Source organism: Thalassophryne amazonica, chromosome 4 (genome assembly GCF_902500255.1).
Source record: "Thalassophryne amazonica chromosome 4, fThaAma1.1, whole genome shotgun sequence".
Classification (NCBI taxonomy): domain Eukaryota; kingdom Metazoa; phylum Chordata; class Actinopteri; order Batrachoidiformes; family Batrachoididae; genus Thalassophryne; species Thalassophryne amazonica.
The window spans coordinates 106933603-107487698 of record NC_047106.1 but is presented as its reverse complement, the minus strand read 5'-3'; the positions used below and the strand labels follow the sequence as shown (position 1 = coordinate 107487698).

At 41.2% G+C, this 554096-nt stretch overlaps 4 protein-coding genes and 2 long non-coding RNA genes across 6 annotated transcripts; 1 reads left to right on the top strand and 5 right to left on the bottom strand.

Moving 5' to 3' along the window:
- Positions 1-76928: 76928 nt before the first annotated feature.
- On the bottom strand, positions 76929-100876 carry trmt9b (tRNA methyltransferase 9B). The gene is given in 12 exon segments (XM_034168394.1): positions 76929-77413; positions 77415-77695; positions 77698-77761; positions 77763-77837; positions 77839-77936; positions 77939-78151; positions 78154-78192; positions 79486-79611; positions 79614-79637; positions 79640-79657; positions 86513-86712; positions 100630-100876. Coding segments are annotated over 11 exon segments (1242 nt in total). The 5' UTR covers positions 86670-86712; positions 100630-100876; the 3' UTR covers positions 76929-77266.
- A 53140-nt stretch (positions 100877-154016) lies between these two features.
- On the bottom strand, positions 154017-161137 carry n4bp2l2 (NEDD4 binding protein 2-like 2). Its single transcript, XM_034168393.1, is given in 7 exon segments — positions 154017-154169; positions 154272-154348; positions 156424-156512; positions 157195-157319; positions 159790-160549; positions 160552-160771; positions 161036-161137. Coding segments are annotated over 7 exon segments (1482 nt in total). The 5' UTR covers positions 161114-161137; the 3' UTR covers positions 154017-154036.
- A 3603-nt stretch (positions 161138-164740) lies between these two features.
- brca2 (BRCA2 DNA repair associated) lies at positions 164741-282210 on the bottom strand. Its single transcript, XM_034168830.1, is given in 56 exon segments — positions 164741-165058; positions 172306-172355; positions 172358-172561; positions 178196-178334; positions 185250-185416; positions 185516-185654; positions 185656-185715; positions 188861-188973; positions 189041-189188; positions 189272-189427; positions 189515-189887; positions 190113-190301; positions 190423-190588; positions 194249-194334; positions 194336-194450; positions 194542-194969; positions 195073-195142; positions 195224-195322; positions 195440-195931; positions 195996-196172; positions 196175-196339; positions 196342-196443; positions 196446-196727; positions 196771-197751; positions 197754-197917; positions 197919-198249; positions 198872-198994; positions 211310-211784; positions 211855-211923; positions 215855-216208; positions 216296-216436; positions 223490-223746; positions 229396-229534; positions 236513-236679; positions 236778-236976; positions 240140-240252; positions 240320-240467; positions 240551-240706; positions 240794-241166; positions 241392-241562; positions 241694-241881; positions 245555-245745; positions 245837-246288; positions 246369-246438; positions 246520-246618; positions 246737-250303; positions 252841-253482; positions 253644-253728; positions 254325-254380; positions 254473-254584; positions 254691-254719; positions 254825-254880; positions 255171-255231; positions 256669-256875; positions 272220-272318; positions 282066-282210. Coding segments are annotated over 55 exon segments (14469 nt in total). The 5' UTR covers positions 272275-272318; positions 282066-282210.
- Positions 211449-212289, bottom strand: LOC117508596. Its single transcript, XR_004560136.1, has 2 exons — positions 212188-212289; positions 211449-211923 (listed from the first exon to the last, which is right to left on the bottom strand). It is a non-coding gene; the product is annotated as an uncharacterized LOC117508596 (long non-coding RNA).
- A 10880-nt stretch (positions 282211-293090) lies between the features above and the next one.
- Positions 293091-553680, bottom strand: frya (furry homolog a (Drosophila)). The gene is made up of 60 exons (XM_034168395.1): positions 553273-553680; positions 515360-515559; positions 486653-486706; positions 476211-476350; positions 475961-476051; positions 475709-475788; positions 475536-475616; positions 468537-468705; positions 467512-467604; positions 467316-467414; positions 462479-462580; positions 462011-462114; positions 454696-454804; positions 454463-454549; positions 453367-453538; positions 453088-453220; positions 449944-450051; positions 446403-446658; positions 443320-443487; positions 443146-443232; positions 441416-441675; positions 441015-441204; positions 421824-421948; positions 379191-379248; positions 378224-378315; positions 377793-377965; positions 375718-375878; positions 373220-373330; positions 372589-372743; positions 368737-368836; positions 368467-368638; positions 367953-368206; positions 367718-367864; positions 367422-367590; positions 364894-365139; positions 364257-364407; positions 362087-362190; positions 361291-361476; positions 357606-357804; positions 356437-356558; positions 356158-356345; positions 354581-354675; positions 353912-354492; positions 352565-352662; positions 351814-351984; positions 351005-351145; positions 346921-347100; positions 346042-346206; positions 325869-325943; positions 325571-325741; positions 319556-319756; positions 311714-311857; positions 308902-309065; positions 308619-308826; positions 301870-302019; positions 301598-301696; positions 301417-301500; positions 294691-294801; positions 294403-294602; positions 293091-294310 (listed from the first exon to the last, which is right to left on the bottom strand). The coding sequence occupies exons 1-60, from the start codon at positions 553487-553489 to the stop codon at positions 294052-294054; spliced, it is 9210 nt and encodes a 3069-aa protein (XP_034024286.1). The 5' UTR covers positions 553490-553680; the 3' UTR covers positions 293091-294051.
- On the top strand, positions 500992-514840 carry LOC117508600. The gene is made up of 3 exons (XR_004560140.1): positions 500992-501092; positions 502261-502268; positions 514828-514840. It is a non-coding gene; the product is annotated as an uncharacterized LOC117508600 (long non-coding RNA).
- Positions 553681-554096: the final 416 nt, after the last annotated feature.

Here is a 554096-nt window from a genome sequence, read left to right as displayed (position 1 = left end):
GAGGTCCACGTCTCTGGTGAGCCTATATTGTGCTCACATAGGACAGAGGACATACAACTGATATCAAAGTCGCGTCTAAATTAATCTTAAATCTGGATTTGGACTGTTCAATATGCAAATTATTATCAAATGGCTTTACGTTTCAAACAGCGGTGGGGAAAAAGTTGTTGATGTTTAGGCTCTGGGTATCGTATAGTTGGTTTAGGTGAAATGCTGTTGAAATGTTGCATGTGCAGTAGAGGTGGGCGGATTGATCCTAATATCGATACCAACGCTGGTATTGATATTGAACAATCCCTCGTGTAAAAAGATCGATACTCAAGTTTTTTTCTCTCCCACATGCACTGACTGCTGCGCATGCAGATTCAACAAAGTCTGCTCTCTGTCTGTAAGAGCAGCGCTGTGCTGTGTCACACAACATGGAGCAGCGCACCCTCCCCCCTCTGGTCTTTTGTTGTTGCACCGTCACGTGGCTCAGCCGCGCCAGCCAACAGCCATGCAGGTAGGCTCAGCCTGGCCCGCCCACTCAGCGCTCTCCTCGAGTCAGCCCTCTACCTCAGGAGATTTTAAGTTGTGTTGAGTGATATTTTTTAAACAAAAATGTTGATTGTGATAAATAAAGTATTTTGTTGTCACGTACAATGTTTGGCGAAATTCTATCCTAGGTCTTTTGGATCCTTTGGATCTATGAAGCTTAAATATGAAAAAGTATCGATATCGATATTGGCGATACTGGGCCTGTATTTACTTGGTATCGGATCAATACCAATATTCCTGGTATCGCCCACCTCTAATGTGCAGTGTTCAGAACATGCATGTCACAAATCTTGACAGGTGAAAGAGTCTTGGAAACATTTTGAGTCATATCTGAGATGAAATAAGCTTTAGAAGATATTTTAAATGCTGTGTTATACGTAAAAGATGCAATACTGGGAGTGGCTATGGCACAGAGCTGAGCGGTCGCATTTTCAAACTCTCTGTAGCAATCGGCTAAACTATCCTGAGTTAAAAGCAAACACACTTCTTTATCAAACTAAAGTTAAGTGTATCTGTAATTTAAGACATGTCAAGCAAAACATCTAAAACCAAGTTGGGCCACCAGACAAAGTCACAGAGTAAGACCAACCGACTTGAGGAAACAAGGGAAGACACTTTAGGCTGAACCACCAATATGTAGACTCCTAGTGCAGCGAGCAACTTAGAAGCAATTGCAGCCCTGATAAATGAGTTTGGCTCCAAATTTGACAGAGTTCTGACTGCAACCAATGAGATCAACTCAGACTTTAAAGATATTTCAGGAAGACTGGAACAAGCAGAGAACCGTATTGGTGATATAGGGATGATACTGCTGGTGAGAGAACTTAAATTGTGATGCTGGAGAAGCAGGTGTCTGAGCTTACCTCTGAGTTGGATGACTGAGAAAACAGGAGCTGTTGTTCAAATCTTATACTGGTGAATCTCCCAGAAAAAGTTCAAAAGGGCAATGCAGCTGCTTTTCTGGAAAAGTGGCTACCCAACATCCTGGAATCCAATATATCGACATGCACTGAAAGATAAGTATGTAAACAAACCACAGAAAACTTTACAAGCTTTTATTACCTGTTCCACATGGCCATCCAGGGCACTGAATATCGGAGTATTTTGGTGCTGGATGAATTTTACCAGTGCATAACTTCAAGAGATTTCAATGGACATGCATGAATATTTTTCTGTTATTAGTTCTGTCACATGTTATTACACACTAGAAATGTCAGATGTATCAGACAAATAGTTTTGTTAGAAAATATATGTGGAAAACCTCTCACAAGCACATTTTGTAAGGTTTTTAAGCATATTTGAAGCAGCTTTCTTGAGCAAGAAAACAATCCTGGACCCAAATTAAACCTAGAATCTGAAATTACATTCTTAGAAGAGGTCACACACTAAATTTGATATTGATATCTTGAATATTGAATATTTTAAAGCAGTTTCAAAACGAAGGAAAATTCAAAAGCATTCGCGAGCAAACTTTTTTTGGGCCTGAAAGTTAAAAATGGCTGTTACATGGAAACTATTCGGAATATGTCAGAAATATTTTGCATGTCTTCATTAAACATATCAAAGTTGTATATTGTGAAGTATGAAGCAAATCGGAAGACATGAACTGGGAATTTTTTTTCATGTTGGTCCATTTCACACGGAATGTCCCAGCTTGATGTTCTCCTCTGTGATAGAATGCAACTATAACAGCATACTACTGTCAGACCACCCTCTCACTTCACTTATATATAGAGCCCAAGGGGTACTTAAAGGCACTCCTAGATAGAGATTTCATCCCAGATGGCTTTCTGATTTGAATTTCCTGCAATGTTTAGATGCACACATTGATTTGTTCTCATTACAAACACAGATGAGACCTCTGCTATTGTCAGATGGGAGGCCTTTAAAGCGTACATCCGAGGTATGATCATATCTTATACCAGTTCAAAAACAAACAAACTCAAATTAAAAAAGCTTGACCACAAAATTAGACAGTTGGAAAGAGAGACCTTTTTGGGTGGCTCCACAAAAGTAAGAATTAACATTACTTAAAACCCAATTTGAGGAATTGTCTACATTGAAAGCAGAAACCAGTGGGTAACACTTTACTTGAAGGTATCATCATAATTCTGACATGACACTGTCATAGCTGTTACATGACATGGTCATGAACATTATGTCAATGTCATAAACGTTTATGACTGCTGTCATGAAGTGTCACTTGGTTTTTGTATTGACAACTTGGCATAAAACCAAAGACCAAAAAGGCCAAAGACAACTTCTGGTCATGTCACTCTGATTACAGTCAAGTTGTTAATGACAGCAGTCACAAATGTTTATGACATTAATATAATGTTTATGACACGTTCATGACTGTGTCATGTAACAGTTATGATAGTGTCATGTCACTGTTAATTATCACGATACCTTCAAGTAAAGTATTACCAAATAGAGTAATCCAGCTCAAACAGAGTTACTATGATCAAGGTGAAAAACCGGGGAGATTGTTGGCCTGGCGAATAAAGAAACTGGATGTGGACAGGGAAATTACTGCAATTCAAACTCAGAGTGGAGCAAAAACGACAGACCCTCACAAAATTAATGATACCTTTTCCATCTGCTATAAAGTATTATATACAGTAGTGTTCAGAATAATAGTAGTGTTATGTGACTAAAAAGATTAATCCAGGTTTTGAGTATATTTCTTATTGTTACATGGGAAACAAGGTACCAGTAGATTCAGTAGATTCTCACAAATCCAACAAGACCAAGCATTCATGATATGCACACTCTTAAGGCTATGAAATTGGGCTATTAGTAAAAAAAAAAAAAAGTAGAAAAGGGGGTGTTCACAATAATAGTAGTGTGGCATTCAGTCAGTGAGTTCGTCAATTTTGTCAATTTTGTGTAACAAACAGGTGTGAATCAGGTGTCCCCTATTTAAGGATGAAGCCAGCAGCTGTTGAACATGCTTTTCTCTTTGAAAGTCTGAGAAAAATGGGACGTTCGAGACACTGTTCAGAAGAACAGTGAAAGTTTGATTAAAAAGTTGATTGGAGAGGGGAAAACCTATACGCAGGTGCAAAAAAACTATAGGCTGTTCGTCTACGAGATCTGTTAGAAAAGTATCGGACCTTTTTAATTTTTGCAATAACCTTATGGATTTGAATCGTGTGATTGCATCAGCCAAGCTTGAACCTTCGTGCGCATGCGTGAGTTTTTTCACGCCTGTTGGTTGCGTCATTCGCCTGTGAGCACGCTTTGTGGGAGGAGTGGTCCAGCCCCCTCGGCGGATTTTCATTGTCAGGAAAATGGCCGAGCGACTGCCGCTTTGCTGCATCAAAATTTTTTCAGGAACTGTGAGAGACAGCCAGGTGGAAACCATTCGGAAACTTCAGATGGCTTTTGGTGAAGATCTTATGGGCATCACACAGATTAAGGAGCATTACAACCGGATTAAAGACGGCCCACAGCGGCTGAGGGCGTGCCGCGCTTCGAGCGGCCATCGACAGGCTGAAACAACCATATTATTTACAAAGTGAAGGCTGTGTTGATCTGGGACGTCGTCTGACTACCAGAGAAATGGCAAGCGAGGTGGACATAACACTTTTTCGGCAAATTACACTGTTACAGGAGATTTTGTAATGAAAGACATGCGGCGGAATTTGCGTGTCAGGACGGAGCCAGTAATGGTGCAGAACAAAAAGCACCTCCGTGTTGGAAGTCTCACGGAACATGCCCAGCTCTTCCACCATTCGGAAGATTCAGACAGCTTTGGGTGGCTTTTCAGTCGAGTGAGTATCCGAGAAATTGTCGAAGAGCTGAGCATGTCACAACATGTCCTGTGAACCCAACACGGAGGTGCTTTCGTTCCGCACCATTAGCGGCTCCGTGGTGAATTCCTCTGCTCCTGTTTTCATGATAAAATCTCCTTTAACAGTGGAATGGGCCGGGAAAGTGTTATGTCCATCTTTTCTGCCATTTCTCTGGTAGTTAGACGACGTCCTGGATCAACACAGCATTCAGTTTAGAAATGATCTGGTCATTTCAGCCTGTCGATCGGAGAGTGGCGCGCCCTCCGCCATTGTGCAACGTCTTTAAACCAGCTGTACACTCCTTAATCTGTGTGATGCCCATAAAATCGTCCCCTGAAAGCCATCTGAATTTTCCGAATGGTGTCCACCTGGCTGTCTCTCACAGTTTCTGGAAAAATTTGATGCAGTGCTCCTCCAGCCGTTCAGACATTTTCCTCACAATGAAAATCTGACGAGGGGGGAGGACCAGTGCTCACTCAAAGTGTGCTCACAGGCAAATGACGCAACCCACAGGCATGAAAAAACTCACGCATGCGCACAAAGGTTCAAGCTTGGCTGATGCAATCACACATGATTCAAATCCATAAGGTTATTGCAAAAAATAAAAAGGTCGGATACTTTTCTAACAGACCTTGTACAATGATCTCCAATGCTTTAAAATGGACAAAAAAAAAAAAAAAAACCCAGAAGAAAATGTGGAAGAAAATGGAAAACAACCATCAAAATAGATAGAAGAATAAGCAGAATGGCAAAGGCTCAGCTCCAGGATGATCAAAGACAGTCTGGAGTTACCTGTAAGTGCTGTGACAGTTAGAAGACGCCTGTGTGAAGCTAATTTATTTGCAAGAATCCCCCACAAAGTCCCTCTGTTAAATAAAAGACATGTGCAGAAGAGGTTACAATTTGCCAAAGAACACATCAACTGGCCTAAAGAGAAATGGAGGAATATTTTGTGGACTGATGAGAGTAAAACTGTTCTTTTTTGGTCCAAGGGCCGCAGACAGTTTGTGAGATGATCCCCAAAGTCTGAATTCAAGCCAGAGTTCACAGTGAACACAGTGAAGCATGGTGGTGCAAGCATCATGATATGGGCATGTTTCTCCTACTATGGTGTTGGGCCTATATATCACATACCAGGTATCATGGATCAGTTTGGATATGTCAAAATACTTGAAGAGGTTATGTTGCCTTATGCTGAAGAGGACATGCCCTTGAAATGGGTGTTTCAACAAGACAATGACCCCAAACACACTAGTAAATGAGCAAAATCTTGGTTCCAAACCAACAAAATTAATGCCTTGCAGATGTGAAGAAATCATGAAAAACTGTGGTTATACAACTAAATACTAGTTTAGTGATTCACAGGACTGCTAAAAAAGCAGTTTGAACATAATAGTTTTTGAGTTTGTAGCGTCAACAGCAGATGCTACTATTATTGTGAACACCCCCTTTTCTACTTTTTTTTTACTAATAACCCAATTTCACAGCCTTAAGAGTGTGCATATCATGAATGCTTGGTCTTGTTGGATTTGTGAGAATCTATTGAATCTACTGGTACCTTGTTTCCCATGTAACAATAAGAAATATACTCAAAACCTGGATTAATCTTTTTAGCCACATAGCACTACTATTATTTTGAACACTACTGTACATTCAAATCTTCATAAAATTAGGAAACACAATCTGAATTCCTGAACAATCTCTATATTCCTTCCATACCAGATGATTTTAAAGGACACATGGATAAGAAACTAGACATCAGAAATTGCTGATATCAATATGAGGGGAGGCAGAGCTACAGGCCCTGATGGTCTCCCTGTCCACATTTATAAGATATTTAAAGACAAACTAATGGAACTTCTTTTAGCTATGTATGAGGAGACCTTTCAACAGGGTCATCTCTCAGATTCCCTGAGGAGTGCGCTGATAACACTTAATTTGAAACCCAATAAATCCCTTACCAATTGCGCTTCATATCGACCCATTTCACTGCTTAGCACAGATGGCAAGATTATCACTAAAGTAATGGCTAGAAGACTGCACTCGGTGCTCTCAACTATGATCAACCTAGATCAGAATGCTTTTGCGAAGATCCGCCAAACCTTCCATGATGTCAAACCAGTGTTGAATTTGATACATGCAAGGGAGGGAAACCCTGACACCGCCATTCTGTCTTTAGATGTTGAAAAAGAATTCTGCAGAGTGGAGTGGAACGATTTATTTGATGTACTATCTCACTTTGACCTCGGTAATTACGCTTGAAAATGGATTGAGACACTTTATACTGACCCAATGGTCGATGTCTGCACCAACTATTTCATATCATCCCCTTTCAAACTCACAAGTGGATCCCATGAGGGGTGCCCTCTTTCACCATTGCTATTCGTTTAGGCAATGGAAGTGTTTGTAGCAGTGAGGTCACACCCCATAATTTCAGGTATAAAGGTTATCGGACACTGAACACAGCATTCTAATGCATGCCAATGACACACTTCTAACAGAGGTAAATAACGCAATTCTTAATCTGACTAACTTAAATGACACATTTGGAAAATTTTCAGGCTTTAAAACTTTAAATGAAACAAAATCCTCTATCATGTTTTTGAACAAGCAGGAGCGAATAAATCTGGTGATAAAACACCCTTTCAATAATGCAATGAATGGATTTAAATATCTTGGTATCACCATTACCCCAACCAATAAAGACTTAGTAACTTGCAGCTATGATTCTGTGATTGCCACAGTAAATGAATTCATGAATAGCTGGTCATCAATGGCAGTCTGTATTGGGATGTATAAATGTAATCAAGGTGAATATACTACCAAAGTGTTTAATATGTATTTCAATTGGTTCCTTTATCCCAACAGCGACGATTCCACTCAAAAATTAACCAACTATTTACAAAGTTTATTTGGAATAACCAGTGTTGTTTAAAGTACCGGAAAATCACACTTAAGTAAAAGTACAGATACCCATTAAAAATATGGCTTTGGTAGAAGTTCAAGTCACTGATTGAAATGCTACTCAAGTAAAAGTCTTAAAGTATCTAGTATTTATTGTACTTAAGTATGACAAGTAATGTACAACTAAATGTACTCAAGTAATGAAAGTAAAAATACAAGTAAATGTTAATAATCAAAAACTGACTGATTTTTTTATATTACAAAGTTTATCTAGGCTTGTAAATGACTGGTAATATTAGTTAAAATACTGAAAATTGTGCACACCACACAAAAACACTTCAGAAACAAGGTTTCAAAACCTAAATGAGAGTAGGCTACTCACTCGGTGTTCACAGGAAACAGTTATTTATTTCTATATGTATTTATTTATTTTCATTGTCACATGGTTTTATCTTTTCTGTTGTGTTTTGTTTCATTAGGTTCTTTTTGTCTCTTTCTCTAAAGTTGTATTGTAACATTATTAGTCTATTATTATTGACTATTATTGTCTATTATGTAGACTATTATTGTTGTTGCTATAATATATGAATAAAAATAAATTTTACGACAACGAACGCTGAGCCATTAATTATACAGAAAACAAATCAACACAAACGTGCTGATGCGAACAGCTTAATGCTAACTTTAACATTGAAAACAGTCATAGACATGCTAGCGCGTTAGCATCGGACCCGTTTTTAAGTTATAAGATACATCTATCAACTGTTTCAGAAGACCATAACAGGTCAGTTTAACATACAAATATTAAATATTACTCACAAATATATGCTCTTCAGGGTTTTAGCAGGGAAAAATTAGGTTAAAAGCAAAATAAAACAATCAATCCATGAATTGTAGATCGCAGCACTGCTTCGACCTGCGAATCACTGCTTCTATTGGTTCAAGGCTCAAAGCAAAGCCACGCCGCAGAAAAGTTGATTACAGACCTGCAGGTCTGTAATCAATGTAGAGAAATTATCATTTTCCTGACAAACACCCCCCAAGTGCGCAACTGCAAAAAATCCGGACATGCTTCATGACAAATCGGCCTGACTTCATTGCAGTCACTAGTAATCAGTGGTGTCTCTGGGTGAAAACACGACTTTTTTCATGTGTGTGTGTTTTTTTTTTTTTTTTTTTTTTGTAACGAGTAACGGCATGGCGAATAGAAAATGTATCGGAGTAGAAGTATGCAATTAAGGTCGGAAATGTAGTGACGTAAAAGTAAGCTGAATTTAAAAAACTCAAGTAAAGTACAAAGTCTCCCAAAACGTACTTAAGTACAGTAGTGAAGTATTTTTACTTCGTTACTATACAACACTGGGAATAACAGAAGGTCAAGGTTGAGACTGTCACTTTTTTACCTGCCATATGAGAGAGAAGAGTTACAATGACCCAATTTACAATGGCATTTCTGGGCTGCTCAAATTAGAGCTGCAATGCACTGGTTTTCACATGCGGATCTTACTAACCATGGGTAAAACTTGAAAGTATTTGCACTAAAGGCCTATGACTTGACACTTATTTGTACTCTGCATCTGTCAAAAAATTGAAGCTGCTTACTGAAAACCCTTTTGTGAGAAACACAGTTAATGTCTGGCAGAATATACAGTAATTTATTGGTGAATCTACTTTGTTTTCAAGCTTTTTGCTGATATGGGGGAATGATAACTTCTCTCCTGGCCGAAAAGACCAAGGTTTTAAAATGGGAGCAACAAAGGGCATTTGTAAAGTTTTGTAAAGTTATGGCTCTATATAAGGACGGCAAACTAACTCCATTTGAATAACTCAGAAATGAATGATATTCCTCGGACACACCTATTTACAGTTAAGCAGTTTTGTTTATGCACAGATGCACTCTTGTATCCAACCCCCTTTGTCCCTATTACAAAACATAGCAGTGAATAATTCTACTGGCAAGGGTTAGATATCCTTACTCTATAACATACTGGTAAGAAATCATAAAGACTCTGCTGAGCATAGGAAAACTCAATGGGTATGTGACTTGCAAAAAGATATCTCAGAGGAGGGCTGGAGAGAGGTGTGCTTGAAAGCCCAGCTTTTAACAGTATATACCCATCTCAGACTGATTCAATATAACTGGATTATAGACAGGTCAATATAATGCCAAAGTACCATCCATTTGGACATGCAGCAGGTGATCTGAATGTCACATCTGACAGGACATGCGTGTCCAGCTGTGAGGGCTGTGAGCGGCACGCTGCATGACCAGGACAAGCCAACAGCATGACAAATACACCACTTTCAGTCACCTATCAGCAAAAATACGCCGTACCAAACAATGTTTGGTCAGTTATCACAGCGCTTTTTTAAAAAAATATGTTTATCTGCTTGGTGATTTTACACATTTCATGCTCCTGTTACAAGACAGTGTGTTGTGAAGGTGTCATAGCACGGACCCACAACAGGGGGCGCAAATGAACGGACAATGACTAAACCAAAAGGTAACAATTTAATGTTGTGACGCTACACAACGAAAAGACACAAAAAATATGCACAGTCAATTAGCACCAGGTGACATGTGGCAGGCTCGAAGATAGGAGACCCCCCCGACGAGAGAGAAGCCGTACTCCACACGGCTTCCACCACCAACGGTCTGAAGGACACCGGAGCCGCCAAGTCCCGAGTCCCCAGGTGGCCTCTGTTCCCGGCTGTCGACCCTGGCACTGCTGGCAGAAAGCAAAAACAGGATGTGTGAGTGTGAGTCCGCACACTCAGTAATACACAGTCCAACACTGATGGGAGGGAGCACCTCCACCTCCAATCATACACTCAAGCAGCTCCTGTCAGTCACTTATCTGGAGGGAGTGGGAGGCGAAAACGTCGCGGTTCCCACAACACGCCACTCCGACAAAACTGTCCCACAGGAATAAACGGCTGCAAACAGAGATCAAAACGTGGATTAATCCAAATACTGCAGAGACGGATTACCTCAGGAATGGTAGTCGATTTCTCGGCGAGGAGGTGGAGTTGCAGTCCGGCTTTTATGGTGGTGATGATGATGAATGAGTGACAGCTGGGGCAGGGGATGAATGACAGCTGTCACTTCTTCTAGGTCTGGCGCCCTCTCGTGCTTGGAGCCCGCACTCCAAGCAGGGCGCCCTCTGGTGGTGGTGGGCCAGCAGTGCCTCCTCTTCAGCGGCCCACACAACAGGACCCCCCCCCCTCAACGGGCGCCTCCTGGCGTCCGACCAGGCTTGTCCGGATGTCTTGCGTAGAAATCGGCCAGGAGGGCCGGGTCCAGGATGAAGCTCCTCTTCACCCAGGAGCGTTCCTCAGGTCCATACCCCTCCCAGTCCACCAGATATTGGAAACCCCGGCCCTTACGACGGACGTCCAGGAGCCTGTGCACTGTCCAAGCAGGCTCCCCGTCGATGAGCCGGGCAGGAGGCGGCGGTGGTCCCAGAGTACAGAGGGGCGAGGTGTGGTGTGGCTTGAGATGGGAAACGTGAAAGACGGGGTGAATCTGCAGTGAAGCCGGGAGTCGAAGCTTCACTGCGGCCGGGTTGATGATCTTGAGGATCTCAAATGGTCCGATGAATCTGTCTTTCAATTTAGGGGAGGTGACAGACAGAGGGATGTCCTTGGTCGAAAGCCACACCTCCTGCCCAGGCTGGTATGTGGGGGCCGGGGAACGCCGGCGGTCCGCATGGGCCTTAGCCCTCGTCCGGGCCTTGACCAATGCAGAGCGGGCGGCCCGCCACACCCGGCGGCACCTCCTGAGGTGGGCCTGGACCGAGGGCACACCGACCTCTCCCTCCACCAACGGGAACAACGGGGGCTGGTACCCCAAACATGCCTCAAAAGGGGAGAGGCCGGTAGCAGACGAAACTTGGCTGTTGTGGGCATACTCGATCCAGGCCAGATGGTGACTCCAGGCCGCCGGATGCACGGAGGTGACACATCGGAGGGCTTGCTCTAACTCCTGATTAGCCCGCTCTGCCTGGCCGTTGGTCTGGGGTGGTACCCGGACGAGAGACTTACGGTGGCCCCCAGCTCCTTACAGAAACTCTTCCACACCTGTGAAGAGAACTGGGGGCCCCGATCCGAGACGACGTCCGATGGTATCCCATGCAGCCGCATGACGTGGTGGACCAGGAGGTCTGCTGTCTCCTGGGCCGTCGGGAGCTTCGGGAGGGCCACGAAGTGGGCCGCCTTGGAGAACCGGTCCACTATCGTGAGAATCACGGTGTTGCCCTGGGACGGCGGGAGGCCCGTGACGAAGTCCAGGCTGATGTGAGACCAGGGGCGATGAGGCACCGGCAGGGGATGGAGGAGTCCCGTCGTCCTCCGGTGGTCCGCCTTACCCCTGGCGCAGATGGTACAGGCCTGGACGTAGTCCCGGACGTCGGTTTCCAGGGACGCCCACCAGAAGCGCTGCTGGACTACTGCCACGGTCCTGCGTACTCCGGGATGACAGGACAGCTTGGACCCGTGACAGAAGTCCAAGACGGCAGCTCTTGCCTCTGGTGGGACATAGAGTCTGTTCTTGGGGCCGGTCCCCGGGTCCGGGCTTCTTGTCAGGGCCTCCCAGACGGTCTTCTCCACGTCCCAGGTGAGGGTGGCCACGACAGTGGACTCGGGGATGATGGTCTCGGTGGGGTTCGACAACTACGCTTTGGCTTCTTCTTCATGCACCCGGGACAATGCATCTGGTTTTTGGTTCTTGGTCCCGGGGCGGTACGTGATCTGGAAGTCAAAGCGCCCGAAGAACAGAGACCAGCGGGCTTGCCTGGGGTTCAGCCGCTTGGCGGTCCGGATGTACTCCAGGTTCCGATGGTCCGTGAAAACCGTGAAGGGCAACGACGCCCCCTCCAGCAGGTGTCTCCACTCTTCAAGAGCCTCCTTCACCGCGAGGAGTTCCCGATTGCCGACGTCATAGTTCCGTTCAGCTGGGGTCAACCTGCGGGAAAAAAAGGCACAAGGATGGAGAACCTTATCAGCCTCCACGCTCTGGGACCAGCACGGCTTCCTATCCCTGAGTCGGAGGCGTCCACTTCAACTACGTACTGGCGATCAGGATCAGGCTGCACCAGAACTGGTGCAGTCGAGAACCAGTGTTTCAACTCCTGGAACGCGGCTTCGCACCGATCCGACCAGGTGAAGGGGACTTTGGTGGAGGTCAGGGCAGTCAGGGGGCTAACTACCTGACTGTAACCTTTGATGAACCTCCTATAGAAATTTGCAAAGCCGAGGAACTGCTGTAGTTTCCTACGGCTTATCGGTTGGGGCCAATCTCTCACCGCCGCAACCTGGCCGGATCAGGGGCGACGGAGTTGGAGGAGATTATGAACCCCAAGAAGGACAAAGAAGTGCAGTGGAACTCGCACTTCTCGCCCATCACAAACAGCCGATTCTCCAACAACCGCTGTAGGACCTGACGTACATGCTGGACATGGGTCTCAGGGGTCCAGGGAGAGATGAGTATATCGTCCAGATATACGAAGACGAACCGATGCAGGAAGTCCACAAGACTTTGTTTACCAAAGCTTGGAACGTCGCGGGGGCGTTGGTGAGGCCGAACGGCATGACCAGGTACTCAAAGTGACCTAACGGGGTGTTAAACGCCGTCTTCCATTCGTCTCCCTCCCGGATCCGAACCAGGTGGTACGCATTTCTAAGATCCAATTTAGTGAAAATTTGGGCTCCATGCAGGGGCGTAAACACAGAATCCAACAGGGGCAACGGGTATCGGTTGCGAACCGTGATCTCGTTCAGCCCTCTGTAATCAATGCATGGACGGAGACCGCCGTCTTTCTTGCCCACAAAAAAGAAACCAGCACCCATCGGGGAGGTGGAGTTTCAGATCAGCCCGGCAGCTAAGGAGTCCGGATGTAGGTCTCCATTGATTCGCGTTCCGGGACGTGAGAGGTTGTACAGCCTGCTGGACGGGTACTCAGCGCCCGGGACCAAATCGATGGCACAATCATACGGTCGGTGCGGGGGAAGAGTTGAGCGCCAGATCTTTGCTGAAAACATCAGCAAGATCATGGTACTCCTTTGGCACCGCCGCTAGATTGGGGGAACTTTGACCTCCTCATTAGCCGTAGTGCCGGGAGGAACCGAGGATCCTAGGCACCTCCCGGTGGCAGGTTTCGCTCCACTGCGTCACAACCCCAGACGGCCAATCAATCCGGGGGATTGTGCTTCACCATCCATGGAAAGCCCAAAATCACTCGGGAAGTAGATGGTGTGACATGGAACACTATCTCCTCCCTGTGATTCCCAGACACAACTAAAGTCATTGGTTGAGTCTGATGTGTGATAATGGAAGCAGGGTGCCGTCTAGTGCTCGCACCTGCAATGGTGCCAGCAGAGCCACAGGGGGAGCCCTACTTCCTTTGCCCATCTGCTGTCCAGCAGATTCCCTCCGACCCTGTGTCTAATAGTGCTGGGGCATGAAGGGTTAAATCCCCACTCAGGATTGTTACTGGGATTCGTGCAGATTTGCAGGGTTTTCCCGCGTGCGTATTATGGCCCATCCTTAGCCCAGTTTCTAAGGACGGGCGTTGTAGTTTGACCGTTTAGGGCCAGTCCCTCTGCATGTGCTCACATGAGCCGCAGATAAAACACTCCCCGCGGGCCAGTCTCCTTTGTCTGATGTTTGTTTTTACTTTGGCCCTGCTCGTGTCCATAGCCTCCTCAGCAGGGGAGCTGTAGCCACACGGAGCTCTCTGGCAATGAAGCGTGGGGGACGGACGTCACTTTGTCGGAACCAGAAGGAGGAGGGACGGCTCGTGCCCGGTCACGACCCCCCGGCCTGCTCCCGACGATGCTCGTTTAAGCGGTTGTCTAAGCGTATAACTAAATCAATAAGCCCGTCAAAATCCCGCGGTTCCTCCTTAGCCAGTAGGTGCTCCTTGAGGACCGGTGACAGTCCATTTACAAAGGCGGCGCGGAGCGCAACGTTATTCCAGCCCGACCTCGCTGCCGCGATGCGGAAGTCGACTGCATACTCGGCTGCGCTACGGCGCCCTGTCTCATCGACAGCAGCACTGTCCGAAGCGGTCTCGCCTCTGTTGGGATGATCAAACACTTGTTTGAACTCCCGTACAAAACCCAGTATAAGACGTTAGGAGCCGTGAATTCTGCTCCCAACGCGCCGTAGCCCATGCGCGTGCCTCTCCTCGAAGCAATGATCACATAAGCCACCCGGCTAGCGTCTGATGCGTACATGACAGGGCGCTGTGAAAAGACGAGCGAACACTGCATGAGGAAGTCCGCGCACGTCTCGACACAGCCCCCGTACGGTTCCGGAGGGCTTATGTATGCTTCAGGGGACGGTGGGGGGGGTTCGTTTGAACGACCAGTGGAACGTCTGATACAGGGCCCAGGACCAGCCAGAGGAGCGGCTGCAGCAGCGCCCTGCTCGTGCGCTTCCACCCTGGCGGTGAGAGCCTCCACCCTCCGATTAAGGAGGCCATTCTGCTCGGTCACTAAGTCTAACCGAGCCGTGAAGGCGGTAAGATCTGCTGCAGCTCACTCAAACGCCTCCTGCTGACGCCTGCGCTCCTGGTTCTTCCATTGGCCATTCAAGCTCGGGTTGACGCCCCTCGGAGTCCATGACGATGGCCGGGAAATCCTGTTGTGAAGGTGTCGTAGCACGGACCCACAACAGGGGGCGCAAATGAACGGACAATGACTAAACCAAAAAGTAACAATTTTACTGTTGTGACGCTACACACGAAAGACACAAAAACTATGCACAGTCAATAGCACCAGGTGACATGTGGCAGGCTCGAAGATAGGAGACCCCCCGACGAGAGAGAAGCCGTACTCCACACGGCTTCCACCACCAACGGTCTGAAGGACACCGGAGCCGCCAAGTCCCGAGTCCCCAGGTGGCCTCTGTTCCCGGCGGTCGACCCTGGCAACTGCTGGCAGAAAGCAAAAACAGGATGTGTGAGTGTAACTCCGCACACTCAGTAATACACAGTCCAACACTGATGGGAGGGAGCACCTCCACCTCCAATCATACACTCAGCAGCTCCTGTCAGTCACTTATCTGGAGGGAGTGGGAGGCGAAGATGTCGCGGTTCCCACAACACGCCACTCCGACCAAAACTGTCCCACAGGAATAAACGGCTGCAAACAGAGATCAAAACGTGGATTAATCCAAATACTGCAGAGACGGATTACCTCAGGAATGGTAGTCGATTTCTCGGCGAGGAGGTGGAGTTGCAGTCCGGCTTTTATGGTGGTGATGATGATGAACGAGTGACAGCTGGGGCAGGGGATGAATGACAGCTGTCACTTCTTCTAGGTCTGGCACCCTCTCGTGCTTGGAGCCCGCACTCCAAGCAGGGCGCCCTCTGGTGGTGGTGGGCCAGCAGTGCCTCCTCTTCAGCGGCCCACACAACACAGTGATTGTAATACAGTGGTAAAGTTTCTGTCTGGTAATAAGAGCATGTGGGTTTGATTCCTGTGGCATTATTTTCTTTTTATTTAACCAGGGTTATCTAATGCCCCTCCCCACCCATGACTGTATGTCTGTGACCATGGATCATCTACAGAGGAACTGACAGATCGTATTTGTATTGCCCGCTTGATAAATGTGGTGTTTTTATATGGTTTGTGGGTTTATTTAATTTTAAATACATCCATCTCCTTCCTTATATCAGGCAGGTTCCTGCAACTTTCACAGGGCTGTGATCGTAGCTCAGTGGTAAAGGTTCTGACTGCCAATCACAGGTTTTGGAAGGTGTGGGTTGAGTCCCGTGGGTGACATGTAATTTTTTTATTTTATTTTCAGCAGCTGAGCAATGTGGTTACACATTGTGCAGCTGCTGGCAGTGTGTTTCCCGTGTGCACGAACCATTGCACCGGACATCGTGCACACCTGCCCGTCAGTGCGATGTTTCATGCTGCGCTAATTCAAACCGTTTTTGCGTCGTTTTGCCATATTCTACCAAACTTCGCACTGTGTGTGAAGGGGTCCTTAGGATGGGTCTAGTCTACAACATACTAAAGGTTGGACAAAATTGGAGTATGGGAAAGTGTCTAATTTCAAAGATGACTTATCAGGTTTTAAGTCATTTTCCATACATTGTGAACACCACAGAAAGCAATTACTCAGTCAATTTTAATGATAAATCAATAAAACTTGCATTTTGCAAGTTTTCAGGGTATCTTTGCTGAAAGAAAATGCAGACTGTATTTTCTTCTTTTTTTGATATACTTCTTCAGTTTCTGTAAAGTAACAAATTTGATTAATTTTTCTTCATGGTTTGATTTGGAATAGAATGTGCAGTGTTCCCAGTGCATTTGTGTGTATGGAAATTAAAGCTATTATAAGGATTTTAAGCTTTATTCACTTTTTCAAACACACTGCTATTATTTTGATCACTATGTCTCTGAGCACTCTCCAGTTTTAGCATGACAACAGTATTTTTAAGTTGTAATAAATACAAAAATCTGCCAATGACACAAGTGAAAATTCACAAAATGTCAAACAGGCAAACTGCTGCTGAAATTTCATGTCTTCATTTTAAGAAAATCCTCTCTTTTCCACTCTACCGTTAAGTTGTACAATTGGTGGTCAACAGACAAACATTAAACTAAGCATAGTTTCTCCAATAACAGCCACAGGAACATATAACTACTTAAGAGTTGTCATGGGTTGTCATTGTTGGCTTTCCTCAGGCTCCTCCTTTGTGCACAGTTGCTCAGATTCATTCATATTTTTCATTCACTACTACATTTGAAGTCTTCAGCAGAGGTGAAGTTTTGAAATGACAGCCACAAATCAACATTTGGACTCTCTTTGACCTCTAGCCAGAGGGAGAGACTGAACATTGACTGACTTCTCTCATTCACAGAATTCTTTGAAATCATTCTCTCCCATTGTTTTTGCAAGTTTTCCTCTGTCTCCACCCTGAATTGCAAAATTATATATACACTCTAGTACTGTCCTGCTGTAGACAATGACAGCTGAGCATGTAGAATGATTAGAGAGCACGAACAAGCTTGATTTACTTTGAAAAATTATTGCCAATGCTTTATTTAACATGTGACAATGGTTGTCAACACATTCTGGAGCAGTGTTTCAAGTATGGCATCACAAATTTTTGGTACTGATGAAAAATTCTGGCACCATCCCCTGCCACACGTTCTATCTATTGTTTAGATTTGATTATACTTTCATGTTGTGTTGTATGTTTTATTGTGAACCAGCTGGGGTACCCGGCGTTGCCCAGGTTAACCTGTTTAAGATATAATCTACAAAATATTCCAAAGTTTATAGTTTGTCATAATTGTAGATATCTTATAAGTATATATGTAGTCCGAATAGGCAAAGGTTTGAACTAAAAACCCAAAATAGGTGGAATCCCCAAACCAAGAGAGAAAACTGAATTTTGCTGCATGCAAGAAACAACAATGAAGTTCTTCAGACTTTATATTGCAGATCAAGTATGCTCATAATCATTAATCAGAATTGATGTTATGACCTTTATAATTGTTGATACATTGCAAATCTAGTTTATAAGAATGCTACAAAAATAAAATGGTTTTTAAGCAAATGTTAATTTTGGATTTGAGATGTTGAATATATATTTAAATGTAGCTTTTACTGACTAATAGTTCTGAAGAGCCTCTTGGTAGACAATGTTCCTTGTCCTTCTGTCAGGAAAGTGGATATACAGCTGATTGGGGTTACCAACTCTGGAGCATCTGACTAACTAACTGACTAACTTTTTGCACACTTTGAGGCATTCCATCTTTAAATGGTGTAAATGTTGCCTTGCATATTTCTTAAAGTTATGCATTCATTGGTATATTTAGAGAAAAGATTGTTTATCTTTTCAATTGTAAAAAAAAGAGGTTTGACTACTAACGGTTTGAGCCATGAAACATCAACATACCAAAACTATTAGATCAACCCCAAAGCTAGTGCACTATTATAACAGGACAGCAGGTTGTGAAGAGTTGATAAATAACAAAATTTAATTTCTGATAGTTACATCATAATGAGCAGCCTATATACAACGTGCCATTGGAGAACACAGGCTCTATGCCCGCTTACTGGCTGATTGAAAGGATGCTGCCCCATCAGCAGTTAGAACTACATCACTTTTTCAAATGATCTGCAGAGTGCCATTGTGATACAGAAAACATGCGTTTGCCTGATACATTATGATCAACGCTAGGCAAGTGATACACATCATGTACACTCTACACCTTTATTTTTAGAAAATGTGCAAATGTTTAGAAATACATGTACAAATTGCAAGAAAAGACAAAGCTTGATAGTTTATCCAGTAACTTTTAAAGTTTAATTTACAGCCTTCCAGTAAACTTTTACAGTTTAATTTACAGCCTGTGGTTGAAAGCTCTCTGCTAAGAGTGAAAACCTTCATTCCAAGAAGGAATAGGCTGTATTCTGATAAGTATTATATCATAGTGATTGTGTATAAGTTTTATCAAAATTCATGTCCCCTTCTCAGCCACCAATGCCTGGCATGGGGAGAACCCATCTACATTTCTGAGCTGGCACCTTATCTGCAGGTCTAAATCCTTGTTCCTGGGGACAGCATTATGAAGAGTTTACTCTGTATTTATTTTGAAGTTGATAAACATAACGCAGTATTGGCCATTAGGTACAAAAAAATCTCAATTTGAGGGTGCATATTGCCATAATGTTTAAACCAGATTTAATGACTATTTTTAAGTAGGATGGCATATCTACTCATTCACAAATGGTGTCAAATATCATGGGTGTAATATTGGTAGAGGGGAATATGGGGATAACAAAGCACATGGAAGAAAGTTACTTTGTATTGAATTGTGTATTTATATTCTTACAATCAAAATGTTCAGTATATGATTAGTCAGTAAATGACAGAATACTCACATTTGTTTTTACTATAAACAGGTCTGAAAACACTAAAGTTTGTAGAGTAAATCTTTTCAAGGACAGTCAAATAGGTTTGTAGCACCCACGTGCAGCATGTGCAGAGAAAGGATGCATTCATATCAAGGGGGATATTTGAATCTGCTTGGTTATACAACCAAGCTGGCATGCACACCCACGCTATGTGTGCTAGCCAGCAGCCAGCAGCAGATATCCCAGGAGTCTGGGCTCTGTTTATAGCAGTAGGCAGGCTACTGAGCTCCTGCATATATGCATAGGGCCAGCGGCCAGCAATTAAAGCTGAGAGATTTGTGCTGGAGTACAACTGCCACTGAGGTACATATGGTTCAACTGTATGTATCAGATTATTGTTAATATTGTTGTCTTAATATTATTTTTTTTTTGTTTGAAAATAGTACCAGGTTGTAGCCCATGTCATGGTGGTTCAGAATATGTAACTTTGGGGTTCAATTGTATGTATCAGATTATTGTTAATATTGTTGTCTTAATATTAATTTTTTTGTTTGAAAATAGTACCAGGTTGTAGCCCATGTCATGGTGGTTCAGAATATGTAACTTTGGGGAGTTCACCTTTTGTAGTTTTAGAGCCTATTCCGGACAGACAGAAAGACAAAAGTAGCCATTTATGTATATAGATTCATCCATGTTGAGGGCACCATATTTATCCTGGTTCTTTCTAGTTTGTTAGCTGGCTGCAGCACATCATGTTTCTCTCTTATCAATACAGTCTATTGTTTCTTCATGCAGTTGCTAACAGCTTGACAGAGCAGACCAATAATATGTAACATGTCCGGTGTTAACTACAGCTATTTATAACTTTTGATAATTTATCCAGCATCCACTGATCATCCAGCAGGTAGCAGATTAATAGCTGTGGGATATTACATTTTGGAAGCTAAGCAGAGTGGGTGCTGGTTACTAATTAGATGGGAGACTTCTTTGGAAGACCAGGGGCTGTGTGTGTGTTTCTCCAGGTCAAACTGGAGTTGTGTCAGAAAAAACATCCAGTGTAAACTTGTGCCAAATCCCAGTGCAGCTCATAAGCTGATTGAGATGGACCTGCTCACTTACCCACTCATCTACATGTTTCTATTCAAACCCTGTGCTGTTACAACTATATTGAACAGAACTCAGAATTAATTGTTTCCCAGTTAAGCTTCTAGAAAATATTGTGAAAGTAGGTCTTAATTACAGAGAAAATATATTATATAGACTTTCCAATGAACTGTGAAAACCTTAACTGGAAAACCAGATGATAAATCATCTTAAAATAATAAATATTTATTCATTATTGTACTTCTGTTTCTTCCCACAGAAACAGAAGTAACCATGCACATTTGGCAAAGCGGATTATCTAAACTGACTTTGAAGTGAATGACTGTCTATTTCCATGTGTACTGTACTTGCGTCATTCTTTTTTTTTTTTTTTTTTTTACTTGTTTGGCTGGTCCAGTGACTTCTATTTTGAAGTGAGTTTGTTTGAAGTGTAGAAAATTTATAATCCCATGTAAACTTGTGATAGCATCTTTGTGACAAAATATTTTTTGCATACACAAACTCAACACAGAGCCCTACAGGTGCCCACGACTGCAGAGGGAAGGGCTAAAGAACAACATTTCCGGAAAGCCCTCACAGTATGTGGATACCCAGGATGGTCCCTGGACAAAGTGCAGAAGTCCCAGAGAATAAAGAGACCAGATAGGAGACAAGAAGAAGAGTGTCTCTCCCTTATTTAGCAAGAGTAGGGGAAAAACTACAGAGGATCTTCAGACAGCACAAAATCCCAATTTACTTTAAACCGATTAACACCTTGAGACAGAAATTAGTTCACTCTAAGGACATGATCCCTAGTTACAAACAGAGCAATGTAGTGTATTCTATCAGATGTCAGGAAAACTGTAACAAACACTACATAGATGAGACTAAGCAACCTTTAGACAAAAGACTACACCAGCACCGCAGAGAGGGCGCCAGTAGACCTCAGTCTGCAGTACATCTCCACCTTAAAGACACTAACTGTTGTGAAAGTGTCGTGACACGGACCCACAACAGGGGGCGTTAATGAACGGACAATGGATAAGCCAAAAGTAACAATTTAATGTTGTGAATTGCACAACGACGTACAGACAATAACAATATGGTGACTGTCAATCATACACCAGGTGACGTGTGGGCAGGCTCGAGGATAGAAGACGCCTGGCGAGAGAAGAGCCGGATCCCACACAGCTTCCACTGCCAACGGAGCTGAAGAACACCGGAGCTGCCAAGCCCTGCGCCCCAGGTGGCCGCTGTCTTCAGCAGTCAGACCCAGTACTGCTGGCAGAGAACAGAGACAGTCCTGATGAGTGTGAGGTCGCACACTCAGTAATCCCACAGTCTGTACACAATTAGGAGGGAGAACCTCCACCTCCAGCAACAATTTCACCCGTGCAGCTCCTGTTGGTCTCTTTCCTGGATGGAGTGAGAGGCGAAGAACGTCATCCTCTCACTGTCCACCAATCCAGCCTCTGACAGAGCCCGCAGGAACACGGCTGCACACAGAACAATGTTTTGGACAACAATGATTACAGCAGAGAAGGTTACCTGAATGGTAGCTGATTTCTCGGCGAGGAGGTGGAGTCGCAGTCCGGCCTTTATGGAGATGGTGATGAGTTGGCTGAGTGACAGCTGGTGCTGATGAAGAGTGACAGCTGTCACTCCCAGTGGCTCCGGCGCTCTCTCGTGCTTGAAGCCCGCACTCCAAGCAGGGCGCCATCTGGTGGTGGTGGGCCAGCAGTACCTCCTCTTCAGCGGCCCACACAACACTAACCACACGTTTGAGGACAAGGAAGTTAAAATATTAGCCAGAGAGAAGAAATGGTTTGAGAGAGAGGTCAAGGAGGCATTCTTTGTGAAACATTTGAAACCCAGCCTTAACCGGGGAGGGGGTCTGAGACACGCTTTATCCCCTGTTTACAATGGGGTACTCAGGTCAAAGGAGTTTCAGTCTTTTGTTCATGGTAATGAGTCATTCACGTCATCAGGAGAGTCATCAAGGGAGCAATCAAGAAAGGCATCCATCCCATCATTAGGAGGGACAGCTGCCCTGTCATTAGGAGAGTGCTAACTAGAGCACAATAGTTGCTAATTAGAGCTATTGTTTAGTCACTAGCCTATAGCAGTCTGCCTCTCAGTAGGAGGGGTCTGGTTAGGTTTAAAACTCCAGCTTTTGTTGGCTTCTGTTCATTCGTCTCTACAAGAGTCAGACAGAAGTCAGACTTCCAGAGCAAGAATTTTAGCTGAGGAAGCTGATGTCCTCGTGTCAAGCAACCCAGTCCAGTCGAAGATTCAAGCTTCTCTACCATACACAAACTGCTGACACCCTTGAATTACTTGTCATGCCTGCACAAGAAATTCTTATGATTGTCTTCCCAGATACGGGTTGTGCAAACTGTGACGTGACCACAGGCTAATCTTGTGAAACCCAACGAAGCTACCCATACATGCCGAAAACAGATGACCCATACATGCCTGCATAATAGATGTGTTGTACTGACAGTTTCATGCTCCACCAATATAAGAATGTGCAAGCCCAGGGCTCAGCGAACAACTTTTGACTGTATGTTGAATGTTGTTCCCTTGCTGCAAGTATTCAGTCAAAGAACTTTATTACTCCTTCTGTCTCATGTAATCTCTGAGTCTTATTTCATTTTTATTTTGACAGAGTTAATGTAAAAAAAAATACTGCCTTATGATCGACAGCCATAACATGGCAACATCTACCTGTGACATGTTGCTCCTATGTACTGATCTTATGATCCACTGTCTGACCCACAGTCTGGAGCAGAATGTGGCAGTAATGCAATATTAAGCTGGATGCTAACTGCTGTAAAACAAGAAGAAGGAGAAGAAGATCTCAATGAGAAGGCTCTCAAACTGAAAGGCCATGCTCTTGAATACAGACAGGGAAAACCTTCATACTTCTCAGCACTTGACTTGTTTGTAGTTTGTGGAACAGCTGGACCCCCAATAAGGAGGACAGCTAACCTAAGGTAAGGATAACTATAGTGTTGTTAAAATGTATAATAATTTTAAAGAGTTTATTTGCTTATAATGCCTGATTTACACTTGGGGAAAAAATGTACGTGGTGATTTACAAACGGTGCACATTGAGTACTGCAAATGTCAGAGATTTCAAATATGCAAAATAGTATATCTTGTCCGTTGTTTATCTTCATAAATATGCAATTTGAGGTCCACCTAAGTGCGCAAAACTGTGGGAGGGAACATCCAAGTAGGCAACATTTGAATTTATCAAGGGTAAAAGGAAATTTAGCGAGTGCTGACTGCATCTGTATTTTGTGCATTTGAAACCTTGGTCTTAATGTATTGTGTTTGACAGACTGTTGTTCCAGCAACACACAGGCCTCTGCCTCCTTTAACACAGCACTAAAATCATATAAAATCATTCATTGTAAATGTTGGGCATATTTAAAGATTTAATAGTTGTGAAGTGGTTAGGGCAACATCTTGGTTGAAAGCTGAACAATGGCCAGGTGCTAATTGGCTGTAAGATCAATCATCATCATTACGGTTTGGATTATTACGGAGGCAGGACACATTGCAGAACAAAATTAACTTGGCTTTTGATGAAGCAAGACTTCTGTTGTGTGGGCCGCCCGAAGAGGAGGTACTGCTGGCTCACCACCAGAGGGCGCCCTGCCTGTCGTCAGGTTTCAGGCACCAGAGGGCGCAGTCGCCTCGCAGGAGCACCAGGAGCACCTGAGCTGACAGCTGTCAGTCATCATCCATCATCACATCACATCCATAAAAGCCTGGGAGAGACACCATAACTCTGCCGAGTTATCTGCTTACCCTTCAGGTAAACTTACTCAGCCGTTCTGTGCCGTACGCACACGTTTTTGCATCAGAGCTTTTTGCAGTCCTTAACCTTTTTGTACACTTGCAGCTTGTAGCCGAGTTTGTGGAAGTTGGAGGAGTTGGCGTCTCCACTCCTCACTTCAGACTTGATTAAGTGATACATAAGGCACTGCACGTACTCTGTGTTCCTATGTTTGGAGGTGGAGGTTTTTCCCTCAGGAAGGAACTGTATTTTTGCTGACTGTTTGCTGGGTGTACACACACCCACCTTTAACCTGTGTCAGTACCGGATCTGACAGCTGGAAGCGGTGGCCACCTGGGGACTCGGGACTTGGCGGCTCCGGTGTGTTGCAGGTCTCTGTTGGCGGTGGAACCTCGTGGGTCCTGGCTCTTCTCTGGTTAGGCATCTCCTTCCCTCGGGCCTGCCCACGCGTCACTGAGTTTTGTGATTGACAGACTAAAAGCATATTTGGTTGTTTGTGCACATTTGCAGAATAAATTGATATTTATTCGGACTTCCTATTGGCCGTTCATTTACGCCCCCTGGCGTGGGTCCGTATACTTCACTTTCCCAACAGGATAACTCGGCCACGTCATGGACTCCGAGGGGCGTTTTCCACCATTTGAACCACCAATGGAAATGCAAGGTGCGCAGGCTCCACCAGGAGGTGAGTTGGGTGAGCTGCAGCACATTCTCACCAACTTTATTGTTCAGTTGGATCTGTTAACTGAGCAGGATATTCACCTCACCCGTAGGATGGATGCTCTCACCTCTCAGGTGGAAGCACGCGCGTCAGGCGCGTCTGCAGCCACTCCTCCTGTGGGCCTGTCACTTGATTATGATGATCCAGTGGTAGTTCAAAGGTCTCCCTCCCCGTTGCCTGAAGATTACATTAGCCCCCCGGAACCGTACGGGGGTTGTGTCGAAACGTGCGGAGACTTCTTGATGCAGTGCGTGCTCATTTTTTCACAACGCCCCGTGATGTACGCGTTAGACCACAGCCGGGTGGCTTATGTGATTAATTTGCTTCGGGGCAAGGCACGTGCCTGGGCTACGGTGCTCTGGGAGCAGAACTCACGGCTCCTGTCGATGTACACTGAGTTTATCAGGGAGTTTCGACAGGTGTTTGATCATCCTCACAGAGGTGAATCCGCTTCAAATGTGCTACTACTGTCAATCCGACAGGGGCACCGTAGCGCAGCCGAATATGCAGTCGCCTTTCGCATTGCGGCAGCGAGGGCTGGCTGGAATTCGGTGGCGCTCCACGCCGCCTTTATAAAGGGGCTGTCTCCGGCCCTAAAGGAGCACCTGGTGGCGACAGATCAACCGCGGGATTTAGATGGGCTGATAGATCTGGTTATACGATTAGACAATCGTTTAGCTGAACATCAATGGGAGCGAGACGAAGGACGTGGCTGGGTGCGCGTCGTCCCTCCCTCTTCCGGGTCCGAAGCAGCCCCGCCCTCTCCCCGCTCCAAGGCCAGGGCTCTCCATGTGACACCAGTTCCCCCTGCTGACGTTGCTATGGAAACGAGCAGGGCCAAAGTGAGAAGGAGGACACAAAGGAGACTGGCACGTGGAGAGTGTGTTTACTGCAGCTCGAATGAGCATGCGCAGAATCAGGGGCCCCAGGCGGTCAAACAACTTGACTCAACCTTAGAGACTGGATTAAGAGTGAGTCATACAAACCACACGGGTGTCCCACGCAAATGCGCACGACTCCCAGTCACGATCCTCTGTGGGGATTTAACCCTTAATGCCCCAGCACTGATCGACACGGGGTCAGAAGGGAATCTACTTGACAGTAGATGGGCTAAGGAGGTAGGGCTCCCTCTGGTGGCCGTTCCTTCACCATTGAAGGTACGGGCACTAGATGGCACCCTTCTTCCAGTAATCACACACCAGACACAGCCCTTAACACTGGTTGTCTCTGGAAACCACAGGGAGGAGATTGTGTTTTTTATAACACCTTCTACCTCCAGGATTATTTTGGGTTATCCATGGATGATTAAGCACAATCACCAGATCAATTGGCCGACTGGGGTTGTGGCTCAATGGAGCGAAACCTGCCACCGGGAGTGTCTAAGATCCTCGGTCCCACCCGGTGAGACTGCTAAGGAGGAGGTCGAAGTCCCCCCCACTCTTACAACGGTTCCGGCTGAGTACCATGATCTTGCTGACGTTTTCAGCAAAGATCTGGCACTCACGCTTCCCCCGCACCGACCGTATGATTGTGCTATTGATTTGGTTCCGGGCGCTGAGTATCCGTCCAGCAGGCTGTACAATCTCTCACGTCCTGAGCGCGAATCAGTGGAGACCTACATCCGGGACTCTTTAGCTGCCGGGTTAATCTGGAACGCTTTCTCCCCGTTGGGTGCAGGTTTCTTTTTTGTGGGCAAGAAGGACAGCGGACTCCGTCCATGCATTGATTATAGAGGGCTGAACGAGATCACGGTTTGCAACCGATACCCATTACCTCTTTTGGATTCAGTGTTCACGCCCCTGCATGGAGCCAAAATTTTCACAAAACTGGATCTCAGAAATGCTTATCACCTGGTTCAGATCCGGAAGGGAGACAAATGTAAGATGGCATTTAGTGACAAAGTGACAAAGTTTTTTATTCGGCACACAAAATATTCAAATAGAAAAAAATGAACAATTCCACAAACAAACACAGACAAAACTAGTGAGTCCGAAAGGGTGTGGGCTGAAGCAAAGCTTATTAGCGCCCACCCCTGCTAGTACAAGTCCAACAATTCTAATCAGTCATAAATACAAATTCACTACTACATGTCGACACACAGACATACACATCAATATACTATTCACTTATAATTATATTTATATAGTACCAGATCACAAGAAAGTCGAATCAAGGCACTTTACGCCAGTAAGGACTAACCTTACCAACCCCCAGAGCAAGCACTAGGCAACTGTGGTGAGGAAAAACTCCCTATAAGGAAGAAACCTCAAGCAGACCAGGCTCTTGGGGGTGACCATCTGCTTGGGCTGTGCCATATATACCTATATACATACGTATATACTTTACAAACATAAATATATACATACATATACACAGTCACTTATATACATATACACCTACCCATATCTATATATCTACATATGCATTTACATACCCACACATTCAAATACACAATAAGTCCCACTTATAAATTGAACATTCCGTATAAATCAAATTATATTTGCCTCTTTATGATACTTAGACATGATGTTCTTTTTGAGTAGTTTCTTAAATCTTACTAAGGTACTGCTCATTCTAACCTCTGTTGAACATTTGTTCCATTTCCTCACCCCAACCACAGACACACAAAAACCCTTTACATTTGTTCTTACTGGTGGTTTCATAAAAATTGCACAACCTCTTAAACTATATCTGGATTCCCTCAATCGGAACAGACTCTGAACATGTCTCGGTAAGGCTTGGTTTTTCGCTCGAAATAAAGTTTGAATTGTAATGTAATCGACCAAATCTATGAATTTTAATACATTTAAAGACACAAATAGAGAATGAGTTGGTTCACGATATTGTTTATTGCAGATGATTCGTATGGCTCGTTATTGCAAAAGGAATATTGGATTGGTATTTGATTTGTAAGTGTTTCCCCATGACTCAACACAATATGTCATATATGGTACCATCAGAGAATGATATAAAGTAAGTAACCCTTCTTGCAGCAGTAGGTCTTTGGCTTTATACAAAATGGCTATAGTTTTTGACAATTTTGATTTCACATAATTTATATGTGGTTTCCAGCTAAGTTTATTATCTATTATAACACCTAAAAATTTATTCTCTGTTACTAACTAAATTTCCTTATTGTTTATAGTTAAATTTTTACATTTGGGTGCTTGTTTATTTCCAAATATAATACATTTAGTTTTCCCAAGGTTGAGTGACAACTTATTAGCATCAAACCAAACCTTAAATCTTTCCAGTTCTTTCTCCACTATGTCCAGAAGCTGTTCAAGATTTTCACCGCTACAGAACACAGTTGTATCATCCGCAAAAAGGACACATCTCAGTGAACTCGACACCCAACTTATATCATTTATATAGATTATAAACAACAAAGGACCCAGCACTGAGCCCTGCGGCACCCCACATGTGACATCCCTGAGTTCAGAATTTGTATTATTGAATTGAACATACTGAAATCTGCCTTGTAAATAACTAGCTATCCATTCATATGCCAGACCTCTGATTCCATATTTCTGCAGTTTAATTAATAGTATTCCATGGTTAATTGTGTCAAACGCTTTCTGTGAATCAAAAAAAAAAAAAACACCTATTGTGTATTGTTTGTCAATTGCAGTTGCTATACTTTCCACAAAGTCCATCAAAGCATGTGATGTAGTTCGAGACCTTCTGAATCCATATTGTTCTTCACAAATGATGTTATGCTTCAGTAAATAATCATTTAATCTTTTAGCAAATATTTTTTCCAAAATTTTGGAAAATTGTGGCAGGAGTGATATAGGTCTATAATTAGAAAATGTGTGTTTGTCACCAGTTTTAAACAGAGGAATTACTTTGGCTATTTTCATTTGAGAAGGAAATTTACCAGTACTTAGTGACATATTGCAAATATAATTGAACGGTTTTAATATACAATCAATAACTTTTTTTAATAAAGCCATATCCAAATTATTAAAATCAGTCGATTTCTTACTTTTTGAACCATGAACCAGATCAAGTATTTCCCTTTCATGAGTACCACCAATGAACACTGAAACAGAATTGTTAAACGTTGAATTATTTACCCAGAAGTTATTAGTTGATGAGTCAATTTTACTGGCAAGATTTTTACCCACATTAACGAAGTATTCATTAAAGTGTTAATAGACTCGTCGTTATCAATCGTGATGTAGTTGTTACTCTGAAAAAATGAAGGATAATCTCTAGTTACTCTATTCTTTTTTACTATTTCATTTAATATGTTCCATGTGTTTTTGATGTTATTTCTATTTTTGACAAGTAACTCATTATAATATATATTTTTTACTGAGTCTCATGATATTGATTAACTTATTCTTATATGTTTTATACTTACTTTCAGCTTCCTTAGTTCGTAGTTTTATGAATTGTTTATATAGTACGTTTTTCTTTTTACATGCCCTCTGAAGCCCCTTAGTTATCCATGGTTTGTTGCTATATTGATTTCTATATATTTTGTCAACAAATGGACAGTGTTTATTATACAAACTGGAAAAAGTGGAAATGAAAGCATCATATGACCTGTCAACATCATCAACAAAAACATCTGACCAATTCTGACTTGATAAATCCTCCCTTAAATTATCAATTGTTTCAGGTGTTACTTTTCTACTCATTAATTTGATATTGCTTCGATACATACAACAACCCTCCAATGCAAAGACTGAGAAAACTGGCAAGTGATCACTGATATCACTGACCAGTAGTCCCCCACTAAGATTACCGGATATAACGTTAGTTAAAATACTGTCAATGAGAGTTGTTGTATCCATAGTTATTCTGCTAGGATGAATGATGGTTGGAAACAGTCCTAAACAGTACAAGGTGTTTATAAATGAGGTAATTTGTGGATGATTGTGAGGGTTTAAAAAATCTATATTGAAATCTCCACAGACAAATAAATGCTTATTTCTGTTGATTTTGTTGTACATTCCTAAGATAATGTCTTCAAAGGTGTCAATATTTGTCCCAGGAGCTCTGAAAATGCAACTAACAACTATGTTTTTGGAGTTTATAGATGTAATTTCTATGGTAACATATTCCATGATGTTGTCCACTGTAAATGACATGTTGTTGATGAGTTTACAGTTATAATCTGACCTTACAAACAATGCAACGCCTCCGCCCCTTCTCATCTGCCTATTAACCAGGAACAATTCATAACCATCAAGATATACCAGATCTTTATTATCCTCATTTAACCATGTTTCTGAAATTGCAATAACTGAAAACGTTTTTTTGGATGTTTTCAAACAATCATTAATAGTGGACAGATTACGAGAAAGACTTCTGCTGTTGAAATGTATAATTGAAAAATCTTCATCATTGATTTTATAATTTTTGAATTGTTCTTCTGTAAAATATTTGCACTGTCTCACAATATTCTCACTGAAAAAGGTATCAGGATCATTTTCAGATTTGAAGGGGTGGTTAGCAGAGTTATTATAATTAAATGTATCTAGACAGAGCTCCTGGGCAGAAATAAACGGATCATTATCCTTAGTCATTAAGTCTCTCTTGTCTCCGGGTGTAGATGATGTGGATGAGTGGGTTGCTCCAGTCTGCATCATGGTGCTGTGATGTGTTTGAGTCCTCATACCTATTGTTCATATTTGTCCAGCTCCTCGATGTTCCTTATTGCCATAACCTTTGCTTGTTCTGGTGATCCGTTCAGTTTGATGAATATTTTACAGTTTGAAGTCTATGTGTGCTGGATTTTTCCCTGTTTCTTTAAGAAGCGTGCTTTCCTGGCAATGTCGGCATTCCGTTTGGTGAGATGTTCATTGATGAATACGTTTGTCCCTTTCAGTTTTCTTCCTTGTTTTAACAGTGCTGTTTTGTGTTTTCTGTTGATGAATCTCATGATGACAGTTCGTTTATCACCGTCATTTCTCCGGGACAGAGGGTGGCACGCTTCAATGTTATTTAAATCAATTTCTATACCTTTAGATAGGAGGAAATCAGCAACCTGTTTTTCCACAGAGCTGACCTCCTGTTCACTGGGCTCCCCTCCGCTCTCATCTGTTACCGCCCGTGCGTAGGACCGTGGTTTGATGTGAAGACCTGTGATGATGACGTCGTTGATTCTGCTGTACTGCTCCAATTCAGCCACTCTATTTTCCAGCTGCACCAGATGCCGGTCTTTCTCGGCGTTCTGGAGCCGTAATGCCTTCACCTCCTCCACCAGATCCATGATTGATTTCTGTTGCTGCTTCACAACAGAAATCTCCTCTAATAGAAAGTCCAGAGATTTTTTAATATCGTCACCTTCCTCCGCTGTCAGAACCTTCTTAGGCCCCATGGTCGGCTTATGGGCAGCTTGACGATCGCCGATGTTAACAGCCTGCGTTGTTTGTCACCGGGATGGATCTGCACTGCGCTGGTGCCGTGCGGCCTCGGTGTTTCCGCGCTGATGGATCCGCGGTGGCTGCACGAAGCCTCGGGGAAGCGGCACTCGTGACGCGTGGCTTTAATGACGCAGCGCGCGGCCTCGGTGAATTCACCACGTTGGGCGGGCCTCGGACGTTGTTGCTGTCCAGTCGCGGGGCTAAGTTGCCGGTTGAGGTGGTATTCCCACTGTCCGGGTTGGCAAACACCGGCGTGGCAGATGGCAACTACAAACACCACCTCTGAAAACTCAGGTACAAACTTTTTGCAGCTCGCTCTGACGACACACAGCTCTCTAGTGGTGACGACACGCAGCTCTCTGGTGACGACACGCAGCTCGTTACCCATCAGTGCTTGAAACAGACTTGATTCTTACAGGCTGCAGGAGATAACTGACACCCCCTTAGGTCACTTTGAGTACCTGGTCATGCCGTTCGGCCTCACCAACGCCCCCGCGTTATTCCAAGCGTTGGTTAATGACATCTTGCGGGACTTCCTGCATCGGTTCGTCTTCGTGTATCTTGGACGATATCCTCATCTTCTCCCCGGACCCTGAGACCCATGTTAAGCATGTACATCAGGTCCTGCAGTGGTTGTTGGAGAACTGGCTGTTTGTGAAGGGTGAGAAGTGCGAGATCCACCGTACTTCCTTGTCCTTCCTGGGGTTCATCATCTCCTCCAACTCCGTCGCACCCGATCTGGCTAAGGTAGCGGCGGTGAGAGATTGGCCCCAACCGGTAAGCTGTAGGAAGCTGCAACAGTTCCTCGGCTTCGCACATTTCTACAGGAGGTTCATTAAGGGCTACAGTCAGGTTGTTGGTCCCCTGACAGCCCTGACCTCCACAAAAGTCCCCTTCACCTGGTCGGATCGGTGTGAAGCCGTGTTTAGGGAGTTGAAACACCGGTTCTCGACTGCGCCAGTTCTGGTGCAGCCCGATCCTAACCGCCAGTTCATCGTTGAAGTGGATGCCTCTGACTCAGGGATAGGAGCCGTGCTGTCCCAGAGCAGGGAGTCCGATAAGGTTCTCCACCCTTGTGCCTATTTCTCCTGCAGATTAACCCCGGCAGAGCGGAACTATGACATCGGCAATCGGGAACTCCTGGCGGTGAAAGAGGCCCTTGAGGAGTGGAGACACCGGCTTTCACTGACCATCGGAACCTGGAGTACATCCGGACCGCTAAGCGTCTGAACCCCAGGCAAGCCTGTTGGTCGCTGTTTTTCGGTCATTTTAACTTCCAGATCACCTACCGCCCCGGGACCAAAAACCAGAGGTCTAACGCACTGTCCCGGGCGCATGAAGGGGAGGTTAAAACAGAGCTGTCGGATCCACCTGACACCATCTTGCCGGAGTCCACTGTTGTCGCCACCCTCACGTGGGACGTAGAGGAAGTGGTCAGGGAGGCCCTGACTCATCACCCAGACCCCGGAGGTGGACCAACTAACCAATTGTACGTCCCACCAGACGCAAGGACTGCGGTTTTGGACTTCTGTCATGGTTCCAAGCTCTCCTGCCATCCAGGGGTGCGAAGAACCGTGGCAGTGTATTGACTGCTATCATATTCTGAGATTGTCTGTATAGTCGTTGTGCGCATTCACAACATTAAATTGTTACCTTTTGGCTCATCTATTGACCGTTCATTTGCGCCCCCTGTTGTGGGTCCGTGTCATTACACTTTCCCCAACAGGATATCTCGGCCAATGTCATGGATCCCGAGGGGCGTCAACCATCTGTTGGACTGCCAATGGAAGAGCAGGGTGCACAGGCGTCGGCTGGAGGCATGATTGGTGAGTTGCAGCATATCCTCACCGCCTTTACCGCTCGGATGGACCTGATGACCGAGCAAAACGTCATCCTTAATCGGAGGATGGAGGCTCTCACCGCGCAGGTGGAAGCGCGCGCTCAGGGCGCTGCTGCAGCTCCTCCTCCTGCCGACCCGGTGCCGAATACAGACCAATTCCACTGGTCATTCAACGACCCCCCCCCACCATCCCCTGAAGCATACATAAGCCCCCCAGAGCCGTACGGAGGTTGTGTGGAGACGTGCGTGGACTTTCTTATGCAGTGTTTGCTCGTCTTTGCACAACGTCCCGTGATGTACGCGTCTGATGCCAGCAAGGTGGCTTACGTGATTAATTTGCTTCGGGGTGAGGCACGCGCTTGGGCTACAGCGCTTTGGGAGCAAGGTTCATGGCTCCTTACCACTTATACTGGGTTTGTGAGGGAGCTCAGGACCGTTTTTGATCGTCCTAACAGAGGCGAAACCGCGTCTACCGTGCTGCTGTCAATGAGACAGGGGTGTCGGTGCGCAGCCGAATATGCAGTTGACTTCCGCATCATGGCTGCGAGGTCCGGCTGGAATATGACTGCACTCCGCGCCGCCTTCATAAACGGACTGTTGTCGGTCCTGAAGGAGCACCTGGTGGCTAAGGAGGAACCGCGGGATTTGGCTGAGCTTATCGATTTGGTTATACGGTTGGACAACCAGTTAGAAGAACGCCGACGGGAGCAAGGCGAAGGGTGTGGTCAGGCACAAGCCATCCCTCTTCCTCCCGGGTCCGAAAGGGAGCCGTCTTCCCCACGCTCCACAGCCACAGCGCTCCGTGTGGCTACAGCTCCCCCTGCTGACGGTGCTAGGGACACGAGCAGGGCCGCATTAAGACAGAGGAGGCTGGTCCATGGGGAGTGCTTTGTCTGCGGCTCGAGTGAGCATCAGCAGAGAGACTGCCCCAAACGGTCAAAACACAAATGCCCGCCCTTAGAGACTGGGCTGAGGGGGGGTCAAAACATTCATGTGGGTCATACACATCTGTCTACACGACTCCCAGTTAAAATCCTGAGCGGGGATTTAACCCTTCAAGCCCCAGCACTGGTGGACACGGGGTCAGAAGGGAATCTGCTGGATAGCAGATGGGCAAGGGAGGTAGGGCACCCTCTGGTGGCGCTTTCTTCGCCAGTGAAGGTGCGAGCACTAGATGGCACTCTTCTCCCTTTTATCACACACAAGACACTACCTGTAACCCTGGTAGTGTCTGGGAATCACCGGGAGGAGATTGAGTTTTTTGTAACTCCTTCTACCTCCCGCGTGATTTTGGGCTTCCCATGGATGATTAAACACAATCCCCGGATTGATTGGCCGTCTGGGGTTGTGACTCAGTGGAGCGAAACCTGCCACCGGAATTGTTTAGGATGCTCAGTTCCTCCCGGTGTAAATGCTAATGAGGAGGTTAAAGTCCCTCCCAATCTGACGGCGGTGCTGGTTGAGTACCACGACCTTGCTGACGTCTTCAGCAAGGATCTGGTGCTCACCCTTCCCCCGCACCGTCCGTACGATTGTGCCATTGATTTGGTCCCGGGCGCTGAGTACCCGTCCAGCAGGCTGTACAACCTCTCACGTCCTGAGCGCGAATCAATGGAGACCTACATCCGGGACTCATTAGCTGCCGGGCTGATGGGTGCAGGTTTCTTTTTTGTGGGCAAGAAAGACGGCGGACTCCATCCATGCATTGATTACAGGGGGCTGAACGACATAACAGTTCGCAATCGATACCCTTTACCCCTGTTGGATTCAGTGTTCACGCCCCTGCATGGAGACTCATGTCCAGCATGTACGTCAGGTCCTGCAGCGGTTGTTGGAGAACCGGTTGTTTGTGAAGGGCGAGAAGTGTGAGTTTCACCGCACCTCTTTGTCCTTTCTGGGGTTCATCATCTCCTCCAACTCCGTCGCCCCTGATCCGGCCAAGGTTGCGGCGGTGAGAGATTGGCCCCAACCAACAAGCCGTAGGAAGCTGCAACAGTTCCTCGGCTTTGCAAATTTCTACAGGAGGTTCATTAAGAGCTACAGTCAGGTAGTTAGCCCCCTGACAGCCCTGACCTCTCCAAAAGTCCCCTTCACCTGGTCGGATCGGTGCGAAGCCGCGTTCAAGGAGTTGAAACGCCAGTTCTCGTCTGCACCAGTTCTGGTGCAGCCCGACCCTAGCCGCCAGTTTGTGGTTGAAGTGGTCGCCTCTGACTCAGGGATAGGAGCCGTGCTATCCCAGAGCGGGGAGACCGATAAGGTTCTTCACCCGTGTGCCTACTTTTCTCGCAGGTTGACCCCCGCTGAATGGAACTATGACGTCAGCAATCGAGAACTCCTTGCGGTGAAAGAGGCTCTTGAGGAGTGGAGACACCTGTTGGAGGGAGCGTCTGTGCCGTTCACGGTTTTCACTGACCATCGGAACCTGGAGTATATCAGGACCGCCAAGCGGCTGAACCCCAGGCAAGCCCGCTGGTCACTGTTCTTCGGACGTTTTGACTTCCAGATCACCTATCGCCCCGGGACCAAGAACCAGAGATCGGATGCCTTGTCCCGGGTACACGAAGACGAAGTCAAAACTGTGCTGTCGGATCCACCGGACACCATCATTCCAGAGTCCACTATCATGGCCACCCTCACCTGGGACGTGGAGAAGACCGTCCGGGAGGCCCTGGCATGGAGCCCGGACCCCGGAACTGGTCCGAAGAATCGTATGTACGTCCCACCAGAAGCCAGAGCTGCAGTCTTGGATTTCTGTCACGGTTCCAAGCTCTCCTGTCATCCAGGGGTGCGAAGGACCGTGGCAGTTGTCCGGCAGCGCTTCTGGTGAGCGTCTATGGAGGCCAACGTCCGGGAGTATATCCAGGCCTGCACCACCTGTGCCAGAGGCAAGGCAGACCACAAAAGGTCCCAAGGACTTCTCCAGCCACTTCCTGTGCCTCATCACCCCTGGTCCCATATCGGCCTGGATTTCGTCACGGGCCTCCCGCCGTCCCAGGGCAACACCACCATCCTCACGATAGTGGACCAATTCTCCAAGGCGGCCCACTTCGTGGCCCCCCCGAAGCTCCCAACGGCCCAGGAGACAGCAGACCTCCTGGTCCACCACGTCGTCCGTCTGCATGGGATACCAACTGATGTAGTCTTGGATCGTGGTCCCCAGTTTTCCTCTCAAATCTGGAGGAGTTTCTGCAGAGAACTGGGGGCCACCGTGAGCCTCTCGTCCGGGTACCACCCACAGACGAACGGACAGGCAGAACGGGCCAACCAAGAGTTGGAACAGACCCTCCGCTGTGTGACATCCGCGCACCCGACGGCCTGGAGTAACCATCTGGCCTGGATCGAGTATGCACATAACAGCCAGGTGTCTTCTGCCACCGGCCTCTCCCCATTTGAGGTGTGTCTGGGGTACCAGCCCCCATTGTTTCCCGTGGTGGAGGGAGAGGTCGGTGTGCCCTCGGTCCAGGCCCACCTGTGGAGGTGCCGTTGGGTGTGGCGCACCGCCCGTTCTGCCTTGTTAAAGGCCCGGACGAGGGCCAAGGCCCATGCAGACCACCGGCGGTCCCCGGCCCCTGCATACCAGCCCGGGCAGGAGGTGTGGTTATCAACCAAGGACATTCTCCTGCAGGTGGACTCCCCCAAACTGATGGACAGGTTCATTGGACTATTCAAGATCATCAAAATCCTCAGTCCTGCTGCAGTGAAGCTCCAGCTCCCGGCTTCACTGCGGATCCACCCTGTTTTTCATGTCTCCCGGATTAAACCACACCTCACCTCACCCCTCTGTGCTCCCGGTCCGGCGCCGCCTCCTGCCCGGATCATTGACGGGGAGCCAGCTTGGACAGTGCGCCGGCTCCTGGACGTCCGTCGAATGGGCCGGGGGTTCCAGTATTTGGTGGACTGGGAGGGGTATGGACCCGAAGAACGCTCCTGGGTGAAGAGGAGCTTCATCCTGGACCCGGCCCTCCTGGCCAATTTCTACCTCCGACACCCGGATAAACCTGGTCGGGCACCAGGAGGCGCCCGTTGAGGGGGGGGGTCCTGTTGTGTGGGCCGCCAGAAGAGGAGGTACTGCTGGCCCACCACCAGAGGGCGCCCTGCCTGAAGTGCGGGCTTTAGGCACGAGAGGGCGCTGCCGCCACGGACACAGCCGGGGGTGACAGCTGTCACTCATTATCTCATGACAGCTGTCACCCATCTATGCTTCATCATACTACTCCATAAAACCCGGACGTCATCTCCACCTCATTGCCGAGATATCATCTACCTGTGAAGGTAATTCTCTGCTAAACTGAAAACACTGACTAATAGTCTGAACTTCTTTGCAGCTGTTTTCCTGTAAGTGTTTCCTTATCTGTGGGATTGACGTTTGGTGTGATCAGTGACGGCTTCGCTTCACACTCCAACCAGATAAGTGGTTAACAGGAGCTGCACGAGTGTGTGATTAGAGGTGGAGGTGACTTTCCACCTTCTGACTGTTTTTGTTACTGGATGTGCACACACCCACAGCTCACTGTTTGTGCTTGGCGGCTCCAGCATTCACCAGGTTCGGTGGCGGCGGAAATCGTGTGGTTCCGGCTCTTCTCAGGACAGACCTCTTCTATCCTCGAGCCTGCCCACACGTCACCTTTGTGTATTGACTGCTATCATATTCTGAGATTGTCTGTATAGTCGTTGTGCACATTCACAACATTAAATTGTTACCTTTTGGCTCATCTATTGACCGTTCATTTACGCCCCCTGTTGTGGGTCCATGTCACTACACTTTCCCCAACACATGTGGTAAGATCCTTTACACAATGATGTCGATTTTTAATGCAGTGCCGCCTGAGGGATCAAAGATCACGGGCATTCAATGTTGGTTTTCGGCCTTGCCACTTACATGTAGAAAGTTCTCCAGATTCTCTGAATCTTCTGATTATATTATGGACTGTAGATGGAATCCCTAAATTCCTTGCAATTGAACGTTGAGAAAAATGGTTCTTAACTGTTGGACTATTTTTTCATGCAGTTGTTCACAGTGGTGATCCTCGCCCCATCTTTGCTTGTGAACGGCTGAGCCTTTTTGGGATGCTCCTGTTATACCCAATCATGACACTCACCTGTTTCCAATTAACCTGTTCACCTGTGGAATGCTCCAAACAGGTGTTCTTTGAGCATTCATCAACTTTCCCAGTCTTTTGTTGTTCCTGTCTCAGCTTTTTGAAACGTGTTGCAGGCATCCATTTCAAAATGACCAAATATTTGCACAAAAACAAAAAAATCTATCAGTTTGAACATTAAATATCTTGTCTTTGTGGTGTATTCAATTGAATATAGGTTGAAAAGGATTTGCAAATCATTGTATTCTGTGTTTATTTACATTTCACACAACGTCCCAATGTCACTGGAATTGAGGTTGTACACCACGTGTGGCAGTGAGACAACTAATTTGACATGTAGCTAAGATTAATCAAGGATTTACAATTATCCACATTAGCAAGCTATGCAGCACAGAGACAACTATAAAGCTTCTGTTTGAGCACTGAGATAAGATGTATGTTTGTGCGGTTTAATGTTTCCCGATCCTTTGTTCAAACTGACATTCCCGATGTCCTTCCCAGATATCTGTGTGTACCTTACCCCTATTGTCTGCACGGTGAAACATGCAAAGAGTGAAAGAACCAAACAGACAGCTTGGGTTTTTCTGACTTTAAAAAAATAAAAAAATTGTTGATCAGAATCAGTGTTTCCAATACCCAGTAAATTGAACTGAAATCATTAGACCCTATAAATCAGTGTTCTTTGGGAAGTATCAGCTAACACATGCCTGAATGGAATAAATGAGATCAAATGCTGTCTGACAAAAGTGCTAAAAGTACACGTGGAAGAAGTGTCAAAGCAAAGTGAAAGAGATGGCAAGAGAGAAAGAGAGAAAACGTGTAAAGACATTTGAAACAGTAAGTCGAGCACATGTACTTACTGAATAGTAGCCTTTTGTGTGAAGGTGAACCGTCCAATGCCAGAGGGAGTGAGAAGTGTTCAGCTTAAACACAGCTTGTTGTTGTCACAATCTAACCTGGGAGACCCTGACGAACAAAAAACACAATGAGCTTACAACACAGCGTTACTGTCTGTACCAGCAGCCAACACAAGAGAATGCAGATACTATAAGAATACATGGCATCATGGTGGATCAGCGGTTAGCACTGTTGCCTCACAGCAATAAGGTCATGGGTTCGATTCTCAATTGCATTTCTGTGTGCGGTTTATATGCTGTTTACTTTAAACTTTAAATTGACTGTAGATGTGCATGCAGGTGTGAATGTGTTTGTTTGTCTATTATGTTATAGACTGGAGTCCCATCCAGGGTGTACCCTGCTTGATGCATGATTCCTGGGATATGCTGCAGGCCCAAACCCCCCCCCCCCCATGACCTTTAACTGGTGTAAACTGGACTATAAATGGATGGGTGGGGATAAATACATATGAGCATTCAGTACCTAGCTAAGTGATGCATGGGTCAATGCTTGGAATCTATATATTAATAGCCAAGTGGCCTCTGTCTGCTTGTATGCATGCTTGTATACGTAATATGGCTTTGACCATAGAGAAACTGTGGAGAGCTGACATTTGCCATTTGGTATGCTTATGTATTTTGGGTCAAGGATGAACGCTACCAAAATGGAACACGACGCCTCCTGATTACATCAGCCCCGCTGTCTAGGTATGACCCACCCACTTATGCTGTATCCAACTCTTACAATAGTAATAGTACATCAGTGGGTGTTTGTAAATAGGCAAAGACTATACGCCCAACCGTTGGGCAAATAAATATAATGTCCTACCTTATTCGCCCAACCGTTGGGCAGATAAGCCATACATTGAATGTTACATGCAACAACCGTTGGGCAGATAAATATAATGTCTTATCTTATTCGCCCAACCGTGATCATGTATTTGACACGTTTTGTGCATCTAAACTATGTTTTTTACACCACTTTTTAAGGCTCTATTGCGGCGTATGTTTGACACATTTAATGGTGCCGTCTTGAATTACTACGAAAACACCACAATGGATGAAAACAGCCAAACTTCATAAGCATTTTGAATGGAAGCCTGTTAACGACGATGAAACAGTTTTTGAACAAAATGCTGCTTGTTGGCTGTAAGATGGTGTTAGCTTGTCACTGTTCCCTGTGTGTGATGAGCCAAACAGAACCGCTTTAGATCATAGCTCCTCCGCGGGCTGCGAACCCTCCCGCAGCCAGCAAGAAAATATCCGCCTTTTTTCCCTCGCGTATTGAAACCGGAAGTGAGCTTACAAGCGTGCTCATTGGTCGGTTGTGGTTGGGTGTATATGCTCGCATATTTACTTTATTGACCCAACGGTTTGGGCGTATAGCCACTCTCTTGTAAATAAACAGATACAAACTCATCTTTTTGGGGGGGTTTTTCAATCAAGACTTTTTTTTCCAGTTAAAAAACAGTCACAAAAAACATCACTTCAATATATATCAAGGTATGCTGTCATTGTTGTATGTAATTACAAGCTAATAATGAGTGATTTCACTGTAAACCATAATTTATGTAATTTATTGCATAGGTTAAAAGATTATCCATAGAAACCAAAGAAAACAATGAGAAAATAATGCTGACAAATAGACATTTGAAAAATAACCAGCTACTTGTGAAAATTATGTCTTATGTGGGGCTCATGAAACATATGATCAAGAGGCAGTATTAGGTTTTTTTGCAATATAAAAAGACAAGTCTGGACAAGCCATGACTGGTCAGTTTTGACAGTTACCATCTCTGTGTATGATGGCATCTTCACAACATGGCAACTGTCTGTGATGATGGACAACACATAGTGACCGACTCAGGGCTGATTTGCAACAATTTTCGGGTGGAATTACTTGTCCCCCAACAGACATGAAACATTGAAACGATGGGTGGCTTGGTCACTAGAGGGTGTGAGGGTGGTGCTCCCTTAAATACTGAGACATGAAAATCTACTACAACATAATTAATAAATAGTAAACAAGTATGACTGGTTCACGTAGAGTGGCAGTCAGTTTGCATTTAAATGTGTTCCAACATTTCATTTCAGTGTTAGAGTAAAGCCCACTTCCTGATTGGGTTGCTGGTCATGTGAAAGTCTATGGAAGGTTGTAAACTTCACAATCATGCGACCTGACGCTGAGTTTCAATATGAACTCTCTGCATCTTGGACCAATTGTCAACATTTTACATGTTTTTGATCTAATTTGATTGAACAACGGATAAATCACTCCTTCCTGGGTAATCTGAAACTCAGACACCTTGACTCCTCATTAAGCTTCTCAAAAGCTGTAAACAAGATATCCATTGATTCTTCAAAAGCCACAGCATCGTCTGTGACATCAAGGTCAGTAAACTTTTCTCCACCTTGCATCTCAACTAATGGTTTCCACAAACCTACCAAACACCCAGTCTATGCAAACATTGGACAGTGTAGGCTCCAGAACACATCCTTGAAGAATGGGAGTATTCAATGGGAAAAATTTAGATATTCTGTGCATTCTGTTGTGTTTTGTCTCGAGTTGAACCCAAAACTGCAGACAGTGGCCACACAGGATGTGAAGAAAAAAATGTGATTTATTTATGTAAAGAAAAAATGTGATTTATGTTACTAGAAACTGAACTCCAGTCTTGGGGGGAGGCAATATATTTAGCGGGCAGGAAAGAGAAGTCGAGGAGCTGAATAACTAGACACACTTGGATGAAGAAACACGGGAGTACAGGAGCCAAACAGCAGGGAGCAATGAGTAGGAGTCACAGTGTAGGAGTCAAAATAATCCAGCAAACACGAGGAAGAACAGTGAAGTACTTAAATAGTGGCATGTAACAATTAGATAAGAGGCAGGTGGGGTCATTAAAATCAAACACACCTATGAAGAAATACCAAGTGACAGAGCCACACCTACAAACACACATAGGACTGACAGAGACAGAGTGAAACATCAAACCACAAAGAGCTCTGGGGGTGAGTACAACCTAAAACACACCCTAAATAATTTCCAAACTAAAAGGGGAACCACAAAGTAACTGAGTACCAAACCAAGGAACAAAAGCTCACACTAACGTGGAACCTCAAAAGGCTTAAGCTGTACAAAACAGAAAAACACACAGCTAACAGACAAAAGTTACCCCTCTCTCAAAGGATGGCACCAGTGGTCAAAAAGAACAACCCCAAAACACAGAAGGGAGATAACCAGATGAGCAGGGGAAATGAGGCAGGGACAAGGGAACAGAACAAGGACAAAGACAAAGATGACACAGCCACCCAAAAACAACAACCAGGGTGGGAAGACTGAGCTGGAAGGTAGGATAGGAACCACCAAAAACAAAGACAGGCAAGCATCTGCATGGCCAGCAGAGAGCGAAAAGAACATCAGGGGGATGGTCGTGTAGCTGGCAGATGTCAAAGGAAGAGCTTACAGGAAGTATGGGAGATGGCAGGCGGCTAGCAGTCAGGTCGTAAGGGAGGCACGGGAGTCGGTGGGCAGTTAGTAGTCAGGGTGTCATTGGGCGGTTCTTATATCTTCTTGGGGGTGGCCAGACAGCCTGTCGGGAGTACTGATGTCATCAGGAGGGTGCCCTGACAGTCCCTCTTGGGCACTGATGTCATCAGGAGGGTAGCAAGGCGACCCCTCAGGCGCACTGATGTCTTCTTGGGGATGGCCAGACAGCCCGTTGAGAGCACTGATGTCATCAGAAGGGCGCCCTGACAGTCCCTCATGGGCACTGATGTCATCAGGAGGGTAGCAAGACGACCCCTCTGGAGCACTGTCATCATCAGGCAGGCATTTACTTCTCTTTTTCTAAGCGCCACCCTTGCCAGTGTCTGTGATTGGTGAGACAGATGGTGGACGTAGAGGAGCAGAGGGCTCAGGCGACTGCTGCGGTGCGTTGAATGCTGCCGGCTGTTGTGGCGTGTGGAACACCAGCAACTGCTGTGCTGCATGGAGAGGTGAATTCAAAACAAATGTCTAAGGAATTATGTTGGTGCAAGATACCTGAGGGAGAGTCAACTACACTCAACAAAAATAGAAACGCAATACTTTTGGTTTTGCTTCCATTTTGTATGAGATGAACTCAAAGATCTAAAACTTTTTCCACATACAAAATATCACCATTTCCCTCAAATATTGTTCACAAACCAGTCTAAATCTGTGATAGTGAGCACTTCTCCTTTGCTGAGATAATCCATCCCACCTCACAGGTGTGCCATACCAAGATGCTGATTAGACACCATGATTAGTGCACAGGTGTGCCTTAGACTGCCCACAATAAAAGGCCACTCTGAAAGGTGCGGTTTTATCACACAGCACAATGCCACAGATGTCGCAAGATTTGAGGGAGCGTGCAATTGGCATGCTGACAGCAGGAATGTCAACCAGAGCTGTTGCTCGTGTATTGAATGTTCATTTCTCTACCATAAGCCGTCTCCAAAGGCATTTCAGAGAATTTGGCAGTACATCCAACCAGCCTCACAACCGCAGACCACGTGTAACCACACCAGCCCAGGACCTCCACATCCAGCATGTTCACCTCCAAGATCGTCTGAGACCAGCCACTCGGACAGCTGCTGAAACAATCGGTTTGCATAACCAAAGAATTTCGGCACAAACTGTCAGAAACCGTCGCAGGGAAGCTCATCTGCATGCTCGTCGTCCTCATCGGGGTCTCGACCTGACTTCAGTTTGTCGTCGTAACCGACTTGAGTGGGCAAATGCTCACATTCGCTGGCGTTTGGCACGTTGGAGAGGTGTTCTCTTTACGGATGAATCCCGGTTCACACTGTTCAGGGCAGATGGCAGACAGCGTGTGTGGCGTCGTGTGGGTGAGCGGTTTTCTGATGTCAATGTTGTGGATCGAGTGGCCCATGGTAGCTGTGGGGTTATGGTATGGACAGGCATCTGTTATGGACAAAGAACACAGGTGCATTTTATTGATGGCATTTTGAATGCACAGAGATACCGTGATGAGATCCTGAGGCCCATTGTTGTGCCATACATCCAAGAACATCACCTCATGTTGCAGCAGGATAATGCACGGCCCCATGTTGCAAGGATCTGTACACAATTCTTGGAACCTGAAAATGTCCCAGTTCTTGCATGGCCGGCATATTCACCAGACATGTCACCCATTGAGCATGTTTGGGATGCTCTGGACCGGCGTATATGACAGCGTGTACCAGTTCCTGCCAATATCCAGCAACTTCTCATAGCCATTGAAGAGGAGTGGACCAACATTCCACATGCCACAATTGACAACCTGATCAACTCTATGCGAAGGAGATGTGTTGCACTGCATGAGGCAAATGGTGGTCACACCAGATACTGACTGGTATCCCCCCCCCCCCCCCAATAAAACAAAACTGCACCTTTCAGAGTGGCCTTTTATTGTGGACAGTCTAAGGCACACCTGTGCACTAATCATGGTGTCTAATCAGCATCTTGATATGGCACACCTGTGAGGTGGGATGGATTATCTCAGCAAAGGAGAAGTGCTCACTATCACAGATTTAGACTGGTTTGTGAACAATATTTGAGGGAAATGGTGATATTGTGTATGTGGAAAAAGTTTTAGATCTTTGAGTTCATCTCATACAAAATGGGAGCAAAACCAAAAGTGTCATGTTTATATTTTTGTTGAGTGTATAAAACTGAGATTGTCGATTGAATGGTCGCAAGGAGAGACTGAAAGGAGATAGTATCCATAGGGTGAATCATGAGTGTGGGCGGAGTTGAAGATTGAAATGAAAGAGTGCCCAGAGTTGAGGAATAAAGAATGAGAGCATTTGGGTTTGGGTTGTACAAAATATCCATAGGATCCTCAATGTAAGGAGGAATTTTTTTCTGAATGAAAAATTATTTTTATTTGGCTAAGGTCAGGCTAAGCAATTAAGAGGTTGGGCTCAGCTAGAGCGAATGTTGTCATCTGCAGTGTCAAATATTTTGTCCCTTTCGATACTGTCTGAATTTTCTGTGAAATCAAAGTACAGATCCCGAATCTTAAAAAAACTTCAGAACAGGAACACAGTGCCACCACCTGCATGATGTGGTTACACATTGTGCAGCTGCTGTGAACAAAAAAATAAATAAAAAATAAGAAAATACATGCTACATGCTATGACGGTTCAGTACACACGGGAACATAGCAGCTTTTCCCAGCAGGTTTTGCTAGCAGCTGTGCGATGTGTACCATATCGCGCAGCTGAAAATAAAAAATACATGTCACCCACGGGATTCGAACCCATGCTCTCCAAAAGCTCTGATTGCCAGTTGGAAACTTTACCAGTGAGCTACCATCACTGTCCTGTAATAGGTGCTGGAAACTGCCTCATATCAGGAAGCACATGGACGTATTTAAAAAAAATAAAAATGATGCATTGTATTAAATCCCTCTCATCAAGCGGGCAATACAAAAATGATTCGTCTGTTCCTTTGTAGATGACCCATGGTCACTGACGCACAATCATGAAATGACATAAATGAGAAGTAGTTCGCGCATCTCATTCATGTCCACACCTGCTGGCGCATGACTTGTGGACGGTGCACTGCAGGACACCGCATCATGTGGAACAGAGCTCACATGGGTGACATGTCACATCACCTGCTGTGTGTTATAATCTGATGGTCCGTTTCAACCTGGGGGCAGCCTGTCCATGTGTGCACGATGCATGTGCTTGCTGTAGCCTGTTGTCACAGTAATATAGTAAGTGCCTTCGGCTGCTCCCTTGTTTGCACTCGGGGTCGCCACAGCAAATCCAAGGTGGATCTGCATGTTGAATTGGCACAGGTTTTATGCCGGATGCCCTTGCTGACGCAACTCCACATTACATGGAGAAATGTGGCAGGGGTGGGATTTGAACCCGGAACCTTCTGCACTGAAACCAAGCGCATTAACCACTTGGCCACCAACCCTGCCTGTTGTCACAGTAATATATATGTTTTTATTTATGTCCACTTGATGACAGCAAACAGACACATGAGCATCACAGAAGTCAGTTGTTATTCCATGTCCATCCAAACACAGTACTGTCCAGCTGGGATGTCCAGAATGACAGATCTCCACAGCTGCTTCAGTGGGCGGCCACACCTGTCAGTTTTTAGCGCACAGACCAAAGCTATACTCGTGGGGCACTTAGACAAATTTCACTACCAGTACGTCAGTGATTGCCTACAGTCTGTTGTCATGCCAAGAATGCAAATGGCCACACATTTTCTAAGTGCCATGTGAGTGGTGTTAGATGTTCATACGTGTCACCTGGAATTTGGCTGGTACCTGCCGCAAGAGGGTTCAATGGGCTCGCACAGCGCACACTGTCAGCTGCTGGTGTGCGCAAATAGTTGGAGCAACAGGTGTACGAGGAGTTGGAAGCAGCTACGAAATTACAGGGTTTGCAATTCAGTAATGCACAATTTGACCAAATTTGTACTATGTGTTTAAGGGCCCTAATATTTACACAGATTCCTAAGTTAAATATAAGTTGGTAAATATCACAATTTGCATAGAAATGTTTGTATGCGAGATTTATGCATAAGTGTGTGTGTGTGTACGAATGGCTGATAAATGAGAACCATAGAGTTGTGCGTACTCTGTGAGACATCCACTCAGCTGCTCTGTGCTGTCTGTGATGCCCACAAAATCTCAGGGAGACAGTTGGAGTAGCTCCTTTTCATTTAAAGACACGGACTCACATACAGGTGTTTTCTTATCAGGATCGATTTGAAGTTTTTGGCTACAAGCTTTAAAATCTGTTTTAAAGGAGAACTTTGCAACTTTGGTCAATTTTTGGCTGCTTTGTCAGTTTTTTGGTCACATTCTTTTGTACGACGCTCCCCCTACAGTTCTGGAGTATATGTTACATATGCCACAAAACTGTTGCAAAGACTCACTGCCAGCCCTGGAACTGATAGCAACTCAGGCAGATCTTTCATTCTCTCTATCTCTACCCACTCTCTATACAGTGAGACAAATAAGTATTTGATCCACTGTCGATGTTGCAAGTTTTCTATGAAGAATGGAGAGGTCTGTAATTTTTATCATAGGTACACTTCAGTTGTAAGAGACAGAATCTAAACTAAATAAATAAATAAATAAATAAATAAATCACATAGTATGATATTTAAATAATTAATTTGAATTTTATTGCATGAAATAAGTATTTGATCGCCTGCCAACCAGCAAAAATTCTGGCTCTCACACACCTGTTAGTTTTTCTTTAAGAAGTCCTCCTATTCTAGCACCTATTTGAACTCGTTACCTGTATAAAAGACAACTGTCCACACACTCAGGCCCCTAGCAGTTGGTCTTTATATATATATATATATATATATTTTTTTTTTTTTTTTTTTTTTTTTTTAGTTGACGCCAACATGTACTTGGCTGTCAAGGGGACCATCAGTATGCAAAATATGAAAGAATTTGAACATAAACCAAATGTCAACACTTAATGTGCATTTCCGCATAGGGTTTCCTTTAAATCTCCATTTTTAACTGCATTTTTCTCCATTTGAAAAAAAAGGACTTACTGGGTTTTGTATCTGAACTCTTCATATATACACACACACAAACACACACATAGTCATCAGTGTACCATTCATTGTGGTTTTCAATAAAAATATTTGAAAATAAAAAGTCAACACTGATGGCAAAACACATCACTAACAAGACAGAAGTGAAGACAGCTGTTGAGAATGCCGAGCAGAGCATCATCAGAGAATCAACAGCCTCTGGTGATGTCTGTGGAATCCAGACTTCATTTTCTGTTCAGGATTTGAAGGCAAGTATTTAAAACATGCCAATTTAGTGTGTGAGTGTTAGTTTGTCCAATTACTCATAAATGAGGTCATAAATGAGGGACAACATTCGAAAACACCTGAAACAGTAAACATGCTTAAAACTCAAAGTGAGCCCTTTTACCCCATCCATGATTGGCTTTCAATTCCGATCTGCAGTACTGGACAGCTACAAGAGCAAAAACATTGTCCAAATACTTTTGGACAACCATCTCATTTGCACTTGCAACATGAAATTCACAACATGCTGCAAGTACATTTAAGCAATGGTACACTTATTATAACTACTTATTGTGGTTTTCACACACTATAATGCTGCATGAATCACACCCAGTTGCGGAAAAAAGTGAAATCTAAATATCAACAGAAAACATTCCAGCAATACCACAGCCTGATTCTGTGTCTCTGCTGCTGTTCAACTCCCAGATTCCCAAAATACCACAGACTCCAGGCAGATGTTTGATATTATCGCTTCTCTGTACTGTTTGATTTTGTTGTACCCAAAATGCAGAAAGAATCCTGATGTAGTCGGTGATAGGCACAAATAACAGTCTGTATTTTGTTTTGATTCAAACAGTTTCTAATTGCGCAAGATGTGTGGCATAAATGCACAATTTTTAAATTTGCTTTATTCCACACAATGAAACAGGTACTCACGGTTGCAACAGTGGCTCAAGTCAATAAGTTCCTCTGGCTGCTCCATTTCTTCACTCGGGGTCACCACAGCAGATTTAAAGTGGATCTGCATGTTGATTTGACACAAGATTTACACCGGATGCCCTTCCTCACGCAACTCCACATTACATGGCGAATGGGCAGGGGTGGTCTTGAACCAGGAACCTTCGATACTGCCACAGTGGATCTAGTATGGATCTGCATATTGATTTGGCACATTTTACACCGGATGCCCTTCCTGAGACAATGCATGGTTTTGGTAGTTGTAGGCTGTGAGACTAAGACAAAGACTACTTTTTATTCAAAGGTATTGTTCAGTTTATCAGTTTAATAAAACAATTCAGTATTTTATTTTAAAATATTATTTAATCATTGGACACCTTGTTTTCATTGAACAGCAAGGGAAATGTTCCTTGTTTTCATTATTCTTTAAATTCTTTTAAAAATGGAATATGAAGTGGCATTTTGTTTGTTTGTTTGGCCACATTTTAATATGTTATAGCATAAACATGGAAGTTCCCAAAAAAAAAGTTCAGCATGGCCAAGATCAGATGATGGTCAAATGAAATTAAACTCTCCTTGACTTTCAACATATACAACCCCTGGCAAAAATTATGGAATCACCGGCCTCGGAGGATGTTCATTCAGTTGTTTAATTTTGTAGAAAAAAAGCAGATCACACACATGACACAAAACTAAAGTCATTTCAAATGGCAACTTTCTGGCTTTAAGAAACACTATAAGAAATCAAGAAAAAAAGATTGTGGCAGTCAGTAACGGTTACTTTTTTAGACCAAGCAGAGGAAAAAAATATGGAATCATTCAATTCTGAGGAAAAAATTATGGAATCACCCTGTAAATTTTCATTCCCAAAACTAACACCTGCATCATATCAGATCTGCTCATTAGTCTGCATCTAAAAAGGAGTAATCACACCTTGGAGAGCTGTTGCACCAAGTGGACTGACATGAATCATGGCTCCAACACGAGAGATGTCAGTTGAAACAAAGGAGAGGATTATCAAACACTTAAAAGAGAGTAAATCATCATGCAATGTTGCAAAAGATGTTGGTTGTTCACAGTCAGCTGTGTCTAAACTCAGGACCAAATACAAAAAACATGGGAAGGTTGTTAAAGGCAAACATACTGGTAGACCAAGGAAGACATCAAAGTGTCAAGACAGAAAACTTAAGCAATATGTCTCAAAAATCCAAAAATGCACAACAAAACAAATGAGGAACGAATGGGAGGAAACTGGAGTTAACGTCTATGACTGAACTGTAAGAAACCGCCTAAAGGAAATGGGATTTACATACAGAAAAGCTAAACGAAAGCCATCATTAACACCTAAACAGAATAAACAAGGTTACAATGGGCTAAGGAAAAGTAATTGTGGACTGTGGATGACTGGATGAAAGTGATATTCAGTGATGAATCTCAAATCTGCATTGGGCAAGGTGATGATGCTGGAACTTTTGTTTGATGCCGTTCCAATGAGATTTATAAAGATGACTGCCTGAAGAGAACATGTAAATTTCCACAGTCATTGATGATATGGGGCTGCATGTCAGGTAAAGGCACTGGGGAGATGGCTGTCATTACATCATCAATAAATGCACAAGTTTATGTTGATATTTTGGACAATTGAAAGGATGTTTGGGGATGATGAAATCATTTTTCAAGATGATAATGCATCTTGCCATAGAGCAAAAACTGTGAAAACATTCCTTGCAAAAGACACATAGGATCAATGTCATGCCATAGGGTCAATGTCAACGAGCAGATCTGATTTGATGCAGGTTTTAGTTTGGGGGATGGGAATTTACAGGGTGATTCCATAATTTATTCCTCAGAAGTGAGTGATTCCATATTTTTTTCCTCTGCTTGGTCTAAAAAAGTAACCGTTACTGACTGTCACAATCTTTTTTTTCTTGAGTTCTTATAGTGTTTCTTAAAGCCAGAAAGTTGCCATTTGAAATGACTTTAGTTTTGTGTCGTGTCTGTGATCTGCTTTTTTTCCACAAAATTAAACAACTGAATGAACATCCTCCGAGGCCGGTGATTCCATAATTTTTGCCAGGGGTTGTAGTTCATTCTCAGTACAGAAAGTATGAAACTAATAATAATCATTAAGAAATAAAAACACAGATGGAAAATATTTTTAATAATCTAATTACAGCATTTAGTCTTGTTTTAGTCTTCTGCTCCATGTGCTCAAGGTGATGTTTGTAGCTTTTGCACCATCTTTCTGTTTTCCTAACTGGATTAATGTATAAGCTCCAATAGGAACAAATGTATGATTTTGGGTTTACCATGAAACATTATTCAATAAAATGTTAGCTGACTTAAAGGTATAGGGCCTTTAAATTTCACAAAATGGAGAAAATTTAGTTTCTACTGAAATCCAAGCATTATAATGTAGGTTTATTTTTGTAACATGTTGCAAAATTACAGCCCATTTTAATGAAGAAGACATATTTATCTGGGAGGGTAATTTCATATTGTCTTTTCCTTCATTGCTGTCATGCAGTCGAGCTACAGGAGGAAGCGCGTGTACCCATGCATGAGGTTTTGAGATTACCTGTAACCCATCTTACATTAACATCCATAATATTTCTTGTAAATCACTTCCAAATCTACCAAATGTTGGTCATAGCATCTGGCCCTTGAATTTCTCCCCCTCAGGGGTTGAAATTCTAAACTGTTTCCAGACAGCATGAATTTTGATCATATTTGCAATATTATATTATGAATCCATTATTTAAATGCTCAGGAATATAATTACAGTAGTACCAAAATTATTTTTAGGACTTAAATCTGAACCCCCCCAAAAAAGGTTAGTGGAAGCTAATTGGCCTGCTATTAGCAAGTTCTTTCAGCTTCTCCCTCTTTCCTTTGGGTCACCACAGGAAATCCAATATGGATCTCCATGTTGATTTGCTACTTTTTGCACCTGATGCTCTTCCTGATGCAAATCCGCATTACTGACTCAGTTGCACATCCGGGCACTCTGTCTGTGAGCAATTAGCAACATGCTTAGCAACGCTGGGTGGTGTTTTGTTTTTTAAATGCCACCATGACACAGCAAGAGGATTATGCGTCACATTGATCATGTGTTATTTTGGGAAAAATAATCAGCTGCATGGCCCCTCCTGGAGCAGACCAGCAATTCACAATGCATACACGACATAAATGATATGAAATACAAAAACACCTGGTGTCTATGAGGTAGGAATAAATATCAGGATACTGAACATCTGGCCATTGTGTGGCATCATTTTTCCATTGTTCAGCTTAGAGATGGTACGGGCGAGATGCTAGTCCTGCTGCTAATTTGGTTTATATCGCTCGTGAGCAACATTATCCAAACCCTCTGAGTAGTCGAAGGACACACTAAGGTCCCAACAACAGAAATATAATGAAATTCAAACAAATGATTACTTAAATCTGGAATTTAAGAGCAAATACCACTCCCATATACACAATGTATCTCTATGTAAAACACGCGGACAACTACATATTTTCACACCAGCGACAGAGCTGACGTGGACGTAAAGTGGCAGTGACGTGGCCGCGACGAAGTCAGTATGGAGAATGAGCACTTGTGATCTTCAATTGAGATCCTTCTGTTGTAGAAACAAGTGCACTGACAACTTGACCGCCACGCTGCCCAAACTGATCTGCAATTGAACACTCATGCAGATACAGAGAGAACATGCTCCACACAACAGCTGTGTGACATTCGTAAATAATGGTTGCTAAGAGAGAAAAATGGTGACATTGCCAGTAATCACTGAATCAGCAATGTAAACACAGTCTAAAATAATGGCAAATGGGCGACAATTTCACAGCCGTCTCCCCAGCATGTCTGTGATTACAGTCACATATAGGAATAGACGATGCCTTGGAGGCACAAGGAAGCGGCCGTCACCATTACACACAGAGTAGCAACAAATTAATTCACTCCAACAACAACCCCTCTGCTCGCCTGCTCCAACACGCCCTGCCTGTGCTTGTGATCAACTAGTGAATTCCTTCCACTGTGAGTCTGAGGTGGAAGATGAAGCCGGGGGGGCGGGGGACGTTGTTGGCTCCATGTTGTGATTGTAATGTTATGTAATTGACAGGTATGCTTGAATCCAGTGTCTGAATCTACACCCCATTCTTCCACAGGAGTCGAACACCAAACACATTCATTTACAGGAACGTGAAAAACAACATGTCAAAATAAAAGGGCTAGTCGAAGAATGTGTGTATCCATCCTATCCATCATGTATGGTCTGACAGTCTGCACAAGTCCAGTCTATGTGCAGCTAATAATTATATTTTTCCATATATATTTCAATTGTGAGACATTCCATTGTCATTTGCTCTTTAATTTTGTAATTAAGATTTTTGCAACATACAATGTCCCTCCTCCCCCTCTATTGCTTGAATAGACAGAATACGATATGATTTCGTTAAGACTGTTCAATTAATGTATAAAGTGAAAAATAAGCAACTGCCCTTTAGAATTCAAGAATTTTTCAGAGAGAGAGAGTGGGAAAATATAATGGAAGGGGCTTGTATCATTTTAAAAACTGCTGGCGCTCGGGACGACCAGGAAGGTTTCTGTATCTCCATTTGTGACCCTAAAATCTGGAAATCAAACGCTGTCCAAATATTAATCAGTTTAAGATAAGATAAGCAGCCTTTTATTGTCATTGAATAAAATTCAACAAAATTTGAGTTACAGCTTCACCTTGTCTAGCATAAAACCTCATACAATAATTTAAGACAAAAGACAAAAATACACATTCAACTATGTACACAGAGTACAATAGGCAGAGTAATGCAGCAGGGGATATCAAAAAGTGCTGTATGCATATCAGCTCTATAGATAAAAGTGCTGTGTGCCAATAGTTGCAGACCCTGTAAATAAATAAAGCAGGCCAGATGTGCTGAATGCACGATTACAGTCCCTGAAAAGTGTGTGTATGTATGTATTTGTGTGGCGTGTGTATGTGTGTGTGCATATGTGTCTATGTGTCGATAACTACAGAGTGGAGGAGTGTATATGAAAAAGCCACCGGGGGGGGCAAGGGCTAATGGCTCTGACAGCCCTAGGAAAAAACTGTCTCTCAGTCTGTTTGTAGTGACCCTTATATTTCTGTACCGCTTACCTGATGGAAATGATACAGTCTGTGGCCCGGGTGACTGGGGTCCGCAGCGATGGATTTGTCCCTTTTCTTGACACAACCCTCATAAATGGAGTCCAAGACTGGGAGGGGGCAGCCAACAATGGCCTGTGCTGTCCTCACCACCCGCGCCAGACTCTTCCTTTCCTGGGCCGTACACCTGCCGTACCACACAGTCACACTGAGGCACAGGATGCTCTCTTTTGTGACCCTGTAAAAGTTTTCCAGCAGGTTGGGAGGATAGTCCAGCACGTTCAGTTTCCTGAGGAAGAAGAGCCTTTGTTGCACCTTCTTCACCAGATGGGAGGTGTTCATGGACCAAGACAGATCAGATGTAATATGGAGGCCCAGAAATTTGATGCTATCCACACGCTCCACCACTTCTCCGCCTATGAGGAGGGGGACGTGGTCCGTTTTCTTGGCCCTCCTAAAATCCACAATGACCTCCATGGTCTTCCCTGTGTTCAGTGTCAGATTGTTAACTGAACACCACTGAATTAGCTGCTGGACCTCCTCTCGTAGTGGGTCTCATTATTATCTGAAATGAGACCCACTACTGTGGTGTCATCTGCAAACTTCACAGCTGTGTTTGTGGGGTGGATGGCAGTACAATCGTGTGTGCAAACAGTGAAGAGGGCTGGGCTAAGCACACAGCCTTGCTGAGTGCCTATGTTAAGGACCAGAGAAGACGATGTAAGGTCACCTATTCTCACCACCTGAGGCCTATTGGTGAGAAAGTCTCTGATCCAACAGCACAGCAGCACAGGCAAACCCAGCTGGTGTAGCTTCAGTGTCAGCTTGTCTGGGAAGGCTGAGCTGAAGTCTACAAATAGCATCCTAACATATGTGCTGGGGTGCTGCAGATGAGTCAGGGCTGTGTTTAAATATCATTAAAGAGAAATGATGTTCTTTGTCTGATGAAGAAAGATGAGTTTTGTGCTTTATGTGTTGCTATATTGTAAATGTAAATTGTTCCGTAGCATTTGGATTGTGTCCTTTAAGTTGAAATGATTAAAGTGGTTGAAAAAGGGAGTGGGAATAAATAAGTTTTTACTCCCTCTACCCCTGCTTTGATATTTTCTGCATTAATACAATGCAATCACTTGACTTACACAGTGTATTTTACAAGACTGTAATCTGTACCTCAGAGAGAAAACTGAGCCCAGATTGTCATTATAAATGGCTTCTTTCCCCTAATCACTGTCTGTCACCCTGGGCCTCATGTATCAACGTGCGTACGGCGATATTTGAGCATATATGGGGTGTACGCCAAAACGGCTGTGCTACTTGGCATTTATCAATGTGGTCGTTGACGTACGCTGCGCTGAAAAGATACACCAGCTCGAGAGGGGGCGTAAATTATACACCAAAATGAACCAGTGCTGGGAATCCACATAAAAATGAAGATGATCAACATGATAAACAGTGCCATTATACAAATCAATGCATATGTTACATGAATAACACTTTCCGATTATACTACATAATAATCACTACAAATCACGCCTTTGCGGGATTGTTATGGAGCAACGATCCATGGCTACAGCGTTACTCGCAAAGAAAGCGCTGCTCGCCTTTTTCTCCAGACTTCGTGGCTGGAGCCAGAGCAGCGCTGAGCTTAACTTTATGTGGTTGTGATCGTTTTAGACTATGAAATTGATAATAACAACTGTAGTTTCGTCATTCCCTTAATTCGCCCGTGCTGCAACCAGGTTTTGTCGTCTCTCCATTCGGTGTCACAATAAAATAAATACAGAAATACATTTAAAAAATAAAGAATCTGACAGATAGGGTGTCTATTAATTGAGCGAGCAAATATCCACATGTCAAGAATTATTGACATGTGAAAGAGAATACAGTGGTCCCTCGCATATAACGCCGTTCACCTGTCGTGGCCTCGGAGTCTCGCGGAGTATTTAGTCCAATTTTTGATGCCCTTTTTTTACAGTGTTCTGTGTTCTGCGTATCTGTTTATAAGAATCTTGTTGCCCAGAAGAGAAAAGAGCACCAACAACTACTCATAACTGTGTTTGTCACACGGAGGAAACAAACACCTGCTGCAGTGAGACGTGAGTGGGAAAAGGCGCAGCGTCAGGACGCAGAGGCCATACTGGTGAGTCACTATAATAATTTCTTATGTGTCCGACCTCGTTCGTTGATCGTTAAAATTAATTCGTTAGTTTCTAAATGCCATCATAATTATTTATAGGAAAACGTTCTATTTTTATTTCTCAACAAATGTTTGGGCCTGAAAACAGTTTGGTATTATTTTCCTACTAAGGTTTGAACTTTGAGAGTGTTTACACATGAGAGAAAAGTGAGAAAATGTTCATGCTGATTGAGAAAGTGTATAAACTGTGTAGTGAGGGGTTTTACAGCTTTGAAACATCTACTAATAATTGTAAAAAATAACGCTGACTACGTCGCGGTTTCACGTATTACGGGCTATTTTTTAGAACGTAACTCCAGCGATTAATGAGGGACCACTGTAACACTTTATTGATTATATACTACAAAACAATTGATATGACAGCCACTTTTGACGCTCTATTGGCACGCGTCGTGATTGGTGGAGTTCTTTTTCATTGCCGTCTTTCCGGCTTCCATGTCATAAAATGAGGGTGTGTCTGAAGCGGAAGTCTGAATATTTATGGGCGTGTTTATTATAATTACGATCGTTTCCCACCCGCCGCATTTATCAAGATCACGTCAGGCGTACGCCAGAAATGGGCAGGTGCGCACTGCTTGATACATGTCACGGCGACTTTGTTGTATTTCAAGTTTACGCCGTAAATTTACGCCACAAGTGCGCAACATTGATACATGAGGCCCATTATCTTTATGATTATGCTCATGATCTGTTCATCTGTCGATTTGTTTTCTCAATTTATCGATTAGTTGTTTGGTTCTTAAAATGCCAGAAAGTGTTGATGCATGTCTGTCATGTTTCTCAAAGCCCAAGATAATGTCAAAAAATGCCTAGCATTGTTGTACCAACCAAAAGATATTCAGTTTATCGACAGGGAGGAGATAAGAAAATAGGAATGAAACCAGGAAATATCAGGCTTGATTAATACAGCTGGCTGGACACAAACTCACAGCTCTGTAGGCTTAAATGTTTTACTGGGTTCATTAGCTGGGGTCGGTACACAGTAGGCAGTAAAACAGGAACAAAAGTACAATAATCATTCAGGCTAGAGGCGTGGTCGAGGAAGGCAAGCAGGTGGTCAAAAACACGATGAGGCAAAACGAGCAAGGCAAAATACAAGAAAGAGATGGAAAGAAGGCACTAGGCACATCAATATGTTGAAGGACCAGAGCACACTGTGAGTCTTAAATACAAGCAGGTGATGAGCTGCAAATCAAGAACAGGTGTGAGGAGAAGCTTCCAGAACCGGGGTGTGGTTCGACAGAGGAAATGCCCACCGCCGAGTACCAAGAGAGGACAAGAGAGAAGAGCCAGAGAAAACCCAAGCAGAAAGAACCAGCCACAGAACAGACAGCTCACAAAATAAAACAAAAGTAAAATAAAACAACACATACCAAACGACATACCAAATCCTGACAGGAAATAATTTCCATTTACAGCAGAAATAAACAGGTTGGTACAAAAAAGGTAGTTGATCTTACAGTTTATACCAGATATCAGGCTTTTAAAAATAAGGAATTTTAGGAATTCAAGGTTTAATTTAATTCATATCTAGGTTTTAGTTGTCAGTGGATTTGTATGATAAATCAGTCAGTGCAAAACCATGATGTGTTCATTATATCATTTCATTTGTCCATAGTCATCATGATGTTTCACAATTTGATGGATGTACCATTTTTCTTTCGTTTCTCCATGTTGGCACGTGGCTCCTGCACTCCTTGTTATTTGGCGTCGTCCTGATGATCTTCCTCTTCAACATTGGTGGCGTTTTTTTTTTTTTGTCTTTTTCAGCACAGGGCTGAAGTCGGACTGTTCAGTTCTGGATTTGAAATTTGAGCATTTGGATTTTGTGGCTTGGCAGTCCTTTTCAGCCTGAAGTGTGTTTGGAATCTCTGGCTTTCCTGATATTCCTGGTGCCATCCTTCCACTTCAGCTATAAGGGTTTTCTTTAAGGTCCTGGCTTTATTGGTGGACTTTTGTGAAGCTCCCAATTCTTCGTTCAACTGTTGAATCTTTGCCTTTAGCTCTTTGGTGTGTTGGACTTCCATGTCCTTTTCATGAAGCAAATTGCTCATCTTTTCCAGCTCGGCCTGATATTCCTTCCTCTCTTCCCACTCAACGTTGCCTTCTGTGACTTTATCCTGATCGTTATTTGGCTTCATCCTGATGATCTTCCTCTTTAAAATTGGTGGTTGGTTTTTTTGTCATTTTTGGGACAGGAATGAATTTGCTTTAGATCATTAGTGTGTTTCACTAATTGTATCACTTCCTGTTCCGGAGCACAGCGGTGTTTTTCTGTATCTGTAGCTGTTAATCTGCGCAGTTAGATTGATCTAGTATCTAGATTACGATTTGTTTCCCAGTGTAATCTTTACGTGCCTTAACTAAAGCACTCCTTCTGCTGAATCACCTCTAAATTATTCACTTTGCGTGTTTTTAGGAATCCGCTAGGTTAGCGTAGCTACTAGCTCTTAGCCGATTTAGCATGGCGGCTTCTCCTGTCTCTCCCACACTTTTCTGCTCTGGGTGTGAAATGTTTAGTTATTCCTTGGCCTCCTTTAGCAGTAATGGTACTTGTAATAAGTGTAGCTTATTCGTAGCTTTGGAGGCCAGGCTGGGCGAATTGGAGACTCGGCTCCGCACCGTGGAAAATTCTACAGCTAGCCAGGCCCCTGTAGTCGGTGCGGACCAAGGTAGCTTAGCCGCCGTTAGTTCCCCCCTGGCAGATCCCAAGCAGGCTGACTGGGTGACTGTGAGGAGGGAAGCGTAGTTCTAAACAGAAGCCCCGTGTACACCGCCAACCCGTTCACATTTCTAACCGTTTTTCCCCACTCGATGACACACCCGCCGAGGATCAAACTCTGGTTATTGGCGACTCTATTTTGAGAAATGTGAAGTCAGCGACACCAGCAACCATAGTCAATTGTCTTCCGGGGGCCAGAGCAGGCGACATTGAAGGAAATTTGAAACTGCTGGCTAAGGCTAAGCGTAAATTTGGTAAGATTGTAATTCACGTCGGCAGTAATGACACCCGGTTACGCCAATCGGAGGTCACTAAAATTAACATTAAATCGGTGTGTAACTTTGCAAAAACAATGTCGGACTCTGTAGTTTTCTCTGGGCCCCTCCCCAATCGGACCGGGAGTGACATGTTAGCGCCTGTTCTCCTTGAATTGCTGGCTGTCTGAGTGGTGTCCAAAAAATGAGGTGGGCTCATAGATAATGGCAAAGCTTCTGGGGGAAACCTGGTCTTGTTAGGAGAGACGGGCATCCATCCCACTTTGGATGGAGCAGCTCTCATTTCTAGACTCTGGCCAATTTTCTAAATCCTCCAAACCGTGACTATCCAGGGTTGGGACCAGGAAGCAGAGTTGTAGTCTACACACCTCTCTGCAGCTTCTCTCCCCCTGCCATCCCCTCATTACCCCATCCCCGTAGAGACGGTGCCTGCTCCCAGACCACCAACAACCAGCAAAAATCTATTTAAGCATAAAAATTCAAAAGAAAAATATATAGGCACCTTCAACTGCACCACAGACTAAAACAGTTAAATGTGGTCTATTAAACATTAGGTCTCTCTCTTCTAAGTCCCTGTTGGTAAATGATATAATAATTGATCAACATATTGATTATTCTGCCTAACAGAAACTTGGTTACAGCAGGATGAATATGTAGTTTAAATGAGTCACACCCCCGAGTCACACGAACTGTCGAATGCTCGTAGCAACGGGACGAGGAGGAGGATTAGCAGCAATCTTCCATTCCAGCTTATTAATTAATCAAAAACCCAGACAGAGCTTTAATTCATTTGAAAGCTTGTCTCTTAGTCCTTGTCCATCCAAATTGGAAGTCCAAAACCAGTTTTATTTGTTATTATCTATCGTCCACCTGGTCGTTACTGTGAGTTTCTCTGTGAATTTTCAGACCTTTTGTCTGACTTAGTGCTTAGCTCAGATAAGATAATTATAGTGGGCGATTTAACATGCACACAGATGCTGAGAATGACAGCCTCAACACTGCATTTAATCTATTATTAGACTCTATTGGCTTTGCTCAAAAGTAAATGAGGTCCACCCACCACTTTAATCATATCTTAGATCTTGTTCTGACTTATGGTATGGAAATAGAAGACTTAACAGTATTCCCTGAAAACTCCCTTCTGTCTGATCATTTCTTAATAACCTTTACATTTACTCTTATGGACTTCCCCAGCAGTGGGGAATAAGTTTCATTATACTAGAAGTCTTTCAGAAAGTGCTGTAACTAGGTTTAAGGATATGATTCCTTCTTTTATGTTCTCTAATGCCATATACCAACACAGTGCAGAGTAGCTACCTAAACTCTGTAAGGGAGATAGAGTATCTCGTCCATAGTTTTACATCCTCATTGAAGGACAACTTTGGATGCTGTAGCTCCTCTGAAAAAGAGAGCTTTAAATCAGAAGTGCCTGACTCCGTGGTATAACTCACAAACTCGCAGCTTAAAGCAGATAACCCGTAAGTTGGAGAGGAAATGGCGTCTCACTAATTTAGAAGATCTTCACTTAGCCTGGAAAAAGAGTCTGTTGCTCTATAAAAAAGCCCTCCGTAAAGCTAGGACATCTTTCTACTCATCACTAATTGAAGAAAATAAGAACAACCCCAGGTTTCTTTTCAGCACTGTAGCCAGGCTGACAAAGAGTCAGAGCTCTATTGAGCTGAGTATTCCATTAACTTTAACTAGTAATGACTTCATGACTTTCTTTGCTAACAAAATTTTAACTATTAGAGAAAAAATTACTCATAACCATCCCAAAGACGTATCGTTATCTTTGGCTGCTTTCAGTGATGCCGGTATTTGGTTAGACTCTTTCTCTCTGATTGTTCTGTCTGAGTTATTTTCATTAGTTACTTTATCCAAACCATCAACATGTTTATTAGACCCCATTCCTACCAGGCTGCTCAAGGAAGCCCTACCATTATTTAATGCTTCGATCTTAAATATGATCAATCTATCTTTGTTAGTTGGCTATGTACCACAGGCTTTTAAGGTGGCAGTAATTAAACCATTACTTAAAAAGCCATCACTTGACCCAGCTATCTTAGCTAATTATAGGCCAATCTCCAACCTTCCTTTTCTCTCAAAAATTCTTGAAAGGGTAGTTGTAAAACAGCTAACTGATCATCTGCAGAGGAATGGTCTATTTGAAGAGTTTCAGTCAGGTTTTAGAATTCATCATAGTACAGAAACAGCATTAGTGAAGGTTACAAATGATCTTCTTATGGCCTCGGACAGTGGACTCGTCTCTGTGCTTGTTCTGTTGGACCTCAGTGCTGCTTTTGATACTGTTGACCATAAAATTTTATTACAGAGATTAGAGCATGCCATAGGTATTAAAGGCACTGCGCTGCGGTGGTTTGAATCATATTTGTCTAATAGATTACAATTTGTTCATGTAAATGGGGAATCTTCTTCACAGACTAAAGTTAATTATGGAGTTCCACAAGGTTCTGTGCTAGGACCAATTTTATTCACTTTATACATGCTTCCCTTAGGCAGTATTATTAGACGGTATTGCTTAAATTTTCATTGTTACGCAGATGATACCCAGCTTTATCTATCCATGAAGCCAGAGGACACACACCAATTAGCTAAACTGCAGGATTGTCTTACAGACATAAAGACATGGATGACCTCTAATTTCCTGCTTTTAAACTCAGATAAAACTGAAGTTATTGTACTTGGCCCCACAAATCTTAGAAACATGGTGTCTAACCAGATCCTTACTCTGGATGGCATTACCCTGACCTCTAGTAATACTGTGAAAAATCTTGGAGTCATTTTTGATCAGGATATGTCATTCAAAGCACATATTAAACAAATATGTAGGACTGCTTTTTTGCATTTACGCAATATCTCTAAAATTAGAAAGGTCTTGTCTGAGAGTGATGCTGAAAAACTAATTCATGCATTTATTTCCTCTAGGCTGGACTATTGTAATTCATTATTATCAGGTTGTCCTAAAAGTTCCCTGAAAAGCCTTCAGTTAATTCAAAATGCTGCAGCTAGAGTACTAACGGGGACTAGAAGGAGAGAGCATATCTCATCCATATTGGCCTCTCTTCATTGGCTTCCTGTTAATTCTAGAATAGAATTTAAAATTCTTCTTCTTACTTATAAGGTTTTGAATAATCAGGTCCCATCTTATCTTAGGGACCTCATAGTACCATATCACCCCAATAGAGCGCTTCGCTCTCAGACTGCAGGCTTACTTGTAGTTCCTAGGGTTTGTAAGAGTAGAATGGGAGGCAGAGCCTGCAGCTTTCAGGCTCCTCTCCTCTGGAACCAGCTCCCAATTCAGATCAGGGAGACAGACACCCTCTCTACTTTTAAGATTAGGCTTAAAACTTTCCTTTTTGCTAAAGCTTATAGTTAGGGCTGGATCAGGTGACCCTGAACCATCCCTTAGTTATGCTGCTATAGACGTAGACTGCTGGGGGGTTCCCATGATGCACTGTTTCTTTCTCTTTTTGCTCTGTATGCACCACTCTGCATTTAATCATTAGTGATCGATCTCTGCTCCCCTCCACAGCATGTCTTTTTCCTGGTTCTCTCCCTCAGCCCCAACCAGTCCCAGCAGAAGACTGCCCCTCCCTGAGCCTGGTTCTGCTGGAGGTTTCTTCCTGTTAAAAGGGAGTTTTTCCTTCCCACTGTAGCCAAGTGCTTGCTCACAGGGGGTCGTTTTGACCGTTGGGGTTTACATAATTATTGTATGGCCTTGCCTTACAATATAAAGCGCCTTGGGGCAACTGTTTGTTGTGATTTGGCGCTATATAAAAAAATTGATTGATTGATTGATTGATTTCTCCAACAGGATCTGTACACTGATACTTTCCTCCTCTTGCATACTGGAGAAACATGTCTCCTCTGCAAATGCCACCATGTCTCTTCTCATCTGAAGCAGACATTCGTATGCCTGGGTGTACATGAAGCTGGCTGGAGAATATATGTTGGCCTCCTTCTGAGCAATGACTTTATCTTCTAATTCTGTAATTTTTGTTTCCATCAGGGCAATCAGGTTTTTCTGTTTCACCATTAGAGTCTGCAGCTGGTTATTTTGGTCCTCTTTCATCTTCAAGACCAGAGCGTAATTCTTTACCTGTGTTTCTAAGGCGGTTTTCTGTTCGTGCAGATGAGCAGTGGTCAGCTCCAGTGTCTGTTCTTTTGCTGCCACAGTCACCTCCAGTTCAACCACACGCTGCTGTAACTCTCTCAGCTCTTCCTGATGTCTCTGCATCATGGCCTCCTTCGCATGTCTGACTCGAGCCAGTTGTATTCTGTCTCTTTGGCTTGACACTGAGACTCCAGAGCTGAGAGGCGTTTGCTCAGCAACTTCATTTTGTGGTCATCGCCGTCACTCTGCCTCATATTCAGAAACTGGCGCTCAGTGAAGGTCATAATTGTTCCCGCAGATGCCTTCTCAGTGGTGACCACTGCCTTGTCTGCCTTTTTTATCCTTGTTGTCTTCTCCTGGATCCTGTGTTCCGAGCTGTTGACACATACTTCCACATGGATAGATTTACGTTCACTGCTGAACTCTTGATTTCGAACAGCATCTGCATTTTGAAGCGCCTCCTGTTTCTTAATTTCTTCCAACCTCTTCTGGTCCATTTTCCACCTGTCATCTTCGCGTACTCATCATTAAGCATTAGCACTGGGAAATAAAAGCAGCAATGCTGTACTTTTGCATGTCTTCATGCAAATTTGTAATTTGTGTCTCAAGAGACAGAAAAAGAATCGAGCTGTTCTCACTGCAGCCGTGCTTGGGATAATGTTAGCTCGCTTCACAGTGTTGCCAGATTGGACGATGTTTCCTGCTCAATCAGTTAGGTTTGAATTTAAATCAAATCAAATCAATTTTATTTATATAGCGCCAAATCACAACAAACAGTTGCCCCAAGGCGCTTTATATTGTAAGGCAAAAGCCATACAATAATTATAGAAAAACCCCAACGGTCAAAACGACCCCCTGTGAGCAAGCACTTGGCGACAGTGAGAAAGAAAAAACTCCCTTTTAACAGGAAGAAACCTCCAGCAGAACCAGGCTCAGGGAGGGGCAGTCTTCTGCTGGGACTGGTTGGGGATGAGGGGAGCGAATCAGGAAAAAGACATGCTGTGGAAGAGAGCAGAGATCAATCACTAATGATTAAATGCAGAGTGGTGCATACAGAGCAAAAAGAGAAAGAAACACTGGGTGCATCATGGGAACCCCCCCAGCAGTTTAAGTCTATAGCAGCATAACTAAGGGATGGTCAGGGTCACCTGATCCAGCCCTAACTATAAGCTTTAGCAAAAAGGACAAGTTTTAAGCCTAATCTTAAAAGTAGAGAGGATGTCTGTCTCCCTGATCTGAATTGGGAGCTGGTTCCACAGGAGAGGAGCCTGAAAGCTGAAGGCTCTGCCTCCCATTCTACTCTTAAAAACCCTAGGAACTACAAGTAAGCCTGCAGTCTGAGAGCGAAGCGCTCTATTGGGGTGATATGGTACTATGAGGTCCCTAAGATAAGATGGGACCTGATTACTCAAAACCTTATAAGTAAGAAAAAGAATTTTAATTCTATTCTAGAATTAACAGGGAAGCCAATGAAGAGAGGCCAATATGGGTGAAATACGCTCTCTCCTTCTAGTCCCGTCAGTACTCTAGCTGCAGCATTATGAATTAACTGAAGGCTTTTCAGGGAACTTTTAGGACAACCTGATAATAATGAATTACACTACAATGAAAATAACTCAGAACAATCGGAGAGAAAGAGTCTAACCAAATACCAGCATTACTGAAAGCAGCCAAGATAACAATATGTCTTGGGATGGTTATGAGTAATTTTTTCTCTAATATTTAAATTTTATTAGCAAAGAAGTCATGAAGTCATTACTAGTTAAGTTAAAGGAATACTCGGCTCAATAGAGCTCTGACTCTTTGTCAGCCTGGCTACAGTGCTGAAAAGAAACCTGGGGTTGTTCTTATTTTCTTCAATTAGTGATGAGTAGTAAGATGTCCTAGCTTTACGGAGGGCTTTTTATAGATCAACAGACTCTTTTTCCAGGCTAAGTGAAGATCTTCTAAATTAGTGAGACGCCATTTCCTCTCAACTTACGGGTTATCTGCTTTTAAGCTGCGAGTTTTTGAGTTATACCACGGAGTCAGGCACTTCTGATTTAAGGCTCTCTTTTTCAGAGTTTTTTTCATGGAAAGAAAAGCGGAGGGACGCGCCCATGGAGCCGTTTATACGCGGCACAAAACCACCTCCGTGTTGGTCTCACAGGACGGCTTTCAGGTGGATTTCAGACGGCTGTCGTTTGTTTTTTCAGTCGTGTGATTATCCGAGAAATTGAGCATGAGCTGGACATGCCCCAACATGTCCTGTGAGGCTTCATCACGGTGTTGCTTTGCGCCATGCGGCTCCACCACGACGCACGGAATTCCGCTCCTCTTTCCATGACAAAAACTCCTGTAACAGTGGAATTTGCCGTTCATTTCTAAACTGGACACTGTCTGGATCTGGTATGTCATCTGACTAGCACAGGAATTGTGAAAAGACGTGGACATCAGCACTTTTTTCAGCACATTGAGACAGACGTGCGGAGGAGTTCCGCGCGTTGCGGTGGCGCAAAGCAACGCCGTGATGAAGCCTCACAGGACATGTTGAGGCTTGTCCAGCTCTGAAATGAACGGCTCTGTGGCGCATCCCTCTGCTTTCTTTCCATGAAAAAAACCTCCTGTAACAGTGGAATGTGCCGAAAAAGTGCTGATATCCACGCGTTCTGCCTTTTTGTAAAGTCGCGACGTCCCAGATCAACAAAGCCTTCATGTTGGAAATGATCTGGCTGTTTCAGCGGGGTTGAGCCTGTCGATCGGTGCTCGGAGCGCGGTGCGCTCTCAGCAGTTGTGGGCGGTCTTTTAAACCGTCTGGATCACTTTAATCTGTGTAATCCCCATAAAATCGTTCCCTGAAGTCATATTAATTTTCCGAACGGTGTCCACCTGGAGGTCTTCACAGTTTTGGAAAAAAATTGATGCAGCAAAGCTCCAAATCGTTCAGACTTTTATTCGCAATAAAAAACGACGAGAGGGGGGACCAGTGCTCACACAAAGCCTGCTCACAGGCGGAATGACGCAACCTACAGACGTGAAAAAACTCACGCATGCGCACAAAGGTTCAAGCTTGGCTGATGCAATCACACGTGATTCAAATCCATATGGTTTTTGAAAAAAATAAAAAGGTCGGATACTTTTCTAACAGACCTCGTATTTTTTTTACCATGTGCCCAGCCCAAGAACCTTAGTTATTTTCAACAAACCTAGAAAAATTAAATGCCCTCAACAAGGCTTCAGTCTTGTCCACTGAGGCATTGTTGAATAGCAATGTATAATAATAAAGACTAATTACAGCTTTTGTGTTAAAATCAATGTTATAATTTTGTTGCCATGATATTTGGAAGACGGTCACAAAAATTAATTACATTTCCACAAAAAGGGACAGTGTCTCACTGGCTTCTTTCCCCTGATCACTGCTGTCACATCAACTTTATGTTCTTTGAAGAATTTTTTTTTTTTTTTCTGTGTACTAGGGCTGTATCTAATGATTATTCTCACAGTCTATTCATCTGTCAATTTGTTTTCTCATTTAATCAGTGTTGTTTGGTTCTTAAAATGCCAGAAAATCTTGATGTATATCTATCATGTTTCTCAAAGCCCAAGATAATATAAAAAAAAAAGTGTGGCATTGTGTACAAACAAAAGATCGGCAGTTTAGTGACAGGGAGGAGACAAGAAAATAGGAATGAAACAAGGAAATAATTTCCATTTAAGACCGGAAGTCAGAGAATGTTTTTTTTTTCCAATTAAAAAAAAAGACTTAAAACCAAATAATCAATTATGAAAGTAGTTGGCTATTAATTTCAGAGTGGATTCATCATTGATAGTGTGTATGCACATAGTTAATTAATTAAACGACAAACAGAAGATTAATTAGCATCTTATACTAAAGTTAAGATAATTTATGACTTTTAAGAATTATTTCAGGTTGATTCACTGATTGCAATAAATCACATTTCAGTAAAGTGGAATATGGCCTAAAATTTGGTGGCCGATTGCAGTACTGAACATTGGCAGCAATGTCACCTGTAAACATGTAAATCTAAAAATTCATGTTTGAGCTCAAGACACATGTACTTTGTTATCAAACCTGTACGCCAAAGGAGAGGAAAAAAAAAAACAGCATTTAGAATTTAAAGTTACAAAGTACACCTTAGTAATATAAAGTCCTCTATAGGCCATGAGACACATCTCTCAGTGAAAGACAGAAACAGCCTGAACAACATTGTTTAAAATTTGTTCAAAGATTATCGAAGTGAAACAAGAGACTTACACTCTTTTTGTAATCAACAGATCCTCCGGAAGGCTGAAATCATCTTGTCTATGTCAGGTCATGTTCTTTTAGGAGAGTTTTCCCCTCCTTCCTTTAGGACGCCGCTATGCGTCCCCAGTTGTAGAACCAACCGGTTTTTTAAAGTCGTTTATACCTTCGGCGATTCAACTTTTAAAAGCTCTGTAGGTCTGCCATGTTTTTATTTATTTCTTGCTATTCATTTTAACTTCTTAAGTCTGTTTTATTTGTTTTTTATTAGTTTTATTGTTGTTATTTATTAGTTTTATTGTTGTTATATGTGTTATTGTATTTTATTTTTTCTTAAATGGACTGCTCAAATGAAACTGCCCCTGTGGGATTAATAAAGTTGTTGATTGATTGATTGATTGACATCGGCGCTTATTCCCAGATACTGTAGCATGAAGTGGATAAGAGTCTACAACCTCCCTGAACCGGACTCAATCTGACGCAACAACAAGGCAAGGAATTAAACCCAGGTTGGCATATTGGTAGCCCAACGCCCTATCCCACTGAGCTACTAATGTAAATTAACTTTTTGACACACATAATACTATAAAATTATTTACAGTCCACACAAATTGTGTGATTTTCTTTTTTATGTGAAAAGCTTTTTATTTTCTGTGAAAGAAGAGAAACATAAATCAAAGCTGGGCAACTCTCAGCCTCTAGGTTGTCTCCATGAGGAAACAAGACAAAGATAGAGCTGCAACAGCCCGAAGCAGACTGCTGCTCAGTCATACATCTGACTGTCAGCTGTGGTTATTACTGCAAAAAACATCTATAACATCTATAACTCGGACGCAATTTTTGTACGCACACAAAATAAAAGGCTGTGCAGGAAATCTTAATGCACAAATTAAAAAAATAAACTGTATTAGGGAAGAGTGACATGTTGTTAAGAAAGAGTCTCCCTCCTGCTCCTCACTTGCTGAAGTGCCTACCAGCCGAACCGACTATTGATTTTACTGCTCTAATCTCCTCCCTCCATGATGAGGAGGTTTCTCTCTTGCACCTGGGGCCTAGTTTCGATCTGCTGGTCGTGCAACCCGGCCCTCCCAGCAGGGCTCGCAGTAATTCCCATCCACCTCCCTGTTGGTGGGAGAAACTGCGCAGCAGACAGAGCCTCGAGCCGCCTGCCAGCAGCAAAAACAGACAGATGGAGAGGCAGAACCAAAGACAAACAGCAGGCAATCAAAGGCCACTTCAGTGCATTAACCTGAGACTGTCCTGTTCTCTGAGCTAAAGAACATTTCTAATCTTACACGTGTCAGCACTCCAGCTTAAAAAGACAACAACAAACACTAGAAATCAGTCTGCCACCTACCTGTGCACATGATCCCCAGTCACTTTGAACATGTGAATGTGATGGCAGTCAGTCTGTCAGGTGTGTATGTTTTGAGTGTGACACTGTGAGTGATCCTCTGAGGGAGCAGCACAGCAACAACATGCTCTGGTTGAATAGGAGGGGTGTTTGCAGAGGAGGACAGGGGAGGAGTAAATAAAAAAGACGTACATGCCACAGGCAATCACATCAGAAAACTCTCAGCTGATCAATGTCCAGTGATAATAACATTTTCTGTTGCTGTTTGCAGGCCAGATTACAAGCTGTGCCCCCTGGCTAATATTTTACTGCTGAAAATGTAAAAGGATAGGGTGGGGGGTGGATATGGAGTGAGTCTGAAAGAACTCATTACCAATTAATCTATTGATTAGGCTGTCACATAATCAAAGAAAGGCATCAGAGAGCCAATGTACACTCTGCATACTGATATATAAATTTGTATTTTGAATACTTATTGCCACCAATCCATGCAGTGAGCAAAGAGGGACGACACTTAGTCAGGACAACTCCAATGATACCAAAAAATGAATAAGTATTTGCTGATCAATATAAGCATTAGATCGTCTCTAAAGCTATGTTGGTTGCAGTGATACTGAAAGTCAGGGTGTAATCTGAATTTGCGGGTGACAGAATCCGCGATCACTAACGCCCGGCGTTTCAGCAAGAGATAGGGGTAGGAGTCACCCGTGGGCTCGAGGGGTTAACAAGAGGCATATCCAAGGCAGAAAAACATAATCAAAGAAAGATATCAGAGGGCTGACGTGCATGGTGTACTCTAGTCAAGGGTCACAAGGGGTTGGAGCCTATCCTCAACAGTCACAAAACATGAGGTGGGGTGCACCGTGGACAGGACCCCAGTCTATCGGAGGGCCACAGATGGACAGACAAACTCAATCACACGCACATCTATGGTCAGTTTAGAGTCACCAATTCACCTAACCTGTGTGGTGTTGGAAGTGAGAGGAATCCAGAGCCCCCTGAGGGAATGGCATCAAAGCATGTTCATAGAAGTTTGACTGAAGGGACGTCTTGGTAGGAAAAGATGCACAAGCAACAGGGATGAGGACAGCCTTCGGAAGATTGTTAAGCAATGTGTGAGGCGCCTTGAGGCAGCTTTGTTGTGATTTGGTACTATATAAATGAAATTAATTAAAATGAAATGCTGATTCAAGAACTTGGGGGACTTCACAAGGAGTGGAATGAGACTGGAGTCAGAGCATCAAGAGCACACAGATGTGTCCTGGAATGGGCTGCAATTGTTACATTCCACTCCTGACCCAGAGACAATGTCAGAATTGTCTTACTTGGGTTAGGGGTTCTTTTGTGATGTGACGCCTTCATGGAACTGTGGTGCCATAACCACCTTGCTCAGAATAAACCTTACTAGAAACTGGCGTAACAACAATAAAATTCAGTTGTATCAAAGGGTGCATACGCATGGATCATATTACTTTTGTACATCCCAATCCATGTGGAATTGAGCACACATGTAGATGTACCAAAGACCTTCCTGTGCACACCTGCATCTAAATATGCAAATGTATTTAAATAGTTTGGTTGTGTTAATTGGCAGTACCATACGTCTGGAATGTAGTGTGTTTGATGTCTTCTGCCATTGTCTTTGTGTTGGCGTGTGTAAAAACTAAAGCAGTTGTAGAGGCAGCGTGCAAAAATGTAAGCTGTGGCTTGCTCGCCGTTCTCCCATGCAGATCACCATAATGTAAAACGAAACTGAAATGAGCACATCCGTGTGTGTAAATGCCACAGCAGGGTGCACACACTAAAGTAAAAATATTAGGTGCGCGCCGACTGACAGTATGTGGACTTTCACAACATTACACGTGCGTTTATTGACAAATACTGAACACAGGGTTACTGTTGGGGGCCTGTTAAGAAGCTCTGTAATTTCACCATCAACAGGAAGAGAGCAACATTAATAATATGGGGAGGTGATGGTCTCGTGGTTAGGTGGGCTTGAGACCAGAGAGTCCTCGGTTCAAACCCCAGCCTGAACGGAAAATCACAAAGGGCCCTGGGCAAGGTCTTTAATCCCTAAATTGTTCCCAGTGTGTAGTGAGTACTTTATAGGGCAGCACCCTGACATTGGTGTGTAAGTGTGTTTGTGTGAATGGGTGAATGTGAGGCACAATTGTAAAGTGCTTTGAGCGTCTGATGCAGATGGAAAAACGCTATATAAATGCAGTCCATTTACCATTTAATAACAAGAGCAAACCCATATTTCTGACGTCCGCCAATTCAGATCTGGATCACCTCCAAAATTCAGTGGAGTCTTCCATGCCCTAATATTTAGGTGTGGTGCAAATTTGGTGAGAAAATGCTACAGGTCAGAAAAGCTGACTCTGGTCTTTAAGGCAGCAGTGTCAGTCTGTGGCTGAAAAATGGAATGGGGGGCCAGCCGCAAAATGTGAATTTATTAGCATTATTTTCAAATAATAGCATGTTCTTCATAGAAAATATGTCTTGAAAAGGCCCTGTGATAGACTGTCAGTCTGTGCTGGGTGTACCCTGAATTTCACCCAGTGACCAGTGGGATAGCCTTCAGCTCCCCCGTGACCCTTAATTTGAACTAGCACATTGTCCATGGGGATCCATGGGCTCTATACTGGGTAGTGTTTATAAAATAGTTTGCTGACATTTTTCAAGGGTGATAAAAAAAATTATGCAAAGTTTTCTATAATGAGTTGGAATGACGTGTGAGTCCAGAATGTTTTTAGAACCTTAGACCTCAACAGTTTTTAGAAAAGAACTCAACCCTTTTATTTCCTGTAAATTATGCAATTTTTAATGTAAATTTACTGTCTTAATCTATATATATAAAATAGCCCATATGTATGCAGCACAATTTGTGTTTGGAGTGAACTTCCACTTTCGGTATGGTGACTGGGGGCATGGAGGGGGCTTCTTTGGGGCCTTTGTGTTGAAAGCGCATGTGCGTGAACACACATACACACACACACACGCAACGCACACTAGATTAAAGAATCACACACACACTAGATTAAAGCATCACACACACATTAAAGTAATAATGATTAAAGCTGAATTCTGTAATAGATAAATAGATAAAGAAAATAATATTAAAGCATTAGCCCAGTAACCATAAAGAATTAAAGTGAAAGTTCTTTTTGGCTAAGATTTCCAGCAATGATGATTAAAGATGAATTGTGTAATAGATTATAGATTATTTCTAGGAATAATGATTAAAGCATTAATCTTGGTTGCCCAGTAACCATAATTTAATTCCATTAAATTAGTAAGTAACCATTTGCTTGGGACTCTTTCCCCCTCCATGGTGCTGTGCAGTTTTAGCTGCTGTAGGTTCCCGTTCCACCCCTCCAAAGCTGGCAGTGGCGCGACTACATGTTGCTGCGGCTCCCCCACACTCACATCGCCTCAACTCGAAAAAGGGACTGTTTCAAGTTTAGTGCACATAAACAATGTCAAATGTATATGTGTTGTCTTAATTCTGATGTGTGCCATTATTACAGTAAACAAGTAATAATTGTGGATTAATTGCCCTTTGTCTATGGTAATTTGAGTGTGGACGTAATCTCGTTGTTGTTTCACTTGTGTAATGACAATGACAATAAATCTCATCAATCCACCATAAAGAATTAATGTGAAAGTTATTTTTGTCTAAGATTTCTAGCAATGATAATTAAAGCTGAATTCTGTAATCGCAAAATAAAGAAAGAGAATAGATTAAAGCATTAGCCAGTAACCATAAGAATTAAGTGAAAGTTTTTTGTCTAAGATTTCTAGCAATAATGATTAAAGCTGAATTCTGTAATAGATAAATAGATAAAGAGAATAGATTAAAGCATTAAATTATTGGTTGCCCAGTAACCATAAAGAAGTTCTTAAGTACAGAAGTGACATCAAATCATTAAAGTACAGAAGTGACACACACAGTCGGCCTTATATAAATATACTTGCTTTGCAGCAGGTACACCTGCTAGTGTATTCATAAATTGTTTAGGTTCTTGTTATCATATACACTCTATTATTATTATTATTATTATTATTATTATATTTTATTACTTCTGTTTTATCATTTGATTTTTAAATGGGCCACAATGGAAGTACCCGTGTAAGTGTTTTCACTTTCTTGTGTCATCCATGTATTTTAACGTATTTACAATTATGTACAATTATATTATGTACTTACATTAGATCACACACACACACTTTTATTATACACGAGTAGATGATTTACCACCCTGTGTTGGATTGGCATGTGAGTCCAGGATGTAATTATCAACATCTATTGTTTAGTGTTTTTAGCCAATATCCATAGGTTCTCCAAAAATATTGGTTCTATCAATGTTCCGTTTTGGCAGCGTCTATCCTTGACCTAAAATACATAGCATACCAAAGTGCAAATGTCAGCACTTCCCAGTTTGTCTGTGTTTGAAATTGCACGCACACACCCACAAACAGAGACGGTGGCAGAAGACATCAAATGCATCAATCTTTCTCACTCGGCAACATCACACTTAACTAAACTGACCTAAACCAATTGAACTACAAAACACAATAACTCAATAACACTAACAACACTGTTAAAATAGCATGAATCACAATACAGCATTTAAACCCCCAAAACCCCACACTCCCATGGTGCATTGCAGCACATCCATTGTTCACAGTTAGCTAATATTGCTAATTATTTATGATACATATTGTAATGGATTAAAACAGTTGGTAAACAGTTTCATTCAACATTTCCATTCCTTCTCATGAGTTAGATAATGTATCTGTAAAATTATGTTTATTATAGAATCATGCATGCACTCCCATGGTGCATTGCAGCACAACATCCATTGTTCACTTCTTGTTAACTATCATTGCCAGTTTCTCCAAAAATATTAGTCCTATCAACTTTCTGTATTTGTATCATTTATCCTTGACCAAAATACATAAGCATACTAAACAGCAAATGTCAGCTCTCTCCCCAGTTTCTCTGTGATCTAAGCCATACATACGCACGCATACACACACACAGAGGCCACTTGGCTATTATATAATATACAGAAGCAGGTATAGTAAATGAATGATGAATGTCTTAAAGCAAGGATGTCTTATAATCAGGCAGGCTAATAGTTGGTGTGTTTTAGTTGGAAGAGCGATGGCTCTTCTGTATCTGTCTGTACTGGTCACAATAAAAGGCCACTGTAAACGTCCACTTGCTCTGAAAACAGATTTCACTGAAGAAGCTGGATTGCGGGTGCCTGGGCTTTAACATGGTTACATATGGTCTGTAGTTGAGTGGCTGACTGGATGTCTGGCCGTGGCCAAATTCTTAGAAACAATGCTGAAGGCAGCATATGTTCGTGAACTGAACATTCAGTTCACGGGTAAGAGTTGTGATGTTTCTGTGGTCAGCCCCAGATGTGTGTTCCCTCAAACCTGTGACAACTGTGCTGTGTGGGTGAAACTGCAAATATTAGAGAGTAGCTGTGTACTGTGAGCACTCCAAGGCACACCTGGTCAACAATCATGGTGTTTCACCAGCATGTAGATATGCCACAGCTGCCAGGTGAACAGATTATCTTCACTCAGCATGGGTGAAGTGCTTTGAAGTGCAACAAAATTGAGAGAAATAAGCATTTTGATTGCATAAAAATCTTAAATCTTTTACCTCAATGCATGAAAAATGGGACCAAAACGACGCTTGCATTCATATTTTTGTTGAGACCTTTCCTCCATTTCAAAAAACACAAATGTTTTCTCAACTTAATCCTGTCAACAAAATATAGCTGATGATAAAACAATAATTATTACATTTAAATTCATATTGGAGTAAAGTTATTTTTACTTAAAACATGTTTTAACAAACACAGGAAAGGCTTTTTTTTTTTTTTTTTTTTGGTCATTACGGTCATGCTACACAGCCGTAGTAGCGACCTCTCACCATTAGATGGCAGTAGTAGACTATGAAAGAAAGTAACGTCTGTATTATTTCCATTATGACAGTAGGTGGCAGTGGTGAGCAGACACCGTCATGTATCCTGTTACAAACCAACAGGGTCTCATTGTGTGAAACGACTTCTAGAAAGCAAATAAGACGTCACATACAGTCCTGGCAGTGGTTGTTGTGACCTTTGAACTCTTGCTGATGTTTGCTGAAGAATATAATTGCACTATTTTTACTACACATTACCTATGTTAGTGCTGTGCTGAGCAGCCTTGTATACCTGACAGATAACACACAAATCTACTTTCAGGAGAACATTGTCACACATCTATGACCTTATGGCAAACCACTTTAATGGCCAGCTTCTTACAGTGTGACCTTTTAAATCAGAGATCAGATTATTACACAGAAACAGGTGAGGGGCACATTGACCTTTAGTGTGATCAGTGTGCTGAAAGAATATCTTTTTTTTTTTCTTTTGTGATTTTCAAAGAGTTGTGAGTCCTGTAAAGACTCACAACGAAAAGATGTATAAATGAACAAGCTGAGCCTCAGACTGCTGTCCACAGGTGATGAGGCAAGCAGGTGTTGTAATTCTGTTTGTAATTTCTCCCGGCTCTTTATGTAATTTACTGCCCCCTTTCCAAGAACCAAACCATTATATTTCTCATTTTGAGTTTATTGAAGGTCACGTGAAACCCCAGTCCTGGGTCCCTCACAGACAATTTTACACGAGGTGGGCGTTACAGTGGGTGTGGTTTAGTCTCACATTTCTAATGTTACTAGCTCTCACCAACAGGGGGAGCCATCCCTTTATCTCAAACATGGAATGGAAGTGAAACTTAACTCTTGTTGAAACTTTAAACCAGGTTCCAGGCACTGTTAAACAGATAACTAAAGCAAACACTTGATAACTAACATAAATAAGGAATTAGCACAGATATTATCTAACATGCTACAGTGATATCAAATGTTTTCCCATCACACACACACACACACACACACTGTATTTTTGAGTAAATGCATCACACATTTTTATTTGTAGAAATATTTCATGAGGAAACAAACAGTTGGTCCACAACAAACTGCATCATTAATAAATACCTATATCTTTGCACATTGGGTACACATAGCAGGTTCAAGTTTGACATGATTTTTGTCATCTGACATCAAGCAGCAACATACCTGTGCACTACAGTGCAGTGTATATTCACAGTATACTATGAGGCAAGTAGATTCGCTGAAACACAGACAAGCGTTACAAACAGCGTAAAGCACTGACGACGTGCTCTGGTGCAATGAGACACATTTCAAATGTTAGTTTTAAAAGATTTTGTACAAATTACACAAGCACTTTACAGAAAGTAATAAATAGTGTATGTGCTGTACGTTTGGCTCAACAAATCCACAGTTTAATTTGTAATTAAAAAAATAAGACCAATAATAATAAACAGGCAGACAAAAACCAAGACTTTGCCACAGATCATTACATGAAACATTTAAGAGCAACTGGAAGAGTAAAGAGCATTATTACAATTTCCTCTGTGGCTATTAGTACAAAAAAGGAAAACAATGCTTAAAACTTTACCATGGGAGAAATGATGACTCTGTAAGAGTTAAAATCTGTAGTAACACTGTGACTCCCTGTGATATGACACAACAACACTTAAGAATCTGGGTACTGCTTGTTATGATTCAAGAGTACTTTATAAAACGTGGCATAATTTACAGTTGTAGCCATTCTTGAACACTTCCACAATCTGTTTGTCAATTACTACAGCTGTGGTTAAACACTAAAATAGTCCAATTAAAACCTAAATTTATTCTGAAAGGAGAAGCTCAGTTTTTTCAGTCAAGCTCTTTTTTTAATAGATATTTAGGACTCATCTTTTCACTTGGAACAAAAATGTATTTAACTGGCACATCGCCAAGGAAGCTGAAGCTAACCAGTTAGTTAATGTTATTGGACGGGACAATAAGAACTTGGAGTAAACCCGCTCCTTGTCGCTACTGAGCAAGCGAAAAGTTCATTGTAAGTGTCCAGTTCCACGGATTACCTCACTAAATGTTAGCCATGTACCTTTGCCTAGCCATCCACCTGTGTAGCGGTAGATGGCTAACAAGCTGAGTCCTGAGTAGGCGCTTGTTTTGTGAGACCCAGTCAACTTATTGGCACTCTGTGGGACAGCCACAACACCAGGAGGCATGGCTAGGGGTAAGGTAGACAGCTAACTGTACAGTAGGCCATATTAAAAGGTTTACTTACATTTAGTGAAGTAAACGTGCAAGTTTAGTGCCGCACTGAAGTGGTCCACGCAACTAACTTCTATAATGACATCTTCACCTGCTCAGTAGTGACAAGAAGTGGTTAACACACAGTTTTCACCGCATAACGTAACATTAAATTGCCTGGTAGCTTCTGCTTGCTAATGTAAGTTTTGTGTGACCAATAATTAATGTGCCCATTAAATAAATTGGAGTAAAAAGATGGCCTCTACAACATCTAAAAAAATAGAACCTAGGTTGCAATTTTCCAGAATTCTCCTTCAATCCTAGATCTCTGTGGATCCAGTGTATCTGATAAACTCACAGCAACTTCCATGACTCTTCACATTTAAAAATTACTACAAGGAGATTTAAAATAAGTTCAAACTTTAAAATGTGGAATTCCATCAACCAGCCACACTCTTACATCGATACAGATGTTATTCAGTAAAGTATTCATGTGTGATTCAGTACTAAAATTTGAGGCAATGCCCAAATCAGGTTAAAAATCAGATCTTCCACAGCTGGACTTCTCTGCCCACTACACACCAGTTGGCGTGATCAAAGCAGGTGTGTTTAACATGGAGCTCCTGGACGTGATTCTCTATCAGCTCTGTCAGTTCTCCCTCCCTGAAGACGTGATAGTACCTCGGGCAGGGAACCTTCTACCTGAGGACTCTGTGTGCTTTGCTGCTGCTCTTTCACTTGAGGCCCACCATCGCTCTCATCTCCACACTGCTTCACGTGCTCTTTCTGGTAAGGAATGAGATCTGGCAGGGCCAGAGATCCACAATCCCGGACTAAGGACAAAGCGACTCTTTGGAGGAGGCACATGCGTGACTGGTGACCACTTCCTCCATGTTGTGCGGATCCGTGACCCGACTCAAAAACATCCTCTTCAAAACTTGTACCAGATGAGGGGGAGAAGAAGCTGGAACCTGTTTGATGAGGTTGCATCCTCTCCCACGCTGGCTTACCTTGGTCCCCTCATTTTCCGCAGTGGGGTGAGGATAAAGTGCTCAGCTCTCTGGATGACGACCTGGAGATGGCTAAGTTTCCGAAGTCAAACACAGAATCCAGGGGACCTGGAGAAGAACCACAGTCTGTGTGTGGTTTGCTGTGGCGTGCTGCAGGTCAGGTCTTCATCCACCATTGACGATGTGCTTTTAACCTTCCTGGCTTGTCAGTGTTGTCTATGGCTTCACTCACACTCTGTGGCTGTGCCCCTCCTGCGAGGTTGGCGTGTTTCCTGCTGAAGGCGGAGGAAGAGTGAGGGTTTGGGTTCCAGGGTACGAAAGTATCCTGTTTTCTCAACTTTCGCCTCTTCTGCTCCATGGCCCACACGTAGATCATGATGCGTCCGCCTACACGCAGGGTGCGAGCCATCTCCTTATTGCTCGAATACGACGCTCTTTGGTGGACAAATGATGTATGACTAAAAGAAAACATGAACTTGTCCGAATATTGCCAACCTGCAGAATAAGCATTAATTTAATGGGGATGTATCACATTATAGATGATTTCTCAGTCACAACAACATGCACGCCACAAGAGCACAAATCACCTGCCACCTTTAGCCCTAATTACTCTCAGTTGCCATGGCTAGTCAACACCAGCTTGCGTCAGGGTTAGGGATGGGTATCGAAAACCGGTTCCTGTTAAGATCGATAAAGGATTCGATCTACCAACATCAATAGCCCTGTTGCTTAACGACGCACTTACTGGTTATCAGTTCACATTACGCCGGAGCAGCCATTGCTTTGAGGGTGTGTATTGGGAAAATTATCATTTCTCTACGCTGTTTGAGTCAGCTGGTCACAGTGCTGCTTCAATCAAACCTTCAAGCAGCGACCTGCTGCGTCGCTGCTTTTCAGAAGCAGCAGGTCTGTAATTTCTTCATTAACCCCCCTCAAAAGCCATTTAAAGAAGTCAATCGTGAGTCGCGTTTGTGCGGATTAAAGTTACTGACTGGGACTCTTGTCTTATTGCAGGCAAGAAATGAGAATCTTCCTCCGTTCCTTCCACACCAGAGTTTTTATTCATTCATTAACTTTTCGTGGGGCAGCGCACTGAAGCTACTGTCCCTCAGGTAAAAGAAATAATAATGATAATAATTATATCATCTGTCTTGTTAGACTAAATGCGTGGCTCCAATCGTTGGAAAGATAGATACCGGTCAGAATTAATAACTTCAAAGCAAATTGCCATTTAAATCAAATAACACCTTTTTCCAAACATTGTAATACAGACAACAAGCTACAACATGCCAATGAGACGTCCTCCATTCTTTATCAATTAAATTCATCTTACAGTGCAGCCGCCATGTAAGACTGCAGCTCAGAGGCTATGGAGTTAAATTTGTCTCATTTATATCTGAAAGGAAATGCTTTTGACAAAAACCACAGATTTTGTTTATTTCTATTTAAGTCCAGAGATCAAGGATCCAGTGACCAATTTCATATTTATTTACTTTAAGACTCAATAAAAGTTGTTGACATAGAAAACCTGTAAAGCCTACTTTTAGTACACAGAAAATTCACAGGCGGTATTGATAAGGGAATTGATAAAGAATTGAATCAATAAGTGGAATTGATAGATAAAATCTATCAATACCCATCCCTATCAGAGTGAAGGTTATCATTATTCTAACTGGAATTTGAAGTTAAGAGCAGCAGCTGAGCTTCATGCAAATGGAAGCAGCCAAACCTCCCGTTATTCTGTCCATTACCTGCGATAGAGAGCACAGCGTCGAAACAGCCATCTCTGTAAGGCAAATGCAGACTGTCACACATCTGGACCTCGTGCCCTTGGCTCCAGGCATAGTCCACCAAGGGGCGACAAACATCGCATCCTACCTGAACACCTCCTTATTAATGTGAGATACTTGCCATTGCCACAGCCTGCAGAATAGAGGAGATAGCCACCTGTTCATCTAAACCAAATTCTATGAACACCCAAATCTGTGTTTGTGTTAGCCTGTCTGTCAGAAAACTCAGGAATCATATCAAATTACTTGAAGATTAAGGCCCGGTCACCACGGCACTAACGAAGGTCAACGAAGCCCAAATGAAACAAGAAACCTGACTTTTGTTGACTTTGTTGGCATCGGTTTAACCTTCGCGCAGCTTTGTTCCGGCAGCTGACATTTTATCAGGATTTTAAACTGTCGAAAAATTTAATGTAATGCCGCCGAAAACCTGAATTCATCCGTATTTCGTATTGCTGTCGTCTTGACGGTTTCTTATCGTTTGCTTAGTTTTTGTACGTTAGCGATTAGTCTGACTTCGTTCGCGGCAGCTTTGTTCCTGCAGCTGGCACTTCGTCAGATTTTTAAACTGTCGAAAAATTTGAACAAATGCCGCCAAAAAACCTCAGTTCGTCTGTATTCGTTTTGCTGTCATGCTTGACTGTTTCTCATCATTTGCTTAGTTTTTGTAACGTTAGCATTTAGTTTGACTTCGTTCAACCAGCTGAATGTTTCACACAGTGCAGAAGCCAGTTTATGAGCGCTGATGCTGATGCTGTGTTCATGTACCATCGGAAAATTACAGGGGAAACTCAGCCTGTTTGCTTGGATTTTTTTAATCTGGGTGGGGGTCAGTTTACGGGGCTCAGGCACCTTATATAGTCAACTTGAATGCAGCGGCAGCAGCAGAAATCACCTCCTGCGTGCGCTTATTATTTTTTATTCAATATAACAATATGAGTGTAGGAATGACAATCCAGCAATTCAGTACATGTGGCAACAGGTAGATGATTCAGATGATTATATAACAGCTGTTCTGGAAGGCAGAATTCACACTGTGGATCAGCTGCAGCTGGTTGAAAATAACCGCACATAGGGGGGTTAATGCGAGGAGTTTACACAGACTGCTCAATTTACTGCTCTGATGATATATTCATTCACGGCCTCGCAGTTTCGCGGATTTTTTTAGTCCAATTTTGCATGCTCTCTCTCTCCCTTTCCCTCTCTCTCTCTCCCTCTCTCTATGCTGAAACAAGAGACAGGAAGTTTTAAGTTTGCTTGTGACTTTAAATGGCAATATTTTCTACTTTTTGGTTGGGGGGAGGGAACACAGAAGGACTCTGAACTTTGCAATCTGAGGTACCCAGCCCTGAAGCAGTGCATCCCGCTCTACATCTGGAAACCTGAGTGCTGTTTGCTTTACCGTTTTGAGAACGGAGTGCATTACAACACAAGAAAAAAAACACGTAGGCAGGATTGCGGCAAGGGCTGCACACAACAATAGCATATATTAAAAGCAACCATATGCAGCTGCAAGGAAATCTACGAACGCAACAACATACGAAAAACGCTTAGTACATGTGCATTGCAGGTGTATTTGAGAAATTTGAGAAATATTTGGTGTGTTTGGAAAGTGTATTATTTTGGTGGAGTATTTAGGGTGTGTGGTTAGTGTGGTATTGTTTGTGTTTTGTAAAAATGAGGCATCTTATGAATGTTGAGCAAGCGCTTCAGTTTTGTTTTTTTTTCTAAATTGGAGCAAGATGGAGCGCGCAGCAGGTCGTCAGTCTGAACCAGACAGTGAGGATTTTGATGATGAAGGAGATGATCCCACTGTTGTTCTGGACGAGCAACCAGAGCAGGTGGATCCACTAACATGCGCACAGATTTCCACAATGGGTCAGACTGCGTGCTTCTATTTGCAGCTTCTCCAGAACTCAGGCGCTACAGAGCTCCGTCCCAGCACCGAGTCCTGGAACACAGAGCGGGATGCAGACACACACTGCTACAGCAGTGGTTCCAGGCGTGTTTCATTTAAAGCGTGGAGATCAACATTAACTTTGGTTTTGTTTTGTTCGTCTTTCGTTCCTTTTGCGCTCTTGATTCGCAGGCTATTCTGTGATGGGAAAAGTCAACAGCTCATTTGTCCACCTTTTCTTGACAATTTGTGACTTTTTTACTTTTTCCCTGCATTCAGGAATCGTTGTATGCCGTGTGACCGGGCCATAACACAATAAGATTTTTATAAGCAAAACTGTAACTCTCTGTATGTTTTCTTCAACACAATATAAATTCTATCACTCTCAACAAAGAGCAGTCAGCTTACTAACACTAGCCTGTTAGCATCATGTGGTGCTAACCGCTTTTCAAAGACATGTGAATAATTAAACTCATTGTCAATCACTGCTTTAAGGTGCGCCCCTCACTGAGGTCCTCAGCCACCACAAGTACATATTTTTTAAAGCACTTTATAAATCTTTTTGCTAGTGATGGAGCCATTCAGCTCATGCTAAAGTTATGTGCTATGTCATTGGCTTGACATCACACCTAATGTCTAGCAAATTATACAACATTATATAAAGACTAAATTTACTAATAGAAGGAAGCAGTGTTGCAACACAGTGCAAATGGATTATATACAGTGCCCTCCAAAAAACTTGATATTTCACACATTTTAAATTTCAAATACAAAAAAAAAATTAAATTTCTAAAATTATCTTCCTTAAACTCAAACTGAAATAAATCTCTACAACTTGATATAAACTAATTAAAATTATAAAAGCCAAGATGACGGGCTGCATAAGTAACGTAACGCTTTGGTATAACACCTGCAAATAATCCGTTTTATTGCCAGCTTTCTTCAGACATGTCAGAGGATAGATATATGAGCATTTCCAAGTCACTGAATATGTCTTGGACATTATTCATATCAATTATGAAGAAATACAAACAGTATGGCAGAAGAATTTTCTTTAAAAGAAGACCTGAAAGTTCAGCTACAATTGCCAGAAGGTGCATCTGAGATACAAGCCTAGATTTGATGTTTTGTGAAAGAAACTCCTCATTTATAACACTTCAACATGAAGTTATAGGGCCGTTGGGCTTGAGACCAGAGGATCCTCAGTTCAAACCCCAGAATGACCGGAAGATCACTAAGGGCCCTTGGGCAAGGTCCTTAATCCCAGAGTTGCTCCCGGTGTGCACTGAGCGCCTTGCATGGCAGCACCCTGACATCAGTGTGTGAATGTGAGGCATAATTGTAAAGCAGTTTGAGCGTTTGATGCACATGGAAAAGCGCTATATAAATGCAGTCCATTTATAACTGGGGATACAAAATGGAAAACTTGCACTGTGCACAATTTCTCCAATTACAGCCACAGAAGCCTATAACTTCTTCTGGGTTGACTAGGTGTCTTGGTGTTTGCTCACTCTTCTCCTTCTTGCACAGTCACTTAGTTTTTCAGAACTGTCTACTCCACACAGATTTACCATAGAGTGCCATACTGTTTGTATTTCTTCATAACTAATGTAAATAAATGGTTCTCGCTGCGGTATTGTATCACTTCCTGTTCCGGAGCACAGCGGTGTTTTGCTGTATCTGTTAGCTGTTTAATCTGCGCAGTTAGATTGATCTAGTTATCTAGATAACGATTTGTTTCACAGTGTAATCTTCACGTGCCGTAACTAAAGCACTCCCTCTGCTGAATCACCTCTAAATTATTTACACATTATTCACTTTGTGTGTCTTTAGGAATCCGCTAGCTTAGCGCAGCTACTAGCTCTTAGCCGGTTTAGCATGGCGGCTTCTCCTGTCTCTCCCGCACTTTTCTGCTCTGGTGCGAACTGTTTAGTTATTCCTCGGCCTCCTTAGCAGTAATGGTACTTGTAATAAGTGTAGCTTATTCGTAGCTTTGGAGGCCAGGCTGGGCGAATTGGAGACTGTATGCACCACTCTGCATTTAATCATTAGTGATTGATCTCTGCTCCCCTCCACAGCATGTCGTTTTCCTGGTTCTCTCCCTCAGCCCCAACCAGTGCCAGCAGAAGACTGCCCCTCCTGAGCCTGGTTCTGCTGGAGATTTCTTCCTGTTAAAAGGGAGTTTTTCCTTCCCACTGTCGCCAAGTGCTTGCTCACAGGGGTCGTTTTGACCGTTGGGGTTTTTATGTAATTATTGTATGGTCTTGCCTTACAATATAAAGCGCCTTGGGGCAACTGTTTGTTGTGATTTGGCGCTATATAAATAAAATCGATTGATTGATTGAAATAAAGTCCAAGACATAATTGGTGACTTGGAAATGTTCATATATCCATCCCCTGACTTGTTTGAAGAAAACTGGCAATAAAACTGATTATTTACACGTGTTACACCAAAGTGTTCTATTACTTGTACAACTCATCATCTTAGCTTTTATGTTTTTAACTACACTCAACAAAAATATAAACGCAACACTTTTGGTTTTGCTCCCATTTTGTATGAGATGAACTCAAAGATCTAAAACTTTTTCCACATACACAATATCACCATTTCCCTCAAATATTGTTCACAAACCAGTCTAAATCTGATAGTGAGCACTTCTCCTTTGCTGAGATAATCCATCCCACCTCACAGGTGTGCCATATCAAGATGCTGATTAGATACCATGATTAGTGCACAGGTGTGCCTTAGACTGTCCACAATAAAAGGCCACTCTGAAAGGTGCAGTTTTGTTTTATTGGGGGGGATACCAGTCAGTATCTGGTGTGACCACCATTTGCCTCATGCAGTGCAACACATCTCCTTCGCATAGAGTTGATCAGGTTGTCAATTGTGGCCTGTGGAATGTTGGTCCACTCCTCTTCAATGGCTGTGAGAAGTTGCTGGATATTGGCAGGAACTGGTACACGCTGTCGTATACGCCGGTCCAGAGCATCCCAAACATGCTCAATGGGTGACATGTCCGGTGAGTATGCCAGCCATGCAAGAACTGGGACATTTTCAGCTTCTAAGAATTGTGTACAGACCCTTGCAACATGGGGCCGTGCATTATCCTGCTGCAACATGAGGTGATGTTCTTGGATGTATGGCACAACAATGGGCCTCAGGATCTCGTCACAGTATCTCTGTGCATTCAAAATGCCATCAATAAAATGCACCTGTGTTCTTCGTCCATAAGACGCCTGCCCATACCATAACCCCACCACCACCATGGGCCACTCGATCCACAACATTGACATCAGAAAACTGCTCACCCACACAACGCCACACACGCTGTCTGCCATCTGCCCTGAACAGTGTGAACCGGGATTCATCCGTGAAGAGAACACCTCTCCAACGTGCCAAACGCCAGCGAATGTCAGCATTTGCCCACTCAAGTCGGTTACGACGACGAACTGGAGTCAGGTCGAGACCCCGATGAGGACGACGAGCATGCAGATGAGCTTCCTTGAGACGGTTTCTGACAGTTTGTGCAAAAATTCTTTGGTTATGCAAACCGATTGTTTCAGCAGCTGTCCGAGTGGCTGGTCTCAGACGATCTTGGAGCTGAACATGCTGGATGTGGAGGTCCTGGGCTGGTGTGGTTACACGTGGTCTGCGGTTGTTAGGCTGGTTGGATGTACTGCCAAATTCTCTGAAACGCCTTTGGAGACGGCTTATGGTAGAGAAATGAACATTCAATACACGAGCAACAGCTCTGGTTGACATTCCTGCTGTCAGCATGCCAATTGCACGCTCCCTCAAATCTTGCGACATCTGTGGCATTGTGCTGTGTGATAAAACTGCACCTTTCAGAGTGGCCTTTTATTGTGGGCAGTCTAAGGCACACCTGTGCACTAATCATGGTGTCTAATCAGCATCTTGATATGGCACACCTGTGAGGTGGGATGGATTATCTCAGCAAAGGAGAATGCTCACTATCACAGATTTAGACTGGTTTGTGAACAATATTTGAGGGAAATGGTGATATTGTGTATGTGGAAAAGTTTTAGATCTTTGAGTTCATCTCATACAAAAAGGGAGCAAAACCAAAAGTGTTGCGTTTATATTTTGTTGAGTGTAATTTATATCAAGTTGTAGAGATTTGTTTAAGTTTAAGGAAGATAATTTTAGAAAAAAAATTTTGTATTTGAAATGGGATAAACAAGTTAAAATGTGTGAAATACCAAGTGTTTCAATACTTTTGGAAGCCACTGTATATATAAATTTAGGTAGACCTTGGAACATTTTTTCCAATTTAATTGCTTCAAGGAAAGACTAACGATTCAACACATTATAGCTAAATTTATTGGCTGTGATCCTAATAAAGTATATATTATTCATCAGCTCATATTTCATAAATACTATGAATAAAGCAATCTACTAAAATAGTTAAGTGATATTATTTGGGGGGTGTATATGATCCTTCCGCAGGTTCACCTACGGAAACCTTGTTACAACTTTTACTTCCTCTAGATAGTCAAGTTTGATCGTCTTCTCGGCGAACCACAGAATCTCGTCTCTGCTGTTTGCGGACGATGTGGTTCTGAGGTGGCTCGGGCATCTTTTCCGGATGCCCCCTGGACGCCTCGCTGGAGAGGTGTTCCGGGCACGTCCCACTGGGAGGAGGCCCCGGGGAAGACCCAGGACATGCTGGAGGGACTACATCTCTCGGCTGGCTTGGGAACGCCCTGGGGTTCCCCCGGAGGAGTTGAGGAGGTGTGTGTGGATCGGGAGGTCTGGGCGGCTTTGCTTGAGCTGCTGCCCCTGCAACCCGACTCCGGATAAAGCGGAAGAAAATGGATGGATGGATGGGTTTATATGCTTCATTAATTTCATTTAAAAATTACGAATATATTTTAAGTATTTTTTACTTTGGGGAATTTCAGCAAGAATAAAGTTGATTTGTCCACAGGGATTGTGGTCGTTTTTGCGTAACACTTATTTATTTCCAGAATTTTCACTTTTTAAACAATATACCAAAAAAAACAACACTGATGTACATGACTGAGAGGACAGATACTGAATGTAGCACTGCTGGAGCGAACACTCACCCACATCAGCCACGATACTACCCGGCTGCAGGTCCAACAGGAACTGTCGCACCTTTGGCCAGGCTTTGTATCGGCTGTCATTGAAAAATGGTGCAATCCTGTCATAGACACTGTGCACGTGGTCTCTCTCAAGCTGGATGGCAGCCTCCTCCATCATGATCGTCTTGGCTGCCTCATGCAGTGTCCTCACAGCATCATGCCTGCAGGGACACAGTTATCGCAATGCTTGCATTCATATAATAAATCACAGTTTTCAAAAGTGTCCATGTGAAAGGCTGCCACTGCTTCCTGTCAACACTGCTCCTCAGTGGCGGCTCCTGAAAAATTTATCAGGAGGGGAAATTTTTCTGATACTGATTGAAGCAACCCATTCGGTAAATACATTAAGACAATCGGATCAATTGTTGTTAGCTGACTAACTTATACTGCAATACCCCCACTAGGTGGCAGCATACAACAGAAAGATTTCCCCTCTAGCTACATAAATTACAGGTGGAAAGCTAAAGAAGGTTGCATCCAGGAATGTTCACAAGCAAAATATTAATCAAATGATATGATCGGGGTTATATATCACGATGTGTTAAACAAGCGGTGACATAAATTCATCTAATCAGAACATTATGAAAACACTTATAGAACTGTAGGACTTTGTAGATGTTTTGTAAAAGATGATTTTGCACAATATGTCCCTTAATAATTATCTTATGGCTCTAAGACCATTTCATTTGTAAATCTGTCCATTGAACATTAAAATCTGATGAAAAGCATCATGATCAATCATTTTTAAGCCTGTCTGAGCTCCCTGAAGCTGTTAATGTGTTGTAAACAACAAACATTAAGATAAACAATGACAGTTTATTAAAGCAAGTTAACTTTGGTATGAAACGTATTTACATGTACTTTACCTCCATGTCTGGTTAAGCGGAGGAAACATGAATGAGGCTGTTTTAACCATATAAACTAACCCATGTGCTGTGGTTGTGCTCGTCACGTGAGTTTCTTGCCACTATTTAAAAAAAAAAAATGAAATACTTCTGATCTGGTGGTGTTTTAGAAACCGTGCATAAAGTGTCCAAAGGCACAGACATCTAACCTAGTTATTGCTCTCAAAAAAACTTTATCTGCAGACCAAGTCAGTGAGATCGAAACAACACGGAGCAATGTGCGACCAATCGCGATTAAAAAAATGAACGCCTTATAGGCGCTGTAACAAATTAATGTAAATGAACATGTTATTCTGTCAGGCATAATAACATTAAAATAAATGACAATAATGACAAATGGTTTACGTGATGGTAACGCACTCACCGACAGAAACATCCAGCAGAATGAACCCCCCACCCTCGTCTCGTCAGTAAATCCACTTGTTATGCTCAAGCTCAAGGATCCACATTTGAACGCAGCATTGACAGATGCCACAGCTCGATTTCACAGTTGTGTATGATGTAAACACCTAACATGCGGTGCATGCCCAGAATCCATAAAGACGCATTGAAAGCTACGTTTTTGTGAAAAATATTGGAGACCTGACTGGACAATAACAGTCAGAGGCAGATCAAGCAGCCTGGAACACTGCTAACCATGGAACAGGGGTAGACTCAGACCGGAAAAAAAAAAAATCCCCCCTTTTCCCCGCCCAAATCCTTATGAACAAGCCGCCCCTGTTGCTCGTTAAAGTCTTGAATCACCCACTCAAACATCTCATGGTGGTAATTTAATGGCACAGCTTCAGCTCAGTACATCAAGTACCACCTGCTGTAGTCACGATCAGTCCTCCCTGCAGCACAGCATATGGACACTCCTCATGCCAAGTCAGTCTTCTGTCACTGTGTCAAACCACAGGAGACCGTGTCCATATCACAGAGCAGTCCTCTCAGCAGCCATCTCAACTCTTATTGACAGCAAGGTCCAACAAATAAGACCAAATAAGATGCAAAATGCAAACGGAATAGCATCAAGTGTGCAGGAGAAGCATGTACGAGAGCACAGTGGTGCACGCTCCACATTTCCTCCGAAACAGAAGGTCCCAATTTAAGGCTAATCATGCCCCATTCTTCATGTACAACTGGTGTTGCATAGAAAGATGATCCAGTGTAAAATTTGTGCCAAATCAACATGCAGATCCATAAGGGATCCACTTTGAGGACAACAAACAAAAGGGAGCAGACAAAATAATGATTTTACATGTAGTTTGTCAAAGGAACCAGGCTGATGTCCAGTATTTAATTTAATGTTATAAACAACAGATCACATTTTGAGCATGTTCTTGGAAGTCTGTGTGGGTCGTGTCTGAACTATGTGTGCCAAGATGGAGGAATATGGCCTCTTAGAACTGAAATATGATTTTGCACTCACTGATCCTGTGATCTAATCAGTATGCAATCAGGCCACTGTATTATATCCCTGACCAATACTTTATGTGGGGCAGGTGAGGCTGAAAAAACTTCCAGCCATTTATCCAGCAGAGCTGACAATAGATAACCAAAAGAACTGGCACTGGGGATTCTCAGTCTACGATAACCATCATTTTCATTATCACCAGGACTGGATCGACATGACAACCTGAATCTTCATCTTGATTCGCTCAGCTGAGGGAGACTAAGATGAGGAGTGTCACTTGCTTGTGTGGTGAACGTCATTCATCACATTTTGTCCATATGGTGCGATGCCCTAGGTATGATCCAGGACACAGGTACGTCAGTGCTGAGGACCCCAGCAGCTGGGGATGGCCAAGGAGATGTCCTCATTTGACCTGGCTATGGCAGAGAGATAGGTACTTTCAAGAGGTATTGATGGGGCGCGGGTCCCAAGATGGTTCCATAGTGCCGTAGTTGCGGTGACACGTGGCTCCAGTGCACGCTCCCAGACCTGATCTAACTTGGCTAAATGTGGCTGCTACAAAACACAAAGAACAACAGTAAGCTGATAGTCACAGTGAAGCGTACGGACCTCAGGGCTGAGTTTATGTTCCAAACACTTTGGAATACCCATGTCCAACATTAAACTTCTGCAGTCACGTAGTATTATAAAAGTGGTGAAAAGAAATGTCACCAAAAATCATCCAAAGCAGTATGGGAGGCCAGTTATAAAATCAGAGGTGTATTTTCTTCTTCTTATTATTATTATTATTATTCAAATCAAAATCAAATCAAATCAATTTTAATTATATAGCTCCAAATCACAACAAACAGTTGCCCCAAGGCGCTTATATTGTAAGGCAAAAGCCATACAATAATTACAGAAAAACCCCAACGGTCAAAACGACCCACTATGAGCAAGCACTTGGCAACAGTGGGAAGGAAAAACTCGTTTTTAACAGGAAGAAACCTCCAGCAGAACCAGGCTCAGGGAGGGGCAGTCTTCTGCTGGGACTGGTTGGGGCTGAGGGGAGAGATTCAGGAACAAGACATGCTGTGGAAGAGAGCAGAGATCAATCACCAATGATTAAATGCAGAGTGGTGCATACAGAGCAAAAGAGGTGAATAAAAAGAAACACTCAGTGCATCATGGGAACCCCCCAACAGTCTAATGCCGCGTTCACACTGGGCACGATCAGACGCTAAAAATTTGCGGGGGTCACGTGGCGACGGACGCGCCTCCTTCGCCCGGTGTGGCGCTCTGCTTGGGTAGACTTTCGCTGCAAAAATTCGCCCCAGTGCATCATCAAATAGGAGGAGCTTCCATTCTGCTTGGCGTCAAGTCATCATGACAGACCTTGATCACACGGAGCGAGTTGTTGTGAAAAGCTCCCAATACAGAGAGTATCATTATTTGCTGCAGGAGCTGCGTCTGGATGATGACTGCTTTCAGTGATCCTTCCGCCTCTGCGGGACCCAGTTTGAGGACCAACTGTCCCGTTCACACGCGCAAATGTAAACAATAAAAAAAAAAGAAAAAGAAACTCCGCTTCTTGCTGCAGCTCGCTCCTCCCCCAAAAAACTGTCATAATTGTGTTTAGAAACCAGTCACCATTTGTTTTATTATACATCTGTGTAGTAAATCAATAAAATATTCTCCACACAGACGATTCGCTTGCGCGCGCACGTTAAAAGAAAAAAAAAGAAAGAAAGAAAGAAACTCCGCTGCTTGCTGTGGGGCTGCTCCTCGCCCTTTCCCAAAAAAACTCTTTGTCATAATTGTCTTTAGAAACCAGTCACCATTTGCTTTATTATACATCTGTGTAGTTAATAAGTAAAATAATCTCCATGGACGATTCCCTCATGCGCACACGTAAAATAAAAATAAAAAGAACTCTGCTCCTCCCTGCTGTGGTGCTGGCTGCTCGCATCCAAAAACGCTCTCATAATTGTGAAATAAAGGACAAAGAGACATAAGTCCTGCTCACAGGCTGCTACCAGAAACATGACATGTTTCACATCTTCAGTCAAACTCCAGACATCTCCACGTCACTACATATTCAGTCCCTGACCTGGTCATCGCGGCGCGAAGAGACGAAAAAGTTCAGATTTTCAACTTGGAAAGGAGGGCAACGCGACGTGATGCGACGTAATATCGCGCTACAAACGCGCAAAATGCTCAAAATCGCTTTACTCGCGTCCATCGCATCACGCTGCGCGGTTTGGCGCCAAAACGCATCATTACATAGGAATTACATGGCAACCTGTGGCTGCAGTCACTCGTGTCGTGCCCAGTGTGAACGCAGCAGAAGCAAGACAAGACTTCAAGAGACAAGACTCTGAGACTTCAACAACGACAATTTGGTGACATTTAAATATAAATGTAAAATATAAATCTAAATGATAAATATAATTGTTAAATATACTTAATAAATGTAAATGCATTTTGGAAATATATTTTTGCTTACCAATTATATGAATAATTTATATTTAAATCTCAAAAAATTGTGTAAAATAATAAGAAAAAAAAAAAAACACAGTTCCAAAGATATACCTCTGATTTTACAAATGGTGCCCCATTGACGAAACTGTACCTTCAAAGAGCAAAGTGTACTTCACTAATGATGTTATCCAAAAGAAATCTATTACAGCCCTACCCGCCCACCCACCGAGCACCACCACATCTCTTCAAAGCAAATCACATAATGTGTCCTTGACAGGATATGGCCTGTAACAGCCTCACCTGGAACATTAAACACAGGATATTACTGAAGAACATCCTGTGCCGGCTCATCAAAAGCAGCTCTGAATACAAATAGGCCTCTCTTCACACTGCAGCTCATCAGCGCTGTACCCTTCCTCCTCACTACACGCCTGTGCACTCCATCACCTCCAAACAGTGCACCCATGATGCAGCATCGCATCTTTACTCACTGCTTGTTCTGGAGAAGTATCATCTGTATCGCACAACCAAAAAGAAACAAAAAACAGCCCTTATGTAAGAATGCATTATGGTCCGTGTTCAATTCCGCCTGGGTTTTCCCCCTTTGCATGCTACACCGCGGCAGCGCTCAGTTGATGTTACGTAACCGGCAGCTGGAGAGGCTCAGAGTATCGCCTCTGACTGACAACAGGCACGCAAATGAAATCAGAGCACAGAGGTAACGCTCAGCACACAAATTAGAGGGAGAACCTCGACTGCACACTCTTTGAAAGTTACCAGTTTGCACATATTAAATCGATAGGTTGTCCACAGAGGGACGATTTGCAATTTTTCCAAAAAGCTGCACGCGTTTACAGTCCTGCGTGAGAAGCGATCCCTCAGGTCAGACCTCAGCAGTGCTGGGATGAGATTAATGGTGTCACTTGGCTGCACAGTCATTGTGTGAGCTGCACTATTAGCAGCCACCGAGGACAGGTTTACCCGCTAAGTGTTATGACTCAACTCCGTGACAGGTACTCGGCTAAACTTACCTTCACTGCTGACGTCTCTACACGTCTGGTTACCGCATAGGAATTACTATATACATAGTTCTTATTGGTGTGGGTTGATGAATATTTTAGCCTCCCCTCACTGACAGCTCCACACTACATCATACATACAGCATGTAACAGAAACAATATCGATCTAACTGGAGACTCAACGGAGAGCAGAATCACTGCACCGGACTCTCACACCAGCATATTTTATTTATTTGGTGAAGAAGAAGGCCTTGAGATCAAAGACGAGCTGGTATTATTCTGAGCAAGATGCAGTGTCTGGAGTCACATTTAATTAGTTTTAAAATTGATTTCCAATCAGCACCCCCCGGCTGCAGTTCAGCTCGTTAAGAAAAGACCACATTACTGCTGCCACTAATCGTGGAGTTATGTGCTCTCTACATTTCATTGCACTAGTATAAAGTTATATAATATAATAAACATAGACTGTGTGTGTATATATATAATATATATATATATATATACACACGTGTATATATATATATAACACTCAAAAAAATATAAACGCACACTTTGTTTTGCTCCCATTTTGTATAGATGAACTCAAAGATCTAAAACTTTTTCCACATACACAATATCACCATTTCCCCTCAAATATTGTATCACAAACCAGTCTAAATCTGTGATAGTGAGCACTTCTCCTTTGCTGAGATAATCCATCCCACCTCACAGGTGTGCCATATCAAGATGCTGATTAGACACCATGAGTAGTGCACAGGTGTGCCTTAGACTGACCACAATAAAAGGCCACTCTGAAAGGTGCAGTTTTGTTTTATTGGGGGGATACCAGTCAGTATCTGGTGTGACCACCATTTGCCTCATGCAGTGCAACACATCTCCTTCGCATAGAGTTGATCAGGTTGTCAATTGTGGCCTGTGGAATGTTGGTCCACTCCTCTTCAATGGCTGTGCGAAGTTGCTGGATATTGGCAGGAACTGGTACACGCTGTCGTATACGCCGGCCCAGAGCATCCCAAACATGCTCAATGGGTGACATGTCCAGTGAGTATGCCGCCATGCAAGAACTGGGACATTTTCAGCTTCCAAGAATTGTGTACAGATCCTTGCAACATGGGGCCGTGCATTATCCTGCTGCAACATGAGGTGATGTTCTTGGATGTATGGCACAACAATGGGCCTCAGGATCTCGTCACGGTATCTCTGTGCATTCAAAATGCCATCATAAAATGCCCTGTGTTCTTCGTCCATAACAGACGCCTGCCCATACCATAACCCCACCGCCACCATGGGCCACTTGATCCACAGCATTGACATCAGAAAACCGCTCACCCACACGACGCCACACACGCTGTCTAAGTGGCAGTCTAAGGCAAAATGGTGATATTGTGTATGTGGAAAAAGTTTTAGATCTTTGAGTTCATCTCATACAAAATGGGAGCAAAACCAAAAGTGTTGCGTTTATATTTTTGTTGAGTGTATATTACAAATAATGGATGGTACGCCTCGTCCAATATAACTTTTCTTCATCCAATATTTCTCTATGTTGGACGACTTGCCATCCATCAATTATGTCCCCCCCCAAAAAAAATTAAGCAAACAACAAAGAGTCAGTAAATTAGATCAATTTATTTTGTTGTGAACAGCATATGAATGCTTCTAAAACGTCAGTAGCGTGCTTGTCTACCTTCTTAGTGTTTTTGGCATCCTTGGAGTTCAATATTTCCACCAGTTCCTCCTCTGTGAACTCAGCAAACCTCGCTGGCACACGATTTCTGCTGTTGTTGACGTGTTTGTTGCCATTTTTTCAACCAGTGTCTGTCAGCTAGTTCCTGACCTTCATATGCCGCGCTCTGATTGGCTAGCTGTTGGCAGTAAGCTCTAACGCTATTGGTCAGTGGGAACCGATCCAATATAACTTTTGGTCCTAGCCTTTTTGGATCCAACATAACTTTCTGACGCCAAGCATGCCAAAATACAGGTAAATGATGGACAGAAAGGCTAATCTGTGATTGGCTATTGCAATCTGTGTAGAGAACATATATATATAATGGACAAACCCTCGGTGATGTCACTCACAGGTTTTCTGAAGACTGGCTCTGAAGCTCAAATGGTGTCACCATGTTCGAGGTTTAAGGTTTCTTTATTGTCCCTGTGGGGCAATTTGTTTGCAGCAGCAGTTACAATCTCAAACAAACACAACAATAGTACAACTAAAACATTTACAAATGTGCATTGAGACAGCGAATAGCATTTGGAATCAGGGACTTTTTAAACCTGTTAGTTCTACACCGAGGGACAACATAAGGGCGGCCGGATAGGAGCAGTGAAAACTAATGCCAAAGAGGATGAGAAGGGTCAGCTATAATAGCCTTAGCTTTTTTTAAGACATCTGACCTTAAAAATTTCATTAAGATCGTTAAGTGAGCTTCTGGTGATTTTACAGCACACCTTCACAATGTCCATTAAGACAATTTCGCTGCTTGATGGACAAACAATCAAACCAGCAAATGTAAGAAAAGGTTAAAATAGATTCGATAAAACATGAATAAAATATTTTCATAAAGGAAGTGTCCACATGAAAGTTCCGAAGCTCCTGTAAAAAATACATGCGCTGGTTGACTTTTTACAAACTGCATCCACTTGGGGCTCAAAGCACAGTTTATCATCAATGATGGTCCCCAAGTGTTTGTACTCCTGGACCCGCTCTACACACTGGTCATTTATGAGAGCTGGAGGGAGAACAGAAAGTGACCTGCCAAAATTAATAACCATTTCTTTGGTTTTGGTCACATTGATATCTAAAAAGGATGTTGCTGCACCAGTCAATAAAATCTGATAAAACAGGACCATGCTCGAGGTCTTCCTGATTTAAAAGTGACACAATGACAGAGTCGTCAGCAAATTTAACAATGTGACGATTGATGCATTTACTCTGATAGTCACTGATGTATAAAACAAATAAAAGAGGAGACAGAACACATCCCTGTGGTGCTCCGATGGAGGAAAAAACATTTGACAGCTGTCCATTCACCCTAACGCGCTGGGACCGCCCAGTTAAAAAGTCCAGAAGCCAGCTAACAATGCTCGGTTCAAAGTCAAAAAAGTTCATTAGTTTATCTGCCAACACGAGGCTGAATGCAGTTAAATCCAAAGGACAAATCTACAAAAAGTAAACGAACCAAAGATTTTGCTCCCTCCAAGTGCTTGAAAACCAAATGTAAAAGTAACCCAGTGGCATCATCAACACCTCTACCCGGTCTATAGGCAAACTGTAGAGGGTCGAGTTTGTCTTGTACCAAGTCCATTAGTGATGTCTTGACCAATTCTCGAAGGTTTTCATCACTAATGAGGTAAGTGCCACAGGTCGGAAATCATTCAATTCCTTTGGGGATTTATTTTTTGGAATGGGAATGATAACTGATTCCTTCCACAGACAAGGTACATAATGTAACTGTAGAGGCACTGCTTACGCCATCTAAATCCCAGCCATACCATAAACGGGAAAAGGGGTGGAGCATCGGCAAAACTGGCAGGACTTGGGCAGGAGGAATAAAGCCCAACACGCTCTCATCTCAAGAGTTACCAAACTAGTTAAGCTAACAGGCTAACTTTGGCTTGTGTTTTAAAGCATATTTTTGCAGGCTGGGCAGTGAGTGGCTTAGACGTGGGTACTGAAAACTATGACCAGCTTAATGTCTCACTAACCATGGAGTAACAGTGGATCTGATGTCACTAAGCTGTTATGTTCTTTACTTTATTATACTCATACCCGAGTGGAGGGTGGCTATTAAACTTACTGAGTAAACACTTATAATAACAAAATAAACGACCGGACACAAAACTCACGTCTTCTCTCAGGCTTTACTGAACATCAATCATCGAACGTTACACAGGGGAGAGTAATCAATCACCCTCGTGAAGATCGTAGGTAGGCAAACATAAGAGAGCATCGAGTGCCTATTCTAAATCCACCACATCCCCCTTTTTCAAGCAGAGAACATGGCTGACAAGTTGAACCCATACTTACTGAATTTGCATACTTAAATCATAGACAATATATTCATATATTCAACATATACACTCCTAAACCATACTCATTCAGTATCATTCAATTCTTCTTATGGTAAATGTCATTTAGCTTTAGAATTAATTAGAAACATTGCATACTGTAATCAAGGGTAACTCATTTAAACATTCATCGGCCTCCAGTGAACCTTACTAGGCAACTGAACATTTCTGTGTATCCTGCAAGCAAAAACATCAAAACATACAATAATAACAACATTAAATCATTCAGTGTAATACATGTGTAGAAAAATTCAGTGTATACATGTGTCTCTGTGTCTCTTTTTTTTTGTTTCATTTATTTTCTTTCTTTTCTTTCTTTTTTTTTATTTTTTTTTTGGGGGGGGGCGGGGGGTGGGGACACGTGTAAGACTGAAATGTTACTCTTGATACCTCCATCACAAAATCCTTGTATCTGGTGGGGCGCACCACTGCTCTATCACTTCTGGTGTGGCGCACAGAGGAGTCGTCTGCTTCAGCCGGAGGATCTTGCGGTGGCGGGTCAGCTGGCAGTCATTGGGGTTGTGTGTCCTCTGAATGTTCATCAGGGTCTGTCTCTCTGAACAGACTCTGGTGGATCTTCCATAGGTGACGCCTATTCCTTCTGAAGATCTGTCCTGCCGGTGTCTGCACGGTGTAAGACCGTGGCTCACCTCTCTTGCATAGCACTACAGCAGGTTCCAATCCATGCCGTGTGCACATGTGCACTGTGGAACCTTGGGCCAGCTCTGGAAGTGGCTTGGCGTGGAGGTTGTAGTAGTAGTGCTGACGGGATTGCAAGTCCTGTAGTCGGGTGTGCATGTGCTGCGAGGTGGACTGCTGCAACACAGCACTGGAGCATGGAAGTGTGCTTCTCAGGACCCTTCCCATCAACATCTGTGCAGGAGATTCGCTCAGTCCTGTCACTGGTGTGTTTCTCAGCGACAGTAGTACAAGACGTGGAGCTGTACCAGTTTGCAGTGCTTTTTTCAGGGCATGTTTCACAGTCTTTAAGTCCATTGGACTGTGGGTAGCCCGGACTGGACTGTGTGAGTGTGAACCCCCATGCTACAGCGAATGACTTCATTTCATAGCTGCCAAATGGCACACTGTCACTAACAATCTGTTTCGGGATACCGTGTCTGGCAAAAACAGACTTCATCTTCTGTATCACCGTGTGTGCTGATTTGTCTGGGATGTTCAACACTTCTGGAAACTTTGTCAGGTAATCAACTAACAAGAGATAGGACTGACCTCTTAGTTCGAAGATGTCTGTTCCTACCTTCATCCAAGGCAACTCAGGAATGTCATGCGCGATTAGTGGCTCCTTCTGATGTTGTGGCTGCAGCTGCTGGCATGGCCCACACTTTTCGATCATGAGCTCGATGTCACATGTCATTCCAGGCCAGTAGAGGAGTCTTCTTGCTTTGGCCTTTGTTTGTTAAATACCTTGGTGAGCTATGTGTAGCTTCTCTAAGATAACCTGTTTGAAGCTCTGAGGAATGATGATCTTGTCTCCTACCATCATGATGCCGTTCTCTGTGCTGATGCTGTGTCTCATTGGCCAGTAGCTGTGCAGGTTGTTGTCCACGCTGCGTCTCTTTCTTGGCCAGCCCTTGTCCAATGTCTCACGCAAAGCCTGCAGCATGGGCTCTGCTGCCGTAGCTTCTTTCAGCTGACTGAGTGTCTCTGCGCTCAGCACATCTGTGGCTTAGAGGGCGTGCACAACCTTCTCGTTACACAGGTCATCGATGTTGTCTGCCTCTCTGTTTTCAGTTGCACGAGACAGCGTGTCTGCAATGTACATGTGTTTCCCGGGTGTGTAGGAGATGTTAAGATCATACCTTTGCAGTTGTAGCAGCATTCGCTGCAGTCGGGCCGGTGCTTTGCAAAGCTGCTTCTTCGCGATGATCTCTAGCAGCTTGTGATCCGACTGCACTGCTACCATCTTGCCGTATATGTACTGATGGAATTTCTTGGTTGCAAAGACTATCGCTATTAACTCTTCTTCTATCTGAGCATATCTTTGCTCAGTTTCAGTGAGTGCTCTGGAAGCGTAGCATAGAGGGCGACCTCCTTGAAGAAGACATGCTCCCAGTCCATCTTTTAATGAGTCTGCTTGTATGGTTAGTGGGAGTCTGTGATCATAAAACTTCAGCACAGGTGCTTTTGTGAGGGCGGCCTTCAAGCTTTCCAACGCAGCACTGTGATGCGCGCTCCACTGCCACACAGCATCTTTCCACAGCAGCTGTCTCAGAGGTGCTGTGAGTGTAGCTTCGTGGGGTATGTACTGCGCCAAGTATTTTGTCATACCAAGCAGTCACTGCAGGCCAGGCTTGTCAAATGGAGGTGGCATGTTGGTGATTGCTTTTATCTTGCCGTCATCAGGTCTCTGTCCCTCTGGGGTGATGATGTGACCCATGTACCTCACAGTGTTGACCTTGTACTGGATCTTGTCACCGCTGAACCTCACACTGGCCTCTCATGCTCTCACCATGACTTTGCTGAGGATTTCGTCGTGCTCTTTTTCTGATGATGCAGCGATGATCATATCATCTGCGATCACGTGCACACCTGGGATGTCTCCAAAAGTCTCATGGTTCTTCTGCTGGAATACATGTGTCATTTCGGAGCGTCGGCAGCAATTCACCGATTACCGCCTTGTTTCTGCTTAAAACTGCACTCCAGTCATCATCTATCTCAGCGACAGGAACTTGCAGCTTTTGTACAACAATCATTTCCACATAAAATCAGCATTATTTCATAATAAAAGATGGGGCAGCAATCAGAGTCTGACTCTCTAAGTCTGACTCTCTTCACCCAAAGCGATCAAAGGGAATAATGTGATTATCAACCATCAGGTGACAAACTAGAACCTCTTAAATCATTCTAAAGTTAGTTTTAAGCAGACACGAGGCAATTGACGACCACTTTTAAGGAGTGACCATTCACTTGGTGACACTGACCTCAGGTGGCCATTCAAGGAACTACAAGACTTTCTATTTCTGGGCGTGCTTCTTTTCAGATAGCCAGAGGTTGTGTCTTGATAAAAGTGCACTTCCTTCATGCATGTGCACGTGATAACTTGAATCAACTTTCTGATTTTGATTAGAGTTGAAAAAAGCATTGATTCTTATCATTTATTACCCACCGGCAGCACCAGCAGCCATAGTTTAAAAGGAAGAAGTGTATCGATATGAATTATAAACCTTCCAGCTTTAAATTGTGAAAGTAGAACTGACAATTGTGTTTTCCCAAATCTCATGTGGCATCATGGTTAAATCAGCAACACAGTTGATTGTTTTTATTCCAAAATACCTATTCTTCTTCAGGTGGCATTTCACACAATGTGTTAACATGCCATATCTTTTTTTAAACCTTCCTCCAAGGAAATTACGTTTTCACATTTCAGTTTGATTGTTAAAAAAGGGCTATTTTCATTAAAATTAGGTGCAAGGTGGAGAACATAACAAACTCCACTGAATTAGATCCAGGTTTTTCTTTTATTCTATGCATTATTCTTTTTCTTCTCTTTACAGTAGCAGTTGGGACATTTTGCAACATTTTTATCAAGATGTCAAGAAATACGGTTTACATCTTAAAGAAAGTCTTTTGTTATATAAATTAATCTTAATGAATATGAAGGATTTGCAGATCCAGATAATGATTTGGATGACAACACAAAAATCAGTATTGACATATAGAGGTACACACTCGACTGAGTGCCCTTCAAGTTTTCCTTTCCAGATTCGGACCCTTTTCTTACACAGAACAGAATCTGATTTGAATCTGACCTCTGGCAATGTGATTGCTGTGGATGGAGTGGATGGTTCCTGAGTTGTGCTACACCTTTTTTTTTTTTTTTAACCTTTAGGTTTGTCTGAAATATGATTCAGATCTGTTCTGACACATCTTGGTGAATGTGAGCAGTGTGTGTGTGTGTGTGTGTGTGTGTGTGTGTGTGTGTGTGTGTGTGTGTGTGTGTGTGTGTGTGAGACAGTCAGATCTGACACAGAATACTGACTTTCAACTTTAAAACATGAGATGTGGTGGGAGTGGGGGGAAAAAAATCTAATTCAGGTGACTTTAACCGGCAATGTGAACGCAGTCAAGACTTCAAGCCCATTTTTTCAGTCCCATCTGAGTTCATCCAGCGGATAATGTTTGGCGCTGCAGCGTCAGTCGTTATCAAGTCAATATTTGCAGATCCTCCCCTGCATCCTTATAATTCAGAGAGGAGCCACATCCACTTACCGTACGTCGTGTAGTCCGTCCCCGAGCTGAAGTTACTACCTCTTCGCACATGCGATCGATCGATCGATCTAAAGGATCGATCCGGCATCGTTGCCAGCAGCACGCGCCCCACACGGCAGCGCCGAGCGCATCACCAACACCGCAGAAAAAAACGCACAAAAAGAAGCCTCACAAATAAAATACCTGCTCTGTGCGCGAAGATGCGTGAACGCCAGCGGTGCACTGAACAGCATAAAATGCACAGCCGGTAATTACATGCAATGTACGGAAGTGCTTCCGGTCATACCTTTCACAATTAGGGCACCACGGGAGACGGTTTACTTTTTCAGCCAAACATATTAGCAAACAAATATACGTTACATTACTGACATAGATTTCTAAATCGTAAAGAAAAATTTAAAACACATTTACCTGCCTCTCGTGAGTGCTGTGATTCCGGTTTTAACAAGGAACAATACGCTCATACACGTTTTTTTTCATCCACATATTTTAAGATTCTTCCACAGTTCAGTGCAAGTTACTTGGACTTGGTGCTGAAATGTCTTTGTGGTCATTGTTTTATTTTATTTATTTATTCATCTAATTATTTATTTGATATTTTGAAGTCAAAACACAGCCACACCCACCTTTGAAATTAGAGGAATTAATGGAAATTGGTGGCCAAGTGGTTAATGCGCTTGGTTTCAGTTCTGAAGGTTCTGGGTTCAAATCCCACCCCTGCCACATTTCTCCATGTAATGTGGAGTTGCGTCAGGAAGGGCATCCGGCGTAAAACCTGTGCCAAATCAACATGCAGATCCACCTTGGATTTGCTGTGGCGACCCCGAGTGCAAACAAGGGAGCAGCCGAAGGGACTTACTAGTTAGACACAATTGAGATCATTAAAAATAAATAGGCAAATAGATAAATAACATTACTAAACCCGATAAATTCCAACCTACCTAACCCGCATGTTTTTTGTTTTTGTTTTTTTTTTTGTTTTTTTTGGGGGGGATGTGGGAGGAAACCAGAGCATCCGGAGGAAACCCACGCAAACACAGGGAGAACACGCAAACTCCACACAGAAAGGCCACAGGCAGGAATTGAACCCATGACCTTCTTGCTGTGAGGCAACAGTGGTAACCACTAATCCACCGTGCTGCCTGAAGCACAGACTTTCAGCTTTAATTTAATGGCTTTAACAAAAATAATGAATTGAGCTTTTAGGAATTACAGCCGTTTTATAAACAGTCCCATAAGTAATTGGACAAATGAAATACAAGAATTACTGTTAATACAGATTTTACAGTCATTTTCTTTGGACAAGTCAGGGGATGGATAATTGAAAATTTACAATTCATTGAATATGTTTCAGACTTCTTTTACAGCAGTGATTTAAGGTGCCTTTACACATAGGCAGGATGCATTACGAATGTTATATTTGTGTCATTCTTGGCACGTTCCTGACATTCTTAATGTGACTTAATGCATCTGAATAGGTTTCTTAATTGTCCGTGTTGATGTGTGATGTTGGTGATTTTTGTGGAGCATGTTTTTGGCTGTCAAAAAATCTTCCACGAATATCACGCACCACCCTCATTTCGCCTCTTGTCATCGAGGTCGCAACTGAGCGTGTTGATCCGTCTTGATTAGTGATGATCCTTAATAGAGCGTGACAGCGTTCTTCTCTGACATGCGCACAATTAAACCCTGCTGCACCACATTCAGTTTCATTGCTGCAGTATGCTGAAGGAGGACAGTGATGCCAAGTTGGCTAAAAGTGTCGTTCCAATGCTCCTCAGCACGGTCCTGCAGGTGTCCACCTGCCGCATGTGCCTGATGTTTGGGAAAACGAGTGAGACAAGAGCCGCATGAAGCCACACATCTGGCTCCCCCTGTCTCCTCCTCCTCTCTGTGCCATGGAGTGGCACAGAGCCCAACGAAGCATGCAGTAACAAAGATCTTCTGCTGTGGCTGTTGAGGAAAAACTGGAGCGATCTGAATTGTTCAGCAGCTGATGATTGGATGAATATGGGTGTTGTGTGTGGAGACAATTCGCCTCATTCACAACATGAAAGAACTTAACGATGCACTGTTACATGCGATAGTGCGTAACAATGGGGAACATTATTCTTGACCATGCATAATGGTTCCTGATAATTCTCTAGCAACACATGCCATTAATCGTAACACGTGCTAACAGGTTGCAGCAGTTCCGGAGGATACCTGATGCCTCTGCCCCAAATCATCACATTCGTGATCAGCGGCCAAGAATGTATACTTCATGGCATTCGTGACGTGCCGTCGTTATGTGTAAATGCAGCATAAGAAACACAAAGGCCAATTTATGGTAAACTGTATGGCAGATGAAGTCACCATCAAGTCAGCTTGCAGACAGTTGGTGGTCATTGTGACTTGAGACTTGACTTGGGGCTTGCTGATTCATCACTTGAGAGTGACTTGATTGTGACTTCGTCCCACCACTGCTGTATGGTATGGTTCCAAACAGACACCTTTTTTGTACCGTAGTCATGGCGGTTACGCTCATTCCTTACAGATGCCTCTGCTGCACTGTCCCATTGGTCCGGCTGTTTTGAGCAGTTGTACAACTGCTATGATTTAGACACCCCCAGTGGCAGGGTTGTAGCTGCCAGTCAGCTGTGAACCACTAAATGCTTTGAAAGTTTAAAGACTGTGAAACAGCTGAAGGCTGGGATGCTGTTCTAGCATTGAAAACAATCTTTGTTTCAATCTGGGAGTCAGATATCATCAATACCGACTGGAAGAAAGCGCTTGTTGCTCCACTCTGGATTGTAACAACTATAGGTGTTTTACACTGCTCCCTGTGCCTGGAACTGTGCTTGCAAGGATTATTCTGAACAGTATTCATCTATCAGTATGAAACATCCTCAAAGCATCACAATTTCTATTTGCTCACTAGATGAAGGACCGGGGCGATCCGCTCATTCGCTGGCTGTTGCCAGAGCGCTGCCATCTTGGTTAGCATCTAACAACCAGACATAAATAGAAATCAATGGACATGATCAATGTGTACAAGAGAGAGTTTCAGGATAAATCTGCATTTTCTGTGCTATTAATGTGGTGTTACATTTATTCAAACTCAGTCCAACATTTTTACAGCCACTATTTGTCGAAACAAATACAGAAGAGGATCAGACTATTTATATACAGTGGGGAAAATAAGTATTTGACCCCCTGTCAGTTTTGCAGGTTTTCCCACCTACAAAGAATGGAGAGGTCTATAATTTTTATCGTAGGTACACTTCAACTGTGAGAGCCAGGATCTAAAAAAAATCCAGTAAATCACATTGTATGATTTTTAAATAATTAATTAGCATTTTATTGCATAAAATAAGTATTTGACCCCCTGTCAATTTTGCAGGTTTTCCCACCTACAAAGAATGGAGAGGTCTGTATTTTTATCGTATCACGTATTTTTATCAGCTTTTATCAGCTTCGTCTTTTAACCAAAATTAAATCAATTTTATCCTTTTCTGACTTGGAGCGCATCATGCATGCTTTTATTTCTTCACGCCTGGACTACTGCAATTCACTTTTTTTGGAATTAATCAAAATACACTTCACAGATTGCAGTTAGTCCAGAACGCTGCTGCACGCCTCTTAACTGGGAGCAAAAAACAAGAACATATTACACCCATTCTCGCGTCTTTGCACTGGCTCCCTGTTAATCTTAGAATTGATTTTAAAATTTTATTATTTGTTTTTAAAGCCTTAAACGGACTGGCCCCACAATATATTGTAGACCTCCTCCAAATTTACTCCCCAGCGCGCGCTCTGAGGTCTGAGGGCCAGCTCCAGCTTGTGGTGCCTAGGACGAGATGTTATGGTTTGGACGCGGATTGAGGAGCGATCCAGCGTCTGACTGAACCCAGCGTCAAATAACCAGAAGTAGTTCCAAAGGAAACAAGTTTTATTTTTTTTTCCCCCTAGTGCTGTACATGAAATACTAAACAAAACTGGTGAGGTGAAGAGGCGGCGCGCTTTCTCAGTGTCTCAATAGATCGGAGCCCGAACATTTTTGACTCAGGAATTCCGCCGACACCCCCCCAGGTGGCTTTTCCCAGGACTGTACTCTCTGACGTGTGCTGACCGCGTTTGCCTCTCACCCTCGTCCTCCTTCACAGGCGCAATGTCAGAATCTGGAGCGGCCCTCAGCGTCCCCAAACAATCGTCACATGGTCATATTCTCCGGCAATTCAGCCCTGATCACTGCTGGCTTAAATGCAGCTCTTAATTTCTTCATTGGCACCAGCTGAGAGTCCTTAGAGCTGCACGTGAATGCCACAGGTGTCGTAGATCGTCCTGATAGAGAGCCGCACGTGAGTGCAACAGGTGCAGCAGATCACTGTAACAGAGGTGAGAGACTCCTCTGCAGCACACTCTCCCCAGAGATCAGCCCCAAACCACCTGGGAGGAAAATAAACACAAAAACAGCAAAACAATGCCCAGCCAAACCCCCCAACACACAACACGAGACTTAAGACCAGGGAGAACAGGGCCTTCTCTGTGGCTGGGCCCAGACTCTGGAACGCTCTGCCTCTCCACATTCGAACAGCCCCCACAGTGGAGTGTTTTAAGTCTCGTCTGAAGACCCACTTTTATTCTCTGGCTTTTAGCTCTGCATGAGTTGTATGGTCCTCTGTTGTCTTTGGCCCAGTGTTTTATTTATTTATTGTTTTTATGTTTATTTATTAGTATCTGAGTTGGTTTATTGTTTTGTATAGTTTGTATAATTATTTTTATGTGCAGCACTTTGGAAACTGTTCTGTTGTTTAAATGTGCTATATAAATAAAGTGGACTGGATTGGATTGGATCGTAGGTACACTTCAACTGTGAGAGACAGGATCGCAAAAAAAATCCAGTAAATCACATTGTATGATTTTTAAATAATTAATTTGCATTTTATTGCATAAAATAAGTATTTGAACCCTTACCAACCAGCAAGAATTCTGGCTCTCACAGACCTGTTAATTTATCTTTAAGAACCTCTTATTCTGCACTCTTTTCCTGTATTAATTGCACCTGTTTGAACTTGTTACCTGAATAAAAGACACCTGTTCACACAATCAATCACACTTCAACCTGTCCACCATAGCCAAAACCAAAGAGCTGTCTAAGGACACCAGGGACAAAACTGTAGACCTGCACAAGGCTGGGATGGACTACAGGACAACAGGCAAGCAGCTTGGTAGAAGACACCAACTGTTATGATTATTTATTAGAAAGTGGAAGAAACACAAGATGACTGTCAATCTCCCTTGGTCTGGGATTCCATGCAAGATCTCACTTTGTGGGGTAAGGATGATTCTGAGAAAGCTCAGAACTACACAGGAGGACCTGGTCAATGACCTGAAGAGAGCTGTGACCACAGTCACAAAGATTATATTAATAACACATGATGCTGTCATGGTTTAAAATCCTGCAGGGCAGCAAGGTCCCCCTGCTCAAGCCAGCACATGTCCAGGCCTGTTTGAAGTTCACCAGTGACCATCTGGATGATCCAGAGGAGGCATGGGAGAAGGTCATGTGGTCAGATGAGACCAAAATAGAGCTTTCTGGAACAACCCCAAGAAAACCATCCCAACCGTGAAGCATGGTGGTGAAAACATCATACTCTGAGGGTGCTCTTCTGCAAAGGGGACAGGACGACTGCACCGTATTGAAGGGAGGATGGATGGGGTCATGCATTGCAAGATTTTGGCAAACAACCTCCTTCTCTCAGTAAGAGCACTGAAGATGGGTCATGGCTGGTTCTTCCAGCATGACAATGACCCCAAACACACCGCCAGGGCAACTAAGGAGGGGCTCCGTAAGAAGCATTTCAAGGTCCTGGAGTGGCCTGGCCAGTCTCCAGACCTGAATTCAATAGAAAATCTTTGGAGGAAGCTGAAACTCCAAACCTGAAAGATTTGGAGAAGATGTGTATGGGGAAGTGGACCAAAATCCCTTTTGCAGTGCGTGAAAACTTGGTCAAGAACTACAGGAAACGTCTGACCTCTGTAATGGCAGACAAATGTTTCTGTAAAAATTGTTAAGCTCTGTTTTTGTAGGGGGTCAAATACTTATTTTATGTAATAAAATGCAAATTAATTATTTAAAAATCATACAATGTGATTTTCTGGATTTTTTTTAGATTCTGTCTCTCACAGTTGAAGTGTACCTACAATACAAATTACAGACCTCTCCATTCTTTGTAGGTGGGAAAACCTGCAAAACTGACAGGGGGTCAAATACTTATTTTCCCCACTGTAATAGACTTCAGTGAATTTGTGAGTTCCAGTCCAGACAGAAAATAATACCATCAGTTTGTCAAACACATTATGTCTGCCATCATATTATTAATTATTTATATGTTATATTTATATGTTATAATTAGACTGCTCTTAACCTAGCTGCGGTGCCACTTTTATGGAGCGCTTCTCCGCAAAAATATCAAATAAAATAAATAAAATGAAACAGGCCAGCCAGGGTGAAAGTAAGATTATTCAATAATTTCTGGGCCAAGTTGAAAGAAATCTGAACATACTCCACTGGAATATGTTGTATATCATAGAGAAATTAATCTCATTTGTGTATATTCTTACATTAGTAAAATATACAATGTCAAAGCGAATGTCATGTGACCCACCAAATTGAGAGAAAAAGTACTTCCATTCTAAGAATCTGCTATGACAGAATATCTCAGGATGGAAAACCTGATGTGAAAAAGAAACCTGGGGCTCATTAAAAAGGGATAAATTGAGACTTACGGCAGTGAGACTACTAATTGAATCACTAAACGAATGGTGCGATATTTATCACGACGAAGCATTCAGACAGTAAAACTGAAGTCACTACTTTAGAGAATACAGATCAGACACAAAAATAAATAATTTTCTAACCTTTATTCAGCAATTTCAGTCATTTCCCATTTTTAATTAATATTACACATAATAGACACTTATGACTCCACAATTTAACCACAATTTTTTTATTTATTTAACCTTTATTTCACCATCTGACAATCATTTCCTGAACGCTGCACAAATCAGCATTTTCAGATCGCTTTAACCCAAGTTTAAGTCAGCGCATCATCGATTTCTATTTAATGTAATGCTTGATGATGCAGAATAATGCTAAGCAAGATGGCGGCTGCTGGCAACAGCTCACAGGCTACATTCACCATCAAGTGGATTAAACAGAAATTGATGGTCTACACGCTATGAGCAACAATGTTGCCTGACTTCATCATATATGTGCCGTGAAAGGCCTTTAATTCTGTGAGACATACCCACGTGGGTCTGGTCAGTGATAAAGACTAGAGAGGCACTCATGCTGGCAAGAATGAGGGTGTGGCACTGGCACAGAATAGCTCCTTCCCATTTAAAGTGACAGGCACAGAAGCAAGTTGTTCCTTAGACCTGAATTTTGTTTTAAAGAAATTTTCACCTCTCTATCTATGGGTTTTTTTTCTACAAACTCTCTCTCTCTCTCTCTCTCTCTCTCTCTCTCTCTCTCTCTCTCTCTCTATATATATATATATATATATATATATATATATATATATATATATATATATATATACATATATACATATATATATACATATATACATATATATATACATATATACATATATACAGGTGCAGAGACAGGAAGCAGAGGCGAGGATGTTGGTCGGGCTCTGACGCTAGGCTATGTAAAAAAACCTCACAGGCCAGCATTACCGAGCCTCTTCCTTTCCAGCGCTAGTTCCATCACCCACAAAATGGATGAATTGGAGCTACAGATTGCTACAAACACACAGAGATGTAGCTTCACCCGCTGATCCCTGACGCTGCAGTCGAGCTAGCAGGCCACATGCTACACCAGCAGTATTGAAACAGCCACAATCTGCAGGAGAACACTGACACCGTACTCTCTTACATTAAGAACTGTGTTAACACTGTCACCATCAACAAAAGGGTCAGGGTTTTTCCAAACCATAAACCCTGGATGAACAGCGTAGTCCAGTCCCTATTAAAAAGCCGCAACACCACCTTTAAATCAGGGGACAGGGCCCTGTACAGCGCGGCCAGGTCCGACCTGAAAAAAAAGAGGCATCAGGGAAGTCAAGGCTGCCTCCAAGAAAAACATAGAGGACCACGTCGCTGTGAATGACTCCAGGCAAACCGCTCCACAGAGGATGCTATCACCACAGTGCTCCACACCGCGCTGAGCCACCTGGAGCACCCGGGGAGCTATATGAGGATGCTCTTCCTGGACTTCAGCTCAGCCTTCAACCACATCATCCCGGAGATCCTGGTCCAGAAACTGACACATCTGGGCATCTCTACCCCCATCTGCCAGTGGATCAAGGACTTCCTTATGAACCGCCCACAGTCCATGAAACTTGGCCACCACCTTTCCTCCACCATCACACTCAGCACTAGTTCCCCTCCAGGCTGTGTACTGAGCCCCTTCCTGTTCACCCTTTACATTCACGATTGCTCTCCGACCCATCTCTCAAACACCATCATAAAGTTTGCGGATGATACCACTGTGGTTGGGCTCATCTCAGGGGGGATAAGTCTGATTACAGAGACAAGGTCAACCGACTGACAGCATGGTGTTGAGCTAACAACCTGCCGCTGAACACCACAAAAACATAAGAAATTATCCTGGACTTCAGGAAGTACATCCATGGGGACTGTGTGGAAAGGGTCAGTTCCATCATAATTCATAATTAATTTTATTGTGTAAAATATCTGTATACATGATTGTATATAAAGACACATCATAACACATCATAACATAACAATAAAAACAGCTATTAACAATTTTAAAATCTGGTGGCATTCATTATACTGTAGTACAAATCATAATTTGCTTTAAAAATATCTATACTCGAGGATAAGACCACTTCAGGTGGTAAACTGTTCCAAATCTTTACTGCTCGGTTACTAAAGAAATTTTTTCTCACATTCAATCTAGATCTGTTAACTTCCAAGCACAATTCCTGGGAGTGCAGTTCTCTGACAGCCTCTCCTGGACTGCCAACACCACAGTGGTGGTGAAGAAAGACCAGCAGTGACTCCACTTCCAGAGGGTCCTCAGGAGGAACAATCTGGAGGAGAAGCTGCTGGTGAGCCACCATCGAGAGCATCCTGATCACTAGCTACTCTCTGCCCAGCCTGGAGGACATTGCCAGTTCTCGCTACCTCAGCAGAGCTTCCAGCATCAAAGACACATCCCACCCCAGCAACCACCTGTTTGACCTACTACCCTTGGGCCGAAGGTATAGGTCAATCAACTAGTACAAACAAAGTAAGGGACAGCTTTCTCCCCAGAGCAATCACTGCACTGAACAATAACAAACCACATTAATCTGCACTTTTCAAAGTTCTTGTGCAATATCTGTACCCATGTGCAATATTTTCCCATGCAGTATCATTCCTCAGTTGTACATAATTCTTGTTTTGCATTTTACTTTTGTCCACATTTTATTTTAGTTTACATATATTTCAATAATTTATTTTGTTAAATTTCATTATCTTTTTATTTGGCCATCAATTACTCACACCTCAGAAAAGCACCTTTTGGAGTTGCACTCAAATCTCATTACATTGTAAATTGCAATGACAATAAAGGTGATTCTTCTTCTAAAGCATTAAATTACTGGTTGCCCAGTAACCATAAAAGATAAATAGATAAAGAGAATAGATTAAAGCATTAGCCCAGGAACCATAAAGAATTAAATTGAAAGTTCTTTTTGTCTAAGAATTCTTGCAATAATGATTAAAGCTGAATTCTATAATAGATAAATAGATAAAGAGAATAGATTAAAGCATTAAATTAATGGTTGCCCAGTGACCATAAAGAATTAAAGTGAAATTTATTTTTGTCTATGATTTGTAGCAATAATGATTAAAGCTGAATTCTCTAATAGATAAATAAATAGAGAATATGCGTGCACAAACACACGTACCCACACACACACTAGATTAAAGCATCACACACACATTAAAGTGACATTTCTTATTAGCTGAATTCTGTAATAGATAAACAGATAAAGAGAATAGATTAAAGCATTAAATTATCGGTTGCCTGGTAACCATAAAGAATTAAAGTGAAAGTTCTTAAGCACAAAAGTGACATCAAAGACAAATAATAATATAAATAACACATCTTGGGCATATTTCAGACAGGCAGGGCTAAAAAAAAATTGATGAGATAAAAAGCAGGGCTTGAGCTAGTGCATTCTGGTATAAAATACGACCCAATCGGCTATTAACAATGAAAATAATGAAGAAAATCTGGTACATTGGGTGAGCAAATATGAATGCATGTGTACAGAAACATTATTCATTTTCTATACCCGATTACTAAAACCAAGGGTCACAGGGAGGGTGGAGCCTATCCCAGCAGTCATTGGGCAAGAGGTGGGATACACCCTGGACAGGAACCCAGGCAAAGCCCACACTGAAAGTACCAGTTGGGAAGCAAACCCAGAACCTTCTTGCCATGAGGCAACAGTACTAACCACTAAGCAGCCTACATAGAAACACAAATAAAGTTGAAAAATGTTATTTAAAAACATGAAATCAGAGGAATATAAGCATATGGTAAATTACACCCAGGTTATTCATTGATCAGTTACTTTAACGTTTCCTTAATGCTATGCTCCTTCCTTCCCACTGTCGCCAAGTGCTTGCTCACAGGGGGTCGTTTTGATCATTGGGGTTTTTCCGTAATTATTGTATGGCTTTGCCTTACAATATAAAGCACCTTGGGGCAACTGTTTGTTGTGATTTGGCGCTATATAAATAAAATTGATTTGATTTTGCCAAATAAATAAATAATTTTTAGATAATAATCCACTCTGTAAGACAACTGATAACATGTTCAGATCAAGTAGTCTGGCCCTCAGATGCCTTGTCTGTGAAAGTAACAACCAAAAATAAATAAAATAAAATAAAATATCCCAAATCTACACTCTGGTGGAGGGTTTCCGGTTTGGTGGGCTCAGGGTCTCATCACTGCTTCTTGCAGATGATGTGGTCCTGTTGGCTTCATCGGCCGGTGACCTCCAAGACTCACTGGATCGGTTCGCAGCCGAGTGTGAAGCGGCTGGGATGAGGATCAGCACCTCTAAATCTGAGGCCATGCTTCTCAGCAGGAAACCGATGGATTGCCTACTTTGGGTGGGGAATACGGCCTTGCCCCAAGTGAAGGAGTTGTTCACGAGTGAGGGGGCGATGGAGCGTGAGATTGGCCGGAGAATCAGCACAGCAGGGCCGGTATTGCATTCGCTCTACCGTAATGTTGTGATGAAATGGGAGCTGACCCAAAAGATGAAGCTCTCAATCTACTGGTCAATCTTCGTTCCTACTCTCACCGATGGTCATGAGTGTTGGGTCATGACCGAAAGAACTAGATCGCGGGTACAAGTGGCCGAAATGGGCTTCCTCAGGAGGGTGGCTGGTGTCTCCCTTAGAGATAGGGTGAGAAGTTCGGTCATCCGTGGGAGGCTCGGAGTAGAGTCGCTGCTCCCTTGCGTTGAAAGGAGCCAGCTGAGGTAGTTTGGGCATCTGGTAAGGATGCCTCCTGGGCGCCTCCCAAGGGAGGTGTTCCAGGCACGTCCATCTGGGAGGAGACCCCGGGGAAGACCCAGGACTAGGTGGAGAGATTATATCTCCGCACTGGCCTGGGAATGCCTCGGGATCCCCCAGTCAGAGGTGGTCAATGTGGCACGGGAAAGGGAAGTCTGGGGTCCCCAGCTGGAGCTGTTTCCCCCGCAACCCGAACCCGGAAAAGCGGTTGAAGATGAGTGATGAGTGAGTAGATTCCCTGCTCTCTAAAGTCCCCAAAGATCAGAAGCTTGTTTTCAGTGGTGTCAGAAGTACACACATTTGTTACTTAAGTAGAAGTATAGATACTGCAGTTTAAAAACACTCTGGTAAAAGTTGAAGTATCAACTTGACCTCTTTACTCAAGTAAAAGTGAAAAAGTATGTGCTCCAAAACCTACTTAAAGTATAAAAGTATAAAGTAACCTTAAAAAAAAAAAAGGTGGATGCCACTATATGAATTGAAAGCTTAATTTAAAAACTGATTCGTTCTACAACTACATGTGGCCCAAGACCCAAAACCCAAAATTACCCCCCAACACCACCTGCACGAAAATGTTTCAATTCTTGAAGCTCTGAAATGCAATCTGGGACTATTCCAGACAATAAACTGCAGTGAGTGCAGCATCCATTTAGTGAAGGAAAAAAAACCCCACAACTTTCCTTATGCAAATTCATTCCAGTAGTATTCTGCTCTTACTAGGATGCAGCAGTTTTCTAGTTTGGCAGATAGTTCTGGAGAAAATCACTGAAGAAATTAACACATTGAAAATATGGTCTGACCGAAACAAACTGTCATTAAATAAGACAGGGATGAAATGGAGGTATGAGTTACTAGGTGTTCACAGGAAACACTTATTTATTTCTATATCTATTTATTTATTTATGTATGTTCATTGTTAGTTGCTTTTATATTTTCTGTTGTGTTTCTATTCAGGTTCTTTTTGCCTCTTTCTCTAAAATTGTATATAATAATCATTAGATTATTAATATATAAACAAAAATAAATTTAAGAAATATTACAATTTGAAAACAAATGCACCCGAACGCGATGACGGCTGCAATTGCTTAATGCTAAGTTTTAACATTGAAAATACCATAGACATGCTAACATGTTAGTGTCGCTCCCATTTTTAAGTTATAAAATACATCTATCAACTGTTTCAGAAGAACATAACAGGTCGGTTTAACATAGAAAAGGTAAATAACACTCACAGAAGTATACGCTTTAGGGTTTTAGCGGGGGAAAATTAAGCAAAAGAAAAAAAGAATAAATGAAGCAATAGGTCAAAGCATTGCTTCAATCTGCGAACCACTGCTTCAGTTGGTTCATGGTTCAAAGCAAAGCCGCGCTGCAGAAAAGTTGATTACAAGCGCACATGATGTGAAATATATATAAACATTAAACTGAAGCCAAGAGTAACGAGGCTGTTTGTTTTAAAAATGTAAGGAATAGAAAGTACAGATACTTGTGTGAAAATGTAATGAGTAGAAGTCAGAAGTAGGCAGAAAAATAAGTAATGGAGTAAAGTATAGATACCTAAAAAGTGTACTTAAGTACAGTAACGAAGTATTTGTACTTCGTTACTTGACACCTCTGCTTGTTTTGTTGGGTGCTTTTCAGTGCATGAGTTGGCAGGAATCATGAAGTGTGAGCTGGCACCATTGGGAAAGAAGGCATTGGAAATATGAATTCCAATGGCTTGTTGCTTCTTACAAAGTGTAAGGAACATGACTTTATTACCAACACAATATTCCGGCAGAGGAATAAATTTAAAACATCTTGGCAGCACCCTCGATCTAAACATTGGCATCTGATTGACAACGTGATAGTGAGGACCCGTGACCATAATGACATGTGTCTCACAAGCTCTATGACCAGCGCAGATGATTGTTGGACGGACTATCGTCTAATCCGCTCCATAATGGACATTAAGTTTGCCTGCAGAAAGAATCTTATGCACAAGTTCTGTAGGCGTAAACTGAATATCGCTTGTTTGAAAGATCATGTTAAAAGAGAAGAGCTAAAAGCCTCACTTCAAAATAAGATCTCCAAGAATCAGTATCCTGATGACATAGAAGAACACTGGCATACCTTTAAGACCACTATTCGTGATGCTTGTAGCAATACAATTGGCTTCCAATAATGCATATGCCAGGACGAGTTTGATGACAACGATTCTGAAATATGTAGTATGATAGATAGGAAGAGGGCAGCCTTTCATGCTTGGCAAAGAGATCCACACCATATTAGTAAAAAGGTGATGTTCTCGAAGATAAAGGCAGAGGTACAGAAAAAGATCAGGGACATTAAGTGGTGGCGCATGAAAGCAGCGTCTTGCGAACATCGGTGCTTGTCTCACCTTCGTTAGTGCTACAAAAGCTATTTATGGGCCTAACAATCAAGGCCTTAATCCTTTGAGATCAAAGGATGGCTCTGAACTCTTGACAGATCTGGATGGAATCAATCAGCGTTGGAGAGAGCAGTTTAAAGACCTGCTAAACCAGAACTCTACAGTTGAAGAAGGAGTGTTTCGCAAGATCCCCCAACTTCCTCTTGTAGAAGAACTAGCAACTACTCCGAACATGACAGAGCTAGTGACTGCAATCGGGCAGATGAAGAGCAACGAAGCCACAGGACCTGATGGCATTCTGACTGAGGTATTTAAGCACAGAAGCTCTGCACTAACCAACCAGTTGCTTGCCCTCATGACAACGCTCTGGGAGAAGGAAGTTATTCCTGCAGATTTTAGTTTCACACTAATTGTCACCCTATTCAAGAAAGGGGACAAGGCCATCTGTGAAAACTACAGAGGGCTATCTCTTCTTGCAATTGCGGGTAAAATCGTGGCTAGGATTCTTGCAAACCATCTCTGAAGAGGTTCTTCCTGAATCACAATGTGATTTTAGAAAATCTAGAGGCACAGTGGGTATGATCTTGACTGTAAGACAGATGCAAGAGAAATGCCAAGAACAAATTCTTCTGTTGTATATGGCATTCATAGATTTGTCAAAGGCTTTTGAAATGGTGAATCGCTCAGCACTTTGGACCATATTGTCCAAAATTGAATGTCCCGGTAAATTTCTCAGCATCCTACAGTTATTACACGATGATATGAAGGCTACAGTACTTACTTGAGCTGGTTCTGAAAGCGAGCCTTACATTACTACTGGAGTCAAACAAGGATGTGTAATTGCTCCTACCTTATTTTCAATCTTCATCTCTGTGATTTTACATCTAGTTAAAGATGAGGTACCTGAAGGCATCTGAATCATCTACAGAATGGATGGAAAGGTGTTCCATCTTAGCAGGCTAAAAGCCAAGACTCAGGTCTCTGTATCTTCTGTGATGGAACTCCAATATGCTGATGACAATGTTGTGTGTGGTCTTTCTGTTGAACACCTCCAAACCATCTTGAGTGCTTTCACAGAAGCCTACAAGAGCCTTGGACTTTAGCTTAACATCAAGGAGACCAAAGTACTGTTCCAGCCACCTCCAAATGTAACCAGAGAAGACCCATGTCTGTTAATCAACCACACAGTTCTGTAAAATGTCTTAGACTTCCTATACCTTGGAAGTCACCTCTCTTTAACCACAGATATCAAGTGCAGCACTGGGTCAGTTGTGCCTGTGGTGCATACAGGCGGCTCAGAAAACGAGTATTTGTAGATAAAGACCTTTGTCCAGATACCAACATTTTTGTCTACAAAGTCATCATTATCCCTACACTATTGTATGCGAGCGAGACCTCGACAACCTATAGGTGGCATCTGAAAAGCCTAGAAAAGTACAATCAACGTTGCCTTTGCAAAACCCTAGGTATCAAATTGGAAGATAGACATACAAACATTAGTGTCTTGGAGGAGGCAAACATTACCAGCATCGAAACCATGCTTGTTTGTAATCAGCTGTGTTGGACGGGGCACATTATACGCATGCCAAATGATCGCTTGTCCAAGCAACTTTTATATTCTCAGTTGCAAGATGGCAAAAGGATGCAGGGCGGTCAACTCAAACATTTTAAAGACAATCTCAAGTGTAATTTAAAAAAATGTGGTATTGATGTAGAAAAGTGGGAAGATCTAGCCACAGAACATTCCATTTGGAGACATGTAGCTGCCAACAGCACTAAGCGTTATGAGGCAAGCCTCTGCCAAGATGTTATGAAGAAGAGAGAGAAAGAAAGAGCAGGAAAACAGTGCCAGCTCCTCCCTTCCTGCTGAAACCACGACCTGCTGCCCAGTATGCCCAGAATATGTAAATCAAGGATTGACCTCATTAGTCACCTCCAGGCCTCCAAATAAGAGGGCAATCGTACTCATTTCGAGTGATCGCCGGAGATACTGCATATCCTCACTTCCTGCTGGACTGCAGTTGTGTTGTGAGGTTTTATGACTTTTGATGTTCGCTTTCATAAGATGGTGACATTGTTACTTTAATGTAGTTCAGACATGATCATTTATGCAGTCATGATTTAGATTTGCAATGGCCCTTATAATGCTATGCTTAATATTTCAGTACATTGCCATTGTAAAGGTGAGAGAGTTGCATGTCTTTTTGCTCAGTATTTATTTCATCACATCACTCTGTGTTTTCAGCCTTCCAGAAATCTTTCAGCGCACAATAAAACACTCAAGGTTATGCTGACATTTTCAATCGTGACAAAACATACTGATATTTTATAGCAACACAATCAAGAAACAGGAAAAGTCATAAAATAATTTCCAGAGCAGCTAAAATGTTGGTGATTTCTCTGGTGACCCCTTTAGAGGAAGACATGTATATTAAAAATAAAGCACAACATTATTATTGTTGTTATTAGTGACCTTTTTGGGTGTTACTCTGGGATCGAATACAGTTACATTTCCTGTCGCAGCTAATCACAGATGACCGTACACAAAAATCAACAAGCAAGCTTTCAGTCTGCGTATAACCTGTTCTACAAACTGAACCACAGTGGACATAATTCATTGTTTTGCTCACTTAAGTCTATTTTATTTGGTGAAGGAAGCATCCATCCATCCATCCATTTTCTTCCGCTTTATCCGGAGTTGGGTCACGGAGGCAGCAGCTCCAGCACAGCCGCCCAGACCTCCCGATCCACACACACCTCCCCCAGCTCCTCCGGGGGAACCCCAAGGCATTCCCAAGCCAGCCGAGAGATGTAGTCCCTCCAGCGTGTCCTGGGTCTTCCCCAGGGCCTCCTCCCAATGGGACGTGCCCGGAACACCTCTCCAGCGAGACGTCCAGAGGGCATTCGGAAAAGATGCCCGAGCCACCTCAACTGACTCCTTTCGACGTGGAGGAGCAGTGGCTCGACTCCGAGCTCCTCCCGTGTGACCGAGCTCCTCACCCTACCTCTAAGGGAGCGCCCAGCCACCCTGCAAAGGAAACTCATCTTGGCCGCTTGTACTCGTGATCTCGTTCTTTCGGTCATGAGCCAAATCTCATGACCATAGGTGAGGATCGGAATGTAGATCGATCGGTAAATCGAGAGCTTTGCCCCCTACTCAGCTCTCTCTTCACCACGACAGTCCGATACAGCGACCGCATCACTGCAGATGCTGCACCGATCCGTCTATCGATCTCACGCTCCATCCGTCCCTCACTCGTGAACAAGACCCCGAGATACTTAACCTCCTCCACTTGAGGCAAGCATGAAGGAAGCATATTCTTGTTTATTTTTAACACCTCTTATTTTCTGTACATGGTGACTCTCTGTGCCCCCAGACCTCCTGCCTTTTAAGCATTTTTCTTTATTTGCCTCTCATATGTCTGGAAAATTCTCACCATCTCACCATGTCATTTAGGCCCTTCAGACTTTATTTCAGTAAAATGGTTCTTGGGAACAAGAGCATGGCTAAAACCTTTCAGCTTTTTAAGCATTTTTCATTTTTTGCCTTTCAACTTCTGGGGGAGCTCCCCCACCAGACCCCCCTAATTACAGCTCTCTTAACCCACTTTAAGATGTAAATTAATATTCAACATTTTCAGCTAGTTGACAGTAGGGCTGTACAATATGGCCAAATTATCGTATCTCAATATTGTCATAACAATATGATATAAGATATGACTATGATTTGATACAAAGTGCAGCAACACTGAAAATTAAACATTCTTAAACAAAACAGTAATAATACCACACTCATTTTGCATTCATCATAAGGTTAGGATACTGTGACCTCCAAAAGTATTGGAACACTTGGAATTTCACACATTTTAATTTATGCCATTTCAAATACAAGAATTACAAAAGAAATATGAAGAATAAAAATTTCTAAATTATCTTCCTCAAACTCAAACTGAAATCAAATCTCTAAAGCTTGATAATACCTGTAAATAATAATCAGTTTTATTGCCAGTTTTATTTTCTTCAGACAAGTCAGGGGATGGAAACATGAACATTTTCAAGTCACTGAATATGTCTTGGACTTTATTTACATCAATTATGAAAAAATACAAAAGTTTCTTTCACCAAAACATCCAATCTAGGTTTTCATCTCAAATGTACTTTCTGTCAAATTGTAGCTGAACTTTCAGGTCTTCTTTTTAAGAAAATCCTCCTGTACACCACTTCATCAGGAAGATGGATTTCATATTTTTAATTAATTTATACCAAGTTGTAGACATTTGCTTTCAGTTTGAGTTTAAAAACCCTTCTAAGCCTGTATATCCCATTGATGGGAAATTTCACTTTTTATTTGTGAGATTGAGAGTCTGGCAAAGCATACAGCACTCAATCAGCTACAAAGGTTGTAAAAGTACAGTCAGTAACTGTTAACATCCATTTTGGACGCTCTGAGAAGACCGAGATGGAGCCTGGGCCTACACCACCTCCTCCCACAGACCATACAACTCTGATAGTCGCTACAGAGGATGTGAGTAGGGTGTTTAGCAGAGTGAACCCCAGGAAGGCGACGGGGCCTGATGGTATTCCATGGAAGGTACTCCAGGACTGTGCAGATCAGTTGGCAGAGGTATTTTGCGACATCTTAAACCTCTCCCTGTTTTCTTGTATCGTTCCTCCTTGCTTTAAATCTGCCTACATAATTCCTGTTCCAAAGAAAGTATCCATTGACAGTTTAAATGACTACAGACCTGTTGCTCTCACACCTATAGTGATGAAGTGCTTTGAGAGGCTTGTGCTGAAACATCTTAAAGGCTCTCTTCCTCCTGATCTCAACCAGCACCAGTTTGCGTACAGAGCCAATAGGTCGACAGCAGATGCTAAGAACATTGCACTTTATGCAACTCTTTGTCACCTAGAACAGCCAGGCTCATATTTAAGGATGCTCTTTTTGGATTTTAGTTCCGCCTTCAATTGTATCATCTCCGGCCACCTGCTCTCTAAGCTACAGGACCTGTGTGGGTTGACCACAGAATATGTAGATGGGTGGGGGACTTGCAGTTAGTGAGGGTGGGGTCATACCACACCCCAGTTTTAAAGCTGAACACAGGGGCCCCCCAAGGATGTGTGTTAATCCCTTTACTTTACACCTTATACACTTATGACTGCAGGCCCACCCATCCAAACAATAACATCATCATCAACTTTGCAGATGATGCTACTGTGGTTGGCCTAATACAGCATGGCAACGAGGTCGCTTACAGGGAGGATGTCTCTAAATTCACTGAGTGGTGCGTACTGAACAACTTGGCACTAAACTCCTCCAAAACTAAGGAATTAGTTCTGGACTTTAGGAAGAGGCGGGATGATGATCCACCCCCACTGTATATACTCAACCTGGTCTCATGGCAAGTCGTGATTCAGCAGCACGAAATATACATTAATCTATTGGTTCAGGGTAGTTATGATTAGGGCGGGGGGAAAGAGTAAGATTAGGTTATGGTTAAGGTTAGGGTCGGGGTAGGAGTAGGGTTAGGAATAGTGAGTTTAAAAAAAAACCCGTCATGAAAATTTGATTAATTTCAGATAATACCTCACATTTTTGTTCTGATTTTCGTAAGCTTAATGTGGTTACAAAACCAGATTGTTTTCCTTTGCCGAGAATGGATGATTGTGTGGACCAGGTGGGTTCTGCCAAGTTTGTGAGTAAATTTGATCTCTTGAAGGGCTACTGGCAAGTGCCGTTGTCTAAGTGTGCACGTGAGGTGTCTGCGTTTGTTACTCCTTCAGGCTTGTTTTCCTACACAGTGATGCCTTTTGGACTTAGAAATTCTCCAGCTACGTGCAAAAGGTTGATGAATGCTGTTGTGGGCGACATGTCTGGTTGTGCGGTGTATTTGGATGGCGTGGTGGTTTATTCTGACACCTGGGAAGAGCATTTAGAGTGCATGGAGGAGCTTTTCACTCATCTGGCGGGGGCGAGGCTGACTGTCAATCTGGCAAAATGTGAGTTTGCGAGGGCAACTGTTACCTACATGGGTCGTGTAGTTGGTCAGGGGAAGTCCGTCCTGTTACAGCTAAAGTTCAAGCCGTTGAGGGATTTCCAGTTCCTAGTACTAAAAAAGAACATTTTCTTGGACTGGTCAGGTATTATCATTGTTTCTGTAAGAACTTTTCCTCAGTGGTTGCGTCGTTAACTAATTTGTTGCAGCAGGCATGTGAGAGTGTGAAGAAGCTCCTCTGTGCAGATCCGGTGTTGGCCGCCCCACGTTTAAACAAACCATTTCAGCTGTACGTGGATGCAAGTCACGTGGGGGCTGGAGCGGTCCTGATGCAGTCCGATAATTCTGGTTTGGGTATACCTGTTAGCTATTTCTCAAAGAAATTTGATAAACATCAGCTAAATTATTCAACTATCGAAAAAGAGACACTTGCGTTGATTCTGGCCCTAAAGCATTTTGAAGTGTACTTGTGTGGCGGTGCCAAAATTTCAGTGTATATACTGACCATAACCCCTTAATGTTTTTGGCCTCGGTTAAGGTAGCTAATCAGCGTTTGGTTCGGTCGTCTCTGTACCTCCAGACGAATAATTTGGACATCAAACATATTAGGGTGATTCTTTAACTACGGGCACTATTGGCCTTGTAAATGTAATTTACACCACACCACTGCCTTACAATATAAAGCGCCTTGGGGCAACTGTTTGTTGTGATTTGGCACTATATACATGTGCTCTGATGTCACTGTTTATCTCCATAGAAACTACCCAAACAATCTTTCATACAAACTGTTTAGGGACATTACAGTGTTGTGGTGGAAATTACGGCAATAGTGTGGGACAACTACATTTTGTTTAAAAAAAATCACAACAGTTGTATGACATTGAATACCCCAATTAAGTTTTGATTATTTTACTGATATTTTATTCAGAGATATTTTAAAACATTAGAAAAAATGTTTCTTTACCATTCATTTTTATCATTGAAGATCAAAAGTCTGGGTGTGGGACAAACACAAAACGGCAATATTTGCATATAATGATGCTGAAAAAAGGTGAAAAAGTCATCATAGACTACTAGAACAAATTTCTTAACACACTTTCATTGTAAAGATAACTATAAAAGTGTGAAATTTCCCTTTTTCTGTTTTCATACAATATGATCAAAGGACATAATAAGTGCCCGTAGTCTAAGAATCACGCATTAAGGGGGCAGAAAACCTGGTAGCGGACGTGTTGTCGCGTGCCTATTTATAGAAGTTGCATGGCACAGGGTTCTGGAGGAACCTGTGTTTTGTGGAGGGGGGCGATGCGAGGCGAGCGACAGCAGCGAAAGGTTGCCATGTAATCCCTATGGAATGACGCGTTTTGGCACCAAGTCACGCAGCGTGACGCAATGGACGCAAATGAAGCGACGCGGGTGAAGCGATTTTGAGCGATTGGCGCATTTGTGGCACGATATTGCGTCACATCACGTCGCGTTGCCCTCCTCCCCAAGTTGAAAAATCTGAACTTTTTCGTCTCGTCGCGCCGCGATGACCAGTCAGGGACTGAATATGTAGTGACATGGAGATGTCTGGACTTTGACTGAAGATGTGAACATGTCCTGTATCTGGTAGCAGCCTGTGAGCAGGACTTATGTCTCTTTTGTCCTTTATTTCACAATTATGACAGAGTTTTTGGAGTGAGCAGCAGCCCCACAGCAGGGGGAGTGGAATTTCTTTCTCTTTTTATTTTATGTGTGAGCGAATCGTCCGTGGAGATTATTTTACTTATTCACTACACAGATGTATAATAAAACAAATGGTGACTGGTTTCTAAACACAATTATGACATAGTTTTTGGAGCAAGCAGCAACCCTGCAGCAGGGGAAGCAGAGTTTTTTCCTTTTCTTTTTTATTTAGGTGCGCGCCCGAGCGAATCGTCTGTGGAGAATATTTTATTAATTAACTACACAGATGTATAATAAAACAAATGGTGACTGATTTCTAAACACATTTATGACCGTTTTTTGGGGGGAAAAGCGAGCTGCAGCAAGCAGCGGAGTTTCTTTTTTTTTTTTATTGTTTCCTTCTGCGCGCGTGAACGGGACAGGAGGTCCTCAAACTGGGTCCCGCAGAGGTGGAAGGACCGCTGAAAGCGGCCGTCATCCAGATGCAGCTCCTGCAGCAAATAATGATACTCCCTGTATTGGGAGCTTTCCACATCAACTCGCTCCGTGTGATCAAGGTCCGCCATGTTAACTTGACTGACAACCGGAGCTGGCGAGCGGAATGGAAGCTCCTCCTATTTGATGACACACCGGGGCGGAATTTTGCAGCAAAAGCAGAGCGACACACCGGGCGAAGGAGGCGCGTCCGTCGCCACGCAACCCCCGCAAATTTGTGGCGTCTGATCGCGCCCGGTGTGAACGCAGATGTGTTTGTAATTGCTTTACTATGTCTGTCATGTGTTTTGAGGTCCTGTGCACCAGGAGGCGCTGGTGTGGTCCCCTGCCCAGGAGGATATAAGGAGGGGTTTCTGCCTCTTCTCTCGCTCTCTGCTGTTCTGCCCTTTGCTGCTGCTCCTCCCTCTGGATCGCGGCTGGGAGAGTGGTCGCGGGCGTCTGGTCCTGGCTGGGCTTTTTTTCATTGCGCGATGCTTTTGTTTTTCCTTTTTCTTATTTTAATAATAAATATTGGTTATTGATTTTAAAAACCCTGGTGCTCTCGTGTGTGCCTCAGTAGTTTTGTTGCAGCTTGTGAGCTGAGCCGTAACAGTCAGGGACATAACCCTTGAGAATGAGAGGGGTCTAACTGCAGACCATCTGTATAAGTATGTTGTTGTTTGGGACAATGTGCATTTTCACCACTCAGATGTGGTCAGATGGTGGTTTGCAGCACGATAGGATGCTGGTGGAATATCCCTCTGCCTACTCACATTCATAAATCTAACAGAGGAGTTTTTCTCTTCTTGGAGGTGGAAGGTATATGACCGGCATCCACATACCCAAATGGCCCTGCTAGCGGCCATGGATGCAGCACGTGATGACATCACAGCAGTGTCCTGCAGAGGGTAGATTCGCCACTTGAGATACTTTCCTCACTGCATTGCAATAGATGATATTTGCTGTGATGTAGATGAAAACATGTGGCCAGACAGACAGGAACGTCTGGATGTGCGTGATTTATTTACAGTACTGTGTATGTTGTATGTTCAGATCCAATATGTACTGCAATATTGCTTACAGTTGTGCACAGCTGTACCCAAAGGGAGTATATGTTTGTTGTAAATAAGAGTGTATTTTCTTTTGCACAGTGCTGTGAACAAATTAGAGTTGCAAACAGGATATGCAGGAAAAATGTGTTGGGTATTTTCTCCTCCAAACATTCTTAAAACCTTTGATAAGACAAACAGAGTCAAGAAACACCAGTGAGACAGAAAGTCAAATTTTACGCGCGGAGTGCAGTCAGGCTGTACACCAAAGCTACACTAAAGTCTGGCCTGCGCTTCGCTCTTTTTATTAGTGAATCCCTCATCACATCATAAAACTTGTCCTAAGGGGGGGGGGGGGACAACGCGAGACAAGTTTCTTCCCGTAACATAAACACATACGTCAATAAGCGCAGCTGTAAGGAAAAACAGTTTCTTTCTTTACTCTTATCGTCGGAGGTCAGCACATCTCGTTCGTCTGTTGCAGTTATCAGCTGTTCTGCATCTGCCTGGAACACTAAGCATCACATCACAATCAGTCAAAATTCAACCTTCAGTTCTTTTACTCCCAGTCGTTAGCGGCTACGAAAACAAGTTGTGTAATAATAATAATAAGTACATCCAGCTCCAACAAGGTTGAATAACACGTACATTCTCGGGTTTAAGTGCAAACAGCACAACACCGTTCTCATCAGAAAGAAGACAAAAGGTACAAATGTTTAACAGTGATAACATATATATATATATAAAATCCTTAACATTTCCCACCTGTTTATCACCTGTTAAACATACAGTAGGCATCACCCAGCTTAGTTAGTTAGTTTATTAACTTAATCTATTCTGTCCACGTTTTTATTAATTGAACACCACCAACAGATGGAAGATTTGAATCCAGCTGCTATTTGATCAACCAGTTTATACTCGTCAGGCACTCCTCTGGGGACTCCTATTGCGTCAATATATGTTGGATTTCCTACTCCTTTCCAATCTCTTTTTAGTCTATGTCTGGCTATGCCTTTCTGCCAATCCTCAGGAATAAGAGAGGCTGCATATGTCGTAACGTCTTCAGGGGTCATGGGTAACAATAATGATATTAATGCACAATAACCTGACACATTTCGTGGCAGTCTGTCAAAGATTCTGTTATCACCACACCACCACCATACATCACTCCTACCGACTGGTATAAATGAACCGTTTTTCTGTATTATTCGACTACACCACTTGTCTTATTACTTTTTCAGCTAAAGCTTCATAGGCTAAGAGTGTGTTAACTCATCACGTCAACAGTTCAAGCTTGAACTGGAGTTGTGAGCTTTTCAATATCATCATAATTCTCAGTACAGTCATTACAGTTTTCTCCACTAAGGTCTGACTGTTTCAATGCTTGATATTTTGGCATAGTTTGTTGGAAGGCCAGATTACACTGTACAAATGTATTTGACACCATTTTGCCAACCATTGTTTTGATATAAGGGATCACACAACACATGCAAAGTCCAATCAGAATTAGGACTATAATAACTGGTGTCACCATTTTCAATAGTAACTGCCAACATGGTCCTGAAGTCAACCAGGACCAGGCATTCCACCGGTTCACGGCTAGGGTGTCTTTATGCATTGCATCACGAAGTTTATTCAGCTCTTCCAATGCGTCCTGCATATCCACTGAATGAATGGAGTCTGGGATGAAAGTACAGCATGTTGTGTTCAGCAGAACACAAACTCCTCCCTGTGAACCAGTAAGCAAGTCTAAAACCATGCGATTTTGCATCACCATGGTACGTAAAGCATCTATTTCAGTGTTTTGAGCTGCTACTATTTTTTTTTTTAGTTACATTCATGAACAGACCCAATCGATAATTCAGAGTTTCAATCATTAATGAATTTTTTCCCACTCCTATCCAGGGGAACAATGAATGTGCTATTTTATCTCCTACAGACCACAATTTTTTGGTCCTTTAGTACATCCGAGCCCCACATGTGATTATGTGGTAACACATCTGGGTATATCAATCTCCTCCGTCTGGTGCTGCCATTCTTCTCTGTGGAGGTCCTACCACATATGTATGGTCAGTCACCTGGGTAGGTGCACACACACCACCCCAATTTGGTGGGAGACTCATGTACAGTCTGGAACCATAAAGCCAATAGATGTCATCATACACCAGAATACCATTTACAGGTGGTAGCAAAAACTTACTAACATAAGCACATGATTCATCCGTTCCCCATGGACAGGAGCCTGTATAATTACATCCCCGTCCAATGTGATGAAGATAAGTACCATCCACATATTATGTTTTGGTTAGGCTTAAATTATTTGATAAAACATACGTTTGGGTACACAGACGTTTCTTAATTTTACCTACATTTTATTCCCTGTCCCGTAAAAGCAAATTGGGAATGGCCGTTGTGATGACAATTTAACGTGATGATATTTTTGCGTTTCCCTTCAGTCTAGTCAATGGAGCAGCACTTGGGCACGCTTGTACGTCCTCTGTTGAAATCCCTATCATATAAGTGGTTGCACTGAGGCAAGTGGTGTTACATCTTATCAGATTTGCTGAGAACTGCTGCCCCCGAAATACAGTTTGATTATGCATCCGTATGATAAGACATTCTGTCACCCTAGCAGGGTACGGTTTAGCCGTCAGAGCTGGGTGTGTTGAGGATATAGGTATTTGCGAACAAACATAACAATTAGTAACGTAATTCCATAGCCAATAAATGAACATATCTGTACCACATATTAGTATGGTATATATGAGGGTGTCCATCTGTCTCATTCACATTATGAATAAACCTCTTCTGACGTTGCTTGCGTTGTTCTCTGGCTCGGTCCACAGTGAGCTGCAATTCTTGGGTCAACCACCAGGCCAGGAATCCGAGGAGCACGAAACACACTAAGATCACAACGCAACCGGCTGCCCTACCAACAGTCCGGCAGCGGCGGCGCTGAGCACGCCGCTCCGGGGTCTGCTGTAGTTCAGTCATGATTGCTAGGATACAGTGTTGTTAACCACCTCACCTAATAGTGCAAGGATCTCCCTGCTTCACTGGCATTGAGACAATCTATTGCTAATTAAATAGACTCCCTTTGTAGCCAGACTTCCCCTTCCACTGTGGAGGCCGCCAACACACGCTGTATCTTACAGTGATGTATCCACGTTGATCTCTCCGCTATCTTTACTGCAGTTGGTGTTGTTAACAGCACTTGGTATAGACCTTCCCAACGAGGACTGGACTCTGATGAACACCCAGTCTCCTGGCTAGACTACTGGAAGGCCGTCCTGTGGAAGATCAAAATTATTCGGCAGTAAATGTGTTTAAGTTATCTCTTTCTGTGTTAATGTCTTTTTCATAAAATTTGCTAATGTTTGTTCCTCATCTGCTGTTTTAGTATCCATGTCAAAATTGGTAGACGATATGGTCGTCCATAAAGTATCTCAAATGGTGTTAACCCTGATGGTGTTGGTGTTATTCTCATATACAATTTTACTAGGTCCAACATTCAATCCAGGTTCGTTTTGTCTCTTCTATACATTTCCTTAATCTTATTTTTATTGTGCCCTTTGTCCTTTCCACTAATCCGGCACTGTGTGGATGATAAGCACAATGATTTTTGAGATTGACCTGTAGCGCTTCTCCTACGTATTGCACTATTGTATTAACAAAATGCGCTCCATTATCTGAATAGACTGTTTCTGGTATTCCAAATCATGGAATGATGTCTTTGCACAATGCCTTAGCCACTGTAAGTGCACCTGCATGTTTGTAGGGAACAATTCTACCCATTTTGAGAAGGCATCAATTATGACTAAACAAAATTCCTTCCCTTCATGTTTACTCAGCTGTATATAATCCATATGAATCACTTGAAATGGATATTGTGGTGTTGGAAATTTGCCTCTTTGGGGTCTCAAATTGCCTTGTGAGTTGTGTTTTGCACATGTCATGCATGCTCTACAATGCTGTTTTGCATATGCATCGAACCCATAAAGACAAAAAATAGATTGCAATTGCGATATCATACCCCCTGATGAGACATGCGTCACGCCATGGCTCATAATAGCTGCCCATTTAAACATATTTTTTGGCAATATGGGTTTCTTTTGTGGTCATATCCGGAGGGGTGTCATATAGGAGAAAAATAGAAAGAGCTGTTGCCGCCTTTGCGGTTTTGTCAGCAACGTCATTTCCTTTTGAAACACTGTCAGAGCCTTTGGTGTGAGCCGCACATTTGCATATAGCAATTTGGTTAGGCAATTTCACAGCTTTCATTAGTGCAGTTAGGAGAGTGGCATGAGTCACTGGCTTTCCAGATGATGTCACCATTCCACGCTCTTCCCACAGTTTTGCAAACACATGCACTGTGCTAAAAGCGTACTGGCTGTCTGTATAAATTGTTACAGCCGTACCTTTAAACAGATAGCAAGCTGCAGTTAAAGCAACTAATTCAGCTGCTTGTGCTGAAAATGAGGATGGCAATGAAGCAGAATCCAATACTTCTGAATTTGTGACAACAGCATATCCAGATTGTGTTTGTCCATAAGCGTTTTTAGTGGAAGAACCATCCACATACGCAATTGTACTGTTTGGAATGGGTGTGTCCTGGAGGTCTGGGCGTGCTTTCGTCTACATCAAGACAATTGTGCGGCTCACCATCCTCAGGTAAGGGTATCAATGTGGATGGATTCAATGTTGTACAGCGCTCTACCGTAAGATGTGGTTGTGATAATAGCAAGGACATACACGAAAGATGTCTTGCTGGGGACAAAAGGCTCATGTTTGTCTGCAACAGAAGTGCAGAGACTGTATGTGGAACTTTCAGTGTCAACTGATGGAATAGAACAACATTACTGCTACTTTGAACAGCCATAGAGGCTGCAACAACAGCCTGTACACATGGTGGTAAAGCACTTGCTACTGCATCCAATTTAGATGAGTAGTAGGCAACTGGCCTCAATTTTGAGCCATACACTTAAACCAAAACACTAGTCATGAACTTATTCTTACAATCAACTGTTTGAATGAATGGTTTACTATAATCTGGTAGTGCCAAAACTGTGGATGACACTAATGTTTGTTTTACTTTTACAAAGGCTTCCTCAGCATCTTTGTTCCATTCCAACACGGTTGACATTGAAATATCATCCTTGTACATCAAATCAGAAAGTGGACTAGTCAACTCTGCATAGCAAGGAATCCATGCCCTGCAGTAATTAGTCAGTCCAAGAAATGACATCATCTGCTTTTTGGTTTGTGGTTTTGGAGCGTGCAAAATTGCTTCCTTCCTGTCAGACAGGATAGTACGCCCTGTGGCTGATAATTCATGTCCTAAATATTTTACTTTATCCCTACACAACTGAACTTTGTTTTTACTCGCTTTGTGGCCATTATCAAATAAGAAACATAATAATGCTACTGTGTCAGTTATGCAGTTTTCTCGTGTGTCAGAGGCAATCAGAATGTCATCAACATACACTAATAGTTGGCTATCTGCCGGTGGAACAAAATTGGCTAAACATGCTGACATGACTTGAGAATAAATAGTTGGGCTCTCTGTGTAACCCTGCGGTAATCTGGTAAATGTATATCGTTGTCCTTTAAAGGTAAAAGCAAACCAGAATTGACTATCTGGGTGTACTGATATCTATTACAGAAAAACAACTAGAATTTAATCTCAATGAGCTTAACAGTGTGTGCGGATCTGGTACACATGGAGCTCTTTTTACTACAGCAGCATTTACTGCCTGCAGATCTTGAATCATTCTCCACCCCACTGAGGGCGGAGCCTTTTTTTTTTACAGGAAATATGGGTGTGTTACATGGTGAATCTGGACATGGCACTATTACTCCTGCTGTTAACAAATCCTCTATTACTGGCCTGATTCCTTCAATTGCATCAGGTTTCAATGGATACTGTCTTACACATGGTCTGTATTCTGTTTTTGGTCTTATAACTACAGGTTGTGCATTTTTTATCAGTCCTACGTCTGAAGGACCTGTTGTCCACAATCCTGATGGTACAGAAGAGAGAAGATCATCCTCTTCAGGACTCAACTGAAACACTCAGGATTGTGAAGTGGACACATCAATGTGTGTTCCAGCTGTCAGCACCAATGAGACATTAACTGGCACTTTATACAATTTAGTTGATGGACTGAACTCCGTTCCTGGTCCAACTCTGCTCCAATCAGTGGCTGACAAAGCTGTTATGACTGTCAGTCCCAATTCTTGCCATTCTGTCAAATATGGCTTACAAAGTGACACATGTAATGGCAATACCTGTGAATCTCAATTTTAAAACATCTTCAGTGGCACCTGTTACTGTTATGACAGCTGTTGAGTTGCCATCATGAATCAAATCGGTCATTGTCAGCTTCACAGGTGAAATATTTTTCAATTTGTTTTCATACACTGGTGTTCCTGGCAATATGCCACTATGGACTCTAAATACACTCTCAAATCTGCATCTAAACTCTATCCATGGCTCTCCTTCTTTCTGAGTTGTCCTGGTAATTTCAGTATAATTTATCTTTGGTCCTAACACACCTTTTGCCCGTGTAATCATAGCTTCCACTCTTGTTTCTAAGACTAGATCATCATGTGTCCGTGGTACGCCTTGTTGGTCTGCAGGATTCCAGTCTCCGCGTACCTGACTCCATTTAGGGCCACATGCTTTCATCCACACCTGTTGGACTTCAGGTCCACTAAGGTGGTAAGAATTTCTAATGTTTTCTATATCCTGCATAAATCCCTCAATATCGACATGTGGCGATGGTATCATGTCGACTGCTGCTTTGATATCATCAGCATTCCATGTTCGATATACGAGCATGGTTGATCGATATCCTGCTGTTCCTGCATGAGGATTTGGTACTTCTATCATAGGATAGGCACCTCCCTGGTCACTGTGTTCCACCATGGGAGGGGCTGTGGGCACTTTCGCTTGACTGCGTGTTTGTGGTTTTTCTGGTTTTTCACTTTTTACCTTAGGTTTTACTGCTAAATCATACTGTGGTGGCGGTACATCGTCATCCTCTGGTAGAGGAGATGAAGGTGTTGTTGTCACCGACGATCCAGCCGGCGGTGGTTGCTGAGGCTGTTCTGGTTCTCTGTGCTGAATTATCACATCTTCTTCTGCCTTACCTACAGCTTTCTTTTTCCTTGCTTTCTCTAATCGTCGCTTCTCTGCTCCCTTCTGTCTGTTCTCTGCTTCCTCCTCCCAAAATGCCACTAAATCTGCCCCTACTTTCTGCATCTTTTTCTCATCACCTTTATGTTGCTGTTCTAACTCCTTCTTTAGCTTCTGTATACTGATCAGGTTCAGTCGTCCGTCAAAGTCATGTTTATTTATCCAGGTCTCCAATTTCTTTGTTGCTTTTGGATTTTTTGCTTCCATAAATTTCCAGTCGTCAGTTGATAAATTTTCCTTATTTTTAGACGTCTTACCCCCCATTTTTATTATCCCTTGTTATAATTTGGACTTCAGACGGGGGCACACCTAGGGTGTTCTAAATCTGAAGTTTTCACACTTTCTTTGGACGTGACAATTAATTTGCCGTCGTGTGGTTGATTCCTTTCACCTCCCCGTAGGAAGCGGAATCACTTGCCTCTGCTTCCACACGCACGGTTGTCACTAACGTTGTCCAAAGTATTACACTTTCACACAGTTATTTACACTTACACAAAACACTATTTACACATAGAAACACTTTTAATAATCGTACGCGTATTCTTATGCCAGGGGAGCTCGCCCTCCTGTGAAATTTAACTAATGTCCTGCATTAGGGGACTCCGCCGTCCCTGCCAGATTTAACTGCTTTTTTACAGTGCACGTATTTCTACCCGGGATTTCCTTTACGTATTAAAACAGAGGAGTCCGTATCCTCCTTCCGGAATTTAACTACGTGCGTCCCTCGCAACCGTAGAGGAGTCCGCCCTCCTTACAGAGTTTAACTGTGTTTCATTAACAGACGATTCTGTATCATCGCTTACGGAGTTTAACTGTTTTATGTGATCACTTTATCCCCTACCGGTACGCGTATATAACAGAGGAGTCCGCACCCTCCTTACAGAGTTTAACTGCTTTGCATTAACAGACGATTCTGTATCATCGCTTGCGGAATTTAACTGTTTATGTGATCTGATCACCACTCACTCAATACTATTTACAAAGAAATTCTACTCACTGACTCGACTTCCTGTCTGTCTTCTTCGGGAAAATCTCGTCAACCAGACGATGCCAACGGTGGTCGACAATTGCAGACACGATCAATCGATCGGACCTTGGCCAAGGATTTACGTCTGGACTTGACGACCTCCGCTGGACACCTCCGGTATTGTTGAGATCCCGGACGAGCCCCCAGTCAATGTTGGGTATTTTCTCCTCCAAACATTCTTAAAACCTTTGATAAGACAAACAGAGTCAAGAAACACCAGTGAGACAGAAAGTCAAATTTTACGCGCGGAGTGCAGTCAGGCTGTACACCAAAGCTACACTAAAGTCTGGCCTGCGCTTCGCTCTTTTTATTAGTGAATCCCTCATCACATCATAAAACTTGTCCTAAGGGGGGGGGGGGACAACGCGAGACAAGTTTCTTCCCGTAACATAAACACATACGTCAATAAGCGCAGCTGTAAGGAAAAACAGTTTCTTTCTTTACTCTTATCGTCGGAGGTCAGCACATCTCGTTCGTCTGTTGCAGTTATCAGCTGTTCTGCATCTGCCTGGAACACTAAGCATCACATCACAATCAGTCAAAATTCAACCTTCAGTTCTTTTACTCCCAGTCGTTAGCGGCTACGAAAACAAGTTGTGTAATAATAATAATAAGTACATCCAGCTCCAACAAGGTTGAATAACACGTACATTCTCGGGTTTAAGTGCAAACAGCACAACACCGTTCTCATCAGAAAGAAGACAAAAGGTACAAATGTTTAACAGTGATAACATATATATATATATAAAATCCTTAACAAAATGTGAGACATACATATTTAGGGACTTGTATTCAGTTACCTCACTTTTTTCAGTTTTGATTTATTTTCCTTTATATAGCGCCAAATCACAACAGAGTTGCCTCAAGGCGCTTCACACAAGTAAGGTCTAACCTTACTAACCCCCAGAGCGACAGTGGTAAGGAAAAACTCCCTCTGAGGAAGAAACCTCAAGCAGACCAGACTCAAAGGGGTGACCCTCTGCTTGGGGCATGCTACAGACATAAATTACAGAACAATTCACAAAACAAATATACAGGAAAAGTTGTTGGTGCACAGGACAGGAGGGTATCCAGCACAATTACCACACCCATCTCTGGATGGAGCTGCACCTTAAACAGAGAGAAAAAACGGAATCAAGCATCAGAAAGACAATAAATACAGTATAATTTGTCAGCATTAAACAACAAGAACAACAGGAAATACTAAGGTGATCGCCAGCCACTAGCCCTGAGCTTCACTAAAAGACTTAGAATTTAGGTAAAGTTGAGGCCGTGGCACGTTCCATTTCCTAATAAAATTACTTAAAAGAGTGAAAAGCATAGAAAAATACTATGCCAGTATGCTAGCCAAACAAAAGGGAAAATAAGTGTGTCTTAAGTCTGGACTTGAAAGCCTCCACAGAATCTGACTGTTTAATTGACGCAGGGAGATCATTCCACAGAACAGGGGCACAATAAGAGAAAGTTCTGTGACCCGCAGACATCTTATTCACCCTAGGGATATAAAGTAGTCCTGCACCCCAAGAATGCAAAGCCCGAGCCGGTACATAACGTTTAATTAGGTCAGCTAGGTAGGGAGGTGCCAGTCCGTGAAAAATTTTATAGACTAGTAGCAGAACCTTAAAATCTGATCTCACTGGGACAGGAAGCCAGTGAAGGGATGCCAAAATGGGTGTAATGTGGTTGAACTTTCTGCTTCGTGTCAAAAGGTTGGCAGCAGCATTTTGAACCAATTGGAGAGCCCGAATGCTAGACTGTGGTAAACCAGAAAATAGAACATTGCAGTAGTCCAATCTAGAAGAGATAAACGCATGGATCAGGGTCTCAGCATCAGCTATAGACAGGATGGGACGAATCTTCGCTATATTTCGCAAGTGGAAGAAAGCAGTCCTCATAATATTTCTAATGTGGAGGCCAAAGGACAACGTAGGATCAAAAATTACCCCAAGGTTCCTCACTTTGTCTGTGTGATGTATGACACACGAGCCAAGGCTAAGCATTAACTCGTCAAATTGATGCCGATGTGTCACTGGACCAAGAACCATCATTTCAGTCTTATCAGAGTTTAAACGTAGAAAGTTTCTAGACATCCAGCTTCTCACTGATGCAAGGCAATCTTCTAAGGATTTTATGTGGATGAGATGACCAGCAGTTATCGGCATGTATAACTGAGTATCATCAGCATAGCAGTGAAAGGTAATCCCAAAGCGCCGCAATATGTGGCCAAGGGGTGCTATTTAAAGGGAGAAAAGCAGGGGGCCTAAGACGGACCCCTGTGGAACCCCAAATTTCATGTCACTAAGGTTAGAGGTAGTGTTACTGTACAAAGCACAGTGAGAACGACTGGTCAAGTATGATGTCAACCATGCAAGGGCACTCCCAGTAATCACAAAATGATTTTCCAGCCTATCAAGTAGAATATGATGATCCACGGTATCAAATGCAGCACTGAGATCTAACAGCACAAGAACCATAGTGGTGTCCGAATCCATTGCAAGCAGATCATTCACCACTTTAGAGAGAGCTGTCTCTGTGGAATGATATTTTCTAAAAGCAGACTGCAGTGGCTCAAAGAGATTATTCTCAGTCAGATAGTCCACGAGCTGCCGTGAAATCTCTTTTTCCAGAATTTTAGAGCAAAATGACAGATTTGATATCAGCCGATAGTTTTTCAGTACACTATGATCAAGATTAGGTTTCTTAAGTAATGGTTTAATCACTGCAGATTTGAAACATTTAGGAACAGATCCAGAAGTTAAAGAAAGATTAATCATTTTTCACCTCACTACAGTAAATACTGGGATGTGTGACTTTACTGTAAAAAAAGCGGCCATGGAAGACTGTGTAAATAGTATATAGTGTTGTCTTGAGCATTTTCAGGTAGTGTCACCAAGATCTGACTTTTTTGCATTGGAAAGCGCATATTAAACAAATATGTAGGACTGCTTTTTTGCATTTACGCAATATCTCTAAAATCAGAAAGGTCTTGTCTCAGAGTGATGCTGAAAAACTAATTCATGCATTTATTTCCTCTAGGCTGGACTATTGTAATTCATTATTATCAGGTTGTCCTAAAAGTTCCCTAAAAAGCCTTCAGTTAATTCAAAATGCTGCAGCTAGAGTACTGACGTGGACTAGAAGGAGAGAGCATATCTCACCCATATTGGCCTCTCTTCATTGGCTTCCTGTTAATTCTAGAATAGAATTTAAAATTCTTCTTCTTACTTATAAGGTTTTGAATAATCAGGTCCCATCTTATCTTAGGGACCTCGTAGTACCATATCACCCCAATAGAGCGCTTCGCTCTCAGACTGCAGGCTTACTTGTAGTTCCTAGGGTTTGTAAGAGTAGAATGGGAGCAGAGCCTTCAGCTTTCAGGCTCCTCTCCTGTGGAACCAGCTCCCAATTCAGATCAGGGAGACAGACACCCTCTCTACTTTTAAGATTAGGCTTAAAACTTTCCTTTTTGCTAAAGCTTATAGTTAGGGCTGGATCAGGTGACCCTGAACCATCCCTTAGTTATGCTGCTATAGACGTAGACTGCTGGGGGGTTCCCATGATGCACTGTTTCTTTCTCTTTTTGCTCTGTATGCACCACTCTGCATTTAATCATTAGTGATCGATCTCTGCTCCCCTCCACAGCATGTCTTTTTCCTGGTTCTCTCCCTCAGCCCCAACCAGTCCCAGCAGAAGACTGCCCCTCCCTGAGCCTGGTTCTGCTGGAGGTTTCTTCCTGTTAAAAGGGAGTTTTTCCTTCCCACTGTAGCCAAGTGCTTGCTCACAGGGGGTCGTTTTGACCGTTGGGGTTTTACATAATTATTGTATGGCCTTGCCTTACAATATAAAGCGCCTTGGGGCAACTGTTTGTTGTGATTTGGCGCTATATAAAAAAATTGATTGATTGATTGATTGATTGAAAACACTTCCAGAGTAAACTGTCAAAATGAAAACATGGCAAAGCCATTTGACTATCTTGTTCATAAACAATGGTGTCAGGACTTTTCATCTTGATGACACTGACACTTTCATTGATATGAATACTTGCTTGCTTTTGAGGAATGAACTATCCATTTTAAGCAAGTGACACACCTTTGCAGGTTATCAAAAAGGTTTTGCAGTTTGTACTAATTGTTTTTGAAAAATGCATCAACTGTTGTGCACATGTAAACAGTGATGTGAGAAATGCACCAAGGTGAATGAGAAACGCTCGAATTTGATTCCAATAAATATTTCAAATGATTTATAGGAATGTTATGAATGATTGCCAAATCAAGGTGTATAGTGATACAGAAAGTGGTGTTTGTGTGTATTATGTTTGTATGGTACATATGGACTTATATGTTGGACTATACATGTGCTAATGGATGAAAGTATTGGCTATGTGTGTATGTTTATATGTATTAATGCATATAGCATGTGTAAGTTGATTATGTTATTACTTAAGGGCAAGGGGTGGAAGTAAATACGTTTTACTTCTTCTCACTCCTTTTCAAATATTCATTGATTATGGTTTCTTTATATTTTATATTATTATTGTTGCTATTTATTTTTGAGCCTTGATATTTGAAATAAACATTTCAATCAATCAAAAAAGGCCCTTGCCCAGGTGTTCACCTTCAACATCTAGGATGAAGATATCCCTTCTGTCTTAGGAAATGCCACCAAGTGTATAAGACAGGGGTCTTCAACTCATTCCAGAAAGGGCCAAGAGGGTACAGGTTTTTTTTGTAACCACTCACTCCACCAGGTGATTTCACTGATTAACTGATTCCATCTGGTCAAAGTGATGTTAATCAGTGAAATCAATGCAGAAGGTTCCCAGTTCAAACCCCACCCCTGCCACATTTCTCCATGTAATGTGGAGTTGCGTCAGGAAGGGCATCCCGCGTAAAACATGTGCCAAATCTGCTGTGGCAACCCCGAGTGAAAACAAGGGAGCAGCCAAAGGGACTTACTTGTAAGGATACAGAGGGTGCAATTAGAGGAAACAGAGTCTAGGCTCTGATGTAGAAATATTGTGGCAACAGCGTAAAAAGGTAGACAACAAGGCCTAGGATGTGAGCCAGCAGGCAGGGGCAGACCCAATGGATAGAAGACAGTTGTCCAACAAGAGATAAGGAAGAAAGAAGAGGCGGCTAGATACATGTGAGTGGTGGAGATGGGTGGCTAAGGGACCTGGATGGACCAATTCCAGTTCAGTTGTGGGCTTGTGTATCATGTACTCCCAACGCCAACAAATTTGCACAACTGGGGCATGACAGAAGACCCTATGTACCAACTGTGTCAGAAACCAGACAACATAGAGCACATTCTCTATTCATACCAGGTCGCTCTTTGTCAGGAAAGGTACAGATGGAGACATGACCAGGTTTGAGAGTTCATGCTCAAATTTTGGAGACAGAAAGGAAGAGGGATTGTAAAAAAAACAAAACAAAATAAAACACCTACCCTAACTTCATCAACTTCATCAGGACTGAAGAACATTCTAATGACAAGCAGTGGGATCTTGAGTTTGGTGAAGGACCGGGAGCTGAAGGCTGACCTTGGAAAGAAGCTGGTGTTTCCACCTACAGTTGAAACCACACTTTGATCAGCTACACTGCAAAGGTAAGACAGCACAAAAAATGTGGTGCTGAAAGAACTAACTGTATTGTCAGAGACTGGAGAAGTATCTTGCAAAGTATGATGGCCTATTGGAAGATTTGGAATATTACAGGCAGAAAGGCTGGCAGACATAGAATTTCCACATTGAAGTGGGGACACAAGGATTTTCCATCATGTTGTGCTGGAAAATGATAGCAGCCTTTAGGATACTAGGGTGAAACAGGAAGTGCCATTAACACCTTGGCCAAGCAGCAGAAAGAGCATACAGTTGGTTCTGGCTATGGAAAGCCAACAGTAGACAGAAGCTTGACGATCAGTGGTAGAAGACTCAGTAACTTGTGCTGTCCCACCATCTGGAGGACATTGGGCCTCATGTATCAACGTTGCGTACGGCGATATTTGAGCGTATATGGGGTGTACGCCAAAACGGCTGCACTACTTGGCATTTATCAATGTGGTCGTTGGCGTACGCTGCGCTGAAAATATACACCAGGTGGAGAGGTGGCGTAAATTATACACCAAAATGAACCAGCGCTGGAATCCACATAAAAATGAAGATGATCAACATGATAAACAGTGCCATTATACAAATCAATGCATATGTTACATAAATAACACTTTCCTGATTATACTACATAATACAAATCCTGCCTTTGCAGGATTGTTATGGAGCACAATCCGTGGCGAGCGCTGTCTTTGCAGTCAGCGCTGCTCGCCTATTTCTCCAGAATTCGAGCCTGGAGCCAGAGCAGCGCTGAACTTAACTTCATGTGGTGTGATCGTTTTAGACTATGAAATTGATAATAACAACTGTAGTTTCGTCATTCCCTTAATTCGCCCGTGCTGCAACCAGGTTTTGTCGTCTCCATTCCATTGTCACAATAAAATAAATACAGAAATACATTTAAAAAATAAAGAAATCTGACAGATTAGGCGTGTCTTATTAATTGAGCGAGCAAATATCCACGTCAAGAATTATTGACATGTGAAAAGAGAATACAGTGGTCCCTCGCTATAACGCCATTCACGTGTCGTGGCCTCGGAGTCTCGCGGAGTATTTAGTCCAATTTTGCATACCTTTTTTTTTTTACAGTGTTCTGTGTTCTGCGTATCTGTTTATAAGAATCTTGTTGCCCAGAAGAGAAAAGAGCGCCAACAACTACTCGTAACTGTGTTTGTCACACGGAAACAAACACCTGCTGCAGTGAGACGTGAGTGGGAAAAGGCGCAGCGTCAGGACGCAGAGGCCCGATCTGTGAAATACTGGTGAGTCACTATTAATAATTTATGTGTCCGACTTCGTTCGTTGATCGTTAAAATGAATTTGTTAGTTCTAAAAGCCATCATAATTATTTATAGGAAAACGTTCTATTTTTATTTCTCAAACAAATGTTTGGGCCTGAAACAGTTTGGTATTATTTTTCTACTAAGGTTTGAACTTTGAGAGTGTTTACACACAAGAGAAAAGTGAGAAAATGTTCATGCCTGATTGAGAAAGTGTATAAACTGTGTAGTGAGGGGTTTTACAGCTTTGAAACGTCTATAATAATTGTAAAAAATAACGCTGACTACGTTGCAGTTTCGTGTATTACGGACTATTTTTTAGAACGTAACGCCAGCGATTAATGAGGGACCACTGTAACACTTTATTGATTATATACTACAAAACAATTGATACGACGGCCGCTTTTGACGCTCTATTGGCACGCGTCGTGATTGGTGGAGTTCTTTTTCATTGCCGTCTCCCATCTTTGTCGTAAAATGAGGGTGTGTCTGAAGCAGAGTCTGAATATTTATGGGCGTGTTTATTATAATTACGATCGTTTCCACCCACCGCATTTATCAAGATCATGTCAGGCGTACACCAGAAAAGGGCAGGTGCGCACTACTTGATACATGTCACGGCAACTTTGGTGTATTTCAAGTTTACGCCGTAAATTTACGCCACAAGTGTGCAACATTGATACATGAGGCCCATTCAGTGTAAAGGTATGAAACATATGGAGACAGATGGACCAAGTTGATGGCTCTGCAGCAGAAACACCTTAAGTGTTTCATTTTACATAATACTTCAAACTATTAAGTTTGACACATCAAATGTAATAAATTAATTTAGCATAAATTAATCAAGTTTGCTGAACTTCATTAGAATAATGTTCCATGCTTGAATTATTTTAGTTATTAATGTTGGCGTACGGTTTTGTTTGTTTCATGTGATTTTAGCCCCTTGTCTTGTTTGAGCCCTGTGTGGTGTTGGGGGTGTGTAATGAGCATGTCTGTCCCTCTTGTGTCCTGCGTGTGGATGTGTATGTGGGGAAGTGGTGCACGTGGGGGTGTGAATGAGTCTTCCTACCTGTCCCGTCTCCCTTTCCTCTGCCACATACGGTCACCCCTGTCTGCTGTGCGTGGCAGCGTTGTTATCCCCCTGGTTCAAGGGCCCCGCCCCTTGCCACTCGGCTTTATGTCTCCCGTGGTTTGTGGGTGTTTGGATGTTTGGAGGTGTGTGTGTGTGTGTGTGTGTGTGTGTGTGTGTGTGTGTGTGTGTGTGTGTGTGTGTGTGTGTGTGTGGGTGGGGGGGTTCATTTGATGTGTCTGTCAGTAAATAACAGTTTGTCGTTCCCCTGTGTCCTGGGTGGGTGTATGTAGAGATGTAGTGCCGTGAGCCTGTGTCCTGTCTTCCGCCCCCCTACAGGGTGCACTTGCCAGGACTATGCCTGGCGGCTGCGCGTGGTAGCTAATTGTCTGCTGCGTGGACTAGGGTCCTGCCTCTTGTGTTCAGTTTTCCCATTGTTCCTTGTGTCATTTATTTCTGCCCCTCGTGGTTTAGTTGTGTCCCCTTTGTGTTCTGGTTATTTATTACCATCCTGAGTTTTTGACATTTGTGTTGCTTACCTGTGATGTCTCTTTTGTGTTGTTTTATGGTTGTTGTGCTGTCCCGGTTTTAGTTCCACAGTTGGTCTCATGTTGATTTTGTTTTTTCCTCCACTGCTGATTGTTGTTTATTTTTTCCACATGCTGTGTTTGTTCCTCTTTTGATGGTTACACCTATGTTCGCTTTGTCTTTGTTCATTTTATCTTCGAGTTTGTGCTTTAGTCCTGTCACTCATATTGCCCGTATCACGTACGTACATGACACAGGCAACATACCACATATGTTACACCTCAGTGTCATTTTTTTTTGACAGTTGTATTTGGTTATTGGGTTTTTTACATTGTCTGCCTGTGCACCGTTTTGGATTTTGTCACTTGCAGAGTTTGTCGTCACTGTCACTTTTTCACAGTTGTCTTTTAGTTATTGTTTTTTCCACATTGTCTGCCAGAGCAATGTTTTGGATTTTTCCCCACTTTCAAGTTTTTTTTTTTTTTTTGTCACACCTGTATCATCACTGTTCACTGGAACTCATTAAATACTTTGTTTTGCACCTTAATTCTTTGTTGTCTAGCTACCTGCATCCTGGGGCCCACTCCTCGAGCTTCTGAGATTTAAAACCACATCACGACTTCAAGTGTTTAAAGCAATCTGTGTCCTCAAATTGTTTGATTTGAACTAACTTACAAAGTTTATGTTAAGATGATAGAAGGAAGAAGTGACTGCTTCAGTTACATTCAAATTAAATCCTTTCTTTGGGTATTTTTGACCATGTTATTTTAGTATTAGAATGTAACCACTGTTCAAAAATAAAAAATAACAGTTTGTCTGATTTCTTTGGAGAGACATTCACACTGTACCTTACCATTTGAGTTTTGAGTTGAATGCTGTCCTCTCGTTTTGTTCAGGGTTGCCACAGCAGATACAACCAGATTCGCATTGGTATTTGACACAAGTTTTACATCGGATGCCCTTCCTGACGCAATTCCAGAAGAATTCCTGGAATTGTTCTGGATTTCAATTCAGTGCAATTCCTGGAGAAACATACACAACCCTAGGCTGACACAGAGCAGACTGGCTGAATTTTGAGTTTTATAATGTAACTGCTGTAAAAACTAAAAAAATAATGGCTTACAGCACTGATTTTTTTTTTCGTACATTTCTGTGACAAAACATTCTCTTTCTCATTGACAACCACATCTGTTCCTTATTTTCCGTAGTCTCTACTGCACACCAACCATCCAGCAGGTGGCAAGCACAGCTACATGATATTACATAAGCAGAACAAAGTTGTTTTGAGGGTAGATCTGGGCCAACACAGTTCACCAGATTTTAATGTGCTGATTCAATTTATATGCTCCTTTAATCGGCTGAATTACAAGATCATATCATTTATTGTTTTTGATGTATCATATTAACAAGCTGGAGAGGATTTACAGGTACTGCACCTATCTATTCACTCACTGCATTTTACTGTATACATGCCAAGGCTTTTCCAAAGGAACACAAATCACATCACACTTTTTCCTCAAGTCTTTTACTTTTGTGACTGACCTTCAGTTTTTATTTAAATGGAAGCGTGAATGTGAGGCAACACATTTCTAATCCAAGGAGTCTTTTGAGCAGCTGTACAATAAATACCAATCTGTAGGAGGAATGCTTTTAATAGAGCTTGGAGAGCAAACATGATGTGAGAAGGTGCTGACATCTGGAGATGAAACAGGAACTCTAAAGACAGACATCAGAGGTTCGCAAAGGAGTTATGTAAGGAGATGAAGCACGTCTCTCTCTCTCTCTTTCTCTCTGTCTGGCAATGATGAGCCAAAGTTAAGTTCCTGTCATTAAACTGACTGGACACAAATCAGGCGAGGCGCCCACACGGGGGCACAACACAACAGCATCAGGACACAAGATAATGACATTGATTGCAACAGATAAAGTCAAAGGATGAGCGAATGAAAGCCGTTATTTTAATGGGTTTGTGTAATTGCTTCTTTTGTGAGGATTCGACTGGAAGACCCCGTTCAGATTGGGGTTGGCAATCCCACTTGAGCTGCATTTGGGCAAAGGTTTTTCTGAATCTGAATGGGGAAAATTGGATTTAAGACAAATTGTTTTCTATCAACTCACCTCTCAGAGGCGGCGGGGAAAAAAGAAAAAAAAATTAAAGGAACATTGAAAACAGATCAGCTCTCAACGGGGAAAACAATTTATGCTGGATATCTTTATTGATATGGACTGGGTAATGTGTTTGGAACAAAATGATGCCGCATCAGTTGATGGAAATGAAAACTGTCAACCTACAGAGAGAGGGCTGAATTCAAAAACACCCTGAAAATCAAAGTAAACAAATGAAGGGGCAGGCTTGTCCATTTTGCCAAAATTTCTTTGCAGCAACCCAAAATGGTACTCAGTAGTTTCTATGGCCCCCACTTGCTTGTATCCATGCCTGACAAGGTCGGAGCATAATCCTAATGAGACAATGGGTCTGACAATAGGTCCAAGGATTTCATCATGATACCTAATAGCAGTCAGGGTTCTAGTCTGTCTGGCCTGTAGATGTCTGTGTATCTTTCCAGGGATGTAGCTCCCCAGACCATTACTGACCCACCACCAAACCGACCATGCTGAATGATGTTACAGGCAGCATAATGTTCTCCATGGCATCTCCAGACACTTTCACATCAGTCACATGTGCTCAGGCTGAACCTGCTCTCATCTGTGAAAAGCACAGGGCACCAGTGGTGGATCTGCCAATTCTGGTGTTCTATGGCAAAGGCCAGTTGAGCTCCACGGCGCCGGCTAGTGTCTCTTACAGGGCGTCAGGCCCTCAGGCTACCCCCATAAAGTCTGTTTCTGATTGTTTGGTCAGAGACATTGGGCCTCATGTATCACCGTTGCGTACAGCGATATTTGAGCGTATATGGGGTGTACGCCAAAACGGCTGCGCTACTTGGCATTTATCAATGTGGTCGTTGGCGTACGCTGCGCTGAAAATATACACCAGGTCGACAGGTGGTGTAAATTATACACCAAAATGAACCAGCGCTGGAATCCACATAAAAATGAAGATGATCAACATGATAAACAGTGCCATTATACAAATCAATGCATATGTTACATAAATAACACTTTCCTGATTATACTACATAATAATCAATACAAATCCCGCCTTTGCGGGAGTGTTATGGAGCACGATCCGTGGTCACAGCGCTGACTGCAAAGACAGCGCTGCTCGCCTTTTTCTCCAGACTTCGTGCCTGGAGCCAGAGCAGCGCTGAGCTTAACTTCATGTGGTGTGATCGTTTTAGACTATGAAATTGATAATAACTGTAGTTTTGTCATTCCCTTAATTCGCCCGTGCTGCAACCAGGTTTTGTCGTCTCCATTCGGTTGTCACAATAAAATAAATACAGAAATACATTTAAAAAATAAAGAAATCTGACAGATTAGGCGTGTCTTATTAATTGAGCGAGCAAATATCCACGTCAAGAATTATTGACGTGAAAAGAGAATACAGTGGTCCCTCGCTATAACGCCGTTCACCTGTCGTGGCCTCGGAGTCTCGCGGAGTATTTAGTCCAATTTTGCATGCCTTTTTTTTTTTACAGTGTTCTGTGTGTCTGTTTATAAGAATCTTGTTGCCCAGAAGAGAAAAGAGCGCCAACAACTACTCATAACTGTGTTTGTCACTCGGACACAGACACCTGCAGTGAGATGTGAGTGGGAAAAGGCGCAGCGTCAGGACGCAGAGACGCGATCTGTGAAATACTGGTCTGTCACTATTAATAATTTCTTATGTGTCCGACCTCGTTCGTTGATCGTTAAAATTAATTCGTTAGTTCTAAATGCCATCATAATTATTTATAGGAAAACGTTCTATTTTTATTTCTCAAACAAATGTTTGGGCCTGAAAACAGTTTGGTATTATTCTTTTATTATTTTTTTAAATGTTCATGCCTGATTGAGAAAGTGTATAAACTGTGTAGTGAGGGGTTTTACAGCTTTGAAACGTCTATAATAAATTATTATTATTAAAAAAATAACGCTGACTACGTCGCGGTTTCGCGTATTACGGGCTATTTTTTAGAACGTAACTCCAGCGATTAATGAGGGACCACTGTAACACTTTATTGATTATATACTACAAAACAATTGATACGACGACCTTTTGACGCTCTATTGGCACGCGTCGTGATTGGTGGAGTTCTTTTTCTTTGCCGTCTCCCGTCTTCCATGTCGTAAAATGAGGGTGTGTCTGAAACAGAGTCTGAATATTTATGGGAGTGTTTATTATAATTACGTTTCCACCCGACGCATTTATCAAGATCACGTCAGGCGTACGCCAGAAATGGGCAGGTGCGCACTGCTTGATACATGTCACGGCGACTTTGGTGTATTTCAAGTTTACGCCGTAAATTTACGCCACAAGTGCGCAACATTGATACATGAGGCCCATTCACACCAGTGGCCTGCTGGAGAACATTTTGTAGGGCTGTGACAGGGCTCATCCTGTTCCTCCTCACACAAAGGAGTAGATACCGGTCCTGCTGATGGGTTAAGGATCTTCTACGGCCCGGTCCAGTTCTCCTAGAGTGACTGACTGTTTCCTGGAATCTCCTCCATGCTCTTGCGACTGTGCTGGGAGACAGAGCAAACCTTCTGGCAATGGCACATATACACTCAACAAAAATATAAATGCAACACTTTTTGCTCCCATTTTGTATGCGATGAACTCAAAGATCTAAAACTTTTTCCATTTACACAATATCACCATTTCCCACAAATATTGTTCACAAACCAGTCTAAATCTGTGATAGTGAGCACTTCTCCTTTGCTGAGATAATCCATCCCACCTCACAGGTGTGCCATATCAAGATGCTGATTAGACACCATGATTAGTGCACAGGTGTGCCTTAGACTGCCCACAATAAAAGGCCACTCTGAAAGGTGCAGTTTTGTTTTATTGGGGGGGATACCAGTCAGTATCTGGTGTGACCACCATTTGCCTCATGCAATGCAACACATCTCCTTCGCATAGAGTTGATCAGGTTGTCAATTGTGGCCTGTGGAATGTTGGTCCACTCCTCTTCAATGGCTGTGCGAAGTTGCTGGATATTGGCAGGAACTGGTACACGCTGTCGTATACGCCGGTCCAGAGCATCCCAAACATGCTCAATAGGTGACATGTCCGGTGAGTATGCTGGCCATGCAAGAACTGGAACATTTTCAGCTTCCAAGAATTGTGTACAGATCCTTGCAACATGGGGCCGTGCATTATCCTGCTGCAACATGAGGTGATGTTCTTGGATGTATGGCACAACAATGGGCCTCAGGATCTTGTCACGGTATCTCTGTGCATTCAAAATGCCATCAATAAAATGCACCTGTGTTCTTCGTCCATAACAGACACCTGCCCATACCATAACCCCACCGCAACCATGGGCCACTCGATCCACAACATTGACATCAGAAAACCGCTCACCCACACGACGCCACACACGCTGTCTGCCATCTGCCCTGAACAGTGTGAACCGGGATTCATCCGTGAAGAGAACACCTCTCCAACGTGCCAAACGCCAGCGAATGTGAGCATTTGCCCACTCAAGTCGGTTACGATGACGAACTGGAGTCAGGTCGAGACCCGATGAGGATGACGAGCATGCAGATGAGCTTCCCTGAGACGGTTTCTGACAGTTTGTGCAGAAATTCTTTGGTTATGCAAATCGATTGTTTCAGCAGCTGTCCGAGTGGCTGGTCTCAGACGATCTTGGAGGTGAACATGCTGGATGTGGAGGTCCTGGGCTGGTGTGGTTACACGTGGTCTGCGGTTGTGAGGCTGGTTGGATGTACTGCCAAATTCTCTGAAATGCCTTTGGAGACGGCTTATGGTAGAGAAATGAACATTCAATACACCAGCAACAGCTCTGGTTGACATTCCTGCTGTCAGCATGCCAATTGCACGCTCCCTCAAATCTTGCGACATCTGTGGCATTGTGCTGTGTGATAAAACCGCACCTTTCAGAGTGGCCTTTTATTGTGGGCAGTCTAAGGCACACCTGTGCACTAATCATGGTGTCTAATCAGCATCTTGGTATGGCACACCTGTGAGGTGGGATGGATTATCTCAGCAAAGGAGAAGTGCTCACTATCACAGATTTAGACTGGTTTGTGAACAATATTTGAGGGAAATGGTGATATTTTGTATGTGGAAAAAGTTTTAGATCTTTGAGTTCATCTCATACAAAATGGGAGCAAAATCAAAAGTGTTGCGTTTATATTTTTGTTGAGTGTAGATGTGCCATCCTGGAGGAGTTGGACAACCTGTGTAACCTCTGTAAGGTCCAGGTACCTCACCAAGCTACCAGTACTGACACTGACCCTAACCAAATGCAAATCTCGTGAAAAATCTGTCAGAAAAAGATGAGGAGGGGAAAAAATGGCAGTGGTCTCCACCTGTAAAAACATTCCTGTTTTGGGGTTCCTCTAGTTGTTGTCCCTCGAGTGCACCTGTTGTTTATGTCATTAACACCAAAGCAGCTGAAACTGATTGATAACTCCCTCTGCTACTTAACTGACCATATATATATATATATATATATATATATATATATATATATATATATATACATATATATGGAATAACAGTGTTTTGTCTGACAATTTGCAGATGTTAATGCTGGATTTTACGGTCGCAAATTGAGCTTTACCACGAATGCGCTGCTGGTAAAATGGTAACTGCAATTGTAATCCAGCATTAATGTCCACAAATCATCAGACACAAGAGGGTTATTCTCATTCTAATCCAATTCCAACATTTGCACGGTTTATTTTTCTGGAAGTAATTTGGTCGGCAAATTGTTGTGAAAGGGTGTGGTTGGCTCATCAAAGCTTACCGTTGTAGCAGCGTCTTCATTCCAAACTGGAAATTCTGTGAGCAGACCCACAGATTTCTCCACCTCATCAACTGCATTGAGTTAAATCCACGGTAAATCCATCAATCAATTCAGTTAAATTCATTAAATCCACGCAGTTCGCCATCGTCCTCACCAGACAGATTGAGACAGATTTGTGAACAATATTTGAGAGAAATGGGTCTTTTCTTTGAGTTCAGCTAATGAAAAATGGGAGCAAAAACAAGTGTTGCATTTATATATATATATATATATATATATATATATATATATATAAATAAACAAAAAGCCATTAAACAAACTACTATTGACATTATTGATATGTAACATATTAATCAAAACATTACAGGCAGAAAAGGAACTATTAACTCTACAGTGACTGATTTGTACCAAATGCCTTTTGTTTCTTTCTTTGGGACACACTAAATCAAAAATATTGTGTCTTATATTTTAAAATGGAAGTGCTTGTTACACTGCTCACATATGGTTTTTACTTTTCAACACAATGTTTATGACATTTGTTGTGGTGACTGTGTTTGCTATTGACATTACCTGACCATATAACATGTATATGCCGCGGATATGAACAAGCAAAGCTCTTCAGCATTTCACCATGTCATTTAGGTCCCTCAAACTTTTTTTTTCCCAGTAAATGCTTCTGGGGAGCATTAGCATGGCTAAAAAAAAACCAACTACAGCCCCCCCCAAATTTAAAGCATTTTCTTTAGTTGCGTCTCACATGCCCAGAAAAGTCCTCACCATCTCATTGAGGCCCTTCACAATATATTTTCAGTAAATGCTTCTGGGGAGCATTATCATGGTTAAAAGCCTTCAGCTTCTGGGGGGCTTCACCCCCATACCCCTAGCTACAGCCCTCTTAATTAACCCCCTGCCACGTTAAGCATTGTTTTAAGTGTACATTAAATTGATATTACAACTTTTCAGCTGGTTGACAGTAGGGCTGCACAATATGGCCAAATTAGTGTATCTCAATATTGAAGCCAAATGTTATATCCCTATCGATATGATATACGATATGACTATGATTTCACGCAAAGTGCAGCAACAGTGAAAATTAAGCATTCTTAAAGAAAACTAATAATACCACACTCATTTTGCACTCATCATAAGGTTATGATACAGCACCCTCCAAAAGTATTGGAACACTTTGTATTTCACACATTTTTATTTGTTTATGCCATTTTAAATGCAAGAAATACAAAAAATATAAAAAATAAACATTTCTAAAATTATTTTCCTTAAGCCCCATCCCACATAGCAAGAATGTGCAGGAACCAGACCAAAACAGCAAATATGGCCATAATCCGGATGCATTCGGGAGGGAAAGAGGCATGTAAACTGTGGGTGGATCCCGTCCAGACTATCTCGTCCACACCTGCATGATCGCATCCAAAGCGGATTTAGAAAACAGTTAGATGACACAGACTGCTGTCACATGGCCATAAAAGGCGCTGAAGACTGCCCGATGTCCAAAGGTCTGGATGACAAACATGGAACTGGAATAGGAGGTGTCCTCCCTTTGCACAGGACCTCCCCGTACTGGACATCATAGTACAGTTAACGTATGGACTGGATTTGTGCCATATGTGTCAAAGCCAGCATCCACAAAATTTCACTGTTGATAACTTTTATTAAATACAAGAATTACAGTGATCTATAAAAGAAAAGAAAAACAGCACCATGGCGGTTATTTTTTTATTTTTCAGGCCTCCTGTGCACTCCTGCAATGTTTTCACCTGCTGCGCCTCCGTGCGCCTTTCAGTCCAGCCGAGGCTGTGTCGTCAGCTAACAGAGCACACTGGACAGCAGCTTCGTGCTGCCCATTCGGATCACCAGCATGTGCACTCAGGACAGTGCCTGCATGGATATTTATGCCGTGGTGGACAGCACACAGCGCAGGTGGGACAAGAGAGGAGCTTCCCTGGCCACTGGCCGCCCTGCACTGTGAAACGCATCTGAGGCTGTACCGGAGGTGAGTTCACATGTATATTAATGGTGTCATGGGCTGACGAAACAGTTCGTCTTATGTCCTATGGGGTTAGATGGTGGTCAGTGGTGAGTTCCATTCACCTCTGAGCCTCTGACGCATGCAATGTGGGGCAGCGGTGGTGGTGTCACAGATGAGCACAATATTTCACATTATTTATGTCACCCATGTGAAGGAATTGAAATATATCTGTACTGTATGGTCTTTTATAAATATAACATCCTGTTCAGATCTGCGTGCGGCGCGAGCTGTGCAATGCACTGACCTGCAGTGGCACACGTTGCTTTCGGTTTGATCGCGTGCTGGTGACATCCACTGCACATGATGAATGTGTGCCACATACATGTTATTACATATAAACATTTCCCTTGCCCTCCCTGGCCAGGGCCCAGTGGAGGTTAACATACGTGGCACATGCAGGGAATGCCGGCGGGCTTTGCAGTGATGATCCATCTCAGAGCTCAATCAACCACGATCAGATTGTTTCAAATGCTGCTATGACGCCATCAGACTATGTAGAATGCGATCAGATGACGCACAATATGCACATAGACCGCCGATAGATCGTCTCAACAGCACAAAGTGTGTTTTGAACTGTGCAACACACTCGGGACAGCCTACCAAATGCACTCTAAGAAATAAAATGTTGAATTTAATTCATAAAGTTAAGGTAACTTTTTCCACATAACATTGTCAATTAAGTGCAAAACAATATTGTAGTTGAAATTAATTAAATCAAATGAAATATTATTATTTAGATCCCTAAAATTAACAATTGCAAGTATATTGAAAATAATAGTATTTATTACATTTAAAACCCGTTTCATTTCTTAGAGTGTGGGATCAACTACGTAGACTACCCTGAGACTGCCATCTGTAGACAGCACCTCAGTACTTCCTGACTATGGCCGGATGTATCATTCTGTTGCCATTCGGCCTCAATTGGCGTATGTGTGACGGGGGTATTAAACTCAAACTGAAAGCAAATCTGTAAAACCTGACATAAATTAATTAAAATTATAAAGGCAAGACGATGCTTCGCTTTGGTATACCTGTAAATAATCAGTTTTATTGCCAGTTTTATTCAGACAAGTCAGGGGATGGAAATATGAACATTTCCAAATCACTGAATGTCTTGGACATTATTTACATCAATTATCACGAAATACAAAATTTTCTTTCACCAAAACATCAAATCTAGGCTTTCATCTCAGATGTGCTTTTTGGCAAATTGTAGCTGAACTATCGAGTCAATCCTTCTCCATACCATGTCATCATATTCATCACTTCATTATATTTTTAATTAATTTATATCAAGTTGTAGAGATTTGTTTTCAATTTGAGTTTAAGGAAGATAATTTTAGATTTTTATTTTTTGTATTTGAAATGAGATTAACAAATTGAAATGTGTGAAATACCAAGTGTTCCAATACTTTTGAGGGCAGCTGAGAAACACTCAAGGGCAGGTGTAGTTTTAAGTGAAATGCATTATCCTGGTATCACTCAGGGAGCAAAATTAAGAGGTTATTTAAAAAATGTCCCTCAGAGAGCAAAATTAAGAGGTCATTTAAAAAAAAATTCCTTCCAGTCCTTAATGGACTTACTAAACAGTCTTCTAAATTGTGTTTCTTCAAATAATTAAATTAACTGTCTTTACTTATCAATAAAAGACTCAACTTCTAGATGTCTTGTGCTGTTGAACGTAACTGCTTTGAAACAATCATAAAATAAGGTGTTACTGATATAACTCACCGGCTTTCTGTCACCACTCTCAAAACACAACAGCACTGTGGTGAAATCCAGACCTTTCATACAGAACAGAGGATGAATAAATTAGCAGTATTTCATTCAGCCCGAGCATCCTATATCTCATATTAGCCAACAGAACATGAATCAGCTGCCGTCTGCTATTTTTATCTAAAAATCACACATATAAGGCAACCTGAATTAATGGAGAAATGCCTCTTTTAATAACCTGGACTTCATTTCTGGCATAAAATATGGCCGTTTACTCACCGATATAACTTTAGTGTCATTAGGAGTCCACGGTTTGGACGAAGTGTTAGATTTAAATTTGACTCAAAGACCTTTCTTCTGCTAAGGTGGATTAGAACTTTTTATGGTACACAGCGCCAACTACTGTACAGGAGGGACCTAGCAGTCAATATGTGTCACCGATTTCAAAATGGCTCTTTTCAACCAGACATGTGGCACTGTGACATGTGAATTATCTGGGGTGTCCAATCAGATTTCAGGGGTGTCCAGTGCCACCCTGGCCTCCCCTCTCGCTCTGCCCATGCTAGGAATTGTTCAACATTTGACATTTCCTTTTTCAGTGTGAGCTTGCCACTGAATTCCCCAGAGATTCCATGAGATCTCATCCATTTTCGATCCAGGAAGTGTTCAACATTTGACATTTCCTGTTTCACTGTGGACTCCAAATTTAGCACTTCCTGTAGCAGGAAGTCTTACATTAGGGTTAGAGTTGGTTCATTACGCCACTGATGCAACACCAAGAACCCTGTACCCTGTTAAGGTTAAGCATGGTGGTGCTTGCATCATTCTTGCTGCCAGTGGACTGGTGCATTACATTAAATGGTTGGAATTATTACAAAGGACCATCAGAATCCTTCAGCAACACCTCAGACCATCAGCTCGATGTCTGAAACTCTGAAACAATTGGGTGTTTCCACAAGACAATGACCTCAAACACACATCAAAGCTTGTGTAATGGATAAAGCAGGGTGCTTTTGTACAGACCTTCTCAAACTCATTGAAAAGATCTTGATGGTAGCTAACAGCTGAGTCTGTGTCAGGAAACAATCAGACTTAACTGAGCTCTACCAATTCCAAGAAGATTGGTAAACAGCCACCCAAAATTCTGACAGCTTGTTGATGACTACTGCGTCTGGTGAAGGTGAAACATGCAAAGGAACATCCTAACATATATAGTTGTACTGCACACATAATTTTGACCCTGCATTTACTTTGGAAAAAAGGTGGGAAAAAAAAAAAATACACAGGCCCAGACACCCATTGGGTCCCATCCAGTCTGTGAAGCAGCGACTCTAGAATACCTCCTGGATATTCAAGCATCTCACCCTGTCCCTGACTGTAATACTGATACCTGACAGAGGAACCTCATTAGTACCTCCAATTGTATCCACAGCCTAGATCTTCTGGACATTACCCAAATATCATGCCAATAGGTGAGGATCAAAGCATAAATCATCTGGTAAATAAAGAGCCTCGCCTTCTGGTTCAGTTCTTTGCAATGACCGTCTAGTGCATCATCTGTAAATCAGACGCAGCCCCGATCTGCCTATCGAACCCACGCTCCATCTTACCCCACCTGTGAACAAGACACAGAAGCATTTGAACTCCTTCACTTGGGGCAGTAACTCTCCCCTGACCCAGAAGGGGCAATCCACCCTTTTCTGACAGAGCACCAGGGTCTCAGATTTGGAGGTACTGATCCTCATCCCAGTCACCTCACACTCAGCCTCAAAACTGCTCAGGGCACACTGGAGGTAAGGGTCTGGTAAAGCAGATGGCAAAAATGTATAAACTTGTTTTGGGAGGAATTACTGCCATTCGCTTAGCACTGTTAGCTTGCTAACATTAATCAAGGACCACAGCGCTATTTACTGTGTGCTGCCAGAACTGTCAAGGGCATTATTCAAAAATATATGCATCAGGGAAACAACAACTCTACCTCTTCCTATTTTCCCTTTTCAGTTTGAAAGCTTTCGTGAGGTTGTCAAATGTCTACCCAATTTACAAAATGCATAATTAGCACGTTTGCAATTGATCTCATGAGAAAGTGTGCATTTATTAAAACTGTACTCTTAAATAAAATTACAAGGATTAAAGAATGAATTGAAAACTTCATTCTTTCATTATATACATCCGTTATTACAGTTCACAGGATTAGTAACAAATTCAATTTTAAAATACAGGAATATAAATTAAGATTTTCTGCAGGCATTTAGGAGATTAAGTTTGACTACATCAATACCCATCCAATGAGTCGCAGTTTGTGGATGTAATTAATTTGGTGTTATATTTGTGCCAATGATACATTTTACAGCACATACCAAAACAAAAGTTCACTCTTTTGGCATCTCTTGGAATAAAAATAAAAGCAGAGGTATCAGAATGAAGAAACAACTCTGTGCTCCATCTAAGTGGGACATAAAGAAACCTCTGGAATATTTATAAATCACAAGTGGCAAAAACCCGGTGGGTGGGGGGGGGGGGGGGTGAAGAACTGGTAACTGATTAACACAGAAATCTGACATCAGTGTGACCTCTGAGCCTCTCATGTCATTGCAAACTGTACAAACAACAGACTGCAGTACTATTCAGAAAAGCTAATAAATTAAAACAAAAATTCACAATCACTGTTTCCTTATAAAAGTAAGAAGACATTTTTTCAATCAACATATGAAAATGTCTCTGTTGAAAATATATTTTCTCTCTTTTTACATAAACATATTATGTACACATTGTATTATAGTCTTCAAATACAAATATTTACACCAGTGCAAATGTTTTGATCTTTAAAACGAATCATTTGGCTGGTTAAAATCCTCCAGAAGCTACCGGAAATGGTGGTATCTGCTCATCATGTGTGGTTATTCTGGTTTCCGCCTCAGGCTGACATGAGGTGGCTCTTGTGAACTCAACACGATGTCTATGGATATGGGAGAGGAAAACCGACTCATCATCTGTGCGATCTTCTCCTGAGGTACACCATGCTTGTTCCTCCTACAGAACACACAAATGCAGCGTTAGCATGAGATGTTCATAAAGTCTACATATAGTGTTGTTATCTTACGAAAGTAACATATGACATTTCAGAAAAATTACTTCTCCAGTTCAAGAGGATCAAATTTCCAGCGGGTGTCAGGTTCACAGAAGAAGATGCCGTATCCTCTCTCCAAGGCCTGGTAAAGCAGAATTTATTTTTTTCTTTAAATTATGCTCTGAGGAGACATACATGGATCCAAACAGGTGGCCCGTACTAGCCCTACACTGTGAATGGGCACCCCAAATGCTAAACTTTGAAACTTTGCAGGAAAATCAGTGGCCTCACTATGGGTATGGCTTACCAAGTTTGTTCTAACCATTTTAAAACAAGCCACAAGCAACTTCGAAAGAAGTAGCAGAAATGATCAACATTACAATGTGTTGTCTCACAAAAGAAAAGTCCCAAAACAATGTAGTAGCCTGTCAAATATTTGACCATGTTGCAACAGAGAGACTCAGGACATGTTACCAATGTCTTGTAGCCACTCTATCTAAAAAAACAGAGGTACCCCTGTGAGAGAAATCAATCCAAGATATACAGTGAGACAAATAAGTATTTGATCCACTGTTGATTTTGCAAGTTTGACCCTTGAACCAAAAACAATACTACCACAAGTGTTACTGCTGTGCATCGGTGTAATTAAATGAGTATTGAGGATATTTAGAATGTTGAATTTGTATCTGATAATTAAAATGGCCATCATGTAGAGTGAGGAAAATAAGTATTTGATCCACTGGAGTTTTTGCAAGTTTTCCCACCTACAAAGAATGAAGAGTCTGTAATTTTTATCGTAGGCACACTTCAACCGTGAGAGACAGAATCTTAAAAAAAAAAAAAAAAATCACATTGTATGATTTTTAAATAATTAATTTGCATTTTATTGCATGAAATAAGTATCTGATCACCTACCAGCAAGAATTCTGGCTCTTTAAGAAGTCCTCCTATTCTGCACTCTTTACCTGTATTAACTGCACCCGTTTGAACTCGTTACCTGTATTAAAGACACCTGTCCACAACCGCAATCAATCATACTCCAACCTGTCCACCACAGCCAAGACCAAAGAGCTGTCTAAGGACACCAGGGACAAAATTGTAGACCTGCACAAGGCTGGGATGGACTACAGGACAACAGGCTAGCAGCTTGTTAGAAAATGGAAGAAACACAAGATGACTGTTAATCTTCCTTGGTCTGGGTCTCCATGCAAGATCTCACCGCGTGGTGTAAGGATGATTCTGAGAAAACCCAGATCTATACGGGAGGACCTGGTCAATGACCTGAAGAGAGCTGGGACCATAGTTGAAAGATTACATTCGTAGCACACTACAACATCATAGTTTAAAATCCTGCAGGGCACACAAGGTCCCCCTGCTCAAGCCAGCACATGTCCAGGCCCGTTTGAAGTTCGCCAGTGACCTTCTGGATGATCCAAAGGAGTCATGGGAGGTTATATGGTCACATTAGAGCTGGTTGGTACCAGCTCCACTCACCATGTTTGGAGGATGAGAACAACCCCAAGAAAACCATCCCAACCGTGAAGCATGGGGGTGGAAACATCATACTTTGAGTGTGCTTTTCTGCAAAGGGGAGAGAATGACTGCACTGTATTGAAGGGAGGATGGATGGGGTCATGTAAGAGCATTGAAGATGGGTCATGGCTGGGTCTTCCAGCATGACAATGACCCGAAACACACAGCCAGGGCAACTAAGGAGGGGCTCTGTAAGAAGCATTTCAAGGTCCTGGAGTGGCCTGGCCAGTCTCCAGACCTTATTCAATAGAAAGTCTTTGGAGGGAGCTGAAACTCAGACGTGAAAGATCTGGAGGCCATCTGTCTGGAGGAGTGGACTAAAATCCCTGTTTCAGTGTGTGAAAACTTGGTCAAGAACTACAGGAAATGTCTGACCTCTGTAATTACAAGCAATGGTTTCTGTACAAAATATTAAGTTCTGTTGTTCTACTGTATCAAATACTTATTTCATGCAATAAAATGCAAATGAATTATTTAAAAATCATACAATGTGATTTTCTGATTTTTTTTTTTATTCTGTCTCTCACAGTTGAAGTGTACCTACGATAAAAAATTACAGACATCTGCATTCTTTGTAGGTGGGAAAACTTGCAAAATCGACAGTGTATCAAATACTTATTTTCCTCACTGTAAATACATTGCACTGCAAATGAATACTGACTGAAATCAAATTTCCAAACTCACCATTTTAACATATGGCTTCATTTCCCAAGCTTGAATGTTTGTATTGTCTATAATAACGGGAGAACGGCCCTCATTCATCGCTTCTACAGCTGAAAAAGGATTAAAAAGCATAATAAAGACAGAGCACAAATATTTTCAAACCACATGTTTCTCAATTATTATTCCCCTAAGAGAAGACACTGGTCCAACATTATATTTGTGGGTCACCTTCATTTCCTGAGTGGTTGCAGAACAATATTTCTGACTATTTTTAATATTTCTTACAGCAACTGGACTTCCTGTTGATCTTGAGGACATTTCACATTATTTTTTGACTTTCTGGACAGTGACTGCATTAAATCATGGCATAACATTTTTCCAAGTTTTGGAAGGAGGAGTGGGATGTCACATCCATTTATGTAAATTAAAAACAAACAAAACAAAAAAAATTCAGTTTCACAATACTTCCATGACTAAAAGTTGTGTGTTCCATCTTTGAATGACTTTTTAGCCAGTTACTTCAACAAGAGCTCAGCAGGACAGGAAATGAAGAGAGCTGCCGATGATTATTTATTTCCAAATTAATGGGTATTTGGCATTATTTTTGTTATTTTTGTCAGCTTTATTTTTCATCAAAAAATATTTGTGGTCCAACAGGGAAAACTAATTTCTCACAGTGTTGATGGTATTACGTAATCTATATCATGGTGCACTATAACACCAGTCATGAGTATGACACTGGAGTACCGCTCATCCCTCACTGATAATACCTTATATTTAATAAGGCAATACCTTTGGTCTGGTTCCATTCGTGTGCGGCTCCAATCAGGCATGGGTCATAGAGGTAGCCATTTTTCTCGGCAAAATAGTTATCTGCACTCAGGATTAAGCCACTTGGTCCAGTGGAAAGCAACTCCCTATGAGAAACATTGATCACAAAAATTCTGAAAAATTACAAAAATAATAATAATAACAAATAATGATAAGGAATAATAAAAAGAAGAAAAATAAATAAATTGAAATAGGGTTACAAGTCAAGTCTGGTAAGATGCATTTCACTTTGCTGCATACACAATGCCACAGAACTGCCTTGGATCCTGTAAAGCAACCACTCAGGGAGATGGTCCATCCTCAAATTTTACCCAAACTTTACAAAAGTACCCATCTATCTACAGCAGCCAGGTGAAATGTTGGCATTAAATGGACTGCATTTATATAGCGCTTTTCCATCTGCATGAGACGCTCAAAGTGCTTTACACATCAATGCCTCACATTCACCCCGATGTGAGGCTGCTGCCATGCAAGGGGCCCACTACACACCAGGAGCAACTAGGCGATTACGGACTTTGCCCAAGGGCCCTTAATGATTTTCAGGTCAGGCTGAGATTTGAACCAAGGATCCTCTGGTCTCAAGCCCAACAGCTTAATCATTAGACCATCACCTCCCCTAAGGGAATGCCTCCCCAAGGCATTCCTTTGGCCATCTCCAGCTTCTGGTGTCCTCAACATTCAGGCACCTGTGTACGGGCTAATGCATAGAGAAATGTGCCACATGACCAAAATGTCAAAGCTAACCTTACAATACAAGTGACAACTACCAATTGCCTTCTTTATCAATGTGAATTTTACGAGGTGCATCCAAAAACTATCCGACCTTAATTGCTTTTGTATTCTTACTTCCTTCATATTCACAAAAACTTACTTCAATTAATGAAATTCATATATATATATATATATATATATATATATATATATATATATATATATAATTAATGTGCTAATAGGCCAGTTATGGTCAATTTTGATGTCATTACCATTTCTGACGTTTGATAAAGTTAATCAATAGACCTATCTTATCTGACATAATTGTATTTTCATAGCTGAGACTGGCATAATGGTCTATAAAAGTTGTATTATTGGTTTCCTCATGCAAGAAAACATATTAGACATCAAAATTGTCAAAATCGGACCATCATAACAGATTTTATGAATCTGACCCTTCACGAAAAGTGCGTTGACCTTGACACATTTTCGGTCACTGTGACGTAATGCAAGGTCAACAATGGGTCAAACTATATATTAGATGAGTAATTTGATATGCATCTCAAACAGATTGGGCCACTTTTGTATTTTGACCCTTTTGTGACCAAAAATGGGTTTTTTGGGCCAAAAATGGTTAAAAAAGATTTTTTTTTTTTTGGCATCGCCCCTGATGTGAAATCTTACTATATAAGGACTTGATCTAGCATAGATGCCTGCTTGTAACAAAAAATGCTGATTTTTTTAAATTTTTTATTAAGTGCTTTTTTTGCCTTCTTCTGGCTGTCTGTGTTATTACCTCCGCCAACAAAGTTTGGTGGAGGTTATGTTTTTGCACGTTTGTTTGTTTGTGAACAGCCTGTAACCCACAGTTTTTCATACTCGTATATTGTTATGAAATTTTTACAGAGGATAGGATTCATAATGCAACAAAAAATATGAACTGTACAGTCAAGTTACTGTTAGCAAACAGTTTGGTGCAAGTTCTACAATCGTCCTGCAAACTTTGGGAATCTGAACTATTTCTGAATTGGACCTGGACCATATTGTAATTGTGCTGCTGCAACCCCCCCCAAATGTTTGCCAGGCCGTGGTCCAGAAATAGAAGTAATTTTCAATCAAATTTCCAAACTCTTTATGTATTTCACAAAAAAATTAATCTTAACCCTAAACCTTATGATAATTTTAGTCCTACAACCATTTAAGATAAGATGAGACTGAGAAGTGTAGAGCCTCATTCCGACACTGAAAGCAGGCAGTGAGTGCCCTTTTAGAAATAATGGTCTGATTGGGGAGTGACAAATAAATAAATAATGCTAGCTAGCTAGTAGCTATCAATATGTTGAGCCTTCTCAAATACGTCATGATTAACTGAGCTTGAATCAGAAATACAACTGGCAGACTGTGCAAGAAAAAAAAGTGGAAGTGAACAGAAGGAGTTTAAGCGACTGAAATATGACTTATTTTTCTACCTCTGCCTGTGTTCCACGCAGTTTGCGAACCAGAGAGAAGTGGGGATTAGTGACTCAATAGCACAAGGCATCATTATATGTCATGATATCACCCACACTTTTCAGACTATCTGGCTTCACCATCTCCCCGTTGGCCACCAATTTTCTCCATTTCTCCAAAATGTTCGCATACATGGGCCAACGTTTCCATATATGCACATTCTGGCATCAGGATTGTTTTTACAGGTTAATTAATCAAAATAGTTGTTTTTCTACCAGTCAAGTTCTCCAGTAAAGTGTGAGCGTTTGAGATCTGACACCAATCATTACTTTTAAACTGAGAAACATATTCCTAAGATCTAAAAGTTAAACACTAAGATTCTAAGAAGACACGTACTTAGCCCGTGTTGATTTCCCAGAACCTGGCAGCCCTCTCATCAATATCAGCACCAAAGAAGAATGGCATCCATGTACGTTGTCAGGAGGCTTGTTACGATCCTGTTGCTGACACAGCTCATATTTATGATCAAGTCTCTGGCGTCCATCACAGTCCTCATCAAATTTAGACCATTCCTGTTTTGCATTTGCAGATCCACTGACATGAGAATGATTTAACTGCATGTCAGAGCCACACGCCCAATCATTCCTGTTAGGTTGCCATGGAGGATCACCATAAAAGCCCTGAGAAGGGTGGCGGCAGCCATTTGGTGGTGGAAACTGAGAAGCTGGTGGAAAATAAGATGGCAGCTGATAAATGTTTGTCACACCTGAGCGGGACCAGGGATGACTCTTGTTTGGAAGCTGGACTTGCGGGTTGAATATAGTAGATGGAGATGGATATCGATGGAACAGGTGTCTGTGGAAGCTTGGATTTGTTGGCATGTTCATGCCAGAGATCATGTCCGTGCTGCTGGTCCTCTGTTTCCTGTATGGCTCATTTTGATACCAGTGCGGCCAGGATGGGAGTTTCTGATGCCTGCTTCCCTGCTCAGTGTTCCCATCTGAGGATATGCTGATGTGATGAGTTTGTCCTGAGCTGGCTTTCGGCGTATCTAATGTTTTGGGTGATATGGATGTCTGAGGTAAGGCTGCATCTTTTTTCTCTTGGTTACCATCAGCACCGTGAAGTGAGTCGATGTGCTCAAGTTCTTTGTAAACTCACTCAGTTTGTCTTCGATGTCCGTCTTCTCTGTATGTGGAGGACCTGCCGGTCCAATGAAGGCGGTGCTGGTGAATCCGACCTGCTTTAAAACACGCTCCCTCAAACTGCTGTCTGCATATTCGAACTCATCGCTCTCATCTTTTCTGACTTTGTCGTCTTCATTGTTACTCTGTGAATTATCACCAGTGCGTCTCTCTGTGTCAGCAGAAGATGACATCTACAGGACAAAACACGTAAACTCACTTAATACAGAACATCTTCACATGTTTATGACATCTGTTGTCACATCAACTCCTTTACAGTCATATTTTACAGTGACTATATTATACAAAGATACATGATATATTATTTTTATAGCGTCTGAACGAAAAAGATGAATTTATGCCTTTTTGGTGGCAATACAGCGTTCATAAGATAACACGAAGGTCACTGAAACAATACATTAAATCTACAGCATATCTATGTTTGTATTTATTCTTACTTTATAGTTTCCAGGATATAATAATGATGAAAATCGTTGGAAACCCGTTAAAGAACGTGACCGGAACAACAACCACATCTCAGTCGGCCGGTGTTTGCGGAAATGACGTCACAAGTAATACTTTTCCGCTGGTAAAATATTAGTGCCGCCTGGTGGACTGGATGTGGATCTGCAGACATGTCGTCGCCAGTCTCATTTTCTGATAAAACCAAAATACGTATAATAATAAAATAATAATAATAATAATATACGCAATGTAGGTTCAACTGCCCCTGCCTGCAGAGTTCCCAACAGAGTTGGGTCACATTGCTTTGAAATAAAACCAGTTGCTGATTACAAATTACATGTCTTTTTTGTAACATAATCCATTAAATTACAGGAATGTAATACGACTACTTTTGGATTACTGAAAATGATGCACATCACACTAAAACAAATGGACACAACCACAAATATGCTTTTTGTTCTCTTTATCTTGTAACAAATTACGAATGAAAGCAAAAAAATCTCAAAACATATCTTTTTCAGGTTCCTGAACATTGTCCTTTTTTTTTCTTTTTTTTTTTCCCTCAAAACAATTTTTATGTTATTGCAATGCAACATTGTTAAACTCAAAATGATGGTAATATTGGCAGCTGTTCTTCCAAGTAGTGGAGATGGACTGTTGTTGCTTGAGGTTTCCATATAGATTTTCTTCTATTTGCTGGCATCACAATGAGTCTTAAAAGCCAACCAAACAAACAAACAAAAAAAAAAAAATCACATGTGCTTCTAGTTCAGTTCGAGTTGCACTAGATAATTAAAAGTTTAATAAAATTACCATGTTTTAATAATAAATTTATAATCAAGTGATGATTGATTACTAACTGTAATCTGACTACACATTTATCCACCAAGACAGATAGCCATTTTTTAAAATCTGATTACATGATCCATTACTACGCAACCCTGCATACAAATATATAATACATAAATACATATGGCTTTAATCAAAGATACCCTACCAAAGTGCAGCACTGTAACATGCCTCATATATATATATATATATATATATATATATATATATTATATATATATATATATATATATATATATATATATATAGTAATCGCGACATCATGAATTAAAAGAAATAAAAATCTAAAGCTGAAATGATAGTGTGAATAAGTAAGTGCCCCTAGTATAACACATACAACCATCCTTCTCTGTACCACTTCATCATGAAGCTGTGTAACTGGTGATGCAAATTTATAAGAAGCTCAGATCATTCAATGAGAGCGTCTTTCAAATAAAAGCCAGGCTGACATCTCCCCTCCCTCATCTAAATGTGGCGTGAAGCTTTCCTGTTGCCTGTCTGATGTGCGTCATTTATTTATTCATTTCAATACCAGCTACTCCAGTCAAGGGTCACAGGAGCCTCTCGCAGCAGTCATAGTGTGAAAGGCGGATATATCCAGGACACCAGTCTATTGCAGGGCCACATATAGACAACACATCACACTCACACCTACGGTCAATTTAGAATCGCCAACACACCAAACACACAGGAGATGTCATCACCAGAAAGTGTCAGACCATAAATAACAGAAAGAAAGTGTGAGGAAGCCGGGATCCCAAAGGGAATCCAGTCAACATGGGGAGAACATGCATATTCATGGCGGGAAGCAACCCCAGGACTTTCTCACTGTGAGGCAACCATGCTAACCACAGAGACACTGTGCCGCTCATGCGCAGGTCAGGGTTTTTATTTTTATTACACACACCCATACAACTGATCATGAGAGACAATCTGCACCCACCAGACCTGCAGAAACATATGGTGATTAATGAAACAAAGCTGACCTGAAAGGGGTAGAGGACTAGAACAAAAAGCTAATGGATGTGTTGAGATAGAACCCATGAAAGTATGTTGTTAAAGACACTAAACATTTATATTGGACTTTCCCAGGAATTAGACTGTTAAACAAAATAAACTCAAATACTAAATGAGTAAATGCCAAAAATAAAAAGTACACAACAGAGCACAAAAATCCCAAATTAAAGAGCTGGTAACAGAAAAAAGGTGAAACTTATAGTCCAGTGTGACTGATGTACTGTATGTTTTTTTCTTCTTCAAGAGGTATTTTTTGACAGGTGCAACTTATACTCCGGAAAATATGGTTATTTTCCAGTGACAACTTCACAAAACTGGGGAACCATTCAAAATGCCTCACTGTCGTCACTGTGAACTGTGGCTTGAATTCAGTTTGGGGGTCCTCTCACAAACTGTCTGCAGCCTTTGGACCCAAAAAGAACAATTTTACTCTCATCAGTCCACAAAATATTCCTCTGTTTCTCTTTAAGCCAGTTGATGTGTTCTTTGGCAAATTGTAACCTCTTCTGCACGTCTTTTAATTAAGAGGGACTTTGCGGGGGATTCTTGCAAATAAATTAGCTTCACACAGGCATCTTCTAACTGTCACAGCACTTACAGGTAACTCCAGAGTGTCTTTGATCATCCTGGAGCTGATCAGTGGGTGAGCCTTTTCCATTCTGGTTATTCTTCTATCCATTTTGATGGTTGTTTTCCATTTTCTTCCACGCATGTTTTTTTTTTTTTGTCCATTTTAAAGCATTGGAGATCATTGTAGATGAACAGCCTATAAGTTTTTTTGCACCTGCATATAAGTTTTTCCCCTCTCCAATCAACTTTTTAATCAAACTATGCTGTTCTTCTGAACAATGTCTTGAACATCCCATTTTCCTCAGGCTTTCAAAGAGAAAAGCATGTTCAACAGGTGCTGGCTTCATCCTTAAATAGGGGACACCTGATTCACACCTGTTTGTTCCACAAAACTGACAAACTCACTGACTGAATGCCACACTACTTATTAGTCTGAACACCCCCTTTTCTACTTTTTTTACTAATAGCCCAATTCATAGCCTTAAGTTTGCATATTCATGATGCTTGGTCTTGTTGATTGTGAGAAGCTACTGGTACCTTGTTTTCCATGTACATAAGAAATATACTCAAAACCTGGATTAATCTTTTTAGTCACACAGCACTATTATTCTGAACACTACTGTACATCTAGACAACACAGATATAAAGTTCCTGTGTCAGGAATTAACTTGAAGCAGATGTACTTACTTTCTGAGGCCACTAACGTCATTTCACCCACATACTGTCTTTTAAATCAAAGTTCTTTCTTTGGTCAACATTACATTAATTCTTTGCATAATATTTACATAGATGGGCCACTAGTGCAGCTATACTCACTCATCTTCAACTGCTTACGTCAATTAATGGTCACATGGGGGGCTGGAGCCTATTTCAGCAGTCATAGGGTGTGAGGCGGGGTCGCAGGGCCACAAATAGACAAGCAAGCACATTCACACCTGAACGCACACTATGGACTATTTAAAGTTTTCCCATTCACTGTGTGTGTGTGTGTATGTGTATATATAACCCCTCAAGTTGTTCTCAGATGGAGCACACAGACATTTCTCAAGTAAGTTTTTGAAAGTTTTACTGAACTTCACAGACTATAAAAAGACCAAAGAGTAGAATACAGACCAATGTACATGATAAAGGCATGAATAAAGCAACAGTTTTAATTCGTCCTATGAAACAAAAGATTTGCTTCTTTAGTGAGCTCTTCACAAGTCATTATGTGCTTATCTTACATTTATAGTAATTCTCCAACAGGAAAGCCTGGGTATCAATCATAACCAGTTCATCATCACCGACCCATTCACTTCTACGGGTGAATTATCAGGTGTGCGAGCAGGGGTCTGTGCAGTTTTTAAAGTGCCAGGTGTCCCAGACCTCCGAGGGGGATGAAAAGTCTTCTTTATGGAAGGTGAAATCACTGACCCCAGATGGGTTAGTGGAGGAGGAGATGGGATACGAGAAAGATAGTCCAGAGCTCTCTTTCTCTTGAGGCTTCTTGGGTCTTTCTCTGCCGAACAATTTATGGGAGGAAGATTCCTGGTCACAGGGGTGAATGAACCAAGGCTTCTGACTGGCTGGCAAGATGTTATCTGCATAAAAGATCACATCTTGAGGTTTTCATGAACACACAGGAGCTATCAAAAGTAACATCACTGAACTCTATCAAATCAACTCACAGATGCTGGGTGTCTTGTCTTCTGTCCATTTTGTGACCAGGAGTTGAAGGTTGCAAAGCTGGAGACGTGAAGCTCAGGCCATCAGCTCGAATGAGATGAGAAAGCTTCTCCTCAGCAGCTGAAAAGTATTGTCCTGACCCTGAAAGCACAGGGATACAGTGCAGTCTGAACAAGTTAATATTTTACCTGTTACAACACAGAGGAAACATTGAACCTCAAGCTCTCGTGGGGCTGAGCAGCAGTTGTCTTATTTCTATGCAGGCAGCACTGGATAAAACATTCCTAAACCATTCAGTCATGCATTTGTTGGCAACTTCTTTCAAGCTGTTCTGATAGTCAAGAAAAATGCTCTGTGAACACACACGCTCAACAGGACTGTGGATTACACACATTGAAGTTTCCTTTTTTTGTTGGTGTTGCCCATAAGAAGCCATTATGGGGCCAAAGAAAAAAGCCAATGTTAAAAACATAAAGAGGAAAGTTGTGAGAACCACAATAGAAGTGAAGGAGATCATTCAAAGCATGAAAATAGCTTCCATGTGTCGGACCTCGCTTTGCAATACGGTATGGCAAACTCTTCGTCTGTACCGTACTTAAAAATAAAGCAGCGATAAAGGGAGCTAATGGTGTTAAGGAGTGACAGTGATGACCAAACAAAGATCACAGACAGTGGAAGAGGTGGTAAAGCAGTTGTTGCGGATCTGGATAAATGAAAAGCAGTTAGTCAGTGACCACAGTACTGAGCTGTCTACGGAGGAACTAGAACTTCTTCACAAAGAGCAGCAGAGGGCGGTGATGGAGGAACAGACATAAGTCTCTTCTGTACAGGTAAGGTGAAATTTGTCAATTTTATTATAATTGCTGTACTGTAATTACTGTTTTGTGTAATATACTATGCATATTCTTTGCTTTTTTGTCTGCCTTTTATGGATGAAATGCTCTTAAAAAAGTTAAAACACAGTGTTCTTTTTGGGGCCAGGAACAGATTAATCCATTTCATATTGTTTCTTATGGCAAAATTTGTTTTGGTTTACGAACAACTCCATTTACGAACGACATCTGGGAACGAATTGAGTTCTAAAACCGAGTCTCCACAGTATATTAAAAGCCAAGTGGCCTCTGTGTCCATCTGTGTGCGTGTGTGTAACTTCCATCACTCAGAAACTGGGTAAATGGTAAATGGACTGCATATATATATATAGCGCTTTTCCAGCTACATCAGATGCTCAAAGCGCTTTATAAGTAATGCCTCACATTCACCAAGATGTGAGGGTGCTGTCATACAAGGTACTCACTACACACCGGGAGTAACTAGGGATTAAGGTCTTGCCCAAGGGCCCTTAGTGATTTTCCAGTCAGGCTGGGATTTGAACCTCTGGTCTCAAGCCCACTACACCAGGGTGCAGGTTTTCTTTGCAGCCAATGACTCCAGCAGGTGATTTCACTGATTAAATTCCTTGAGCAAGTGGGATGAGTTCTTCAGTGAGTACTCTGATCAGAGTAGGACCATATGTACACTGGCAGTGTTAATCTAACACTGGTCATTTTTCTGTGTACACCACCACAGTGAAATGAAGCAAACAAGATGTGCTTGTAGTGCAGCTTAAATTCAAAGCATTCAACAAAAATATCACATTACCCATTTAGAAATTACAGCCAATTTTCATACAGTCCCTCCATTCTTAGACTGGACAAACTAAGATTTATTGTTAATACAAATCATTCCTTTGCAGCTCGTCATCTTTACAAAAGTCAGGGATGGATACAGAACACTTTCAGTACTGAATATGTTTGGATTTCATTTACGTCATTAAGAAACACAGTGTGGGCATGGTCTCTCTTGATGGTGTGTTTGTTTGGTGGTCCTGCTGTTACCCTATGTCGTGAGTGAGAGGAAGTGGTGTGGGGCTGTCGATGCCTCCACACCGGGGCAGTATGGATCGCCTCCTGTAAAGCTGGAGTCAGTGCGGGGACCATGACCCAAGGGTGCACATGGTGTTTGTGGTGGGGCATTGGCCTGCTCTATCTGTAGGGTTGGAGGTCCTGTTTAGCACTGAGACTGGTGGCCTGTTGTCCCATATCTCATGCACTTTGATGATACAATGTTCCCACCTGGATGGGGTTGGGTGCATGCCTCTTGCTGGGTGGCTGGTCTCAAGTCCTGGGAGCACAGTTGACTTTTCCAATTGCTGTGTACGCCTATGCACAACCATGGCAAGCACATTTGCACCATGTGCCCTATGGTGTTTCCCACGGTTGTAGGCCCTTAAGTGCACAAGGGGCCATGCCTGCAGTTGGGGGATGTGGTGCTGGGAGTAATTTCTAACAGTATTCACACTGTGACATCTCATTGCATCTACTACACTCTTCAAATAGATTTATCGCTTTTTTACACATTGTGTGTTTACCCAATATACTCCTTATATAAAACTCTGCACATTTCTATGATTACTGCGATCATTATGCACACCAACTCAATAAAGCACTTTTTCTCACTATCTTTGTTAGCATCCTTGTTGTTGCCACTGTTTTGTGATCATTTGTCATTGCCATTGTTTGGCTAATGTTTCTATTCCATGTTTCTCAAAAGTCCTGGTGAGGAAGAAGAGGATCAGGACATTTCTGCTGCAATATTTCAATTGCATACATTCTTTATGGTATGGGCCAGCTGTGACTCATACTGGATGAATATTAAAGACAATGGAAAAAAAAAAGAAGAATGACATCAGTATGCCATAGGTATTAAAGGCACTGCGCTGCGGTGGTTGAATCATATTTGTCTAATAGATTACAATTTGTTCATGTAAATGGGGAATCTTCTTCACAGACTAAAGTTAATTATGGAGTTCCACAAGGTTCTGTGCTAGGACCAATTTTATTCACTTTATACATGCTTCCCTTAGGCAGTATTATTAGACGGTATTGCTTAAATTTTCATTGTTTATCTATCCATGAAGCCAGAGACACACACCAATTAGCTAAACTGCAGGATTGTCTTACAGACATAAAGACATGGATGACCTCTAATTTCCTGCTTTTAAACTCAGATAAAACTGAAGTTATTGTACTTGGCCCCACAAATCTTAGAAACATGGTGTCTAACCAGATCCTTACTCTGGATGGCATTACCCTGACCTCTAGTAATACTGTGAGAAATCTTGGAGTCATTTTTGATCAGGATATGTCATTCAAAGCGCATATTAAACAAATATGTAGGACTGCTTTTTGCATTTACGCAATATCTCTAAAATCAGAAAGGTCTTGTCTCAGAGTGATGCTGAAAAACTAATTCATGCATTTATTTCCTCTAGGCTGGACTATTGTAATTCATTATTATCAGGTTGTCCTAAAAGTTCCCTAAAAAGCCTTCAGTTAATTCAAAATGCTGCAGCTAGAGTACTGTCGGGGACTAGAAGGAGAGAGCATATCTCACCCATATTGGCCTCTCTTCATTGGCTTCCTGTTAATTCTAGAATAGAATTTAAATTCTTCTTCTTACTTATAAGGTTTGAATAATCAGGTCCCATCTTATCTTAGGGACCTCGTAGTACCATATCACCCCAATAGAGCGCTTCGCTCTCAGACTGCAGGCTTACTTGTAGTTCCTAGGGTTTGTGGGAGTAGAATGGGAGGCAGAGCCTTCGGCTTTCAGGCTCCTCTCCTGTGGAACCAGCTCCCAATTCAGATCAGGGAGACAGACACCCTCTCTACTTTTAAGATTAGGCTTAAAACTTTCCTTTTTGCTAAAGCTTATAGTTAGGGCTGGATCAGGTGACCCTGAACCATCCCTTAGTTATGCTGCTATAGACGTAGACTGCTGGGGGGTTCCCATGATGCACTGTTTCTTTCTCTTTTTGCTCTGTATGCACCACTGTGCATTTAATCATTAGTGATCGATCTCTGCTCCCCTCCACATGTCTTTTTCCTGGTTCTCCCCGCCCCAACAAAAGACTGCCCCTCCCTGAGCCTGGTTCTGCTGGAGGTTTCTTCCTGTTAAAAGGGAGTTTTTCCTTCCCACTGTAGCCAAGTGCTTGCTCACAGGGGGTCGTTTTGACCGTTGGGGTTTTACATAATTATTGTATGGCCTTGCCTTACAATATAAAGTGCCTTGGGGCAACTGTTTGTTGTGATTTGGCGCTATATAAAAAAACTGATTGATTGATCAGTATGATACTGTATAGTACATCTGTCTGTAGTAGGCAGTTGTCAAAAATTAATGAGATGAGTGAGGCACCGGTGACAGGTCTGAAGGAGTTACAGTTCTGTGGCTGTACAGTAATTAGAAAAACTGTGCACAGTAGAACTTTTGTCTGTTGCAAAACCAGTTACGGCTTCTTTGTGAAGAGGAACAGAGAGGGATTTTCATGGAAGAAAACATCAAATCTAGGCTCAAGCCTCCCATGTGCCTAAGCAGTAGTTGGCATTTCACGTGTTGTTTTTAAGAAAAACCTTCTCTATTTACTTTGAAAATGGAGAGAGAATGTATATACCACCCCTGGCAAACATTATGGAATCACCGGCTCGGAGGATGTTCATCAAGTTGTTTCATTTTGTAGAAAAAAAGCAGATCACAGACATGACACAAAACTAAAGTCATTTCAAATGGCACTTTCTGGCTTTAAGAAACACTATAAGAAATCAGGAAAAAAAATTGTGGCTAGTCAGTAACAGTTACTTTTTTAGACCAAGCAGAGGGAAAAAAATATGGAATCACTCATTCTGAGGAACAAATTATGGAATCATGAAAAACAAAAGAACGCTCCAACACATCACTAGTATTTTGTTGCACCACCTCTGGCTTTTATAACAGCTTGCAGTCTCTGAGGCATGGACTTAATGAGTGACAAACAGTACTCTTCATCAGTCTGGCTCCAACTTTCTCTGATTGCTGTTGCCAGTTCAGCTTTGCAGGTTGGAGCCTTGTTATGGACCATTTTCTTTAACTTCCACTAAAGATTTTCAATTGGAATAAGATCCAGACTATTTGCAGGCCATGACATTGACCCTATGTGTCTTTTTGCAAGGAATGTTTTCACAGTTTTTGCTCTATGGCAAGATGCATTATCATCTTGAAAAATGATTTCATCATCCTCAAACATCCTTTCAATTGATGGGCTAACAAGTGTCCAAAATATCAACGTAAACTTGTGCATTTATTGATTATGTAATGACAGCCATCTCCCCAGTGCCTTTACCTGACATGCAGCCCCATATCATCAATGACTGTGGAAATTTAAATGTTCTCTTCAGGCAGTCATCTTTATAAATCTCATTGGAACGGCACCAAACAAAAGTTCCAGCATCATCACCTTGCCCAATGCAGATTCGAGATTCATCACTGAATATGACTTTCATCCAGTCATCCACAGTCCATGACAGCTTTTCCTTAGCCAATGTAACCTTGTTTTTTCTGTTTAGGTGTTAATGATGGCTTTCATTTATCTTTTCTGTATGTAAATCCCATTTCCTTTAGGCGGTTTCTTACAGTTCAGTCACAGACGTTGACTCCAGTTTCCTTCCATTCGTTCCTCATTTGTTTGTTGTGCATTTTCGATTTTTGAGACATACTGCTTAAGTTTTCTGTCTTGACGCTTTGATGTCTTCCTTGGTCTACCAGTATGTTTGCCTTTAACAACCTTCCCATGTTTGTATTTGGTCCAGAGTTTAGACACAGCTGACTGTGAACAACCAACATCTTTTGCAACATTGCGTGATGATTTACCCTCTTTTAAGAGTTTGATAAACCTCTCCTTTGTTTCAATTGACATCTCTCGTGTTGGAGCCATGATTCATGTCAGTCCACTTGGTGCAACAGCTCTCCAAGGTGTGATCACTCCTTTTTAGATGCAGACTAACGAGCAGATCTGATTTGATGCAGGTGTTAGTTTTGGGGATGAAAATTTACAGGGTGATTCCATAATTTATTCCTCAGAATTGAGTGAGTCCATATTTTTTCCCTCTGCTTGGTCTAAAAAAGTAACCGTTACTGACTGCCACAAATATTTTCCTGATTTCTTATAGTGTTTCTTAAAGCCAGAAAGTTGCCATTTGAAATGACTTTAGTTTTGTGTCATGTCTGTGATCTGCTTTTTTTTTTTCTACAAAATGAAACAACTGAATGAACATCCTCCGAGGCCGGTGATTCCATAATTATTGCCAGGGGTTGTAAATAGCCATAACTCCTAAATGTTTAAAATATTAGTTATGTCCTTTGAATTAGAGCTAACATCTGCTGTGCATATATGCAAGCACCGAACTCCCTAAAATTGCAGTGCATTGTGCGGAAAAATCGGAGGCATGAAGAAAAGAAAAAGCTAAAGTTAAGAGATGTGCTCATTAATGATGTAATCCTACCATAGTCCAACAAAGCCTGATCACTGGTATAGCAAGAGTCATCAGGAGATGATATCCTCCCGGTCCCCACAAATCAGTAATACAAAATGTTGGGGGATCACCCAAGTACACACTTATGCTAAATGAAATTGGTCAACTGGTTCTTGAGATTGCTGCTAGCAAGTGATAACGGATGGACAGACAGACACGCTGATCGATATATCCCCTCAGACCAGTGGGATAAAAACACTACTTCCCACAAAAAAAAATATGCAAGTACTTTTCACATTAAAGAATTCCCTAAAGATTAGGAATACTCAATTTCACTAACCTTCATCACTACCCTCCCAACTACCAACTGCATGAGTGTAAACAATAAATGTAATGTAAATAAACATAAGTCAAATTTAATGCACATATTTACTGTCAGAATGCCGTTGGTCAACACTGGCAGATGTCAGGTTGTGTGTTCAACCAATTTTTTCTTCTTCAAAGTTTAACTTCAGATACCACGATAAAGCATGGCCACACAAAAGGAGGCTGGGCCAAATGCGGTTGCCATGATCCAGGCGCAGCACAGCAGCAGATTTAACAAGCTGCTGTTTGTCTGTTATGAAACAGGAGTTATTGAGAAGGAGTTTCAAAGACCTCAACGGGTCACAAACTGTGAGTACATGTTTAATGAAAAGACTTCTGGAGGGTAATGTTCTATTTTTATTGTATTAGCTGGAATCAAAATCTGGGGAGTACATGGCAGGTTTAACTGATGTGGAGAACAGAGTAATGAACATGTCATGCCTTAGTTTTTGAATTATACTGAAGTATACCTGAATCATGTTTCTTAGTTTGCCGAGGGTCTCCTGCAAATGAATTTCTTAGGGTTGGTAGAAAAGATGGTCAAGTCTCCAGCAAACGCAACAGGAAGGGTTGATGAGCAGTGAGTTCTCAGCTGAAGGTTGCTCAGAGCCAGCAGCACCAGTGGTTTGACAATGTCCTCCAAGCCAGACTGAGCAAAGCCACTGAAACAGCGCACTTTAACAAAGTTCTGTTCCCCGTCGACCAGATAAAATGCAGGAGAAGAACCTAAATTCAAAAACAGTAGACAAACGTTCAACAAACTAGTGAATACAACCCCAAAGCAGAAATAGGTGGGGCGGTGTAGAAAATGCATCATACAATTACTTTGATTTCTATTTCGTTGCCGACAGTATGAACCCAAGATTTAACATGTTTTGTATCATAAGCTTCATTTCATTTGTTAATATGATGCCTCGGTGCCTTAGTGGTTAGTACTGGTGCCTCACAGCAAGAAGGTCATAGGATCGCTTCCCGTCCTTTCTGTGTGGAGTTTGCATGTTCTCCCTGTGTCTGCGTGGGTTAACTCCGGAAACTTCGGTTTCCTCCCACAATCAAAAACATGCTTATTTAAGGTCTGCTCCTTTCACTGACCCCTGACCTGTATGTATGTATGTATGTATGTATGTATGTATGTATGTATGTATGTACAATGGCAAATGAAGGAATTATTATTAATATTAGTGGTGTAACGGATCACAGCCGATCCGTGACCCATACACTTTGGCAACAATTGTTGCCAGTGGGGCAAAATGGGTTAATCACAAAGTTTACATAAGAGTTGATTTTGTGTCACGATGACTTCTTTTTAAGCATTAACTGCATTTATTTCGATGTAATCATGGTAAAAATCACAGAGTGCAGCTTCACGTCATGCTCTGTTTCGGTGAAGTGCAGTTTGTAAGCATTTATTTCCCCAAAAGCTGCGCTGATAAAGCCACTGTGCACCCTGCTGATTACAGATCAAGCCTCTGTTTGAATCCATTAAGAATCAGCCTGATAAAAGCATTTTTAATTAGTCCTTTTAGCCTGATTCTCTAAAAAAGTGCACATCCTCTAGCTTCGTCTGCACCGATCAACATACAGTAGTGTTCAGAATAATAGTAGTGCTATGTGACTAAAAATATTAATCCAGGTTTTGAGTATATTTCTTATTGTTACATGGGAAACAAGGTACCAGTAGATTCAGTAGATTCTCACAAATCCAACAAGACCAAGCATTCATGATATGCACACTCTTAAAGTCGTGGTCACAACCCGCCGTACTTACAAGTGCGTGCAGTCTACTTGCAAAAACGTGGGCTAAATTTGGAGATCCGTACTTCGTAAGTACTGCCTCAGTACGAACGCAGACACACGCAGACAAGCCGTAGAGGTTTTAGTGCATGCAGAACTTTCGCTGCGGTCAGGCTGCGGATTCACCAGCAGTACAGATGACGCACGTTGTGAGTACTGCCTCAGTACGGATTCAAAGCAGCACATTTTCATTCAATTAATATTGAATTAACCAAATCAGTACGTAGGCAGTACGGATTACGGCACTCACCACATACTATGGAGGCCGACAGACTTGCATGTACAACGCAGCTTCTCACTTGAACTTGGACTTTATTTCCAAATGTCAGCAACACACACTCCACAGCTTCAGTCTGTTAACTAGCTGTAACTTTTCGAGGCAAGTAAACACTCGTACAACTGACCACTGTAGGATGGACATGCTCATGCATCGCCGACGCCGAAAAACACCTGCCGCTCCGGTCCCGCTCATAAAAAGAAAAGCGACCCCACACACACACACTGCTTTACTGTCAACTCTCTTTATCGTTACACTCCTAGAGACGTGCGCTGAACGTACTCCGTCCCTCCTCTTGCTACTGCCTCCGTACGTTTTCACAAAAACGTAGTGGCCGTGGCATCCGCAGAAAATGTACGGCAAAAAAAAAAAAAAAAAAAAAAGGCTATGAAATTCAGGGATGAGATTGGCAAATTCGATTTTCAGAGGAAATAAGCCAGGGTCCAGGGGCCGCAGGCTCTGGCGGGTCCAGGGCGGAGCCCTGGCCAGGGGGTCAGGGGGACAAAGTCCCCCTGACGCCAAAGCATTTTTACTGATTTAAAACATGTAAATTGCACTAAAATGATATTAAAAACTACTAGAAATGCCAGGTGTTCATATCTATAATTCAAACTGTAAACCCTTACTAAGACCATCTACTGTACATGTGTATTTTTGTGACCAAAATATTTTTTCATAACTAGACTTACTTGATTTTCAGCATTCTCCACTTTCAGCATGACACACTTGTCAACAAACATACATGTACATGTATATCCTCAAATACATGTACATGTATAATCCAATGTTCTATGTCCATTGAACTGTCAGACCATATAAGGTTTATATTTAGTCGATGTGATCTCCACCTATAACACTGTCGTCACGTGTATACATGTATATAATATACACACACATACATGTATAGATAATTACAATGTTCTAGCACACTACAATAACGTCAAAATGTCTGTTTACATAATCCACTGACTGTGTGTGTGTGTGTGTGCGCGCGCAACACTGAAGAAAGGGCGGGAGAAACGCATATATAACCTTTGCGCTGATTGGTCATAAGCTTCGTAATAACCAATGAAAACGTGCGTAAGTAATAGCTTCGACTGCGCTTCGATACTGTCGCGGTTTTTATGATTTGTTGGAGAGAAAACTACCGAATATTGGAAGATGAAAGACTACACAGTGACCTCCCTTACACGACATGCTCATTGTGCACCTACCGGTACTTCATACTGGTCACTGATCAGCACAGCGTTACTTCCGCATTCGGCTGATTGACGGACTGATCAAACTTGCTGCGTCGGCGATAACAAACAAAGACCACTCAGTGTTCTGAATAGACGACAATTTTATTAAACAAAGGTACTCCTGGCATTAAATTTTTTATTTTTTTTTTGCATTCTCCCCCCCCCACTAAAATTTTCTCAACGGATTTGGACGTTTCACAAAATCGACCCCCGGGACTGTCAAATGTGTGGAAATCAGCGGAAAAATCTCATCCCTGGAAATTGGGCTATTAGTTAAAAAAAGTAGAAAAGGGGGTGTTCACAATAATAGTAGCATCTGGTGTTGACGCTACAAACTCAAAACTATTATGTTCAAACTGCTTTTTTAGCAATCCTGTGAATCACTAAACTAGTATTTAGTTGTATAACCACAGTTTTTCAAGATTTCTTCACATCTGCGAGGCATGGAGTTAACCAACTTGTGGCACCTTTCAGCTGTTATTCCACTCTAAGATTCTTTAACAACATTCCACAATTCATTCAAATTTCTTGGTTTTGCTTCAGAAACAGCTGTTTGATGTCACCCCCAAGTTCTCAATTGGATTTAGGTCCGGGGATTGGGCAGGCCACTCCAAAACATTAATTCTGTTGGTTTGGAACCAAGATTTTGCTCGTTTACTAGGGTGCTTGGGGTCATTGTCTTGTTGAAACACCCATTTCAAGAGCATGTCCTCTTCAGCATAAGGCAACATGACCTCTTCAAGTATTTTGACATATCCAAACTGATCCATGATACCTGGTATGCGATATAGGCCCAACACCATAGTAAGAGAAACATGCCCATATCATGATGCTTGCACCACCATGCTTCACTGTCTTCACTGTGAACTGTGGCTTGAATTCAGAGTTTGGGGGTCATCTCACAAACTGTCTGCAGAACAGTTTTACTCTCATCACTCCACAAAATATTCCTCCATTTCTCTTTAGGCCAGTTGATGTGTTCTTTGGCAAATTGTAACCTCTTCTGCACGTCTTTATTTAACAGAGGGACTTTGCGGGGGATTCTTGCAAATAAATTAACTTCACACAGGCATCTTCTAACTGTCACAGCACTTACAGGTAACTCCAGACTGTCTTTGATCATCCTGGAGCTGATCAATGGTGAGCCTTTGCCATTCTGGTTATTCTTCTATCCATTTTGATGGTTTTCCATTTTCTTCCACGCGTCTCTGGTTTTTTTGTCCATTTTAAAGCATTAGAGATCATTGTAGATGAACAGCCTATAATTTTTTGCAACTGCGTATAAGTTTTCCCCTCTCCAATCAACTTTTTAATCAAACTACGCTGTTCTTCTGAACAATGTCTTGAACATCCCATTTTCCTCTGGCTTTCAAAGAGAAAAACATGTTCAACAGGTGCTGGCTTCATCCTTAAATAGGGGACACCTGATTCACACCTGTTTGTTCCACAAAACTGACAAACTCACTGACTGAATTTCACACTACTATTATTGTGAACACCCTCTTTTCTACTTTTTTTAAATAATAACCCAATTTCATAGCCTTAAGAGAGTGCATATCATGAATGCTTGGTCTTGTTGGATTTGTGAGAATCTAGTGAATCTACTGGTACCTTGTTTCCCATGTAACCATAAGAAATATGCTCAAAACCTGAATTAATCTTTTAGTCACATAGCACTACTATTATTCTGAACACTACTGTACATGAACGCACTGATTCAATTTAATTACACAATAAGTCTCTTCTAGATCATCAACTGTGTTCGTCTGTCTCTTTGACAGCTGATTATTTAAAAATATATTTACTTCGGTTTAAATAAACTGCTTCGGTTTAAATACACAATGAGTCTTGCGGTGATGAAATAGTGCATGTCTGTCTCCTTGCTTGATAGCTCATATTTGAAGAACTGCATCCTCTTCTGTTCTGTAGCACACGCCAAGACTGTACAGGGGTGAAGCCACATAGGTGAAGGGTGGGAAAGCCCTCCCACCAAAACTCCTTAAAGGTCCACTTCTGAAGACATTTTGAAGCCATTTTTCAAATAAAATAATATTAACCAGATTATACTACTTTGAAAAAATATTTATTTCAGAATACAATATATTATTACAATTATTGACTTACTATTTGCACTATTTAAGAATAAAGCAATGGAGTTTGAACCATGTTGACTTTGAAACAAAAATTGGCTTTCACTGAATTTGTCTGATTCCACTGAATCGAGGGTGTGCAGCACAGCTGAAATTCCATAGCTGTGGCCAGGCCAGACTTTGTGCAATTATGTGTACTTGTGGTGTGAAATAAGTCTTTAAAGTTATGAACTCAGATCAGTTTTATTCCTTTTACTTTTAATGATTTTGACAAATGCAGTTTTTTAATTCACTGATATTGTTAATATTGCAATTTAATACAACAATTAAGTGTTTTATTTTAAAATATTCTGTAAAACACTGGCCACCTTAAATTGTTTTTAAAAAGTAGAAAAAGTAATATTTGTCTTTTTTTTTTTCCTTTTTCCTGATCCAAAAAATGATTATCTGTGACTTAAAAAAGACCAATCCAATCTGAATGTGGCTTTTGTGATTTGTGACAACACTAGTTAATATACATCCATTCCTTCATTTCAGGACTACACACACACACAAAATAAAAACAGATGAGTATGAAAGGCTGAATCTTTGAGGAGCAAAGACGGGCAGAGAACCTCTAGTTTTCAACAACGAGTGAGAAAATTATTGAAATGTTTAAAAATTAGGTTCCTCAATAAAGATGGGAGGAAATCTCCATATTTCTCCACTACATTGAGCGCATAATATCACTGATTCAAGGAATCTGGAGGAAATTCAGTGTAAAAAAGGGCAAAGATAACCCACAGAAAACCTGAAATATCTTGGGTTGATACTGTCTGCAATAAAACAGAAGTCAATGTAAATATAAGAATCAATGTGAGAGGTTTTAATTTGCATTTTGGAGTTATACCATTAAAAAACAAACACGGGGGCAAAAAACAGTTGTGTGTGTGTGTGTTGGTGGGGGGAGGGGTTTCACCATGCTCATCAATGATTGTGATGACATAGCCCACAAGATCAACCTCTCCACACAATGGCTGGAATTCTGGGTTTTGAAGATCCACAAAACTGACAGATGCCCGAGGTTGAAAACGTGTTGACAACCACTCCTGGGACACCTGAATAAAAATAAGATAAATGATATAATGTCACCTTTCTTTCAGGACCGTCTTATTATTATCTTTACGTGTGGTGGGACACAGTACTGCATGACCTGTAGGTGGAGAAAGGCAGTGGATCTTAACCAGTGTTGAAGGTTTATTCAATGAGGTGAGGTTCCTGTCATGTCACTATGTGACTGTGACTGGTCAGCACATCTGAAGTGTGATCATAATTCAACAAAATGTGGGAAAAGTGAAGCACTGTGAATACTTTCCAAATGCTCTACTTGATAACCAGTCATGGAAGGAGGACAGGCTTTCAGAAATAAAATACTTTATTATTAATTATTTACAACTACACTACTAGACCATATTATGACCAACTATACATCTTGGCTATAGCAGAACATAAATCTATTCATTCAGAGTTAAATTTCTGGTGTTACTGTATAAATAACTTCTGCAATTGGTTATCTAGTTATAGTTTTAAATAAATTTGGTTTACTTGTCTGGCACATATGCATATACAGGGATGTCACTGGGCCATTTTAAAATGAGGGAATCCTCCAAAGTGAAGGTATGAATTTAAAATTCCTGAATTGAAATGGAGCACTGCCTACACAAAATTTCACTGAAATAGAAATCATTTCAAATTACATTTTCAACATATAACCAAGACAAATAATATATTGAAAACAAAGGAATCTGTACGCAATTAATGAAAATTAAGTGTGAGCTGATGTGGGGTTGTTCTATATATCTAGTCAATAATTATTATTTGCTGGAGAAGTGGCAAAACACAATGAAGCACCTAAAAAGAAGTAGTTAATGACCCTTCCAAAATGAAGCAGGGTTCTCTCCAGACATGGAACAACGACGTTGCGCCATCATACTGTTAGGCAGTGCCGTGCTGTCAGATATTTTTTAATCCAGACAGCCTGTTTATGCTGAATGGATTCTGCTGCCTGCTCACCCTGCCCCCGCCGGCAGCAGGCCAACCGCAGCTCAAGAATGAAAGAACAAAAACTCCGTCAAAGTCTTCCAATAAAAAGAGCTGCTCCTGCCGCTTAGCTAGTGACACATTAAGGTTTTATTTTACAGATGAAAGCTTTCATGTTTCCTAAGTTTGCACAAATAAGCCGCAAAGACATGTGAGAGCGACAAGTCTCTCCTTCCCTCACAGAGAGGAGCCAGCGAGAGAGAGAGAGAGAGCGAGAGAGGAGGAAAAGCATTAAGGCCGAGTTCAAAATAATGACACCAAAGTGTGACATAACCATCAAAATTTAAAAGTGTCTTTTTTGTGAAATGTTATTTTAGGTATGGTTATATATCAGAGTTTCAATATTTCTATTGGTCTCGGTTCAGTCATTGCTAGAAATTATCAGTGCATATACGAGGTCTGTCAATAAAGTAACGGTCCTTATTTATTTTTTTTTTAAACTATATGGATTTGATTCATATGTTTTTACGTCAGACAAGCTTGAACCCTCGTGTGCATGCGTGAGTTTTTCCACGCCTGTCGGTGACGTCATTCGCCTGTGAGCATGCCTTGTGGAAGGAGTGGTCCCGCCCCCTCGTCGGATTTTCATTGTCTGGAAATGGCGGAATGATTTGGACTTTTTTTCCATCAGAAAGCCACGCGGAGGCTTCGTGCGTAACGACCGATTCGCTGTTTGAGCGAGACAAAGGAACACCTTCGTTTCGGAGTGTTAGAGGACAAGTTGGGACATGCCTATCTCGGCTTTCAATGCTTACCAGTCCAGTAAGTATCACAGAAATTGTGGAGAGCTGGGCATGTCCTAACTTGTCCTCTAACACGTCGAAACGGAGGTTGTCTCGCTCAAACAGCGAATCGGTTGTACGCACAAAGCCTCCGCGCGACTTTCCATGCAAAATCTCTTGTTAAAAGTGAAATCAGCCGGAAAATGGCTGATGTCCAGCTCTTGTGATAACCAAGAAAGTGCACATGACGGTCTCGTATCCACAGAGCCATCAGCTTAGAATGATCTGGCGTTTTCTGCCTCGTCATCGCAGCTCGGAGCGCGGCGCGCCGAGCATCCTTAAAGCCGTCCTTAAAGCTGTAGTAACAGTCCTTATTCTCTGTGAAGCCCGTAAAATTTTCACCGAAAGCCAGATAAATTTTTCGAATGGTTTCCAGGTGCCAGTCTCTAACAGCTTTTGAAAAAATTCTGATGGAAAAAAAGTCCAAATCATTCCGCCATTTCCAGACAATGAAAATCCGCAGGGGGGCGGGACCACTCCTTCCACAAGGCGTGCTCACAGGCGAATGACATCACCGACAGGCATGGAAAAACTCACGCAAGCGCACGAGAGTTCAAGCTTGTCTGACGTAAAAACTATGAATCAAATCCATATAGTTTAAAAAAATAAATAAATAAAAGGACCGTTACTTTATTGACAGACCTCGTATACTATAAAGTGCTAGAGCGTAACGTTTGCGACAACAGTTGGAGGCATCTTCTTTAGTCTGCAGAAGCCTGAAACAAAGAAATTCTGCCCATTAGTTCCTGGTATTATTGAACAAGTAATAGAATTATTCTATTGAAGCAGAGTAGGAGATATAGCTAAGGTTTTGACACATAAATAAATCAAGGACTTATTCTCAGCGTTATGCTTGCGACAGTTTCACCTTGCTTTAGAAACACGATGTTTTTTCTAGGAAATGACATTTCCACCTTTACAAAAATGTATTACTGTGTGTTAGTATGAAGCACAAACAAACAAACTGACAAAAATACAAGGTTATTTCTTTAACATTCAACTTTAAATGATAATGCTAAATATCAATGTCACACAAAATTGATGAAAAAAAGTGCTATTTTTGGGGTAAATTTCTTGCATCTCTGGAACTGTGTGGAATTTTTCCATGAAATTTTCAGTACCTGTCAAAGAGACTATAGGCAACTCACAGATAAATCTGGGTGGTGCTAAATAAAATAAGGTTTGTTCATGACAAATGGAATGCAAATCAGCAGTTAGGCTTCATTATTTTTGAACTAGGCCTTAACAGCAGATGCTACATGCTGTAAAAAAGCAGCGAAGCAATTTTAATCAACCATCATTTTCACCACATAGCCTCAGTGAAACAATCAAGTGTGGAAAAACTGATTCAGAAAGTTTTTCATCAAGGATTTCATCAATAAAAGAGCAGATTTCCTTCTTTACTTCTTGCACAACTTATTTTTCATTTCTTTTTATTATTGTTGTTTATGCACCAATGACCCCAGATCAAATTACTTGTATGTGAGAACTTACTTTGCAATAAATTTTATTCTGATTTGACAATCAAATCAGTCCAGATTTAGCTCTTGTTCAAACAAGACAATTAGGGGTTATATTGTTTTTAAAAAAAAAAGTATGAAATCCCACTCAGAAATGTTAAAAAGAAAAAACTGTCAACATGACAGAAAAACTCTGCCTGTTTTACTGGATTAAAGGTACAGTGTGTCATTTTTGAAGAGAGCAAATGTAAACTTTCCAATGTTATTTATTTTATTAACAGAGAGAAACGTGAAAGAACTTTGATATTATAACATAAGTGTCATTTTTTGTCTATTATTCTTGCTTTCAGTGCATCTAAAACCAGTCAAAATGACTCGCAAAGTTTTAGGCAAAAACTGAACTTCTGTGTGTCCCCAAACAACAACAAAACAAAACATCAGAGTGTCCAAAATTTTAGGCGCCAACGAGCTACTCACAGTGCGAAATTTTGGAAATATAACGAAATGCTAAAATACCCTCAACCGTATGAATATTGTCTTCTTTATAATTTGTAGTTGTTTATATATATATATACTCAACAAAATATAAACGCACACTTTGGTTTTGCTCCCTTTTGTATGAGATGAACTCAACGATCTAAAACTTTTTCCACATACACAATATCACCATTTCCGTCAAATACTGTGCACAAACCAGTCTAAATCTGTGATAGTGAGCACTTCTCCTTTGCTGAGATAATCCATCCCACCTCACAGGTGTGCCATACCAAGATGCTGATTAGACACCATGATTAGTGCACAGGTGTGCCTTAGACTGCTCACAATAAAAGGCCACTCTGAAAGGTGCAGTTTTGTTTTATTGGGGGGGATACCAGTCAGTATCTGGTGTGACCATTTGCCTCATGCAGTGCAACACATCTCCTTCGCATAGCGTTGATCAGATTGTCAATTGTGGCCTGTGGAATGTTGGTCCACTCCTCTTCAATGGCTGTGTGAAGTTGCTGGATATTGGCAGGAACTGGTACACGCTGTCGTATACGCCGGTCCAGAGCATCCCAAACATGCTCAATGGGTGACATGTCTGGTGAGTATGCCGGCCATGCAAGAACTGGGACATTTTCAGCTTCCAAGAATTGTGTACAGATCCTTGCAACATGGGGCCGTGCATTATCCTGCTGCAACATGAGGTGATGTTCTTGGATGTATGGCACAACAATGGGCCTCAGGATCTCGTCACGGTATCTCTGTGCATTCAAATGCCATCAATAAAATGCACCTGTGTTCTTCGTCCATAACAGATGCCTACCCATACCATAACCCCACCACGCCACCATGGGCCACTCGATCCACAACATTGACATCAGAAAACCGCTCACCCACATGACGCCACACACGCTGTCTGCCATCTGCCCTGGACAGTGTGAACCGGGATTCATCCGTGAAGAGAACACCTCTCCAACGTGCAAAACGCCAGCGAATGTGAGCATTTGCCCACTGAAGTCGGTTACAACAACGAACTGGAGTCAGGTCAAGACCCTGATGAGGACGACGAGCATGCAGATGAGCTTCCCTGAGACGGTTTCTGACAGTTTGTGCAGAAATTCTTTGGTTATGCAAACCGATTGTTTCAGCAGCTGTCCGAGTGGCTGGTCTCACGATCTTGGAGGTGAACATGCTGGATGTGGAGGTCCTGGGCTGGTGTGGTTACATGTGGTCTGTTGTGAGGCTGGTTGGATGTACTGCCAAATTCTCTGAAACGCCTTTGGAGACGGCTTATGGTAGAGAAATGAACATTCAATACACGAGCAACAGCTCTGGTTGACATTCCTGCTGTCAGCATGCCAATTGCACGCTCCCTCAAACCTTGCAACATCTGTGGCATTGTGCTGTGTGATAAAACTGCACCTTTCAGAGTGGCCTTTTATTGTGGGCAGTCTAAGGCACACCTGTGCACTAATCATGGTGTCTAATCAGCATCTTGGTATGGCACACCTGTGAGGTGGGATGGATTATCTCAGCAAAGGAGAAGTGCTCACTATCACAGATTTAGACTGGTTTGTGAACAATATTTGAGGGAAATGGTGATATTGTATGTGGAAAAAGTTTTAGATCTTTGAGTTCATCTCATACAAAATGGGAGCAAAACCAAAAGTGTTGCGTTTATATTTTTGTTGAGTGTATATATATTTTTTTTTTTTTACATACACATACACAGTGGTGGGCACAGTTCCACTAACCGCTAATTAGCGAAGCTAACGTTTTTGTTTGCAGATTGGTTTTTCAGCCAACTTGAAAACCATCAGTGGACCAATTAGCTTCTGCTAAATTTAGATCTACTAACTTTCAGTCTGCTAACATTTTTTTTTTTTTTGCTGGCATAGTTAGTAAAACTGAATGGTCAAAAATGTTTGTAAACCCTAAAATCATACATGTTAGTTCCTGCCTGTTTTGTGTTTTGCAGCAGTGAGGCAGCTGTGAGTAGCTGAGCTCAATCCTACCCCAGCAGCAGGGACCTGGCTGCCAAGCTGCTACAAAAAAAAAAAAAAAAAAAAAAAGTAATTTACATTCAAATACAGTGTCCTCAGACATGGGTAGAAAAGCAAGGCAGTTTTCACTTATAGTTTTGATTTATAAACAAGACTTATCACATTAATGTCAACTCTGTCATTTTTACTAAGTAAAAATATCGCACATATCTTTTCTTTAAAGTAATGCGCTAATTCTGAAGGTTTGAGCATTAACACACAGATGCCAAAAGGCATTATGGGAAAATGAGCCTCCTCTCATCACTGGTTGGTTGGTTTATTTATTTGTAACACCAACAGACAAGTTGCTGTAACGTGTGTCGTTTTTTACAAATAAATGTGTATTTGTAAATATGTAATTTTTCTCATTTGTAAAAAAAAAAAAAAAAAAGAGGCATTTGCAAACTGAAAATTCTGATAAGTCTGATTCAGCACAAAGCAACCGTGTGATCGTTGGTCACTATTCACACTCCCATCCATATGGCAGTGTTCTATGCATTTTGGGTCAAAATGCATACAACCCAAATTCCAATGAAGTTGGGATGTTGTGTGAAATGTAAATATAAACAGAATACAATGATTTGCAAATCCTCTTCAACCTATATTCAATTGAATACACCACAAAGACAAGATATTTAATGTGACTTTTCTGACTGTGTGCAAATATCTGCTCATTTTGAAATGGATGCCTGTAACACATTTCGAAAAAGCTGGGACAGTGGCAACAAAAAACTGGGAAAGTTGATGAATGCTCAAAGACCTGTTTGGAACATTCCATAAGTGAACAGGCTAATTGGAAACAGGTGAGTGTCATGCTTGGGTATAAAAGGAGCATCCCCAAAAGGCTCAGCCGTTCACAAGCAAAAATGGGGTGAGGATCACCACTTTGTGAACAACTGCATGTAAAAAAAGTCCAACAGTTTAAGAACAATGTTTCTCAACATTCACTTGCAAGGAATTTAGGGATTCCATCATCTACAGTCCAAAATCAGAAGATTCAGAGAATCTGGAGAACTTTCTATATGTAGGCAAGGGCAAAAAGCAACAACAAATGCCCGTGACCTTCAATCCCTCAGGAGGCAATGCAAAACTGAGATATGTATCGAACCATGATTTTTATGTATCGTTACACCCCTAACACACACACACACACAAATAAATAGTACCTGTTTCTCCTGAATCTGTGTCTTCTTTGTTGCAGTGAGCTGAACTCTTGTGTTACCAATGTGTTTCTTTCCATCAGAAGTGGTGAGGTTATAGACTTTATATCGACAACCTTCCCTCAGCAAAGACTGTAGCTCCAGAGAAGGCCGCCAAAGGTTCAACTGGTAAACTAAAAAGCAGTGAGAAGCAGTGATAAGACATTTCTTAGTTGAAACTTATTTCTGTAACAGCTAAACAGAAAAAAAAAAAAAAAAAACCCAGACATTACAATTTCCAAGTTGCTCCATGGAATCGGCAACGCAGAGTCTCCATACAGGGCTAACATCTCGCTTGGGGCAGCCTTCTTCATTGCCCTCTGCATTTTCCACAGCACGACGGTACCTTTCCTGGATATCACCCTGTTTTTTTCTCCACCAGTGAGCGCCTGTAGCTACATAAAGTCTGCAACTGTTTCTCACTCAAATTAGCCTTTGGTCAAGAAAAAACAACACATGAGAGAAGATGAGACACAGTAGGTGATGTGCAAAAACACAGTCCAAACACATTTATAACTATTTATAATTAGATGTGCTCAAATGTCAGGAGTATGTATTTAGTTCATGCACTCAAATCAAAGTTTTTGTGGTGTTGTCAGGTTTGGGTTTTTTTTCCCCCTCAACTTTTTCAGTTTCTGAATTTTTTTTTTTCAGATAACTTTCACGGAACATTGGTTATCTCTGCTATGCACAATTTGTCATTGCTTGTTGGCACTTGGTTTCTGACTGACAACTGGAAGAGAGACAAACAGGCACAAAACTGCAACCTCCATCCAATTTTGGTAGTGTAGGTAAATCCATAACAGAAAAATGAGAGTGAGCTTTTGACCGAGATATAATGCAAAATGTACACAAAATGGACCTTTCAATATTAAATTCAAATGTCCACGAAATCCACAATCTGGATCACATCCGATCCAGATCAACTTTGTCAGGCAATAGTGAGTGCCAGTCTGCACCTCACTTTCAAATATGAGAGTGATTGGGGCATGCTTGATTAAGATATAACCTCAGATATTATTCATTAGAAAGTCTCTTCAGCTGCTCTGTTGCTTTGCACTCTGGGTCACCACAGCAAATCTGAGGTGGATCTGTATGTTGAACTGGCACAGGCTTTTTGCTGGATGGCCTCCCTGATGCAACTCCACATTACATGGAGGAATATGGCAGGGGTGGGGTTTGAACCAGGAACCTTCTACAGTGAAACCAAGTGCATTAACCACTTGGTCACCACCCCTGCCAATTTCAAATATACATTAAATGGTTCAGACCCCTTTTGTGTTTTGTGGCAAGATTTCTATTTTTTTTTTTTTAACTTTGAGAGTGTGAATTTGGAGCGGGAATGTGTGTATGTGTGCGTTTGCAGCTGATGAGATGCTCTTTTACTCCGGCAGCAAGCAGATGTATTTTTTTTAGACTTTATTGATAACAACAGTCAGAATTAATTGTGCACAAAACTGATCCTCCATCAGAGATGGTTATTGACAGGCTGCATTTATGATTCATGGCTGCAGGTGCACATCAGCCTTCTTGGAGCCGCAGCTTTTACCGTGATGCATCAAAATGAACAGTTATCGCTTAAAAACGAGTCATCATAACACGACATCACACTTATAAACTGTGGAATTAATCCGTGTACTACATTCCATTTAAGCACACGCTGGGACGCTTCTAGTAGCTACATCACTTGTCAGAAACACCCAAGTACTTTGTTCTCGGATGGCTTCTTAGCTGTCTGTTGCGAATGCAGTATACTTTAAAGTGCACAATGTAATCCCGGTGGATCATCGGATGGTCACTAAAAACCTAAATCTTAATTGTTATGATTTCGGTGTGAAATGCCCTTTAAAATAAGTTAATTTTCCTGTTGTGGAACAAAACGCCGGCGTTCTCTGGTTAAGGCTGAAAACAGTGGGACTTCTTTTAAAACGCTACATTTCTTCACTGTTTTCAGACATTGTTATCCACAATTAGGACACACAGAGGCTGTCTATGATAATCCTGCTGATCGCATCTGAACTTGGTGAGATTTTTGTCAGTCCATCTTATTGACATTCTTGCTCTGTTGCACATAGAACTCAATAGGATACACTAAGGAGAGAGCTTGGACCCCACACAAACGTCATATAATTTCTGACCAATCAGATGTTTCTCTATAATTTTTACCTCCGCCAAGGTTATGTTTTCAGTCGCGTTTGTTTATCTGTTTGTCTGTCTGTCAGCAGGATAACTCAAAACGTTTTGAACGAATTTTGATGAAATTTTGTGGAGTGGTTGGAAATGACAAGAGGAACAAGTGATTAAATTTTAGTGGTGATCCGGATCACGATCTGGATCCTGATGCTAACATGTTAGCATGTCTATGGCATTTTCAATGTTAAAAGTTAGCATTAAGCAGTTGCAGCTGTCATCACGTTCGGGTGCATTTGTTTTGAAATTGTAATATTTTCTTAAATTTATTTTTGTTTAGGGTTAGCCCTCTGTCTGTCAGCAGGATAACTCAAAAAGTTCGGGTGCATTTGTTTTCAAATTGTAATATTTTTACCTCCCCCAAGGAGGTTATGTTTTCGGTCGCGTTTGTTTGTCTGTCTGTCAGCAGGATAACTCAAAAGGTTTTGAACGGATTTTGATGAAATTTTGTGGAGTGGTTGGAAATGACAAGAGGAACAAGTGATTAAATTTTAGTGGTGATCCGGATCACGATGCTAACGTGTTAGCATGTCTATGGCATTTTCAATGTTAAAAGTTAGCATTAAGCAGTTGCAGCTGTCATCACGTTTGGGTGCATGTTTTCAAATTGTAATATTTCTTAAATTTGTGCCAAGGAGGGAATCTCTTTAGGGTCAGTGACCCTATAGCCTTGTTTAGAGAAGTGTTTCATAAATGTTAAAAAATTCATATATTTGTAGTTTAGTTGAATAATAAATTTAATTTTGTCTCTTATTTGTTTTTGTCTATAAGCACATGCAATATCAATATCAGTGCTCAGATGACAGTAGCTTCTGGGAAAGGTGCAAGTTGCAATAAACTTTGATGCCAAGTGCTAAGGATACATGCTATCCAGTCACAGCAGCTGAAACTTTTTTTTACTACTGAGCAAACATCATTGTTAGACTTTTTTAGGTTCAATGATTCCACGGCATGTAGATGTTATGGCGTCAATGACCCCATGGCTTGGCAGAGGTTTGCACTCTCTGAGTGCTTCTAGTTTATTTTCAATTTCTTATCAAAAACAAAACACTCATAAGAAGGGTGCGAAATGCATGTTTATAGTTGTATCAGATAAATAATGATTACTTTAAAGATAGGAATTTTTCCAATACTTTTCCTAACTTTGATCTTTGACCTTGAAAACTGAAATCAGTTCTTGCCTATCAGGATATGAATCTTCAGTAAAAATTTCATAACGATATATGAAAATTGTGGGCTCCAGGGTGTTCACAAACAAACAAACAAACAAACAAACAAACACAGACAGACAGACAAACAGGGGCGAAAACATAACACCCTCCATATTTGCTGGTAGAGGTAATTAACTCGGCTGCCTAAAATGTCTGTGTATGTATTTAAGTGATCACCTCTAGGTAAGCTGGATCATCTCCCACTGCTTCATGCAGCTCCTCTCCATCTTGCAGACTTGCCATATCTTGAAGACCAAGTGTCCGCTTTCCACCAAGAGGTTTGTTAATACCTAACAATCACACTGTTATAACTTATTCCATTTCAGACTACACTTATGTTAAAAGAACAACTCTCACCTTTTTCTTCATCCTCAAATTCAGCTTGAATCTTGGCAAAAAGGGTTTCCATGGCCTTCTGTTTGTGGCTGTTGTAACGTCTCTCCTCTCTCTCTTCTGCACGAGCAGAACGAAACACAATACCTCCATCTGTTTTTTTTTCCATCCACTACAAAAAAGTGACAAGCATACTGTTTAAAATCATTGTGACATATGCTGCAAATTGCAACAGTATATTCTATTAGACCGTACCTGTATGGGGTAACTTCTCAGTATGACAATGTCCAAACAGCCTACTGGCCCACCACTGCTGTACAAAGAAGACAGAGGAAGTAAGAATGGTCGAGGATCTCTGTAAAACCCCAGCTTAGTGTCCCATCGTACAGGTCTGCTGCTATTGGCACAAATCTAAAACAAAACAAACAAAGACAATGATCACCAAGTTAAGTTACTAACCAAACTTGTTGCCCATTTGCTTCAAAATCTGTAAAATACCTTCAGCATGAGAGTGTCCGGTGCCTCAAGAGGGGAACAAGCATCTTGCGATCCTATCAACTGAGCCCCATGAGTGATCAACTTGTCACCAACAGTCAGCCGACCTGTCTGGAGTAGCACTGTCAAAGGTCCATCTAGCTGGGCTTTAATGGGATACCACCCATCTGTCATCCACACAACTGCAATGGGATTTTTAGCCTTTGAGCTGGGACCCTGTGCGGCCTTGTTGTTGTTCTCATTCTGAGTTGATTGTGAATGACCCCAGGAGACGACCCCGCAAACACAGAGAACCAGGGTTTTTGCCGCGGTGTCGTCCCTTTCCATGATCTTTCTCAGAGCTGATCTGCGGCTGTGGTCCACCTCCACATCATATCTGAAATAAGTGTCAAATGTCTTTTACAGTACAAGCACTTCAGTAAAAATAAAAATATCATGAATCTAGCTCAAAAAAGGTTAATTCATTTAAATATCTTCTCCTGTTCTGTGTGAAATTAGCAAACGGTTTGTTTTACTGTAGGTACAACTTCTATTCAAGATGACAAATGAATGGTTACAAGTAATTAAAAAAAATACTGCAGGCAATAAATAAATACCCAACCTGTACTTCAGCTGTAAGAGAACTTGTTCTGGGGTGAGACAGAGGCTACCCATTATTTCTGGAAAGGATCTTTCCATGGAGGCCCGTTTCCACACTATCCACCGGTAGTGATTGTTCACCCACTCTTCACTGATCAGCTTTGGATCTACCCCTGGTGTGTCACACAGTGCCCTGTCGACAGAGAAGAAAACAACCACACCAATCAGTCTTCTAGTATTGTACAAAAATTGACACACCAGACATTATTAATTCAACATCACAAGTGTGTTATTCAGTGTAAGTGTTCCCTCAGTAAGTATTACCTATAGAATCTTCTTTCCCTGCAGTCCCATCATTGCTGGGGATCAGCCAACCTCCATCAGCAAGCTGAACACCACCTTCAACTATAAATGCCTCCAGTCCAAAAAAACGCTGTAAACTGAAGCGATACGACTCTGCAGTCTCGCTGGTGATCTCAATCACATGCTGATGCACCCGTAACAATGCAACTAAATGTAAACAAATACAACAAAAATAAACACTTTAGTTGTCTAGTGTCCTGCCAGCACTTAACTTGTAGTTAGTATATGCCTGTAACATATCGTACTGTGCCAAACCTGTCAGAAGATTAAGTTTTGTCATGTGTTGGTAATGAGTTAGTGTTCAGAAGCAAAACTCTCTTCATTGATATGCAAATTTATACACCGACTTCCCACAAAATCTAATCGGTTGATCAATTTGAGCAGCTCCATCATACCGACATGCATCACCTCAGTGCTGAAAAAGTTGATTGTATCCTGTCTCGTGGGTCGGATCAGATACGGTTATTTAAGCCTTGGACTGGATTATTTTTCAGCTCAACAAAAAAGACAAACATTACTTTGTTTTTTCTTTCTAAAAATAACTTGAGTAATGAAAGTAACGAGCTTTTGTCTGTGTTCCTGAATGAAAACAAGGTCTCCAATGTTTTATGGAATATTTAAAAAAAGAAAGAAAGAATTGTCTTAAATTGCAGTATGAATAGTATCAGTGAGCTTTTATCAAAATCATGGAACGCACAAAAAGGGAGCAAAATCAATTTGAGTTTACAAGTTGTTTTTTTTTAAAACTTAAGTTTTTTTAAAAGTTGTTATAAACAATAATAATCTTATTTATAACCCTTTCTGGATAAATACATTCATCACTGCAGCAACAGTGGTCAAAAGCATTGTGACATATGCTGAGTGATCACGAGTGGAGTAGGGACCAAGTTACTGAAAAACTTGTGGCCCATTTGCTTCAAAACCTTTAAAATACCTTCACTGTGAGAGCCTCAGGTGCCTCAAGAGGGGAACTAACATCTTGGGATCCTACAACAATCAGTCTTCTACAACCCCTGGCAAAAATTATGGAATCACCGGCCTCGGAGGATGTTCATCAAGTTGTTTAATTTTGTAGAAAAAAAGCAGATCACAGACATGACACAAAACTAAAGTCATTTCAAATGGCAACTTTCTGGCTTTAAGAAACACTATAAGAAATCAGGAAAAAAAAATTGTGGCAGTCAGTAACGGTTACTTTTTTAGACCAAGCAGAGGGAAAAAAATATGGACTCACTCAACTAAATTTTCATCCCCAAAACTAACACCTGCATCATTCATTTAGCTTTTCTGTATGTAAATCCCATTTCCTTTAGGCAGTTTCTTACAGTTCGGTCACAGACGTTGACTCCAGTTTCCTCCCATTCGTTCCTCATTTGTTTTGTTGTGCATTTGATGTCTTCCTTGGTCTACCAGTATGTTTGCCTTTAACAACCTTCCCATGTTGTTTGTATTTGGTGCAGAGTTTAGACACAGCTGACTGTGAACAACCAACATCTTTGCAACATTGCGTGATGATTTACCCTCTTTTAAGAGTTTGATAATCCTCTCCTTTGTTTCAATTGACATCTCTCGTGTTGGAGCCATGATTCATGTCAGTCCACTTGGTGCAACAGCTCTCGAAGGTGTGATCACTCCTTTTTAGATGCAGACTAATGAGCAGATCTGATTTGATGCAGGTGTTAGTTTTGGGGATGAAAATTTAGTTGAGTGAGTCCATATTTTTTCCCCTCTGCTTGGTCTAAAAAAGTAACCATTACGGACTGCCGCAATTTTTTTTCAGGATTTCTTATAGTGTTTCTTAAAGCCAGAAAGTTGCCATTTGAAATTACTTTAGTTTTGTCATGTCTGTGATCTGCTTTTTTTCACAAAATTAAACAACTGAATGAACATCCTCCGAGGCCGGTGATTCCATAATTACTGCCAGGGGTTGTAGTACTGTACTAAAACTGACACACACACAACAGAATTAATTCAACACCATAAGTTGTTACTTAGTGTAAGTATTCTCTCAGTAAGTATGACCTATAACCTATCGTTTTAAACAGGCTGTGTGAGCACAGAGCAACGTTTATCAAACTGAATCAAAATTAACGCAGTTATCACATTAAAAACAAATCACCATGACACAAAAAGCACACTTATGTAAACTCTGATAGCAATGTGCGGCTCAAATGTGTTCCAAACCAGAGCCGGGCAGGCCAGGCCGTACAGAGCACAGCTCAACTGCAATGTTACCTTACTAACCCTACCCATCATAAAATTCTTGGAGAGGCTTATCAGAAGGCACATCAAAGCCTTGCTACTCCCTTCATTGGGCCCTCTGGAGTACGCATATCGCTCCAACTGCTCAAGGGATGATGCTAACTTTACCACCTACACCTGGTTCTCAACCGTGTGGACAGAACACCACCTATGTCCACACAGTGTTCATAGACTTCAGCTTGGTGTTCAATACAGTAATGTCTCAGCAATTGATAAGAAATCTAAGCCCATATGACCTGAACACTTACCCCTGCAACTGTATCCTGGACTCCCTGACTGGGTGAACAAGCAGTCCAGATTGAAAATCATATGTCCAGCACCCATCACACTACACTGGAGCCCCTCAGGGCTGTGTGTTCAGTCCAATGATTCAACCTGCTGACTCATGACTATACTGCATCCCACAGTACAAACTGCATCTTCAAATTGACAGATGATAGGACACAACAGTAGTCTGACTCAACACTGACAAGTGAGTCAGGATATATAGAGAGTAGGTGGGACGACTGACTGACTGGTGTATGAGATGAACCAAAACAAAGGAGATGGCGGGCCACTTCATAAATATCAGAAACGGCCACCAGCCACTGAACATACACCTCTCCTCTGTAGAGATTGTGAAGAGCACCAAACTCCTGGTGCTCCTCTGGCAGAGGATACTATCTGATCCATTAACATCTGCTCCACCATGAAGACACCCCAGCAGCACCAATATGTCCTACACAGGCTAAAAAGGTCAATCTCTCACCCTCCATCTTCACTACCTTCTATATAGGGGCTATGGAGAGTAACCTAAACAGCTGGTTCGGGAACTGTAACGTTCAGCCATCCTTCCTACCCTTCAAAGGGTAGGAAGGATGGCTGAAAAGGTCACAAGCGCCTCTCTCGCAACTACCATGGACGTTTACCACACATGCTGCACCAGGAGAGCACAGCATATTGTAAATGACTCCACACACTCCTCACACTCACTCTTCTCCCCACCATCTGGTACAAGGTACTGAAGCATTTGGGCCTGCACAACCAAACTGTGCAATATTTTCTTCCCAAGTTTTCAGACTACTGAATGCAGACTGACCATATGCTTTGTGCAATAATGGCATAAGTGTAAACCATGTGCACTTTAAAACAACAAACAAAAATCTTCACATAGCTCAGGTGTGCTTTGTTTCCATTCTCACAAATAAACTGCATCACTGTAAAATAAAATTCTGGCATTAAAAAGAAAGAGGAAAAACTGATACTTTATTTAGTCAGCTGCTTGCATTGCTGCTGTTATAGCAGCACCTTAACCTTAATCTATCTGCCAGATGCACCTTAAATACTCCCTTTTATTCTTTAAACAGAATCTTGGTCCTGGAGAAACACAATTTCATCTTATGGTGTACTTGTACACAGTTGAAATGACAAAGCTATCTTTAATTTATTGGCCACACAAATAAAAGTGGTCTGCCATTATTGAGTTCACAAGAATATACGCACAACAAAGAAACATACTTAATAATATAATCCATTTTTGAAAATTTCCTCTATAGCCAGACTTTACCTCTTTTGGAGTGCATTTGCTGGGGTTTTGTCCATTCACTGCAAGTTTCAATGAAATTCTTGATGCTCCTGACATTTAGTTAGAAAACACTCCCTGGTACAGGTCGAATGGTCTGCCGTTTCTTTTTCCTTATTCTCATTTCTTGCATATCTCTTGCCAGGTCTATGTTCTGAAGGTTCTGTACCAAATCTGGAATGAGACCACCAATACATTTTTTTTAATTTATTGTTATATGGTATAATTGTAGGAGGTTATGTTGACATCATTTATAAAACATTACCCTGGCCTTCAGGTTTGTCCTCCACTTCTGGTGTTTCTGTAGTCAGAACATCTACTCCACAGTCCACAAGAAGGTTCAGACTATTCAGATGTTTATCACTTCCAGTTTCAACCAAGGACGATGTCCAAATGTCTTCTGTGCTCATTGTACCAGTGACCTCTGTCCTACTTAGTGTTTTTGAGGTTACTGGAACAAAAGTGTTTGCTTGAGCAGGCTCTTCTGGCTTTGATGAATATCTTTCATGGAGAATAGTTCTCACTTTTTTGAATGGAGGAACAAATGTAGCTGTTGTGCTGTCCCTGGGCACAGTACTTTTGTGTGCTTCTCTCTTTTTATTTTTTGGAAATGGAGGAACAAAAACTGTCATCTTGGAATGTGAAGATCTACCTCCTCCTGGGGTGAAGTGTGGTGTTCTCATCTGCCACTGGCTATCTATAGAGTTTTTACATCCCTGTGAAGACAAGATACAATAATTGTGCTAGTTGCTTAAAGCATTGCCACATCACTGTCAACACTTCACAGTTTGCTTACGTGGGTGGTGTTGTCATAATTGGCTGAAGTGAGTTGCTATACTGAAACACACTCCTGTCTTTCATCATACCTTAATAAAGAAAAACATTCTAACAAGTTATTTATATTTTGAGAGGAAATACACTGTCCTCAGGTGATATTAGTGATTTACCATCTGGATACATTCTTTCAGGGAGGACAGTAGGCCCCACTGGACAATCTACAGCTCTGTCAAAATCTTCCATCAAACTTCTTTTCAGGGGAGGCTGACCTACAACATTTTAAACTTTCAACAAGTATTTTTTTTATGATCATAATTGGGATACATGCTTAGCATATATAAAACTGGTCCTCTTTACTAATATTAGAGTAAAAACAATGCACTTACTGCTCATATCTGCATCCTCCACAGAACGTTTTCCTGCTCCCCTTTGTGTCTTGTTAGAGCTCTTGCTGGCCTTTGCTTTATCTTGCAATGGCACATTTTCTAATATCATGGAGAGACCTTTACCAATCTGAACGTCATCTTCTAAAAATGCTTTGGTACAATCCAGAGCTTCCTGCTGTGTATCCATGCAACCTCTGAGGTCACGTGAGTGAGTGCTTAGAATGGCAGACTCCTCTGTACTCAGCAAGCTGCGTGCGCCAGTGCAGCATTGACTGATTTCAGAGTGAACCATTGAACATTTTATTCCAAAGGTGGTAAATGTACAGTCCTTGATCTTTAATGAATCTTTGGATATGTTCTCCAAATCAGGATCACATCTGTCATTCACCATTTCAAAATTACACTGACTGGAGCTTCCAACCGTTTCAACAGTTCCAACAGTTGAATCTAGTCTCTCACTGCATGGGACAACTTCCTGAGGAGCAACACCCACTCCAGGAGATCATGCTGATTGGCTTTATGGAAATTACAATCTGAAGTGTTTTTCAAAATATCTATTTTGATAGATCAGACTTATAGGTGCCAAAAGAGGTTATGGAGTATAGGCTTGCGATACATGTAGAATCAGGACTTTCTCCATCAGCAGGTTCTTTCAAAAGAAGCTTTGCTTTCAGTAGGCTTTTCTGTGACACCTCAACTTTTGTGCCTCCTGCAGTTGTGAAAGAACAATGTATTTCTGGTGGACCTTTTTGTCCCTCTTACATTCCACATTCGCCTTTGTGTCTGAAATATCTGGAATTGCTGTAATGTCACTGAAGACAGCTTTTGCCTTCTGGATGGCTTCAGCAGAACATGTCACGGGTTTGCCAATGGCTGTAAAAAATCCGCTTTTCCTTGGTGGGGGATACAGACACTGGAATGGGGGGTTTCGTCTTTGTCCTCAACATCCCATTCACTCAAAAAAGATTTTGCTTTCTGAAGAGCTGCAGATGAAACTGAAAGCCTTTGCCGCTTGCTGTTTGAAAACCAGCATTTTGCTGTGGTGAAGCCTGAATTATGCTAATTGGATGACTTACTCTTGAAGTGTCATCTAGTTTCAGGTGGCTGTCACCGGCCTCAATCATATCACTTTCATTCAAAAGAGACTTTGCTTTTGCCATTGCATTAGCTGACACATACACTTTCTTCCCACTTGCTGTGCTGAATCCACAACTGCTCTTTCCAGCAGTAACAGAGGAACCAATATTTGATGTACACAGAGATGAAGAAGAGACTTTGGTGTTGAAGACTGATTTATGTAGAAGGATGCATTTGTCATAGCCATTGGATGCTTATATGCAACACTGGTACTTCAGCATCATCTTGATGTTTTTCATGAGCAGTACCTAATCCAATATCTACATGTTCACACACAATGGATCCCTGTAGAGATTCCTCAGAATTGTTCACTTTCATATGCTGAACATTTGCATATGTCAGAAGATTTTTCTCACCGACTCTTTGTATTCCTGACATACCAGCTCCACTGTACTTAAGGTCAGAGTCTTTGAAGAAAGTATTTGCCTCTTGCATCGCTTTAGCAGAAATGGAAATCCCTTTCCCACTTGCTGTCTGGAAGCCCATTTGAGAGGTATTTGAAACAATTTTATTGATTCCAAAAAGGTCCATTGCAAGTTCATCATTTGTACAAAATGAGGAATGCTTGTCTGTCAGGTTGCAAAAACAGACTGGATCTCTCTCCAAGCTACTTCCGTTGAAATTACACTCATCCTCTCTACTACACAAAATTTTACCAGTGTCTTTAGCCACACTTTGCTGAAGCTCATTATGAGTAACACTTTCAAGACTTTGCTGGTCTGGTGATTTCTGATTCTGACTGCTGCCACCAGTTTCTGGGACTGTCATGGGATTCTCTAAATCGGCAAACAAAGCCACTGCTTTGCTCAGACCTACTTTTGAAACTTTCAAGTTGTTTCCTCCTGCAGTTTTAAATCCCAAACCAAGCACTGAGGGATTTTTGTTCTCAGGCTTGTTTGTTGTAGTATATCCAGCTCTGTCAAGATTTACAGGTTCCTTTAATGCAGTCCTGCTACTGCATTCAGGACTATGCTTAGAAGATAGATGCACATCTTCAGTGGAGGAATTTTCATCTTTGACTGCATTTGACTCTGAAGGACTTCTGGCTTTATTTAAAGTAATCAGTGGTTCATGGTTACATTTATGATGAGAAATAGAGGCCATTTTGTCAGTTGCTTTTTCAAAGTGCTTTTCAGCATCTAAATCGAAGCTGTCATCAAAATCTATTCCTGAAAGAAATCAGGGTCAACTTCTTTGTCAGCTTCCTGAGAAGATGTGGCATTACCTTTGCAACGTTGGTTTAGTTTGGTAGCTTTGAACTGTGTAAATTCAAACTGAGTGTCTGCTTCTTCCAACAGACTGCACAGCTCTGTCACATCAGCTTTTGTGAAGCTGTTAAGTAGTCTTCAGTTTTTTAGCTGAACATGTTGGATGATTTGAGTTTTTATTTTTCCCTGATCCAACAACAGTGCTAATTTTGGCATTGCTCTGATGCATAGATTTGGTGACTTGGTCTTCAGAAAGGTTTTCACCTTCATTCTCTTCAAAAAGATGCCTGGCTCTCTTGAGGTTTGCCAAGGAAACCTTTATATAGTTACTGGAAGCCGTTCTGAATCCTGAAGCCTCCACAGAAGGAAAGGAATGTGGAGTTTTCTGCAGCATACTGTCACAAATTTGATCACTGGGTGGGAAACATTTTACAGTGGTGGGGTGCCTTCTCCAGTGCCATTCAGCTGTACGGATATGCTGTCTGCACTGACCGCACTCTTTACTCCAAGGCTCAGCATTTCCTTTTCCTGGTCACTCTGTATTCCAAGGCTCAGCATCTCCTTTTCCTGTCTATGTTGGGAACTTCGCATTTGTTTCAGTTCCTTGGAAACTATCACCCAATTGAGCATTGTCCTTTTCTGTAATTACAAACTTAAATAGAGTAGTCCTGTGGGTGTCCATTTTAAAGTCTGCTGACTGGTGACTCTGAAACCTTTCTCTGAGCTGGGGTAAAGTGCTGATGATGCAGACATGTGACTGTTATCTAATACAGCAGACTGAAATCCACTGTCACTTTTTGAGCTTTGAATGACAAAGTTACTTGGATTAGCAGGAGAAATAGATGTTCTCTTACCAACTGTATTACAATCACAGCCAAAGTTTGCAAGCATTTGGCTTGAATTTTGCTTTGCTTGTTTCAAAGCTGACAGACAAGCAAATGGAGAGAAGCCATTTCGAAGTTCATGCTCTTGCAGCGTTACTCGTGTTTTCCAGTGTCTAACATTTGACTGAGGTCTTGTGCAAAAGCTCTGCAAAGCTGTGACATTTCAACATCCTGGACTTTATCTTGTACTGAGGGTAGTGGACCTTCTTCAGTGAAATTTCCAAGTTTTTTAATTTTGTTGTTGATATCTAAGGTTTTCTTGTCATCACTGTAACAATCCACTTCATCCAAGGCCTTCTCACTCTGCTTGGGAATCACTTCTGGTTCTGAAATAAAGGACAATTATAAACAAGGATGAATTCAGGTAATGTAAGGATACTTATAAAAAAAAAAAAAAAAAAAAAAAAAAAAAACAGTCTCCTCAAGGCCAATTAATTTGTCCATTCGCTGTACACATATGACAATTTTGGATTGAGGTCTAATGAAGAACATGAGAAGCCAATTTAAAATCTATGTTTTTCTTTCCTGCATTTACATGTAATTATGTTAAACAACATAAAATAGCAACTTTTGTATCGTACAATTATATATTTGGATGAGCAATACTACTATGACGCAAAAATATTGGAACAGGTGACCAACAGGTCTCTGCTATGATCAGCGTGTCCTGTCTTGATTGATTTTTAAAACGATGAAGAACAGCCAGCCATCTGAAGAAGAGCAGAAACTCAGACTGTAATACAAGAGGCATACCATTAATCAGCAGTAAGAACTGGAAAACTAAATTGGAATTTGCCAAAATACTAAAGATTAGATTCAACACCTTTGAAACAAAGGTTAGATGGCTAAATATGCTTGATTAACCTCTAGCAAAGTGATGAAAGGTGAAAGTCCAGGGAAACAAAAGACATGATTCAAAACGTCAACTTATCTATGAAACATAACATAGGCAGAGACATTTGCTGGACTTGTATGGCTGCTTTTGGTATATGCTCACTGATCATTACTAATTATGTGGTGTCTAATGCTGGCAGAAGAAATTCAAAAGTTTACACGAACATTTTGTCTCCCAATTTACAGAGAACTGTTTCCACATTAATCAAGATCTTTAACATGCAGCAAGAACATGAAACATTCTGCTTCTGCCAACTCAACATAGGACTTCAGCAGGGAAAGAGTAAAAGTTTCTAAACTGGCTAAGTCTAGACCTTAACCCAAATGATCAGCATTTACCCTCCTGAAGCAAGACTGAAGTGAGAGATTCCTCAAATAATTAAAACAGACTGCTGTCATAGCCTATAAAATCAGTGCAAAAGACTAACCTAAAATTTTGGTGGACACAGCAGCTGCAGGCTTAATGCCAAGAATAGGCTCCACAGCCCTGACATTAGCACCACGTCTGTTACTTGATGTCAGTATTAATCCACCATGTAGTCAGTGTAGCCCCGTCTTTATACATCATAGTACAGTTAACGTATGGACTGGATTTGTGCCATATGTGTCAAAGCCAGCATCCACAAAATTTCACTGTTGATAACTTTTATTAAATACAAGAATTACAGTGATCTATAAAAGAAAAGAAAAACAGCACCATGGCGGTTATTTTTTTATTTTTCAGGCCTCCTGTGCACTCCTGCAATGTTTTCACCTGCTGCGCCTCCGTGCGCCTTTCAGTCCAGCCGAGGCTGTGTCGTCAGCTAACAGAGCACACTGGACAGCAGCTTCGTGCTGCCCATTCGGATCACCAGCATGTGCACTCAGGACAGTGCCTGCATGGATATTTATGCCGTGGTGGACAGCACACAGCGCAGGTGGGACAAGAGAGGAGCTTCCTGGCCACTGGCCGCCCTGCACTGTTGAAACGCATCTGAGGCTGTAGGAGGTGAGTTCACAGTATATTAATGGTGTCATGGGCTGACGAAACAGTTCGTCTTATGTCCTATGGGGTTAGATGGTGGTCAGTGGTGAGTTCCATCACCTCTGAGCCTCTGACGCATGCAATGTGGGGCAGCGGTGGTGGTGTCACAGATGAGCACAATTTCACATTATTTATGTCACCCATGTGAAGGAATTGAAATATATCTGTACTGTATGGTCTTTTATAAATATAACATCCTGTTCAGATCTGCGTGCGGCGCGAGCTGTGCAATGCACTGACCTGCAGTGGCACACGTTGCTTTCGGTTTGATCGCGTGCTGGTGACATCCACTGCACATGATGAATGTGTGCCACATACATGTTATTACATATAAACATTTCCCTTGCCCTCCCTGGCCAGGGCCCAGTGGAGGTTAACATACGTGGCACATGCAGGGAATGCCGGCGGGCTTTGCAGTGATGATCCATCTCAGAGCTCAATCAACCACGATCAGATTGTTTCAAATGCTGCTATGACGCCATCAGACTATGTAGAATGCGATCAGATGACGCACAATATGCACATAGACCGCGATAGATCGTCTCAACAGCACAAAGTGTGTTTTGAACTGTGCAACACACTCGGGACAGCCTACCAAATGCACTCTAAGAAATAAAATGTTGAATTTAATTCATAAAGTTAAGGTAACTTTTTCCACATAACATTGTCAATTAAGTGCAAACAATATTGTAGTTGAAATTAATTAAATCAAATGAAATATTATTATTTAGATCCCTAAAATTAACAATTGCAAGTATATTGAAAATAATAGTATTTATTACATTTAAAACCCGTTTCATTTCTTAGAGTGTGGGATCAACTACGTAGACTACCTGAGACTGCCATCTGTAGACAGCACCTCAGTACTTCCTGACTATGGCCGGATGTATCATTCTGTTGCCATTCGGCCTCAATTGGCGTATGTGTGACGGGGGTATTAAACTCAAACTGAAAGCAAATCTGTAAAACCTGACATAAATTAATTAAAATTATAAAGGCAAGACGATGCTTCGCTTTGGTATACCTGTAAATAATCAGTTTATTGCCAGTTTTATTCAGACAAGTCAGGGGATGGAAAATGAACATTTCCAAATCACTGAATGTCTTGGACATTATTTACATCAATTATCACGAAATACAAAATTTCTTTCACCAAAACATCAAATCTAGGCTTTCATCTCAGATGTGCTTTTTGGCAAATTGTAGCTGAACTATCGAGTCAATCCTTCTCCATACCATGTCATCATATTCATCACTTCATTATATTTTAATTAATTTATATCAAGTTGTAGAGATTTGTTTTCAATTTGAGTTTAAGGAAGATAATTTTAGATTTTATTTTTTGTATTTGAAATGAGATTAACAAATTGAAATGTGTGAAATACCAAGTGTTCCAATACTTTTGAGGGCAGCTGAGAAACACTCAAGGGCAGGTGTAGTTTTAAGTGAAATGCATTATCCTGGTATCACTCAGGGAGCAAAATTAAGAGGTTATTTAAAAAATGTCCTCAGAGAGCAAAATTAAGAGGTCATTTAAAAAAAATTCCGTCCTTACCTTAATGGACTTACTAAACAGTCTTCTAAATTGTGTTTCTTCAAATAATTAAATTAACTGTCTTTACTTATCAATAAAAGACTCAACTTCTAGATGTCTTGTGCTGTTGAACGTAACTGCTTTGAAACAATCATAAAATAAGGTGTTACTGATATAACTCACGGCTTTCTGTCACCACTCTCAAAACACAACAGCACTGTGGTGAAATCCAGACCTTTCATACAGAACAGAGGATGAATAAATTAGCAGTATTTCATTCAGCCCGAGCATCCTATATCTCATATTAGCCAACAGAACATGAATCAGCTGCCGTCTGCTATTTTTATCTAAAAACACATATAAGGCAACCTGAATTATAAGAAATGCCTCTTTTAATAACCTGGACTTCATTTCTGGCATAAAATATGGCCGTTTACTCACCGATATAACTTTGTGTCATTAGGAGTCCACGGTTTGGACGAAGTGTTAGATTTAAATTTGACTCAAAGACCTTTCTTCTGCTAAGGTGGATTAGAACTTTTTATGGTACACAGCGCCAACTACTGTACAGGAGGGACCTAGCAGTCAATATGTGTCACCGATTTCAAAATGGCTCTTTTCAACCAGACATGTGGCACTGTGACATGTGAATTATCTGGGGTGTCCAATCAGATTTCAGGGGTGTCCAGTGCCACCCTGGCCTCCCCTCTCGCTCTGCCCATGCTAGGAATTGTTCAACATTTGACATTTCCTTTTTCAGTGTGAGCTTGCCACTGAATTCCCCAGAGATTCCATGAGATCTCATCCATTTTCGATCCAGGAAGTGTTCAACATTTGACATTTCCTGTTTCACTGTGGACTCCAAATTTAGCACTTCCTGTAGCAGGAAGTCTTACATTAGGGTTTAGAGTTGGTTCATTACGCCACTGATGCAACACCAAGAACCCTGTACCCTGTTAAGGTTAAGCATGGTGGTGCTTGCATCATTCTTGCTGCCAGTGGACTGGTGCATTACATTAAATGGTTGGAATTATTACAAAGGACCATCAGAATCCTTCAGCAACACCTCAGACCATCAGCTCGATGTCTGAAACTCTGAAACAATTGGGTGTTTCCACAAGACAATGACCTCAAACACACATCAAAGCTTGTGTAATGGATAAAGCAGGGTGCTTTTGTACAGACCTTCTCAAACTCATTGAAAAGATCTTGATGGTAGCTAACAGCTGAGTCTGTGTCAGGAAACAATCAGACTTAACTGAGCTCTACCAATTCCAAGAAGATTGGTAAAACAGCCACCCAAAATTCTGACAGCTTGTTGATGACTACTGCGTCTGGTGAAGGTGAAACATGCAAAGGAACATCCTAACATATATAGTTGTACTGCACACATAATTTTGACCCTGCATTTACTTTGGAAAAAAGGTGGGAAAAAAAAAAATACACAGGCCCAGACACCCATTGGGTCCCATCCAGTCTGTGAAGCAGCGACTCTAGAATACCTCCTGGATATTCAAGCATCTCACCCTGTCCCTGACTGTAATACTGATACCTGACAGAGGAACCTCATTAGTACCTCCAATTGTATCCACAGCCTAGATCTTCTGGACATTACCCAAATATCATGCCAATAGGTGAGGATCAAAGCATAAATCATCTGGTAAATAAAGAGCCTCGCCTTCTGGTTCAGTTCTTTGCAATGACCGTCTAGTGCTCATCTGTAAATCAGACGCAGCCCCGATCTGCCTATCGAACCCACGCTCCATCTTACCCCACCTGTGAACAAGACACAGAAGCATTTGAACTCCTTCACTTGGGGCAGTAACTCTCCCCTGACCCAGAAGGGGCAATCCACCCTTTTCTGACAGAGCACCAGGGTCTCAGATTTGGAGGTACTGATCTCATCCCAGTCACCTCACACTCAGCCTCAAAACTGCTCAGGGCACACTGGAGGTAAGGGTCTGGTAAAGCAGATGGCAAAAATGTATAAACTTGTTTTGGGAGGAATTACTGCCATTCGCTTAGCACTGTTAGCTTGCTAACATTAATCAAGGACCACAGCGCTATTTACTGTGTGCTGCCAGAACTGTCAAGGGCATTATTCAAAAATATATGCATCAGGGAAACAACAACTCTACCTCTTCCTATTTTCCCTTTTCAGTTTGAAAGCTTTCGTGAGGTTGTCAAATGTCTACCCAATTTACAAAATGCATAATTAGCACGTTTGCAATTGATCTCATGAGAAAGTGTGCATTTATTAAAACTGTACTCTTAAATAAAATTACAAGGATTAAAGAATGAATTGAAAACTTCATTCTTTCATTATATACATCCGTTATTACAGTTCACAGGATTAGTAACAAATTCAATTTTAAAATACAGGAATATAAATTAAGATTTTCTGCAGGCATTTAGGAGATTAAGTTTGACTACATCAATACCCATCCAATGAGTCGCAGTTTGTGGATGTAATTAATTTGGTGTTATATTTGTGCCAATGATACATTTTACAGCACATACCAAAACAAAAGTTCACTCTTTTGGCATCTCTTGGAATAAAAATAAAAGCAGAGGTATCAGAATGAAGAAACAACTCTGTGCTCCATCTAAGTGGGACATAAAGAAACCTCTGGAATATTTATAAATCACAAGTGGCAAAAACCCGGTGGGTGGGGGGGGGGGGGGGTGAAGAACGGGTAACTGATTAACAACAGAAATCTGACATCAGTGTGACCTCTGGATGCCTTCTCATGTCATGCAAACTGTACAAATCAACAGGACTGCTAGTATATTCAGAAAAGCTAATAAATTAAAACACAAATTTCACAATCACTGTTTCCTTATAAAAGTAAGAAGACATTTTTTTCCAATCAACATATGAAAATGTCTCTGTGAAAATATATTTTCTCTCTTTTTACATAAACATATTATTGTACACATTGTATTATAGTCTTCAATACAAATATTTACACCAGTGCAAATGTTTTGAATCTTTAAAACGAATCATTTGGCTGGTTAAAATCCTCCAGAAGCTACCGGAAATGGTGGTATCTGCTCATCATGTGTGGTTATTCTGGTTTCCGCCTCAGGCTGACATGAGGTGGCTCTTGTGAACTCAACACGATGTCTATGGATATGGGAGAGGGAAAACCGACTCATCATCTGTGCGATCTTCTCCTGAGGTACACCATGCTTGTTCCTCCTACAGAACACACCAATGCAGCGTTAGCATGAGATGTTCATAAAGTCTACATATAGTGTTGTTATCTTACGAAGTAACATATGAAATTTCAGAAAAATTACTTCTCCAGTTCAAGAGGATCAAATTTTCCAGCGGGTGTCAGGTTCCCAGAAGAAGATGCCGTATCCTCTATCCAAGGCCTGGTTAAAGCAGGAATTTTATTTTTTCTTTAAATTATGCTCTGAGGAGACATACATGGATCCAAACAGGTGGCCCGTACTAGCCCTCCACTGTGAATGGGCACCCCAAATGCTAAACTTTGAAACTTTGCAGGAAAATCAGTGGCCTCACTATGGGTATGGCTTACCAAGTTTGTTCTAACCATTTTAAACAAGCCACAAGCAACTTCGAAAGAAAGTAGCAGAAATGATCAACATTACAATGTGTTGTCTCACAAAAGAAAAGTCCCAAAACAATGTAGTAGCCTGTCAAATATTTGACCATGTTGCAACAGAGAGACTCAGGACATGTTACCAATGTCTTGTAGCCACTCTATCTAAAAAAACAGAGGTACCCCTGTGAGAGAAATCAATCCAAGATATACAGTGAGACAAATAAGTATTTGATCCACTGTTGATTTTGCAAGTTTGACCCTTTGAACCAAAAACAATACTACCACAAGTGTTACTGCTGTGCATCGGTGTAATTAAATGAGTATTGAGGATATTTAGAATGTTGAATTTGTATCTGATAATTAAAATGGCCATCATGTAGAGTGAGGAAAATAAGTATTTGATCCACTGGAGTTTTTGCAAGTTTTCCCACCTACAAAGAATGAAGAGTCTGTAATTTTTATGTAGGCCACACTTCAACCGTGAGAGACAGAATCTTAAAAAAAAAAAAAAAAATCACATTGTATGATTTTTAAATAATTAATTTGCATTTTATTGCATGAAATAAGTATCTGATCACCTACCAGCAAGAATTCTGGCTCTTTAGAAGTCCTCCTATTCTGCACTCTTTACCTGTATTTAACTGCACCCGTTTGAACTCGTTACCTGTATTAAAGACACCTGTCCACAACCGCAATCAATCATACTCCAACCTGTCCACCACAGCCAAGACCAAAGCGCTGTCTAAGGACACCAGGGACAAAATTGTAGACCTGCACAAGGCTGGGATGGACTACAGGACAACAGGCTAGCAGCTTGTTAGAAATGGAAGAAACACAAGATGACTGTTAATCTTCCTTGGTCTGGGTCTCCATGCAAGATCTCACCGCGTGGTGTAAGGATGATTCTGAGAAAACCCAGATCTATACGGGAGGACATGGTCAATGACCTGAAGAGCGCTGGGACCATAGTTGAAAGATTACATTCGTAGCACACTACAACATCATAGTTTAAAATCCTGCAGGGCACACAAGGTCCCCTGCTCAAGCCAGCACATGTCCAGGCCCGTTTGAAGTTCGCCAGTGACCTTCTGGCTGATCCAAAGGAGTCATGGGAGGTTATATGGTCACATAGAGCTGGTTGGTACCAGCTCCACTCACCATGTTTGGAGGATGAGAACAACCCAAGAAAACCATCCAACCGTGAAGCATGGGGGTGGAAACATCATACTTTGAGTGTGCTTTTCTGCAAAGGGGAGAGAATGACTGCACTGTATTGAAGGGAGGATGGATGGGGTCATGTAAGAGCATTGAAGATGGGTCATGGCTGGGTCTTCCAGCATGACAATGACCCGAAACACACAGCCAGGGCAACTAAGGAGGGGCTCTGTAAGAAGCATTTCAAGGTCCTGGAGTGGCCTGGCCAGTCTCCAGACCTTATTCAATAGAAAGTCTTTGGAGGGAGCTGAAACTCAGACGTGAAAGATCTGGAGGCCATCTGTCTGGAGGAGTGGACTAAAATCCCTGTTTCAGTGTGTGAAAACTTGGTCAAGAACTACAGGAAATGTCTGACCCTCTGTAATTACAAGCAATGGTTTTCTGTACAAAATATAAGTTCTGTTGTTCTACTGTATCAAATACTTATTTCATGCAATAAAATGCAAATGAATTATTTAAAAATCATACAATGTGATTTTCTGATTTTTTTTTTTATTCTGTCTCTCACAGTTGAAGTGTACCTACGATAAAAAAATTACAGACATCTGCATTCTTTGTAGGTGGGAAAACTTGCAAAATCGACAGTGTATCAAATACTTATTTTCCTCACTGTAAATACATTGCACTGCAAATGAATACTGACTGAAATCAAATTTCCAAACTCACCATTTTAACATATGGCTTCATTTCCCAAGCTTGAATGTTTGTATTGTCTATAATAACGGGAGAACGGCCCTCATTCATCGCTTCTACAGCTGAAAAGGATTAAAAGCATAATAAAGACAGAGCACAAATATTTTCAAACCACATGTTTCTCAATTATTATTCCCCTAAGAGAAGACACTGGTCCAACATTATATTTGTGGGTCACCTTCATTTCCTGAGTGGTTGCAGAACAATATTTCTGACTATTTTTAATATTTCTTACAGCAACTGGACTTCCTGTTGATCTTGAGGACATTTCACATTATTTTTTGACTTTCTGGACAGTGACTGCATTAAATCATGGCATAACATTTTTCAAGTTTTGGAAGGAGGAGTGGGATGTCACATCCATTTATGTAAATTAAAAACAAACAAAACAAAAAAAATTCAGTTTCACAATACTTCCATGACTAAAAGTTGTGTGTTCCATCTTTGAATGACTTTTTAGCCAGTTACTTCAACAAGAGCTCAGCAGGACAGGAAATGAAGAGAGCTGCCGATGATTATTTATTTCCAAATTAATGGGTATTTGGCATTATTTTTGTTATTTTTGTCAGCTTTATTTTTCATCAAAAAATATTTGTGGTCCAACAGGGAAAACTAATTTCTCACAGTGTTGATGGTATTACGTAATCTATATCATGGTGCACTATAACACCAGTCATGAGTATGACACTGGAGTACCGCTCATCCCTCACTGATAATACCTTATATTTAATAAGGCAATACCTTTGGTCTGGTTCCATTCGTGTGCGGCTCCAATCAGGCATGGGTCATAGAGGTAGCCATTTTTTCTCGGCAAAATAGTTATCTGCACTCAGGATTAAGCCACTTGGTCCAGTGGAAAGCAACTCCCTATGAGAAACATTGATCACAAAAATTCTGAAAAATTACAAAAATAATAATAATAACAAATAATGATAAGGAATAATAAAAAGAAGAAAAATAAATAAATTGAAATAGGGTTACAAGTCAAGTCTGGTAAGATGCATTTCACTTTGCTGCATACACAATGCCACAGAACTGCCTTGGATCCTGTAAAGCAACCACTCAGGGAGATGGTCCATCCTCAAATTTTACCCAAACTTTACAAAAGTACCCATCTATCTACAGCAGCCAGGTGAAATGTTGGCATTAAATGGACCTGCATTATATAGCGCTTTTCCATCTGCATGAGACGCTCAAAGTGCTTTACACATCAATGCCTCACATTCACCCCCGATGTGAGGCTGCTGCCATGCAAGGGCCCACTACACACCAGGAGCAACTAGGCGATTACGGACTTTGCCCAAGGGCCCTTAATGATTTTCAGGTCAGGCTGAGATTTGAACCAAGGATCCTCTGGTCTCAGCCCAACAGCTTAATCATTAGACCATCACCTCCCCTAAGGGAATGCCTCCCCAAGGCATTCCTTTGGCCATCTCCAGCTTCTGGTGTCCTCAACATTCAGGCACCTGTGTACGGGCTAATGCATAGAGAAATGTGCCACATGACCAAAATGTCAAAGCTAACCTTACAATACAAGTGACAACTACCAATTGCTTCTTTATCATGTGAATTTTACGAGGTGCATCCAAAAACTATCCGACCTTAATTGCTTTGTATTCTTACTTCCTTCATATCACAAAAACTTACTTCAATTAAAGAAATTCATATATATATATATATATATATATATATATATATATATATATATATATATATAATTAATGTGCTAATAGGCCAGTTATGGTCAATTTTGATGTCATTACCATTTCTGACGTTGATAAAGTTAATCAATAGACCTATCTTAATCTGACATAATTGTATTTTCATAGCTGAGACTGGCATAATGGTCTATAAAAGTTGTATTATTGGTTTCCTCATGCAAGAGAAAACATATAGACATCAAAATTGTCAAAATCGGACCATCATAACAGATTTTATGAATCTGACCCTTCACGAAAAGTGCGTTGACCTTGACACATTTTCGGTCACTTGTGACGTAATGCAAGGTCAACAATGGGTCAAACTATATATTAGATGAGTAATTTGATATGCATCTCAAACAGATTGGGCCACTTTTGTATTTTGACCCTTTTGTGACCAAAAATGGGTTTTTTGGGCCAAAAATGGTTAAAAAAGATTTTTTTTTTTTTGGCATCGCCCCTGATGTGAAATCTTACTATATAAGGACTTGATCTAGCATAGATGCCTGCTTGTAACAAAAAATGCTGATTTTTTAAATTTTTTATTAAGTGCTTTTTTTGCCTTCTTCTGGCTGTCTGTGTTATACCTCCGCCAACAAAGTTTGGTGGAGGTTATGTTTTTGCACGTTGTTTGTTTGTGAACAGCCTGTAACCCACAGTTTTTCATACTCGTATATTGTTATGAAATTTTTTACAGAGGATAGGATTCATAATGCAACAAAAAATATGAACTGTACAGTCAAGTTACTGTTAGCAAACAGTTTGGTGCAAGTTCTACAATCGTCCTGCAAACTTTGGGAATCTGAACTATTTCTGAATTGGACCTGGACCATATTGTAATTGTGCTGCTGCAACCCCCCCCAAATGTTTGCCAGGCCGTGGTCCAGAAATAGAAGTAATTTTCAATCAAATTTCCAAACTCTTTATGTATTTCACAAAAAAAATTAATCTTAACCCTAAACCTTATGATAATTTTAGTCCTACAACCATTTAAGATAAGATGAGACTGAGAAGTGTAGAGCCTCATTCCGACACTGAAAGCAGGCAGTGAGTGCCCTTTTAGAAATAATGGTTCTGATTGGGGAGTGACAAATAAATAAATAATGCTAGCTAGCTAGTAGCTATCAATATGTGAGCCTTCTCAAATACGTCATGATTAACTGAGCTTGAATCAGAAATACCACTGGCAGACTGTGCAAGAAAAAAAAGTGGAAGTGAACAGAAGGAGTTTAAGCGACTGAAATATGACTTATTTTTCTACCTCTGCCTGTGTTCCACGCAGTTTGCGAACCAGAGAGAAGTGGGGATTAGTGACTCAATAGCACAAGGCATCATTATATGTCATGATATCACCCACACTTTTCAGACTATCTGGCTTCACCATCTCCCGTTGGCCACCAATTTTCCCTCCATTTCTCCAAAATGTTCGCATACATGGGCCAACGTTTCCATATATGCACATTCTGGCATCAGGATTGTTTTTACAGGTTAATTAATCAAAATAGTTGTTTTTCTACCAGTCAAGTTCTCCAGTAAAGTGTGAGCGTTTGAGATCTGACACCAATCATTACTTTTAAACTGAGAAACATATTCCTAAGATCTAAAAGTTAAACACTAAGATTCTAAGAAGACACGTACTTAGCCCGTGTTGATTTCCCAGAACCTGGCAGCCCTCTCATCAATATCAGCACCAAAGAAGAATGGCATCCATGTACGTTGTCAGGAGGCTTGTTACGATCCTGTTGCTGACACAGCTCATATTTATGATCAAGTCTCTGGCGTCCATCACAGTCCTCATCAAATTTAGACCATTCCTGTTTTGCATTTGCAGATCCACTGACATGAGAATGATTTAACTGCATGTCAGAGCCACACGCCCAATCATTCCTGTTAGGTTGCCATGGAGGATCACATAAAAGCCCTGAGAAGGGTGGCGGCAGCCATTTGGTGGTGGAAACTGAGAGCTGGTGGAAAATAAGATGGCAGCTGATAAATGTTTGTCACACCTGAGCGGGACCAGGGATGACTCTTGTTTGGAAAGCTGGACGTGCGGGTGAATATAGTAGATGGAGATGGATATCGATGGAACAGGTGTCTGTGGAAGCTTGGATTTGTTGGCATGTTCATGCCAGAGATCATGTCCGTGCTGCTGGTCCTCTGTTTCCTGTATGGCTCATTTTGATACCAGTGCGGCCAGGATGGGAGTTTCTGATGCCTGCTTCCCTGCTCAGTGTTCCCATCTGAGGATATGCTGATGTGATGAGTTTGTCCTGAGCTGGCTTTCGGCGTATCTAATGTTTTGGGTGATATGGATGTCTGAGGTAAGGCTGCATCTTTTTTCTCTTGGTTACCATCAGCACCGTGAAGTGAGTCGATGTGCTCAAGTTCTTTGTAAAACTCACTCAGTTTGTCTTCGATGTCCGTCTTCTCTGTATGTGGAGGACCTGCCGGTCCAATGAAGGCGGTGCTGGTGAATCCGACCTGCTTTAAAACACGCTCCCCTCAAACTGCTGTCTGCATATTCGAACTCATCGCTCTCATCTTTTCTGACTTTGTCGTCTTCATTGTTACTCTGTGAATTATCACCAGTGCGTCTCTCTGTGTCAGCAGAAGATGACATCTACAGGACAAAACACGTAAACTCACTTAATACAGAACATCTTCACATGTTTATGACATCTGTTGTCACATCAACTCCTTTACAGTCATATTTTACAGTGACTATATTATACAAAGATACATGATATATTATTTTTATAGCGTCTGAACGAAAAAGATGAATTTATGCCTTTTTGGTGGCAATTACAGCGTTCATAAGATAACACGAAGGTCACTGAAACAATACATTAAATCTACAGCATATCTATGTTTGTATTTATTCTACTTTATAGTTTCCAGGATATAATAATGATGAAAATCGTTGGAAACCCGTTAAAGAACGTGACCGGAACAACAACCACATCTCAGTCGGCCGGTGTTTGCGGAAATGACGTCACAAGTAATACTTTTCCGCTGGTAAAATATTAGTGCCGCCTGGTGGACTGGATGTGGATCTGCAGACATGTCGTCGCCAGTCTCATTTTCTGATAAAACCAAATACGTATAATAATAAAATAATAATAATAATAATATACGCAATGTAGGTTCAACTGCCCCTGCCTGCAGAGTTCCCAACAGAGTTGGTCACATTGCTTTGAAATAAAACCAGTTGCTGATTACAAATTACATGTCTTTTTTGTAACATAATCCATTAAATTACAGGAATGTAATACGACTACTTTTGGATTACTGAAAATGATGCACATCACACTAAAACAAATGGACACAACCACAAATATGCTTTTTGTTCTCTTTATCTTGTAACAAATTACGAATGAAAGCAAAAAAATCTCAAAACATATCTTTTTCAGGTTCCTGAACATTGTCCTTTTTTTTCTTTTTTTTTCCCTCAAAACAATTTTTATGTTATTGCAATGCACATTGTTAAACTCAAAATGATGGTAATATTGGCAGCTGTTCTTCCAAGTAGTGGAGATGGACTGTTGTTGCTTGAGGTTTCCATATAGATTTTCTTCTATTTGCTGGCATCACAATGAGTCTTAAAAGCCAACCAAACAAACAAACAAAAAAAAAAAAAATCACATGTGCTTCTAGTTCAGTTCGAGTTGCACTAGATAATTAAAGTTTAATAAAATTACCATGTTTTAATAATAAATTTATAATCAAGTGATGATTGATTACTAACTGTAATCTGACTACACATTTATCCACCAAGACAGATAGCCATTTTTTAAAATCTGATTACATGATCCATTACTACGCAACCCTGCATACAAATATATAATACATAAATACATATGGCTTTAATCAAAGATACCCTACCAAAGTGCAGCACTGTAACATGCCTCATATATATATATATATATATATATATATATATATATATATATATATATATATATATATATATATATATATATAGTAATCGCGACATCATGAATTAAAAGAAATAAAAATCTAAAAGCTGAAATGATAGTGTGAATAAGTAAGTGCCCCCTAGTATAACACATACAAACCATCCTTCTCTGTACCACTTCATCATGAAGCTGTGTAACTGGTGATGCAAAATTTATAAGAAGCTCAGATCATTCAATGAGAGCGTCTTTTCAAATAAAAGCAAGGCTGACATCTCCCTCCCTCTCTAAATGTGCGTGAAGCTTTCCTGTTGCCTGTCTGATGTGCGTCATTTATTTATTCATTTCAATACCAGCTACTCCAGTCAAGGGTCACAGGAGCCTCTCGCAGCAGTCATAGTGTGAAAGGCAGGATATATCCAGGACACCAGTCTATTGCAGGGCCACATATAGACAACACATTCACACTCACACCTACGGTCAATTTAGAATCGCCAACACACCAAACACACAGGAGATGTCATCACCAGAAAGTGTCAGACCATAAATAACAGAAAGAAAGTGTGAGGAAGCCGGGGATCCCAAAGGGAATCCAGTCAACATGGGGAGAACATGCATATTCATGGCGGGAAGCAACCCCAGGACTTTCTCACTGTGAGGCAACCATGCTAACCACAGAGACACTGTGCCGCTCATGCGCAGGTCAGGGTTTTTATTTTATTACACACACCCATACAACTGATCATGAGAGACAATCTGCACCACCAGACCTGCAGAAACATATGGTGATTAATGAAACAAAGCTGACCTGAAAGGGGTAGAGGACTAGAACAAAAAGCTAATGGATGTGTTGAGATAGAACCCATGAAAGTATGTTGTTAAAGACACTAAACATTTATATTGGACTTTCCCAGGAATTAGACTGTTAAACAAAATAAACTCAAATAATAAATGAGTAAATGCCAAAAATAAAAAGTACACAACAGAGCACAAAAATCCCAAATTAAAGAGCTGGTAACAGAAAAAAGGTGAAACTTATAGTCCAGTGTGACTGATGTACTGTATGTTTTTTCTTCTTCAAGAGGTATTTTTTGACAGGTGCAACTTATACTCCGGAAAATATGGTTATTTCCAGTGACAACTTCACAAAACTGGGGAACCATTCAAAATGCCTCACTGTCGTCACTGTGAACTGTGGCTTGAATTCAGTTTGGGGGTCCTCTCACAAACTGTCTGCAGCCTTTGGACCCAAAAAGAACAATTTTACTCTCATCAGTCCACAAAATATTCCTCTGTTTCTCTTAAGCCAGTTGATGTGTTCTTTGGCAAATTGTAAACCTCTTCTGCACGTCTTTTAATTAAGAGGGACTTTGCGGGGGATTCTTGCAAATAAATTAGCTTCACACAGGCATCTTCTAACTGTCACAGCACTTACAGGTAACTCCAGAGTGTCTTTGATCATCCTGGAGCTGATCAGTGGGTGAGCCTTTTCCATTCTGGTTATTCTTCTATCCATTTTGATGGTTGTTTTCCATTTTCTTCCACGCATGTTTTTTTTTTTTTGTCCATTTTAAAGCATTGGAGATCATTGTAGATGAACAGCCTATAATTTTTTTGCACCTGCATATAAGTTTTCCCCTCTCCAATCAACTTTTTAATCAAACTATGCTGTTCTTCTGAACAATGTCTTGAACATCCCATTTTCCTCAGGCTTTCAAAGAGAAAAGCATGTTCAACAGGTGCTGGCTTCATCCTTAAATAGGGGACACCTGATTCACACCTGTTTGTTCCACAAAACTGACAAACTCACTGACTGAATGCCACACTACTATTATTCTGAACACCCCCTTTTCTACTTTTTTTACTAATAGCCCAATTTCATAGCCTTAAGTGTGCATATCATGAATGCTTGGTCTTGTTGATTTGTGAGAATCTACTGGTACCTTGTTTTCCATGTAACAATAAGAAATATACTCAAAACCTGGATTAATCTTTTTAGTCACACAGCACTATTATTCTGAACACTACTGTACATCTAGACAACACAGATATAAAGTTCCTGTGTCAGGAATTAACTTGAAGCAGATGTACTTACTTTCTGAGGCCACTAACGTCATTTCACCCACATACTGTCTTTTAAATCAAAGTTCTTTCTTTGTTCAACATTACATTAATTCTTTTGCAATATATTTACATAGATGGGCCACTAGTGCAGCTATACTCACTCATCTTCAACTGCTTACGTCAATTAATGGTCACATGGGGGGCTGGAGCCTATTTCAGCAGTCATAGGGTGTGAGGCGGGGTCGCAGGGCCACAAATAGACAAGCAAGCACATTCACACCTGAACGCACAACTATGGACTATTTAAAGTTTCCCATTCACTGTGTGTGTGTGTGTATGTGTATATATATACCCCTCAAGTTGTTCTCAGATGGAGCACACAGACATTTCTCAAGTTTTTGAAAGTTTTACTGAACTTCACAGACTATAAAAAGACCAAAGAGTAGAATACAGACCAATGTAACATGATAAAGGCATGAAGTAAAGCAACATTTTTAATTCGTCCTATGAAACAAAAGATTTGCTTCTTTAGTGAGCTCTTCACAAGTCATTATGTGCTGATCTTTACATTTATAGTAATTCTCCAACATGGAAAGCCTGGGTATCAATCATAACCAGTTCCTCATCACCGACCCATTCAACTTCTACGGGTGAATTATCAGGTTTGCGAGCAGGGGTCTGTGCAGTTTTTAAAGTGCCAGGTGTCCCAGACCTCCGAGGGGGATGAAAAGTCTTCTTTATGGAAGGTGAAATCACTGACCCCAGATGGGTTAGTGGAGGAGGAGATGGGATACGAGAAAGATAGTCCAGAGCTCTCTTTCTCTTGAGGCTTCTTGGGTCTTTCTCTGCCGAACAATTTATGGGAGGAAGATTCCTGGTCACAGGGGTGAATGAACCAAGGCTTCTGACTGGCTGGCAAGATGTTATCTGCATAAAAGATCACATCTTGAGGTTTTCATGAACACACAGGAGCTATCAAAAGTAACATCACTGAACTCTATCAAATCAACTCACAGATGCTGGGGTGTCTTGTCTTCTGTCCATTTTGTGACCAGGAGTTGAAGGTTGCAAAGCTGGAGACGTGAAGCTCAGGCCATCAGCTCGAATGAGATGAGAAAGCTTCTCCTCAGCAGCTGAAAAGTATTTGTCCTGACCCTGAAAGCACAGGATACAGTGCAGTCTGAACAAGTTAATATTTTACCTGTTACAACACAGAGGAAACATTGAACCTCAAGCTCTCGTGGGCTGAGCAGCAGTTGTCTTATTTCTATGCAGGCAGCACTGGATAAAACATTCCTAAACCATTCAGTCATGCATTTGTTGGCAACTTCTTTCAAGCTGTTCTGATAGTCAAGAAAAATGCTCTGTGAACACACACGCTCAACAGGACTGTGGATTACACACATTGAAGTTTCCTTTTTTTGTTGGTGTTGCCCATAAAGAAGCCATTATGGGGCCAAAGAAAAAAAGCCAAGGTTAAAAACATAAGAGGAAAGTTGTGAGAACCACAATAGAAGTGAAGGAGATCATTTCAAAGCATGAAAATAGCTTCCATGTGTCGGACCTCGCTTTGCAATACGGTATGGCAAACTCTTCGTCTGTACCGTACTTAAAAATAAAGCAGCGATAAAGGGAGCTAATGGTGTTAAGGAGTGACAGTGATGACCAAACAAAGATCACAGACAGTGGAAGAGGTGGTAAAGCAGTTGTTGCGGATCTGGATAAATGAAAAGCAGTTAGTCAGTGACCACAGTACTGAGCTGTCTACGGAGGAACTAGAACTTCTTCACAAAGAGCAGCAGAGGGCGGTGATGGAGGAACAGACATAAGTCTCTTCTGTACAGGTAAGGTGAATTTGTCAATTTTATTATAATTGCTGTACTGTAATTACTGTTTTGTGTAATATACTATGCATATTCTTTGCTTTTTTGTCTGCCTTTTATGGATGAAATGCTCTTAAAAAAGTTAAAACACAGTGTTCTTTTTGGGGCCAGGAACAGATTAATCCATTTCATATTGTTTCTTATGGCAAAATTTGTTTTGGTTTACGAACAACTCCATTTACGAACGACATCTGGGAACGAATTGAGTTCTAAAACCGAGTCTCCACAGTATATTAAAAGCCAAGTGGCCTCTGTGTCCATCTGTGTGCGTGTGTGTAACTTCCATCACTCAGAAACTGGGTAAATGGTAAATGGACTGCATATATATATATAGCGCTTTTCCAGCTACATCAGATGCTCAAAGCGCTTTATAAGTAATGCCTCACATTCACCAAGATGTGAGGGTGCTGTCATACAAGGTACTCACTACACACCGGGAGTAACTAGGGATTAAGGTCTTGCCCAAGGGCCCTTAGTGATTTTCCAGTCAGGCTGGGATTTGAACCTCTGGTCTCAAGCCCACTACACCAGGGTGCAGGTTTTCTTTGCAGCCAATGACTCCAGCAGGTGATTTCACTGATTAAATTCCTTTGAGCAAGTGGGATGAGTTCTTCAGTGAGTACTCTGATCAGAGTAGGACCATATGTACACTGGCAGTGTTAATCTAACACTGGTCATTTTTCTGTGTACACCACCACAGTGAAATGAAGCAAACAAGATGTGCTTGTAGTGCAGCTTAAATTCAAAGCATTCAACAAAAATATCACATTACCCATTTAGAAATTACAGCCAATTTTCATACAGTCCCTCCATTCTTAGACTGGACAAACTAAGATTTATTGTTAATACAAATCATTCCTTTGCAGCTCGTCATCTTTACAAAAGTCAGGGATGGATACAAGAACACTTTCAAGTAACTGAATATGTTTTGGATTTCATTTACGTCATTAAGAAACACAGTGTGGGCATGGTCTCTCTTGATGGTGTGTTGTTTGGTGGTCCTGCTGTTACCCTATGTCGTGAGTGAGAGGAAGTGGTGTGGGGCTGTCGATGCCTCCACACCGGGCAGTATGGATCGCCTCCTGTAAAGCTGGAGTCAGTGCGGGGACCATGACCCAAGGGTGCACAATGGTGTTTGTGGGTGGGGCATTGGCCTGCTCTATCTGTAGGGTTGGAGGTCCTGTTTAGCACTGAGACTGGTGGCCTGTGTCCCATATCTCATGCACTTTGATGATACAATGTTCCCACCTGGATGGTGGTTGGGTGCATCCTCTTGCTGGGTGGCTGGTCTCAAGTCCTGGGAGCACAGTTGACTTTTCCAATTGCTGTGTACGCCTATGCACAACCATGGCAAGCACAATTTGCACCATGTGCCCTATGGTGTTTCCCACGGTTGTAGGCCCCTTAAGTGCACAAGGGGCCATGCCTGCAGTTGGGGGATGTGGTGCTGGAGTAATTTCTAACAGTAATTCACACTGTGACATCTCATTGCATCTACTACACTCTTCAAATAGATTTATCGCTTTTTTACACATTGTGTGTTTACCCAATATACTCCTTATATAAAACTCTGCACATTTCTATGATTACTGCGATCATTATGCACACCAACTCAATAAAGCACTTTTTCTCACTATCTTTGTTAGCATCCTTGTTGTTGCCACTGTTTTGTGATCATTTGTCATTGCCATTGTTTGGCTAATGTTTCTATTCCATGTTTCTCAAAAGTCCTGGTGAGGAAGAAGAGGATCAGGACATTTCTGCTGCAATATTTCAATTGCATACATTCTTTATGGTATGGGCCAGCTGTGACTCATACTGGAATGATATTAAAAGACAATGGAAAAAAAAAAGAAGAATGACATCAGTATGCCATAGGTATTAAAGGCACTGCGCTGCGGTGGTTTGAATCATATTTGTCTAATAGATTACAATTTGTTCATGTAAATGGGGAATCTTCTTCACAGACTAAAGTTAATTATGGAGTTCCACAAGGTTCTGTGCTAGGACCAATTTTATTCACTTTATACATGCTTCCCTTAGGCAGTATTATTAGACGGTATTGCTTAAATTTTCATTGTTTATCTATCCATGAAGCCAGAGGACACACACCAATTAGCTAAACTGCAGGATTGTCTTACAGACATAAAGACATGGATGACCTCTAATTTCCTGCTTTTAAACTCAGATAAAACTGAAGTTATTGTACTTGGCCCCACAAATCTTAGAAACATGGTGTCTAACCAGATCCTTACTCTGGATGGCATTACCCTGACCTCTAGTAATACTGTGAGAAATCTTGGAGTCATTTTTGATCAGGATATGTCATTCAAAGCGCATATTAAACAAATATGTAGGACTGCTTTTTTGCATTTACGCAATATCTCTAAAATCAGAAAGGTCTTGTCTCAGAGTGATGCTGAAAAACTAATTCATGCATTTATTTCCTCTAGGCTGGACTATTGTAATTCATTATTATCAGGTTGTCCTAAAAGTTCCCTAAAAAGCCTTCAGTTAATTCAAAATGCTGCAGCTAGAGTACTGTCGGGGACTAGAAGGAGAGAGCATATCTCACCCATATTGGCCTCTCTTCATTGGCTTCCTGTTAATTCTAGAATAGAATTTAAAATTCTTCTTCTTACTTATAAGGTTTTGAATAATCAGGTCCCATCTTATCTTAGGGACCTCGTAGTACCATATCACCCCAATAGAGCGCTTCGCTCTCAGACTGCAGGCTTACTTGTAGTTCCTAGGGTTTGTGGGAGTAGAATGGGAGGCAGAGCCTTCGGCTTTCAGGCTCCTCTCCTGTGGAACCAGCTCCCAATTCAGATCAGGGAGACAGACACCCTCTCTACTTTTAAGATTAGGCTTAAAACTTTCCTTTTTGCTAAAGCTTATAGTTAGGGCTGGATCAGGTGACCCTGAACCATCCCTTAGTTATGCTGCTATAGACGTAGACTGCTGGGGGGTTCCCATGATGCACTGTTTCTTTCTCTTTTTGCTCTGTATGCACCACTGTGCATTTAATCATTAGTGATCGATCTCTGCTCCCCTCCATAGCATGTCTTTTTCCTGGTTCTCTCCCTCAGCCCCAACAAAAGACTGCCCCTCCCTGAGCCTGGTTCTGCTGGAGGTTTCTTCCTGTTAAAAGGGAGTTTTTCCTTCCCACTGTAGCCAAGTGCTTGCTCACAGGGGGTCGTTTTGACCGTTGGGGTTTTACATAATTATTGTATGGCCTTGCCTTACAATATAAAGTGCCTTGGGGCAACTGTTTGTTGTGATTTGGCGCTATATAAAAAAACTGATTGATTGATCAGTATGATACTGTATAGTACATCTGTCTGTAGTAGGCAGTTGTCAAAAATTAATGAGATGAGTGAGGCACCGGTGACAGGTCTGAAGGAGTTACAGTTCTGTGGCTGTACAGTAATTAGAAAAACTGTGCACAGTAGAACTTTTGTCTGTTGCAAAACCAGTTACGGCTTCTTTGTGAAGAGGAACAGAGAGGGATTTTCATGGAAGAAAACATCAAATCTAGGCTCAAGTCTCCCATGTGCCTAAGCAGTAGTTGGCATTTCACGTGTTGTTTTTAAGAAAAACCTTCTCTATTTACTTTGAAAATGGAGAGAGAATGTATATACAACCCCTGGCAAAAATTATGGAATCACCGGCCTCGGAGGATGTTCATCAAGTTGTTTCATTTTGTAGAAAAAAAAGCAGATCACAGACATGACACAAAACTAAAGTCATTTCAAATGGCAACTTTCTGGCTTTAAGAAACACTATAAGAAATCAGGAAAAAAAATTGTGGCAGTCAGTAACAGTTACTTTTTTAGACCAAGCAGAGGGAAAAAAATATGGAATCACTCAATTCTGAGGAACAAATTATGGAATCATGAAAAACAAAAGAACGCTCCAACACATCACTAGTATTTTGTTGCACCACCTCTGGCTTTTATAACAGCTTGCAGTCTCTGAGGCATGGACTTAATGAGTGACAAACAGTACTCTTCATCAGTCTGGCTCCAACTTTCTCTGATTGCTGTTGCCAGTTCAGCTTTGCAGGTTGGAGCCTTGTTATGGACCATTTTCTTTAACTTCCACTAAAGATTTTCAATTGGAATAAGATCCAGACTATTTGCAGGCCATGACATTGACCCTATGTGTCTTTTTGCAAGGAATGTTTTCACAGTTTTTGCTCTATGGCAAGATGCATTATCATCTTGAAAAATGATTTCATCATCCTCAAACATCCTTTCAATTGATGGGCTAAAAAAGTGTCCAAAATATCAACGTAAACTTGTGCATTTATTGATTATGTAATGACAGCCATCTCCCCAGTGCCTTTACCTGACATGCAGCCCCATATCATCAATGACTGTGGAAATTTAAATGTTCTCTTCAGGCAGTCATCTTTATAAATCTCATTGGAACGGCACCAAACAAAAGTTCCAGCATCATCACCTTGCCCAATGCAGATTCGAGATTCATCACTGAATATGACTTTCATCCAGTCATCCACAGTCCATGACAGCTTTTCCTTAGCCCATTGTAACCTTGTTTTTTCTGTTTAGGTGTTAATGATGGCTTTCATTTATCTTTTCTGTATGTAAATCCCATTTCCTTTAGGCGGTTTCTTACAGTTCAGTCACAGACGTTGACTCCAGTTTCCTTCCATTCGTTCCTCATTTGTTTTGTTGTGCATTTTCGATTTTTGAGACATACTGCTTAAGTTTTCTGTCTTGACGCTTTGATGTCTTCCTTGGTCTACCAGTATGTTTGCCTTTAACAACCTTCCCATGTTTGTATTTGGTCCAGAGTTTAGACACAGCTGACTGTGAACAACCAACATCTTTTGCAACATTGCGTGATGATTTACCCTCTTTTAAGAGTTTGATAAACCTCTCCTTTGTTTCAATTGACATCTCTCGTGTTGGAGCCATGATTCATGTCAGTCCACTTGGTGCAACAGCTCTCCAAGGTGTGATCACTCCTTTTTAGATGCAGACTAACGAGCAGATCTGATTTGATGCAGGTGTTAGTTTTGGGGATGAAAATTTACAGGGTGATTCCATAATTTATTCCTCAGAATTGAGTGAGTCCATATTTTTTTCCCTCTGCTTGGTCTAAAAAAGTAACCGTTACTGACTGCCACAAATATTTTTCCTGATTTCTTATAGTGTTTCTTAAAGCCAGAAAGTTGCCATTTGAAATGACTTTAGTTTTGTGTCATGTCTGTGATCTGCTTTTTTTTTTTCTACAAAATGAAACAACTGAATGAACATCCTCCGAGGCCGGTGATTCCATAATTATTGCCAGGGGTTGTAAATAGCCATAACTCCTAAATGTTTAAAATATTAGTTATGTCCTTTGAATTAGAGCTAACATCTGCTGTGCATATATGCAAGCACCGAACTCCCTAAAATTGCAGTGCATTGTGCGGAAAAATCGGAGGCATGAAGAAAAGAAAAAGCTAAAGTTAAGAGATGTGCTCATTAATGATGTAATCCTACCATAGTCCAACAAAGCCTGATCACTGGTATAGCAAGAGTCATCAGGAGATGATATATCCTCCCGGTCCCCACAAATCAGTAATACAAAATGTTGGGGGATCACCCAAGTACACACTTATGCTAAATATGAAATTGGTCAACTGGTTCTTGAGATTGCTGCTAGCAAGTGATAACGGATGGACAGACAGACACGCTGATCGATATATCCCCTCAGACCAGTGGGATAAAAACACTACTTCCCACAAAAAAAAATATGCAAGTACTTTTCACATTAAAGAATTCCCTAAAGATTAGGAATACTCAATTTCACTAACCTTCATCACTACCCTCCCAACTACCAACTGCATGAGTGTAAACAATAAATGTAATGTAAATAAACATAAGTCAAATTTAATGCACATATTTACTGTCAGAATGCCGTTGGTCAACACTGGCAGATGTCAGGTTGTGTGTTCAACCAATTTTTTCTTCTTCAAAGTTTAACTTCAGATACCACGATAAAGCATGGCCACACAAAAGGAGGCTGGGCCAAATGCGGTTGCCATGATCCAGGCGCAGCACAGCAGCAGATTTAACAAGCTGCTGTTTGTCTGTTATGAAACAGGAGTTATTGAGAAGGAGTTTCAAAGACCTCAACGGGTCACAAACTGTGAGTACATGTTTAATGAAAAGACTTCTGGAGGGTAATGTTCTATTTTTATTGTATTAGCTGGAATCAAAATCTGGGGAGTACATGGCAGGTTTAACTGATGTGGAGAACAGAGTAATGAACATGTCATGCCTTAGTAGTTTTGAATTATACTGAAGTATACCTGAATCATGTTTCTTAGTTTGCCGAGGGTCTCCTGCAAATGAATTTCTTTAGGGTTGGTAGAAAAGATGGTCAAGTCTCCAGCAAACGCAACAGGAAGGGTTGATGAGCAGTGAGTTCTCAGCTGAAGGTTGCTCAGAGCCAGCAGCACCAGTGGTTTGACAATGTCCTCCAAGCCAGACTGAGCAAAGCCACTGAAACAGCGCACTTTAACAAAGTTCTGTTCCCCGTCGACCAGATAAAATGCAGGAGAAGAACCTAAATTCAAAAACAGTAGACAAACGTTCAACAAACTAGTGAATACAACCCCAAAGCAGAAATAGGTGGGGCGGTGTAGAAAATGCATCATACAATTACTTTGATTTCTATTTCGTTGCCGACAGTATGAACCCAAGATTTAACATGTTTTGTATCATAAGCTTCATTTCATTTGTTAATATGATGCCTCGGTGCCTTAGTGGTTAGTACTGGTGCCTCACAGCAAGAAGGTCATAGGATCGCTTCCCGTCCTTTCTGTGTGGAGTTTGCATGTTCTCCCTGTGTCTGCGTGGGTTAACTCCGGAAACTTCGGTTTCCTCCCACAATCAAAAACATGCTTATTTAAGGTCTGCTCCTTTCACTGACCCCTGACCTGTATGTATGTATGTATGTATGTATGTATGTATGTACAATGGCAAATGAAGGAATTATTATTAATATTAGTGGTGTAACGGATCACAGCCGATCCGTGACCCATACACTTTGGCAACAATTGTTGCCAGTGGGGCAAAATGGGTTAATCACAAAGTTTACATAAGAGTTGATTTTGTGTCACGATGACTTCTTTTTAAGCATTAACTGCATTTATTTCGATGTAATCATGGTAAAAATCACAGAGTGCAGCTTCACGTCATGCTCTGTTTCGGTGAAGTGCAGTTTGTAAGCATTTATTTCCCCAAAAGCTGCGCTGATAAAGCCACTGTGCACCTTGCTGATTACAGATCAAGCCTCTGTTTGAATCCATTAAGAATCAGCCTGATAAAAGCATTTTTAATTAGTCCTTTTAGCCTGATTCTCTAAAAAAGTGCACATCCTCTAGCTTCGTCTGCACCGATCAACATACAGTAGTGTTCAGAATAATAGTAGTGCTATGTGACTAAAAATATTAATCCAGGTTTTGAGTATATTTCTTATTGTTACATGGGAAACAAGGTACCAGTAGATTCAGTAGATTCTCACAAATCCAACAAGACCAAGCATTCATGATATGCACACTCTTAAAGTCGTGGTCACAACCCGCCGTACTTACAAGTGCGTGCAGTCTACTTGCAAAAACGTGGGCTAAATTTGGAGATCCGTACTTCGTAAGTACTGCCTCAGTACGAACGCAGACACACGCAGACAAGCCGTAGAGGTTTTAGTGCATGCAGAACTTTCGCTGCGGTCAGGCTGCGGATTCACCAGCAGTACAGATGACGCACGTTGTGAGTACTGCCTCAGTACGGATTCAAAGCAGCACATTTTCATTCAATTAATATTGAATTAACCAAATCAGTACGTAGGCAGTACGGATTACGGCACTCACCACATACTATGGAGGCCGACAGACTTGCATGTACAACGCAGCTTCTCACTTGAACTTGGACTTTATTTCCAAATGTCAGCAACACACACTCCACAGCTTCAGTCTGTTAACTAGCTGTAACTTTTCGAGGCAAGTAAACACTCGTACAACTGACCACTGTAGGATGGACATGCTCATGCATCGCCGACGCCGAAAAACACCTGCCGCTCCGGTCCCGCTCATAAAAAGAAAAGCGACCCCACACACACACACTGCTTTACTGTCAACTCTCTTTATCGTTACACTCCTAGAGACGTGCGCTGAACGTACTCCGTCCCTCCTCTTGCTACTGCCTCCGTACGTTTTCACAAAAACGTAGTGGCCGTGGCATCCGCAGAAAATGTACGGCAAAAAAAAAAAAAAAAAAAAAAGGCTATGAAATTCAGGGATGAGATTGGCAAATTCGATTTTCAGAGGAAAATAAGCCAGGGTCCAGGGGCCGCAGGCTCTGGCGGGTCCAGGGCGGAGCCCTGGCCAGGGGGTCAGGGGGACAAAGTCCCCCTGACGCCAAAGCATTTTTACTGATTTAAAACATGTAAATTGCACTAAAATGATATTAAAAACTACTAGAAATGCCAGGTGTTCATATCTATAATTCAAACTGTAAACCCTTACTAAGACCATCTACTGTACATGTGTATTTTTGTGACCAAAATATTTTTTCATAACTAGACTTACTTGATTTTCAGCATTCTCCACTTTCAGCATGACACACTTGTCAACAAACATACATGTACATGTATATCCTCAAATACATGTACATGTATAATCCAATGTTCTATGTCCATTGAACTGTCAGACCATATAAGGTTTATATTTAGTCGATGTGATCTCCACCTATAACACTGTCGTCACGTGTATACATGTATATAATATACACACACATACATGTATAGATAATTACAATGTTCTAGCACACTACAATAACGTCAAAATGTCTGTTTACATAATCCACTGACTGTGTGTGTGTGTGTGTGCGCGCGCGCAACACTGAAGAAAGGGCGGGAGAAACGCATATATAACCTTTGCGCTGATTGGTCATAAGCTTCGTAATAACCAATGAAAACGTGCGTAAGTAATAGCTTCGACTGCGCTTCGATACTGTCGCGGTTTTTTATGATTTGTTGGAGAGAAAACTACCGAATATTGGAAGATGAAAGACTACACAGTGACCTCCCTTACACGACATGCTCATTGTGCACCTACCGGTACTTCATACTGGTCACTGATCAGCACAGCGTTACTTCCGCATTCGGCTGATTGACGGACTGATCAAACTTGCTGCGTCGGCGATAACAAACAAAGACCACTCAGTGTTCTGAATAGACGACAATTTTATTAAACAAAGGTACTCCTGGCATTAAATTTTTTTTTTTTTTTTTTGCATTCTCCCCCCCCCCACTAAAATTTTCTCAACGGATTTGGACGTTTCACAAAATCGACCCCCGGGACTGTCAAATGTGTGGAAATCAGCGGAAAAATCTCATCCCTGGAAATTGGGCTATTAGTTAAAAAAAGTAGAAAAGGGGGTGTTCACAATAATAGTAGCATCTGGTGTTGACGCTACAAACTCAAAACTATTATGTTCAAACTGCTTTTTTTAGCAATCCTGTGAATCACTAAACTAGTATTTAGTTGTATAACCACAGTTTTTCAAGATTTCTTCACATCTGCGAGGCATGGAGTTAACCAACTTGTGGCACCTTTCAGCTGTTATTCCACTCTAAGATTCTTTAACAACATTCCACAATTCATTCAAATTTCTTGGTTTTGCTTCAGAAACAGCTGTTTTGATGTCACCCCACAAGTTCTCAATTGGATTTAGGTCCGGGGATTGGGCAGGCCACTCCAAAACATTAATTCTGTTGGTTTGGAACCAAGATTTTGCTCGTTTACTAGGGTGCTTGGGGTCATTGTCTTGTTGAAACACCCATTTCAAGAGCATGTCCTCTTCAGCATAAGGCAACATGACCTCTTCAAGTATTTTGACATATCCAAACTGATCCATGATACCTGGTATGCGATATATAGGCCCAACACCATAGTAAGAGAAACATGCCCATATCATGATGCTTGCACCACCATGCTTCACTGTCTTCACTGTGAACTGTGGCTTGAATTCAGAGTTTGGGGGTCATCTCACAAACTGTCTGCAGAACAGTTTTACTCTCATCACTCCACAAAATATTCCTCCATTTCTCTTTAGGCCAGTTGATGTGTTCTTTGGCAAATTGTAACCTCTTCTGCACGTCTTTTATTTAACAGAGGGACTTTGCGGGGGATTCTTGCAAATAAATTAACTTCACACAGGCATCTTCTAACTGTCACAGCACTTACAGGTAACTCCAGACTGTCTTTGATCATCCTGGAGCTGATCAATGGGTGAGCCTTTGCCATTCTGGTTATTCTTCTATCCATTTTGATGGTTTTCCATTTTCTTCCACGCGTCTCTGGTTTTTTTGTCCATTTTAAAGCATTAGAGATCATTGTAGATGAACAGCCTATAATTTTTTGCAACTGCGTATAAGTTTTCCCCTCTCCAATCAACTTTTTAATCAAACTACGCTGTTCTTCTGAACAATGTCTTGAACATCCCATTTTCCTCTGGCTTTCAAAGAGAAAAACATGTTCAACAGGTGCTGGCTTCATCCTTAAATAGGGGACACCTGATTCACACCTGTTTGTTCCACAAAACTGACAAACTCACTGACTGAATTTCACACTACTATTATTGTGAACACCCTCTTTTCTACTTTTTTTAAATAATAACCCAATTTCATAGCCTTAAGAGAGTGCATATCATGAATGCTTGGTCTTGTTGGATTTGTGAGAATCTAGTGAATCTACTGGTACCTTGTTTCCCATGTAACCATAAGAAATATGCTCAAAACCTGAATTAATCTTTTTAGTCACATAGCACTACTATTATTCTGAACACTACTGTACATGAACGCACTGATTCAATTTAATTACACAATAAGTCTCTTCTAGATCATCAACTGTGTTCGTCTGTCTCTTTGACAGCTGATTATTTAAAAAATATATTTACTTCGGTTTAAATAAACTGCTTCGGTTTAAATACACAATGAGTCTTGCGGTGATGAAATAGTGCATGTCTGTCTCCCTGCTTGATAGCTCATATTTGAAGAACACTGCATCCTCTTCTGTTCTGTAGCACACGCCAAGACTGTACAGGGGTGAAGCCACATAGGTGAAGGGTGGGAAAGCCCTCCCACCAAAACTCCTTAAAGGTCCACTTCTGAAGACATTTTGAAGCCATTTTTCAAATAAAAATAATATTAACCAGATTATACTACTTTGAAAAAATATTTATTTCAGAATACAATATATGATTATTACAATTATTGACTTACTATTTGCACTATTTAAGAATAAAGCAATGGAGTTTGAACCATGTTGACTTTGAAACAAAAATTGGCTTTCACTGAATTTGTCTGATTCCACTGAATCGAGGGTGTGCAGCACAGCTGAAATTCCATAGCTGTGGCCAGGCCAGACTTTGTGCAATTATGTGTACTTGTGGTGTGAAATAAGTCTTTAAAGTTATGAACTCAGATCAGTTTTATTCCTTTTACTTTTAATGATTTTGACAAATGCAGTTTTTTAATTCACTGATATTGTTAATATTGCAATTTAATACAACAATTAAGTGTTTTATTTTAAAATATTCTGTAAAACACTGGCCACCTTAAATTGTTTTTAAAAAGTAGAAAAAGTAATATTTGTCTTTTTTTTTTCCTTTTTCCTGATCCAAAAAATGATTATCTGTGACTTAAAAAAGACCACATCCAATCTGAATGTGGCTTTTGTGATTTGTGACAACACTAGTTAATATACATCCATTCCTTCATTTCAGGACTACACACACACACACAAAATAAAAACAGATGAGTATGAAAGGCTGAATCTTTGAGGAGCAAAGACGGGCAGAGAACCTCTAGTTTGTCAACAAACGAGTGAGAAAATTATTGAAATGTTTAAAAATTAGGTTCCTCAAATAAAGATGGGAGGAAATCTCCATATTTCTCCCACTACATTGAGCGCATAATATCACTGATTCAAGGAATCTGGAGGAAATTCAGTGTAAAAAAGGGCAAAGATAACCCACAGAAAACCTGAAATATCTTGGGTTGATACTGTCTGCAATAAAACAGAAGTCAATGTAAATATAAGAATCAATGTGAGAGGTTTTAATTTGCATTTTGGAGTTATACCATTAAAAAACAAACACGGGGGCAAAAAACAGTTGTGTGTGTGTGTGTTGGTGGGGGGAGGGGTTTCACCATGCTCATCAATGATTGTGATGACATAGCCCACAAGATCAACCTCTCCACACAATGGCTGGAATTCTGGGTTTTGAAGATCCACAAAACTGACAGATGCCCGAGGTTGAAAACGTGTTGACAACCACTCCTGGGACACCTGAATAAAAATAAGATAAATGATATAATGTCACCTTTCTTTCAGGACCGTCTTATTATTATCTTTACGTGTGGTGGGACACAGTACTGCATGACCTGTAGGTGGAGAAAGGCAGTGGATCTTAACCAGTGTTGAAGGTTTATTCAATGAGGTGAGGTTCCTGTCATGTCACTATGTGACTGTGACTGGTCAGCACATCTGAAGTGTGATCATAATTCAACAAAATGTGGGAAAAGTGAAGCACTGTGAATACTTTCCAAATGCTCTACTTGATAACCAGTCATGGAAGGAGGACAGGCTTTCAGAAATAAAATACTTTATTATTAATTATTTACAACTACACTACTAGACCATATTATGACCAACTATACATCTTTGGCTATAGCAGAACATAAATCTATTCATTCAGAGTTAAATTTCTGGTGTTACTGTATAAATAACTTCTGCAATTGGTTATCTAGTTATAGTTTTAAATAAATTTTGGTTTACTTGTCTGGCACATATGCATATACAGGGATGTCACTGGGCCATTTTAAAATGAGGGAATCCTCCAAAGTGAAGGTATGAAATTTAAAATTCCTGAATTGAAATGGAGCACTGCCATACACAAAATTCACTGAAATAGAAATACATTTCAAATTTACATTTTCAACATATAACCAAGACAAATAATATATTGAAAACAAAGGAATCTGTACAGCAATTAATGAAAATTAAGTGTGAGCTGATGTGGGGTTGTTCTATATATCTAGTCAATAATTATTATTTGCTGGAGAAGTGGCAAAACACAATGAAGCACCTAAAAAGAAGTAGTTAATATGACCCTTCCAAATAATGAAGCAGGGTTCTCTCCAGACAATGGAACAACGACGTTGCGCCATCATACTGTTAGGACAGTGCCGTGCTGTCAGATATTTTTTAATCCAGACAGCCTGTTTATGCTGAATGGATTCTGCTGCCTGCTCACCCTGCCCCCGCCGGCAGCAGGCCAACCGCAGCTCAGAGAATGAAAGAACAAAAACTCCGTCAAAGTCTTCCAATAAAAAGAGCTGCTCCTGCCTGCTTAGCTAGTGACACATTAAGGTTTTATTTTACAGATGAAAGCTTTCATGTTTCCTAAGTTTGCACAAATAAGCCGCAAAGACATGTGAGAGCGACAAGTCTCTCCTTCCCTCACAGAGAGAGGAGCCAGCGAGAGAGAGAGAGAGAGCGAGAGAGAGGAGGAAAAGCATTAAGGCCGAGTTCAAAAATAATGACACCAAAGTGTGACATAACCATCAAAATTTAAAAGTGGTCTTTTTTGTGAAATGTTATTTTAGGTATGGTTATATATCAGAGTTTCAATATTTCTATTGGTCTCGGTTCAGTCATTGCTAGAAATTATCAGTGCATATACGAGGTCTGTCAATAAAGTAACGGTCCTTATTTATTTTTTTTTAAACTATATGGATTTGATTCATATGTTTTTACGTCAGACAAGCTTGAACCCTCGTGTGCATGCGTGAGTTTTTCCACGCCTGTCGGTGACGTCATTCGCCTGTGAGCATGCCTTGTGGAAGGAGTGGTCCCGCCCCCTCGTCGGATTTTCATTGTCTGGAAATGGCGGAATGATTTGGACTTTTTTTCCATCAGAAAGCCACGCGGAGGCTTCGTGCGTAACGACCGATTCGCTGTTTGAGCGAGACAAAGGAACACCTTCGTTTCGGAGTGTTAGAGGACAAGTTGGGACATGCCTATCTCGGCTTTCAATGCTTACCAGTCCAGTAAGTATCACAGAAATTGTGGAGAGCTGGGCATGTCCTAACTTGTCCTCTAACACGTCGAAACGGAGGTTTGTCTCGCTCAAACAGCGAATCGGTTGTTACGCACAAAGCCTCCGCGCGACTTTCCATGACAAAATCTCTTGTTAAAAGTGAAATCAGCCGGAAAATGGCTGATGTCCAGCTCTTGTGATAACCAGAGAAAGTGCACATGACGGTCTCGTATCCACAGAGCCATCAGCTTAGAAATGATCTGGCGTTTTCTGCCTCGTCATCGCAGCTCGGAGCGCGGCGCGCCGAGCATCCTTAAAGCCGTCCTTAAAGCTGTAGTAACAGTCCTTATTCTCTGTGAAGCCCGTAAAATTTTCACCGAAAGCCAGATAAATTTTTCGAATGGTTTCCAGGTGCCAGTCTCTAACAGCTTTTGAAAAAATTCTGATGGAAAAAAAGTCCAAATCATTCCGCCATTTCCAGACAATGAAAATCCGACGAGGGGGCGGGACCACTCCTTCCACAAGGCGTGCTCACAGGCGAATGACATCACCGACAGGCATGGAAAAACTCACGCAAGCGCACGAGAGTTCAAGCTTGTCTGACGTAAAAACATATGAATCAAATCCATATAGTTTAAAAAAATAAATAAATAAAAAGGACCGTTACTTTATTGACAGACCTCGTATACTATAAAGTGCTAGAGCGTAACGTTTGCGACAACAGTTGGAGGCATCTTCTTTAGTCTGCAGAAGCCTGAAACAAAGAAATTCTGCCCATTAGTTCCTGGTATTATTGAACAAGTAATAGAATTATTCTATTGAAGCAGAGTAGGAGATATAGCTAAGGTTTTGACACATAAATAAATCAAGGACTTATTCTCAGCGTTATGCTTGCGACAGTTTCACCTTGCTTTAGAAACACGATGTTTTTTCTAGGAAATGACATTTCCACCTTTACAAAAATGTATTACTGTGTGTTAGTATGAAGCACAAACAAACAAACTGACAAAAATACAAGGTTATTTCTTTAACATTCAACTTTAAATGATAATGCTAAATATCAATGTCACACAAAATTGATGAAAAAAAGTGCTATTTTTGGGGTAAATTTCTTGCATCTCTGGAACTGTGTGGAATTTTTCCATGAAATTTTCAGTACCTGTCAAAGAGACTATAGGCAACTCACAGATAAATCTGGGTGGTGCTAAATAAAATAAAGGTTTGTTCATGACAAATGGAATGCAAATCAGCAGTTAGGCTTCATTATTTTTGAACTAGGCCTTAACAGCAGATGCTACATGCTGTAAAAAAGCAGCGAAGCAATTTTAATCAACCATCATTTTCACCACATAGCCTCAGTGAAACAATCAAGTGTGGAAAAACTGATTCAGAAAGTTTTTCATCAAGGATTTCATCAATAAAAGAGCAGATTTCCTTCTTTACTTCTTGCACAACTTATTTTTCATTTTCTTTTTATTATTGTTGTTTATGCACCAATGACCCCAGATCAAATTACTTGTATGTGAGAACTTACTTTGCAATAAATTTTATTCTGATTTGACAATCAAATCAGTCCAGATTTAGCTCTTGTTCAAACAAGACAATTAGGGGTTATATTGTTTTTAAAAAAAAAGTATGAAATCCCACTCAGAAATGTTAAAAAGAAAAAACTGTCAACATGACAGAAAAACTCTGCCTGTTTTACTGGATTAAAGGTACAGTGTGTCATTTTTGAAGAGAGCAAATGTAAACTTTCCAATGTTATTTATTTTATTAACAGAGAGAAACGTGAAAGAACTTTGATATTATAACATAAGTGTCATTTTTTGTCTATTATTCTTGCTTTCAGTGCATCTAAAACCAGTCAAAATGACTCGCAAAGTTTTAGGCAAAAACTGAACTTCTGTGTGTCCCCAAACAACAACAAAAACAAAACATCAGAGTGTCCAAAATTTTAGGCGCCAACGAGCTACTCACAGTGCGAAATTTTGGAAATATAACGAAATGCTAAAATACCCTCAACCGTATGAATATTGTCTTCTTTATAATTTGTAGTTGTTTATATATATATATATACTCAACAAAAATATAAACGCAACACTTTTGGTTTTGCTCCCATTTTGTATGAGATGAACTCAACGATCTAAAACTTTTTCCACATACACAATATCACCATTTCCGTCAAATACTGTGCACAAACCAGTCTAAATCTGTGATAGTGAGCACTTCTCCTTTGCTGAGATAATCCATCCCACCTCACAGGTGTGCCATACCAAGATGCTGATTAGACACCATGATTAGTGCACAGGTGTGCCTTAGACTGCTCACAATAAAAGGCCACTCTGAAAGGTGCAGTTTTGTTTTATTGGGGGGGGATACCAGTCAGTATCTGGTGTGACCATTTGCCTCATGCAGTGCAACACATCTCCTTCGCATAGCGTTGATCAGATTGTCAATTGTGGCCTGTGGAATGTTGGTCCACTCCTCTTCAATGGCTGTGTGAAGTTGCTGGATATTGGCAGGAACTGGTACACGCTGTCGTATACGCCGGTCCAGAGCATCCCAAACATGCTCAATGGGTGACATGTCTGGTGAGTATGCCGGCCATGCAAGAACTGGGACATTTTCAGCTTCCAAGAATTGTGTACAGATCCTTGCAACATGGGGCCGTGCATTATCCTGCTGCAACATGAGGTGATGTTCTTGGATGTATGGCACAACAATGGGCCTCAGGATCTCGTCACGGTATCTCTGTGCATTCAAAATGCCATCAATAAAATGCACCTGTGTTCTTCGTCCATAACAGATGCCTACCCATACCATAACCCCACCGCCACCATGGGCCACTCGATCCACAACATTGACATCAGAAAACCGCTCACCCACATGACGCCACACACGCTGTCTGCCATCTGCCCTGGACAGTGTGAACCGGGATTCATCCGTGAAGAGAACACCTCTCCAACGTGCAAAACGCCAGCGAATGTGAGCATTTGCCCACTGAAGTCGGTTACAACAACGAACTGGAGTCAGGTCAAGACCCTGATGAGGACGACGAGCATGCAGATGAGCTTCCCTGAGACGGTTTCTGACAGTTTGTGCAGAAATTCTTTGGTTATGCAAACCGATTGTTTCAGCAGCTGTCCGAGTGGCTGGTCTCAGACGATCTTGGAGGTGAACATGCTGGATGTGGAGGTCCTGGGCTGGTGTGGTTACATGTGGTCTGTTGTGAGGCTGGTTGGATGTACTGCCAAATTCTCTGAAACGCCTTTGGAGACGGCTTATGGTAGAGAAATGAACATTCAATACACGAGCAACAGCTCTGGTTGACATTCCTGCTGTCAGCATGCCAATTGCACGCTCCCTCAAACCTTGCAACATCTGTGGCATTGTGCTGTGTGATAAAACTGCACCTTTCAGAGTGGCCTTTTATTGTGGGCAGTCTAAGGCACACCTGTGCACTAATCATGGTGTCTAATCAGCATCTTGGTATGGCACACCTGTGAGGTGGGATGGATTATCTCAGCAAAGGAGAAGTGCTCACTATCACAGATTTAGACTGGTTTGTGAACAATATTTGAGGGAAATGGTGATATTGTGTATGTGGAAAAAGTTTTAGATCTTTGAGTTCATCTCATACAAAATGGGAGCAAAACCAAAAGTGTTGCGTTTATATTTTTGTTGAGTGTATATATATTTTTTTTTTTTTACATACACACATACACAGTGGTGGGCACAGTTCCACTAACCGCTAATTAGCGAAGCTAACGTTTTTGTTTGCAGATTGGTTTTTCAGCCAACTTGAAAACCATCAGTGGACCAATTAGCTTCTGCTAAATTTAGATCTACTAACTTTCAGTCTGCTAACATTTTTTTTTTTTTTTTGCTGGCATAGTTAGTAAAACTGAATGGTCAAAAATGTTTGTAAACCCTAAAATCATACATGTTAGTTCCTGCCTGTTTTGTGTTTTGCAGCAGTGAGGCAGCTGTGAGTAGCTGAGCTCAATCCTACCCCAGCAGCAGGGACCTGGCTGCCAAGCTGCTACAAAAAAAAAAAAAAAAAAAAAAAAAGTAATTTACATTCAAAATACAGTGTCCTCAGACATGGGGTAGAAAAGCAAGGCAGTTTTCACTTATAGTTTTGATTTATAAACAAGACTTATCAACATTAATGTCAACTCTGTCATTTTTACTAAGTAAAAATATCGCACATATCTTTTACTTTAAAGTAATGCGCTAATTCTGAAGGTTTGAGCATTAACACACAGATGCCAAAAGGCATTATGGGAAAATGAGCCTCCTCTCATCACTGGTTGGTTGGTTTATTTATTTGTAACAACCAACAGACAAGTTGCTGTAACGTGTGTCGTTTTTTACAAATAAATGTGTATTTGTAAATATGTAATTTTTCTTCATTTGTAAAAAAAAAAAAAAAAAAGAGGCATTTGCAAAACTGAAAATTCTGATAAGTCTGATTCAGCACAAAGCAACCGTGTGATCGTTGGTCACTATTCACACTCCCATCCAGTATATGGCAGTGTTCTATGCATTTTGGGTCAAAATGCATACAACCCAAATTCCAATGAAGTTGGGATGTTGTGTGAAATGTAAATATAAACAGAATACAATGATTTGCAAATCCTCTTCAACCTATATTCAATTGAATACACCACAAAGACAAGATATTTAATGTGACTTTTCTGACTGTGTGCAAATATCTGCTCATTTTGAAATGGATGCCTGTAACACATTTCGAAAAAGCTGGGACAGTGGCAACAAAAAACTGGGAAAGTTGATGAATGCTCAAAGACCTGTTTGGAACATTCCATAAGTGAACAGGCTAATTGGAAACAGGTGAGTGTCATGCTTGGGTATAAAAGGAGCATCCCCAAAAGGCTCAGCCGTTCACAAGCAAAAATGGGGTGAGGATCACCACTTTGTGAACAACTGCATGTAAAAAAATAGTCCAACAGTTTAAGAACAATGTTTCTCAACATTCACTTGCAAGGAATTTAGGGATTCCATCATCTACAGTCCAAAATATCAGAAGATTCAGAGAATCTGGAGAACTTTCTATATGTAGGCAAGGGCAAAAAGCAACAACAAATGCCCGTGACCTTCAATCCCTCAGGAGGCAATGCAAAACTGAGATATGTATCGAACCATGATTTTTATGTATCGTTACACCCCTAACACACACACACACACACACAAATAAATAGTACCTGTTTCTCCTGAATCTGTGTCTTCTTTGTTGCAGTGAGCTGAACTCTTGTGTTACCAATGTGTTTCTTTCCATCAGAAGTGGTGAGGTTATAGACTTTATATCGACAACCTTCCCTCAGCAAAGACTGTAGCTCCAGAGAAGGCCGCCAAAGGTTCAACTGGTAAACTAAAAAGCAGTGAGAAGCAGTGATAAGACATTTCTTAGTTGAAACTTATTTCTGTAACAGCTAAACAGAAAAAAAAAAAAAAAAACCCAGACATTACAATTTCCAAGTTGCTCCATGGAATCGGCAACGCAGAGTCTCCATACAGGGCTAACATCTCGCTTGGGGCAGCCTTCTTCATTGCCCTCTGCATTTTCCACAGCACGACGGTACCTTTCCTGGATATCACCCTGTTTTTTCTCCACCAGTGAGCGCCTGTAGCTACATAAAGTCTGCAACTGTTTCTCACTCAAATTAGCCTTTGGTCAAGAAACAAACAACACATGAGAGAAGATGAGACACAGTAGGGTGATGTGCAAAAACACAGTCCAAAACACATTTATAACTATTTATAATTAGATGTGCTCAAATGTCAGGAGTATGTATTTAGTTCATGCACTCAAATCAAAGTTTTTTGTGGTGTTGTCAGGTTTGGGGTTTTTTTTCCCCCTCAACTTTTTCAGTTTCTGAATTTTTTTTTTTCAGATAACTTTCACGGAACATTGGTTATCTCTGCTATGCACAATTTGTCATTGCTTGTTGGCACTTGGTTTCTGACTGACAACTGGAAGAGAGACAAACAGGCACAAAACTGCAACCTCCATCCAATTTTGGTAGTGTAGGTAAATCCATAACAGAAAAATGAGAGTGAGCTTTTGACCGAGATATAATGCAAAATGTACACAAAATGGACCTTTCAATATTAAATTCAAATGTCCACGAAATCCACAATCTGGATCACATCCGATCCAGATCAAACTTTGTCAGGCAATAGTGAGTGCCAGTCTGCACCTCACTTTCAAATATGAGAGTGATTGGGGCATGCTTGATTAAGATATAACCTCAGATATTATTCATTAGAAAGTCTCTTCAGCTGCTCTGTTGCTTTGCACTCTGGGTCACCACAGCAAATCTGAGGTGGATCTGTATGTTGAACTGGCACAGGCTTTTTGCTGGATGGCCTCCCTGATGCAACTCCACATTACATGGAGGAATATGGCAGGGGTGGGGTTTGAACCAGGAACCTTCTACAGTGAAACCAAGTGCATTAACCACTTGGTCACCACCCCTGCCAATTTCAAATATACATTAAATGGTTCAGACCCCTTTTGTGTTTTGTGGCAAGATTTCTATTTTTTTTTTTTTAACTTTGAGAGTGTGAATTTGGAGCGGGAATGTGTGTATGTGTGCGTTTGCAGCTGATGAGATGCTCTTTTACTCCGGCAGCAAGCAGATGTATTTTTTTTTAGACTTTATTGATAACAACAGTCAGAATTAATTGTGCACAAAACTGATCCTCCATCAGAGATGGTTATTGACAGGCTGCATTTATGATTCATGGCTGCAGGTGCACATCAGCCTTCTTGGAGCCGCAGCTTTTACCGTGATGCATCAAAATGAACAGTTATCGCTTAAAAACGAGTCATCATAACACGACATCACACTTATGTAAACTGTGGAATTAATCCGTGTACTACATTCCATTTAAGCACACGCTGGGACGCTTCTAGTAGCTACATCACTTGTCAGAAACACCCAAGTACTTTGTTCTCGGATGGCTTCTTAGCTGTCTGTTGCGAATGCAGTATACTTTAAAGTGCACAATGTAATCCCGGTGGATCATCGGATGGTCACTAAAAACCTAAATCTTAATTGTTATGATTTCGGTGTGAAATGCCCTTTAAAATAAGTTAATTTTCCTGTTGTGGAACAAAACGCCGGCGTTCTCTGGTTAAGGCTGAAAACAGTGGGACTTCTTTTAAAACGCTACATTTCTTCACTGTTTTCAGACATTGTTATCCACAATTAGGACACACAGAGGCTGTCTATGATAATCCTGCTGATCGCATCTGAACTTGGTGAGATTTTTGTCAGTCCATCTTATTGACATTCTTGCTCTGTTGCACATAGAACTCAATAGGATACACTAAGGAGAGAGCTTGGACCCCACACACAAACGTCATATAATTTCTGACCAATCAGATGTGTTCTCTATAATTTTTACCTCCGCCAAGGTTATGTTTTCAGTCGCGTTTGTTTATCTGTTTGTCTGTCTGTCAGCAGGATAACTCAAAACGTTTTGAACGAATTTTGATGAAATTTTGTGGAGTGGTTGGAAATGACAAGAGGAACAAGTGATTAAATTTTAGTGGTGATCCGGATCACGATCTGGATCCTGATGCTAACATGTTAGCATGTCTATGGCATTTTCAATGTTAAAAGTTAGCATTAAGCAGTTGCAGCTGTCATCACGTTCGGGTGCATTTGTTTTGAAATTGTAATATTTTTCTTAAATTTATTTTTGTTTAGGGTTAGCCCTCTGTCTGTCAGCAGGATAACTCAAAAAGTTCGGGTGCATTTGTTTTCAAATTGTAATATTTTTACCTCCCCCAAGGAGGTTATGTTTTCGGTCGCGTTTGTTTGTCTGTCTGTCAGCAGGATAACTCAAAAGGTTTTGAACGGATTTTGATGAAATTTTGTGGAGTGGTTGGAAATGACAAGAGGAACAAGTGATTAAATTTTAGTGGTGATCCGGATCACGATGCTAACGTGTTAGCATGTCTATGGCATTTTCAATGTTAAAAGTTAGCATTAAGCAGTTGCAGCTGTCATCACGTTTGGGTGCATGTTTTCAAATTGTAATATTTCTTAAATTTGTGCCAAGGAGGGAATCTCTTTAGGGTCAGTGACCCTATAGCCTTGTTTAGAGAAGTGTTTCATAAATGTTAAAAAATTCATATATTTGTAGTTTAGTTGAATAATAAATTTAATTTTGTCTCTTATTTGTTTTTGTCTATAAGCACATGCAATATCAATATCAGTGCTCAGATGACAGTAGCTTCTGGGAAAGGTGCAAGTTGCAATAAACTTTGATGCCAAGTGCTAAGGATACATGCTATCCAGTCACAGCAGCTGAAACTTTTTTTTACTACTGAGCAAACATCATTGTTAGACTTTTTTAGGTTCAATGATTCCACGGCATGTAGATGTTATGGCGTCAATGACCCCATGGCCTTGGCAGAGGTTTGCACTCTCTGAGTGCTTCTAGTTTATTTTATCAATTTCTTATCAAAAACAAAACACTCATAAGAAGGGTGCGAAATGCATGTTTATAGTTGTATCAGATAAAATAATGATTACTTTAAAGATAGGAATTTTTCCAATACTTTTCCTAACTTTGATCTTTGACCTTGAAAACTGAAATCAGTTCTTGCCTATCAGGATATGAATCTTCAGTAAAAATTTCATAACGATATATGAAAAATTGTGGGCTCCAGGGTGTTCACAAACAAACAAACAAACAAACAAACAAACACAGACAGACAGACAAACAGGGGCGAAAACATAACACCCTCCATATTTGCTGGTAGAGGTAATTAACTCGGCTGCCTAAAATGTCTGTGTATGTATTTAAGTGATCACCTCTAGGTAAGCTGGATCATCTCCCACTGCTTCATGCAGCTCCTCTCCATCTTGCAGACTTGCCATATCTTGAAGACCAAGTGTCCGCTTTCCACCAAGAGGTTTGTTAATACCTAACAATCACACTGTTATAACTTATTCCATTTCAGACTACACTTATGTTAAAAGAACAACTCTCACCTTTTTCTTCATCCTCAAATTCAGCTTGAATCTTGGCAAAAAGGGTTTCCATGGCCTTCTGTTTGTGGCTGTTGTAACGTCTCTCCTCTCTCTCTTCTGCACGAGCAGAACGAAACACAATACCTCCATCTGTTTTTTTTTCCATCCACTACAAAAAAGTGACAAGCATACTGTTTAAAATCATTGTGACATATGCTGCAAATTGCAACAGTATATTCTATTAGACCGTACCTGTATGGGGTAACTTCTCAGTATGACAATGTCCAAACAGCCTACTGGCCCACCACTGCTGTACAAAGAAGACAGAGGAAGTAAGAATGGTCGAGGATCTCTGTAAAACCCCAGCTTAGTGTCCCATCGTACAGGTCTGCTGCTATTGGCACAAATCTAAAACAAAACAAACAAAGACAATGATCACCAAGTTAAGTTACTAACCAAACTTGTTGCCCATTTGCTTCAAAATCTGTAAAATACCTTCAGCATGAGAGTGTCCGGTGCCTCAAGAGGGGAACAAGCATCTTGCGATCCTATCAACTGAGCCCCATGAGTGATCAACTTGTCACCAACAGTCAGCCGACCTGTCTGGAGTAGCACTGTCAAAGGTCCATCTAGCTGGGCTTTAATGGGATACCACCCATCTGTCATCCACACAACTGCAATGGGATTTTTAGCCTTTGAGCTGGGACCCTGTGCGGCCTTGTTGTTGTTCTCATTCTGAGTTGATTGTGAATGACCCCAGGAGACGACCCCGCAAACACAGAGAACCAGGGTTTTTGCCGCGGTGTCGTCCCTTTCCATGATCTTTCTCAGAGCTGATCTGCGGCTGTGGTCCACCTCCACATCATATCTGAAATAAGTGTCAAATGTCTTTTACAGTACAAGCACTTCAGTAAAAATAAAAATATCATGAATCTAGCTCAAAAAAGGTTAATTCATTTAAATATCTTCTCCTGTTCTGTGTGAAATTAGCAAACGGTTTGTTTTACTGTAGGTACAACTTCTATTCAAGATGACAAATGAATGGTTACAAGTAATTAAAAAAAATACTGCAGGCAATAAATAAATACCCAACCTGTACTTCAGCTGTAAGAGAACTTGTTCTGGGGTGAGACAGAGGCTACCCATTATTTCTGGAAAGGATCTTTCCATGGAGGCCCGTTTCCACACTATCCACCGGTAGTGATTGTTCACCCACTCTTCACTGATCAGCTTTGGATCTACCCCTGGTGTGTCACACAGTGCCCTGTCGACAGAGAAGAAAACAACCACACCAATCAGTCTTCTAGTATTGTACAAAAATTGACACACCAGACATTATTAATTCAACATCACAAGTGTGTTATTCAGTGTAAGTGTTCCCTCAGTAAGTATTACCTATAGAATTCTTCTTTCCCTGCAGTCCCATCATTGCTGGGGATCAGCCAACCTCCATCAGCAAGCTGAACACCACCTTCAACTATAAATGCCTCCAGTCCAAAAAAACGCTGTAAACTGAAGCGATACGACTCTGCAGTCTCGCTGGTGATCTCAATCACATGCTGATGCACCCCGTAACAATGCAACTAAATGTAAACAAATACAACAAAAATAAACACTTTAGTTGTCTAGTGTCCTGCCAGCACTTAACTTGTAGTTAGTATATGCCTGTAACATATCGTACTGTGCCAAACCTGTCAGAAGATTAAGTTTTGTCATGTGTTGGTAATGAGTTAGTGTTCAGAAGCAAAACTCTCTTCATTGATATGCAAATTTATACACCGACTTCCCACAAAATCTAATCGGTTGATCAATTTGAGCAGCTCCATCATACCGACATGCATCACCTCAGTGCTGAAAAAGTTGATTGTATCCTGTCTCGTGGGTCGGATCAGATACGGTTATTTAAGCCTTGGACTGGATTATTTTTCAGCTCAACAAAAAAGACAAACATTACTTTGTTTTTTCTTTCTAAAAATAACTTGAGTAATGAAAGTAACGAGCTTTTGTCTGTGTTCCTGAATGAAAACAAGGTCTCCAATGTTTTATGGAATATTTAAAAAAAGAAAGAAAGAATTGTCTTAAATTGCAGTATGAATAGTATCAGTGAGCTTTTATCAAAATCATGGAACGCACAAAAAGGGAGCAAAATCAATTTGAGTTTACAAGTTGTTTTTTTTTTAAAACTTAAGTTTTTTTAAAAGTTGTTATAAACAATAATAATCTTATTTATAACCCTTTCTGGATAAATACATTCATCACTGCAGCAACAGTGGTCAAAAGCATTGTGACATATGCTGAGTGATCACGAGTGGAGTAGGGACCAAGTTACTGAAAAACTTGTGGCCCATTTGCTTCAAAACCTTTAAAATACCTTCACTGTGAGAGCCTCAGGTGCCTCAAGAGGGGAACTAACATCTTGGGATCCTACAACAATCAGTCTTCTACAACCCCTGGCAAAAATTATGGAATCACCGGCCTCGGAGGATGTTCATCAAGTTGTTTAATTTTGTAGAAAAAAAGCAGATCACAGACATGACACAAAACTAAAGTCATTTCAAATGGCAACTTTCTGGCTTTAAGAAACACTATAAGAAATCAGGAAAAAAAAAATTGTGGCAGTCAGTAACGGTTACTTTTTTAGACCAAGCAGAGGGAAAAAAATATGGACTCACTCAACTAAATTTTCATCCCCAAAACTAACACCTGCATCATTCATTTAGCTTTTCTGTATGTAAATCCCATTTCCTTTAGGCAGTTTCTTACAGTTCGGTCACAGACGTTGACTCCAGTTTCCTCCCATTCGTTCCTCATTTGTTTTGTTGTGCATTTGATGTCTTCCTTGGTCTACCAGTATGTTTGCCTTTAACAACCTTCCCATGTTGTTTGTATTTGGTGCAGAGTTTAGACACAGCTGACTGTGAACAACCAACATCTTTTGCAACATTGCGTGATGATTTACCCTCTTTTAAGAGTTTGATAATCCTCTCCTTTGTTTCAATTGACATCTCTCGTGTTGGAGCCATGATTCATGTCAGTCCACTTGGTGCAACAGCTCTCGAAGGTGTGATCACTCCTTTTTAGATGCAGACTAATGAGCAGATCTGATTTGATGCAGGTGTTAGTTTTGGGGATGAAAATTTAGTTGAGTGAGTCCATATTTTTTCCCCTCTGCTTGGTCTAAAAAAGTAACCATTACGGACTGCCGCAATTTTTTTTCAGGATTTCTTATAGTGTTTCTTAAAGCCAGAAAGTTGCCATTTGAAATTACTTTAGTTTTGTGTCATGTCTGTGATCTGCTTTTTTTCTACAAAATTAAACAACTGAATGAACATCCTCCGAGGCCGGTGATTCCATAATTACTGCCAGGGGTTGTAGTACTGTACTAAAACTGACACACCAAACAGAATTAATTCAACACCATAAGTTGTTACTTAGTGTAAGTATTCTCTCAGTAAGTATGACCTATAACCTATCGTTTTAAACAGGCTGTGTGAGCACAGAGCAACGTTTATCAAACTGAATCAAAATTAACGCAGTTATCACATTAAAAACAAATCACCATGACACAAAAAGCACACTTATGTAAACTCTGATAGCAATGTGCGGCTCAAATGTGTTCCAAACCAGAGCCGGGCAGGCCAGGCCGTACAGAGCACAGCTCAACTGCAATGTTACCTTACTAACCCATACCCATCATAAAATTCTTGGAGAGGCTTATCAGAAGGCACATCAAAGCCTTGCTACTCCCTTCATTGGGCCCTCTGGAGTACGCATATCGCTCCAACTGCTCAAGGGATGATGCTAACTTTACCACCCTACACCTGGTTCTCAACCGTGTGGACAGAAACACCACCTATGTCCACACAGTGTTCATAGACTTCAGCTTGGTGTTCAATACAGTAATGTCTCAGCAATTGATAAGAAATCTAAGCCCATATGACCTGAACACTTACCCCTGCAACTGTATCCTGGACTCCCTGACTGGGTGAACAAGCAGTCCAGATTGAAAATCATATGTCCAGCACCCATCACACTACACTGGAGCCCCTCAGGGCTGTGTGTTCAGTCCAATGAGATTCAACCTGCTGACTCATGACTATACTGCATCCCACAGTACAAACTGCATCTTCAAATTGACAGATGATAGGACACAACAGTAGTCTGACTCAACACTGACAAGTGAGTCAGGATATATAGAGAGTAGGTGGGACGACTGACTGACTGGTGTATGAGATGAACCAAAACAAAGGAGATGGCGGGCCACTTCATAAATATCAGAAACGGCCACCAGCCACTGAACATACACCTCTCCTCTGTAGAGATTGTGAAGAGCACCAAACTCCTTGGTGCTCCTCTGGCAGAGGATACTATCTGATCCATTAACATCTGCTCCACCATGAAGACACCCCAGCAGCACCAATATGTCCTACACAGGCTAAAAAGGTCAATCTCTCACCCCTCCATCTTCACTACCTTCTATATAGGGGCTATGGAGAGTAACCTAAACAGCTGGTTCGGGAACTGTAACGTTCAGCCATCCTTCCTACCCTTCAAAGGGTAGGAAGGATGGCTGAAAAGGTCACAAGCGCCTCTCTCGCAACTACCATGGACGTTTACCACACATGCTGCACCAGGAGAGCACAGCATATTGTAAATGACTCCACACACTCCTCACACTCACTCTTCTCCCCACCATCTGGTACAAGGTACTGAAGCATTTGGGCCTGCACAACCAAACTGTGCAATATTTTCTTCCCAAGTTTTCAGACTACTGAATGCAGACTGACCATATGCTTTGTGCAATAATGGCATAAGTGTAAACCATGTGCACTTTAAAACAAACAAACAAAAATCTTCACATAGCTCAGGTGTGCTTTGTTTCCATTCTCACAAATAAACTGCATCACTGTAAAATAAAATTCTGGCATTAAAAAAGAAAGAGGAAAAACTGATACTTTTAGTCAGCTGCTTGCATTGCTGCTGTTATAGCAGCACCTTAACCTTAATCTATCTGCCAGATGCACCTTAAATACTCCCTTTTATTCTTTAAACAGAATCTTGGTCCTGGAGAAACACAATTTCATCTTATGGTGTACTTGTACACAGTTGAAATGACAAAGCTATCTTTAATTTATTGGCCACACAAATAAAAGTGGTCTGCCATTATTGAGTTCACAAGAATATACGCACAACAAAGAAAACATACTTAATAATAATAATCCATTTTTGAAAATTTCCTCTATAGCCAGACTTTACCTCTTTTGGAGTGCATTTGCTGGGGTTTTGTCCATTCACTGCAAGTTTCAATGAAATTCTTGATGCTCCTGACATTTTAGTTAGAAAAACACTCCCTGGTACAGGTCGAATGGTCTGCCGTTTCTTTTTCCTTATTCTCATTTCTTGCATATCTCTTGCCAGGTCTATGTTCTGAAGGTTCTGTACCAAATCTGGAATGAGACCACCAATACATTTTTTTTAATTTATTGTTATATGGTATAATTGTAGGAGGTTATGTTGACATCATTTATAAAACATTACCCTGGCCTTCAGGTTTGTCCTCCACTTCTGGTGTTTCTGTAGTCAGAACATCTACTCCACAGTCCACAAGAAGGTTCAGACTATTCAGATGTTTATCACTTCCAGTTTCAACCAAGGACGATGTCCAAATGTCTTCTGTGCTCATTGTACCAGTGACCTCTGTCCTACTTAGTGTTTTTGAGGTTACTGGAACAAAAGTGTTTGCTTGAGCAGGCTCTTCTGGCTTTGATGAATATCTTTCATGGAGAATAGTTCTCACTTTTTTGAATGGAGGAACAAATGTAGCTGTTGTGCTGTCCCTGGGCACAGTACTTTTGTGTGCTTCTCTCTTTTTATTTTTTGGAAATGGAGGAACAAAAACTGTCATCTTGGAATGTGAAGATCTACCTCCTCCTGGGGTGAAGTGTGGTGTTCTCATCTGCCACTGGCTATCTATAGAGTTTTTTACATCCCTGTGAAGACAAGATACAATAATTGTGCTAGTTGCTTAAAGCATTGCCACATCACTGTCAACACTTCACAGTTTGCTTACGTGGGTGGTGTTGTCATAATTGGCTGAAGTGAGTTGCTATACTGAAACACACTCCTGTCTTTCATCATACCTTAATAAAGAAAAACATTCTAACAAGTTATTTATATTTTGAGAGGAAATACACTGTCCTCAGGTGATATTAGTGATTTACCATCTGGATACATTCTTTCAGGGAGGACAGTAGGCCCCACTGGACAATCTACAGCTCTGTCAAAATCTTCCATCAAACTTCTTTTCAGGGGAGGCTGACCTACAACATTTTAAACTTTCAACAAGTATTTTTTTTATGATCATAATTGGGATACATGCTTAGCATATATAAATACTGGTCATCTTTACTAATATTAGAGTAAAAACAATGCACTTACTGCTCATATCTGCATCCTCCACAGAACGTTTTCCTGCTCCCCTTTGTGTCTTGTTAGAGCTCTTGCTGGCCTTTGCTTTATCTTGCAATGGCACATTTTCTAATATCATGGAGAGACCTTTACCAATCTGAACGTCATCTTCTAAAAATGCTTTGGTACAATCCAGAGCTTCCTGCTGTGTATCCATGCAACCTCTGAGGTCACGTGAGTGAGTGCTTAGAATGGCAGACTCCTCTGTACTCAGCAAGCTGCGTGCGCCAGTGCAGCATTGACTGATTTCAGAGTGAACCATTGAACATTTTATTCCAAAGGTGGTAAATGTACAGTCCTTGATCTTTAATGAATCTTTGGATATGTTCTCCAAATCAGGATCACATCTGTCATTCACCATTTCAAAATTACACTGACTGGAGCTTCCAACCGTTTCAACAGTTCCAACAGTTGAATCTAGTCTCTCACTGCATGGGACAACTTCCTGAGGAGCAACACCCACTCCAGGGAGATCATGCTGATTGGCTTTATGGAAATTACAATCTGAAGTGTTTTTCAAAATATCTATTTTTGATAGATCAGACTTATAGGTGCCAAAAGAGGTTATGGAGTATAGGCTTGCGATACATGTAGAATCAGGACTTTCTCCATCAGCAGGTTCTTTCAAAAGAAGCTTTGCTTTCAGTAGGCTTTTCTGTGACACCTCAACTTTTGTGCCTCCTGCAGTTGTGAAAGAACAATGTATTTCTGGTGGACCTTTTTGTCCCTCTTTACATTCCACATTCGCCTTTGTGTCTGAAATATCTGGAATTGCTGTAATGTCACTGAAGACAGCTTTTGCCTTCTGGATGGCTTCAGCAGAACATGTCACGGGTTTGCCAATGGCTGTAAAAAATCCGCTTTTCCTTGGTGGGGGATACAGAACACTGGAATGGGGGGTTTCGTCTTTGTCCTCAACATCCCATTCACTCAAAAAAGATTTTGCTTTCTGAAGAGCTGCAGATGAAACTGAAATGCCTTTGCCGCTTGCTGTTTGAAAACCAGCATTTTGCTGTGGTGAAGCCTGAATTATGCTAATTGGATGACTTACTCTTGAAGTGTCATCTAGTTTCAGGTGGCTGTCACCGGCCTCAATCATATCACTTTCATTCAAAAGAGACTTTGCTTTTGCCATTGCATTAGCTGACACATACACTTTCTTCCCACTTGCTGTGCTGAATCCACAACTGCTCTTTCCAGCAGTAACAGAGGAACCAATATTTGATGTACACAGAGATGAAGAAAGAGACTTTGGTGTTGAAGACTGATTTATGTAGAAGGATGCATTTGTCATAGCCATTGGATGCTTATATGCAACACTGGGTACTTCAGCATCATCTTGATGTTTTTCATGAGCAGTACCTAATCCAATATCTACATGTTCACACACAATGGATCCCTGTAGAGATTCCTCAGAATTGTTCACTTTCATATGCTGAACATTTGCATATGTCAGAAGATTTTTCTCACCGACTCTTTGTATTCCTGACATACCAGCTCCACTGTACTTAAGGTCAGAGTCTTTGAAGAAAGTATTTGCCTCTTGCATCGCTTTAGCAGAAATGGAAATCCCTTTCCCACTTGCTGTCTGGAAGCCCATTTGAGAGGTATTTGAAACAATTTTATTGATTCCAAAAAGGTCCATTGCAAGTTCATCATTTGTACAAAATGAGGAATGCTTGTCTGTCAGGTTGCAAAAACAGACTGGATCTCTCTCCAAGCTACTTCCGTTGAAATTACACTCATCCTCTCTACTACACAAAATTTTACCAGTGTCTTTAGCCACACTTTGCTGAAGCTCATTATGAGTAACACTTTCAAGACTTTGCTGGTCTGGTGATTTCTGATTCTGACTGCTGCCACCAGTTTCTGGGACTGTCATGGGATTCTCTAAATCGGCAAACAAAGCCACTGCTTTGCTCAGACCTACTTTTGAAACTTTCAAGTTGTTTCCTCCTGCAGTTTTAAATCCCAAACCAAGCACTGAGGGATTTTTGTTCTCAGGCTTGTTTGTTGTAGTATATCCAGCTCTGTCAAGATTTACAGGTTCCTTTAATGCAGTCCTGCTACTGCATTCAGGACTATGCTTAGAAGATAGATGCACATCTTCAGTGGAGGAATTTTCATCTTTGACTGCATTTGACTCTGAAGGACTTCTGGCTTTATTTAAAGTAATCAGTGGTTCATGGTTACATTTATGATGAGAAATAGAGGCCATTTTGTCAGTTGCTTTTTCAAAGTGCTTTTCAGCATCTAAATCGAAGCTGTCATCAAAATCTATTCCTGAAAGAAAATCAGGGTCAACTTCTTTGTCAGCTTCCTGAGAAGATGTGGCATTACCTTTGCAACGTTGGTTTAGTTTGGTAGCTTTGAACTGTGTAAATTCAAACTGAGTGTCTGCTTCTTCCAACAGACTGCACAGCTCTGTCACATCAGCTTTTTGTGAAGCTGTTAAGTAGTCTTCAGGTTTTTTAGCTGAACATGTTGGATGATTTGAGTTTTTATTTTTCCCTGATCCAACAACAGTGCTAATTTTGGCATTGCTCTGATGCATAGATTTGGTGACTTGGTCTTCAGAAAGGTTTTCACCTTCATTCTCTTCAAAAAGATGCCTGGCTCTCTTGAGGTTTGCCAAGGAAACCTTTATATAGTTACTGGAAGCCGTTCTGAATCCTGAAGCCTCCACAGAAGGAAAGGAATGTGGAGTTTTCTGCAGCATACTGTCACAAATTTGATCACTGGGTGGGAAACATTTTACAGTGGTGGGGTGCCCTTCTCCAGTGCCATTCAGCTGTACGGATATGCTGTCTGCACTGACCGCACTCTTTACTCCAAGGCTCAGCATTTCCTTTTCCTGGTCACTCTGTATTCCAAGGCTCAGCATCTCCTTTTCCTGGTCTATGTTGGGAAACTTCGCATTTGTTTCAGTTCCTTGGAAACTATCACCCAATTGAGCATTGTCCTTTTCTGTAATTACAAACTTAAATAGAGTAGTCCTGTGGGTGTCCATTTTAAAGTCTGCTGACTGGTGACTCTGAACACCTTTCTCTGAGCTGGGGTAAAGTGCTGATGATGCAGACATGTGACTGTTATCTAATACAGCAGACTGAAATCCACTGTCACTTTTTGAGCTTTGAATGACAAAGTTACTTGGATTAGCAGGAGAAATAGATGTTCTCTTACCAACTGTATTACAATCACAGCCAAAGTTTGCAAGCATTTGGCTTGAATTTTGCTTTGCTTGTTTCAAAGCTGACAGACAAGCAAATGGAGAGAAGCCATTTCGAAGTTCATGCTCTGCAGCGTTACTCGGTTTTCCAGTGTCTAACATTTGACTGAGGTCTTGTGCAAAAGCTCTGCAAAGCTGTGACATTTCAACATCCTGGACTTTATCTTGTACTGAGGGTAGTGGACCTTCTTCAGTGAAATTTCCAAGTTTTTTAATTTTGTTGTTGATATCTAAGGTTTTCTTGTCATCACTGTAACAATCCACTTCATCCAAGGCCTTCTCACTCTGCTTGGGAATCACTTCTGGTTCTGAAATAAAGGACAATTATAAACAAGGATGAATTCAGGTAATGTAAGGATACTTATATAAAAAAAAAAAAAAAAAAAAAAAAAAAAAAAAAAACAGTCTCCTCAAGGCCAATTAATTTGTCCATTCGCTGTACACATATGACAATTTTGGATTGAGGTCTAATGAAGAACATGAGAAGCCAATTTAAAATCTATGTTTTTCTTTCCTGCATTTACATGTAATTATGTTAAACAACATAAAACATAGCAACTTTTGTATCGTACAATTATATATTTGGATGAGCAATACTACTATGACGCAAAAATATTGGAACAGGTGACCAACAGGTCTCTGCTATGATCAGCGTGTCCTGTCTTGATTGATTTTTAAAACGATGAAGAACAGCCAGCCATCTGAAGAAGAGCAGAAACTCAGACTGTAATACAAGAGGCATACCATTAATCAGCAGTAAGAACTGGAAAACTAAATTGGAATTTGCCAAAATACTAAAGATTAGATTCAACACCTTTGAAACAAAGGTTAGATGGCTAAATATGCTTGATTAACCTCTAGCAAAGTGATGAAAGGTGAAAGTCCAGGGAAACAAAAGACATGATTCAAAACGTCAACTTATCTATGAAACATAACATAGGCAGAGACATTTGCTGGACTTGTATGGCTGCTTTTGGTATATGCTCACTGATCATTACTAATTATGTGGTGTCTAATGCTGGCAGAAGAAATTCAAAAGTTTACACGAACATTTTGTCTCCCAATTTACAGAGAACTGTTTCCACATTAATCAAGATCTTTAACATGCAGCAAGAACATGAAAACATTCTGCCAACTCAACATAGGACTTCAGCAGGGAAAGAGTAAAAGTTTCTAAACTGGCTAAGTCTAGACCTTAACCCAAATGATCAGCATTTACCCTCCTGAAGCAAGACTGAAGTGAGAGATTCCTCAAATAATTAAAACAGACTGCTGTCATAGCCTATAAAATCAGTGCAAAAGACTAAACCTAAAATTTGGTGGACACAGCAGCTGCAGGCTTAATGCCAAGAAATAGGCTCCACAGCCCTGACATTAGCACCACGTCTGTTACTTGATGTCAGTATTAATAACCACCATGTAGTCAGTGTAGCCCCGTCTTTATTTTGCGTTATAACCATTTTATGCCTGAAAAAAGAGGTTCACTGGTGCCTCGCTTTGCTACAAAAGGTGCCACGTCCCATGTCATTTAATACACCTACATTTAAAGTACAGAAAATAAAAGGTGACATTTTTAACAGTAATCCCATTAATCATCTCGAACACAAATCTATTCAGTGTACATCAACAACAAATGAATTGGCCTTGTTGCACCAATACTTTCAGAGGGGACTGTACAAAACTGCAATAACCATTACAGAGAAGCATGAAAATGCACCTGTCCGCACATACACACTTAAAAATTACCCCTCTACCCTCATTTTGGTGGATCTATACTAAAATGTAGCATAATGTATGTAATGTTCATCCCAGATTACAGCGAACATTCTCATCAAGTTTTGTGAAGATCAATAGCCCTATTCTCCATGTACATGGATTCACATGTCAGCTGGATTAAACTGTTGATGATTTGGCATAGCCTCAGATTCTCCGGTTATTCAAAGCAATTCTTGGCTTGGTTGTTACAGCAATGTTTTTATAAGGGCAAGCCTACTTGGGAGTAGTTTTATTTAACAGTATAAGATAATGGATGTATAAGGTGTAGTTCCAAGAAACCTGCCTAACCACAGCTGCACCATTTTCAGTTGTCAGTGATAACAGCATTCCAAGTGGAGAAAATGTTGTGCAATCATCTAGGTTCTTTAACATACCTCAACTTGTTACTGCTTCAGTTTAGAGGGAATAATTAACGCATCATTTATTAGCATTCCGTATTTCTAAACTCATGCTCTTGCTCTCATGCCCACTCAAACTTTTTGCACGTGGCATCTTTAAAAAATAAATAAATTATATATATATATACACACACACACACACACATACATACACACACACACACACAATATTAAATGATGAGGCAGACAAAGACTTTGACAGTGAACTGAAATGAACACATCTGTCATTTTCATAATTTTCCGATATTGGAGTTTGACACTGATCATCTTAATAGATCTTTGTTGTTACTGTAAAACACTACCAGGCAACATCATACTGTTAAAGGCAGTTTAACAGCTCTTCGGGTGATATATAAAAGAAAATACATCTTGTTGGCTTTTATGCTGTCCTCCTATTTGATTTTTCTGCTGTACTACATGGTTTCAATGACAATGGTTGTGCACAATCACCTCAGACAGTCTAACCAAATCCTTATTTGGGTTTGAAGAACCAGAATAAATACTTTGGTGTGACCACTATCAGTGAATACTTGATCACCCAGATGATACCAGATCTTTTAAGTAGCATATGGAGAAAAGGCCCCAGCTCACTCATTTCAAAGTAATGTTCTTCCCAGCTACCAAAAAATAAACAAACATGACTTTTCTTCTAATTAGTATAACAATGTTACCAGAAACGTGAATCCGTGGTGGTAAGTCTGTTTTCTGAGAAGCTGCTTGAGACTTCACACTGCCAACAGTGTAAACAAATTTTCTCCTCTTCTTAGCAAATTTCACATCTGTGTTTTTCACTGATGGCCTGCCTTGCAGGGTAGACGCAAAGCTATTTCCCAGTTGTTCTGGTGGAACTTTGTCTTCTTCTTCTTTAGCAGGACAATTATTATGGAAAGTTGTATTCACAGTACAGTGTGTAATGTCAGATAAATTCATTGGAGACCACTGGGTGATTTCAATGTCTTCAGTTTTTTCTGGACATTTCAACTGTGGAGATGCAGGAACTCCATTAGGTTTCTGATCAATTGTGTTCTGTTCGCTTGGTGACACACTGCTTGCAGTCATCATGTTTGTAGAGCTGCAGCTATCTCCTTTCGTCAAAATGCTTGGCCTCCTTTTGTTTCTGTCAGCTTTCACTTTTCTCAGTGATGAAATAGTGTTGGAGAAGAATATAGAAAGAACATCTTCAGTTCCATCTAGCACACTAGTCACTGCGCTTTTAATATCTCTATCCTTAATAGCAGCGGGTACAGTCTGTCTCCAGACACTGTCAGGCTGGTGTGGTGAACTTTGAAGCTTCTCAACAGGATCTCCATCTGCCGATTACACACCAACAATTTTTGTATTTGTATTAATCCAACTGGAAAACTATACATACCAGCACACACAAAAATGACTTTCTGAAAGCACAATTATATTAATCATATTAAGAATTACTGCATAAGAAACAAGAGAAAAATATTAATAAGAAAAGCAGTACCTTGCTCAAGGGTGGGCAGATAACCATTTTTTGTTGAGACAACAGGAACTCTAGATGAAAGTGAAGGGAAAAGCTTTCGTACAAACTAAAGAACGTAAAAGAGAAGAGCAGGGAGTTCCAGGAGGAATATGAATGGCAAGTTCAAGCTACTATTGTTTACACATCGTGTACCAGAAAAGAAAATTCAATGTGCAGAGATTTCCTGTTTTTGTCCCCACAATAATCTGAGCCCATTTAAATTTACAGCTTCATAAAATTACACTTGATTCCTCAAGGTGGCGTGTGTAAAAAGATACAAAAATTAAACTCCTTGTCATTTTCCAACTCACAGCACAGTGAAACATGTTCAAATACTTAGATCTAAATGTTTTTCTTTTTCAACATGCACATAATATATTTATTAAAGAATTTAATGTTATTAGACTGCACTGTATAGAAATCCATTAACATTTATAATCGTGGTGGCAAGACAATCCTCAATAAAACAGCATGTCATTGTGAGATTGTAAAACTATACAGCATTTGAATGCTGTCCGTCACTACATGTATGCATTTTATGTGATTCAGAATAAAGTTCCAAACCTTTGTAACTTAACTCCTCATTGAGGTGCATGTACAGGAGGCCCAGAGAATATTCTACATGCGTAGACACACAACATTTGAACTGGGCAGAGTACTCACAAAAACATTTTGTTCTGCACAAAGACTCACTGGGTGGGGACTCTCATCAGCTTTAGCTGTAAAATTTTAAAACAAGATGCCAATGTTTTACATATTCACAAGTACATATTTCTACAACAATCAAGACAAGACAATGTCCTTTACTTACACAGAATGAGGGTGGATGACACTGGTGGTGGGGTATTCAGAGAACTGCTCCATGATAAATCTGGATGAATCTGTGCACCAAGACTTTCAGATATATGCTTGGCAAAACTGACCTTGAAGAAAAAAGAAATTCACATTCCGTTTAATGTTAATGTCAATTACTTAAAAGAGAAAAACATTTAAAAAAAAATAAACATAAAATACATAATTCATACTTACTGGAGACTTTTGTAGTGTATGATAAAGGCCTATACACATGGGGGAAAAAGCACAAATGAAAGAAAGAAAGCAACTATGATTTGATTTTGCTTTTCAAGTACTAGCAATGGTGTATCTCTGGACTTGTAGCTCACCAAAACCATCTGGACTTTGAGGCGGAATGCCTCCATATAATTTGAACATCCTTGTCCTGAAAAACAAATTAACAGACAGCAATAACTATTCTTCATTTACAATGCAGAACATGTATCTTTTCAAATGTCAATAATGGCTTAAAAGGGGGGGGTTGCATGCATTTCTTTCAGAGCTCTCTATCGAAAGCCTTATGAAACAAAACAAGAAGACAACAAACAAAAAGACAACAAAAAGAAAAATGACGAGCACTGTAATTGCTCACATTAAAATTAAATATGTATTTTTAATACCTGTGAAATTATTTCTCAATCTCATAGAAAGTAAGCTACGTATTGTGGTGCTCACCCTTCTTCTGATACCCCAAACAAACATGGACTTCTTGCTGTCTGTGGTAAAACTTCTTTGTCTGTAAAGTAATGATGATAAATATTATACCCCTGTGCAGCCAGCATATTTGAATAAATACAGTAGCCTGGCAGAATTTTTGTTTTTTGGCCATTTTTTTTTTTTTTTCGGGCAGCAGGCAGGGGTGCTTAGTGGTTAGCACTGTTGCCTCACAGCGAGAAGGTCGTGGGTTCAATTCCCGGGGCCTTTCTGTGTGGAGTTTGCATGTTCTCCCCATGTTTGCGTGGGTTTCCTCTGGGTGCTCCGGTTTCCTCCCACATCCAAAGACATGCGGGTTAAGTAGATTGGAATCTTTAGTAATTGTCCTTAGGTCTGCGTGTGGGTGTGTCTGTGTTTGTTTGTCTGTTTGTGGCCCTGTGACAGACTAGCATCCTGTCCTGGGTGTACCCCACCTCACGCCCTATGACTGTTGGGATAGGCTCCAGCCCCCCGTGACCCTTGATTGGACTAAGCGGGAGAAGATGGATGGCCATTTTTCAGAGAATATGAATGATAACACAAAACATTTTTTCACATATGGTTAGTGGTTGGGTGAAGGCATTTATTGTCAAACAACTGTGTTTACTCTTTTTAAATCATAATAACACCACAAACAACCCAAATGACCCTGATCACCAGTTATCCATCTTCATGATGGAAGTGGTACAGAGGAGGATTTTCTTAAAAAGAAGACCTGAAAGTTTAGCTACAAGTTGCCAGAAGGTACATCTGAGATGTAAGCCTGGATATGATCTGTTTTGGTGAAAGAATATCCTTCTCCACTATACTCCACTATGAAGCTAAGAGTGGTGATGCAAAATTTGTAATGTGCACAATTTCTCCAATCACAGCCACATAAGCCTATAAATTCTTCTGGGTTGTCTGGCTGTCTTGGTGTCTTTCCTCACTCTTCTTAAGGCACAGTCACACAGTTTTTGAGAACTGTCTACTCCATGCAGATTTACCATAGAGTGCCATACTGTTCGTATTTCATCGTAACTGATGAAAGTCCAAGACGTATTCAGTGGCAGTTTTACCATCAGAGAGCCTCGTCCACAACTACCACAAAAGACTCCAAGCTGTCGATGTTAACACGGTATTAAGAACAGGGGTATGTCAACTTTTGATCAGGGTCATTTGGGTGGCGTGTGTTGTCATTCTGATTTAAAAAGAGTAAACACAGTTGTTTGACAATAAATGGCTTCACCCAACCACTAACCATATGTGAAAAAAAGTTTGTGTTGTTCCTATTTTCTGAAAAGTGGGGCGGAAAAAAAAAATCTGCCAGGGTATGTAAACTTTTGAGTACAATTATATGTAGTCCATCATCTTCAGGTTACAACTGTGTGCAAATACAACATGCCCTATGCACACAGCCATGTTTGCTTGTATAGCGAATAAATATAATATGCTACAAATGAAAAACTGGTATAAATACAAAAGCAAAACCTTATGTTACCTTGTGGAATGGTGAAGGACTGGTCATTCTCAGGTGACACAACTCTATAGTGTCTGAAAACTTTTGGTGTTGAGAACAGTTGGCTCTCTGCTGCAGGCTTTTCAGGGATTGTTTTAAAATTTCCATCTTGATCAAAGAAAGTTTCCCCATTTGTGCATCCCTGAGCTGTCAGCACATCAAACCAGTTGGGGTCCAGTGGTCCCAGTTCTAAATTCAGGAAACAAGAAATGGATTATGCTTACACAGCAGTACTAAGTGCACAAACTCCGAAACACAGGAAAACTTTAGATTTAAGTCAGATAAGGTTTGGGAACATGCACAAGTGCCACATATTGCCTTAACCACCAACCACACTGGGGTGGTGACTGGAATGGAACAGGGTGACAAATAGAGGGACCTAATCCAAAGGCACATGGCAGAAGAGGTGCGCCAGCAGCACCGTCTCCATCAGCTTCATGCTCTGACAGGGAATGGCTTCAGGACACTGGGCCTCATGAAAGGTCATCTTCAGAAACAGATTTCTCTTACTTTTTTAAAGTAAGATCAGCTCCTACGAATGTACCATGTCAGAGTCAGGAAACTTGTATACTCCATATTACTGCTTAAATGACATGCAATCCCAAATCAGAAATTTGGGACAATAGGGAAAATGCAAAATAAAACCTCCAACAGTGATCCTGAAATGTATGTTTACTTATGTTTCACTGCAGACAGTATAAAGATATTTCATGTTGGTTGTGGCCAACTCTGAATTTAGGGCAAGTAATGATGTAAAACAAACATTTTATTTCAAACAGGTGATGTCAACAGATGACTGCAATCATGATTTGGTACAAAACACTGAGATTGCAAAGCAATATGCAGTGATGAAAGTGAGGTCTGGAGGAGAGAGAAAAAAAGAAACCCTGAACTTTTTGATGAAGATACGTATTTGTGGGAAGCGAACCTTGGTCATGCAATTTTTTGAAATTGTACATGCTCTGGGAAGCATTCTAGTGCACTTTGGGAGCAAAATTCTATGAACAAATTCAGTTCAAAATTGATGAAAAAATAACAGAGAAATATGGCCAAATGTTTGATCAAATCTTAGTTTTCATACCCTTCACAGATGCACAAACAGTACACTCACCAAGTACGTATACAGGTATTGTCAGTCTCTGGCTCATATCTATTCATCTCACAAGGAAATATGATCAAAACTTTAGGCCCCGTTTAAAAAAATAAATAAATAAATAAATAAAAAACAGACACGCATTAGTTTATCATCTTTGACATCAGACAAAAGTGATCAGGGAGGGCGGATATTTTTTCTTTTCTTCTTAGAAACAGAGAACAAACAATACAGTAACATTTTGAGGTTGGGACAATGAAATGATGACAAAACCAGCCTGACACCTCTGCAATAGTATTTGATTAAAATCCACAAATATATGTACATAATGCCAGAAGCATCCTACGTAAAAACTCTCGAGCTAGACCAAACAACCAGAACTACTGAGTACGAATGCTTTTTGGCACTAATGAGTCACCATAGAAGAAGAAGAAAACGAGGAAAAAAAAAATCACTTCGCAGTCGTACTTCATAGAAATTATAAAGAGTAGATGCCGCATTGGTTGCTGAGGTGCAAGAAATGTGGCCACCATCTTGGACCGGTCATCATAGTGATTCCATCACAAAGCAAAGTGAAGGTTTGATTTTATAATCTTATTTATTTTTATTTTTTATCTTTCTATAATAAAGTTGCTTTGTTCTTTGTTATTTTCTCTGTTCTGTAAAGTGTCTTTTAGCACTGTGTAAAGCACTATATAAATATAATGTATTAGTTACTAGTATTATAATGTGCTGAAAGCTGCAGAGAGCTCTGTACACAGTCCTCTTTTAGGGCTTTTAGCTGGAAAACTTTCACAAGAAAGTTTGTACATGTGTGAATATGGTTTGGGGCAGGGATGTCATGTTCTTGTGTTAATTTGGCAATTTACATTTACATTTTATTCTCTCTCTGCTTTGTACAGTCTTGGAACTCTCTTTCTCTGACCTGATATGAAGTATACTGATATGCTATGTTATTTATATATTATCATTTTCTGATATATAACCTTTTATACATATGTATGAATTATATTGATACTCCAAATATGATTTATATATATATATATATATATATATATATATATATATATATATATATATGATGTTGATACTCTATATATGATTCGTATATATTATGCTTTTCTCTGATGTATAACGTTTATCTATTATATATGAATGATACTGATACTGTATAGATGATATAATTTTCTCTGATATATTGATACGCCATACATATTATATTATTATATTGATACTCTGACATATATATTTTCATTTTCTCTGATATACAACATATCTATTGTTATGTTTTATAATCCCAATTCCAATGAAGTTGGGATGTTGTGTGAAATGTAAATAAAAACAGAATACAATGATTTGCAAATCCTCTTCAACGTATATCCAAAGACAAGATATTTAAATGTTCAAACTGATAGACTTTTTTGTTTTTGTGCAAATATTTGCTCATTGGACAGACTGGCATCCTGTCCTGGGTGTACCCGGCCTCACGCTCTATGACTGCTGGGATAGGCTCCAGCCCCCCGCGACCCTTAATTGGACTAAGTGGTTGAAGATGAGTGTGTGAGAGTATTTGCTCATTTTGAAATGGATGCCTGCAACACGTTCCAAAAAAGCTGGGACAGTGACAACAAAACACTGGGAAAGTTGATGAATGCTCAAAGAACACCTGTTTGGAACATTCCACAGGTGAACAGGTTAATTGGAAACAGATGTGTGTCATGATTGGGTATAAAAGGAGCATCCCAAAAAGGCTCAGTCATTCACAAGCAAAGATGGGGCGAGGATCACCACTTTGTGAACATCTGCATGAAAAAATAGTCCAACAGTTTAAGAACAATGTTTCTCAATGTTAAATTGCAAGGAATTTAGGGATTCCATCATCTACAGTCCATAATATAATCTGAAGATTCAGAGTAATGAAGAACTTTCTACACGTAAGCGGCAAGGCCGAAAACAAACAATGAATGTCAGTGACCTTCGATCCTCAGGCGACACTGCATTAAAAACCAACATCATTGTGTAAAGGATCTTATTGCGTGGGCTCAGGAACACTTCAGAAAACCACTGTCAGTTAGCACAGTTCATCGCTACATTGACAAGTGCAAGTTAAAACTACCATGCAAAGCTAAAGCCATACATCAAACAACATCCAGAAACACCACCACCTTCTCTGGGCCCGAGCTCATTTGAAATGGACAGACGCAAAGTGGAAAAGTGTGCTGTGGTCTGATGAGTCCACATTTCAAATTGTTTTTGGAAATCATGGACGTCGTGTCCTCCGGACAAAAGAGGAAAAAGACCATCCAGACTGTTTCCAGCGGAAAGTTCAAAAGCCAGCATCTGTGATGGTATGGGGGTGTGTTAGTGCCCATAGCATGGGCAGCTTACACATCTGTGATGGCACCATCAATGCTGAAAGGTACATCCCGGGCTTGGTCGCGGCACCGGTCGGCATCACAGCGATTGCTCTCACTGCCTCCGATGCGCTTACTGAGTCTACGGGCTCGGTAAGTGCAGCAGCGGGCCACTCACTTCGCCCTCCTGTCTGCTGTGTGGAGCTGCGCCAAATCTGGCAACAGGTCCAGAGACTACGCTCGCTGATTTGATGTGGATGCTGACCGCAGCCGCAGAGCTCCGTGGCCACCAAGAGAGGACTTGGATTCTTTGCAGGTCCCGCATCTGTACCTCCGGAGGCAGTGAGCGAAGGGAGAGTTCTGCATGTGTCTGTTTATAATCTTCTCGCCCAGAAGAAAAAAAGAGTGTTTACACAGGAGAGAAAAGTGAGAAAATGTTCATTCCTGTTTGAGAAAAGTGTATAAAGTGTGTAGTGAGGGGTTTTACAGCCTTAAAACATCTATAATAATTGCAAAAAATAGCGCTGACTACTTCGCGGATTTAGCTTATTGCAGGTTATTTTTAGAACGTAACTCCCGCGATAAACAAGGGACCACTGTACCTTCTGGCAAACTGTACCAGTAGTTTTGAGATCTGCACAATAAATGGTTTCAAAATTACATTATACCTGTTTTTATTTTTTTGTTGTCATTTTTATTTATTTATTTTGATCAATTTACCTTTGCTAAGAGACCTATTCAGAAACAAATAACTTTTACACTTAGGTTTATATCACAACATACACCACTACCGTGAAGGGATTCGATTCATATCATGATATGAATTTTAGGTCATAGCGTGCAGCCCTAGTGCAGATCCACTTCGAATTTGCTGTGCCAACCCTGAGCACAAACAAAGAAGCAGCCAAAGGGACTTACTTTATTATTGTCTTATGTATAATTTGTACATGTTCAATCAAGCCCTTCTATTTTGATGATAGTTTCAGGACTACAATGGAAATAAGCATTTACGCTTTATTGTGTTATCTGAACACAATATCAGAAGATCATTCACCACTTTAGTGAGAGCTGTCTCTGTGGAATCATATTTTCTAAAAGCAGACTGCAGTGGCTCAAAAAGATTATTCTAAGTACGATAGTCCACGAGCTGCTGTGACACCACGTTTTTCAGCATTTTAGAGCAAAATGATAGATTTGATATCAGCTGATCGTTTTTCAGTACACTAGGGTTTAATTACTGCAGATTTGAAACATTTAGGAACAGATCCAGAAGTTAAAGAAAGATGAATAATTCCCAGCACAGTCGGCCACAAGTCTTTAAACATTTTTGTTGGTACAGGATCAAATAAACAGGTTGTGCTTTTTGTTGACGTTACGAGTTTTGTCAGCATGCCTAGTGAGATACTATCAAATTCTGTAAATCTAGGTAATACCTCAGTAATGGTGCCCACCTCAATAGCAGGATGTAGTGCTGGGATATGGTTAACCTAATCTCTATTTTCTTCTCAAAGTAATCCAGGAAATCTTGTGCTGTAAAAGGAGACCAAACTACAGGTGGTTGTCCATGAATAAGTATTGCCACTGTGTTGAACAAGAACTTTGAGTTATGCTTGTTTTTGTTGATCAAATCAGAGTAATAGGTCCGCTTTGCAGCCAATAATGCATGCTTATAGTCTAAGATAGCATCATGCAACGCAAGGTGGAATACTTCTAATTTTGAATGACGCCATTTCCATTCTCAACCTCTTGCCTTATCAATCAATCAATCAATCAATTTTTTTTTATATAGCGCCAAATCACAACAAACAGTTGCCCCAAGGCGCTTTATATTGTAAGGCAAGGCCATACAATAATTATGTAAAACCCCAACGGTCAAAACGACCCCCTGTGAGCAAGCACTTGGCTACAGTGGGAAGGAAAAACTCCCTTTTAACAGGAAGAAACCACCAGCAGAACCATGCTCAGGGAGGGGCAGTCTTCTGCTGGGACTGGTTGGGGCTGAGGGAGAGAACCAGGAAAAAGACATGCTGTGGAGGGGAGCAGAGATCGATCACTAATGATTAAATGCAGAGTGGTGCATACAGAGCAAAAAGAGAAAGAAACAGTGCATCATGGGAACCCTCCAGCAGCCTAAGTCTATAGCAGCATAACTAAGGGATGGTTCAGGGTCACCTGATCCAGCCCTAACTATAAGCTTTAGCAAAAAGGAAAGTTTTAAGCCTAATCTTAAAAGTAGAGAGGGTGTCTGTCTCCCTGATCTGAATTGGGAGCTGGTTCCACAGGAGAGGAGCCTGAAAGCTGAAGGCTCTGCCTCCCATTCTACTCTTACAAACCCTAGGAACTACAAGTAAGCCTGCAGTCTGAGAGCGAAGCGCTCTATTGGGGTGATATGGTACTACGAGGTCCCTAAGATAAGATGGGACCTGATTATTCAAACCTTATAAGTAAGAAGAAGAATTTTAAATTCTATTCTAGAATTAACAGGAAGCCAATGAAGAGAGGCCAATATGGGTGAGATATGCTCTCTCCTTCTAGTCCCCGTTAGTACTCTAGCTGCAGCATTTTGAATTAACTGAAGGCTTTTTAGGGAACTTTTAGGACAACCTGACAATAATGAATTACAATAGTCCAGCCTAGAGGAAATAAATGCATGAATTCGTTTTTCAGCATCACTCTGAGACAAGACCTTTCTAATTTTAGAGATATTGCGTAAATGCAAAAAAGCAGTCCTACATATTTGTTTAATATGCGTTTTGAATGACATATCCTGATCAAAAATGACTCCAAGATTTCTCACAGTATTACTAGAGGTCAGGGTAATGCCATCCAGAGTAAGGATCTGGTTAGACACCATGTTTCTAAGATTTGTGGGGCCAACTACAATAACTTCAGTTTATCTGAGTTTAAAAGCAGGAAATTAGAGGTCATCCATGTCTTTATGTCTGTAAGACAATCCTGCAGTTTAGCTAATTGGTGTGTGTCCTCTGGCTTCATGGATAGATAAAGCTGGGTATCATCTGCGTAACAATGAAAATTTAAGCAATATCGTCTAATAATACTGCCTAAGGGAAGCATGTATAAAGTGAATAAAATTGGTCCTAGCACAGAACCTTGTGGAACTCCATAATTAACTTTAGTCTGTGAAGAAGATTCCCCATTTACATGAACAAATTGTAATCTATTAGACAAATATGATTCAAACCACCGCAGCACAGTGCCTTTAATACCTATGGCATGCTCTAATCTCTGTAATAAAATTTTATGGTCAACAGTATCAAAAGCAGCACTGAGGTCTAACAGAACAAGCACAGAGATGAGTCCACTGTCCGAGGCCATAAGAAGATCATTTGTAACCTTCACTAATGCTGTTTCTGTACTATGATGAATTCAGAAAACCTGACTGAAACTCTTCAAATAGACCATTCCTCTGCAGATGATCAGTTAGCTGTTTTACAACTACCCTTTCAAGAATTTTTGAGAGAAAAGGAAGGTTGGAGATTGGCCTATAATTAGCTAAGATAGCTGGGTCAAGTGATGGCTTTTTAAGTAATGGCTTAATTACTGCCACCTTAAAAGCCTGTGGTACATAGCCAACTCACAAAGATAGATTGATCATATTTAAGATCGAAGCATTAAATAATGGTAGGGCTTCCTTGAGCAGCCTGGTAGGAATGGGGTCTAATAGACATGTTGATGGTTTGGATGAAGTAACTAATGAAAATAACTCAGACAGAACAATCGGAGAGAAAGAGTCTAACCAAATACCGGCATCACTGAAAGCAGCCAAAGATAACGATACGTCTTTGGGATGGTTATGAGTAATTTTTTCTCTAATAGTTAAAATTTTGTTAGCAAAGAAAGTCATGAAGTCATTACTAGTTAAAGTTAATGGAATACTCAGCTCAATAGAGCTCTGACTCTTTGTCAGCCTGGCTACAGTGCTGAAAAGAAACCTGGGGTTGTTCTTATTTTCTTCAATTAGTGATGAGTAGAAAGATGTCCTAGCTTTACGGAGGGCTTTTTTATAGAGCAACAGACTCTTTTTCCAGGCTAAGTGAAGATCTTCTAAATTAGTGAGACGCCATTTCCTCTCCAACTTACGGGTTATCTGCTTTAAGCTACGAGTTTGTGAGTTATACCACGGAGTCAGGCACTTCTGATTTAAAGCTCTCTTTTTCAGAGGAGCTACAGCATCCAAAGTTGTCTTCAATGAGGATGTAAAACTATTGACGAGATACTCTATCTCACTTACAGAGTTTAGGTAGTTACTCTGCACTGTGTTGGTATATGGCATTAGAGAACATAAAGAAGGAATCATATCCTTAAACCTAGTTACAGCGCTTTCTGAAAGACTTCTAGTGTAATGGAACTTATTCCCCACTGCTGGGTAGTCCATCAGAGTAAATGTAAATGTTATTAAGAAATGATCAGACAGAAGGGAGTTTTCAGGGAATACTGTTAAGTCTTCTATTTCCATACCATAAGTCAGAACAAGATCTAAGATATGATTAAAGTGGTGGGTGGACTCATTTACATTTTGAGCAAAGCCAATAGAGTCTAATAATAGATTAAATGCAGTGTTGAGGCTGTCATTCTCAGCATCTGTGTGGATGTTAAAATCGCCCACTATAATTATCTTATCTGAGCTAAGCACTAAGTCAGACAAAAGGTTTGAAAATTCACAGAGAAACTCACAGTAACGACCAGGTGGACGATAGATAATAACAAATAAAACTGGTTTTTGGGACTTCCAATTTGGATGGACAAGACTAAGAGTCAAGCTTTCAAATGAATTAAAGCTCTGTCTGGGTTTTTGATTAATTAATAAGCTGGAATGGAAGATTGCTGCTAATCCTCCGCCTCGGCCCGTGCTACGAGCATTCTGACAGTTAGTGTGACTCGGGGGTGTTGACTCATTTAAACTAACATATTCATCCTGCTGTAACCAGGTTTCTGTAAGGCAGAATAAATCAATATGTTGATCAATTATTATATCATTTACCAACAGGGACTTAGAAGAGAGAGACCTAATGCTTAATAGACCACATTTAACTGTTTTAGTCTGTGGTGCAGTTGAAGGTGCCATATTATTTTTTCTTTTTGAATTTTTATGCTTAAATAGATTTTTGCTGGTTATTGGTGGTCTGGGAGCAGGCACCGTCTCTACGGGGATGGGGTAATGAGGGGATGGCAGGGGGAGAGAAGCTGCCTTATGCTTGAGGTCACGCAGGTAATCACTGAACCAAAGTGACTGTGATTTGGGGGAGCGCGGTTTTAACATAGGTGGTGCAATCATGTCGAGTGTAGTTTTGAGCACTGAGTTTAAACTATCCACAAGCCTGTCTACTGATTGGGTATTTGCCAAATGTGAAATGATATCAAAACTATAACCAGAGGCACAGTATGGTCTTGCCTGCTGCCTAGCTTTCTCAGTCTCTATTGTAATAGAGTTTTATAAAAAAAAAAAAAACATTTTTAAACAACAGAAGCCATAACTGGGCCATAATTGAATAATATACTTTCAGTGATAATGAAAACTGTATTCCATAAAGTATTAAAGTTATGTCAGTTTTTTGTCAAAAATCTTTGACATTTTTACCCCCAAAATACACATGGGTATAGGATAATAACAATGCATCATCTAGTAATCATGAAGACAAACGATGCTGCCACGTATGGAATCTCTATGTCCATACTTAATGAAACTGTAGTACCTGGAAAAAACTTTGATGTTGGGCCCTACAGCATCATGGATTTACAAGAAAACAAAATGTCTAATTGTATCTGACAGGACGCCTTGCAGATTTAAAATATCGGGGAAAAACACCACAAACCTTCAAAATACCACAAACCTTCAATCATTCAACAAGTGTATTTTGTCAGGTAATGATTTCGGTATTAGAGATGTGTGAAACACTATAGTGACTGAAATGGTAATCAAAATCTAATGTCTTTCTCCTAAAAAAACAAAACAAACTAAAATATCTTGACTGAAACAAGGCTAAAATGCACTGAGTTCTCTTTTGACGAAAATTAACAGACTTTTAGTCGACTAAAGCCTGACTAATAAAAATGGTATGGCCTAGTTCAAAAATAATGAAGCCTAACTTCTGATTTGCATTTGTCATGAACAACCCATTATTTTATTTAGCACTATCCAGATGTATCTGTGAGTTGCCTATAGTCTCTTTGACAGGTACTGAAAATTTCATGGAAAAATTCCGCACGATTCCAGAGATATGCAAGAAATTTACCCCAAAAATAGCACTTTTTTCCATCAATTTTGTGTGACATTGATATTTAGCATTATCATTTAAAGTTGAAGGTTAAAAAAATAACCATGTATTTTGCCAGTTTGTTTGCTTGTGCTTCATACTAACACACAGTAACACATTTTTGTAAAGGTAGAAAAGTCATTTCCTAGAAAAAACATCAAGTTTCTAAAGCAAGGTGAAACTGTCGCAAGCTTAACGCTGAGAATTAGTCCTTGATTTATTTGTGTCAAAACCTTAGCTATATCTCCTACTCTGCTTCAATAGAATAATTATATTACTTGTTCAATAATACCAGGAACTAATGGACAGAATTTCTTTATTTCAGGCTTCTGCAGACTAAAGAAGATACCTCCAACTGTTGTTGCAAGCGTTACGCTCTAGCTCATTACAGTATATATGCGCTGATAATTTCTAGCAATGACTGAACCAAGCCCAATAGAAATATTGAAACTCTGATATATAACCATACCTAAAACTATAACATTTCACAAAAAAGACCACTTTTAAATTTTGAGATGGTTATGTCTAGGGATGGGTATCGAGAACCGGTTCCTTTCGGGTATCGTTAAGAAATGATTCGATCCACCGACATTAATAAGCTTTGCGCTTAACGATTCTGTTATCGGTCCTTCAGAGTGGCCGTTGTTTTGGCGGGTGTTTGTCAGGAAATGATCATTTCTCTACACTGATTACAGACCCTGCAGCGGGTCCTTAATCAACTTTTCTGCAGCGCGGCTTTGCTTTGAACCTTGAACCAATCGAAGCGTGGTTCGCAGATTGAAGCAATGCTTCGGTCGATTGCTTCGTTTATTTCTTTCTTTCGCTTAATTTTCCCCCGCTAAAACCCTAAAGAGCATACGTCTGTGAGTATTATTTACCTTTTCTATGTTAAACCGACCTGTCATGGTCTTCTGAAACAGTTGACAGATGTATTTTATAACTTAAAAACGGGAGCGATGCTAACGCGTTAGCATGTCTATGGCATTTTCAATGTTAAAAGTTAGCATTTAGCAATTGCAGCCGTCATCACGTTCGGGTGCATTTGTTTTCAAATTGTAATATTCCTTAAATTTATTTTTGCTTATATATTAATAATCTAATGATTACTATATACAATTTTAGAGAAAGAGACAAAAAGAACCTGAATAGAAACAACAGAAAACATATCAACTAACAAATAAATACATAGAGAAATAAATGTTTCCTGTGAACACCTAGTGACCTTCACACCTTCATTTCATCCCTGTCTTATTTAAGTTTGACAGTTTGTTTCGGTCAAACCATATTTTCAGTTTGTTAATTTCTTCAGTGATTTCCTCCAGAGCTATCTGCCAAGCTAGAAAACTGCTGCATCCTACAACCACTGGCAAAAATTACGGAATCACCGGCCTCGGAGGATGTTCATTCAGTTGTTTAATTTTGTAGAAAAAAAGCAGATCACAGACATGACACAAAACTAAAGTCATTTCAAATGGCAACTTTCTGGCTTTAAGAAACACTATAAGAAATCAAGAAAAAAAGATTGTGGCAGTCAGTAACGGTTACTTTTTTAGACCAAGCAGAGGAAAAAAATATGGAATCACTCAATTCTGAGGAAAAAATTATGGAATCACCCTGTAAATTTTCATCCCCAAAACTAACACCTGCATCATATCAGATCTGCTCGTTAGTCTGCATCTAAAAAGGAGTGATCACACCTTGGAGAGCTGTTGCACCAAGTGGACTGACATGAATCATGGCTCCAACACGAGAGATGTCAATTGAAACAAAGGAGAGGATTATCAAACTGTTAAAAGAGAGTAAATCATCACGCAATGTTGCAAAAGCTGTTGGTTGTTCACAGTCAGCTGTGTCTAAACTCTGGACCAAATACAAACAACATGGGAAGGTTGTTAAAGGCAAACATACTGGTAGACCAAGGAAGACATCAAAGCGTCAAGACAGAAAACTTAAAGCAATATGTCTCAAAAATTGAAAAATGTACAACAAATGAGGAACGAATGGGAGGAAACTGGAGTCAACGTCTGTGATCGAACTGTAAGAAACCGCCTAAAGGAAATGGGATTTACATACAGAAAAACTAAACGAAAGCCATCATTAACACCTAAACAGAAAAAAAACAAGGTTACAATGGGCTAAGGAAAAGCAATCGTGGACTGTGGATGACTGGATGAAAGTCATATTCAGTGATGAATCTCGAATCTGCATTGGGCAAGGTGATGATGCTGGAACTTTTGTTTGGTGCCGTTCCAATGAGATTTATAAAGATGACTGCCTGAAGAGAACATGTAAATTTCCACTGTCATTGATGATATGGGGCTGCATGTCAGGTAAAGGCACTGGGGAGATGGCTGTCATTACATCATCAATAAATGCACAAGTTTATGTTGATATTTTGGACAATTCAATCAACTTTTTTCTTGTATAGCGCCAAATCACAACAAACAGTTGCCCCAAGGCGCTCCACATTGCAAGGCAAGGCCATACAATAATTATGAAACACAGTCTACGTCTAAAGCAACATAACCAAGGGATGGTCCAGGGTCACCCGATCCAGCCCTAACTATAAGCCTTAGCGAAAAGGAAAGTTTTAAGCCTAATCTTAAAAGTAGAGAGGGTATCTGTCTCCCTGATCTGAATTGGGAGCTGGTTCCACAGGAGAGGAGCCTGAAAGCTGAAGGCTCTGCCTCCCATTCTACTCTTACAAACCCTAGGAACTACAAGTAAGCCCGCAGTCTGAGAGCGAAGCGCTCTAATGGGGTAATATGGTACTATGAGGTCCCTAAGATAAGATGGGACCTGATTATTCAAAACCTTATAAGTAAGAAGAAGAATTTTAAATTCTATTCTAGCATTAACAGGAAGCCAATGAAGGGAGGCCAACACGGGTGAGATATGCTCTCTCCTGCTAGTCCCCGTCAGTACTCTAGCTGCAGCATTCTGAACCAACTGAAGGCTTTTTAGGGAACTTTTAGGACAACCTGATAATAATGAATTACAATAGTCCAGCCTAGAGGAAACAAATGCATGAATTAGTTTTTCAGCATCACTCTGAGACAAAACCTTTCTGATTTTAGAGATATTGCGTAAATGCAAAAAGGCAGTCCTACATATTTGTTTAATATGCGCTTTGAATGACATATCCTGATCAAAAATAACTCCAAGATTTCTCACAGTATTACCAGAGATCAGGGAAATGCCATCCAGAGTAACGATCTGGTTAGACACCATGCTTCTAAGATTTGTGGGGCCAAGTACAATAACTTCAGTTTTATCTGAGTTTAAAAGCAGGAAATTAGAGGTCATCCATGTCTTTATGTCTGTAAGACAATCCTGCAGTTTAGCTAGTTGGTGAGTATCCTCTGGCTTCATGGATAGATAAAGCTGGGTATCATCTGCGTAACAATGAAAATTTAAGCAATACCGTCTAATAATACTGCCCAAGGGAAGCATGTATAAAGTGAATAAAATTGGTCCTAGCACAGAACCTTGTGGAACTCCACAATTAACTTTAGTCTGTGAAGAAGATTCCCCATTTACATGAACAAACTGTAATCTATTAGACAAATATGATTCAAACCACCGCAGCGCAATGCCTTTAATACCTATGACATGCTCTAATCTCTGTAATAAAATTTTATGGTCAACAGTATCAAAAGCAGCACTGAGGTCCAACAGAACAAGCACAGAGATAAGTCCACTGTCCGAAGCCATAAGAAGATCATTTGTAACCTTCACTAATGCTGTTTCTGTACTATGATGAATTCTAAAACCTGACTGAAACTCTTCAAATAGACCATTCCTCTGCAGGTGATCAGTTAGCTGTTTTACAACTACCCTCTCAAGAATCTTTGAGAGAAAAGGAAGGTTGGAGATTGGCCTATAATTAGCTAAGATAGCTGGGTCAAGTGATGGCTTTTTAAGTAATGGTTTAATTACTGCCACCTTAAAGGCCTGTGGTACATAACCAACTAACAAAGATAGATTGATCAATTGAAAGGATGTTTGGGGATGATGAAATAATTTTTCAAGATGATAATGCATCTTGCCATAGAGCAAAAACTGCAAAAACATTCCTTGCAAAAAGACACATAGGGTCAATGTCATGGCATAGGGTCAATGTCAATGAGCAGATCTGATTTGATGCAGGTGTTAATTTGGGGGATGAAAATTTACAGGGTGATTCCATAATTTTTTCCTCAGAATTGAGTGATTCCATATTTTTTTTCCTCTGCTTGGTCTAAAAAAGTAACCGTTACTGACTGCCACAATCTTTTTTTCTTGATTTCTTATAGTGTTTCTTAAAGCCAGAAAGTTGCCATTTGAAATGACTTTAGTTTTGTGTCATGTCTGTGATCTGCTTTTTTTCTACAAAATTAAACAACTGAATGAACATCCTCTGAGGCCGGTGATTCCATAATTTTTGCCAGGGGTTGTAGTAAGAGCAGAATACTACTGGAATGAATTTGAATAAGGAAAGTTGTAATTTTTTTCAGCACTCACTCCAGTTTATTGTCTGGAATAGTTCCAGATTGCATTTCAGAGCTTCTAGAATTCAAACATTTTCATGAAGGTGGTGTTGGGGGGTAATTTTGGGTTTCAGCTTTTTTTGTTTTTCACCACTTTCATCCCTGAATATGAGTTGTGATTCACTTTTGTGCGGATTAAAGTTACTAACTGGAACTCCTGTCTTGTTGCGAGAAAGAAACAAGAATCATCCTCCGTTCTGTTCACACAGCTCCAAACGTTGCGCGGCTCTCTGACAAGATAGAACGATAGAATTCAGTCTGAATTAATAACTTCAAAGCGAAACACAGTTTTGTTTATTTTTATTTATGTACAGAGATCAAGGATACAGTGACTAATTTCATATTTATTTACTTTAAGACTCAAGGAAATACATAGAAAACCTGTAAAGCCTACTTTTAGTACAAAATTCACGAGGTATCGATAAGGGAATCGATAAGGAATCAGATCGATAAGCAGAATCGATAATGGCATCGATATCGATAAAACCTTATCAATACCCATCCCTAGTTATGTCACACTTTGGCTTCATTATTTTTGAACTAGGCCATATGTGAATGACTAAATATGAAAAAGAAAAGAAAAAAAAAACTAATATGGACATTTGACAAGACAAAGACTAAATTAAACAAGAGTGCTCTGAGAGCACAATATCCCCCACTGGCAAATGCTGCTTTGGTACAAGTGCTTGCTGCATTCTGATAACATTTCAAGGTATGTGAAAGTTAATTTTAGAATGCAGACACCAACTCATGAAACTGGCAGTGTCTAGGTTTGTTAATCTAGGGCCATGATTCTACCAAAATGTGTCCATCTTGTGTACAATATTTCCATATGTGTATTACCAACCTCTAACAAGGAACTGTACCAAGTGCCACAAATTTCTGACTAAAGATGTGAGAAGAGTTGATTTCAGAATGCAGGCACCCACTCATGAAACTGACGGAGTCTAGGTTTGTTAATCAAGGGCCATAACTCTGGTAAAAAGGAGCCCAACTCAAACAATGCGATAATATGCGTATTACCAACCTATGACAAGAATAACAAAGTGTGAGAGGAGTTGATTTCAGAACACTTATACCCTTTTTGGGATGGACGGATGGATCAACAAACAGACAGATGGAAATCGCCATGACATAACCCCTCTTCAGGCCTTCGGCCAGCGGGGGATAACAACAGGTGACAACATTACCAGTAACAGTGACAGTGGTTCTGTCCTGACGCAGCAGCTGAGTTTGTCTGAACACAGCCAAAAGTTTGGTTTGTTTAAGCATGTTGTCTTACCTTTCCAGATGTCATCCTTGAAAGTGTCGTACATATTTTTTAAGGGTGAATCCATACCATGTAATCTGAGCAATTCCTAGGGTTTTTCATAAGGCACACCTGCAAAAGGAAACACTGTTTATCAAGAAAGAAAACTGAATCAAAGACAACTTCACAGTAGAGTGGCAACAATTACTTGATTAATCTATTACTAACTGACTGTAAAATATAAATCGACAAAAATTTTGATTATGATTAATAAGTTCAAACCATTTTATTTATACACTGCCAAATAACAACATAAGTCAACCCAACATGCTTTCCAAGAGTACGGTCTAATGTTACCCACCTGATGAACAAGCACAATAACAACAATGGAAAGGGAAAACACTCTAAAGTTGGCCTTACAGTGTGAGTGTTTTGACCCTTTTATGTCGATTTTTAACTCGTGCGAGAATTTTTTTGGATAGCGCCAAGTTTCAGCTTAATTGCGCATCCTGCATCGTGTAGTATACATGGAGTAACGAGCTACGTGTAACCTCTCACGACCACCTCCTGATCAGCAATCGTATGGTTGGATGAAAATCAAACCTGTTTGATATTCTGCTCAGCTGTCGTGAGGGTATCATGCTGTTGAAGCAGCCTCTCGCACTGTGCATGTGCAAACTCCAAAGCGGAATTGGAGAGAGCATAAACAGTGATCATCTCTTTGGGAGATTGTTTTTGTTTTGTTTTTTATTAAAACTTTGATGTCTCCCATTGAGAGCTTTTGTAAAAATAAGAAATGTAAATACAGTTTGAAAAAAAGAAAAAAAAGCTTCTGTTTACATTTTGCTTCTGGAAACACAAGTCTGACGTATTGTTTTTGAACGTACAATGTGAGTAGTCAGATCGCATCAGAGCATCGCACCGTATAGTGTGAGAACATAAATCGTGCCCTCTGAACCTTTACATCCTGTGGTTTTGTCACACAGTTTGAGCTAGAGCTGAGTACAACGATTGAAAATATCGTACAGTGTCTGCCCAGCTTAAGGGATAACTGATTTTAGATACTACCCCCCCCCCCCCCCCAAAAAAAACACCAAAAAAAAAAAAAAAAAAAATTATCTGATTTCAGCTTAATAAATGAGAATACATTCTTATTTGACTAGTTTCTTTCCTTCTATTCCGCAGAACATCCTGAGGGACAGCAACATAAGTTTATGAACCAACTTTAATCAGCACAAAGGTTATTCAAGATTGACATCTTTAAATGGCTTAGAGGGGGGTTAATGAAGAAACTGCAGGAAGCACATCGCTGTTTCTGGGACTGTGACCTGCTGCTTCGCTTCACAGCTTCTCAGAAACAGTGGAGCCGCAATAAAAGTAGAGAAATGATCATTTTGCCAATAGACACCCTCAAAAACAACGGCTGCTCCGGCATAATGTGAACGTAAGAACAGACAAGGGAATCGTTAAGTAAAAAGGTACTGATGTCAGTGGATCGAACCATTCCTTATCGATTCTTAACAGGAACTGGTAAATGGGCTGCATTTATATTGCGCTTTTCCATCTGCATCAGACGCTCAAAGCCAGGGGTCTTCAACTCCAGTCCTCAAAGGCTGGTGTCCTGCAACTTTTAGATGTGTCTCTGCTTCAACACACCTGAGTCGATTAATGAGGTCATTAGCAGCACTCTGGAGAACTTGACTGCATACTGAGGAGTTATTTCAGCCATTTGAGGAAATCCGTTCCACAGTTTGCAGTCAGCTAGCAGGCGAGCATTAAGCAGCACTGTCTGTGGCAGTGCTTCATCACAACATGTCTGCTGAAACAAAGAAAAATTGCAACATGCAATGTTTGCAAAGCCAACAGATATCCAAGTTCAGGTATCGGGATAGGATGTGAAAAAATGTGGATAGTCAAGAACTAGAGTGAGAAGTATCATCAAGAAATTCAAAGAGAGCCACAGTGTACAGAGCAAGTGAAAGAGTTCAAAGACTCTGGAAAGAAAACTAGTGAGAGATCTGAAAAGCTCCCAGAACAACTGCCAAGGCACCAGTGAATGACTTAGCCAGGTCGGAAATAGTAGTCTCAAAGAAGACAATCACTAGAGCCCTTGAAAGGAATGGACTGCAAGGTTGCAGACCAAGAAAAACTTCATTTCTGCAGAAGAAACACCTTCAAGCCACACTGAAGTATACTAAGGACAACCTGGAGAAAGATTATGCATACGGGAAGCGTGTCCTTTGGTTCGATAAGATTAAACTAGAGCTCTAGGCCATAGAGATCATGCTTATATTTGGAGAAAAAGGGAGAGGTGTAAAACCCAAAGAACACCATCCCCACAGTGAAACATGGTGGTGTGAGTATTATACTGTCAGGATGCTTCAGTGCATTTGGAACTGTGAATCTCCTCAAGGTGGAAAGAATCATGAAGAAAGAAGATTCTGTGAAGATTTTGAAAGAAAACCTCAAGCAGTCAGCAGCAAAACTGGGTCTGGGTCATTGCTTTGTCTCCCAACACGACAATGACCCAAAACAGAAGAACTACCTCCAGAAGACCAAAGTGAATGTTATTGACTGGTCTGCACAAAGCCCTGACTTGAATCCCTGAGAAAATCTGTGGGGTGAACCGAAGATCAAGGTCCATGGCAGAAAACCACGAATCTGGGGGAGCTTGAGAGATTCACCAAAGAAGGATGGTCTGAGATTCCTCAGGAGACATGTCTGAGACTTGATGAAAACTACAACAAAAGGCTGCAGACTGTAAACTGTTATCCAGCAAAAAGGACTAGGGTTGGGTATCGTGAATCGGTTCTTTTCGGGTATCGTTAAATGATTTGATCCATGAACATCAACAGCCCTTTTGCTTAACGATTCCCTTATCAGTCCTCCAGAGTGGCGGTTCTTTTTGGGGGTGTTTGTCAGGAAAATGATCATTTCTTTACATTGATTACAGACCCTGCAGCAGGTCTGTAATCAATCATTTCTGCAGCGTGGCTTTGCTTTGAACCTTGAACCAATGAAGCAGTGCTTCGATCTGCTGTTTCATTGGTTCCTTGTTTTATTTTGCTTTATCTTAATTTTTCCCCACTAAAACTCTAAACAGCATATGTCTGCGAGTAATATTTACCCTTTTTATGTTAAACCGACCTGTTATGGTCTTCTGAAACAGTCGATAAATAACTTAAAACAGTACTGATGCTAACACGTTAGCAAGTCTATGGCGTTTTCAATGTTAGAGTTAGCATTAAGCTGTTCGCATCTCAGCACGTTTGTGTGCATTTGTTTTCTGTATAATAATTAATGGCTCAGCATTTGTTGTTGTAAAAGAGTCAAATGTATTAAAAATTGTATTTTTTTTAATTTATTTATATATTAATAATAATAATAATAATAATAATAATAATAATAATAGCAACAACAACAGCAATAATAGTATAATAATAAATAATAATGCTACAATGCAATTTTAGAGAAAGAGACAAAAAAACTGATAAAACAAAACAAAAAAAAAACAACAGAAAAGATAAAGCCAACTAACAATGAACATAAATAAATAAATATAGAAATAAATAACAGTTTCCTGTGAACACCTAGTGATTCTTACACCTCCACTTCATCCCTATTTTAATTAAGTTTAATGACAATTTGTTTTGGTCAAACCATATTTTCAATTTGTTAATTTCTTCAGTGATTTCCTCCATAACTATCTGCCAAGTTAGAAAACTTGCTGGCTTCTAGTAAGAGCAGAATACTACTGGAATGAATTTGAATAAGGAAAGTTGGGGGGGGGGGGGTTTCTCACCAAAATGGATGCTGCACTCACTGCAGTTTGTCTGGAACAGTCCCAGATTGCATTTCAGAGCTTCTAGAATTCAAACATTTTCGTGTGGGTGGTGTTGGGAGGGTAATTTGGGGTTTCAGTTTTTTTTTGTTTTTCACCACTTTCATCCCTGAATATGTCAATTTTGTGCAGATTAAAGTCACTAACTGGGACTCCTGTCTTGTTGCAAAAAAGAAAGGAGAATCGTCCTCCATTCTTTTCACACAGCTCCAAACGCTGCACGGCTCTCTGCCGAGTCAAGTTAGAATGACAGAGTCCAGTTGGAATTAATAACTTCAAAGCAAAAATGTCACCTCTTTCCAAATGTTGCAACACAAACTGCAATCAATCAAAAGGGTTTTTTTTTTCTCCCAAAATTTGACGTCCTGTGCTGACGTGCAGCAGCCGGCTGAGCTCAGCTCAGGGGTACGGAGTGACATTCATGCAAAAATGTCTCAAAGGAAATGGTTTTGACAAAAACTACAGATTTTATTTATGTCCAGAGATCAAGCATCCAGTGACCAATTTAAAATGTTGTTGAAAACCTGTAAAGCCTACTTTTAGTACACAGAAAATTCACAAGAGGTATCGATAAGGAACTTGATCGATAAGCGGAAGTGATAATGGCATCGATAGATAAAATCTTATCAATACACATCCCTAAAAAGTACACACAATTGACTATTACCATCAGGGAGTTTAATCATTTTGATCTCAGTACTTTTTGGTTTTTGTGAACTAATTTTGTTTCTCTGTGCAAAGTACAAGAATGTAAACATCCATAGTAAAACTAGGATGTTTAACTAGGACAAATTCCTTGCTATCAAAAAAAAAAAGAAGCACTTGGGAAAATTTTGAAGATAATGTGAAATTCCATCCAGGAGCTTGAAAATTTGTCCTTGTTTGTACATTTCATGTTTCCCATGTAGACCTGTCGTGGTCATTACTATACTGACTTGAGCTGGGAGCACAGTCCCAAAGATTACATTAGTAACACACTATGCCATCATGCTTTAAAAAAAACCTGTAGGGCACGTAAAGTCCCCCTGTTCAGGCCAGCACATGTCCAGGGCCATTTGAAGTTCACCAATGACCATCTGGATGATCCAGAGGAGGCATGGGAGAAGGTCATGTGGTCAGACAAGACCAAAATAGAGCTTTTTGGTATCGACTGCACTCTCCATGTTTGGAGGATGAAACAACCCCAAGAACACCAGCCCAAGCATGAAGGTGGAAATATCATTTTTGGGCACGTGTTTCTGCAAAGGGGACAGGACAGTATTGACGGGAGAATGGATGGGGTCGTGTATCACAAGACTTTGGCAAACTACCTCCTTCCCTCAGTAAGAGCACTGAAGATGGGTCATGGCTGGGTCTTCCAGCATGACAATGACCCGAAACACACAGCCAGGGCAACTAAGGAGGGACTCGGTAAAAAGCATTTCAAGGTCCTGGAGTGGCCAAGCCAGTCTCCAGACCTGAACTCAATAGAAAATCTTTGGAGGGAGCTGAAACTCAAAACCTGAAAGAGCTAGAGAACATCTGTGTGGAGAAGTGGACCAAAATCCCTGTTGTAGTGTGTGCAAACTTGGTCAAGAACTACAGGAAATGTCTGACCTCTCTAACTGCAAACAAAGGTTTCTGTACCAAATATTAAGGTCTGTTGTTCTGTTGTATCAAATACTTATTTCATGCATAAAATGCAAATTAAATATTTAACAATCATACAATGTGATTTTCTGATTTATTTATTTTAGATTCTGTCTCTCATAGTTGAAGTGTTCCTACAATAAAAAGTACAGACCTCTCCATTCTTTGTAGGTGGGAAAACTTGCAAAATCAACAGTGGATCAAATACTATTTACCTCACTGTACATTCAATGGATGTGATTCCACTTCTTGCATTTTGGCATTGGAAAGAAGTCATATTTCCATAATCTAATGATCCAATCTTCCAGTTGTGTGCAAGTGCATTTACCTCTGCCAAGAACAACCAAACTGACATAGCAACCTCAGACTGCGTAGGAATGGCAGTTGTATTTGGTGGACAGAATACGCGTTCTCTCGCAGCCTTATGTTATGATGTATTTGTGAAGAAAGTTCCTGTGGTAAATCCTTTGAGACCCCAGAATGTCTCCCGTCAACTAAATCTTTCACCAAATTCCACTGTCTCAGGGTCTCCTATAATGGTATGGATGGGAATGGAAAGGGACACTGCCCCATTGGATTAGGGTTGGAGACTTGAAAAGACAGTTTTTTTTTATTGCAGATGCAGAAAGCATGGCCGTTTTGCACTTCTGCACGTGGATCTTGCCAACTTACATCTTGTGACAATAAAATTCAAACAAGTTCATGAAGATCTAGATGACAACCACAAGGAAAGAATTTTAGCATAGACACAATGAAACCGAGCCAAAGACACCTAATGAACTTTTTCACTAAAATGAAATCTAGGCTGCTGCAGATCACAATGCTTCTAGTATTAGCTTCTAGTATGTGAGTACTACACAACTTCTTTTTTCTATCTTTGTGAATTGTAAAAACATCATAAGGTTATTTGACCTATTTGTAGCCAGGTTTATAAAGGTATTACACAGTTATAAAACATTTTTCATATGTACCTCATCTTAAATGCACAAATATTGCCTTATGTGAGTTGCATCAATTCTGAGTCCCAGGATTGGCTACCTTACCAGCTATACTAAAATAAGAAACGGATAAAATGGAGCAAAATGTGAATTGATAATTATAAATTGGCGTAAAATGTAACAAAATGGAGCAGACTGACCCAGACCGACGCCAAATATAAGTAAATTAAGTACTTTTGATTATTTTTTTGGTGTGGTTTTGTTCGTAGCATTTTATAAATGCACTCCATACATGTACTTGGGGGGCTGCCATCTGGTGTTCAAGAGATGAAACTTCAGCCAGCGACTCAACAACGACCCCATTTATATGTACATAAAACATGTATACCATTAATCAGATTGATTTTGTTCTTTTATATTTGCACATTTCACCATTCTAAAGAGCTCATTTCTTGGAGGGAGAGAGAGAGAGAGCACACTGTCGTTTCTCTATAAACTATGTTTTTTTTCAAGACCTGGTCTTTATGAAATGTACCGTAAATTTAGGCCCCATTTCACTCCGTTTCATTACATTTTACCCCCATTTCGGAATTATCAGTCCCCATTTTGCTCCATTTTAACCCCATTTCACTCCATTTGGTCCATTTTGCATTTTAGTATGGCCCCTACCTTACCTTGATATGATGGGTTTTGAAGTGTTTTATCTCACTTTACAACAATTGCTTGATCCTAAAAACCATGGTGTAGACACAAAGATTACAGTTCCACCTCAAATTTTAAGGAAGATATTGCTATTTTTGCAGCTTTTCAGGCCAGGTGATGGCCATAATGAAAGTGACCTAGATTTAAAATCTGACTTTGCATGGTCAGATTTTATTACAGTCACTTGCCCAGTTCCGGATCATTGCCAGTTCCGGATCACTGCTGTAGTATTTGTGCCGCAGTTTCTCATAATCAGCACGAATAAGCTAATACTTGGTACCAACGGAAACATAGATGTTTTGTCTACAAACGACCACAAGCTCGACCGGATCCAGCCATCCTTGTGACCAGCAAAGGAATAAAAACATCCCGGTGTCTGCGGTGTACGCATTTTTCTGACTCACTCATTCCTGCAAGTTTTAAAGTAACGATCTCTAAAACGTAGCAAAGGTGAGTTAGCCGTTCTGTGTTTTTGGTTCTAGAGTGGGAAAATACTTACTTACTTGGGTAGAAAATGTCAGTGTGTTATGTCTTGCTGTTTAATTGCTGCGCGCATTTATCTCCAACGCGAAAATTTGCCAGTTGTGGATCACTGAAGCAGCAGTCTCGTGTCAGTACTTGTGAGTCATGTGGACTTTGGGGGTCATCTCAACATCACGAATGGACATGAATGTGGGGGCTTTTACTTTTTAATTCGGGAGAAATCTCACCTCCACACTTCGTTTTTTGCTCGTAAAAACGTATAACGGTGCTTTTCAAAATGAAGTAAATTCTCATTTAATAAGTATAATTTCTATCATTTTGTGTTCAAAACACATTCTCGGGCACAGTGTGTATCATTCTGCATTAGAAGGGCTCCAGCCAGATGCCAGGAATGCCCCCAAAGTGACGCAGAGTGTCGTGATCCGGTGTCCCATCGAGATGAGGTGAACGTCGAGATTAGGTGCGTTGCGCTACTGCGCATGCGTGCGCACATCGCTCTACCCCAGATTTGAAGACGTCACCCGTCGAGATGAGGTGCATCGCGCAACTGCACATGTGGAGATGATGCAACTCGCTTGATGTGCAACTGCGCATGCGCATTTTGTTTTTTTTTTTTGTTTTTTTTCCTCTACCTACCACCGAGAAGTGCGCTTCATCTGCGGAAGTGGAGAACAGCAAGTGGAGCAAACCACGTTTTTAAAAAATATATATAGAAACACACTGCTTCACTTTAAATGCACAAGTCCGTTTCAGACGATCAGCACAGACCCTTTCTCTTAAAAGGCTTTATTTTACTCAGCATGTGGCTTTGTAAACTTGTAGCATCGCCTGCTACATTGATTAGCGCTTACATTAGTTATGGACATGCTCTATGGTCTTCTTCTGGGATTTTTACACATTTACTTGCCCATCAAAATAAGCGAACTTCGTTAAGTAATTTTTTCAGTGCACGCATGTGCAGTTACGCGAGGCACCTCATCTTGACCGCGCACCTCATCTCGACGGCGCATCTCGACAGAACACCGGAACTGGCAAAAGTGATCCGTTTCTGGCAAATGTTTGCGCCACATATAATGTGGCTTCACACTTTAAGTAGAAGTGCTACTCCACCCAGACTTTTTCAGCTAAATAACATCCAAATACCCAAAACAACAATACACAATAAAGGACATTCAGTTGCATTATGGCTCCGTATAGCGGGACTTTAAAAAAGGTGATCCGGTGTCCCGTCGAGATGAGGTGAACTTCGAGATTAGGTGCGTCGCACTACTGCGCATGCGTGCGCACATCGCTCTACCCCAGATTTGAAGACGTCGAGATGAGGTGCGTTGCGCAACTGCACGTGGAGATGATGCAACTCGCTCGATGTGCAACTGCGCATGCGCATTTTGTTTGTTTTTTCCTCTACCCACCACTGAGAAGTGCGCTTCATCTGCGGAAGTGGATTACAGCCAGTGGAGCAAACCACGTTTTTAAAAAATATATATAGAAACACACTGCTTCACTTTAAATGCACAAGTCCGTTTCAGACGATCAGCACAGACCCTTTCTTTTAAAAGGCTTTATTTTACTCAGCATGTGGCTTTGTAAACTTGTAACATCGCCTGCTACATTGATTAGCGCTTACATTAGTTATGGACATGCTCTATGGTCTTCTTCTGGGATTTTTATATTTACTTGCCCATCAAAATAAGGGAACTTCGTCAAGTAATTTTTTCAGTGCACGCATGTGCAGTTACGCGAGGCACCTCATCTTGACGGCGCACCTCCGCGTGCACGCACCTCATCTCGACGGCGCATCTCATCTCGATAGAACACTGGAACTGGGCAACCGTCTGTACTTTTTTTCTGTCAGCCACTACTGAAACCTTTGGCTGTAGTTTCTTTTCTTTTTTTTGGGGGGGGGTTACGGTCAGGTTCTAGATTGACCCGTCTTTTTCTAAAAATGTTGAGTAGTAACAAATGAATCAATGTGCCATGTTTCACACGCCCAACCCAATCACTGTTTAACGCCCCACGATAAATTAATAAAATAGCCATTCGGATCACAATATGTCAATTTTGAGTCCTAAACTTACATTTAAGTCACTCTACTCCTTTTACGAGTAGCCACCATATCTTAACAAGTGTTACTAAAACGGTTTACAAAACTGTCGACAAGATAACTTTGGCAAATTTCTGCTTCACAGCAGTAAACATTTCACAGTCCGAGAATTCAAAGTCAAAAGTAAAAATGCCTCTTTACGCTCGACGTAAACAGCAGCACTTCAAATTATTTTAACTTACCATGACGAGCTATGACCGTGTTTAAGTTCATCACAAATGACAAATCTGCAACATTAACTGCTAGTTAGTTCGAAAGTAAGTTAGTGAGTTAGCTATTAGCACTACTGCTACGAACTAAACAAACCTCGCGCTCACTGGAGCTCGACTTCAAAATAAGAGCCTACTCGGGTAAAGACGATCTTCCTATTGTTTTTAAATTGTTGTGCAATTCTATTGTTGGGCTTTATTTTTAATTTACCAATAGATATAAGCTAAAACATTATATTGTGATGGGTGAGTATTAATAAACACATCGTTTGGATGCGTTTCACTCACTGCCTTGTTTTGCAAGAACATTTTATTCTTTAGATTCAGACCTGTAGACATAACTTCCTGTAACGTGTAGGGTTTAACACCGCCTTAAGTAATTAGCTCTGTATGACGTGACATAAAAAGGCTTTTATGTCACGTCACACATTTTTAATTTATTTATATAATAATAAAAAATAATAATAGTTCAGGTGTCTCTATTTGAAAATTTCTAAAATTATCCCTTTAAACGTACACCAAAACTAAATCTCTAAGACCACGTAAATTAATAAGAAAGTGCAGAAATATGCACACACAAAAAAAAATTTTTTCCTGTGGAATGTATCACTGAAACACCCAACAGCTGGGATCACTCAGTTTCAGCATCTCTGACCTCACTGTTGCCAACTGCATGGGTATAAGCAAAATAATTGCATGCAATTATTACCAGAATTCCCTCAGTCATCACTCGCAGATCTCAGGGTGCATGTGCACTCTTTATTTTCTTGAAAATTTGAGTCTACATCCTTTTGTGAAGCACTTCAAAACAAACAGAAGCCAGTGTTGCTGACCGAATGGTCCCCTCTAAAAATCGGTGTACCCTACCTTCACTGCGCATGCATCATTTTGGAGCATCAGCAGCGCCATTTCTGAGCGTCGGCAGCGATTCACCGATTATCACCTCGTTTCTGCTTAAAACTGCACTCCAGTCATCATCTATCTCAGCGACAGATATCTGAAGCTTTTGTACAACAATAATTTCCACATGCATTCAGCATTTTTTCATAATAAAAGAAAGGGGAAGCAATCAGAGCGTGACAGCAGCACGTCTGAGTCTGACGTGCTGCTGCACCTACATCATTTCGGAGCGTCAGTATCAATTCACAGATTATCGCCTTGTTTCTGCTTAAAACTGACTTAAGAATGATTTAAGAGGTTTTACTTTGTCGATGGTTAATAATCACATTATTCCCTTTGATGGCTTTGGGTGTAGAGAGTCCGACTGAGAGAGTCAGTCCCAGATGCATGCGTAGTGAAGGCAGGGTGGACCAATTTTTAGAGGGGACCGTTCGGTCAGTGACACCACACCAGTGTCAGGAGTTCAGCACCCCCCCTTGCCTTCACTGCGCATGTGTCTTTGGATTGCCAGCAATGATTCACTGATTATCGCCTTGTTTCTGCTTAAAACTGCACTCCAGTCACCATCTATCTCAGCGACAGATATCTGAAGCTTTTGTACAACAATCATTTCCACATAGAAGACAGGGGAGCAATCATAGTGTGACAGGAGCACGTCTGAGACTCACTCTCTGAGTCTGACTCTATACACCTGGGTTAAGCGCGCGTACAAACATGTATTCCATAGTGGGTTGTAATTTATAACTTGCAATTTAAGACAAATTCAGTTTCAAAACCTCTTGATTTTGTCAAAGTAACTGATTTCACACCAATACCCTGCCTTCTGTGCACAAATGACTGGTTTTAGGGAAGTTTGAAAATTTTATTCCAAAACAGGTTTTTGCTACACTTGTGCTTTTTAGTCAATAATGGAGTCTGAACAGGCAGCAGAGGAGTGTGGAGGTCCAAAGATGGAACCTTGGGTTTCACAAATCAACAGAGTGTGACTGGCCAACCCAACTAACTTAAACTAGTTTGCTAGATGACACCATCTACAAGTAACTTCTGATTATCATTTTCGATACCAGTTCTGCAGGACATCCAAGCCTTGCTGTAACCTGTCGGTCTTTGACTCATTGAAATCTTGGCATCATCTGCAAAGATCAAAACCTGACAGTGGACTACTTCCAGCATTTTGGGAACAAAAATAATGAGGGTTCAAGAACTTTCCTTTAAGATGTCACTTAAATCCTGTGACAATTCTGATAGGACACTTTATGGTAAAACCTTTTGTTTTTGTCCTTGTAGAAATTCAGCTTCCAGTCCATTGCTTACTTTGGATTCCATAATTTTCCACCTTAAATATGAACATCCTGAGAGGTCAGGTCAGGTCAAGTCAGGTCAGGGAGCATGAGCTAGTGCTGCATGTTACTAAATCACTGCATTACAGAACCGCCTTTTCTACTGGAAGAAAACCACCAAGACAAACAACCAGTCCATGCATACCCCTGTGAATTAATGATCCATCTGCAGCTGCCAGGTGGAACATGGCTTTCTCCAGCCACTGGGATAGTAGAAACCCATTTTGGAATAAAAACCTGTTTTGTAATTAAATTTTCAAACTTCCCTAAAAACAGTAATTTGTGCACAGAAGGCAGGGTGTTGGTGTAAAATAAGTTAGCAGCCATCACGGAATGAATTTTAATAAATTTGTGCTCCCATGATGAACATTTTGCAGTTTTTGTGACAATATAACAAACCAACAGATTAATGTATATTTCGTGCTGCTGAATCACAACATGCCATGAGACTGGGTTGCAGCCTGGTACATTTTTGTACATGCGCTTAACCCGTTTTGTAATAAAATTTTCAAACTTCCCTAAAAACAGTCATTTGTGCACAGAAGGCAGAGTATTGGTGTAAAATAAGTAAATTTGACAAAATCATGAGGTTTTGAAATTTAATTTGTCTTAAATTGCAAGTTATAAATTACAACTCACCTTGTAATACATTTTTGTACTTGCACTTAACCGTTTTGTAATAAAATTTTCAAACTTCCCTAAAAACTGTCATTTGTGTACGGAAGGCACAAAAATTGAAATTGCCATAGACAGGATGAGATGAACCTTCGCTACATTTCGCAGGTGGGAGAAAGCTGTCTTTGTAATATCTCTAATGTGGAGGTCAAAGGACAATGTAGGATGAAAAATTACCGCAAGGTTCCTCACTTTGTCAGTGTGATGAAAGGGGGGGTAAAAAAGAAACAGAAATCAACCACAGTTAAACTTTGTGGATAGAAAAATGTGTTGATTCCTTCTTTGCTCCTATTGGAATAAAAACCTCACCCCATGCTCAAGACATCCCCAGATTTGTTTGTGATTTTTCTTTTTTTTTTTCTGTCTCACAGGCAAATGGGAGACACGATCTGAAACAAGACTGTTAAAATAAGGACAGAAATAAAACACTGATATTCAAGTACTTTGTGTGTGTGTGTGTGTGTGTGTGTGTGTGTGTGTGGGTGGGGGTGGGGGGGGGGAGTGATCCATGAAACAAGTTAACAAATAATTATTTAAAAAAGTTCTTCACAGAGAGATTAAATCCATTTGGCTGTCTTTGTCTGAACAGGGTCGCTCCTTCACTTTGTTCTTGGCCAAAGCATATGTTTGGAAATTCATTGACACCTGGATGGAAGGTGATTTTGACACCCATGACTTGGTAAAAGAAATTGTAGGCATAGTGTGTAAGATTTACTGTCATCTAATGGTGAGACTGCAGATTGCATTATATTATACGTCACAATTTTGTTTCCTTTCATGTTTTCACATCTTTGGTGATGGGGATTCATGCTCCCTTGACTTCTCTTGTGAGAAGCAACATATATTGTCCACCATGTCGCAAAATAATGGTTCTCAAACTTATCCTACACTAGCAACCAGGAGACAGTGTATAGGTGAGTAACTTCTGATTCCTCTTGTATTTTCTTCAGTCTTCCAGCCACATTACAAAATGCAAAAGATGGAGTAAGTATGTTCCTTTTGCTCTACTGTATCTACATGGTATATTTATGTACAGTATTATAAATGTATTTATGGTATGTATGTTATATTTAAATAGCACATGGACTGCTTTTATATTGCACTTTTCCATCCGAATCAGAAGCTCAAAGTGCTTTACAATGATGCCTCACATTCACCCATTCAAACACGCTCACACACCGGTATCAGCGTGTTGCCATGAAAGGTACTCCACTGCTTACTGGGAACAAATTGTTCATTAAGGACCTTCCCCAAGGACTCGTAATTTTGCACTCTGACAAGGATTTGATCCTCTGGTTTCAAGCCCACCACAAACCACACACACACACACTGATTGATGTGTTCTGCTCTCCAGTCCATTCAATGAAATTGCTTCACTCCAAAATAATCTGCATTGTATTTTAATTTCAGCCTTTAATTGGAGCTGGGGATTGTAATAACTGAGCATCCAAATCCACGTTCAAGCAGAAACAATTTATTTCAAGATGCACTCATGAAAAAAAAAACCAAAGGCATCAGAAAAATTATAGTAACTGACAGATATTACCCCCAGCTGCACAGACTACATCAGATTATTCATGTTTTATGTATCACAATGTGTCCAGATGTCACAATTTTTTTTTATATGTTTAAAATGTTTCAAAGGTCTTAGACAAACAGTAGTTATCCAGAACTTAACATAAGGTGAAGTCCAGATGGAAAAGATGTTTGTACTAGCGTGGCAGGGTGGAATTCTCTTTTGGCTGACCTGGGTAGTGCGTTCATTTTTTCAGAGCATATCTCACCCATATTGGCCTCTCTTCATTGGCTTCCTGTTAATTCTAGAATAGAATTTAAAATTCTTCTTCTTACTTATAAGGTTTTGAATAATCAGGTCCCATCTTATCTTAGGGACCTCGTAGTACCATATCACCCCAATAGTGCGCTTCGCTCTCAGACTGCAGGCTTACTTGTAGTTCCTAGGGTTTGTAAGAGTAGAATGGGAGGCAGAGCCTTCAGCTTTCAGGCTCCTCTCCTGTGGAACCAGCTCCCAATTCAGATCAGGGAGACAGACACCCTCTCTACTTTTAAGATTAGGCTTAAAACTTTCCTTTTTGCTAAAGCTTATAGTTAGGGCTGGATCAGGTGACCCTGAACCATCCCTTAGTTATGCTGCTATAGACGTAGACTGCTGGGGGGTTCCCATGATGCACTGTTTCTTTCTCTTTTTGCTCTGTATGCACCACTCTGCATTTAATCATTAGTGATCGATCTCTGCTCCCCTCCACAGCATGTCTTTTTCCTGGTTCTCTCCTTCAGCCCCAGCCAGTCCCAGCAGAAGACTGCCCCTCCCTGAGCCTGGTTCTGCTGGAGGTTTCTTCCTGTTAAAAGGGAGTTTTTCCTTCCCACTGTAGCCAAGTGCTTGCTCACAGGGGGTCGTTTTGACCGTTGGGGTTTTACATAATTATTGTATGGCCTTGCCTTACAATATAAAGCGCCTTGGGGCAACTGTTTGTTGTGATTTGGCGCTATATAAAAAAAAAATTTATTGAAATTGAATTGATTGATTCATTTTGAGAGCGACCTGTGTGGTGATTGAACACCACCAGAGCCACAAAAATAGGTCACTCAAGAACATTAAGAACTTTTAACTTTAGTCCAAAGCATTCAATACTGAACATCAGTTCAATCTTGAACAGTGTAAACAGCCAGTTCCCCCTGTTGATCTGCCTCTGAATACAGTTCACATTCAGCATTGAAGCAGGTGAACATTCCACAGAGGCACAATTACGGAGAGCTCAGAGCTGGTGAGTAATGATCCACACGGGAGTGGAAGTCTTTGAAAAAAAATGCAAAGAACATAAAGGAGAAAGGGGAAGGAGAAAGGGCAAGATCCTGACTGGCAGAAGCTTTCCGCAGCAACCATGTGCAGTGCTTGTTCACTCATCATCCCGTCCAGGAATCAACCAAGAGACCATCAAGGGATTGCCATAATGACAATGATGTATGCTGGTCTTCTCCTCAGCCATATTTCCCACTTCTGGTGAAATGTAGCAAGTCTCTTTGGTTCTGTTGTTATAGCAGCACTCCAAAAATTTATCAACTGACGACTGGAAATTTATGGAAGCAAAAAATCCAAGAGCAACTAAGAAATTGGAGACCTGGATTAATAAACATGACTTTGACGGACGACTGAACCTGACTAGTATTCAGAAGTTGAAGGAAAAGTTAGAAAAAGAACATAAAGGTGATGAGAAAAGAAAAGAAGAAAAAAAAAAAAAAACAGCAAGTAGGGGGTGATTTAGTGGCGTTTTGGGAGGAGGAAGCAGAGAAAAGGAGACTAGAAAAAATGAGGAAAGAGAAAGGAGTAGGGAAAGCAGAGAAAAATGTAATAGTACAACAAGAACCACAAGAACCTCAGAAACAGGCGGCAGGACCGTCTGGAAAATCATTATATCCTCAGGTAGAGGACGAACCACAGCATTATGACTTAGCAGTAGGACCAAAAATAAATTATACTGAAATTACCAGGACAGCTCAGAAAGAAGGAGAGCCATGGACAGAGTTTAGATGCAGAATTGAGAGTGTATTTAAGGTCCACAGTGGCATAATGCCAGGAACACCAGTGTATGAAAAACAAATTGAAAAACATTTCACCTGTGAAGCTGACAATGACAGATTTGATTCATGATGGCAACTCAACAGCTGTCATAACAGTGACAGGTGCCACTGAAGATGTTTTAAAATTGAGATTCACAGGTATGCCATTACATGTGTCACTTTGTAAACCATATTTGACAGAATGGCAAGATTTGGGACTGACAGTCATAACAGCTTTGTCAGCCACTGATTGGAGCAGAGTTGGACCACGAACGGAGTTCAGTCCATCAACTAAATTGTATAAAGTGCCAGTTAATGTCTCATTAGTGCTGACAGCCGGAACACATATTGATGTGTCCACTTCACAATCCTGAGTGTTTCAGTTGAGTACTGAAGAGGATGATCTTCTTTCTTCAGTACCATCAGGATTGTGGACAACAGGTCCTTCAGACGTAGGACTGATTAAAAATGCACAACCTGTAGTTATAAGACCAAAAACAGAATACAGACCATGTGTAAGACAATATCCATTGAAACCTGATGCAATTGAAGGAATTAGGCCAGTAATAGAGGATTTGTTAACAGCAGGAGTAATAGTGCCATGCCCAGATTCACCATGTAACACACCCATATTTCCTGTAAAAAAGGCTCCGCCCTCAGTGGGGTGGAGAATGATTCAAGATCTGCAGGCAGTAAATACTGCTGTAATTAAAAGAGCACCATGTGTTCCAGATCCACACACCTTGTTAAATTCGCTGAGACCAAATTGTAATAGTTTCTCAGTAATTGACATAAGTAATGCATTTTTTCTCTGTGCCAGTACACCCAGATAGTCAATTCTGGTTTGCTTTTACCTTTAAAGGACAACGATATACATTTACCAGATTACCGCAGGGTTACGCAGAGAGTCCAACTATTTATTCTCAAGTCATGTCAGCATGTTTAGCCAATTTCGTTCCACCGGCAGATAGCCAACTATTAGTGTATGTTGATGACATTCTGATTGCCTCTGACACACGAGAAAACTGCATAACTGACACAGTAGCATTATTGTGTTTCTTATTTGATAATGGCCACAAAGTGAGTAAAAACAAAGTTCAGTTGTGTAGGGATAAAGTAAAATATTTAGGACATGAATTATCAGCCACAGGGCGTACTATCCTGTCTGACAGGAAGGAAGCGATTTTATATGCTCCGAAACCACAAACTAAAAGACAGATGATGTCATTTCTTGGACTGACTAATTACTGCAGGGCATGGATTCCCTGCTATGCAGAATTGACTAGTCCACCTTCTGATTTGATGTACAAAGATGATATTTCAATGTCAACCGTGTTGGAATGGAACAAAGAAGCTGAGGAAGCTTTTGTAAAAGTAAAACCAACATTAGTGTCATCCACAGTTTTGGCACTACCAGATTATAGTAAACCATTCATTCAAACAGTTGATTGTAAGAATAAGTTCATGACTAGTGTTTTGGTACAAGTGTATGGCTCAAAATTAAGGCCAGTTGCCTACTACTCATCTAAATTGGATGCAGTAGCACGTGCTTTGCCACCATGTGTACGCGCTGTAATTGCAGCCTCCATGGCTATTCAAAGTAGTAGTAATGTTGTTCTGTTCCATCAGCTGACATTGAAAGTTCCACATGCAGTTTCTGCACTCCTGTTGCAGACAAACATGAGCTTTTGTCCCCAGCAAGACATCTTTCGTGCATGTCCTTGCTATTATCACAACCACACCTTACGGTAGAGCGCTGTACAACATTGAATCCATCCACATTGATACCTTTACCTGAGGATGGCGAGCCGCACAATTGTCTTGATGTAGCAACAGCCTGTATGAAAGCACGCCCAGACCTCCAGGACACACCTAGTAAAATTGTATATGAGAATAACACCAACACCATCAGGGTTAACACCATTTGAGATACTTTATGGACGACCATATCGTCTACCAATTTTGACATGGATACTAAAACAGCAGATGAGGAACAAACATTAGCAAATTTTATGAAAAAGACATTAACACAGAAAGAGATAACTTAAACACATTTACTGCCGAATAATTTTGATCTTCCACAGGACGGCCTTCCAGTAGTCTAGCCAGGAGACTGGGTGTTCATCAGAGTGATTAAGAGGAAGAACTGGTCCAGTCCTCGTTGGGAAGGTCCATACCAAGTGCTGTTAACAACACCAACTGCAGTAAAGATAGCGGAGAGATCAACGTGGATACATCACTGTAAGATACAGCGTGTGTTGGCTGCCTCCACAGTGTAAGGGGAAGTCTGGCTACAAAGGGAGTCTATTTAATTAGCAATAGATTGTCTCAATGCCAGTGAAGCAGGGAGATCCTTGCACTATTAGGTGAGGTGGTTAACAACACTGTATCCTAGCAATCATGACTGAACTACAGCAGACCCCGGAGCGGCGTGCTCAGCGCCGCCGCTGCCGGACTGTTGGTAGGGCAGCCGGTTGCGTTGTGATCTTAGTGTGTTTCGTGCTCCTCGGATTCCTGGCCTGGTGGTTGACCCAAGAATTGCAGCTCACTGTGGACCGAGCCAGAGAACAACGCAAGCAACGTCAGAAGAGGTTTATTCATAATGTGAATGAGACAGATGGACACCCTCATATATACCATACTAATTTGTGGTACAGAGATGTTCATTTATTGGCTATGGAATTACGTTACTAATTGTTATGTTTGTTCGCAAATACCTATATCCTCAACACACCCAGCTCTGACGGCTAAACCGTACCCTGCTAGGGTGACAGAATGTCTTATGATACGGGTGCATAATCAAACTGTATTTCGGGGGCAGTTCTAACACCACTTGCCTCAGTGCAACCACTTATATGATAGGGATTTCAACAGAGGACGTACAAGCGTGCCCAAGTGCTGCTCCATTGACTAGACTGAAGGGAAACGCAAAAATATCATCACGTTAAATTGTCATCACAACGGCCATTCCCAATTTGCTTTTACGGGACAGGGAATAAAACTGTAGGTAAAATTAAGAAACGTCTGTGTACCCAAACGTATGTTTTATCAAATAATTTAAGCCTAACCAAAACATAATATGTGGATGGTACTTATCTTCATCACATTGGACGGGGATGTAATTATACAGGCTCCTGTCCATGGGGAACGGATGAATCGTGCTTATGTTAGTAAGTTTTTGCTACCACCTGTAAATGGTACTCCGGTGTATGATGACATCTATTGGCTTTGTGGTTCCAGACTGTACATGAGTCTCCCACCAAATTGGGGTGGTGTGTGTGCACCTACCCAGGTGACTGACCATACATATGTGGTAGTGCCAAGGACCTCCACAGAGAAGAATGGCAGCACCAGACGGAGGAGATTGATATACCCAGATGTGTTACCACATGATCACATGTGGGGCTCGGATGTATCAAAGGACCAAAAATTGTGGTCTGTAGGAGATAAAATAGCACATTCATTGTTCCCCTGGATAGGAGTGGGAAAAAAAATTCATTAATGATTGAAACACTGAATTATCGATTGGGTCTGTTCATGAATGTAACTGAAAAAATAGTAGCAGCTCAAAACACTGAAATAGATGCTTTACGTACCATGATGAACCTCTTAGTGAAAATCTCAAGAAAGAAGTGCTAAGCTAGGTGATAACTACTACTATATGTTTAACAGGCGATAAACAGGTGGGAAATGTTAAGGATTTTATATATATATATATATATATATATATATGTTATCACTGTTAAACATTTGTACCTTTGTCTTCTTTCTTATGAAAACGTTATTGTGCTGTTATGCACCTGTCTTAAAAGTAACCCTGAGAATGTATTTGTTATTCAACTTTGTTTTAGCATGCTGGGGTCAGTCTGAACTGGGAGTAAAAGAACTGGAGGTTATTTTGACCTTATGCTGTACAAATGCTTACTGTTTTAAACAGGACACTCCAAGCTTTTGCAGAACAGATGATAAGTGCAAACAGAGGAGCCTGCAAGAACGAGATGTGCTGACCTTCAAAGATATGATTAAACAAAGGAACTGTTTTTCCACGCAGCTGCACTTATTGACGTATGTGTTTGTTTTACGGGAAGAAACTTGTCTCGCGCTCCCCCCCCCCCCCTTAGGACAAGTTTCACGCTGTGGGTAGGTTTTTCTAATAAAAAGAGTGAGCAGGCGCAGCAGTCCTTAGTGCTTTCAGTGGTACTACGTGTACAGACTGTTTGCACTCCTCGCGAGATAAATTTGACTTTCTGTCTCACTGGTGTTTTTTGACTCTGTTTGTCTTGTTAAAAGTTTTAAGAATGTTTGGAGGAGAAAATACCCAACACATTTTACAACACTGATTGAAACAATAAATAGTGACGCAAATTGCAACTGAAATGAGTTAAGAAATGTTTTTTTTTATTTTTTTTTTACTTTCAAATAAGTGTAAAGAACACAGTTCAATACATTGCAAAGGCAGTGACATTTACAACTCAACACAACACACGACACCGACACTTCTTCGGGAAGCATATGCAGCTATTTACTTGCAACAAATATAGTCAATTCATAATAATACAATCTTGCAAGTTTGAACAAAGCCCTCATTGCACTATCACACTATCAATAACTGTTCTGTGAAAAGAAAAATGAAGCATTTGCTCATTAAACATTATTACACTTGACTTGAGTACATACAATTTGCAAGCCTGGCAGGTTTAACATTAATTTTTTCTCTAAACCTACTCAGATAAAAGAGTATTGCCTCTTTATTAAATTATATAAATAATTTTTCTATTGCCCAAAGCTGCACAGTTAAAATATACAATATGTTGTTTGAAATAACAGATAATCCACAACACAGTTTGTAGATGTGGGAGACACTACAGTAGATTTGCAGCATGTCAAAATAGTTTAATGTGAACAATTAATGCAGATCATATCCATAATTCCATCTTTGATGGTCGTCGAGTTTTATTACACACACTCCAGCACACGCACACAGGACTCACTACTAAAGCCTTCCATTTGCCTGTCAGCCAACGCTGTGATACACAAATACATTCGTTCATGATACAGTAAATGTCTTCCACTTCTGTGAAGGATTGCACATTTCCCATTGACTATTAAAATATAACTTAAAAATAATCACTTAGCTTTGGTATGATCTTTGCTAATAATGTTAAAGATTTTGACCTCAGTAGTCAGTGGTCGCTTTGTGACAGTTTTAGTGCAATAAAAGCCTACGTTTCTCAGCCACAGCAGAGTTCCCGATCTCTCTAAAAACAGTATTGCTGCACCTTCGAAGAGCTGGACATAACGTATGACATTCTGATGTACTCTAAGCAGGAAAAGAAAGCAGGTTTAGTTTTCCCAGGTGAGAGCAGTGTGCTTGTTAACCACTGAGATGAGAGCCCCAGGACCAAATTCTGCATGGGGAAGGGTGTTGTGGAGGGGCTGGCATTGCACACTATACCAGACCATCATCAAAGAGTTGAGCCGGAGACTCTGGAATCTGGGGGGAAGGTGGTAACGGCTCTGTAGCCATGGGCTCGTCGGATCATGTCCCGAATCTCCCCGTTGAGTTCCATCAACTTGACAGAGATTTCTGTCAGGTCCTGTTTTGAGCCCACCAGAGCAAAAGTTCCTGTCTGCCCCAAGGTTTGATGTCTGAAGTATGTGTTCAGTAAGGTCTGTAGCTCATCCTCAGAGTGGCTGCCAAAGATATCATTAGGCCATATTGTTCTGCAACGATAAGAACGTTAGTCGTATGACTGAAAGGGTAGTTTCACATCATATGCTCACCACTAATAGAACAAAAAAGCCACTTGTCTCACCTGCACTCTCGAATATGGTGGATAGCTGTTAGAAACTCTTTGTTCTTCATACTCTCCAGGATGGCCTGGACAGCAGCCTCAGAAGAGCTGAACGTGGGCTCAGGAAAGGAAGTGGAAGCAATCTCACTGTTTGCCACTGAGGCTGCAGCTGCCCTCAGGTTGCTCTTCAACTCATTTAGCTCAATGGACATATCTGTCAGCTAAAGGTGAAACGAGATTAACGTCATGAAACTGTAATATGAATTAGTTTTAAACGTGAAAAGATAAGAAAATTCATAAAGTACCTACCTGGGGAGTGGCGCTTATTGCATGGACCTGTTCAATCAGCTTACAGTAGGACTGAAAAAGTAGCAACAACTGAAAGTGGAGCTTGTAGAGTCGCTGGCAGAGCTCCAGTTGCTAAGAAGGTAAAGGTTATTAGTATATTAGTATTTCATGAGGAGAGGTTCCCAAACTTTACTTTTTTAATAAGTACATTAGGTACTTCCTATATGGTGGATCCAGTGACTAAAAATATCTACTTCTGAACAGAGCTGAAATCTGATGCAACTAAGTAGTTTCCATGAGGAAAACAATTACAGTCAGAGGTTTTGTCTGAAATAAGGAAGAAATAATAAAAAAAAGAAGCCTTTCCACTTACAGCCAGAGATTCCATTTGCTATAAAGCAAGCGTGTTCCAAAAAAAGAAAGAAGGAAAAGAGCAAATCATAGGAACGGCATGCATACATAAGCCTTTCCATCTAAAGCGGATTAAAAGTATAGGCACATAGCATTTTATCGACATGCACAGAAGGAAGCAAAATGCAAAGGGCTAATATTTATCATGGATACCCAAAAGTCAAGTGAAATGGCCAAGCAAATTATTTCTGTACACTGTAAAACCTGTCAAGTTAGTCCAGTTCCAACATTCTGAAGGGACTTTATACATTTGTCCATCATTTAAGTTTAGTTAAGTCAAATAATTTAATTACCAAAATCTATTTTTAGTAAAATACACATGGTCAACTTGTGTTAAAAAAGTCAATGTGCAAAGTCAATGAGCATAATAAAGTAATGTCCCAAAAATTTGAAGCATTTTGTTATATGACACACAGAAACAACACCGATCTATGGGTCTGAATCTACTCTACCAACTGAGCCACAGCCACCAACTTTCCTGTCGGAAATGATATGGCATCTATTTTTTTTTAATGTGTAGTGTCTTTCAATTTTCTATAAAATTAACAAAATTCAGTTTGTGTTGTTATGTATCTTGTTGTTTTATTTAGGGCTCGGACCACGAATGAAGATCATTTGTCAATCAGTTGGATGACTAATTTCGACAATAAATTACAACCTTAAATCAGAAAATGCTGGGATGGTGTGGAAACTAATGATTCTTATATTTGCTTTGATTTATTTCATTCCAGACAGCACGGTGGATTAGTGGTTAGCACTGTTGCCTCACAGCGAGAAGGTCATGGGTTCAATTCCCGCCTGTGGCCTTTCTGTGTGGAGTTTGCATGTTCTTCCTGTGTTTGCATGGGTTTCCTCCGGGTGCTCCGATTTCCTCCCACATCCAAAGACGTGGGTTAGATGGATTGGAATCTTTAAATTGCCCATAGGTATGCGAGTGGGTGTGAATGTGTTTGTTTGTCTGTTTGTGGCCCTGCGACAAACTGGCGTCCTGTCCTGGGTGTACCCCGCCTCGCTCTCTATGACTGCTCGGATAGGCTCCAGCCCCCCGCAACCCTTGATTGGACTAAGCTGTTGAAGATGAGTGTGTGTGTGTGTGAGTGAGTATTTCATTCCAGAAAGTGTGATTCCAAAATATTTCAAGTTTTTTTTTTCTGCTCCTAAGCCACTAAGCCAAAATATAAGCCACTTTGTAATGTAATTCCCTCTCACAACACGTAAGACATTTTGACATTGAGAATACAAAGTGAAAAAATGTTTCAGATGTTATTTTGTCCCATTCATCTTGCAAACACATTTTAAGGGGTGCAACAGTTTGTCGTTCAATTTTTAGTTCAAAATTTTCCATGGAATGTATACAGTGTCCATTTCTTCCCAAACAGGTCTGGAATACTGATTCATCTTATCACAATATACATTTCTACTGTGTGATCATTCAACCCAGATGTCTCTGATCCTGGATAAGCTGTCACTGCTTCTGGACAAAGTTAACATAAGCTTTCTTTTTGGACAGAAATGTTTGAAGTGGCATTTGTGAAAGTAACTCCTTATTGTAGTGCTTGACAAAGGTTTCCAAAAGTGATCTCTTGCTTATGTGTTTATGTCAGCTATTGATTGGTTCTTGATGAAGGATCAGAGATCATGGGTGTTGCATCCCTCCCCTTTACATACTGAAATTCCTCCAGATTCCTTGAATTGTTTCATGATATTATGCACTGTAGAGGGAGAAATATGCAAAGAGAATGGTGAGAGGAGGATGATAGCCAGTGTACGAGAACTACTCTCACCTGGACAGGACAGCATCAGCAATCTGTGATGCTCCCAGTAAGTGTATATATAATTTATTTATGTTTGTTACAGGTATACAAGCTGTGCAATACTTTTATTAAATCTGCTTCACTGTGCACACACTGGAATACTCTACCCCCTGTATATATTCTATTTATATCCTGCTTACAATAAACACAGTATTTCATGAATGTTATTCTCTTGGTTTGACATGTCTAAGTATTTACCCTGCCTTCTATTTGCACATCTACTCTGCCCTACTCTTCGCACCATTGCCCTCCACTGGCACTATTTATTTATTCAAAGCCCTTAAGTGAAGGGAGTGCTAGCTCCTGTTGGCCTGTGTTGGTTACTGGTTGAACTCAGACTGAGCAAGCGAGGTTAATAATTTGTTTATTATATGGCTGTTATATACATATAAACACACAAACTTACAGTATTGCCCGAATATGCTGCTGATGGTGTTGAGCTCATTGGCTTTCTTCACCTCCATGAAGAACTTACTAACAGGCGGTCCAGTTGTTAGCTGGTCAGCTTTCAATCTGTGTGTTTTTTCAATGCTGTTGAGATATTTATGGCAGTTTTTTTCAAACTGTGAGGCGTCAGAGTTCTTCAGGGGGGTTCACACAAGGGATGGGTAACGAGAACTGGTTCTTTTCCAGAATCGTTAAGAAATGATTCGATCCACCAACATAGACAGCCTTTTTGCTTAACGATTCCCTTATCAGTCCTTCAGAGCGACCATTGTTTTTGAGGGTGTTTTATCGGGAAAATGATCATTTCTTAGATACTATCACACGCGGCACTAGCTTATGGCAAGCTAAAAGTGGACACTCTCGTTTTGGCTGAACAACTATACAGTTTTTTGTATATTCTGTGTTAGTACGCACCCACGGCTGATGTTTTCGTTGATTGCAGACCCTGCAGTGGGTCTGTAATCAATCGCTTCTGCAGCGGCTGTTGTTGAAGTTTGAAGCAATGAAGCAGTGCTCTGACCCACTGCTTCGCTGGTTCATTGCTTTGCTGCTTTTCAGAAGTGGCAAGTCTGCTTCTTAACCCCTCTCAAAGCCATTTAAAAATGTCAGGCGTGAGTCACTTTTGTGTGGCTTAAAGTTACTAACTGGAGCTCTTGTCTTGTTGTAGGCAAGAAACGAGAATCATCGGCCGTTCCATTCGCACAGCTCCAAACGCTGCACCGCTATCTGCCGAGTCAAGTCCAGCCAGAATTAATAACTTCAAAGTGAATCACCGTTTTAAATCAAATGACACCTCTTTCCAAACACTGTAACACAGACAACAAACTACAACAGACTAAAATGTTTTTTTCCTCCTAAAATGAGATGTCTTGCATTCGTTATGAATTACAATGATGTTGACTTGGAGCGCAGCTGGCTGCAAGAGCTCAGCTCAGAGGTATGGAGTGGCATTCATGCCAATAATGTCTGAATGGAAATGCTTTTGATAAAAACTGCAGACTTTGTTTATTTTTATTTATGTCTAGAGATCAAGAATCCAGTGACCAATTTCCATATTTATTTACTTTAAGACTCAATAAAATGTTGCTGACATAGAAAACCTGTAAAGCCTAATTTTAGTACACATAAAATTCACAAGAGGTATTGATAAGGGAATCGATAAGGAATTGGATTGATAAGAGGAATTGATAATGGCATCGATATCGATAAAATCTTATCAATACCCATCCTTGAAGTTGAATTAATATTATTTATGTTAAAATGTGTTAGTTATGCCAAAGACATTTAAAAACACTCAGAGACGTTTAAATGTTTTTAAAAGAGATGTTTAAAATATGATAAAAGGTAAAAATAGAAAGTTCTTTAAAAAACACCTGTTTAAACTCTTTGAAAACAGTGTAAAATGTGTGAAAGAATAGAAAGTTCTTTAAAAACATGATTTAATGTTTACAAAGGCTGTGTGTAAATTCAGACAATTCCTTAAAAATGCACAAATACTTTTAAAATGTGTTTAAGATGTGTAAAAGAATAAAATGAAACTCACAAAGATGTTGAAATTGTGTGTATGTATGTTGTGGGGGGGGGGGGGGGTGTGTGCGCAGCTATTCATTTGTTCACTGAGGGGGAGCTCACTCTCCCACACTTTGAAAACCCCTGATTTATGGAGTACGTTCATGTCCGACTTGCTTTTTCTAATCGTGTTTTTAGCTTCCTGGTTTGTATAGAAAATACGCCTTGCAGACCGACTGTCATGGAAACCGGTCTGATATTTTCCCATATCAGACCGGTAATCAGCTAATCAGAGTGCGCGTAGCGTCGCAGCCATATAATGGGCCTCATGTATCAACGTTGCATATGGCGATATTTGAGCGTATATGGGGTGTACGCCAAAACGGCTGCGCTACTTGGCATTTATCAATGTGGTCGTTGGCGTACACTGCGCTGAAAATATACACCAGGTGGAGAGGTGGCGTAAATTATACATCAAAATGAACCAGTGCTGGAATCCACATAAAAATGAAGATGATCAACATGATAAACAGTGCCATTATACAAATCAATGCATATGTTACATAAATAACACTTTCCTGATTATACTACATAATAATCAATACAAATCCCGCCTTTGCGGGAGTGTTATGGAGCACGATCCGTGGTCACAGCGCTGACAGGAAGGAAAGCGCTGCTCGCCTTTTTCTCCAGACTTCGAGCCTGGAGCCAGAGCAGCGCTGAGCTTAACTTCATGTGGTGTGATCATTTTAGACAATGAAACTGATAATAATAATTGTAGTTCCGTCATTCCCTTAATTCGCCCGTGCTGCAGCCAGGTTTTGTCGTCTCCATTCGGTTGTCACAATAAAATAAATACAGAAATACATTTAAAAAATAAAGAAATCTGACAAATTAGGCGTGTCTTATTAATTGAGCGAGCAAATATCCATGTCAAGAATTATTGACGTGAAAAGAGAATACAGTGGTCCCTCGCTATAACGCCATTCACCTGTCGTGGCCTCGGAGTCTCGCGGAGTATTTAGTCCAATTTTGCATGCCTTTTTTTTTTTTTTACAGTGTTCTGTGTTCTGCGTATCTGTTTATAAGAATCTTGTTGCCCAGAAGAGAAAAGAGCACCAACAACTACTCATAACTGTGTTTGTCACACAGAAACACACACCTGCTGCAGCCAGGTGTGAGTGGGAAAAGGCGCGGCGTCAGGACGGAGGACCGATCTGTGACATACTGGTCAGTCACTATTAATAATTTCTTATGTGTCCGACCTCATTCGTTGATCATTAAAATTAATTCGTTAGTTCTAAATGCCATCATAATTATTTATAGGAAAATGTTCTATTTTTATTTCTCAAACAAATGTTTGGGCCTGAAAACAGTTTGGTATTATTTTCCTACTAAGGTTTGAACTTTGAGAGTGTTTACACACAAGAGAAAAGTGAGAAAATGTTCATGCTTGATTGAGAAAGTGTATAAACTGTGTAGTGAGGGGTTTTACAGCCTTAAAACGTCTATAATAATTGTAAAAAATAATGCTGACTACGTCGCAGTTTCACGTATTACGGGCTATTTTTTAGAACGTAACTCCAGCGATTAATGAGGGACCACTGTAACACTTTATTGATTATATACTACAAAACAATTGATACGACGGCCGCTTTTGACGCTCTATTGGCACACGTCGTGATTGGTGGAGTTCTTTTTCATTGCCGTCTTCCCGAGTTCCATGTCGTAAAATGAGGGTGTGTCTGAAGCGGAGTCTGAATATTTATGGGCGTGTTTATTATAATTACGATCGTTTCCACCCGCCGCATTTATCAAGATCACGTCAGGCCTTGATACATGTCACGGTGACTTTGGTGTATTTCAAGTTTACACCGTAAATTTACGCCACAGGTGCGCAACATTGATACATGAGGCCCAATATATATAAAGAAATCAAAAGGGACAACTTTTTTAAATCAAAATGTCTGACAAAGGCTAACGTTAATCTGTTATTTCATTAAATGTCATTTCCTTTCTTTTCTAAAAATATTGATTGACAGTTATATGTTTTTGAGTTAACTTTAATTAATCAGTTTGAGGTAATCAGTTGCCTTGAAATGTTTGAATTGGACCAACCTATTTGGTTTCACAGTGTATTCCTCAGCACAAAAGCACTCACTTTGGTGGTATTGTGACATATCCTACTGGCTCTGTAATGTTCCAGTATATAATATGTGAAAGTTTTCCTTACTGTACGCATTCATTTTTTTACTTAGCAAGTGAGTGTAAATGTTTATTGCTAAAAGAATTCATGCCGAGCTGAGCCAAAAATGATCACAGTGCTCACTGGAATGAGATCAATGTGGCAGGCCAAGATTTTCACACACCTGACATTTAGATAGTGTGAAAGAAACAGAGGTAACACTCACAGAGCTACAGTATCACAGAGTAATTGCGGTGCAGAAAATACAACATGAAAGATCAGTTACATTGCAAAACCAACATGTTTCATTATTTGTCAGTAATTATATATATTTTTTCTTTGATAATATTACCAACAAATTTAATGGTTCTAAAGTTTTACCTTTTCCTCCAATGCTGCCGGTTGACATGTTATCACTGTGCCTCCAGCACTTTTGGGAAACGTGGCCTTACAGTTGCTCAACCACTGAGGATAAGAGTCAGAATAATAAAAAACATTTTTTAAAATATCACTAATAGTACAGGAGATATTCAAACTGGAAAGCATCTGTTCTTCTTCTTACAGACAGCACTGTCTCCTTTCTGTTATTGTAAGTGTCAAGGTATTCTTGAAGTTCCAGCACACTGAATTTCATTTTTTCCAAGAGTCCATAAGAAATAATCTGCAAGGTGACAGTAATTAAACAAGAAGAAGACGAAGAAGGGTATTTTACTTACTGAGGTATTTTATGGAGTGTATGGCATTTTAATAATAAATTAATTGGAAAAATAATCAACAGCTCAATCAGTGATAAAAAAAAGTTAGTTGCCTCTAAAGAAATGGATCAAAACTCACTGTGTCTGCATCAATAAATATGGTTGGACATTCTGAGCATGATGTCAACATCTGCGAAGACTTCAGAAACTTTGATCCAATTCCCCTAAGACCATCACCAAGGTAACTGACAGCATCACAGGTCAGGGAACAAAATCTGGTCTGAATATTCTGCAAAGCAAAAAGAATAGCACTGTAATTCTGTCATAACCACAAACCATTCCATTAACTTCATTAAACAGGCAAACAGGCAATGCCTTTAAATCTGTTTGTTTGTTGGTTCATCTGTCTGCTTGTTTGTTAGCATCATATCTCCTAAAGACTGATTAGATGTAGAAGTAGATGTGTAGCCACCACCAGTTTCTCCCCTTGTTCGAGTTTGAAAATGAAGCTTGTGTGAACATTTTGAAAAACCTAGTGCCAGTGTGTCACTTTCATGGGATTGATAGTGTGACCTACAACTTACAAGATATGATAAAACTTTACTGATCTCACAGAGGAGAAATTCACATGTTACATCAGCTCTTAAAAAACACACAAGATGGGTGCAAGTAGAGGAAAATGTTCATCATACAGCGTGTGCAAGGATAAGCAATAATAATAATACTTGTAACAGTACAATAAAATAAGGTAGAAATAGTATATATATATATATATATATATATATATATATATATATATATATATATATATATATATATACACACATATATGCGAGGTCTGTTAGAAAAGTATCGGACCGTTTTATTTTTTGCAAAAACCTGATGGATTTGAATCACGTGTGCTTGCATGAGCAAACCTTGAACCTTCGTGCGCACGCGTGAACTTTTTCACGCCTGTCGATTGCATCATTTTCTGGGAAGCAGCCTTTGTGTGAGGACGTGTGCAGTGCGCTCGGCGGATTTTCATTTCAAGGAAAAAGACGGAAAGACTGGAGCAGCGCCGCACCAAAGTTTGCCAGAAACTGGGCGACAGCAAGGTGGAAACCATTCGGATGATTCAGACGGCTTTCAGTGACTTTTCAGTCATGTGACTATCCGAGAAATTGTGGAAGAGGTGGGCATGTCACAGCATGTCCTGTGAGACTTCAACATGGAGGCGCTTTTGCTCCGCCATCAGCAGCAACATGACTTTCACCGCCACTCTTTTCATGGCCAAATCTTCTGTCACAGTGTAATATACCGACAAAGTGCTGATGTCCACCTCTTCTGCAATTTCTCGGACAGTCACACGACGTTCCTGCATCACCACAGCGTTCACTTTGGAAATGATCTGGTCATTTCAGCATGTTGATGGCCGACCGGAGCGTGGCTCGCTCTCCACCGTTGTGCGGACGTCTTTAAACCGGTTGTACCACTCCTTAATCTGTGTGATGCCCATAGGATAGTCACCGAAAGCCATCTGAATCTTCCGAATGGTTTCCACCTGGCTGTCGCCCAGTTTCTGGCAAAATTTGATGCAGTAGCACTGCTCCAGTCGTTCCGTCTTTTTCCTTGAAACGAAATTCCGCCGAGTGCACTGCACATGTCCTCACACAAAGGCTGCTTACCAGAAAATGATGCAATCGACAGGCGTGAAAAAGTTCACACATGCACACGAAGGTTTAAGGTTTGCTCATGCAAGCACACATGATTCAAATCCATCAGGGTTTTGCAAAAAAAAAAAAAAAAAAAGGGTCTGATACTTTGCTAACAGACCTCGTACATACTCAACAAAAATATAAACGCAACACTTTTGGTTTTGCTCCCATTTTGTATCTAAAACTTTTTCCATATACACAATATCACCATTTCTCTCAAATATTGTTCACAAACCAGTCTAAATCTGTGATAGTGAGCACTTCTCCTTTGCTGAGATAATCCATCCCACCTCACAGGTGTGCCATTCCAAGATGCTGATTAGACACCATGATTAGTGCACAGGTGTGCCTTAGACTGCCCACAATAAAAGGCCACTCTGAAAGGTGCAGTTTTATCACACAGCACAATGCCACAGATGTCGCAAGATTTGAGGGAGCGTGCAATTGGCATGCTGACAGCAGGAATGTCAACCAGAGCTGTTGCTCATGTATTGAATGTTCATGTCTCTACCATAAGCCGTCTCCAAAGTCGTGTTGTGAAAGTGTAGGAACACGGACCCACAACAGGGGGCGCAATGAACGGACAATGGAGAGAGTAAATAACAAGATTTACTACTGAAACAAGCACGAGTAATACAACAAACACAATTTGGGGTCGAATCCGCTGGTGTCGTGTGGGCAGGCTCGAAGGTAGGAGACGTCTGTCTCAGTCGAACCGGAACCACCCAGATCTCCTCTGCCACCGAACCCTGGAAATACTGGAACCGCCAAGTCCCGAATTCCCAGGTGGCCACTGCCTCCGCTCGTCGGATCCGGTACTGCTGGCAGGAGAGAGCAACAACACACAGGAGTGGATGAACGCACCCAGTAACAGAGAGGGGAGAAGCCGCCTCCACCTCTTGGCAAAGTATAGCAGGAAGGTGAGTACTTATCCAAAGAATGAGGTTTTCAGTAGTCACCAGTCCTGAAAAAGGTTTTAACAGTCTTAGCTAATGATGCAATGTATAACTGCAGAGAATACTACCTTGGTCTTAGGCGATATCTCGGCACTGAGGTGGAGACGCCGTCCTCCTGATATACCTCGGTGCTGAGTAGAACAGCTGTGTCTGGTGATGGGTGACAGCTGTCACCCAGGCTACTCCCATGATGTGGCAGCGCCCTCTGGTGCCTGGAGCCCGCACTCCAGGCAGGGCGCCCTCTGGTGGTGGTGGGCCAGCAGTACCTCCTCTTCAGCGGCCCACACAACAAGTCGTTTCAGAGAATTTGGCAGTACATCCAACCAGCCTCACAACCGCAGACCACATGTAACCACACCAGCCCAGGACCTCCACATCCAGCATGTTCACCTCCAAGATCGTCTGAGACCAGCCACTCGGACAGCTGCTGGAACAATCGGTTTGCATAACCAAAGAAATTTTGCACAAACTGTCAGAAACCGTCTCAGGGAAGCTCATCTGCATGCTCGTCGTCCTCATCGGGGTCTCGACCTGACTCCAGTTCGTCGTCGTAACCGACTTGAGTGGGCAAATGCTCACATTCGCTGGTGTTTGGCACGTTGGAGAGGTGTTCTCTTCACGGATGATGCGAAGGAGATGTGTTGCACTGCATGAGGCAAATGGTGGTCACACCAGATACTGACTGGTATCCCCCCCCCCCAATGAAACAAAACTGCACCTTTCAGAGTGGCCTTTTATTGTGGGCAGTCTAAGGCACACCTGTGCACTAATCATGGTGTCTAATCAGCATCCTGATATGGCACACCTGTGAGGTGGGATGGATTATCTCAGCAAAGGAGAAGTGCTCACTATCACAGATTTAGACTGGTTTGTGAACAATATTTGAGGGAAATGGTGATATTGTGTATGTGGAAAAAGTTTTAGATCTTTGAGTTCATCTCATACAAAATTGGAGCAAAACCAAAAGTGTTGCGTTTATATTTTTGTTGAGTATATATATATACATACATATATACATAAGCCGATCTGCTCTGTGTAAGCCTGATCCCGTCAGGTCTCAGAAGCTAAGCAGTGCAGGACCTGGTTAGTACTTGGATGGGAGACCTCTTTGGAACACCAGCGGCTGTGTGTTTCTCCAGGTAACACTGGAGTTGCGTCAGGAAGGGCATCTGGCGTAAAACTTGTGCCAAATATCAATGCGGATCTGGTTGTATCCGCTGTGGCGACCCCGAACCGAAAACGGGAGCAGCCAAATGGACAACAACAGCATATATATATATATATATATATATATATATATATATATATATATATATACATACTTACAAGCAACTCCTGTCAACTCATATTCACCAGAATTTGCTTCACAAAAAAATATTATTTTATGTCTGATCAAGGGTGGGATTCAGAAGACTTTAGAGCACTTTATTTACTGTTACTGTCACTTTAAACACATGAAAAACGGGGGTGGGGCAATTCTCTATTAACATTCATTCATTCAATCATTCATTCATTTTCTGTACCTGCTTATTCCAGTCAAAGCTCTCTATTAACATGTAAAGAAAGATTTCAGGCAGCAGTCCTGACATTATTTCTACTAACAACATGGCAAAAAAGAGGCAGTGTCAAGGAGTGCACTACCATCATCGGATGCACACACAGCCGGCCCAAGCCTTTATGGGGCCTTAAGCAGAATTTCATTTGGGGCCCCCCCTACCATCACCTCAGCACCAGATGCCTCATTATTCCATAGGCTACACTGTTATGTAACGTACCCGCAATCATTAGCATTATTTGTAATTATCTTACATCATACAGGTGTCATTCTTGTTTTTAACTTTAAAGGGGTAGCAAAATCATAAATATGTTTTAATTAACTTCTACATACAGAGTGATGTATAAGTATGGCTCATTAATTTAACTATTTGAAAGTAACATCAGCAGGCAGGAGACTGCATTTATAGTAAACACGTTAGTTTAATTTCTTTCAGATGTGCAATGGTGTGCAAAATGTTCAATATCCAAATACAAAATAGAATCAAACGACATTCACATTATCTTACAGAAAAATAAAGTTGTAATCAAAATTAAATACTTAAATAATAAATACAATAATTAAATAATCTCCAAAATGAACATAGAAATCCACAACGTAACAGCAATGCACACACATTGCACTGGGGGCTGTTGCTTTAACTTTGGCCTGCAAACCATTGAGAGCTGAGCTACTTTTCCCCACCTTTTGCAACAAATTAATCTGAGGAGTTGATCTGCCCTGCTGTTTAACTCTAAGTTTTTCTTCGTAAGGAAGACTATCAAATGGCTTCGCCAAAATCCAGTCCACAACATTCACATTTTCTGCCATTATGTGCAGCTTGCTACGTAGCTAGCTCGCTAGCTGGGACTAGCGCGAGGCGAGTGTGAAGTGTATCCGCCTGTGAGTGCTTTGTGACGGTGGAGCTCAGCAGCACCCTAGAATTCAGTCTCCAAACACAAGCAGCTACAAAAAAAAACACACCAGAAATAGAAGCTCGATTTGTCGCTACTCGTTTTTAACAAAGAAGATGCCGCTAAGAGGATTAGGAAAGTCTCCGGTTCAACTCAGAACACAATGAAAAAGGTACCACGGATGTTTACACCAAAAGATCGCTGATTCGCTCATTTCGCTGTCAATCAAAAAAGGATTCAGCATCAGACACATCATCCAATCATCATGCAGAAGCTGAGCGTCCGGGCCAACCGAGGCCAGCCCACTGCCCCATAGACCCCCAGACACACTGACCGTCCGATGGGCGGGACAAAGCCCAGCATTTATCCAATGACTCGTCTCGTTTCGCAGCAGACTTTGTGATAAGAAGCTGATTCTGAACAAAAGTTGAGCGCGTTGTAGCGCATATTTAGTCAATGACATGTACACACAACAGTATATATTTGATCACTTATTTTTTAACATTTTAGGTCTTAGAGCAATCGCCTGACTTTAAGACACCTAAAGCACTTTACACTAAACGAACGGATCATTTCGCAAATAATGACAACAAAAATTGTAATATTGCAAACCTACCTTTGTCTTTTTTTTTTCTCGTCTTCCAACTTTTTTCTTTTCTCCGCTCCAGAGAGATAATTTCTTTTCTGAGACATGACTTTCACTCACTTCATTCCTCACGATTAGTCATCGACCACCTGACCCAGTGGTGCATCTAAATTTGCCCAACGGTGGCAGCGGCCAACAGGAGGCATCAATTAACCTAGTATTGGTAATTTGTCAAAATGAATTTATTGTTTTTCGGGTGTATTACAATTTCGTTTAAATTATTCAATATTATTTTAATTTCATGTATATATTTACTTTTGTATCACAACGTCTCGGTGCTCTCGGGGCCCCCTGGTGGCGTGGAGGCCCTAAACGACCACGTAGTTGGCGTATGCCTTGGGCCGGCTCTGGATGCACATAGGGGCGTGTGACCTAAAAAGTTGGTGAATCACTGGTATCATCAGTAGTTTCATGGTATTTAGGTATAAACAGTGTATAACGTTGTGTTCAGTGTTTAATGCCATGGTAATAACTGGACTGTTGCATCGGGCCGCTGTCCCTGATTGTGAAAGGTTAACATCTATAAACTCAGGCCTGTGCTTACTGGCTAAGAGTGGACTAAAGAGATAAGTCATCATTATGGTGAACACTTAAACATTATTTAGCAGATTTTATTCGGAAGTTGTTTTTAAATTGCATTTGTCCACAATACATTACATCCATTAGACACACACATTGTAAAAACTACAACATACTTAAAAGCCTGCAAAATGCTTCACTTTTAATGAGTACATCCCATATTTGGGGATAGCGGCCTCAGTGTCACCTTTCATATTTTGGCAAACAGCACCCCCACCTGAACTTCAAGTTATTTGTGTAAAGATAAGATGAGGATGGTTGAGCCTTGGCAGAGGTACAGTCTGTGCTTTAGAGTCCCTTCTAGTTTCAGTTTTTTCTGAAATCTCCCCTGTCAGCTTTGGTCACTGAAGCAAACGACATCTGTTTAATGAATCTCGGGTGATTATGAAGATGAAAGCAGCTGCAGAATGCCTTCCTTTTGTAATTAATCCATTTGCTCTCAAAAGGAAGCCTCTTCATTCAAAGGTTAATCAAGCAGATAATGAAACCTGTTCCCATTTGAGTGTAATTATTCACTTTGAGCAGGTACACATATGCAGGATACAGTGCAACATTAATATACCTGAAACAACGATGAAAACACATGGAAAGTGTACACTGCACAGGATCCATCCGAGTCACACACTAGATGATTAATGTGACTTCGCCAAGCCTCTTCTGCATCATCACCTACAACTGGTTGGAAAGCTGCAAGGATTGCTGAGAAGAAGGGCGAGGGTGGTGGAGATGAACGGGGCTCTAGAGTATTATCTCTCTCCTCTTCAGAAAAACTGAGCGGATACAAAAATAAGCTATGACAGTTTATTTATGTCATTTTATTTTTGAGAAAAGGAGTGAGGTCGTACCTGGGCACACAGTTGTTAAGGTCCAGCTCTCCTTTATAGTCAACACAAACCATGTCCAGTGTCAAACTGTCATCGCAGTGAAATTCAGGGGCAAGTTCATGAATACAAAGAGAGAGGCCATCCTCTTGAGTGTTAATGTCTTCATCTTCTGGTGAAGCTTCTTGCTGAAAGAGAAGGATGCGCATGTTCTTAATCTCGGTAAAAACAAACAACACTGCAAATATTAAGGGCCCCTTCACACATACTACGACTCAGTACAAATCAGGGTGAATCATGGCGGTACAGCTCGTATGAGTGAACCACGAAAACACTGAGCCGACGGGCAGGCGCAGCTGCTGTGAAAAAAAAAATACATGCCACCAACGTGATTCGAACCTGCAATTTCCAAAAGCTCTGATTGCCACCCAGAAACTTTACCACTGAGCTACCATAACTGTGCTGTAAAACGTGCAGGAAAATGCCTGATATCAAGAAGGACATGGACATATTTAAAAAAAAATACAACCATACACCATAAAAACACTGCATTTTATTGAATCCCTCTGATCAAGCGGGCAATACAAATATGATCCATCTGTTCCTCTGTAGAAGACCTGTTGTCACAGACATACGGCCATGAAATGACATGAATGAGAAGCAGTGTGGTCTTATCATGTCGACATCTGCTGGCGGTGTGTCAAGCCAGCCCAGCGCGTGTCCTGCCCGACACGCATTACTTGTGGACGGCATACTGCAGGACAGATACCACGTCATATGGAACAGAGCTTACGTGGGTGACGTGACATTCAGATCGACCACTGCGTGTTATGATCTGACAATCCGTTTCACCTGGGGTAGCCTCTCAATGTGCATGGTGTGTGCTCACTCGCTGCAGCCCATTGCAACAGCGATATATGTTTTTATGTATGCCCATGTGAGGATAGCAAGCAGACACACTTGCGTCACAGTGGACAGTTCTTAGTTCATGTCCATCCAAACATGGAATGTGTTCCCTAGCCATGACGTCCAGAAGTACAGAGCTCCTCAGCTGCCCCTGCCGGTGCACACACCCCCAGTCAGTTCAGTGCACACACCATCGTGTCACTGTCTATTTTCAAAGCCATACTCGTGGGGAACTTAGACATACTGTATTTCACATCCAGCTCAACAGTGATCGTCTGCTGACTGTTATCATGCTAATAGCGTGAATAGCCACACATTTTCTAGGTGCCAAACGAGTGGTGTTAGATGTTCATGTGTGTCAGCTGGAATTTGGCCAACACCTGTCATGGGAGGGTTCGATGGACTCTCACAGCACACACTCTGTCTTTCAGCTGCTGGTGTGGGCAAATAGTTGCATCAACAGGTGTACGAGGTGTTGGAGGCAGCTGTGATTTTTGATATTGAATATTTTGATTAATATTTAAGTATCACAGACAGGGTTCTGGCTCACACTACGCAGGAGGTACTTGTATGGATCCCAAAATATTAACAAGAAATTTTCATGTTTCTGGGCTATGGTACAACTTCAAATCAGAAAAAGTTGGAAAATGTGCAAAAAACCAAAACAAAATTTGTAATTTGTAATATACAGTGCCCTTCAAAAGTACTGGAACACTTGGTATTTCACACACTTTAATTTGTTTCTGCCATTTCAAATACAAAAAATAAAATTTCTAAAATTATTTTCCTTAACCTGCTGGTACGTCATTTATTTGTTTATGTCTTCCAATTATGATCTCCTGGTTTTAAATCACATTTTCTTCTTGTGACCTCTGAGCCTGCTTTTTTGTTTTAATAAATTTTTTGCACTTGTACCTTGACAAATTTGATCACCTGTATATGACTTTGGGCTAAACTAACATGCACATTCACCCCTAACATCGAGGTGAATGTGAGGCATTATTGTAAAGTGCGTTGAGCATCTTATGCAGATGGAAAAGCGCTATATAAATGCAGTCCATTTACGATTTTACACATATTGCATAGGATTCCTGCTTTATTCACACTTCATGCGCAGTTCGACCACATTCATACTATGTGTGAAGGGGCCCTGAACAGCGTGCATTGCATGTTTGCATTGGCATTGTATGTTTGCATTTTCCCCCTCTATTGCTCTCAATTATTAACAATTAAAACTTGGGGTAAAAAGTGCACACTAACCTTGGCATGGGACGCTATGGGCACTCCTTGTGGTGTTTTCTTTTCTTTATCTTTTAGTCAATTTGTGTGCAAAAATTGTCAATTAAACAGATTACAAAATTATTTCATTGTCCATAATTTGGTCATGCACACTTAAAAGTTGGGGCAGGCAATGTGTAAACCTTTCTCCACATCCCACATGCTCAGAGTTTTTAGTTGTTTCTTACAGCCACCAACCCAGAAGCAGCAGCAGGTATACACATTGCCCTGAACAAAAAGCCATGAAAAGAAAGCTTCCCCAGCCACCACCATTGGTTGCAAGGTCCCCCCAACCCCCAAACATACTGGGACAAACTCTGCCACCATTAAATTAAGACATACACTATCCCTTAGCCAAAGCGTTAAAGAATATTGCCTTGCAGGTTTTAGTTCATTCATCTATACTATTGCATGCAATTAATGAAATGTATAGGGAAGACCAAATCATGCTCTACTTTAGAGAAAATCTAGAAAAGTCAAGAAATACTGAAAGTGCTGGATCCATGAAGCACATATATTGTCCAAGATACCACACAAGAAAGAATGCAATATAATACTTCTATTTAGCAAAGTTAGTAGAGAACTCAAGCATAGAACTGTGACAGGAATTCTTATTTCCCAGTATCTCAGACACCCGAAATCCCTTATTCACCCGCTGCTTCAAGTTCCCTGGCAGTTGGACCTCAAAACTTGGATTTTTGGTGTTCAGAGGGGATGAGTCAGCTGAAGTTGTCTCAGCAAAGGTAGAAGGAGAATCCATGTTATTGATGTCGGCTGCTGGAGAAAAGTTGACAACCTGCAGAAAAACAAAGTCAGTGTCAGTCTGTGTCACTCAGTGAACTCAGCACAGCAGAAGACATTGGACTGAAAATATTGTTTGACTGCCTGAAACCACAGAGGATTGTACAGTGACTGCAAACTCTATGAAAAAGATTGTCACGGAGTTGACAGCGATTCCAGTTTTCACAAACCTCTGCTAAGATACTTAATGACCATTGTTTGTGATATAGCATAATAGCTGTAAAAGCTAAATGTGTAAAGTTATAGTGGCAAAGAAATGTTTCACACAATTCAAGTAGATACAAGAAATAAAACATAGTAGTTTGCAAATCTGATGAATTAGTAAAACAAAAAAATAAACAATTTGTTTGAAGGTTGACATTATGGTACAAACAACAGGATCTCACTCACTCACTCATCTTCAACTGCTTACTCCAATTAAGGGTCACAGAGGGTTAGAGCCTATCCCAGCAGTTATAGGGCATGAGGTACACCCTGAAAAGGATGCCAGTCTATCGCAGGGCCACATATAGATAAACAAACACATTCACATCTGCATGCACACCTACGGACAATTTAAAGTTTCCAGTCCACCTAACCTGCATGTCTTTGGATGTGGGAGGAAGCCAGAGCACCCAGAGGGAACCCACGCAAACACAGGGAGAACATGCAAACTTCCACACAGAAAGGCCACAGGTGGGAATTGAACCCATGACCTTCTTGCTTTGAGGCAACAGTGCTAACCACTAAGCCACTATGCTGCCAACAACCAGATCTTTAAAATCAGAAATGTCTTAATCCCTCAAAAACATAATTGTGCACAACAAATTTCATGTCAATCAGCCATTACGATCATGAGATACTGAATTTGACAACAACCTAAGGATGTGATGAGATTGGGCAAATTACTGCCACTGCATAGTCCCGCAGACAGCTGTCACACCAGCGGAAAAAGTTCAGACAGACCACATTCAGAGGAAGGACGACCAGCAACTATATTACTTGGAAAACTGGTAGTCTAATGAAGAATATTTTCATTTTTTTAAATTAGTATTGTCATCATAATAATCATCACCACCTTTATTTTTCTTTTCAGCTTGTTCTGTACATTCATCGTGTCTCTCTTCAACTGTCTGTGTGTGTGTCAGAGGCAGTGAAGCTGTCTGTCCTCTGAATGTCCTTATGGTGCATTCACATGTTGATGGTAGTAAAGCAGTTATATCAGTTGTAGAGGTTTTACCTTACCATCTGCTGGGCCTGCAAAGGGTAGATGTTAGACGTGGCAATTTAGCAGTATTAATTATAGACAAAATTAATTTTAATTGTCAGAGATGCAATACTGTTTGAGTGTTTTGCACAGTGCTTTACAGTAAAGTCTATAGGTATTTGATAGCTGACCCCAAGTTTTCAAATTCATCTACCTTAACCATCTCTATTCCTTGTAACCGCAACATTCCACCAAGCTCCCTTTCGTTCAAACACATGTACTAAGTTTTGCTCCCACTGTCTTTCATTCCCCTTCTTTCCAGAGCATATCTCCGTGTCTCTAGGCTAGTTTCAACATGGTATCGACTCCCACCACATATCACAATGTCATCTGAAAACATAGTCCAAGGAGACTCCTGTCTCATCTATCAACCTGTCCATCACCACTGCAAACAAGGACAGACTCAGAGCCAATCCTTGATGTAATCCCACTTCCACCTTGAATGAATCTGTCATTCCTACCATGCATCTCACTGCTGTCACACTGTCCTTGTACATATCCTGCACAATGGTGGGCACAGCTAACCAAAACGTTAGCTTCCATAACCATTAATCAGCTAACTGAAAAGTTAGCTTTTATGATGCTAAACCGATAAACCACTAAAAAAAATGATCGTAAGCTACAGCTAACTGCTAACTTTCAGTATTGTCTCCAGTACGCTCTCAGCTACTGACAAGCCGATTTTAAGCTTAAACACCACCATTCTGGTAGAATTAAAGACGATCACAAATCTAAGACAACCAATGAGTTGGCACTTCTGTCTTTGTGCGCCCTGGCAACTGCTATACGGAAGAGTCATTATCCTTCACAGCATACAGTGGTCCAGCTGTGTGGCAGACATTTTGAAAAGGAAAGCAGGTTTGACTTATGGTTTTGATTTATAAATCAAATTAATCTGGATAGAATAACTACATAAATGTCAACTCTGTCATTTGTACAAAGTGAAAATATCGCACTAATTCTGAAGTTTTGAACATTAACACACACAGATGCCCAAAAGGGATTATGGGTAAGCCTCGGTTCGGTACAGGGCTGTGCACGGGCAAGTTCACATTGTGTGTGTTTACCGTAATTTCTGGACTATAGACCCCACCTAAATATTAGCCGCACCCACCAATTTTAAAAAGAAAAAAGAAATTGTACATAAATAAGTCACACTTGTCTATAAGCTGCAGGTCTCCATGTTGTAACATGAGATATTTACACAGAAAGATGTTAGACAGAAAGATTTTTTAACTTTTAATTAAATACGTACGTTAAGTAAGTACCTGAAGTGTTACATGTAAATATTGACGCGCATGTCATCCAGCATGCACACATGGTGTCCCTGCTCCCCACGGAGAACTGAGTAATTTCATAACTTTTCTTGAGATTTCATCGCGTGTGCAGCCAGGATTGCATGGAGCTTGTGGTAAATGAGACGTTATTGAGGCGCTGTGACTTTTTTGACTTAGTGCACCAAGACAGAGAACCGGTGGTGGGGAAGGAGGGGGAAGAAGACTCCACTCTGCTAACTGATCTGACGGTGCAAAGTGCTGCAGAGCAACTTTTCTTCACTAAAACACACAGGTAAGACCTTATATTTACACTGTGTGTGTGTGTGTGTGAATTCATACCGCATGAGTAGCGCACCTTTCAGGAAATCAACTGACAGCATCAGTTGACATATTTGTTGTTTATTTGAGAACGTTTACTTAACTTATTACCAGGCATTACTTTGCAATTATTTTATTTTCCTGTTTGTATAATGTTACAATAAATTGTTGGTTTAAACAACAAGCAAATTTAGGTTTTGCATTTTGTTCCCATACTGCACCGAAAATGAACCGAACCATGACCTCACAACCGAGGTGCGTATCGAACTGTGATTTTTGTGTATCGTTTCACCCCTAGTGTTTACAAATAAATGTGCTTTTGTAAATATGTCTTTTTTTTCATTTGTAAAAAAAAAAAAGAAAAAAAAGAAAAGGCATTTGCAAAACTGAAAAGTCTGTTTGTTAAGTTGTGATTCAGGTCGACAACCATGTGATATAACCGGGCGTCATTCCCACTGCCATCCAGTAGATGGCAGTGATCTATGCATTTTGACCCATCTATCTATGCATTTTGATCCTGCACCACCCTCACTTCTCTGCCACTCCAGATCTCCTCATACAATACCACAACTCTCCTCTTGCCCCCTGACATAAGCTTTCACTAAATCCACTAACACACAATATAACTCCTTCTGGCCTTCTCTATACTTCTACATCAGCACTCTCAGAGCAAACATTGTATCTTTGATGCTCTTTCTTGGCATGAATCCATATTGCTGCTCACAGATCTTCACCTGTATTCCAAGCCTAGCCTCTACAATTCTTCCGCATAACTTCATGCTATGGCTGATCAACTTTTTGCAGAACTGCAGGTACTGCAGAACTGCAGTACCTGCAGAAGTACCTGCAGTTCTGCACATTATTGTTAAAAATCAGAACCAGCACACTTCTTCTCCACTCCTCAGGCAACCTCTCACTTTCCAAGATTCTATTAAACAGTCGGGTTAGGAAAGTCACTGTAAACTGTTCCAAACATTTCTATGCTTCCACTAGAATGTCATCTGGACCAATTGCCTTCAAAGCTGTCCTCACTTCTTCCTTACTAATCTTTTGCATTTCCTGATTTACTCTCTCCACACCATCAAGTCTTTTCCCTCTCATTTTCTTCATTCATCAGCTCCTCAAAATATTCCCTCCAACTTCTCAACACACTCTCCTTGTTTGTCAGCACATTACCATCTGCATCCTTTATCACCCTAACCTGCTGGACATCCTTTCCAACTCTGTCCCTTCGTCTGGCCAATCGGTACAAGTCCTCTTCTCCTTCCTTAGTGTTTAACTCCATGTACAGCTCACTATAGACCATTTTCGTTTGCATTTGCCACTTCTCCTTTTCATCTTACACCACTTATGGGTCATACCATGTCAATTCAACGAGGGCCTCACGCACTTTGTCTCAGATTTTCTTCAAATTTTAATCAAATATTCTCAGGCTATTCAGAACAACAACTCTGACGTTTGAGGCCTGTAGACCAAGTAGTTTCTGAGATATGGCCAATTTAGTGCACGGGGTCTGGTGTTTTTAGGCAAGAATGATGGCCATCATTTCTGGAGCCATGTTTAAGGTAGAATATCTCAGCAAATAATGGACTTAGAGGCCTGAAATTTTCTGTGCCAGTTGTCATGGACACCCAGATTTGGCATATCTATGGTAAACAGTTATTGTGGGAGAAACCTCTGAAATCTGGAAAAAAAAAATATATATATTTTGTGGTTAAATTTTATTAGAAGAAAAGCTCATGTGAGCAGTAAATAAAACTCTTCAAACTGATTCCATTTTTAAGGTACTGATATCCACTTTATGTTTTATAAATATGGCCTTCTTTATGAAACTCCTTCCTGGTTAATTTAAGCATCCAATTATGGCTAATTTGTGCACTCATGAATGTATTTCTAGTGCTGAAATGACAATTTCATTTTAATTGTGTGCACACACTGCATTCATATGATTCATGGCACACCCCAGAATGCTTGCACATAGATCTGCCAGGGGGATTCCCCAAGGTTTCCACGGTTACTAGGCTTATATCCACCTGCATGAGTGTGATGTGTGATGTGCCTGTTCTGCAAAGCAGAAGTTCTCTTGTATCATCTAAGTCTGTAATTGGCTTGACCCCTTGTTTCCTAAGTGTTATTCCAAAGCATGGTGGCCAAGTGGTTACTGCGCTTGGTTTCAGTGCAGAAGGTTCCCGGTTCAAATCCCACCCCTGCCACATTTCTCCATGTGAAGTGGAGTAGTGTCAGGAAGGGCATCCGGCGTAAAACCTGTGCCAATTCAACATGCAGATCCACCTTGGATTTGCTGTGGCGACCCCGAGTGCAAACAAGGGAGCAGCTGAAGGGAGTTACTTTACTTTTTACTTGACTCTGACAAGACTAATCAATACCAAAAAAAACAAAAAAAAAACAACAAAAAAAACTGCATTCAGTGTTTATTGGTCTATTTAAAGAAATTTGAAATATAGATCATCAAAATATTCACCTGCAGAAAGAAGTGTGATGACATTCACTTTCATCAGACCAAAAAGAACAGGGCGGAAGATGTGCAGCCATTCTTACTCCAACCAGACTGACAGCAGCAGCTTTGAACATGTCCAGACATGCAGTACCCCAGTCACTGCATTGCTCATCATGCAGGTGGATATAAGCCTAGTAACCGTGGAAACCTTGGGGAATCCCCCTGGCAGATCTATGTGCAAGCATTCTGGGGTGTGCCATGAATCATATGAATGCAGTGTTTGCACACAGTTAAAATGAAATTGTCATTTCAGCACTAGAAATACATTCGCAATTGCACAAATTAGCCATAATTGGATACTTAAATTAACCAGGAAGGAGTTTCATAAAGAAGACCATATTTATAACACATAAAGTAGATATCAATACCTTCAAAATGGAATCAGTTTGAAGAGTTTTATTTACTGCCCATATGAGCTTTTCTTCTAATAAAATTCAACCACAAAATGTTTTTTCAGATTTCAGAGGTTTCTCCCACAATAGCTGTTTACCACAGATATGCCACATTTACATATTTCATTGCCAGTATAGCTGGCATTAAGGAGCCAAGAAATGGAAAGGTTTCTTTGAGTGTAATGGTATGCTTCAGTGTCTCAAACATGGATGCTCCTAATAGTCAATGTAATATTTTCCAAAGTTTGAGCATACATAAACTTCACAGTTTAGTGTCAATGTCTGCTGTATGACTATAGTCCAAGTCTGGGTGTCCATGACGACTGCCACAGAAAATTTCAGGCCTCTAAGTCCATTATTTGCTGAGATATTCTACCTTGAACATGGCTCCAGAAATGATGGCCATAATTTTTGCCTAAAAAATCGGCAGACCCCATGCACACTAAATTGGCCATATCTCAGAAACTACTTGGCCTACAGGCCTCAAACTTCAGAATGTTGTTCTGAATAGTCAATGAATATTTGATTAAAATTTAAAGAAAATATGAGACATATTGCGTGAGGCCCCTCAAATATTCGTTGAATTGACATGGAATGACCCATATCCTTGTACACCTGTCTACTTTCTTCATCTCTCTGACTGTCCCAATTCTTTTTTTGCCAACCTATTTCTCCTTATACTTCCATCTTCTTTTCTCCATCAAGCCTCCTTTCCTTCCTTCCACTGTCCAAATGTCACATCCAGCATCTACCTAGCTGTCTCCCTCACCACATCTCCAGTACATTTCCAGTTGTCCAAAATGACATTATCTCTAATCAGTGCCTCTTTCACCTACTCTCTGAATTTTGTACATTTCCTCCTTCAGCTTCCACCATCTGATCGTTTGTTGAGCTCTCAGTCTCTTCCTCTTCTTCACTTCTAAAGTCATCTTACAAACCACCATCCAATGCTGTTTAGCTACACTCTACCCTGCCACCATGTTTTAGCTTGCATCTCCTACAAAGAATGCAGACCACCTCCTGTGCACCTTCGTCAACGCTTATATGTCACCCTGTGCTCCTCCATTTTCTTAAAGTAGGTATCCACGACAGCCATTTCCATCCTTTTTTTGCCAAATCTACTATCATCTGCCGTTCCACATTCTTGCCCTTGATACTGTATCTATCCATTGCTTCCTCATCACCTCTGTTCCCTTCACCAACATGCCCACTGAAGTCTGCTCCAATCACAGAAGTGGTCTTTTGTTCCACCTCATCTAACTCACTCCAGAAATTTTCTTTCACTTTCATCTCGCAACCTACCAGTGGGTCATGCCATTCATCATCACCCCTTCACTTTCCAGGCACTCGCTTAACCGCCAGCACACTCTTAACATACTCTTCCTTTAAAATGACCCCAACAGCATTTCTCTTCCTGTCCACACCATGACACAATAACTTGAACCCACCACCTATGTTCTTACTTCCCTTCACTTGGTCTCTTGCACACACAATATGTCAACCATTCTCCTCTCCATCATGTCAGCCAGCTCTCTGCCTTTACCAGTCATACTGCCACTATTCAAATTTCAGACTCTCACTTCCACCCTTCCAGTTTTCCTCTTCTCCCACTGTTTCTGGACATGTTCTCTTCCTCTTCTTCTTCTTCACCCAGCAGTAGCCCAATTTCTGCGGACACCCGGTAATGCCAGATGCCCTTCCTGATGCAACCCTACTCATTTATCTGGGCTTGGGACCGGCACTCAGAGTGTACTGGCTGCACACATGTGGCTGAGTTAACAATTATTCCACAATACGGCCTCTTAAATATATTTCATAAAACAATAAGAATTTTATATTTGTCATTAGGATTCTTGTAAAAATCAACATCACAACACAGCTGCAACAGAAGATCTTCAAGTCTAATTAAACAATATTATTATGTATAGCCAAGTGGACTTACAAGTTGTGAGTGGGAGAGTAACTGGCTGGCAGTGAGGGAATCTTCCTCAGAAGATTCATCTGAGTCTTCGTGTGTGATCTGGCTCAGGCTGGGCATGCTACTAGACAACTGGTTCTGATGCGAGGGCCGAAGGTTACTCTGGTCCAGATTCTCAACGGAGTGTCTGCGCACACCCCAGTTAAAACTGTCCTTTGTTTCTCCCTGCAGCAGAGAATATTTGGGGATTACTAGACAGAGGTAGCCTTTTGTTCCCCTCACAGTAACACGTGCACACAGATGTATTGTAAACACAGAAAACCATGCAGTGCGGGTTCAAGGAGAGCAGCACTTTCTTGGCAAGTTTTCACCTTCTGAAAGACAGAGGAGAAACTGGGTTTGACAAAATGCACCCTCAAGCGGCTTGATCAAAATAGCAAGGGGATGGAAAAGGTTGCATTTGAGTTTATTGGGCTTTATTGCTTGCAAAATATTTACAGGTTCAGTCTCCAGAGTCTAGCTGCTTTGTTGTAAGAGATCCAAAAATGATTCTTCCCTGTGGAGATGTCAGCTGGTTTACACTGACACTCCACATCAACAGATCAAATAAACAAGACTCACTGTAGATTTTTTTTTTTATAGCTTATAGTTATTTTTCTGTTTGTATACTTATTTTCTTATTTTTACCATGATTTAAATTCATTTTATTTTACCTCTTCATGTAATTCCTTTTAAAATCTTTGCTCCTTCTACATAGCATGTTATGCTGTATTATCTACTTCTGTTGTTTTTAAATGTAATGTATAAATAAAGTGACTTGACTATAATGACCATGATCCATGCCACTGAGATTTGGGCTCCTTGGATGACTTATCAATTTCCTTTAAATGTAAATCTTACCACTTTCATGATCATTCAATGATTCATGTGGTCAGCATTTTTTTCATGTGTCAGATGATTAGAATTGACATGGAGAAAATTATAAAGTTCCACTTATGTTTTTCAGGTTTTGGTTAAAAAATGATATGGCACAAGGCCATACTTCTGTTGTAAGCATGAATGTGAACTGTCTCGATTAACAAATGCAAATCTACAAAAATGCCATCAACTTCAGCACAGAAGATAAATGCATCCTAAAATTACATAAAAATTAGAGAATGAACATGGTTTACTGGAGAACATGCACATACAGTTGTGGACATATGTTACAGACCTTGGCTAAAACCTTTCATACCTGACTGCATATATTCCATTTTTCTTCAAACAACATGTGTGTTCAGTCAGTTGTAATTACAATTTCTCTCTGAATGTATTCAAAAATAATAGTTTTAAGACAGATTTCTATCTTCACTATGTCAGGTTTTTAGTGGGTCAATAGTTTACATATACCAAGATGAATGCATCTTTAAACAGCATGGAAGATTCTAGAAAGTGAAAGATTTTATTTTTACCCAAGGCCATCAAATATGTCCATCGGGTATTGTGAAGGCTTTTCGTTACTATTAGTATAGTCTTATTATTTATTGCCAGACTCTTGAAATTCACAGGGACCATTCTTGGGACATGGACCTTGAACAAGTTCAAAGATGGCTAACCTTGATGTATTTTAAGAGGTTAAAAAGTCACATTCTGTTTCAGTCAGATCCGTTTGTTTTTGAGTGACGTGGGTGACAGCCAATCAGAGTAGAGCTGCACCGTGCCATCAGTCACTGGTCTCTTCAAAACTGCTTCATTTTGTGTGTTTATTTACATGAATCTCATATATTATGTAAAAGCTAGTGAGAAAAAAACACTTCTAAAACCAAAACACTGTTTTTGGAAACTAATAACTCCTCTGTGTTATATGGCTGGGGGGGCCTGGCTGCCGGTTTGTTTGTCTTTTGGTTTCCTCCCAGGTGGCTTGCGTTTGGGACTGAGTGGCTGTGTTGCTGAGGCTGTCAGGACCTCACCCTGATCACCTGCGACTCGTCAGGACTCACAGCTGTGGTGCATCTGGATGGATTGGAACATGTTGGCATTTAAGACTGGAGTGCACAGTGTGTATTTGCCAGAGACTCGACCTTGTGACCAGACGGGTGAGATCGTCGTCTCGGGAGCCATCTCATCAACAGCGGATGCTGAGAACGTCCAGGTTTGATGCACAGTCTGTGAAAGAGGAGGGGGTGAGGTCTCACGCTCGTCAGCACACTTCCTGAGGTACGTTTAGATTTTGTGACTAACAGTTATACAGTCAGTAAATGTGGTGTCCCTCACACCTTATTGTATTGAGCTGTTTGTTAGTCATGTATCAGCTTCCACTGCAGTGGAGTTTTGTGAACGGGATGTTCCATGCCTGCAGGTTGGGAAGCTGATCAGTAATCAAGCCAGGAAGTGTTTGCTGTTTGTACACCTTTAAGTGTTCTGTGTGTAGAGTGTGGACTCACATAATGGTTCCTTCTTTCACAGACTCGGTTGTTGCGGCCACCTGGGGGGTGTCGGCGGGGTCCTTGGGTCCGAAACAGCTTCTGGCTCCGGACCGTTAGCGCTGCTGGGAGCGCACCACGCCAGGCCGCACCTTTTTGTTATTATATTATCACTGTTATGTATTAAATTCAGTTAGCCTTTGTACCGTGCTCTGCTTATTTCATACTGGGTCCTTCAAACGCTGGTCGGTTCTCCGAGCTGCGTCCGACACATAACACTCTGAGCTTATTTACAAGACATTTTGGCAATGTTAACATGGCGTCATCACTTCCTGGTGTAGCTAATTGCTAACAGCTTCATTTCATGTATGTTATGTAAAAGCTAGTGAGAAATAAACACTTCTAAAGCTGAAATCGCAGTTTTTGTAACCTGATAACACCTCTGGAGTCATTTACAAGACATTTTGCGGACATTAGCTTGCACACTAACTTCCACTAACTTCCTATGGAGTTAAATTTGTCTCATTTTAATGAGACAAATGCACAGAGGGTGATCCACAAATATTCCTTGATTTGCACCACATGAAAAATATACATATGTAGATGTATTTTTTCTGTTGGGGTGCCCAAATTTATGCACCTGCCTAATTTTGTTTAAAGTATTATTCACACTTCTGTAAATCCTATAAACTTCACTTAACTTCTCAATTATCACTGTTTGTCTGCTTTATGATAGATTTAACTGAAATTGCTGATCCAAACAACCAATGATTTATAAAGGAAAATCATGGAAATCATCAGGGGTGCCCAAACTTTTACATACATCTGCATCTGATGCCTCCAACTCCATCAATTCCTTAGTTGTGATCCAGTGGTTCGGTCGAAGTGTTAAAATGAATGTTTGTTAATTCTGGGATATTAATATGTGCCTCCATAATCAATGATATAGTCTGTATGAATCAAAACTTTCTATATTTTTGTATTACAGAATGCACATTTGCTCCAGGCGTCATGAACCTTTTTGAGATGGCTCATTAGGACCTTGTGGAAACTCAATATTGTTCTCTGGATGCCTTGGGTTAATTCAATTCTTTCCTGCTCTTAAATTCAAGAATGCACAGCATCTATTGGTAGGCCAGTAAATACAGTCAAAGCTTCCCAGAGTAACCTAGAATGATGGCATTTACTTGTAGAAGTTTTTAAAAGTAATTTCAAATTTCAGTGGTATTTAAAGACCAATTCTGTTGTGTGGGCCACCCAAAGAGGAGGTACTGCTGGCCAACGCCAGAGGGTGCCCTGCCTGTTGTCGGGTTTCAGGCACCAGAGGGCACAGTCACCACCCAAGAGCCAGGACTAACAGCTGTCAGTAATCATCTCATCACCATCCCATCCCATAAAAGACTGGAGGAGACACCACATCTCTGCCGAGATATCAGCTTACCTCTCAGGTAACCTCTCAGCCGTTTGACTGTGCCGTACGCACGTTCTCTTTTTCTGAGTGTTGCAGGAGTTCCTGTCTACTACTGCTGGCTGGGAGCTGGGTTTGTGGTTAATGGAGGAGTGACGTCTTCACCCCTCAATCCAAACCGGCTAAGTAGTACTTTTCAGGCTCTACACGAACTGTGTTTCCTGTGTAGGTGGTGGAGGTGTTTTCCCACCCTACTACAGTAAGAACTTATTGTTGCTGACTGCTTACTGGGTGTCCACACACCCACCCTTAACCTGTTTTGTTCCTGCCAGCAGTACTGAATCTGACAGCTGGAAGCAGAGGCCACCTGGGGACTCGGGACTTGGCGGCCTCAGTATACTGCAGGTCTTCGTTGGCGGCGGAACCTTGTGGGCCCCGGCTCTTCTCTGGATAGGCGTCTCCTACCCTCGGGCCTGCCCACACGTCACTTATTGTATCGTGTGATTGACTGTCTAAAAGCAGTATTTGACCTGTTGTGCACTTTTGCCGCAATAAATTGTATTTATTGGATTATCTATTGACCGTTCTTTTGCGCCCCCTGTTGTGGGTCCGTGCATTACACGTTCCCAAACAAATTCAGTTTCATGTATAAAAACTGTTGACTATCCTTTGTCATGATCTGCCCCGTATCTGGCTTTTTATTTTGGTTTTGTCTCTCTTCTGGGTCCATGTCCCCAGTCTTTGAGCCTCTGTCTTTGATCTTCTGTTTGTTATATGGAGGTCAGTGGTTTTGTTTTGTGTTTATGATACATTTTCTGGATACCATACTTTAGTCATGAGTCATGTTCCGTTTTACTTTGTGTCCAGCCTTTGTTTTTTCCCATTGTGTAATCATTAGTTGAACCACCTGTTTTTGTTTTTATCATATGTTGAATTATCTGTTTATTGTACTTTTGGCACTTGGGAGTTCCATTCTAGTTTAATCTGAGCCTTTATTTTTGTTGTTGATCTCCTTTCAGTACTTACATTTGTTTTCTGGTTAATTCTTTGTTCTTTCACATTAGGGCTTCTTTATTTTATTTCTTATTTATTAGAACTTGGGTTTTGTTCATCAGTGGTTTTGGCATTTTGTTTAGGTCGCGGTGGTTTTAGGTTCACCTTTGAGTTAGGCCCTGTTCACTTTGCTTTTGTCTTACTGCACTCTCTTGTCTGGTGTTCAGGGTTTGGTGTGGGTGTGTCCTGTCCCTTCTGTTTGCCACAACCCCCTTCCAGAATGTTCTCCAAACCTGTGTCTAGTTTCCCTAATTTCCATTTGTGGATTTAAACCCTGCTTGCCTTATGCTCTCCGCCAGTCGTTGTGCTTGTCACCCTGCATTTCAGCCCTCATCCCAACCTCAGTATCCGAGCTCTAGTTTTGTTTTTGATCTGACGAGCTGTGTATGATTTTTCCTCGTTTTTGTGACCTCGCTTTTGCCTCAGCTTTGATTGCATTGTCTGTCCATGCCAATGAACTCTGCCTGTTTTTGACCACACCATTGTTTTGCCCCTGCCTGTACCTCTACTTCACCGACTGTTGAACCTGTGCCTATTTTCAAGATAAAGCCTTTTATCCTACTCCAACGCTTGTGTCCGTGAGTCCTGCAGTTGTGTCCAGTCACTCTGTGCCTGTAAGCCTAACAAAGCTTTACACCCTTCAAATCTGACATAGTCAAGAAAAACTGACAAATTTATCTTGTAACTATTACTGTTAAATATCTTTATATATATGGAAATAAAATAGACATCTAGCAAACATGCATTGATAATATGCTGTGCAGGAAAATTTTATTTTAATAATTTTGAGTTTGAGTTTGAATGATTTTAGCCAGGCTGTATGGAAACTTATATCTCCAACTCTATATTTGTTACACTTTTCTATCAGGTTGCTACATCACTACAAAGAATTTTCCACTCATTTAAAGAACACACCAAGCAACGACAACAGGGCTAAAGTTACCTGAAGCTCCTAGTTAGCAGACAAAAAACAAGGAAAAAACTTAATTAATCAGAGCAGACAGTACTCACCAACAGATGTGAAATGCATATGCCAATAATGCACTGCTGACATCTGCTGCTTTTGTTTTACAAGTCTGATGAAATATTTTCATGTTGTATCTACTGCCAAAGACAGCGAGAAAATGACGAATTTGCTCAGCTAGTATTCTGAAACCATGACGTCTGGCTTCTCACCTCTCCATCTTCAAGCTCCACATCCAAGAAGTCAAAGTCCTGAAAGACTCTGAACTGCTGCTCTGAGGTGGTGTCATCCATGTTGTCTGGTTCCCGGGTCCCATCCTCGGAGGACACCAGGCTGGGCTGGTGTTCCATGAGGTCCAGCTCACCACAGCTGGAGAAAATAACCTATAGAGAGAAAAAGAAAAGAAGCAACCACAGAAAGAATAAAAGATGACAGGACACTGTATTTTTTAAAGCATGACACTAGGCACCACACACACCACTGACTTTGCCCGAATGAACTGCATCTTACCGAAGGATTTTTTGTCAGCCCCACTTCTTGTCCACACAAAGACAGTACATTCACAAGTTTCTCCCGTGTTCTTTTCTTCAGAGGAAAGAGAAAATTGATCACAGAAAGGTGCAGTTATATGAAGTAACTGTGTCAATAGTCAATCTATTGGCCACTGAAGTGTATCCAAATGCATAATATTCAAGTACAGGGCTTAATGCAAAAATGTGGTATGGTGCAAACTTGATATGGTGACTGGGGGCACCAAGGCGGACATCTTTGGGGACCTTGTGTTGAAAGCGCACGTGCGTGAAAACACACGCACACACACACACACACACACACACACACACACACACACACACACACACACACACACACACACACACACACACACACACACACACACACTAGATTAAAGCATCACACACACTAGATTAAAGCATTACACACACATTAAAGTGAACGTTCTTTTTTGCTAAGAATTCTAGTAATGATTAAAGATGAATTCTGTAATAGATAAATAGATAAAGAGAATAGATTAAAGCATTAAATTATTGGTTGCCCAATAACCATAAAGAATTAAAGTCAAAGTTCTTTTTGTCTGAGATTTCTATCAATAATGATTAAAGCCTAATTCTGTAATAGATAAATAGATAGACAATAGATTAAATCATAGATAAATAGAATATATTAAAGCATTAAATTACTGTAATAGATACATAGATAAAGAGAAGAGATTTGTCTAAGATTTATAGCTAGAATAATTAACCCTCTGGGGTCCAAGGGCATTTTTTGGACAGTTCACTCGCCTGGCATAAATGTTTTATTATTGCTGTTAACAGTTCTCCCTGCATCCCACAATCAAGTTTTATGTCTCTTTTTTTCAGGACACCCTGATCTTTCATAATATATATGCTTTGGTTGTGTTTTATAAGTGTAATAAAGGTTTACAATCAGAAATAACAAAGGAAAAACTAAGTGGAAAATAATTTTCCACACACATTTATTCAAAACAGACAGCAAACTATAATATACAACTGTTTTGACACTTTATAAAAGTAATTTGAGGTCTTGTGTGAAAGACTGTATAACAAAAAAGTTCGAACAATAAACACAAATGAGCAGCTCTCATTTCTAGCAGCTCTCATTTCTAGAAATCTGGCCAATTTTCTTAAATCCTCCAAACCGTGACTATCCAGGGTTGGGACCAGGAAGCAGAGTTGTAGTCTTACACACCTCTCTGCAGCTTCTCTCCCCCTGCCATCCCCTCATTACCCCATCCCCGTAGAGACAGTGCCTGCTCCCAGACTACCAATAACCAGCAAAAATCTATTTAAGCATAAAAATTCAAAAAGAAAAAATAATATAGCACCTTCAACTGCACCACAGACTAAAACAGTTAAATGTGGTCTATTAAACATTAGGTCTCTCTCTTCTAAGTCCCTGTTGGTAAATGATATAATAATTGATCAACATATTGATTTATTCTGCCTTACAGAAACCTGGTTACAGCAGGATGAATATGTTAGTTTAAATGAGTCAACACCCCCGAGTCACACTAACTGTCAGAATGCTCGTAGCACGGGCCGGGGCGGAGGATTAGCAGCAATCTTCCATTCCAGCTTATTAATTAATCAAAAACCCAGACAGAGCTTTAATTCATTTGAAAGCTTGACTCTTAGTCTTGTCCATCCAAATTGGAAGTCCCAAAAACCAGTTTTATTTGTTATTATCTATCGTCCACCTGGTCGTTACTGTGAGTTTCTCTGTGAATTTTTCAGACCTTTTGTCTGACTTAGTGCTTAGCTCAGATAAGATAATTATAGTGGGCGATTTTAACATCCACACAGATGCTGAGAATGACAGCCTCAACACTGCATTTAATCTATTATTAGACTCTATTGGCTTTGCTCAAAAAGTAAATGAGTCCACCCACCACTTTAATCATATCTTAGATCTTGTTCTGACTTATGGTATGGAAATAGAAGACTTAACAGTATTCCCTGAAAACTCCCTTCTGTCTGATCATTTCTAATAACATTTACATTTACTCTGATGGACTACCCAGCAGTGGGGAATAAGTTTCATTACACTAGAAGTCTTTCAGAAAGCGCTGTAACTAGGTTTAAGGATATGATTCCTTCTTTATGTTCTCTAATGCCATATACCAACACAGTGCAGAGTAGCTACCTAAACTCTGTAAGTGAGATAGAGTATCTCGGCAATAGTTTTACATCCTCATTGAAGACAACTTTGGATGCTGTAGCTCCTCTGAAAAAGAGAGCTTTAAATCAGAAGTGCCTGACTCCGTGGTATAACTCACAAACTCATAGCTTAAAGCAGATAACCCGTAAGTTGGAGAGGAAATGGCGTCTCACTAATTTAGAAGATCTTCACTTAGCCTGGAAAAAGAGTCTGTTGCTCTATAAAAAAGCCCTCCGTAAAGCTAGGACATCTTTCTACTCATCACTAATTGAAGAAAATAAGAACAACCCCAGGTTTCTTTTCAGCACTGTAGCCAGGCTGACAAAGAGTCAGAGCTCTATTGAGCTGAGTATTCCATTAACTTTAACTAGTAATGACTTCATGACTTTCTTTGCTAACAAAATTTTAACTATTAGAGAAAAAATTACTCATAACCATCCCAAAGACGTATCGTTATCTTGGCTGCTTTCAGTGATGCCGGTATTTGGTTAGACTCTTTCTCTCCGATTGTTCTGTCTGAGTTATTTTCATTAGTTACTTCATCCAAACCATCAACATGTTTATTAGACCCCATTCCTACCAGGCTGCTCAAGGAAGCCCTACCATTATTTAATGCTTCGATCTTAAATATGATCAATCTATCTTTGTTAGTTGGCTATGTACCACAGGCTTTTAAGGTGGCAGTAATTAAACCATTACTTAAAAAGCCATCACTTGACCCAGCTATCTTAGCTAATTATAGGCCAATCTCCAACCTTCCTTTTCTCTCAAAAATTCTTGAAAGGGTAGTTGTAAAACAGCTAACTGATCATCTGCAGAGGAATGGTCTATTTGAAGAGTTTCAGTCAGGTTTTTAGAATTCATCATAGTACAGAAACAGCATTAGTAAAGGTTACAAATGATCTTCTTATGGCCTCGGACAGTGGACTCATCTCTGTGCTTGTTCTGTTATACCTCAGTGCTGCTTTTGATACTGTTGACCATAAAATTTTATTACAGAGATTAGAGCATGCCATAGGTATTAAAGGCACTGCGCTGCGGTGGTTTGAATCATATTTGTCTAATAGATTACAATTTGTTCATGTAAATGGGGAATCTTCTTCACAGACTACAGTTAATTATGGAGTTCCACAAGGTTCTGTGCTAGGACCAATTTTATTCACTTTATACATGCTCCCTTAGGCAGTATTATTAGACGGTATTGCTTAAATTTTCATTGTTACGCAGATGATACCCAGCTTTATCTATCCATGAAGCCAGAGGACACACACCAATTAGCTAAACTGCAGGATTGTCTTACAGACATAAAGACATGGATGACCTCTAATTTCCTGCTTAAACTCAGATAAAACTGAAGTTATTGTACTTGGCCCCACAAATCTTAGAAACATGGTGTCTAACCAGATCCTTACATAATTATTGTATGGCCTTGCCTTGCAATATAAAGTGCCTTGGGGCAACTGTTTGTTGTGATTTGGCGCTATATAAAAAAATTGATTGATTGATTGATTGAAATGCACATTTTGAACAATATATACAAAATGGTCTATGTGTTTTGTTTGTCTTCAACTCAAAGCAATTTCTGCCTGCTATTACACAAAGGTCACATCACAAATTTCTATTTCTACTGTGTTTTGGAATCTTCTGTCTGACTCTGCAAGCAGCTTTCATTTCACACTTTGGCTCCTTGCAGTCTGAGAAGCGGCCCCTCTCCCTCACCTCAATGATATGGTAAACAGTGCTTTATGCCAGAGAGCCACAGAGTAATCTAGTAACATTAAAATGCAAACTAGTGGAGCAATCCTGATAGTTACACACTCTTTGTTTGAGCATGTGAGATTGTAATGCGAGGCTGTCTGTCTGCTCCGTCTGGTTTTACTTTCGCTGTGCGTAATGGTGCAAGGCACATTGGAGGAGGTAGGGGGCTATTCAAATGGGCCAACTAGTAAGATATCACTCCTGAAAACGATCTTGGGTTTATCATGTGAGGTAAATCTGCCCTAGGATTGGATTTTGGAAAACCATGTGACTGTGAACCAATTCCGACTGGACACACACTGCACTCGTCATCACACAGCTTCTATGAGGAGTACAAAGATGGCCAACGGTGAATCGAAAGTCCGGGGAGTTAACTTTTCAGCAAAAAAAGTAAGTTTCTATCTCATATCATTAAAAAGTTATTTATAATTTAGTAAATGGCACCGGCCCCAGAGGGTTAAAGCTGAATTCTGTAATCTATATACATAAAGGGCTAATTCTGTCTGTCTGTCTGTCCAGGATAAACTCCCAAACTATAATATGTAGCCTGAAAAACTATATATATTCTGAATCCTCATGACATGGGGAACAAACTGGTACCATTTTTTTTAAAGTTCTGGGCAACCAATAGTTCAATGCTTTAATCTATTCCCCTTATCTATTTATCTTTTATGGTTACTTGATGTCATCAAGAAAGCCTGGGTACAAAAAGTATAAAGTGGTCAGAATTCTAATTCCACCCCCCTCCCCCATCCTGAGGATGTCATCAAGAAAGCCTGAGTACAAAAAGTATAAAGCGTTCAGAATTCTAATTCCACTTCCCCCAATCCTGATGATGTCATCAAGAAAGCCTGAGTACAACAATTAGAAAGTGGTCAGAATTCCAATCCCCCCTCCCATCCTGATGATGTCATCAAGAAAGCCTGAGTACAAAAAGTATAAAGTGGTCAATTCTAATTCCACCCCACCCAAACTATAATATGTAGCCCTAAAACTATATATATTCTGAATCCTCGTGACATGGGGAACAAACTGGTACCATTTTTTTTTAGTTGAACTGAAAATTATCCCCAAAATAGCCTTTTATGTAAGAAACAGCCTTTTATGTAAGACCATACAGTGTTGTACCATGTGGTTTCTCAACTGTTCTCAACTGTTAAGCACCTGACTGTCCTGTACAACCCAGTTTGCCTTCCTGTCTGAACACATTCAACCAAAGAAGTTATTTGATTCAACATAACATTATATTGAATTTGTAAAATATAATTATCTTTGGTGTACAACGCAGTACAGTTTGAAGATTTGTTGTCAAAAACTTTGTATTTTCACCATTTATGACAAGACAGAAAAAGCTGGCAAGATACATAAAGGTTAAAGGTAAGACAGCTTTTACTTTCCAAAGACAATTAAGGGCAACCATAATGTAATGCAATAATAAACTTAATCTATTCTCTTTATCTATTTATCTATTACAAATTTAGCTTTATCATTACTGCTCGATATAATCTATAGATCTATGGACAGAATTCAGCTTTAATCATTATTGCTAGAAATCTTAGACAAAAGAACTTTCACTTTAATTCTTTATGGTACTGGACTAATGCTTTAATAAATTCTCTTTATCTATTTATCTGTTACAGAATTCTGCTTTAATCATTATGCCAGAAGAAATCTTCGACAAAAAGAACTTTCACTTTAATTATTCTGCTTTAATCATTATTGCTAGAAATCTTAGACAAAAAGAACTTTCACTTTAATTCTTTATGGTTACTGGGCAACTAATAATTAACGGTTTAATCTATTCTGGGAAACCTGGACACTCTGGATAACCAGGTCAAGCTGCCCTTTGGTCCCGCTGTTCATGACATATGTGAGTTGGTGGCCAATGTCTTTCCAAACCTCCACTATAACTACCAGAACCACAACTGGCTGAGCGAGCATGCACTTCAAAGAACTTGGCAGTGGATGACATCAATGCTAAGCTTCTGACCCAGCTTCCATGACAGGCATCCAGCTACATATCAAATGACACAGTACCCGACCGAGATGAGGTGGTTAACTACCCAGATGAATTCCTTAACAGCCTGGCACCAGCAGGCCTCCCACCACACAGCTTGGTGCTCAGAGTTGGTGCCCCAGTCATGCTCCTACAGAATCTCGACCCACCTAAGCTCTGCAATGGAACGCAACTCACAATTAAGAAGTTGATGGGGAAGAAGTTTGGGGAGTCCACCTCTTATCTGTCTGCTGGACAAACATTAGCCCATTAAATATTACATTTGTAAGACATCAGCATTACAAAAACAAATGTTGGGCAGTTGGTTTGATTGAAATGATTGGCATTTGGCCTATGTCTAAAACAGGTTAACCTGGGCAGTGTTGGGTACCCAAGCTAGCAGATAAATAGATAAACGGAATATATTAAAGCATCAAATCATTGGTTGCCCAGTAACCATAACAAATTAAAGTGAAAGGTCTTTTTGTCTAGATTTCTAGAAATAATGATTAAAGCTAAATTCTGTAATAGATAAAGAAAAGATTTGTCCAGGATTTTCTAGCAATAATGATTAATGCTGAATCTGTAATAGATAAATAGATAAAGAGAATAGATTAAAGCATAAAATTATTGGTTGCCCAGTAACCACAAAGAATTAAAGTGAAATTTCTATTTCTCTAAGAATTTTGTCTAAGAATTATGGCAATAATGATTAAAGTTGAACTCTGTAATAGATAAAAAGATGAAGGGAATAGATTAAAACATTAAATTATTGGTTGCCCAGTATCCATAAGAATTAAAATGAAAGTTCTTTTTGTCTAAAATTCTGGCCAATAATGATTGAAGCTGAATTCTGTAATAGATAATAGATAAAGAGAATAGATTAAAGCATTAATTATTGGGTGTCCAGTAACCATAAAGATAAATAGATAACAGAATAGATAAAGCATTAGCCCAGTAGCCATAAGAATTAAAAGTGAAATTCGTTTTGTCTAAGATTTCTAGCAATAATGATTACAGCTGAATTCAGTTTTGTCCCTGGTGTCCTTAGACAGCTCTTTGGTCTTGGCTATGGTGGACAGGTTGGAGTGTGATTGATTGAGTGTGTGAACAGGTGTGTTTTATACAGATAACAAGTTGAAACAGGTGCAATTAATACAAGTAAAGTGTGCAGAATAAGAGGGCTTCTTAAAGAAAAATTAACAGGTCTGTGTGAGCCAGAATTCTTGCAGGGTTGGTTGGGGTTCAAATACTTATTTGCAGCAGTAACATACAAATAAATTATTTAAAAAATCGTACATTGTGATTTCCAGATTTTTTTTTAGATTATGTCTCTCACAGTGGACATGCACCTAAGATGAAAATTTCAGACCCCTCAATGATTTGTAAGTGGGAGAACTTGCAAAATCACAGGGTGTTCAAATACTTATTTTCCTCACTGTGTATATCTATATATATACAGGGTCTGTTAGAAAAGTATCTGACCTTTTTATTTTTTTCAAAAACCATATGGATTTGAATCACGTGTGATTGCATCAGCCAAGCTTGAACCTTCGTGCGCATGCATGAGTTTTTTCACGCCTGTCGGTTGCGTCATTCGCCTGTGAGCAGGCTTTGTGTGAGCACTGGTCCACCCCTCTCGTCATTTTTTTTATTGCGAATAAATGTCTGAACGATTTGGAGCTTTGCTGCATCAATTTTTTTCCAGAAACTGTGAGAGACCTCCAGGTGGACACCGTTCGGAAAATTAATATGGCTTTCAGGGACGATTTTATGGGGATTACACAGATTAAGGAGTGATCCAGACGGTTTAAAGACCGCCCACAACTGCTGAGAGCGCGCTGCGCTCTGAGCGCCGATTGACAGGCTCAAACCCCGCTGAAACAACCAGATCATTTCCAAGGTGAAGGCTTTGTTGATCCGGGACGTCGTCTGACTTTCACAAAAAGGCAGAAGGCGTGGACATCAGCACTTTTTCGGCACATTCCACTGTTACAGGAGTTTTTTTCATGGAAAGAAAAGCGGAGGGACGCGCCACAAAGCCGTTCATGACGCGGCACAAAACCACCTCCGTGTTGGTCTCACAGGACGGCTTTCAGGTGGATTTCAGACGGCTGTCAAATGTTTTTCAGTCGTGTGATTATCCGAGAAATTGTGCATGAGCTGGATATGCCCCAACATGTCCTGTGAGGCTTCATCACGGCGTTGCTTTGTGCCATGCGGCTCCGCGCGGAACTCCTCCGCACATCTGTCTCAATGTGCCGAAAAAGTGCTGATGTCCACGTCTTTTCACAATTCCTGTGCTAGTCAGACGACATACCAGATCAAGACAGCGTCCAGTTTAGAAATGAACGGCACATTCCACTGTTACAGGAGTTTTTTTCATGGAAGAAAAGCGGAGGGACACGCCATGAAGCCGTTCATGACGTGGCACAAAACCACCTCCATATTGGTCTCACAAGACGGCTTTCAGGTGGATTTCAGACGGCTGTCGGTTGCTTTTCAGTCGTGTGATTATCCGAGAAATTGAGCATGAGCTGGACATGCCCCAACATGTCCTGTGAGGCTTCATCAAGGCATTGCTTTGCGCCATGAGGCTCCACCGTGACGCGTGGAACTCCTCCGCACGTCTGTCTCAATGTGCCGAAAAAGTGCTGATGTCCACGTCTTTTCACAATTCCTGTGCTAGTCAGACAACATACTGGATCAAGACAGCGTCCAGTTTAGAAATGAACAGAACATTCCACTGTTACAGGAGTTTTTGTCATGGAAAGAGGAGTGGAATTCCGCGCGTCGCGGTGGAGCCGCATGGCGCAAAGCAACGCCGTGATGAAGCCTCACAGGACATGTTGGGACATGTCCAGCTCATGGTCAATTTCTCGGATAATCACACGACTGAAAGCAACTGACAGCCGTCTGAAAAATCCACCTGAAAGCCGTCCTGTGAGACCAACATGGAGGTGGTTTTGTGCCGCGTAATGAACGGCTTTGTTTTTTTCCATGAAAAAAACTCCTGTAACAGTGGAATGTGCCGAAAAAGTGCTGATGTCCACGCCTTCTGCCTTTTTGTGAAAGTCAGACGACGTCCCAGATCAACAAAGCCTTCACGTTGGAAATGATCTGGTTGTTTCAGCGGGGTGTCAGCCTGTCGATCGGCACTCGGCGCGCTCTCAGCAGTTGTGGGCGGTCTTTAAACCGTCTGGATCACTCCTTAATCTGTGTAATTCCCATAAAATCGTCCCTGAAAGCCATATTAATTTTCCGAACGGTGTCCACCTGGAGGTCTCTCACAGTTTCTGGAAAAAAATTGATGCAGCAAAGCTCCAAATCGTTCAGACTTTTATTCGCAATAAGAAAACGACGAGAGGGGTGGACCAGTGCTCACACAAAGCCTGCTCACAGGCGAATGACGCAACCGACAGGCGTGAAAAAACTCACGCATGCACACGAAGGTTCAGGCTTGGCTGATGCAATCACACGTGATTCAAATCCATATGGTTTTTGAAAAAAATAAAAAGGTCGGATACTTTTCTAACAGACCTCGTGTATATATATATATATATATATATATATGTATATATATATATATATATATATATATATATATGTATATATATATATATATATATATATATACATATATATATATATATATGTATATATATATATATATATATATATATATATATATATATATATATATATATATAAGGAATGCACCACTACAGTTTACAGTTTTTTTTCCTACAATTTTTGTCTCTCCTGACACCCATTTTGATGTCAAGAGTCAATTTATTGGCCAGTGAAATGTATCTAAGCTACACAGATGCATAATTTAAACTGGATGATATTTAGTAGGAGCTATTAAACTGCAAGGGTTGGCTGAAATGTGTCTCTCCAACACAATTATTTCCATAAGAAGCAAGATACTGGAGTAAAACTGGTTCATGAATAATCCTTAAAGACTATCACTGCACCAAATGGTTTTTGCCTGCAATATCAGGCATGCACAGAATTGACTTTCATGTTACATATGTACACAGTACAGCGGCATAGCAACCTCAGCACAGGCCCCAGCGCAAGATATATTAATTTGCTCTATACACATGTTGCTAGTTATGAGGCGTATGCGTGCAGTCACACACATGCATGTGCCCACCCACACTATATACAGTAGTCTTGAGAATTATAGTAGTGCTATGTGACTAAAAAACATTAATCCAAGTTTGAGTATATTTCTTATTGTTACATGGGAAACAAGGTACCAGTAGATTCAGTAGATTCTTAGAACTTAGAAATCATGAAAAACTGTGGTTATACAAGTAAATACTAGTTTAGTGATTCACAGGATTGCTAAAAAAAACAGTTTGAACATAATAGTTTTGAGTTTGTAGCATCAACAGCAGATGCTACTATTATTGTGAACACCCTCTTTTCTACTTTTTTTTTTACTAATAGCCCAATTTCATAGCCTTAAGAGTGTGCATATCATGAATGCTTGGTCTTGTTGGATTTGTGAGAATCTACTGAATCTACTGGTACCTTGTGTCCCATGTAACAATAAGAAATATACTCAAAACCTGGATTAATCTTTTTAGTCACATAGCACTACTATTATTCTGAACACTACTGTACAAGTAGATCTATATAGATTTTTATCAACAGCGAGTTGGATTTTACAATCAAATAAATGACTTGGGTTATTGTATTAGAATTTTTTAAGAGGTCAAAAATATAGATTTAACACCCCAGCTCTGAATCCCATGTGCACAACAGTCTGCAGCCAACATACCTCATCATCACATCAGACAGCAGGGGAAGAGCTGTCTAATTCATGATGGTGCTGAAATGACTACAAAATCATCATTCTTACAAAGTCAACAGAGCATCCCTAAGTGATAAACCTTAAGGCAAGAAGAGATGATGATAAAATCTGTCTCTCGCTTGCTTCTATCAGCCAGCTGCTATCATCGCCTGGAAAGATGAGATTTACAGTGGGGCAAAAAAGTATTTAGTCTGTCCCTGACTGTGCAAGTTCTCCTACTTAGAATGATAAGAGAGGTCTGTAATTTTCAACATAGGTACACTTCAACTTCACTTCAAATCACATTGTAGGATTTTTAAAGAATTTATTTGTAAATGATGGTGGAAAATAAGTATTTGGTCACCCACAAACAAGCAAGATTTCTGGCTCTCACAGACCTGTAACTTCTTTAAGAAGTTCTTCTGTCCTCCACCTTTTACCTGTATTAATGGCATCTGTTGGAACTCGTTATATGTATAAAAGACACCTATCCACAGCCTCAAACAGTCAGACTCCAAACTCAACCATGGTCAAGACCAAAGAGCTGTCGACGGACACCAGGAAGAAAATTGTAGATGTGCACCAGGCTGGGAAGAGTGGATCTACAATAGTCAATCAGGTTGGTATGAATAAATCAACTGTGAGAGCAATTGTAAGAAAATGGAAGACATACAAAACCACTCCCTCGATCTGGGGCTCCACGCAAGATGTCATCCCCTGGGGTCAAAATGATCATGAGAACGGTGAACAAAAATCCCAGAACTACATGGAGGGACCTGATGAATGACCTGAAGAGAGCTGGGACCAAAGTAACAAAGGCTACACACTACGCAGAGAGGGACTCAAATCCTGCAGTGCCAGACGTGTACCCCTGCTTAAGCCAGTATGTGTCCAGGCCTGTCTGAAGTTTGCCAGAGAGAATATGGATGATCTACAAGAGGAAGAGGTCCTGGAGTGGCCAAGCCAGTCTCCAGACCTCAACCCCATAGAAAATTTGTGGAGGGAGCTGAAAGTCTGTGTTGCCCAGCGACAGCCCCAAAACATCACTGCTCTAGAGGAGATCTGCATGGAGGAATGGGCCAAAATACCAGCTACAGTGTGCCCCAACCTGACTTACAGGAAATGTTTGGCCTCTGTCATTGCCAACAAAGATTATGTCAGAAAGTATTGAGCTGAACTTTTGCTATTGACCAAATACTTATTTTCCACCATAATTTACAAATAAATTCTTTAAAAATCCTACAATGTGATTTCCTGGATTTTTTTTTCTCATTTTGTCTCTCATAGTTGAGGTGTACCTATGATGAAAATTACAGACCTCTCTTATCTTTCTCATTAGGAGAACTTGCACAATCAGGGACTGACTAAATACTTTTTTACCCCACTGTATACACCAAGCTGAACTGAAATAAACCTTTGTACTTTACATTGATTTTATTCACGAGTCTGACCCATCTGAAAAGTGCCCAAATTACATGCATTTGTACTGAGTTTGACCATGTTTTCACCGACCAAAGATGGCCACCAGTGGGTGCTGAGGTAATGCCTGACCTTGAGAATGTCATTGATTGACATGGAGGCAGCGTTAGTTTACACAGCATTCATCACTGCATAGCATCTTTATTGTACTGTAAATTTAGTCTATTAATCATTAAACAATACACTATTTTGGAATATATTGCGCTGAACTATTTCATCAATTGGGAAACCATGACAGAGATAGGTTTGCTTCAAGGCTATAAGGTAATGAATCAGCTGTGTAACATGCATGGTGTATCATGTGCAGTATGCACAGCGTGTGTAAAAGTGCGATTCACTGTGATAAAGTAAGCGAATCCAAACAAATTCACGGTATGTCTGTGTATTCCGGGCTCCAGTGCGATGGCACATGCTGCACTGTCTATCCCTACACCATTGGCACAGTAGTCAGCAAAAAGTAGTGTGACATGACATTAACATGCATTTCACACAACATCCTGTAATTGAAATAACAATATATTATGTAAAAACAAGCGAGAAATAAACACTTCTAAAAACAAAAATGCAGTTTTTGGAACCTAATAACACCTCTGAACTTATTTATAAGACATTTTGCGAATGTTAGCATGGTGATATCACAGGCTGGTAGCTAGATAAAAAACTGTATTTCGTTTGTGTGTAAATATATCCTTTTTGTCATATACTATGCAAAAGCTTGCGAGAAATAAACGCTTCTAAAACAGGAAATGCTGTTTTATTAACCTGATAACACCTCTGGAGTTATTTACAAGCCATTTTGCGGCATTTCCATGCACGCTAACTTCCGCTAACTCAAAGCTAACTTCCTATGGAGTTAAATTTGTCTCATTAATACCAGCAAATGCAGAGAAGGTGATCTACAAATATTTCTTGACTTGCACAACTTCTGTTCTTGTCAAAAACTCATGTACATGCACTTGCAAAGTCTCCTGCAGGCACTGTTAAAACGTAAGTGGGTGATTCTTAGACTACAGGCACTTATTATGTCCTTTGATCATATTGTATGAAAAACAGAAAAAAAGGGGAAATTTCACACTTTTATAGTTATCTTTACAATGAAAGTGTTGTGTGGGCCGCAGAAGAGGAGGTACTGCTGGCCCACCACCAGAGGGCGCCCTGCCTGAAGTGAGGGCTTCAGGCACGAGAGGGCGCTGCCGCCACGGACACAGCCGGGGGTGACAGCTGTCACTCATTATCTCATGACAGCTGTCATCCATCTACACTTCATCATTCCACTCCATAAAAACCAGACGTCATCTCCACCTCGTTGCCGAGATATCATCTAACTGTGAAGGTAATATTCTCAGCCTTAACTGTGTCTTAGTCTGAACTCTTTTTGCAGCCGCTTTCCTGTGGTGTTCCCTATCTGAGAGATTGGCGTTTGGTGTGATCAGCGACGGCTTCGCTTCACACCCCAACCAGATAAGTGGTTAGACAGGAGCTGCACGAGTGTGTGTTAGAGGTGGAGGTGGAATTCCCACCATTGTTATTACTGGGTGTGCACGCACCCACATATGACTGTTTTTGCTCCTCACCAGCAGTACCAGATCCGACACTCGGAGACGGTGGCCACCTGGGGACTCGGAACTTGGCGGCTCCAGTATTCTCCAGGTTCGGTGGCGGAGGAAATCGTGTGGTTCCGGTTCTTCTCAGGACAGACGTCTTCTATCCTCGAGCCTGCCCACACGTCACCTTTGTGGATTGACTGTTTGCTCAAATTCTGTAATCCTCTGTGTTTTTGTTGTGCTCTTTCACAACAGTAAAGTGTTCATATTCGACTCTTTCATTGTCCGATCATTTGCGCCCCCTGTTGTGGGTACGTGTCACTACACTTTCCCAACAGGATATCTCGGCCAGCATCATGGATCCCGAGGGGCGTCAACCATCTGTTGGACAACCAATGGAAGAGCAGGGTACACAGGCATCTGCAGGAGGCGTGATTGGTGAGTTGCAGCAAATCCTCACCGCCTTTACCGCTCGGTTGGATTTGATGACCGAGCAAAACGTCATCCTTAACCGCAGGATGGAGGCTCTCACCGCGCAGGTGGAAGCGCGTGCTCAGGGCACTGCTGCAGCTCCTCCTCCTGCTGACCCGGTGCAGAATATAGACGTTCCACTGGTCGTTCAACGACCCCCCCCACCATCCCCTGAAGCATAAGTCCCCCAGAGCCGTACGGAGGTTGTGTGGATACATGCGCGGACTTTCTTATGCAGTGTTCGCTCGTCTTTGCACAACGTCCCGTCATGTACGCGTCTGACGCCAGTAAGGTGGCTTATGTTATTAACTTGCTTCGTGGTGAGGCACGCGCTTCGGCTACAGCACTTTGGGAGCAAAATTCACAGCTCCTTACCACTTATACTGGGTTTGTGAGGGAGTTCAAAACGGTTTTTGATCACCCTAATAGAGGAGAGACTGCTTCAACTGTGCTGCTGTCTATGAGACAGGGGCGCCGGAGCGCAGCCAAATATGCAGTCGACTTCCGCATCGCGGCTGCGAGGTCCGGCTGGAATAACGTTGCGCTCCGCGCCGCCTTCATAAACGGACTGTTGTCGGTCCTGAAGGAGCACCTGGTAGCCAAGGAAGAACCGCGGGATCTAGATGGGCTTATTGATCTCGTTATACGGTTAGACAATCGGTTAGAGGAGCGTCGTCAAGAGCGAGACGAAGGACGTGGCCGGGCATGCGCCGTCCCTCTCCCTTCCGGGTCCGAAAAGGTTCCGCCCTCCCCACGCTCCACAGCCTCAACGCTCCATGTGGCTACAGCTCCCCCTGCTGACGAAGCTATGGACACGAGCAGGGCCACATTTAGACCACCTAACAGACAGAGGAGGCTGGCCCGCGGGGAGTGCTTTGTCTGCGGCTCGAGTGAGCATCTGCAGAGAGACTGCCCCAAGCGGTTAAACACCAATGCCCGCCCCTAGAAACTGGGCTTAGGGTGGGCCAAGACATTCACGTGGGGCATACACATATTTCCACACGACTCCCAGTTACAATCCTGAGCGGGGATTTAACCTTTCAAGCCCTAGCACTGGTGGACACGGGGTCAGAAGGGAATCTGCTAGACAGCAGATGGGCTAGGGAGGTAGGGCTCCCTCTGGTGGTGCTCCCTTCACCATTGCAGGTGCGGGCACTAGATGGCACCCGTCTCCCTTTAATCACACACAAGACACAACCAGTAACTCTGGTGGTGTCTGGAAATCATCGGGAGGAGATCGAGTTTTTTGTGACTCCTTCTACCTCCCGCATGATTTTGGGCTTCCCTTGGATGTTGAAACACAATCCCCGGATTGATTCAGTGGAGCGAAACCTGCCATCGGGTGTGTTTAGGATCCTCGGTTCCTCCCGGTTTACAGGCTAAGGAGGAGGTCAAAGTCCCTCCCAATCTGACGGCAGTGCCGGTTGAGTACCACGATCTTGCTGACGTCTTCAGCAAGGATCTGGCGCTCACCCTTCCCCGCACCATCCGTATGATTGTGCCATTGATTTGATTCCGGGCGTTGAGTTTCCGTCCAGCAGGCTGTACAATCTCTCACGACCTGAGCGCGAATGGAGACCTACATCCGGGACTCATTAGCTGCCGGGCTGATCCGGAATTCCACCTCCCCGATGGGTGCAGGTTTCTTTTTTGTGGGCAAGAAAGACGGCGGACTCCGTCCATGCATTGATTACAGGGGGCTGAATGAGATTACGGTTCGCAATCGATACCCGTTGCCCCTGTTAGATTCAGTGTTGACGCCCCTGCATGGAGCCAAAATCTTCACCAAGTTGGATCTTAGAAATGCATACCACCTGGTTCGGATCCGGAAGGGAGACGAGTGGAAGACGGCATTTAACACCCCATTAGGTCATTTTGAGTACCTGGTCATGCCGTTCGGCCTCACTAACGCCCCCACGACGTTCCAAGCTTTGGTTAATGACGTCTTGCGGGACTTCCTGCACCGATTCGTCTTCGTATACCTGGACGATATACTCATCTTTTCTCCGGATCCTGAGACTCATGTCCAGCATGTACGTCAGGTCCTGCAGCGGTTGTTGGAGAACCGGCTGTTTGTGAAGGGCGAGAAGTGTGAGTTTCACTGCACCTCTTTGTCCTTCCTGGGGTTTCATCTCCTCCAACTCCGTCGCCCCTGATCCGGCCAAGGTTGCGGCGGTGAGAGATTGGCCCCAACCAACAAGCCGTAGGAAGCTGCAACAGTTCCTCGGCTTTGCAAATTTCTACAGGAGGTTCATTAAGGGCTACAGTCAGGTAGTTAGCCCCCTGACAGCCCTGACCTCCACTAAAGTTCCCTTCACCTGGTCAGATCGGTGCGAAGCAGCGTTTAGGGAGTTGAAATGACGGTTCTCGACTGCACCAGTTCTGGTGCAGCCCGACCCTGGCCGCTAGTTTGTGGTTGAAGTGGACGCCTCTGACTCAGGGATAGGAGCCATGCTATCCCAGAGCAGAAAGACCGATAAGGTTCTTCACCCGTGTGCCTACTTTTCTCGCAGGTTGACCCTGGCTGAACGGAACTATGACGTCACCAACCGAGAACTCCTTGCGGTGAAAGAGGCTCTTGAGGAGTGGAGACACCTGTTGGAGGGAGCGTCTGTGCCGTTCACGGATTTCACTGACCATTGGAACCTGGAGTATATCAGGACCGCCAAGCGGCTGAACCCCAGGCAAGCCCGCTGGTCACTGTTCTTCGGGCCTTTTGACTTCCGGATCACCTATCACCCCGGGACCAAGAACCAAAGATCAGATGCCTTGTCCCGGGTACACGAAGACGAAGTCAAAACTGAGCTGTCGGATCCACCGGAGCCCATCATTCCGGAGTCCACTATCATGGCCACCCTCACCTGGGACATGGAGAAGACCGTCCGGGAGGCCCTGGCACGGAACCCGGACCCTGGAACTGGACCAAAAAATCGTCTGTACGTCCCACCAGAGGCCAGAGCTGCAGTCTTGGATTTCTGTCACAGATCCAAGCTCTCCTGTCATCCAGGGGTGCGAAGGACCGTGGCAGTTGTCTGGCAGCGCTTCTGGTGGGCGTCTATGGAAGCCAATGTCAGGGAGTATATCCAGGCCTGCACCACCTGTGCCAGGGGCAAGGCAGACCATAAGACGACCCAAGGACTTCTCCAGCCGCTCACGGTGCCTCATCCCCCCTGGTCCCATATCTGCCTGGATTTCGTCACGGGCCTCCCGCCATCCCAGGGCATGACTACCATCCTGACGATAGTGGACCGGTTCTCCAAGGCGGCCCACTTCGTGGCCCTCCCGAAGCTCCCAACGGCCCAGGAGACTGCTGACCTCCTTGTCCACCATGTCGTTCGTCTGCATGGGATACCAGCTGATATAGTCTCGGATCGTGGTCCCCAGTTTTCCTCTCAAGTCTGGAGGAGTTTCTGCAGGGAACTGGGGGCCACTGTGAGCCTCTCATCCGGGTACAACCCACAGACGAACGGACAGGCAGAACGGGCCAACCAAGAGTTGGAACAGACCCTCCGCTGTGTGACATCAGCGCACCCGACGGCCTGGATAACCATCTGGCCTGGATCGAGTATGCACACAACAGTCAGGTGTCTTCTGCCACCGGCCTCTCCCCGTTTGAGGTGTGTCTGGCGTACCAGCCCCCATTGTTTCCCGTGGTGGAGGGAGAGGTCGGTGTGCCCTCGGTCCAGGCCCACCTGCGGAGGTGCCGTCGGGTGTGGCGCACCGCCCGTTCTGCCTTATTGAAGGCCCGGACAAGGGCTAAGACACATGCAGACCGCCGGCGGTCCCCGGCCCCTGCATACCAGCCCAGGCAGGAGGTGTGGTTATCTACTAAGGACATTCCCCTGCATGTGGACTCACCCAAACTTATGGACAGATTCATTGGACCCTTCAAGATCATCAAAATCCTCAGTCCTGCTGCAGTGAAGCTCCAACTCCCGGCTTCACTGCGGATCCACCCTGTTTTTCATGTCTCCCGGATTAAACCACACCTCACCTCACCCCTCTGTGCTCCCGGTCCGGCACCGCCTCCTGCCCGGATCATCGACGGGGAGCCGGCTTGGACAGTGCGCCGGCTCCTGGATGTCCATCGAATGGGCTGGGGGTTCCAGTATTTGGTGGACTGGGAGGGGTATGGACCTGAAGAACGCTCCTGGGTAAAGAGGAGCTTCATCCTGGACCCGGCCCTCCTGGCCGATTTCTACCGCCGTCACCCAGACAAGCCTGGTCGGGCGCCAGTTGAGGGGGGGGGGGGGGGGGTCCTGTTGTGTGGGCCGCCAGAAGAGGAGGTACTGCTGGCCCACCACCAGAGGGCGCCCTGCCTGAAGTGAGGGCTTCAGGCACGAGAGGGCGCTGCCGCCACGGACACAGCCGGGGGTGACAGCTGTCACTCATTATCTCATGACAGCTGTCATCCATCTACACTTCATCATTCCACCCCATAAAAACCGGACGTCATCTCCACCTCGTTGCCGAGATATCATCTACCTGTGAAGGTAATATTCTCAGCCTTAACTGTGTCTTAGTCTGAACTCTTTTTGCAGCCGCTTTCCTGTGGTGTTCCCTATCTGAGAGATTGGCGTTTGGTGTGATCAGCGACGGCTTCACTTCACACCCCAACCAGATAAGTGGTTAGACAGGAGCTGCAAGAGTGTGTGTTAGAGGTGGAGGTGGAATTCCCACCATTGTTGTTACTGGGTGTGCATGCACCCACATATGACTGTTTTTGCTCCTCGCCAGCAGTACCAGATCCGACACTCGGAGACGGTGGCCACCTGGGGACTCGGAACTTGGCGGCTCCAGTATTCTCCAGGTTCGGTGGCGGAGGAAATCGTGTGGTTCCGGTTCTTCTCAGGACAGACGTCTTCTATCCTCGAGCCTGCCCACACGTCACCTTTGTGGATTGACTGTTTGCTCAAATTCTGTAATCCTCTGTGTTTTTGTTGTGCTCTTTCACAACAGTAAAGTGTTCATATTCGACTCTTTCATTGTCCAATCATTTGCACCCCCTGTTGTGAGTCCGTGTCACTACACTTTCCCAACAGAAAGTGTGTTAAGAAATTTGTTCTAGTAGTCTATGATGACTTTTTCACCTTTTTTCAGCATCATTATATGCAAATATTGCCATTTTGTGCTTGTCCCACACCCAGACTTTTGATCTTCAATGATAAAAATGAATGGTAAAGAAACATTTTTTCTAATGTTTTAAAATATCTCTGAATAAAATATCAGTAAAATAATCAAAACATAATTGGGGTATTCAATGTCATACAACTGTTGTGATTTTTTTAAACAAAATGTAGTTGTCCCACACTATTGCCATAATTTCCACCACAACACTGTAATGTCCCTTTAAACAGTTTGTATGAAAGATTGTTTGGGTAGTTTCTATGGAGATAAACAGTGACATCAGAGCACATGTATATAGCGCCAAATCACAACAAACAGTTGCCCCAAGGTGCTTTATATTGTAAGGCAATGGTGTGGTGGAAATTACATTTACAAAGCCAATAGTGCCTGTAGTTAAAGAATCACCCAAGTATTGTTTTTGATTGATTGATTGATTGAGGGCCTTTATTGAACATGTACAAATTGTACGTAAGACAACAGGATCTTAATAATTAATTACACAACTGCAAATTATAAAGAACACATTGCTCATATGGCCAAGGGTATTTTAGTGTCATGTTATATTTTCAAACTACAGTGTCATATGCATTCCTGAACAAAGTATTGTTGAATACAGACTTGGAAGAAAAATTGTGAAACTGGCATATGAATATACAAAGTGGGTGTGGAAATTAAATAGCTGGAGTATAATAGTTGGTCTAGTTTGTGCTGTCACAACTACAGTTTTTATTCCTTTGAACAATGTGAACACTGATGATGTAGCCACAATGAATGTCATTATGAGGTACACTGGAAATTAGTGCATACCTGTGAAGACTGAGGTCTCTTCCAGCTAACAGGCACGAGGATGTTGCTAGAACTGGATGCAGAAGAGGTAGAGGAGGTGCTGCGGGTTATTGCCGTGGTCCTGCTTTTCCCATCATGACCTGGAGATCCCTGAAGCAGATCGTAACGTCGACCAATCACTGGTGTCTGTAAGCACAGACACAAACAAAAAAAGTACAATCAAAACCCAAAGTTTGAAGCAAAGTAAGTTCTGTTGAGTTCAAAAGATCCACAGATCCATGGTAGCTCCTGTTCCATCTGGACTTCTATTAACTCCAGGATAACCACAAATTGATTTACTCTTTGTTTTTCAGTGAGATTTGGTTTATTCCATGTGGCATTATAAATGCACTAAAAAACTGCATTCGGGAATTTAAAAAAAATACTCCATTTTCTCCCCTGTGTTGCTTTTCTGAAAACATACTAGTCTGTCCAGTGCATCTCACCTTATAATACAGTCTGTTAAGTATCCACTCAAACTCACTGCCTCACATACAAAGGAGGGCAGCAAGCACTGACATAATTTCCTGTCATTCATAAACTACACAAATAGCTTCCTGTTCAGTTCCCACACATACACCACTTTATCTTTGACATCACTTTCTAGCTCGGCCCTGCCTGGCTAATTATGTTTACTTTTAAAGCTAATCTCAAGGGCCTGACTAAAAAAAGAAATATCATTAAGGAAGGGGAAGAAATGTTTCCTCTCTGACAAGCTTTGAAAGACTCCATACCCACACAACCTGACCAACTGCCACCTTGAAAACGTTAGATCAAACATTTTTCAACCCAATATGTTCCACGTGAAGCCACTTTTAAGCTATGTCATGATAAAAGAATGTTCAAGTAATGTTCTCTCACCTCAGATATGTCAAAATAGAAATCCAATGTTTTGCCAGGCAAGGCTTTTGATGACCTGTCCCAGGTACGTCCGGCGTCCTTGTACGAGAGGTCAACATGTGGAGATGAAGGCTGCACCAAACTGGCAGAGCGAGATACCACCAGCTTCAGGATGTTTAGTGCTTCCCTCCAATGTATTGTCTGTAGTCAGTGCACACAAACACACACAAATCATCCTTTAATATAGAAAAAACACTCATATTTTTGAAAAGAAATGTGGTTTTGGATGTGCTGGGAGGAAATGTATGTGCCCTATTGAGGTTTCAAATCCTGCAAAAGCTCACAAAAGGGTGAAGCCTTGGGACTCAATTGCTGTATTTTTGTCTGAGGGAATCGGGTGTGAAGAATGAATTGCCCTTTTAGGGATCAATGAAGTTGTTTGAATCTTGAAAAACGTCGGAGAGGTCGCCGCTCTGCGAGGTGTCAGTAACATTGAGAACTGCACTGAGACGCTCTGACAAGGTTGCACTTTAACCGCTGCACACGGACAATAGCATTAACATCGCAACATACAACTCTTTGTATATTGTGCCTAAAACTCTTGGGAATATATTATCTGGGTTTATAGATGTTGTTATTGTGTTTGTTTTATGTAAACATACCAGAAGCTCAGATTGTTGCAGACTGCTGATAGTTTGGGTGTGACCACAGATTTACTGCACTGACACAATGTTGTGTTTTCCCCTCTGAACATTCATTTAAAAAGTACTTTTAAGGCGGCACCATACTTTATCTGAGAGTCTGGTCAATTGTTGAAAAGATTCCAAAGATGTCAATAAAGGAAGGAAAATATCTGACAAATTTGGCAACATTTTAATAGTGATACTTCAACAGTACTGACTGGCCAGGTGTGCAATAGTCTGTCTGTCTGTCTGTCTGTCTGTCTGTCTGTCTGTCTGTCTGTCTGTCTGTCTGTCTGTCTGTCTGTCTGTCTGTCTGTCTGTCTGTCTATCTATCTATCTATCTATCTATCTATCTATCTATCTATCTATCTATCTATCTATCTATCTATCTATCTATCTATCTATCTATCTATCTATCTATCTATCTATCTATCTATCTATCTATCTATCTATCTACAGTAGTGTTCAGAATAATAGTAGTGCTATGTGACTAAAAAGATTAATCCAGGTTTTGAGTATATTTCTTATTGTTACATGGGAAACAAGGTACCAGTAGATTCTCACAAATCCAACAAGACCAAGCATTCATGATATGCACACTCTTAAGGCTATGAAATTTGGCTATTAGTAAAAAAAAGTAGAAAAGGGGGTGTTCACAATAATAGTAGTGTGGCATTCAGACAGTGAGTTCCTCAATTTTGTGGAACAAACAGGTGTGAATCAGGTGTCCCCTATTTAAGGATGAAGCCAGCACCTGTTGAACATGCTTTTCTCTTTGAAAGCTGAGTAAAATGGGATGTTCAAGACATTGTTCTGAAGAACAGCGTAGTTTGATTAAAAAGTTGCCTGGAGAGGGGAAAACTTATACACAGGGGCAAAAAATTATAGGCTGTTCATCTACAATGATCTCCAATGCTTTAAAATGTACAAAAAAAAACAACAAAAAAAACAGAGACGCATGGAAGAAAACGGAAAACAACCATCAAAATGGATAGAAGAATAACCAGAATGGCAAAGGCTCACCCAATGATCAGCTCCAGGATGATCAAAGACAGTCTGGAGTTACCTGTAAGTGCTGTGACAGTTAGAAGACGCCTGTGTGAAGCTAATTTATTTGCAAGAATCCCCCGCAAAGTCCCTCTGTTAAATAAAAGACGTGCAGAAGAGGTTACAATTTGCCAACGAACACATCAACTGGCCTAAAGAGAAATGGAGGAATATTTTTTGGACTGATAGAGAGTAAAATTGTTCTTTTTGGGTCCAAGGGCTGCAGACAGTTTGTGAGACGACCCCCAAACTCTGAATTCAAGCCACAATTCACAGTGAAGACAGTGAAGCATGGTGGTGCAAGCATCATGATATGGGCATGTTTCTCCTACTATGGTGTTGGGCCTATATATCGCATACCAGGTATCATGATAAGTTTGGATATGTCAAAATACTTGAAGAGGTCATGTTGCCTTATGCTGAAGAGGACATGCCCTTGAAATGGGTGTTTCAACAAGACAATGACCCCAAGCACACTAGTAAACGAGCAAAATCTTGGTTCCAAACCAACAAACTTAATGCTTCGCAGATGTGAAGAAATCAGGAAAAACTGTGGTTATACAACTAAATACTAGTTTAGTGATTCACAGGATTGCGAAAAAAGCAGTTTGAACATATTAGTTTTGAGTTTGTAGCGTCACCAGAAGATGCTACGATTATTGTGAACACCCCCTTTTCTACTTTTTTTAACTAATAGCCCAATTTAATAGCCTTGATCATGAATGCTTGGTCTTGGATTTGTGAGAATCTACTGAATCTACTGGTACCTTGTTTCCCATGTAACAATAAGAAATATACTAAAAACCTGGATTAATCTTTTTAGTCACATAGCACTAGTAGAGAAGCTTGAATCTTTGACTGGACTGGGTTGCTTGACGTGAGGACGTTTCGCTTCAAATCACAGAAGCTTCCTCAGCTAAAATTCTTGCTCTGGTAGTCTGACTTCTGTCTTGACTCTTGTAGAGAAGAATAAACCAGAAGCCAACAAAAGCTGGAGTTTTTTAACCTAACCAGACCCCTCCTATCGAGAGGCTGACTGCTATAGGCTAGTGACTAAACAATAGCTCTAATTAGCACCTATTGTGCACTCTCCTAATGATGGGATGGAAGCCTCCCCTGATGGCTCCCTTGACGACTCTCCTGATGACGTGAATGACTCATTACCATGAACAAAAGACTGAAACTGCTTTGACCTGAGTACCCCATTGTAAACAGGGGACAAAGAGTGTCTGAGACCTGCCCCCCGGTTTACAAAGAATGCTTCCTTGACACCTCTCTCAAACAATTTCTTCCATTTGAAATGGTTTGCTCGTGGCTGTGCAGTGTCCTGCACAGCCATGAGCTTGGGGTGAGTAGCAGGGTGGAGGTGGGGTGGGGGTGTCATGTGTGCAGATGAGATGAGTTTGTATCAGTCAGATGAGTTTGTATCAGTTTCTGTCACTGTGTGCATAATGTCTGGAGTTGCCTTGACAACAACAGACTGTAGGGGAGAGCAGAAAGATAAGAGGGGCAGCCGAATGGTTCACCAAGGTCGTAGAGATTCTTCTGGAGGAAAACAGTGGGGCGTTTTGACCTTCGGAGGCTGATAAGCCTGCCATGTTTAGGGTTAAGCAGAGAAACACTATTTACAGCTCCTCTGACCAACCAAATCCAATTTATGAGTATTTCCTGGTCTCTGACATCTTCCCTTGCAAGGCGTACATTTGCTCCAAGATGTTTTCCAACTTATGTCTGAGTTCAAGGGTTAACACAGTCTGAGACTCTACCTCCTTGCCCAACTCATTAATCATGACAGACAGGTGAGGGGTAATGGTTCTGGTAGCAGCCATCTTGGCAATTCTCCGGTAGGTCAGGGCAGCACATAAACCAATAAGCACCAGCTCTCCCACTATAAAACCAAATATAAATAAGTCTTCAATGTCCTCCACAGAGAGTGGTACCAAGCACACAATGCGCCACTTCTCCCAGGCATTGAAAACATAGCCCACAGGGTAGGTACCATCTGGGCACTCAGGGTCCTCCAGCCCTGATTTCCTTGTTGAAAACATGGTGTCAATGGCTTTCAGAGACCAGCTGATCAATTCCATGGGTAATCCAAATATAGTTTGAAGAATTCACAGTCCAGTGAAGTCAGGACTTTGAAGGTTGTAGCAGAGATAGAGGAGATAGAGGAGAGAGGAGGAGATGCAACCACCCTCGCCAGAGTCCCAAGCTCAAAAATCTATCTATCTATACATACCTTGGGCATGGATGAGGTCACTCACGAAACTTACAGACTCAGTTGCCTACTGATTTTACTGCTCACATTAGATCAAAGTGATATGAAAGTCCCAATTCGAGAAAAGGTATGAAGAAGCTCCATGTTCATAACTCACCTGGACAAATTTCTCAATTGTCTTTAACACCTCCATGTTGAAGGGCTTGGCTTGAATTCCACTCAGGTCCATGTGACTCAGGAGGCTGTAGATAATTTGTAAAAGACTCTGCTGCATACTGGGAAGGCCTTTCTCCAACAGCTGTTACAACAGAATAAAATTAATTTGAATTTATTTTGCACATTGTGAGAATACTAATTACTGCATGACTTCAGGGCCATCAAGTATACTCAAAGGCAATACACACATTAACTATCAAAACATCAGAATAACACTTATAGGTGATTTGCCAATAGGTGGTTTGCAGAACATTTTTTCATGGATATTGTTTCATGACAGCTAACAAGTTGTTAGAATTGTTTTTTAAACATCTGTTTGCATTACGAGCCACATGATTTGTTTTTTTTTTTTAGTTTGAGGTTTTCCCTTATAAAATTGACAATGGTTCAGGCATATTTTAGTGGAATGATCTGACACTTACAAAAGAAAATCTGATGGTTGAGTATTTTATATCCTGAGAATGTTCTTTGAAACAATAAGGTTGGAGGTGGAAACACTGGCTGTCAGTATCATCCAACACAAAACCCAAACAACATCTGTGGATTGGACTTTGCTGTGTGTGACAGCAGACAAATCCACCATGCACCATGACATAAGATACTGTCTTACCTTTTGTACCTGTGCAGTTGGATTTAAATGTGTTAAACTCTTCAAATAATTGACACAATATTAGTGTGGTAATTTTGTTCACAACATATTTTCATAATTAACATTTTCAGTGCCCATCAGTATTGTACAGCCCAACAAACCTCTGTCATGTAAGTAACCAGGTTGAGTGTGATGTCTGAGAATGCTTCATGTAGGTAGCGACACACGACATTGACCCAAGATGAGCAGTCTCGTGTATAGGAGTGCGTTTTGTATAAGGTCATGACATGAGCAAGGTTGGAGAGCTTGGTGTTCTTCTCTTCAAGGCATACCTACACACAGAACAAGTTTAAGCTGAAAACACAGTTAGAGCAAAAACAAGAATAAGAATCAATAGGGGACCGCAGTCTCATTTGAACCCTGTGTGATATCGCAGGATTTGACCACTTAGGAGGACCTCAGCTCTGTTGAGCAATATATAAACAGCATAACTTCACACAGATAAATGGTGTTTGCTTTCAGCTGCAATCACCGAAGCAGTTGCAAAAAGTATTTTTTTTTTTCGGTTCCCAGTGTAGAAGAAAAGGCGAGGCAGATGGGAGAAGTCATGTCAGGAAGTGTTAGCCTACACACCTAACCAGAGTAGCTCTGTTCTCTTGCCTGCAAAACTGCCTCCACATATTTGAGCTCCGGTTCAGAAACAAACCGCAACACATGTCCACTTTCCCACCACATCGTCACTTTTACTTTGCATTTTCACTTTGTTTGTGTGTAATTTTGCCAGGAAAACCCATTGAAAATGCTGTGGTTGGTCCCCCAGAAGTAGAGAAATTACATCATATGTGTCATATTTTACCCCTTTAGCGCCCGTCCTCAAATGAGACTACAGTACCCAATTCACTGGAGCCAGACCTGTGCTATTCTTTCTGCAACATCTTGACAGAACTGCGTGGGACTATCAAAATTCTGTAACAGATGAGGTAGCAGGCAGAGGACATTCAATGGAAAACCTACAGGATGGAACAGACAAACACATGTAGTGATTCATATAAAAAAATCACTTTGAACAAATTTCATGAGCAACACATTCTATGTGCAAATGAATACAGTATAGAAGGTTTAGAACAATGGTCTGTATATTAATCAGCTACAGAATGCTGGAACAATGGTGGGGCTCAGTTTATTTATCACATTTTATTATATGTTTTACTTGAAAATAAATAAAGGTAAAAACATTTGACACAAAGGGTGCATATGTCCGCCAAGGCCACAGAGTCCACTTTAAATTAAATTAAGGCACACAACAAATGTCTGTCCTTAGTCCACAGGTCTATATACTACTACTACTATTTTGTGGACAATTATCAATACACACATTTGACTGTAATTTTGGGAGTGATCTGGATTGTTCACCTTTGATTCTTATCACTGATCTGTGATCCTGACGCTGTTCTGTATTTCTGATTAGTCATCTTTGATTCCAGTTACCTAGCTTTGATGGCTGACCTTTGCTGACATCTGATCCTGATCACTCATCCTCAGTTCTGACCGTTCATCCCAGATCACTGACCTTGGATCTCAATTGCTAACCTGTGAACCTGAACACCTATCTGTGATCCTGATTGTAAATGCTTGATCTCAATACTCATTCTCAATCCTTGGCTATCATATTGATCACTCATCTTTGATCCTGAATTTTGCTGCTTATCAACAACATTTGATCCTGATCACTGAGCTTTGATTCTGACTGCTGGCATTTGATTCAGATCAATCATCTGTGAGCATGAGTTAGATCCTGATCACTCAGCTTTGATAGACTGCTGAACTTACATCTTGACTGGTGTTTGCATTGATCCTGTAGTTAGGACAAAATAAATGAGGATAAAGGGATGGGTCCTAAACTTTGAGCTTAATTACTGAACCTCTATCGTGATTGCTTAGATTTTCTGATCTGGATCAAAGAAATTAGCATCAGAGATCACACATCACAGCTCAAAGGTTAACCATCAAAGGCAGGATCTGCCCATTGATAACTGAAATAAGTGCATTTTGAAAATGAATGAATGAATTTAATGACCCATGGCATACCTCTCCCCCAAATTTCATTGAAATACGTTCATCTCCTTCCTGCCAATCAAACAGACAAACTGCAACAAAACCGTAACTTTCTTGACAGAAATAAATATTGCCAACTTCAATTCTCAAGCACCCACATCTGTATCTGCTTTTAAGAATAGGGGATTGATTGCTGAAGTGTACCTATAGCTTGTGAAGTGTCCACTACAGGCACTCGTGACACAGGTGTGAGTTGACAGAAGAGTTGAAGCGTAAGGTCAGTAGTAGACACAGACGTGAAGCCTTTCAGCAGCAGTTGCTGGAGCCCATTGAAACTGCTCCACTTTAGCTGGCTCTGCAGTTTCCCCAGCTTCTCTCTGTTCTCCAGTTTGTCCAGTGACATGTGACCCAGCAGCTTATTCAACAATCTTAAAGACATCTGATACTCAAACTCAAAGTCTGACTCCATCAGTGACACTGCCACCCAGAAGACTGTAGCCAGCAGGTTGCTGGGGTGGTTGATGTTGGTTGGATCTGTGAAGCTGTCTTTCGATAAGGAAGTGCTGCAAGCCTTGGCTAATAAAAGCTGTTGTTCACAAGCTTGGATACGGTCCACTGTGGCACTACGAGGTGTGTCAGACCACTTGTCTGCTTCACCAAACTTCTTGGGGACAGAGGAGCTCCTCTGGTGTTGGCTTCTGTTTTCTCTTCTGGGGTTGAGTTGCCCTGTGCTCTTCCTGCTGGACATCAACTTGAAAGCAGTGAGGAAATCTGGAGATGATGCTCTGCAGTGAAACCAACACATGAAAGTTCTTGGATTTCTCAGCAAGATTATCTGTTTTGTAAATATAAAAATGATAAAGGAACTCAAACCTTGTGAAGACAGCCATGAGATCATTGTTCTTAAGACATTCTGCCAAATTATCCACCACAGACTCAAGAGTAAGTAACACTTCCATTACATAGCCCTGTACGAAAGAAATGGGAATGACTGGAGTTGTGGGCTGTCAGTGAGAACAAACGTAAATGTGCATATGAACATTTACAAGCAAAGGGGTGGATTTATCAAAAAGTACTTATACTTGAAAACATGCATAAAGGTATATAAATCTTTGACCATGTGCATGTACTAGAGATGCAACAAAAAATATAAAATTCAAAATTTGCAATATATTATGCCACAATTTATGTAACAAAGCATTAACTGTTTACTGAAAAAAAAGAGAATGATTATATATCTGTGAGACGGCCAGATGAAATAACCGCTAGCATTTGGGCTTATTAGCGCTGGCATTTGAATATTTGATGTTGGACTTTTGTGTTAACTGTTGCAAGAGAAGTCAGTTCTATAATGGCCCTGTGGTCTGTTTGTGGTTGTCATTGTATAGCATGAAGCGGATGAGAATATACTATGCTTCCTGAGTGGGATGCCAGTCCTATGCAGGCTACTTCCCCAAACAAGGCTTGCAACCATTTACAGCTGGGTGGACCAGTGTTGCAGACTGAATGGTCCCCGCTAAAAATTGGTCCACCTTGCCTTCACTGCACATGCGTCATTTGGGACCACAGTAGCACGTCTGAGTCTGACTCTCTACAACCAAAGCGATCAAAGGGAATAATGTGATTATTAACCAACAGATGACAAAGTAAAACCCCTTAAATCATTCTAAAGTCAGATTTAAGCAGAAACAAGGCGATCATCACCTCATTTTGCTACTTACGCACTGAAATGACGTAGGCGTAGCTGCACGTCAGACGTCGGCCATGCTGCTGCTGCACTCTGATCAGTCTGCCGTGTTTTATTATGAAATAATGCTGAATTTATGTGGAAAAGATTGTTGTACAAAATCTTCAGATATCTTTTGCTGAGATAGATGATGAAACGAGGTGATAATCGGTGGATCACAACTGATGCTCCAAAATGACACATGCGCAGTGAAGTCAGGGCGGACCAGTTTTTAGGGGGGACCGTTCGGTCGGCAACACCAGCACCATGCAGATGAAGGGTCTTGACCAAGGACACAGACAGGCGGCATGACTAAGAATCAGCCCAGGTCTACATTGTTATCCCAACTCCCATCCCACTGTGCTATGTGCCCTACAACAACAGCTGGTCGTTAATTGCTGTATCATGAAAAAAAACTAACCCACCATAAACAGCTCTCTACATGTCAAGCATATAACACACAGCCTTGGACTGGACTGTTCAGAACCACTGCAGAGTTGATACAACAGCCAGTGGCATCACTACCCTCAGCAACCAGTGATCCAGAGTTTAAAAAGCAAATCTGTTGAAAAATGGTGCAGTCTTGCCAATAGGTTGTACGTATTTTGCTGCTATGAAATGTGGACATTAAAGAAGGAATTTCAATGTGGATGATCCCTCAACATGTGTGCTTATGACATATTGGGATCACGTGTCCAAAAAGACATACACAGAGTGCACTAACCTGTACTTCCTCTCCATATTCTCCAACGACTTCCACCAACCTGGACAGCAGGGCGGACACAGCGTGAGCAGAGATCGGCTGCCGAAGAGCTCTGAACACCTGGTAAGAACGGCTAACGTAGTGACGGGAAGAACTACACAAGGCAGTCTGCAGTGCCACATCACTGAGCTCCTGCTCCAGCTGCAAATCTAGCCAGGACAGTGAAAAGAGGTGAAAAAAAGAATCCATAATGAATTAGTGTTGATCTGTTCTGTCCAGTTTTAATAATGGAAGGGTTACCTGACTTGGACACTTTGAAAATGGACACCACATGTCGCAGAAAGTTTGTCAGCTGTCCAGTGCTCTTGGCATTCTGGTTCTTTGGTGAAATGTCCTCATGGCACCACAGAGGTCCACTCACTCTGTAAGACAGCCGTATCTCTGTCACAAACAACAACAGTACCTATTCTGTGAGGAGCTCTGTCACGCTAACTGTCAGAAAATTCACAGAAGAGGCAAAATGATCAATCAACCAGTTTTCGGTTGAGTCAATTCAGTATCCCCAATGGATAAACTGCCAAAGATATTCTAATAAATTAAAACGCAAAAGGTTCAGTTGGTTTATATGATGGCCATTTTAATGATCACATACAAATTCAACATTCTAAATATCCTCAGTACTCTTATTTAATTACACCAATGCACAAAAGTAGCACATGTGGGAGTATTGTTTTTGGTTCAAGGGTCAAACTCATTGAGAATCTTTACATCAAGAAATATGTTACAGATACACCTATGGTTACAAATAAGCATAGATTTAAAATTATATATCAATGTTATATATTATATATCAATGTTCTTTTGGTGACTTTTGAGATGTTTAGGTCAAATTCAAGGTCATAACGGTTTAACATCAAAGTGTTTGGAGCCAGTATGGATTAAATATGGTGGAAGGGTTATGTATCAGTCAAGGATGAAGTGGTTCAGCTTCAGATAGAACTGATCAAATCTCATAGATTCTGGCATTACCGACTTGGACCCATTTCAAATTAATTCTCTGAAATCGCAAAGAAGTAATTTGCATGAATTATGTCAAACATGTAATGTGTGGGTGTTACACTCTCCGAATATCTCTTCTTGTTTTCTTTGACACATTTGCTTGCATTTGCTTTTTGGATCTGCATGTTGATTTGGCAGAGATTCTAGAGCAGATGCCTTTTAAATAAAAAATGTATACGCTGAAGCTATCGACAAGCTAATGCACTATCAGCAATGCATCACTAGGGGGTAGTATAGATCAAGCAGTAAAAAAGGGCGCCATACATCAGGAGGCTTTTCAGTGAATTTGTAAATGATATAAAATAGGTGCCTTTTCCTTTTCAATCAAATACAATAAATTCTCTTCAAGCAAAACTATATACTTATTGCTGAACATCAGCACTTATTTCTTAACATATAAATGTCAGCACCTTGTGGTTAAAAACTCAATGAGTTTGTCAGTCTTCTCATCCATTGTATTGGAGGCTACCAGCTCCTCCATCTCCTGTGAGATATCAGGCAGGTTGTTGGTGCCACCGAGGCTCAGGCTGGATGAGGTCGAGGAGGAGCTCAGGCCAGAGTCTGGCACAGGAGACACCTGACACTCCCGAAGAAAGTCAAAACCAGGTCCTGAACACAAAAGAACAGGAGTGGAATCAGAAAGGAGCTGCAGGACTGTCTTCATGTCTCTGAGCAGATCATTACACAGAAAAATGTGATTCATGTTTGATTTAAATCAGCAATCTGATTAGAGCCTGATTGTCTACTGGGTAAATAACATCAAATGTAGACATTGAAATTATAGAGGGAAAAAATAGAGAAACTTTCTTTGAATCTAAATTACAATATCATTCATACGTGGTATCTTTATAATACACATTTTAACAAGAACATCTGTCCATCTACAGAAATGAAAAGAGAATACTATAGACATGTCAAAAGTGTCTATACATTGGAAAAACAAAGTCGAGAGAGAGGATGGAGGCCAAACAGGTTTATCCAAGTCAATGCAGATAGCCACAATTCAGAAACAGGCTAAAAATAGCAGAATGGAAATGCTTTAATCAATTAAGACTTATGATGTCCTCTGTATACAGCACCATATTTGGCACAGTGTCCAAACATTTTCTCCACAAATAAGAAATGCATATACGTCTGCTTGATGTTAAAATTCATATCAGCTGAAGAGAAGACTGTGGTGTCAAACTGCACCTATTTAGAAAACATATTTGTGTCTAAAGCTACAGTGTATAGGGCTTAGAGTCTTCATGTGTAAATACCTTTTATTTTTCAGTATATCACTTAAATTATAATGACAAATAGGTGATTGAGAACAACAGGGCTAAGGTCCTGTAGGACTTCAAATTCCAGACAGACAAGCAGCTTCTAACAAACCAACCGGACATAGTGGTGGTTGACAAGGAAAATAAGACTGCAGTTGTGATCGATGTGGCAATCCTAGATGACATCAACATCAGAAAGAAGGAGCATGAGAAAACAGAAACGTACTAAGGGCTGAAGGAACAACTGGAGTAGATGGTAACGTAGAGTAGAAGGTAAAGTCCAAAGTGGTCCCAGTAGTAACAGGAGCACTAGGAACTGTAACCCTCAAATTGGAAGAGTGGCTCCAGCAGACTCCAGGCACAACATCAGATGTGTTTCTGTCATCATTATGATTTAAAAAGCATAAACAGTTATTTGATAATAAATGGCTTCACACAACCACTAGCCATGAGTGAAAAGGTTTTTGCGTTATTCATATTCTCTGAAAAATGGTCAAAAATTCAAAATTTCTGCCAGGGCATCTAAATGTTTGAGCACAACTGTACATAACGGATTAGTTACAGTCAGGAGGTGCCGAACAATCTACGGGGAATCCACAGCACCAATTAGGCTTACGTACTGCCTCAATTAAATGCCTGACCTTGAACAGGGACCTGCCTCATTGAATGGCCATGTCAAAACTTCATCTGAAAAAATTAATGGCTAAATAAATCAATGTACTGCATTTATATAGCACTTTTCCATCTGCACCAGATGCTCAAAGCACTTTATAATTATGCCTCACATTCACCCATTCACACAGACACTGATGTCAGGGTACAGCCATGCAAGGCGCTCACTACACACCGGGGGCAACTTGGGGATTAAGGACCTTGCTCAAGGACCCTTAGTGATTGCCCTAAATATGCGTCAGGCATTATGCACATTAAAAAGATTAAATTTGGTCGAGTCATTCTTTTTTTTATAAGTACCTTAAAATCCTAAAGCCTGATTTATGCTTCTTCAACTCCGTGGCCATGCAATGACGTTGATGTGCTCATGACCCTTCAAAAGTTCTCCATTGCGTTGGTGGGTGTCTTTTTCTGGATCAATTTGTCCCCCAGTGAGCTCCACTTCTTTATACAATCATCAACCTCCAAACCAACGTTATGGTACATGCAATTTCCCTCCATGAATTGCAGGTCATTCGAGTGTTTTTGTAGTTTTTAGACTCTGTGTTGTAAAGTTGGTCATATTTGCAGACTTTTCTGCCAGACGTGCACATAAAACCTTTCAAAATGTGATGGGAGAGGAAGGAGTGAAAACATAAAACTGAGAAATCACCGCCCTTGCAGTCTCCGTCGTTTTGTAGGTGTGTGCAGGGATATGTGTGAAACTTAACACCATTTTACAGTGCAGGCAGCAAGCATCATTTTGTTAATAATCGGTGGCCTTGAATTATGGCCTGTCTTGTTTAGACACTGGGTCTGAGCATGGTTTGAAAAAATAAACACCCAGGCTTTTAATCAAGGAAATTAAGGAAGTACCCACTTTCCTCAAATCGGAGAGTGTCAGTGCTGAACTTCATTTGTACCTCTGTTGCGACTGGGTAATCCCAGACTGCTCTGTCCGGTACATATGAGGGGTTTTTAATGGAAATACATTGCGATGGGATGGGGCATTTTGTCTGATGTGAGCGAAAATCCGTTATACAAAATCCAGTATATACAGTGTTTATTAGATGGAAAACCATACAAGAGCACTGGGACTTTCGCTTTTGTCCGAATATCTGGTTTATACGATGACGGTTTAGGTGAATTTTACTGTATATCATGATATGAAATGACATTGTCATATGATATTTTTGTCATTTCACACAGCCCCAATTTGATTAGTGGAATAAATACCACTTCAACTATTTCTACTGTACATAAAAAAGAAAAACTCCCTTGTTATAAAATTACCCAATCCAGTTAAGGCTTCATGCATCAGTCATACAGCACAAAATAAATACCAGGCTTCATATAAACCATAACCAAAACCTTATTCATACACATCAGCTGCACTAATCATTGTAGATAAGTTAGTAATGGCAGTTTTTAATATTAGTTTATCACAGTCCATGTTCACGAATCATCAGATGAAATGATCCAGATCTGCCTGAAAAAGCTGAAGGTTCTCCCTGGACATCTGGATCCTCGTACATTTTGTGAGAAATCTTGGGACCCATTGTGCTGAAAGTTTCCAAATTTCCAGTTGTTCCATCACAACTGAGTAAAACCTCTCCTGGAAAATGCCTACAGTACTGGCTATATGACACTCACTCTTCTGTCAGCGAGGGCTATATATCATGGATCTTCCGGATCATATCAGTTGAAGTGTTAGTTACGGGTCTTCCTGATCTTTTTCAATTTTTGACGCTTATTCTGCCACTCTTGAATTCAGCTGACCAGCATTCAAATGCAGCATAAGACCAATGCCATTACCATTACCATTTCCTTGTGGATCTCCTTCGGTGACATTCCCTTTTTCTGTGAGATACAGAATCACAGCACGCCCACTAGCTTTGTCCATTTTGCTAATCTGACTCACCCCTACCCGCTTCACTGAAATATTGTGTCTGCAACATTGCACCCACTGAGTCAAAATTTCACACATTCTCGAGAGAAATGGTTTCTCAGAAAAGTAAGATGGAGAACCACACCTTACTTTAATGGACCAATCTCAAATCTTTTCAATCACTCCACATATATTCCATTTCTACTAATACACACTCTTAAATCTACACAATACAGCTTTAAGAAAATCAACAGAATATAGCATTTCTAATGACCCAACTCCAGTACACTTTACCTGAAGATAAATATTCTGTCTGAAGGGTTGGTTTACATGTCAGCATCTTGGTACTGTTGAGTTCATGTGTTTGCAGAAAGACCGTGGCAATGGTCTTGAAGTTGTTATGGCAGGATAGCATGATGAGCAGGTGGACGAGGAGACGCCTGCTGTGCACAAACACCTCGGGACGGTAGTGATCCATGCCTGAAGAAAACACCACAATCAACTGCTGTATTTCAGCACACTATGAATGTGTTTTGTACCAAGGTGCTAAAGCATCAACTGTAACAGGAAAGACCAATGATGTACAATTCACTGTCTGACTTCAAACACAAGCTGAGTGACTTTTAAAAAACAACAACTAGAAGGCATTCAGAGGGTGCATACCTCCACCAAGGCCACATAAGTTCCTGAAAATATGTTGCGGATCAAATTCAAAATAAAAATTTTTATGACATTATCAATCTGCTCAACAAATTTCATCAACATCCTGTTACAACCTTTTGAGCAAAATGTTGCTATGTGCCAAGAACACTTCTGGATCTCAGCTCCAGAATACTATATTCCAGGTGATCTTCAAAACTGAATGAATTGTATAAAAGAAATGAAGATGATATAATTCTTTCATAGTTAAAAATAGAACCGTGAAGAATTACATTGCACTGTCTGCAGTCCATAATTGCCTTTGGAGGTTGAGAAAATTAAAGGTCAGTTACAGACATTAAGCTGGTCAAATCAATGTCACCTTTTCAAATCCCCTCTTCAAATGCAATTTTACAGGATCTAGCGGTGAGCGATTATGGCAGGAACTCACCCAAAAACAAAGCATGTAACATTAAAGGGAGATGCATGGCCCAGTCCTCCCTCACACTGTGGTCCACAACCAACTCTGTCATGAAGATGACTGCAATGTTACATCTATATAATAAGAACACACAAGGGAAGATTCTTGAAAGTTATCCAACACAAACTTTTCATGTTGTGCATAGTGCTCTCTTTATCCAAACCCAATACTAGCTACACAGGCAGCCATCAAAAAACAACAAAGTTTTTGTTGTTGTACTGGCTAGTAAGGTTATATTACAATTATATCCATTAATCAGGTAATACATATAGATCTAAAATCAGAAAATTGTAAACAAATCATACAAAAATGCAGATCTACATACAAGCTAAAATCTTCAAATTATATGCTTTTTCTGACAACAAATTTTGTTTCATTTTTTTAAATTATTCATTTTACAGAAATCAAAACTGAGAAAACTGCTGAGACAGGCTTCAGCCCCCACCTCCCCCTGGCCCCTGTGACCCTTCACTGGAGTAAGCAAGTATAGAAAATGGATGGATGGTGTTGTAGTTGGAACCACTATGAACTAGAGCTGGACCCCCAGCACAAGAGGTTAGTGCAAAAACAACGATGCTTTAATATCCAGGTGACAATGAAGGTACAAAGTTGACAAAAACACTCCAAAGTGACAAAATCCAAAAGGACTGACAAGGTGATCAAACTACAAAGAAAAGCGACTGCCAAAAAAATAACAGTGAGGTAAAACACTAACTACACAGAGAAACACAGGTGAGGATAGACAAATTGCGTGACACTGGAATCGAGGGCTGATCGCACGGGAATACACTGAGAGTCAAAGTAATCAACCAGCAAAGAACATTAATAAGAGTGTGGCTTAAATAATCAGTCTTAATTTAACACTGGCAGTGTTAGTTTTACACTGGTGATTTTACTGTGTCACACTCACCCACATGCACTCATTTCCATCCACACACCCAGGACTGTGGACACACACATGCAAACTACAGCAACCTGGTCTCACGGCAAGTCGTGCTTCAGCAGCACGAAATATACATTAATCTATTGGTTTGTGATATTGTGACGAAAAGCGCCCCATTTTCGTCATGGCAGCAGGAATTCATTCTCATTCATTCCGTGATGGCTGCATGAAATTAAAAGTGAAGCGGGGGGTCGGGGTGATTATGGTTAGGGTGGGGGGAAGGAGTAAGATTAGTTTATGGTTAAGGTTAGGGATGGGGGTGGGAGTAGGGTTACGAATAGTGAGTTAAAAAAGCTCTGTCAAGAAAATTTGACTCATTTCGTCACGGGAGCACGAAAAAAACAAACAAACAAAAAAAAAAACGTGAGATTGGGCTGACTACAGACAGGTGACAGGGATTCACATGAGGGGCACAGAACCCGGGGAGACAGGACAAGGCACTTGACCAAGAGCAAAAAGACACGGAGAGAACACAAAAGCCCCGGCCACAGGCCAAAACCACAACAGATGGAAAACAGAAAAACAGGGACTTTTGTCATTTGCAAAGTTGAAAGAAGCAAATATTTATCCATTTGCACTGAAAAAATTATGTGACTATTAACAGACTGGGGAGAGTGTCTGTGCTATGTCAGTAGCTTGGAATATATATGTCTCCTTGAACTTTTGAATAGTTTGGATTGTGCAAAGTAGATAGTGACCATCTCAACAACAGACTACTTGCAACAAGGTAATAAATAAATAAATAAATAAATAAATAAATAAATAAATAAATAAATAAATAAGTAATATGAGTTTGGCCAGTGGTTAAAAATACTGTGAGTTTGATCAGTGGTTAGAAGTACTATACTATGAGATCTGTGAATGAGTTCAAGAACAGGAGCAGATGAATGGTTAAATAATAATAAAATGTAAGTTAACACTCAAAAATGAAAAATAGCCATGACAATTAACTTCTGAATTTAAAATTTTGACTCAATCCTTTGAAAACTATTTTTTTTTAAAATCACAGTAAATAAAGTTAATTTTATAGATTTAATTATCTCTAAGAGATGGGTTACCATCAGGATGCTTCACATACTTAACCTCAAATGGTACTCTGATCACGCTTTGAGAACCACAGATTCACATATGTGCGACAAACATGCCAAAAGTATTATGAATAAGCGCACTTTCCATTTCTATGTGCAACAGTCTAACCTGTGCAGTGGACTCCGTGGAGTGACCGTTTCTGGTAAAAAGTCCACCAGTGGTGCCCAGCATCCTCCATTCGCAGGCATTGGCAGAGGATGAGGCCGGTTTTTCTCGGTGACAGTCATCAACCAGTCAGCATAAGGGGGCAGAGGATCACCTAAATGGTGAGAGAAAAACTAACTACTGGTATCTGCAAACCCCTAAAGTAATTGCTCTTTTTACATTTTGTATAACTCAGCATTTATGCCCCCCCACCCAAAGCAGACGAGAACTGTTGCAAAAATGTATATGTAAATATGCTGTGATCAGTCATCATCGAGATGATTTGAGGCTATTTATTCAGTCTTTACACTTTTAAATTATGATGCTTTGGTGCAAGGTTATAATTCAGACTAATAAAATGCAATAAAGCTGTTTTGGGTCCCTGGCAGCAGACCAGTGGCCCTGGCTTTGACCACTATTATTGCAGTGCCAGGTCTCACAGAAGCCTTTTAAGAGCTCCAGGCCAGTCAGCTCAGCTCATGCATTATCAATGACATTATTATTGGCATCATCTGACCCTTCAGCCAAGGCAGTGTATTCCACGCTCACCAGACCATGAAGGCCAATTATTCAAACGTGGAACAGAACAGAAAGCACTCACTCTTTTCATCATCGTATGATCCTCCTGAGCTGTTGCTGTAGCGAGACTCAAGGCGGTTGTGGGCTCGCATTATGTTGCCACGTCTGAAGTCAGAAATGGGAATTATCATGATAAAATGTTTGCAAAAGACAAAGTATAAAGATCTCATTGCCCACCTGTCCTCATTGTCCTTTGCTGTCTTTGTGCCATCTGTGTCAGGAAAGCTTTCCTGGCCTACTACAACAGTATTGCTGCTTGATGTCGTGCCTTGAAACATGCCACAAAACAAAAAGAGATGAAGGCTACCTATCTTTTACCCAGCACAAAGCGCTTCAGGGATGAGTTTTCTTTGATGCACAGCACAGCATATTTTTGCTACATTAAACCTTGTGCAGACATCATTTTATGTCCAACATCCACATGATTTCAATTATATACCACTCGTGCTGACACTGAGGTGTTTGACCAAAAATGAGGTGTGGCCAAGTGCAGAGCTAGTGTGTTGGTATTGTCCATCACCAGAAAGCACTTGTACTGAGATCATCTAAAGCCACATCTAATGCAGAGTGCTATCCAGTGACTACGATTACATGCAGCCAATAACCTTTTCATAACCCTTTCATAACCGGAATATTAGCAATAACCCGGATGCGCACTGCCATGTAAACACCCGCAAAAACCCAAATATGCTCATATTCCGGTTTTTAAAAACCCGAAAATGACCACTGGGTTACTCCTTTTCTAACCCGAATATCAGGTCATATAAACGCGCATCAAGATATCCCCATAGAGAGGAACATTAATTTGTGTTCTGCGCATGTCCTATCTGGAAGGAATTTTGATCTTTTGAGTACGGCAACTACTTGTATGCGGTGCACGGAACCCACCGGACACCACAGAAGCATAGGTAAACAGACGCGGCAGCACAGCACCACACTTTTGGAAAGTGGAGGAAGCCGAGTACTTCATTAGTATTGTGAAAGACATGAATATAATGTCTTTTATTAATGGTAGAAAGTACAGAGATAGCGACATTTACAAGAAGGTGGCCGAAAAGTTACGTGAAGCAGGATTTGCACGAACGCCAAAACAAATCAAGCACCGGTGGAAGACATGCGTCGCTGTTTAGATGGGGATATTCCAAAGGATACCAATGACCATGTATACAGGAGTAACTCTGTCTGCTTAAGCATGGAAACGGGTTATTCCTAATGATTCAGAAACCGGAATATTGACCTTATCCCGAATATTAATGGCATGTAAATGTAACCAGTACTGTGTAAAGAATATAACACTTAGTTACAAGTGGTTTCACAACAATACCAGTCTTTCCCATGCATAGGCTCCACTTAGGGTAGTACCTCACTGTGCTGCGACTGTTGGAGAGGAGTTGGAGACCAAACATGTGAATGAATGACAATTTCGCAGTTGGTAAATCACTGGTGGCCACTCACAGTTGAAATGATGACATGTTTGTGCACAGTGTTTGGCTCTTATTAACCTGCTATTATCTATGTGGTTAGACTGGAAATTCCCCATACTGTACGCAGTAATGACAAAATGTAGCTCAGTCTAGCAACTGTATTTATAGATAAATAAACAAGCATAAATAAGTGATAAGAACATGAATAAAAGTAGTAAAAACATTTGTAGAAGTTATTAAAATGTTTCTGTAAACATGAAATGTTCTAGTTCATCTGTAGTGTTTAAATCCAGGTCATAAATGATTTAAAATGTTAAATGGAGATAGGTTGTTGTGTACATGTCAGAAGTGTGATCAGTGTTTACAATTTAACCTCACAGAGCAACAGAGCGTCAGTCATGATATGTCTTTGTTCCTAGTGGATACTGATGAGCTGTCAACCAATCAGAGTGGTGTTGGGGTAGGACATAGTGAGAGAGAGAGAGCAACAGGTAGACGGGCATACAAGCTGCAGAAGACACCAGATAAACTGAGCAGTCAGCGCGAGAGGACGCTGTTCAGAGCTGCTGAAGGAGTTTATTCAGTACTTAGTGAAAGTGGTACTGGGAGTGAAATGAGGGAAGAGCGCCCTCACAATTGCTGTTCGCAGGCTGTCGCAGCCCAGTAAGATGGGACCCTAAGGTGGGCCGACCAAGGAGAGCCCAGGTAAACTGAGATCCACCCACGGAAGATAAAATCTGAATTCCACTTTTTTTCCACCAATCAACAATGTCATTTTACAGCGCACACAGACTATCCACCCACCAGCCTGAATACAGCTGTAAAATCATTTTTAGGTAAAACAGGATTTAAGTGTCATAGACAGATGCTGTAAATGTGATTGTTGTTGTGCTCAGACCTCTCGTCCCTGCTCTGATTTATTTAATGACTAAAAAATAAACAACACTAAACACATCTGAATAATTGCTCAAGTGAAGTCAAGATGGCATGATCTCGTACTGATATTGATATTCGCCTCTGGAATCTTCTCCACCAAAACACTTTCTCTGAGACAATGTAAAGTTCCTCTCTTTTCATTAATTCCAACTGGATGACATACAGTAATTGACATAGTGAAATAATCTACCTGAAGCTACAGTGGAGGTTTTGCTTGTGGCAGTGAAGCGATAGAAAGGAGGGCTGTCACAGTGCTGCACTACAGGGTTGACTGGATCAGTTTGCTGCAATTCAAATATCAACTCTTCCATGGTCTGTGTGGTATTGTTCCGACACAGGTAGATCACCACTTTCTTGATCTAAAGAACAAACAAACAAAACAAACAAACAAACAAAAAAACCAACACATAATATGAATGGGAAAACTGACAAGAATAAAAAAAGATGCATGGAAACAGTTTCAAGAAGGATTAAATGATGTCTTACATATGGTAGAAGTGTTGTGTCACTGCTGACGCCACACAAGCTGATAAGATACTGCAGTGTAGTTCTAAGGTTGTTGCTCCACTTTTCATGGATGACTAAAGCATTCCACGCATTTTCCATCTCTGGTCCGGGTAGTTCATCCCCATACTAGCCAGCATGGATAAAAGTAGAAAAACATCATATTAGCAGAATTGCCACATTTCATTTTAGAACGCATTTGAAATCCATATCTTACTTTGGCGGTCATGAACATGAGGTTATTGAGGACCATAGATGTGGCTTGTAAGGAGCCCCAGCCAGTGCCTTTCAGATAGGACAAATCAGTGCTGTGTGTCTGATCAGGAAACTCATAATCTGAGGTGCAATGTGTGAAGCCTGGAACCAGCAGGCCACTATCCACCAGCTCAATGTTGCTGAGCCAGGGCAGAAGGTAGGTTAGCATGATCTGTCTTCCATTTGCATAGGTGGTGGAGAACCTTTGGCTGACCTCTGAAAAAAGGACAATGGAGCCATTGCAGATACAAGAAATGCATCAGAGTGGGAATTTCCATTTTAAGTTTGATCTTCTCACATGTTTCACATGGTTCTGAATTGAGTGGTGATGTCTATGCCAATATAAGGTTAATTAGTGTTTTGGTAATGACAGTAGAGGGGCTCTTTGTATGATGGTGAGCTTAGCATGATACCAACAAAACGTGACAGTGGAAACACTAATAGTTGAGTATATCAATGCAAATCAGTGCACCTACCTGAGAACAGTGGAAGCGTGAGTTCAGGGTACATCCTGGCTAACTGACTGGAGAGCTGAGGTAGGGAGACACTATACAAAGGTGGCATCGAGCCGTGAGTGCCATAGAGGATACTACTTGGCTTCTGTTCTGCAACTCTTTTAGCATATACATATAACTTGGCTTCAAGAATCTGTTAAAGAAAGTGAAGAATGTGTCATTTGTACTGCATTAACAAGGTCAGATTAAGCAACAGCAGCATTTCAGACCATGCCGTTTGTCATTTCTCACCTGCATTAGCTGCATGGAAATCTCATAGATTTCTCTGTTGCTATCTGAAGCCTTGAAGAGCACCAGATTCAAAAGTGTCACGATGTCACTTGGGTAATTTCTGCATTGTAAGAAATAACTACATCACTCATATTTCACTACTGACAGATCTGTGCTGAGTGTTCCAGGTGATAGTCATCTTTTACAACAATGAAAGTTGAGAAATCAGATCTTAAAAGGATTAGCGGAGGTGATGCTTTGAAGTCTAAGGCAATTTAGTAGTGAGATCTACAATGGTAATACAAATCTGCACAATTTGGGAAATGCAGTGACTGTGTTAAGGGCTCCTTCACATATAACATGATTTAAGCCGACTAGCGCACAAAGGAGGAATTGCATGCCATTCGTGAAAATTTGGTGCTGCCGCCAATGCCTCGTACACATGTTGCTACAACTATTCGTGCACACCAGCAGCTGAAAGACAGAGTGTGCCCTGTGACAGCCCATTCGATCCCTCTTGCCAAATTCCAGGTGACACACACAAACATCTAACACCGTACGCTTGACACTTACAAAATGTGTGGCCATTCGTGCTGTCAGCATGAAAACAGCAGGCACACGATCACTTTGGAGCTGGATGTGAAATTTGTCTAAGTCTAAATTTGTCGAGTGCGGCTTTGCATGCAAAAAGCAACACACATGTAGTGCATGTGTCTTGCATGTGTGTGTGCGTATGTCACCCCCCTGCTCCCCCATTCCCCCCTACAAATGTGGCATGCAGGGGGAGGGCACACTTGCATAAAATGCTTATATGTATGTACAGACATGAGCACATGCAGGGCCGGACAGCCAGGTCAGAGCGTGCACAGAAGGCTTTGAAGGTTTTAGTGTGGACATGCTGTGCCCAGTGCATTATGGGTAATCTCAGTACATTCACGTCTTGAGAAATGCATTTGAGACACTCTGATCAGGCTCCACATGGACAACAGCATTAAACCCTTTGTATATTGTGCCTAAAACTCTCGTGAATATATTCTCTGGATTTATAGACATTGTTATTGTGTTTGTTTTATGTAAAAATGCCAGAAGCAGCTCAGGTTGTGTTTCCATTATTTTCAATTGGAATCATTGTGAGCTGCAATCACTTCCTTTTTGTTCTTTAACGTCTTGCTCTGGAACAAAGAGGACTGACTGTCCTCTTTGTTCCAGAGTAATATATATAAGATGTCTGAAATTTGGTTTGCATTTATTAAATTCCATGCATCTTAAATGTAGCAGACACGGACGGATTATTTATTTGGAATATTTGTTTTAGCAAGTTTTCAGGGTCTCTGCTGCCATCTACTGGCCAGTAGTGTTCATGGCAGTATTTGCCCTAAGTACTGAGCATCTGGGCACCAGTAGATGGCAGTGTTCTATTTATTTTGAGACTGGTTATATCACATGGTTGTGTAATTACAAGTTGGCTTTGTTTTGCAAATGCCTTTTTTTTAACAAATAAAAAAAATGGCATATTTTACAAAAGCACATTTATATGTAAACATCAACACACATCTCACATTAACATGATGGGTTTTACATAGAATGAATGAGTCAACCAATCAGTGTTAGTGGAGACACATTTTACCCATAATCCCTTTGGCATCTGTCTGTGTTTGTTACAAAACTTCAGAATTAGTGCATTATTTAAAATTACAAGATATATGTTATATTTTAACTTTGTACAAATGACAGAATTGACATTAATGGAGTTATTCTATCAGAATTCATTTTATTTATAAATCAAAACCATAAGTCAGCACTGCTTTATTTTCCAAGACCTCCGCCTCATGGTGACACTGCTATTGAGTAAAGAGTTGAGCTTCGCTGCTCCTCGCAACTGCTTCCCTGCTGCAAAATATGTAGTACACAAGCGCTTCCAGCAGTGGACATGGCGCTCAAAGACAGAAGTGCTGACTCATCATTTGGGTCGGTGGTCGCCTCTGATGCTACCAGAAGCGATCGTGGTGTTAAAACTCAAAATCAGCTTGTTAGTAGTTGCAAGTGTAGCGGAGACAATACTGGAAGTTATCGGTTAGCTGTAGTTTCCGATACATTTCTGGGTAGTTTTTCGGTTTAGCTTTATAAAAGATACCTTTTTGGTTAGCTGATTATCTGTTATCGAAGCTAACTTTTTGGTTAGCTGTGCCCACCACTGATAACAAATAACTAAAAAATTTGATCACATAACACAGAAACAGAGTGACACGTTGGTGTGTGCAGTGGACAGATAGGGGGCATGTCCACCAACAGCAGGTGCTGTTGAGATCTCTGGTTCTGGACATCCCAGCTGAGGAACATGTATCGTGTTTGGGCAGACATGAAGTAGCAACTGTCCACTGTGATGCATGTGCATCTGCTTGCTGTCATCACGTGGACATACATAAAAAACATGTATTGTTGTTGCGATGGGCTGCAGCGAGCGAGCGCAGTGCGAAAACATTGACAGGCTGCCGCTGGTGATCCAGACCATCAGATCGTAACACGCAGCAGGTGATCTGAATGTCATGTCACCCACGTGAGCTCTGTTCCACATGACATGGTGTCTGTCCTGTGGCATGCTGTCCACAGGACACGCGTGTCGGGCCGGACACGCACGCGGGGCCAGCTCGACACGCCGGGCCAGCATATGCGGACATGATAAGACAGCACTGCTTCTCATTCATGTAATTTCATGACTGTACGTCTGTGACCATGGGTCATCTACAGAGGAACAGATGGTTCATACTTGTATTGTCCGCTTGATAAGAGGGATTCAATAAAATGCGGTGTTTTTTTTAATGGTTTTTTATACGTTTATCTCCTTGTTGATTTCAGATATTTTATGCACCTTTTATAGGACAATAATGGTAGTGCAGTGGTAAAGTTTCAGGCTGTCAATCAGAGCTTTTGTAAATTGCAGGTTTGAATCCCATGGGTGGCATGTATTTTTTATTCATTTTGTTTTTTTGCACAGCAGCTGTGCGATGTGGTTCCACACACTCTAGCTGCTTGCACTGTGTTCCCACTGCAACAGTTTTGTGCACACTCATGAGCGTGCACGAAACCGTCGCAGCGGGATCGTTCACACCTGTGTCCCTCCTGAAGTCGGCTCTATGTTTTCATGTGGGCTGTTTCACCGTGATTCGCCCTGATTCCTACTTATTTGTGGTATGTGTGAAGGGGCTCTAAAGGATGTTGCACCTCTATGTGTATCTGTAGCTTGTTTTGGCCCTGATTTTTTTGGTGTCAAGATGTTGGAAGATCAGAGCTGCTGATTGGCTAAGTGGAGGCACCTGGACCCCTTGCTTCTGCTTCAGGTGTTCGACTCGGCTGTTGCCCAGCTCAGCTTGGAACTAACTGCTCACCCTTTGCTTTAGTTTGTATTTTAGCAAAACATAAACAGTTAAATAATCCACTTTGTGTTTTCTGCTAATATGTTATGTCTTCAAGCCCGACATAATGCATACGGCTAACAAAATGATAAATGGATCATAAGGATGAGGAAAAATGCTAGTTTAGTCCACAGCCACAAATGTGATGTTATCCTTTCAGTAAGATTAGCTATTTCTTATCCCTCTCCAAAGAGTGCTGTGACTACACTACACTATACACAATGTGGACCCCTGCCGCATTGCCCCCTCAATTTATGGACAGACACAGGACTTCTGCTGCAACGGTCTTCAGAAAACAATTCAGCAAGTCTCAAAAATGTAACACACAAAATGAACAAACAGAACACTACACACACAGACCTTAATGTCTGAAAGATGACAGCAATACTGTTCTAGGTAAGAAAAATACACAGAGGGGGTTGACTTTAACAAAAGGAACAGATATTGTGAGGTTTTGTACCTGCTGCCACAGACAGTAGCAATGGCTTTGAAGCAACCTGAGGCGAGATGGTAGGAGCCTGTGTAGCAGCGATCCACAGCCCAATTGAAAAGGTTGACCTGGTCAGGATTGAGCTCCAGGAGCAGGATAACTACTTCACAGCCAAGCTGATGGACCTAAGCCAGGAGCAGATACCAACAGTCAACCCTTGGCTTCAATCTTTAAGAATTCTCCATTTTCAGACTCCAGTTTTTTTCAAAAGCTAAGGATGTGCTGGAAAACAGACAGTGTGCAGCAGCTCTCGCTCTGTCAGACTAAAATAATAAAATTAAATTTCCTTGACAAACTGCCCAGTTAAATCTTCTCTTCAGGGCATCTAATGCAAATATAAAGGCAAAAGTTCAAACTCAATTTAGCCTTGAGGACAAATGGAAAATTTAAAGCACAACAAATACAAATGCTTTGTGTTACATCTAAGAAACAAGCATAAAAAAGGATTTTCTTCTTTACTTGCCAGTTCTTTCACAGGATAAAGGTGAGCATTTGGCACAGACCAGTCAGGTATTTAACAGTTTCAAGAAGCAAGTCGGCAAGATTTTTGCATCAGCTCTTTGTTTAAGTGCACCACAGTGGTAAAATCCTGGCCACATACCCACTCATCCTGGCAAGCTAGAATATTATCCAGCCACTTATAGAGGTATCCATCTAGAGACAGGCCAACATTGTCAAACACAGGCCCACAGCACAACACAGCCGACATAGCCTGGAAAAAACAAACAGCCAACAATGAAGAAAAACTGTTTTATTGTAAACCTGCCAAATTACACATTTCAACATTGATAATAGTATAAAGAAAAACATTGTTTGAACCTGATGTGGTTTTCAAAGAAATACAAATGAAAACAGCAACAGTTATGGCAATCTGACATTTGACCTTTACCCAAATAACTGACCTCTGGCTGACCTTGCCAGGGCCTATTCTGGAGTTCACCTAAGTGTATGCCACATTTGGTAAAAATCAGATTGAAAATCAAATTTTATGACCTTGACCTTTGCTAAAATACATTTTTTGAAAGGCACTTTGGCTTAGCGTACAATGAGAGGCACAACCAAGTCTCGGGAATCATGTACAGGAACATCTGTACATACATATTAGAAGTCCACAAGTCCCAATGGGAGACACCAACAAAGGTGGTTTAGAACAACAGGGCTAAGGTCCTGTGGGACTTCAAACTGCAGACAGACAAGCAGCTGCTGGCCATCCATCCAGGCATAGTGGTGGTTGACAAGGGAAAGAAGACCGCAGTTGTGATCGATGTGGCAATCCCAGCTGACAACATCAGAAAGAAGGAGCATGAGAAAATCAAGAAATACCAAGGCTGATGGAGCAACTGGAGCAGATGTGGAAGGTAAAGTCCAAAGTGATCCCAGTGGTAATAGGAGCACTAGGAGCTATAACCCCCAAATTGGAAGAGTGGCTCTAGCTGATTCCAGGAACAACATCAAAGGTCTCTGTCCAGAAGAGTGTAGTCCAGTTGCAGTTGGCCCCAAAATGGTGCAATCTTCTCAGTTGACACTACTCTCTCAATAAAGGGACACTAGTGTTAATCAGTTTCAGCTGAATTGGTGTTAATGAAATTAACAACAGTTGTGCGAGAGGGGCACCAATGAGACGACCCCCAAAACAGAAATGTTTTTACAGGTGGGGGCCACTGACATTTCTTCCCTCTTCATCTTTTCTGACTAATTTTTCACTAGTTTTTCATTTGGTCATAACTAGAAGCATGGTGCATTGCCTGGACCCTACAGAGGTTGCACAGGTAGTCCAACTCCTCCAGGATAGCACATTGATACATGCCATTGCCAGAAGGTTTGCTGTGTCTCCTAGCACAGCCTCAAGAGCATGGAAGAGATTCCAGGAGACAGTCAGTTACTCTAGGGGAGCTGGAGAGGGCTATAGAAGGTCCTTAACCCATCAGCAAGGCCGGTATCTGCTCCTCTGTGCAAGAAGGAACAGGATGAGCACTGCCAGAGTGCTACAAAATGACTTCCAACAGGCCACAGACTTCATAAGAGTGATCTGAGGGGCCGGCATACTGTAGTGGGCCCTGTGTTCACTGGCTGGCACTGTGGAGCTTGATTGGCATTTGCAATAGAACAACACACACACACACACACACACACACACACACACACACACACACACACACACACACACACACACACACACACACACACACACACACACACACACACACACACACACACACACACACACTAAGTCCTATGCAATGATTTTCACATTTATATTCAGTCACTTCTTAGTTTGGTGGTTGCCATCCAGGAGCCAGGATGGTTCCTTGGTGCATGCTACCAGACCTGATCTGAAATGACTCCTTACTTGGACAGCAGACAGAGACAGCATTAGACTTATGAGTCATGCATTAAGATAAACAGATAAAATATTGAGGTTCTGTTCTGTATTAGATGCAGTACAGAATAAGGAAACAGTAAGTGTAGCCTGGCAGACAGGGATGGGTGGTTCCCATTTTTAGAAAAGGAGTCAGGACAGAAGGGTGTGCACCTGTATTTGTGTTAAATGATTGCTTAGTTTATGTGTGAAACCTTATGCCAGGATACTGGAGAAGAGACTAAAACCAGTTGCTGAACCTCAGTTCTTGGAAGAATATCTCGGAAGTATGGATTCCATCCAGGTCATGGAACAGTAAATGAGCTTTTTACCAAGCCAAGATTCCTGCAGGGTTCATGGGAGGGGTCTGTGGAGTTGAGAAAGGGCTGTGACCATGTTCCTTGAGGAATCTTGTGGGACTATCTGATCATTATAGGACTGGAGAGAGAGCCAAGTCCACATTCTAGGAAGAAAACCAAACATATTCTGAGCCTCCCCCCACCTAATTTTGTAACCATTTCTGTTTGTGATATTTAAGAACAGAATATCAGGGATTTGGTTCAAAAGGAGTCTCTTATGGTGGTCCTAGGACGGCATATTTGCTTCATCAGCATTAATCCTGATGTTAATTCAGATATATCTAATTAAATGTTCTTTATAATCCAATCAGTTTAGCCTCAAACTCACATTATCTCCTCTGAGAGTTTGGAGGTGAACATACTGCTGAACACACGCAATACCTTTAGGGCACAGTATTGATATCTTGTGATCTGGTGATTCCGATCACTGTATCTTTCCAGAGGGGTGAACATGATGCTGAAAGGGCCAGCCCACTGACTGAAGAGGATGAAGAGGTGATGTCGCAGGCTCTGTTGTGGGAACAGGAACCGTTTGTGGTTCACTATGGAGAGAAAGTGACAGGATTATGACAGAGTGAATATTCATGAAAATAAATATATACCTCGTTAATTATTGATAAGGCGCTGAGAGTGAGATATCAGCTGACTGATCGTTAATCAGACCTCAGATGCTTTGTAGCAGTTAATGTCCTGTCAGCACAGTACATGAACCAACCGCTGTCCTTGTACGCTCTGTTCTTAAGCGGCACTATTTTTAGAAGTGCTTCTCTTGGGCGACATATAAATCAAGATCAATGTCAAGAGTCTTGTGCTCCGTGTGCAGTATTAAGTACACTCTAAAAAAATTGAATGGTAAATGGACTGCATTTATATAGCGCTTTTCCATCTGCATCAGGCGCTCAAAACGCTTTACAAATAATGCCTCACATTCACCCCGATGTCAGGGTGCTGCCATACAAGGCGCTCACTACACACTGGGAGCAATAGGGGATTAAGGACCTTGCTCAAGGGCCCTTAGTGATTTCCCAGTCAGGCTGGGATTTGAACCGAGGAGCTTCTGGTCTCATGCCCAATGCCTTAACCAGTAGACCATCACTGCATGGGTAAAATAGTCATTGGGAGTTGGGAGATGATGGTCTTGAAGTTAAAGGGGTAGGCTTGTAGCTAGAAGATCCTCAGTTCCCATCACTGCCTGGCCAGGATAATCACTAAGGGCTCGTGGGCAAGGTCCTTCATCCCCAAGTTGCCCCCATTGTGCATTTGAGCACCTTGCACTTTAACACCCTGACATCAGTGTATGTATGTGAGAGAGTGAAAGGATTATATAAATGCAGTTAATTTATCATGCCATATCAGTGGAAATAGTATACAGATAATGAATGTTCATGAGTTCAATGGTACAAATATTTCATGAGGTCAAAGATGGTTTGTTCCATCTTTCACCAAATTAAATATTCGTTCCATTGAAAGAGTGGAAAAAAAAACATTCATTATGTTTTATATAATGGCTAAAATACATCCTTGTCATTTGCTTTTTTATTAATTTCTAAACAACAGAAAAGGGACTTATATTTTGGTGTTCCACTGGTGATTAACAGTCCAACACGAACTTGCAACAACGTAGTCCGTGATGCCATGCACTGACTTTGTGTACTTCCAAAAAAAGACTCTGTGTAGTTCCTCAGTCTAGCGAAAAATCATGTCAGAAATTTGTCCAGCTCTTCATCCTAACAGCCCTTCATGCCTGCAGATGGCTTACAGCAGAGTTCATTTGTTTTTTGTGTTAGAAGAATTAGCAGTGTCAATTAGCTCCTTCAAATCATCATCCTCCAGCAAAACAAACTCCACTATGTTTAGCTAAACGCCATCCCCAGTAGTGTGAGCATTCGTGGTGTGCGGGGCGTGCAATAGCACATTTCATATAGCACAAAACTGTACGCTAAAAGAGAACTATTGCACAGTCAATGAAACACAACGGCAAACGGTAGGAATAATCCATGTCACGTGACATACAAACCACCAATCACATGACAAGGATCCATTCAGCCGTTATATAATAACTGATGAATGTACTGGATCCATATAAAAGAAATTCCAAATCAATTACCCCGAGGATTTATGTCATGTTCTTTTTACATTCATAGGCAGGGGTGGTGGACAAGTGGTTAGTGCACTTGGTTTCAGTGTGGAAAGTTCCCAGTTCAAACCCCACCCCTGCCACATCTGCCCATGCAATGTGGAGTTGCATAAGGAAGGGCATCCGGCGTAAAAGTTGTGCCAATTCAATATGCAGATCCACCTTGGATTTGCTGTGGTGACCCCGAGTGCAAACAAGAGAGCAGCTGAAGGTGCTTGCTTTTTAATTTGTATTCTTAATATGATCTGAAAAATCAGTAGTTGGCTCATAAAGAAACATCTTTGAAACTGAGCCAGTTGCAGGAATCTATCCTGGTTACCTGGTACACACTGAATGAGGTTGGCCACCATGGCACTAAAGTGAGCTCGGATGTCCTTTAAGATCTCAAGCTCTTTGTCATTCTCAGCCTCCAGAAGAATCCGTGTCAGATCCACATACTCTACAAAGAGAGCGCCCAAGGCCAGGGTGTCACGTTCCAGAGCCCCATTTGTACTGTAGGAGAACCATTTCACATAAATTAGGGAAACACCCAAAGAAGAGAAAGAGAGAGAGAGAGAGAGAGAGAGAGAGAGAGAGAGAGAGAGAGAGAGAGAGAGAGAGAGAGAGACAAAAAAACAGCTTTATTTCACAGCAAAACTCAGAGCACTCCCCTAAACAAGAAATTCTGGAAATCATTCTTTTTTCTTTCCCTTGTGTACTGTGGGTCTGAAACCTGTGACTGTGAAATGTCAACGTGAACGTCACACAGACCTGCCACTGATGACACCTGAATCAGCCAGGAGCTCAAAAATGCGCAGCAGCTGCAGTCTAAGGAGGTCACGCCGCTCACGGCGCTTTTTGTTCTGCAAATTAATAAATATTCAGAAAAAGCTGGAATGAAAAAAGTTACAACCACAACTATAATAATAATAAAAACAACAATGGCACATGTTTGCTGAAATATTTTTGATATGCAGGAAGAAGCCTATACTGTACATGTACGTACTCTGTAAAAATAATGATAATAGATAGATAGTCCATCTCCTGCAGTTTATTAACATTCTTATTCAATAACAATCAATGTGAAAATCTTGTATATTTTCAAATCGAAACAGCATATAATGACAATAAACTGATTAAAATTTGTTTTAAACCAAACTGTGCCAACATTTCCACAATGTTTTGATTGGGTATTTTCAGTAAATATACACTAAACAGTCATGCAAAAGTGCAATTAGGCTGAACAAAATTGAAGTCTGTTTCCTATCAGTCTTTGAGTCTTGTCTTCTGAGTTTGCATTTGTTAAATAAAGTACAACACACAACAGATGCACTGACTTTTTCTTTACATCACATTAGGTAATTATTTGTAGTTTACATAGCTGCAGTTTTAAGTCATTGTGGTGGTCCTGAGGACCGCTGGTGTGGGTGCTTATCCCCAGATTCTGTAGTATGAAGTAGATGAGAGTCTACAACTATGCCTGGACAGGACACGAGTCCAACGGATGTTAATTCTTCAGCCAGGACCAGTACCCATTTACAGCTTGGTGGACTGAAGACAATGTAGAAGAAGTGTCTTGTCCAAGGACACAGACAGCTAGTGTGACTGGGAATCAAATCCAGGTCTATCTATCGGCAGCCCAGTTTCTTATCCCTCTGAGCTATGGACTCTACAGTTAGGTCAAATCCAATCAAGTTTTAGTTATTTTTGTATTATGTTACAAATACTATCAACCTACCTCAGGCCTTCTTTCTAGAGCTTCTTTCATTAAGGGATGTAGCTCTTCCACAAGTTCCCTGCGGGTACAGTGTAAAAATAATCACATGATAAAAAGGTAACAATATACTCCACATTATATGCACTGTCATACAGATGTGAAATGTGCATGCACGCGCACGCACACACGCACACACACACACACACACACACACACACACACACACACACACACACACACACACACACACACACACACACACACGTCAAAGTTAACCTAAGGTCAAAGAGGTGATTGCATCCAAATTGTGATAAATAAATAAACATAAAAGGGAATGTTTTTGTCCCTTTTGGTTTTAATGCAAAGTAGGTGCTCTTCTAAATACAACCTGGTCTTATGGCAAGTCGTGATTCAGCAGCACAAAATATACATTAATCTACTGGTTTGTGATGTTGTGACACGGCAGCACAAATTCATTCTAATTCATTCCGTGATGGCTGCACGAAATTAAAAGTGAAGCTGGGGGGTCAGTGGTGGTTATGGTTAGGGTGGGGGGAAAGAGTAAGATTAGGTTATGGTTAAGGTTAGGGTTGGTGGTAGGAGTAGGGTTAGGAATAGGGAGTTAAAAAACCCTGTCACGAAAATTTGACTCATTTCGTCATGGGAGCATGAAAAAAAAAAAGAACGTGAGACTGGGATGTCTAAATATCACCTGTCCAAAGGGATGCAGACAGGAGCAATCTGATGGCTGAATCTCCATATGATCAGTGCGACTCACTGTCCATGAGTGTCGCTCACAGAGCAAGCAGGGACTTCAGACACATGTCTCTGACATCACAGAGGTCAAAGGCAAACTGTCTCAGAAACAAATTTTACATTGACCTGGAAGGGTTCAACATCCACAGACACAGGTGGAACTTCAAACATATTTAACTGTTTGAGACTGATAACTGTTTTTGCATAATCTGACTCCCTTTAAGTGAGAAAGACTAAAGGAAAACTGCATTAAGCAAAAGGCATTGAGCTCCCAAAATAAAAAGTATCAAATCAAATGTAATGATGAAAGGCATCAAGACATCATTTAACAATAACACTTTGTTGATGCCACTTTTAAGTCCACAACGGTACGGATCACTGTTTACTTCTGTAAATCATTGTGAAATTAATGGGTTTTGCACGTTATCTTTTATTTCAATTCAATTTCAATTTATTTTCATTTATATAGCGCCAAATCACAACAGAGTTGCCTCAAAGCGCTTCACACAAGTAAGGTCTAACCTTACTAACCCCCAGAGCAACAGTGGTAAGGAAAAACTCCCTCTGAGGAAGAAACCTCAAGCAGACCAGACTCAAAGGGGTGACCCTCTGCTTGGACCATGCTACAAAACATAAATTACAGAACAATTCACGGACGAATATACAAGAAATGCTATTGGCGCACAGGACAGGAGGATCGCCAACACGAACACAACTCCCATCTCTGGATGGAGCTGCACCTTAAACAGAGAGAAAAAAAACAATCAGGCATCAGAAGACAAGAAATACTGTATAGTTTGTCAGCATTAAACAACAAGAAAAACAGAGAAATACTAAGGTGATTGCCGGCCACTAGCCCTAAACTTCACTAAAAGACCCAGAATTTAGGTAAAGTTGAGGCCACGGCCCACTCCAATTACTAATAAAATGAATTAAAAGAGTAAATAGCGTAAAACAAAACTGTACCAGTATGCTAGCCATATGAAAGGGAAAATAAGTGCGTCTTAAATCTGGACTTGAAAGTCTCCACAGAATCTGACTGTTTTTTTGTTTTTTTTTCCAGTATTTTTATTAAATTTTCTTGCAAAGATATAACAATATGAATAATTGACAAGATGAACATGTCAATATACAAGAAGAACAGTACATTTCACACACACACACACACACACACACATACACATCCATACTTGTGCACATATAAACCTTACATTGCGCAATTTATCACAATCCACTCAAATATCACTATTCAGCAGTAACAAAAAGGAAAATGCATAATAATAATAATGTAGAGATGACTTCTGTATTTCCTATTTCATAGATATAATATTCAAATATGGTTCCCACAATTTAACAAAATCTTTTCGTTTACCCTTGACTATATATGTCAGTCTTTCAAGACCTATACATTCTGAAAGTTCCTTAATCCACTGTCTTGGGGAAGGGGCTTCAATATTCTTCCAATTCAGAGCAATAACTCTTCTAGCTTGTAAAAGTCCAAAATCCAATAGTTTCACTTGGTTTTTTTTCAATAGGCCATCAGGATATATTCTCAATATACATAATTTTGCACAAAGTGGAATGTTTATATTAAATATTTCCATTAAGCATTGAATTACATTTTTCCCAAAAAGTTGAATTGTCGCGCATTCCCAAAGACAGTGTACAAGAGTTCCTTTAAAGTTACCACATTTATTACAAGTGTCCGGAATATTATTAGAGATATGGTGAAGTATTTCAGGAGTTATATATGTCCTTGTTAGCCATTTGTATTGAAGTAGTTTAAGTCTTGTATTTATTGTTTGTTTCTGTGCTCTTAAACATGCTTCGTTCCATTCAGTTTCACTTATATCTTCATGCAAGTCATTCCTCCAAGCATTCAATTTATCTAGTGTTGAATCTTTAGAATGGACCATGAGCAGGTTGTAAAATTTTGATAATAGACCTTTCCCTTTCTGGTGTTTTATAATAATTTCTTCAATTGTTGATAGACAGGGGATATTCGTACTTTCTCTATATTTTGATGATATGAAATTTCTTATTTGTAAATATTTAAAAAAGTGCTTTTTGGGGCTTTGAAATTTTTCACACAATTCATTGAATGTAAGCAGTTTTCCATCTACATATAGGTCCTTGATTGTCTGAATGCCTTTGTCTTTCCATAATTTGAATCCTCCATCCATCCTACCTGGTATGAACTGGTTATTGTTCCATATAGGTGAGAAACGAGATATTGTTATAGGGTTTTTGACAAGTGTATGGGCATTGTACCATACAGTTATTGTGTTTTTTAGAAATGGATTTTTTGTTTGTTTTTTAAGTAGTTTTATATCAGATGAATATAGATAGTTGTTTATTGGTAAATTTGGGATTGATTGTTGCTCGATGGATACCCAAGCTGGAGGAGTGCCTGTACTGAAATAGTGCAATGCTGATGTTAATTGTGCTGCCATATAATACCACTGAAGGTTTGGAAATTGAAGGCCCCCTCTTTCATAAGGTAAATAAAGTAGCTTGAACCGAAGTCTTGCTTTCCTCTTGTTCCATATGAATTCACTGAATATTTTGTTCAATTTATCAAAAAATGATCGAGATAGTGGCAAAGGAAGTGTTTGAAAATAATATAAAAATTTTGGTAAAATTGACATCTTTATTATATTAATGCGTCCTATCATAGAAATAGGTAAACTTGACCAGCGACCAAGTGTTTGTGTGACCTCATCTACCAAGGGATCGTAATTTATAGTGACAATTTTATCTATATCTGGGGTGATTTGGACTCCCAGATACTTGAACCCATCTGTAGTGATAGTGAATTTGGTTTTTATTGGAGGGGATTTCCTGTCCTCATCATTAAGAAACAGTAGTACTGATTTACTATTATTGATTTTATATCCGGAAAATTCGCCAAATTTCTCAAGCAGGTTCATCAGGTTAGGAATAGTGTTCTTTAAGTCTGTTAAAAAGAATATTATGTCATCCGCAAATAAGGATATCAAATGATTTCTACCACCAATGTTGACTCCCGAGAGTCCTACCTGAGCTCTCACCGCTATAGCCAGGGGTTCCATAGCTAGTATGAAAAGAATTGGTGACAGGGGGCACCCTTGTCTAGTGGAACGTTGTAAATGAAATGGTCTGGAAAGGTTATTGTTAGTTAAAACTTGGGCAGTGGGGTTTGTATATAACAATTTAATCCATTTGATGAAGTTTTCCCCCATTCCATATCTTGGGAGTAGTTTCAACAGATAGTGCCATTCTATCCTATCAAACGCTTGACGTGCATCTACTGACAATATTGCTGTATCACGAACATTATGTTTCTCATATAATACATTTAACACACGTCTGATATTATGATAGCCTTGTCTCTGTTGAACGAATCCTTGTTGATCATCCAATATCAATTTGGGTACACACCTTTCTTGTCTTTTGGAGAGCACGTTGCACAATATTTTCAAATCGCATCCCATGAGACTTATTCCCCTATATGATGCACAATCTGTTTGTGGTTTGTTAGGTTTTAAAATGAGGATGATAGTTGCTAATCTTAGGGTGTCTGGGAGGGTCCCATTTTTGTATGATTCTTTAAACATGTCTAAGAGTGGCTGGGCTACTTTATCTTTGAACATCTTATAGAATTCTACCGGTAGTCCATCTGGCCCCGGTGCTCTGCCGCTGTTCAAACTTCCTATTGCTTCTTTTATATCAGTAATTGTCAATGTCCTGTCCAATATTTCATTATCTTCCTCTGACAGTTTTGGAAATTGTAATTTATCCAGGAAGTTGTTTTGGATTTCTTCCTTCACGTTACATTCTGATTTATACAAATGTTCATAAAATGTCCTAAAGCTATCGTTTATTTCTAGAGGGTCACAAGTTAGATCATCCAAGTTTGTTTTTATACTAAGAATTGCTCTGTCTGATTGCATTTTTTTTATCCTCCAGGCTAACAGTTTACTTGCTTTTTCTCCCTGGTCGTAATATGCTTGCTTCGTCCACATTAAACTTTTTGCTACTTTTTCAGTTGTTAGTTTATCATATTTAGTTCTCATAATTCTTAAATTTTGCAGTTTGTCTAGGTCATTAGTGTTATAAAATTCATTTTCTAAAGTTTTAATTTGTTGTTCCATTAATTTAATCTCCATGTTATATTTTTATTTCTAGTCCCTATGAAACTTATTATTTCACCTCGTATATAGGCTTTAAAAGCTTCCCATCTAATACTAGCGGATGTTTCTTCTTTATTACAGTCAAAATAATTATCTATACATTTTTCTACAAATTTTACGAATACTTCATCTTGTAACAAGAAGGTCTGTAATCTCCATCTTTTTGGACTATACACTATTTTACCCAATTGTATCTTAACAGAAACTGGCGCGTGATCACTCAGTACAATGCTATTATACCAACACTCTTTCACTTGTGGCTCCAAATCTACGGATGTTAAAAAATAATCAATGCGCGAGTGGCTTTTACAGCTGCCTGAAAAACAGGAATATTGAATACTATTTGGATTTCTAATCCTCCATATATCATGTAGTTTTAGATCTTTCATATAGTTATGAAGTATCTTCCTGGTTTTCATATGTGTGCTATCACTTTGGGATGAACGGTCTAAGACTGGGTTGAGAGTGCAATTAAAGTCTCCCCCCATGATACACATTCCATCTGAAGTGGAAATATTAAGAAAAAGATTTTCAAAAAAGGATGGGGAGTCATAGTTGGGGCCATAAATATTTATAAGATTCATCTTTTGAGAGAATATAGTACCTTGTAATATAATATATCTTCCTCCTGGATCAATAATGACCTTGGATTTCTGAAATGGTATTGATTTATGGATCAAAATTAAAACCCCTCTGACTGTTTTATTGATGCAGGGAGATCATTCCACAGAACAGGGGCACGATAAGAGAAAGCTCTGTGACCCGCAGACTTCTTATTCACCTTAGGGACACAAAGTAGTCCTGCACCCTGAGAACGTAAAGCCCGGGCCGGAACGTAAGGTTTAATTAGGTCAGCTAGGTAGGGAGGTGCCAGTCCATGAATAATTTTATAGGTTAGTAGCAGAACCTTAAAATCTGATCTCACTGGGACAGGAAGCCAGTGAAGAGTTGACATGGTAGAGTTTTATGGGTTTTGCTTACTCAAAAATACAAAACAAAAGTACAACTACATCCAACAGCTAAACCTTCAAAAGAAGATGTTGCACCATTATCAGATATTACACCACTGTCTTACCTATACCATATGTTGGCATTTAAAGAAATAAGTTGAATTTAAATGAATTTTTGGTGTCTTTGCTGCATGTACTCAAGCTGTTTGAGCAGAGAAAAAAATAAACTCCAAGTTTTACTGTGTTTCTGTGAGTACCTGAATATGAGTGAATTGGTGCGACCAAAACCGAGAACCAATGATTCTGTCAGTTCGATGCTTTCTGCTCTCATCAGTGGGACCAGCTGCTTCAGAAGCCAACCTACAGATGGACTTCCAGCAACCTGAAACATCAAACACTGATGGTTCAAACAGACAAATAATTCACTCCTGTGGCACTAATTCCCCAAGGCTAGCAGTTACACATGTGGTTGTAGACATAAGTTTACATAGATCTTGGCGACCAACACTGAACTTTTTCGGACTGCACATATTCCTTTTTAACAAACAGTGGGCCTCATGCAAAGGAATCTTCATAAACTTCTCTCTAATTTCTCTTTCCTTTTTTAAGTATGATAACCTTGTATGAGCATGCCATGAAGGATTCATAAAATCCTCTTAAGGTATGTAAACATGGTGAATTCTGCCTCTGTATGAACTAAACTAAATAAATAAATTAAGAAAAAACAACTACAACCCCTATTCCAATGAAGTTGGGACATAAAGACAAGATATTTAATTCAAACTGATAAACTTTATTGTTTTTGTGCAAATATTTTTTCATTTTGAAATGGATTCCTGCAACACGTTTCAAAAAAGCTGGGACAGTGATATGTTTACCACTGTGTTACATCACCTTTCCTTGTAACAACATTCAATAAGCATTTGTGAACTGAGGATACTAATTGTTGAAGCTTTGAAGGTGGAATTCTTTCCATTCTTGCTTGATGTACGACTTCAGTTCTTCAACAGTTTGGGGTCTCTGTTGTCGTATTTTGCACTTCATAATGCACCACACATATTTAAATGGGCGACAGGTCTGGATTGCAGGCAGGCCAGTCTAGTACCTGCACTCCTTTACTATGAAGCCACACTGTTGTAACACGTGCAGAATGTGGCTTGGCATTGTCTTGCTGAAATAAGCAGGGACGTCCCTGAAAAAAGACGTTGCTTAGATGGCAGCATGTGTTGCTCCAAAACCTGGATGTACCGTTCAGCATTGATGGTGCCATTACAGATGTGTAAGTTGCCATGCCATGGGCACTAACACACCCCCATACCATCACAGATGCTGGCTTTGGTAACAATCTGGATGGTCTTTTTCCAATTTTGTCCGGAGGACATGACGTCATGATTTCCAAAAACAATTTGAAATGTGGACTCAGACCACAGTACACTTTTCCACTTTGCGTCTGTCCATTGCAAATGCGCTCAAGACCAGAGAAGGCAGCAGCGTTACTGGATGTTGTTGACATATGGCTATTACTTTACATGGTAGAGTTTTAACTTGCATTTATAAATGTAGTGACGAACTGTGTTAACTGACAATCGTCTTCTGAAGTGTTCCTGAGCCCACGCGGTAAGATCCTTTACACCAGTGGTCTCCAAAGTATTCCAGAAAGGGCCGAGAGGGTGCAGGTTTTCTTTGCAGCCACTGACTTCAGCAGGTGATTTCACTGATGAACTCATCCCACCTGCTCCAATTGATGTTAATCAGTGAAATCACCTGGTGAAGTCAGTGGCTGCAAAGAAAACCTGCACCCTCTTGGCCCTTTCTGGAATAGTTTGGAGACCACTGCTTTACACAATGATGTTGGTTTTTAATGCAGTGCCACCTGGGGGATCGAAGGTCATGGGCATTCAATGTTGGTTTTTCACCTTGCTGCTTACGTGTACAACCCCAATTACAATGAAGTTGGGATGTTGTGTGAAATGTAAATAAAACAGAATCCAATGATTTGCAAATCCTATTCAACCTATATTCAGTTGAATACACCACAAAGACAAGATATTTAATGTTCAAATTGATAAACTTTATTGTTTTTGTGCAAGGGTGATTCTTAGACTATGGGCACTTATTATGTCCTTAGATAATATTGAAAATGAAAAACAGAAAAAAGGGGAAATTTCACACTTTTATAGTTATCTTTACAATGAAAGTGTGTTAAGAAATTTGTTCTAGTAGTCTATGATGACTTTTTTCACCTTTTTTCAGCATCATTATATGCAAATATTGCCGTTTTGTGCTTGTCCCACACCCAGACTTTTGATCTTCAATGATAAAAATGAATGGTAAAGAAACGTTTTTTCTAATGTTTAAAATATCTCTGAATAAAATATCAGTAAAATAATCAAAACATAATTGGGGTATTCAATGTCATACAACTGTTGTGATTTTTTTAAACAAAATGTAGTTGTCCCACACTATTGCCTTAATTTCCACCACAACACTGTAATGTCCCTTTAAACAGTTTGTATGAAAGATTGTTTGGGTAGTTTCTATGGAGATAAACAGTGACATCAGAGCACATGTATATAGCGCCAAATCACAACAAACAGTTGCCCCAAGGCGCTTTATATTGTAAGGCAATGGTGTGGTGGAAATTATATTTACAAGGCCAATAGTGCCCGTAGTTAAAGAATCACCCACAAATATCTGCTCATTTTGAAATGGGTGTGTGCAACACGTTTCAAAAAGCTGGGACAGGGGCAACAATGCTCAAAAAACACCTGCTTGGAACATTCCACAGGTGAACAGCTTAATTGGAAACAGGTGAGTGTCATGATTGGGTATAAAAGGAGCATCCCCAAAAGCTCAGCTGTTCACAAGCAAAGATCACCACTTTATGAACAACTGCGTGAAAAAATGTAAGCGGCAAGGCCGAAAACCAACACTGAATGCCTGTGACCTTCGATCCCTCAGATGGCACTGTATTAAAACCCAACATCATTGTGTAAAGGATCTTACTGCGTGGGCTCAGGAACACTTCAGAAAAGCACTGTCAGTTAGCACAATTTGTTGCTACATCTACAAGTGCAAGTTAAAACTCTACAATGCAAAGTTAAAGCCATACATCAACAACATCCAGAAATGCCACCGCCTTCTCTGGGCCTGAGCTCAATTGAAATGGACAGACGTAAAGTGAAAAGTGTGTTGTGGTCTGATGAATCCACATTTCAAATTGTTTTTGGAAATCATTGTCATGCTCGGCCCTGGTTCGGGTTTTAGGTCTTAGACCTTGGCGTATTTCTTTTGTGATTTTCTGGTTTTACTTTTCACTAGTTCATACTTTAACAAGTTAGTCTCAGTTTGGTTCTGTTTATTGTTTTGCTTTGTTTATTATTTAGTCACTGTTTTCATTCAGCAACTCATCATTTAGTTTACAGTCATTCAGTTATTTGTTGCTTTCCTTGTGTTACACTTTTGTCACTGGTTCATTCTTTGCTTATCATTTATTGTGCAGTTTGCATTTGTTACTCTGGGTCTTTTATGTTACTTTAGTCTTAGTTTAGTTCTGTTTATCACATTTGTTGTATAATGTTTAGTCACAGGTTTTTGTTATTTATCTTTGGTGTTGCTCATCAGATTATGTTCCATTTGTTATTTATTGCATTTTCTGTTTATCAGTTATCTTGTTTCATTCATTGCACTATGCTGTGTTCACTGGGTTTTGTTTATTTGCGGATTAACCGATAGTTTGTTTTGCCATTTTATTGTATTCACTTTTCTGTACCGTTCAGTTACAGTTCCATTCTAGTTTTAGTTTTAATCATTAGTTTTCTGGATTTCCCCTTTTTGATTTGTTATGGCAGTTCTTAAGTTTGCCCCTTTTGTTTTGTTCACATTCATTTTTGAATACGTCATGTTTCTCAGTTTTTCTGTCACTCACTTCTCTTGTTTTGCACCGCTTTGTTTTGCCCTCTCGCCACTCTTGCCTTTCTTCTCTCCTCTTGTTCACTTCACCACACCTCTCTCCACACACCTGCTTCACATCAACCTGATTAGTTTGCTCCTCTTTAAAACCCTCACAGTTCTACAGCTCACTGCCTGATTGCTGACTCTGCTCACTTTCTCGCCCTTTGTTCTCGTCCTGTTTTGCTCTTCTGTGTTTTTTGACTTTGCTTGTATACTCCGACCTCCGCCTCGCCGTTGCCCTGTACTCAGCCTGTTTTTTGACTTTGCCTCTGTTTTGCCTATATTACTCCTCAACGCCGGTTTTATGAACTTTGCTTGTTTCTGGACCCTGACCCAGCCTGCATCATGTCTGATACCTCTGCCAGTAAGTCTGACTACCTGTGTACCGAATCCTATGCCTGGTCTTCTGATAAAGCTTTTTATCAATCTAAGCCAACCATGCCTGTGAGTCTGCATTGGTCTCCTCCTGCTTCATGTGTCAAGCCATCACCAGTCCTGACAGAACAATCGGGCCAATACCAGGAGTCTGCAGACTCAGCCCCTGAACTGAATTTGACCATAATTAAAGAGATTTTTGCCAACCTAAATTTTTTTTTTTACTTGTTTCCGCCACACCCACACTCCGAGACAGAAGTTTGACTACTTGGATCAGGCTTGGGAAGTGGTGGAAACGAACACCTGGCTGTATCAATACTTTCCTGAGCTTGAAGAGCTGGGTGACTTATTTGCTGCAGAGAGGCTGCCTGATTGGGTAAAACACCCTGAGTCATACCTGCAATACGTTCACCCACCACAAGACGATGAAGATGACTGGATTGACCTGGAAGGAGAGTCCTTGTCAGAAACTGAGGAATCATCACTCCAGAACAAGGCAGAATTTTTGTTCAAACTTCAGGACTTATTTTTTGAGTACATGGACAGTCCAAGCTAGCAGAGCAAGTGGCACATTCTTTCTACAGTAGATAAACTTCTCCTCGCTGCACCAGAAATGGTTACTGCATTCCCTGAGCTAACCAAAATAAAAGCACTGTTTAAGCAAGGTTACCTACCTACGTCGAGGATCCAATGGACTTCCTGTTTGAAGCAGACATCATTGCTTGTCTTGACACACCTCGCTCCATCACACTGTCAGCTGAAGCGGTAGCTCCTCCCACTTCCTGTCTGCCTCCCACTCCTGCTCCTCGGAGGTTGTCCACAGGAAAGCTGATGGAGAGAAGTCAGTCTGGGGAATTGGACCCACGGCGGGATGCTCCTGCAGAACCCATCCCTTCACGTCAGACTCCTATGCCGGCCCCCCGGAAGCTCCGTGTGCCTCCGTGCCATCCCGCAGCCACCCTGATGTCCACGACAACAAGATCTGAAGCTCCCATGTTTCCAAACCCCTCAGTGCTGACCACGCCTCTCCCAGGCATCGCAGAGTCATCAGGAATGAGTACGCCTCCCCAGAGCACGTCCGTTTCATCCAAGACATCTACTGAGCTCGCGTCGCTGAAACCAGCAGAACAGCTGATGACGTCACACCTCGGCCCACCTCCTGCTACGTCATCAGCCCACCAGCAAACGGCACTGACCAGAGTGGTTATGGCATGCGGCCGAGATGACCGAAGCATGCGCCGCACCTCTACCGGCCGCAAAGTTGGCTGATCCTGACGCCATTCCGGCCTTTCCACGCTCTGCAGCCACATGCTCGATGCCTTCGTCCACCATCATGCCAGCTGATTCTGGCATTGCATCACCACAGTCTGCAAAAGTCCGCACCGCTTCTCAGCCGGCCGCAGCTTCAGTGGATTCCGACGCAGTATATGACGATTCACAATTTGCAACAACACGCCCTGCACCTCTGTCTGCTGCAGAGCCTGCAAACCCTGCTGCCATGATCGCTTCTCCACGCCCATCTGCTAAACAAGCTGTGACAGTTCTGGTGATTGCCGCGTCTCAGTTCCCAGCCCCGTCAGCAGAGACTTCAATGGATCGCTCCACGCAGACAGCCTTTTCTTCGCACCCACCGCTCACACGATCGACGGAGTTCTTCCTAACAATAACAGCCATAATCAACAGAACTGTGAGTTTTTCTTACATGTTCTTTTCTGTTCCTACTCTTCCATTTTCCAGGTTCATTAAGGAGACTGTTTTTTGACTTATATCCTGTCACTACAAGGGCATCACATTTTTCTAAGTTGCTACCTGTCAGGATGTCAGTCATTTGTTTCAAAATCTGCTCATTTTTTGTGCCACTCCACAAAGTGTTTTATTGCTGGAAACTAGTGTGTTTTCCAGCTACTTGGAGCTAGCTGCTCCATGCTATAAGATCCTTCTTCAAGCTTGCTGTGTCCTACAAGTTGTTTCAGTTGGGGAGTTTGGTTGGAACCTCAGTTCTCAGTTTTGTCTGGTACTTGCATCGGTCTATTACCCAGTTAACGCCTAGCATGTCATGTGTTCGGTGGTTCCGGGTAGTTTTGCCCCCTGGGGCATCGCACGTTCATGGTTTTACTAAGACCTTCCCTCCAGGTCCGTTTGTGTCCAATGTCCCCTTAAAGCCAGTGGTTGCACTTGCCTTGGTTAATGATCCACCGCATATGTTTAATTGGTTTGTCATACTTAATGTCTTCTGTTTCTTCTGGTATACTCCTTCTCATACACTTGGGCCTCCACAGTCCTTGTAGCTTCTCCTTTTGGTGGTATTTTGCTTTATGATCTTCATTATTTTATGGTAATTTTCTTCTGAATGCTCCCTTCATGATCTTATTGCCTCCCTGAGAATGAGGAAGTGTTGTCCTTCACTCACATCCTGTCTCATCCCAGATCCGGGCCCCGTCTCTGTTCCCATCAGTCCTTCGGGTAGACCTCCTGAGCTATGGTGGGGCCTCAGACCGGTCCCCTGGTGTTTGCTTGTCCCCTGGTCAGCCATAAAGTCACCTGTCTGGTGGCTTTCCTACCTTGAGCTGCCCATTTGGGTCCATGTCTCTTGCCCCACTTATTTTTGTTTGGGGTCCTGCACCGTTTGGTCACCTGGCTTATGGGCATTTTTAGGGGTCACTACTGGCTTCCCATGGCCTTGGTGTCCACCTCCGGTCCCCCTCCATCCCTCCCATTGTCGGGTGTGTGCAGGGTTGTTTTGGCAGCCCTCAGTGTTGGCTGTCTTGAGGGGGGGTTCTGTCATGCTCGGCCCCGGCTCGGGTTTTAGGTCTTAGCCCTTGGCATATTTCTTTTTTTCTGGTTTTACTTTTCACTAGTTCATACTTTATCATGTTAGTCTCAGTTGGTTCTGTTTATTGTTTTGCTTTGTTTATTATTTAGTCACTGTTTTCATTCAGCACCTCATCATTTAGTTTGCAGTCATTCAGTTATTTGTTGCTTTTCCTTGTGTTACACTTTCTTCACTGGTTCATTCTTTGCTTGTATTCACTTTTCTGTACCGTTCAGTTACAGTTCCATTCTAGTTTTAGTTTTAATCGTTAGTTTTCTGGTTTTCCTCTTTTTGATTTTTTTATGGCAGTTCTTAAGTTTGCCCCTTTTGTTTTGTTCACATTCATTTTTGAACACGTCATGTTTCTCAGTTTTTCTGTCACTCACTTCTCTTGTTTTGCACCGCTTTGTTTTGTCATGGGAGTTCGCCCAATCAGTCCACATGTATTTTGTGGATCTGGAGAAGGCGTTCGACTGTGTCCCTCGGGGCACCCTGTGGGGAGTGCTCCGGGAGTACAGGGTCCGGGGTCCTTTGCTAAGGGCTATCCGGTCCCTGTACGACCGCAGCAGGAGCTTGGTTCGCATTGCCGGTAGTAAGTCAAACCTGTTTCCAGTGCATGTTGGCCTCCGCCAGGGCTGCCCTTTGTTACCGGTTCTGTTCATTATTTTTATGGACAGAATTTCTAGGCGCAGCCAGGGTGTAGAGGGGATCTGGTTTGGGAACCACAGAATCTCGTCTCTGCTGTTTGTGGACGATGTGGTTCTGTTGGCTTCGTCAAATCAGGACCTTCAGCGTGCACTGGGGCAGCCGAGTGTGAAGCATCTGGGATGAAAATCAGCACCTCCAAATCCGAGGCCATGGTTCTCGACCGGAAAAAGGTGCTTTGCCCTCTTCAGGTCGGTGGAGTGTCCTTGCCTCAAGTGGAGGAGTTTAAGTATCTCGGGGTCTTGTTCACGAGTGAGGGACGGATGGAGCGTGAGATAGATAGACGGATCGGTGCAGCATCTGCAGTGATGCGGTTGTATCGGATCGTCGTGGTGAAGAGAGAGCTGAGTAGGGGGGCAAAGCTCTCAATTTACCGATCGATCTACATTCCGATCCTCCCTATGGTCATGAGATTTGGCTCATGACCGAAAGAACGAGATCACGAGTACAAGCGGCCGAGATGAGTTTCCTCCGCAGGGTGGCTGGGCGCTCCCATAGAGATAGGGTGAGGAGCTCGGAGTCGAGCCGCTGCTCCTCCATGTCGAAAGGAGTCAGTTGAGGTGGCTGGGGCATCTTTTCCGGATGCCCCTGGACGCCTCACTGGAGAGGTGTTCCGGGCACGTCCCATTGGGAGGAGGCCCCGGGGAAGACCAGGACCGCTGGGGACTACATCTCTCGGCTGGCTTGGGAACACCTTGGGGTTCCCGCGGAGGAGCTGGGGAGGTGTGTGTGGATCGGGAGGTCTGGGCGGCTTTGCTTGAGCTGCTGCCCCGCGACCCGACGGATAAAGCGGAAGAAAATGGATGGACGGATGTTTTGCCCTCTCGCACACTCTTGCCTTTCTTCTCTCCTCTTTGTTCACTTCACCACACCTCTCTCCACACACCTGCTTCACATCAACCTGATTAGTTTGCCCTCTTTAAAACCCTCACAGTTCTACAGCTCACTGCCCGATTGTTGACTCTGCTCACTTTCTCGTTTTGTTCTCGTCCTGTTTGCTCTTCTGTGTTTTTTGACCTTGCTTGTATACTCCGACCTCCACCTCGCCGTTGCCCTGTACTCAGCCTGTTTTTTTACTCTGCATCTGTTTTCCTATATTACTCCTCAATGCCGGTTGTATGAACTTTGCTTGTTTCTGGACCTGACCCAGCCTGCATCATGTCTGATACCTCTGCCAGTAAGTTGACTATCTGTGTACCGAATCCTATGCCTGGTCTTCTGATAAAGCTTTTTATCTATCTAAGCCAGCCATGCCTGTGAGTCTGCATTGGTCTCCTACTGCTTCATGTGTCAAGCCATCACCAGTCCTGACAATCATGGACATTGTGTCCTCCAGACAAAAGAGGAAAAAGGCCATCCAGATTGTTACCAGCGCAAAGTTCAAAAGCCAGCATCTGTGATGGTATGTGCCCATGGTATGGACAACTTACACATCTGTGATGGCATCATCAATGCTGAAAGGTACATCCAAGTTTTGGAGCAACACATACTGCCATCCAAGCAACGTCTTTTTTAGGGACCCTGCTTATTTCAGCAAGACAATGCCAAGCCTCATTCTGTACGTGTTACAACAGCATGACTTCATAGTGCGGGTACTAGACTGGCCTGCCTGCAGTCCAGACCTGCGTCCACTAATGTGTGGCGCATTATGAAGCGCAAAATATGACAACAGAGACCCCGGACTGTTGACTATCTGAAGTCATAGATCAAGCAAGAATGGGAAAGAATTCCACCTTTAAAGCTTCAACAATTAGTGTCCTCAGTTCACAAATGCTTATTGAATGTTGTTACAAGGAAAGGTGATATAACACAGTGGTAAACATACCACTACCAGCTTTTTCAAACATGTTGTAGACATCCATTTCAAAATGAGCAAATATTTGCACAAAAACAATAAAGTTTATCAGTTTGAACATAAATATCTTGTCTTTGTGGTGTATTCAATTGAATATAGGGTGAAGAGGATTTGCAAATCATTGTGTTCTGTTTTTATTTACATTTTACACATTGTCGCAACTTCATGGGACTTGGGGTTGCAGAAAGTTCTCCAGATTCTCTGAATCTTCTGATTATATTATGGACTGTAGATGATGGAATTCCTAAATTCCTTGCAATTGAATGTTGAGAAACATTGTTCTTAAACTGTTGGACTATTTTTTTTTACGCAGTTGTTCACAAAGTGGTGATCCTTGCCCATCTTTGCTTGTGAACAGCTGAGCTTTTTGGGGATGCTCTTTAATACCCAGTCATGACACTCACCTGTTTCCAATTAGCTTAATCACCTGTGGAATGTTCCAAGCAGGAGTTCTTTGAGTATTCATCAACTTTCCCAGTCTTTTGTTGCCCCTGTCCCAGCTTTTACCTCCGCCAAGGAGGTTATGTTTCGGTCGCGTTGTTTGTTGTTTGTTGTTTGTTTGTTGTCTGTCGTCAGCAGGATAACTCAAAAGGCTTTGAACAGATTTTGATGAACTTTTGTGGAGTGGTTGGAAATGACAAGAGGAACAAGTGATTAAATTTTTAGTGGTGATCCGGCTCACGATCCAGATCCCGATGCTAACGCGTTAGCATGTCTATGGCATTTTCAATATTAAAAGTTAGCATTAAGCAGTTGCAGCTGTCATCACGTTCGGGTGCATTTGTTTTCAAATTGTAGTATTTCTTAAATTTATTTTTGTTTATATAATAATCTAATGATTATATACAATTTTAGAGAAAGAGACTATATGCCGAACAATCTACGGGGAATCCACAGCACCAATTAGGCTTACGTACTGCCTCAATTAAATGCCTGACCTTGAACAGGGACCTGCCTCATTGAATGGCCATGTCAAAACTTCATCTGAAAAAATTAATGGCTAAAAATCAATGTACTGCATTTATATAGCACTTTTCCATCTGCACCAGATGCTCAAAGCACTTTATAATTATGCCTCACATTCACCATTCACACAGACACTGATGTCAGGGTACAGCCATGCAAGGCGCTCACTACACCGGGGGCAACTTGGGGATTAAGGACCTTGCTCAAGGACCCTTAGTGATTGCCCTAAATATGCGTCAGGCATTATGCACATTAAAAAGATTAAATTTGGTCGAGTCATTCTTTTTTTTATAAGTACCTTAAAATCCTAAAGCCTGATTTATGCTTCTTCAACTCCGTGGCCATGCAATGACGTTGATGTGCTCATGACCCTTCAAAAGTCTCCATTGCGTTGGTGGGTGTCTTTTTCTGGATCAATTTGTCCCCCAGTGAGCTCCACTTCTTTATACAATCATCAACCTCCAAACCAACGTTATGGTACATGCAATTTCCCTCCATGAATTGCAGGTCATTCGAGTGTTTTTGTAGTTTTTAGACTCTGTGTTGTAAAGTTGGTCATATTTGCAGACTTTTCTGCCAGACGTGCACATAAAACCTTTCAAAATGTGATGGGAGAGGAAGGAGTGAAAACATAAAACTGAGAAATCACCGCCCTTGCAGTCTCCGTCGTTTTGTAGGTGTGTGCAGGGATATGTGTGAAACTTAACACCATTTTACAGTGCAGGCAGCAAGCATCATTTTGTTAATAATCGGTGGCCTTGAATTATGGCCTGTCTTGTTTAGACACTGGGTCTGAGCATGGTTTGAAAAAATAAACACCCAGGCTTTTAATCAAGGAAATTAAGGAAGTACCCACTTTCCTCAAATCGGGAGTGTCAGTGCTGAACTTCATTTGTACCTCTGTTGCGACTGGGTAATCCCAGACTGCTCTGTCCGGTATATGAGGGGTTTTTAATGGAAATACATTGCGATGGGATGGGGCATTTTGTCTGATGTGAGCGAAAATCCGTTATACAAAATCCAGTATATACAGTGTTTATTAGATGGAAAACCATACAAGAGCACTGGGACTTTCGCTTTTGTCCGAATATCTGGTTTATACGATGACGGTTTAGGTGAATTTTACTGTATATCATGATATGAAATGACATTGTCATATGATATTTTTGTCATTTCACACAGCCCCAATTTGATTAGTGGAATAAATACCACTTCAACTATTTCTACTGTACATAAAAAAGAAAAACTCCCTTGTTATAAAATTACCCAATCCAGTTAAGGCTTCATGCATGTCATACAGCACAAAATAAATACCAGGCTTCATATAAACCATAACCAAAACCTTATTCATACACATCAGCTGCACTAATCATTGTAGATAAGTTAGTAATGGCAGTTTTTAATATTAGTTTATCACAGTCCATGTTCACGAATCATCAGATGAAATGATCCAGATCTGCCTGAAAAAGCTGAAGGTTCTCCCTGGACATCTGGATCCTCGTACATTTTGTGAGAAATCTTGGGACCCATTGTGCTGAAAGTTTCCAAATTTCCAGTTGTTCCATCACAACTGAGTAAAACCTCTCCTGGAAAATGCCTACAGTACTGGCTATATGACACTCACTCTTCTGTCAGCGAGGGCTATATTCATGGATCTTCCGGATCATATCAGTTGAAGTGTTAGTTACGGGTCTTCCTGATCTTTTTCAATTTTTGACGCTTATCTGCCACTCTTGAATTCAGCTGACCAGCATTCAAATGCAGCATAAGACCAATGCCATTACCATTACCATTTCCTTGTGGATCTCCTTCGGTGACATTCCCTTTTTCTGTGAGATACAGAATCACAGCACGCCCACTAGCTTTGTCCATTTTGCTAATCTGACTCACCCCTACCCGCTTCACTGAAATATTGTGTCTGCAACATTGCACCCACTGAGTCAAAATTTCACACATTCTCGAGAGAAATGGTTTCTCAGAAAAGTAAGATGGAGAACCACACCTTACTTTAATGGACCAATCTCAAATCTTTTCAATCACTCCACATATATTCCATTTCTACTAATACACACTCTTAAATCTACACAATACAGCTTTAAGAAAATCAACAGAATATAGCATTTCTAATGACCAAACTCCAGTACACTTTACCTGAAGATAAATATTCTGTCTGAAGGGTTGGTTTACATGTCAGCATCTTGGTACTGTTGAGTTCATGTGTTTGCAGAAAGACCGTGGCAATGGTCTTGAAGTTGTTATGGCAGGATAGCATGATGAGCAGGTGGAGGAGGAGACGCCTGCTGTGCACAAACACCTCGGGACGGTAGTGATCCATGCCTGAAGAAAACACCACAATCAACTGCTGTATTTCAGCACACTATGAATGTGTTTTGTACCAAGGTGCTAAAGCATCAACTGTAACAGGAAAGACCAATGATGTACAATTCACTGTCTGACTTCAAACACAAGCTGAGTGACTTTTAAAAAACAACAACTAGAAGGCATTCAGAGGGTGCATACCTCCACCAAGGCCACATAAGTTCCTGAAAATATGTTGCGGATCAAATTCAAAATAAAAATTTTTATGACATTATCAATCTGCTCAACAAATTTCATCAACATCCTGTTACAACCTTTTGAGCAAAATGTTGCTATGTGCCAAGAACACTTCTGGATCTCAGCTCCAGAATACTATATTCCAGGTGATCTTCAAAACTGAATGAATTGTATAAAAGAAATGAAGATGATATAATTCTTTCATAGTTAAAAATAGAACCGTGAAGAATTACATTGCACTGTCTGCAGTCCATAATTGCCTTTGGAGGTTGAGAAAATTAAAGGTCAGTTACAGACATTAAGCTGGTCAAATCAATGTCACCTTTTCAAATCCCCTCTTCAAATGCAATTTTACAGGATCTAGCGGTGAGCGATTATGGCAGGAACTCACCCAAAAACAAAGCATGTAACATTAAAGGGAGATGCATGGCCCAGTCCTCCCTCACACTGTGGTCCACAACCAACTCTGTCATGAAGATGACTGCAATGTTACATCTATATAATAAGAACACACAAGGGAAGATTCTTGAAAGTTATCCAACACAAACTTTTCATGTTGTGCATAGTGCTCTCTTTATCCAAACCCAATACTAGCTACACAGGCAGCCATCAAAAAACAACAAAGTTTTTGTTGTTGTACTGGCTAGTAAGGTATATACAATTATATCCATTAATCAGGTAATACATATAGATCTAAAATCAGAAAATTGTAAACAAATCATGCAAAAATGCAGATCTACATACAAGCTAAAATCTTCAAATTATATGCTTTTTCTGACAACAAATTTTGTTTCATTTTTTTAAATTATTCATTTTACAGAAATCAAAACTGAGAAAACTGCTGAGACAGGCTTCAGCCCCCACCTCCCCCTGGCCCCTGTGACCCTTCACTGGAGTAAGCAAGTATAGAAAATGGATGGATGGTGTTGTAGTTGGAACCACTATGAACTAGAGCTGGACCCCCAGCACAAGAGGTTAGTGCAAAAACAACGATGCTTTAATATCCAGGTGACAATGAAGGTACAAAGTTGACAAAAACACTCCAAAGTGACAAAATCCAAAAGGACTGACAAGGTGATCAAACTACAAAGAAAAGCGACTGCCAAAAAAATAACAGTGAGGTAAAACACTAACTACACAGAGAAACACAGGTGAGGATAGACAAATTGCGTGACACTGGAATCGAGGGCTGATCGCACGGGAATACACTGAGAGTCAAAGTAATCAACCAGCAAAGAACATTAATAAGAGTGTGGCTTAAATAATCAGTCTTAATTTAACACTGGCAGTGTTAGTTTTACACTGGTGATTTTACTGTGTCACACTCACCCACATGCACTCATTTCCATCCACACACCCAGGACTGTGGACACACACATGCAAACTATAGCAACCTGGTCTCACGGCAAGTCGTGCTTCAGCAGCACGAAATATACATTAATCTATTGGTTTGTGATATTGTGACGAAAAGCGCCCCATTTTCGTCATGGCAGCAGGAATTCATTCTCATTCATTCCGTGATGGCTGCATGAAATTAAAAGTGAAGCGGGGGGTCGGGGTGATTATGGTTAGGGTGGGGGGAAGGAGTAAGATTAGTTTATGGTTAAGGTTAGGGATGGGGGGGAGTAGGGTTACGAATAGTGAGTTAAAAAAGCTCTGTCAAGAAAATTTGACTCATTTCGTCACGGGAGCACGAAAAAAACAAACAAACAAAAAAAAAACGTGAGATTGGGCTGACTACAGACAGGTGACAGGGATTCACATGAGGGGCACAGAACCCGGGGAGACAGGACAAGGCACTTGACCAAGAGCAAAAAGACACGGAGAGAACACAAAAGCCCCGGCCACAGGCCAAAACCACAACAGATGGAAAACAGAAAAACAGGGACTTTTGTCATTTGCAAAGTTGAAAGAAGCAAATATTTATCCATTTGCACTGAAAAAATGATGTGACTATTAACAGACTGGGGAGAGTGTCTGTGCTATGTCAGTAGCTTGGAATATATATGTCTCCTTGAACTTTTGAATAGTTTGGATTGTGCAAAGTAGATAGTGACCATCTCAACAACAGACTACTTGCAACAAGGTAATAAATAAATAAATAAATAAATAAATAAATAAGTAATATGAGTTTGGCCAGTGGTTAAAAATACTGTGAGTTTGATCAGTGGTTAGAAGTACTATACTATGAGATCTGTGAATGAGTTCAAGAACAGGAGCAGATGAATGGTTAAATAATAATAAAATGTAAGTTAACACTCAAAAATGAAAAATAGCCATGACAATTAACTTCTGAATTTAAAATTTTGACTCAATCCTTTGAAAACTATTTTTTTTTTTAAATCACAGTAAATAAAGTTAATTTTATAGATTTAATTATCTCTAAGAGATGGGTTACCATCAGGATGCTTCACATACTTAACCTCAAATGGTACTCTGATCACGCTTTGAGAACCACAGATTCACATATGTGCGACAAACATGCCAAAAGTATTATGAATAAGCGCACTTTCCATTTCTATGTGCAACAGTCTAACCTGTGCAGTGGACTCCGTGGAGTGACCGTTTCTGGTAAAAAGTCCACCAGTGGTGCCCAGCATCCTCCATTCGCAGGCATTGGCAGAGGATGAGGCCGGTTTTTCTCGGTGATAGTCATCAACCAGTCAGCATAAGGGGGCAGAGGATCACCTAAATGGTGAGAGAAAAACTAACTACTGGTATCTGCAAACCCCTAAAGTAATTGCTCTTTTTACATTTTGTATAACTCAGCATTTATGCCCCCCACCCAAAGCAGACGAGAACTGTTGCAAAAATGTATATGTAAATATGCTGTGATCAGTCATCATCGAGATGATTTGAGGCTATTTATTCAGTCTTTACACTTTTAAATTATGATGCTTTGGTGCAAGGTTATAATTCAGACTAATAAAATGCAATAAAGCTGTTTTGGGTCCCTGGCAGCAGACCAGTGGCCCTGGCTTTGACCACTATTATTGCAGTGCCAGGTCTCACAGAAGCCTTTTAAGAGCTCCAGGCCAGTCAGCTCAGCTCATGCATTATCAATGACATTATTATTGGCATCATCTGACCCTTCAGCCAAGGCAGTGTATTCCACGCTCACCAGACCATGAAGGCCAATTATTCAAACGTGGAACAGAACAGAAAGCACTCACTCTTTTCATCATCGTATGATCCTCCTGAGCTGTTGCTGTAGCGAGACTCAAGGCGGTTGTGGGCTCGCATTATGTTGCCACGTCTGAAGTCAGAAATGGGAATTATCATGATAAAATGTTTGCAAAAGACAAAGTATAAAGATCTCATTGCCCACCTGTCCTCATTGTCCTTTGCTGTCTTTGTGCCATCTGTGTCAGGAAAGCTTTCCTGGCCTACTACAACAGTATTGCTGCTTGATGTCGTGCCTTGAAACATGCCACAAAACAAAAAGAGATGAAGGCTACCTATCTTTTACCCAGCACAAAGCGCTTCAGGGATGAGTTTTCTTTGATGCACAGCACAGCATATTTTTGCTACATTAAACCTTGTGCAGACATCATTTTATGTCCAACATCCACATGATTTCAATTATATACCACTCGTGCTGACACTGAGGTGTTTGACCAAAAATGAGGTGTGGCCAAGTGCAGAGCTAGTGTGTTGGTATTGTCCATCACCAGAAAGCACTTGTACTGAGATCATCTAAAGCCACATCTAATGCAGAGTGCTATCCAGTGACTACGATTACATGCAGCCAATAACCTTTTCATAACCCTTTCATAACCGGAATATGAGCATAACCCGGATGCGCACTGCCATGTAAACACCCGCAAAAACCCAAATATGCTCATATTCCGGTTTTTAAAAACCCGAAAATGACCACTGGGTTACTCCTTTTCTAACCCGAATATCAGGTCATATAAACGCGCATCAAGATATCCCCATAGAGAGGAACATTAATTTGTGTTCTGCGCATGTCCTATCTGGAAGGAATTTTGATCTTTTGAGTACGGCAACTACTTGTATGCGGTGCACGGAACCACCGGACACCACAGAAGCATAGGTAAACAGACGTGGCAGCACAGCACCACACTTTTGGAAAGTGGAGGAAGCCGAGTACTTCATTAGTATTGTGAAAGACATGAATATAATGTCTTTATTAATGGTAGAAAGTACAGAGATAGCGACATTTACAAGAAGGTGGCCGAAAAGTTACGTGAAGCAGGATTTGCACGAACGCCAAAACAAATCAAGCACCGGTGGAAGACATGCGTCGCTGTTTAGATGGGGATATTCCAAAGGATACCAATGACCATGTATACAGGAGTAACTCTGTCTGCTTAAGCATGGAAACGGGTTATTCCTAATGATTCAGAAATGGAATATTGACCTTATCCCGAATATTAATGGCATGTAAATGTAACCAGTACTGTGTAAAGAATAAACACTTAGTTACAAGTGGTTTCACAACAATACCAGTCTTTCCCATGCATAGGCTCCACTTAGGGTAGTACCTCACTGTGCTGCGACTGTTGGAGAGGAGTTGGAGACCAAACATGTGAATGAATGACAATTTCGCAGTTGGTAAATCACTGGTGGCCACTCACAGTTGAAATGATGACATGTTTGTGCACAGTGTTTGGCTCTTATTAACCTGCTATTATCTATGTGGTTAGACTGGAAATTCCCCATACTGTACGCAGTAATGACAAAATGTAGCTCAGTCTAGCAACTGTATTTATAGATAAATAAACAAGCATAAATAAGTGATAAGAACATGAATAAAAGTAGTAAAAACATTTGTAGAAGTTATTAAAATGTTTCTGTAAACATGAAATGTTCTAGTTCATCTGTAGTGTTTAAATCCAGGTCATAAATGATTTAAAATGTTAAATGGAGATAGGTTGTTGTGTACATGTCAGAAGTGTGATCAGTGTTTACAATTTAACCTCACAGAGCAACAGAGCGTCAGTCATGATATGTCTTTGTTCCTAGTGGATACTGATGAGCTGTCAACCAATCAGAGTGGTGTTGGGGTAGGACATAGTGAGAGAGAGAGAGCAACAGGTAGACGGGCATACAAGCTGCAGAAGACACCAGATAAACTGAGCAGTCAGCGCGAGAGGACGCTGTTCAGAGCTGCTGAAGGAGTTTATTCAGTACTTAGTGAAAGTGGTACTGGGAGTGAAATGAGGGAAGAGCGCCCTCACAATTGCTGTTCGCAGGCTGTCGCAGCCCAGTAAGATGGGACCCTAAGGTGGGCCGACCAAGGAGAGCCCAGGTAAACTGAGATCCACCCACGGAAGATAAAATCTGAATTCCACTTTTTTTTCCACCAATCAACAATGTCATTTTACAGCGCACACAGACTATCCACCCACCAGCCTGAATACAGCTGTAAAATCATTTTTAGGTATAAACAGGATTTAAGTGTCATAGACAGATGCTGTAAATGTGATTGTTGTTTGTGCTCAGACCTCTCGTCCCTTGCTCTGATTTATTTAATGACTAAAAAATAAACAACACTAAACACATCTGAATAATTGCTCAAGTGAAGTCAAGATGGCATGATCTCGTACTGATATTGATATTCGCCTCTGGAATCTTCTCCACCAAAACACTTTCTCTGAGACAATGTAAAGTTCCTCTCTTTTCATTAATTCCAACTGGATGACATACAGTAATTGACATAGGAAATAATCTACCTGAAGCTACAGTGGAGGTTTGCTTGTGGCAGTGAAGCGATAGAAAGGAGGGCTGTCACAGTGCTGCACTACAGGGTTGACTGGATCAGTTTGCTGCAATTCAAATATCAACTCTTCCATGGTCTGTGTGGTATTGTTCCGACACAGGTAGATCACCACTTTCTTGATCTAAAGAACAAACAAACAAAACAAACAAACAAACAAAAAAAACCAACACATAATATGAATGGGAAAACTGACAAGAATAAAAAAAGATGCATGGAAACAGTTTCAAGAAGGATTAAATGATGTCTTACATATGGTAGAAGTGTTGTGTCACTGCTGACGCCACACAAGCTGATAAGATACTGCAGTGTAGTTCTAAGGTTGTTGCTCCACTTTTCATGGATGACTAAGCATTCCACGCATTTTCCATCTCTGGTCCGGGTAGTTCATCCCCATACTAGCCAGCATGGATAAAAGTAGAAAAACATCATATTAGCAGAATTGCCACATTTCATTTTAGAACGCATTTGAAATCCATATCTTACTTTGGCGGTCATGAACATGAGGTTATTGAGGACCATAGATGTGGCTTGTAAGGAGCCCCAGCCAGTGCCTTTCAGATAGGACAAATCAGTGCTGTGTGTCTGATCAGGAAACTCATAATCTGAGGTGCAATGTGTGAAGCCTGGAACCAGCAGGCCACTATCCACCAGCTCAATGTTGCTGAGCCAGGGCAGAAGGTAGGTTAGCATGATCTGTCTTCCATTTGCATAGGTGGTGGAGAACCTTTGGCTGACCTCTGAAAAAGGACAATGGAGCCATTGCAGATACAAGAAATGCATCAGAGTGGGAATTTCCATTTTAAGTTTGATCTTCTCACATGTTTCACATGGTTCTGAATTGAGTGGTGATGTCTATGCCAATATAAGGTTAATTAGTGTTTTGGTAATGACAGTAGAGGGGCTCTTTGTATGATGGTGAGCTTAGCATGATACCAACAAAACGTGACAGTGGAAACACTAATAGTTGAGTATATCAATGCAAATCAGTGCACCTACCTGAGAACAGTGGAAGCGTGAGTTCAGGGTACATCCTGGCTAACTGACTGGAGAGCTGAGGTAGGGAGACACTATACAAAGGTGGCATCGAGCCGTGAGTGCCATAGAGGATACTACTTGGCTTCTGTTCTGCAACTCTTTTAGCATATACATATAACTTGGCTTCAAGAATCTGTTAAAGAAAGTGAAGAATGTGTCATTTGTACTGCATTAACAAGGTCAGATTAAGCAACAGCAGCATTTCAGACCATGCCGTTTGTCATTTCTCACCTGCATTAGCTGCATGGAAATCTCATAGATTTCTCTGTTGCTATCTGAAGCCTTGAAGAGCACCAGATTCAAAAGTGTCACGATGTCACTTGGGTAATTTCTGCATTGTAAGAATAACTACATCACTCATATTTCACTACTGACAGATCTGTGCTGAGTGTTCCAGGTGATAGTCATCTTTTACAACAATGAAAGTTGAGAAATCAGATCTTAAAAGGATTAGCGGAGGTGATGCTTTGAAGTCTAAGGCAATTTAGTAGTGAGATCTACAATGGTAATACAAATCTGCACAATTGGGAATGCAAGTGACTGTGTTAAGGGCTCCTTCACATATAACATGATTTAAGCCGACTAGCGCACAAAGGAGGAATTGCATGCCATTCGTGAAATTTGGTGCTGCCGCCAATGCCTCGTACACATGTTGCTACAACTATTCGTGCACACCAGCAGCTGAAAGGACAGAGAGTGTGCCCTGTGACAGCCCATTCGATCCCTCTTGCCAAATTCCAGGTGACACACACAAACATCTAACACCGTACGCTTGACACTTACAAAATGTGTGGCCATTCGTGCTGTCAGCATGAAAACAGCAGGCACACGATCACTTTGGAGCTGGATGTGAAATTTGTCTAAGTCTAAATTTGTCGAGTGCGGCTTTGCATGCAAAAAGCAACACACATGTAGTGCATGTGTCTTGCATGTGTGTGTGCGTATGTCACCCCCCTGCTCCCCCATCCCCCCTACAAATGTGGCATGCAGGGGGAGGGCACACTTGCATAAAATGCTTATATGTATGTACAGACATGAGCACATGCAGGGCGGACAGCCAGGTCAGAGCTGTGCACAGAAGGCTTTGAAGGTTTTAGTGTGGACATGCTGTGCCCAGTGCATTATGGGTAATCTCAGTACATTCACGTCTTGAGAAATGCATTTGAGACACTCTGATCAGGCTCCACATGGACAACAGCATTAAACCCTTTGTATATTGTGCCTAAAACTCTCGTGAATATATTCTCTGGATTTATAGACATTGTTATTGTGTTTGTTTATGTAAAAATGCCAGAAGCAGCTCAGGTTGTGTTTCCATTATTTTCAATTGGAATCATTGTGAGCTGCAATCACTTCCTTTTTGTTCTTTAACGTCTTGCTCTGGAACAAAGAGGACTGACTGTCCTCTTTGTTCCAGAGTAATATATATAAGATGTCTGAAATTTGGTTTGCATTTATTAAATTCCATGCATCTTAAATGTAGCAGACACGGACGGATTATTTATTTGGAATATTTGTTTTAGCAAGTTTCAGGGTCTCTGCTGCCATCTACTGGCCAGTAGTGTTCATGGCAGTATTTGCCCTAAGTACTGAGCATCTGGGCACCAGTAGATGGCAGTGTTCTATTTATTTTGAGACTGGTTATATCACATGGTTGTGTAATTACAAGTTGGCTTTGTTTTGCAAATGCCTTTTTTTTAACAAATAAAAAAAATGGCATATTTTACAAAAGCACATTTATATGTAAACATCAACACACATCTCACATTAACATGATGGGTTTTACATAGAATGAATGAGTCAACCAATCAGTGTTAGTGGAGACACATTTTACCCATAATCCCTTTGGCATCTGTCTGTGTTTGTTACAAAACTTCAGAATTAGTGCATTATTTAAAATTACAAGATATATGTTATATTTTAACTTTGTACAAATGACAGAATTGACATTAATGGAGTTATTCTATCAGAATTCATTTATTTATAAATCAAAACCATAAGTCAGCACTGCTTATTTTCCAAGACCTCCGCCTCATGGTGACACTGCTATTGAGTAAAGAGTTGAGCTTCGCTGCTCCTCGCAACTGCTTCCCTGCTGCAAAATATGTAGTACACAAGCGCTTCCAGCAGTGGACATGGCGCTCAAAGACAGAAGTGCTGACTCATCATTTGGGTCGGTGGTCGCCTCTGATGCTACCAGAAGCGATCGTGGTGTTAAAACTCAAAATCAGCTTGTTAGTAGTTGCAAGTGTAGCGGAGACAATACTGGAAGTTATCGGTTAGCTGTAGTTTCCGATACATTTCTGGGTAGTTTTTCGGTTTAGCTTTATAAAAGATACCTTTTTGGTTAGCTGATTATCTGTTATCGAAGCTAACTTTTTGGTTAGCTGTGCCCACCACTGATAAAAATAACTAAAAATTTGATCACATAACACAGAAACAGAGTGACACGTTGGTGTGTGCAGTGGACAGATAGGGGGCATGTCCACCAACAGCAGGTGCTGTTGAGATCTCTGGTTCTGGACATCCCAGCTGAGGAACATGTATCGTGTTTGGGCAGACATGAAGTAGCAACTGTCCACTGTGATGCATGTGCATCTGCTTGCTGTCATCACGTGGACATACATAAAAAACATGTATTGTTGTTGCGATGGGCTGCAGCGAGCGAGCGCAGTGCGAAAACATTGACAGGCTGCGCTGGTGATCCAGACCATCAGATCGTAACACGCAGCAGGTGATCTGAATGTCATGTCACCCACGTGAGCTCTGTTCCACATGACATGGTGTCTGTCCTGTGGCATGCTGTCCACAGGACACGCGTGTCGGGCCGGACACGCACGCGGGGCCAGCTCGACACGCCGGGCCAGCATATGCGGACATGATAAGACAGCACTGCTTCTCATTCATGTAATTTCATGACTGTACGTCTGTGACCATGGGTCATCTACAGAGGAACAGATGGTTCATACTTGTATTGTCCGCTTGATAAGAGGGATTCAATAAAATGCGGTGTTTTTTTTAATGGTTTTTTATACGTTTATCTCCTTGTTGATTTCAGATATTTTATGCACCTTTTATAGGACAATAATGGTAGTGCAGTGGTAAAGTTTCAGGCTGTCAATCAGAGCTTTTGTAAATTGCAGGTTTGAATCCCATGGGTGGCATGTATTTTTTATTCATTTTTGTTTTTTTGCACAGCAGCTGTGCGATGTGGTTCCACACACTCTAGCTGCTTGCACTGTGTTCCCACTGCAACAGTTTCGTGCACGCTCATGAGTGTGCACAAAACCGTCGCAGCGGGATCGTTCACACCTGTGTCCCTCCTGAAGTCGGCTCTATGTTTTCATGTGGGCTGTTTCACCGTGATTCGCCCTGATTCCTACTTATTTGTGGTATGTGTGAAGGGGCTCTAAAGGATGTTGCACCTCTATGTGTATCTGTAGCTTGTTTTGGCCCTGATTTTTTTGGTGTCAAGATGTTGGAAGATCAGAGCTGCTGATTGGCTAAGTGGAGGCACCTGACCCCTTGCTTCTGCTTCAGGTGTTCGACTCGGCTGTTGCCCAGCTCAGCTTGGAACTAACTGCTCACCCTTTGCTTTAGTTTGTATTTTAGCAAAACATAAACAGTTAAATAATCCACTTTGTGTTTTCTGCTAATATGTTATGTCTTCAAGCCCGACATAATGCATACGGCTAACAAAATGATAAATGGATCATAAGGATGAGGAAAAATGCTAGTTTAGTCCACAGCCACAAATGTGATGTTATCCTTTCAGTAAGATAGCTATTTCTTATCCCTCTCCAAAGAGTGCTGTGACTACACTACACTATACACAATGTGGACCCCTGCCGCATTGCCCCCTCAATTTATGGACAGACACAGGACTTCTGCTGCAACGGTCTTCAGAAAACAATTCAGCAAGTCCTCAAAAATGTAACACACAAAATGAACAAACAGAACACTACACACCACAGACCTTAATGTCTGAAAGATGACAGCAATACTGTTCTAGGTAAGAAAAAACACCAGAGGGGGTTGACTTTAACAAAAGGAACAGATATTGTGAGGTTTTGTACCTGCTGCCACAGACAGTAGCAATGGCTTTGAAGCAACCTGAGGCGAGATGGTAGGAGCCTGTGTAGCAGCGATCCACAGCCCAATTGAAAAGGTTGACCTGGTCAGGATTGAGCTCCAGGAGCAGGATAACTACTTCACAGCCAAGCTGATGGACCTAAGCCAGGAGCAGATACCAACAGTCAACCCTTGGCTTCAATCTTTAAGAATTCTCCATTTTCAGACTCCAGTTTTTTTCAAAAGCTAAGGATGTGCTGGAAACAGACAGTGTGCAGCAGCTCTCGCTCTGTCAGACTAAAATAATAAATTAAATTTCCTTGACAAACTGCCCAGTTAAATCTTCCTCTTCAGGGCATCTAATGCAAATATAAAGGCAAAAGTTCAAACTCAATTTAGCCTTGAGGACAAATGGAAATTTAAAGCACAACAAATACAAATGCTTTGTGTTACATCTAAGAAACAAGCATAAAAAGGATTTTCTTCTTTACTTGCCAGTTCTTTCACAGGATAAAGGTGAGCATTTGGCACAGACCAGTCAGGTATTTAACAGTTTCAAGAAGCAAGTCGCAAGATTTTTGCATCAGCTCTTTGTTTAAGTGCACCACAGTGGTAAAATCCTGGCCACATACCCACTCATCCTGGCAAGCTAGAATATTATCCAGCCACTTATAGAGGTATCCATCTAGAGACAGGCCAACATTGTCAAACACAGGCCCACAGCACAACACAGCCGACATAGCCTGGAAAAAACAAACAGCCAACAATGAAGAAAAACTGTTTTATTGTAAACTGCCAAATTACACATTTCAACATTGATAATAGTATAAAGAAAAACATTGTTTGAACCTGATGTGGTTTTCAAAGAAATACAAATGAAAACAGCAACAGTTATGGCAATCTGACATTTGACCTTTACCCAAATAACTGACCTCTGGCTGACCTTGCCAGGGCCTATTCTGGAGTTCACCTAAGTGTATGCCACATTTGGTTAAAAATCAGATTGAAAATCAAATTTTATGACCTTGACCTTTGCTAAAATACATTTTTTGAAAGGCACTTTGGCTTAGCGTACAATGAGAGGCACAACCAAGTCTCGGGAATCATGTACAGAACATCTGTACATACATATTAGAAGTCCACAAGTCCCAATGGGAGACACCAACAAAGGTGGTTTAGAACAACAGGGCTAAGGTCCTGTGGGACTTCAAACTGCAGACAGACAAGCAGCTGCTGGCCATCCATCCAGGCATAGTGGTGGTTGACAAGGGAAAGAAGACCGCAGTTGTGATCGATGTGGCAATCCCAGCTGACAACATCAGAAAGAAGGAGCATGAGAAAATCAAGAAATACCAAGGCTGATGGAGCAACTGGAGCAGATGTGGAAGGTAAAGTCCAAAGTGATCCCAGTGGTAATAGGAGCACTAGGAGCTATAACCCCCAAATTGGAAGAGTGGCTCTAGCTGATTCCAGGAACAACATCAAAGGTCTCTGTCCAGAAGAGTGTAGTCCAGTTGCAGTTGGCCCCAAAATGGTGCAATCTTCTCAGTTGACACTACTCTCTCAATAAAGGGACACTAGTGTTAATCAGTTTCAGCTGAATTGGTGTTAATGAAATTAACAACAGTTGTGCGAGAGGGGCACCAATGAGACGACCCCCAAAACAGAAATGTTTTTACAGGTGGGGGCCACTGACATTTCTTCCCTCTTCATCTTTTCTGACTAATTTTTCACTAGTTTTTCATTTGGTCATAACTAGAAGCATGGTGCATTGCCTGGACCCTACAGAGGTTGCACAGGTAGTCCAACTCCTCCAGGATAGCACATTGATACATGCCATTGCCAGAAGGTTTGCTGTGTCTCCTAGCACAGCTCAAGAGCATGGAAGAGATTCCAGGAGACAGTCAGTACTCTAGGGGAGCTGGAGAGGGCTATAGAAGGTCCTTAACCCATCAGCAAGGCCGGTATCTGCTCCTCTGTGCAAGAAGGAACAGGATGAGCACTGCCAGAGTGCTACAAAATGACTTCCAACAGGCCACAGACTTCATAAGAGTGATCTGAGGGGCCGGCATACTGTAGTGGGCCCTGTGTTCACTGGCTGGCACTGTGGAGCTTGATTGGCATTTGCAATAGAACACACACACACACACACACACACACACACACACACACACACACACACACACACACACACACACACACACACACACACACACACACACACACACACACACACACACACACACACACACACACACACTAAGTCCTATGCAATGATTTTCACATTATATTCAGTCACTTCTTAGTTTGGTGGTTTGCCATCCAGGAGCCAGGATGGTTCCTTGGTGCATGCTACCAGACCTGATCTGAAATGACTCCTTACTTGGACAGCAGACAGAGACAGCATTAGACTATGAGTCATGCATTAAGATAAACAGATAAATATTGAGGTTCTGTTCTGTATTAGATGCAGTACAGAATAAGGAAACAGTAAGTGTAGCCTGGCAGACAGGGATGGGTGGTTCCCATTTTTAGAAAAGGAGTCAGGACAGAAGGGTGTGCACCTGTATTTGTGTTAAATGATTGCTTAGTTTATGTGTGAAACCTTATGCCAGGATACTGGAGAAGAGACTAAAACCAGTTGCTGAACCTCAGTTCTTGGAAGAATATCTCGGAAGTATGGATTCCATCCAGGTCATGGAACAGTAAATGAGCTTTTTACCAAGCCAAGATTCCTGCAGGGTTCATGGGAGGGGTCTGTGGAGTTGAGAAAGGGCTGTGACCATGTTCCTTGAGGAATCTTGTGGGACTATCTGATCATTATAGGACTGGAGAGAGAGCCAAGTCCACATTCTAGGAAGAAAACCAAACATATTCTGAGCCTCCCCCCACCTAATTTTGTAACCATTTCTGTTTGTGATATTTAAGAACAGAATATCAGGGATTTGGTTCAAAAGGAGTCTCTTATGGTGGTCCTAGGACGGCATATTTGCTTCATCAGCATTAATCCTGATGTTAATTCAGATATATCTAATTAAATGTTCTTTATAATCCAATCAGTTTAGCCTCAAACTCACATTATCTCCTCTGAGAGTTTGGAGGTGAACATACTGCTGACACACGCAATACCTTTAGGGCACAGTATTGATATCTTTGTGATCTGGTGATTCGATCACTGTATCTTTCCAGAGGGGTGAACATGATGCTGAAAGGGCCAGCCCACTGACTGAAGAGGATGAAGAGGTGATGTCGCAGGCTCTGTTGTGGGAACAGGAACCGTTTGTGGTTCACTATGGAGAGAAAGTGACAGATTATGACAGAGTGATATTCATGAAAAATAAATATATACCTCGTTAATTATTGATAAGGCGCTGAGAGTGAGATATCAGCTGACTGATCGTTAATCAGACCTCAGATGCTTTGTAGCAGTTAATGTCCTGTCAGCACAGTACATGAACCAACCGCTGTCCTTGTACGCTCTGTTCTTAAGCGGCACTATTTTTAGAAGTGCTTCTCTTGGGCGACATATAAATCAAGATCAATGTCAAGAGTCTTGTGCTCCGTGTGCAGTATTAAGTACACTCTAAAAAAATTGAATGGTAAATGGACTGCATTTATATAGCGCTTTTCCATCTGCATCAGGCGCTCAAAACGCTTTACAAATAATGCCTCACATTCACCCCGATGTCAGGGTGCTGCCATACAAGGCGCTCACTACACACTGGGAGCAATAGGGGATTAAGGACCTTGCTCAAGGGCCCTTAGTGATTTCCCAGTCAGGCTGGGATTTGAACCGAGGAGCTTCTGGTCTCATGCCCAATGCCTTAACCAGTAGACATCACTGCATGGGTAAAATAGTCATTGGGAGTTGGGAGATGATGGTCTTGAAGTTAAAGGGGTAGGCTTGTAGCTAGAAGATCCTCAGTTCCCATCACTGCCTGGCCAGGATAATCACTAAGGCTCGTGGGCAAGGTCCTTCATCCCCAAGTTGCCCCCATTGTGCATTTGAGCACCTTGCACTTTAACACCCTGACATCAGTGTATGTATGTGAGAGAGTGAAAGGATTATATAAATGCAGTTAATTTATCATGCCATATCAGTGGAAATAGTATACAGATAATGAATGTTCATGAGTTCAATGGTACAAATATTTCATGAGGTCAAAGATGGTTTGTTCCATCTTTCACCAAATTAAATATTCGTTCCATTGAAAGAGTGGAAAAAAAAACATTCATTATGTTTTATATAATGGCTAAAATACATCCTTGTCATTTGCTTTTTTATTAATTTCTAAACAACAGAAAAGGGACTTATATTTTGGTGTTCCACTGGTGATTAACAGTCCAACACGAACTTGCAACAACGTAGTCCGTGATGCCATGCACTGACTTGTGTACTTCCAAAAAAAGACTCTGTGTAGTTCCTCAGTCTAGCGAAAAATCATGTCAGAAATTTGTCCAGCTTTTCATCCTAACAGCCCTTCATGCCTGCAGATGGCTTACAGCAGAGTTCATTTGTTTTTTTGTGTTAGAAGAATTAGCAGTGTCAATTAGCTCCTTCAAATCATCATCCTCCAGCAAACAAACTCCACTATGTTTAGCTAAACGCCATCCCCAGTAGTGTGAGCATTCGTGGTGTGCGGGGCGTGCAATAGCACATTTCATATAGCACAAAACTGTACGCTAAAAGAGAACTATTGCACAGTCAATGAAACACAACGGCAAACGGTAGGAATAATCCATGTCACGTGACATACAAACCACCAATCACATGACAAGGATCCATTCAGCCGTTATATAATAACTGATGAATGTACTGGATCCATATAAAAGAAATTCCAAATCAATTACCCGAGGATTTATGTCATGTTCTTTTACATTCATAGGCAGGGGTGGTGGACAAGTGGTTAGTGCACTTGGTTTCAGTGTGGAAAGTTCCCAGTTCAAACCCCACCCCTGCACATCTGCCCATGCAATGTGGAGTTGCATAAGGAAGGGCATCCGGCGTAAAAGTTGTGCCAATTCAATATGCAGATCCACCTTGGATTTTGCTGTGGTGACCCGAGTGCAAACAAGAGAGCAGCTGAAGGTGCTTGCTTTTTAATTTGTATTCTTAATATGATCTGAAAAATCAGTAGTTGGCTCATAAAGAAACATCTTTGAAACTGAGCCAGTTGCAGGAATCTATCCTGGTTACCTGGTACACACTGAATGAGGTTGGCCACCATGGCACTAAAGTGAGCTCGGATGTCCTTTAAGATCTCAAGCTCTTTGTCATTCTCAGCCTCCAGAAGAATCCGTGTCAGATCCACATACTCTACAAAGAGAGCGCCCAAGGCCAGGGTGTCACGTTCCAGAGCCCCATTTGTACTGTAGGAGAACCATTTCACATAAATTAGGGAAACACCCAAAAGAAGAGAAAGAGAGAGAGAGAGAGATGAGAGAGAGGAGAGAGAGAGAGAGAGAGAGAGAGGAGAGTAGAGAGAGAAGAGAGACGACAAAAAAAAAACAGCTTTATTTCACAGCAAACTCAGAGCACTCCCCTAAAACAAGAAATTCTGGAAATCATTCTTTTTTCTTTCCCTTGTGTACTGTGGGTCTGAAACCTGTGACTGTGAAATGTCAACGTGAACGTCACACAGACCCTGCCACTGATGACACCTGAATCAGCCAGGAGCTCAAAATGCGCAGCAGCTGCAGTCTAAGGAGGTCACGCCGCTCACGGCGCTTTTTGTTCTGCAAATTAATAAATATTCAGAAAAGCTGGAATGAAAAAGTTACAACCACAACTATAATAATAATAAAAACAACAATGGCACATGTTTGCTGAAATATTTTTGATATGCAGGAGAAGCCTATACTGTACATGTACGTACTCTGTAAAAATAATGATAATAGATAGATAGTCCATCTCCTGCAGTTTATTAACATTCTTATTCAATAACAATCAATGTGAAAATCTTGTATATTTTCAAATCGAAACAGCATATAATGACAATAAACTGATTAAAATTTGTTTTAAACCAAACTGTGCCAACATTTCCACAATGTTTTGATTGGGTATTTTCAGTAAATATACACTAAACAGTCATGCAAAAGTGCAATTAGGCTGAACAAAATTGAAGTCTGTTTCCTATCAGTCTTTGAGTCTTGTCTTCTGAGTTTGCATTGTTAATAAAGTACAACACACAACAGATGCACTGACTTTTCTTTACATCACATTAGGTAATTATTTGTAGTTTACATAGCTGCAGTTTTAAGTCATTGTGGTGGTCCTGAGGACCGCTGGTGTGGGTGCTTATCCCAGATTCTGTAGTATGAAGTAGATGAGAGTCTACAACTATGCCTGGACAGGACACGAGTCCAACGGATGTTAATTCTTCAGCCAGGACCAGTACCCATTTACAGCTTGGTGGACTGAAGACAATGTAGAAGAAGTGTCTTGTCAAGGACACAGACAGCTAGTGTGACTGGGAATCAAATCCAGGTCTATCTATCGGCAGCCCAGTTTCTTATCCCTCTGAGCTATGGACTCTACAGTTAGGTCAAATCCAATCAAGTTTTAGTTATTTTTGTATTATGTTACAAATACTATCAACCTACCTCAGGCCTCTTTCTAGAGCTCTTGCATTAAGGGATGTAGCTCTTCCACAAGTTCCCTGCGGGTACAGTGTAAAATAATCACATGATAAAAGGTAACAATATACTCCACATTATATGCACTGTCATACAGATGTGAAATGTGCATGCACGCGCACGCACACACGCACACACACACACACACACACACACACACACACACACACACACACACACACACACACACACACACACACACACACGTCAAAGTTAACCTAAGGTCAAAGAGGTGATTGCATCCAAATTGTGATAAATAAATAAACATAAAAGGGAATGTTTTTGTCCCTTTTGGTTTTAATGCAAAGTAGGTGCTCTTCTAAATACAACCTGGTCTTATGGCAAGTCGTGATTCAGCAGCACAAAATATACATTAATCTACTGGTTTGTGATGTTGTGACACGGCAGCACAAATTCATTCTAATTCATTCCGTGATGGCTGCACGAAATTAAAAGTGAAGCTGGGGGGTCAGTGGTGGTTATGGTTAGGGTGGGGGGAAAGAGTAAGATTAGGTTATGGTTAAGGTTAGGGTTGGTGGTAGGAGTAGGGTTAGGAATGGGAGTTAAAAAACCCTGTCACGAAAATTTGACTCATTTCGTCATGGGGAGCATGAAAAAAAAAAAGAACGTGAGACTGGGATGTCTAAATATCACCTGTCCAAAGGGATGCAGACAGGAGCAATCTGATGGCTGAATCTCCATATGATCAGTGCGACTCACTGTCCATGAGTGTCGCTCACAGAGCAAGCAGGGACTTCAGACACATGTCTCTGACATCACAGAGGTCAAAGGCAAACTGTCTCAGAAACAAATTTTACATTGACCCTGGAAGGGTTCAACATCCACAGACACAGGTGGAACTTCAAACATATTTAACTGTTTGAGACTGATAACTGTTTTTGCATAATCTGACTCCCTTTAAGTGAGAAGACTAAAGGAAAACTGCATATAAGCAAAAGGCATTGAGCTCCCAAAATAAAAAGTATCAAATCAAATGTAATGATGAAAGGCATCAAGACATCATTTTAACAATAACACTTTGTTGATGCCACTTTTAAGTCCACAACGGTACGGATCACTGTTTACTTCTGTAAATCATTGTGAAATTAATGGGTTTTGCACGTTATCTTTTATTTCAATTCAATTTCAATTATTTTCATTTATATAGCGCCAAATCACAACAGAGTTGCCTCAAAGCGCTTCACACAAGTAAGGTCTAACCTTACTAACCCCGAGCAACAGTGGTAAGGAAAAACTCCCTCTGAGGAAGAAACCTCAAGCAGACCAGACTCAAAGGGGTGACCCTCTGCTTGGACCATGCTACAAAACATAAATTACAGAACAATTCACGGACGAATATACAAGAAATGCTATTGGCGCACAGGACAGGAGGATCGCCAACACGAACACAACTCCCATCTCTGGATGGAGCTGCACCTTAAACAGAGAGAAAAAAAACAATCAGGCATCAGAAGACAAGAAATACTGTATAGTTTGTCAGCATTAAACAACAAGAAAAACAGAGAAATACTAAGGTGATTGCCGGCCACTAGCCCTAAACTTCACTAAAAGACCCAGAATTTAGGTAAAGTTGAGGCCACGGCCCACTCCAATTACTAATAAAATGAATATAAAGAGTAAATAGCGTAAAACAAAACTGTACCAGTATGCTAGCCATATGAAAGGGAAAATAAGTGCGTCTTAAATCTGGACTTGAAAGTCTCCACAGAATCTGACTGTTTTTTTGTTTTTTTTTCCAGTATTTTTATTAAATTTTCTTGCAAAGATATAACAATATGAATAATTGACAAGATGAACATGTCAATATACAAGAAGAACAGTACATTTCACACACACACACACACACACACATACACATCCATACTTGTGCACATATAAACCTTACATTGCGCAATTTATCACAATCCACTCAAATATCACTATTCAGCAGTAACAAAAAGGAAAATGCATAATAATAATAATGTAGAGATGACTTCTGTATTTCCTATTTCATAGATATAATATTCAAATATGGTTCCCACAATTTAACAAAATCTTTTCGTTACCCTTGACTATATATGTCAGTCTTTCAAGACCTATACATTCTGAAAGTTCCTTAATCACTGTCTTGGGGAAGGGGCTTCAATATTCTTCCAATTCAGAGCAATAACTCTTCTAGCTTGTAAAAGTCCAAAATCCAATAGTTTCACTTGGTTTTTTTTTCAATAGGCCATCAGGATATATTCTCAATATACATAATTTTGCACAAAGTGGAATGTTTATATTAAATATTTCCATTAAGCATTGAATTACATTTTTTCCCAAAAAGTTGAATTGTCGCGCATTCCCAAAGACAGTGTACAAGAGTTCCTTTAAAGTTACCACATTTATTACAAGTGTCCGGAAATATTATTAGAGATATGGTGAAGTATTTCAGGAGTTATATATGTCCTTGTTAGCCATTTGTATTGAAGTAGTTTAAAGTCTTGTATTTATTGTTTGTTTCTGTGCTCTTAAACATGCTTCGTTCCATTCAGTTTCACTTATATCTTCATGCAAGTCATTCCTCCAAGCATTCAATTTATCTAGTGTTGAATCTTTAGAATGGACCATGAGCAGGTTGTAAAATTTTGATAATAGACCTTTCCCTTTCTGGTGTTTTATAATAATTTCTTCAATTGTTGATAGACAGGGGATATCGTACTTTCTCTATATTTTGATGATATGAATTTCTATTTGTAAATATTTAAAAAAGTGCTTTTTGGGGCTTTGAAATTTTTCACACAATTCATTGAATGTAGCAGTTTTCCATCTACATATAGGTCCTTGATTGTCTGAATGCCTTTGTCTTTCCATAATTTGAATCCTCCATCCATCCTACCTGGTATGAACTGGTTATTGTTCCATATAGGTGAGAAACGAGATATTGTTATAGGGTTTTTGACAAGTGTATGGGCATTGTACCATACAGTTATTGTGTTTTTTAGAAATGGATTTTTTGTTTGTTTTTTAAGTAGTTTTATATCAGATGAATATAGATAGTTGTTTATTGGTAAATTTGGGATTGATTGTTGCTCGATGGATACCCAAGCTGGAGGAGTGCCTGTACTGAAATAGTGCAATGCTGATGTTAATTGTGCTGCCATATAATACCACTGAAGGTTTGGAAATTGAAGGCCCCCTCTTTCATAAGGTAAATAAAGTAGCTTGAACCGAAGTCTTGCTTTCCTCTTGTTCCATATGAATTCACTGAATATTTTGTTCAATTTATCAAAAATGATCGAGATAGTGGCAAAGGAAGTGTTTGAAAATAATATAAAAATTTGGTAAAATTGACATCTTTATTATATTAATGCGTCCTATCATAGAAATAGGTAAACTTGACCAGCGACCAAGTGTTTGTGTGACCTCATCTACCAAGGGATCGTAATTTATAGTGACAATTTTATCTATATCTGGGGTGATTTGGACTCCCAGATACTGAACCCTCTGTAGTGATAGTGAATTTGGTTTTTATTGGAGGGGATTTCCTGTCCTCATCATTAAGAAACAGTAGTACTGATTACTATTATTGATTTTATATCCGGAAAATTCGCCAAATTTCTCAAGCAGGTTCATCAGGTTAGGAATAGTGTTCTTTAAGTCTGTTAAAAAGAATATTATGTCATCCGCAAATAAGGATATCAAATGATTTCTACCACCAATGTTGACTCCCGAGAGTCCTACCTGAGCTCTCACCGCTATAGCCAGGGGTTCCATAGCTAGTATGAAAAGAATTGGTGACAGGGGGCACCCTTGTCTAGTGGAACGTTGTAAATGAAATGGTCTGGAAAGGTTATTGTTAGTTAAAACTTGGGCAGTGGGGTTTTGTATATAACAATTTAATCCATTTGATGAAGTTTTCCCCCATTCCATATCTTGGGAGTAGTTTCAACAGATAGTGCCATTCTATCCTATCAAACGCTTGACGTGCATCTACTGACAATATGCTGTATCACGAACATTATGTTTCTCATATAATACATTAACACACGTCTGATATTATGATAGCCTTGTCTCTGTTTGAACGAATCCTTGTTGATCATCCAATATCAATTTGGGTCCACACCTTTCTTGTCTTTTGGAGAGCACGTTGCACAATATTTTCAAATCGCATCCCATGAGACTTATTCCCCTATATGATGCACAAATCTGTTTGTGGTTTGTTAGGTTTTAAAATGAGGATGATAGTTGCTAATCTTAGGGTGTCTGGGAGGGTCCCATTTTTGTATGATTCTTTAAACATGTCTAAGAGTGGCTGGGCTACTTTATCTTTGAACATCTTATAGAATTCTACCGGTAGTCCATCTGGCCCCGGTGCTCTGCCGCTGTTCAAACTTCCTATTGCTTCTTTTATATCAGTAATTGTCAATGTCCTGTCCAATATTTCATTATCTTCCTCTGACAGTTTTGGAAATGTAATTTATCCAGGAAGTTGTTTTGGATTTCTTCCTTCACGTTACATTCTGATTTATACAAATGTTCATAAAATGTCCTAAAGCTATCGTTTATTTCTAGAGGGTCACAAGTTAGATCATCCAAGTTTGTTTTTATACTAAGAATTGCTCTGTCTGATTGCATTTTTTTTATCCTCCAGGCTAACAGTTTACTTGCTTTTTCTCCCTGGTCGTAATATGCTTGCTTCGTCCACATTAAACTTTTTGCTACTTTTTCAGTTGTTAGTTTATCATATTTAGTTCTCATAATTCTTAAATTTTGCAGTTTGTCTAGGTCATTAGTGTTATAAAATTCATTTTCTAAAGTTTTAATTTGTTGTTCCATTAATTTAATCTCCATGTTATATTTTTTATTTCTAGTCCCTATGAAACTTATTATTTCACCTCGTATATAGGCTTTAAAAGCTTCCCATCTAATACTAGCGGATGTTTCTTCTTTATTACAGTCAAAATAATTATCTATACATTTTTCTACAAATTTTACGAATACTTCATCTTGTAACAAGAAGGTCTGTAATCTCCATCTTTTTGGACTATACACTATTTTACCCAATTGTATCTTAACAGAAACTGGCGCGTGATCACTCAGTACAATGCTATTATACCAACACTCTTTCACTTGTGGCTCCAAATCTACGGATGTTAAAAAATAATCAATGCGCGAGTGGCTTTTACAGCTGCCTGAAAAACAGGAATATTGAATACTATTTGGATTTCTAATCCTCCATATATCATGTAGTTTTAGATCTTTCATATAGTTATGAAGTATCTTCCTGGTTTTCATATGTGTGCTATCACTTTGGGATGAACGGTCTAAGACTGGGTTGAGAGTGCAATTAAAGTCTCCCCCCATGATACACATTCCATCTGAAGTGGAAATATTAAGAAAAAGATTTTCAAAAAAGGATGGGGAGTCATAGTTGGGGCCATAAATATTTATAAGATTCATCTTTTGAGAGAATATAGTACCTTGTAATATAATATATCTTCCTCCTGGATCAATAATGACCTTGGATTTCTGAAATGGTATTGATTTATGGATCAAAATTAAAACCCATCTGACTGTTTTATTAATGCAGGGAGATTATTCCACAGAACAGGGCACGATAAGAGAAAGCTCTGTGACCCGCAGACTTCTTATTCACCTTAGGGACACAAAGTAGTCCTGCACCCTGAGAACGTAAAGCCCGGGCCGGTACGTAAGGTTTAATTAGGTCAGCTAGGTAGGGAGGTGCCACACCATGAATAATTTTATAGGTTAGTAACAGAACCTTAAAATCTGATCTCACTGGGACAGGAAGCCAGTGAAGAGTTGACATGGTAGAGTTTTATGGGTTTTGCTTACTCAAAAATACAAAACAAAAGTACAACTACATCCAACAGCTAAACCTTCAAAGAAGATGTTGCACCATTATCAGATATTACACCACTGTCTTACCTATACCATATGTTGGCATTTAAAGAAATAAGTTGAATTTAAATGAATTTTTGGTGTCTTTGCTGCATGTACTCAAGCTGTTTGAGCAGAGAAAAAATAAACTCCAAGTTTTACTGTGTTTCTGTGAGTACCTGAATATGAGTGAATTGGTGCGACCAAAACCGAGAACCAATGATTCTGTCAGTTCGATGCTTTCTGCTCTCATCAGTGGGACCAGCTGCTTCAGAAGCCAACCTACAGATGGACTTCCAGCAACCTGAAACATCAAACACTGATGGTTCAAACAGACAAATAATTCACTCCTGTGGCACTAATTCCCCAAGGCTAGCAGTTACACATGTGGTTGTAGACATAAGTTTACATAGATCTTGGCGACCAACACTGAACTTTTTCGGACTGCACATATTCCTTTTTAACAAACAGTGGGCCTCATGCAAAGGAATCTTCATAAACTTCTCTCTAATTTCTCTTTCCTTTTTTAAGTATGATAACCTTGTATGAGCATGCCATGACAGATTCATAAAATCCTCTTAAGGTATGTAAACATGGTGAATTCTGCCTCTGTATGAACTAAACTAAATAAATAAATTAAGAAAAAACAACTACAACCCCTATTCCAATGAAGTTGGGACATAAAGACAAGATATTTAATTCAAACTGATAAACTTTATTGTTTTTGTGCAAATATTTTTTCATTTTGAAATGGATTCCTGCAACACGTTTCAAAAAAGCTGGGACAGTGATATGTTTACCACTGTGTTACATCACCTTTCCTTGTAACAACATTCAATAAGCATTTGTGAACTGAGGATACTAATTGTTGAAGCTTTGAAGGTGGAATTCTTTCCCATTCTTGCTTGATGTACGACTTCAGTTCTTCAACAGTTTGGGGTCTCTGTTGTCGTATTTTGCACTTCATAATGCACCACACATATTTAAATGGGCGACAGGTCTGGATTGCAGGCAGGCCAGTCTAGTACCTGCACTCCTTTACTATGAAGCCACACTGTTGTAACACGTGCAGAATGTGGCTTGGCATTGTCTTGCTGAAATAAGCAGGGACGTCCCTGAAAAAAGACGTTGCTTAGATGGCAGCATGTGTTGCTCCAAAACCTGGATGTACCGTTCAGCATTGATGGTGCCATTACAGATGTGTAAGTTGCCATGCCATGGGCACTAACACACCCCCATACCATCACAGATGCTGGCTTTGGTAACAATCTGGATGGTCTTTTTCCAATTTTGTCCGGAGGACATGACGTCATGATTTCCAAAAACAATTTGAAATGTGGACTCAGACCACAGTACACTTTTCCACTTTGCGTCTGTCCATTGCAAATGCGCTCAAGACCAGAGAAGGCAGCAGCGTTACTGGATGTTGTTGACATATGGCTATTACTTTACATGGTAGAGTTTTAACTTGCATTTATAAATGTAGTGACGAACTGTGTTAACTGACAATCGTCTTCTGAAGTGTTCCTGAGCCCACGCGGTAAGATCCTTTACACCAGTGGTCTCCAAAGTATTCCAGAAGGGCCGAGAGGGTGCAGGTTTTCTTTTCAGCCACTGACTTCAGCAGGTGATTTCACTGATGACTCATCCCACCTGCTCCAATTGATGTTAATCAGTGAAATCACCTGGTGAAGTCAGTGGCTGCAAAGAAAACCTGCACCCTCTTGGCCCTTTCTGGAATAGTTTGGAGACCACTGCTTTACACAATGATGTTGGTTTTTAATGCAGTGCCACCTGGGGGATCGAAGGTCATGGGCATTCAATGTTGGTTTTTCACCTTGCTGCTTACGTGTACAACCCCAATTACAATGAAGTTGGGATGTTGTGTGAAATGTAAATAAAACAGAATCCAATGATTTGCAAATCCTATTCAACCTATATTCAGTTGAATACACCACAAAGACAAGATATTTAATGTTCAAATTGATAAACTTTATTGTTTTTGTGCAAGGGTGATTCTTAGACTATGGGCACTTATTATGTCCTTAGATAATATTGAAAATGAAAAACAGAAAAAAGGGGAAATTTCACACTTTTATAGTTATCTTTACAATGAAAGTGTGTTAAGAAATTTGTTCTAGTAGTCTATGATGACTTTTTTCACCTTTTTTCAGCATCATTATATGCAAATATTGCCGTTTTGTGCTTGTCCCACACCCAGACTTTTGATCTTCAATGATAAAAATGAATGGTAAAGAAACGTTTTTTCTAATGTTTTAAAATATCTCTGAATAAAATATCAGTAAAATAATCAAAACATAATTGGGGTATTCAATGTCATACAACTGTTGTGATTTTTTTAAACAAAATGTAGTTGTCCCACACTATTGCCTTAATTTCCACCACAACACTGTAATGTCCCTTTAAACAGTTTGTATGAAAGATTGTTTGGGTAGTTTCTATGGAGATAAACAGTGACATCAGAGCACATGTATATAGCGCCAAATCACAACAAACAGTTGCCCCAAGGCGCTTTATATTGTAAGGCAATGGTGTGGTGGAAATTATATTTACAAGGCCAATAGTGCCCGTAGTTAAAGAATCACCCACAAATATCTGCTCATTTTGAAATGGGTGTGTGCAACACGTTTCAAAAAGCTGGGACAGGGGCAACAATGCTCAAAAAACACCTGCTTGGAACATTCCACAGGTGAACAGCTTAATTGGAAACAGGTGAGTGTCATGATTGGGTATAAAAGGAGCATCCCCAAAAGCTCAGCTGTTCACAAGCAAAGATCACCACTTTATGAACAACTGCGTGAAAAAATGTAAGCGGCAAGGCCGAAAACCAACACTGAATGCCTGTGACCTTCGATCCCTCAGATGGCACTGTATTAAAACCCAACATCATTGTGTAAAGGATCTTACTGCGTGGGCTCAGGAACACTTCAGAAAAGCACTGTCAGTTAGCACAATTTGTTGCTACATCTACAAGTGCAAGTTAAAACTCTACAATGCAAAGTTAAAGCCATACATCAACAACATCCAGAAATGCCACCGCCTTCTCTGGGCCTGAGCTCATTTGAAATGGACAGACGTAAAGTGAAAAGTGTGTTGTGGTCTGATGAATCCACATTTCAAATTGTTTTTGGAAATCATTGTCATGCTCGGCCCTGGTTCGGGTTTTAGGTCTTAGACCTTGGCGTATTTCTTTTGTGATTTTCTGGTTTTACTTTTCACTAGTTCATACTTTAACAAGTTAGTCTCAGTTTGGTTCTGTTTATTGTTTTGCTTTGTTTATTATTTAGTCACTGTTTTCATTCAGCAACTCATCATTTAGTTTACAGTCATTCAGTTATTTGTTGCTTTCCTTGTGTTACACTTTTGTCACTGGTTCATTCTTTGCTTATCATTTATTGTGCAGTTTGCATTTGTTACTCTGGGTCTTTTATGTTACTTTAGTCTTAGTTTAGTTCTGTTTATCACATTTGTTGTATAATGTTTAGTCACAGGTTTTTGTTATTTATCTTTGGTGTTGCTCATCAGATTATGTTCCATTTGTTATTTATTGCATTTTCTGTTTATCAGTTATCTTGTTTCATTCATTGCACTATGCTGTGTTCACTGGGTTTTGTTTATTTGCGGATTAACCGATAGTTTGTTTTGCCATTTTATTGTATTCACTTTTCTGTACCGTTCAGTTACAGTTCCATTCTAGTTTTAGTTTTAATCATTAGTTTTCTGGATTTCCCCTTTTTGATTTGTTATGGCAGTTCTTAAGTTTGCCCCTTTTGTTTTGTTCACATTCATTTTTGAATACGTCATGTTTCTCAGTTTTTCTGTCACTCACTTCTCTTGTTTTGCACCGCTTTGTTTTGCCCTCTCGCACACTCTTGCCTTTCTTCTCTCCTCTTTGTTCACTTCACCACACCTCTCTCCACACACCTGCTTCACATCAACCTGATTAGTTTGCTCCTCTTTAAAACCCTCACAGTTCTACAGCTCACTGCCTGATTGCTGACTCTGCTCACTTTCTCGCCCTTTGTTCTCGTCCTGTTTTGCTCTTCTGTGTTTTTTGACTTTGCTTGTATACTCCGACCTCCGCCTCGCCGTTGCCCTGTACTCAGCCTGTTTTTTGACTTTGCCTCTGTTTTGCCTATATTACTCCTCAACGCCGGTTTTATGAACTTTGCTTGTTTCTGGACCCTGACCCAGCCTGCATCATGTCTGATACCTCTGCCAGTAAGTCTGACTACCTGTGTACCGAATCCTATGCCTGGTCTTCTGATAAAGCTTTTTATCAATCTAAGCCAACCATGCCTGTGAGTCTGCATTGGTCTCCTCCTGCTTCATGTGTCAAGCCATCACCAGTCCTGACAGAACAATCGGGCCAATACCAGGAGTCTGCAGACTCAGCCCCTGAACTGAATTTGACCATAATTAAAGAGATTTTTGCCAACCTAAATTTTTTTTTTTACTTGTTTCCGCCACACCCACACTCCGAGACAGAAGTTTGACTACTTGGATCAGGCTTGGGAAGTGGTGGAAACGAACACCTGGCTGTATCAATACTTTCCTGAGCTTGAAGAGCTGGGTGACTTATTTGCTGCAGAGAGGCTGCCTGATTGGGTAAAACACCCTGAGTCATACCTGCAATACGTTCACCCACCACAAGACGATGAAGATGACTGGATTGACCTGGAAGGAGAGTCCTTGTCAGAAACTGAGGAATCATCACTCCAGAACAAGGCAGAATTTTTGTTCAAACTTCAGGACTTATTTTTTGAGTACATGGACAGTCCAAGCTAGCAGAGCAAGTGGCACATTCTTTCTACAGTAGATAAACTTCTCCTCGCTGCACCAGAAATGGTTACTGCATTCCCTGAGCTAACCAAAATAAAAGCACTGTTTAAGCAAGGTTACCTACCTACGTCGAGGATCCAATGGACTTCCTGTTTGAAGCAGACATCATTGCTTGTCTTGACACACCTCGCTCCATCACACTGTCAGCTGAAGCGGTAGCTCCTCCCACTTCCTGTCTGCCTCCCACTCCTGCTCCTCGGAGGTTGTCCACAGGAAAGCTGATGGAGAGAAGTCAGTCTGGGGAATTGGACCCACGGCGGGATGCTCCTGCAGAACCCATCCCTTCACGTCAGACTCCTATGCCGGCCCCCCGGAAGCTCCGTGTGCCTCCGTGCCATCCCGCAGCCACCCTGATGTCCACGACAACAAGATCTGAAGCTCCCATGTTTCCAAACCCCTCAGTGCTGACCACGCCTCTCCCAGGCATCGCAGAGTCATCAGGAATGAGTACGCCTCCCCAGAGCACGTCCGTTTCATCCAAGACATCTACTGAGCTCGCGTCGCTGAAACCAGCAGAACAGCTGATGACGTCACACCTCGGCCCACCTCCTGCTACGTCATCAGCCCACCAGCAAACGGCACTGACCAGAGTGGTTATGGCATGCGGCCGAGATGACCGAAGCATGCGCCGCACCTCTACCGGCCGCAAAGTTGGCTGATCCTGACGCCATGCCGGCCTTTCCACGCTCTGCAGCCACATGCTCGATGCCTTCGTCCACCATCATGCCAGCTGATTCTGGCATTGCATCACCACAGTCTGCAAAAGTCCGCACCGCTTCTCAGCCGGCCGCAGCTTCAGTGGATTCCGACGCAGTATATGACGATTCACAATTTGCAACAACACGCCCTGCACCTCTGTCTGCTGCAGAGCCTGCAAACCCTGCTGCCATGATCGCTTCTCCACGCCCATCTGCTAAACAAGCTGTGACAGTTCTGGTGATTGCCGCGTCTCAGTTCCCAGCCCCGTCAGCAGAGACTTCAATGGATCGCTCCACGCAGACAGCCTTTTCTTCGCACCCACCGCTCACACGATCGACGGAGTTCTTCCTAACAATAACAGCCATAATCAACAGAACTGTGAGTTTTCTTACATGTTCTTTTCTGTTCCTACTCTTCCATTTTCCAGGTTCATTAAGGAGACTGTTTTTTGACTTATATCCTGTCACTACAAGGGCATCACATTTTTCTAAGTTGCTACCTGTCAGGATGTCAGTCATTTGTTTCAAAATCTGCTCATTTTTTGTGCCACTCCACAAAGTGTTTTATTGCTGGAAACTAGTGTGTTTTCCAGCTACTTGGAGCTAGCTGCTCCATGCTATAAGATCCTTCTTCAAGCTTGCTGTGTCCTACAAGTTGTTTCAGTTGGGGAGTTTGGTTGGAACCTCAGTTCTCAGTTTTGTCTGGTACTTGCATCGGTCTATTACCCAGTTAACGCCTAGCATGTCATGTGTTCGGTGGTTCCGGGTAGTTTTGCCCCTGGGGCATCGCACGTTCATGGTTTTACTAAGACCTTCCCTCCAGGTCCGTTTGTGTCCAATGTCCCCTTAAAGCCAGTGGTTGCACTTGCCTTGGTTAATGATCCACCGCATATGTTTAATTGGTTGTCATACTTAATGTCTTCTGTTTCTTCTGGTATACTCCCTTCTCATACACTTGGGCCTCCACAGTCCTTGTAGCTTCTCCTTTTGGTGGTTATTTTGCTTTATGATCTTCATTATTTTATGGTAATTTTCTTCTGAATGCTCCCTTCATGATCTTATTGCCTCCCTGAGAATGAGGAAGTGTTGTCCTTCACTCACATCCTGTCTCATCCCAGATCCGGGCCCCGTCTCTGTTCCCATCAGTCCTTCGGGTAGACCTCCTGAGCTATGGTGGGGCCTCAGACCAGTCCCCTGGTGTTTGCTTGTCCCCTGGTCAGCCATAAAGTCACCTGTCTGGTGGCTTTCCTACCTTGAGCTGCCCATTTGGGTCCATGTCTCTTGCCCCACTTATTTTTGTTTGGGGTCCTGCACCGTTTGGTCACCTGGCTTATGGGCATTTTTTAGGGGTCACTACTGGCTTCCCATGGCCTTGGTGTCCACCTCCGGTCCCCCTCCATCCCTCCCATTGTCGGGTGTGTGCAGGGTTGTTTTGGCAGCCCTCAGTGTTGGCTGTCTTGAGGGGGGGTTCTGTCATGCTCGGCCCCGGCTCGGGTTTTAGGTCTTAGCCCTTGGCATATTTCTTTTTTTTCTGGTTTTACTTTTCACTAGTTCATACTTTATCATGTTAGTCTCAGTTTGGTTCTGTTTATTGTTTTGCTTTGTTTATTATTTAGTCACTGTTTTCATTCAGCACCTCATCATTTAGTTTGCAGTCATTCAGTTATTTGTTGCTTTTCCTTGTGTTACACTTTCTTCACTGGTTCATTCTTTGCTTGTATTCACTTTTCTGTACCGTTCAGTTACAGTTCCATTCTAGTTTTAGTTTTAATCGTTAGTTTTCTGGTTTTCCTCTTTTTGATTTTTTTATGGCAGTTCTTAAGTTTGCCCCTTTTGTTTTGTTCACATTCATTTTTGAACACGTCATGTTTCTCAGTTTTTCTGTCACTCACTTCTCTTGTTTTGCACCGCTTTGTTTTGTCATGGGAGTTCGCCCAATCAGTCCACATGTATTTTGTGGATCTGGAGAAGGCGTTCGACTGTGTCCCTCGGGGCACCCTGTGGGGAGTGCTCCGGGAGTACAGGGTCCGGGGTCCTTTGCTAAGGGCTATCCGGTCCCTGTACGACCGCAGCAGGAGCTTGGTTCGCATTGCCGGTAGTAAGTCAAACCTGTTTCCAGTGCATGTTGGCCTCCGCCAGGGCTGCCCTTTGTTACCGGTTCTGTTCATTATTTTTATGGACAGAATTTCTAGGCGCAGCCAGGGTGTAGAGGGGATCTGGTTTGGGAACCACAGAATCTCGTCTCTGCTGTTTGTGGACGATGTGGTTCTGTTGGCTTCGTCAAATCAGGACCTTCAGCGTGCACTGGGGCAGCCGAGTGTGAAGCATCTGGGATGAAAATCAGCACCTCCAAATCCGAGGCCATGGTTCTCGACCGGAAAAAGGTGCTTTGCCCTCTTCAGGTCGGTGGAGTGTCCTTGCCTCAAGTGGAGGAGTTTAAGTATCTCGGGGTCTTGTTCACGAGTGAGGGACGGATGGAGCGTGAGATAGATAGACGGATCGGTGCAGCATCTGCAGTGATGCGGTCCCTGTATCGGATCGTCGTGGTGAAGAGAGAGCTGAGTAGGGGGGCAAAGCTCTCAATTTACCGATCGATCTACATTCCGATCCTCACCTATGGTCATGAGATTTGGCTCATGACCGAAAGAACGAGATCACGAGTACAAGCGGCCGAGATGAGTTTCCTCCGCAGGGTGGCTGGGCGCTCCCATAGAGATAGGGTGAGGAGCTCGGAGTCGAGCCGCTGCTCCTCCATGTCGAAAGGAGTCAGTTGAGGTGGCTGGGGCATCTTTTCCGGATGCCCCCTGGACGCCTCACTGGAGAGGTGTTCCGGGCACGTCCCATTGGGAGGAGGCCCCGGGGAAGACCCAGGACACGCTGGAGGGACTACATCTCTCGGCTGGCTTGGGAACACCTTGGGGTTCCCGCGGAGGAGCTGGGGGAGGTGTGTGTGGATCGGGAGGTCTGGGCGGCTTTGCTTGAGCTGCTGCCCCCGCGACCCGACTCCGGATAAAGCGGAAGAAAATGGATGGACGGATGTTTTGCCCTCTCGCACACTCTTGCCTTTCTTCTCTCCTCTTTGTTCACTTCACCACACCTCTCTCCACACACCTGCTTCACATCAACCTGATTAGTTTGCTCCTCTTTAAAACCCTCACAGTTCTACAGCTCACTGCCCGATTGTTGACTCTGCTCACTTTCTCGCCTTTTGTTCTCGTCCTGTTTTGCTCTTCTGTGTTTTTTGACCTTGCTTGTATACTCCGACCTCCACCTCGCCGTTGCCCTGTACTCAGCCTGTTTTTTTACTCTGCATCTGTTTTCCTATATTACTCCTCAATGCCGGTTGTATGAACTTTGCTTGTTTCTGGACCCTGACCCAGCCTGCATCATGTCTGATACCTCTGCCAGTAAGTTTGACTATCTGTGTACCGAATCCTATGCCTGGTCTTCTGATAAAGCTTTTTATCTATCTAAGCCAGCCATGCCTGTGAGTCTGCATTGGTCTCCTACTGCTTCATGTGTCAAGCCATCACCAGTCCTGACAATCATGGACATTGTGTCCTCCAGACAAAAGAGGAAAAAGGCCATCCAGATTGTTACCAGCGCAAAGTTCAAAAGCCAGCATCTGTGATGGTATGTGCCCATGGTATGGACAACTTACACATCTGTGATGGCATCATCAATGCTGAAAGGTACATCCAAGTTTTGGAGCAACACATACTGCCATCCAAGCAACGTCTTTTTTAGGGACATCCCTGCTTATTTCAGCAAGACAATGCCAAGCCTCATTCTGTACGTGTTACAACAGCATGACTTCATAGTGCGGGTACTAGACTGGCCTGCCTGCAGTCCAGACCTGTCGTCCACTGATAATGTGTGGCGCATTATGAAGCGCAAAATATGACAACAGAGACCCCGGACTGTTGACTATCTGAAGTCATAGATCAAGCAAGAATGGGAAAGAATTCCACCTTTAAAGCTTCAACAATTAGTGTCCTCAGTTCACAAATGCTTATTGAATGTTGTTACAAGGAAAGGTGATATAACACAGTGGTAAACATACCACTATCCCAGCTTTTTCAAACATGTTGTAGACATCCATTTCAAAATGAGCAAATATTTGCACAAAAACAATAAAGTTTATCAGTTTGAACATTAAATATCTTGTCTTTGTGGTGTATTCAATTGAATATAGGGTGAAGAGGATTTGCAAATCATTGTGTTCTGTTTTTATTTACATTTTACACATTGTCGCAACTTCATGGGACTTGGGGTTGCAGAAAGTTCTCCAGATTCTCTGAATCTTCTGATTATATTATGGACTGTAGATGATGGAATTCCTAAATTCCTTGCAATTGAATGTTGAGAAACATTGTTCTTAAACTGTTGGACTATTTTTTTTTACGCAGTTGTTCACAAAGTGGTGATCCTTGCCCCATCTTTGCTTGTGAACAGCTGAGCTTTTTGGGGATGCTCTTTTAATACCCAGTCATGACACTCACCTGTTTCCAATTAGCTTAATCACCTGTGGAATGTTCCAAGCAGGAGTTCTTTGAGTATTCATCAACTTTCCCAGTCTTTTGTTGCCCCTGTCCCAGCTTTTTACCTCCGCCAAGGAGGTTATGTTTTCGGTCGCGTTTGTTTGTTTGTTTGTTTGTTTGTTTGTTTGTCTGTCTGTCAGCAGGATAACTCAAAAGGCTTTGAACAGATTTTGATGAACTTTTGTGGAGTGGTTGGAAATGACAAGAGGAACAAGTGATTAAATTTTAGTGGTGATCCGGCTCACGATCCAGATCCCGATGCTAACGCGTTAGCATGTCTATGGCATTTTCAATATTAAAAGTTAGCATTAAGCAGTTGCAGCTGTCATCACGTTCGGGTGCATTTGTTTTCAAATTGTAGTATTTCTTAAATTTATTTTTGTTTATATATTAATAATCTAATGATTATTATATACAATTTTAGAGAAAGAGACTATATATATATATATATATATATATATATATATATATATATATATATATATATATAAATTCTTGCCTCTACTGGTGGTTGGCTCTCACTGCGGTATTGTATCACTTCCTGTTCCGGAGCACAGTGGTGTTTTGCTGTATCTGTTAGCTGTTTAATCTGCGCAGTTTGATCTAGTTAACTAGATAACGATTTGTTTCACAGTGTAATCTTCACGTGCCTTAACTAAAGCACTCCTGCAGAATCACCTCTAAATTATTTACACATTATTCACTTTGTGTGTTTTTAGGAATCCACTAGCTTAGAGCAGATACTAGCTCTTAGCCGATTTAGCATGGCGGCTTCTCCTGTCTCTCCTGCACTTTTCTGCTCTGGGTGTGAAATGTTTAGTTATTCCTTGGCCTCCTTTAGCAGTAATGGTTCTTGTAATAAGTGTAGCTTATTCGTAGCTTTGGAGGCCAGGCTGGGCGAATTGGAGACTCGGCTCCGCACCGTGGAAAATTCTACAGCTAGCCAGGCCCCTGTAGTCGGTGCGGACCAAGGTAGTTTAGCCGCCGTTAGTTCCCTTCCAGCAGATCCCGAGCAGCCGGGAAAGCAGGCCGACTGGATGACTGTGAGGAAGAAGCATAGTTCTAAACAGAAGCCCCGTGTACACCGCCAACCCGTTCACATTTCTAACCATTTTTCCCCACTCGGCGACACACCCACCGAGGATCAAACTCTGGTTATTGGCGACTCTGTTTTGAGAAATGTGAAGTTAGCGACACCAGCAACCATAGTCAATTGTCTTCCGGGGGCCAGAGCAGGCTACATTGAAGGAAATTTGAAACTGCTGGCTAAGGCTAAGCGTAAATTTGGTAAGATTGTAATTCACGTCAGCAGTAATGACACCCGGTTACGCCAATCGGAGGTCACTAAAATTAACATTGAATCGGTGTGTAACTTTGCAAAAACAATGTCGGACTCTGTAGTTTTCTCTGGGCCCCTCCCAAATTGGTGACATGTTTAGCCGCATGTTCTCCTTGAATTGCTGGCTGTCTGAGTGGTGTCCAAAAAATGAGGTGGGCTTCATAGATAATTGGCAAAGCTTCTGGGGAAAACCTGGTCTTGTTAGGAGAGACGGCATCCATCCCACTTTGGATGGAGCAGCTCTCATTTCTAGAAATCTGGACAATTTTCTTAAATCCTCCAAACCGTGACTATCCAGGGTTGGGACCAGGAAGCAGAGTTGTAGTTTTACACACCTCTCTGCAGCTTCTCTCCCCTTGCCATCCCCTCATTACCTCATCCCCGTAGAGATGGTGCCTGCTCCCAGACCACCAATAACCAGTAAAAATCTATTTAAGCATAAAAATTCAAAAAGAAAAAATAATATAGCACCTTCAACTGCACCACAGACTAAAACAGTTACATGTGGTCTATTAAACATTAGGTCTGTCTCTTCTAAGTCCCTGTTAGTAAATGATATAATAATTGATCAACATATTGATTTATTCTGCCTTACAGAAACCTGGTTACAGCAGGATGAATATGTTAGTTTAAATGAGTCAACACCCCCGAGTCACACTAACTGCCAGAATGCTCGTAGCACGGGCCGAGGCAGAGGATTAGCAGCAATCTTCCATTCCAACTTATTAATTAATCAAAAACCCAGACAGAGCTTTAATTCATTTGAAAGCTTGACTCTTAGTCTTGTCCATCCAAATTGGAAGTCCCAAAAACCAGTTTTATTTGTTATCTATCGTCCACCTGGTCGTTACTGTGAGTTTCTCTGTGAATTTTCAGACCTTTTGTCTGACTTAGTGCTTAGCTCAGATAAGATAATTATAGTGGGCGATTTTAACATCCACACAGATGCTGAGAATGACAGCCTCAACACTGCATTTAATCTATTATTAGACTCAATTGGCTTTGCTCAAAATGTAAATGAGTCCACCCACCACTTAAATCATATCTTAGATCTTGTTCTGACTTATGGTATGGAAATTGAAGACTTAACAGTATTCCCTGAAAACTCCCTTCTGTCTGATCATTTATTAATAACATTTACATTTACTCTGATGGACTACCCAGCAGTGGGGAATACGTTTCATTACACTAGAAGTCTTTCAGAAAGCGCTGTAACTAGGTTTAAGGATATGATTCCTTCTTTATGTTCTCTAATGCCATATACCAACACAGTGCAGAGTAGCTACCTAAACTCTGTAAGTGAGATAGAGTATCTCGTCAGTAGTTTTACATCCTCATTGAAGACAACTTTGGATGCTGTAGCTCCTCTGAAAAAGAGAGCTTTAAATCAGAAGTGCCTGACTCCGTGGTATAACTCACAAACTCGCAGCTTAAAGCAGATAACCCATAAGTTGGAGAGGAAATGGCATCTCACTAATTTAGAAGATCTTCACTTAGCCTGGAAAAAGAGTCTGTTGCTCTATAAAAAAGCCCTCCGTAAAGCTAGGACATCTTACTACTCATCACTAATTGAAGAAAATAAGAACAACCCCAGGTTTCTTTTCAGCACTGTAGCCAGGCTGACAAAGAGTTAGAGCTCTACTGAGCCGAGTATTCCTTTAACTTTAACTAGTAATGACTTCATGACTTTCTTTGCTAATAAAATTTTAACTATTAGAGAAAAAATTACTCATAACCATCCCAAAGACATATCGTTATCTTTGGCTGCTTTCAGTGATGCCGGTATTTGGTTAGACTCTTTCTCTCCGATTGTTCTGTCTGAGTTATTTTCATTAGTTACTTCCTCCAAACCATCAACATGTCTATTAGACCCCATTCCTACCAGGCTGCTCAAGGAAGCCCTACCATTAATTAATGCTTTGATCTTAAATATGATCAATCTATCTTTATTAGTTGGCTATGTACCACAGGCTTTTAAGGTGGCAGTAATTAAACCATTACTTAAAAAGCCATCACTTGACCCAGCTATCTTAGCTAATTATAGGCCAATCTCCAACCTTCCTTTTCTCTCAAAAATTCTTGAAAGGGTAGTTGTAAAACAGCTAACTGATCATCTGCAGAGGAACGGTCTATTTGAAGAGTTTCAGTCAGGTTTTCTGAATTCATCATAGTACAGAAACAGCATTAGTGAAGGTTACAAATGATCTTCTTATGGCCTCAGACAGTGGACTCATCTCTGTGCTTGTTCTGTTAGACCTCAGTGCTGCTTTTGATACTGTTGACCATAAAATTTTATTACAGAGATTAGAGCATGCCATAGGTATTAAAGGCACTGCGCTGCGGTGGTTTGAATCATATTTATCTAATAGATTACAATTTGTTCATGTAAATGGGGAATCTTCTTCACAGACTAAGGTTAATTATGGAGTTCCACAAGGTTCTGTGCTAGGACCAATTTTATTCACTTTATACATGTTTCCCTTAGACAGTATTATTAGACGGCATTGCTTAAATTTTCATTGTTACGCAGATGATACCCAGCTTTATCTATCCATGAAGCCAGAGGACACACACCAATTAGCTAAACTGCAGGATTGTCTTACAGACATAAAGACATGGATGACCTCTAGCAGAAAGATGTACGGAGTGCACAGGTGTGTATATGCACACATATTTGCACTCAAGCAAAACAGGAGCAGCCAAAAGAAACAAACAAACACAACTGCACACTCACCTGTGGGCAAAATCCTCTCAGCTTCCCATTTAGTCTGTACTTTGTGTGAGAGATGTATGTTTCAATAGGAGCTACTGAAAGAAAAAAGAAGCTGTGCACCTTTAAAGGGGTTGACATCCAAGGTGCACACATGAACGTGTCCATGGAGTGTTGGAATGGTCAGAATAGAGAAAACAGAAATGCATCAGAAGTCTTTATGTGTGTATTTATTTTTCAGTTATAAGTTATATGTGTTCGGTCCCACACTTTAATTTTAGGGCCCTGTCCCACTGGCGTTTAGGAGGATTTGCGGATGGAATGCGCACAAAAGTGGCCCACATTCGCCAAATAACCGTGTAACATTCCTGTATGAGTCGGCAGCCATCCGAACACGTCCGTGATCATCCGCAGAGGCACGCATGTCCGCAGCCAGGATTTTTGAGCGGCTCAAAAATCCTGCTGCGGATGAGATCCGCATCACTGCCTGAACACATACTGAAGACATTCGCAGGACATACACAACCAACGCGCTGCATATCCCCTGTCATCCGCTGATATCCACAACCGACGGGTTGGCGCGGCTTGGCGGCAGACCGGGACAACGTGCAAAACAGATATGACGCGTGCCCAGCACGGCCACATCACAGTCGCAAACATTTGTCATTTCCACCCACCTTTGTTGCGGACGCTCAGCTTTTGTCTCCTCATTTCATGCACAAATCCTCCTAAACGCCAGTGGCCAGGGCCCTTACAATTAGTTAAATACGTAAAATAATTTTGGCAGCGCTTATGACCAATCAAGGTGCTGGCTCACATGCACCTTTCTCTCTGAGCAAACAAAATCTATGCTGTGCTAAAAAAAAAATGTATTTTTGTATTTGTTATTATCCACACACCACTCAATAATAACACTCAGTATGTAGGGTGTTATTTTATATCTCAGGTCTCTTTGAATACTTTGCAACTTGACACAGTGCAGATGATTATCATATGTACATGAACTAATCAACTACGGGAAATAATTGTATCTTGAGTGCACACAGTTAAATTTTTGTGCTCAATAACGTGGCCTCATTACATACGAGGTCTGTGAGAAAAGTATCCGACCTTATTATTTTTTTAAAAAACCATATGGATTTGAATCACGTGTGATTATATCAGCCAAGCTCATGGGCATGCAAGAGTTTTTTCATGCCTGTTGGTGACGTCATTCGCCTGTGAGCATGCCTTGTGGAAGGAGTGGTCCAGCCCCCTCGTCGGAATTCCTTTGTCTGAGAAGTTGCTGAGAGACTGGCGCTGTGCTTGATCAAAATTTTTTCAAAAACTGTGAGGCACATCCGAGTGGACACCATTCGAGAAATTCAGCTGGTTTTCAGTGAAAATTTTAACGGCTGATGAGAGATTTTGGATTGTTTCTATCGCTGTAAGGACTTCCCATGGAGTGGGAGGTCGCACAGTGCTCCGAGGCGACGTCGTCATCCTGCTTCAAGCTGAAAACCTCCAAATTTAAGCCTCTGTTGACCCAGGACGTCGTGAGAGCCGACGCGCCAGTCCGTCCGCACGTCTTTCATTAAAAAAAATCTCCTTTAACAGTGGAATGTCCGGATAAACTGCTGATTCCGACCTCTTCTGAAAAGTTCTCTGTTTTCTCACGCATGCGCACGAGGGTTCAAGCTTGGCTGATGTAATCACACGTGATTCAAATCCATATAGTTTTAAAAAAAAATAAAACTGTTGGTTTCTTTTCTAATACACCTCGTACGAGGTCTGTCAATAAAGTAACGGTCCTTTTTATTTTTTTCAAAAACTATATGGATTTCATTCATATGTTTTTATGTCAGACATGCTTGGACCTTATTCTCTGTGAAGCCCGTAAAATTTTCACCGAAAGCCAGATAAATTTTTCGAATGGTTTCCAGGTGCCAGTCTCTAACAGCTTCTGAAAAAATTCTGATGGAAAAAAGTCCTTTTCATTCCACCATTTCCAGACAATGAAAATCCGACGAGGGGGCGGGACCACTCCTTCCCAAGGCGTGCTCACAGGCGAATGACGTCACCGACAGGCGTGGAAAAACTCACGCATGCGCACGAGGGTTCAAGCATGTCTGATGTAAAAACATATGAATGAAATCCATGTAGTTTTTGAAAAAAATAAAAAGGACCGTTACTTTATTGACAGACCTCGTATTTATTTCTCTCTCATTCAAGCTCTGTTTTGACTGATTTCAACACAGATGGAAAAACCTGCAGAGCACTGTGCATCTCCTGCTTCTCCTTTAATCTGTGGACAGTGGCACATACTGGAATGTGCACACTGTGTTCTGGATTTCTTCTGAAATATGCTCCTGCATTACATTGAAATGGTACTGTGTTACATCGAGCGGACTGTATCATTGTGAGCAGATCGTATCATTGTGTAGTGTGTGGATGGCTTAAATCCATCAATTTCTGTAATCTATTGGAATCATTCATGCTATTTAAATCATCTAGTGTATATCATCTGGTTTCCCACTCAAGATCTGATGCTGTTTTTATTATTACCCCATGGGGTGGTGAAACAGGGTATTATAATTGGTCCTGTGTATGTGTCTGTCTGTGAAAACAATAATTCAAAAATAGCCAGATGGATTTTCACCAAACTTTGTTGGAAAATTACTTGACCAGACATATTGACATGATTAGCTTCAGGACAGGATCTGACAAAAGTCAAGATTAACAAAAACGTGGTGTGAAAAGCATATTTTCTGTTCTCCAAAACCAATAGGGCTACAGAGATAATCTAAAGTATATATTTATCAGCAAAAACAAATTGTGATTGACTGATGTAAGTAGTGTAACAAGGAAGTCATAAAAAGAAGTGATGTTTGTTCAGAGCATGCAGGATTTGCCTCAGTCATCTGATGCCTTTCATTTTTAAATTAACTTACTAGCGTGTTGAGCCACAGGCTCTAAATTGGGTAAAAAGTAAGCCCCTTCGGCTGCTCCCTTGTTTGCACTCGGGGTCACCACAGCAAATCCAAGGTGGATCTGCATGTTGAACTGGCACAGGTTTTACGCCGGATGCCCTTCCTGATGCAACTCCACATTACATGGAGAAATGTGGCAGGGGTGGGATTTGAACCTGGAACCTTCTGCACTGAAACCAAGCGCATTAACCACTTGGCCACCACCCCCTATGCTCTACATTGAGTACTGTTTATAAAATAGGTAGTTGACATTTTTCAAGGGTAGTAATAAATTATGTAAAGTCTCAATAATGATTTGGAATGGCGTGTGAGTCCAGAATGTAATGATCAACATCCATTGTTCACTGTTGTTATGTAATATCTGTAATTTATCCAAAAAATATTAGTCCTATCAATGTTCCATTTTGGGGGCATTGTTGTGAAAGTGTAGGTACACGGACCCACAACAGGGGGCGCAATGAACGGACAATGGAGAAAGGTGAATAACAAGTTTTACTGTTGTGAAAAGAGCACAACCAATACAACAATTAATAATTTGGAGTTTGAAGCCGAAATCTGCTGGTGTCGTGTGGGCAGGCTCGAAGGTAGGAGGCGTCCGTCCTAGTCGAACCGGAACTCCTGCAAACACCCAGATTTCCTCTGCCACCGAACCCCAGAAGTACTGGAACCGCCAAGTCCCGAATTCCCAGGTGGCCACTGCCTCCGCTCGTCGGATCCGGTACTGCTGGCGGGAAAGAGCACAAACACACAGGTATGGATGCGACAGCACCCAGTAGACGGAGAGGGGAGAAGCCGCCTCCACCTCTTGTTACAATGAAGCAGGAAAGGTGAGTACTTATCCAAGCAAGTAGCTTTCTGTAGTCAGCTGTCCTGAAAAGGTTTACCAAGGTTTATCAGAGTCTTCAATATGAGCTTGCAGAGAAGGTTACCTTAATCTCAAGGCGATATCTCGGCACTGAGGTGGAGACGCTGTCCTGCTGATATACCTCCGTCCTGAGTGCAGTCAGCTGTGTCCAGTAATGGGTGACAGCTGTCACCCTGGCAGCCCTCGTCGGCGGCAGCGCCCTCTGGTGCCTGGAGCCCGCACTCCAGGCAGGGCGCCCTCTGGTGGTGGTGGGCCAGCAGTACCTCCTCTTCAGCGGCCCACACAACAGGCATTCATCCTTGACCCAAAATACATAAGCATACCAAACGACAAATGTCAGCTCTCCCCAGTTTCTCTGTGTTCAAAGGTAAACACATGCATGCATGCACATACACAGAGGCCACTTCGTTTTTAATATATAGATGATTTACCACCCCCTGCTGAAATGGAGTGTGAGTCCAGAATGTAATTATCAACGTCCATTGTTCACTGTTGTTAGCTAATATGTGTAGTTTCTCTAAAAATATAAGTCCTACCAACGTTCCGCTTTGGCGGTGTTCATCATTCACCTAAAAAAAAAAAATAAGCATACCGAATGGAAAATGTTAGTGCTCCACATTTTCTCCGTGATCAAAGGTACACAGATGCATGCATGCACACACACATACATGTACACAGAGGCCACTTCACTTTTAATATATAGACCATTTACTGCCCCCTGCTGGAATGGCGTGTGAGTCTAGAATGTAATTATCAACGTCCATTGTTCACTGTCATTAGCTAATATCTGTAGTTTCTCCAAAAAAAAATATTAGTCCTATCAATGTTCCGTTTCGGCGGCGTTCATCTTTGACCCAAAATACATAAGCATACCAAACGGAAAATGTCACCTCTCCCCAGTTATTCCATGATTGAAGCCACACACATGCACACATATACAGATGCCACTTGGTTTTTATGTATAGACACCCAATTAAAGCATTCTGACTGACTGAAGACATATCATGTTTGCTGAAATGTGCATTTGGTGCAAATTGAGTTTGAAAAGTCAGTAGTCAAATCTGTCATACTGAATAAAACGGAATAAATCTATTTTGTTACCATTATTTTAAAATAACATTACGTACATGAAAATAAAGTAAACATTATAACTGACATACACATATAGTATGATAAAATGGAATACGTGCAGAAGGAGGAAGCTTTTAGTCACCATGTATGTAAACTTATGTCTGAAACAGCATCAGCTTGAAATTCCACTCATGGATTCCAGCGTAATGTGATGCTTTCAGTTTGTATGTCAACAGCATTTGAATGAACACCTGAGCTTGAGGAGACAAAGCACTCTGGGAATTAATGAGGCCAAACGCCAGAGAAGCAGCTACCTTGTTATCATAGCTGACAGTGCTATCAGTTGTAGCGGCCGTGATCTCAGGCGTTGATACTCTCAAATGACCGGGGCTCATGATGCTGGGCTTGGCCACACCAAAGCAAAGGATGAGGTAGTTTCTCCACAGGGTCAAGTAATTGTCCCCACTGCCAGATATGTTGGTCTTCTTTGCATTCACTGGGTTACTGGAAAATCATTCAGAAGGAAGTAAAGCAAAAATATTTTTATTTTCATCTAAACAGCACAAGATCTCAGGAGGAGCTTATATGTGCAATGAGAAACTGCTACCAGGTGGTCAATAGTGCAACTGAAACAAGAACATGAAGCAGAATGCACAGAATATGGACAAGAAAACAAGTACAGAAGTGTTTCAGGAAGCAATTGCAGCACACTTACTTTGGGTCAACCAAAGGCATGAGCGTCTGCATTCGAGTGAAGATGTAAGACCAGGTGTAGTTGAGTGCTGTGGGGCAGTGCTTTGGCAAGTTGTCCTCTCGGAGGAAGCTGTACACACACAGCACCCAGGGATCCTTCACGGACTGGGCAAAGATCCACACATATGAGGGGCTTTGGATGTCATAGTGACTGTTGACCAGCAGTCCGTTCCACTCCACTAGCCACTGAAGGTCCACCTGCTGGCCAGCTGGCATGGGAGTCTGTGGAGAGTAATAAAAAAGAAGCAGAAATCAGAGGTCATTGCTGACTTGAATGTTCCTATTCCTGACAACAACATAGGAATGTCAGAACACACCTACAGAAAGAAATGGAAGAAATGTTCTGGCATTTGTCTTACTCAGAACAGTTCTGGAAAAACTCATTTGCAAACAGGTTGTTCTGCACAGAGCACAGGTCCAAAGTGATGATCAGTTGGATGCTGCACTCTGTCCACTGCTCTTCTTTATGCACATAGTACTTACTGTATGTTGTGTTACATTTGTTACAAATAGAGGAACTACACAGTCAATTTTGCAGAGTAAAATAAACTCTGCTGGGAATAAATTTGGTCCCAATCCAAACTAAACTCCATCACAGTGAAGTCAACTCTATCATAGTGCTAAATCAAATTGTTTAATTTTATTAAGAATCATTTGTCGTATTTGCACACTGTTTTCATACAGCAAAACAGATCACTTCTTCTCTGGGGTCTCTCATGTGTGTTCATACGTATCCCACATATTCATCAGTTGGCAAGCAGTGAAGACATTACAGAAAACAAGACTGTAATGTATATGTCTGTAAAAGGGTCAAAAATCATCATCATCATCATCATCATCATCATCATCATCATCATCATTATCATTATTATCAAACCTAACATAATCTAACCCTGTTATGTTAATCTTAAACTTAACCCCAAAACGCATTTCTGAACATTAAATACAACACGTGCATTGCATAGGCAGGTGGAAATTCTTAGGAATGTGCACAAAACACAGTGCTTAACAAAACACATACGAATATATTGTTTGGTGGCTTCTTCACTGGTCAACTTCTTGTATGGTTACTCAGTTTTAGAGATCTGCCTACTTCAAACAGATTTACCGTACTGTTTGTATTTCTTAATGATCGATGTAAAAGAAATCTAACATATATTCAGTGACTTGGAAATGTTCATGTATCCATTCCCTGACTTGTTTTAATAAAGCTTAATGATAACACTTCAAAGATGATGAAGTGGTAAAGAGGAGGATGTTATTTCACCAAAACATCAAATCTAGGCTTGCTTGAATCTCAGATGTACCTTCTGGCAAATTGCAGCTGATTCAGGTCGTCATTTTAAGAAAATTCTCCTTTACCAACTTCATCATTACTTATGCAACCCATCAACTTGGCTTTTATATTTTTAATTGATTTACAGTAGTGTTCAGAATAATAGTAGTGCTATCTGATTAAAAAGATTAATCCAGGTTTTGAGTATATTTCTTATTGTTACATGGAAACAAGGTACCAGTAGATTCAGTAGATTCTCACAAATCCAACAAGACCAAGCATTCATGATATGCACACTATTAAGGCTATGAAATTGGGCTATTAGTAAAAAAAAGTAGAAAAGGGGGTGTTCACAATAACAGTAGCATCTGCTGTTGACGCTACAGTAGAAAGTGGGGCTGAGACTGTACACTTACTGTATCAGAAACAGCAACATTAGCAAAACTTTCCAGGATGACAGGACTGATTTGGTCCATAATCTCGATCACTGGCTTATCATCATCCTGCAGGTCACAAAGCAGAAATTTCAGGTGACATTATTACAGCCTCTGTCATGCTGTCACCTCAGTTTGGCAGTCTATAATGTTTACCTCAGACTGTCCAATGGTCATAAAGAGGCTGCGTATTTCTTTCAGTATGGTGATGGCGATCCTGCGGGTGCTGAGCTGACAGGAGCAGAGTAGTACGAGCGCCAGTCCCTCCACAGCATGCAGCACAGTGGGTCCTCGCTCTGGAGGGATCTTAAGGCTTGAGCTCATCTGCAGCAACAGGGGTATTTATTTATTTATTGGGACAGTGCATATTCATGAACATCAAAACAAAATACAGGATGTAAATATGGCAGAGTTAGGGCCCTGTCACATCTTGATGATTTAGCCAGCGGATGCCGACTGCAGTAAAAACACGGGCATACATCTAAAGACATTATGCAGCTGTCACACCTTGATGATTTAGCCAGCATATACTGACAGCCCCGTTTCCACAGAGTGGTCCAGGCCCGTACTGCACAGCATGGTACAGGTCGGAACAGTTAAGTCTGGCTTGGTTTGCAACCAAAAGGACAGAACCCTTTTTGTTGGCAGGTGGAACACATAATATTGAAAAGCATGTCATCGCGGGCGGGTACACTGCCGCATATCTTCGCCCCCTCCACACGGAGGCAAAACACAGTAATTTAACATTATTTTAATTTATTTTTGCCTTGGTGGACACTTTTGTCAGAGTGGAGAATTATCGACTGATGTCTGTAATAACTGCTGACTTGACTTTTAAAAAATTTAATTGTCTTGTTGTGGTGTAAAGCGCTGGTGTCGCAGCCTGATCAGTCCCCCAGCCCCGTCTGAACAATCCTCCTGCCTGGTTCAGGCTCAGAAATACACAGGAGCAGAAAAACCACAGAGGGACTTCTAACGCTACCTTTCTTCAGCCACGACAAGGAATTAAAGTATTTTCAGTATTTTCCAAAATCAGGAGGTTTTATGTGGACATGTTTTCGTCAGGCTGTAATGATGAATCTGACTGAAAAGAACAGGTAAGATTAATTTACTTTGTGTGTGAATGGTTTTAATATTTGAAACAGTCTTTCAGACAATCAATGAGCAGCATCAATGGACATACGAGGTCTATTAGAAAAGTATCCGACATTATTTTTTTTCAGAAACCATATGGATTTGAATCACGTGTGATTGCGTCAGACAAGCTTGAACCCTTGTGCGCATGCGTGAGTTTTTCCACGCCTGTCGGTTGCGTCATTCGCCTGTGAGCAGGCTTTGAGTGAGGAGTGGTCCAGCCCCCTCGTCGTTGTTTCATTGCCAGGAAATGGCGGAATGATTTGGGCTTTTTTTCCATCAGAATTTTTTCTGAAACTGTTAGAGACTGGCAGCTGGAAACCATTAGACATGTCCCGTGAGGCTTCATCACGGCGTTGCTGTGCGCCATGCGGCACCGCTGCGACGCGCGGAATTCCTCCGCACGTCTGTCTCAATGCGCTGAAAAAGTGCTGATGTCCACATCTTTTCACAATTCCTGTGCTAGTCAGACGACGTCCCGGATAAAACACAGCGTCCAGTTTGGAAATGAACGGCACATTCCACTGTTACAGGAGTTTTTGTCATAGAAAGAGGAGCGGAGGCTTCGCCCATCGCGGCGGTGCTGTGATGAAGCCTCACGGGACATGTTCTGGCATGTCCAGGCACATCCACAATTTCTCGGACAATCACTCGATGGAAAAACCACTGACAGCTGTCTGAACGCCATCTCAAAGCCATCCTGTGAGACCAAAACGGAGGTGGTTTTGTCTCACTCCAGTAGCGAATCCATCGTGATGCGCGAAGCCTCCGCTCGGCTTTCCATAACAAAATCTCTTGTTAAAAGTGAAATCTGCCGGAAAATGGTTGATGTCTAGCTCTTGTGATAACCAGATAAATGGCACACGATGGTCACGGATCCAGACAGCCATCCGTTTAGAAATGAAATGGTTGTTCAGCCTGTCGGTGGCGGCTTCAGAGCGCGGCGCGCCCCACAGCCGCTGGGGGCCGTCCTTAAAGCGACAGTAACACTCCTTATTCTCTACCAAGCCCGTAACATTTTCACTGAAAGCCAGATAAATTTTTCTAATGGTTTCCAGCTGCCAGTCTCTAACAGTTTCTGAAAAAATTCTGATGGAAAAAAAAACCAAATCATTCCGCCGACGAGGGGGTGGACCACTCCTCACTCAAAGCCTGCTCACAGGCGAATGACGCAACCGACAGGCGTGGAAAAACTCACGCATGCGCACGAGGGTTCAAGCTTGTCTGACGCAATCACACGTGATTCAAATCCATATGGTTTTTGAAAAAATAATAAGGTTGGATACTTTTCTAATAGACCTCGTATTTCTATTTATGAGTAACTCACATGACATGTGTATCAACAATCACATAACTTACCTACAACTTATGTCCTACATGTGCGAGACATATGAGTCATATGCTGGCATACATACAAAATATTGTGCATGCCCCAAATTTTTTGAAGTACTTGGTGTATTACAACATATATCAGTGTGCTTCAACATGCTCTTAACGTATGCAAAACTTACCCATAACTTATTAGAAGTACGCCAGCGTTTTTAATACGGTTGGCATACACTGGCTAAATCGTCATGGTGTGACAGGGGTGTTAGCACAATTGTTATTTTTCATCCACAGCCCCAAGACAAGCTACATAAAAACTTATAACCGTATACATCTCACTGACACTAATTAGAGAAGGGATGATGACCGAGACCAGCAAAGACAACAAAAGAGGATGCACAACATGTAAGAATGCTCTGCCCATATCCAGTGTGATTTAGTTGGCAGTATAGATATTAAAAGGAAAAAAAAAAGAACAAATAATATATGAAACAGCGAAAAGTGGTTACAACTCTGATTTTCTACTAGCCACAAATTTAAATGGGTCTTAAAAGTGTGATACAGTAGTACACACCCTTATTGATAATGGTAAACTGTTACAAAGTTTATTACCTTTCGCTGATAACACAATCTGTAGGAGCATCACAAATTTAAAAAATACTGAATTACTATGTTGATTGCAAGACTGAGTGTAGCTTGAAGTAGCTTAAATTACTATGAGAAATATGATGACTGCTGATAATGTTTTCTTATGACATTTAACACGTGAAGACACGTACCTCAGCAGTGTGTATCTTAGTGGTGTCACAGCTTTTCCCTGGGACGGCCAGAGCGAGATTCCACTGCGTGAGAAGCTGCAGCAGTAATTTGAGGGATGTATCTAACAACCCCTGGTGGGTATCATGGACCTCACGCAAAAGAAAGTTCATGAATCCGAACAGGATGTCATCACGCCAATCAGAGAAATCCACCAACAGACTTTGCAAGGAATTCTGGGCAATGAGTTGTAGCTCGTCATCCATGTGGATCGTCAAACTGGTGACGAAAAAAAAAAAACAGACAAATGCAACAAACAGTTTATGTAAAAGCAAATGTTATGTAGTATATACGTATGTAGTGTTATAGGTTTTTAACCTTTCCTAGACAGGGAAGTGAAAGACAGTGAAACAGGGAGTGACACCTGCAGCAAATACCTTCTATCTGAGGAATCAAATCGATGACAATACAAAGCGTATTGCTGGATGGGTAGGTGCCTTACTCCAGTGCACCCTGTAGCCATTTTTTAGTCATGTTTACCTCAGCCAATGAAGTTGGAGGAGGTTATGTTTTTGATCCTGTTTGTTTGTCTTATGTATGTTTGGGAACAGCCTGTAACCCACAATTTTTTATATATCGTTATGAAATTTTTAATGACAATTCATGTCCTGATAGGCAAGAACTGATTCAATTTTCAAGGTCGTAGGTCAAAGGTCAAAGTCAGGAAAATCTTGAAAAAAGGGAAAAATCCTTATATTTAACATTGAATGAATTTTCAAAAAATCGTAACTGTCAAAAAGACCAACTTTCTTTCATATTTGGTAGTGTCATGTAGGATGGTTCCTTTATTGGCTGACAAAGTCTGAACCGGTTCTAATACAGATTACAGATTTTGTGGCTATTTAAATTTAACATTGAAAACTCCACTTAATGTACTTGTATATTTTACATGATATCTTAATCAAATGTGCCCCAGTCAGTCTCATATTTGAATTGAGGTGCAGGCTGGCACTCACTATCGCCTGACAAAGTTTGATCCAGATTGTGGATTTTGTGGACATTTGAATTTAATATTCAAAAGCCCATTTGGTGTACATTTTGCATTATATCTAAATCAAAAGTGCTTCAGTCACTCTCATTTTTCTGTTATGGATTTACCTACACCAACACAATTGGATGGAGGTTCCAATTTTATGCCTGTTTGTCTATCTTCCAGTTATCAGTCGCAAACTACGTGCCAAAAATAATGACAAATTGTGCATTTATTGAGATAACCAATGTTCTGTGAAAATTATCTGAAAAAGAAATCAGGAACGACAACACCACAAAAAAACTTTGATTAAAGTGCATGAACTAGTAATACATACTCCTGACATTTGATCACATCTAATTTAGCTTATGAAAAATCACTTCTCACAGGACCTTGACCTAAAAAATTTTAAAAATTTTGTGGAATTGGAAACTAGTGTTGGCGGAGGTTTGCACTCTACGAGCACGGTGCTCTAGTTTGTACTCTGCTATAAGTCTCATAACTCTCTCAAGTTAAATTACATTAGTTTGTGGATTTTTATGTATATGTTAATTAAATACTGAAAGCTCAAATGTTGTGATATTAGCATCTTTAGACTCGCTTCTGCTATGATGCAAACTTTGGAACATAAACACACCACTTTTGGCCAAAAGCATATTCACACATTGTTGTTGCTTGCACACTTTGGTCGACGTCCTATACAGGCCTCTTGCACCCATTGGTGCTGCTTCTTATCCCCAGATTCCAGTGTGATGCAGATGTGGGTCTACAGCTACCCCTGGACAGGATGTGAGGTTCTTTCCACAGTGAAGGTTGGTACTCATTTACTTCTGAAGTGTAGACACTTTTTTCTGGTTCTGTTTCTTCTGCTTGTACTCGTAATGTTAAAAAAAAAGTATATATTGTATACAAAATGCAGCATTGTATATTGTATATGGTCCCTTGTCTGAACCAGCCCAAACAAACTATTACATATGAAAATGTCCTATGCAAGCGCCGGGCAGTCATTCAGTCAGTGACAGCAATGTAGAGTGGGTAAAGTGAATCTGGAAAGTATTCATAGAGCTTCACTTTTTCCACATTTTTACCCAAGGCCAAAATATGGCCATTGGCTAATACGAAGACCTTCCGTCTGTAAGGTGGCCAGATGGAAGCCACCCCTTAGTACGTTAAAGGAACATGGCAGCCCACCTGGAATTTACCAAAAGGCACCTGAAGGACTCTCACACCTTGAGAAACAAAATTCTCTGATCAGATGAGACAAAGATTGAACACTTTGGCGTGAATGCCAGGAAACCAGGCACCATCCCTACAGTGAAGCATGGTGGTGGCAGCATCATGCTGTGGGGATGTTTTTCAGTAGCAGGAACTGGGAGACTAGTCAGGATTGAGGGACAGATGAATGCAGCAATGTACAGAAACATCCTGGATGAAAATGTGCTCCAGATACTCTTGACCTCTGACTGGGGCGACCATAAGCACATAGCGAATATTTCTACGGAGTGGCTTTAGGACAACTCTGTGAATGTCCTTGAGTGGCTCAGCCACAGCCCAGAACTGAATCCATTTGAACATTTCTGGAGAGATCTGAAAATGGCTGTCACCAACGCTCCCCATCCAAACTGATGGAGCTTGAGAGGTGCTGCAAAGAGAGATGGGCAAAACTGTCCAAAGATAGGTACACACAGCTTGTGGCATTATCTTCAAGAAGACTTGAGGCTGTCATTACTGCCAAAGGTGCATCAACAAAGCATTGAGCAAAGGTTGTGAATATTTTTGTACTTACGTACATGTGATTTCTTAGTTTTTATTTTTAATGCATTTGCAACAATTTCAAAAAAAAATTTTTTTTCATGTTGTCATTATGGGGTGTTGTGAGTAGAATTTTGAGGGAAAAATTAATTTACTCCATTTTAGAATAAGGCTGTAACATAAGAAAATGTGGAAAAAGTGAAGTGCTGTGAATACTTTTCAGATGCACTGTCATTCAGTGAATAAGGAGCTGGTGTATCAATATGAAGACCAGTCTTTGAATCCTGCTCATGCTAACAGTCTCTGGCCTTGGACAAGCTTAATCGCCATTGCCTCAGTCCAACCAGCTGCAAATGGGTACCATAACGCACTGTAATGTAAATGACAATAACATAAAGTAAAGACAGGCCTAGCACATTGTTTGTGAAGCCTTGCTGCTAATCATAGGGCCCTGGTAGCTACTAAGGTTACTGTTGCTGGTTCAGCCATCAGGATAAAGCAAGCAAACAAACAAAAACAAAACAGTAATCAGGATCATATCAATGGTCATGATCAAAGGTCATGACTGGCATCAAAATTTAAGCATCAGGCTCAAAGATCTGTATCCAGGAGAAAAGGCACGGTATGTGTTGTTCTGAGAGGCACTTCACGTTTCGATCTATATTGAAATGCTTCCTGAATTTGTTACAAGATTTGCTGTTTTCATGGCATTTGCAAAGGTGTATTTTAAGACCTTTGAAAGTTGAAAGAAATGGTCTTGAAAAGAGAGTGTTTCAACTCACCGAGCCAGAAGATCTATAAGCTCAGGCTTGGACATTCCATCAGGTAAGATGCGAGGAACAGCAGCAACACATGTCCTGAACAAGTCGATCTTGGGCTTTCTTTCACCTCTGGAAAGATCACACTTAAGCTCAACTTAAAGCAAAACTCTTCATTTTTATAGAACACAACTTTGTCATTATATTAAACTGCTAAACCCTTACCAAAAAAAAGTACTGATAAGTATATAAAAAGTAAACTAGAAGTATACTTGAAACATACTTGCATATACTACTTTTTGGTAAGGGAATATCAAGCGACCAAGATTCATTACTGCCATCAACAAACAAAAAATGCCTTTGATTATGATGTTATAGGACCCAAGCTAAGAAAGCCTCCTCTGTTGATTGGTGGAGGTAATAATGGTTGGCCATTTATAATTACACTCAATACTAAAGCTGGCGGATACACAGTGATGTGACAATGTTTGTGCACTCTTGACCTTTTACATGCTTTAAAATTAAAGCATGTATGATGTCAATAAACAAAACAAAATAAAAAAGTCAGGCTTTTTAATGTTAAAATTTCTAAAATTATGCCCTTTAAAGTCACATAGAAATGCAATCTCTCCATCATGAATTAAAAGAAATAAAATCTAAAAGCATAAATGATGGTGTGAATAAGTGAGTGCCTCCTGTACTAAAACGTGTAAACCATCACTTTTTGATCCAGTTTTCTTCAGACAAGTCAGGGGATGAACACATGAACATTTCCAAGACAATGATTATGTGTTGGACTTCATTTACCTCAGTTATTAAGAAATACAAAGAGTATGTATGGTAAATTTGTCCGGAGCAGCAGTTTCAAAAAACTGAGTGACTGTGCAAGAAAGCGATTAGTGAAGGCCCCTTCACACATAACACGAAAGACGCAGAACCGGAAGAAAAGCCACAAACCAAACACGAAATTGGGAACCATAAAACATTCCAGCTGCTGTTGTGAGGGATGCACGGTCACACAGGCATGCACAACACACTGTGTTCGATTTTGTGCACACTCACGCACGTGCACGAAACTGAACACAGTGCAAGCAGCTGGGATGTGTTGCACCACATCGTGCCTCTGCTGTGGAGAAAACAAAATAAAACCACACACCACAAAAAAACACTGCATTTTATTGAATCCCTCTTATCGAGCGGATAGTACAAGTCTGTGCCTCTGTAGATGACCCATGGTCATAGACAGTGGTGGGCAACTTGTTCCAGAAAGGGCCAAGAGGGTGCAGGTTTTCTTTGCAGCCACTGACTCCACCAGGTGATTTCACTGATTAATATCACTTTGAGCAGGTGGAATCAGTTAATCAGTGAAATCACCTGGTGGAGTCAGTGGCTGCAAAGAAAACCTGCACCCTCTTCCCTTCTGGAGCAAGATGCCCACCCCTGGCATAGACGTACAGTCATGACATGACATGCATGAAGCACTGCGCTCTTATGTCCATATTTGCTGGCGTGGTGTGTCCAGCGGCCCTGCACGCATGTCTCGCCCGACCCGTGTCCTGTGGGCGGCGTGCCACAGGACAGACACTTCATTATATGGAACAGAGCTCACATGGGTGATGTGACATTCAGATCGCACGCTGCGTGTTATGATCTGACGGTCCGTTTCACCTGGGACAACCTGTCAATGTGTAGCCGTGCGCTCGCTCGCTGCAGCCTGTCGTAACAGCGATATATGTTTTTATCAATGTCCACGTGAGGATAGCAAGCAAAAACACACGTGTCACAGTGGACAGTTGTTAAGTCATGTTCGTCAAAACACGGTATGTGTTCTCCAGCTGTGACGTCCAGAACCGGAGATCTCAACAGCTGCTGCTGTCGGCGGGCCATTCAGAGCACACACCAACATGTCACTCTCTGTTTCTGTGTTATGTGATCATTTGTTTTAGTAATTTAGTATTTGTGTATGTAGTGAGTGTATTAATATACTTGTCGTGGTGGTGGTCTCTGTGTTTTTAATGTGACACGTCATGTGCATTGAGCCGTCATTTGCAGCTGTCAGTAAGTTCTCTGGTCAGCGACCGGCTGGGAGACAGCTCGCTGTACTGTGTGTGCTCAGACGTGGCTGGCCGCTCCTCATCTGTACATACATAGTAGCAGTTCATGCAAGTGTGCAACCACCCACCCCTCCACCCCCGGCATGCCACGTGTGTTGCGGATGGGGGGTGTGAAACGCATGCATGGCTCATGTGTTGTGGGGGGGAGCAGGGGGGGAGCACAACACGTGCGCGATACACACGTGTGTTGCTTGGCAATGCCACACTCATGGGGGTACGTAGACAAATTTCACATCCAGCTCGAAAGTGATTGTCACTATTTTTGTGCTAACAGCGCGAATGGCCCCACATTTTCTAAGTTTCCAGCGAGCGGTGTTGGATGTTTGTGTGTGTCACCTGGAATTTGGCTGACACCTGCTGCTAAAGGGAGCGAATAGGCTCTCAGAGGGTACACTCTATCTTTCGGCTGCTGGTGTGCGTGAATAGTTGTAGTGACAGGTGTACAAGGCATTAGAGGTGGCTGCGATTTTTCCCAAATGGCATGCAATTCATCCTACGTGCGCTAGTTAGCTTCAATCGTGTTATGTGTGAAGGGGCCCTGAGGAAAGCCACCAAGACAATAAGATGTTATCGGCTTCTGTGCCTAGGATTGAAGAAATTGTGTGTAGTGCAAGTTTTGCATTTTACTTCACCAGTTATACAACTTCATCATGAAATGGCATAGAGGGTTTTCTTAAAAAGAAGAACTGAAAGTTCAGCTCCACAAAGCACGAGATGCGAGTCTGGACTTGATCAGTTTTGTTGAATAAAAATCCACTATGAAGCTGTGACTGGTAGCAGATGGTGAGGTTACTCTTTCGGTCATGAGGTCATCTGGTGCAGAATTTTACCCAGAACTGGGTCGGGGATTTGTCAGTTCACAGCTTCTTGTCACACTTGTGGAAGTATGCACAATTTAAGTGTACCTTTCAGTTTAAAATAAATTGATTGATTATTAGACTAAATTATTTCAAGAATGTGTTCTGGATGACAGGTGAACCATGTTTAATGCACCTCTGTTGGGTCACATCAACGTGAACTGTCTTAGATAGAAGAAGAACAGTGACACACTTACGTGATCATATCCTCAGGCTCCTTGTTCAACATCTGAGCATTAGTCATCATCATGCAGCGTCCTACCTCCTTATCCAGGTGTCTGAGCATATTGTCGATAGCTTTCCGCACATGAAAATAGTACTGAGACATCCCTGGAGCAGATGACAGATGATACTACTGATATTTGCCTGCAAACGATATTCGCCTAATTTTGATTCCAGTGCCGAAGCTGTCAGTGCTTTTGATGTTTGCAGAAGTAAGACATTTGCAATCTTCCAGAATAATCTGTCTCACTTACCAATAGCTTTGGCCTCTTCATCTGTCAGTGTTTTGCTCAGGTACGTTTTCTTAACTCGGAGTGTGTTCCCAGAGGGCAAAGTGCATCCAGTGTTCGGCATCGGTGGCTCACCATCCTTCTTCTGCAGTTTGTCAGCAATGACCAGGAATGCTCTCAAACCAATATTCATCCTCTAAAGAGGAAGACGAAAAAGTTTATCCTTCAAATGGAGTTGCCAAAATACCAGCCCTGCTTGGCTTTTGCAGCACTGACAATATTTCTGGTTTAAGCAATGATTACTGCTGCAGGAGATAAAATTACAACAGGCAATAGATTATACCGATTATATATAATACATTGCCATTACAATTATTATTATTAATAACGAATGTACAATTTTTCTATAGATATGTCGCACTGGAGTATAAGTCGCAAAGGCCTCCCAAACTAGTAACCAATAATAATAACAAAAACAAAAACAACAACAACAACAAAAAAAAACAACAGTATTTAAAATAAACATTTTATGGGGTCCAGTGAACCTCACAAGTCTTTTATTTCAAGTGTTAAGTTAAACATTTTATTAATGCAGTACTCGTAGACATGTTCATCTTTCAAAAAGGCAATGAGGGGGATTTTATATTGCCAAAGGTGTCCATGACTAAAAAGTGTTAAAATTACTTGTTACAGTTTTCTACATCACAACCACAGGGTTACATATATGAAAGCTAGAGTGAGGACTCCCTATACAGCTAAAGTAATGCTTCCATGCCTACATGTGGGCATGGCCACCATTACCAAAGATGGAAAAAAGGACACAAAGTACCCGGCTGTGCAATACAGCATGTGTGTGGAGTGAACGTCGAAGCCAGAAGGCCAGAAAGCCAGAAAGAAAACAAAAAGAACAAACAAATAAAAATAAAAACCCAAGACAGACACAGCTGTTTGCACTCTGGTAATGGCACATCATGCTCTTTGCCGGCACACGGCCAGGCGTGAGTCCTCACTGTAGCTTTCATATATGTAACTCTATGATCACACTCTAACTTCCCATGAAGGCAAAAATATATCCCACTGCATCTGCATATAAACATAGCGTGAGGAAAAAAAACTGTACCTCAGGATTAAGACTAAATGCCTTTGCAGGTTTTCCAACACAAAGAAGGTCAAATATAATCTCTTTCATGGCAAAATCAAGTCTTTCCTGCAAGAAAATAGAATAAAAAACGGCATTTACTATGATTTCATGAGTATCACTAAAGTGACATAAGGCTAACAAATATATGATTTTAACAGAAGACACATAAAATATTGAGATGCTGCAACTCAGTAAATCATTTTGTTTATTACCTGTGCAATAAACTGGATGATTTTGACAAAAATATTCATAGGCATATCTCTTGGTACCACACTGCGTGATCCTTTGGGGAAAAGGGTTGTCACAATGGTGTTCAGGCGACTATAGATGAAGAAACAAGAATGCACGAATATGTCAATATATTCATTAGGTACTGTGGCATATAAAATAGAATTACAGAGAACAGAATGTTGTTTTGTTTTGAAAACATCTGATGTGGTTCCACTGATAAGGACTCTGTCTTACATAAAACAGCATTTTGGTTTGGCCTTTGGACTCAGCTGAGTTGGTTAGGCACTCTACAATTCCCATGTGACCTCCAGGTTCATAATGATGTCTGAGCTACCACTGAACTTCAAGGAGGAATCATATTTCGTATCACAGTACACAGTGGAGCCAAGTTGGAAAACCATCCATATGTTTCTTTCTTGCACATTATTTTATATGAAAATAAAGGTAAAAATCTTTGGTAATTTTCTGATCCATTTTTCATTGGTGATGTCTCAGGTGTATTTGCAGAAGAGTTTCTGAACATTACAGTAAGTTTTAGACTTTTAGAGCGGTATCCTGACAATACAGATATGGTGTACAATCTAAAGAAGCGGTCATGAACCTTGCTCCTGAAGACCACCTGTCCAAAAGGCTTTCTATCTCTCCCCACTCCTCTGACTGCTAATGAACAAATTCAGGTTTGTTCATCGACTCAAGGGCTGGGAAACACCATGCGGGAAGTTTCGATGGTCTCAGATGAAGCACACTAGGAAGAAGAAAGTTCCTTGACTAGCCTGAGGTTGGCTCCAAAAGCGAGCATGTGCCTGTCCAAATCCATGTTAAACTGGCTAACTTTGGAGAAGAAATAAACAATTATTACACCCTGGTACAAAAAAAAAAAAAAAAAAAGGTTTTGGTCTCTATAGTTAATTACCCCCTCAAAGGCAACTGTACAGGGGTGAATTTTTTCTAACTTCTTAGTTTTGGACATTTTAATCCACAAAGTTATGCGTATAATGTTCATTTGCAATTGTTGTCGTATGGTTTTTCTTTGTTGTTTAGACTGCTGACCGACTCTCTGGCATGCAAGGGATTATGGGATATCTCAATAGGGCAAATAGCATTGGTAGCTCAGAGGCTACTCAATGCTGCTGCTAGCTGTTGTGAAGGGAAGTGTATTTGTCATTTTGAGCATTTCATTACAAACACCTGGAAAAATATGGCTTGTTGTGTGGGGAAATGTCCTAACAGATCATCTAAGATGTCCCTGCTGCAATATTTACATTGAGTGAAATTCTCTTCTTATTTAATGTAGCATGCTAATGGCATTATCAGTTTTAGCAGCTATCGGTAGACTGATTTGTTTGGTAAATCTTCATGATTGCATGATTACTGACAAATAAGCAGGCCATAAATTTTCATGCCCACACCAAAGCAAACCGTTCACAGAGCTGTAGTTAGCCTGTTAGCTTAGGTAGTATAGACTCAAAGATAGGGGTGTGCTCAGGCTTCTTTTGTCCTGTCCAGGTCACACACGCTGTTGCCATGCTCCACCTTCTTAATCCATTAATGTGTTCATCATGATGTAAGTGCTGTCAACATGTCAACACCCAGAGCAGCAAATTCTGGGCTTCATATTGACTGTTCTCTATAGAAAACCCACAGGTGATGTCACAAGGTTTTCCAATATATATCCATTCTGTAGAAAACACCGACTTCAGGAATCAGCTGTGGTTACAGCAGGTACACAAGTACATTTAGGGCATGGCCAACTCCACTTTGCTATTGACATATTGCCTAATCTGAGAACAAAGTAAGGCACAGGGTGTGAAGGGGTTGTACGTATTTAGTCACTTAATTAGTCACGTTATGGGCATAATATGAAATCGGATTGTCATCTGTCATTCCCTTAAAGTGTGCCAGCATCATGTGCATTGCTATTTCAGTGACTCAGAAGCCAGAGGTTTTCTGGCCAGGTCAGTAAGCCTTTCTACATCCCCTCCTTCTACATCCACATTCCGTTCCCTGCCCTTCCACCACGCACTCCCACATCCAGTAGACTTGGGTCTTGTCCTGTACAGCAACCACCCAGGCAGACAGATGGTCCATTCAAACCTATCAAAAGAAGCCATCTTTCTACTGCAAACAGGTAAATCATGGACATCCCCTTGACCTTTTCCCTTTGCTGTGGTTGTGGGATTGTGCCCATAGAGAAGCGCCACATGGCCAAAGTGTTGTAGCTGACATTTACTCACAATGCAAAGGGGACTCCTCAACTGAGTCTTTTTAGGTGCACACTGGGAAAAAAATCAAAGATTCTATCCCAACTCTGTGCAATCACCATGCCTTTGGATGGGCCAGCTACGATGTTAAGCAACTTATTGGGGATGGAAATTTTCAGGATGTTCTAAATACTGGCTCTGTCAAACAAATCTAATGCTTTGCAAAAATAAGTTAGACTGGAAAGAAGCATTGCATATATTTGTGCTAGCATTCATTGAGTACACACAGGGCTACACTGTAACAAATTTACATTTTAATTAACATTAAACTACAGGCAGCTAGAGTTATCAGCTTCAGACTGTTATGAAATAGAATGCAGCAAGAAGCGAAGGTTCGATGCATTTTAGACAACAGATACTGGTGGCACTGTGGAAGTGCTGCCACCACCTTGAACTGTTGATGTTCTCATCAGCAGTCTGAGCAGTGTAGTTTAACATAATTTTCATAAATGGGATTTATTTTCATTGTGAGCACAATGCTGAAGAGCAGACGGCTGGCGGTGGTGAATGCTGGGACCATTTTGACTATGAAAAGAATTACAGAAATGACAGAAACTGATTTTTCTTCTTGTTGGCGGCTGAGAAACACACCCAGCACAAACACAGAGGGACGTCTTTAAAAACGCTGGGGTTATTCTCAAGTAATTTCCATGATAATGAATGAGTGTTTCCAGTTGTCTTCTTTCAAAACAATTTTCATAGGGCTGTGATGATGACTCCAGGAGAAAGAAGGGAGCTGTAAGATTAAAAAGCCAAACTTCCTTCACTCTGTATGCTGCCAACAGGTCTGCTTCAAATGACGCAAACTTTGTTTTTGTTCATAAAAAAATAAAATAAAATACAGGATCCAATAACAATTCTTCCTGTTCACTGGCTGGGGATTTGTTTTGAATGGAAATAGAGACATGAATCAAATTTCTTGCATGTGCATTCATACTTGGCCAAATAAATCTGATTCTGATTTTGATTCTAACAGCATCGAGTTCTGACAAAAATATGAGGTCCTGATGATATGATTTCAGATATTGAGTTAACGTGAAGCAACACAAATGCAAAGTAAAGTGTAATATTCCAATGTCAGCTTTGATTTCTAAGGAAGTTTCACAGTGTTGTCAAGACATTAAATCATTTCATAGATGTGAACAGTTTGCACAGTTTGGTTTGACTATGGTGTTCAGGGGGTCACTGTATGTTATGAATGTGTTAATACATACTGTACATATTTTACTTTTTCAAAGTATCAAAGTATTAGGAAAAGACAAAACAAAACAAAAGTTCAGCAGCTGCAGTGATCTTGGCTTATTTCTACGATAGCCACATTGTATGGTCTGACCTTAGACTTTAGGGGTCTGACGGGTTTACACAGTCCATCATGGTGGGGGAAGAACTGAGCCACGGGGGAATCTGTTGCTATGATGCATTCTATTGCACTTTGCTTCTTGGTACTACATTCTCTTTGCTGTTATTTTGCAGTGTCACTGTAGTGTTGTGTTACAGTATGCGCACTGTAATAAACAACAGTTTAAATTACAGTAAGCGCGCCTGACTAATTCTGTAAAACACAAAAACAATAAATAAATAAAAGAAAAACAGTTAAAACAATTCAATAAGGGTTTCATTGGGTTTGTTTCATTTTGTTTGGGGTTTTCACTACTGGAGGTTCGGTTTGGGACCCAAATACTGATTTGGCTTCTCTAAATTCCCAAATCTAACCCCCTAAACCCAGTTAAATCAGTCTGAATTGTTTTTTACAGTTTTTGTTTGTTTGTTTGCTTGTTTTAGTCTGGCAACCACAGCTGCTTACTGTAATTTAACAGTGGGAAAGTACTGTAATCTTTTTACAGTAATAAGCTATTATACACTATGAGTCAAAGGTTTAGACACACTTTGACATGAGAAAGTGTGTCTAAACCTTTGACTGGTAGTGTATGTTACAGCACACTGTAGCATAACTGTACAGTAACAGTGTAGAATCAGTATAACATCAGCAACTCTAGTTGCTACTAGTTTATTGTAAATTAAAATTGAAATTTGTCAACAACAGTCCAGGGTCTCCGTTGTATTTTGCGCTTCATAATGCGCCACACATTTTCAATGGGCGACAGGTCTGGACTGCAGGCAGGCCAGTCTAGTACCCGTACTCTTTTACTATGAAGCCACACTGTTGTAACACGTGCAAAATGTGGCTTGGCATTGTCTTGCTGAAATAAGTAGGGACATCCCTGAAAAAGACATTGCTTGGATGGCAGCATGTGTTGCCCCAAAACCTGGATGTACCTTTCAGCATTGATGGTGCCATCACAGATGTGTAAGTTGCCCATGGGCACTAACACACCCCCATACCATCACAGATGCTGGCTTTTGAACTTAACGCTGGTAACAATCTGGATAGTATTTTACCTCTTTTGTCCGGAGGACACAACATAAGTTCCAAAAACAATTTGAAATGTGGACTCATCAGACCACAGCACACTTTTCCATTTTGCGCCTTTCCATTTCAAATGAGCTTGGGCCCAGAGAAGGCGGCGGCGTTTCTGGATGTTGTTGATGTATGGCTTTTGCTTTGCATGGGAGAGTTTTAACTTGCACTTGTAGGTGTAGGGACGAACTGTGTTAACTGACAATGGTTTTCTGAAGTGTTCCTGAGCCCATGCAGTAAGATCCTTTACGCAATCATGTTGGTTTTTAATGCAGTGCCACCTGAGGGATCGAAGTACATGGGCACTCAGTGTTGGTTTTCAACCTTGCCGCTTATATGTAGAAAGTTCTCCAGATTCTCTGAATCTTCTGATTATATGATGGACTGTAGATGATGGAAACCCTAACTTCCTTGCAATTGAATGTTGAGAAACATTGTTCTTAAACTGTTGGACTATTTTTTTCACACAGTTGTTCACAAAGTGGTGATCCTCGCCCCATCTTTGCTTGTGAATGGCTGAGCCTTTTGGGGATGTTCCTTTTATACCCAATCATGACACTCACCTGTTTCCAATTAACCTGTTCACCTGTGAAATGTTCCAAACAGGTGTTCTTTGAGAATTCATCAACTTTCACAGTCTTTTACCACTTTCCCAACTTTTTTGAAACGTGTTGCAGGCATCCATTTCAAAATGAGCAAATATTTGCACAAAAACAATGAAATTTATCAGTTTGAACATTAAATATCTTGTCTTTGTGGTGTATTTAATTTAATATAGGTTGAAGAGGATTCACAAATCATTGTATGCTGTTTTTATTTACACTTTACACAATGTCCCAACTTCATTGGAATTGGGCTTATAGATCACATATGGCAAGTCACCTGATCCTCGAACAAATACCTAATTTTCTACTCTTAGGATGATCACAGCCTGCTTCCTCAGCTTCCTGTATAGCCTGGACGTTCCACCAAACCTCGCCCTCATATATGAAACATCTCCTCCTGTGGATAGTGGAAAATCCAATGCAGTTCCTCCTACTTCCAGGGTTTGGTCACCAAAGAACAAACACAATTCATTTTACCCACAGTTTGTGTCCATGTTCCAAGTCCTCCAGCCAGAGTGCATGCAAATTCCTGTGAAACAGTTTGATAGCGATGTCTCGTCAGATTTATACTTGGGCATTTGGAAGTCAGCACTCATGAGGCTTTAACCGAATCCTTATGGATGCTACAGCAAGTCTGATCAGAAATCACCAACTGGGCACTTCTATAGATCATATATTTCTGCAAAAATCTTCAGCATCTTCCTCTGACAGCATGGTCAATCTCCTTATCAGCAGCCTAGGATACTGAAGCTACACTCCAGCAACTTGTAGCCTCTGACTTTTTGGATAGTCAAGTAGTAGTGAGCCATTTTCTTTATAGTTACCAGATCCATGAAGACCAAACACAGTCCTCAAAACCAGTCCTGTCAGTGCCAGTGATCACACTGAAATTACCCATAATGCAATGAAGTGTGAAAGCACTTGAGCACACATAAAGTAGCACACACATAGTAGAACACATAAAATTATTGCTCTTTGAGAATATTTGAACATGCACTGTAAATTAACACTGGATTGAAAAGAAATTAAAAAAGCAAAAGATAACATTGTATAGCCAATGTGCCCAACCATTCGATCATGGTCAACCAGCTGATCGCGGGCTGCGTTCCAGTCAATTGCATGAATTTTTTTTTTCACGTGCTTGTTTCTATCTGCGCATGCCCAGGGTCAACAGGGCATGAGAAGCTGGGCTAGAGTGAGTGGATACTACAGTGGCAGAAGCAAAAAAAGCTAAAACTTATCATTTTCATTCAGAGTGGAAGGAGGATTTTTTTTTGTTTGTTTATTCTAATGCCAAGTCTGTCTTATCTACAATGCAAATGTGGCTTTACCGAGGAAAGGGAATTTGGAGCAGCATTTCCAGATGATCCACAAGAGCTATGATGCCAACTTCCTGGCTAAATCACCTCTGCGCACCCACACAACGTTTCATAAATATGGAAGTTGTAATGGATGTGGCTAACAAGATTGAGTGTTCTGTTCGGGCCAGGAGCCTGCAGAGGCGATTATTCCATGTGCAGCTGGAGGAGATACAGTACATACAGAACACACAGATATGCTGCTGCACAGACATTAAGTCTGACCTCTGGAAATTTTCACACATGGACACAAAATTTAAGCGTCAAAGTGGTGATCCACCTTGTGGCATCCTTACAGCTGGCACTGAGCTCCTACTGTCTGATCTATGAGAGACTAGCTGCTTCCTCTCAGTGCCAGAAGTCCCACTAAGGTAGGGAACAACTTTTTCAACTTGAATTTGGCATTGCATTATTTGGGTTGTTTGTTGTTGTGTTGTTACGGGCCAGTCCTAGGCCTACTTGTACTAATTCTTTGCACAATGCACATTTACTTCAATAATGTATTATTATTGTTAAAACTTTAGGTTTGTGCCAGAAAATTGTGTTATTATATTGGTGCACAATAAATTGTGGCAAAACTATGGCATTTGTTATGGCTCTTGGTTCTAAAAAGGGTGGGCACTCCTGGTGTATAGGAATAGATGAATATTTACCTCTGTGTTGCTGTGTTGCTCTCACACTTAATCCTGATCATGTAGACCCACAGCAGACGATACAAGGACTCCAGTGCAACACGGGCCATTTTAGGGTCTCTGCTCTGTATGAAATTCATTTATCACAAAATGTCTAACATAGAGCTATAAAAAACACATTTTGCAACAAATGTAAGCTCTTGTAGGTTATGAGAATATTTCAGATATGGTTAACATATATACATTGTGCAGACAGGGCATCTTTAATGGTGACAAGGATATGATTACTGCCTAAAATAGGATGTCATCATATTATTATCATGACATGCATTTCAAAAGTGCCATGTGCTATTGATAAGAATGATTGTGTTGAAACAGTGGCAAAAAATACGAGACAGGAAGCATATTTTATATATCCAGACACCTGTTTTTTCAGACAGAGGCTACTGTAAACTGTATTAACAACTGCTGCATTCTGGGATACATTACCTTCAGATTTGAGAGGCAGCTGTGGAGGAAGATATGCCATTTGCTGAGAAAGAACTGTTTCTGGCTGACACATAGCAGACATGTCACCAAAGGATAGAACGCCTGGAGAGAGAACAGCAAGAGTTTAAACTTTTTTCAACTACCTCATTTATATACACCTCATTCATATATATATATATATATAACAGCTTTGTAATGTTTGCAAAATATGCGTTTGTAGATTTCTCATATAGTATCAAAGTTGTCTTTTGAGTTGGCAGGTTTTTGTAAAATTGCATGATCTATCAAACCTGTTTTTATGAATAACAACAATTTCAAGGGGTCATAGAGTATTGTTCAAATTCTGTTTTTATCTAGCTGTTGTAGTTAAAATTGGGAAGGGATTTCATTTTAAACATCCTGTGCAATACTCTGCAAATGCTTGAGGGTATTTAAACTGCCGAAAACCTCAGGAAATAATGAACATGGGTAGGTTTCGCTGTGAGCAAAGTCCTTAAACCCCAGGTAGCTCCTGGTTTGCAGGTGAGCTCATTGCATGGCAGCACGCTGACTTTGGTGTGTGTGTGTGTGTGTGTAATATCATCACTGTAAAGCATTTTGACCACCTGCATCAGACAGAAAAGTGCAATAGAAATGCAATCCATTCATACTGCATTTGTTGCAGTATGTCCCCTGTCCTTGTCTTATGTCCTGTCTGTTAGTTCTATGGTTTCTGCCCCCCCTTATTTAAATCTTTAACTACTATTGAGCTCCTCTTTAGTTATGGCCACGATTGAGGGCTGAACAGGGCTGAAATAGCGTGTAGGCTTCAGACAGCTGTAGTTTATCCTTCACCTGTGCACTTATCATCGACTTTTATTGTTCAGGATTTTTTAAAATATCAACATTTCATCATTTTTAGTGATTATTTGTGCAATTTTTGTTGGTGTCACCTACACTTTAAGTTTGGTATTTTTTATGCTTTGCAAGATGTGCTACTCACCAAGTCTGTTCTTTGTAATTTCATGTTTCATTGTCAGTCAGTAACTGTGTTTTTTTGGCATGGTCCTGTCACTCTGTGTTCTTCACAGCTGTTTTTCATCATAATCACCTCAAGTGTCGCTTTTCAACTCATTACATCACCATTTAACTTTATCACTGTTCTGGCTAAATTTGCTGGATTATTCTGCTTCATTTGGTCCATGTTTTATGTATTAGGTCAAGCATTTCTCCTTTTCTCTGTGCTGCAGCTGCCTTCTTCCTTGTTCCTGATCATTTGGACTGTTCCTCAGTTTTGGATTCACCTTGTTTCATGTTCTGGATTCAACCTTGTGCCACAGTAAAGTAAACAATTTATAATAATTCTATATGGTCACTGTCTGCATTTTTGGGTTCAACTCGGAAATCATGAACATAAAAGGCAATCTTACTAAACTTAAAACCTATTTTATACATGATAATTTCATTTCTAGAAGCAAAAATGATCTATAATCAACTGGGCCTCTTTGGAAAAGTATTTGCTGCTTTAGATATCCAAACATAGACTGTATTTTCATGAATCTAGGAAAGAAACCACTGAATTCTGTGGCAGGTGCAGATGAAGGGGTGGATCCTGGTACTATTTACCATTTACACAATAACCCCTATTTTGATGATCTAACCTGCACAGACAAAACTGCAAGTACACCTGGGTTATGTTCAACACTGTTTACACGGTGGGTAACCTGAGTGGAAAGCAAGGTGGAGGGCACAAAGGGGTTGCACTGTGTCACTTAAGTCATCATGGGTGTATTTTTGGCATAACATGGAATTAGATCAGAATAAATCAGAATGATGAAAAGCAGAATCTGTCATTGTCATCTGTCATTCCCTTTAAAAGCCAGAGGTTGCTGGAATCTGGCACACTGCTACTTATGCCTGGTTCACACAGCATGATTTTAAAATTATCTGTAGGTTTCCAAAACCTGAGAGACCACACACATGGAGATAAAAAAATTATAGCTCTGACAGGTTTGGTCGTGCAGTATGTGGTGTTCAGACACGGTGAAGTCAACACACCACACACGAACAGATTTCACACACGAACATTCCCAGGTGAGACAGGAAATCTGGCAAAATCTCTCGAGATTAAACATGACTTCAGAGTAAACAGACAGAGATAGTTTGTGGACTATTTAAGACAGAGGGAAAAACAAATGATACAAAAAGAAAAGGCATTCTTTAAAGGAGTGGAGACAGCGTGCTCGTTTGTGGTCAGAGGACACAACACACGCTGCAATATTGGGCCAAGATAATCCAACATGTTGAATATCCCCGATTTGTGATTGGAGCACCCCAGACATCCTTCCAAGCAGATCAGAGCTGTTGTGTGGGCCGCTGAAGAGGAGGTACTGCTGGCCCACCACCAGAGGGTGCCCTGCCTGAAGTGCAGGCTTCAGGCACGAGAGGGCGCCGGAGCAACCGGGAGTGGCAGCTGTCACCCATCAACAACACCAGCTGTCACTCATCATCATCAATCACATCTCCATAAGAGCGGGGCAGCATCTTCACCTCACTGCAGAGAAATCGTCTACCGATCAGGTAAACAACTCAGGCTGAAGTAACACATTAGTAACGTCTTTGCTTCTGTGTATACTAGTATTATTGCAGACGTTCCTGTTTGTACGGAGTAGTCGTGTGTGGGGAGTTGGTGTACTCCGCTCCTCGGTTGGAGGCAACGTACTTTTCCGACAGGATCTGCACGTAAACATTGTGATTGAGAGGTGGAGGTGCTTTCCACCATTGTACTGAACTGTTTGCTGGGTGTTCACACACCCACCATCACCTGTCTGTTCTTCCTGCCAGCAGTACCCGATCTGACAGCCGGAGGCAGTGGCCACCTGGGGACCCAGCGCTTGGTGGCTCCGGGGTTGCTTCAGGTCCAGTGGAAGTGGAAGGAGTGTGGGATCCGGCTCTTTTCTGGACGGGCGTCTTCTATCCTCGAGCCTGCCCACACATCACTGTGACTAATTTGACTGTTGATCCCAATTGTGTTGTCTGTTGCTCTGTTGTGCACATTCACAACATTAAATTGTTATATTTTGGCTTATTCCATTGTCCGTTCATTTGCGCCCCCTGTTGTGGGTCCGTGTCCCTACACTTTCACAACAAGAGCACTCTTAACACACCACACATGGCAGGAATATCTGATAAGATTATCTTCAGCGTCATCACGATTGTTAGGGCATCCTTAAGATTGTTGAAAGGGGAAGATCGGGTCCAATATCGGCCTAATTATCTTGCTGTGTGAACCAGGCATTAGAAAAGAGACACAAATGAAAGGTTTCTTTGTGAATTATGAGGTCTATATGCAGGCCCCAAAGCTTCCTGAGCTGAACCAGTGAAGCAAAAAGATGAAATTTTGTATTTGTGTTGACATACTTTCGTTGTGTGTATACACAGAGTATATGCATGCTCTGAATCTGCCTATGAAAGGCGTATCTGAATGTCCTACCATAGAAATAGCAAAAAGACACTGCGATCCAGCTTAAAACAGGTTTTTGTTAGTCTAAGGAGCGATCACTTACTGCTGATGTCTCATGATAGCAATGTACCAACACTGCACCGGACTACGCTTAATTTTCAAAGCAACATCTAACACCGCTTGCTTGGCACTTAGAAAATGTGTGGCCATTTGCGCTGTTAGCATGAAAACAGTCAGCAGACGATCACTTTTGAGCTGGATATGAAATTTGTCTAAGTGCCCCCATGAGTGTGGCATTGCAAAATGTGTGCGTATGTGTCCCCCACCCCCCAAACACATGTGGCATGCCGGGGTGTGTGTGTGTGTGTGTGTGTGTGTGTGTGTGTGTGTGTGTGTGTGTGTGTGTGTCTGAGCCAGGTCTGAGCGCACACAGCACGGGGAGGGGCCTGTCAGCTGATCGCAGTGGAAGACAGCTGGATGACGGCTCAATGCACACATTACAAATACAGAAACCACCGCCAAGACAGGTATATAAATAATTATGACAGCACCTACATACACAATTACATAACAAATAACAAAAATGAATGACCACATAACACAGAGTGACACGTTGGTCTGAGCACTGAATGGATAGGGGGCGTGTCCGCCCACAGCCGCTGCCGTTGGGATCTCTGCTCCTGGACGTCCCAGCTGGAGAACATGTACCGTGTTTTGAAGGACATGAAGTCAGAACATTCCCCCATGAGGTGCGTGTCTCTGCCTGCTGTCCTCATATGGAAATATATAAAACATCTTTTGCCTTTGTGCTGGCTGCAGCGGCCGCACACAGTGCACCTCGTCCATGTCCTTGTTGATTTCAGGCATTTTTCTGCACCATTTACAGGCCAGTGATGGTAGCACAGTGGTAAAGTTTCTGGCTGGCAATCAAAGGTTTTGTAAATTACAGTTTTGAATCCCATGGGTGCCATGTATTTTTCTTTGTTTTTTTTCCACAGCAGCTGCACAATGTGGTTACACATGCTCCAGCTGCTCACACTGTGTTCCCGCTGCAACGGATTTGTACATGTTTGTGCACGACACAGTCGCGTGCACAAAACCATCGCAGCGGGATCGTTCACGCCTGCCCGTCAGCTCGATGTTTTTGTGTTTCACTCATATGAGCTGTTCCGCCGTGATTCTCCCTGATTTGTACTTATTCGTAAAGTACTATGTGTGAAGGGGCCCTAAGCAAATTAAGCATAACAAAGAGCAAATTAAGCATGCTTGAGGATTCAATGGTACCACAGGCATGCAGGCAATCTGACCCCACAGCAAAGGGTGTCAAAGTGAAAAGTGAGTTTATAAAAACAGCTCAGGTAATCCTGTCAGTTTGTGTTCCACCAATTGACTAACCAGTGAGTGCTTCTTTCTGGAGGACAAGTCCAGGGTTGTATCATACAAGCTGTCCACAAAGTTCTTCAGACAGGGTACGTTCACTTCATTCTTCACAGCCTAGGACATTATACATGTAGACAAATGTGTGGCAGGTTGTTTTATTTTCAGTCCAAACTATTGTACAAACTTTGGCACAATTTGTGAATAAACTTACTGCTGCAACAGGAACTAAAATTTCAACAAAAAGACCAGCCAACGCATGCTTAATGTCTTTGTCTTTGACTTCTAAGAAATACTGAGCACATTCCTGCAGATGAGAGAACAAAAAAATGCATTAATGTGCAATAAAACTAATTTTACTACAGTTCAGACCTGTAGAGTGTAAAGAATACAAATTTGATATTGTATGTAGGAAATGGAAACAGTGTTATGAAGGCCAACTCCTCAAGGCCAATGCATAAACAAAGAAACAAAATTAAAATGGACAACACAACACATGTATATTATGTAAGTAACTTCAAGAATATCCATTCTTTCCAGTAACAATATTCAGTATTGTACAGGTTCTTTGGACATCTAAAGTGTATTTTTAAAATGGCAAAGTTCCATACAGCTTGAAAATGCATTGGTTTTTCTTGAAATGGTCAAGGCTTTGAACCCTCAGTGCCAACTCATCCAACACCAAGACCAAGACCTAGGTGTTAACCTGAAAAAGGGGCTGCAGGCAGTACAACACTGGCGGACAATGTTAAAGGCCAGTTATTACTGAGAGAGAGAGAGAGAGAGAGAGAGAGAGAGAGAGAGAGAGAGAGAGAGAGAGAGAGAGAGAGAGAGAGAGAGAGTTCTTGAAGCCAGTGGTTCTCAATCCTGGTGCTTGGAACCTGTAGCACTGCACATTTCTCATTTCTCCCTGATCTAACTGCACATAACAAACCAGATTTCACTGTTCAGCAATCTGTTGATTGGCTGAAGACACCTGACTAAGCTGATCTCATCTGAGCTGACCATAGTCAGATAGAAAATGTGCAGTATTCAGAATACTGAAGAGCAGGATGGGGAACCAATGCTTTAAGCCACTTTGAAAAATGTACTTTTTACACATCACTGATGTTAATCTTGAATGCATATGGGTCAACAGTTATTAGAGCTGTGGCAAAGATTGGCTGCTGAATGAATAAAGTGGACTAATGGTGATTTATAATATTAAAATGTTCCATTTGTATTTATGTTTTAATGTACCTGCATGAACTGAAAAGAGGCTTCAAAGTCTTCAACAGGATACATCTTAATTCGGAAGAACTTGACCCCCATGATGAGGCTAATAGTACTCTGGACTACATAAGGACTCTGCTCTTTCTGCCGCAGCTCCTTTAGCTCAGTCATAAACTTCTTTTTCACAGCAGGAAACCTGGGGAGGGGAAAAAATATTAGATTCTATACAAAGGTGTGCCTTCACATCTCAAATCCCAAATCAGCACTTCTACAGAAAGTGTTTCCTTTCTGAGTCATGATCCAGAGATAATATAGTGACAGCACTTCTCAGGGAACATGCCTCCCCAAAATATAATCTCATCATCATATCCTTTTTGTATGCAGACTGAAAGTCTGTGCCCCAAGATGAACTCTTCATCTGGCACCTGATCTCTTTTCCAAATCAAACCAGAGATGGGATTCTTTAGGTGGCACTGAATTTTATAGACTTTGTAAAGTACAAAGATCTCTCCACAAGCACCTCAGTGCAGCAACGCCTGGTGGAAATTAAACAGAGCACACTTTGGATAGGAGGTATGCAGTCTGTTCACCAACCATATCTCTATTTTAAGGATTTGCTCCTAGCTGCACTGATCCTAAAACATCAAATAAACAGTCGTCAGTTCCAGTCCAAGTTTGGTGTGAAGATGACCTGTCCAAAAGTGTGTCTTAGTAGAAGTATGGCTATGTTCCAGCTTCATGAGATGGATAATGTTAGGAATACTAGTACACCATGATGTTCAGGCACTCGATCAGAACAAAACAGTGGAAAAAAGGCAGCACACCAAAATGAGTAGAAATGTTAAAAAAAACAAAACAAAACTCAGATACAGACTACTTTATGCACCTCAGTTGTTGGATTGGAAATTGCTTCATTTGGGTAAATAATTTGGAAGGTAAAATGAGTAGATATATTATGTGCTTGGCATTCTGGAAAACCAGTGATTGCTGTTAAAAGGATTTTTCAACATGTTACAAGAACAAAATAATACAAAACCACTCAATATACTACTGTACAATACTATACTATAATATACTTACTGCGAAGGTCCTAACATCAGTGGTGGGCACAGATAATGAAAAATTTAGCTTCAGTAACTGGTAATCAGCTAACTGAAAAGTTATCTTCTTTAACGCTAAACCGATAAGCTGCCTAAAAACTTATCGGAAGCTATAGATATCTGATAACTTTGAAATTTGCCTAAAATACGCTCTCAGCTACTAAGAAACTGATTTTGAGTTTAAACACCACCAAAGCTTCAAATAGAACCAATGGCGATCACAAACCCAAACAGCTAAGGAGCCAGCGCTTCTGTCTTTGTGTACTTTGCCCCCACTGTAGGAAAGCATCATTTACCCTGACAGGATACAGTGGTCCAGCGATGAGGTCTTGAAATGGAAAGCAGGTTTGAATTATAGTTTTGCTTTATAAATAAAATTATTTTGGATAGAATAACTACATTAATGTAAACTCTTAAAATGTACAAAGTGATATATAACACATATCTGTTAATTTTAAAATAATGCACTAATTCTGAAGATTTGAACATTAACACACAGAAGCCCAAAGGGATTATGGGTATACTAAGCCTCCACTCATACTGACTGGTTGATTCATTCATTCTATGTAAAAACCAACACAAGTGAATTAATGTAACATGTGTTGGTGTTTACAAATAAATGTGCTTTGTAAAATATGTCATTTTTTTCATATCTATAAAAAAGAAAGACATTTTCAAGATCCCGCTAGACAGCACCTAAGCGCACGTGTGATGACATCACAACTCTATCCAGTTAGGGAGACAAGGCTTCTTTCAACAACAAGAACTGTCAAAAAACTTTCTCATGTGTTGGAATTGTGTGGCGATAGGAATCGCCTATTGAATGCTTGAATAATGATGTCACTCGCACAAAAAAATCAAAGAATAGTGAAAACATGTTAGGTGCTGTGTCATCAATCAGTCGCTCTGTGAGGCGTCATAACATCCGATCGGTTAGTGGCTCGGTGCCGTGTTATAACAGATCAATCAGTCGCTCCGTGAGGTGTCATAACATCAAGCCTGGTTCACATGACAAGATAATTAGGCCGATACCGGACCCGATCTTCCCCTTCCGACAATCTTAAGGATGCCCCAACAATCGCGATGATGCTAAATACAATCTTATCAGATATTCCTGCCGTGTGTGGTGTGTTAAGAACGACATGAGGAGCTAAATATGACATGCAGCCAATCAGAAAGCGTGTGTAAATCTGTTTGTGTGTGTTGTTTTTACCTTGTGGCTGACACCACACACTGTACAACTAAACCTGTCAGATCTATGATTTTTTTTATCTCCACGTGTGGGGTCTCTCAGGTTTTGAAAACCTACAGATAATTTTATAATCCTGCGGTCGTCAACACTGTAATATAATGTGTCGCCAGTAGATGGCAGTGTTCTATGCATTTTGATGCCGGTTATATCACATGGCCTGCATCACAATTTAACAGATTTTTCGGCTTTTGGAGGAAGCAACCTGAGCTTCTTCTGGCATTTTTACATAAAACAAACACAATAACAATGTGTATAAACCCAGATAATATATTCACGAGAGTTTTAGGCACAATACACAAAGCGTTTAATGCTGTTGTCCACGTGGAGCCTGATCAGAGCGTCTCAAATGCATTTCTCCTGTCATGAACTTTTATGTACTGCACACACACCATGTCCATATTAAAACCTTTAAAATTAGTCCAATACTTTAAAACTGAAATATATATCTGATATTTTCACTTTATAAAACTTCAGATGTGACGTTAATTTAAATAATTGTCCAAAATTAGTTTGGTTAAAATTTTAACCATAAGTTAAAACTGTATGCCTCTGGATGACTTGGATGCTATTGCCAGCATATTAGTATGGCGGTCAGAAAAATGCAATTTTTTTTCTATGACCAGTTTTCCTTTGCCTGCAGAGGATAGAGCAGTTTCTTCTAAAACCAGCTCTTCTTTGTTTGTAGAGGATAGAACTGCATGTCTACTACAAAAAGCTACATCTGCAAAAATGTCAGTGACCTTGAATCAAGGCCTGCCTCATTTAATGACCGGGTCAAAACTTGGCCTAAAAAAATAAACCCCTGTCTTAAATGAATGCCAGACATTATGTGCTTTAAAAAGATTACATCTGGTCATTCTTTTTATCTAAGTACGCTGTGGAGTGGTACCTTATAAGCCTATGTGCGCACCACTGTTTTAAAGCTCTCTGTCGCGTTTTTATGCAATTTGCCACAATAACAGTGGCTTTTTCTGGATTAATTTGTCCCTTAATGAGCTAAACTTCTATATACAATCAACAACCTCCAAACCAACATTATGGTATGTGCATTGTCCCTTCATGAATTGCGGGTCATTTGAGCATCTTTGTAGTTTTTAGACTCCATGTTGTAAAGTTGGTCTTATTTACGGACTTTTCTGCCAAACGTGTTTGATCCATGATTGTAATTGGCAGGTGTACTGAAAAAACTTTTAAAATATGATGGGAGAGGAATGAGGGAAACTGGAAAAGTGACCAATTACAGCCATTTGTGGTATCCATCATTTAGCCCATTCACGAGTTCGCAGCCACGCAGAGGGCTCAGATCTAAGGGCCCTGTCCCAGTGGGTTTTAGGAGGATTTGCGTATGGATTGCGCACAAAATTGGCCCATATTTGCCAAACATCCGCAAGATCCGTGTAACAGTATCCGTGTAATACTGGGGTGGCATTTAGCAAAACATGGCAGCGTTTGTTTTGCTGACGGACGACAATTTGAATGATGAATGAAGCTGGAATGTTCCATCTGTCACCCCAGGAAATATTGGCATCATAATATATAGCTCATATGAGCTCATATCTATATGCAGTAGTGTTCAGAATAATAGTAGTGCTATGTGACTAAAAACATTAATCCAGGTTTTGAGTATATTTCTTATTGTTACATGGGAAACAAGGTACCAGTAGATTCAATAGATTCTCACAAATCCAACAAGACCAAGCATTCATGATATGTACACTCTTAAGGCTATGAAATTGGGCTATTAGTAAAAAAAAAAAGTAGAAAAGGGGGTGTTCACAATAATAGTAGTGTGGCATTCAGTCAGTGAGTTCGTCAGTTTTGTGGAACAAACAGGTGTGAATCAGGTGTCCCCTATTTAAGGATGAAGCCAGCACCTGGCTTCATCCTTAACATGTTGAACATGTTTTTCTCTTTGAAAGCCTGAGGAAAATGGGACGTTCAAGACATTGTTCAGAAGAACAGCGTAGTTTGATTAAATGGTTGATTGGAGAGGGGAAAACTTATACGCAGGTGCAAAAAATGATAGGCTGTTCATCTACAATGATCTCCAATGCTTTAAAAAGGACAAAAAACCAGAGACGCGTGAAAGAAAATGCAAAACAACCATCAAAATGAATAGAAGAATAACCAGAATGGCAAAGGCTCACCCACTGATCAGCTCCAGGATGATCAAAGACAGTCTGGCGTTACCTGTAAGTGCTGTGACAGTTAGAAGAAACCTGTGTGAAGCTAATTTATTTGCAAGAATCCCCCGCAAAGTCCCTCTGTTAAATAAAAGACATGTGCAGAAGAGATTACAATTTGCCAAAGAACACATCAACTGGCCTAAAGAGAAATGGAGGAATATTTTGTGGACTGATGAGAGTAAAATTGTTCTTTTTGGGACCAAGAGCCACAGACAGTTTGTGAGACGACCACCAAACTCTGAATTCAAGCCACAGTTCACAGTGATGACAGTGAAGCATGGTGATGCAAGCATCATGATATGGGCATGTTTCTCCTACTATGGTGTTGGGCCTATATATCCCATAACAGATATCATGGATCAGTTTGGATATGTCAAAATACTTGAAGAGGTCATGTTGCCTTATGCTGAAGAGGACATGCCCTTGAAATGGGTGTTTCAACAAGACAATGACCCCAAGCACACTAGTAAACGAGGAAAATCTCAGTTCCAAACAAACAAAATTAATGTTTTGGAGTGGCCTGCCCAATCCCCGGACCTAAATCCAATTGAGAACTTGTGGGGTGACATCAAAAAAGCTGTTTCTGAAGCAAAACCAACAAATTTGAATGAATTGTGGAATGTTGTTAAAGAATCTTAGAGTGGAATAACAGCTGAAAGGTGCCACAAGTTGGTTGACTCCATGCCTCTCAGATGTGAAGAAATCATGAAAAACTGTGGTTATACAACTAAATACTAGTTTAGTGATTCACAGGATTGCTAAAAAAGCAGTTTGAACATAATAGTTTTGAGTTTGTAGCATCAACAGCAGATGCTACTATTATTGTGAACACCCCCTTTTCTACTTTTTTTTAGTAATAGCCCAATTTCATAGCCTTAAGAGTGTGCATATCATGAATGCTTGGTCTTGTTGTATTTGTGAGAATCTATTGAATCTACTGGTACCTCGTTTCCCATGTAACAATAAGAAATATACTAAAAACCTGGATTAATCTTTTTAGTCACATAGCACTACTATTATTCTCAACACTACTGTACATAAAGGGCTAAATCTGTGTGTTTGTCTGTCTGGGATAAACTCCCAAGCTATAATATGTAGCCCTAAATCTACATATATTCTGAATCCCCGTGACACGGGGAACAAACTGGTACCATTTTTTAAAAAGTTGAACGTAACCAAAAAATTATTGCTTTAATCTATACTCTGATGATGTCATCAAGAAAGCCTGAGTAAAGTGGTCAGCATTTTAATTACCCCCCCCCCCCCCCCCCCCCAAGAAAAAAAGAACATCCACTTTAATTCTTTATGGTTACTGGGCTAATGGTTTAATTGATTCTTTTTATATATTTATCTTTTATGGTTACGGGGCAACCGATAATTTAATGCTTTAAACTCCTCTCTTTATCTGTTTATCTATAACAGAATTCATTTTTAATCATTATTGCTAGAATTCTTAGACAAAAAGAACTTCTGGGCAACCAATAATTTAATGATTTAATTTATTCTCTTTATCCACTTACCTATTACATATATATATATATATATATATATATATATATATGCATTCTGACCCATCTACTGGATGGCAGTGTGAATAGCACCTGCCCAAATATCACTCGGCCATTGCACTGAATTACACTTAAACAGAATATTTGTTTTGCAAATGCCTTTTTTTTTTACAAATGAAAAATTACATATTTTACAAATACACATTTATTTATATAATAAATTATAAATAAAAATAAATGATAAAAATTATATATATATAATGAATCAACCAATAAGTGATGAGCGGAGGTTCATTTTCCCATAATGCCTTTTGGCATCTGTGTATGTTAATGTTCAAAACTTCAGAATTAGTGCATTATTTTAAAATTAAAAGATATGTGTTATATTTTCACTTTGTAAAATGACAGAGTTGAGTTATGAAGTTAAACTATGCAGATTAATTTGATTTAAAAATCAAACCTATAAGTCAAACCTGCTTTCCTTTTCAGGACTTCTGCCTCATGTTTTTCACCGTTACTAACTATGCCAGCAAAAAACTGTTAGCGGAACTAAGTGTAGCGGAAGCTAATTGGTCCACTGATGGTTTCTGAAGTTAGCTGAAAAGCTAATCTGCTAACAAAAAGTTAGCTTCGCTAATTAGTAGTCAGCGGAACTGGCTTGTCAGTCAGAGTGTTCGTAGACAATACTGAAAGTTAGCAGTTAGCTGTAGCTTCTGCTAAAAGTTAACTTTTCAGTTAGCTGATTAGCAATTATTGAAGCTCACTTTTTGGTTAGCTGTGCACACCACTGTGTGTGTGTGTGTGTGTGTGTGTATATATATATATATATATATATATATATATATATATATATATATATATATATATACCCTCTTGCACCCAAAACTGCTTGTGTCATGAAGTAATAAGTGACACAGTTAGAGCTACATCTTACAAAGTTACAATGCACTGATGCAGTAATTTTTTATTTGCTTACTTACTTCGACTGGGCCAATACTCCTATGACTTCAGCATAGAGATCTGCTACAGTATGCATGTTACCAGTGTTAGGACCGTGATACCTGTGGCAAATAAAATTACAAAAGCAAATATTACAAAAGTTCGAAATTAAGCAAGAAAGAAGGAACAGTTGTGGAAAGAGAAATGCACGTACCCCTCTTTGTATCTAAAGTGCTTAAAGGCTAAGTTAATGACTTCACTGACCAAACTGTCAAGGACTGGGTGGAGCGGCATCTAGTTCAGAGAGACAAATGGTATCAGATTGAACAATCACTCTCATTTCCTTCTTAAAGCAGCTTTCATAACTTCACTTTTCAGTGTCAGTAAATGAAACACTTTTGTCTCAGTAAGTCAGAGGCCTACAAAGTGAACAGTTCCGTCTTTGCAAAAAGTAAAATATTGTAACCTGCTTCAAAACTTCGATAAGCATAAGGGAGAAGATGAAGTCGATGGTTAAATCCCTCCTTTCAAGTAGAAAATCTTTTTGCTGCTCATCACTGATTGAGAGAGAGAGAGAAAAAAACAAGAACAACATGTTTTCTGTTATTAATAACAGGGAGCTTCAATAGCAACTTCAAGTATGGGTGAACATTTTGCCTTTACAGTATCTATAGGAGACACATGCGACATACAAGGAATAAAATCACAAGCCTCACTTTTTGGACTTTGTGCTGGATCTTGATCGGTGTTCATGTAACTCCTCCTCTATTCCATTTTGTCTCTTGTACCAGTCGAACAAAGTGCGAAGTATAGATGGGAGACAGTACTCAGCCAGAGAACTCATGGTGTTTATCAACTGCAAGAACAAAATATCCAACAAATGCATGGTTGTGTGTTAACATATAAAAATAAATGTTTGTCAGTGTTTTTTCATTTGTTACATCAATGTTTATGATTTCATTATTTTGTTGTTCTCTCACACCAGAAAAAAAGGCCTATGCCAAAAGCAAAATAAGCCACTGTTTATTAAAAGTGCAACTCTAAAAACAGTTTTGAAAATGGCATTTAATGATTTCTTTCATGAAATATTAGACTTTCCCCCTCAAGAACTTGCAAAATTTAGATTGCACAAAATAAATCAACATGAGTGAGTCAGTTTTATATAACTGAGTGAATCCTTGTCATTTGATTTGTGGGTGATTCTTTAACTACGGGCACTATTGGCCTTGTAAATGTAATTTCCACCACACCATTGCCTTACAATATAAAGCGCCTTGGGGCAACTGTTTGTTGTGATTTGGCGCTATACACATGTGCTCTGATGTCACTGTTTATCTCCACAGAAGCTACCCAAACAATCTTTCATACAAACTGTTTAAAGGGACATTACAGTGTTGTGGTGGAAATTACGGCAATAGTGTGGGACAACTACATTTTGTTTAAAAAAATCACAACAGTTGTATGACATTGAATACCCCAATTATGTTTTGATTATTTTACTGATATTTTATTCAGAGATATTTTAAAACATTAGAAAAAACATTTCTTTACCATTCATTTTTATCATTGAAGATCAAAAGTCTGGGTGTGGGACAAGCACAAAACGGCAATATTTGCATATAATGATGCTGAAAAAAGGTGAAAAAGTCATCATAGACTACTAGAACAAATTTCTTAACACACTTTCATTGTAAAGATAACTATAAAAGTGTGAAATTTCCCCTTTTTTCTGTTTTTCATACAATATGATCAAAGGACATAAGTGCCCGTAGTCTAAGAATCACCCTTGTGCTTTGTATGTCACATGACATGGCTTATTCATCCCACTGCTGCATTTAGAGTGCAATTCTGTTCCTAATGTTTGGTACCACTGCACGCTTCTGCTGTGGCAATCCCAAAGGGGAACAGCTGAAAGAAAAAGAAGAAGAAAAGAAGAGCACGCTGCCACCACCAAACATGAAACATAAAACAAACATGGCAGAGTTTGTGTTGCTGACGGACAACGATTTGAAAAGCTTAATTGACGGTGTTAGTTCTTCTAACACACACACACACACACACACACACACACACACACACACACACACACACACACACACACACACACACACACACACACACACACACACACACACACACACACACACACACACAAATCCACTCCGCTGTAAGTCCTCTGGAGGCATGAAGAACTGTTCGAATGAAAAGCTGAAAACCTGACATGATTTTTCGCTGGACTGAGGAACTACGTGGAATTTTTTTTTTTTGGAAGTACGAAGTCAGTGCACAGCATCACCGGACTACACATCACAATTTGGTCTCCTATTTAAAGTTCATGTTGGACTTTAGAAGCAGTGGAACACCAAAATTTAAGTCCCTTTTCTGTTGTTTATAAATTAATAAAATATCAAATGACAAGGATCTATTTTAGTAAAACAAATAATGAATGTTTTTACATTCTTTCAAATATTTAATTCAGTGAAAGCTGGAACATACCATTCAATGAAATATTCGTACCACTGAACTCATAAACATTGATTATTTGTATACTATCAGGCCAATTCGAATCACGCTGCACAGTTATGTGACGTACTCCGTTCAACATCATCATATTTCCCAATCACGCTCAAAGCTTGTAATGTTCCTTCTTTCAGCTCAAGTTCTGAGCTACAACTTCATATCAAGCCTGCTCCACACTCACACAGCTGGTTAGAATTTTAGATAATTTTGTTACTCATTGCAGTTAAGCAAATGTTTACAAACCCTGTTGTCCTCATCTCCCTATAGTTTTGAGTTGATTGGGTTGTAAACAGATCTGACAATCTGATTTAACAGATGAAAATATATTAAGTTTTATTTAGGTTCATTTTGTTGCTCTTGTAATAATACAATTACGGTAGTACTACCAGCAGCAACAACGTCATGGTAATACAAGATACTATTTACAATCAGGCCCCAACCTCACATCCTCTTAAATAAAGCAAACACAGAGGTGGAAACTCTTGCAGCTCCTATTTCCATTGACTGATATATTTGTATTATTTAATTTATACATTACCACTGGTAGCACTGAGTCAGGACGAATTAGTAAGTACTTTGGTGACATTAGGTCCACTATTGGTACAGTGATTACAAAGGCAATATGTGGGTCATACATTTCAATACCCGCACACAAGCCATCCATTATGAAAACCAACGCCAGTTCCTCAAGAATATCCATTCATCAAACAGCAACCAAAGTTAGCCTGTTTGTTGCAGCTTTGCTTGTTTGGGAACTGAGGGCATGCTTGGATTTCATTCATCACACTGGTCTCTCCCATGGCCCACCTCTTTGCCCATTTATGGGCTGGCATAGAAACTTCCAGACCTCTGCACTATTTAAGGTACAGAACTCCTCTTCACAAAATCTATGGGTGACGTCATGGAAGGTTTATCAAGTGTATTGAGAGAGTTTATGGTTACAGTTCACTAAGTAAATGAGCTTGTTGTGCAAAAATTGTACTGTCACTGACAGTAAAGCAAATGAAGAACAAACCAGTGAGCCACAGCAATTTTGTGTAGAAATAAAGTCAGTGACGACATGTTTTTTCATGGAACTTCCTCGAATTGGTTTCACACAGAACAGTCTAAAACAAGCAAAGGTGAAGCGACAACATATCCTGACAAACTCTATCTTTGTTTCCACCCACAGGCACTGGTGGTATCATTGAGACTATAGAACTGCGTCATCAATTTGCAGCAACACTTTATGCAAAGCTAATGCCAGCTGCAAGGAGTGACAAGGTCAGAGCCTTGATGCCAAATATTATCTGAAAAATAAAGTAAGAGCAGGTGGCTCTGTGGTATAGGATGTGAAAAACCAACTTACAGGCTAACAGTAGAGAAGCTTGAATCTTCCACTGGATTGGGTTGCTTTACACGAGGACGTTTTGCTTCAAATTGCAGAAGCTTCCTCAGCTAAAATTCTTGCTCTGGTAGTCAAGCTTCTCTACTATGGAAACCACCTGGACAACTGAGAGCCTTCACAGAAACTTATAGACTAGTGTTTGATTCCATGTGTGACAGTTCCAGGCTATGTCTGGCCAAGACAAGACACCTCTTGTGCATTGTCTCAGTCCAGCCAGCTGTAAATGGGTACCAACCATAAATGGATCGATGGACTGGTGTTCCATCTGGGGATCAGCAGATCAGCGCTGACCCAATGGCCCTTAGGGCCTGCAATAGCACACCTATGTCACTAGAACTTCTTAATTTATAGAAATTCTAAATACTTGAAGTTTGTGATTCTCAACCCTTTTCTTTCAAGCCCCCTTTTAGAAGTCAATAATTTTCTTCAATATTAGTTACTTAAGATGAATATCCAAACACTTTGTGGATGTGAACATGATTATCAAAAAGAGTGTATTTTGATCAGTACTTAATCCATTAAATATCATTTTGCTGGAATAAATTTCAGTCATGTGAGTCTTTGAGTTTGCACAATCTTAATATTGTCTTGTTTTCTTTTATACGCACATGAATCAAATTAATTTAATTTCAGTTTTCCAAAAAGTCCCTCAGATCCCATGACATCGTGCTGTTCACCACAGCAAGGGATCTTCTGTAGCTTCATCTTCAAGCAGTTTTACAATGATGCATACAGCTTTCTAAAATATGATGCTTGGTGTCAAGATTTAGCATCACATTTTGAGTTGTAATCGGCCCTCTGTGTGTGTCTGTCTGTGAACAATATAACTTAAAATGCGGCTGGAAGGATTTTTACCAAAATTGGTAGGAATGTTACTTGAGCCAATATGAATACATTTTAGAGGGGATCAGACAAAGATCAAGGTAAAAGGTAAGGTGTAAAAAAACTGCTACATCTCCCCAACCAATAGGTCTAAGTTTATATTGATCAGAAAAATATTTGTGATTGATCACTATAAGGGGTGTCATGATGAATTTAAAAGTAGTCAGAGTTAGAATCAGAAAAAAGGGGCTTAAAAAAAGATCTTCAGGCATTTTTTAGTAAAATTTGGCAAACAACTTTTTCTAAATGTATTTTTTGTGTTGAATCCATTTTTGCTGTTTGCCAAGCTTTACCTGCCACGTGGAACCCAGTAGGGGGCGCTTTTTGTAAAACAAATTGATGTTTTTCTATTATTTTGAGTATAAAACCTGTACATCTTCAAAAAGTGAAATTGCAGAAAGTTGCATCTACAACCCCTGGCAAAAATGATGGAATCACTGGCCTCGGAGGATGTTCATTCAGTTGTTTAATTTTGTAGAAAAAAAGCAGATCACAGACATGACACAAAACTAAAGTCATTTCAAATGGCAACTTTCTGGCTTTAAGAAACACTATAATAAATCAGGAAAAAAAAATTGGCTTTTATAACAGCTTGCAGTCTCTGAGGCATGGACTTAATGAGTGACAAACAGTACTCTTCATCAATCTGGCTCCAACTTTCTCTGATTGCTGTTGCCAGATCAGCTTTACAGGTTGGAGCCTTGCCATGGACCATTTTCTTCAGCAAGGTGTGATCACTCCTTTTTAGATGCAGATTAACGAGCAGATCTGATTTGATGCAGGTGTTAGTTTTGGGGATGAAAATTTACAGGGTGATTCCATAATTTATTCCTCAGAATTGAGTGATTCCATATTTTTTTCCCTCTGCTTGGTCTAAAAAAGTAACTGTTACTGACTGCCACAATTTTTTTTCTTGATTTCTTATAGTGTTTCTTAAAGCCAGAAAGTTGCCATTTGAAATGACTTTAGTTTTGTGTCATGTCTGTGATCTGCTTTTTTTCTACAAAATTAAACAACTGAATGAACATCCTCCGAGGCCGGTGATTCCATAATTTTTGCCAGGGGTTGTACTTGTCAGAATATATCCCACATTGTCATGTGGAATAAGTCACTAGACTGTATAGCCCAGGTCAGAATCACCAAAATGTGTACAGGAGGCATGAAGAGCCTCTGGCATTTCTGAGTGGGCAAGTAAACTTTTGGCAAAAATTGGCAAGTGAACTTTTCTAAGGGTTTTTTTGTGCTGAATCCATTCTTGGTGTTTGCCAAGCTGTACCTTGTATGTACAAGTCAATACAGCCCAAATCTGGTATGACCAGGAAATTCCACATTTTACAGTTTTATATAATGTGTGACAATAATAATCAAGTGTAGTTGGTTATTTTTGGTGGGAATTAAGATACTGGATGTGACAATGATAACTGAAATGTAATTTCTCATTGTAGTCATTAAAATATCTTATTTCATCCCCATATTTCAAGCAGACGAATAGAATATCTAAAATTCCTAAGTCATTTATTTTGGAGCCACTAGCAGACTATTGTCCTCAGATTAAAGTCTGTAAATAAAGTTCAGAGTTATACAAGAAATTTATTTGTTGAATTCAAAAGTAAATTACTTTCTCTCGTTATTTCCACACATCATTTGAATATTGTTCATCAGAATTAAACACAAATGTGGGTATTCACTTCCACCATTGAGAATGTCTTAAAACTTTGCAGGAAGTTGAAGAAGGTATTTATAATCCACATTATGAAAAAATAAGGGGTCACCACACTTTTTTTAAAAATTATGAGACTTTTTCTATTTACATGCTAAATGAATGGGAAATTGTTAATATGTAGGTTTTTGACTACAAAAAGTGATATTAAAATAAAGTGAAAAAAGTAGGGGTCACCAGCAAAATGAAAATTTTAAAAGATTTCAAATGTATTAAGATTGGAAACATAATGCAAACATAGCATAGTTTGGATTTGAGAACATAATGATTGTAATTTGATTATAATTTTGAATGAAGATGTTTATTAAGTTTATAAGAATTTTAAATATTACTAAAACTTTAAATGTATACATTTTATAAAACCTAATTTAAATGTTATTATTATGATTGTTTTTTTTAACAAAATTAAATTAATTTTGATTTTTTAGAAATGATTTTATTTTTAAATATGCAATAACAATTCTCAACACTAGATGGATGTAAGTGCAATTCAAGTGATGTAGAATGTCGCAATTACTGAAATGAATAAGAGCAATTTCCATGGCATGATATAACATTCTGTTTAGTGTTGTGAAACTGTGGGTTTTAAATTGATTTTTATTTGGTGATGAGATCATATTTGAGAATCTCGCTCACCATTGTTTACAGTTTTATGTTAATATGTTCAACCATTATCCTAGTTAAATTACATTATGTACTCTTCATCATTTACATGTCCATGTGGATATACAACTAGTTTAAAGATTGTAATTTCATCTAACTAAATGTTTCTTTTGGTTTATTTATGCAAAATATTTTCTAAGAAAGATTGGTTGCATATATGGTATATTGCTGCCTCCAGCATGATGTTAATGTTCTTTTGTGTATGTACAAATAAAAGGTCAGTGTTAACCAGGAATGTTGTAGGATACTGTATGTCTGATGTGTTTTAATTATTATTTGTTTTCTCTACCCAATAAATCTTATATCACAATATAAACAGTTTTTTAGCCAGAACTGAGATATCTGCTGTATAAATGCAGTATTAGCCTATTAGGTGGCCGTTCTGTTGAGATACACATAAGAGGTACAGCTTGGCAAACTGCAAAAATTGATTCAGCAGAAAAAATACCCTTAGAAAAGTCCACTTGCCAACTTTTGCCGAAAGTCTATTTGCTCACTCATAAACGCCTGAAGCCCTTCATGCCTCCTGTACACATTTTGGTGATTCTGACCTGGGCTGTACAGTCTAGTGACTTGTTTATTCCAGATGACAATGTGGGATATAGCCTGACAAGCAGACATTAAGGGATGGCCAGTAAAGTCACAGAGACCATTAATTTTTGGCTACAATCTTTATCTTATCATGGAAATTTGTAATTTGTACATTACCCCAAGGTCTGTTTTTGAGAGTTCCTTTCATCCAATTAAAGCCAAATTTGGTACTAATCTAGCTAAGGGATATATGCAATTTTCTGCAATTTCACCTTTTGAAGATGTACAGGTTTTATACTCAAAATAATCAAAAAACGCCAATGTTTTACAAAAAGCGCCCCTACTGGGTTCCACAGGGGAGGTACAGCTTGGCAAACAGCAAAAATGGATTCAGCACAAAAAATACATTTAGAAAAAGTTGTTTGCCAACTTTTACTCAAAAATGCCTGGGGGTGTCACTTTATCTGAAAATCAACCTAGACTAAAGGAAGTCATAAAACAAGATCATGCTTGTTCAAAGTGTACAGAGTTACATCAGCCCCCTGATGTCTTCATTAATCTTTGAAATGGTCAAGTCAAGTTTTGGAGCATGCACTGATGCTGCACTTGACACATCCACAATACCACAGAACTGCTTTGGGTCCTGGATGGCAACCACTCAGGCAGACAACTGGCTAAATCTCAAATTTCTAAAATAACGATCTGTCTGCCGCAACCAGGTGAAATGTGGACGTCCCCTTGGCCTTTTCCAGCTACTGGGGTCTTCAAAAATCGGGCACCTGTTTGCTGAATCATGCACAGAGAAACAGGCTATATGACCAAACTGATGTCACTGATGCTCCCTCACAATGCAAGCGATACTCCTCACCATAGTCTCTTTTACTGTAGTAACTACTCATTTGATACAAAGTCATTCCAGCTGTTCTAAAATCACTAAATGAATGAGCTTGTTGTGCAAAGAAAAAAAAAAATACATTAAATGACCAAAACAAGAATTTTGGCAGCACTGTTCAAAATTTTGTTTCAAATTGCATTATAGAGAAACGCTGACTTGTAATTTCTCTTCACAGTCTTTAGAGTGTTGTTGCATTTGATACAATAGACAGAAATTATTTCGAATTTCTGAAATCTGCTCCATTAATATACTGTGCACCTTTTTTCTTTCATCATTTGAGTTTACACAGTGACCCAAGATGATAAAAATGACAGTTTTATTGCTGCAGTTCCACCCAAACAGGATTAAAATATATATATATGTATATATAAATAAAGTAGGAATTATGGAGAAACCTTCCAACTTTAGAGGGTTCTAACAGTGACGTGAAGACAGAAAGGAGAGCTGGTTCTCTGTGGGACTGTGTAGAGAGATGAGGTGCCCATGGTGGGGCCTCCCTCCCTGTTGGTGGAGGGAGATGGAAAGGAAGGAACGGGCGGGACGGGACGGGCACACAGGAAGGGAGGAGAGTCTGGTAAGACCAGGGAACACAGCAAACCCTTCATTCAGCACAGGCTGGGAGAAGAATCCCGCCTCTGTGTGGCTGCTGAATGGCATCAAACAGCAGCACAAACACGCCCCTGTAGCAGTGAAAGGCCCTTCTCTGCAGAGCTCCAAACCTGCTGGACACACCTAAACACTGATCCAGTGCCAGCTGTCAAGGTAAACACCTCTGCCCTTCACTGGCTCTGAAAGACCTTTATGCTCACAGCACATCATGCAACATATGAAAATGGCTGCTCACGAAGAGAAGAAAAACACATTAAAGGTTTCCACACTCAACATACAAGGGAGAATGAAAATACAACTGCAAAATCAACTATATGTGAAGGCACGCAGACAGCCCACCTCCACCAAGGCCCCATACTATGTTCCAGATCAAATAACAAAATAAAACCCCTTTTTCTAATTATCCATCTGTTCACCACATTTTATTAAAATCTGTTCATTACTTTTTGAGTTATACTAATGACAAAAACACAAAGAAACAGGAAAACGCTGACAAAAACATTACTTCTTTGGTGGAGGCTAATTTTACCTGCACTAAAGTTAAACAGAATACACAGGGGTGCTGTTCATTTGCTCAATACGAGGGCTGTCAATAAAGTTACGGTCCTTTTTATTTTTTTCAAAAACTATATGGATTTCATTCATATGTTTTTACGTCAGACATGCTTGAACCCTCGTGCGCATGCGTGAGTTTTTCCACGCCTGTCGGTGACGTCATTCGCCTGTGAGCACTCCTTGTGGGAGGAGTCGTCCAGCCCCTCGTCGGAATTCCTTTGTCTGAGAAGTTGCTGAGAGACTGGCGCGTTGTTTGATCAAAATTTTTTCTAAACCTGTGAGACACATCGAAGTGGACACGGTTCGAAAAATTAAGCTGGTTTTCAGTGAAAATTTTAACGGCTGATGAGAGATTTTGAGGTGATTCTGTCGCTTTAAGGACTTTTCACGGTGCGAGACGTCGCGCAGCGCTCTCAGGCAGCGTCATCAGCCTGTTCAAGCTGAAAACCTCCACATTTCAGGCTCTATTGATCCAGGACGTCGTGAGAGAACAGAGAAGTTTCAGAAGAAGTCGGTTTCAGCATTTTATCCGGATATTCCACTGTTAAAGGAGATTTTTTTAATGAAAGACGTGCGGACGGGTCCGCGCGTCGGGACGCAGCCGCCGCGACGCTCCGCCACAGGAAAAACACCTCTGTTGAAAGCCTTAAGGACAAGTTGGAACATGTCCTGCCTGTTAAACAATTTCTCATATACTCACTCCACTGAAAGCCATCAAAAGCCGCCTGGATTTTACAAATGGTTATCAACACGGAGGTGTTTTTCCTGTGCCGCCGCACCGCGTCGGCTGCGTCCCGACGCGCGGACCCGTCCGCACGTCTTTCATTAAAAAAATCTCCTTTAACAGTGGAATATCCGGATAAAATGCTGAAACCGACTTCTTCTGAAACTTCTCTGTTCTCTCACGACGTCCTGGATCAATAGAGCCTGAAATGTGGAGGTTTTCAGCTTGAACAGGCTGATGACGCCGCCTGAGAGCTCTGAGTGACGTCTCGCACCGTGAAAAGTCCTTAAAGCGACAGAATCACCTCAAAATCTCTCATCAGCTGTTAAAATTTTCACTGAAAACCAGCTTAATTTTTCGAACCGTGTCCACTTCGATGTGTCTCACAGGTTTAGAAAAAATTCTGATCAAACAACGCGCCAGTCTCTCAGCAACTTCTCAGACAAAGGAATTCCGACGAGGGGCTGGACGACTCCTCCCACAAGGAGTGCTCACAGGCGAATGACGTCACCGACAGGCGTGGAAAAACTCACGCATGCGCACGAGGGTTCAAGCATGTCTGACGTAAAAACATATGAATGAAATCCATATAGTTTTTGAAAAAAATAAAAAGGACCGTAACTTTATTGACAGCCCTCGTATATCACATTTTTCCATTTCTGCAGCACTTACTTGGTCCAACTGAGGATCTTCTCCCCTCTGCAATGACTTTGTTAATGGCTTTTCCTGAAAACACAGAAAAAAGAGGATCATTTTCTAAATTGTGCAGTATGGTTGTAATTAATGGTAATTATTTTCATCAGTCTATCTATCTATGTATCGGTCACTGGGCGAGAGGCACACTGTGCACAGCCTTTCAGTCTATTGCAAGACAAACCCATATAGACAAACAAACTCATTGACACTTGCTACCAGCTCACCTAACCTGCATGTTTTTGCATGTGGGAGGAAGCTGGAGGACCTGGACAGAACCTACGTAAACATGGGAAGAACATGCAAAATTCCACACAGAAAGGGTCAGGCTGGATGCTAACCCAGGACCTTCTCAATGCGAGGCAACAGTGCTAACCACTAAACCACCATGCTGTCTAGATTTGATTTGATTTGATAATTTAATTAATGAACAGACTTCATAAAGAAAACAACAGTTTAGAGTTTCCTTACAGTCTTCAAAGGTGTTTAATACAGATTTGTTGCGAGAGAAAAAAATTGGCTTGTAAAACATTCAACAACTCACACTGGCCTGAAGTATCTAAACTGCAACAGTGGCCTCTGGAACATGTGATTAGCAACAAGCTTCACATGAAGGCCTGTCTGTCCTTATTTTATTAAAATTCTAATACAGACCACTAGTCCTGGCATGTATCCAGCGGTATTTCAAAATGTGAGGAGTGAACATACAGTAATCTCTGCAGACACAACTCACATTATATGGAAAATGTGCAGGGCTGGGTTTGAACCGGAAACCTTCAGCACTGGAAACAAGTGGACTAACAGCTTGGTCACCACGCCTACTGGATTCCTCGCCAAGTATATGAATTAATTTTAAAAAGATTTAAAAGGGCAGTATAATAACAATAAGCAACATATGTACGTCATGGTGCACGTACAGACCCTACAATGACTGTAGGGGAGTAAATCAAGCAAAATGTCTAAAAACCTATATTTAAAACCTGCTGCTCATGTAATGAGGCCCCATTTCGCACAACACATACTGTTTTCTTTTGATACAGACTCTGGAGCAATGATCAGGAACAGTGTTTGGAGTTTGACATCACTAATTTTGCAGTACTGATGAAAAGTTGTCCTATCACTCCAAGCCACACAATCTAATTTTTAATTACTACTTTATATTTCTATTTTGCTGACATCTCATATTTTCCCAGGCTGTGGATATCCCATATCTCTGTTGTGTGGGCCGCTGAAGAGGAGGTACTGCTGGCCCACCACCACCAGAGGGCACCCTGCCTGGAGTGCGGGCTCCAGGCACCAGAGGGCGCTGCCGCCTCACAGGAGCAGCCGGGGTGACAGCTGACACTCATCACCTGTGACAGCTGTCACCACTCATCTGATCTGCATCGGTATATCAGCAAGACGTCATCTCCACCTCTTTGCCGAGATATCGTTCTACCTGAAAGGTAATATCCTCAGCCTGACTGCTTGATAGAAAGCCCTTTTTGTGATTTTTGTGAGTGATAACAGACTTTTTCTCCAACGAGAGGTGGAGGTAGCTTCCCTGCCGTGCAGATTGCTGGGTGCAGACGCACCCACGTTTAATTGTGTTTTTGTTCCTCGCCAGCAGTACCAGGTCCGACATGCGGAGGCAGTGGCCACCTGGGAGTTCGGGACTTGGCGGCTCCAGTATTCCCGGGGTCTGGTGGCGGAGGAAATCGTGTGGTTCCGGTTCTGCTTTGGACAGGCGTCTCCTATCTTCGAGCCTGCCCACACGACACCTTGTAATTTGACCTCTGATCTATTGTGTAATCTGTTGTGTTTGTTGTGCACGTTCGCAACAGTAAAGTGTTGTTATTTGACCTATTCCATTGTCCGTTCATTTGCGCCCCCTGTTGTGGGTCCGTGTACTTACACTTTCCCAACAGGATATCTCGGCCAACGTCATGGATCCCGAGGGGCGTCAACCGGCTGTTGAACGGCCAATGGAAGAACAGGGTGCACAGGCGCCCGCAGGAGGAATGATCGGTGAGTTGCAGCGGATCCTCACCGTTTTCACGGCTCGGTTGGATTTAATGACCGAGCAGAACGTCCTCCTTAACCGCAGGGTGGAGGCTCTCACCGCGCAGGTGGAGGCGCGCCCTCAGGGCGCTGCTGCGGCTCTCCCTCCTGTCGACCCTGTGAGTAACAGTGACGTTCCACTGGTCGTTCAACGACCCCTCCCACCTTCCCCGGAAGCATACATAAGCCCTCCAGAGCCGTACGGAGGTTGTGTGGAGACGTGCGCGGACTTCCTTATGCAGTGTTCGCTCGTCTTCGCACAACGTCCTGTCATGTACGCGACTGATTCTAGCAAGATAGCTTATGTAATTAATCTGCTTCGCGGCAAGGCACGCGCTTGGGCTACAGCGCTTTGGGAGCAAAATTCACGGCTCCTTCTGACATATGATGGGTTTGTGAGGGAGTTCAGAACAGTGTTCGATCACCCAAATAAAGGAGAGACCGCTTCAGCCATGCTGCTGTCAATGAGACAGGGGCGCCGGAGCGCAGCTGCTTATGCAGTCGACTTCCGCATCGCGGCTGCGAGGTCCGGCTGGAATAACACTGCCCTCCGCGCCGCCTTCGTAAACGGACTGTCGTTGGTCCTAAAGGAGCTCCTGGTGGCTAAGGACGAACCGTGGGATTTAGATGGGCTTGTTGATCTCGTTATACGATTAGACAATTGGTTAGAGGAACGCCGTCGGGAGCGAGGCGAAGGACGTGACCTGATACGCGCCGCCCCTCTCCCTTCCGGGTTCGAAAAGGGGCCGCCCTCCCCACGCTCCACAGCCGCAGCGCTTTGTGGGGCAACAGCTCCCCCTGTTGACGTTGTTAGGGAGACGCACAGGGCCAAAATGGGAAGGCTGATCCGTGGAGAGTGTTTTCTCTGCAGCTCAACAGAGCACACACAGAGAGACTGCCCCAAACGGCCAAAACGTCAACACTCGCCCTTAGAGACTGGGCTAAGGGGGGGGGTCAAGACATTCAAGTGAGACACACACAAATTGCCACACGACTCCCAGTCACAATCCTGAGCGGGGATTTAACCCTTCAAGCCCGAGCACTGGTGGACACGGGGTCAGAAGGGAATCTGCTAGACAGCAGATGGGCAAAGGAGGTAGGGCTCCCTCTGGTGGCGCTTCCTACGCCATTGCAGGTGCGGGCACTAGATGGCACCCTCCTCCCTTTACTCACACACAAGACACCACCAGTAACTCTGGTGGTGTCTGGAAACCACCGGGAGGAGATTGAGTTTTTTGTAACTCCTGCCACCTCCCGCGTGATTTTGGGCATCCCATGGATGTTAAAGCACAATCCCCGGATCGATTGGCCGTCTGGGGTGGTGGTTCAGTGGAGCGAAACCTGCCATCGGGTGTGTTTAGGATCCTCGGTTCCTCCCGGTTCCCAGGCTAAGGAGGAGGTCAAAGTCCCGCCCAATCTGACGGCAGTGCCAGTTGAGTACCACGATCTTGCTGACGTCTTCAGCAAGAATCTGGCACTCACCCTTCCCCCGCACCGTCCGTACGATTGTGCCATTGATTTGGTTCCAGGCGCTGAGTTCCCGTCCAGCAGGCTGTACAACCTCTCACGACCTGAGCGCGAATCAATGGAGACCTACATCCGGGACTCATTAGCTGCCGGGCTGATCCGGAACTCCACCTCCCCGATGGGGGCAGGTTTCTTTTTTGTGGGCAAGAAAGATGGCGGACTTTGTCCATGTATTGATTACAGGGGGCTGAATGAGATTACGGTTCGCAACCGATACCCGTTGCCATTATTAGATTCCGTGTTCACCCCCCTGCATGGAGCCAAAATCTTTACTAAACTGGATCTTAGAAATGCGTATCACCTGGTTCGGATCCGGAAGGGAGACGAATGGAAGACGGCATTCAACACCCCATTAGGTCACTTTGAGTACCTGGTCATGCCGTTCGGCCTCACAAACGCCCCCGCGACATTCCAAGCATTAGTTAATGATGTCTTGCGGGATTTCCTGCACCGATTCGTCTTCGTATATCTAGACGATATACTCATCTTTTCTCCGGATCCTGAGACTCATGTCCGGCATGTACGTCAGGTCCTGCAGCGGTTGTTGGAGAACCGGCTGTTTGTGAAGGGCGAGAAGTGTGAGTTCCACCGCACCTCTTTGTCCTTCCTGGGGTTTATCATCTCCCCCAACTCCGTCGCTCCTGATCCGGCCAAGGTTGCGGCGGTGAGAGACTGGCCCCAACCCACTAGCCGTAGGAAGCTGCAACAGTTCCTCGGCTTTGCTAATTTCTACAAGAGGTTCATTAAGGGCTACAGTCAGGTAGTTAGCCCCCTGACAGCCCTGACCTCACCAAAAGTTCCCTTCCCCTGGTCGGATCGTTGCGATGCCGCGTTCAAGGAGTTGAAACGGCGCTTCTCGTCTGCACCCGTTCTGGTGCAGCCTGATCCTAGGCGCCAGTTAGTGGTTGAAGTGGACGCCTCGGACTCAGGGATAGGAGCTGTGCTTTCTCAGAGCGGGAAGACCGATAAGGTCCTTCACCCGTGTGCCTATTTTTCCTGCAGGTTGACCCCGGCCGAACGGAACTATGACGTCGGCAATCGAGAACTCCTTGCGGTGAAAGAGGCTCTTGAAGAGTGGAGACATCTGTTGGAGGGAACGTCCGTGCCATTCACGGTTTTCACTGACCACCGGAACCTGGAGTATATCAGGACCGCCAAGCGGCTGAATCCCAGGCAAGCCCGCTGGTCACTGTTCTTCGGCCGTTTTGACTTCCGGATCACCTACCGTCCCGGGACCAAGAACCAGAGATCGGATGCCTTGTCCCGGGTACATGAAGATGAAGTCAAAACGGAGTTGTCGGATCCACCGGAACCCATCATCCCGGAGTCCACTATCATGGCCACCCTCACCTGGGACGTAGAGAGAACCGTCCGGGAGGCCCTGGCACGAAGCCCGGACCCCGGAACTGGGCCGAAGAACAGACTTTATGTCCCACCAGAAGCTAGGGCTGCAGTCCTGGACTTCTGTCACGGCTCTAAGCTCTCCTGTCATCCAGGGGTGCGAAGAACCGTGGCAGTTGTCCGGCAGCGCTTCTGGTGGGCGTCCCTAGAGGCCGACATCCGGGATTATATCCAGGCCTGCACCACCTGTGCCAGGGGCAAGGCTGACCATCGTAGGGCTTCGGGTCTGCTCCAGCCGCTGCCCGTGCCCCATCGCCCCTGGTCCCACATCGGCCTGGATTTTGTCACGGGTCTCCCGCCGTCCCAGGGCAACACCACCATCTTCACGATAGTGGACCGATTCTCCAAGGCGGCCCACTTCGTGGCCCTCCCGAAGCTCCCGACGGCCCAGGAGACAGCGGACCTCCTGGTTCACCACGTCGTCCGGCTGCATGGGATCCCAACAGACATTGTCTCAGATCGTGGTCCCCAGTTCTCCTCGCACGTCTGGAGGAGCTTCTGCCGGGAACTGGGGGCCATGGTGAGTCTCTCATCCGGGTACCATCCCCAGACCAACAGGCAAGCAGAACGGGCCAATCAGGAGATGGAGCAGGCCCTGCGTTGCGTGACAGCCGCGCACCCGGCGGCCTGGAGTATCCATCTGGCCTGGATCGAGTATGCCCATAACAGCCAGGTGTCATCAGCCACCGGCCTCTCCCCTTTCGAGGTATGTCTGGGGTACCAACCGCCTTTGTTTCCAGTGGTTGAGGGAGAGGTCGGTGTGCCCTCGGTCCAGGCCCACCTACGGAAGTGCCGTCGGGTGTGGCGTGCCGCCCGTTCTGCCTTGCTGAGGGCCCGGATGAGGTCAAAGGCCCATGCAGACCGTCGGCGGACCCCGGCCCCTGCGTATCGGCCAGGGCAGGAGGTGTGGTTGTCGACAAAGGACATCCCCCTCAAAGTGGACTCCCCCAAGTTACAGGACCGTTACATCGATCCCTTCAAAATCCAGAAGGTCATCAGTCCAGCCGCAGTGAGGCTTCAGCTGCCGGCCTCACTGCGGATCCATCCTGTATTTCACGTGTCCCGAATCAAACCACATCACACCTCACCCCTCTGTACTCCGGGTCCGGCACCGCCTCCTGCCCGGATCATCGATGGCGAGCCGGCTTGGACTGTGCGCCGGCTTTTGGATGTCTGTAGGATGGGCCGGGGCTTCCAGTATTTGGTGGACTGGGAGGGGTACGGACCTGAAGAACGCTCCTGGGTGAAGAGGAGCTTCATTCTGGACCCGGCCCTCCTGGCCGATTTCTACCGCCGCCACCCGGACAAGCCTGGTAGGGCACCAGGAGGCGCGAGTTGAGGGGGGGGTCCTGTTGTGTGGGCCGCTGAAGAGGAGGTACTGCTGGCCCACCACCACCAGAGGGCACCCTGCCTGGAGTGCGGGCTCCAGGCACCAGAGGGCGCTGCCGCCTCACAGGAGCAGCCGGGGTGACAGCTGACACTCATCACCTGTGACAGCTGTCACCACTCATCTGATCTGCATCGGTATATCAGCAAGACATCATCTCCACCTCTTTGCCGAGATATCATTCTACCTGAAAGGTAATATCCTCAGCCTGACTGCTTGATAGAAAGCCCTTTTTGTGATTTTTGTGAGTGATAACAGACTTTTTCTCCAACGAGAGGTGGAGGCAGCTTCCGTGCCGTGCAGATTGCTGGGTGCAGACGCACCCACGTTTAATTGTGTTTTTGTTCCTCGCCAGCAGTACCAGGTCCGACACGCGGAGGCAGTGGCCACCTGGGAGTTCGGGACTTGGCGGCTCCAGTATTCCCGGGGTCTGGTGGCGGAGGAAATCGTGTGGTTCCGGTTCTGCTTTGGACAGGCGTCTCCTATCTTCGAGCCTGCCCACACGACACCTTGTAATTTGACCTCTGATCTATTGTGTAATCTGTTGTGTTTGTTGTGCACGTTCGCAACAGTAAAGTGTTGTTATTTGACCTATTCCATTGTCCGTTCATTTGCGCCACCTGTTGTGGGTCCGTGTACTTACACTTTCCCAACAATCTCCCCACGTTTGTTAGTTTAACCTGTTACCTGATACTAACATTAAGGTAGGAGTTGGTGGCAGGAGCACAACAATGAGAACATGACATGTCCAGTGTTTAGCAAAAGTAGAAGAGCTAAGTCCTCTGAGCTACTTACGGCCTGTTGGGCAATTGCTTGTGTTTTCTCGGGTATAGATGTAAAGTAGCTTCTTCAGTACTATCCAGTGTAGTCTGGTAAAGTAAGAAGAAAGAGACCCAATAATACCTGTGCTTGGCCTATTCATAACTCTTCCCATTCCCAGTTTGCTGCAGGTTAGTTCCCCATGCAGGGCCAGATACTCATTTACAGCTGGGTGGACGAGACAGATGAAGTGTTTTGTTCAAGCACATAAATAGGTATGAGCAGGAACCAAACCTCATCCATGCAGCTATCTGCTTTAAAGTGTTCAGCAGGTGACATACAAACGACATATACTGAACAACAAATGAAATGCAAGTATGTTTAATATTGCATTATTAGTAAAGTTTCTGTCAGAATTTCTACAGGATATCATATACAACAGGGAATGAAGGTGTGTTTGAGTTTATCGAGTCGATAAACAGAAAGGAAATGTTCGGGATCAGATCACAGTCAATAACGCATGTGACCACCATGTGCTGCAATTAATACAGGGCATGGAACCCACTAAATGGCAAATTTCCTGTTGAGGAATGCCCTGCCACTCCTCCCTCAAGGCACTCTGGAGTTGAACAACAGTGTTCGGTATCAGGATATGAGTGGGAAAATGATACGATTCAGAATATCTCATTAGTGTTCTATGGGTCTGTCGCGTGTCCTCCCTGTTTCACAGAACCTCCTCCTTAACTGGCTGATAGTCAGCTCATGAACATTTAAACATTTGGCTTTGTTCTCCTGCCAAACCAGCATCCAGCATGCCAAGACGTGCTCACAGACTTTCAGTGAGATGCGGTATGGCAAAAATGCAACAAATTTCAAATTTTATGATTTGTTTTTATAGGCCCTTCATACCTCAACAACTCACCACTCCTAATCCTTACAGACAGCAAGTTATTGCTCAAAACACACCACGCCTCTGTAATTCTGTCCAGGTGCTCGCCAGCATCCGTGCCTGTTTGTGTGTAAACACGTTCCGTGACTCCCAATTTAGTATGCTCCACCCTATTGTTTTTAGAAAAAACTTGCATTTCTGTTGTTGTTCGGTGTGTGTGTGTGTGTATATGGCTTGAAATTTTTTACAATTGATCCAGCATTCACTGTCTGTTCAGCAGGTTGCAAACACATCTATGGGCTATTACTTACCAAAAACACATATTTACATAACAAATACATAAGTAAAATAAATAATCAAAGAAAAAGGGACAGAGAGTGAGACTTTTTTCTGTGACTATTTATGTATTTGCTATGTAAATATGTATGTGTTTATTGTATTATTTTATTTATTTGTTCTCCCTCTCTCTGTTCTCTTTCTTTTAATTTAACATGTCATGTTCACTCTGTCAGTTCCAGCTAACAGTGACTCACTGGCCGAAGGTCAGCTGACACACCCCCTGTCCACAATGCAATGAGCAATCACACATGAATGACTTCATGCCTTACTCCTTGTTGTATGTATGTATTTGTTTATTTTTCCACGCTTTTTGTCTGTCATGTGGACAGTAACTTACGTGTTGGATGTGACATTAGCCTGGCCTGCTGGTTGTTCATAAAGTTCACACCGTGCCATGTGCACTGAGACGTGGCTGGGCAAGCCAAAGGCAATCTTGTTTGTATTTAATTATCAGCATGTCATGAGTGCATGACAGCCTGCCCACACATGTGCATTGCATGGCATGTTGAAAGGTGATGTTGTTCATGGCACAATATGTGTTCTCCAGCTGTGAGTTGTTCTGGACAGGTGGGTGTGTCGGTGGCGAGCAACAGCAGTTGACCGCTGTGTCATAGATCCTCACAGCTGGAGAACATATATTGTGCCATGAACAACATCACTTCTCAACACGCCACTGTGATGCGCATGTATTGGCATGCTGTCCTCATATGGTAATAAATAAAAACACATATCACCTTTACAGCGCATTCAGCAGCGCCTCAATGTGCACTGAACACTATCAGCCAAGCTGCCCCATGTGAATATATCTGTCTGATCATGTGAACAGCCCGCAAGTCAAGTGTCATGTCCACCACATGAGTTATACTCCACATGATGCCGTGTCCTTCGGCGCGCTGTGTGCTGGACACCTGGACAGCTGGACATGCGGAGCCGGCTGATGTGTTCATGATATGAGCGCATCAAGTCATTCATGTCCGTTCATTAATTCCTTGCTTACATTCCTGGCCATAGTTCATGAACATGAAGGAACAGAATGATGATAATTCTTGTATTGCCTGCTCTTTATAACAGAAATTAAATATTTTAACAGACAAAATGAAATCCATTTGTTTTGTCATTTCCAACACAGACCATCCAGTCATCAGCCATCAATTACAAATCATTACCAGTAACATGATTGTCTTACATTCAAACAGTATAACCCCAATTCCAATGAAGTTGGGATGTTGTGTAAAATGTAAATAAAAACAGAATACAATGATTTGTAAATCCTCTTCAACCTATATTCAATTGAATACACCACAAATACAAGATATTTAACGTTCAAACTGAAAAACTTTATTGTTTTTGTGCAAATATTCACTCATTTTGAAATGGATGCCTGCAACACATTTCAAAAATGCCAGGACAGTGGTATGTTTTACATCAGTGGTTTGTGTTACATCACCTTTCCTTCTAACAACATGATTAGGTATAAAAGGAGCATCCCCAAAAGTCTCAGCCATTCACAAGCACAAATGGGGCAAGGATCACCACTTTGTGAACAACTGCATGAAAAAAACAGTCCATCACTTTAAGAACAATGTTTCTCAATGTTCATTTGCAAGGAATTTAGGGATTCCATCATCTACAGTCCATAATATATTCAGAAGATTCAAAGAATCTAGAGAACTTTCTACACATAAAACCAACAATGACGGCACTGTATTAAAACCCGACATCATTGTGTAAATGATCTTACCACGTGGGCTCAGGAACACCATTGTCAGTTAACACAGTTCGTCGCTACATCTACAAGTGCAAGTTAAAACTCTACCATGCAACGTGAAAGCCATACATCAACAACATCCAGAAACAACGCCACCTTCTCTGGGCCCAAGCTCATTTGAAATGGACAGCCGCAAAGTGGAAAAGTGTGCTGTGGTCTGATGAGTTCACATTTCAAATTGTTTTTGGAAATCATGGACGTCGTGTTTTCCGGACAAAAGAGGAAAAAGGCCATCCAGATTGTTACCAGTGCAAAGTTCAAAACCCAGCATCTGTGATATTATGGGGGTGATTTAGTGCCCATGACATGGGCAACTTACACATCTGTGATGGTACCATCAATGCTGAAAGGTACATCCAGGTTTTGGAGCAACACATGCTACCATCTAAGCAACGTCTTTTTTCAGGGATGTCCCTGCTTATTTCAGCAAGACAATGCCAAGACACATTCTACACGTGTTACAACAGCGTGGCTTTGTAGTAAAAGAGTGTGGATACTAGACTGGCCTGCCTGCAGTCCAGACCTGTCAGCCACTGAAAATGTGTGGTGCACTATGAAGTGCAAAATACAACAACAGAGACCCTGGACTGTTCAACAACTGAAGTCGTACATCAAGCAAGAATGGGAAAGAATTCCACCTACAAAGCTTCAACAATTAGTGTCCTCAATTAGCAAATGCTTATTGAGTGTTATTAGAAGGAAAGGTGATGTAACACAGTAGTAAACATACCACTGTCCCGGCATTTTTGAAAGGTGTTGCAGGCATCCATTTCAAAATGAGCGAATATTTGCACAAAAACAATAAAGTTTATCAGTTTGAACATTAAATATCTTGTCTTTGTGGTGTATTCAACTGAATATAGGTTGAAGAGGATTTGCAAATCATTGTATTCTGTTTTATTTACATTTTACACAGCGTCCCAACTTCATTGGAATTGGGGTTGGACATTTTTGTGGATTTATGTACATTTGTCCAACATGCTGCTTCTGCTGTGTGAACGCAATGTGGTGTCACAGCTCTCACGTGGTCACACTGTTTGTGCACATGCAACGAGCGTGCACAAAACCGTCACTGTATTGTGGGCTCATATATGGCTGTCTGACCGTCTGTCCCTCCCGACAGCGGATAGAATTTTTCGAGGCTTGCCAATTCATTTTTTTCAGCCTTTGTCAGCCGGTTTGTCCCTCTTTTGCCCATCTTTGTGTTGTGTGTGAAGGGGCCATAACAGGACTTTGACTTTGAAACTTTTTTCCAAGGTAAAAATTTGTGAAATTGGAAACTAGTGATGGCGGAGGTTTGTGCTCTATGAGCGCGGTGCTCGAGTTACTGTCTGTTAACATTTATAACACCTATCAACATGATTGTTCTTTCATGAAGTTTTTCAATGGATATTGGGTAATTTGGGGGCACTGAATCTGGAGTTAGTTTTTACCAATCACATCACATTTTTAAGATATGAGAACATATTTCTCATATTAAGCATTGAAGCAAAAGCTGCCGTCTTGCACACGTCTTTGGCACCAAAAATGATATTATGGCTCTTGTTCACATTTCGCGAACCTGGTTTAAAAACTATGCTTCTGAAGCTGCTTTTGTGCATGATTAGTGGTGTCAAACTCGTGAGTGAATGAGCAACTTTTGCAGAATACATCAATAAGGAACATGCAGACTGCAAAAAAACATGATGTGATAGAAGAAATCTGAGCTTAGATTTGGATTCGGCACACCAAATCTACCCTAAATCAGTCCTCAAAATTCATGCAAGAAAAGAAATTGTTGACCAGTTTAATCTATGCATTATTGGGTGCCACAAATCCCTAGTTACCAGTCATTACCAGACAGAAATTAAACAAATTAGTGAGATACTCTATTACTCTGAGCGGAAAGACAAAGATTCCCAAGAGAACTAAGGTATATTGTTCCTGCAGCTCTGTGAAATGAGGGGTTGCACACTTCCTCTGTGGTAATCAACACCTCCCTGCAGAGCAGTGGTGAACTGTTTCTACATATCACAATCTAAAAATGGGCACTGGCAAAAGGACAGGAGTAATGATGCAGGAAATCGAAGGTGCAGCCTCTGTTACTGGTAAATGAAGCCAACATGAAAGTGCACTGAGCCTGCAGTTCCTCTAATGGCCACATGAGGCTGGTTCAAAAATGATTCAATCCTCATAGACTCCAATGATAAAATACCCAACTTTACAGCAGAAGAAAATGTTAATTGTCTGGAAAAAAGAGATTTGCAGGTTTGTTGTCCATAGCTAGTTTCCTTGTTGGTGACAACTTTATAGGTGGGTGGGGGGCAATTTTTTATTTAACTCATCAGGTTAAATAATTTTAAACTATGAAGTTATGCATAAGTAGGTGTATGCTTGCTTTGACTCACAGCTAGTTTTGAGTGTGTGCCAGATTAAGGTAGGCAGTCAACAGCAGAGGCTGTGTTTCTCTTTTTATTACAAATATCTGGCATAATTTGCCTTGCTGTGTGGTTAATTAAACAAACAGACATCTTAGATGTCTGTGTTCCAGTGTTTTCAGTGATCAGACTAAATAATTATTATGGTACCTGTCCACTGGCTGTGCCAGAGTAATTTATCCAACTTGACGTCATAAGAACTAATCTTTCAAACTATTGCTTGATTACAGGACACAGAACAGTGAGGACATAAATACAACATCTGTGGCTACATTACCTCAGCCTACAAGACTGAAGGAATAACACATTGTTAATCTGAACTGAAACTCGTGCATCTGCAAACAGATCTGGATCTCTCTTTAATGCTGCGTTTACACATAGGCGGGACACGTTACAAATGTAATTTTTCTGTCATTCGTGGCACATTCCTGACATTCTTAATGTGACTTAATGCATCTGAACAGGTTTCTTAACAGTGTGTGTAGGTGTGTGATATTCGTGATATTAGTAGACCAAGCAACTCATTCCACAGTTCCTGATCCTCAGCCAAGTCCTCTCTCTTTTTCAGGGGGATATCGAGGCATTCCCAAAACAGCTAGGAAATATAACTCCTCCAGTGTGGCCTGGGGCTTCTTTTGGTCAATACCCAAAGTTCATCACCATGGGTGAGCATAGGAGAGTAAATTCACAGGTAAATCGAGAGTCTCGCCTTCTGGCTCAGCTCTTTCTTCACCACCAGTTTGGTACAATGTCTGTAAAACATCAAATGCAGCCCCAATCCCTATATCAATCTCACACACAGAACAGGACTGATGACAAGGAACAGCTATTGCGAAGCCCAGCACCCACCAGGAACAGGTCTAATGGGATGCAGAGAATGTGGACACAGCTCCTAATTTGATTGCGTGGAGACTGGATTGCAAGTTGCAGTGATTCCAGTACCCCATACTCCCACAGAGACCTCGAGGGACCAGTTCATGCTCCTTTTCCAAGTCCACAAAACACAGTCATACTCCCAAGGTCCTTCTTATGTCATTGCAAGGTTTCCTTTCTTTTGAAGTGCATGATGGCACATTTGCAAATGGCTATTGTGAGTCAGTTGCTACATCCTCATTCTCCCCAAACTTAAAGGGCATATCACTAGTAAATAAAATGTTAAATGAGCTGACTATTCTAAATAAATAAAGTATGAAAATACTGATGTATTGTGTTTTATTTTTGGTGCCATATGCCTTGAGAAATTAAGTCATAAACATGGGGAATTTAGCCTGATTTCACCTGCTGCTGATAAACACTCAGAAACATGAACCTCTCATAAAATGGGACTTGATGACATCATGTATGGTAAGGCCCCCTCAAGGGCCTTGATTGAAAAGAATGGGAAAACTGAATTTTTTTACAGTGTGAATACTGATTTTTATGGACTTTGGCGGTGAATATGTCAAAATGCTTAAAATGTGTGTTTTATGATGATGCACTAAAACGACTAGTGTTTCTTATTAGGTGGACAGATTTTCCAAAGATAATATTTTGAGGAAGGAAGTGAAAGGTTTGTTGTTTTGTTTTTTAATGCCTCGCAGACTGACTGTGCAAATGAACTCCAGCACAGTGTGAGGAGGCAGAGCTGGAGGTGGCAAAGCTGAAGATGTTTTCATTCTCTTTGGGAGTGATGAGAATGGACAAGATTATGATTGATCATATCAGCGGGGACAGCTCAGGTGGGATGATTTGGAGACAAAGTCAGAGAGGCGAGACTGAGATGGTTTGGACATGTGCAGAAGAGGAACCCAGGGTATATAGGGAGAAGGATGCTGAGGATGGAGCCATGAGGCAGAAGGAAAATAGGGAGGCCAAAGAGGAGGTTTCTAGATGTGGTGACGGAGGGCATGCAGGTGGCAAGTGGCTAATGGGAACAGCAGGAAGATGAAGAAGAAGACTTATGATAATATTCATGTATTTCATTTTATTTTTGGTGCCATATGCCCAGAGAAATTACTAAGTAAAACAACATGGGGAAATTAGCATGATTTCACCTGCCTCTGATAAATGTCCAGAAATCTCAAGGTGTGAGGAATATGAACTCTGGTGACATCATGTAAGACCACGCTCCTGAAATGAATGGCGAAAACGTAATGTTTTACAGTGTGAAATCAGTGTTGTTTTTTTGTGTGTACTTTGACAGTGAATATGTCAAAATCATTAAGATGTGTTTTGCAAGGATGGAATGACATGGCTATTGTTGCTTATTTGGTCAACAGATTTTCCAAAGATAATAATTAGAGGAGGAAAGTGACAGGTTTTCTCACACTAAGCTAAGCCAACATGCTACATGTGGGACAACGAGTCTAGCTGAGGAGCTTGCTTCTGTGGTCACGGGTTGTACCGTCATACGTGTGATCGCTGTTAACAGGAGAAGCATGACATGGATCAGCTTCCAGATGTTTTGTGTTATTGGCAAAGCTGAGCTAAACCGATGACTAAGCTAAGCAAAGCTACTGGGAGAAGTCCGAAGAGGCTGCAGAGGAACACTGTTTTCCTGTGGACAAAAGACAGCACCACATGGTGGAATTCTACATGGCTCTCTGTCTGAACACAACAGGAGTGAAATAAAACACCAATTTCAATCATTATTATTCAGTCTTATTGAGATGTGTGCAATGTTTTTTTGTTTTTCTCTGAATTCATGGCGGGATGGTTTATAAAGAGGCAGAGAGAGACAAATGTTGATCACAAAATTTAAATTAAAGCCAAATTACATTTGGAGGCAAAAAAACAAACAAAAAACAAAACAAAACAAACAGCCTAGACTGACTGTGTGTGCTGGTGTAATGGGCCTTTCACACCGAGCACACAAATGTGGCGCACATTGCTCCAAAACCCATTGTTTTTAATTAATGCACCGTTCAAACATTGCAGCGCGTCACACACTGGCAGCACGCACCGCTGCTTGACGTCAAACTCACTATGGTCATAGTTCAAGTTAATCCAAGCTTCATCACTGCGTGCCAACATAGCTTCACGCACCCAGTAGAAATGAGGCATTACACCAAAACACGGAAGAGGACAGAGTGCAGAAATCTGTCAGAGGAGCATAAGACCTGCTGACTTATACACAGCAGTTTTCTAAAGAAAATCCTTACAAATTTTTTTAAACCTCAAGATTAATTTCTTATTACTGTAAATTTTGAAGTTAAAAAAACATTTCTTACATTAAAAAACGTGTAATTAAAATAGTTTTAAATAAAAAACATAAAAGAATCTTTATAAATCATTGATGTTCATCTGTAAATTAAAACCATATCTTATTGGTGGTTGTTGTTTCAGATGAGATGATTTCTTGTTTAACATTACAAGGAACCCACTTTGGATGGAGCAGCTCTCATTTCTAGAAATCTGGCCAATTTTCTTAAATCCTCCAAACCGTGACTATCCAGGGTTGGGACCAGGAAGCAGAGTTGTAGTCTTACACACCTCTCTGCAGCTTCTCTCCCCCTGCCATCCCCTCACTACCCCATCCCCGTAGAGACGGTGCCTGCTCCCAGACCACCAATAACCAGCAAAAATCTATTTAAGCATAAAAATTCAAAAAGAAAAAATAATATAGCACCTTCAACTGCACCACAGACTAAAACAGTTAAATGTGGTCTATTAAACATTAGGTCTCTCTCTTCTAAGTCCCTGTTGGTAAATGATATAATAATTGATCAACATATTGATTTATTCTGCCTTACAGAAACCTGGTTACAGCAGGATGAATATGTTAGTTTAAATGAGTCAACACCCCCGAGTCACACTAACTGTCAGAACGCTTGTAGCACGGGCCTGGGCGGAGGATTAGCAGCAATCTTCCATTCCAGCTTATTAATTAATCAAAAACCCAGACAGAGCTTTAATTCATTTGAAAGCTTGACTCTTAGTCTTGTCCATCCGAATTGGAAGTCCCAAAAACCAGTTTTATTTGTTATTATCTATCGTCCACCTGGTCGTTACTGTGAGTTTCTCTGTGAATTTTCAGACCTTTTGTCTGACTTAGTACTTAGCTCAGATAAGATAATTATAGTGGGCGATTTTAACATCCACACAGATGCTGAGAATGACAGCCTCAACACTGCATTTAATCTATTATTAGACTCTATTGGCTTTGCTCAAAAAGTAAATGAGTCCACCCACCACTTTAATCATATCTTAGATCTTGTTCTGACTTATGGTATGGAAATAGAAGACTTAACAGTATTCCCTGAAAACTCCCTTCTGTCTGATCATTTCTTAATAACATTTACATTTACTCTGATGGACTACCCAGCAGTGGGGAATAAGTTTCATTACACTAGAAGTCTTTCAGAAAGTGCTGTAACTAGGTTTAAGGATATGATTCCTTCTTTATGTTCTCTAATGCCATATACCAACACAGTGCAGAGTAGCTACCTAAACTCTGTAAGTGAGATAGAGTATCTCGTCAATAGTTTTACATCCTCATTGAAGACAACTTTGGATGCTGTAGCTCCTCTGAAAAAGAGAGCTTTAAATCAGAAGTGTCTGACTCCGTGGTATAACTCACAAACTCGTAGCTTAAAGCAGATAACCCGTAAGTTGGAAAGGAAATGGCGTCTCACTAATTTAGAAGATCTTCACTTAGCCTGGAAAAAGAGTCTGTTGCTCTATAAAAAAGCCCTCCGTAAAGCTAGGACATCTTTCTACTCATCACTAATTGAAGAAAATAAGAACAACCCCAGGTTTCTTTTCAGCACTGTAGCCAGGCTGACAAAGAGTCAGAGCTCTATTGAGCTGAGTATTCCATTAACTTTAACTAGTAATGACTTCATGACTTTCTTTGCTAAAAAATTTTAACTATTAGAGAAAAAATTACTCATAACCATCCGAAAGACGTATCGTTATCTTTGGCTGCTTTCAGTGATGCCGGTATTTGGTTAGACTCATTCTCTCCGATTGTTCTGTCTGAGTTATTTTCATTAGTTACTTCATCCAAACCATCAACATGTTTATTAGACCCCATTCCTACCAGGCTGCTCAAGGAAGCCCTACCATTATTTAATGCTTCGATCTTAAATATGATCAATCTATCTTTGTTAGTTGGCTATGTACCACAGGCTTTTAAGGTGGCAGTAATTAAACCATTACTTAAAAAGCCATCACTTGACCCAGCTATCTTAGCTAATTATAGGCCAATCTCCAACCTTCCTTTTCTCTCAAAAATTCTTGAAAGGGTAGTTGTAAAACAGCTAACTGATCATCTGCAGAGGAATGGTCTATTTGAAGAGTTTCAGTCAGGTTTTAGAATTCATCATAGTACAGAAACAGCATTAGTGAAGGTTACAAATGATCTTCTTATGGCCTCGGACAGTGGACTCATCTCTGTGCTTGTTCTGTTAGACCTCAGTGCTGCTTTTGATACTGTTGACCATAAAATTTTATTACAGAGATTAGAGCATGCCATAGGTATTAAAGGCACTGCGCTGCGGTGGTTTGAATCATATTTGTCTAATAGATTACAATTTGTTCATGTACATGGGGAATCTTCTTCACAGACTAGGGTTAATTATGGAGTTCCACAAGGTTCTGTGCTAGGACCAATTTTATTCACTTTATACATGCTTCCCTTAGGTAGTATTATTAGACGGTATTGCTTAAATTTTCATTGTTACGCAGATCAATCAATCAATCAATCAATTTTTTTATATAGCGCCAAATCACAACAAACAGTTGCCCCAAGGTGCTTTATATTGTAAGGCAAGGCCATACAATAATTATGTAAAACCCCAACGGTCAAAACGACCCCCTGTGAGCAAGCACTTGGCTACAGTGGGAAGGAAAAACTCCCTTTTAACAGGAAGAAACCTCCAGCAGAACCAGGCTCAGGGAGGGGCAGTCTTCTGCTGGGACTGGTTGGGGCTGAGGGAGAGAACCAGGAAAAAGACATGCTGTGGAGGGGAGCAGAGATCGATCACTAATGATTAAATGCAGAGTGGTGCATACAGAGCAAAAAGAGAAAGAAACAGTGCATCATGGGAACCCCCCAGCAGTCTACGTCTATAGCAGCATAACTAAGGGATGGTTCAGGGTCACCTGATCCAGCCCTAACTATAAGCTTTAGCAAAAAGGAAAGTTTTAAGCCTAATCTTAAAAGTAGAGAGGGTGTCTGTCTCCCTGATCTGAATTGGGAGCTGGTTCCACAGGAGAGGAGCCTGAAAGCTGAAGACTCTGCCTCCCATTCTACTCTTACAAACCCTAGGAACTACAAGTAAGCCTGCAGTCTGAGAGCGAAGCGCTCTATTGGGGTGATATGGTACTACGAGGTCCCTAAGATAAGATGGGACCTGATTATTCAAAACCTTATAAGTAAGAAGAAGAATTTTAAATTCTATTCTAGAATTAACAGGAAGCCAATGAAGAGAGGCTAATATGGGTGAGATATGCTCTCTCCTTCTAGTCCCCGTCAGTACTCTAGCTGCAGCATTTTGAATTAACTGAAGGCTTTTTAGGGAACTTTTAGGACAACCTGATAATAATGAATTACAATAGTCCAGCCTAGAGGAAATAAATGCATGAATTAGTTTTTCAGCATTACTCTGAGACAAGACCTTTCTGATTTTAGAGATATTGCGTAAATGCAAAAAAGCAGTCCTACATATTTGTTTAATATGCGCTTTGAATGACATATCCTGATCAAAAATGACTCCAAGATTTCTCACAGTATTACTAGAGGTCAGGGTAATGCCATCCAGAGTAAGGATCTGGTTAGACACCATGTTTCTAAGATTTGTGGGGCCAAGTACAATAACTTCAGTTTTATCTGAGTTTAAAAGCAGGAAATTAGAGGTCATCCATGTCTTTATGTCTGTAAGACAATCCTGCAGTTTAGCTAATTGGTGTGTGTCCTCTGGCTTCATGGATAGATAAAGCTGGGTATCATCTGCGTAACAATGAAAATTTAAGCAATACCGTCTAATAATACTGCCTAAGGGAAGCATGTATAAAGTGAATAAAATTGGTCCTAGCACAGAACCTTGTGGAACTCCATAATTAACTTTAGTCTGTGAAGAAGATTCCCCATTTACATGAACAAATTGTAATCTATTAGACAAATATGATTCAAACCACCGCAGCGCAGTGCCTTTAATACCTATGGCATGCTCTAATCTCTGTAATAAAATTTTATGGTCAACAGTATCAAAAGCAGCACTGAGGTCTAACAGAACAAGCACAGAGATGAGTCCACTGTCCGAGGCCATAAGAAGATCATTTGTAACCTTCACTAATGCTGTTTCTGTACTATGATGAATTCTAAAACCTGACTGAAACTCTTCAAATAGACCATTCCTCTGCAGATGATCAGTTAGCTGTTTTACAACTACCCTTTCAAGAATTTTTGAGAGAAAAGGAAGGTTGGAGATTGGCCTATAATTAGCTAAGATAGCTGGGTCAAGTGATGGCTTTTTAAGTAATGGTTTAATTACTGCCACCTTAAAAGCCTGTGGTACATAGCCAACTAACAAAGATAGATTGATCATATTTAAGATCGAAGCATTAAATAATGGTAGGGCTTCCTTGAGCAGCCTGGTAGGAATGGGGTCTAATAAACATGTTGATGGTTTGGATGAAGTAACTAATGAAAATAACTCAGACAGAACAATCGGAGAGAAAGAGTCTAACCAAATACCGGCATCACTGAAAGCAGCCAAAGATAACGATACGTCTTTGGGATGGTTATGAGTAATTTTTTCTCTAATAGTTAAAATTTTGTTAGCAAAGAAAGTCATGAAGTCATTACTAGTTAAAGTTAATGGAATACTCAGCTCAATAGAGCTCTGACTCTTTGTCAGCCTGGCTACAGTGCTGAAAAGAAACCTGGGGTTGTTCTTATTTTCTTCAATTAGTGATGAGTAGAAAGATGTCCTAGCTTTACGGAGGGCTTTTTTATAGAGCAACAGACTCTTTTTCCAGGCTAAGTGAAGATCTTCTAAATTAGTGAGACGCCATTTCCTCTCCAACTTACGGGTTATCTGCTTTAAGCTACGAGTTTGTGAGTTATACCACGGAGTCAGACACTTCTGATTTAAAGCTCTCTTTTTCAGAGGAGCTACAGCATCCAAAGTTGTCTTCAATGAGGATGTAAAACTATTGACGAGATACTCTATCTCCCTTACAGAGTTTAGGTAGCTACTCTGCACTGTGTTGGTATATGGCATTAGAGAACATAAAGAAGGAATCATATCCTTAAACCTAGTTACAGCGCTTTCTGAAAGACTTCTAGTGTAATGAAACTTATTCCCCACTGCTGGGTAGTCCATCAGAGTAAATGTAAATGTTATTAAGAAATGATCAGACAGAAGGGAGTTTTCAGGGAATACTGTTAAGTCTTCTATTTCCATACCATAAGTCAGAACAAGATCTAAGATATGATTAAAGTGGTGGGTGGACTCATTTACTTTTTGAGCAAAGCCAATAGAGTCTAATAATAGATTAAATGCAGTGTTGAGGCTGTCATTCTCAGCATCTGTGTGGATGTTAAAATCGCCCACTATAATTATCTTATCTGAGCTAAGCACTAAGTCAGACAAAAGGTCTGAAAATTCACAGAGAAACTCACAGTAACGACCAGGTGGACGATAGATAATAACAAATAAAACTGGTTTTTGGGACTTCCAATTTGGATGGACAAGACTAAGAGACAAGCTTTCAAATGAATTAAAGCTCTGTCTGGGTTTTTGATTAATTAATAAGCTGGAATGGAAGATTGCTGCTAATCCTCCGCCCCGGCCCGTGCTACGAGCATTCTGACAGTTAGTGTGACTCGGGGGTGTTGACTCATTTAAACTAACATATTCATCCTGCTGTAACCAGGTTTCTGTAATGCAGAATAAATCAATATGTTGATCAATTATTATATCATTTACTAACAGGGACTTAGAAGAGAGAGACCTAATGTTTAACAGACCACATTTAACTGTTTTAGTCTGTGGTGCAGTTGAAGGTGCTATATTATTTTTTCTTTTTGAATTTTTATGCTTAAATAGATTTTTGCTGGTTATTGGTAGTCTGGGAGCAGGCACCGTCTCTATGGGGATGGGGTAATGAGGGGATGGCAGGGGGAGAGAAGCTGCAGAGAGGTGTATAAGACTACAACTCTGCTTCCTGGTCCCAACCCTGGATAGTCACGGTTTGGAGGACTTAAGAAAATTGGCCAGATTTCTAGAAATGAGAGCTGCTCCATCCAAAGTGGGATGGATGCCGTCTCTCCTAACAAGACCAGGTTTTCCCCAGAAGCTTTGCCAATTATCTATGAAGCCCACCTCATTTTTTGGACACCACTCAGACAGCCAGCAATTCAAGGAGAACATGCGGCTAAACATGTCACTCCCGGTCCGATTGGGGAGGGGCCCAGAGAAAACTACAGAGTCCGACATTGTTTTTGCAAAGTTACACACCGATTTAATGTTAATTTTAGTGACCTCTGATTGGCGTAACCGGGTGTCATTACTGCCGACGTGAATTACAATCTTACCAAATTTACGCTTAGCCTTAGCCAGCAGTTTCAAATTTCCTTCAATATCGCCTGCTCTGGCCCCCGGAAGACAATTGACTATGGTTGCTGGTGTCGCTAACTTCACATTTCTCAAAACAGAGTCGCCAATAACCAGAGTTTGATCCTCGGCGGGTGTGTCGTCGAGTGGGGAAAAACGGTTAGAGATGTGAACGGGTTGGCGGTGTACACGGGGCTTCTGTTTAGGGCTATGCTTCCTAATGATACCCAGCTTTAGCTATCCATGAAGCCAGAGGACACACACCAATTAGCTAAACTGCAGTTTTGTCTTACAGACATAAAGACATGGATGACCTCTAATTTCCTGCTTTTAAACTCAGATAAAACTGAAGTTATTGTACTTGGCCCCACAAATCTTAGAAACATGGTGTCTAACCAGATCCTTACTCTGGATGGCATTGCCCTGGCCTCTGGTAATACTGTGAGAAATCTTGGAGTCATTTTTGATCAGGATATGTCATTCAAAGCGCATATTAAACAAATATGTAGGACTGCTTTTTTGCATTTACGCAATATCTCTAAAATCAGAAAGGTCTTGTCTCAGAGTGATGCTGAAAAACTAATTCATGCATTTATTTCCTCTAGGCTGGACTATTGTAATTCATTATTATCAGGTTGTCCTAAAAGTTCCCTAAAAAGCCTTCAGTTAATTCAAAATGCTGCAGCTAGAGTACTGACGGGGAATAGAAGGAGAGAGCATATCTCACCCATATTGGCCTCTCTTCATTGGCTTCCTGTTAATTCTAGAATATAATTTAAAATTCTTCTTCTTACTTATAAGGTTTTGAATAATCAGGTCCCATCTTATCTTAGGGACCTCGTAGTACCATATCACCCCAATAGAGCGCTTCGCTCTCAGACTGCAGGCTTACTTGTAGTTCCTAGGGTTTGTAAGAGTAGAATGGGAGGCAGAGCCTTCAGCTTTCAGGCTCCTCTCCTGTGGAACCAGCTCCCAATTCAGATCAGGGAGACAGACATCCTCTCTACTTTTAAAATTAGGCTTAAAACTTTCCTTTTTGCTAAAGCTTATAGTTAGGGCTGGATCGGGTGACCCTGAACCATCCCTTAGTTATGCTGCTATAGACGTAGACTGCTGGGGGGTTCCCATGATGCACTGTTTCTTTCTCTTTTTGCTCTGTATGCACCACTCTGCATTTAATCATTAGTGATCGATCTCTGCTCCCCTCCTCAGCATGTCTTTTTCCTGGTTCTCTCCCTCAGCCCCAACCAGTCCCAGCAGAAGACTGCCCCTCCCTGAACCTGGTTCTGCTGGAGGTTTCTTCCTGTTAAAAGTGAGTTTTTCCTTCCCACTGTAGCCAAGTGCTTGCTCACAGGGGGTCGTTTTGACCGTTGGGGTTTTACATAATTATTGTATGGCTTTGCCTTACAATATAAAGCGCCTTGGGGCAACTGTTTGTTGTGATTTGGCGCTATATAAAAAAAAAATTGATTGATTGATTGATTGAACCTTGGACATTTATTTTTAGACAAACAAAATAGCATGAAAAGTAATGTGTACATTTGAACTCTGGTAGATTCATTCATTCACATCTGCATTTCAACCAGGAAAAAGACACATAAATAAATATAAGTATTTATTATAGACACAACAGGAGATTATGTAACAATGACTGCAGTGTGTCTGTTAATTAGGAGTCCTCATTGTGACATAAACCTTATGGGGAAATCATTTTTTTAATTTAGTCATTTCAACATTTAATTACGTCCTCGCTGACTATGTGATTGCTTTTAATGTTGTAATCAGGACAGAGCAGCAATTACTAAAATATGAATTTGACTATTCTAGTAATTGTGAATGTTTGAAATTATGTGCAATAGGGATGGGGCTTCGTCTACCTGTGCAAGTGTCATGTTGACTGAACTTTGACTTCATGGACACATTTAATGAGTCATTCATTTGCAGAGGCAACAGGTGAGGTGGACCCTCAGGACATTTAACCAGATCATGGTTTCCTCCACAGCTTCAACCTCTTGGTGTAGTTTTTGGAGACACTTTCCTCATATTTGGAAGAGTGGAGATGTTCTCTTCTTCTGTGGACTTCAGGGTCTGGTGAGAAGTTCTCTTGTTCTGTCTGGACTTCAGGTTTTAGTGTTCAGCTCCATCACTGGAAGTTTTAATGTTCATCTGTATTTACAAGGCTCTCTGCACAGCAAATGTTGAAATGTTCCTGATGTGGGACAAGTGATGAAATATATTTCTTAAAATATGAAGAAATATGAAACAGTGTTGTGATGTTTTCTTTAAAGTCTGATTACTAGATAGTTAAAAAAAAAATCAAATAAAAAAATCAAAGTTATATAAAGTTGAGACTGTTCTTGTCAGAGCAGTAACAATTTAAAAAACTGGTGTGTCGATTTATTTATTTAAAAATAAAAACAGATCAAACAATCTACAAATAAAAAAATGTTCCCTCAGCTCGACTGACTGATTCAACATTCTGCAGCTAAAGGCTAAGCTAGCGTTAACTGACTCACTCACCTCAGACAAATTTGCAGAAGCTCCGTTGCACAAACTGGGTGTGTGTATGTATCCAAAAGTGAAGAATTTTGGATTGAGTGTGTCTGCTCGATCACTGCTGTCTCTCCCTCTGACCGGGACTGTGGGTCTTTGGCCAGGCTGTGCACTTCAGCTCTGTCTAGCCGCTTCAGCTCATCCCAGCCTCACGCTGAATAGTCACTGAAAAAAGCTTTTCCCAGCAGGGTGATGTCCGTCACTCATTCTTCTGCTTTTTGCTTGTAATCTTGTGGTTATGACTCGCAGACTGAGTGTTTCGCTTTTTTCTGTAGCGACTCCATGATGCCAATTGTTGGCGTTAGTCATCGGACTCTCGAAAAGCCAGAGAGTGAGGTAGAGGCATTGTTACCGTGTCCACTTTGGAAAAAATGTGAGTGGATGCACCTGGACACAGATGGAGTGACCTTCAGGCAGCTAATACTCAGCACCTGAGGTTATGTCACTTTATGGCTAAAACAGCTCTGAATCTGTGTACATTTTTCAGACAATGTATGGCTAATTTTATTTTTATCAGCTACATCAGGACATGAGGATCAGCACCTCTAAATACGAGGCTATGGTTCTCAGCAGGAAACTGATGGATTGCCTACTACAGGTACACTACAGGTAGGGAATGCGGTCTTGCTACCGTACTGTTTTGATGAAAAGAGAGCTGAGCCAAAAGGCAAAGCTCTCGATCTACTGGTCAGTCTTTGTTCCTACTCTCACCTATAGTCATGAGGATTGGGTCATGACCAAAAGAACTAGAATGCTGGTACAAGCGGCCAAAATGAGTTCACTTAGGAATGTGGCTGGTGTCTCCTTTAGAGATAGTGTGAGAAGCTCGGTCATCTGTGGAGAGTTTGGAGTAGAGCCACTGCTCCTTCGCATTGAAAGGAGCCAGATGAGGTGGTTCAAGCATCTGGTAAGGATGCCCCCTGGGCACCTCCCTAGGGAGGTGTTCCAGACATATCCATCTGGGAGAAGACCCCGGGCAAGACCCAGGACTAGGTGGAGAGATTATATCTCCACGCTGGCCTGGGAATGCCTCTGGACCACCAGTCAGAGGTGGTCAATGTGACCCAGGAAAGGGAAGTGTGGGGTCCCCTGCTGGAGCTGTTTCCCCCGCCACACGATCCCGAATAAGTGGTTGAAGATGAGTGAGTGATGAGTGAGTACATCAGGACTCACACAAGTTAATGAGTTGGAAGTAATGATTCATAATCTGGTACATAAGTTTTTAAAAGATAGTGCTGATTAGAGTGAGATATGGACTTTAATGAAGGTGCCAGATTGCTTTTCTGGACTATTTTGGCCCACCTTAACCTCTGTTTATATATACAGTCTATAGGGACATATAACTTGTTCATACCACATGGAAAGGTAAAGTAGATACAGACTTCTAAACATTGGAACATATGATATCAAGTAGGCTTGGCAATTACTGCAGAAGATATTTTAGTTTGAAGCTTTTTGGGATAATGCGATCCAGTGGGTAATTTGAATTCGACTCTCAGTAGCTGTTGTAAGATATGAATGTGGCAAAGGAGCAGGTGGTGAGTGGTGCCTACATATACCCACACAGGCTGCCTGAGTGTTAACAGAATTATGTAAGACTGTTGTTTGACTAATTAAAACACTCAGATCAGTCAAAATGTCCCTCTTGTTGTTTAAGATTCTGCTCATTTGTTAATGACTTATTTCATAATATAAAATTTGACAGAAGATAACAGAAATTCTGAGTATCTGCCAAAAATTTCTAACAGAATTTGTTCACTGGCAAAAAAAAAAAAAAAAAAAAAATCTATCTGTAAGATTTCTATTCTTCAGCATTTTACAATGTTAATTGGAGAACCTCAATGAAGAGGGACCTCCACCAAGAGAAAACATTCATATATGTTCCCGAAAAGTTGTTTCTTCTGATAATATTTTGCAAACCACAACAAGTAGTAGCATTACAACATTAAGTGATTTATATCACTCTTTAGTCTTTTTCTTTTGACACACATGGGTCCAACTGAATTGGCCAAGTATTCAGTTTCAAGTTTAGCCAGTTAATACCATTAAACTAATCTGACTGGGCCTTTAACACAATCATGCTTAAATAAGATTTTGGACAGCAAAAATAACCTCTTAATAATTACATTAATAATTTTGATCACACAAATACAGTAAGCTGCCCATAAATGTGACTAAAGTCAAAAAGACGTTGTGAGTGGTTGCCTGATTGTTTAAAATTATTTTATCGTTTATTAATGTATTTTTTCAAACAATGAGAAGAAAATGTATCTTAAACAAAATTTTACAGTAAAGTCCTTTACACACTAAGAATTATGTAAATAAAGTATATGACAACATTTTGAATCTTTGCAGTCACCAAAGTCAAAATAAGACTTATAGGAAAGTTTGCGCACCCACCTACAAAAGATAAACAAATTAGATGTATTCCTTAGCTTTGGAAAATAAGCATCTAACCTGTGAAATTAAATGAATGGAGAGATACATTCAGGACCATAAATAGTTGGACAACGGCAACTTGTGTAATTTTGGTTCTGTACAGTATCATAAATGAGTTGAAATGAACCACTCAAGCAAGGGGTTTAACAAAAATATGACATTCATCATTTAGGCAGACCCATTACATCTACATAGACTCGAATCTCCTCTGTGCCTTCTGACAAACTTTAGTTACTTACTTCAATTAAACTTTAATTTCACATCTTATTTTAAAGAAAATCTTTTTTTGTTCCACTCCACCATGAAGCTTTTGGCAATGGAACAGCCAAGCGTTGCACCGTCCACAGTTTCTCCAATCAGACAGAAGCGTAGAACTCATTCTGAGTTGTCCTGGGTGAGTTCCAAACAGATACACCATGCAGTGCCATGCTTTTTATATTTATTAATGACTAATGTAAAAGAAGTCCAAAACAGATTCAGTGACTTGGTAATGTTCATGTATTCATCCCCTGACTTGTCTAAAACTGACTGCAAAAGTGAATAAAAATACCCTTTTGTCCAGTTACATGACCATTGAAAATTGAGGGATTGTCAATAAAAATGGCTATAATTCTTAAATACTTATTGCAATATTTCTTGTGAAATCCCTTGAATTAATGATGAAGGCCTACACCACAAGCACAGATTGAGTATTTGATTTCAACTCCATTGTGTTGGTATACAGAGGCAAAATGCCTCCCCCCCGGTGTATGTCACTGCCCAAATACTTATGGACCAGCCTCTAAGTAGTCAAGCTATTTTAGTGTGCATTGAACATTAAGCACATTACATCCATCAGGAAGTGGTGTAACTACATGACAACACATTGGTTTCAGATCAGTGTGACTTACTGACTAAACAGAAAAGGCAACAGGATTATTAAACCTGACTACCCAGGCAGAATACAATTCCGTAGTAGGTCAAATGCCACCACTTTCATCAAATCAAGTCACAGCTGACAACCCAATCGAAGCCCGACAAAGGAGATTCTATAACTCCCTCTGAACGGAACACCATTCCATTGCAGGTTACTTCCTAAAGACATGCAGGTTAGGTGAGATGGAAACTATACAAATTTAAAAAAAGAGTTTTTTTTAATGCTTACTGTATATTACAGCTAATGTGAATGAATGAAAGATGATTTGAGTTGGGGCGGGGGCGACAGCATAATTTTTGTGGCTTCAGAAGAACAAAAATCACTTTCTTGCAGAGAGAGATGCTCACATCTTTGCAAATTTTCTCTTCGTAACTTAACTCCAGTTCTTTATAATCCACACACACTGGATTCAAACATATGAATATGACATATGAACTTCACAGAGCTGCAGGCACTGAAGAACAGAGCACAAAGAGCACTCCTACTTGTACAGAGCCTAAATATGTTTCAGCAGAAACTCATTTTTTGGTACAACGCTGGGAAGGTACAGATGACCTGAAATGCCCCCGGCTACCAACAGCCAAGTTAGCCTCCTGTCTTAACTTAGACAGGCAAAACAGTCTGCACATATTTCTGTGGAGGAACTGAGTGATCCCAGCTGCACACAAAGAGTAGTAATGCTGCACGGTGACACTCTCTGCTGACTCACCAGTGGCTCGGCCATAATGATGTGGATTTTACGCTCAGACATGGTGGTGAAGTTTGCAAACAGGCTCTTGAGGACGTACTCCCCCGGTTTGCTCTCTGGGTCAATGCTGATGGGCATCATGGCTGGGGCACCCTTCTCTCCCTGAGGACAGCACACTGGAGGGACGGGGGGTTTGCTGTATCCGTTCCCCACAGGCGAAGCTGAGGAAGCATGAGAATAACTGTTAACACATGTGGGACAGGACCAGTCACGGATCTGTTTACAATGAAAAATCACTGCTGAGAACTTTCCAAACATGGACATAAAGTTCACATGTTGAACATTCCTGAGGGAGCGGGTCCAAAGGGCACACTGCTCCTTCTTCCCTGCTGCTGCAGCTGCTGTTTTTATTTCATACCAAACACATCATGACAACAATCTCATGTGTATGCACATCCTTCAGTTATCTTGTAACTCATGATTAATTACTGGCAACCTGCACAGGTCGTAAAACCCACAAACTCAGTCGAGTTTAAAATCAAAGTGTTACAATCTGCTGCTTCGAGAAAAAAAGGGTTCTACATATGACTGCAACCAAACGTCCAATTACAACTGTGACATATCAGTTTATGCAACTCCTAACTGCACGTCTGTCTCATGAGCATTATTAAATCTGATGTGTTATGTAATCAGACCACTTTTTGCACAAACTGCACTTACTGCCTCACAACCAGCACAGTGTTTCCTTCAGAGAAAAATAAATGAATATAGAAGAATCACAGCAGCAGCAGAATTCTCACAAACTCATTACATCGGACACGTCAAACAGCTTTGATCAGTGTCTCAGTTCCTTGTTCTCCATTAAATGGCAGGTAATTATTGGCAGATATTACTTTAACCTCCCTTAAAAAGTCCAGACATCTGGGGTTATTGGAAAAAGCACAGCAATGTGCAATGTTGATATTAAAAGCTGGACTAAATTAATGTTTAAGCTATAAAATCATTCCAGAAGCTAAAACACTAACTCACAGCTGTAAAAGAACGTGAATCATGTTTTAAAGAGTACTTTGGCTTGTACATATCCAGAACGTATTCACACCACTTCACTTTTTCCACATTTTATGTTTAGCTTTATTCCAAAATTAAAATAAATTCATTTTTTTTCCCTCTAAATTTTACTCACAACACCCCATAATGACCCCAGCATGACTTTTTTTTTGCAAATGTATTTAAAAAATTAAGTAAGTATTCACACCCTTTGCTCAGTACTTTGTTGATGCACCTTTGGCAGCAATTACAGCCTCAAGTATTATTGAATAAGATGCCACAAGATTGGTGCAAATATCTTTGGGCAATTTTGTCCATTCCTCTTTGCAGCACCTCTTAAGCTCCATCAGGTTGGATGGGTAGCGTCAGTGCACAGCCATTTTCAGATCTCTCCAGACATGTTCAATTTGATTCAGGTCTGGTCTCTGGCTGGGCCACTCAAGGACATTCACAGAGTTGTCCTGAAGCCACTCCTTTGATATCTTGGCTGTGTGCCTTGGGTCATTGTTCTGCTGAATGATGAACCGTCACCCCAGTCTGAGGTCAAGAGCGCTCTGGAGCAGATTTCATCCAGGATGTCTCTGTACATTGCTGCATTCATCATTCCCTCAATCCTGACTAGTCTCCCAGTTCCTACCACTGAAAAACCAGAGAATTTTGTCCTTCAGAGTTCTTCAGGTGCCTTTTTTTCAAACTTCAGGTGGGCTGCCATGTGGCTTCTGTCTGGCCACTCTACCATACAGGCCTGACTGGTGGATTGCTGCAGAGACGGTTGTCCATCTGGAAAGTCTCCTCTCTCCACAGAGGAACGCTGGATCTTTGACAGCGTGACCACCAGTTTCTCAGTCACCTCCCTGACTAAGGACAGAATGAGAAAATATAGAAAAAGTGGAGCGCTGTGAATACTTTCCGGATGCACCATACACACAAAAACATCCTCAGGACCCTATCTTCCACCTAATGTTAGGGTACAACTGGTGCAATTGTAACACCTAATGGCCTCATCATGTAAACAGTGAGTAGAATTGTGCTCATCTGTGCACTAATGGGTGTGGTGGTCTTAAAATAAGGTGTGGTGAGGTGCAGCGCAGGTGCACAACCTTCATGTAGCAGTGGAAAGTGACTGCACCACAAACCAACAAAAACTTCATCTAAAGTTGAGTGCTGAGTTTTGCTAGTATGCGTACACACCATAAAACTGAACCCAAAACATCCATTTTTCATGCACTGACTTTCTGAACCCACTTAGTCCTGTTTTTAGTCTTAGGGCCTATCCCAGAGATCACTGGGCAAGAGGCAGGTGCAATACAGTCAGGCCAAGAACGTGATGAGGATGATAAGAGGATGAGCTTTGTTGAGATGATTTCTGACCGTTTGTGCAGAAACTCTTGGGTTATGCAAATCAGCTATTCCATCAGCAGTATGGGTGGCTGATCTCAGACAGTCTCTCAGGTGATAAAGCCGGATGTAGCAGTCTGAACTGACGTTGTTGAATATGTTCTGTGATTTTGAGGTTGGTTGAACGTACTGCCAAATTTGCACACTCCTTGAAAACATGTGACATCTGCAGCATTGTGTTGTATAATAAACCTGCACATTAGAGTGTGCTTTTATTGTTTTCAGGCTGAGCCACGCCTGTGTAGTAATCTTCTAGATATGCAATATCTCACTATATGATGCGCGATAACCTTTACTATGACTATATTCATAACCAAAATATTGATGAATGTTCCTTGATGAAGTGGAATTTAAGCAGATAGTTTAGTGCACAGCGTCTGAGAGATGACACTACTGTCAAAAATGCATTTCCCAACCTCGTCGCTAAATGACGTGGGGGGGATTCGTCACTCACCACACAAGTGACACAAAGGGGCACTGATCCAGAGTAAAAGTGTGAGGAGTTGGGAGAATCTGGTGTGATGTGCCACACCTGCTGGGTGGATAGATTATCTTCAAGGTTTAGTTCTCATTAACACAGATTTCAACAACAGAATTTAAATCACACAAGTCTTTTGTATGCATAGACCTTAAGACCTCTAAGACCTTTCGATTCAATGCATGAAAACTGGTTGAGAAAACAAGAGTTGCACACAGTACTATTACAAAAGAATAGGAAATAAATGAAGGAAAGTTTTAAATATAAGGCAATGCTAAAATACCCTTGGCCGTATGAGCATGTACCTTTCAATGGCGTCTGCAGGAGAACGTGCGTGTGAGCATACGTGAGCTTTTGAAAAGACCGGAAGTTACCTGATGTGCATGTGATGATCTGCTGATGTCTGCAAGATGTCTTGTAAATCACTCCAGAGGTGGTATTGGGTTACACAAACTGTGTTTTCAGTTTTAGGAGTGTTTATTTCTCGCTAGCTTTTACATAATATATGACAAACATGTTATATTTAATCAGAAACCGAAGTGGTTTTGATGCGCCAGAGAGACCAGACAGTGACATCACAGTGCCGCTCTACTCTGATTGGCTGTCAACCCTCCCCACTCCCCCTGCCCAAAAAAGTAGATTTACATGATTCATAGCATAAAAATATGAAAAAGAATGTGACCTTTTGACCTCCTAAATAGGTCAAGGTTAGCCATCTTAGAACTTGTCCAAGGTCTGTGTCCCAAGAATACTCCCTGTGAATTTGAAGACCCTGGCAGTAATAGAACTGGACTTATGCTGAGCACAGCCAGACAGACAGATGCAAAGCCTATGCAATACCCAATGGCATATTTTGATGGCCTTGGGTAAAAGGGATTAAAATATCCACAGGTCAAATTTACAGTTTTCTTTGTTTGTTTTTTTTTGTTTGTTTGTTTTTTCTTGAGGGAGTCCCAGACATCCAAATTGACTTTCCAAGAACACCCATCATGCAAGGTGCTCAGAACGTACTTCTTTCAGACATGGCAGCTCAGCACCTACCCAGGCCTCTGACAGAGCTGGTGAAGCTGACTTTACTCCAGTAAACAGCCGTCCCACCCGCCGTGGGGTCGAGGATGTGCTGTCCAGTCTTTAGTCAAGACAAGTGCTCTAATGCAATGTCCAAATGTCCATGCCTAGTGTCTTGCTTTACTCCGTCTTCTTAGGTGTAGTTATTTTGGCACATAGCTCACGGTGACTGTGTTGTAAAACACCACTGCCACAGATGTTTGCACAATGCGTAGGTAGATAATGATCTCACCTTCTACTGTGGCTTTGACTTGCCATATGACTAACCAGTGCCGTCCAAGAGTGAAGGTCAGGTGGGTATTTTTAGCTGAGGCACAGCAGTGATGAGGTCTAACATGCTATGGTGACACAGTTATGTGACTATATTTATCCTGGGGTGCACAACACTCTAACAGAGCACCCTCTCCTTTCTGCCGCCTGTGTGATGCAAAAGCATGAGGGGCAGCTCACCAAAGTGTAAACACCATTCTTGATAGGCCTGCACTTCCTTTAAAGTCAGCAATTTCACTTTTTAAGGATATCACACTGTGATTGCATGGCTGTTTTACACAGTAGTTTACACCCGGATCTCATTACAGCAAATTATTTAAGTGATGGACATTAGAGATGGGAGGTTAAGAAAGAAGCCAGTGTGCAGACATTGGCTGGGTTCTGTTGATGCTACATGTGACTCTGCAGACAGGGCGCCTGGGCACAGTGTGCATGACATCATCGCCATGTTCAGCATGGTGATGCTCCCTGCAGGAGAATGCAAACGCTCTCTCTCTCTCTCTCTCTCTCTCTCTCTCTCTCTCTCTCTCTCTCACACACACACACACACACACACACACACACACACACACACACACACACACACACACACACACACACACACACACACACACACACACACACACACAGATGCATACAAAGAATGCAGTTCCCTTGGTGCATCCACAGAGACTGTCCCACTGAACCGTCACGGTCAGAGTCACTTATAAACACAGTGGGTGGATATTTGGACACCGCTGACCTCTTCAACTTGAACAAAAATTCCATAGACTCTGTACAACTGCTGTACGGAAACTACATTTCTGTCAATGAATAGCGTCCGTTGTCACAGCAAAGCATTATTATATAATCCTCTCCTCCAGATTTTTTTACTATCAATATATTTAGCTCCACTAAAGGTAGGAGTTAAAAAAACTTTACGCAGTGTTTCAGTACTGAAGAAACATACTGTTTAATGTCACTGTTGAATAAGCAGGAATTTCAGCGTGTGTCAGACACATTTTCCCATGTTAAAAATAGTTTATATCTCTGAAGAAGCTAAAGATTTTAATGTTTAACAAAAGAAAAAAACAAACTTGAGGGAAATGTGAGGGAAGCCACAAAGACACCCAAACAACTCTGAAGTCATTATAGACTTCTGTGGCCGTGATAGGAGAAACGGTGCATGGTTTGAACTATGGAATTGTCGTTTGAACTATGGAATTGTAATTACACCAAACTTATATTGTGAGTAAACGATCGTATTTTATGTCAGAAATGAGGTCCAGGTTGTTAAAAGCAGCATTTCTCCTTTAATTCGGGTGGCTTATTAGTGCAGCAGATAACTGAAACAATCCTTCAAATGATGATAAAAGCATCAAATTCAGCACAAATACAGCTGGAGCAAAATGAATGGATCAACTTTAACTTTTGACCCCTGTACAAACTTTGTCATCATTCTTGCTGCTTTTACCTCATAACTCCATAACATTCAGTCACACATTCAGTCACTAGGACTAGGGATTTGGAGGGCTCGGTTGGATTTGGAGGGCTCTCTGTTGGGACTGTTTACACAGAGACTGCTACCTGCTGCTTTGGACTTGAACTAACAGTCTTTTTCAAGACTTTTTTACTTTTTTACTTTTTAATTTTTTTTTTTAACTTTTTACTGCGCTCCAACGCCTAAGGAAGACCTCTAACGGTCGAAACATCGCGACGGAGCACTTTTATCAGCTAACTTTCATTAGCGTTGGCAGGCTAACTAGCTTGCTAACGCTTTCGTTTTTATTTTTTTTTATTTTTATTTTATTTTAGCACCGTTGTCGTGCGTTGCCTGTGCTGCTTCATGGCCTGTTTGGTGCCTTGATTGGGGCACTCCTTCTGCTGAATCACCTCTGGATTATTTGCACATTATTCACTTTGTGTGTTTTTGGGAATCCGCTAGCTTAGCGTAGCTACTAGCTCTTAGCCGATTTAGCATGGCGGCTTCTCCTGTCTCTCCCGCACTTTTCTGCTCTGGGTGTGAAATGTTTAGTTATTCCTCGGCCTCCTTTAGCAGTAACGGTACTTGTAATAAGTGCAGCTTATTCGTAGCTTTGGAAGCCAGGCTGGGCGAATTGGAGGCTCGGCTCCGCACCGTGGAAAATTCTACAGCTAGCCAGGCCCCTGTAGTCGGTGCGGACCAAGGTAGCTTAGCCGCCGTTAGTTCCTCCCTGGCAGATCCCGTGCAGTCGGGAAAGCAGGCTGACTGGGTGACTGTGAGGAGGAAGCGTAGCCCTAAACAGAAGCCCCGTGTACACCGTCAACCCGTTCACATCTCTAACCGTTTTTCCCCACTCGACGACACACCCGCCGAGGATCAAACTCTGGTTATTGGCGACTCTGTTTTGAGAAATGTGAAGTTAGCGACACCAGCAACCATTGTCAATTGTCTTCCGGGGGCCAGAGCAGGCGACATCGAAGGACATTTGAAATTGCTGGCTAAGGCTAAGCGTAAATTTGGTAAGATTGTAATTCACGTCGGCAGTAATGACACTCGGTTACGCCAATCGGAGGTCACTAAAATTAACATTAAATCGGTGTGTAACTTTGCAAAAACAATGTCGGACTCTGTTGTTTTCTCTGGGCCCCTCCCCAATCAGACCGGGAGTGACATGTTTAGCCGCATGTTCTCCTTGAATTGCTGGCTGTCTGAGTGGTGTCCAAAAAATGAGGTGGGCTTCATTGATAATTGGCAAAGCTTCTGGGGAAAACCTGGTCTTGTTAGGAGAGACGGCATCCATCCCACTTTAGAGGGAGCAGCTCTCATTTCTAGAAATCTGGCCAATTTTTTTGGATCCTCCAAACTGTGACTGTCTAGCGTTGGGACCAGGAGGCAGAGCTGTGGTCTTATACACCTCTCTGCAGCTTCTCTCCCCCTGCCATCCCCTTATTACCCCATCCCCGTAGAGACGGTGCCTGCTCCCAGACCACCAATAACTAGCAAAAATCTATTTAAGCATAAAAATTCAAAAAGAAAAAATAATATAGCACCTTCAATTGCACCACAGACTAAAACAGTTAAATGTGGTCTATTAAACATTAGGTCTCTTTCTTCTAAGTCCCTGTTGGTAAATGATATAATAATTGATCAACGTATTGATTTATTCTGCCTAACAGAAACTTGGTTACAGCAGGATGAATATGTTAGTTTAAATGAGTCAACACCCCCGAGTCACACTAACTGTCAGAATGCTCATAGCACGGGCCGGGGCGGAGGATTAGCAGCAATCTTCCATTCCAGCTTATTAATTAATCAAAAACCTAGACAGAGCTTTAATTCATTTGAAAGCTTGTCTCTTAGTCTTGTCCATCCAAATTGGAAGTCCCAAAAACCAGTTTTATTTGTTATTATCTATCGTCCACCTGGTCGTTACTGTGAGTTTCTCTGTGAATTTTCAGACCTTTTGTCTGACTTAGTGCTTAGCTCAGATAAGATAATTATAGTGGGCAATTTTAACATCCACACAGATGCTGAGAATGACAGCCTCAACACTGCATTTAATCTATTATTAGACTCTATTGGCTTTGCTCAAAAAGTAAATGAGTCCACCCACCACTTTAATCATATTTTAGATCTTGTTCTGACTTATGGTATGGAAATAGAAGACTTAACAGTATTCCCTGAAAACTCCCTTCTGTCTGATCATTATTTAATAACATTTACATTTACCCTGATGGACTACCCTGCAGTGGGGAATAAGTTTCATTACACTAGAAGTCTTTCAGAAAGCGCTGTAACTAGGTTTAAGGATATGATTCCTTCTTTATGTTCTCTAATGTCATATACCAACACAGAGCAGAGTAGCTACCTAAACTCTGTAAGGGAGCTAGAGTATCTCGTCAATAGTTTTACATCCTCATTGAAGACAACTTTGGATGCTGTAGCTCCTCTGAAAAAGAGAGCTTTAAATCAGAAGTGTCTGACTCCGTGGTATAACTCACAAACTCGTAGCTTAAAGCAGATAACCCGTAAGTTGGAGAGGAAATGGCGTCTCACTAATTTAGAAGATCTTCACTTAGCCTGGAAAAAGAGTTTGTTGCTCTATAAGAAAGCCCTCCATGAAGCTAGGACATCTTTCTACTCATCACTAATTGAAGAAAATAAGAACAACCCCAGGTTTCTTTTCAGCACTGTAGCCAGGCTGACAAAGAGTCAGAGCTCTATTGAGCTGAGTATTCCATTAACTTTAACTAGTGATGACTTCATGACTTTCTTTGCTAACAAAATTTTGACTATTAGAGAAAAAAATACTCATAACCATCCCAAAGATGTATCGTTATCTTTGGCTGCTTTCAGTGATGCCGGTATTTGGTTAGACTCTTTCTCTCCGATTGTTCTGTCTGAGTTATTTTCATTAGTTACTTCATCCAAACCATCAACATGCTTATTAGACCCCATTCCTGCCAGGCTGCTCAAGGAAGTCCTACCATTATTTAATGCTTCAATCTTAAATATGATCAATCTATCTTTGTTAGTTGGTTATGTACCACAGGCCTTTAAGGTGGCAGTAATTAAACCATTACTTAAAAAGCCATCACTTGACCCAGCTATCTTAGCTAATTATAGGCCAATCTCCAACCTTCCTTTTCTCTCAAAGATTCTTGAGAGGGTAGTTGTAAAACAGCTAACTGATCACCTGCAGAGGAATGGTCTATCTGAAGAGTTTCAGTCAGGTTTTAGAATTCATCATAGTACAGAAACAGCATTAGTGAAGGTTACAAATGATCTTCTTATGGCTTCGGACAGTGGACTTATCTCTGTGCTTGTTCTGTTGGACCTCAGTGCTGCTTTTGATACTGTTGACCATAAAATTTTATTACAGAGATTAGAGCATGTCATAGGTATTAAAGGCACTGCACTGCGGGGGTTTGAATCATATTTGTCTAATAGATTACAGTTTGTTCATGTAAATGGGGAATCTTCTTCACAGACTAAAGTTAATTATGGAGTTCCACAAGGTTCTGTGCTAGGACCAATTTTATTCACTTTATACATGCTTCCCTTGGGCAGTATTATTAGACGGTATTGCTTAAATTTTCATTGTTACGCAGATGATACCCAGCTTTATCTATCCATGAAGCCAGAGGATACACACCAATTAGCTAAACTGCAGGATTGTCTTACAGACATAAAGACATGGATGACCTCTAATTTCCTGCTTTTAAACTCAGATAAAACTGAAGTTATTGTACTTGGCCCCACAAATCTTAGAAGCATGGTGTCTAACCAGATCGTTACTCTGGATGGCATTTCCCTGATCTCTAGTAATACTGTGAGAAATCTTGGAGTTATTTTTGATCAGGATATGTCATTCAAAGTGCATATTAAACAAATATGTAGGACTGCCTTTTTGCATTTACGCAATATCTCTAAAATCAGAAAGGTCTTGTCTCAGAGTGATGCTGAAAAACTAATTCATGCATTTATTTCCTCTAGGCTGGACTATTGTAATTCATTATTATCAGGTTGTCCTAAAAGTTCCCTAAAAAGCCTTCAGTTGGTTCAGAATGCTGCAGCTAGAGTACTGACGGGGACTAGCAGGAGAGAGCATATCTCACCCGTGTTGGCCTCTCTTCATTGGCTTCCTGTTAATTCTAGAATAGAATTTAAAATTCTTCTTCTTACTTATAAGGTTTTGAATAATCAGGTCCCATCTTATCTTAGGGACCTCGTAGTACCATATTACCCCATTAGAGCGCTTCGCTCTCAGACTGCGGGCTTACTTGCAGTTCCTAGGGTTTGTAAGAGTAGAATGGGAGGCAGAGCCTTCAGCTTTCAGGCTCCTCTCCTGTGGAACCAGCTCCCAATTCAGATCAGGGAGACAGATACCCTCTCTACTTTTAAGATTAGGCTTAAAACTTTCCTTTTCGCTAAGGCTTATAGTTAGGGCTGGATCGGGTGACCCTGGACCATCCCTTGGTTATGTTGCTTTAGACGTAGACTGTGGGGGGTTCCCATGATGCACTGTTTCTTTCTTTTTTTGCTCCGTATGCATCACTCTGCATTTAATCATTAGTGATCGATCTCTGCCCCCCTTCTCGGCATGTCTTTTTCCTGGTTCTTTCCCTCAGCCACAACCAGTCTCAGCAGAAGACTGCCCCTCCCTGAGCCTGGTTCTGCTGGAGGTTTCTTCCTGTTAAAAGGTAGTTTTTCCTTCCCACTGTGGCCAAGTGCTTGCTCATAGGGGGTCGTTTTGACTGTTGGGGTTTTTCATGGTTATTGTATGGCCTTGCCTTGCAATATGGAGCGCCTTGGGGCAACTGTTTGTTGTGATTTGGCGCTATATAAGAAAAAAGTTGATTGATTGATTGATATTGTCCAAACTATTTTTTGGAATCTTTATGATCAGGCAAATAATGTGGCGTTGTTTTCTATATGATTGGAGCATTTATTAATTTAGACCAGGGGTGGGCAACTTGTTCCAGAAAGGGCCAAGAGGGTGCAGGTTTTCTTTGCAGCCACTGACTCACTGATTAACTGATTCCATCTGCTCAAAGTGATATTAATCAGTGAAATCACCTGGTGGAATCAGTGGCTGCAAAGAAAACCTGCACCCTCTTGACTCTTTCTGGAACAAGTTGCCCACCCCTGATTTAGACCCCTGTGCAATTCTTCAATTGACCCCTACCTGGCTGCCTATTGAACATTCAAGTGGCCAATCAGTTTTTTTTTTTAAAGAGTTCATGTCTATGGATTATTTGTGCTAAATTTGATGCTTGTATCACCATTTGCAGGATTCCACTCTAAATATTATCTTATCTGCTGCACTAGATATAAGATGCTGCTCCTCAGTGTTTCTCAATTGCCTTACCTTACTGAATTTTCATAACAATATGATATACGATATGACTATGATTTGACACAAAGTGCAGCAACAGTGAAAATTAAACATTCTTAAACAAAACAGTAATAATACCACACTCATTTTGCACTCATCATAAGGTTAGGATACTGTGCCCTCCAAAAGTATTGGAAGACTTGGAATTTCACACATTTTAATTTGTTTATTCCATTTCAAATACATTTTTTTTTCTAAAATTATCTTCCTTGACTCAAACTGGAAACAAATCTCTACAACTTGATATAAATTAATAAAAAATCAAAAGTAAAAAAAAACAACAACAAATAAAAAGTAAAAAGTGGTGTAGAGGAGGATTTTCTTAAAAAGACCTGAAAGTTCAGCTACAATTTGATAGAAAGTACATTTGAGATGAAAGCCTAGATTTGATGTTTTGGTGAAAGAAACTTTTGTATTTCTTCAGAATTAATGTAAATAAAGTCCAAGACACATTCAGTGACTTGGAAACTGGCAATAAAACTGATTATTATTTACAGGTTTTATCAAGTTTTAGAGATTTGCTTTCAGTTTGAGTTTGAGGAAGATAATTTTAGAAATTTTTATTCTTTATTTATTTATTTATTTATTTTTGTATTTCTTGTATTTAAAATGACATAAACAAATTAAAATGTGTGGAATTCCAAGTGTTCCAATACTTTTGGAGGGCACAGTATCCTAACCTTATGATGAGTGCAAAATGAGTGTGGTATTATTACTGTTTTGTTTAAGAATGTTTAATTTTCACTGTTGCTGCACTTTGTGTCAAATCATAGTCATATCGTATATCATACTGATATGAAAATTCAGTAAGGTATATCTTCTATTATACATTCCAAATCTAAGGTGGAATTCTACTAGTGTTTACTAAGGTACACCTAAATGTCTTTAAAAAAAAGGTGCCTGGGCTTGAGAACCAGGGATGGTCGATTGAAAAGCTTTTTGATCCCATGGGAACTCTCCCTACCCACCTAAGTGCACCAAACTTTGTGGACATGTTCGTTAGGTCCTGTAGCAACACTTTTTTGATATGTTTGACAAAATCAATCCCAGCTGATGTTCTCACGCGACATTTAAAAAGTCAATAAAAAGTGTGTTTGGCTTGCTAATGGTTAATTTTTATTGATCAGTTTGTCTAATTTTGACAAATTAAAGACAAAGAAATCTGAACAGACTATCTACAAAACGTTTGCATGAAAGAAGGGAGAATGAAGAACATATTTCTAAGTGAGCATGGTGTATGTCCAACCCGGTCTCTTGGCAAGTCGTGATTCGGCAGCATGAAATATACACTAATCTATTGGTTTGTGATATTGTGACGAAAAGCGCCTCATTTTCGGCACGGCAGCACAAATTCATTCTAATTAATTCCATGATGGCTGCACAAAATTAATAGTGAAGGGGGGGGGGGGTCGGGGTGGTTATGGTTAGGGTGGGGGGAAGGAGTAGGATTAAAGGCTTGATGTTCAGTCACTGAGCATCATCAAGTCAAATGTTTATGTGAAATTGACATCTAATGCTTCATGCAGTTACACTTGCAAAGGTCTGTACATCTCCACTGGGCCTTTTTGCAAAAACATCTTCCAGTACAGCCAGCAGCAACTTTGCAGCTCCACTTGACAAGTTCACTGCAAACTTCTGAAGCAATTGGCAAAGTTGTCTCAGGACTTCTTGTGTGATGCAGAAAACAAGGATGAATTCTTTCAATTTCTGTCCAAGAAGAATGAAAGCAAAGAATTTTGTGTTCAATTAGTGAATTTAATTGCATTTTTGACAGAAAGTAATACAATTATTGCTTTGCTCTCTCCTCTCAGGGTGCCCTTGCTGCTTTCAGTTGCTCAAGTTCATAATCATTCAGTTTCATTGTTTTGCTACATATTCGTTCTTGAGGATTATCAGAGGGCCATTCAACATTTACGTATGTACAATATATCAGACTGTTGTCTAGCTCCATTTCTTTATTTTAGTTTTCAGTCTTGTTTAATTTAATTAGATTATAATGTGCCAAATCACAGCAAAAGCCATCTCAAGGCGCCTTACATAAAACAATTAAACATAAAATTTAAATAAATAAAGAAAAATGAATAAAAAAATTCAAATACATGATTAAAAACAGAAGTAAAAGAATAAAACAGATAAAAAAATAAAAAATATTTATGAGAATAAAAAAAGGTTTCAGTCTTGACTTAAAAATGTCCACAGACTCCGACTGCCTCACGATCGCAGGAAGACTGTTCCACAGGATGGGTGCATGATGCAAAAAGGTTCTTTGACCTGCTGACTTCTTCTTCACCCTGGGAACACAGAAGTCCCGCATCCTGCGACCGCAAAGCCTGGGCCAGCACGTAAAGTTCCACCAGATCAGGCAGATAAGATGGCACCACTCCATGAACATCCTTATGTCAATAACAAAACCTAATGCTACGTTTACACATAACGATGACAAGTCACGAATGCCACGAAGTGCACATTCTTGGTCGCTGATCACGAATGTGATTATTCGGGGCAGAGGCGTCAGGTGTCCTCAGGAACTGCTGCAACCTGTTACCACACGTTACGATTAATGGCACGTGTTGCTGGAGAATTATCAGGAACCATTACGCACGGTCAAGAATAGTGTTCCGCATTGTTGCACGCTATTGCATGCTATTGCGCGTAACAGCGCATCATTAAGTTCTGTCATGTTGTGAATTGTCTCCACACACACACCCTTATTCATCCATCCGAATTCAGATCGCTCCAGTTTTTCAGAGGAATTTTGTGACTGCATGCGTAGTTGGGCTATGTAGTTGGGAGTAGCGCAGAGAGGAGGAGGAGGACAGAGCCAGATATGTGGCTTCATGCGGCTCTCCTCTCATGCATTTTCCCAAACATCAGGCACATGCAGCAGGTGGAACACCTGCAGAAGCGCGCGGAAGAGCACTGAAATTAGACTTTTAGCCGACTTGGTGTCAGCAATCAAACTGATTGCGGTGCAGCAGGGTTTAATTGTGCTCACGCTTCTTCCTCTGCTGGACTGGAGGAGGTGCAGAGATGTCTGGCTGCCCGTGAGTTTCCTCTCGCTCCTCTAGTTGCTCAGACTCATTCTACCGCTCATCAGTTACAACAGCAGGTGGAACGCCTGCAGGAGCGTCCTGAGGAGCTTCAGCAGGAACTGTGAAACGACACTTGGAGCCGAGTTTAATCATGCGCACGTGACAGAAAACTGATTTGTCGTGGCGCGCAGTGAAATGTGATGCCGCATTACAAGTCGTGTCAAAACTTGACGGTTTCCGTGTCACTTCGTAATAACGCGTGACAGTTTGGGCTCCAAGAACCATCACAGGAACCTATTGGGGAAAGTGTAGTGACACGGACCCACAACAGGGGGCGCAAATGAACGGTCAATAGATGAGCCAAAAGGTAACAATTTAATATTGTGAATGTGCACAACGATGATACAGACAATCACAGACTCTGACAGCAGTCAATACACCAAGGTGACGTGTGGGCAGGCTCGAGGATAGAAGATGTCTGTCCTGAGAAGAGCCGGAACCACACGATTTCCACCGCCACAGAACCCGGAGAATACTGGAGCCGCCAAGTCCCGAATTCCCAGGTGATCACTGTCCCCGACTGTCGGATCTGGTACTGCTGGCGAGGAGCACAAACAGTGAGATGTGGGTGTGTGCACACCCAGTAACAAAAACAGTCAGAAGGTGGAAAGTCACCTCCACCTGTAATCACATACACGTGCAGCTCCTGTCTAACCACTTATCTGGTTGGGGTGTGAAGCGAAGCCGTCACTGATCACACCAAACGCCAATCCCACAGATAAGGAAACACTTACAGGAAAACGGTTGCAAAGAAGTTCAGACTATTAGTCAGTGTTTTCAGTTTAGCAGAGAATTACCTTCACAGGTAGATGATATCTCGGCAGCGAGGTGGAGATGACATCCGGCTTTTATGGAGTGATGAAATGAAGATGGGTGACAGCTGTCATGAGTTGATGTGTGACAGCTGTCACTCCCGGTTGTGTCCGTGGCGGCAGCACCCTCTCGTGCCTGAAGCCCGCACTTCAGGCAGGGCGCCCTCTGGTGGTGGGCCAGCAGTACCTCCTCTTCTGGCGGCCCACACAACAGGAACCACTACGAACATTGTCACGTTCTGTTAAGGATCAATACTCATCAAGATGGATCAATACGCTCAGATGCGACCTCCATGACGTGAGACGAAATGAAGGTGGTGTGTGACATTTGTGGAAGATTGACAGGCAAAAACATGCTCCACGAATATCAAGAATATCACGCACCAACACGCCCTATTAAGAAACCTATTCAGATGCGTTAAGTCACATTAAGAATGTCAGGAATGTGTCACGAATGACAGAAAAATAACATTCGTAACGCGTCTTGGTTATGTGTAAATGCACCTTTAAAATCTGCTCTCACAGAGACAGGGAGCCAGTGTAAAGATGCCAAAATAGGTGTGATATGTTCAGACCTTCTGCTACGTGTCAGAAGTCTGGCGGCAGCATTCTGAGCCAGCTGATGACCCCTGATGCTGGACTGCGGTAACCCTGAAAATAGAACATTACAATAATCTAGTCTAGAAGAAACAAAAGCATGAATCAGGGTCTCAGCATCAGCCATAGACAGGATGGGGCGGGTCCTCGCTATATTTCGCAAATGGAAAAAAGCAGTCCTAGTAACATCCCTGATGCGGAGGTCAAAAGACAACGTGGGATCAAAAATTACCCCAAGGTTCCTCATTCTGTCCGTACCCAGGCCGAGCGCCAGCTGGTCAAACTGATGCCGATGTCTCGCTGGACCAAGAACCATCATTTCATTCTTATCAAAGTTTAAAAGTAGGAAGTTAGACATCCAACTTCGTACTGATAGAAGACAGTCCTCCAGGGATTTTATGGGAGTGGGATTTTTGTTTCATGCAATTGGTGTGTATCACTCACTTTTTTCTCTGCCAGACTCTTTCAGGCTGTCCGTCCCCCAGAGATGTTCCAGGGACGCGCCTTTCGTTGGTGTGGACTTCACAAGCATTCTTTACATTTGTAAGTTTACTATACTGTGTACTGTTATGTGTTCTTGCAGACATCCACCTGGATGGTCATAAAGTCTACTACCCTTACAGAGTGCAACCATCTGTTATTGCATTATTTTATAGACACCAATACTGTCTATAAAATTGGAATTTTTTAGAAACCTGTCTCATTCTCATTCACTTTTCTCTTGACCCACCTGGCCTCTATTTCTTTCCCCTTAGCGGATATTTAGAGTGAAGGTTCACCTTTTCCTGATGTGGAGTTTACATGTGTTCTTTTTCTTTCATTGTGAGTTTACTAAATGTTTCTTATTTTAATTCTAGAAGAGATAGTATCAGATGAATCGAGCACATCTGACCTCAGCTCTGCTTTCTGTCTCCCTCAGAGCACCGAGGTCCATGCAGCTTTTCGTGTCAGCATATCTAAGTACAAACTAAGCTATTATCTCTCTGTTCACCTAAACATTATTTTAAATTATACCTTAACTGATCCCTGCTCTCTTTCTTTCCTTTGTCCGCCTGTCTCTGCATCTCTCTCCATCTTTCTCTCTCTCATTGTCTCTCTGTTTTTCATACTTTAAGGTGTCACTTTAATGAGGAGCTTTTTATTTTACATGGATATATGGTCTTACTGTAGGCATAACTGTGTATTTGTATAAACAGTATATTTCATTAAACACTGAAAAGACATCTCCAGCAGTGTTTTGTTGACATCCACTTTCACATCAAGATGGGAATGGGGCAGTGTAGTCCCGTTTGAACCCCTGCATTATTTTGAAGGATTTGACAACTTCCGGGGACAGCCTGCCAGTGCACAACACAACTACAGCATCACTTCATATGGGAAGATGGTGTACTGTTTTGGTTTTGGCTACAATCACCAAAGCAGTCATGAAAAGTGCACATTTTTTTCAGTTCCCAGTGGAGAAGGGAAGACAAGGCAAATGTGAGAGGTTGTGTCGGTAGGTTTTAGCGAGATTTAATATGAATCAAGGGCGCAATTTCAAACTAGAAATTGGGGGGGACAAAGTGCGAGGCCTGCAGGGCCGAAGCCCATAGGCCGGGGGTCTGGGGGCCGCTTTAGGCCCCCAGAAGCCAACGGTTTCTAGATAAGCTCAGATACATTCTGAGCATCCAGAACAGTAATTTTAATGTTTTGAGAAGACCATAAAGTGGACACCATTTGACTTATACAATTTGAAACTGTGGATATAAGTACTTTATTCTGAGAATAGCCAGCACTGATTTTATTAACATCCTGGTGTAAATAAGGTATCACCACATGTGTAGAACTCAAAAAGAATGATAGGTTGAGTTCTCATTAAAAAAACAACTGCCATGTGGTAAAATGTATTCAGAAATATGTAAGAACAGGCTCTTAATAATTATTAACTATCGCATACTGTATTTTTTTTCTCAAGATTTGTTTTTGCATAAGTTTGAAGTTTAGGATAAATTACTTATCATGAATTTAATTTTCGAAGTGGCACTAATGACAACACTCATACTGAACATAATTTCACTTGCATAAACTGATTTTGGAGATCAAGCAATAATTGCAGATGGGCTTCCTGAGGTCCCAGATAGCTTTTCTGATTTCCTTTTCTAACTTTCAGAATTTAGTAAATTAGCATATGGTCCATTGATACTTATGTGTAGACACTAGTCCCTAGAGGCAACTTTTTTGGTTTAAAATCTGGGCAAATGCAGTCCCAGAAAATTCTGACTGTGACAAACAAGAAACAGGTGTTGTAAACAACTCACTTGCAGAAACAAAGATACTATTCTGACATGGTTTTGCACATAAGACTGACATGGTTTGCACATAAGACTCGCATAGCATGTTTCAAGTACACACATATATGTCAGAAGGTGGGGGAGGGACATACCATATTCTGTCCCCCCTGGTTGAAAAGGTGGGGGGGGACATGTCCCCCTATTCCCCACCAAATTGCGCCCATGATATGAATAATGATAATGAGGCTGTCCTCGGAAGTACAGTTTTTGTGTCATATGCTCTTTCATTTAATTTTTTAAATTTCATACTCTTTAGCCATCCTCAAACGAGACTATGGTGCCCAATTGTGACCATCTCTCCCAAGATGAAAGTCTCTGTGAGTAGAGAAAGAGCGTATCAATTTTTTAACATGGTTACTCTCTTCCATGTAGGCTGCTGTGTTTTGTTTTAATTTTTGAAACAACACAATGTGCACATATGTCTTTTGGTATGTCGTGCGTCTTCACATATCATATAAATAATCACGGTGGGCTGCCATGGCCAAAAATGCCATGGCCATTTTTTGGTCCCAGTCCAGCTCAGCCTGTCTGTATTAGGGATGGGTATTGATAAGATTTTATCAATATTGATGCCATTATCAATTCAGCTTATCAATCTGATTCCTTATCGATACCCTTATCAATACCTCTTGTGGATTTTATGTGTACTAAAGGTAGGCTTTACGGGTTTTCTATGTCAACATTTTATTGAGTCTTAAACTAAATAAATATGAAATTGGTCACTGGATTCTTTATCTCTGGACATAAATAGAAATAAACAATATCTGGAGTTTTTGTCAAAAGTATTTCCTTCCATAAATGAATGACACAAATCTAACTCCATACATAGACTCACAGCTGAACTCAGCTGGCTGCGCTGCATGTCAGCATGTACAGTTGTGCTCAAATGTTTACATCGCCTGGCAGAAGTTTAGTTTTTTGGCCATTTTTCAGAGAATATGAATGAGAAAACAAAAACTTTTTTTCACTCATGGTTAGTGGTTGGGTGAAGCCATTTATTGTCACACAACTGTGTTCACTCTTTTCAAATCATAATGACAACACAAACTACCCAAATGACCCTGATCAAAAGTTTACATACCCCTGTTCTTAATACCGTGTGTTGCCCCCTTTAACATCACTGACAGCTTGGAGTCTTTTGTGGTGGTTGTTGATGAGGCTCTCTGATGGTAAAGCTGCCACTGAATATGTCTTGGACGTTATTTACATTAATTACAAAGAAATACAAACAGTATGGCACTTTATGGTAAATCTGCAGGGAGCAGACAGTTCTCAAAAACTGAGTGACTGTGCAAGAAGGAGAAGAGTGAGGAAAGCCACCAAGACACCCAGACAACTCAGGAGAAGTTATGGGCTTATGTGGCTGTGATTGGAGGAACTGTGCACAGTGCAAAATTTCAAAAGCATAAACAACTGTTTTTATGCTTTGACAATAAATGGCTTCACCCAACCACTAACCATGAGTGAAATAAAGGTTTTTGTGTTATCACTCATATTCTCTGAAAAATGGCCAAAAAAACAAAACTTCTGCCAGGGTATGTAAACTTTTGAGCACAATTGTATCTCATAAAGAATGCAGGGCATATCATTTTGGGAGGAAAACACATTATGGTCGGTTGTAGTTTATTGTTTGTATTACAACGTTTGGAAAGGGCTGTCATTTGATTTAAAATGGCGATTCGATCTGAAGTAATTAATTCTGACCGGACTCTATCTTTCTAAGTTGACTTGACAGAGAGCAGCGCAGCATTTGGAGCTGTGCGAACGGAACACAGGACAATTCTAGTTTCTTGTCTGCAACAAGACAAGAGTCCCAGTTAGTGACTTTAATCCACACAAAAGTGACTCATGACTGAGATCTTTAAATGGCTTTAAAAGGGGTTAAGAAGCGGACTTGCCGCTTCTGAAAAGCAGCGAAGCAGAGAACCAATGAAGCTTCAAGCAGAGTTGCGTCGTGTCCGAGTCATTTCAAACTCATGGTGTGGTTGCAAAATAAAGAAATACAGTGACGAAAATAAGTATTTGAACACCCTGTGGTTTTGCAAGTTCTTCCGCTTAGAAATCATGGAGGGGTCTGAAATTTTCATCTTAGGTGCATGTCCACTGTGAGAGACATAATCTAAAAAAAAAAAAATCTGGAAATCACAATGTAGGATTTTTTAAAATAATTTATTTGTATGTTACTGCTGCAAAAAAGTATTTGAACACCTACCAACAAGCAAGAATTCTGGCCCACACAGACCTGTTAATTTTTCTTTAAGAAGCCCTCTTATTCTGCACTTTTTTACCTGTATTAATTGCACCTGTTTGAACTTGTTACCTGTATAAAAGACACCTGTTCACACACTCATTCAATCACACTCCAACCTGTCCACCATAGCCAAGACCAAAGAGCTGTCTAAGGACACCAGGGATAAAACTGTAGACCTGCACAAGGCTGGGATGGACTACAGGATGACAGGCAAGCAGCTTGGTTGAAGACAACTGTTATGATTATTTATTAGAAAGTGAAAGAAACACAAGATGACTGTCAATCTCCCTCTGTCTGGGATTCCATGCAAGATCTCACTTTGTGGGGTAAGGATGATTCTGAGAAAGCTCAGAACTACACAGGAGGGTGTAGTCAATGACCTGAAGAGAGCTGGGACCACAGTCACAAAGATTACATTAGTAACACATGATGCTGTCATGGTTTAAAATCCTGCAGGGCAGCAAGGTCCCCCTGCTCAAGCCAGCACATGTCCAGGCCCATTTGAAGTTCACCAGTGACCATCTGGATGATCCAGAGGAGGCATGGGAGAAGGTCATGTGGTCAGATGAGACCAGAATAGAGCTTTTTGGAATCAACTCCACTTACCATGTTAGAGGATGAGAACAACCCCAAGAAAACCATCCCAACCGTGAAGCATGGGGGTGGAAACATCATACTCTGGGGGTGCTCTTCTGCAAAGGGGACAGGACGACTGCACCGTATTGAAGGGAGGATGGATGGGGTCATGTATTGCGAGATTTTGGCAAACAACCTCCTTCCCTCAATAAGAGCAATGAAGATGGGTCATGGCTGGGTCTTCCAGCATGACAATGACTTCAAACACACAGCCAGGGCAACTAAGGAGGGGCTCCGTAAGAAGCAATTCAAGGTCCTGGAGTGGCCTGGCCAGTCTCCAGACCTGAACTCAATGGAAAATCTTTGGAGGGAGCTGAAACTCCAAATCTGAAAGATCTAGAGAAGATCTGTATGGAGGAGTGGACCAAAATCCCTGCTGCAGTGTGTACAAACCTGGTGAAAAACTGCAGGAAACGTTTGACCTCTGTAATTGCAAACAAAGGCTACTGTACCAAATATTAACATTAATTTTCACAGGTGTTCAAATACTTATTTGCAGCAGTAACATACAAATAAATTATTAAAAAAATCATACTTTGTGATTTCCGGATTTTTTTTTTTTTTTTTTAGATTATGTCTCTCACAGTGAACATGCACCTAAGATGAAAATTTCAGACCCCTCTATGATTTCTAAGTGGGAGAACTTGCAAAACTGCAGGGTGTTCAAATACTTATTTTCCTCACTGTAAATACATAAAAGACCAGAGTGTATGGAATGAGAGTATGACTACACACTTCCACTCAAAGCAGATTCTAATGTTGGTTTGAAGACTGCTGTCCACCAGTTATGTTTTAGGAAGCTGGCATAAAGTTCCTCCTACATTTGTTCCATTTATATCATCCTGTATTTTAAAATGTGTCTGTGTCCTGCAGCTAAATACATTTAACTTCTGCATTTTTTTATAACTGCTGAAATACTATTGTCAGCGCTTCCCAAATGGAGAAGTATTCTGTTATTGCTTCAGGTCAAGCATAGAAGATAGACGTTTTGGTTTCCTTTGCTTGTTCACCAAAGAGAAGAAAAACGGTAGTCAGATTTTACAATGTTAAAACAGCTGAAAATGCTATAAAAATGTGCAGGTTTAGTAAAAGGAAATTCTGTAAATACAAAGCAAATCACAAACAGCAAATTTTAAAAATCAGTATGAATGCATGTGATTGCATAAAAAATGCAAATGAGCCATATTTGAGAGTGAGCTGAACTCAGTGTGGCTGTTCTGATTGGCTGATGGGGTCAGGGGGTCCTTCTGATGAGATCTCAGTGTGAATTTTAGAGGAGGACACATTTACTTATGACAAAGCACCACTGAGGACAGATATTAAAATGCTGCTGTACTGTCTTCTGGACAGATTTCATTTTTCCAGCATTTATGATGTACAGATAGATCACAGATTTTAAAATTCACCAGAAATGATAAACTTTGTTAACTTTGGGGTCATGTTAAAATCTGCACTTGACACTAATACAATGCTAGCATTATTTTCATTCTCAAGTAGTCTGATGATTATTATTTTTAATCCAGCACGAAGTAGGGATGGACTGTTTGTCTGCCATCCAGGACCCACGGTCGTGGCACTAGTGCATGCTCCCATAGTAAGTCCCTTCAGGTTGTCTTTTGCTTTCATTCAGGGCCACCAAAGCAGATCCAAGGTGGATGTGTATGTTGATTTGGCACAGGTTTTACGCCAGATGCCCTTCCTGATGCAACTCCACAGTGGAGAATGGGCAGGGATGGGTTTGAACCGAGAACCTTCCACACTGGAAACAAGTGCACTTAACCGCTTGGACACAACCGCTGCCAGTGCATGCTCCATGCATGATGTAAATTAATGAATAATTTAGTCTATAAAATGGAAGAAATACTCTTCACAGTTAAAAGTCTCAAATAATTTGTTTTGACCCATCATATTAAAGTGCTTTGACAGCCAGTTAAAATCAGTCATTTCTTCACGTTTGAAATTTCATATATTTAACCACACACCAGCTTATCACTGTATATAAAATACAGTTTAAAACCAAGCAAATCAGTTTTATTTTTCATTTACACAGATAAGCATGTGCAGCGTGTTGTTTTGGGCTATTGAAATACTGTGAAAAGTGCCATAAATGTGCTTTAAATGCAGTTTAAACTGCATTCAATTATTTATTATTATTATTATTATTATTATTATTATTATTATTATTATTATATATTATTATTTTCCTGAATGTGGATCAGAATTCAGTGATTAATCAGTTATCAGAAAAAGTGGAAGATTACTCATCTGTCAAATGGGTAATTGATGCCATTCACATTGGGCACTAGCTCTAAATAACCAACAGTAAAATTTTATGAATACATAAATTCTATAAAATATATTAGTATGTGAGTTAATCAGAGATGGACAGTGAATGACATGGTCCTGTATAGCTGTGTCTGTGCCTTTGTCAGCAAAGTGATCTATGGTCAGGATTATGCATCATCATTATTAAGAGATGGGTTCAACAACAAGTGTGTATCGACAGGGACGGTGTGTTACAAAGTATTGCTTTGCAATCATATTCCACTGATACAAACTATCAGAGCATTCCAGGCTATGTCCTACCTACATATTTAGATTTGAGATGTTTGGCATCACAGGTGTTTGCATGGAAATCTAAACCGCATGTTCCATTTCTTACCGCCTGCTTTAACCCTATTTTCCATCTTGTTTTAGCAGCATACATCCAAAGGTTAAACATTTTGTAGGTTATGGGTAACAGGTCGCGTGAATTCTGGACCACACAGGTAACAGAGTTGACCCTCTCACTAATCCTATTACGATGTCCTTGCAAATAATAAGATCTGTTTCCATTCAGGCAGAAACCTGCAGAAAGTAAAGCAAAAGTAATAAAGACAGCAAGAGCACAATCCACATATGTCACAAGCCAAGGTACTCTTTAACTTCATTGCAGGAACCTCATTCCCACATCCTGGATACACACCTGGACAGAAAGTGAGACTCTGTAACTTACTGTCAGAGTTTCACATCCAGCAAATTCTGTAAGACAACTATAAATGCTGGTATGACATCCCGTCTCCAAAAGTCCTCAACAACACCCATTGAACAATAAAGTCACACATACAGCACGTCTCCTGTCACAAACCACAATGAGAAGCAGCCCGTACAGTCAGAGTCCGAGTGCAAAAGCAGATCCAGTGGAGCAGCTCTGACAGCGAAAAACAAAAGTCAGCATGACACAAACTGCTACTTACTGCCGCTCCACGATTTCAGCAGGGATTTGATGCTGATTTCAAAAAAGCCTGAATCCTGCTGGCTGGCCATAGCTGCAGCTTCCTGTTGAGCGTCCCCCCTCCCCTTGTTCGTTTTAGTTTGTGTACAGCAGCAGCTGAGCTGGAGCCAGTAGGTATTGTCTGCTGTCACCTCTCTGTGATGCACACAGAGCTGTGACGCTGACGACACCCTGAGAAAACAGTGTGCTGCTCCAGCCTTCCTCTGGTGTCCGGTCCTAGAGTACCAGCCCTCTCCCTCCCCCCCCTCCCTATATCTCTCTCTGTGTCTCTAAAGCTGTGGCAGGCAGTAGGCAGCAATGCAAGCTGCCTTTAAATAACTGTGCGGAGGCTCAGTGTGCAGGACGCAATCCTCTTAGCACAACGTCCTTAATAAGAACTACTGTTTGGCTGTGCGCGGGGCCTGGGAATGATGACACCGCTGGGCTTGTGCATGTTTCAGCGTAATCAGGAGGAACTGACGAGCGGTCCACGCTGACACAGAGAGCGACACATCACAGTGAACATATCAGTGGACAAGAATAAAGTTATGAAAGTGACAAAGAAGCAGCTTGGATTCTGCACATGGAGGACTAATGAGCGGGGGGCGACTGCTGGCGTGTAACCCTTGAATTTAACTTCACTGTAGCGTATAGTGATTTGTTTATTGTTTGTTCACTGTTTTTTGTACTTCTGCCTATTACAAATTTACAGGGTTTGTACGACTCCAAAAAGTTCTTGTTTATCAGTATGTGGAGTGAAGCTATGGAACACTTTGAAGGTGGGGCAAAAGCAATGTAAACCTAAAACAGATTACAATGAAGTACAAGGACATGATTCTCACAAGGTACAGGGATGAGGAGGAGGTTTGTGAAAACGCTGTTTTTGTAACCTGATAACATCTCTGGAGTGATTTACAAGACATCTCATGGACGTCAGCATGCATGCGCGTCACACACGGTCAAAGCTAAATTCCATCCTTTTCTAAAGCTCATGTATACGCACATGCACACCCTCCTGCAGACACCATTAAAATTTAAATAAAATATTGTTTATAACTGATTGATTGATTGACTGAGTTTATTCTGCAACATCAATATAAACAAACAGAGCTGAATATAGCAATGATGATTAATGCTGGTAAATTATACAGTATTTTTTGTCTTTCTGATGCCTGATTCTGTTTTCTCTCTGTTTAAGGTGCAGCTCCATCCAGAGATGGGAGTTGTGTTTGTGTTGGCGACCCTCCTGTCCTGTGCACCAACAGCAATTCTTGTATATTCGTCCATGAATTGTTCTGTGAATTGTTTCTGTAATTTATGTTTGTAGCATGGCCCAAGCAGAGGGTCACCCCTTTGAGTCTGGTCTGCTTGAGGTTTCTTTCTCAGAGGGAGTTTTTCCTTACCACTGTTGCTCTGGGGGTTAGTAAGGTTAGACCTTACCTGTGTGAAGCGCCTTGAGGCAACTCTGTTGTGATTTGGCGCTATATAAAGGAAAATAAATTGAAATTGAAATACACTGATAACACAATAAAGCATAAATGCTTATTTCCATTGTGGTCTTTGTCAAATTATCATGTGACAAAATAGAGGGACTTGATTCAACATGTACAAATTGACTGAGTTTATTCTGCAACATCAATATAAACAGAGGTGAATATAGCAATGATACACTGATAACACAATAAAGCATAAATGCTTATTTTCATTGTGGTCTTTGTCAAATTATCATATGACAAAATACAGGGGTTTGATTGAACATGTACAAATTGACTGAGTTTATTCTGCAACATCAATATAAACAGAGGTGAATATAGCAATGATACACTGATAACACAATAAAGCATAAATGCTTATTTCCATTGTGGTCTTTGTCAAATTATCATGTGACAAAATAGAGGGACTTGATTCAACATGTACAAATTGACTGAGTTTATTCTGCAACATCAATATAAACAGAGGTGAATATAGCAATGATACACTGATAACACAATAAAGCATAAATGCTTATTTTCATTGTGGTCTTTGTCAAATTATCATATGACAAAATGCAGGGGCTTGATTGAACATGTACAAATTGTACATAAGACAATAGGATCTTAATAATTAATGTAAATAACAATCAATGCCATAATAACTAAGTGGTTTCTGTGTGTGTGTGTGTGTGTGTGTGTGTGTGTGTGTGTGTGTGTGTGTGTGTGTGTGTGTGTGTGTGTGTGTGTGTGTGTGTGTGTGTGTGTGTGTGTGTGGTTTCAATCAAAAACCAAGGCGAGCTGACATTTGCCATTTGGTATGTTTATGTATTTTGCATCAAGGATGAACGCTGCAAAAATGGAAAGTTGACTGGACAAATGTTTTTGGAGAAATGAGCAATTTTAGCTTACCAATAAACAATGGATGCTATGCTGCAATGCACCATGGGAGTTGAGGGTTTTAAGGTTTTAAATGTTCCTGTTCCTTAAGTTTCATGTTGGTACCATGAGTGAAATGTTTAGTGGTTTTAATGTATTCAACCACTGTCTTTGTTTGTCAAATTAAAACCACCTACTTACAGCAGCTGTGCATGCATGTGTGCTAACTACTTTCTGGACGCACGCCATTCTAGCAGAGTGCGGTAAGTCATCTTTGTATTAAAAGCGTGATTGATTTTAAATTCAGTGTAAGCACATACTATAATTGTAAATATGTTAAAAATACATGGATGACAGAAGAAAGTGAAAACACATATTTCCACTGTGGTCCATTTAAAAATCCCAGCGGGCAACACACTAGTATGCAGGCTCGGACTGATAATCTGTGATTTTGGGCATTTGCCCGGTGGGCCACTGCATGTTTAGACGTGCGTGGGCCGGCCCTCCCATATTTATAGAGATTATGGAAATATACAGAGTTCTCGAACCGCGCGCTGCTGTCAACACGAGGAAAGTCCATGATCGGTGAAGCTACAGGGTTTCTGGTTTCTGCCTCTCGATGGCAGCTCGGAGCGCGGCGCGCCATTGTGGGCCATCCTTAAAGCTGTAGTAACACTCCTTATTCTCTGTGAAGCCCGTAAAATTTTCACCGAAAGCCAGATAAATTTTTCGAATGGTTTCCAGCTGCCTGTCTCTAACAGTTTCTGAAAAAATTCTGATGGAAAAAAAGCCCAAATCATTCCGCCATTTCCTCGCAATGAAACAACGATGAGAGGGGTGGACTAGTGCTCACTCAAAGCCTGCCCACAGGTGAATGACGCAATCGACAGGCGTGGAAAAACTAGCACATGCGCATGAAGGTTCAAGCTTGGCTGATGTAAAAACATATGAATCAAATCCATATAGTTTTTGAAAAAAATAAAAAGGTACAATACTTTTCTAACAGACCTCGTAAATTGTGCAAAGTTTCTACAATGAGTTGGAATGGTATGTGAGTCCAGAATGTTTTTAGAACTTTAAACCTCAAATTTTTTTGAAGAACTCAACCCTTTTATTTCCTGTTAATTACGTATTTTTTAATGGTAATTTACTGTCTTCATGTATTTATAAATTGTTTAGGTTCTTGTTATCATGTACACATTATTATTATATGGCTGCAATGCATGGACCTCACAATTGCTCGTACTTACACCTCATACAGATATTTCCCCGTACAGACCTCAAAGTCAGTTAATAATCTTTTATTATTATTATTATTATTATTATTATTATTATTATTATTGTTATCAATATTATTATTTTATTTTTACTTCTATTTTGTCATTTGATTTTTAAATGTACACGACAGAAATAAGTGTTTTCACGTTCTTGTGTCATCCATGAATTTTTAAGGTATTTACAATTATATTATGTACTTACATTGAACTTACTAAATAAAAGCGTGCGCGCACACACACACACACACACACACACACACACACACACACACACACACACACACACACACACACACACACACACACACACACACACACACACACACACACACACTTTTAATATATAGACGATTAAAGATCACAGCTTTGACCCCTAAAACAAACAAACCAGGAAACCAGGAACTGCTCATCACCTAGCCAATACCATCCCTACAGCGAAGCATGGTGGTGGATGTTTTCAAAATAGTAGCTTCAGGACAACTCTGTGAATGCCCTTGAGTGGCCTTGTCAGAGCCCAGACCTGAATTTGATTGAACATCTCTGGAGAGATCTGAAAATGGCTGTGCACAACACTCCCCATCCAACCTGATGGAGCTTGAGAGGTGCTGCAAAGAGGAATAGGTAAACGACCCAAAGATAGGTGCACCAAGCCTGTGGCATCATATTCAAGAAAACTGAGGCTGTAATTACTGCCAAAGGTGTGTCAACAAAGTATGTACATGTGATTTCTTAGTTTTGTATTTTTTTATAATTTTCAAAAATTATAAAAAAAAAATTTACATGTTGTCATTAATAATAATAATAATAATAATAATAATAATAATAATAATATAACCTTTCTTGTCATTGTACATATACATACATACAACCACAGTTTGGTGCCCACCCCATTATGGGGTGTTGTGAGCAGAATTTTGAGGCCGAAAATTAATTTACTCCCCTTTGGAATAAGGCTGTAACATAACAAAATGTGGAAAAAGTGAAGCGCTGTGAATACTTACTGGACATACTGCTCAGAGTCAGTGGTAGATATACATTTCTCTGCAATGTCAAGAAATAGAAAAAAACTTAAATATTTTAATATTTCCTGTTTCTCGATCACTGTGCAGATCCCGATAATGATAATTTGATATGGTATTAATATATTAATGTGTTGTGTAATTTAAAAAAGATGTGAGCAAAACTTATACTGGCACTTTTTAATGGCAGCATATACAAGTTTTTAACTCGACTGTATTGGAAAGCCTCTGCATTAAAAAGGCACATAAAAAACTCCACTTCGCAGTTTGTTAGCATTGTAAAATATGTGTCAGTGTTTTCTGCGGGCTGGACATTAAGGAATCAGCAACATAGCTGTTCTTCAGTTCAGAAGGAAATCCCTGACATACTGGTTACATGTGTTTCAGATCTTCACAAACATGAACCTCAACAGTGATAAGGGAGTCCAGTAATTTGTGTAAATATGTATAATTATAGGAAATGACAATGCTTATCATAGTGAAGCACCTCATTAGTAAAAATGGTGCTCAGCCCAGCTGGATTCCCTAAAAGCTAGCCTTGCCTTTGCCACCCAGTTTTAATCTGTTCAGCCTGGCTTTCAGGAAGACAGTGCAAAGAGAAAAAATGTTATGTAATTCCCAAGTTGAAGAATTTTAGAATTTTTCAGCAAGTCTGATAAACAGGAAAAAGGCAAAGCTGGGGTGGACTGATCGACACGCCTCAACCATCCCTGTCCAGCGAACGAGCTTGTGGGACGCACACATACACACACACACACACACACACACACACACACACACACACACACACACACACACACACACACACACACACACACACACACACACACACACACACACACACACCACAGACCCGTAGGCTGTAATTATCAAAATTAAAAAAATGAAAGATTTTAATTTATATGTACGGTATGTCCATGTACATGTATGAAAGAATGTAGTTCACTTTCTAAAACAACTGACAAATAATATTGAACTTTTTCCACTGTGTATATATATATATATATACACACACACACACACACACACACACACACACACACACACACACACACCACAGACCTGCAGGCTGTAATGATCAAAATAAAAAAAAAATGAAAGATTTTAATTTATATGTACAGTATGTCCATGTACATGTATGAAAGAATGTAGTTCACTTTCTAAAACAACTGACAAAAAATATGGAACTATTTCCACTGTATACACATACACACACACACACACACACACACACACACACACACACGTACATATATACATATATAAGGGCTAATTCTGTCTGTCTGTCTGTCCGGGATAAACTCCCAAACTATAATATGTAGCCCTAAAAACTATATATATTCTGAATCCTCATGACATGGGGAACAAACAGGTACAATTTTTTTAAAAGTTCTGGGCAACCAATAATTTAATGCTTTAAACTATTCTCTTTATCTGTTCAAGAAAGCCCAAGTACAAGAATTATAAAGCGGCCAGAATTCTAATTCCACCCCGCCCCCCCATCCTCAGGATGTCATCAAGAAAGCCTGAGTACAACAATTAGAAAGTGGTCAGAATTGTAATCCCCCCTCCCATCCTGATGATGTCATCAAGAAAGCCTGAGTACAAAAACTATAAAGTGGTCAATTCTAATTCCACCCCACCCAAACTATAATATGTAGCCCTAAAAGCTATATATATTCAGAATCCTCATGACATGGGGAACAAACTGGTACCATTTTTTAAAAAGTTGAACTGAAAATTACCCCTAAAATAGCCTTTTATGTAAGAAATAGCCTTTTATGTAAGAGCATGCAGTGTTGTACCATGTGGTTTCTCAACTGTTCTCAACTGTTAAGCACCTAACTGTCCTGTACAATCCAGTTTGCCTTCCTGTCTGAATACATTCAACCAAAGAAGTTATTTGATTCAACATAACATTATATTGAATCTGTAAAATATAATTACCTTTGGTGTACAACCCAGTACAGTTTGAAGATTTACTGTCTGAAAACTTTGTATTTTCACCATTTATGACAAGACAGAAAAAGCTGGCAAGATACATAAAGGTTAAAGGTAAGACATCTTTTACTTCCTAAAGACACAATTAAGGGCAACCAATAATTTAATGCATTAATCTATTCTCTTTATCTATTACAGAATTCAGCTTTAATCATTACTGCTAGATATAATCTCTAGATCTATTACAGAATTCAGCTTTAATCTTTATTGCTAGAAATCTTACACAAAAAGAACTTTCACTTTAATTAATTCTGCTTTAATCATTATTGCTAGAAATCTCAGACAAAACAATCTTTCACTTTAATTCTTTATGGTTATTGGGCAACCAATAACTTAATACTTTAATCTATTCCACCTATCCCATCAGATATGCCATTTGAGTTCAGGCATTTGCAGTTCCCAGTCAAACCCAGCTTTGCAATATCCATCAACAAGGCTCAGGGACAGTCCCTTAATGTGGTTGGACTGAATCTGGCAGAGCCTGTGTTCTCCCACGGCCAGTTGTATGTCGGCTTTTCCAGGGTTGGTAACCCAGAACAGCTGTACATTCACTCGCCAGGTGACATGACAAGGAACATTGTCTATCAAGAGGCTCTTCAAAAGTAATGGTCAGAAGTGAATTTCATGAAGAAATATTTCTCCATTCTAATATTTACATTTGCTGTTTAAAGCCATTTTATGTTTGTAAAATTGCAATGTAAAAACAGTGAAATACACCACTACCTCGATTTTGATTCATTGATATTTACATTTACTGTTACCTAACTTTTGTGTGTAATTCTGTTATAAATTTGATTGCAAAACAAAGTCTGCATGAAGGACTTCAAATGTGTTTGTCTTTTAACCAAGTATTTTCACTTAGTTTGGGGAGTCCACCTCTTATAGTTCTGCTGGACAAACTTTAGCCCATTAAATATTATATTTGTAAGACATCAGCATTACAAAAACAAATGTTGATTAAAATGATTGGCTTTTGGCTTATGTCTAAAAGAGGTTAACCCGGACAGCGCCAGGTACCCCAGCTAGTGTATATATATATATATATATATATATATATATATATATATATATATATATATATATATATATATATATATATATATATATATATATAGTTGAGTTGACCTACACACACACACACACACCATGGCAGCTCTGAGTGCTGCCTGTTATCAATATGCAGTTATCAAACAGACAGACTGACGCACACTGTGGATGATTTGTGTGAATAAAATAGACGTGTTATGGCTTTAAAGAGAGCATTAAATTGCTTTTGTAAGATGCACCATGGCTCTGTAGTGCAGCAGCCAAGAGCCTGTTCAGCGAGCTGGCATGGAGCATATAAAGTGAAGCACATGGAATGAGCATGATGCTGATGGGATCCAATCAAACTGAGACATTCTGAATTAAATTATATCTTTTACATCTACTTTTCTTGAAACAAGTCAGGGTATAGTTGCATGAACATTTCCAACTGCCTGAATATGTCTTTGTTTACTTCAGTCATTAAAAAGTAGAAATAATAAGGCACTGTATTATAAATCTATTTCAAGTAGATGGTTCTCAAAAATTGAGTGACCATACGACTAGTGAGAGAAGCCACCAAGATGACTCAGAAGAAGTTATAGAATTCTGTGGTTGGTGATCCAACAGACAAAAGTGGCAGTCTGTGCAGTTCATGATAAAGTGGTAGAGAGAAGTTGTTGGCCTTTCGGCTGCCCTCGATTGTACGGAGTCGCCACAGCGGATACAGCACAATTCCACATTGGAATTTGTCACAAATTCTACACCAAATGCCCTTCCTGACACAACTTCAATTTCACATAGAGAAACACACACAGCCCCCCTGGTCATCTCATGATGTCTGCCATCCAAATACTAACAAGGACTCACCATGCTTAGCGTCTGAATCAGGCTCACACAGAGTAGACTGGCTGATATGTGGAACTGAGAAGGATTTTCGTTAAAGGAACGTGCAAAATTTCAGCTGCAATTTCCTGAAGGCACATAGGAAACCTGAACCTAGATTTGATCTGTTTTCACATGTTACAGTCCTTTCCTACTACAATCCAACATGAAGCTGCAAATGGGGACGCAACAAGCAACTCCATTTCCAGTTTGTCCACTCACATTCACAGAAGCCAGTAATTTTTCAAAGCTTTCATGGGTGTCTTGGTGGCTTCCCTCACTCGTCTCCTTCCAGCCTGGTCGCTCAATTTTTAAGAACGACAAACACTGACCATACAATACCATATTGTTTGTCCTTTAGTGACTATGTAATTGCCCCTTCACACATAACACGATTGAAGCTGACTGATGCACAAAGGAGGAATCGTATGCCACTCGTGAAAAATTGGAGCCGCCTCGTTCAGCAGTCGCCACAACCATTCGGGCACGGTACATGCACTGTACATGCACTCTATGCTTCCCAGGTACTCACACTGTGGTTGTGCGCACGCAGAAGCGTGCATGAAACGGTCGCCGCAGTATCGTTCACACCTGTCCAACCATGTGTCCCTCCTGACAGCAGGTGGAATGCTTCGCGGTTCCCCATTTCTTTTTTTTTCCTGCGTTTTTTTGGCTGGTTCCTGCTTCTTTCACTCAACTTTGTGTTATGTGTGAAGGGGCCATAAATGCCGTCCAAGACAGATTCAGTGACATGGAAATGTTCATCTATCAATATCTAATTTACCTAAAGAAAGTTGGTTGTAAAGGTGATAATCCCAAATGTGCTTCTTGCTGGAAACCAAGGCAGGCACTGCTTGAGCTTTAAGCAGCTGAAACCTTAGTACAACGTAAATGGTATAACACCATATCTGGATGTCTCTCAGCATATCTACCAACCATTTGACAGCGAGAAAAATATCAATGTCACTTCTATACGAGTGGAATTACTGACACTACTGGAAATACAATCTTAATTTACCATTTTGATTTATTTCAGCCATTCAGTCTGAAACTGACATACAAATGAAGAATTTCAGTGAAGATGATTGTAGACTTTTCTTTCTTAGCTGGCTTTAAGTGAGAGAGAGCTTGGACACATTACATACTTATCAAAGCATTATCAAGCTGTGATGAAGATGAGGAATGTAAGGTATGTCGGTTGGATCCAGCTCAAACGTTACTCCTTATATTACGATATCTGCTCATGCATCTGTCATTTCCTCATCTGTCATGCTTGTCTTCGTTAATATTGCAAAACTGAGACTTGACTGAAGCCAAAATAAGTGACTCAGCTTAATTACAAAGCTATGCAACAGTTATAGACAAAGTAGTGTGCTAAACTTTTTAAAACATAATAATAAGCCTTACATATAGAAAATGCATATAGCATGTGATGAACATTTCAAATATGAATTCTTTGAGGTAGAACTGCATTATTTTCCTACAATTTGCAAGTAAAGTGAGGAGTATTTAATCATTTTACTGTTGAGTGATCACCGGCAATTATTTTTTCATGTAACAAAAGTACGTCTATGAAGAAATCAAGTTTACTTTTAATGTGAAAATTTATTTTTTACTTGATTGACTAATTTCTACAGGTTGTTCCTGGTGACACTGGTAAGAAGAATATTGTTATGGTAAATGGACTGCATTTATATAGCGCTTTTCCATCTGCTTCAGACGCTCAAAGCGCTTTACAATTATGCCTCACATTCACCCCGATGTCAGGGTGCTGCCATACAAGGTGCTCACTACACACTGGGAGCAATAGGGGATTAAAGGTCTTGCCCAAGGGCCCTTAGTGATTTTCCAGTCAGGCGGGGATTTGAACCCATGATCTTCTGGACTCAAGCCCAACACCTTAACCACTAGACCATCACCTCCCCTATTGTTATGTGGCCATTTATACTGCATGGCCATAAGATCAATGCCTCCTCAGGTCAGGTCAAGTCTGGGAGCATGCAATGGTGCCGGTGTGCCAAGCATCGGCACATCCGCCAACCTATGAAACCACCTTGGATCCTAGATGGCAACCACCCAGGCAAACGACCAATCCATGCCCACTTCTCAAGACTAACCATCTATCAGACACAACCAGGTGATATGTGGGCATCCCCGTGATCTTTTCCAGCTGCTGCGGTCCTCAGCACTGACACACTGTGTGCTGGATTACACTCACAGAAATGTACCACATGGCCAAATTATCATAGCTGACACTCCCTCAAAATACAAGTGGCACTCTTCATTTTAGTCTCTCTAAGTAACCATTCAGTTGACACAAAGACATTCCAGCATTTCAAGAAAAACCTGTGCCCACACAATAATTACATGGTAGCCACAAATTAATAGTCCCAAGCTGTAATACATCTCCTCCACTCTCCCTTATCTCTCTGCCTTTAACCTTCACATCCCTACTTCACCAGACTGTGAATTCCTCAAAACTATATTGGATTCTGGATCTGTTGGACTACTACTGGATTAACCATGGAATTGATCAGCTGGTCTCTGAACGCTATTGACACCATTTCTTCTACAAGAAGGTCAGGACTGAGGGATCCTACCTGCCCAGATGGAACGTATCCTGCAGGCTATGTCCTCAACTCCTGGGGGTCTTGGCGTGTTGCATGCTTGGCACCTTTCTCCGTTGAGGACGTCGAGGATTTATTCATTTTTGGTCTCATGGTAGCAGGGCTGGTACTTTTTGGCTTATGTGCTGCCCTGATCTACCGGAAAATTGGCAAGACGGCGGCATCAAGAACCACGGGCCCTCGCTTTTCCGTCATGATTAACGAGGTTGGCAAGGCAGTGCATTCTCAGACTGCGTTGACTCTTGAACTCAGACACAGATTGGATGACACCTTGGAGCAGATGCGTGCCTTGCAGTTGAAGCTGAAGGTTTCGGAGGCCGGTGAATATTCTTAATTCATAATTGGGAATATTCTAAATTCATAATTTGGATTTGGCTGTTCAAGTGGAACTGTTAAAAGTGTTTTTCACTGCTCAGCTACAACACTCCAGGCTTATCTAGCCTCAAGGACAAATTCCCCACTGTTTACCTCCAGAGGAATTTATTCAGGCCTTGGTGAGATTATTCGGCTCCATTCTTATCTCAACCCACAAAGACAATAAACTGACAGACTTACACATGGACTGAAGTATGCTCCAGCTTTTCCCTTTCACCTCCCTTCCTGCCTCCCCTGCGGCAGGGCCCCTGTTCTTCCCAAGCTGGCAGGCGGTGCGACTCCAGTTGCAGCGGCCACCACACACTCACATCGCCTCAATTTGGAAAACGGACAGTTTCAAGTTTAGTGCACATAAACAATGTCAAATGTATATGTGTTGTCTTAATTCTGATGTGTGCCATTATTACAGTAAACAAGTAATAATTGCGGATTAATTGCTGTTTGTCTGTGGAATGTGAGTGTTGCTATCCATCCATCCATCCATCCATCCATCCATCCATCCATCCATCCATCCATCCATCCATCCATCCATCCATCCATCCATCCATCCATCCATCCATAAGGCGTGGGAGCTTAATAATTACAAGACTTCTTAATGCTTTATGGCCTCTGGACTTTTTAAGATTCACATCATAAAGCAATTTTATTTGGCACCACTATAATTTTATTCCATGGCATTGAAATAAGGAATTCATATTATATTTCCAATATGATCACAATTCATGCTGTCTGGAAACAATTTAGAATTTCTCTCCCTGAAGGGGAGTATTTCTAGTGATCAGAAGAGCTTGAACTCGATTTGGTAGTGATGTCAGATTACATGGGGGCTTCCCCCAATCTGCTTGAGGGATGCTGGGAAGGACACTGACTGCCAGTCAGAGTAACAAATGGCAGTGTGATGTTGGTTGGCTGCTGGCTCAAACAAAACAAACCAAGATGGGGCATAAAACATTCCAAAACAGCTTATTTCTGTATAAATCCAAACTGTTTTATCTATTTTGTAAAAGTTAGTGAGAAATAAACTCTTCTAAATCTAAAAATGCTATTTTTGAAACCAGATAATGCCTCTGGAGTGATTTACAAGATATCTTACAGATGTTTGGGTGCATGCTCCGTGTACGTGTATCAAGAAGGTGGGTCAGCTTTCAGGTTATATCAAAACCTTATGCATGCGCACACTACGCTTCCTGCTGCAGTTTGTCTGTATGATGGCATTTGAAGGAAAAGATATTTGCTATGGAATTCCTCCTACATACATACTGTATGTTCTCTTAATTAAAATGAGCTGTAACTTTGCAACATCTTATGAAAATAAACTCATATTATAATGCTTGGATTTTTGCAAAAAAATTAATTTTGTCAGTTTTGTGAAATTTGAAAGGCCATACAGCTTTAATCATACATGGGTCACAAAATAAGGAATCTGTTGCTGCTGACAACACGGTACGTGCTCTGCAACATAAAAAAAAAAAGAAGAAGAATTTTATTTAATGTTTGGGATGAATTACAATAGCGTGCAATCTCAGTAACATCATGGGCAAAATATAATTTGGCTGATGAATATGCACAGAATGTAGTACGAACAATATGCACCAGCTTGGGGGGTTCATGATGCATTTATTGCTCCTTGCAAATTCATGTTACAGTAATTATTATTTATTAAGCAATTATTAAAAAATACTGTAATGAAAATAAAATGAATGAAATTAATGTATTGCAGCAATGGAATGTGGGGGGGGGGGGGGGGGCAGAAAGTGTACCATTTTAAAGAATCTGCATGGTCGATGCACAACATTAAAGAGTTTATGCGATGTAATTGAATGCATCTCAGAAGGGTAGATTTTTCACCACACAATGTTCAGACGTGGCAGGCCACAGTTTATTATTATGTTTCATGCAGTATTAATTCATGACCACAGCTTCACTATTGTGTAGGATTAAATTACTAATTTGTGGCACTACTAGTGAGTGGCCATCTACCAATATTTTTTTCACCAGTGTCACCACGGTTCTATAAATTTCTTTAATAAAATAGAAAGAAAGAAAAAACTAACATTGTTTTCCTTTGATTTGTCGATCAACAAGTCTACCGCACAGCATTTTCATCCGTTTTTAGTGCCTAAAACCTTACCACAGCTCAGTTTGAGCTACAACCAGGAGGTGAGACATTTCACAAATAGATGATGCGAGTGACTGTGTTCAACATCTGCTGCTGCTGAACTTACAGCCTGTTTGTCTAAAGTCCTGTTTGTTAACTGCAAAATGACAGAGTCAAATCAGCACCTACTTTCAAGAATGGTTGGTCTCATTTTATGACGCATCTTTTTGAACTTCCCTCTGAAGTCCTTGGGTGGGAATGGATCCAGGGGTAAGTTGGCAATGTGCCCCAACACAACCTCATCCAGTCCCTCAGAGTGATTCGTCTCACTCCCTGCCACTTGTCTCACAGTGCTCTCCTCTAAAGACATGTTGTGCGGCAGGCAGCCCTCAGACACTTCCATCATTCTTCCAGAGAACTCATTTGAAGTGCTGCAGATTTTTTTTTTTTTTTTTTTTGTCCCCCGTTGCAGTGTTTAATTTTCCTCTTCTTTCCCTCCTTAAAAATGTGTTCCTCTTGGTTAAACGGCAAACTGCTGTGCCGCGATGCAACTGCAGTGCTGTCGGCTAATGTTTTAACCTCTGCACTTGTCAGGGCAGTTCGGCCAGTTACAGTAATGTTCAAGAATTGGGCAGGTATTGGATTACGAGACAACCCCTCCTCTTTTCAGCAGAGAGAAGGGCAATGTCAAATGTGGAGAGAGAGTGAAAGAGAAAGAGGACGCATCCTTCTGCGTGCCCACGAGGCACTCCTGTATAAATATCCTGTATTTGTCTTGGAGCTTAACATCAGGGTAAACACATTCACTATGCCCTTGGAAGAATTATTTTCCAAATAAGAAAAGTTGGATAAAAGCTTAGATCCATCCTCCACATGTACTGCAGAAACCAGCACTCCCGGCATTTCTTTCAAGATCCCATGCTGTATAGTTTCCCCACTGAATTAATTCCTGAAGTTTACAGTCGGCATCGTGAAGGAAATGAGTAAAAGTTGTGTAACCATCAAGTCACAAT

Excerpts from the sequence above, each read along its gene's own strand:
- frya (XM_034168395.1), bottom strand. The coding sequence starts at position 553,489 with ATGATGGAAGTGTCTGAGGGCTGCCTGCCGCACAACATGTCTTTAGAG. Across the intron at positions 462,115-462,478 it reads GCTGCCTCTCAAATCTGAAG|AGCAGAGACCCTAAAATGGC; the intron begins GTAATGTATCCC and ends AATTTCATACAG. Across the intron at positions 354,493-354,580 it reads CTCATGGCTGTCTTCACAAG|AGCATCATCTCCAGATTTCC; the intron begins GTTTGAGTTCCT and ends GTTTCACTGCAG.